Raw genomic sequence first — 477,464 nt, 5'->3', positions numbered from 1 at the left:
ACAAATTGTAGCTGGGCATGGTGGTGCATATCTGTAGTCCCAGCTACTCAGGAGGCAGAGGCAGGAGAATTGCTTGAACTCAGAGAAGCAGAGGTTGCAGTGCACCAAGACCGCATTGCTGCACTCCAGCCTGGGCAACAGAGTGAGACTCCACCTCAAAAAAAAAAAAAAAACAAAAAAAAAAACTCGAATGATTGGATCACAAGTTATTTTTACAAACAACAGTTAAAAGCCTGACGTTTAAAAATCATTTACCTTTCTTAAAAGAGGAGTTGAGGTTATCCTGATCACCAACAAGTAGCTCTTGTTTCCTAATATGTTTTCTTGAGAAGAAGGAAAGGAACACAGTTGCCCGTAGGATGCTGGCAGTTGTGCAAAATGTTAGTTTAGCATGCTATTGAGTGTGTCCCACAGTGAGCATCATCCACTGCCACCCTGGTCCTGGCAAAAAGGAGACCACCAGCCTTCCCTCCCTTCACTTCAGGAAGGGGCCAGGCAATCTACTGCATTCAAAAGAATACTGATCTTTGCAAAGTCTTCCAGAGAAAAATCTCCAACCCTATCTGGTGTCAAACAACCCTAGGCTGAGGAAATTCTTCCTTTTGTTTAACTTTAATGAGCCCATTCTTTTTGTGTCCTTGGCAACAGAGGGAAAAAAACAGTCATCATCCCCCACCGCAATGGCTCTTCTGAAGCTTAAGTCCAATTCTGGCACTTCTTAATTCACCCCTGATGCATCTCCTCTCGAAGCCAAATAATCCTAGGTCCTTTAGCTCTTGTTTGCTAGTCACAGAATGACTATTCTCTTTAGTTCTGAACTCTCCACATTCTCTCATTCCCACTGAACTGTGCAGCCGGGAGCCAGCCCCAGCTCTGTTACAGCTCTGGACAGTACAGAGCAATATAACAATTACCTCATGATACAGACATGCTTTTCATTTGCTACAGTTCTCTGCTTGCATTTTTTTCAATCAACAGAACTGCAGGATTGTGACAATTCTTCCCGGTCAACTGGCTGTCCTCTAAAGCTATACTTTCCATTTTCCAGCCAACTGCCTTTGAGTAGTTGGCACCTTGCCTTTGAACATGCTCACTTTTCAACTCCAAGTGCATAACTCTGAATTTTTCTCTACTGAACTCCATCCAGTCAATGTCCCATCATTCCAGTTGGCCAGAATTGCCTTCTCTGATGACTCTAGCCCCCGGAGACCTTCCCCTTTTATATTTTAGGGTTTGTATTATGTTTCTTATGTGTATTTCTTATTGACCAACGCATTAGTCAGATTAAGCTAAAACATGCAGCAGCAAACAAATCAGCAAATCTCAGTGACTTAGAACAACAGTTGGGGGTTGTTTTTTGTTTAGTTTTGTTTTCAAGAAGGGGTCTCACTCTGTTGCTCAGGCTGTAGTGTAGTGGTGCCATCTCGGCTCATCACAGCCTCCACCTCCTGGGGTCAAGCCGTCCTCCCACCTCAGCCTCCCAAGTAGCTGGGACTACATGCGTGCACCATCACACCCAGCTAATTTTTTAAATTATATATGTGTTTTGGAGATGGGGTGTTACCATCTATGTTACCAAGGCTGGCCTCGAAATCCTGGACTCAAGCAATCCTCCCCACTTGGCCTCCCAAAGCACTGGGATTACAGGTGTGACCCACCACACCCAGCCAGATTATTTTTCGTATTCACACTACATTTCCCAACTAGTCAGCAGAGGGGCTCTATCATCATAGTCAGTCCAGGTGGCTCAGGTTGACAGAAGTTCTACCACTGTGTGAAATCAACCCAAGGCGTCAGAGTTCATGGAAAATGGAGACTTTTATACATATTTAATACAAGTAGAAGTGATATCCATTGTCGGTTAGTAAGATAGCTAAAGTTAGTAATCAAAAAAGCTAAAAAAAATTTTTAAGCGATACCCATTGTTATGCGAACATTTTGTTAGCTAAAGTGAGTCACATGGATGTGGCTAATTCCAAGGGGATGTGAATTAGCTCCCGAGGAAAGAATTGGAGAATCTTGGCGTCCACTAATTGTCTCCCAGAACCAGTGGGATTCCATTTTCCTAAACACAGTGATCTTGTCCTTTATTTCTGCATCATTTAAATTCAACCATAAATTCTCAAAGAAGACTTAGAGAGTCTCAGCCAATTTTTCTTCCACTCAGCATCTCCTACAAAAGTAGGAGCATTTTTCTATTCCACAGTCCAGATTATATGCTAAAATGTTAGTTCAAAGACCAGATTCTGCCAAAAGCTGCTGGGCAGAATGATAAGGACTGAGCCACTGAGAACACAATTATTTCCTCTTTACTAACAGCACTGTACAGCACAGAATTGTTAAGAAGCCAGTGTCATGAGCTTGTGAGGGACATCTCTTTCAGTCTACCAAATCCACTGCTCAGCCAAATTTGCTGTTAGAACTGATCACATGTTACAAACACAAGCTCACCAGTGGCTTTAAATCGAAGTAAGACCAAGGAATCTGGTGAAGAAGTGAGCCCCACAGAGAAGAAACAACAGTGGCCTAGGAGTCTGAGCTACACGCAGCTTCTAGGGAGCTCTGTGACCCTCAGAAGGTCTCTCCACCCTGCAGGAAATCAGGTCCAGTTCTGTCATGGAAGCGGGCGGGACTGACCTGTGACGCCCAGCTCGAGTTGCTGCTCAGAGCCCCTGAAGAGATTTTTTTTAAACATGGATTCCCAGCCAGGCGCAGTGGCTCATGCGTGTAATCCCAGCACTTTGGGAGGCGGAGGCGGGCACATTGTTTGAGCCCAGGAGTTTGACAAGAGCCTGGGCAACATGATAAAACCTTGTCTCTACTAAAAATAGAAAAATTAGCTGAGGGTGGTGACCTGCACCTGTATTTCCAACTACTCAAAAAGGCTGAGATGGGAGGCTCACCTGAGCCCAGGAGTCAGAGGTTGCAGTGAGTTCACGGCGCCATTGCACTCAGCCTGGGTGACAGAATGAGACTGTCTCAAATAAACAAATAAAAACATAAACGAAAACAAAAACCATGGATTCTTAGGCTTCACCCAGGCCTTCTAAAGCATCTCAGGCAGGACGTGGAATTGATTCTAGAAAATAACCTCTTTTTATGCCCTTATAACGTGGGCACCCCATGACTCTGTCCCTGAGCTTCTCTTGGTCTACTCTGTCTTCAGTCCAGACCTAAGGAGCACACAACTGAACTCAGCAATTCAGCCCTAAACAGCTCTGTTAATATTTAGATGTCCTACAAGTGATTGCTGCAACCGTGTATCCCATCAGTGAAGCCAGAGAAACCTGGATTCATCTTTGAGTCTTTCCTCTCTCCACCCAGTTAGTCTTTTTTTTTTTTTTTTTTTTTTTAAAGACAAGGTCTGGCTGTATTGCCCAGGCTGGAATGTAGCTGCGGTATCTTAACTCACTGTAACCTCCATCTCCAGGGCTCAAGTAATTCTCCAGTCTTAGCCTCCCAGGTAACTGGAACTACAGGTGTGTTTCACCATGCCTGGCTAATTTTTATATTTTTTTGTAGAGATCGGGTTTCACCATGTTGCCCAGGCTGGCCTTGAACTCCTGAGCTCAAGTGATCCACCCACCTCGGCCTCCCAAAGTGCTGGGATTGCAGGTGCAAGCCACCATGCCTGGCTTCAGTTAGTCTTTCAGCCCTAAACCTTCCTCCTATTTATGCCCAAAGCCACTGCCCCAGCTCAGGCCTGCATCATCAGTGGCCTGGCCTATTGATTGTGTCAACTTCTTTCTAGATGATTCTGATTTGAATCTCATGGACTCCTCCTCCCATCCCATCCACACCCCTTATTTCCAGAGTGATCTTTTTTCTTTTTCTTTTTTTTTTAAAGATGGAATCTCCCTCTATCACCCAGGCTGGAGTGCAGTGGCACAATCTTGGCTCACTGCAACCTCCACCTCTGGGTTCAAGCAATTCTCTTGCCTCAGCCTCCTGAGTAGCTGGGATTACAGGCACTGGCCACCACACCCAACTAATTTTGTATTTTTTAGCAGAGACGGGGTTTTGCCATGTTGGCTAGGCTGGTCTTGAACTCCTGACCTCAGGTGATCCACCCACCTAAGCTTCCCAAAGTGCTGGGATTACACGTGTGAGCCACCATGCCCTACACCCCAAAGTGAACTTTCTAACGTAACAGATCTGCTAAAACTATCTTCAGTGTTCTTTCTGTTGACTCAGGTTTAAACTCTAAATTCCCTTGCATGGCATTCAAGGTCCTTGTCATCCCAGCATGATGGGGCCATGGGCGGAGGCTTCCCTGCTCACAGTGCACCCTACAGCAATACTCGACCACTAATTGTGCCCCAACTTCTCCCTGTCTTTGTAGGATTGCTCCCTCTGATGAACACGTTATTCCTAGGTTTCATTTCTGAATATGGTCAGCCCACTGCCAGCTTTGGGAAGCCTTCACCATCTCTGCCCAGGCAGACGGACACGCTCCCTACCTGTGCTGCTGCTATACTCTGCTCACACTTTCATCATAGAATTTATTTGGGTTATAATGGCTTCTCTGATTGAATGAAAGCTACGTGGGGGGCCTAGGGAAATGCTTGGCTCAAAGCATAAGAATGTGAAGAATATATGAATGAATGAATGAATAAATGAATGAATGACCCTGTCAGTTCTAAACATCCTATAAGTTTATCCTTACTTCATGGCTGGCACGGGGTCTCACGCCTGTACTCCCAGAACTTTGGAAGTCTGTGGTGAGTGGATCCCTGTGCTCAGGAGTTTGGGACCAGCCTGGCCAACACGGCAAAAACCTGCCACTACTGAAAATATAAAAATTAGCAGGGTGTGGTGGCAGGTGCCTGTAATCCCAGCTAGTGGGAGGGTGAGACAGAAGAATCACTTAAACCAGAAAGGCAGAGGAGGCAGTGAGCTGAGATCGTACCACTGCACTCCAGCCTGGGTGACACAATGAGACTCTGTCTCAAAAAAAAAAAAAAAAAAAAGTCTATCTGTACTTCAGAACAAAATACGAAGTATAATATTAAATTCCAATATTAAATTAATACCTGGGCAATGATTGGCAGCAAGGTATGAATAGACTAGGGGTCTGAGCAGGAGAGGAAGAAGCAGAGAATGGGCAGTCAAGATAGGGGGAAATGGGTAAGGCGCAGTGGCTCATGTCTGTTATCCCAGCACTCTGGGAGCCTGAGGCAGAAGGATTGCTTGAGCTCAGGAGTTCAAGACCAGCCCTGGCAACATAGTGAGACCCAGTTTCTAGGAAAAAAATTTAAAAAACAAATTAGTGGGACATGGTGACATGCACCTGTAATCTCAGCATGTGGGAGACTGAGGTGGGAGGATTGCTTGAGGCCAGTGGTTCAAGATCAGCCTGGAAAACATAGTGAGACCCCCATTTCTTAAAAAAAAAAAAAGCAAGACTGGTCAAAATCAGGGGGGTGCACAGAGAAAATAACGTCCAGGCCCCAACTCTGCCCAGAGAAATTCTCAATACTGAGGTTCTTTTAGGGAATCTCAAAGTACAAGTTAAGCAACTAGAAAATTAGGATCCACTTGATTGAAAGTCACTGAAGAGCATGATTTCACAGAAGCACTGCCTGAGTTCTTAAAGCAAATTATTTTCACTTTGCTGCTCCTTTTCTCTGACCTTCTCCTCAAGTACTGACATGTACTAAGTCTAAAAAAGCTGAAACTATCCTTAGGAAAATTCAAAGATGCAGAACTTTCAAAGTGAAGAAATCTTCCCGTTGGCTTTTCCCTGGAGGAGAGCTTCATTGACAGGCTCCTTCATGCTCCCTGCAAAGACCAGGGCTCAGATATGTGCCCTCTGTAGTCAACGTCATAATCAGTATGAAAAATGTCTCTCTTTTAATATGTTTCTTGTTTAAACAAATCTTAAAGAAATATTTGGTGCCAGATGCTGAGAGCTGGTGGCACAATGAATTTTTTTTCCTTGAATGTTTATGCTGCCCAGCCTGTAGAATTTAAGTTAACAAAGAACGTTTAGTGTAAGGTAGCAATGTGGATGAATAGTTTTTTGTGTGCTTACTAAAAAATGGGGCTCCAAAGAACAAATCAGAAACCCATTAGGAATAATTTTGCTTTCTCCAAAGATGGACAGAAGTCATGGAGGGGAAAGGGAGGAAATTATAAAAGACTGTATTCTAAAGGGGCAACAGTCAAATGTCAGTCAAAGAACTTTTAAACGAAAACCAAACTAGCTAACAGTTGGGCTAAAAGAATTAGGCACCACAACCAGCTTTCTGCATCTCTCCTCTGTGTCTCTCAGTCTCCCTCTGTTTCTCTCTCTCACACACACACACACACACACACACACACACACACACACTTCACAAATGGAAATTAGTAAATCAGAACTTCATCATGACATACTCTCTTTTGGCTTGACACTTAAACTTTACAATAGTTACTGGTATAAATTATGTTTGTGCGTGACAGAGTCTCCATCTTACCCAGGCTGGAGTACCGTGGTGCAATCACAGCTCACTACAGCCTTGACCTTCAGGCTCAGGTGATCCTCCCACCTCAGCCTCCCAAGTGGCTGGGACTACAGGCTCGCACCACTGTGCCTGGCTAGTCTTTTATATTTGTAGATATAAAGTTTATTTATATTTAAATTTATTTATATTTATATTTGTAAATATAACATTTGTAAAATTTTATATTTTATATTGTCGAGACAAGGTCTCACTCTGTTGCCCAGGCTGGTCTCAAACTAGTAGGCTCGTGCGATCCTCCCATCATGGTCTCTCAAAGGGTTGGATTACAGGCATAAGCCACTATGCCCAGCCAAGAGTAAATTTTGACACTTCTGAAACCACTTTTGCAAAAAATTATAACAGTGAGGCCAGGCATGGTGGTTTGTGCCTGTAATCCCAGCACTTTGGGAGACGAAGATGGGAGGGTGGGTTAAGCCCAGGAGTTTAAGACCAGCCTGGGCAAGAGAGTGAGATCCCATCACTACAAAAACAATTTTTTTTTTAATTAGCCAGGTATGGTGGGATGTGCCTGTAGGCCCAGCTACTTGGGAGGCTGACATGGGAGGGTTGCTTAAGCCTGATATGTTGAAGCTGCAGTGAGCTGAGGTCATGCCACTGCAATTCTGCCTGGGCAACACAGCAAGACTCTGCCTCTAAAAAAACAAAAAAATCACAACAGTGAGAAAATGATGACAGTGAAAGAGATGTTTGGACATGGGCCAAACTAAGTATGGGAGAAATTTTGTTTTTAGTTTAAATAATAATAGCCCTTTTATAATAATTATTATAAAACTAATAAAAGGCCACAAATTTAGGATTAAGAGAAGGGCCTGAATTCTGCTAAGAGGTAGGTTTAGTTAAACAATTACCAGCCATTGTGCTGGGGATCACAAGATTTGTAACTTCCCCTATTACTCCTGTCCCTATTGTAGATCCTAAGATTGGACTTTTGAGATGGCTTTTCAGACTTCTGCATTTCTGATGGTTAGATGACTCCACCAAGACCCAAGGCTCAAGACAGCCAGTCCTGCGGCCCCCACCCAGAAGTGGACTTAGCACTTAAGAACCATTTTTTTACACTCCTATGATTGCCTCCCTGACCAATCAGCAGCACCCATTCCCTAGCTCCCCAGCCCAACTAACTGTCTTTTAAAAACCCTAGCCTCTGAATTTTCAGGGAATCTGATTTGAGTAATAAATTAAACCCATTTGTTATTTATTATTAATCTCATATTTAGCTGGCTTTGTTTGTATTATACTCTTTCTTTATTGCAATTTCCCTGTCTTGAATCAGCTGTATCTGGGCAGTGGGCAAGATGAACCTGTTGAGTGGTTACACATCTGGGAGTCAGCTATTGCTGAGTAACAAACAACTCCAAATTCTGATATTTAAAACAACATTTGGCTAGGCACAATGGCTCATGCCTATAATCCTGACACTTTGAAAGGCTGAGGCAGGTGGATCACTTGAGTCCAGGAGTTCAAGACCAGCCTGGGCAACACAGTGAAACCTTGTCTCTACCAAAAATACAAAAATTAGCCGGGCATGGTGGCATGCTCCTGTAGTCCTGGCTACTCACAAGGTTGAAGTGGGAGGATGTCTTGAGTCTGGGAGGTCGAGCTGTGATTATGCCATCACACTCCAGCCTGGGCAACAGAGCAAGACACTTTCTCTAAACCACAACAACAAGAACAACAAAAATGTATTTATTTACAATCAATCATGTATGCAGAAGTTAGCTGGAATTTGGCAGATCTAGGCTGGGCTCAGTTGGGCAACTCTGTTGTATATTGCAGCAGCCAAAATGGCTCTGCTGCTCACTGTAGGTCTCTGGGGTGACTCTATGCCCCATGTCACTTATCCTTCTTGGACTAGCAAGCCAGTCTGGGCATGTTCCTTTCATGGTGGCTTCAGAGGTTCAACAGTATATGTGCAAAAACATAAGGTCTCTTAAATCCTAAGCTTGGAATGGCGTGCTGACATTTCTATTTATGTCATTGGCTGAAGCAGGCCACATTGTCAAGCCTAAAGTCTACCCATAGTAAGGCCTTGGCAGTGATATGAAAGCAAGGAGGGGTGAAAGATTCAATATACTACATCTTCCTTTTCTTTACTTCCTGTAACTGACATGTTACACAGGCCTATTGATTTTACCATAAAAATCTCCCAAATAGTTCTGCTTTTCATCCTCTCCTTCGTCACCACCCTCATCTAAGCTATTGAGTTTTATCTGGACCCTGCAGTACACTCCTAACTCGTCTCTAGTTATTCAATCTCAGACCTAACCATAAAGCGACCTTTTAAGTTCACAGGCCTGCTCCTGTCACTTGCTATAGCCGTTCTTTTTTGAGGATAATGATAAAACTTTCTTCTACAGCCTAGCACCACCATGTAATCTGACAGTCATCAGCCCTCATCTGGTTTAGAGGTCTCATCTCTAAACCACTTCCTCTCATTCTCTGTGTTTCAGTCCTAAGTGGCTTCCCTGCAGTCTTTCGTAAGTGCCTTTACAGATGCTGTTTCTTTGCCTGGAACCCTATCCTCTACTGCTACCCCCTTAATTCTGACTTATCCTTCAGGGTTTAGCTTGAAGATTTCTTCTTTAAGAAAGCCTTTTATGATGCCACAGACCAGACCAGCTCTTTGTTTTGGAGAGTCGGAGTTTCATATCACCATATACCTTTACATCATTCTTTGCATTTTGCCATCATGGAGCATTTATTTGTGGGATTATTTAATTAATGTTTAATTTCTCCAACCCACAGTGGTAAACTCCTTAAGGGTAGGAACTAGGTCTATTTTTGCTTATTATTATATCTCAGTGCCTAGCATGGTACTTGGCACATGGCAAGGATTCAGTACATTTTTGTTGAGTGAATGAACAAACCAGCCCAAAGAAAATAAAACTTATTCTCTCTTTCATTATTTTTTCTCAAGAACTTGAGAATACCCACATACTTTTTTGGGGGGAGGGGACAGGGTCTCACTCTGTTGTCCAGGCTGGAGTGCAGTGGCACAATCTTGGCTCTCTGCCACCTCTGCTTCCCAGGTTCAAGAGATTTTCCTGCCCCAGCCTCTTGAGTCGTTGGGACCACAGAACACACCACCATGCCAGCCTAATGTTTGTATCCTTAGTAGAGATGGGGTTTTGCCATGTTGGCCAAGCTGGTCCTGAACTCCTCCCTTCAAGTGATCCATCTGCCTCAGCCTCACAAAATGCTGGGATTACAGGCGAGAGCCACTATGCCCAGTCCTCACACACTCTTAGTCAAGATTTAACAAAAAGAAAAATGCAATCTCAGACAAATTAGTTTCTCAGAACAATAAAAATCTTCACCCACAGACCCCTCTGGCCCTATATCCATTCCTTCCTTGTCCGAATCCAGATTCCCTCCAGCAGAAAAAAATTTTCCAAGACCCATAGACCTCTGTTTATGTTTCACTTCCTGAGTGTGTCCATGATGACTCAGAAGAACTGTTGTAGAACTCGAATTGCTCTAAGAAGAAAAACTTGGCTGCATGTGGTGGCTCATGCCTGTAATCCTAGCACTTTGGGAGGCGAAGACAGGAGGATTGATTGCTTGAGCCCAGGAGTCAGAGGCCAGCCTGAGCAACATAGGGAGATCCCATCTCTGTAAGTAAAAAAAATTATTTTTCGAGACAAAGTCTCGTTCTGTCACTTAGGCTAGAGTGCAGTGGTGCCGTCTTGGCTCACTGCAACCTCCGCCTCCCAGGTTCAAGCAATTCTCCTGCCTCAGCCTCCTGAGTATCTGGGACTACAGGAGCGTGCCCCTACACCTGGCTGATTTTTTTATTCTTTTTTTAATAGAGATGGTGTTTCACCATGTTGGCGAGCCTGGTCTTGAACTCCTGACCTTGTGATCCACCTGTCTCGGCCTCTCAAAGTGGTGAGATTACAGGCATAAGCCATCATGGCAGGCCTATAATTTTTTTTTAAATTAGCTGGGTATGGTGGCAAGTGCCTGTGGTCTCAGCTACTTGGGAGGCTGAGACAGGAGGATTGCCTGAGCCCAAGAAAGTGAGCCTGTAGTGAGCCTTGATCATGCAGCTGCACTCCAGCCTGGGCAACAGAACAAGACTCAGTCTTGAAAAATAAAAATAAAAATTGTAAAAAAAAAAAAAAAAAACACAACTAAATAAAGATAATACATTCAGGTTTTTTGTTGATGATGATCCTTACTATTTTCAATTCCAATCAACAACTTTTATTAGTATTACAGTAAATTTATTACATTCAAGGCTCCAATTGGTGGTCTCCCTGTACCCATGATCTTTGCAATGTGACACTGTAATTCATCAAGAGATGGAGTCTATTTCCCCAGCCCTTGAATCTGGGTTGGTCTTGTTTTTCATTTTGACTAATGCAGTGCAGTGAAAATGACATTGAACCACTTTGAATCTATGCCTCAAGAAGTCTTCCATGCTTTTGTTTTCTCTCATGGACCTCTCTCACATGGATGATGTGATAAGAACAAACCCAGGCTGGCCTGATAAATGACAAGAGACTATGTGGAGGAATGACAAACTGTCCTAGCCAAGGCTCTAGGCCAGTCAGCCCCTTGCCAGTCTCCAAGCAGAAATCTGCCAAGATTGACCCAGACTCACAGAAATGATTTGCTGAGCTAAATAAATGTTTATTGTTTAAATTGGGCTTGGTTTGTTACATGGCAATAACTAACTGGAACAATATTTAAGACAACGTGCTAAGTTTAAAAAATAAATTATTACTATTCCCATCCCCTTTGCTCTGCCCCCAAAGATAGACCTAGACAGATGTAGTGTTGAATCCTCTCTCCTTTATCAAGCAGGTAACTTTGGGCAAGTAACATAAATGGGTTAATCATTCTTTTCTCCATTTTAGATCCTCAGAGTTGTGGCTGGGCACATGACCACCCACCTACACATGTTTATATCACTGCCTTCTGGCCAATAAATAAAATATCATGCAGTAGAAACCTTCCTAAGGAAAGCAGTGCAGTGTTTTTTTCTTTTTTGTCATCTTTGTCTTATCCCTTTCTTTGCTGTTGGCACTGTCATCGCCAGTGGGCATTTACAAGACAGAAAGAGGACGTCATGGAGCAGAACCACAAAGCCAGGCCCAGACTGCCTACCTCTGGACTTTTATGTAAGATAAATACAATTCATTCTTTTTTAAGACATTATTATTTTAGGTTCCTATTACTTGCAATTGAACCTAATCCTTGCTACCATATAGTAAATATGCTAGCAAATTTCTTTGCTGACTTGTTGTGAGCTAGGTGATAAGTGCCTAGCATCACTCCTAATACACAGTGACAATAAATGAATGCAATTACTATTATTTTTATTGGTAATAATAATAGAAGCAATGCCAACATACCTCCCTAGCTAATGTTGAGATAAAACTGTCAATATTGTTAAAGTCAGCTGAAGCAATGACTCCAGTCACAATATTTGCATAATTACATAGAACTATGAAATGTATTTCTTGATAACTTCATCTTAAAGAGTTTTCTTCTTGATTCATCCCTCACTAAAATTAAAATTTTACCTTAATAAAATTTAGGAAACAGATGCCCATTAGGTATGTTAGTGCAGCAGTCACTTTGTTACAAATTCTAACACATTAAAGAATTTTGAGCAAGTTCTATATAATTCATATTTCTTCATAAACATTTCAAAACTATATGAAGAAAATTTAATCTTCATATATATTTGAAAAGCAATATTATATATTTTAAATGCTATGTTTACTAAGGTAATATAGTTTCTTCACAGAAAATTAAATGTCAGCCTCAAAACAGTTTAAAGTTTCATTTTATATATTGGAAGAAGGAATCGTTTTTAGAGAACTATAACCATTGTGACCCTTCCGTTAGCATCTTTGATGTTCTCTACTGTGAAGATCATTGAGACTTGGAAAGTCAGCAAAAAGGCATGCAGAACCTCCCCGTTCTGAATCCAGTTTTTAAGACAAATTTTCCTCAGAAATATGGTCAAACACAGAGAAGTCATTCATAATGAGTTCCTCAAGCAAAAATTCTTTTTAATTATTCCAACACTGGAAAAAGAACTCACAGAGAAATACTGTTCACAGTAGATTCCATATAGCGTTTGATAATTATGTGTCATTACCAAAATAACTGACAGGTCCTAATTTAACTAGAATGAGTTTTTTTCCCATTAAGGTACTTTTTACAATTAATTAGTTCCCAAGACCTATTACAAAGGCTTTTCTATAAATCCTATGCTATGAAGATCAATAGAGAGATTTAAAAATGGTTATTAGGGGAAGATTGTCAGAATATTGTAAGAAAATCTAAACTAATTCAACAAGAGGGTCAAGAAATGGTGTCAAGGTGTAGACTTGAGATGTCTGGAGAGAGAAGTAGCAGTCTGCTTCATGAAACACACAAGGACATGAAAACTATAGATCAAGGAAAAAGTTGAGATAGAAGCTGTGGACAAGTGGCAGGTAGGAGATTAGTTGGAAATAGTAGGACATACTACTGAGAATGGATACTATAGGATGTTATATTGTGTTTATTCAGTGATTGGTAACCATTGAAAAGTTTCGAAGAGGAAATTGAAAAAGTCATTGCTAGCTTCACTGGGTAAATTTTACCAAACATTTACAGAAGAATTAATACCAATTCTTCATGAATTCTTCCAAAGAAATTATAAACCAGTATTAATATGGAGATGAAAATTATCAATAGAGAATTAGCAAACCATATCCAGCATTCTATAAAAGGATTTTACTCCATGACCAAGTAGGATTTAATCCCAGGAATGCAAGGTTGGTTTAACATTCAAAAATCAAATAATGTTATCATATCAATAGAATAAAAAATAACCACATAATCGTCTCAATAGATGCAGAAAAAGCATTTGAAAAAAACAACTCTTGGCAGGGCACAGTGGCTCATGCTTGTAATCCCAGCACTTTGCAGGCCAAGGTAGGCAGATCACAACATCAAGATATCAAGACCATCCTGGCTAACATGGTGAAACCCCGTCTCTACTAAAGATACAAAAAAATTAGCCAGGCGTGGTGGCATGCACTTGTAGTGCCAACTACCCAGGAGGCTGAGACAGGAGAATCACTTGAACCCGGGAAGTGGAGGTTGCAGTGAGCCGAGATTGCACCACCACTGCACTCCAGCCTGGGTGACAGGGCGCGACTCTGCCTCAAAAGTAAAAACAAACAACAACAAAAAAACCCCTCTCTTTTATGATAAAAAAAAGTTCAACCAATTAGAAACAGTGAACTTCTTCAACCTGATAAAAACCATCTAGAAAAACCCATAGCTAATATCACACTTAATAGTGAAAGACAGTGATTTCACCCAAGATCAAGAACAAAGGGAGGGCTGAGCACAGTGGCTCACACCTGTAATTCCAGAGCCTTGGGAGGTTGAGGCCGGGGGATTGCTCGAAGCCAGGAGTTTCAGACCCACCTGGGCAACATAGCAAGACTCCATTTCTACAAAAAGTTAAAAAATTAAAATTAGCTGGGTATGGTCACACACACCTGTAGTCCTAGCTGTTTAGGAGACTGTGGCAGGAGGATCAATTGAACCCAGGAGTTTGAGGGTATAGGTGAGCTATGATCACACCCCTACACTCTAGCCTGGGCAACAGAAAAAGACTCTAGTCCTTAAAAAACAAAGAGGACGATGCCCATTTAACCAGTTCCATACAACATTGTATGGAGGTTCTAGCCAGAGCAATTAGGTAAGAGAAAGAAACAAAAGCCATCTCAACTGGAAAAGAAGAAGCAAAACTATCACTATTTGGAGATAACATGATCTCATATACTAAAAAATAAATTTAGAATGAATAAATGAGTTCAGCAAGGTTGCTGAATACAAGATTAAAATGCAAAATCAATTGTATTTCTATACACTTTCACTGAACAATCTAAATGTGAAATTAAGAATGTGATTCTACTTACAATAGCATCAAAAAGAATAAAATTCTTAGAAAAAAAAATTAACAAAAGAAGTACAAAACTTTTACCTAGAAACTACAAAAATTGTTGAAAGAAGCTAAAGGGATCTAAGTAAATGGGAAAGTTTTCCATGTTCATGGATCAGAAGACTTAATATTGTACAATGGCAATACTCACTGAATTGACCTGTGAATTTCATGCAATCCCTATAAAAATCCCAGTTGGTTTCTTTGTAGAAACTGACAAGCTGATTCTAAAATTCACATGGAAATTCAAAGAACCCAGAAGAGCCAAAACAATTTTTAAAAAGAAGAACACTGTTAAGTCCTGCACTTTGGGAGGCTGAGGTAGGAGGATTGATTGGGGACCGGAGTTGGAGACTGGCTTCGGCAACGTAGTAAGACCCCATCTCTAAAAAATGTTTAAAAAATTATCCAGGTGAAGTGGCACACACCTATAGTTCTAGCCAGCCACCAGGGAGGCTGAGGCAGGAGGGTCACTTGAGACCAGGAGTTTGAGGCTTCAGTGAGCCATGACCATGACACTGTACTCCGTTCTGGATGACAGAGACCCTGTCTCTAAAAAAAAAAAAAAAAAGGAGAAGATGGTCAAAGTTGGAGGGTTTATATTTCCCAATTTCAAAACCTACTATAAAGCTACAAATAATCAAGACAGTGTGGTATTGGTATAAGGATAGACATACAGATCAATGAAATAAAATGAAGAATCCAGAAATAAACCCTCACATTTAGGATAAATTGCTTTTTGACAGGGGTGCCAAAACAATTCAGTAGAGGAAAGAATAATATTTTCAACAAATGGTGTTGGGACAAGTGGATATCCACATGAAAAAGTATGAAGTTGGACCTCTACCTTATACCATATATAAAAATTGACTGTAAATGGAGCAAAGATTTCAGTGGAAGAGCTAAAATTATAAACTCTTAGAAGAAAATGTAGGTGTAAGTCTTCCTGACCTTATGTTTAGCAGTGATTTCTTAGATATAACAACAAAGCACAAGCTATCTAAGAAAAAAATTAATTGGATTTCCTCAGAATTAAAAACTTCTGTGCTCCAAAGGACACCAGCAAGAAAGTGAAAGGACAAACCACAGAATGAGAAAAAATATTTGCAAATCATATATCTAATAAGGGACTTGTATCTAGAATACATAATATTCTAGTCAATAGAAAAACAAATGACCCAATTTAAAAATGGGCAAAGAATCTGAATAGATATATCTCCAAAGAAGATAGATAGATGGCCTATAAGCACATGAAAACATGCTCAACCCCAACAGTCACCAGGGAAACGTAAATCAAAACCAAAAGAGATACCACTTTACATCCACGAGTTTGGCTATCATAGAAAGGCCAGACAATAACAAGTGTTGACAAGAATGTGGAAAATTGGAACCCTTCTGCACTGCTGGTAGGAATATAAAATGGTGCAGCCATTTTGGAAAACAGTCTGGCAGTTTCTCAAAAAGTTAAACATTAGTGTTACCATATGACCTGGCAATTCCACTCCTAGGTCTAGTAGATACCCAATAAACACATGGAAAGGTATGTCCACACAAAAACTTGCAAATGAATGGTTGTAGCAGCAATATTCATAATAGCCAAAAGGTAGAAAAAGCCCAAATATTCATCAACTGATTAATGGGTACACAAAATGTGTTGTAATCATAGAATGAAATCTTATTTAGCCATAAAAACAATGACATATGGACACACGCTACATCGTAGATGACCCTTGAAAACTATGGTAATTGAAAGAAGCCAGTCACAAAAGACCACACAGCACATAATTCCATTTATCTGAAATGTTCAGAAAAGGGAAATCTAGAGAGACAAAAAGCAGATATGTGGTTGCCTAGGGCTGGGTGGGGAAATGGGGAGATTGGGAGGTCATGGTTAAAGATGAAAATGTTCCAAAATTGATTGTGGGGATGATTGCACAACTCTGTGAACATACTAAAAACCACTGAATTGTTAAAAAAAAATCAATACTATGCTTTAGGGGAATCTCTCTGACTGGCGTGAAAAGAAACAGTAGGCCAAAGACCAATTAGGAAGTTTTTAATCTCGACTCTTAGAGAGAAAGCATCTCATCACCAGGTCTTTTATTCCTTCACTCCACACCTATTCCCTTTAACTATAATCAAAACACAGTTATCAAATCCATGCTTAATAAACTGGTAAAGAAGCTATGGGATGGGCCTCAGGAAAAAGGGGGTCATAAAAGGGAGCTCCTAACTCTCTAGTGATCATTTTATTATGTAAATAACCAAGGGCAAAAGCTCTTTCTCAATCGTTTACATTAAAGTCACAAATTTAAATTTAGGTTCTGGGCAAGACATATTAAGCTCATGTAGAGCCTCAGACTAAATGGTAAACGAGTTTTTGTTTTGTGCCTGGCACATAGTAGGTCCTCAATATTTTTCAAAATAAATTAAAGGAATGAATTTTAAGAGTAAATATAAACTTTATAATGTGGTATATAAATATGGCCAGGAAAGGCACTGTGAGATGAAAAAAACAACACATCTTAAATTGGTGAAGGAGAAAAAGGAAAGTATGAGGAGAAAGGAAAACTCATCATTCAAAAAGACAGCAAGCCTTTAAAACGTGTAAGAAGTCTCTTTCATTCCCTTCAGGAAAAAAACATTGAAAAGGAAAAGAAAGAATAAGTTACAAATTTATCTAAAAGAATGAGGACATTGTACCTAAAGAATACAAAAGGAGAAAAATCAATAAAGATAATTCATCACATCAGGAGGCAAAGGAGAAAAATCATAGATTATATTAATAGATGCAGAGAAAGCATTTGACCAAACCTAACATCCATTTATGATTAAAGACTCTCAGCAAACTTAGAGCAGAATTTCCTCAACTTGGTAAGAAATAAAAAAAGGAAATTAGCAAACCAGAAACCAAACCTTTTAAGGATGCAGAGGGGAAAAATAAGTTGCTACTCATCCAAAAATTTGCTAAATAAAAAGTATAGTAGAGGAAAAAGAGATTAAAGAAAAGAATAAGGAAATAAAAGAAAACAGAAATAAGCTATCTTCAGTATCTACAGTGGAAAGTAAGAGTTAGGCATCAGAAACTACCCAGGCACTGTCTATCTTCCCAGACCAGTGCTAACCAGAGAGATCTGGTTTCTCCTATCTAGAGAGCTCCCGTTCTCTGTCCTAAAAAGTAATTAGGAAGTTGAAAAGAAATAAACCGAAGATTTAGGGATTACTAAATGCCATCTCACAAGAATGATGATTAAAATATCGTGATTACGAATCAAGGACCTTTAGCCCTTTTGAGTGCTGATTACAAAGTGATTAGTAGGGATTACTGTGAGATTAACAATGTTTGCAAGGAAGATGATTTGATTCATTCCAGGCGTTAAGGGACAGAGGTGGCAGATGGTTTCGTTATACCAAGAGAAACTGTAAAACACACAGACTAAAAGGCAATCATCTTTTTATTCCATTTCCTTTGAAAAGAGGGGAGGAAAGACTCTTGATGGGTGAGGATATGCTGTTTAAAGTTGTATAGACTGTGTCATATTTTTTCCAATTTGTCAAGAGTGCAAAAATGAAATAATTAGTTTCTGCCTGGGAAGAATGAAGAGATCCAGATAATGAAAACATTAAGTCCTAGGTGCCCATTTTATCCTTTATATATTAATTAAAAGCCTTTTGATGGGAATTTATGATGTGAACGAAACTGCTTGGTTCACTATTTAGACAGCTGTGGAAGGAAATAAAATAGATGTTTAAACTAGTACTTGCATATGCAGATGACATGTCAATGATTGTATCAACTGATGAGTCTGTAAAAACCATCTCTTGAATGTTTGGAGCATATGTTGTCAAGCAGCTGGTTCTAAAATAAGTTTAAGAGCAGCTATTTGCTTAATAGAACTGACAAATAGGAACAGGTGATCGTCTTGGAAGAGGCCATTGTTTAAAAATGAACCAGTTGGGAGTTTAAGAGGGTTTCTGGTGAGTCAAAACAATGAAAAAGCCAAACAAGGGAATAGATGTAGCGGAGAAGTTAGTGTCTCTCTAGCCAATTTGGAAGTTACTTTATTGTAGTGAATATGTTGTTAATCAAAAAAGTTTCTCGTTGCCTTGAGCCATATGGAAGTGATTTACCATGTTTTTCTTGCTGTCCATTTGCAAAGTTATGTTTGAGGGAGCTGGCAAAGTGCCCTTCTAAAAAACACTATCTTTACAAAGTTACCTTAATGAGCTGATTGAAGACAAGATTCTTTGCATGGCAACCATGAGAGAAGTGGTTGTCTTAACTTGTAAGAAGAATCTATATAAGAAAAACTTGACCAAAAACAAAACAAAACAAAAAAATCCCAAACCTTTTTCTCAAATAATTTTGTTGTTCTGAGACATGCTTAGGAAGCATGTACACTAAATAACACGGACTGCATAGCATTATCTACAAAAGGGCCTTTCCAGTCAGTATAGCTTGTAAGCATTATTTTATAATCTTTTGAAAACTTTGAGTACAATGAAGAGACTTACTGACACGGAATAGTTAAGAGGCTACTAAGTCCTCTCTTTAAGCAAAATGATGAAAGGGAAAGAGGCAGGGAGTGAGAATCAAGAGACTGGGCTTCCAGGAGGAAGTCCACTGCCAGTTGTCACTCACTCTTTTCTTACTTTATTTTCTTCAACTGAAAAAAAAAAAAAATAACAACTGATGTTTATAAAATGCTTATGTCCAGGCGTGGTGGCTCATGCCTGTAATCCCAACACATTGAGAGGCTGAGGTGTGAGGATTGCTTGAGCACAGTTCAAGACCAGCCTGGGCAAGCAACATAGGGAGACCCCATGTCTACAAAAACGAAAATAAAATAAAATGCTTACTAGTTATCAGGCACTGTTTAAACATTTTACTGAAGTGTATTAGTTCGTTTTCATGCTGCTGATAAAGACATATGAGAAACTGGGACCAAGGAGAGGTTTGATTGGGCTTACAGTTCCACATGGCTGGGTAGGCCTCAGAATCATGGCAGGAGGTGAAAGGCACTTCTACATGGCAGCAGCAACAGATATGAGGAAGAAGCCAAAGTAGAAACCCTGATAAACCCATCAGATCTCAGGAGACTTACTCACTATCATGAGACTAGCACAGGAAAGACAGGCTCACATGGTTCAATTATCTCCCCCTAGGTCCCTCCCACAGCATGAGGGAATTCTGGGAGATATAATGCAAGTTGTAATTTGAGTGGGGACACTGCCAAACCATATCAAATCTCCAAATCTCACGTCCTCACATTTCAAAACCAATCATGCCTTCCCAACAGTCCCCCAAAGCCTCATTTCAGCATTAACCCAAAAGTCCACAGTCCATAGTCTAATGTGAGACAGGCAAGTACCTTCTACCTATGAGCCTGTAAAATAAAAAACAAGCTAGTTACTTCCTAGATACAATGGGGGTACAGGCATTGGGTAAATACAGCCATTCCAAATGGGAGAAATTTGCCAAAACAAAGGGGTTACAGGGCCCTTGCAAGTCCAAAATCTGGCAGGGCAGTTAAATTTTAAAGCTCCAAAATGATCACCTTTGACTCCAGGTCTCAAATCCAGGTCACGCTGATGCAAGAGGTGGGTGTTCATGATCTTGGGCAGCTCTGCCCCTATGGCTTTGCAGGGTACAGCCTCCCTTTCTGGCTGCTTTCACAGGCTGGCATTGAGTGTCTGCAGCTTTTCCAGGCACATGGTGTAAGCTGTCAGTGGATCTACCATTCTGGGGTCTGGAGGACGGTGGCCCTCTTCTCACAGCTTCATTAGGCAGTACCTCAGTAGGGACTCTGTGTGGAGGCTCCAACCCCACATTTCCCTTCCACACTGCCCTAGCAGATGTTCTCCATGAGGGCCCTGCCCCTGCAGAAAACTTTTGCCTGGGAATCTAGGTGTTTGCATACATCTTCTGAAATCTAGGCAGAGGTTCCGAAACCTCAATTCTTGATGTCTGTGCACCTGCAGGCTCAGCACCAGATGGAAGCTGCCAAGGCTTGGGGCTTCCAACCTCTGAAGCCACAGCCTGAGCTGTATGTTGGCCTCTTTTAGCCATAGCTGGAGTGGCTGGGACACAGGGCATCAAGTCCCTAGGCTACACACAGCATGGGGACCTGGGCCTGGACAACAAAACCACTTTTTCCTCCTAGGCCTCTGGGCCTGTGATGGGAGGGGCTGCTGTGAAGGTCTCTGACATGGCCTGGAGGAATTTTCCCTGTGCTCTTAGGTATTAATATTTGGCTTCTTGCTACTTACACAAATTTATGCAACTGGCTTGAATTTCTCCCCCAGAAAATGGGTTTTTCTTTTCTATCACATAGTCAGGCTGTGAGTTTTCCAAACTTTTATGCTCTCCATCCCTTATAAAACTGAATGCCTTTAAAAGAACCCAAGTCAACTGTTGAATGCTTTGCTGCTTAGCAATTTCTTCTACCGGATACCCTAAATAATCTGTCTCAAGCTCAAAGTTCCACAAATCTCTAGGGCAGGGGCAAAATGCCTCCAGTCTCTTTGCTAAAACATAAGAGTCACCTTTGTTCCAGTTTCCAACAGGTTCCTCATCTCCCTCTGATCCCACCTCAGGCTGGACCTTATTGTCCATATCACTATCAGCATTTCGGGCAAAGCAATTTAACAAGTCTCTAGGAAGTTCCCAGCTTTCCCACATTTTCCCATCTTCTTCTGAGCCCTTCAATCTGTTCCAACTTCTGCCTGTTACCCAGTTCCAAAGTCACTTCCACATTTTTGGGTATCTTTTCAGCAATGCCCCACTCTACTGGTACCAATTTACTGTATTAGTTCGTTTTCATGCTGCTGATTACAACATACCCAAAACTTGGAATAAAAAGAGGTTTAATTGGACTTACAGTTCCACATGGCTGGGGAGGCCTCAGAATCATGGCAGAAGGCAAAAGGCATTTCTTACATGGTGGCAGCAAGAGAAAAATGAGGAAGAAGCAAAAGCAGAAACCCCTAATAAACCCATCAGATCTGGTGAGACTTACTCACTATCACGAGAATAGCACAGGAAAGACCAGCCCCCGTGATTCAATTACCTCCCCTAGGTCCCTCCCACAACACATGGGAATTATGGGAGATGCAATTCAAGATTTGAATGGGGACACAGCCAAACCATATCGGTAAGTTATTTCATCTCCCAATGATACGGTGTTAGATAAAATGATTATCTTCATTTTACAGATGAATGAACTGAATTGAGATAATAGTTTCTCATGAGAATGCATTATAAAAGTTTAAGGTTTTTTGGTCTTAAAAATAATATTTAATCTCAATTGCACTGCAGAATAGTTGGGCATAGCCCAAACTAAGAAAGCTGGACATAGAGTAAAATTTTCCCTCTATACCAACATATGATAAAAAGCTTAGCAAGCTAGGAATAGAAGAATATGGGATTTTTGTTGTTGTTGTTGTTTTTAATTTTTTTTTTTGAGACAAAGTTTCGCTCTCGTTGTTCAGGCTGGAGCTCAATGGTGTGATCTTGGCTCACTGCAACCTCTGCCTCCTGAGTTCAAGCAATTCTCCTCCCCCAGCCTCCTGAGTAGCTGAGATTACAGGCACCTGTTACCACACCTGGTTAATTTTTGTACATTTAGTAGAGACAGGGTTTCACCATGTTGACCAGGCTGGTCTTTAACTCCTGGGATCAAGGGATCTTCCCATCTTGACCTCCCAAAGTGCTGAGTTCTGAAATCTAGGCAGAGGTTCACAAACCAAAAACAGTTAACCAGGCATGGTGGCGTAAACCTTTAGTGCCAACTACTTGGTAGGCTGAGGTGAGAGAATGGCTTGTTCCCGAGAAGTTGAGGCTGCAGTGAGCCATGATTATGCCACTGTACTCCAGCCTGCGTGAGAGTGAGACTGTCTAAAAAAAGAAAAAGAAAACTACAAAACTATTTAAAGAAAACCTCAATACACCTAAAATGCAATGTTTGTAGATTAGATGACGTGATATTGTAAAAATGTCAATCTTCCCAAATTAGCTGGAGATATACTGTAAACCTAATACATATCTCAACAGGCTCTTTTAAAAAATAAAAAACTGATTAGCACGGCACAGAGGTTCACACCTATAATTCACACCTCCCAACATTTTGGGAGGCCAGGTAGGAGGATCACTTGAGCCCCAGGAGTTTGAGACTAGCCTGCACAACATGGTGAAACCCTGTGCCTACAAAAAATACCAAAACAAATAAAATTAGCCAGGTTTGGTGGTGGGCACCCGTAGTCCCAACTACTTGGGAGGCTGAGCTGGGAGGATCACTTGAACCTCAGAGGTTGAGGCTGTAGTAAGTCATGACTGCACTACTGCACTCCAGCCTAGGTGGCAGCAGAGAAAGATCCTGTCTCAAACAAAGGAGGGAAGGAGGGAAGGGAGGGAGGGAAACTGAGTAGGTGACTCTAAAATGTATTTGGAAGTTCAGTGGACCAAGAATAATCAAGACAATTGTGAAGAAGAGCAAAGTTGAAGGACTTATTATAAAACTAAAATATTTGAGACATGTTATTGGTACAGAGATACACAAATAGACTAATGGAACAGAATATATAGTTCAGAAATAGAACCACTATAGTGCCATGAGTGAAAGAACCACCTTTATTTCAGTTCCCAACAAGCTCCTCATCTCCATCTGAGGCCACCTCAGCCTGGACTTTATTGTCCATATCACTATCAGCATTTTGGTCAAAGCTGTTCGATAAGTCTCTAGGAAGTTCCAAGCTTTCCCACATTTTCCTATCTTCTTCTGCACCCTCTAAACTGTTCCAACCTCTGTCTGTTACTCAGTTCCAAAGTTGTTTCCATATTTTTGAGTATCCTGAAAGCAGCATACCACTTTTGTGTTACCAATTGATTGTATTAGTACATTCCCACACTGCTATGAAGAAATACCCAAGGCCAGGTAACTTATAAAGCAAAGTGGTTTAATTGACTCACAGTTCCATATGGCTGGGGAGGTTTCGGGAAACTTACAATCATGGCAGAAGGCCCTTCTTCACAGAGTGGCCAGAGAGAGTATGAGTGCCAAGCAGAGCAGGAAGCCCCTTATAAAAACTATCACATCTCGTGAGAACTCACTCAGTATCACAAGAACAGTATGGGGGGAAACCACCCCCATGATTCAATTATCTCCACCTGGTCCTGCTGTTGACATGTGGGGATTATTACAAATCAAGGTGAGAATTGGGTGGCTACACAGAGCCAAACCATACACTAATTTTACAACAAAATTACTGTTAATTTATTAAAGGTGTGACAAAAGCCTTCCTGTCTTTTAAAGATCTATAACTGATGCTTGGCCTGGTGGCTCACACCTGTAATCCCAGAACTTGGAAAGTCAAGAAGATCGCTTGAGCTCGGGAGTTCAAGACCAGCCTGGGCAACATGATGAAACTCTGTCCTTACAGGAAATGAAACAAACAAACAAACAAAAATTAGCTGGATGTGGTGGCATGCCTCTAGGCCTAGCTACTCGGGAGGCTGAGATGGGATGCTCATTTGAGCCTGGAAGGTCGAGGCTGTAGTGAGCTGAGATTGTACCACTGCACTCCAGCCTGGGCAACAGAGCAAGACTTTGTCTCAAAAAAAAAAAAAAAAAAGACATAGTGAAATATCTATGAGTAAAATGATAAAATGATGTCTGGGATTTACTTTAAAATAATCCAGGGAAGCAGCAGGGGGAGTAGGGGATAGTGATAAAAGAAGATTGGCCATATGTCGAGAATTGTTGAAGTGGGGTGATGGGTTTATTATATATTCTTTTCTCTACTTCTGTATGTGTTTGAAAACGTCCACAATGAAAAGTTTAAACTATAGTGTTGTAAATTCATGAATGATTAGGTTTTGCTTTAATATATCAGTCTTTCCACAAATCCATTAAATTATTTAAAAATGAATTTCAATTTTCTTAATCGATCCTCTAAATCTATAGGTAAATTAATTTCCTCATCAAAATGTATTTACAACTTGCATAACATTTATCTACTGAATGTGTTTTCACACGGACTTGGAAGTATTTACAGTTTTAAAATCAGAATATATACAATTTTCTCTTTAGAAAGTATTTGTAAGAAAAGAGATTCTAATGAAGCAGGCACTGCTGCATTGTGGGAGAGACAGGCAGGTGAAATCAGGACACCTGGGGGTTCTAGCTCCAGCTCCAGCACTAATAAGCTAGGAGATGTGGAGCAACCAATCAAGTCCTCTGGGCTTCAGTTTCATCTATTAAATTACAGTAATATTAGCTGCTCTATCTGCTGCACATGGTGTTTGGGGATTCATATAAGTAGTAAATATAATAGCCCTTTAAATGGTTAAAGAAAATAAAGTTGCTCTTTCTAGCAAGGCTTCATTAAAATGCACCACCAGATTAGAATCTGAGGCAGTGTCAACATAGCCGTTGGGAGAAAAGAAATCCATCATCTAACTGATTGTTTTGCTATGTGACACCAAACAACCAGTTTGGCTGAGTTTCTCACTGACTTGTCCAGAGGGAGCAGATGTTTCAGTCCTATTGTGGCAGTCCTTGGAATACAGACCTCTGCCACACGTGAAGTCAGGTACAGGGCTGAGCATCAGCATTGTGCTGGGTTGTTCTGCAGGGCTCCACCTGCGTGCTGATGAGCCTAAAAGGAGGGAACAGTTGGGTAGATAGGTCAGCACAGAGCCAATCAGGACCCTTATGACCCTGTTAGAAACACTGAAAGACAAACAGCAGGCCTGGCACAGTGGCTCATGCCTGTAATCCCACCACTTTGGGAGGCTGATGGGGGCAGATCACCTGAGGTCAGAAGTTCGAGACCAGCTTGACCAACATGGAGAAACCCCGTCTCTACTAAAAAATACAAAATTAGCTAGGCATGGTGGCACATGCCTGTAATCCCAGCTACTCGGGAGGCTAAAACAGGAGAATTGCTTGAACCTGGGAGATGTAGGTTGTGGTGAGCCAAGACCGCACCATTGCACTCCAGCCTGGAAAAGAGCGAAACTCTGTCTCAAAAAAAAGACAAACAGCAGGAATCTGTACCAATAGCAAGGAGGAGAAGCCCCTTCTCTACCAGGGTCCTATAGAAGCCAGTGCAGAAGTAACAGCAAAACCACAATTACTTTTGCACCAACATAATACGTCTTGCTATAGCTCCAGATCATTTTAGAAGTTGGCAACTTTCTGAAATATATGTCCTCAAAGCCTCCTTCCTTTGTTCTGTGTTTCTTTCATCTCCATTTGTAACGCATTTAGCCCATTTTTGGCAGGACGGCCTCCCTGGTGTGTGCTGGGGAGAACTGTCCAAGGAACTAAAACTGCGAGTTTCGGTTCAACATACACAGAGAGGGTGAGGCACTTGGAACCAAACGATATGGGAAGATTCAGCCCAAGAATGTTTTTCATCCCTTGAAGATGACAATAATGTCTTTAATGTATTAGAATATTTCCATCATTTCTTTATGAAACATTCACAGTCGCACAGCCATTCTTCTCAGTTTGCCGTAGAATGAAGGTAATGTTCCATTGGAAGTAAGACAAAACTCTTTCCCCTTCTTTCCTCTTCGAGCCCAACAAGTAGCTTGTATTAATCAATGCCTACCCCTATGAAGTAGTATAATCTTGCATAAGTCACAATGTCTCAGAGCAACTGTCTTCCTAATCAGCAAGATGAGTGGGTTTGGTGAGCTTCTCCTATCATCTCTGTGATTTTCTGAAGTTGTCTTTCTCTGGTCCCTACCAGAATGCTTAAAAAGAGGACCTTTTATAACCTTAAACTCCTGAGCTCAAGTGATCCTTCCACCTCAACTTCCTGTGTCACTGGGACTACAGATGGGCCACCATGCCTGGTTAATTTTTAAATTTCTTATAGACATAGGGTCCGCTATATTTTCCAGGCTGGTCTTGAACTCCTGGTCTCAAGCGATCCTCCTGCCTCTACCTCCCAAAGTACTGGTATTACAGGCGTGAGCCATTGTACCCAGCAAATAATTTTTCTTATAATTATTTTTATTCAAAAATCTTCCTAACATGCATTATAATCCTTCTGATGAATTCAAATTCCAAATTATAACACTAGCAAATTAAATCTAACAGTCTATTAAAGGAATCAGGCCAGGCATGGTGGCTTTTGCCTGTAATCCCAGCACTTTGGGACACTGAGGTGGAAGGATCACCTTAGCCCAGTAGTTCAAGAGCAGCCTAAGCAACACAGTGAGGCCTCGTCTCCACACAAATAAATTAAAAAATTAAAAAACAACTGGGCATGGTGGCAGATACCTATGCTCGCAGCTACTTGGAAGGCTGAGGTGAGAGGATTGCATGAGCCAGGGAGGTTGAGGTTGCAGTGAGCAATGATTGTGCCACTGTACTCCAGCCTAGGCAATGGAGCAAGACCTTGTCTAAAAAAAATATATATATATACATATATATATATAATCAAAGGAGAATTTATTATTGAAATGCAAGGAAGGTTTTATATAGGTAAGCACATTAATATAATTTGGTATTGGCAAGGCACAGTGGCTCACACCTGTAATCCAAGCACTCTGGGAGGCCAAGGTGGGCAGATCACTTCAGATCAGGAGTTTGAGACCAGCCTGTTCATGACAAAACCCCATCTCTACCAAATATACAAAAATTAGCTGGATGTGGTGGCATGCACCTGTAGTCACAGCTACTAGGGAGACTGAGGTGGGAGGATCACTTGAGCCCGGGAGGCAGAGGTTGCAGTAAACTGAGATTGCACCGCCACGCTCCAGCCTGGGTGACCAAGTGAAACACTCCTTTGTATGTATATATACAAAATTGGTATCAGTAAAACTAAAGAGAAAGAATATATATTTATCTTGGTTTATGATAAAAAGACAATTGGTGAAATCACTTTTTTTTATTCCTAAACTAGCACAGTAAGGAATTTTTATTAGTATGGTCTTAAAATTTGCCTTAAACCAATAGCCAACCTTTTTTTTTTTTTTTTTTTTTTTTGACACAAGATCTCACTATGTAGTCCAGGCTGGAATGCAGTGGTGTAATCTTGGCTCACTGCAGCCTCAACCTCCCGGTCCCAAGCAATCCTCTGGCCTTAGCTCCTCATGTAGCTGGGACTACAGGCACGTGCCACTATGCCTGGCTAATTTTTGTATTTTTTGTAGAGATGAGGTCTCGCCATGTTGTTCAGGCTAGTCTTGAACTGCTGAGCTCAAGTGATCCACCCACCTTGGCCTCCGGAAGTGTTGGGATACAGGCATGAGCCACAACCTCATTCTTTAATAATGGAATTCACAAAAACTGTTCATGTGTCTGTCCATGGTTCTTGAACCTCCTAAAATTATATACAACACTTTGTATGTCTATCTTTCTAGAATTCACATTAATCAAATACTCAAAGGGATAGAGCATACCAAAAATTCTATAGAAGTGTTACCATTAATATCAGGAAGAGGGAAAGGATGTTTGCTATTCACTATTACTACTACTATTTAATAATATTCTGGAATTCCTGGCTAATGCAATAAGACAAGAAACAGAACCAAGAAGCACAACTATTAGACATTAAAAAGATTAAATTATCATTATTTGAGGATAATGTGATTACATTAAGTCCTTTAGATTGCAACTCATGGAAGCATGCTTTTAAGTTACATTAGTTTTACCAGTGTATTATGAAGATACGCAGGATGTCAAGGGAGAGAAATCAGTCCCACTGAATGGTATGCTGCCCAGGACAAGGGAATACGTCTAATCACCTGATGGCAGGTGTTCCTTGTTCTTCACTCCTGTGCTACACCACGAAGGTGATCCATCTCCTATTCCTGCTATAATTAACTAATGGGCAGAATCTACATGTTTCTTCTTTGGAAACAAACTTGCGTTTTCCTGCTCATATGGCCAAACTGGGGGCATCCTCATTCCAGGGCCAAGAGCCATTCTTCTCAGAGTTTGAGATCAGATTGGGCAACATAGCAAGACCTCATCTCTAAAAATAAATAAATAAATAATAGCCAGGAGCAGTGTCACTTGCTTGAAATCCCAGCTACTCAGGAGGCTTCAGCCCAGGAGGTCAAGGCTGTGGTTAAGCTGTGATCATGCCGCTGCTCTCCAGCCTGGGCAACTGAAAGTGATATAGCCTCTAAAAAAAAAGAAACAAAAATCCCAGCGAGGTCAGCTGCTCTGATTGGGGGTTGGGGTGGGAGTCGGGGTGGGGGGGGCTGGGGGTTTAGGAGTAGGCAAAACATAGGCTGAAAAGATAGAGGAAGAAAACCACAGTGCAGCCCTTTTCTCTTGCAGATTTATATAATCAATCAGTGCTGACGTCAGGGAAAGAGAAAACGAAGCTCAAGCTGAGATTTTTACATAGAACTAGGCATTTCAATTACTGAAATGGGACTCTTTTGTGATTACATGTGATAGAGAATTTTGTAAAGTAACTGGAGTAGTCCTAGGACTAACTTAGATTTCATCCCAGGGACAGAAAAAGGCTCGCCCTACTGAGTAGGAGAAAGAAAGCTATTTTTTATTTGTAACCCATGGAATCTGACTCTTGTAACAAGATGTTGGTGGTAATAATGATAATAGCAACCCCTAACATTTACAGAGCTTACTATTTGCCAGTTCAGGTTTAAAGCATGAACTGGCAAATAGTAATAACATGCCTTTGAACATTTAATTTTCACGACAATCCTAGGAGGTAAACCTGTGGAGTTTTGTAAGACCCATTTACAAAAAAAAAGCCAACAACAACAACAAAAAAAAACTGATGCTAAAAGGAATCCAGTACCTGCCCATGGTAATCAGCTCAGAAGTGGCAGACCTGGAATCCATTTGATGTCAGCACAATCAAATGTGACCCCTGGCAGATCACCTTCTTGCCACGAGCAACTTGTGAGCCCAATGACAAGTCAGAAGCTGTCTCATATGGACAGGGGAGTGATTGAAAAGGGGCATCCACTTGCTCCAAAACCCCCAGGATTATCCTCATATCCCATACTTCCTGTGGGCGCCGCATAGTACCCTGATCTACAGGGACCTCTCTAACTCATGAGACCAAAGTGTTCCTGGGTAGGTCTTTTTTTTGGAAAGACTAAAGGAAGATTCATGACATACTGCTGTGGTTTTATCTCAGCCTTCCTGCAAGGTATCTAGCCTTTCCTTTCTTTGAGAGTGCCTTGGATTTTTTAATTAACCTAAGCCTGGGACTTGCCTGAGGGCCCTGTACTCCTTGCTCTGTTAAGTTTGAATTGGGTACAGAATCCTGTTTGTCAGGTCTGAGGTTTTTCTTCTGATACAATCAAACAATCCTTAGCCTTACCTGACAGTCTGGTTCCTGTGCTCCTCATAATTGATAAGCCAAACCATGGGGTCCTGAGTCAATCCCATGCCCACTTGGCTCCCAGCACTCCACAGCTACAGCTGCCAGGGGTGGCATATCCCATGTGGCTTCAATCTTACAATAACCACTACCTGGACCCTCCTGTCAAAGCTCCTTTCATCCCCATTGTAATCAGTAAACTGATTTTTGTTTCAAGTTCTTGAGGTGAGACATGAGATGATAAGTCCTCACTTAAACTAGTCATTAAGAGTTAAGGTAAGGTCTAGAATTTGAAAGACAACAAAAATCAGCTGAGCATCTCAATGGCTTGAGCTTGAGATTTCCAAAGGCAGTATGAATGTCAAGATTTTCTTACTATAGAAATGAATGTCTCCTAGTGACTTATACCTTTATTACTATACCTGAAGGATTAGGAATAAACTCATATATAGTTAGGAAGACAGATACTGACAAATAGATAAAAAGAAAATACAATAAACATAGCCAGTTGGGCGTGGTGTTTCACACCTGTATCCGAAGCACTTTGGGAAGCCAAGGTGGGTGGATCACTTGAGGCTAGGGTTTGAGACCAGCCTGGCCAACATGGCAAAACCCCATCTCCACTAAAAATACAAAAATTAGCCCAGCGTGGTGGTGCATGCCTGTAATTCCAGCTACTCAGGAGACTGAGGCGTGAGAATTTCTTGAACCCAGGAGGCAGAGGCTGCAGTGAGCTGAGATCCCACCTGCATTCCAGCTTGGGAGACACAGCAAGACTGTCTCAAAAAAAAAAAAAAAAAAAGCCATGTAGCATTATGACATTATGAACAATTTGATACTGGTGTATGAAGAGATAGAGATAAATAAAAAAGAATTAAGACCAGAAATGGTCTTGAATATTAATATTTAGTCTAAGATAACCACTAGTTCCAATTCACAGGGAAAATAAATGGTGTTGGGACACTTGGCCAGTCATATGGAAAAAATATCAAGTTTCAATTCCTGCTGTACTCCTAATTAAACAATAAAATCCAGATAGCTCAAAGATTTAAAGTTGAAATAAAACCGTAAAAGTATTAGAAGAAAACATGGAAGATTTGTTTATAGTCTCAAATTAAGAGAGGCCTTTGTTTTTGTCTTTTTGTTGTTGTTGTTGTTTGTTTGTTTTTCTTTTTTTCTTGAGGCAGAGTCCTGCTCTGTCACCCAGACTGGTGTGTAGTGGCACAATCACAGCTCACTGCAGGCTCAACCTCCTTGGCTCAAGGGATCCCCCTACCTCAGCTTCCCAAAGTGCTAGGATTACAGGCATGAGCCACTGTGCCGGACCAAGGCTTTTCTAAGTATGGGACAAAAGACATAAGAAAAAAAATAAATCCAACTATGTAAATTAAACATTTCTGCATGAAAATTACCATAAACAAAGTTGAAAAGCAAAGAAAAACTCAGAAAAAAATATTAGCAGGTATGATAGAAAAAGAGCTAACTTCCAATAGTGCTTAGAAAGGAAAGATAAAAACAAAGACAGAAAGTAACCAAAAAAGCAAGAAAGGTGGAAGAAGATCAGGGAGGGAGAAAGGAATAAGGAAGGAAAGAAGAAAAAACTTGGCAAGACTTGAAACAGTTGTTCACAGAGAAACACATATTTGTGTAAACATAATATATTCATCTTCAGTTGTAATAAAAAAAATGCAAAATTTTAAAACAATATGTTATTTTTAACCCATCAGAAAACTTTATAGTCTATAATACTAGCACAGATATAGGGAAACAATCACTCTCTTACAGTGTGAGAAAATACATTAGCACAGTCTCTGTGAGGAACGATTTGTTAACATTCAAAAATTTTATGCATTTAAGTGAAATACAAGCCATGTGCAGTGGCTGATGCCTGTAATCTTAGTACTTTGGTATACCAAGGTGGGCAGATCACTTGAGGTCAGGAGTTTGAGACCAGCCAGGCCAACATGGCAAAATCCTGTCTCTACTAAAAATACAAAAATTAGTTGGACATAGTGGTGCATGCCTGTAATCCCAACTACTTGGGAGACTGAGGCAGGAGAATCACTTGAACCTGGGAAGCGTAGGTTGCAATGGGCCAAGATCACACCACTGCACTGCAGCCTGGGTGACAGAGTGAGACTCTGTCTCAAAAAAAAATTGAAAAAAAATGTTAATTGCAAATATCCTTTGACCTGTTTCTAAAATTTGTTAAGATTCATAAAAACCAAATGAATAATGATATTCATTACAGCATTTTAAGTAAAAAAAATACTTGAAACACCTACATTTCTATCAATAAGAACATTGTTTAATAACTCATCGTACAGGCTAGGCACAGTGGCTCACATCTGTAATTCCAGCACTTTGAGAGGCCGAGGAGGGTGGATTGCCTGAGGTCAGAAGTTCAACACCAGCCTGGCCAACATGGTGAAACCCTGTCTCTATTAAAAATACAAAAAATTAGCCGGGCATGGTGGTGGATGCCTTTAATCCAAGTTACTTGGGAGGCTGAGGCAGGGGAATCACTTGAACCCAGGAGGTGGAGGTTGCAGTAAGCCAAGATCATGCCATTGCACTCCAGCCTGGGCAACAAGAGCAAAACTCCATTAAAAAAAAAAAAAATCATGGTACATTCATCCAACTGTATGGAATACTATACAACTGTTTAAAAGACTGAATTCGAGCATAATGAGTTGATATAGAATTGCCTCCACAATATATTGTTAAGTAAAAAAGTAATCTGTTGAACAATGTGAAGAGTATGCTCTAATTTGAGCATATAAAAAAGAAAGAGGGTTATTTCTACATCTACATCTTTGTATATGTGTATAAATATATATATATATATATATATATATATATATTTCTTTTTTTTAAAGAAAAACTCAAAGCCATTTTGGAAGTAGAAATGGTATAAACTATCTAAAGAGAAAAACACTTTAATCCTTTATGTAATGACAACAACATCAACTGAATCTTCAACAAATTGTGATTAAGGATTTCACAGACTGATTATCTTTTATCTAGCTCTTATATTTAAAATTTTATTTTTAAAAAATATTTTTTTCCCCAAGATGAAGTGTCACTCTGCTGCCCAGGCTTGAACTCAGACTCAGATAATTCTCCTGCCTCAACCTCCTAAGTAGCTGGGACTACAAATATGCACCACCAGCATGGCTCATTGTACTCTATTTTATTTTTTGGAGAGACAGGGTCTCACTTTGTTGCCCACACTGGTCGTAAACTGCTGGTTGCAAGCAATCCTCCTGCCTTGGTCTCTCAAAGTGCTGGGATTATGGATGTGAATCACTGCACCTGGCCAAAAATATAAATTTTAAATCTAAACATGCTGATTTATATTTTTTCTGATTTCCTTTTTTCTTTTAAAAACAAAATAATTTTTAAAAATATTTCTTTTGTTACACAGTAAGTTCCAGTTAATCATGGTTTACTACATATGTTTGCTTAAGCAGTTAGAAGGACCATGAAATCAGAAATTACCTTTGTAGTGGCCCGGTGCAGTGGCTCACGCCTGTAATCCCAGCACTTTGGGAGGCCAAGGCGGGTGGATCACGAGGTCAAGAGATCGAGACCATCCTGGTCAGCATGGTGAAACCCCATCTCTACTAAAAATTCAAAAAATTAGCTGGGCATGGTGGCTCGTGCCTGCAGTCCCAGCTACTCAGGAGGCTGAGGCAGGAGAATTGCCTGAACCCAGGAGGCAGAGGTTGTGGTGAGCGGAGATTGCGCCATTGCACTCCAGCCTGGGTAATAAGAGCAAAACTCCGTCTCAAAAAAAAAAAAAAAAAGAAAGAAAGAAAGAAAGAAATTACCTCTGTAGTTAAACAGAAAATCTCCCAGCAGCCTCTAGGGCACCCTTGCTTTTTGCAGTTTTTCATCAAGGGCAGAGGACAATGATGAAAGGCAGGGGACTCTACTCCAGGACCGTCTGCCAACAGGCCAGGGAGAGCCCTCAGAGAACTAGAGTCAGCAACATTGAATATGGAAGTCATGGTGGCAATGGTCTAAAATACTCTAATCTACAGTCTGCAAAGAAGGCTTAACTTAATAAAATAATTAAATATCATTAAGTATTTTATTAAGTGTCAATAAAATAATTAAATATTAAATATCAAATATGATATTAAACATATGTATTTAATAATATATTATTAAATATATTTTATTAAATATTAATAAAATTCTTAATTAAATATTGTTTTATTAATGGTTTAATAAAAGTATTTAGAAACTGGGGTAAGTTCTCATTTCCATAAATAAGTGTAGCCCACGTCACATTTGAGCCATTTTCCTGGAGTGTGTATCAGACCCTTTTATGACTGGCAAGTAGAAAATGAGAATATGCTAAGCTAGTCTTCAGCCATGTTCATTTGATAGTTTTCATCACAATACATTTAGCAACCATAGAAATAAGAGAAAAATATTTAAGCTGGTTCTCAATGAACCATAATTTTCCATTTGCAGCTTAATACCTACTAAATATTATAATGACTTAATGAATTGGTCTTGGTCTTAGGCAGTGGTTCTTCACTGGGAGAAATTTTTACCCCCAGGGGGCATCTGGCAATATCTAGAGACATTTTTGGTTGTCACAACCAGGGAACTGTTTCCGGCATCTAGTGGGTAGAGACCAGGAAAGCTGCCAAACATCCTACAATGCACAGCACAACGCTCCACAACAAAGAATTACCTAGTCTAAAACGCTGCAGGCTGAGGATGGGATGCCTTGACCTTTTTAGTTCCTGGTGTAATAGGTGAAGTATCCCTGCTTGAACTCAAGATCAGGACAAAATCCAGCCTTCTTTTGAGTTAAAGTCATCCATTAATTTGCTAATGAACTTAATGCAGTTCTACGAACAATCTACTAGCTACTGAGGAACGTCTTAGGATTTACTGCCTTTTTCTTTTTCTCTCTCTCTCCCACTTTCAGACTGAATTACATATTCTTCCAAGAGGCTCCCAAAGTACTGTAGGCATTCTTCTACTACACTTTATACGACAGCTAAGACTTATCAGTCCTTTACTATGTGCCACCCAGTGTAGCAGGTGCTTTATATGCATTGCTCTTTTTTTTTAATTTTTAATTTTTGTGGGTATATAGTAGGTGTAGTCCTGCTCTTTGTAAGCTCCATGGCCACCTTCCTGGAGAGGTGGTGCTTTCCTCCGACTCTAGAATCCACTTGTGCTTTACAGGACCATGCCTTCCTTTTCACACCACCATTATTCTCTGATGCTCACATCAGACTCCCCTCCTACAACCAGGTCTTATTCATCTGTATCTTCAGAGCATCTCATACAGAGCCTCTCGCATAGTAAGATAAATGATGAATGAACAAATGGATAATTGGCTATATAGATATATGCTGTCAAATTTGGAATCTTGTTACATTTGTAAAACCCCCATATAGATTCTCTGCATATAAAGGAGACATTCTATTTCAGTTTTTCTCTATGAAAAAGAAAAAAAGGATTGAAAAGGAGTATAGTATCTGGAGGCTTCTATAAAAGTATTCAGCTAAAAATACAGGTTCTTATCTTGACTCTGTGTTTCAGTGTCTTAATTCAATTCCCGCTGACCTAAGAAAAGCAACATTATTCAAAAAGCATTCTATTGGAAATGTTTCCTAGGAACAGTTTATTTGGTTGATCTTTCAAATACTTTGTCACATGTAATAATATCTGAAGTAAGTGTTAACATGGTTTTACAGTTTCTGTGTAGGGTGTGCTGTTGACTGGTGTCATCTGTCTGCAGCTTTTTCACAGTGAATGTGTAACCCTATTATGTCTGTTCAGAGAAAGCTACATACATAATCACCACTTGGCTTGACCATGGAGTAGCTCTTTGGCACGTGGAAAAGATGTATAAGTAGAAGGCCACACTACGAGGCTTACCCTTTCTTATTTAGGGAGCAACACAGAGCTTTTTGCTTTTGTTTTTCCAGGTTGTTTGTTCTTTTTAATTATGAATGCACATCTATTTATTCATGAACATTGGGAAAAATGCAAATAGATCAGAATGGTTCCATAATTTTTAAAACCTACAGCTCTTCATTTTTCACTACCAGTTTCTCTTTTCAGAGGTAAACACTTTTTTAAGAATTCATATTTTAAACGTGGGGTCGGTAATTCACACGGTACAAACATCAAAAGCTATGAAAAGGTGAAGTTTCCCTCCCATTTCTCATCGCTCCAAAGCAGATAATCGTTGTGATTAGTTTTGTTTGTTTTTCCAGAATGAACACAAAGTTTTATAATATTTGGAAAGGACACTTTTCCTCAGAGTCCACCCTCTAAGCTAAACATTTGTGACATAAAGTCTGTAGAAAATATATTGACATTTTCTCCCTTTCTAGACATATTTCTAGAACCAGAGAAAGGACAGGCACACGCGAGTAACAGTCACATTAAAAGTCTGAATCAAACAAATTTGTTTCCTTCAGAAAATAGTTCATTGTTTTGATCTGTTGGCTTATAAGAGATGGAAGAGGAATTGTCCAAAACTTGGGCAACTTTTTCTAACATACATGTAGGAACATGCCTAATACTTTAGATCTGGCAGACACCTGGTTATACTGAGCAAAAGGAGCGCTTTGGCTTGTTCCTATGTTTCTTGTAAATCTGAACCACAAGATCTCTGTGCGATGCAGCTGTCCTAAGCAAAGGCCGGTGGTTTTCCAGGGAGTGTCTTCAGTGTTGTATCTGTTCACGAAGCGTGTTCTCATCTCTTTCCTGCGATAAAATTGTGCTACTTATTCATGTGAGAAACACACTTGCTAGTGTGGACATTTGAGTTAGCCTATTAAATGCGCTCTTCCCAATCTATGAGAGGGGACTTTAAACGTTAGCTTCATTCAGGATGCGTGTCTGAGGCTTGGCACGACTGGCAACACTTGTTTTCAGGCTTGCCTGTTGTTATTTTGCTTTACCTTTATTTTTTCTCTACGTTTGTGCAGAAAGGAAACAAGAAATTGCCCAATAAATACAGCACTCAAGGAAACAATATATACATGATATGAAATGTACAGATTTTTCTTCTTTTTTTTTTTTTGAGACGGAGTTTCGCTCTTGTTACCCAGGCTGGAGTGCAATGGCGCGACCTCGGCTCACCGCAACCTCCGCCTCCTGGGTTCAGGCAATTCTCCTGCCTCAGCCTCCTGAGTAGTTGGGATTACAGGCACACACCACCGTGCCCAGCTAATTTTTTTTTTTGCATTTTTAGTAGAGACGGGGTTTCACCATGTTGACCAGGATGGTCTCGATCTCTTGACCTCGTGATCCACCCTTCTCGGCCTCCCAAAGTGCTGGGATTACAGGCTTGAGCCACCGCGACAGATTTTTCTTTTAACAATATCTTCCATTTAAGCAAGATCTGAAAAATCTCAAAGTACTTTGAAGGCTTCCAAAACATTTTCTTCCTATTTTAAATCTCATTAACTAGCGATTTTATCCTCACAGTGCCCATAAAATGAAAGTGGAGAGAACAGGGTATTACTACCCATCTATGCATGAGGCCACAGAAATAGCCTAAGCGCTCAAGGACACACAACAAGCCAGAGATAAAAATCTAGGCAAGAATTCTGGGCCCCCGCATCATCATTAGCTCTGCTGAGTTTATGGCATTCTTTCTTTTGCCTTTAACTAAGAAGTTCCCCTGCCTACAACAGCACACTGTCCATTTCATCCCTTGTAAACAACGTGCAGAGAGGATGGGTGGTCCCCCAGGTCACCTGAACCAAATTCAGGAGCTAAAAATAGCAGGTGCAATTGGCAGGCCCTGATTCTTCACTCAGCCCCTTTAACCTCACATTTGAGGCTGCAATATCAGAAGATATTAGAAATCCATGTGCTCCTGCGTGAAGGCTTTCCTCCAGCTGTGGCCAACCACGAGCCTTACGCTAGGGCCATCCAAGCCAGGCCTCTAGTTTGGACATCGACCAAGGGCAGGAGGAAGAATCCAGGGCTACTTGTGAATAATCAGGATAATTCAGAGCAAGGTGATATGTGTCTGGAAGATACAAATAGGTCAAGGGAGGCCTGGAAAATAGCAAGGCTTTGGAAAGTTTTCTCAATTTCACATTTCCTCTGCTTATGGGCATATGGCCTTAACGAGGTCCATGCTCGCAGTCACTCATGTCCCTGCATGTTCAGATGAGGGGAGCACATTGAATGAACCAAATCCCTTAGACATCTATTCCTCAGACATTTCAAAGTTAAAAGCCATTAAAATCAAACAGATGGAAAGAAAATCCTCATAGTATAAGGAGCATTTCCATTACAGAACAGATCCCTGGAGTAGTGAATTTTTCATTTTATCTTCTTTTTATTTTAAGGCATGTTTGAGCTCCAGAGGCTTTGACAAGTTTCTCACCAATGGATTCTCCAGGACACGAGAATGTCTTTAATTGAGGAGGAGCAAAACAATTGAAAAGAGAGCGAAAGAACAGGATTATAAAATTAATTAGAACACAAATGGATGCCATTTTCTATTCAAAGTAATGGACTGTCACATAAAATAAGCACCAAGTTTTGTCAGTTATAGTAAACTATTTTTATTATAGAAGTATCAGTTTTTCTAATTATAGAAAAATTAGACATTTCATGTGAACACAAAAGAAAATTCACTCATAATCACGTCACCAGAAGTAATCACTATATAATTTATGTGTGCGTATAGATACATTTATTTTAAATAGAGATCATATAATACATACCATTTAGCAAACTACTTTTATTACTGTACTATATGGTATAAATATCTTTTATGGGGATAAATATCTACATCTTTTATTTTATTTTATTTTATTGAGACAGTTTCTCTCTGTTGCCCAGGCTGGAGTGCAGTGGTGTGATCTTGGCTGATTGCAACCTCTGCCCCGCAAGGTTCAAGCAATTCTCCTGCCTCAGATTCCCTAGTAGCTAGGATTACAAGTGTGTGTTAGCACACCTGGCTAATTTTTGTATTTTTAGTAGAGATGGGGTTTCCCATGTTGGCCAGGCTCATCTCAAACTCCTGACCTCAACTGATTTGCCTGCCTCAGCCTCCCAAAGTGCTGGGATTGCAGGTGTGAGCCACCACACCCAGCTGACATCATTAATTTTAATACCTATATAACATTTAATTGTACGACTATACCTACATTTATTTAATCAACATTATTGTTGGACATTTAGGTTGTATGCAAATTTTTCAATAAGATGGAACATGTGTAGAATAAACAGGCTTATATAAATTCTTTACACACTGGTTGAATTATTTCCTTAATACAAATTCCTAGAAGAAAAGTTTCTAGGTCAAAGAAATGCACATATTTGCAGGCGATTGACTCCTTACCATTTTAAAATAGTATGCAAAAAGGTAGTTTTTTATTTAAAGGATACCTGAGCAATAGAATATTATATTAGGGGAATAAATTACAAACCATATCAGAAAATAGTGGGTTTTTTTGTTTTTGTTGTTGTTTTTCATAATTATAGGCCAGGCATGGTGGTTCACACCTGTAATCCTAGCACTTTGGGAGGCTGAGGCCTGAGAATTGCTTGAGCCCAAGAGTGTAAGACCAGCCTAGGCAACGTACTTTTTTTCTACCAAAAGTAAAAAGATTAGCGGGACGTGGTGGCATGTGCCTGTGGTCCCAGCTACTTGGAAGGCTCAGGTGGGAGAACTGCATGAGCCTAGGAGCTCAGGGCTGCAATGAGCCATGATTGCACCACTGCACTCCAGCCTGGGCGACAGAGATTCTATCTCAAAACATTAATAAACAGAAATAAAATAATTACAGCCAGTACCTTTGTAAACTCTCATTTTAGTTCTAAATCTCACTTTACGGGTGAGAGAGAGAAAGGTAATGTGGAAGGGACTGAAGGGTACACAACGAAAATCTATGCATAAACAAGGGACAGAGACAGAAAGACACAAAAGGAGTAAACCCTACCGCCTATTTCAATCCTTAACTCCCTTCCCACATTCTCCCGCCCCGACTTTTTTTTTTTTTTTTTTTTTTTTTTTTTGATACAGAGTCTTGGTCTGTGACAGGCTGGAGTGCAGTGGCGATCGGCTCTCTGCTATCTCCGCCTCCCTGCTACCTCCGCCTCCCAGGTTCAAGCAATTCTTCTGCCTCAGCCTCCGGAGTAGCTGGGATTAGCGGCGCACACCACTCCCAGCTAAGTTTTGTATTTGTAGTAGAGACGAGGTCTTACCATCTTAGCCAGGATGATCTGTATTTCTTGACCTCATGATCCACCCGCTTTGGCCTTCCAAAGTGCTGGGATTACAGGGATGAGCCATCGCTCCTGGCTTCCCCTTTGGCTTTTAACCAAAAGTCTGGGTTCCCTGACATCTCTAACTAGACTTAATTATCAGTGTCTAGGCCCCAAACTAACCAACAAACACAGATCTGCCAATCAACATTCCCAGCCATCTCTCCGTGAAACTCACCAGGAGAGGGGCCTTCTTTTACTTAGTGTCAAACTTTTTAGCGCCGTTTTGGTCGAATTTTCAATTTCACATTCAAAAATGCAAGAGGGAAAGAAAACATTTTCTACAGTTTCTTAGAGTTATAAAGAGTAAAGTTGCAAAAGTGTGATAAATCATGCCTACTTAAAAAATATATTGATGAAAATTCTAAGAAACTGAGGTCTGCAGAAAACCCCTAGTAAATGAGACCAAAATGCCTTGTGAATGCTCCAGGATAATCACTATCTTGCACGCTAGACTTTCTTAAATGTGGTTAACTTTTAAGTAGAGAATTTTCTACTATTTTTCCCTTAATGGTTTGCCTTGGATAGGAAGATTGAATACAAGGTCAGAGCACTTTGACATTGATTGAACAAATATGTATTTAGGACTTTTAAATTATATTTGTAACAAATTCTGTAGAGAAAAAGTAAACTGACTCCTGGAAGAGAGAGTGGCTTTTTTTTTTTTTTTTTTTTTGGTAAAGACAGGGTCTTGCTCTGTTGTTGCCCAGGCTTGTCTTGAACTCCTGAGCTCAAACAATCCTTCCACCTTGGCCTCTCAAAGTGCTGGGATTACAGGTATGAGCTGCCACACCTGGCAGAGAGTGAGTTTTGATAAAGGAATAAGGAGCAGCCCGGGCCACAGATGGTGGGAAGAAACCAGCCAGCAAGAGAGAGCATTCCAGGCAAAGGACTCAGCCTAGGAAACTCCAGACAACATATTGAGGTAAGTGTGACACATTGTGAATCGGCTCTGTTGCTATGAGAAGACACAGTCCCTCTGCAACACGGAGCCATGTCTGGGGCCTTCATAACCTGAGATAAGCAGGCACAAACAAGCCTCTGACCAAATAAAAACTAACTTGATTAGTTTCTCTTTGTCTTTAAAATATGTCGCACTCAAAGTGGCAATCAATCTGCACAAATTTGCTTTTTCATGATGAGGTAAGCATATTGATTCTGCTATGACCATGCTTAAATCTAATAGAGAAGAAAAGTGAATACTAGAAGAATTAAAATGCATTGAGATGATAAACCATGGACATTAACTGAACATTCACTGGGAGTTCATAGCTCATTTCTGAGAAGGTCAGGGGGTCTAAAATAGGAGGTGGGACTTCATCCATTTCATCAGGAAACATAGCTGAATGTTTATAGTTAGGCTAGGTATTGAGACAGACACAAACACAGGATAACTAAAATATGTCTTTGTTGCTGGGCATGGTGGCATGTACCTGTCATCTTGGATACTTGGGAGCTGAGGCAGGAGGACTGCTTGAACCCAGAAGCTCCAGGCTGTAGTGAGTAATGCTCATTGGGTGTCCACACTAAGTTGGCATCGATATCATGACCTCCCAGGAGTGAGGCCCACTAGGTTGCCTATGAAAGGGTGAACTGGCCCAGGTCAGAAATGGAGTAGGTCAAAATCTCTGTGTTAATTAGCAGTGGGATCTCACCTGTGAATAGCCACAGCCCTCCAGCCTGGGCAATTTAGCAAGACCCCGTCTCTAAAAACTAACTCAATAAATAATATGCTTTTGTCCTTGGAGAGCTCACTGCCTAATGGAGAGAGATTGAAAATGAATAAATAATTACAATTCAACCTTATAACACAGATATGTGCAAATGAATGAAGGAACTATGGTACTTATGGGAACACGAAGGAGGACTGACCCACATCAGAGCAAATGAAGGAAATGAAATTTGTGCCAAGGCTTAAAGAGTGAGTTTGATTTTATTTAGGGTTTAGCTTCTAAATGCTGATGTTGGCTGGGCATAGTGGCTCACTCCTGTAATCCCGCTTTGGGAGGCTGAGGCAGGCAGATCACCTCAGGTCAGGAGTTCGAGACCAGCATGGCCAACATGGTGAAATCCCATCTCTACTAAAAATATAAAAATTAGCCAGGCATGGTGGCACATGCCTGTAGCCACAGCTACTTGAGAGGCTGAGGCAGGAGAACTGCTTGAACCTGGGAGGTGGTGGTTATAGTGAGTTGAGATTGTACCATTGCATTCCAGCCTGGGCAACGAGAGCAAAACTCGGTCTCAAAAAATTAAAAAAAAAAAAAGCAGATTTAAAAAAACCCACACAAATATATGCTGATGTTTGAAGTGAACCTTAAATCACCCATAAAGTACATATTTAGTATCTAGAGATCCAGTATCCAGTAAGCCCCACACAGCCAGTTTTCCTCCAGCTTTGGAACACATTGTTGCCGTTTCTTTGAGCACCAGATGCAGAAGTTGGCTTGTGTTTATTGGCTCTGTTGCATGAAAAACGGTTATCCTTCAACACTGGTATTACACCCTCTGTGATAAGAGCATCACTCTAACACAGGACGGGCACCAGGGGTCTGAGTGGACTGAGGGAATGGTAGCGTAAAGTCTCACATCTGACATTAATTCACAAACATAAACTCATTAAATGGAATGAATGGGCAGGCAGTATTGTCCTCATTCTCCCTGTCTGTTTGAGTGAGAGACAGAGTGAATAGTTGAAGTCTCAAAAGTTAAACTGACAAATGAGGTAGATCTAAGAAAAAAAAATGAACTCACATGATGCGGTTGCTCATTCTGTGAAGAAATGAGAGAAGGATATTGTACACAGAGTGACAAGATAGGAGAAGACTTGGAAACCGGGAAGGATTTGGATTTTCAAAGAAAACTAAGAAGTTCAAGATGGTTAAATTATTAGATAGGGTACAAAGAGAGGTAAAACAGTTGGACAGCTCGTCACACCATAGAAGACATCGGACTTGACTGTGTAGGCAATGAGAAACCATCTTTTCAGTCAGCAGTGACTGGATGGGTGTATTTTTGGCAAGACTATTTTTGTAGCATGGTAAAGATGAGGTCCAAAAAAAATTTTTTGTGTGTGAAGGGTCAGATCATAAACATTTTAGGCTTTGTGGGTTGTATGATCTCTGTCACAACTACTTATATCTGCCTCATAGCACCAATGCAGCCATGGACAATGTGTAAATAAATGGACACGGTTGTGTTCCAATAAAACTTTATTTATGAAAACAACCTGTGGGCTAGATTTGGCTCAAAGGGCCAGGGTTTGTTGATCCCTGGATTCGAAAATGATCAGGTTACTGGTGGAGAGATGAAAAGGAAAGCTAGGTAATATTCTGGGCCAATGGTTTCAAAATAAAACCTCTGGACTAGCAGCATTACCATCACCTGAAAACTTCAGGGGATGGGAGAGGCAGCAATCTGAGCTTCAACACACCCTCCGGAAGATGATTTTTTTTGGTTTTTGTTTTTGAGACAGGATCTCACTCTGTCACCCATGCAGCAGTGCAGTGGTGTGATCATAGCTCACTGCAGCCTCAAATCCCTAGGCTCAATTGATCTTCCTGCCCCAGCCTCCCAAGTAGCTGGGACTACAGGCAGACTCACCATACCTGTCTAATCTTTTAATTTTTGTAGAAACGAGGTTTTACTATGTTGCCCAGGCTGACCTCAAGCGACCCTCCCACCTTCGCCTCCCAGAGTGCTGGGACTAAGATGTGAGGCCCTGCATCCAGATGATGATTCTTATACCTTCTCAAGTTTGAAGACCACTGTCTAGGAAAGATGAAAGACAATGCAGTTCCACATTCGGGAGGTGGCACTAGGAAAGAACAGAACAGGGCAAATTTAGGGCAAGATGGTCATCTCACTTTCTAACACACTGGCATACAGTTAACAGGGCTCTGATGATTATCTGGATGGGAGGTTGGGGAGATGAAAAAGTATTTAAATTCTATTCAGACGTTTTCTACACATGTAGATCCTCCATGCCTAAAACACTGCTGAGTGTAAGGTAAGTGCTTAAAAAGCATTATTGTGAATGCAGCAAGGATGATTCAAAGTTCAGCTTAGGTGACTGAAGAGATGAGATATGGTATTAGCCAAGTGGGAGGACACACCTTCTTCTTTTTGAACAAGTTGTGAGGGACAGCGATAAAGGAACATTTATTGATTAAGTGTACCTGCTTTGCCTATGATGTGACAGGTAGTGTTTTACATCCATTATCTATTTGTCCCTCAAAATAACCATTTAAGTAGCTATTATCATCATTTTACAAGTGAAGACAATCACGGTTCATTCCCACGGGGATCAGCAGTGTAGTATGAGCCTATCCGTAGCATTGATATTGACAGTGACAGCTAAACTCAGGCTCGTTGCACTTTGTAGAACAGAGTCCTGTTTTGCCTTTTGGCCAAACTTTGCAGAATAGGAAAGCTGTCACTACAAAATATTCTAGAACTTTACTGTTTACAAAGCAGTTTCACTGATTATTTCTTTTGAGGGACATCATTTGGGATAGCAGCAAAGACTTTGTTCTAAGTTAAAATCCCAGCTTGGTCACTGATGCCATGCCTGGATGAAGCCACAGGCCCATGTGTAAAATGGAAATAATGATAATAATTAGTAGGGCTGCTATGCAATTGAGATGAGATATGCAAAGTACCTGGTGCAGAATGAGAGCTCAGTAAAGGGTGGATGTTATTATTTCATGATGCTTAATACAGGTCATTGTGTACATTTGAGAGATACTCTCTCAGTTTAAGTCTTACAAGTACCTCTTAATGAGTTCCATTGCTTTGCTCAAAGGACTTATCTTCTTGTTTAAGGCAAGTTGATGGTTAAACCGAGTTTGAATTCGGGTGAGGCGGCTCCATGTAAAGGCTGGCTTTAGCACAGCTCTTTGCTCCTAGTCCTGTCCGCAGTGGCCATACACTCCCCTGGTTTCAGGTTTTCCTTCTTCAGATGAGTTAAAAAAAACTTTCTTTCCCTTACTTGTCAAGCGAAACTGGGTGGGGTTGAAGATCAGAAAACAAAAACTGAAGGAGGTAAAGGTGTTCTTAAAAGAAATGCTCCCTCATTTCAAAGGAATTTTACTCTCTGGGATGAAGGCAAAAAAGAAATAATCTGAAAAAAAAGCTGGGTTTTCTAAAGAAGCCAAATGAATTGCCAGTCGCTGGTTCACTTCCTCTCTTCCATACTTAGAAGGGCCTCTGTGGTGGCTCTTCACTTTCAGAATCTCAGAGTGCCGTTTGTTTGACCTCCTGAAGGACATATTCTGGGCAGTGCCTTCACGGCAGACAGGCTGGTTTGTGACACTGTATTTACCGGCTTTTAGGAGCAAGCTTTCTTGCTTTCAGGTATGTTTTAGGTGATTAGAGAGCAAGACTACCACTTTTGCAACATGCTAGATAAACAGCCGTTTCCATTTCAAGGGGAAATCATACCTGATCATCTTGCCTCCTTGGTTCCACTGGATTAGAAAACAAGCAGAGATAAACACAACTTTGGTGGAGTTGGTTGCACAGCAAGGAAAGGAGTAACTAAGGCTTTTACGATCAGTGTAACTACAGAGTGCATTCTGCAAAAAATAAACAGAGCTCTAGGAGAATTATTGTGAACAATGGTATCTGAAAATAATAGTTGGATAATTTTGATACACGGGTCTTTTTCCCAAGATTGAGAACAAAATTTTCTCCCCTTCGCTCCCATCATTTAACCAAGCTTTTTCTTCTCTGCTAAAAATCATGCTGTCAAAAATGACTGAACTAATTTGTGACTTTTGACGAAATCAATTTTGATGTAATACAAGATGAAATGAGTGGTTTCTTTTATCCCTCAACCTGAGTTAGAACAAATTGTACTGCTCACGGTGTCCTGCCACACAGGGCTGGCTTGACATAAAGCTCGAGATTTTATCACAAGATTTGGAGAATAATGATTAGAGATCCACTTTGCGTGACGTTTATTGGGTTCTTAAAAGATAACTGTTTCTCATCACGGAACAGTAGTCTGACATGATGACAGTTGGGATGATTTGGAGGTCTAGTTCAGGACTGTCAGCCCTTCTTTGAGTCTGCCCATTTTTGCCTTGAATTTATTAACTGGGATGACAAGAACCAAGATCTCCCAGCTCACGTTTCTTCCACTCAGTGCTAAATTGGAGGGGAAATCGTGCAAGAAATCCTTACAGTGATTTGTACTCACAGCCATTCACACTTACAGCCCCCTGCCAATTACACCCATGTTGTAACTTCTGACACGTAAACAGGCAGTTTCTCACATGAACATATGTTGTTCTCCCCTTTTGAGAAAATGAATCTCAACCTTAACCACACTCTCTGGCTGCGATTAGTTCTAATCCCTAGGTTTTATGACAGGAAAATTGACTATCAGAGAACGAGGGAATGGCAAGTAATCACTCCTGAGTTCACTTCTTTTCTTTTCCAAAACAGCCGCAAACTTTCCTTCAATATACTTGTCAAAATGTCCTCAAGGAAATCATCCTGAAATCCATAGAACTAATAAGGCTGCCATTGGAGCTGTTCTGCTTCAGCATAGTAGTTGGCAGGAAGATGTGGTCAAAGAGACTGCACCGTATTAAATGGACTTTCTGTTTATTGACTACTTGTAGCACTGCTTAATTGATTTATGTGTGTGTGTTAGAAAGCTGTATGCTATGAAACATAAAATATATCATTTATAGTTTATTAAGTCCTGCATTTAGTGAAAGTTGGCATAAGGCCCTGGGTCAGGAACTTCACCCTTCTGTGAGAGGACTGTTTCCAGTTGCTACACTGTGTTTCCATGTATAGTAAATTGCCTAGGAATATAATCCACATGGAACGCTGACTTGTTTCTGTTTTTGTTTTTTGAAGGGTCTTGCTCTGTTGTCCAAGCTGGAGTATAGTAGCATCATCTTGGCTCACGGCAACCTTTGCCTACTGGGTTCAAGCCATCCTCCTGCCTGAGCCTCTAGAGAGCTGGGAATACAGGCACTCACCACCATGCCCAGCTAAAATTTTTTTGTATTTTTTCTAGATACTGGATATTGCCGTGTTGCCCAGGTTAGTCTTGAACTCTGAGCTCAAGCGATCCTCCCTCCTCAGCCTCCCAAAGTTATGGGATTACAGGCGTGAGCCACTGTGTCTGGCTGGCTTCGGTGGCTTTTGTTTCTCAAGTGCTACTCACTGCCGTATTACTACCGTGTTTGAATGAGGTTTTTCTGTGTTCTTTGGTGAATCTGAATTGAAATAATAAATTAGAGAAAATGGTAAACAATAAAGTATAACTTAGTACCTAAGGTTTTTATTTTACTAGTTTTTAGAACTGACAGGAGAGGCCTAAGACAAAATATAAAGGATATTATGACAATGCTAAGATTTCAAAAACTGTAATATAACAATGCTCAGATTTTGAAAATTATATTAAATATATATGTATATACATATGTAATATATATGAAAATTAGGCCAGGCATTGTGGCTTATGCCTGTAATTCCAGCACTTTGGGAAGCCGAGTCAGGCAGATCACTTGAGGTCTGGAGTGAGTTCAAGACCAGCCTGGACAACACGGTAAAACCCTGTCTCTACTGAAAATATGAAAAAAAAACAATTAGCTGGGTGTGGTGGCACATGCCTGTAGTGCCAGCTACAGGGGGCTGAGGCAGGAGAATGGCTTGAACCCAAGAGACAGAGGTTGCAGTGAGCTGAGATCGTGCCACTGCATTCTAGTCTGTGCAACAGAGTGAGACTCTGTCTTAAAAATAATAATAATAATAATAATAAAAGCAGATTAATGAAAATTATAGTAAGTTTTAATATAATTACCACTGCTGCATGTGCCAGGAGTCTGAGACTAGCCTGGGCCACAGTGAGATACCTCACCTCTACAAAAAAATTTAACAGTTAGCTGGGCATGGTGGCACATGCACATAGCCCCAGCTACTCAGGAGGCTGAGGTGGGAAGATGCCTTGAGCCTGGGAGCTCGAGGCTGCAGTGAGCTGTAACAGCACCACTCACTCCACGCTGGGTGACAGAGTGAGACTCTGTCTCAAAAAAAGAGCAACAAAAGAACCCCCAAACCCAAAACCTCCCTGAACCTTAAGTCTTAAGTCACCAAGGTGCCACATAAAGGGGTATCAGTAATACTTAGAGTTATCAAACTCATAGAGACAGAAAGTAGAATGGGGGTTGTCAGGGGTTGAGGGGAGAAGGGAATGGGGAGTTAGTGTTTAATGGATGTAGAGTGTCCGTTTTGCAATGTTAAAAAAAAAAACTTTAGATAATTGAACAGAGTTTAATTGAGCAAAGAACAATTCAAGAACCGTGCAGACCCCCAAGTTCTGGCAATGCCTCGTAGTCAGAAGTGATTTATTGACAGAAAAATGAAAGTGACATATGAAAACACAAGTGAGGTACAGAAACAGCCTGACTGGTCACAGCTGGGTGTTAACACTTTGATCAGTTGGCCACCTGTGATAGGCCAAAACTGGATGATTGGCACAAGAGTAGGCTCCAGTGTATTTACACTTCCAGTCAGGTTACAGTTCACTGTATGTAGAGAAACCTTTAGATTGAACTTAAAATATGTAAGGAAGCAGCTTTGGGCAAAACGTAATTTAACAATTGACCCCTTTGGTCAGCCTCTCAATTTTGGTTGGCCAAAACTTTAGACATTGGTGTCACTCTGGCATCACTGTCAGTGTACTTATTTGGTCTCGAATCTCAGTGGGAAATAGCAAAACAGTAAGTTTTTAAAGGTGAGAACAAGGACTTCAGGTTTTGTTTCGTTTTGTAAGGGTTAGAATAGAATTTATGCTGAAATCTCCTGGTTTCGGGTGAGGAAAAAACCCTAGTTTGTTTTTGTAGTAACCAAGGAAGTGCTAATCAGGAAAATAGAAACCTAAAAATGGCAGCAAAGCTTTGTGGCTTCCTTAGTTTCATTCTGATTATGTCTCATTTAGCATGAGTGACTCCATTTTGGTTTGGTCTGGTCTGTTGGGTCCTAGTGCCGAAAGAGGTCTGATCTGATTTGGCTTACGTTCAAAACAATGGCCTCTCATCATTTTAACAGCAAGATGAAAAGAATTACAGAGGTGGATGGTGGTGTTGGTTGCACAACATTGTAAGTGTATTTAGTATCTGTGAACTGTACTCTTAAAAATGAGTAGGATGGTAAATTTTATGTTATGTATATTTCACTACAATTTAAAAAGTAAACCCTGTTGCAGTGGCTCATGCCTATAATCCCAGCAACTTCATGGGCTGAGACAGGGGAATTATTTGAGGCCAGAAGTTCAAGTTTGCAGTGAGCTATGATCACTCCACTGTAGTCGAGCCTGGGTGACAGAGCCAGACCCCAGTTTGCAATAAATAAATAAATAATTAAAAATGAAAAGGAAAAGAGGTGCCATTATCTCTTAACTGTGGCTTCCCTTGAGCGCGATTTCAGGCCTCACTCTAGCCAGTGTTGACGGGCTCCTGGGGCTGGCAGATCCTGTTTTTCTTGCTTCTCCAGCACCAGGCAATCGACTTGAAATGGGAAAAGTTCCCTTGTCCCCTTCACAGGGTATGTGATGGGTGTGGCTCACTTCTTCGGTACCCTGCTGCTCAGACCTCGAGGGGAGCATACAGAGGGGCAGTCTGTGGAGCTCCGAACCCACAGCAGTATCTAGGGGTGAATGGTTACAGCTCCTGAAGCCCCAGGAGAGGTGTGTTACAGGGTGCTTTTTTAGGTTGCTGTCTATATGTGGATTGTGTTAGTCAGCTCAATTTCATCCCCTTTCTTATCACAGGACAGGATTTCTGTACCCTGGGGTTTCTTGCCTTGATGTACCAGAAGAATTGGATCACATGTGGGCTTGGAGAATGAGTGCAAGGTGTTATTGAGTAGAAGTAGCTCTCAGCAGAGAGGGGAGCCAGAAGGGAGATGGTTTTCCCCTGGAGTCGGGCCCCTTGGCGGTCCAGGCTCTCCTATGACTGCTCTGGTCTAGTGGATGGCCTGCCGGTGGCATGCTGGTGCGTTTCGGTGCGTGGTCTTCTGCCAGCATGCTCTTCTCAACGTTCTCTCGGGGACGAGCCACTGGCTTCTTCTTATGCCCATGTGTCCTCTCCATGTCTGTCCAGCTCTGTGTCTGCCCGCTAGGGTCTTGGGTTTTTACAGGCCCGGGATGGGGGCATGGCGGGCCAGGGTAGTCTTGAAAAACGCAACATTTGGGCGGGAAAGCAGGAGTGCCTGTCCTCGCCTAGGTCCGCGGGATTTAGCCCTAGCCAGGGACCCACCTTTCTCTACCCAGCCCTTCCCTATCATTTAAAGGGATCACGCTTCCCCCTTCCCAGCACTTTCATATCCTAATGACCTCACTCCAGTCCTATGAGCAGGACCCAACAAATAAGTCGTATGAGAAATAAAGCTCAGCATCTCTATTGGAAAACACCTCCAGGAAAAATTGGGGTCAAAATTTGTGTTCCATATTGGAATTTCTTTGAATTGTCACATCCAGTGTCATTTTTCTTTTGATATATGTCAAGAACAGTAACTGTGAAATGTTAGATATAATTGTTTCCATTCTAAGCTAGTGAACCAGTGTTCAGTTAATAGCATTAGTGGAAGAGAACACTGCTCGAGCAATGTAAAACAGTGGCTGATGTAAACATGGCTAGTATTCGGCTTTCAAATATGCTTCTTATAAAGACTTAGATTTTCACATGGGCAGATGTGATCTAAAAACTTCCAGCAAGGTTAGATGTCATGGTGGCTCATGCCTATAATCTCAGTGCTTTAGGAGGCTGAGGTAGGAAGATCACTTGAGCTCAGGAGTTCAAGGCCAGCCCTGGCAACATAGCAAAACCACATCTCTACCAAAGAAAATTCAAACAGAATAAAAAAAGAAGCATCGCTCAAGAGAACTGGGAAGTGGTCTTGCCTCCTTACCCTGGTGTTGACTCCCCAACCTTCTGCCTAATGGCTGCCGGCTGGCAAAGATTACTAGTGCTCGTAATGGGTGCAACTCACCGAGTCAAACTTCTGGCTCCCAATCTTTCCTGACTCAGAGACTTGCATTTTGTGTTTTGTTTGCTATTGATTTAAAGGGCTTCTCTGTTTCATGTAAAAATCAGTGTAAAAATAAGAAAACTGAAAGGTCAAATTAAGTATTGTGAATAATGCAAGTGCAGTTAAAATTAAAAGCAAGATTCGCTACAGGTGATGCGCCCTAGATTTATAGTAGATGGAATCTTTTGTACACCTTCCAGATTATTATGTGTGAGTGTATTGTTCATTTTGTCGACCATTAAAGACTGGCTTCCTTCTTCTACTTAACCTGCTTTCATTTAGTTTCTTTTTTCTTTTCTTTTCTTTTTGAGACTGAGTCTCGCTCTATCGCCCAGGCTGGAGTGCAATGGCTCGATCTCGGCTCACTGCAACCTCTGCCTCTCGCTGTCTCAGCCTCCTGAATAGCCAGGAATACAGGCGCCTGCCACCACAGCCAGTTAATTTATTGTATTTTTAATAGACACCATGTTAGCCAGAATGGTCTACATCTCCTGACCTTGTGATCTGCCTGCCTCGGCCTCCCAAAGTGCCAGGATTATAGGCGTATGCCACCACGCCTGGCCCGTTTAGTTTCTTTACAGCAGGTCTTTGAGGTACTATGGAGCCAGACAGACCAGACTTCACACCCCAGGAGCAATGCCACTTACAAGCTGCAGGAGTGTAGATACTTGGCTTAATGTCAGTTTTGAGCCTTACTTTTGACATCGCAAAATGGCATTAATCACACCACCTTGATAAAACTGTTCCAGGATTATAGATTCGCTATGTATTAATAAGAGCACATTATCTGCTGTATCTGCTTTTTATCAATTTTGCAATAATCTACACAGCAACATAAATGTTGTGATTATTTTCTTTGGCACTAAGTTTGATACTGATAAGGTTAAATAGAATTATTTTATTGAATTTCGGAAGTAAAGAAAAGCTTTTAGAGGTGGGGATTTAAAACAAATACTTTTAAACTAAGCACCAGTAGTTATTTAAGTCTGGCATAGTTATTGCCTCCATTTTGAGTATGATTCATCCTTCTTGCTGAATCATGTGTGGGTTTGAGTAGCTTCCTTATATAGACTACTTTAATAACACTGCTCGCGGTAAACCTACAAGATGCCTTTACCTCTGGGAAGTTATTTAGGTTACAGCTACATGTGCAAAACAGTTTGATGATGGTGCCCAGACTGCTGCTGACTCATCACCAGGTAAGTGAATTTCTTGTGCCTGCAGTACTGTCCCTCACCCTTGAAGACCGGGTCTTGTGTCCACTTCTCTATGAAGCTTTCCTTGGTTCTTTAGAACCTTCTCTGAAAGGTCCATGCTAGTCAATGACTGCTCAGCCCTCAATTCCCATAATTTATACTTCAACCATCAATGTAGCTCTTAACTATATATTTTCTTTTTTTTTAATTGCATTTTCGGTTTTGGGGTACATGTGCAGAACATGCAAGATAGTTGCATAGGTACACACGTGGCAGTGTGATTTGCTGTCTTCCTCCCCCTCACCCACATCTGGCATTTCTCCCCATGCTATCCCTCCCCAGCTCACTCCACCCCTGCTGTCCCTCCCCTATCCCCTGCAATAGAATAGGGGAATGGTGTGTAGTGCTCCCCTCCCTGTGTCCATGTGTTCTCATTGTTCATCACCCACCTATGAGTGAGAATATGTGGTATTTCATTTTCTGTTCTTGTGTCAGTTTGCTGAGAATGATGTTCTCCAGATTCATCCATGTCCCTACAAAGGACACGAACTCATCATTTTTGATGGCTGCATAATATTCCATGGTGTATATGTGCCACATTTTCCCAGTCCAGTCTATTATCGATGGTCATTTGGGTTGGTTCCAGGTCTTTGCTATTGTAAACAGTGCTGCAATGAACATTCATGTGCATGTGTCCTTATAGTAGAACGATTTATAGTCCTTTGGATATATACCCAGTAATGGGATTGCTGGGTCAAATGGAATTTCTATTTCTAGGTCCTTGAGGAATTGCCACACTGTCTTCCACAATGGTTGAACTAATTTACACTCCCACCAGCAGTGTAAAAGTGTTCCTATTTCTCCACATCCTCTCCAGCATCTGTTGTCTCCAGATTTTTTAATGATCGCCATTCTAAATGGCGTGAGATGGCATCTCAATGTGGTTTTGATTTGCATCTCTCTGATGACCAGTGATGATGAGCATTTTTTCATATGTTACTTGGCCCCATGTGTGTCTTCTTTTGTCAAGTGTCTGTTCATATCCTTTTCCCACTTTTGAATGGGCTTGTTTTTTTCTTGTAAATCTGTTTTAGTTCTTTGTAACTTCTGGATATCAGCCCTTTGTCAGATGGGTAAACTGCAAAAATTTTTTCCCATTCTGTTGGTTGCCGATCCACTCTAGTGACTGTTTCTTTCGCCGTGCAGAAGCTGTGGAGTTTCATTAGGTCCCATTTGTCTATTTTGGCTTTTGCTGCCAATGCTTTTGGTGTTTTGGTCATGAAATCCTTGCCTACTCCTATATCCTGAATGGTTTTGCCTAGATTTCCTTCTAGGGCTTTTATGGTGTCAGGTCTTATGTTTAAGTCTTTAATCCATCTGGAGTTAATTTTAGTGTAAAGTGTCAGGAAGGGGTCCAGTTTCTGCTTTCTGCACATGGCTAGCCAGTTTTCCCAACACCTTTTATTAAACAGGGAATCCTTTCCCCGTTGCTTGTTTTTGTCAGGTTTATCAAAGATTGTATGGTTGTAGATATGTTGTGTTGCCTCCGATGCCTCTGTTTTGTTCCATTGGTCTGTATCTCTGTTTTGGTACCAGTACCATGCTGTTTTGATTACTGTAGCCTTGTAGTATAGTTTGAAGTCCGGTAGTGTGATGCCTCCCACTGTGTTCTTTTTGCTTAGAATTGACTTGGCTATGTGGGCTCTCTTTTCAAGGTGGTTTTTTCCAGTTCTGTGAAAAAAGTCAATGGTATGTTGATGGGGATAGTGTTGAGTCTGTAAATTACTTTGGGCAGTATGGCCATTTTCACGATATTGATTCTTCCTAACCATGAACATGGTATGTTTCTCCATCAGTTTGTGTCCTCTCTCATTTCACTGAGAAGTGGTTTGTAGTTCTCCTTGAAGAGGTCCCTTACGTTCCTTGTGAGTTGTATTCCTAGGTATTTTATTCTTTTTGTAGCAATTGTGAATGGCAGTTCGTTCTTGATTTGGCTTTCTTTCAGTCTGTTATTGGTGTATAGGAACGCTTGTGATTTGTGCACATTGATTTTATATCCTGAGACTTTGCTGAAGTTGCTTATCAGTTTCAGGAGTTTTTGGGCTGAGATGATGGGGTCTTGTAGATATACTATCATGTCATCTACAGATAGAGACAATTTGGCTTCCTCCTTTCCTATTTGAATGCCCTTTATTTCTTTTTCTTTCCTGATTGCTCTGGCTAGAACTTCCAGTACTATATTGAATAGGAGTGGTGAGAGAGGGCATCCTTGTCTAGTGCCAGATTTCAAAGGGAATGCTTCCAGTTTTTGCCCATTCTGTATGATATTGGCTATTGATTTGTCATAAATAGCTTTAATTATTTTGAGATACGTTCCATCAATACCGAGTTTATTGAGGGTTTTTAGCATAAAGGGTTGTTGTATTTTGTCAAAGGCCTTCTCTGCGTCAACTGAGATAATCATGTGGCTTTTGTTTTTGGTTCTGTTTATGTGGTGAACTATGTTTATAGACTTGCGTATGATGAACCAGCCTTGCATCCCTGGGATGAATCCTACTTGATCTTCATGGATAAGCTTTTCAATGTGCTGTTGCAATCGGCTTGACAGTATTTTATTGAAGATTTGTGCATCTATGTTCATCATGGATATTGGCCTGAAGTTTTCTTTTCTTGTTGAGTCTCTGCTGGGTTTTTGTATCAGGATGCTGTTGGTCTCATAAAATGATTTGGGAAGGATTCCCTCTTTTTGGATTATCTGGAATAGTTTCAGAAGGAATGGTAACAGTTCCTCTTTGTGTGTCTGGCAGAATTTGGCTGTGAACCTGGGCTTTTTTTGTGTGGTAGGCTCTTAATTGCTTACTCAACTTCAGACCTTGTTATTGGTCTATTCATAGTTTCGACTTCCTCCTGGTTTAGGCTTGGGAGGACACAAGTGTCCAATAATTTATCCATTTCTTCCAGGTTTACTAATTTATATGCATAGAGTTGTTTGTAATATTCTCTGATGATGGCTTGAATTTCTGTGGAATCTGTGGTGATTTTCCCTTTATTGTTTTTTATTGCATCTATTGATTATTCTCTCTTTTCTTTTTTATCAATCTGACTAGTGGTCTATTTTGTTGATCTTTTCAAAAAGCAGCTCTTGGATTTATTGATTTTTTGAAGGGTTTTTGTGTCTCTATCTCCTTCAGTTCTGCTCTGATCTTAGTTACTTCTTGTCTTTTGCTAGGTTTTGAGTTTTTTTTTTGATCTTGCTCCTCCAGCTCTTTCAATTTTAACGTTAGAGTGTCAATTTTGAATCTCTCCACTCTTCTCATGTGGGCACTTATTGCTGTATATTTTCCTCTAGAGACTGCTTTAAATGTGTCCTAGAGATTCTGGTATGTTGTGTCTTCGTTCTCGTTGGTTTTGAAGAACTTCTTTATTTCTGCCTTCATTTCGTTGTTTATCCAGTCAACATTCAAGAGCCAGTTGTTCAGTTTCCATGAAGCTGTGTGGTTCTGAGTTCGTTTCTGAATTCTGAGTTCTAACTTGATTGCACTATGGTCTGAGAGACTGTTTGTTATTATTACAGTTGTTTTGCATTTGCTGAGGAGTGATTTCCTTCCAATTATGTGGTCAATTTTAGAGTAGGTGTGATGTGGTGCGAGAAGAATATATATTCTGTGGATTTGGGGTGGAGAGTTATGTAAATGTCTATCAGGTTTGCTTGTTTCAGGTCTGAATTCAAGTCCTGGATATCCTTGTTAATTTTCTGTCTGGTTGATCTGTCTAGCATTGACAGTGGAGTGTTAAAGTCTCCCATTATTATTGTGTGGGAGTCTAAGTCTCTTTGTAAGTCATTAAAAATTTGCCTTATATATCTGGGTGCTCCTGTATTGGGTTCATATATATTTAGGATCATTATCTCTTCTTGTTGTATCAATCCTTTTACCATTATGTAATGTCCTTCTTTGTCTCTTTTGATCTTTGTTGCTTTAAAGTCTATTTTATCAGAGATGAGAATTGCAACTCCTGCTTTTTTTTGCTCTCCATTTGCTTGGTAAATCTTCCTCCATCCCTTTATTTTGAGCCTTTATGTATCCTTGCATGTGAGATGGGTTTCCCGGATACAGCACACCGATGGGTTTTGGCTTTTTATCCAATTTGCCAGTCTGTGTCTTTTGATTGGTGCATTTAGTCCATTTACCTTTAGGGTTAATATTGTTATGTGTGAATTTGATACTGCCATTTTGATGCTAGCTAACTGTTTTGCCCATTAGTTGATGCAGATTCTTCATTTTGCTGATGCTGTTTAGGCTTTGGTATGTTTTTGAAATGTCTGGTACTGGTTGTTCCTTTCCATGTGTAGTGCCTCTTTCAGGAGCTCTTGTAAAGCAGGCCTGGTGGTGACAAAATCTCTTAGTACTTGCTTGTTCACAAAGGATTTTATTTTTCCTTCACTTATGAAGCTTAGTTTGGCTGGATATGAAATTCTGGGTTGAAAGTTCTTTTCTTTAAGGATGTTGAATATCAGCCCCCACTCTCTTCTGTCTTGTAGGGTTTCTGCCGAGAGATCTGCTGTGAGTCTGATGGGCTTCCCTTTGTGGGTGACCTGACCTTTCTCTCTGGCTGCCCTTAGTATTTTCTCCTTCATTTCAACCCTGGTGAATCTGATGATTATCTGCCTTGGGGGTTGCTCTTCTTGAGGAATATCTTTGTGGTGTTCTCTGTATTTCCTGGACTTGAATATTGGCCTGCCTTGCTAGGTTGGGGAAATTTTCCTGGATAATATCCTGAAGAGTATATTCCAGCTTGGATTCATTCTCTTCGTCACATTCAGGTACATCTATCAAACGTAGATTAGGTCTCTTCACATAGTCCCACATTTCTTGGAGACTTTGTTCATTCCTTTTTGCGCTTTTTTCTGTAATCTTGGCTTCTTGTTTTATTTCATTGATTTGATCTTTGATTCTGATATCCTTTCTTCTGCTTGGTCAATTCGCCTGTTGAAACTTGTGCATGCTTTGTGAAGTTCTCGTGTTGTGTTTTTCAGCTCCTTCAATTCACTCGTATTCCTCTCTAAGTTGTCCAATCTTGTTATCATTTCCTCAAATCTTTTTTCAAGGTTCTTAGTTTCTTTGCATTGATTTAGAACATGTTCTTTTAGCTCATGGAAGTTTCTCATTACCCACCTTCTGAAGTCTGATTCTGTCATTTCATCACACTCATTCTCTGTCCAGCTTTGTTCCCTTGCTGGTGAGGAGTTTTGGTCCTTTGTAGGAGGCGAGGTGTTCTGGTTTCGGGTGTTTTCCTCCTTTTTGTGCTGGTTTCTTCTCATCTTTGTGGATTTATCCGCCTGTTGTCTGAGCGGTTGCTGCTTTTCCGATTGCATCTCTGAGTGGACGTCCAGATTGTTGATGATGAAGTATTTCTGTTTCTTAGTTTTTCTTATAACAGTGTGGCCCCACTGCTCTAGGACTGCTGAGGTCCACTCCAGGCCCTGCTTGCCTGGGGAACTTCTGTAGTAGCTGTGGAACTGTGAGGGTTGCTACCAGATTCTTCTTCTGCTATCTTTGTCCCTGAATGATGCCCGCCAAATGTCAGTCTGATCAGTCCTTTGTGAGGTGACTCTTTGGATATACGGGGGTCAGGGAGCTGCTTGAGGAGACTGTCTGTACTTTATACTTGTGGAGACAGTCTGTACTTTATAGGAGCTCAAGTGCTGATCTGTGAGCTCCGTTGTTCATTCAGGGCTGCTAGGCAGGTATGTTTAAGTCTGTTGCAGCAGAACTCTTAAAGCCCCTTTTTCTTTCCTCAGTTGCTCTGTCCTAGGGAGTTAGGGCTTTATTTATGAGTATCTATTGCACTGTCCTGCCCAGCTAGGAGGCAGTCTAATCACTGCCTGCCTGTAGTGGCTATTCTGAGCTGTCGTGGGCTCTGCCCTGCTGCTGTGGGCTCCGCCCTGTTGCCGTGGGCTCCACCCTGCTGCTATGTGTAATTCCCTGTAGTCCTGTTTATATGGGTGTGATTAGAGCTGCTGTGGTGATGATGGCCTGCCTCTGTAGTGTTGGACTCTCTCTGTTTTGGTGGGTTGCCCTGGCAATGGCGGGTTGCCTTGGCAGGCTGCGTCAGCAATGGCAGTGTAGCTCTGTAGGGGTCGAGTGCCTCGGTAATGGCAGACACCCTTCCCCCTCCGAGCTGCACTGTCCTGGGTTCTGCTGTGCTTGCCGTGAAACTCTCAACCCCGAGCGTTTCCAATTGCTGTTTTGTTTGTTTTTGTGGGAGTGGGACCCGCTGAGCCTGATCACCTGGCTCCCTGCCTCAGAGCCCCCTTTTTTTTTTAAGTTGAATGGTTGACTCTCTCCCAGGTGTTCCAGTCGCCTGCTGAAAGGGCGCCAGGATCTGTGTGATTTCCCATGCAGCAACCCACTGAGCCGGCTGGAATCACATTGCTGCCTGGGAATCTCCTGGCCTGGCTTTCTGTTTAAGTTCCATTTAATCAGATGAATGTGCTAATCCACCTTCTGAAATCTCCAATTGCTGGTTAACAGGGCAACCAAACCAGTGTATTTTTTTACCGAGTGCCGCTGCATTGCGGCCCCAGCCCAAACAGCTGCACTGGCCCAAACAGCCGCGCTGGCGGCCCGTGCAGCTCCTACACCTGGGAATCTCCTGGTCTGTGGGTAATAAAGATCCATCTGGAAATGCGGTGCCCACTCACCATTTGCGGATTCACTGGGAGCTGCAATCCTGAGTTGGTCTTACAGCGCCATCTTCTTAACTATATATTTTCATGTTAGTCTCCATTTTATGTGGTTTTTGTTTTATTTTGTGGGGTTTTTCTTAGCTTTGAATAGATTGTAAACTTTTCAAGAGCAGATACCATGAATGAGAGAGGTGAGAGTGTGATCCTGATGTAGGGGTGTTTTTGCTTTTTCTTAGTGGCTCCCACATAATTTGATACATGAAGAGAATCCAGCATATATTTCTTTTTTTTTGAGATGGAGTTTCACTCTTGTTACCCAGGCTGGAGTGCAATGGCGTGATCTTGGCTCACTGCAACCTCCGCCTCCTGGGTTCAAGCAATTCTCCTGCCTCATCCTCCCAAGTAGCTGGGACTACAGGTGTACACCACCATGCCCAATATAGATTTCTTATGTGACTAACCACAAGTATTCATAAAAGGGAAGTTTTTGTGAAGTGGCAAGGCCTTTCTGGTCAACTTTGGTCTTTTAAATTTTTCAGTAATATGGGAAGTAAATACTTTTCAGAACACAAAAAATTACCACGACACAGAATATTCGATGATGTGTGAGGTGAATCAAGATGGAAAAGAAAACTTACCCTAATAACACAGACAGTGGGTGTGCACTCACATTGCTTTCATGGTACATGAGGATGGTACATCTAACCCCAGTCATTGCTGCAAGCCAACAGGCCCATGTCTGGGTCACCTGCTGGAAATTATCATTGCAGCTGAAAAGACAAATTATGTAGTTGATTGACTAGATCTAATTCAACTGTCTTCTAATATTATTTAGATCCTACTACTCAGAATATTCCTATATCACCTGCTGGAAATTATCATTGCAGCTGAAAAGACAGATCACATAGTGGACTGACTGGATCTAATTCAACTGTCTTCTAGTATTATTTAGATTCTACTATTCTTTAGGTAAATTGTCTAGGAAATGTGATTTGCTGATTTGTGCTTTCAGGAATGTGCATATGTGACTATGATAATTTTTTTTTGAGACAGAATCTCACTCTGTCGCTTGGGCTGGAGTACAGTAGTGTGATCTTGGCTCACTGCAACCTCCATCTCCCAGGTTCAAACAATTCTCCTGCCTCATCCCCCCAGTAGCTGGGATTATAGGTGCCTACCACCACGCCTGGCTATTTTTTTGTTATATGCTTAGTAGTGACAGAGTTTTACCATTTTGGCCAGGTTAGTCTCAAACTCCTGACCTCAAGTGATCTTTCCACCTCCACCTGCCAAAGTGCTGGGATTACAGGCATGAGCCACTGTGCCCAGCTGACTATGATAATTTGCAAACCCAGGGCAATATGAGAGAATGGTACAAATCTAGAGAACCACACTCCTGTATTAGTAAACACTGAGTCATTTAGTAAAAGGTATTTATTGAGCACATACTATGTGCCAGATCAATTTAGGTGCTAGGGATACATCAATGCACAAGACAAAGAAAATTCCTTCTCTCATGAAGATAGCATGCTGGTAGCTGAGAGAGATAACAAACTACAAACAGAAGCATATGTAATATAAATTTAGGTAGTGAAAAGTTCCATGAAGAAAAATAAAGCAAATGAAGGATACTGAGAATGACAAAGGGAAGATGACCTAATTTATAACACATGGTAAGGGAAGGTCCCTCTGAGGAGGCAACACTGAACAGAAACCTGAGACATATAATGCGACAAGGCAAGAAGCTTCCAGGTAGAGGAAGGAGTAATAGAATAGCCCTGAGACACAAGCTAGCTTCATACCATACACATAAAGAATATTGCGATGTCCAGCATGGCTAGATTTGGGTGAGAGACAGGGAGAGTGGTAGTCAGAATCCAGTTCATATAGGGTCTTGTAGTTCAGATTGTCTTCTGAATATATTGGGAAGCTTCAGAGTAGAAAAGTAGTATGATTCAGGCTAAATTTAAAAACATCACTCGCATCTGTGTAGGGAAAAAAAATCCTATGGAAAACAAGATTGAAAGGTGGGAGGCCAGTCAGGAGGCTATAGCGATAGCCCAGGCCAGAGATGACAACAGCCTCCATCAAAGTGGAAGTCACAGAAATGGTGAAAAGTGATTGGTTTCAGAATATATAGTGCTGGCGGTTCTTGCACATGGATTGGCTGAGGGATGTGAGAGAAAGAAAAGACTCTGACCTTTCTCATCAAGAGATAGCAGAAAATAAATCTGGGCATGGTGGCTCATGCCTGTAATCCCAGCACTTTGAATGGCTGAGGTGGGTGGATCACCTGAGGTCAGGAGTTCATGGTGAAACACATTGGCCAGGCTGATCTTGAACTCCTGACCTCAGGTGATCCTATCTCTATTAAAAACAAAAAAATTAGCCAGGCATAGTGGCAGGTGCCTGTAATCCCAGCTACTCAGGAGACTAAGGCAGGAGAATTGCTTGAACCCAGGAGGCGGAGGTTGCAGTGAGCCAAGATTGTGCCAAGGCACTCCAGCCTGGGTAACAGAGCAAGACTCCATCTTAAAAAAAAAAAAAAAGAAAACAAAGAGAGAGAGAGAGAGAGAGAAATAGCAGAAAATAGTCACTAAAATTTAAGACCAGGTGCCTATAATCCCAGCTACTGCAGGGGCTGAGACAGGGAATTACTTGAACCCAGGAGTCCAAGACCAGCCTGGGCAATATAGCGAGACCCTGTCTCAAAAAAGAAAAGAAAAAGTTTAGTTGCGTAAGAATATGTACAACCAGAATATTCCTATACCAATAAGAATGTGAAAATATATCAAGGGTGAAAGATAACTTTGAATTTTATCAAACAACTACTTAACCATAAAGTAACCAATTAGCGACTGAATTCAATCAGTGTGAAATAAATGTTTAAACTGATTCTACCATCTTTCATGTGTGCCCACATGTTTATATTTTTATATATCTACATATACAACTGCTATAGTTTGAATGTAGTCTCTCTAAAATTCATACATTGGAACTTAAACCCCAAGGTGACAGTATTGAGAGAAGAAGCTGCTGGGAGGTGATTAGGCTATGAGGCTCTGCCCTCATACATGAGATTAGTGCCCTTATACAAGGGACTGAGGAAGAGAGACAGTTCCTTTCCCTTCTGCCCTTCTGCTATGTGAGACAGTGTTCATTCCCTGTGGCAGATGCAGCAACAGGTGCCATCTTGGAAACAGACAGCAAGCCATTACCAGACCCTAAACCTGCCAGTGCCTTGATCTTTGAATTCCCAGGCTCCAGACCTGTGAGAAGTAAACTTCTGTTTTTTTATAAATTACCCAGTCTAAGGTATTTTGTTATAGCAGCACAAATAGACTTAGACAACAACCTATGTGGCCAAGCAGAAATCTATATCTCAAGAACGCTAGGTCGGAAGTCTAGGGATACTGGTTTTTAGGGCCCAGCATTGTCAAACTTTAGATGAAAATGAAAATTATGCAACTATTTAGATATTCCCAAATATTTAGCTGAGTAGCTATAGCTTTTTATCTTTATCCAAAAATATAAGCAGAACAGGCCCGCACAGTGGCTCATTCCTGTAGTCTCAGCAGTTTGGAAGGTCAAGGCAGGTGGATAACTTGAGGTCAGGAGTTCAAGACCAGCCTGGCCAGCATGGTGAAACCTTGTCTCTACTAAAAATACAAAAATTAGCTGGGTGTGGTGGCATGTGCCTGTAGTCCCAGCTACTTAGGAGGCTGAGGCAGGAGAGCTGCTTGAACCCAGGAGGCAGAGGTTGCAGTGAGCCGAGATCGCGCCATTGCACTCCAGCCTGGGTGACAGAGCAAGACTCCATCTCAAAAACAAACAAACAAAAAACATATAAACACAGCAATCACGTGAAGATAGTATCTTCCCAGAATAGCAATGACATTTCACCTCCTTAATTACTGCCTTACTTAGACCTGCACAGACCCCAGAAAAACACCCAGAATATAAAATTATAATTAAATTTCAATTGGGCAGAAACACCAAGCATAATAAAACACTCAATAAATCTGAAGAAAATATTCATAAAAGCAAATAATACACATAAAACCAGATGCTAAAATCAAAAATGAAATTACAGTGTCTTGCAAGAAACAAAGCAGTCAGTCCTCAAATGTACAGTGGTTTATTTATATTTTTAAAAAATCAAAAACTTACATCTACCTGGTTTTTCTCATGCAATTTCTCCATATAAATCAAGTTACTCAATGATAACAACATTTAATATTAACGACGTCAAAGAACCTTCACAAATGATTCCAGAAAACATATCAGTGTGGGAGTGTGTAATTTTTTTATGGATGAAGGATGAAAAAGCTCAGGCATAGCCCACGCTAATGTCCTCTCAATGGCAATTGAGCAAGTTAATGACAGACCCAGGAGAACACAGAGGGACAAGCTGAACAGTTCTGTGCCAATAAAAAGCAAGATGTGAACTTAGTCCCATGTTACTAGTTGATTCATGCATTTAATCATTCAGCTACGTTGCTCCCTTTGGCATAAGTTGGATAGATTTTCTTTTTTTTTCTGTTTCAGCCACAGAATTAAAAATATTTTGCAGTTATAGACATGTAATAGACATAAAGCAACACCAATGTAAAGAAAAACAGGATGGAAAATGAAGGATGACAACTTTAAGACTGTCAAGAACTAGACAAATATATAAGGATGTTAATTTTTAGGATCACTATAAATATGTACTCAAGGACATAAAATTTGGGGTGATACAATGGTAGATAACATTGAACTTCATCAAACTTTTATTAATTATGTCTTCAAGGTATCAGAAAAGGAGTATACATGCAAAAATATATACACTGACTAATGCAGAGCTAGATAAAGAAGTATAACCCAAGAAACAAGATAGTCAAAAAACATAAAAATACCTTTTTTAAAAGTCTTAAATGTATTTTAGGCAGGACTGTTGTCAGGGATATTGGCACATTAACATGACTTTTAAATATTCAGAGCAATCTGTTAATAAAATTATCAGCCAGAAAGAACTTTCTTAATTATAGCAAAAAGACAAAACAAAACCATCACTAGGGCACACATTCTCAAGACCAAGGCTTGAAAGAAACAACAACTTTATGCTAAGCTCTCAAGGTCAACGAACAGTCCCACAGGCTGAGAAGTGACCAAAAATAGAGAGAGAGAGCAGACTTTCATCATAATGGATGAAGGGTTCCTAAAATATATTTTTTTCTTTGTGCTGCTGATTCATTGTGAAACAATGAAAAGGTTACCCATGTACACGAGCTAAACTTTAAAACACTTTTGACCCAGAGCATGTAATAAATGTGCCATCTCTCTACTGCCAAAATGTCCATCAGTTCAGAGAGAGTTTGCCTACCTAATTCCAGACATCTGTGCAAAAGCTGAACAGTTTGGTCAAGGATTTTAATGTTTTGTCGATGTGGTGCCAAACATCTGGGTATTGGAAAAATATCTAGATAATTGACTGACTTTGTACTTTTCATCCAGATGTTTGGCATCAGAATTAAATACCCTCTTACTATATAAGTACATTTATCATGTAAAGGTGCTAACAATATACTCTTAATATAAAAGGTTTCAATCTGCATGTACAATAGTCTGAAAACAAAAATTGTATATATGCTCATAGAAAAGAACCCAGAAGAAAACATACTGAAATGTTAAAAGTGATTATTTATTCTCTGGGTGGTAGGATTACTCTCAATTTTGATTTTACAAGTAATTTTTTTCAACTTTTTCTAATATTCTTCAATAAAGCATGTATTGCTTTCATAACCATAAAAGCATTTTAATTGTGTGATTAGATGCTGTCAGTTAATTTGGGAACTGAAAGAGTTTAATGTATGGCTTGGCATTGTGTACACACAAGAATTGTAGCTATGAACCTACTGGTAAGTTATGCTGGTCTGGGAAAAGCAAGTGAAAAGTAAATTAGCAAAGATAGAAAAGCTCCAGAGATCTAATGACTGCTATACGAACATGACTCAAAACAACATGCCCAACAGGTTTTTCCTCACTCAACTGATTGGAATTCTTTATTTTGCACACATCCCAATATATACCTGCCGGCACAAACACACAAGCCCAGAACACCAGGTGCTGTTCTCAGCAACGTCCGGCGCTTGACCAGTGCGTTGAGAAGGTTGGTCCCCAGTAACACCTATCTCAAGACCACTTTACTCTGCCTTCTTACCTCCTACTCCCAATCCTCCTCTCTCTTTGCTCTCTTTCCTCTCTGACAAGTCAAGTTTAGCCCTTATTCTTTTTCTTGCTTTAGAAAAGTTCCTCCAAGTTTAGACCTGTAGAATGTTAGTGTCCTTTTCAGTATATCTCGTCCAAATCCCTTTTTATAGGTGCGGAGACTGAGGCCCATGGAAGTTAAATGCCAGGAGTCAAAGTGGTACAATCAAGACTATAGAACAAAGGGTCTGTTTCCAGCTCCGTGCATTATTTTTTGCTGCACAGTGTTACAATGATTACTCTAGTCCCCATATTTCTTCATCTGTAAAGTAGGATAAATTTTTGCATGCAAAGTGCTTTGGGATTTTTGAGATAGAAACTACATATAAATATTAAGTATTATTTTGGGAACTTTTTTGCATTTTATAAACTCTGCTATCCAGTAATGCTTGGAAAATATGGATCTGATCTAGATGGAATCTCAAATAGAATTTTCGTAAAAACGTAAGCTCCTAAAAGCATCGAGACCTTAATTGTTCTGAAATTGTTAGGAAAGCAAGTGTTCTTTAGATGATCTAAACAATTCCAAATTAAATAAAGACCAAATGGTAAAGTTATCTGGAAACTTTTGAAATGAAACATCTGAGATCCCTTTTAAAAAGTAACAAAAAAGAATGAAGGAGTCTGCTGGGTGATTTTTTTCAGCCTTTGTAGAGAGCAAAGTAACCATAATTGGCTGATGAATCCCATACACTCTTCAGTGGTTGTTAATCTTAAAAAGCTGTTCAATAAACAACACTTAGAGTAAAAAGGCAAACACTATAGTCTTCAGTTTATTTTAAGGTTCGTTCCATAGTTCAAGAACAAATAGACTAACCTGAAACACAACAGGTAAACAGAACCTAAAAAAAAATAGCTCCCACTTTCTAAGCAAATTTAAAGCCATACAACTTGAGAATACTACTTGGTAAAGCTTTCTGTCTTCCCATTCCCTTTCCGATTGGAGAGAAGAAAGAACAAAATAATCACTTCTAGGCAGTGAGCCCTGTAATTACATGCAACCTGCTTAACTCAATTCTTCAGAGCCAACCCAAGAAACGCACATTATAAAGAATGTAGCAAAACACATGCTTCGCTATATCTGGAAACATCCCTAACTCTTAACACTTCCAGGTTTTTAAAAAAATTATTTATTTGCTCAAGTCATATAAAATGTGAAAAGTAAGAAGTTAATCTGTAAATATTTCATCTCTTCTATAGATCTGATGTTCTTTTCAAGATATCCTTTCATGAGCCTGGGCTTGGAGCCACAAAGTACGCAAGCCCAATATCGCTCAAATGTATGTAGTATTTATGTTTTCAAAGCATTTCACCATCATTAACTTCATGTCAACTGAGCAGGATATTGGTTTTGATGGGGAAATGATCTAATCCAGTATGGAAAATTCTGCATCTAAAAACACCTGAAACAGGAAAACTTTTCATTTCTTTGTTTGTGTCGGAAGGTTCTCAGTACAGAGGGCTCACAAAATGTGTCTCACATCACTGCAAAATGAGGACAGCAAGGGAATCCTGTCTCATGGAATGGTTTTTATTTAACTGTCGAATTTGTATTAGTTATTGGCAGTGATGGTGGTGTTTTGGTAAATGTTGTTGATTTGGTTTTGTTTGGGATTGGTTTGGCTTCTCAGACCTGAAAAAAGGTGGTTAAGTGAAGTAATTGTCAAACTAAAAATCGAAGTCTGCCTGTTTCGAGATAATTTGGCTGAAGGTCTACTTGTACTACCTTTGAGAGAAAGCAAAAGGTTTTTAGGAGTTGGGAGTGGGAGGACCAGAGACTCTAAGTACAGTTTCCTCTGAAAAAGGTCAAATAACAAAGCAGTCAATTAGAAGGAAAGTTTACAGTCAAGTTTTGATGAACGGAGCAGTTCAGTTCTTTGCACAATCGCTAGTTTTGCATCCTGTCATTCACTCTTTTCTCAAGAACAGTTCAGAGCTGCTGAGCTGTCAAGAGCATGACTTGATTCCTGTGAATTGACTGTGTTCCAAAAGCTCATTATTGGAAAACTTTTCCATTTGATGCTAAATATAGAGTATTATATAAACACAATGTATTATAGGTCAAATCCTGTTACCATAAATGCTAAGAGGCTATCCAATTTGGAGTTAGGAAGGGACATTGTATTAGAATCTTACAGTACAGATCAAATGTGATTACAATTACATAAAGCAAAACTATTTTCAAGCCTGTCAGTGGGCACCATATTTCAGTTGCCAGTAGAAAATCCTTAAGAGTTTGTCGAAATGAGAATTACTTTAAATGAAACATGAACTATTCTCAATCTTTTTCCTCTCACAAGGATCTCACCCTCCTAAACTATAGCACTTATTCCCATACCACCACCTAGAATGTAATCATATATTGCTTTGTGACAATGCTCGTATGTTAAAGCGTAACATTATCTAGCATTTTCTATTTTTATTTGTCTCTTCAACTTGACTGTAAGGTCCTTGAGGGTAAATATCCAGGGTTTTACTTCTGTGTGTGTTTCATGGTTCTGAGTCTACAGACACTCCTTAATGAAAAGGAGGGAAAAAGGAAAAGGAAGGAGCAAGAAGATGGTGTGATGAATTCAGGCAGAATGGATGTTCCTTTAAGAGGGCCTAATTGAGACTTCAGGGGATTTATTTAATAATGAAACCTCTTATTCAACACTTGATTTAAAATAAAGAAGGGGAATAAAGTGAGTATAGCTTTCTGCTTATGAACAGTCTAGGCTTATAAATGTCTAACTCCCACATGTGCTTCCCTATACATGAGTGTGAGTTAATCTTTTAAGCTTTAGGACCAGGTTAATACACTTTGTGCAAGATGGATTAGTTTCATCTCCACTGCACATGTGAAGAAGGAGGCAACTCCTTCCGTGGTAATTTCTGCATGCGCCTAGGGGATCACTCAGCAGCTGTGGGGTGTCTGTGCTGCCTACCTGCCCCTGACTCTGACAATTAGGCACATTTGGATGTGGGCCAATGCCAGGGTCAGGGGAAGGTAGATAGCAAGGTCTGGGGAGTCCTGCCACAAAAGTTTCCTCAGGAACATTTTGGCCATGCTTAGCATTTAAATCCTCAAACTCCAAATTCTCTCCTGAAGTAACATTTGGCGAATAGGCTCCTCTATCTGAAGGTTCTACTTAAAAGTTTGTTAGGTTGGGGGACTTCTGTAATAAGAAATATTAACCTTTATTCTTCAAGGGAATCTTTGGAATTTCAGTCTGACCTTGATCCTGGGTTACCTTAGACTAAAAATACAGAATCAAACTACTGCACATGTACTGCTAATTATCTACCTTTTAGAGCACTAGGTCTTGAAAGATCTTTATCCTTCTCCTCAGCTCCCAGCTCCTTGCAATCTTTGTAATCTTTACTTCCTTCCATTTATTCCCTGCTAATTGCCCTATGCATGCAGCGATCATGTAATTAATTGTTCAAACCAGGAGACATTGAAGTTTTTTGTTTTGTTTGGGTTTTTTGTGTTTGTTGTGCAATTTTTCTTTTGTTGTTGTTGTTGTGCAATTTTTACAGTTGAGATTTAATTCACATAAAATTCACCCTTCTAAAGTATACAATTAATTGTTTTTTATTAGCATATTTTATATTTTACAACCATCACTTCTAACCAGCTCTTAAACATTTTCATCATCCCTAAAGGAGACCCCACACACTTTAGGCAGTCATTCCCTATTCACTTTTCCCCCAGGCCCTCGAAACCATGGAGCTACTTTTGTTTTGTATGGATTTGCCCATTCTGGACTATTCACATAAATGGAATCACACAACATGTGCCACTGTGCACAGCCTTGTTATTTTCTCTTTTTTTGATTAGAGTTAACCTCATGGGTGTGACATGGTATCTTGTTGTAGTTTTGATTTGCATTTCGCGATGATTAGTGGTATTAAACATCTTTTAATGTGCTCATTAGCCATTTGTATATTTCTTTGGAAAACTGTCTATTACAGTTACTTGCTAGTCCAGGTGAAGTGACTCACACCTGCAATCCCAGCACTTTGGGGGCCAAACTGGGCAGATTGCTTGATCCAAGGAGTTTGAGACCAGCTTGGGCAACATGGTGAATATCCATGTCTACAAATATTACAAAAAATTAGCCAGGAATGGTGGCATGCAGCTATAGTCCCAGATACTCGGAAGGCTGAGGTGGGAGGACCACCTGACACTGGGAGGCAGAGGTTGCAGTGAGCTGTGATGGTGCCACTGCATTCCAGCCTGGACAACAGAGTGAGATCCTATCTCAAAAAAAATGAGCTGCCTCTTTATTGTTGAGTTGTAAGTGTTCTTTATATATTACAGACACTTAACTCTTACCTGGTATATGAATTGCAAATATTTTTTTCAGGATATTTATAAGTGAAGGGAGAGATCTGTTAATACTTGCTCAGAGAATACTGACACAGACACATACTGAGACAGTTTCAAGCAAAACAGGACATATAAGCATCCTACCTGTGGAGGATCGTGATTCGGCACGTTGAACGATAGTGTTATTTTAATTGTAATGGTACAGTATATCTCAATAATCAAGCATAGTTAATTGAACCAAGTACCCTCTCTGTATTATCTACAGTGCTAGATGCTGTGGAAAAGAATCTAAAAAAATAGTTCAAAAATTTGTGAGTGCTTAAGCAACTTTAAAGTCAAGATTGAAGGACAGAAGAAACACACACATTATAAATGAAAGGATTTGTGTACTATGGTGGCTTCGAAGAAGAGATTAGTGTTAGGGTACTTAGAGAAGTTCTAGCTCATTCTCTCTCTCTCTCTCTCTCTCTCTGTTTCTCTCTCTCTCTCTCGTTTCTTTCCTTCTTTCACTCTGCCATCCAGGCTGGATGGGTGATCATGGCTTACTGCAACCTCTGCCTCCTGGGCAAAAGTGATCCTCCCACCTCAGCCTCTCGAGTAGCTGGGACTACAGGCATGTGCTGCCATGCCTGGCTAAATTTTGTATTTTTTATAGGCTCTTAGTAGAGACGGGCTTTCACCATGTTACCCAGACTAATCTTGAACTTCTGGGCTCAAGCAATCCGCCCTCCTCAGCTCCCAAAGTGCTGGGATTATAGGCATGAGCCACCGTGCCCTGCCAGTTCTAGCCTCAAAAGACAGGTAGCACTGAGACTAAGAGAAATTTTGTTTAAAAAGAAAGTGAGTTGGCCAGGTACTGTGGCTCATGCCTGTAATCCCAGCACTTTGGGAGGCCAAGGCAGGCGGATCACCTGAGGTCAGGAGTTCGAGACCAGCCTGGCCAACATGTCGAAACCCTGTCTCTACCAAAAATACAAAAATCAGCTAGGAGTGGTGGCACACGCCTGTAATCCCAGCTACTTGAGAGGCTGAGGCAGGAGAATTGCTTCAACTTGGGGGGCAGAGGTTGCAGTGAGAGGTGACAAGAGTGAGACTCCGTCTCAAAAAAAAAAAAAAAGGGGGAAGTGAATTATTTCATCCGTTCAGGCTGCTTTAACAAAAATACCACACACTGGGTAATTTATAAACAACAGAAATTTATTACTCACAGTTCTGGAGGCTGGGAAGTCCAAGATCAAGTTACCGGTAGATTCAGTGTCTGGTGAGGACCCACTTCTTGATTCAGAGATGGCAACTTCTTGCTATATCCAATTCACATGGTGAGGGGTCTAGTTAGTGATCAGGGTTCTCCTTTAGAAGGACCCTAATCCCATTCACATGGATGGAGGCTTCATGACCTAATCACCTCCCAAATGCCCCACCTTCTGATACTATCACATTGAGGGTTAGTTTTGAACATATGAATTTGTTGAGGCCGTAATAGTTACTGAGAGCTCTAGCTCATGTGTATGACATGTGCCAGGGAGTCCAGAAGGGCAGAGCACCTTTGTATGCTCCTGTGCTGAGAGAAGGAACAGAAAATAAGGGCTGTGTTTCACACAATGGCTTTGTTCTTTCCTTTCCAACTTCTTACATTATCACCCCATTAGAGCAAGGAGAAGGGTTTCTAAAAATTTTTTTTTAATGGTATACATTATTCTACAATCCTGCTTTTGAAGAACAGAGCAGCCATTCAGAGCACAATTGATTCACTTCTCTTGCTACTTCGTTGCATTTCATACTGCCCCAAATGGAAATTGGCCCCTAATTTGTACTTGCCTGAAAGCCCCTTACATTTTTATTGTTAGAGGTTGACACTGATGCTTTCTAATAAACAAGTCCACTTTGTGAGGACAGGTGCTTTCCTGTTCACTGGTTTGGCCCCATGCAAGAGTCTTGGATCAGCCCCTGCAGACCCTCTGCCTTTGCTCTCTGACTGCTGTCTGCACACACTTGGCCAGTGGGCTCAGGGCTCTGCAGATGCTGGCTGAGTTCAGTTAGTGGGGATCCCTGGGTAGAGATTGGAAGAGGGAAGGAGGGTGAGATCAAGGTGTTGGTTGCCCTGGCTCCTTCTCTGTGAGGTCCCTGATCCTCCCAGATCTATCCCTGGTTGTGTTCCTTTGCTGTCTCCCTCTCCTTCAGAACCTGCAGGCAGCGACAGTTTTGCTGGTGCTAGCCTTGAGTTGCTGCATAATCCTGCTTCACCCACACCTTTGAAATTAAGCCCTTTTGTAAATAAACTCCCTCTGGATTATCCTAATTTTAATGTGCCATCTGTTTACTCTTGGGACCTTAACTGATATAAACTCTCATAGTGTTCCAAACTTTAGGAGGTGCTTAACAAGTATTTGGGAAATAATAAATAAATGCATAAATGGGAGCAGATGCTTCCATTTCATCTTGTTTTCCTTGACAATTACCTGGGTAGAGATTTTTGATAAGGGACATGAAACTTGCAAATTTTCAATCTGCCTTTGATGTATAAGTTGACTTTATTTTGAGAAATGTATTTTTAATTTAAAGTGTCAGGTAGGCCAGGTGCAAGTGGTTCACGCTTGTAATTTCAGCACTTTGGGAGGCTGAGGCAGGAGGATTGCTTGAGGCCAGGAGTTTGAGACCAGCCTGGACAACATAGTAAGACCCTATCTCTAAAAAAAGATTTTTTAAAATCAACTGAGTGTGGTGGTGTGGCACTTGTGTCTCAGCTGCTCAGGAGACTAAGGTGGGAGGGTCTCTCGAGTCCAGGAGACCAAGGCTGCGGCGAGCTATGATTCCACCACTGCACTCCATCCTGGGTGGCAGAGCAAGACCCTGTCTCTTAAAAAAAAAAAAAGAAAAAGAAGAAAAAAAGCCTGACAACAACTCTCATTGTATGATAAATCTGCCTTCTTTTGTTACTGCAATAATTAAGTCTATCCTTTTCTTTGCACTAAGCAAAAATATGTAAGACTGGAAGCAAGGGACGTTTTAACATTTTTTTTCTAAATCGTGATATAAGTGGTGTGTGTGTGCGTGCGCACGTCTGTTTAGTATCAAAGAAAAAAAATATAGTTTTTTTCCTCATTTCAAAAATATACTTGTTTTTGCAATTGTTTTCTTCGTTATGATGCCAATTTCTACCTTTGCCAATTGTCACATTGAATGCTTCTGATCACAGGGCAGTAGTTCAGAAGAATCCCCGGGGGATAGCACATGAAATTTTCACTTTAGTCTTACCTCTTTCAATTTTGACGTCTCTTTGTTCGCTCTGATTTTTTGTTTTGCTAATGGTATGTGTGTCTGCGTGCACACACGTATTTTCAACATGGCCATGCTACAGAAAAAGGTACTTCTCATCTTCCAGCATACGTACAAAAATATTGCCTGCTTTCTCACAGAAGCAAGATCTCCATAGCCACCTGCCCTACAAAGATCAATAAAGCTTCCTTTTTGCGTTCATAAATGATTTCCTCAGTCTCTAATTTTCTTGAGGTTGAGAAGGAAAACAAATTTAGCGTTAGCCTTCATTTTATCCTTTTGTTCAGGAGACTTTATAAATTCCAGTGGAAGAAAAAGTCTTTTGGAAATAACAACTATGCTGATGCAGATCCCCTTTGTCGCGGAATTTGATTAGAATGAGAATATCAAAGATTATCCAAGATCAGTAATGCTGAATTAACAGACAGGGGCTAGGCATGGTGGTTCAAGCCTGTAATCCCAGTATTTGGGAGGCCAAAGTGGGAGGATGGCTTGGGCCCAGGAGTTTGAGACCAGCCTGGGCAATATGGCGAAACCCCATCTCCAAGAAAAATACAAAAGTAACAAGAAGTAGTGGCATGCATGGTAGTCCTAACTACTCAGGAGACTGAGGAGGGAGAATCACCCCTGGGAGGTCGAGGCTGCAGTAAGCTGCGATAGCACCACTGCACTCCAGCCTGGGCGACAAAGTGAGATGCTGTCTCAAAAAAAAAAGTAGATCAAAGACCAAAGAAATGGTGACCATTTCTGCAAGTGTGGAAATGAAAAATGAAAGTATAGGTTCACTATCAACCAGGAATAAGGAGAGAAAAACATCATCTCAAAGAAAGTCTGTGGAACATCTTTTCAGTGGATTCTAAGTGAGTCAGTCGCTCTAAGTGAGTCAGTCACATCTCTTGGATGGCAAACAAACTGGACACAATGGGTGTGGCTGCCATTATTTGACTGGACACGATCCCCACGGCTTTCTAAATTGGGAGCTTGGTACATGATCTTTTTGGAAAAGTTTCTTTCAAATTATTGCCTGGGCTTGTCATGGCTTGTCCCAAAGCAGCCAAACAACTGTCTCCAATGTGCTTTTTTGCCCCAATCCAGCGATGGTGTGCTTTATGGGACTGAAAGCTATTCTCCTAAGTCTGGTCTGCATTTTAAGGAGAAATGACAGGGAAAGAGTTTGCAATGCTCTAGCCCACTCAGTGACAATGTGTTAGGGTGTTTTCCTCAAATAAAATGCCATTCTTAATTATATTTTCCTCAAAAACTAATTCTCTGATTGCCAAGGAGAAATTCAATCATAGGCATCTCTGTCACTTATTTTCTTGAGGATTCTGTAAAACAGAGATTGGTTTCACTGTAGTATGTGTGAATTTTCTATATTGTTTTGATTTCAAGACAAACTGAAATTTGGAATGCTGAATTCAGTGAAAAGATTTCAGGAAGCCTAGCTTTGCTGAGCAGGCTCAGATTTAGCTTCCAAGGACAGGACAATCGTGAAGGCTTTGTTACATTTTGTACATAGTTACGGTGAACATCATATCTTGGTTTCTAGAAGGACAAAGGTTGTGTTAAATGGCATAGTTTCTTATCCTTCTCCTTCTTTTTACTCCTTCTCAAATAACTTGTTGAAAAAAAAGAACCATTTCTTTCAGAAAAATCATTTTAAATGGACTCTCCCATCAGATGGAAAAACTGAGGGAAAATAGCTCAGCTGATTAGAATACTTCCTGGGGACTCTCTGGGGAAAGGCCGGGAGGGGAAAAAAAGGAATTTACAATAAAATTAGGGATAAAAACAAAAACAAAACCTCATTCCAAACCATTACATAATGATGACCCAGGAATGACGCCAATGAGAGATATAGTCCAAAACTATATGGTAAGTGCCGTAATCATTGGAAAAGAAGCTAAGGGAAACAAAAGAATCACTGCTGAGAAGGGGAGGTTTTCTGTGAAGTCTACACCGGGAATCTGTGAAGTCCTGTAATCCTATACTCTTCCCAGTCCTCTGGAAGGTACTTCAGGGGTTAATGTGATTACAAAGCTATCTAAGGCACAAACCAAATTTTAGGCACCCAGCCCCAGAGCCGATAAAGGGTTGTGGTGGTTTGACTTCAGTGCACAGCCCCTTCTCCCAGTTCTCAGAGTGAGCCGTCCTCAAATTGAAGTGCCGCTTTAGGCATGAGGAGCAGAAATAGCAATGTGGAGGGGTGGAGACAGCTTGCTCTGAAGAGCTTTTTGTCTGGTGATTCTGTGACTAAAGATAATATTTGTTTATCTTGTATGTTTAACTTGTGTCTTGTAATCCAGAGAGCTGGAAAAAAAAAGTGGAATTACAAGTAAGTTAGTGAACCAACCCATGTATAGGGTATAATTTCTAGGCATGGGAAGGGCAGGAAGAACAAAATCAGCAGTTATGATAGAATGTATTTTTTCTGTGCTCTCTCCAACCCTTCCAGTAGGATAATTTTACAATTAAAGTGCTGATTGCGCAGCAGTATTTGATGTCGAGTTATGCTGCATTACTCATGGAAGCGACTTTCTTACTTCTTGCATAAATGATTTTGAAAAAGAAAATAAAACATAAATCAATCAATCAAACACAAATGACTTCCAGTGGCACTCCAAGGCTGGAAAGCCCACGGAGAAGGATTTAAAACTTGAATATTCTCCCATCACCAAAACATGATTACAGCAGCTCTGTGAATATACCAGATACTATAATGAGTGTGGAACGGCCAGAGGAGTGTGGGGCCTTGGGGCAACACGTTTAGGCTTTTAAAGGATAAAAGGCCCAGAAATATTCCAGGAAGGAGAAACTGTATGTTCTATCACAGCAGCGTATTTTTTTCTCAGTGAGATCAGCTCCTCCTCTTTCTCTTGTTACAGGCTCGGCTCAATATTATTGAAGTAAAGCCAACAGCAAGTTAGCAAACCAGCAGGGGAGCAAATTGATTATACAGTTAACTGTGGAAAAACTGAAATTCTTTATTAAGGGAAAATGAAATCCAGTTAATTTACGCCTCAGCCGAGCCTTTCCCCACGTGGCGTTTACTCTGCTGGTTCTTTGACTTTGCTGTGAGGCTGTAACTCAGCCAAAAAATGACAGAAGCTTTACAGATTTAAAAATAAGGCAGGTTTTGAGCTTTTTTTTCCCCCCTTGCATGATGATTTTTCCAGCTACAATTACTGTAACTCACTCATTATAGAGGATAACATGGCAGGCAAACAGGCAAGAAAAAAAGTGTGGTAAAACAGTTGGCAGAATGTAAATTGAAAGTCTTTGCCATCTAATTTTAAACAGTATTTATAGACAGCACCCATTGAATACAGCATTCAACGTCTCACACAGATCTCTTAAGTAGTAGACACATTTGCTGAAGTTGTTAGCAAAACTAGTGGACCCTAATAAGTGAAAGAAATTAATAAAACCCTAAGCTCCAAATTTAAAAGATAGACTCGAGGTGAGGTCCATCAGTTTCATGTAATTTCAAACTATACAACCTAGTGCTGGGGTGCCCCTTCAGAATTAAAAATAACACTACTGATTTACACACACAAAGAAAGCTTTCAAAGATCTGTGTTTTATGTTTTGTCTTATTAATTCTTACAACAGCCCCAGGTTCAGAGACATTGCTGTGTTATTTTCTAACTTTTTATTTTGAGATAATTATAGATTTTCATAGAGTTGTAAGAAATAAGGCAGGGAGATCCCATCTACCCTTTGCCCAGTGTCCCTCAATGACAGCATCTTGCATAAGTATAGCACAATACCACCACCAGAAAATTCAGGGGGATGCAGGCCAGCAGTCTTATTTGGTTTTATATGTGCTCATTTACATATATGTACGTGTGAAGGGGTGTGTGTATATACTCAGTTCTGTGTGATACTTTCACACGTGTAGTTTCATGTGATCACCAGCAGTGAAGAATTGTAATAGTTCCATCGCAGAGATCTCCCCTGCTACCCTTCTGTAGCCACAGCCACCGCCACCTCCTTCCCACCCCACTCCCTAACCTCCGGCAACCACTAATCTGTTTTCCATCTCCGTAATTTTGTCATTTCAAGAATGTTATATAAATGGAATCATACAGGATACAGCCTTTTGAGATGTCCTTGAGATCCATTTAAGTCTTTGGTGTGCCAATAGTTTGATACATTTTAATGCTTAGTAATAGTCCATAATATGAGTGTACCACAGTTTGTTTATTTGCCCATTGAAGGACTTTTGGATTACTTCTACTTTGGGACTATTACAAATAAAACTGCTATAAACATTTGTGTACAGGTCTGTGTGTGAACATAAGTTTTTATTTCTCTGGAATAAATGCCTAAGACAACTGCCCTGTGTATGTGTGTGCATGCATATATGTGTGTGCCTGCTTAGTTCTATACAATTTAACAAATGCTAAGATTCATGTGACCATGACTATAGTCAAAATATATAGTATTATTCTTTTAACAATAAAAATGTATATTATAGCCTGTAATTGCAGCACTTTGGGAGGTGGAGAAAGGAGGATTACTTGAGGCTGGGAGTTCAAGACCGGCCTGGGCAATATATCAAGATCTCATCTCTACAAAACAAGAGTTTTTAAAATTAACCAGGCATGGTGTCACATGCCTGTAGTCCCAGCTACTCAGGAAGCTGAGGTGGGAGAATCCCTTCTATCTGTCTCTAAAAAAAATTTAGAGACAGATATAAGAATAGAGCAGAGCTACCCTGCAGCATGCTGAATTGGGGCAATTGCTCTGTTTCAATTCAATTATATTCAAAATACATACAAATATGCAGAAAATCTTTGCTGTCTAAAGATAGTGATTCCTATAAGTTACAGGCATAATAATAAATATATTACACCTATTATTACTATTATTTTGAGACAGGGTCTCACTCTGTCATCCAGGCTGGAGTACAATTCATGAACAGACCATAGTTCACTGCAGCCTCAACCTCCTGGGCTCAAGTGATCCTCCCTCCTCAGCCTCCTGAGTACCCAGGACCACAGGCATGCAGCATCACACCCAGCCAATTTTTAAAAACTTTTTGTAGAAATGGAGTTTTGCTTTATTGCTTAGACTGGTCTCAAACCCCTAGCCTCAAGCAATCGTTTCACCTCAGCCTCCCAAAGTACTGGGATTACAGGCATGAGCCACCATGCCCAGCTATGCCTATTATTTTAGTCAATTTTTATGTATTTGAAGAAGCCTAAAAGTTTTACATTTACTATGTTTTTGTTAGAAAAAGACTTTTTAAGCTTTTTTATACAAGGGACCGCATATGGATGCTCATCCATAAGTGTCTTAATTTTGAGTCAATATCACTGCTTTTATTTGGAGGATTCTAAGATAATAAAATGCGAGACGTTGGAATCCTATCTCTGATCAGGCTGTGGCTCAGAAGAAGTATAAGAAGAGCCATTCCTACCACAGGACAGTTAGAATCATTCTCCAGCAGAAGCGACCTGATGGAGTGGTCATTAAAGACTTCAAGGCAAAGAAAAAAGCCTTAGGGTGTCAGGACTGCCACCTTCTATTGAAAGGCAGTAAGCAAATCAGAGGTCAGCAGCTGTTGGCAAAGCCTTGTTACAAGAAAATAAATACTGCTTAGAGGAAACATTTTACCCTGTGTTTCTTAATTAGGCATGTGCTCTTTAGATTAGCAAAATTTTCTAACCCAAGAAGTTTCCCTTTTTGTGCAAATGAAGGCTTTTTCAAGTTAATTATGAGTTAAGAAAACCAGTACTTCAAAAGTATGTGAAAGGTTAATATACAAGAATGATGACCATTTTTATCTCCACCAAAGTTATAACAAAGGTGAAAATAAAGTTTCAAATATGTTGCTTGAGGGATTTATGTGTAAATACATCCAAGTAAGGACTAAGATACCTGAGGAAGTTGGCAAACGTTCTTCAGCCCAAGAAGTAGACTTCTGTATGTCTAGAATGGCTTCAGTGGATGTGTGAGCTAGGCCAGTGCGTGTCAGCTTTAATGAAAACATTACCTGTGCTAAGACCTTGTTAAATGCAGATTTTTCTCAGGGGCCTGAAGACTTGAGGGTCTTTCTTTCTTTCTCTTTCTTATTTCTTTCTTGTTTTCTTTTTCTCTCTTTCCCTTCCGTTTTGTTCTTTCTTCCCTCCTTCCTTCCTTTCTCTCTCTCTTTCTCTCCTTTCTGGTTTCTCTTTCTCTCTTTCTTTTCTCTCTCTCTCTTTTCTTTCTTGCTTCCCTTCCTTTCTCTCTGTTTTCTTTCTTCTCTTTCTCTCTATGTTTCTTTTTCTCTCTTTCCCTTTATTTCTGTTTTATTTTTTGTTTCTTTCTCTTTCCCTTCTTTCTTCCTGTTTTATATTTTCTTTCTTTCTTGTTCTTTCTCTTACCCTCTCTTTCCTTCCTGGCTTCTCTCTCTCTGTCTCTCTCTCTTTTCTTTCTTGCTTCCCTTTCTTTCTCTCTCTTTCTTCTCTTTTTCTTTTCTTTCTTTCTCTTTCCTTTCTCTCTCTTTCTTTTCTTCTCTTTCTTTCTTTCCTCTCTTCTCTCTTTTTCTTTCTTTCTCTCTCTCTCCCTCCCTCCCTTCTCTCTCTCTCTCTCTCCTCTCTCTCTCTCTCTCATCTTGCTCTGCCACCCAGAGTGGAGTGCAGTGGCGCATCTCAGCTCACTGCCACCTCCACCTCACAGGTTCAAGGGATTCTCATGCCTCAACCTCCTGAGTAGCTGGGACTACAGGCGTGTGCCGCTGTGTCTAAATAGTTTTTGTAGTTTTTGATACAGACAGGTTTTTAACATGTTGGCCAGGCTAATCTTGAACTCCTGACCTCAGGTGCTGTGATTCCAGGAATGAGCCATTGCGGCCGGCCAAGACTCCTCGTTTCTAACAAGCTTCCAAGTGAGGTGCTACTGCAGGTCTGGAGATTACAAGGAGCTGTGTTACCAATGGGTCTCTCAGTGGCCCTTCCAGGTCCCGGAGTCTTTGGCAAGATTGCTCACTTGGCACCTCGTCTTAATTTTGAGGTCCTGAGCACAAATCATGTTTGGATCTCAGGGGCAATTGGGAAGTGGAGATGGGTTGGGGAGAGGCCCAGCACATGGCAGGCACTGTGAGGGGGGCAGCCCTGCAAGGACAGTGACAGAATGAACAGAGTCCACGCAGGCTTGATCCAGAAGGCTCCACCTTGGCACAGAGCAGCAGGAGCCTCCTCCACGGGGCTGAGTTCATAAACTCAGCAGGGAGGGCATCTGGGTTGGAAGCCCTTCCTCAGCTCTGTTCCGCCCTGGGAATGCCATGCTACTTTCTTACCGTACTGTGTGTTCACCTTATCTGTGTATTGGATCTTCCTTCTCCACTGGACAGTGCACTTCTTAAGGCAGAGCCGTGTGTTCTACTCATAGCACATAGAACTTGCTCAACAAATTTGTTTGAATGGTTGAATGAATGAGTATTGCATCTCCATGTGTGCTGTTTCCTCTCCTGGAGTGCCTTCCCCATCTCGTCTGACTGATCAGACCAAAATCACTTAGAAGACTCAGCTCAAAAGTCACCTCGTCTCTGGTTTTTCCTGTTCCTCCTTCTAGCTGGCCAGGTAGTGTAGTCCACTGCCCTTCTTCAATGCGACCGCTACACCTTGTCCCTGTCAACACTACTCCACTATGCTTTGTGAGCCCCTTCGGGGCAGTAACTGTGTTTAAGTTAGTTTTGACTCCATAGCACTTAGCACATTGTTTGGACATAGTAGCTCTTCGTATATTACTGGGCATGGCAAGAGACATACAAAATTAGGACTCTAAACCACAGATGAAAGAAAAAAAAGACAGTATTTTATATTGAATTAAATATTTTCTATTGAAGGGACTTTCACAGAGGATATTATAAGACCTATACACAGCAATTCCCACTAAACTTGGTTAATGAAGTAACTATTACTTTACCAATTTTACCTAAGGAAACCCTTAGAAAAAGAGTATAAGCCCTTAGAAAAGGACTTAGGCAGAAGCCCAAATTTCTGAATGGAAAGAAACAATGCAGAAAACCACTGGAACGTAGGGCCTATTTAATGCCCTCTATTCAGATATCCTGAAACATCCCAGTGACTAAATTTCCACCCCTTCACCCCAGTGTTTGGTATCCATAGACTTGAGACTTCAACTAAATTCTAAAATTGGAAAAAATAATCTAAAATTGGAAGAAACCTTTTGTCCTAGCCAGTGTTATTTATTCCCAGATCAAGGTCCTTATTAAAATGCATGTATTTTTTTTAAAAAAACAAATGTAACTTCGATGGCACTGAGTCCTGAATATAAAACTCTCCAATCAGGCCAAGTCAATCTCTTTAAAATTTTCCCAACAGTCACAATTTATAAAACATGTAAGCCAAACCCAATAAATCAAGTAAATAGCATTGCATAATGGAGGCTTAAATATAGAACAAGACAAGCCAGAAAGGTTCAATTAAGTCAATGCTGCACATATGTCTAGCTTTGGTGAGGTCAGTGTAATGTATTGGGTTATTTTAGTATAAAGCCAAATAAAATAAGGTAATTTAATGATTAAGTAAAAAAAAGGAAGAAAAAAGAAAAAAATGAATACTTTAGGAAAGTGTAATGGACCGAAAAGTCTTAGAGCAAGCTAGAGTTTGGAATTACAATACACTCTTAGTAGTAACCATAGAATTAGGAAATAGGAAAGTTGTGAAACTGATAGCAACACAAAAATAGAGTGAAATTTTCTGAACAATTAGTGGATACTATTGTAACTGTGATTGTTAAATCCTAAATTGTTTTCAGATAATTAATATGTAGCAAAAGAAAATGTATACATATGATGTAAAGTGATCATGGTGACATTAGGCTATCGAGTATATAATTTTGAAACAATTGGATGGAAAATAATAAATTCCTCCAATCATCCAGATGTTTTGTCTACACAGTTGCAAAATTATAATATTTCCAGCTATGTGAATGATTTAATGAACTTACATTTTTCCTATGAATGTTTCATTCTGGCCAATAACCTTTTCTACCTCTTTTCAGTAGAAAGGGGATCCTATCAATTAGGAAAAACTTAACTCATGAAAAATATAACAGCTATATGTATGTACAATACAATATCCATGAGCACATGTCTATAATAATTATGCTGTCAAATTAATCATTGCTAACTTTTTTCTTCTAATATTTTTTGCTGTACATTCATTTATTTTGTTGTTCACTGATGCTTACAGGCAAAAAAAGAGAGAGAGACTGTTACTACTGTAAGTCTCCAAATGCTTAGAAAAGATATATAGGAGACAAACTTTAAATGGAGAAATCTATCCATGAATGTATTGTTTTATGCACTGGGAAACAGGAGCCATTATTTAATTTTACCAGAGAAACACTTTTGTACAACTTGAATGTCGTCATCATCTCTGAACATAAACTTGAAGATCGTTTCTTCAGTCAAACCAGACTTTTTACCAGTTTCCACACACACCTCTGTGCTTTCCTTGGCTCATATTAATTCATGTATTCATTCAATACCTAGTTATTAAGCACCTGGTAGGTGTCAGAAATTCTGCCAGATGCTGGTAATACAAAGGTGAAGTAATGCACACAGTTGGTGCCCCCATGGAGCTTATGATCCACTGGGACACACAGACATCAATCAAATGATCATACAAATGAATGGGATAAGAGCCTGTGTGAGAGGATTTGATCTCATCAGAGATGCCAGAGAAGACTTCCCTGAGAAGGTAGTACTTGGGCTCAGGTCTGAAGGATAATTCGGAGTCACATAGGTGAAAAGGTGGTGCACAGGTGTCCTAGCCAGAGGGAATAACATGTGCGGAAGTCATGGGACAGGAGAGAGGGTACCAGGAACTATGATGGGCCTATGTGGCTAGACCAGAGAAAGGACAGAATGTGTTCAGGTGAAGCTCCAGAGAGAAATTAGGGGGCAGAGCATGCCTCTTGCAGGGCCTTGCAAGTGAACAGAATTTCATCCTATCCCAACGTATGTATCCTTACATGCCCTTCAAAATCCTATATAGCCATTCTCAAATACCACCTCCTCCAAAATGAGTTTCCCAATCCCCTTAGCTAAATGTGTCATTCCCCTTCTCTATGCTTCAAATAACTATGGTCATACCTGTGTAGTCTCATTATCCCTTTCTGCCCTGTATAATGGTTATGTGTGCTGCTTAGTGTCAGGGTTGTGAGTTTATTCACCTTTGTATTTCACACATATGTAATAAGTGCTCAATCCATGTTTTGAATACCTTGAATTTAATCAGCACCCTGGTTCAGCAATTTATGCCACTGCTTTTTCATGATCAAAACCAATAGCTAAAGCCTTTCATAGTTCTATGGAGTGCATAAAGGATTTTGACAATCGAAGATAAACTATGAGATGGATGGCAAAATATTGTTACATCTAGGCAAGCTGAATGAGATATCACATACCTGAGTACATGACTGACTGATATGGGAGCATAAAACCATTGGTAGCTCAGTATTCGACTTCACAGCTGCACGAGAACTAATGGCCTTTACCATGTTGTAAAAGTTCTCAGGAACCCTCTGTGATCCTGAGATGTGCGTGACCTCCAAGAGCAGGTGTGCACTTTATACCTGACCAACTTTCACACATGTAATGAATATTGGCTATATAATACTAAAGATCTGGAAAAAATTTTTAAAATTTTAGTTAAACAGGGTCTACCAAATAATTTTGGTTTTATCTAGAATTTTGGTAATGGTTATAAATAATCAAAGTCTGGGCATTAGGCTAAAACAGAAAATATGAGACATGGAAATAAAATGAGTACCTCTGAAGACTAGTACCTAGTTTTATTATTTGTTTTTTTTATATCTAGTTTTTGAGAAAGGAATTACTTTTTTCCTTAAAAATATGTCTTTATTAAACACAGTTTAATAAAACTAATATGAAGTCAATTCATGTTTATACATCATGAAAGGGGAAAATAATAATGGATAAAACTAATAATAAACTGTTTCCTCTGTCACATGTGGTGGCACACACATGTAGTCCTAGCTACTCAGGAGGCTGAGGTGGGAGGATTGCTTAAGCCTAGGAGTTAGAGGCCAGCCTGGGCAACACAGCAAGACCCTGTCTCTAAAAAAAGTTTTCTAAATTATAAACAGCAAAATTATTAAACACAAAATGAACAAAGACCAATGTAACAAGGTAAAATGAAAATAAAGAAAAGACTATATATATATGTATATATGTAGAGCTAGATGATAGATAGATAGATGATAGATAGATAGAGCAAAAGTTTTATGTTTATGTGTTAGGCTTGCTAGGTATTTTACATGTGTGAGTTTATTTAATCTTCGCAGCACTCCTATGAGGACAGTCCTATTATTATCCCCATTTTACAGAAGAGAAAACTGGAGCACAGAGAGACTAAATAGCTTGCACAAAGTCACACAGCTAAAAAGCAGTAGAGCTAGGACCTCAGTTGGGGCAACATGACTCTCCAGAGTGTGCATTCTTAATGAGAGCAGAAATTGGTTTTTGGGGGTAAAAAAAAATCTTAGACATTATCATAGTTTGTGGCCTTCCCACAGGAGACACATAAACAGACACACAGTACACAATTAATATTAAAATCGTATGGGGAAGGAGAGATTGGTTAAGAAAAATATGTCTAAAATGTCTCCTTAGAAGTGTAGTGAAAATGAAGGCTGAGGGCAGTGGTTACACCTGTAGTCCCAGATTCATTATATAAATGAGGCTCGTTAGCATATGTGTTGTCATCGAAATCATGGGAGTGGATGAAATTGAGCTTTGAGAGGCTGAGGTGGGAGGATGGGAGGATGGTTTGAGCCCAGGAGTTCAAGACCAAGCTGAGCAACATGGTAACACCCTCATCTTTCCAAAAATCTTAAAAAATTAACTAAGCATGGTGGCACCTGCATGTAGTTCTAGCTACTTGGAGACTGAGGCAGGAGAATCACTCGAGCCCAGAAGGTCAGGGATGCAGTGAGCTCTGACTGCATCACTGAGCTGCAGCCTAGGCAGGAGAGCAAGTCCCTGCTTCTAAACAAAGAAGAAAGAAAGAAAATGAGGTTGAGAAACACTGCTCTAAAGTTTGTACTCACAACTCTTAAAGTTAATAATGCCTTTCAAGCTTCATGTTATGTTTTTTCTTCCCTCAGAGAGTAAATTGAAGGGGTGACGTTCACATTTTATTAATAATGTGGATTCATGAGTTCCGTAACGATGTAGATTCACAGTCTGCTGAAATGTGTCAGTTCTGAAATAGCGAATTTAGCTATCTCCAAGTAATCAATTATGTTATCATATCAATTAGGTTATCTCCAAGTTATTAATTATTGAAGTTTTATTAAATCTTCATTTATAGTATACATTTTTTATGGTATTCTGCTACAAAACTGTATGTTCCTGTGACTGCAGAGAACCTTACAGAGTGGGTACTGTTTATCCTGCCTGGCACTTTCCCTATTATTTTGGACTCCTGCTTAACCTCCGAGTTCTCTCTTCTAATCGTCCCTGGTTATTCATTTATTCATTAGACCCAATAACATTTATTGAGGATCCTGTGCAATTTCATCCACTCCCATGATTTCGATGACAACACATATGCTAATGAGTCTCATTTATATAATGAATCTGAAATCTTTCATCCCAGCAAAGATTTCTTCCCTGAAGTTCCAAAGACCCAGACTGCCTAGTGGACATTTCATTGTAAAGTCCCCCAAATCACTTAAAACTTAATACATCCCACAGGGAATAACCTTTTTCTGCATGTGTGCTTCTCCTCCTGGTTCCTTCTTTAGGAAGTGGCAACTTCATCCATCTCATCACCCAAGCCAGAAACCTGGAAGCTGTGTGTCACCAGTCACATTCAGCCAGTGACCAAGTCTGGACAATTGTACTTCCTTAACATTTCTCAGATCTTTACTCTCCTTGCTAGTCAAATACTGTTACCCAATTCACAGTCTTTCCACTTTTGTCTAGAAAACTGTTTCCTGCTTTGAAACTCTTCAATAGCTGCCCATTGCACAAAGAATGTAGACCCTCTATGATCTGATCTCATTGGGCATACCATTCCATCACCACTCACACCCGACATTTTTGAGGCTTGTAACTCACAAGGTTACTTTGAAATGTCTGAATCAGAGGCCCTAAATTGGAATATGGAATCCACCAAAGCTACCTTTGACATATAGAATGGAAAACATGTTCTGTATTTGTTGCCTAAATGTGGATTCCTACCTAAAGTAGACTTGTCCTTTTTTAAAAAGTGTACTTCTCTTAAAAGCAAGGACAGCAAACAAAACACACTGCTATCACTCCTATGGTGCCCTGCGTACTATAGATGCTCGATAAATATATTTTGACAAAAATCACTATTGACTATTATTCTACAGACTTGCATGTTCTTTCTCTTGGAAATAGAATTATGTTATGAGACCACAGTATTTCTTATTCATATAATTTGATGGGAGGAAAGACAAAATAAACTATAAATTCAATTTACTGACTTACTTATTGAGGAAATTGAGATATTACTAAGTAAAATATAAATATCCAGTCCAGCTTTTTTGAAAGACAGATATGTAAAAATACAGTTATTGCTAAAACTAGTTTGTGACATGCTGTCTCAGTTTACTTTTATGTAATTATAGCCTATAGTCAATATATAAACAATAGAATTCCCAAGTAATACATAAATCTTGAAAGAAATAGATGAAAATCAGCTGTTTTTTGTTAAAATGTTGGGGCTTTCACCAAAATACAGGTTTTTAACTTCAGAAGAAAAAACAAATTTATTGATCATAGTTATTTGCTAAATCTAAATTCATTACAGGAAATATACAAATATGTGTAAGTATGAAATTATCATTAAAAAGAATGTGTATTATAATTTTATTTTCTGAGAATTCAGCATTTATTTTGTTTTTGTGAGTGAACCCTAGGATTTTATTTTATTTATTGATTGATTCATTGATTGAGACAGGGTGTCACTCTATTGCCCATGCTGGAGTGCAGTGGTACAATCCTAGCTCACTGAAGCCTCCATCTCCTGGGTTCAAGCAATCCTCCTGCCTCGGCCTTTCAAGTAGCTGGGCCTACAGGCACACACCACTAGGCCTGGCTAATTTGTTTTCATTTTTGTAGAGCCAGAGTCTTGCTTTGTTGCCCAGGCTGATCTCAAACTCCTGGCCTCAAGCAATCCTCTCACCTTGGCCTCCCAAAATTCTGGGATTAGAGGCATGAAGCACCATGCCCAGCCAAAACCCAGGCTTTTCTCAGTTCAATTTTGCTTGGCCTACTGCCGGTCTGAAATGAAGACCCTCTCATCTAAAATCTTTGTAGAGCAGTTACATCATAGAAATATTTCATTTGCAAATCTAATTCACAGATCCACAGAACTGTTTCATTTGTAAATCAAAACTGTCTACTTTGGCCTCACTGTCAGGGAAATTGTTAACAGATTCAAAACTAGTAATGAAAATTGGACTTGCAGTATCTTTTCAATGATCAGTATTAGCAAGTAGTGTAAATTCCTATCTGGGACACATCCATATTCTCATCTGTACCTCTGGTTATCAACCACTGGTTTATTTTTAAGTCCTCCCTAATTTTGTGTGCTTCAGAGCACAGTCTCATTTTACCATTTACTATTTCATTTGAATAAACCTTGCTTCCTAGTCTGGTGCTAAATGCAGAGTGCTGAAAACATGTCTTTCAAATGTATGAATCAATTTGAAAACACTTCTATATCTTTTAAATCAGAACTATGTGAAAAAAATGTTAGTAAATTGTCAACTTAGGTTGGTCACCGCCATATCTTTCAACACTATGTAAACAGTAATTGGAACTAATAGACTATTTGAAATATATTTTAATTAAAATTCACATATAAACCCACGTATAAAGCATATGTTAAGCCATGTATTTTACACAGGTTTGTTGGTAGTGAAATTAAGCATATCCAAGCCTTGAAATACACGTAGCCCAAAGAGCGAATACTTCATTCATCATGAAAGACCAATTTGTTTCATGAGAGTGTGGAATAAGCATTCACCACATGAAAACATTTTAGTACAACCACCTTTCACAAATAATGTATTTCTGGTTTCTTGCTCTACAGTGGAAGGGCTACGAAAAGCAAAAGCAAATACCTTTGTGGTAATCAATAAGGAGCATTAGTGCTACATATATTATACTTCCAACTGAGTTGGGTCTATTTTTGTTTTATGTTTCAATGTACAGCATTATCCTTTGGCAATGTCAAGAGAATGAAAAATGTGCTGTTTATAAAATGAAGTATTGAGTTTATTTTAGATATCACATCTTACAAAAACACTCTCAAAATGCAAAAGCATTCCCTTCAAGTTCAACAGAATAATGTATATTGGAAAGGAATAGAAATAAATTATTTATTATACATACTAAAATATTTATTTAATTTAAAAAATGTACACATATTTCCACAAACCAGGAAATTGAACTATCATTTTTGACATTCTCAGCCAGTCTTTATCTGCATACGTGATTTTTACATATTGAAATAGAATAAAATTTTACTTTCATAAGATAGAGTTTGGTGTTTTAATGTCATTTGCAATAATTTGCTTTATTATTGACATAAAACTCCAACATACAGCTTGTTTGAGCATTTATCAGTGAAGATCTTCATTTTTGGCCAGATTTCGTAAATCCGTTTATTAATTAGAAATAAGCTGATAGATAAGATAGAAAAAACACCATTATTAAACTCAACGCACCTTTTTTACTTCATTTCCTGGATTCATGACTCTTTAATCCAATTAACATTAGGCTGTGGAGTATGAAAAATAATCGGCAAAATCATCACTCAGGTGAGAGTTTCTTTTAATGACCTGTGTGTCTTCCTCCTCACTCCAACACTATTACTTTACCTTCCAGTTAAGAAACAAAGTAAATGTTTTGTTTTGCTTTGTTTTTGAAATGGAGTTTCGCTCTTGTCCCCCAGGCTCAAGTGCAATGGCTCGATCTCGGCACACAGCAACCTCTGCCTCACAGGTTCAAGCAATTCTCCTGCCTCAGCCTCTGGAGTAGCTGGGATTATAGGCACACACCAGCACGCCCGGCTAATTTTGTGTTTTTAGTAGAGAGTGAGTTTCTCCATGTTGGTCAGGCTGGTCTCAAACTCCAGATCTCAGGTGATCTGCCTTCCTTGGCCTCCCGAAGGGCTGGGATTACAGGTGTGAGCCACCGAGGCTGGCCTCTTTTTTTTTTTAACTGAGTGAAAGAGATCATTTTTGTTTTTTTACAGATTATTAAATGTAATGCCAAACTGACCTATAGTGACAGCCAACGAGCCAGTGGTTGGGCAGAAGAAAGGGTGTGGGGGGGTCAGTCAACTGAGGGAGGAACTGCCATAAGGCAGAGAAAAGTTTTGGAGATGGCTATGCTGGCTTATCTCCATCAAAGTGGTGGTTTCAAGGGTATATACATATGTCAAAACTTATTATGTGCTGTTTGTTGTGTGCCAATTATCCCTTAATAAAGCTGTAAAAAAAGGTAGTGCTATTGTAAAAGTAAAGATAGTTATTAAGAGTCAAATCAAATGTCTGTGATGTTGTACCATTTTCCTTAAAGGGGAAAGAGATTTTGCCTTTTTGTCTCATCTTTAAGGTAAATTCAAAATTTTGGGACAGCTTACTTACGGGAAGCCTAGTTTTCTCTATACTGTTTAGCTTGCTTTCTATTGATATTCATAGTTGCACTTTACTATTATCGTTAAAAAATACAGGTTGGGCACGGTGGCTCATGCCTATAATGCTAGTTCTTTGGGAGGCTGAGGTGGGAGGATCACTCGAGCCCAGGAGTTCAAGATCAGCCTGAGCAACAAAGTGAGACCCTATCTCTACTAAAAATAAGAAAATTAGCCAGGCGTGGTACGGCACGCCTATAATCCTCACTACTGGGTAGGCTGAGACAGGGGGATCGCCTTAGCCTAACCATGATCACACCATGGCACTCCAGCTTGGGCTGACAGAGAGTGAACCTGTCTCAAAACAAAACAAAACAAAACAAAAACCCCACACCCAAAAGCAAAGGGCCGTTAACTAAAACTAAAAGTAAAATATTTATTAAAGCCCTACATTCTTTTTGAGTGTACAAATTATTTTTGCTGATATCTTTGATTTTAGTGTTTAATCTTGTTCTTGAAATTGATGATTGAGACTTAAAACCTCACTTGTATTATTTTTATATTCCTCATTTTTGGTTAATTATGATTGTTCCACATTTCCCCTTATTCTTTTTCTGCATAAAAAGACAGTGAGATGTCAAACAAGATTCTTAGGGATAACTTTACAACCATCACAACTCTGGGAGAAATTGCCCTACATGTGTATGAAGTGATTTTAATCTACAAAGAAACATAAATTTACAAATAAAGTAGCAAGCAAGAAAGGATGAAAAGGAGGAACGGAGGGAAGTAGAAAGAAAAATGCATACATTAAGGGGAATTATCACGCAGTTACTGCCCTCCTACTTTACTGTAAAGGCACACCCAAGTAGCTCCACTTAATTGGAAGGCTCATCACCTCTGGGACAACCTTGAGGAGGTTTTTAGCCTCTACAGCTCTCTGCAGAGAAATTGCCTTCGTTTAGCAGGAGCAGTCTGGAAGGCTAGTGCTCACCCAAATGCCCCAGCACTGATGCACATATTTTTACCAGGCTTCAAAAAAAAAAAAAAAAAAGGAAGAATGGGGCCTATTATAGTATTGCCACAAAACATCTCAAAATTATGCATTCCTGAAGGTAAGCTGATGTGCACTGTACTTAGGTTGATCTAGACAAATATGTTTTGGTGTAAGGCAGTATAATTACAAATTGGAGTTTTGAAGTTTGTGAAGGTTTTGAAATGCAGAGACTCCAAAATAGTTAAATATTGACATCAGCCACAGTACACCTTCCTTCTTATATGAGACTGAAAATCATAGAAAAACATATAGAATAGTTTCTCACAGTGAGTGGCTGAGATGAAGTAATAGCTTTTGTTCTATACTTTTTTATTAGCAAATGATCTCGGCATGGGCACATGTTAGATTGGCACACAGAGGGCATCCTGCTTGCTGAGCAGTTCGCCCTGCACAGTAGTTGCCGTGCTGCCTTGCTTTGGGCACACTCCTAACTAAATTCCTGTCTCCTGTCATCATTGACCGTAAAACAACTGGAAATTAAAGATTGCAAGATGCATTATAATTTTTTCCTTAAACAATTTTTTATATAACAGCAAAAGCATTCATTTTTATTTTTATTTTTAGAGATGGTCTCACTCTGCCACCCAGGCCGAGTGCAGTGGCGCAATCTCAGCTCATTGCAGCTTTGACCACCTGGGCTCCAGCAATCCTCCTGCCTCAGCCTCCTGAGTAGCTGGGACAACAGGCATGTACTACCAGGCCTGTCTAATTTTTATTTTTATATTTTTAGAGACAGACAAGGTCTTGCCCAGGCTGAAGTGAAGTGGCATGATTATAGCTCACTGCAGCCTCAACCTCCCAGGTTCAAAGCATCCTCCTGCCTCAGCCTCCAGAGTAGCTGGAATTACAGATGTACGCCATCACCCACCCTGCTAATTTTTGTGTTTTTTTTTGTAGAGATAGGGTCTTTCTACGTTTCTCAGGCTGGTATCAAACTCCTGAACTCAAGCAGTCCTCCCACGTTAACTTCTCAAAGCACTGGGGTTATAAGTGTGAAACCATCATGCCTGGCCAGCAAAAGTATTCTGAGAAGATCTTTGAGGGGGAAATAGAGCATATTCTTATCAATCCTGCCATGAGAACAATGCTAATTTTCGCAGTATTTTTTCCCTTATTTGTATGTCATTGTAATCAGAGATTCGAGTATATTTTATTCAAATTTAAAAAATTTTAGACTTTCATTTTTTACTTAAAAAAACCCTTGAATCCCAGCATTTTGGAAGGTTGAGGCAGACGGATCACAAGGTCAGGGGTTGAGACCATCCTGGCTGACATGGTGAAACTCCCTCTCTACTAAAATACAAAAAATTAGCTGGCTGTGGTGGCGGACGCCTGTAATCCCAGCTACTTGGGAGGCTGAGGCAGGAGAAGTGCTTGAACCCAGGAGGCAGAGGTTGTGGTGAGCCGAGATTGTGCCACTGCATGGCTGGCAACAGAGGGAAACTTCATCTCAAAAAACAAACCAACCAACCAACCTCATTAAGGGCAGGTTTATGTAAACTGATTTTTGTGGCATTCATGGCATATCATTGTGACATTTATCCATACCCAACTAAAATACTGAATTTATGAAGCTGGAAAGGCCACAATATCCAGTTATACCCTGCCTAGTTTGACTTCCTACAAAGTGAATGTAAACCACTGGCTTGCCATCAAGTTAAAGGCACATCACACAGCATATGTCATAAATTTGGGGACCACAGAGCTCCTCTCCTGGCATCTTCCTCCTACCGCCAACTTTCAGCATAAATAGTTGGCTCCAGTAAGTTGGGAGAAATTGAAGAGGGGCAGGAAGCTTGGAGAAGGAGTACTACTTGTACAAATTGTGGGAAATCACTACTCAATTTTTATAACATTGAGACACTTTGTAAGGGCTTTTAGAACATTCAAGCAGCACATTATCGAGCTATTTGCTTGGGGGTTTTTTTGTACTAAAATATTTAAATGATGTAACACTACTATGCTGACCAATAGAAGCGTTCATACTAAAAGATAATCTGAGAAAATTTAACTGCCTTTAAAGAGAGTTTTAAGACGAGTAAATGAGAAGGTGTCATACCTTATATATCTGATTTTAGTAAATCATTCATGTGAACACATCCCTAGTTATGCTCAGATATAATTATCTGATAATATCTTACTCTTTCTTTTAAAGCAAAAGTTACATATTTAAAGATTCATAGTTAATTTTCATTTTATCTCTCATTTTACTAGTTTCTCTCTCTCTCTGTCTTTTTTTTTGAGATAGCATCTCTCTCTCTCTCTGTCACCAGGCGCCAGGCTGGAGTGCAGCGGGGCATTCTCGGCTCATTGCAACCTCTGCCTCCTGGGTTTAAGCAATTGTCCTGCCTCGGCCTCCTGAGTAGCTGGGACTACAGGCTCGCACCACCATGCCCAGCTAATTTTTGTATTTTTTTAGTAGAGACAGGGTGATCTGTCTCTACTAAATGATCCGTCTCTACTCATGATCCGCCCGCCTTGGCCTCCCAAAGTGCTGGGATTACAGGTGTGAGCCACCGCACCCGGCCTAGTTTCTCTTTTTTAATGAAATGCTCTTTATTTTTCCTCTTCAAAACTGAATTAAGGTATTTATTATTAACTTGAAGTTCACTTTTTAAAAATACTAATTTAATTGAGAATTACAATTTGGCACAATATCTATATTCTAACAATTTTAGAATATAATACATAATGAATGTAATTTGGGCTTTTTTGGCTTAAAAACAAAACCAGGCCAGGTACACTAGTATTACTGTGCTCACATCTGTAACCCTAGGACTTCAGGAGGGTAAAGTGGGAGGATTGCTTGAGCCCAGGAATTCAAGACCCACCTGTGCGACATAGGGATACCCTGTCTCTACAAAAAATTTTGAAAATTAGTTGGGTGTGGTGGCACACACCAGTAATCCCAACTACTTGGGAAGCTGAAGCAGGATCCTTTGAGCCCCGGAGGCTGAGGTTACAGTAAGCTATGATGGTGCCACTGCACTCCAGCCTCAGCAAGACCCTGTCTCTAAAAAAACAAAACCAAAAACCAATTCAAAGTTTTGTAGTGTCTCAGCCTCACCATCATATTCATTCATTCATTCATTCATTTTAGTTCTATTTATTGAGTTTACTACATGTCGGGCATAGAACGAGGCAGAAGACATTTTAAAACAAATAGATGCATAGACATAGACTTTGCCATCCAGGAACTTGGATCAAATAATATTGAATGGGTAGATCGAAGGACCACTCACTAAAGCTTTCTAGTTGACAACATGCCAGGTATCAAAGAGTTCACAGTGCTTGCCTTTAAATTAAAGCATGACAGGTTTTCTGCTGGTCTTTTAGTCAGTTCTTGGTTATGTACCAGTGCCCGTAAGTATATCAATTTGAATTGATTTCTTCAGTACAATTTCATAGAACTATATGGATGCTTTATAAAAATCAAAAATATAAAGTGTAATATCTTATCATCTATTAATCACATTGATCTGTTAAAAGGCAGTTATTTTGTTTCTTAGATTAGTTTCCTTTTAGTATAAATGCTTTTTTGGTCACCAAAATAGTGTCATATCATATACACATTTTGCTTGCTCTGAAACATGTTCAGTATCTTTAAGAGTGCATTAGTTGGCTGGGCATGGTGGCTCACGCCTGTAATCCCAGCTCTTTGGGAGGCCAAGGCGGGTGGATCACAAGGTCAGGAGTTTGAGACCAGCCTGGCCAATATGGTGAAACCCTGTCTCTACTAAAAATACAAAAATTTATGGGGTGTGGTGGTGTGCACCTGTAATCCCAGTTACTTGGGAGGCCGAGGCAGGAGAATTGCTTGAACCTGGGAGCAGAGGTTGCAGTGAGCTGAGATCACGCCACTGCACTCCAGCCTGGGTGACAGAGCGAAACTCCATCTCTAAATAAATAAATAAGTAAATTTTTTAGAAAAAGAGTGCATTAGTTCAGATTATCAGTTGTAATAGAAGATGCATTTCTGTCGTCGCTTATCACCTACCCTCAGCACATGTTAATGTACAAGTAGGAATTTATTGGCTGAGATCTCAGTTTGTGTATGTCCTTTAGAACCCTCCTAGTAGAGCGACTGGCGCTCACTTCAGCAGCCTGGACATTTGAACACTGCACCCATTTGGGAGGTGGGGTGCTTGGCAAATGATGTCCACGCCGCCTTTTGAATTGCCCACGAGCTAGGGATGGTTTGTACATCTTCAAATGGATGGAAACTACTCAAAAGAAGAAAAACACTTTGTAAGCAATGAATATTACATGAAATTCACGTTTGCGTCCTTAAATAAGGTTTTACTGGAACACAGCCCACCCATTGTTTCCTATTGTCGGCGGCTGCTTTCCCACTACAAGGACAGAATTGAGTAGTTAGGAGGGGGATCACATATTTTGCAAAGGCTAAAATATTCACGATCTGGCTCTTTGCAGAAGAGCTTTGCATTTCCACAGGAGGCCTGCCCGCCGCCACTTGTGCTGCCTTATCTCTCATGATCCCTAAAAAGTCCTATTTTGTGAGTACTCAACACCAACATCTATGTTGGCAGAAAATAGCCTTTGCCATCACTGCCACTGAGGGTGTGCATCGAAGATACGCTCATGTGGTGTTGAGAAAGCAGGCACTGACCTCACCTAGAGCGCAGGACTCACTGAGGATGAGGTGGAACATGTGATTGCCACTATGTAGACTCCATGCATTCAAGATCCCCAACCAGTTCTTGAACAGACAGAAGGATGGAAAGGCTGGAAACTATAGTCAGGTCCTGGTCAATGGTCTGGATAACAAGCTCCATGAAGACCTTGAGCAACTGAAGAAGATTCCAGCCTGTAGAGGGCTGTGCTACTTCTGGGGCCTTCATGTCTGAAGCCAGCATATCAAGACCACTGGCCACTGTGGGCATTGAGTGGCAGTGTCCAAGAAACACTAAGTCTGTGGCCTTGTCTGCTAATACAGTTTATATACCAAAAGAAAAAGAGAAAGTTTTCTGCTTCCTGCTCTAAACATTAAATGATCCTTCATTTATATATCCTCCGGAAAACAAACTATTTGCTGTATGCTAAGGATCCTCATCAAAACATAAGATGTAATCACAAGAAAGGTCACTGTGCAGCCAAGAAAAGAAATTGAGATCGGAGCTGAGGGAAGACTGGGTTAGCTGAGGGTGTCAGGGACCCTGCGCTGGCTCTACTGCTGTTATGGAACCACGGTGTGCTGCCTGGGACCACCTGGCACAGATTTGGGGTGGATCAAACAACTTGTAGACAGTTACTCATTCCTTTGAGTCTCCACTTATTATTCCATGAAGTAGGATAGCCATTTCCTCACTGGGTGGTGACATGTGACAACCTTTACAGAAGTCTTGTGTGGAGTCAGCCTTCAGTCATGTTCTCTTCCTTCCCCCTCTTTAGGGTGAGAGGTCTAAAAATGACAAATTACAATTTAGATCACCAAGAGGCCATTTCACACACTGCAGCAATGAGAGAGAAAAATTTTCATCTTATGATCTCCTGCACTTCAGAGGATTCAATTAGAAAGTATAAAGAAAGGCCAGGCACAGTGGCTCATACCTATAATCCCAGCACTCTGGGAGGCCGAGGCAGGCAGATCACCTGAGGTCAGGAGTTTGAGACCAACCTGACCCACATGGTGAAACCCCGTTTCTACTAAAAATACAAAAATTAGCCGGGGGTGGTGGTGCATCCCTGAAATCCCAGCTACTTAGGAGGCTGAGGCAAGAGAATCACTTCAACCTGGGTGGTAGAGGTTGAAGTGAGCTGAGATCATGTCATTGCACTCTAGCCTGGGCAACAAGAGTGAAACTCCATCTCAAAAACAAAAAACCAGAAAGTATAAAGAAAGCTCAGCCTTTACACGGAGCCAAGTGGTGGGAAAGGAGTATAATGGAGATGAAAACACATTGAGCTCTAGCAAGAACATCCCAATCAGGAGAAGGTTAATGCATTACGTACAGCCATATAACAGAATATTATATGGCTCTTAAAAGAAAAACAATGAGCAGGGCATGGTGGCAGTGCCTGTAATCCCAGCCACTCAAGAAGCTGAGTCTAGGAGTTAGAGGCCAGCCTGGGAAACATAGCAAGACTTCATCTCAAAAGAAAAAATAAAAATAAAAGAAAGGTAACAATATTTTAATGACATATATAAAATATGATAAATATGATAGTGAAAAAAGCAGAATATAAAATTGTATATACAATATGGGCTCAATTGTATATTTAAAAGAAAAAAAAAGAACAGCAAGTAATAAAAAGCTCATGAACTTTTTTTAAAAAAAAACAGCATTTTGGCCAGGATCGGTGGCTCAAACCTGTAATCTCAACACTTTGGGAGGTGAGAGGATCACTTGAGCCCAGTTCAAGATCAGCTTGGACAACATATTGAGACCCTGTCTCTACCAAAAATACAAAATTAGGCAGGCATGGTGGTGCACACCTGTAGTTCCAGCTACTGGGGAGGCTGGGAAGCAGAGGTTGCAGTAAGCTAAGATTACACCACTGCACTCCAACCTGGGCAACAGAGTGAGATCCCATTAAAAAAAAAAAAAAACAGGCCGGGCACAGTGGCTCACGCCTATAATCCCAGCACTTTGGAGGCCGAGGCGGGTGGATCACGAGGGCAAGACATCGAGACCATCCTGGTCAACATGGTGAAACCCCATCCCTACTAAAAATACAAAAAAAAAAAAAATTAGCTGGGCATGGTGGCGCATGCCTGTAATCCCAGCTACTCAGGAGGCTGAGGCAGGAGAATTGCCTAAACCCAGGAGGCGGAGGTTGCGGTGAGCCGAGATCGCCATTGCACTCCAGCCTGGGTAACAAGAGCGAAACTCCGCCTCAAAAACAAACAAACAAACAAAAAACCCCAGCATTTTGAGAAATAATTCACATTCATGTACCAAGACATGCACCTTTAAGGCAAAACATGAGACTTCAAAAAAATTTGGACTTGCAGTGAGTGCTTCAGGTTGCCCTGGCTCTGAGCTATGGGCTACACTTCACTCTCTTAGATGATCTTTGCAAGAAGCACTAGTTTAGTTGAAGCTTTCAACTCCCTAACTTTGCAGAGAAGGAATTTGGGCCCCAGAGAAATGAAGAGATCTCCATGAGGACACACAGCATCTTTTCTTTCTTCTTGTTTTTCTATTTTTACTTTTTTTTTTTCTTTTTCTTTTTTTTTTGAGATGGAGTTTTGCTTTATTGCCAGCCTGGAGTGCAGTGGCGTGATCTCAGTTCACTGCAACCTCCGCTTCCCAGGTTCAAGTGATTCTCCTGCCTCAGCCTCCTAAGTAGCTGGAACTACAGGCGCGTGCCACCACACCTGGCTAATTTTTGTATATTTAGTACAGATGGGTTTTCACCATGTTGGCCAGGCTAGTCCCAAACTCCAGACCTCAGGTGATCCCCCCGCCTCTGTCTCCCAAAGTGCTGGGATTACAGGCTTGAGCCACCGCGCCCAGCCTATGTTTTTACTTTTAACCAGAAGCCCAAATCTCACCACATATACAGCATCTTAATAGAAAAGTAGGAACTAGAACTTCAAGCTTCAAGTTTAATACACCTAAACATGCCGGTCATTTAATATCTCTCTTCTTTTCTAGTCCTCATCCACAGTCATATATAGTTTTCATGTTGTTGAAATTATTATTGTATAGACACAAATTTTAAAAATACTTTTTTGTTGTTTGAGACAGGATCTCACTCTGTCACCCAGGCTGGAGTGCAGTGGTGAGATTGTAGCTCACTGCAGTCTTGAACTTTTAGGTTTAAGCGATCCTCCTGCCGCAGCATCCTGAGTAGCTAGTACTAGAGGCACATGCCACCACACCTGGCTAATTGTTTTGTGTTTTGTTCTTGTAGAGATGGGGGTCTTGCTATGTTTCCCAGGCTAGTCTTGAACTCCTGGCCTCAAGAGATTCTCCTACCCTGACCTTCCAAAGTGCTGGAGTTACAGGCGTGAGCCACTGTGTCAAGGTTTTAAAGAATTAATATTCTAATACGAATTATTTTTTCTTCTCTCAAGTTCTGTCATGTCAACTCTGATTCTTCTTTAGGCTTTCCCCTTACTGTATTAGTCTGTATAGCTAATACACTTGCTGTGTTTGCCTGCCTGAATGGTATTTTTTGTAAAAGTCCCCAAAATTCAAAGACACATTTTATCAGCATTTGTTGGAATCTCTGACCTAATTTTAAAATTTAAAATTAAATATTTTTCCTCTTCAAAGTCTACCTCTTTTGACAGTACTTACAATTTTTCTCCTTAATTAAAAAAATAATAGATACCTTAAGAAACACTTATGGCTAGGTATGGTGGCTCACGCCTATAATCCCAGCACTTTGGGAGGCTGAGGCAGGAGGATCACCAGGTCAACAAATCGAGACCATCCTGGCCAACATGGTGAAACCCAGTCTCTGCTAAAAATACAAAAATTAGCTGGGCATGATGGCATGACCCTGTAGTCCCAGCTACTCGGGAAGCTTAGGTAGGAGAATTGCCTGAACCCAGGAGGTGGAGGTTGCAGAGAGCCGAGATCATGCCTCTGCACTCCAGCCTGGTTACAGAGTGAGATTCCGACTCAAAAAACAACAACAACAAAACCAAACACATGTGTCTCCTGCCACCCCCAGCATCCTGAAGGGCAAACTGGACTCTTCAAACTCCCCACCTCACTTCCCTCAGCAAAGAACTTCTCTGCCACTAAGCCATTAGAGACCTCGTTTCATTTTCATCCTCCTTAGAACACGCCATCAGTTGCTTCTCTCTTAGTTGGCATAGTAGTTCTCAGCTTTCCTGCACACCCAGACTCACCTGGGGTGGGGGGACTGGTGTTTCTAATTTATTTTTACTGTGATGGGGACATGATTCTCACTTTCAGCCAATTTCAGCCAAGATTAAGAACTTCTGCCTTGGATGAATAGGTTTAAATAAATGTGTTTTTCTAAGGGTATTTTTGTTGTAAAATAAGTCCAGTTGGGAAAGTAAAATACTTGGCTTTTGTGAAAGAAACTGCATTGGGTATCATTTGGAGCTGGCAGAGGAAGTATTTTTTGGATAAGACCATGGAAATTATACAACTTTGTCCTCATCCATCCATTTATTTATTTACTATCCATTCATTAAAAACCTGCACTGTGCCAGACACTAGAGATTTAAATGTAGTTCCTGCTTTTAAGGGGCTTACAACCTAATAGCAGGAGAAAAAATACTCAAGCAAATATAATAAGGTGCCATATAGGCTTGACAGAGGCATGTGCACAGGCTTTCCCCAAATAAGGAATATGTTACAATTTAATTTCAAGCATATTAACAAAGTATATTTCTATAGCATCATATGTAAATCAAGTTTAAAAACTGTAGCCGTTCATGATTAATTGGAAGTCATGGGAAAGTTAGATGTATACAAACATTATAGTTATGTCAATAGTGAATGGGAAGTTCATTTGAAATTAAAGTCACATTTGAGGGTGCCTTAAAATGACAAAAACTAATTAACAGTTGGTGAAAAATATAGTAAAAACTTAGTTTGATACATGACACAAATCATTTAGGATTATAGGAAAAGAGTTACAGAGTTAGATAAAAAGCAAGTAAGCAAGGCAAGTATATGATAAAGAGACATTAAGACAAAGAATAGAAAAGAAACAATAAGTAGGGACAAGAAAAAGGGCAAAAAAAAAAAAAAAAGATAAAAGAGCCCATCATAAAGAAAACATAATCACTCCAGAACACAGTTAAAATGCAGTTAAGATCATCTCAAGTTAATGATATATTTGAAGGAAAGGAAAGAATTACAAATTTTAATGAAAATAGATTACACATCATAGCATAGTACTTTAAAATAGATACTATTACACACATTTTCATTGACTATTTATTTAAAACATGGTATATAAAATAAATCCTTTTGGTTCATTTAAAAAACATCATTTTAGGAGTGAGCAGACCGAAAATAAAAACTCCTTAAAGAATTGCAACAATGTCCCTACTTAAAATTTAACATATGAAAAACCTAGCAAAAATCAAGAAAAAGCCAACAGTGAAACCAAGCCAAAAGCACTGGGAGGGTTTGTTCAATAAAGAATCTGGGTATCTAGTTTTTTTTTAATATAAAATCCTACAAAATTCCACCATACTATAAAAAAATCTTGAAATTATGCCTGTGGGGATCCAAATCTTCTCAGCTTGGCACTGACAACCCATTATATACACTGATGGAAAGCATACTGAATCGAGCACTCACTTTATTACTACAGATATATCACATGGCTGGTATGATGTTTATAACCAATTGTCATTTATGAATATGATTTTTTTGCATTTTAGAGCAAGTTAATGAAAATGAATCTATTACAAATAGAGTACTAGATTTTTGTTCACAAAAGAAAGTGAGTTAGACTGTTGTAACACTACTATTTCAGTGCTATGTATATTCTTTTGAAAAATATTGCAAAGAGATGGTGCTTCTGAGCAAAGTGGTCTAAAATGGTAGTTTTCACAGAAGCATTTTGTGCAGGGAAGGTGTATCTATAACCAGAATAAATGCTGCTTCTTCCATGTTGGAAGCAGTCCAGTGTAATCGACCTGCCACCAGGTAGCTAGCTGATTAGGGAATGGTGCCATATGGGAGACTCAGGTTGGTCTCTGCTGCTGGCAGATTGAGAATTTAGCGGTGGCATCCACTGACTGGAAGTCTATATTGCCTTCATGGTCACCTTGTTTATGAGTTCACTGAATGATGACAGGAGTCCCTGGGAAGGAGGCTGACTGCTATCCACAGAATGGGTCCTCCTATTCACCATCATGGCATTCTACACAGCATTGCTTCTGATCATGAAACTCATTTTATGGTAAGTAAAGTGCAGTAGGAAGTGAAATTTACTTGTCTTACATGTTCTCCACCATCCTGAAGCATCTCTGGCTTGACAGAACAGTGGAGGGAGGAAGTATTACTACCATGCTACTGATTCACTAGCAAAATTTTTGCTTCCTACTCCTGAGATTTTATGTCCTGCTAACCTAGAAGTCTTAGTTCCAAAGGGAAGAATTCTTCCACTAGCAAACACAGCAATGACTCCTTGAACTGGAAGTTAAGATTGCTGCCTGGCCACTTTGGCTTTCTGGTGCCTCTGAATTAGCAGGCAAAGAAGGGAGTTAATGTACTGCTGGGATGGTTGATTCTGATTGCCGAGGGAAACTAGTCTGCAATGACACGATGGAGATACAAAAAAGACTGAAATGCAGGAGATCTATTAGGGTGTCTCTTAGTCCTGCCATACCCTAGAGTAAAATCAATGAAAAACGAAAACCCAGTTCAGGCACAACTACTAATGGCTTACTTAGATTGTCCATGAATGAAGATTTGAGTCACCTGATTAGGTAAACAATCATGACTAGCTGAGTGACATGCTTGTTGAGGGCCAGGGGAATACAGAATGGATAATGAAAGAAGGTAGTTTTTTTTTGTGTGTGTGTAGTTCAAAGTTTCAAAAATATGGAACGCTTCACGAATTTGTCATCCTTGCCCAGGGGCCATGCTAATCTACTCTGTGTCATTCCAATGTTAGTATATGGGCTGCCGAATCGAGCGCTTGTTTTTGTTTTTTAAACAGAGGCGAGGTTTCAGTATGTTGTCCAGGCTGGTCTCAAGCTCCCAGCCTCAAAAGATCCTCCTGCCTCAGCCTTCCAAAGTGCTGGGATTATAGGCCTGAGCCACTGTGCCCAGGACCAAGAAGACAGTTTTAAGTATTACCTACAACCACATGACCATTTACAGAAATGAAGATGGTAATTGTTTCCTTATTTCCTTTGAAAGCATATATGTGTGTATTGGACGAATATCTTCTTTGCTTTCCTCCCATATCTCCTTAACATATAACATAAGATGTATTGATTTTACATCAAGTATTATCAACTTAACATCTGCTGTGGTTTAAATGCGTCCCCCAAAGACCATGTGTTAGAAACTTAATCCCCAAGGCAATAGTGCTGGGAGGTGAGCCTAATGAGAAGTGATTAGGCTATTACCGCAAGAGTGCGTCATTATAAAGGGCGAGTTTCATACGCTTTGTTCTCACTCTCTCACTCTCTCTTTTCCCTTCTGCCATGGGATGATAAAGCACAAAAGCCCTCGCCAAATTTGACCCTTCAGTCTTGAACTTCCCAGCCTCCAGAATCATGAGTCAATCCATTTCTGTTCATTATGAATTTCCCAGTCTCTAGTATTCTGTTACAGCAGCATTTAATGTACTAAGACAATATCATAGTAATATTTAAGTTACAAGATGTTAAGAAGAATGAACATTACTCAAGGACTTTGCTTTCTCCTCTGAGAAAAGGGTTATTGTATTTTTGGTTGCACTCAAGATAGTTGTATCATGTTAGAAGTATGGCTTTGCTATTGTCTTCACTTGGAGATTAAGTATGGCTTAAGAAGGTGCGAAGGGTTCCAAGTGGAGAAGTAATGGTCTGTGGTGATTTATTTTATGTGTCAATTCATCTAAGCTGTGGTGCCCAGTTGCTGGGCCAAACACCAGTCTGGATGTTGCTCTGAAGATCTTTTTTAGATGTGATTAACATTTAAATCAGTAGTGCTCATTGAAAATTTAAATCAGCTGAAGGCAGAAAGAGAAAACACTAAGGCCCCCCAAGAAGGAAAGAATTCTGTTTCCAGATTTCCTTCAGACTAAAAACTATGACATCAACTCTTGCTTCAATTTCAAGCCTACTGGCCTTTCTTGCAAAGTTTGGACTTTCAAGTCTCCACAATTGCGTGAGCTAAATCCTTAAAATTAATCTCTTTATTAGATATACATATCTAATTTCTGTTTCTCTAGAGAACTCTAATACACAAATGTTTGGCTTTTGGTGGATTGCAGTCATAGTAATATCACAAAGAAGAAATACATTATGAATATCTATGAAGATGGGATTTAAAGTGCAATTAATTATTATGGACTAAAGCCTCTTACATTTGGTAAAATTCTGTCTTCTGTTAAAATGCTACTATAAGTGGGTGCAGAGTTCTTGAAGTGAGGATGATAAATCTAAATTACTTGAGAAAATGAACTTAGGTCTCAAAGTTAAAATTAGCAAAAAGGTGTAGAGGTAGTGGTGGGAGGGCACTTGTCTCCTAACCAGCTCTCAGCAACGTAAGAGGCATCTGGGTTGTAGAGGTCTTGCCTTTCTGGTTGTGGTCACCCAATATTCCCACCCACCATGACTTCAGTAGGAATAGGAAGTATTTTAACTTTCATTGCTGTAAAATTTCCCCGCCTAACTTATATTCTGCTACCCCTGTGTTCATTGATTTCACTGAATTTTATGAAACAAAAATATCATATTCTAATGGTTTTCTTAGCCACACTCACTCTGCAAACATTTGTTGAGTGCCTAGCATGTGCCACACTTGTTCTAAATTTCATTCAGATAGAGGAGTTTGTTCAGTACTGGGTCTCTAGTACTTTTTGTTTGTTTGTTTGTTTGTTTGTTTGTTTGTTTGTTTGTTTGAGACAGAGTCTTGCTCGGTCACCCAGGCTGGAGTGCAATGGTGTAGCCTCAACCTCCTGGGCTCAGGAGATCCTCACACCTCACCCTTTTGAGTAGCTGGAACCACAGATGATCATTAGCTAATTTTTTTTTTAAATGCTAATTTTGAAGAAAGTTTTTTGTAGAGATGGGTGTTTTACCATGTTGCCCAGGCTGGCCTCAAACTCCTGGGCTTAAGCAATCCTCCCACCTCGGCCTCCAAAAGTGTTAACATAACAGGCATGAGCTAACATGCCTAGCCTCCAGTACTTGAACTAGAGTAGAAACTAAACAAATTTTCACTGAATTAATAAATGGAAAGAAGCATATCCTAACTTTTTCTCTTTTTTCGAAATGGAGTCTCGCTTTGTTTCCCAGGCTGGAGTGCAATGGCACAATCTAGGCTCAGGCTTTGCCTCCCAGGTTCTAGCAACTTCCCTTCCTCAGCCTCCCGAGTAGCTGAGACCACAGGTGCCTGCCAGCATGTCCAGCCAATTTTTGTATTTTTAGAAGAGATGGGCTTTCACCATGTTGGTCAGGCTGGTCACAAACTCCTGATCCACCCATCTCAGCCTCCCAAAGTGCTGGGATTACAGGCGTGAGCCACCATGCCCAGCCCAATCTTTTTTTTTTTTTTTTCAGTCATTTTGTGCATTATCTTCTGGGCTTCATGTCAAAGGTTGTTAATAAATGCATCTTAGTTATGAATATAACAAGTCATTTAGTGACTATTAGTTGTGACAAAAAGCCTTTTTTAAAAACTGTGTTTTATGAAAAGCTTTGAAGTCTTAGATGGAAAGCACAAACAATCTTCGTGCACTTATTTCCAAAGTTTACTTTTTAATTGATTGGTGATGAAGTAAAGCGTGTTTTTCTATAGAAACAAGGTTTTGGAGGGGCTTAAATTCTGAGACCTGTCCTTCTAATACCTGTGACATCAGTAATAGTACAGTACTGGTAATAGAACATAACCGTCATATGCATTTCTGTGGAAAACTATGCTTCACTTGGATGGGGACTCTGCTAAACATGTATAGATGAATATGGCACATCTCAGGGTAATGTAGTTGCCCTGTTGGGGAATACTCAAAGTCACCTGGGCTTGGGATTTTATCTTAGGGATGACAACAAGGGTTCCAGAGCAAGAAAAACAATCATCTCCAGAGAGAGGCAGAACTCAGATATGAGGCAATGTGATATTGTCAACGAAACCACTATTAAAGAGGGAGAGAAACGGCTGCAAAGCCCACAATATGGAGAGAGAAGAGGAAAGAGAATAAGAGAAGAGTCCAGGCGGAGGCAGAAAGAGAAGGGAGTTTAGTAATGAAAGAGTATTGTCAGTCTTAGGTGGTGGTTAGTGGACCATGTGTAATTCAGAGACAAAGTGTACGAGAAAGTACCCAATATTAGTAATTTATTTTAAAACTTGGTCTAAAAGAAAAGCAGGGTCTAAATGTTAGCTTTTGTTGGTTTATAAGAAAAGAACGTGATTAAATAAAACAGGTATTGTAGAAGAAATTTAAACTTTTTAAACTAAATACCATATATACTGAGAAAATATTTTTAACATGTATGACAGATACAAGGAATAATAAATATTCACATACCTACCACTCAGTTTAAGAACTTAGACATTAATCATCTAAAAGGGCAGGGGGTGGGGCAAGAGACCAACTGCAATTTCTCTGGTATTTGTGTGTCTGGAACTTCATAATTATTTGGGGGGAAAAACTGAAAACAAAACAAACAACCCAGGAGCCTAGGCTTTTAATCAAAGATGTTATAAAAAAGGACATTCATAAATAATGGACTAATTAAAGTATAACATTGATTGACTCTGTAAATGTTTTGAATAAAAACAGAGTTTTGTATTTTAGAGCTCAGGGACTATTGCTGGAATGGGTGTTCAGTGGTAAGATTCTCTGTCAAGTGGTTCATGTTTATAAAGCCTATTTCAAAAGAAGTGAAGGGTGTATTCTTGTGAAGACGGTTTTTCTAATGAGGCCAAAGAGCAATTATTTAGATGCACTCTGTTTTGCAAAGGCATTTTTCTATCCTAACTGCAACTGAACACCGACATAGGTCTCTGGACCTAGGGTTTTATAAAAACTCTTGCATTTTAACCAAAGGAGTCTATTGTTTTTTGAATGTGCTTTAGTTCCTGGATATAGTGTTTCAGAGCTGCATGGAATCTTAAAAATGTAGGACTCAGGTATGAAATTGAGTCCCAGATGCATTTAATTACATGTCCAGAAGATTTTCTTGAAAAAGTTCTAGGGATGGACGGTGGTGAGGGTTGCACAACAAGGTGAATGCATTTAATGCCATCGAATTGTAACTTAAACATGGCTAAAATGGCAAATGTTACGTTATGCATAAGAAAGACACACACACAAAATGCTGTCTCATTGATTATGGGTTCAGATTCTGGTCTACAACCTATGTCTCTATTCTAAGAGAGGCTCCATCAGCCTATTTGAACTGAATCTTTTTTTTTTTTTTTTGAGACGGAATCTGACTCTGTCATCCAGGCTGGAGTGCAGTGGCACCATGACAGCTAACTGCAACCTCTGCCTACTGGCTTCAAGTGATTCTCATGCCTCAGCATCCCCACACCTGGTTAATTTTTATGTTTTTAGTAGAGACAGAGTTTTGCCATGTTGGCCAGGCTGGTCTTGAACTCTTGGCCTCAGATGATCTACCTGCCTTGGCCTCCTAAAGTGCTGGGCTTACAGGCATGAGCCACTGTACCTGGCCCACCATGAACTTTTATGTAAAGTGGTGTTAAGTCAGGTGAAGCCAATACCTGGTGTTATGTCTATCTGTATTCCAGTTTTTACATACTAGCAGTATTTAAGTGACATATGATTCTCACACTGGGCTTAATTTATTAGATTCTACTTTTTTTTTTTTTTTTTAAGACAGAGTCTTGCTCTGTTTCCCAAGCTGGAGTGAAGTGGCACGATCTTGTCTCACTACAACCGCTGCCTCCTGGGTTCAAGCAACTCTCCTGTCTCAGCCTCCTGAGTATAGATTCTACTTTTAATAGATATGTAGAGCTTTCTTTTGGAGTTACTAGAGATAAACTAAGAGAAAAGAGATCTTTAGACAAAATGTCAATACTTAAATTGATTTTATATATCTTTAGTTTATATATTTACCTATATAAATGTTGTTTTACTATTATTTGTACTTACACTAAAACTATTTTTTGTACTTAACACTAAAATTAAACAAACTTTATTGGCAACTATATCAGCTTATTTTTGTAAAGTAACCTTTTATTTTCTATTTTTATTCTTTTTTAAGACAGATGAGGTCTCACTTCATTGCCCAGGCTGGAGTATAGTGGTGTGACCATAGCTCACTGCTGATCCAACTTCTGGGCTCAAGCAGTCCTTCCACCTCAGGTCTCAAGTATCTGGAATTACAGCTGCTAGCCACCATGCCTGGCTGTAAAGTAATATTTTATGAAGCAGCTGTGCTAAAATCTGTGAGGGATGCTAAGAAATCTAAAATATAATCCTTGTCTTCAGGGAGTTTGCAGTCTAGTTAGGGAGGGAGATTCAGTAAATGCAAACAATAATAACATTTTAAAAATCGAAGTGTAATATACATAGGTACCTAAATCATTTGAATACTATGAATAAATTATACACAAATGTTTCATAAAATGAACATGTCTATGTAAGCTCCATTTGGATTAGAAACAGAATATTCTCAGAATCCCCAAGTCTCTCTCATGTGCCTTCCTAGGCCCCACTTACCCGGCAAAAGGTAACAACTGTCCTGGTATCTATCACCGTAGATTACTTTTGTCATCTTTGACCTTTCTGTAAATAGCATCATACAGTAGTGTTCTTTTGTATCTGCTTTCTTTTACTCAAGGTGATTTCTATATGACTTATAGATGTTATTGTGTGAAGCTACAGTTTGTTCATTTTCCTTTCAGTATAGTATTCCATTGAACAAAAATGCTGTAATTCATTCATTCTTCTGTTGAAGAACTCTATAGAATACATACTAAGGAGTAGAATTATTAGGTCATCCAGGAAACATACTCAGCCTTTCTTTTTTTTGCAGTGGGGGGAATTGCTCTGTCATATGGGCAATCTCAGCTCACTGTAACCTCTGCCTCTTGGTTCAGGCGATTCTCCTGCCTCAGCCCCCTGAGTAGCTGGGACTACAGGCACATGCCACCACACTCGGCTAATTTTTGTATTTTTAGTAGAGACGGGGTTTCACCATGTTGGCCAGGATGGTCTCGATCTCTTGACCTCGTGATCCACACGCCTCAACCTCCCAAAGTGTTGGGATTACAGGTGTAAGCCACTGTGCCTGGCCCATGCTCAGCTTTAATGGATGTTGCCAAACAGTTTTCAATTTACATGCCAAATTTTCATTTTTCTTTCTTTCTTTTTTTTTTTTCTTGAGATGAAGTCTCACCTTGTTACCCAGGCTGTAGTGCAGTGGCGCAGTCTCAGCTCCCTGCAATCTCTGCCTCCTGGGTTCAAGCAATTATCCTGCCTCAGCCTCCCAAGTAACTTGGACTACAGGTGTGCGCAACCATGTCCAGCAATTTTTTTTTTTTTTTTTGTATTTTTAGTAGAGACGAAGTTTCACTATGTTGGCTAGAATGGTCTCCATCTCCTGACCTCGTGATCTACCCGCCTCAGCCTCCCAAAGTGCTGGGATTACAGGCATGAGCCACCGCATCTGGCCCAAATTTTCATTTTCTAATTGTTCCTAATATGTAGGAACAATTAATTTTTGTATACTGACCTCCCATTCTAGAGATCTTATTAAATTTAATTATAATAGTCTGTAGATTCTTTCGGATTCTTCACATAAACATTCATGCCAACTGCAAATAATGCTATTTTTCCCTTAGCAATCCTCATACCTTTTTTTTTCTTTTATCACATTGGCTAGAACTGCCTGTACAATGTTGGATACAAATGGTAATACTAGACATACTATTTGAAATTCTCTTTCCCAATCTCAGGGGGAAGCTATACATGTTTCACCATTGAGTACAATGTTTGTTATAGGCTTTTTTGTATATATACTTCTTTATATTGGGGAACTTCCTTCTCACTCAACTTTCTAAATGCCAATACTACTTTGTTTAGGTATAATTTGCATATGTTAATAGAAAACTACACAAATCCTAAGGGTACAACTCAATACATTTTTGACAATAGTTTGTCAAAATGTAACTATCATCTAGATCCATATTCATCATCCCAGATTATTTCTTCATCCCTCCAAAATTCTATCTTCCCTTTTTCCAGTCAGTCTGCACCCCCCACAACCCTGGCATCAACTTTCATCATTACAATAGTCATTGTGCCTGCTCCTGTAGTATTCTAGTACAAATGGAATTGTACAGAATGCACTCATATGACTACTTTTGCTTAGCAAAATGCTTCTGAAATTCATTCATGTTGTTGCCTCTTTCAGTAATTTGTTCCTTTATATTGTTGAGTACTATTCCATTATGTGAATATACTTCACTTTGTTCCTCCACATAGCTTGATGATGGAAATTAGTTTTCAGGTTTTCACTATCATGAATAAAACACCTATTAATGTTCTATACAATCTTTTGGTGAACATCTGTTTTCATTTCTCTTAGAAAAATATCTTAGAGAACTATTGGGTAGAATTGTGTATGCTTAACTTTAATAAGAAGTTTCTGTTTTCCAAGATGTTTGTACAGTCCTGCCAGCAAAGAATGAGAGTTGCAATTTTCCACATTCTCCCCAATATTTGATATTGTCAGTCTTTTTTGTTTCTTTTTTAGACAACAGTCTCACTCTGTCACTCAGGCTGGAGTGTAGTGGCACAATCTCAGCTACTGCCACCTCTGCCTCTCAGATTCAAGCAATTCTCCTGCCTCAGCCTCCCAAGTAGCTGGGATTAGAGGCATGCTCTACCATGCCCAGCTAATTTTTATATTTTTAGTAGAGACGAGGTTTCATCATGTTGACTAGGCTGCTCTCAAACTCCTGACCTCAAGTGATCCGCCCACCTCAGCCTCTCAAAGTGCAGGGATTACAGGCATGAGTCACTACACCTGGCCACTCTCTCTTTCTTTCTTCTTTCTCTTTCTCTCTCTCTCTTTCATTCTTTCTTTCACACAGGTTCTTGCTCTCTTGCTGAGGCTAGAGTGCAGTGGCGTGATTATGGCTCACTGCAGCCTCAACCTCACAGGTTCAAGTGATCTCCTGCCTCAGCCTCCTGAGCAGGTGGGACTACAGGTGTGTGCCACCACACCTGGCTTATTTTTTATTTAATTTTTGTAGAGATGGAGTTTCACTATGTTGCCCAGGCTAGTCTTGAACTCCTGGGTTCAAGCCATTCTCCTGCCTTGGCCTCCCAAAGTGCTTGGAATACAAGCATGGCCCATGTTTCCTTCTAGGTGCTTTATGGTTTGGGTTTTATCATTTAAGTCTGTGATTCATCTTGAATTCATTCTTGGGTATGGTAAAAGGTCAATATTTTCTCCATACTGATATCTAGTTGTAGCACTACTTATTGATAAGACTTTCCTCTTTTTTTATTGAATTTCTTTGACAACTTTGTACAAAATCCATTGACTATAAATCTGGGTGCCTATTTCTGAATTCTCAATTCTGTTCCATTGATCTGTTTGTCCATTCTTACACCAATATTACACTGTCTTAACTAGTGTAGCTTTATAGAAAATATTGAAGCCAGCAGTGTAAGTCATTCAGCTTGTGCTTCCTCAAGTTTGCCTTGCCTATTCTAAGTAATATATATTTGCATATAGATTTTAGAATTAGTACCTCAATTTTTATTTAAAAAGCTTGCTGGGATTTTGATTGGGATTGCATTGAATCTATAGATCCATTTGGGAAGTGCCGACATTTTAATACTGAAGACATCTTAATAGTGTTTTCTAAAACAGAAATGGGGTCTTGCTTTGTTGCCCAGACTGATCTCAAACTCTTTGCCTCAGGTGATCCTCCTGCCTCAGCTTCCCAGAGTGCAGGGATTACAGGCATGAGCCACTACACCTGGTCCCATCTCTTTTTTTAAAAGTCTAATTTTTTGGCCTGGCATGGTGGCTTATGCCTGTAATATCAACACTTTGGAAGGCTGAGGTGGGTGGATCACTTGAGCTTTAGGAGTTCAAGACCAGCCTGGGTAAGATGGTAAAACCTCATCTCTACAAAAAAAAAAAAAAAAAAAAAAAGCTGAGTGTGGTGGCACATGCCTGCATTCTTGACTATTAGGAAGGTCAGGGCTGCAGTGAGCTGTGATTGTGCCACTGCACTTTCTGGCCTGAGTGACAGAGTAAGATCCTGTCACAATAAAATAAAATACGTTTTTAAGATACAGAGTATTGCTGTGTTGCTCATGCTGGCCTGTGACTCCCATGCTCAAGTAATTGTCCCGCCTCAGCTTCCCAAGTGGTTGGGACTATAATAAGCATGTGCCACTGTGCCCAGTCCATTTCTGTTTTTAGGCTGTTGTGAATTTCTATTAGCATTTTTTTTCTCAATGTAGAGATCACGCACATCTTTCATTAAGTTTATTCCTAAATATTTGATTTTTTAAATGCTTTTGTAAATGGCATTTAAAAAATTTTCATTTTCCGGTTGTTTCATGCTAACATACAGAAGAAATACAATTGGAATTGTACCTTGTGATCCTACATTCATTTTAGTAGTTTATGGATTCTTTTGAATTTTATATGTACACTATCTCATCATTGGTGAATAAGTTGGGTTTTACCTCCTTCCAATTCATTCTCATCTTATTACATCAATAAAATTTGCAGAGATGCTAAATAACTTGCCCAAGTTCATGCATTTAGTAAGAGCCAAGATTGAAACTCCTGTCAATCTTATTCCAGAATACCCTGGAATGAGTGTGGGTGTATTAATATTTATTTTTGTTTAAGAAATAAGGGAGGTATGAATAGAAAAAGTAATTAGGGACATATCAAAGAGGTTCTTAATATAAGGTAAAGGAATTGAATTGTATTCTGTAGGTAATGAAGGATCATTAAGTGTTTTCAAGTGGGAAATTAACAAAATAAGACCAGGGGATGAATCTTGTGACAGTGTACAGTATGACTTGAAGGGAGCCCATTCATTCATTTATTCAGTCTTTTCATGATCATTTATTGAGTATGTTCTAGGAATTATTATAGGTATTGAGGAATGATGATCTTTCTTTTCTTTTTTTTTTAAGACAGAGTCTCGCTCTGTCACCAGGCTGGAGTGCAGTGGCACCATCTTGGCTCACTGCAACCTCTGCCTCCTGGATTCAAGCGATTCTTCTGCCTCAGACTTCTGAGTAGCTGGGACTACAGGTGCACACCACTATGCCCAGATAATTTTTTTTCTTGTATTTTTAGTAAAGACAGGGTTTCTCCATGTTGGCCAGATGGTTTCGATCTCTTGACTTCGTGATCCACCCTCCTCGGCCTCCCAAAGTTCTGGGATTACAGGCGTGAGCCACCATGCCTGGCCAATAATGTGTTTCTTAGAGTAGCAGAGATACAAGTGATGAAGAGTAGAATCGTAATACAATCTTAGGTATGCAGTGAAGGCAGGTCTGTGACTTGGCATTAATTACTTGAAATCTCTGAAGCTCAGTTTTATTGTAAGTAAAATGGGAATAATAATACATATAATGACTACTTCAGTAAGAAAAAGATGTATGTAATATGCTTGACCTGTATTAGACATTTATTTATGGTAGCTATAATATTTAAGGGATTTAGAAGAGAGCAAACAATAAGAATGAGACATTTCATCACATAGTTTTTCAATAATCAAATTGACAAATGTTTTAACTGACTCCCCCACCCCATGATTACATTTTAATAGAATCAACTATAGATTTTTGCTTTGGCAATTTAAGAGTGCACCAAAATAGAGATAACTGTGCTACACACAGATTTAGCTAACATAATAATATTCCCTTACATCTGTATAAAGAGCTTGATAGTTAACAAAGTGCATTTATTTACACCATTTTGAGTCTTGCAAAAATTACACAAAAGAGGAAATTGCGATGTTTAGTGACTTGAGGTCACTCAGTAAGTTAGACACTTCACATCATTTTGGCTTATATTCTATAGCTCTTTTTGCCATACTGTTACCTCTAATTATCTCATGATGCATGCTAGTAGTGTTAACTCAAAAATAGTGTAGAATCTCCCACATTTATGCAATTTACTTATGAAAAAAGTGAGTACTTTGAAAACTGTGTAAGAGAAGGCAGACAAAAATAAAAATTCTTGTCTTATAGCAGTCATATTCTGATTATTCCTAAGTTATACTATTAAATATATAATTTGTCATTTTCTTTTCTTTGTTGCATTTACAATTCTGCTGACATTTTTGGTGTTTCCTTGCCTCATCCATTCATGGTACGTTGTTTCTACTAAATTTCAATAATTTCCTTCCCCTTTGTGATCTGCACCCACATATTTTTTCCTTTTGGGTTGTTCTCTCTTGGTAATATACCCAGTTCCTATGTCTTTGCCTTTTTTCTTTCCTTCTTCCTTATTTTCCTTTGTCTCATTAAGTCAACTTATCTACTGCCTTTTCTACCTTTTCATTTTACAGGATCACAGTGAGGATTCATTAAAAATTACAGCTAGTTTTTATAAACAATTGTTCTGAGATCTCACGGAAATCAAAGTTCTTTCAAAGTATGGAAAATACTTTTTATAAACATGTTTTATGAGCAAGGCACTGGAGGATGAGGTGGGGAAGGGGACATGAGGATTGGAATATATACTATTATTTATATTTCACAGATTCAATAAAACAACAAACACAATTCCTTGTTAGGTGCTATACAAACAAGAAGACTACGTCTTGGGCTCTGCAGAGCTTACAATCTAGTGAAAAAGAGAGACAAATATATAAACAACTCTAGTGCAAGACAGAATACTGTTACAGCAAGAGCGTGAAGTTTAGAGGGCGCCCAGGGATTGTACAAGACAGAGTTTAAGTCACACAATTCAAGCTCAGGCAATCGAGTAGCACCTGGCATGGAACTCATCTACTATGCTGTCAGAGGTTTTTGTTTATTTCTTGTAAGAAAACGTATTCAGCCGTCATAAGAAGTTTTGGATAATATGGGAATGCAATGGTGGGAAGTCACTTGTTTGCAGAGGTTTCGTGAGTAGAATTAAGAAGTGTGAAATCTATGATTGCAGAGGACTGATGGACTTTGGACTTCTGCCAAAATGGGAGGGATGGGAAGCACGAAGGAAAATCCTTTTTTTTTTTTTAAATCACAACTCCTAATAACTCACACTTGGGGGTGAGGACAGGAAAGCAAATCCAGAGTTCAGCATTGTGACAAACCTCAGGTGACTCCTACCCCATTGTAGACACGCTACACACTGGTATTAGCAGAAGATAGGCCATAGACAAACTCCATTTCCTCTCAACGCTTTGGGAACATAATTCTATTATTCCAGCTAGCTAAAAAAAAAAATCTTTAAAAATGTACATTAATATATAGTCATTGCAAACATTTCAAACGCTAGATAGGTGTGCAAAATAAAAAGCGGAAGTACCTCATCAGCGGCTTCTTATATTCCCGAGCGCTAACATTTGTTGTTATAGGCTTCTAGGCATTTTCCATCCACAAACACACACCCCACATACTTTTTTGTTCTTTTCCCAAATAAAATTGGTGGTACACCCACATACTTTAGGATGAAGACACGATTAAAAGTATGGGCTTTGGAGCTCACCAGAACTGGGCTCAAATCCTCTCCTGTGTGACCCTGGGCAAATTACTTGTTTAAGCTTCCACTTTTATTGTGAACTGAAAAGCCGTAATGACTTCGGAAGGTTTTAAGATTGAGGTCTACATCGTATACATCACTCAGCACAGTGAGATACATAGTAAGTGTTCAATAAACCCTCTTATTGTCTCCCGCAAGCGACCTTTCTCATAGAAAAAGCAGGGAATATGTTCCCGTCATGTTTGATAACTGCCGTTAAACAAACGTTGCTGATTTTTTTCAACTAATTACAATATAAGTTGGAAAAAAAACTTGCTTTTCCAAAGCATAGGACAGATCCGTCTAAATAACACTTAACGCCAATCTCCACTAGTCCATGTCTAGAGAATGGACTTTCCAGTACAAACGTTTGTGATTTCATGACGTGCCGTGAATTCTCAACCACGTTAAGTTTTACACCCTGTGTGCAGCATTTGCTTTATCCCGCAATTGTGGGATGGCACCCCTTTCAGCTCCCACAGTCGCGCTGCTCCATCTCCTCTGGAGATAGGAGTGCAATGGGAGATGCCTCTCCCCGTTGGAGCCGTGGGGGACTTGACGGATGCCGGGCGCCTCCCGGGATCAGCGGCAGGACCCGTTGTTGGGTGGGGCGAGGTGCGCCCGAGGGGTGCTGGCCAGGGGACCCGGCCGGACGGGTGGGACGGTCCTCCCTCTGCGACCCCAGGACTCGGCTCTCCCCGATCTTCATCTTGGGGAACGTCCCTGCCGTCTGCAGCTCCCAGGTCCCACTGCCTCTTACTTGGCGGCCCGGGCCCGTCCCAGTCGCTAGTTTTCTTTTTGGCATTGCCCTTTGCCCTCGCATGCAGTCCTCTGTTGACTCTCTCTTCAGTTCCAGTCACCCCTAGGTCACCCTTCCTCTATCACAGTCACCCATTTTGTACCCTGTCCCCTTACTCTTCTTCACCTCTCCCCGGGCCGCCTTCTCAGAGGACTCTGCCGAAGGAGATGCTGCGGACCCCACGGCCAGGGGCTGCTCCCCGGACAACCCTGCGTCTACCTTTGCCCCTTCCTTGGGGGCGCGAGAGGCAAGTTTCCGCCCCGTCCTTTTCCCGGTGACAGGACTTGGCGGCTGCCACTGCCGGGGAGGGAGAGAGGGACGGCCTGGATCTCGAGCCCCCTCCCCTGCTCGCGAGCTCGCGCGGTCTGTCTCCGCAAGTGCGGAGACGAGGAGGAGGAGGAGGAGGAGGAGGGAGAGGGAGTTGGGGGAGGATCTCCATTGAAATAAACAACCAGGCAGCAGTTATTAACACGGGAACATGGCGGCCGCAGCCTCGGCTACCGCTTCGGCGGCGAAGGTCAGCGCCGACGGCAGCCGGCACCTGACGGCGTGACCGACCCGAGCCGGTAACCGCGCCTTCCCCCGGGGCCGCGAGGGCGGGCGGGGGGCGGGCGGCAGGCGGGGGGCGCCGCGTCCCCACCCCCCGGCCGCGACTGCCCTTCCTGCGCCGAGCCCGGGCAGAGCCGTGCGCCTCCGAGAGGCTTTTTTTGTGTGGGGGGACCGCCGCCGGAGTGCGCGGAAAACGGGAGTTGCATCCCGGAGGCGCAGCAACGCTGGGGAGTTGGGGCTTGGGGGTGGGGAGGGCGGGAAGCGGCGGACAGACGCGGAGTCCCCGGGAGAGAAAGGAGGCGCTCCAGCGCCTTGCGAGAGCTCAGGAGACGAGTCCCGGAGCGCGAGGCGGGCGGAGGCTGCAGCTCGCGGCGCCGGCGAGAGGTGAGCTCCGAGGCACAGCGGGGAGGCCGGGGGTGCGGCCCCCGCCCCAAGGAGCGAGTGCCCGCCGACCAGCCCAGTGCGGGGTCAGCGGAGACCGAGGTTTCAGCCCCTCGGGGGCAGCGCAGCAGAGCCAAGAAGGTGAATCCGGGGTAGGTGCATTCTTTAATGGAAGCGCGGAGCGGCTGCAGCAGAGAGTGGGAGCCGGGCGAGGGGAGGCAGGACTCGGGAAGTGCCGGGGGTGGTGAAGGTGAAGCGGGGTGTCTGGGCGGCCGGCAGGCTGCGGCGCGGGGAGCGGAAGGGGAGCCGCGGCCGGGAGGGCAGCCCGGGCCCTTGTCAGCGCCGGGGGCGGGGGGCGAGGGGCGAGGGGCGCCCAGTGCCGCGGGCGGACGGGAAGGAGCTGCGGCGGGCGGGGCGGGCGGCGCGCTGGGGCCGAGCAGGCCGGGCCGCGGTGGGGGCGGGGAGCCGGGGGCCGGGCCGCGGCGGCGCGGAGCCGGGCTCGCCCCTGACTGAACTTTCTGGGTACGGGTGTGTGTGCCGGAGGCGCGCTGGGGCCGGGGCCGGGGCCGGGGGCGGGAGGCGGGCCGGGAGGTTCCGGGTTGGCTCGCCAGCGCCCCCTTTTCTCGCCCCCTTCTCCCCGCCCCTGAAGGGACAGGCCCTCGGGGCCCCAGGCGGGAAGCGGGAGGGGCCCTCGCGGCTGCCTCCCGATGGTCACGCCCCGGGCCCGGGGACCCGGCTCCCTCGGGCCTCTGGGGGGTGCTGGAGGGGACCCGGGTCTCGTTGCCGGCTGTGCTCCCCGCCCCCTCCTCTCGGGGGAGTCCCGGAGGCGCCTCTTCCGAGACCGGGGGTGGGTCGGTCCCTGGTTAGATGGCCCCTCCCTCTCCCCCTCCCTCTAGTGGTTTCCGGGGCCTGCGGGACCGAGGGGCGGGAATCGTGGACCAGAGTCCCCTTCTGCCGGCCCGGAGCTGGACTGGGCCTCACGCGTTCTGGGTCCGTCACTGGTAGGGGAAACTTTCCTAAACCAGATACAGAGCCTGAACACCTTCCTCCGCCACCTCGTCCTCTAATCCCACTCCCACTCCACCTCCTCCGTCGCCTTCCCCTCCCACCGACCCGAATCTCGCTGCGTCTGACTGATGGGGCAGTGAGCCAATCGAAGACGGGGAGCCGACCTGCCGGGTGTCGGTGAGCCAATCGTGCGAACGGAGGAAGGAAGGGGCGGGGTTTCTCCAGACCAGTAAGAGCCAAGTTGCTTGAGGGGCGGGGGAGTCGTGGAGACGCTGAGAGCGAACTACTCTTGTTCATCCCCTAGTTGCCCGCTCCTTGATCTCTGGGGTTGTGTCACTTAAGAGGGGCTTCGACCCGGGGAGGCATGCCGAGATACTCGAGGTCTTGTATGTCTATCGTACTGAAATAGACGTTGTCTTAGACACAACGAAGTCTAAAGCCACTTTAGGATGTGCAGTAACTCCCCGAGGCCCGTTTCTAAAATGGCATATGCTGTAGTGATCCTGTCCTGGACCTCAGTGCCAGGTTTACATACTAATGGTCACAGAAGTTACCCGTTTACCTCTATTCTATTCGGTTTCACTCAGCTACGCCAGAATGGGGACAATGAAATTTGAAAGGGGACCCTGAGAATGAAGCCATCTGAGTAGTCTCACATCAACTGATTATTGGGAGTGGAAAGCATCATTGTTCCTAATGGCCTCACTGGTTCCTTGTTTAATTAGAGCACCAAGCCCCAAAGTGCACTCGGCATTTGGGGATGTCATTAAAAAAAAAGTTTTGGTGTATGGTATGCATTTTTTTTTTCTTCTTGCTCTTTCTTGGGCAAACAAAATGAAGTTGGAAACTAAAGCATCACTGATTGAAACATTAAGTGTGGGTATTTAAGGAGCAAAGCTAATCAAAGAATATTTGTCTACAGGAAAAAGTCTGAGTAAAATGTAGTTTGCCAGATTACGCCCACACAAAAGATTCTTAAAAATAATTTTAATTTTCTTAAACACTGCTGAGTTGTGCAGTGTGGGGGTACTTTTCTGGTATATACAAGGTTAGGAGACATCTTTGGTTAACTGTTCATTGGGTGTTGAAAAAGTCAAGTGACTTTTTCAACTCTTGACTTTTAGGAACGGAGGTCTTTGGTTCTCTGTAGATCACAGGTTGGTCTGCAGGAATAGCAGTCTTTTAAAAAGAAAGCAGCTGCTACAAAGCGTGTGTGTGTGTGTGTGTGTGCGTGCACGCGCGTCTCTGTGTGTGTTCCTGTTCTTTGTTGGTGAGGTTAGGGCACACTGACAAAAGTAGTACTCTCTTTCTTACCTGGAATTTGTAGAATCTTTGGGAGTTCAAAGAATGAATAGTATTAGATTAAGAATGAATTCATTCATTTTTGTCGTAAGTATCCCATGAATTTAATTTTGGGAGTTTTTTCTTTTACGTATCTTATGTGCAAAATACGTATCCTTTTTGTAGTTCAAGCCTTTATTAATATGGGGTTACTAAGAATTGAGGGGGACTGCAGTTCTAGGTAACAGTATTTGCCAAACTCTACAAATGTTCTGTTGTAATATACTATTTTCAAATTTACCGTGTGAATTCCCAATTCAGGATCATTTTGGGTGCATGTAGACAAGAATTAATTGCATTTTGCTTTAGCTCTTGAGATGTTGTTTGTGATAAAATAGTATAAACAGAGAAGATAAACCAAACACTTACTTAGACTGATAGAGGTAGGGAATATTATAAACAACATTCAAAATTGGACAACATTCAAAACCCCTCATCATTTGTTAATTTAGTTACTGATGGGCACTCTGACACATGCCCTTCTCTCTTTTGTATGCTTAAGAGCAACATAATATTTTACCTAATTATATATAACAATCCTTGAAAATGTTTTCAGATTCTTGGTTGCAGAGAGAACCAAGTCTCCTAATGCCTGGCTTGGGGGAAAAAACCTCTCAAGCATATGGAGGCATCTAGAAAAAGATGTGCATCGTCAGCTGTGATTCCATTGTGTGCTCTCAGACTGGATCTTAGCTTCCTTCCTCCTGGGAATTTCAGTCTTAAACAGAGGAGTTCTTTGACTTTTAGATGTCAGAATACTGAAGCAGGAGGGTAGAAAAGAGCTCACCAATTATGAATTTAATGTGTTTTGGGTAGTTAATATATTTTGGATTTTAACCCTTCATGGGTTAAATATAATTTAGATATAATTTAGATGACTTTGGCTAACTGTAAAGAGCATTTTATTAAAAATATAAAATGTAGATGTCGGAGGGGGACTTGGGCTGTGGATAAAGGGGTAATGCTCCTTAGTTGTCTTTATTTGTAGTTGTATCTTATTAAAGCTTTCCAAGCCTTAGTAGCATCAAGGATCTGTGAGCAGTGCTTCCATTACATGCCCTGTATTTAAGGATTCAGTACCGTAGCTGTTTCAAATCACATAAGGTTGAAATGTGACCCATAAGTTGACAGCTTGGATTTCTTGGGAAAATGGTTTGTGTTGTATTCAATTTAAAAGCAATTCTTTTAAGTACTTGTTAGGATACTGGATAGTAAAGAAAAAGAAAAAAGGGAGGGGTCTCTTTAGACAATTTTTCTATAAGATTAATTTGCTAAAATGCACAGTATGCCCTTACTTGATACTTTGGCCATTATTGTGTCATAATCGAAGTTATATTTAAAAGCAAAATTAATGCTTATTTATTATGACAAAACTGCTATTTTGAAAATTACTATAATATTTTGTATGTGTAGTTTTGTTTGGTAATATATGTTATTACATGCTTTATTGGTTTTAGATTAAGAGAATAGGAGGGAGAAAATAAGTCACTGCTTTAAGGTATTGGTCTTTTATTGCAGCAAATCGTAAAATCAGCAGCAAATCAGGATCTTTTCCCGTAGTGAAAGAATAAGACTATAGTTCATACCAAAAATGAAAGCCGTTTTAAGAGAAAATGGAATAAAACCTTCATTTCTTTTTGTACCCTTTTGTATTTCAGGCTAATTTTACCTGTATGCCTAACTTTTCTAAACAAACAAAAAAGGTTCTAAGTGTTTGTTTTTCCTTTTTTGTTTTAAAGACTTTGAGACGGTTTATGAATTGCAAGCTGTAAAAAGAATATGTCATTACTCTTTAAAGTCTATTACAAGTAATGTCTGGAAAAGCTATGAAATACCGTTTTAATGTCGCAGATCTTCAATTCAGACATCATAAAGAAAACACTTCTTTATGGATTCTAGATGCTAATATCTAGATAGAGGTGAGAATGTGACTTTGGTGGATATTTTAGAAGCTAATGTAGTTCTCTTAGCTTTTGTAAAACTGATTATGAAAAGGAGTAGAAGTCTTAAAGGTAAACTATGAAGGCAAATGAAATTAAAAGACTAGGTGGTCTGCCGGTAGATCCTAATACTGTTAGCTTTTAGGGCAAAGATTTTATGTGTTTACTCTATGAAATGTTGATCAGTGACCACATTTCTGGCTCCCCATGGCTGTGATGACATAATGCAATTGTGGAAATGTTGATTCTAGGACAATTTTCAGTTGGTTCCCTGGTTGGAAATTTCTAGAGAAGAGTTAAACGAGCAGGGAACCTTTCGTGGTGGTTTACATAGCTGTTTTTGAGGCTTTGGACACAGAATCATCATTTTGAGTAATAAAGCAAGGGAACTGCTTATAGGTAGAAGTTATTTGCAACCAGTTAAATGTTCTAAAGGAAAATAAAACATCTATACTTTGACTAGGCATCAGCTGACAGATACATGGAGAACTGAAGTTAGCCTGTTAATTCTGGCAGAATTTATGCTTTGCAGTTAGCCAGTTCCAAACTGTTTGAGCTCCCCTGGCCAAGTTAAATGTTACTTTGGTCTTGTTGTTGTCATTATTATTATATTATTATTTTGAGATATGGTCTCACTCTGTAACCCAGGCTGGAGTGCAGTGGCATGATCACAGCTCACTGTATGTAGCCTTGACCTCCTAGGCTCAAGCAATCCTCCTGACTCAGCCTCCCAAGTAGTTGGGACTACAGGTGTGCATCTCCATGTCTGGCTAATTTTTGATATTTTTTGTAGAGATGAGTCTTGCCACGTTGACCAGTCTGATCTTAAACTCCTGGGCTTAGGTGATCCTCTTCCCTTGGCTTCCCAAAGCGCTGGGAGTAAAGACATCAGCCACCACACCTGGCCATCATTTTGGGCTTTTTGGACCTTGTCTTTGCCTTCTTGTCTTACTTAACTATTGTCTTATTCATTTGTTCATTTAGTCATTTGGTGAGTACTCTGTCCTGGCCTTTTCAGTGTACTTTCATAGTATAAATCATCCATTATGGAGCCAGTGATTAAAGGGGGAACAACATAGAGTGGGTGATCACTTTTTGTGGTTGGGGAGGAGGTGGGAGGGGACATAATTACCTTAATTTCAATTTGCTTTAGTACTTAGGATCTGTTCTATGTGTGTGTGTGTAATTTTATGTGTGTGATATTATATCAGCACATTCTGCTTTGATTTGGGTTTGGATTGTCTTTTCCCTGAAAGTAGGATTATAATGTTTACAATAAAAAATCTTGTTAAATGTTTCCTTAACTGATTAGCTTACAACTAAATAGATTTGATTTAGTGAAGGTATGAATATTTAGAATTATTTTTGTTTTATTTCCTCTGGAATCATGTTGTGCCTCTCTGGCCTTAAGTCCTGTGTAGTGTATGGTAAGGAGGGTTGGTCAAAGGTGATAGGCAATGCCTGTGGATTGTTGCTGCTTTAGGACAACACATTCTGGGCCTTAACCACCTAGGTTTCTGAAGGATGGAATGCTCCTGTGTGTAGCTTTGTGCTGCGGTTGTAAGTTTTTCTACATGTAGCTCATTCTTACTCTTTTTTTCCCTTTTTTTGAGACAGGGTCTCACTCTGTAACCCAGGTTGGAGTGCAGTGGTGTGATCTCAGCTCACTGCAACCTCTGCCTCCTGGGTTCAAGAGATTCTCTCACCTAAGCCTCCTGAGTAGCTGGGACTACGGAACCACGCCACCATTCCTGGCTAATTTTTGTATTTCTTGGTAGAGATGAGCTTTCACCATGTTGGCCAGGCTGTTCTTGAACTCTTGACCTCAAGTGTTCCACCTGCCTTGGCCTCCCAAAGTACTAAGATTACAGGCGTGAGCCATTGCACCTGGCCCATTCCTGCTCTTGACTGAAAGGTATGTATTAGAAGAGTAACAATGATAACAACAGAAATGATAATAACAGCCGTCATTGAGTGCCAGCACCCTGATAGAGCCTTTTTTAATGTGTGCTTCATTCTTTGATTCTTGCCACAACCCTATAAAATAGAGGTTACCTCCATTTTCCAGAAGGAGACTGAAGTGAGGTAAGTCCTGTGCCTGTGAGCAAAACTTTGGGAGGAAAAATTAACTTTGCCGCTGAGTGGAGGAAACAAACCAGAAACATCAGAGGGAATGGTTGAATTTGGAAATGTCTTTCTTTTAGGAATCTGAGAAAGCGAATGTTTGTGGGATGTTATAAGGTTCAGTCTACTTGTTAAGTCCATAAGAAGGATGAATACATGTGAATAGTACCAGTCCTGCAAATTATATCAGCAGGCATCTCCCAGACCCTTGGGTTAAGAGATTATTTTAAGACCTAAGAGTAGTCTCTAGCTTTTTTAGTTATCAGCTCAGTTTTTAACAGTTCTTAAAATTATAGATTTTTTTTCTTTTAATTTTCAAGAAATAAGATTTATAATGAGTGAAGTAAAATAGTTAACATTTGTTGAGTGTTTACTGAAAACCAAGTGCAGGGCAAAGGTGCCTCTACAGTACTCTTGTATGTGTCTTGCTAGAGCATTGAGAGGTAGAACCCTATTCTCGTTAGCTGTGTTACCCAGTGCTTTGCTGAGATAACATAGGTCAGTAATTCTCCACTAGTGAAAAGGAAAGGAGTAGGGAACGTACGTATTTTGCAAAAGCATATTCAGGTTGCCTATTGTTCTCACAATAAAAAGCTCAGAAAATAAAGCTCAAGAAAACTTGATTGTGGGGGATAGGTAGAAAATAGATCGACAGAGCTCTACAGAGGATAGAGGCTTAGAAAGGATAGAATGCTGATAAAGGTATTTGGCTTCTTTAATTCTAGGATGTTTAACTGTTGGGTGCAGCTTGTGTGATGCATGTTTGGCGGATGTTTTGTAATCCATGTAGCATGGATGACTTGGTGTTGAGGTATTGTAGTCCCAAAAAGAAGGCTGATAATATATTCAGTCATCTGACTTCTGCTCTGCTATTTGTGGAATTCTTCTCTCTGCTCAATTGTTTGCAGGGAGCGTGGAGAGCTTTCAGGCAACTGTTTCACCTGCACATGTAGGATCAGCATAAATCGCTTTTAATGTTCCAGCTGCTGAGACTGAAGACCTGTTGTCATTGATGAAAATATAATGCACGGTATTTTGTATTATTCATTTAGGTGTCCATTATGAAACGTGACCCAAAACCTTCCAAGGCTTAACTTGGAGAGTATTAGTTCTGGAAGTTCCTGTTGGTGCTGACTGATCTCTGCCCATTGAAATCCTGGTCTGAATGAGGATTGTCTTTTCTAGCAGATCATTCCTGCTTGTAAAATCAGTTCATGATACAATTGTGAAACAATTTCCCTTGTCTTTGGTGTTATAGTAGTCTTTGTCAGAATATTTCGTATTAACTTACCTTAAAATTTCTAATTCTACTGTTAATATACTGAAAAATGAAAAGCTTTCAGTTATTGTCAAAATGTTTTTAGATTCCTAAATAAGGAAATTCCTTACTAGAATTCTGAATGTCGAGAATATGTGAATTTCTACAAATTTAACCTAATATTATAGTATTTCAGGAAATTACAGAAGCTGGTTGTGGTAGTTATGGAGACAGGCAGTGAGGGCTTGCTGGTGCTTGAGGCGTTTCTGCTGTCCTGCATCTGCTGTCCTGTGCCTGCAGCCTGTTGTGGCTGTAGCACAGGGTGTGCCTGGCATTAAGACCAAACTCCAGTAGCTGGCCACTTACTGCGCGGTACTTTGACATCAGGGTAGGATGATAAATACTGGCTCTACATCTGACCATTTTGGGTATGAATTTTTGCATATCTTTCTCTACCTTTTTTTAATCTTTCTTCCCTGACTAATTTTTTTCTTCAAGTTGAAGATTAAATATGGTGGTAGTGAAAAGAACACAATCAAGATTATGGGGGAAGTCTGTTACTATCATTAAGGATTTCATGTATGTAGATCATGTCTGATAATGATCTATAGTTTCTCCCTTTACCAAACAGATTTGCTCTGCTAAAAGCACTTAGTGAAAAAGCCAGCTATTTGTTAAGAAAGCAATTACATTGTCACTGTGTTAAGATCGCTTAACCCAAGCACAGTGAGGTAATTGGCTGATTTGTTGTTGGAAGTTAGTTGCTGGACAACATTGTGGTCCAGAAGACTGGGGCTGAGCTTCTGTTGTAATAGGATCAAGTGTTACATTCCTTAGCTTTTATATATGTATTTTGTTTCTTCCCTGTTTAGGGATATTGTTATAAACCCTACAGTGTTAGATGTCATGAAAGAAGTGATTAAAGTCATCAAAATGGTGTAAGCTGATAATTTGAGATTGGCAAAAACTGTAGTCAAATTACTAAAACTTTAAGAATGCCTGCCTCTTTGGAGTTTCTCAATGTATTTTCAATTTCTGTAATTCTGTTTTAAGACTTATTTTGTTTGGTGTTCTTGTTGCTGGTTTAAGTAATGTTAATGTTTGGTTCCTTAAGGCTTTTTCATACAAGTGTGATGTAAAAATATTTATTTTATTTAAGGGGTGTGGTGGCTCATGCCTGTAATCCCAGCACTTTGGTAGGCCGAGGTGGGAGGATCACCTGAGGTCAGGAGTTCGAGACTAGTATGGCCAACATGGTGAAACCCCATCTCTACTAAAAATATAAAAATTAGCCAGACATGTTGGCAGGCACCTGTAGTCCCAGCTACTCAGGAGGCTGAGGCAGGAGAACCACTTGAACCTGGGAGGCGGAGGTTACAGTGAGCCGAGATCGCACTGTTGCACTCCAGCCTGGACAACACTCGGTCTCAAGAATCAAAAAAAACAAAAACCCAAAAACATATTATTTTATTGTATTTGAGCACCACTAGATTCTTTTCAAAATAGTATGTCATGAAACCTAGTGAAGGAAATGGAAACCACACGACAGTCTTTTCCTTGTGTTGTGCTACCTTTTATTTTAAGCAAAGGGTATGTACAATTAATGATCCTAATAGAATGGAATATTCTAAGCTATTATATGTAATACAAGAAAATGACATGATATTCCCTGTGGACTGAACATACTGACAATGAACAACAAGAATAAAAGTCAACAAAATGCCTGGACATTGAAGGGCATTGGAAAACAAAACTGGAGCATTATTATTTCCTGGTTAAAGGACACTCACACAATCAATAGCAGCAATCTTCATGATCATTTATTATCTCACTTCTAAGATTAAGTATTTTCACTTTAAGAAAACACATTAGTGGAGAAGAGAACCAGGAGATGGGGGAGCCCAGCTTTTGGGCTCAAGGCAAGCAAAGGCCTTGGCAGGAAGGAACTGGGCCTGGGTACACCTGGCCTGGCCCTGCATGTGGGTTACAGGGTGAACCAGGAGTCACTAGGAGAGGCGTCAGCTGTTCCCTGCCTCCTCTGTGTGTGGGTGTGGGTGAGCGGGGGGGGGGAGGGGGGGAGATGTTGGGGGCCAGCGCTGACCCTTTGGTGGAGAGGGAAGAAGAGAGGCAAAGAAAGGGCCTGATAGGTGGTAGATAGGTAGAGGATGGGACAAGTTTCAGCAGGTGGAGCCACCAGAAGCTCACCTGCACTACATTTGTACGATTCAGGGTATCCCACCAGGAGCTCATGTATAGATAGAGCCTTTTGATTGCATCCTTAATTGTGAACAGGATGGCAGTGCTGATGGCCTGTGCCCTTCAAGCACCACTAAGCCCCAAAGCTATTCTGCCCTCACCCTCTGTATTACCAGACTGAGCATTTGGGGGATTGTTTTCCTCTTCTCACGTCAGAAATGGGAGCGCAACTCAACCCAATATTGGATAAAGACTAGGTGGTCCTAAGGCAAGAGAAGGCCTTCTGGGGCTTGTGGTTTTCATAGGCTGAGTTACCTGTCTTCACTGGGCTTGGGGACCTCTAGGGGCTGTAGAGGAGTCAGGGGAGGCAGTGCCTTCCCATCCAGGGGTAAAGAGTTTTCCCTTTCCCATCCCCTTCCTGTTTCCTTTTAAGGTTCGGGTATCTCTGGGAGCTTCCTCCCAGATTTTCTGGGACTGCCACAAGTTTTCATAGATGTTTACTCCTTTCAAGAAAGGGATTAATTGAGTGTATAATGAAGAAAAAAATGCATCCAAAAAGAAACTGGAGGCAGCCTCAGGAGAACCCTGCAGGAATGCTGAGAGTTGCTGTATCAATGTAGGCTAAAAATGTTTGAACCATGCAGATGGAAAATAGTGCAACGAGTATCCATGGTGTAAGTCTGCAAATCGGTGAAGGTATATATCGAATAAATCAAGAGTGGTGAGTGCATGCCATTGCAACTTGAAAGATTTCTAAGGATACTAGTAGTCAATTTATGATACTTGTTACTCAAGCAGAATAGGCTACTTACTACAAGAGTTTTTTTATTTGTTGTGAGGTTTAGATAAATATGTGGATGATTATTTCATAACATTTTAGTGAAACAAGTTAGAGCTTTTGATATACATCTTTGAAGTTTGATGTCAGGAGAAAAAACATGAACTAATATGCTTTGACTAGTCCGATGCTCATTACAGTTTGTATGTTGTGTCCTGTAACTGTGCCTAAACTGGTGTGTGTTGTCTGAGTGACTTAGGAAATTGTTTTCTTGCTAGTTTGCTAAGAGGGGGAGATAGTAAGGATGGAATATATCTATGCTATTCATTTTCCGTCCCACCCAAACAGTATGTAGAAAACAGCGTGAAGACTTTCATTTTGAAATTGTGTTTTGGAGTGACATCTAACAAGACCTCCTCTGCTTTGAGTCATTAATAGGCTGATCTTCCCCAGATATTCCTTTTCTAATAATGTAATTACCCTTGCATTATAGAATAATATCCCCAAACACTTAATGGAGGGGTCTGTCAGTAACCCAGTTTTCTCCATTTCTGCGCTTAACATGAATCTTCGTACCTGGCCTTCTGTAAGCATGTATTGACCATGCAAGCTCGTGATCTTTGATTTACCCGGAGAAAATGAATGAATTATTCTAAAATTCAGGAAGCTGTCTTCTGTCATAAAACCCAGTTATTTTGGGAGTTGGTGTTACCGATCTTAGTTTGCTCAATCTAAACCAAAAGAGAAGGAGTCCAAAAATACTCAAAGGTTACTAATAAGTTGTCTAATAGATCAGTTACGGATTTTATTAAAAATGATCTATGGAAAAGGAAGGCAGTCCTCTTCAAATCAGAAACAATACAAAATTAAATTTTTGGCTTTGTCACTTCAGTAAAATTGGACATTTTTCACACCTGGACTTATTAAATTTTCCCCTGAAGAATATTTTGCCACTGCAGTGAGAAGAGGGATTAATAATCTCAGTTTATAGTGGAGAGAGGAGAAAAAGGTATAGAAAACCTTGGAGAAATTCAGTAGTTCTGAAAAGGTAATAAAACAAAACCAAATACAAAGAAAATATACCAGAGTTGACACTTAACCACTTCCATTGAAGAAGTGATTAGAAAAGAAAAAGAGAAGGCATCACTAAAGGACTGATGTCTTAATAAATAATGAGATTCTACAACTGTCCAAGGAGCAAAGCCCTTCGAGTTTACACATTAATATATTCTTATGGCAACACTTATAAAAATGTTCTCAACGTTCTTCTTAAATCTCTACTTTTAACAGTAATTTCTTATTTTGTAGGATATTTTTATTTGCAGAATAATTCAGAAGGCTATCCATCTGTCTGTCATCTATTCACGTTCTGCCACCAACCAACTGAATGTTAAATCGTAGAAACACTGTGCGACTCAGATGGAAAAGCAGGTGGGGCTTTGTGCGGTGTCCTGTGTCCCTCCTAGCTCCCCTGATGGCTTAATAATGCGGTAGAGTGAGAGGCTAAATACAGCTATTTTAGTGTGTCCTGACAAATAACCTGCTAGAAAAGTATTGGGGTTTAGGAAGGACTAAGGATTTCTTTGGTCTCAACTTTTTATTATTAAAATTTTCCAACACAGAAAGGTTGAAAAATAGTGCAGTGAATCCCTTATAAATTTTGCTATAAATGTTTTTCCTTTCCCCCGCTACCATCTTCAGGGTGTGGGTGTGAGTGTGGATGTGAGTATGTATATTGGATAAATGATTTCAAAGTAAATTACAGATGTGATTCTTCATCCATAAAGTGCATTGCCTTAAAATCAAGGCGTTATTTTAGGTAACCATACACATAGTACACAGTATCATCTAATATCAACTCGATTTCAGTTTTCCTGTCCCCAAAATGCCTGTTACAGCTTTGTTTTTGAAATGAGGATCCAATCAGGTTCACTCCTTGCATTTTGCTTTATCCCTTTCATCTCATTTAGTGTGGACCAATTCCCTGTGGTTTGTTTTGTTTGTTTGTTTAGACTTTTTAAAAGTCTAAGTCAATTATCCTGAAGAGGATGCAATTGTTCCATCAATTTTGGGGTGTCAGACTTCAGTTTCTTCAGAAGTGTTGGGAAATGAAGTTGTTAACGTGTTAATGAGTTTGATCAGGGCTGAAGAAGCACAGCCAACCTTTGAGAGCTTATTGCTTGAGATGATAGCATCCTTGGTCATTTTCATGGCATGTTCCTTCTGAAGTCTCCAGGTCTGGGCCTAGACAAACTTTTTACTGGCAGATCATAAGGAGATTCAAATGAGGAGGTAATATCTGACCATGAGACTTTTACCATCTAACAACTTGAAATATTTTTTCCCTCCTGGGAAGTAGATTTCTGTTTTGGGCTCAGACCAAGGAGGGGTTTGAAATTGAGACACTAATTTTATAGCCCCCTTGGCTTAAATAGAAAGCTTTTATTCAAACGCTTATGTGGAGTAACATGATAGAGATGAAAATTTCCTGGAGCTTTTTGGAGCAATGGTAACTTTTAGTTTCTCGAACTTTGAATTTAGAAGTTTCTGTTTCTTTTGTTTTTCTTTGCAGTGTCTTTATTTTGTTCTCTCTGTCGACTTTTCCTGCCCTGCAGTTGTTTCCATTTTCTTTACTTAATACCGAATCCTACCTTTTCTCCTTCTTACTTTAGAATCTTACTCAAAGTGTGGTAGGGGCCCTCTCTTCCCACTTGAATTCAGTGTGCACAGGGGTTCATTCTCACTTTGAGAAATAGACTATAAATGTAAAAATCGTTCGTAGATATGCAGTAAACACCGGAGAGAAGTACCTGGTCAGTCTTACTCACCTAATCCAGTAGTAGCATTAGTAATATTCTTATGTATGTATGTGTTTGTTTATTGTTGTTTTAGAGATAGGGTCTTGCTCTGTAGCCCAGGCTGTGGTGCAGTGGCACAATCATACTCACTGCAGCCTCAAACTCCTGGGCTCAAGTGATCCTCCCACTTCAGCCTCCTGAGTACCTGGGACCACAGGTGTGTACCACTGTGCCCTACTAATTTTTTTTTATTTTTGTAGAGATAGGTCTTGCTTTGTTAACCAGGCTGGTCTTGAACTGGGCTGAAGTGATCCTTGCGTCTCAGTCTCCCAAAATGCTGAGGCACTGTGCTTGGCCTCATAAGTATGTTCTTAATGTAGATATAGAAACCTTGGTATAAGAATAGTGGGCAGGAAAGATTGTATCACCTAAGAAAACACGAATTATCACAAACATTTGAATAATCCCAGAAAAACACTTGGCTTGAAACTTCTAAGCTTCAGAAAAAGCAAAACAAAATGAAGTTACGCCTTCTTACTCAAATTAATTTACAAAGTAGCTTATATCATTGTTAGGCTAATGGCCTCAAATCAGGCGCTACACCTTCATGAATGGGACATAGAGACCTACACAACATCTCCCAACCCCAGGACAGAAAATGCTGCTTATAAATAATGCACATATTATTTTGTGGAATTAATATTTACGCTGGGAAGTCATGTACTTAGAAGATAGAAAAGAGACTTCAAGAATGGAAAGAAAAATGGCACTGGTCATAGACCTTTTTGTTTAAAATTCGGGGAATTTTAAGGTGATTATGAACCTGAAATAATATGTGACTCAGATTTTTTTTTTTTTAAATTTTTTTGTAAAATTTTTCCTGAAATGGCCGGGTATGGTGGCTCATGCCTGTAATCCCAGCTCTTTGGGAGGCCAAGGTGGGCAGATCACCTGAGGTCAGGAGTTCAAGACCAGCCTGGCCAACATGGTAAAAACCCGTCTCTACTAAAAATACAAAAATTTGCTGGGTATGGTGGCATGCACCAGCAATCCCAGCTACTCGGAAGGCTGAGGCGGGAGAATTGCTTGAACCCAGGACGTGGAGGTTGCAGTGAGCTGAGATCATGCCTTTGCACTCTAGCCTGGGTGACAAGAGCAAAACTCTATCTAAAAAAAAGAAAGAGTTTTCCCGAAATGTCTTACAGACATACGTGGTGACATCCTTCTTCTTCTTGTCATTCTATATGTATTGTGCTGCTTTAAAAAAAAAAAGTTGGCTTCTTGGAGAAAGTTTGCCAAAATATTGTAGTTGCACACTGAGTGTATGCTACAACCCAAACAGATGTGATGGCAGGCTGGGTCAATTGGGAGGAAAATACTTAGAGAATCTGCAGTATAACCAAACAGGGACATTAAGAACAAGGGGGGAGCAACAAAAATAATATAAAGACAGTAATATTATTATAAAACGGTTACTATATAAAACCCCCAGAAAATGAGATCTCTTGCCTACTTCTGTTTTACATTCCTTTAAGCACCTCCAATTTTAAAAGTAGTCACTTAGGAAAAATACTTATATAAAATGAGTAGTATTTCCCTCTTTACTAAACTAACTTGAAATGTGCAAAACTCACTGAGATCTGTGAGATCTTTTAAGATACTGACCTGTGTCTCTCCACTAAGTAATCATAAACTGTAGACCCCACACTAAAGAATAGGGCTTTTACTGTCTTTGTTCCCTGCATGTTATCTCTCTCTCTCTCTCTCTCTCTCTCTGTGTTTAAAAACAGCAGTTCATTTTCTCTTTTCTAATATTTTGTGTTTTATCTGCTGTGGATTTGGAAATCAGATAACCAGGTTTGTTTGTTTATTCAGCAAAAATTTAATGAGTGATCCCTATATTACAAACATCAGTATACAAAGATGAAAAACGAAGTGTTCCTATCCTCAAAGACCTTACATTTAGGGACGAGTAATTATTGTATAATATATACATTAGAATAAAAAATTGCATTAGAATAAAGGGTTATACAGACATTTTATGTGAGCAAACTGCATTTTACAAGGTAAAGGAAGGCCTCAGAGCTGTTGTAGTGTTCGATTTGAGCCTCAAAGACTGACTGAGATGAGATTTCATCAGAAAAATGGCATACAGAAGAGGCCGATGCATAGGATGCGAATAGAAAATATTATAGTATGTTCCTATTTTTCTCATTTTACATGTACCTTTAGTAAGAGCTGCATGATAATTTGAGAGACTCTTATCAGTATAGCTTGTGATCTTCAGTGCACAGAATTTGGAATATTTATTTTGAATGTAGGGAAAGCTTCTTTGCTTCCTTTTTAATTTTTTCCTTGAGTTCTGAGTCAGGGAGTTCTATTGACTGTTGCTGCATTATATACTATCCCAAACTTGGTGGCATTATGCTCACAAATGTCGTTGCTCAGAATCGCAAAAGGCATGATTGACACATCGTATCTGATCATGTCCGGCACCTTGGCTAGGAAGACGAAAAGCCAGGGCTGAGTCTATGGCTCGGGGGCTGGAATCAACTGAAGCCTTGCTCACCTGCATGGTTGCCCTACCCTACTGGCTGTTGTCTGGGATGTAGGCTAGGTTGCAGGCTAGAATACCTACAAATTGGACTTTCCTTGTACCTGCTTGGACTTCCTCACAGCATGGTGGCAGAAATTCAGTGGATGAAAATTCCAGGGAAGCTGTGTTTCCCTTTATGAGTTAACCTGAAAAGTTACATAGGATCATGTATGCCCTTAGTGTCAAGCCACCCCCATCCTCCCCTTCACCCCTCATCCAGATTCAACAGGGAGAAAGCATTGATTCCAGCTGTACTTGGGGGGAATTCAACAGGGAGGAAGCATTGATTCAAGCTGTACTTGGAAGACACATTGTAAGAGGAGCATGTGGGGTAGGAGATTGCAGTCGTGTTGGGAGCCACCATCTATCTGTCACAGGCTACTTTGTAGAAAGTTGAAGTGTTAACTGTTGTTTCTTTTAAAATTAAAAAAGAGAGGAACGGTAATTTATTATTTCTGAGATATGTAAAGTGATTCGATATGAGATGTAGTGAGCAGATGTTCTTTAGTTCCACAGAAGAGAGCATTCTTAAACTATATCTAAAGGGATTTAAGTTAGGCATTTAGAAAAACTTTCTGATACTGCCAGGTGAGGCAGGGTGGTGCATACACATAGTCCCAGCTACTCAGGAGGCTGAGTCAGGAGGATTGCATGAGCCAAGGAGTTTGAGGGTGCAGTGTGCTATGTGAATAGCCACTGCACTCCAACCTGACAACATAGCAAGATTCTGTCTCTGGTAAGTAAATCATTTTTCAAAACATTTATAGGCTTTTTTTTTGACCAGAGGACATTTGTATGATTTAAAAGAAAGTTTACCAGCCTGGGCAGCAAAGCGAGACCCCATCTCTACCAAAAATAAAACAAAAATTAGCCAAGTGTAAGGGTGCATGCCTGTGGTCCAAACTACTTGGGAGGCTGAGGTGGGAGAATCACTTGAGCCCAGGAGTTTGAGCTTGCAGTGAGCATAATCACACCACTTTATTCCAGCCTGGGTGACAGAGTCAGACTCCAATCTCTTTAAAAAAAAAAACAACTAAAAAAGAGAAGTTTAATAATGATTAAGTATATATTACCTCTGGATGGACCTGTTGCATTGGACAAGTGCTTTTCATCTGAGTCCCAAATTTCCTTTTTTGTTGGATGGGGATAACACTTGAGTTGCCACTGAGGATCAAATAGACTGTTTTATTATTCATGGAGCCAGAATGAATTAGATGATTTTAAAGAGGTCTTCTGGAATTGGATTCTCTGTTTATCATTAAAGAGGATTGAAATGCATTAGCTAATTTTTCTAAAATTTTTCTTTACATTCCAGATTATCTTTTTTTAATAAAAAGTATGGCCCCTCTCTGTTATTTCTTCTCATGTACATACACTGTGTAGAGCTCTTGATTAAATGATGACAACAGGTATTTTTGGACTGTTTATTTTACCACAAATGTTTCCAGGGAGGTAGCCCTGAAAGCCACTTGTAAGTAATAATGAACACAGTTCTCCCTGAAAGCACTAGAATGGTGCTGCTTCCCCAGATGATCCATTTTATAGATTAAGGCAGCCTTTGGTAAAAAGATGTGGCTTTTTATGTGCTGGGACCATGAATGATACAAGAAGTCTCTTGTCCAAGAGTGTATACATTTATTTTAGAGAGCATAAATTATCTGCTTTGCCTATCAAAGTGGAAGTTCCAAGATCTCATTCATTGAGATTTATAAAAGTATGGGTGCATCTAGAAATCTGTTTTTAATTTTAGAGTTTTCAAGTGACTTGATAGGGTGAGGAACAATACTCGAAGATCCCTTTGTCTGGACCTTAGCACAGAGGAGCAAGGAATCCTCTTTCTCGTCAGGAATCCTGGTAGCCTAAGAAATGTGGAGATTACTAGGCAAGACTGTCTATCAGTCTGCATGAACTATTTGAGCTCACTCTTGGGTATTGAGAAATTTCTCAATAGCAGAAAGAGAAGAAAACCATGCACTGAAGTAACTAATGTTTTTTGCACTGCAAGTTAACACACGAATTCCTCAGAAAAGGCATTTCAATTCTAAGGATAAAATGAAAGTAAAATATTTTGAGATCTTATTATTAGGTTTTTTTCTTCCTCATCACTCTTACAAGCTGATACCTAAAAGGCAGAAAAATTATGAAATTTGTGAAATGTTCTATTGGAATATGTTAAATACCAGCAAAATTTGGAGTTCTTGGCTGAGTGTAGTGGCTCATGCCTGTAATCCCAGCATTTTGGCAGGCTGAGGTGGAAGGATCACATGAGGCCAGGAGTTTGAAACCAGCCTACCCAACAAAGTGAGACCCCATCTCTACAAAAAATTAACAAAATAAGCTGGGCGTAGTGGCGTGTACTTGTAGACCCGGCTACTCAGGAGGGTGAGGTGGGAAGAATGCTTGAGCCAGGAGTTGAGGCTGCAGTGAGCTATGATGACACCACTGCACTCTAGGCTGGGTGTCAGAGGGAGACCCTATTTCAAAAAATAAAATAAAATTGGAGTTTCTTGAACACAAGAGTGTTTTTCAGTTCTGTGAAGACAGCGTGGTGTAGTACTGCCTGGATTGCCATCCAACTCCATCACTTGAACAAGTGGGACCATGTGCCTCAATTTTTGTAAATATTCACTATTGTTATTGTCGCTTTGAATCACTGATCAGTATTTGACATATAGTTGGTGTTTAATAAATCTTGGTTAGTTATTTGGGATTATAATTCAGAGTAGATTATTTTAAACTCAAATAGAGGATGTTTCAAAGAACTATTAAAGAAGTTAGTCTTGAAGAGAAGAGCCACCTGTGCATTTAGGATTATTTGTTGCCAGGGTTTTAAAAACCTACTCCTTTATCAATTGAAGGGAATAACAGAAATGCAAAGGGTAATGCAGCACACTGTACTCCATAAGGTTACATTTTGAATTGTTTTGTAATTATTCTGTGTTCAGGGTAACTGTGTTTCTACTTCGTTGGTTTACATTTTAGCACTTGGTACGTCTGATTCAATGGTTCTCAATGGATGGGAGTGGGGAAAGACAAAGATGATTTGATGTATCATTTGGTCGACGAACATTTTTGTCCCTGCTAAGTTCCTGTGGTTTCATGGTAGTTGAAGATGAACCTGACAGTGCTGTGTTATGACGAAGATTGAAAGGAAGATGTTTTAAGTCAATAGACTTAAAGCTCTTTATATTTTGGAAAAAGTTGGGGGGTTATTTTAAAAACTACCCAAAGGTGATAGAGTATTTTAATTGTCATATGGAAAATTTAAAAATAAAGTATGTAAAATTAACGTTTTATTAACCTGGAAAATGGACTGATTGTTTGACATACCCAAGTGTTGGCCTTAGAAGTGGACAATATTATTCTCAACAAAGAGGTTATACTTAGATTTCTCAGAGGAATGTCTAGTGATAACTCAGTGTTGGAACTATTTGCTTAATTTAATTATGATTTAAAATAAAACTTTTCTTTTGAGAAAATTATTGCATACGATTTAAGTGTTACTTTTGACTAGTTCAGACTGTGGCTTAAAATACAATAATTTTCTCAGAAAAAGAAAGCTCTTGCTAAGAATGATTGTACATAATTCACCAAAATCAAGTATTTGGTGTTTTTATTTTTTGGAGCTTGGATATAATCCCATAAGTAGATGCTTCAAAACCACTTGAATCACCATGGAAAGCAAGTCTCTTTAGTTACTCTCCATCTAAGCAGACTTCGTCATACACTTTAATTAAATCTGATCATCAGTAATAGTTCTCTTTTCCATAGGGATAAGTTGGTTCTTTGGATTTCTTAAGATTTGGCCTGTTTCAAAGATAAATTTACATTTTACAAAGGTTTGCCCATGTTTATACACAAATGGAGTGCAGCGATGTTCTCAGAGATGACGGAAAACTTTGTATAGCTAAATTCCCTAATGGAATATTTCCAGATCCACAGAGAAAGGTGAGATGTTTAGATACAGTTATAAGAGAAGACTATTTAGAAGCTCTGTTTATGAAGTTCAGAGGAATAAACTTTTTTTTTTTTTTTTAGAAGTATGAGCAGAATGCCAGGCCCGATGGCTTACACCTGTAATCCCAGCACTTTGGAAGGCCGAGGCGGGCAGATCATGAGGTCAGGAGTTCAAGACCAGCCTGGCCAATGTTGTGAAACCCTGTCTCTACTAAAAATATAAAGAATTAGCCGGGCATGGTGGCAGGTACCTGTAATCCCAGTTATTCCGGAGACTGAGGCAGGAAAATGGCTTGAACCCAGGAGGTGGAGGTTGCAGTGAGCCGAGATCACGCCATTGCACTCCAGCCTGGGCAACAGTGTGAGCATCCATCTCAAAAAAAAAAAAAAAGTATGAGCAGAACATTAAAGAGCAATAAAGAAAATTTCTAGGCCAGGCACGGTGGTTCATGCCTATAATCTCAACACTTTGGGAGGCTGAGATGGGTGGATCACCTGAGGTCAGGTGTTCGAGACCAGCCTGACCAACATGGAGAAATCCTGTCTACTAAAAATACAAAATTAGCTGGGTGTGATGGTACGCGCCTGTAGTCCCAACTACTTGGGAGACTCAGGCAGGAGAACTACTTGAACCTGGGAGAAAAAGGTTATAGTGAGCTGAGATCATGCCATTACACTCCAGCCTGGGCAATAAGAGTAAAACTCCGCCTCAACAAAAAAAAGAAGAACAAGAAAATGTCTAGGATGATTTTAGTGTGTCTCTTCTGTAAGAACATAACCACTTACCATTTAGAATGTTGGATTTCAAGTAGTCTAATTTAAATACGATCTGTAAATCTCAGTAACACTGCTATATGTTAGACCAATAACTATTACTTCGAATAAAACCTTCGACAGTATACCTATCTTAAATGGGTAATTATAGGTCAAGGGATTAAAACAAAAAGCTAATTCCTGGTCCAGCTCCTCCTTGGTGAGGTGTTTCTTAGTCTGGTTGCTGTACATTTACGCAGGCGATAGCACAGCGCCATCCACTCTCTGGCCCTGGCCGTCATATCCCAGCTTTTTGGTATCTTGATAGGATTTCTCTGGAAGCGCATACCTGTGTGCACGAGCAGCTGAAGGAAAACTGTGCTCTGGGTGCTCTATCCAGAGTTTACCCTTTCAAATAGATGCCACTGCAATGGGTATGAAAATTGACTTTACCATTTTCCGCAGTTTTTTATATTTGTTTTTAATCTTGAAATAGGAACATTTATTAGTAAGTCAAATGAGCTATTCAGTCAGAGCTGTGGAAACTGCAGACTACCATCTGTGTAGTTTGTGATGTGCCATATCAACTCGTATTTGAGCTTTTAGCAGGAAAAATGACATAAAATTGCAAAGTATTATTATTAACACAGCTGATCCTACAGTGAATCAGGGTGGGAAAAAAATCTCTGTGGGATGCACTGCTTTTCCATATCAGTTGTATTAACCCTTCTGGGACACATATAAGCGTTTGGTAATTTTACCAATTGGTACCCACCAATTTACTATCTTGGTTATGGCAAAAAAGAAATGCCTCCATGTTCTGACTTGGAGCAGATTCATTTTTACGAATGAACTATAATTTTCATTCAAAATAGATAGGTACTAGCTTCTGTCCATGGTTCTTCTGGAATTCCTGAACAACAATGCCTAATAGCTGCTGTTTGTGACTAGATCAAACTGTTGGTGGATCTGGTGCAGCAGATATTCAGGCTTTCCCAACATGCAATATTAGTCTTTCCTGACTTCATCACATTGGGGCCAAGACTTTGTTCTCTTTTTTCCTTGTGGAAACAAGACATTTTAAATGTGAGCCTTACACTATATTGTATGATCTTTTATTCTAGTCAGTTAATTTATTATTGCCAGTTTCTTGATTGTAAAAAGTGATCTTCAGAGTCAAAAAGCCACCTGCCCGCTTGTGTCAGGTGATCTCCTCATGCCTTGCTTGAGGCACTCAGTCTTCTTAGAAGGCTTTTCCAGCAGCCTCAGCACTCTGCTCTCGTTCCAATCCTCACTGGTGCTTATTTTTCAAACCTCATGTTGGCTGTTAGCCTTATGATAGCTTATCTAATATTCCAACTTTTTCTGTAGATATTTAGGTTTTGTGTTCCTAATGAAATGATAAATTCGTTCAGCAGCAGCAGCAGCCTGGGATAGTGGAAAGTGAAAAGAATTTGAATTTAGAGGATGATTTAGTATCAGTCTTGCTCCTCTACCCCTGAGTTGGAAGCATAGGCAGATTCTAAAAAGTATTCTTTAAAAATAGTCTCTTACTAATAATACCTGACTCACAGGATTTTGTGCACTTTACAGGTAAAAAGCATTTAATCTAGACTGATAACCTATAAAATGCCGTTACAGATATTATTGTGGTTATTGGCATATGGTAAAGCTGCCCAGTACCTGGATCAGATTTTACATGGGAGCTTCAGAGGTTCTTGGGAAATGTCAAGTAAAATGTGTTGTTATTATTATTATTATTACTTATTTATTTTTGAGATGGAGTCTTGCTCTGTCACCAGGTTGAATGCAGTGTCATGATCTCCACTCACTGCAACCTCCACCTCCTGGGTTCAAGCGATTCCCCTGCCTCAACCTCCTGAGTAGCTGGGACTACAGGTGTGCGCCACCACACCAGGCTAATTTTCTTGTATTTTAGTAGAAACAAGGTTTCACCATGTTGGCCAGAATAGTATCTATCTCCTGACCTTGTGATCCACCTGCCTCTGCCTCCCAAAGTGCTGGGATTACAGGTGTGAGCCACTGTGCCCAGCCAAAATGGGCTATATTTTCAGAACCTATTAGATTTGTTCCCTCTGCTGCATACTTCATTATCTCAGGTTTAGTTTTGTATTCCTGTTATCATCTCTATATAAGCTTGAATAACAAAACAAATATTATTATTTTACATTTGGTAATTATATGGTGTCACTACAACAATCCCGATTCACCTACTAGGCTAGGAAAGAAACATACTTTTCCATGATTCATATTAGTGCTTATGTAGCATTAGTATTATATCTTCGTAGGGTTCTCTGTAATAACTTTATCACAGAGTCCTAATACATTTTTCATTGAGAGAGATTAGCATTACTGCCTTCAGTTTAACAAACAAGCCAATTGAAACAATGGAAACTTGATATTTATAATTGAGTTAAAGTTAGGATTTAGGATCTCATTGTGTATATTAAATAGAAGTTACATTTTAATGCTCTGTTGTTATTATGCTGTTTTTCTGTGCAGCTTCCTGAAATTCCTAAAAGTCGAAGGTTTTGGTATTGGCAAACTATTCCTTTACAAAGTTACAAAAAATTACTATGGAAAAGTTTAATAATATAAGGAACGCCCATGAGGCAATCATCTATCCCTTTATCTACTACTCCCCCATCTGTTTAGAGGCAAGTCACAGGTACACCTTTTCATCATGTAGGCAGGGTTTTTTTTTTTTTTTTTTTTTTTTTTTTGAGGCAGTGTCTTGCTCTGTTGCCCAGGGTGGAGTGCAGTGGTGTGATCTCCACTCACTGCAACTCAATCTTTTGGACTCAGGTGATCCTCCCACCTCATCCTCCCAAGTAGTAGGGACCACAGGCGGCGACCACCACACCTGGTTAATTTTTTGTAGATACAGGGTTTTGCCGTGTTGCCCAAGCTGGTCTTGAATTCTTAGACCCAAGCCATCTGCCCACTTTGGCCTCTCAAAGTGCTGGGATTACAGATGTGAGCCACGGTGCCAGCCTTTTTTTTCTTTTTTAAAGAAGAAAATTTCATTTGCTCTATGTGAATTAACAAATGCTCACTCAAAGAACAAAATTTGGACTCAGGAGGCTGAGGCAAGAGAATTTTTGAACCCAGGAGGCGGAGGTTTCGGTTGAGCCGAGATCACGCCATTGCACTCCAGCCTGGGTAACGAGCGAAACTCCGTCTCAAAAAAAAAAAAAAGAACAAAATTTGGGGCTGTTCAGTCCTTAAATTTTCATTTTGTGGTTGAGTAATAATAACATTACAATTAGACTTAGAGAATGAGCAGTGTACAAAATGAATGCCAGTAACAGGCATGTAGTCTAGGGAAGAGAAAACATTAATAAGCACACACAATTCTAAGCTCTGTTACAGCAGAAATCTTGTTGTTTTCCTTGCACAGTGCCTGAAATAATGTAAATGCTAAGTAGTTTGTTGAGTGAATGAAAAAAATTAGTTGAAAATGGAATTCTTGTGAACATGAGTCTTGTTATTTGTGTTCAGTGTCATTTGGGAGTTTTCAAGTATTTGTGTGAGTGAGTGTGTGAGTGTGGCACTGTACGAATGGGGAGTTAAATTAAGAGTTTGCCGTGACAGAGAGATAATTAGAGGTGCCCTAAAACCAAGTTCTGAAACTTAATAGGATCTCATCTTAAAAAGGCATATGAAATGCATAGGTAAATGGAAAGTAATTCATACAGCTCTACTAAATGAAACAGAATGAAATGTACTTTTAAAGCTTGTATATATAATTATTCAGTCTTTAGGCTGAAGTTGACTTATGGCATTACTGATATTTATTTTCTTTCTTTCTTTTTATGTTAAGAACCTGCTTGACACTTGTTTCCTGTTTTATTTATAGAAGGCTTAAGCTGTATGTTAAGTACTCATGTTTGCATATTCAGAGCACTTAGAACTAATCCGACTGCCTTTTTTTTTTTTGAGCCTTGGTGAGTTATTTATAAGCTTCAGATTCATTGACACCTTTATAGCCTTCGATGAGAAATTTAATGTGTGTAAACAGCATTTCAGTCTATAATCAGCCATGGGTCATTTTTTTATGAGTTTCAGTTGATGCAAGCTAGTAGTTAAACCATGATACAGAAACAGTTGATAGAATCAGAAATTTAGTTGCTCAAAGTTTTATGTAGAGGATAAGGACAAGTTACTTTGTATTTACTACTAGTATATATTTTTTTAATTAAAAAATTTCAATTCTGCTTCTTTAGCTACTTATCTTCATATGCAATATATTAAAATTTTGAATGGGCACAGTATTGAATGGGACTTTTTTCTCTTGGGATGTGCCTTGATAACCAGTAAATGCAGTTCATTTTTCCCCAATACTGTTCCTGATAAAATGGTGGCGGAAAGAGATAAAATGTTAGTGACAACAGGAGCTGCTGATATGTGAAAGACAGGCACTCTGATGCCTCCATCACACAGCAATGCATTTGTCTGGACCCATTCATGAAGAAGGGAGAAGTCTGCTAGGGAACTGAAAACATTTTATGAAACCACATGGTATTAAATGTTTATCAGGGATCTTGAATTTGATTCTCCCCTTGTCTTGTGCTATGTGCTATGTATGTTTAATAAATATTTCTAAACATAGGATTTCTCCTGTAGTTATCAAAATATGAATTGAAGTGGAAGGATGATAGAAGCTTTCCTAGATTGGAGGGTAGGTATAATGGTTTGAATTTAACCAAATCTTTTGGAAACCAGAAAATCATTCTAACTGTTTTTGATAATTTAGGCATACATGGTGGTAAATTTTAGCTAAAATAAGGAAGAATTACCATATAATATTTATTTTGTAAAGTGTTGCTTAAAACATCAAGAGATTTATCTTGCAATAGACTTCTTCCTACATTTTCTACCCTCATCCTTTAACTGCTTGTCTTCATGAGAGGGAGGCATCAAGCATAGAGGTTAAGGGTATGGATGAGGAGCTAGGCTGTCTGGATTTGGAACCCAGCCCTGCCCCTTGGGAGCTATGTGGACATCATCATCATGGTGTCTGTGATTTGGTTCTCTTCCTGTGAGGATTAAATGTGGCACTGACAACAGTGCCTGGTACATAGTTAGAGTCGTATATGTGTTCATAATTACTGGTCAGCATCATCAGGCTGCTGTTAGCAGAGTTGGTTGAATAACCGTTTCTTCATTTTATGTTGCCGTTTTTATAGCATAGCCTACAAGTGCAGGGACTTTGGAACTTGAATAACTTACATTCTCATTTGCTGTTACTTTACAAGTTGTTGGCCTTGGGAAAGCATTTCAAGTATATTGAGCTTCAGTTTTCTCATTTTTGAATTAATACACCATAAGATTGTGGTAAGAAATCAATGAAACTATGAACCCCTTTACCCCATTTTGCATACTTCTTCAGCTGTCTGTGAAGAAATATTCGGGGATCTCTTTTATAATGGCATTGGGTTAGGCATTTCTTCCCATTTCTACTTATGACTCTACTTCCGTCAATTTAGAGCCAAATATCTGTCAGATTTTCAACATTTAAAAATATTTTTTGTAATATATTAAATCTTTAAAATAATATTTTCTTTTTTATTTTAAAATTATTTTTATGGAGATGGGGTCTCACTATGTTGCCAGACTGGTCTCAGACTCCTGGCCTCATGCAATCCTCCCACCTGGGGCCTCCGAAAGTGCTGGGAATCGTAGGTGAGAGTCACCGCTCCAGGTCAGTTTGTGGCTATTTTATTCAAGGTGGTTTCAATGCAGTGTAAGCAGTATCTTTTAAGCTTCTGTTACTGACCTTAATCTTCCAAGAAATAGGTAACTGGAGAGAATTAGTCCATTTTACTTGCAGTCTCATGGTTCCAACTTGAGGTGAAATTTTCCGCTTCCTTCTTAAAGCTAAACTGTGATTTTGGCACTGATAATTAGGTCAATATTAGTCTATGGAAATCAGAGTCAGAGTTATCATTGTTAAAGATTGGAGTACTATCAGACTTGTCATTTCCTTGGGAAACAAAAATAATTAAAATTCTGTGCTTTTTTGGTCATTTAATTTAGATTTATAAGCTCCAGTGGTAGCAGCTGTCTCATTTTAGATTTTGTGCAAGAACTGTCACATTTTTGGTGCTCAATTAATGTTTTTTTACTTTTATCTAAATTAATGATTCTGCCCATGAACTAATTTACATATTTCCATTTTCAGTACTATGGAAATGGGAAACATTCTTTTTAATTCAGTGCCTGGAATTCTAGACTAAAAATTCCAGATCATCAGGCAGTAGCATAAAAGATGGTTTGATTAGAAAATATATGATAAAGGGTTTTTAAAAAAAAAAAAAATTCTGTTCATCCTATTTTGCTTAGAAAGATGGCTCAGAATTGCCAAACTGATTAAAGACAGAATGTTAAAAGATTAATCCTTTGTAACAGATACTTTGGATACTAATCAATGTAATTCACTAAACATTAAATTTTTATTTATACTTAAATTTATAGGGTATTATTCCTTTTAAAATTATTTTGAGGAAATATAAATATGTTAGAATTGTAAGAGATTTTTTTAAATTCTTGTCAAGTTGACACCTATGGAGATTTCTAATGGATAGGAAATTTTTTAAAAAAGTTTTTAAAAAAGGTTTCCATGTAATTGTGATTTTAGGAGTACATATGATCCATGATATAAGAATTATGAGAGATATTTCATTCATTTTTTTCATTTTGGTTTTTGACTCATTAAAGGAGCTTTGATTAATAGGTTCTACAAATAAATACATAAAGCACTTTTTATTCCCGTCTTCATAGTCTTAGTGTATAGAAAAAAAAAATGTATAAGCACATTTACTACAGAAAAAGCCATCATCATCATCTGTGAAAAATCAATATATATTTCTCAAAATTTAGATAGATGATCACGTGTTAGCAGTGTTAGCTGAAGCTTGGGGGCTGCTCCAGGGGTCAAGGTCAAGAACAGGCGATCAGAGGTCTTGCATCATCAGTGACTATGAGATTGACTTTCTCAGGCAGCTTTCCCAGTGCCGGCCCTGAGCACCCTGGCCAAACATGAAAGATAAACCCGAGTAAGATTTTGACAGGAAATAGTATTGAATAAGTGTTGTGTTGGTCTGTATCTATCACACTGCTACCTTGGGCTAAGGCCAGTAGATTTTGCCTGTCTCTGCAAATTGAATTTTATTGGTCTATTTTTTGTGGAAGTTTTAGAATAAAGTAAACCATTCAACCATAGACCTTTAAAATAATTTTGCATTTGTACTTGTTTCATAACCTAACAGAATTCAAAGATGTTAAATCTATTCACATCCTGGTCTCTTGGTTCTGTAATAGAATTTTTCAAACTGAAGGTCATGATCAACTAGTGTAGTCTTGAAATCACTTTAGTGGGTTATAACTAGCTTAAAAACAAAATAAAACTAGAGAACATAATAGAAAAATTCAGACTGCATTGCCCAAAGTTTAGGCAAATATAAAGGAAGGTGCATACACATGCTTTTGTGTGTGTGTGTGTGTGTGTGTGTGTGTGTGTAGGGGTCATTGTGTAAAATATATTTTTTACTATGGTTGCACTCAAGAAAGTTAAATATGATAATATCAGTTACTCTCTCTCAAGGAGACTAATGACCTATTCAAATTTTGAGGACACTTATTCCTAAAATAGGAAGTGATAATATGCCTTCTGGTGAGTATCGTAAAATTGCCACTGCATTTTGTATTTGGATATACTTATCCTCCTCCTGCCCTGTTTTTACTTTTATGTATGTCTTCTTTGCTATTGGCATATTATGGAATAATGACTCTCAAACAGTGTTCCTATGGACTGAAGTATTTCAGTACTAAAGTTGAATTGAAGAGTATTTTTCCAAATCAGAAAATAATAATGAAAAAAATTACAGTTCTTCTCTCATAATTTTTCCATAAGTCTTCGGTGACTCTTACTGTCAGGTAATAAAGTGAAAAGAGCAAATGGGTATTAGTAGGAAAATTCATGCTTAACTCAGCAGTGCTATCTTTTTCATAAACATAAAAAGTCATCTGCTTCATGTATATAATATGGTCTTATTTTCTGGTAGTAAAAAGTTTCTTGTTCATTAGGTGGAATTGGAGATACTGTCGTTTCATGCTGTTGTTTAAGGTAGTCTGACATTTGAGCAAGTCTGAGAATGTCCCTCATTGTGGAACCCTAATCAGGTTCACCTTGATTTTCTGATCAACATTGAAGTTAGAATCAGTATCACAGATGTGGACTGAGCACCAGTAACAACATTACAGTCACCTGAGATGTTTATATTTAGCAGTATTACAAATGTGTTGAAATATAGCCTTTTTCTTTTAAGCCTCATTATTTTTGCCTTCAATTTTAATTTCTGTCTATGTTTGGGGGTTACAGAAGTAGCATATTCTGTTTTCTTCTGATTCCCAAAGACTCATGATGAATCCCTTTTGAGTTTCCTGAAACAGCCATCTCACCTGATGCCATTAGCAAATTCCTAGCCAAGAAAAGGCTTTTATTTAACTTAGAATTCAAGTAACAGGTTTTTTTTTTTTTTTTGCATATGGAATTGGGTAGCCTTCCTCTAGGATGATCTTTTCATTATTGCATCAGTTCAAGGAATAACACACATACACGCATATGCACATATACTTTATTTTTATTGATGAATATTTAGTTTTTCTAAAATACCTAAAATATGTTCATTGTAACAACCAAACAGTAATAGATGTATATAAAATAAGTGAAACTCTTTATTCTTCTTGCAGTAATCACTCTCCCCCGATGACAGTTAATAGGTTGCAGTTTATTAATATCTTTTTTTTTTGCATTTACAGATAAATTGTTAAAAATGCAGACATAGGGTGACTGAGCTTTTTTTTTAGCTTAAATTATTCTGTAGATTTGTTTATTATATATAATTGTTTATTAAAATTGGAACATAGAGATAAGTAAAAAGGAAAACAATTTTCTGTAATCTCATCTTTTAGAAATAATTTTTTTAAACATATTGGCATATATGCTTTCACTTGTCTTTCTTTCCTTTTTTTTTTTTTTTTTTAAGAGATGGTGTCTTTGTCTGCTCAGGCTGGAGTGCAGTGGCATGATCATAGCTCACTGCAGCCTCAATCTCCTGTGCTCAAGAGATCTTCCCATCTCAGCTTCCCGAATAGCTGGGAATACAGGTGCACACCACTGCCCTGGCTAATTTTTATTTTTTTGTAGAGATGGGGTCTGGATTTGTTTCCCAGGCTGGCCTTGAACTGTTGGGCTCAAGTGATCTCCTGCCTTGGCCTCCCAGAGTGTTGGGATTACAGGCGTGAGCCACAGTGTCTAGTCTCACTTTGTTTTATGTATGTCAGTTTCTTATTATTTTTTTTCTTTTGAGCCTGTCGTCCAGGCTGGAGTGTAGTGGCACTGTCTCAGCTCATTGCAACTTTGGCCTCCTGGCTTCAAGCAATTCTCCTGTCTCTGCCTCCTGAGTAGCTGGGATTACAGGCCTGGCTAATTTTTGTATTTTTAGTAGAGACAGGATTTTACCAGGTTGACCAGGCTGGTCTTGAACTCCTGATAATGTCAACTTTGGTTAGGCAAGGATTTCTTAGAATGCAAGGTACTAACTATGAAAGAAAAAAATGATAATTGGATTTTATAAAAAATAAAGTTGTCTGCTGTTCTAAAGAAACGATTAAGAAAATGAAAACATAAGCCACATATTAGGAGAAAATATTTGTAACGTAAGTCTTGTATCTAGAATATATAAAGAACTTATAACTTAAATCAACCTGATTTTTTAAATGTTCAAAATACTTGGACAGATGCCTCACAAAAATTGAAAGTACAGGAAAAGACGTTCAACATCACAAATCATCAGGGAAATGCAAATTAAAACCACAAAAAGATGGAGTAGCTAAACTTTAAAAAAATATGAGAATACCAAGTACAGGGGAGATTAGCAAGCAAATTAGATCTCTGATTCTTTGCTTGTTGAGGTGTCAAGTATACAGTCACTTTGGAAACGAGGTTGGCAGTTTTTTAGAAAGTGTCTTGTAAAGTTTAAAGTGTACTTACCATATTCCTAAGCATTAATCTTACAGGAATGTTCAGCATATGTCCACAAAGACTTTGCATGAATGTTCCTAGTAGCTTTATTGATAATAGAGTCAAACTGGAAGAAACCTCAAATGTCCATCCAGTAGAGTAAATGGTTGAATACAGTGTATTATTCATATAATTCGATACTATTCAACAATAAAAAAGAACAAACTAGTGATAAACTAACACCCTCTTGGTGAGTCTCAAAAATATTATGCTGAATAAAAGAAACCAGACATACTGTATATTTCCTTTCATATGAACCTTTAGAATAGGACAAACTAAGCTGTAGTGGTAAAAATCAGACAAATGCTTGTTTGGGATGGGGTGGGGAATTAACTGTAAAGGGTCTGGAGGGCACTTTTTGAAATGGCAGAAATGTTCATCGTATTGTGGTAGTAGTATACATTTGTTACCTGTGTGTTAAAACATACTAGACTGTATACATTTATACATAGTAAATTTCATGAAAAACAAGCTTTGGTATAGCTGTGCTTTATTTAAATGCTGGAGGATACCTTTGAGAAGAATATGAATTCTGTTGTTCCCCTACTTCCTAGCCACACATATGATCTAGGCAAAACCATAAATAATGATTTAAAATGAGCATTTGTGGTACTTCTCTGAAATAGGGGGTTGGTGTCTGCTTGTTAATTGCTTCTTTGGAAGCTGGCTCTGCGTGCTCAGTTTGCATAACCCCCAACTAATCTCCGCACTTCTGAACACGTTAAAGCCTTAAATTCTAATTTCTATACTAAGCATTATATTCCTTTTCCCTCTTTTCCAATAACTAAGAGAGCTTTAGTTGTGATTTTTGTATGAGTGGATGACCTTTGAGCTCTTTTAGCGTTTTAGAACTGAATCTGGTTTCCAGAAATAATGTTTTAAAATCTGCTTGTAATTTTTGGTTTTCATCTGTAGGGTTTCAAAATGAATGTACTTTATGTCTGGGTTTTTTGTTTTTTTATTCTTGTTTTCTTTCTTCATTAACTCGGTATCCAGCTCACTAACTATTCCACTTTTCTTCACCCAATGGTTAACATGATTTTTAGCCAACAACATTTTTCCCCCTAATACCTTAGAGTTAAAAAAAACTATAAACAGTGTAGATTTGTGAAAATTTGTTAGTTTTTAAACTAATGGATTTTACATATAAAACATTAAATGAACCTACTTTGTTATATTATCTAATGATGCACTTTAAAAAACGCACAGTTTTTAAAATAGCTCTCTTAAGAGATCTCTGTGAGGTAGGCCAGAAGTGTTAAAGAATTTTCTTATCAGAGTTCTGAGGAAACTGTTGCTTTAAGTGTATTTTAAAAGCTGCAGTAGTGTTCCTATGTCCTCTTGGGACTTGAAGTGTTTGCCCAGGTTTAGTATATCTGTGTTTATGTGGGAAAACAACAACAGAACTGTAGATTAAAGTTTTCATTGATAGCCAATAGTAAATACCCTATATCAGAATATTAGGAATATTTATAAATCAGTTAAAACTTTTTAGCATCTTTGTGAAATTGCTTGTCCATTTTTTCCCCATAAAATCAGGCTATATATTGGTTAAATAAGAAATCCTAAAAATTGGATATCTCTGTGTTAAGTATGAGAATTCTAGATTGTTCTGTGCCATTCTTTTGTGATTTTTTTTTTATGGTAGTAGAAAAAGATATTTGAAAATTTGCTATCTTAACCATTTTCAAGTGTACCTTTACATTGTTGTGCTTACCTTTATTTTTTAAGGTAGCTTAAACACACATGTATCATTATTTTCAAGCACAACAAAGGATATGTGGGTTTACTTAGATTTTTCTTTAATTTTATATCACTGGTCTAGAATTCTAAGAAATTGATTCACACATTTATTCCTGGTAAATGTTCTTCAGTTGTTTGACGAGTAGCCTACATATTCTTTCTATCAGTCTTCTAATTATAGCTTCGATTCCTTAGGGTATTCCCTTCCTTCTCTTTTTTTATCTTTTCTCACCTGTTCACAAAAGTTTTTTTTTTTTTTTTTAATTTGAATAAGGAATAAACAGTGTAATTGGAGGAAACAGGTGTGTTAGTCTTAAATCCATTATTTTTCTTACACAGGCTTAGATTTTTTTTTTTTCCAGAAGATTTGATCTTTTGTCATATGAAGTATTCTTAGAACATATCCAGGTGAAGCAGTCATGGCTGAGACATAGTCATAAATGATGGCATGAGGAAGAACATGGACTAAATAAATAACACCCAGTGTGCTGATTTACTACTGCTTGAGTCCTTTTAGCTGGCACAAACCCATTATGGAAAGGAAATACATCAAGAAAAAGTAAAAATTTTTTTTTTTCGATATAGGCTATATTCTTATGGAAGTACAATAAAAGTTTTAATTTCATGATTGTTATTTAAAATATACTTTTCTCATATAGGTGGAAAATTATTTCTAGAGTGCTCCATGAAAGGAAGCTTGAATTTTTTTTGACATAATATTCTTCATTTGTGAGTTTTCTCTTAATTGCTCTTGGCTTTTCTTTGTGTTTTTAAATATTCAGTTTAAAGGCTGGGCACAGTGGTTCACAGCAGTAATCCCAGCTCTTTGGGAGGCTGAGGCAGGTGTATTGCTTGAGCTCAGGAGTTGGAGACCAGCCTGGGAAAGATGGTGAGATCTTGTCCATACCAAAAATAAAGTGGCCAGAGTGCAGTGGTCTGAGCACAAAAGGTAAGGCTGCACCAGTGTACTCTGGCCTGGGCAACAGAGTGGGTCCCTGTCTCAAAAAATAAAATACTCAGTTTATAATCCTGAAAAAATAACAAAGATTAATGAGGCACTATTGTGCCTTTAGTACTTTGTAGCTTCTTATCTTACTCCTTAGGCAAGCACAGAAGGTATAATCGGCCTGGGACAGAAAATACCTACTATGTGCCCAGAGCTTGACTCAGGTTGTCTTGTGAAAACCTGACAGTATTACTTGGAAGGACCATTTGAAATGATGGGTGATATCTTAGATTAATCATTGGCAGAAGTAGGATCTAAATTAAAGGATGATGATAAAGATTGTATGCCTTACTGCTCTGTCTTTAAAGCTGCCTCATGCTACCAGGGAGCAGGACACAGTGAAACTCATTGTGGCTAATTGGGTCCATGCCTTACTAATCAGAAAACTGGGTTGCAATATATTACATTTCTCTGGTCTATTATGATGGGAGTAATTTCATTATAAGCCAGTTTTTATAGCACCATCTAAAAAGAATACACTTTAAGAAAATTTAAAATCCAGACTTAGCCAGATTAATCAGGAATATTTATTCACTTTACATTGGTGTCTCTCAGTTTTATGAAAGAACGAATTGTACTACAGTCTTCCTTAAATGGACATCTTCCAAATGTTTAGTATGTTTAAACTATTTGAGTTATCAAAATTGAATTTGGGTGGAATTTTTTAGATTACATCAGTGTGTAAAATGAACTGAGTTTCAAGTGAAGTCTTTTCATTTTGATAATGGATAGAAAATCAGAGCATTTAACATGTTACTCAAGTTTATTATTTTAGGCATCTGTTAACTGTAAAGAAATGAGTAAATGTATAATGAAGTAGTTAATGGAACAGAAATGGAATCACCCATTTTTTTCTTTTTTTGAGACTTTAATGCTATTTTTGAAAAACATTTAATGACTTAATATTTTAGTAGCCATTATATCAGAGATGCTAATTTTGTTTTTGTGTGATAGATTTACAGACTACATCAGCAGCTAGACTTCCCCACAGGGAGTGACCAAATAAGTTGTACAGTTTTGGGAGGGGTTACACTGACCAATAAATGGTTTCTGTGAGTACCCACAGGGCACCCTTAGGGCCTAACAGAATTAATGAAACTGTGCAGCAGCATTAATTTTCTTTTGAAAGGCTTAGGACCAGTAATACTGTCCTAATTTTCTAAATTAAAGTAGATTTTTAAATAAATACAGTTTGTTTATGACACTTTAGAAGTACAGTGGAAGATTTTAATAAACAGTCTAAACTATACTTAAGCTGTTTTATAAGAAAAATAAAGTGAAGAGTTGATGAATTTCATTGGTAGAGATAACCAGTTACTTTGGCCTCAGTAGCAGATTTTCTTTGATTTGAAAAACTAAAAAATGGCTGTATTACTCTACCTTAATTGTGCACCATTTTGCTTTTTTGGTCTCTCATCTATAAGCCATCCTTATTCCCCTTTGAGATTAAGTTTTCTAAACCTCTACTTTCATTCCTCCCTCAACTTTTCCTTGTCTTGTAAATTGCCCCTTGGTGAAAGTCCTGGCCTGCTGTATTTTACAACCTCATCTCCAAGCATTTCCCTATGTGGCCTTGCACTTCAGCCAGACTTCTTTAGCCAGGACTGGTTGATCTTTGCTAGTGGCACTCTTTGTCTTCTGCCTGTCCACATCCTGTATATGCTTTACAGCATAGAAGAATAAGCCACATTTAACTTTCCAGACCAAGCCAGCACACTTGTATGTCAGGCTTTGAAATTGTTGCAGATACACCCTATACCTCCCTTTGGGTATAAAAGCTGTCATACTTTGCATTGTCTTCTAAAATTTTGAAACTCTTATATTATTTGTCTAATTTCCTAGTCTTCATTTGCAAATTTCCTAAGAGCAGAGGCCTGCATCTTCTACTTCTGAGTCTATATTGAATTCATTCTTACAATATCTACTTCTATGTAACAGTATTTTACACATATTGAAACCCTACAAAAGACACAGAATTCATCAAGTCAGAATTTTAGGGCTGGAAATAATTGGTAAAAGGTTGTGATTTATAGTTGAGAATACTGAGGCATAGAAATGTTGATTTTGATGAATAGTATCTTGAAACCATGGTATGGCTCGAAGAAAACTTGTTTTCTGTGTTATTTTTATTTCAGTAGGGTCTTTGTGATGGTTTTTACTTTGATTCTTAAAAAAGAAAAGCTTTAAAAAATCCTTAGCACTTAGATATGTAATTATTTTACTACTTAGATATGTAATTATTTTACTAAGAGAATTTTCAAACACATTGAATAGTTCTACTTAATACATGGAAACAGATGATCAGACATTTAAATGGAAACTGTTTGTACCTGTGAACTGGTTTTTACTAAAAGCTGGAGTACTGTGATTATTGGTCCCTCTGTGCAGTAACTCCAAAATTTGTGTTATACTCTCAGCAGTCCTATTTATATATGTTATTGGTGTAACTATTACTCTGTTGGTAGTCTTTTCACTGTATCTGGAAATACGGTCCACCTCCTGAGGAAAAAAGGAAAAAAACAGTAGCACTTAATGCTATTATTCCCACAGAGCTTCAGAAATTGCACAAAAGTTTTCATGTTAATCTCACAAATGCTGTTATTTTGAATTTATTTCATTTCAAAACAGTATTCAGTGTCTTCTCATGAAACACAAGTTTAAACAAGGTCAGCGTTATAGAAGAGGGAAATAAGAATGATCTTAGGAGTTTGTATTAAAGGAGGTAGCTATGGTCGAAAGGAAAATCTGGGCTACTAATAACTTGTATTTATTTCTAAAACAAGAAACCCCCCCACCCCCGACCCAAGGGTTGGTAGGCTGTTTTGAAGGTTGTATGTAAAGTCAGACATGATTGGGTTGCTATTATTGTCCTTTAGGAGAACTGTAGAATGTTTCTGCTGTGCTGTGTCAGGAACAAGTTGCTGTGAATAGATGAGAGTATCCTTATTGGTCACTATTACACTGTATGAATCTTCCACTTTTATGAACCTTTAGCGCATCTAGGGGTAAAAGGTGTGTTTTATTTCAGAGCTCCAAGGTCAGAGTTTGGATGAATATGCTCCCAAAGTGTGTGAATTGTGGCTACTGGAGTTCTGAGATCCCATCTTTCCCTAAAATCAGAATTCTAGAACAGTAAGCATTCAATAAGCACTCCAAGCTTCCAAGGAACCTTGTTTTTCCCCCTAAAGCTAATGGCTGCTTAATTTTATACAGTGGTTTTTCTTACTTGTTTTCTGAATGTTACTTACAGATAAATACTCCTGTCAGCAATGGATATATTATTCTGAACTGAATTCTTAGGGAAAAAGCCAAAGTAACAAAGAATTTGAAACCTTTCATATAAAAAAATATAATTTATAAATTTGAGGTTTACATTAAAAAATGACATTAATATGAACATATTAAAACATATGTATATTTTTACCTCTTCTCCACCCCAAAGCCCTTGAGTTTTAGACTTAATATTTTGGTCTTACCAAGTTGTGACTAAGGCATATTAAAGCCGGTTCACAGGGAAACATTTAATAGCTTTGCATATTACCATTTCTAACAGTTGAGAACATACTTTCACCAATCTGTGTCCTTTTCTCAAATCTACACACTTCACTTTTGGGTTGCTACTTTTCCCCCTACAGTGTGGTCACAAGAGACCTGTGGTCGTAGGAGGGCTCTCATGGGGATCTTTGGAATTGGCCTAGATTCAGGCTTGGATGCCCGAAATTGGTCTTGTGCCTTTTGAGGCTAGATGGTGAACAGTGTTTGATGCTGGTAAGAGAAGCACAAGTTCATGGCTTTGTTAGCTTTTGTTTAAAGCTCTTTTCCCTGAGTTGCATGAGGTGCAGATTTAATAATTCTGTTTATATCTAGCTTATTTCATTATTTTCCGCCACTGTCTCTCCATCCTATTGTTAAAATGAAGGTGTGTGTTGGACTGGTGATTGTTAAGGGCCTGGCTCTTGCACCTGTGGTTTTGCTGGGTGGTACTCTTCTATGTTTTTAAATTTATCCTCTTCTTTCATTGTCATAGTTATTTCTTTCTCTTACTTTTTTCACCTTGTTCGTTGTGAGGGAAAAACTTACAGCAATGTTTTCTGTTCTTCTGCCACCAGCAGTGGTCTCTATAGGCAGAAAGAACATTGGTGTCTCTAGTGTGGAACACTTATAAAGCATTTTAAAAACACTAATGTCTTAATTTGAGAAGGGCATCATAGGAATATATGAGCTTTAATCATTAACATTCTAGAAGTTTATAAGATGAGAATTTTTTTTTGAAAGAATACCTATGATTTATTTGAAGATTAGGCTGAAAAAGAATAGTATGCTGTATAACTTGGTTCAGAATTAGATTATTGAGACTACAAAGATAATCAGAGAAGGAAGAAAAATTAGGCTGTATGTACAGATTCCTTGTTTTTAACCAGAATAGGATTTTATTCTCTGTGCTTATTTATGGTTGTCATACCTTTTTTTTTCTTTTGAGACAGAGTCTCGCTGTTGCCCAGGCTGGAGTACAGTGGTGCTACGATCATGGCTCACTTCAGCCCCAACCTCTCAGGCTCAATCTATTCTCCCACCTCAGCCCTGGTAGCTTAGATTACAGGTACACCACCACCTCCAACTAATTTTTGTATTTTTTGTAGAGATGGGTTTTTGTTATGTTGCCCAGGCTGGTCTTGAACACCTAAGTTCAGGTGATCCACCCACCTTGGCCTCCCAAAGCAGGCATGAGCCGCTGAGCCTGGACATACGTGTTCTAAAGAGTTGGCACTTCCTAAGAATTCATTGGATTGAAGTGAATATATTTTTTCCAAATTTCTTAACCACATCACGGGGTCATTGTAATAAGACCCTCCTAGACTTGCAGAAACACTTGCAACAAACCACCTCAGAGTAGATGAACAGAAATGGTAATCGGTACCACAGAATTCCTATGCCGATGTGCACAGACTAAAAGAAAAAAAAACCTTTACTTTATAGAACTGGCCAGGTGGTTATTGAATATGTTACTTTGCTCCTGAAATTTGCTAGTATGCTTTTTAAAAATTATTTAAGTATTGGGAGATAGAATAATATTGTGGTCAAGAAAGACTTTGTCAGATGCATTTGGTTTTGAGTCTTAACTCTTCTATTTATGAGCCTGTGACCATAATCATCTGTGGGATTAGCATACTAGCTTAAGAATTCTCATGTTCCTTTTTCATAGCTCAGAGTACACTAAAATAAGAGTTACTAGCACTTTTACACTTCACCATTAATAGACTTCATTACGCATCATCTGATTGAGTTCTGCAACCTTCCTTGACTCTGTGTTTCTTGCTGTTTTGTTTGCCACATTTTCTCTTCAAAAACATTTTCTGAAAAAGACTATAAACATTTTCCCCAGGTATTTATTAATGCTTTTTGCATACAACTGTTCTTCCATCCACTTTCCATATACTGTATTTGAAGATTGAGTTTTGTAGCTTTGCTTTCATCTATGACATTTCTTTATTTTCAGTCCTAAATGTAAAACTCAAAAGTTTTAAGCCATAGCCCCTTTCCTTGGTGTTGGGATTAACAACTAAGGTAATGCTCTCATTAGCCATATTTTTCCTGGTTGTAGAGATTTCAGTCACATCTACTTTCAGTCCTTGTCTTTCTAACTGGAGACTATGTCCCATAAAGCAGCAGTCTTTCTCTTCAGCATTTTTCTGCCATTCTTTGAGTTTTTGTGTGTGTTTTTCTTTCGTCGTTGTATCCCACCTGGACTGTAGATAGCAGTCAAGTTGTGGGAACAGCAGTTTTATAATAGCATAAAAAGGGGTTTTGTTTCCTGTACACTCCTGAGGCTGGTTGGCATCTTCTTGACCTTAAAGTGAGGGCTTTTTTTTTTTTTTTTTAAATAATCTACATACAGTAGAATCCATGTTTTCAAATGTATAATTCTGCAAGTTTTGGCAAATGTGTGTAGACAAATGTATATAGTCAGAAATTTTACTCTCCTTTTTTTTTGGTCAGTGCCAACCATCACCCTCAGTTCCTGGCAACCACTGATCTGTTTTCTCTTTATATAGTTTTGCCTTTTCTAAAATGTCATGTAAATGCAATCCTGCAACCTTTAGAGTCTGGCTGTTGGGTGTATGAGTTGTTTATTCCTTTTTGTTGCTGATAGTATTTCATAGTTTGGTTGTACCACAGTTTATTCACATATAAAAGATGTTTGGGTTGTTTCCAGTTTCTAGCAATTATGAATAAAACTGCTATAAACTTTTGCCTACAAATTTGTGAACATAAATTTTCATTTCACCTAGGTAAATATTGAGGAGGGGGCTTACTAGGTTGTGTGGTAAGTTTAAATTTGTTTACTTTTTTACTTTATTTATTTTTTTAAGACTTACTCTGTCACCCGGCTGGAATGCAGTGGCAGAATCACAGCTCACTGCAGCCTTGACCTCCCAGGGCTCAGGTCATCCTCCCACTTCAGCCTCCCAAGTAGCTGGGACTACAAGCATGCATCCCTATGCCTGATTTTTGTGTTTTTTGTAGAGATGGAGTTTTGCCATGTTGCTGAGGCTGGTCTGAAACTCCTGGAATTAAACGATCCTCCCACCTTGGCCCCCCAAGGTGCTGGGATTACAGGTGTGAGCTGCTGCACCCATTAAGCTTATTTACTTGTAAACTTAACTTGTTAAACATAAACTTTTTGGGGGGGGGGCAGGAGACGGAGTTTCGCTTTTATTACCCAGGCTGGAGTGCAATGGCGCCATCTCGGCTCACTGCAACCTCCGCCTCCTGGGTTTAGGCAATTCTCCTGCCTCAGCCTCCTGAGTAGCTGGGATTACAGGCATGCGCCATGATGCCCAGCTAATTTTTTGTATTTTTAGTAGAGACGGGGTTTCACCATGTTGACCAGGATGGTCTTGATCTCTTGACCTCGTGATCCACCTGCCTCAGCCTCCCAAAGTGCTGGTATTACAGGCGTGAGCCACCACGCCTGGCCTTAAACAAACTTTATAAGAAACTGCCAAATAGTTTTCCAAAGTAGCTATGCCATTGTGCATTCCCTCCAGCAGTATAAAAGAATTTCAGTTGCTCTGTAACCTCACCAGCACTTGGTATTGCAAGGTTTTTTCTTCTTTTAACCATTCTGATAGGTGTATAGTGGGATATATAATTGTGGTTTGAGTTTTCATTTTCCTGATGACTAATGATATTGAGCGCATGCTGTTGTGAGCTTACCTGCCAGTTGTATATCTTTTTGGTGAACAGTCTGCTAAAATCTTTTGCACATTAAAAGAAACTATTTTTTAATTGAGAGTTCTTTATATTTTCTGATCAGAAGTCTTTTATCGGGTATGCGATTTGTGAGTATTTTCTGCCAGTTTGTGGCTTGTCTTTTCATTTATCAATTTTTCTTTGATGGATTTTTATGAGCATTTATTTTGTATTATATGAAAAAAGTTTTTAAAAGTCCTTCTAAATATGCCTATATGCATTAATGTAGATGTATGGTTTTGATTATCCTTTTTTCTTGTTTTCCCTTGTTTGATTTTCCCTTTCCATATTCTCCCCTTTGCTCACATAAACACACATATTTTCCTTATTTATTTTAAAATTAGGTCCTTTAGGGCAATACAGTAAATATCTATGCTCCAAAAAATCAATCCTGTCACACCGATGTTTAACGGACTGTGAAACAGTGCAGCTGTATAGAGGAAATGAATTCTGTTCTCTGTCAAAATTGCAAAGGACTGCTTATTTTAACAGCTACTGAAGATGGAAGCATTTATACCACGGCCATACGGCTTGTCAAAACTAGATATGTTCCTGTGTTTAAAATATTTGGGATTTTCCAAAAGTTACCATTTCCTCTTGGTCCTTCCTAAGAAGTACTAGGTTTCTGATTACAGTTAACCCCTATTTCACTGTTAAACTGTCTCTGAATAGACTTAAAATATTTAGCCCATTTAGATAAATGATTGGGCATCATAAGGATTGGCATTCCATTCTCAAATGGTGGACATTTAGAATATATTTACATATAATTGTATTATTTCAGATTCCTCTATTAATGGAACAGTTCTGTGTTCTGTAAAAGATTTTTAGGGAAAACAAAAGACAACATATTCCTTTTGTAATACTAGGCAGTGATACATGTCAAAATGTCCTAATTTTTACTCATATTAAAGAGTTAGAATATGTAAACAGCTAAAATGAATTAAGATTTTATACATGTATTTTTTTTCTATTCAATCATTTTTTTTTTTTTTTTTTTGAGATGGAGTTTGCCCTTGTCACCCAGACTGGCTTACAGTGGTGTGATCTCGGCTCACTGCAGTGAGTCTCCTGGGTTCAGGCAATTCTCCTGTCTCCGCACAGGAGACACCCACAACCACACCTGGCTAATTTTTTGTGTTTTTAGTAGAGATGGGGTTTCACCATGTTGGTAAGGCTGTTGTCAAACTCCTGAGCTCCAGTGATCTATCCACTCGCCTTGGCCTCCCAAAGTGCTGGGATTACAAGCATGAGTCACTGTGCCGGCCTCAATCAGTTTCATAAAGCTGAATTTTTCATTGTAAATGTTTGCTTCATAGAGACAGTTTTGTTTTGAAGAAGGTAATGTTATAGACCGATGAGAGATTAAGATCAGGGTCATTTTATTTAACAATGCAAAGTTATTAGCAATGGTGGATTTGGGCATAGAATTTTAATTTTATCTTAATTTGTTTTTTTAATTTGGCATTTTTAAAAAACAGTAGCTTTTGCCATTAAGCAATGTGTTTGGCCAGAGGCCACATTGAGATCAATATTTTACAAATAACATTTCTTTTTTTTTTTTTTTGAGATGGAGTCTCTGCTCACTCTCCACCCAGGCTGGAGTGCAGTGTCATGATCTTGGTTCGCTGTAACCTCCTCCTCCCAGGTTCAAGCGATTCTCCTGCCGCAGTCTCCCGAGTAGCTGGGATTGCAGGAATGCGCCATCATGCCTAATTTTTGTATTTTTAGTAGAGACATGGTTTCATCATGTTGGCTAGGCTGATCTTGAACTCCTGACCTCAGGAGATCTGCCCACCTCAGCCTCCCAAAGCACTGGGATTACAAGTATGAACCACCACACTTGGCCTACAGATAACATTTTAAATGACAGCTATATTGCGGTCCTCTGTTTATGTGGAAGTGCGTGGTTTTGTGGTAACTCTGGCCTTTAAACAGGTGTATTGCAAGAAACTCGTGGTGGAAGAAGAAATAATCATGAACGTGAAATCTTCCAATGACCTCTTTTAAAATCTCCTGTACTGTAATTAACTACCCTTTAAATATAAGGGTTCTGTTTGTACTGCTGATTAAATTCATAGTTAAGACTTGTAGAACAGCATTTAATTTATGTGTTGTTTTGTCTTGGGAATTCACTAACTTGAAAGGTGATGAAGGTATAAATAGTGAATTTTCATTAAAATGTACCAGAAAAATATGTGCTAAATTCTCAGATAATGACTAGCTCGTCTGAGAACTAAACGTGTGGCTAAAAGGGGCAAATCAGCTTTTTAAAAATTTCTTGCTGTTTACCACAGTTTTATGTTAGGCTCTTTGATTTGCCCATTGTTGACTTTGGAGACGTTTAAAATGTACTAAAATTTGCCTGATTACTTGTCAATTAGCTTATTTAGTATGGGCTTCTTATATGCTATAAATAAAAAATAATGCATTTGTTGTAGTTAATTCAGAGTAAGGATAACTTTAAAATATTTGTGTCAAAGTTTTTGTGTCCGTTTCTCTTTCCTAAGGGATTGTAGCAAAACTTAGAGACTAGGAAGAGAAAGGGAAATACCAAAGCTGGAACTGGGAGAGATAGGCACTGCAGAATTAGGCAAGATGAAATGATCCACATTCTAAGTAAAATTTTAGGACATGGCATATATATTTGAAATGCAAGTAAAATATAGAGTGATTACCTCAGTGTTGATTAGAATAAAAGAATTTGTTCTTTTGCAGGCCAGCACAGTAGGATATAAATCTGTTAAGGAGACTAAGATAAAGAGGATATTTTAAAAATTGAGATGAAGTTGAATTAATAATATAGAATTAACCTTTTTTAAAGCAAACAATTCATTGGAATTTAGTACTTACATGATATTTTGTAACTACCACTTCTTTCTAGTTCCTAAACATTTTATTATGGCAGATGGAAACTTAGTATCCATTCAACAGTTTTTCCTTACAACCTTCTCTGCAAGAGTCCCTGGCAACCACTAATCTGCATGTTGTCTCTATGAATTTACCTATTCCGGATATTTCATATAAATAGTATCACATTCTATTGTACTTTGTTTCTTTTTCTTAGCACAGATTTTCTAGGTGCATTTATGTTGTAGCATGTATCAGTTCTTGATTCTTTTCTATGGCTGAATAATATTCCATTGTATGGATATACCACAATTTGCTTACCTGTTCCTTCACTGGTAGACATTTGGGTTGTTGCTACCTTTTGTCTATTTTGAATAGCTGTCAGTGTATGTACGTGCATTTTTTTGACTATCTGTCTGCACTTTTGGGTATATACCTAGGAGTGGGATTGTTGGGTTATATGGTAATTCTGTGTTTAGCTTCTTGAGGAAATGCCACACTGTTTTACACACCATATATTCAGCAATGTATGAGGTTTCTAATTTCTCTACATCCTCACCAACACTTGTTATTAGCAGTTTTTTCAAAAAGTGTAATACAGCCATCCAAGAGAGTATAAAGTGGTTATCTCAGTGCAGTTTCTATTAAATTTCTTTAGTGACCAATGATGTTGACATCTTTCATATGCTTATTGGCCATTTGTATATCCTCTGGAGAAATGTCTGTTCAAGTCATTTGCTCATTTTTTGATTGGTTTGTTTCTCTTTATGTTGCTGAGTGCAGTAGTTTTTTATATATTTTAGATACTAGACCCTTATCAACTTTTTGAGGATTGGTTGGCTCTCCATTTCTATTAAAAATATATGTGATACACATATATTTTTCTCCAATGCTGTATGTTGTCTTTTCATTTTCTTCATAATGTCCCTTGATGTACACACACTTTAAATTTGATAAAGTTCAGTTTATCCGTTTTTGTTTGCTTTTGCTTTCAGTGCTAAGTCCAAGGTTATAAAGATCTGCTATGTTTTCTTCTGAGAGTTTTATGGTTTCAGTTTTTGCATTTTGGTGGTTGATCTATTCTGAATTTTTTTTTAATATATGGAATTAGGTGGCGGTTCAGTTTCATTTTTTTGCATGTGGATATCCTGTTGTTGCACCATCACTTGTTGACTAGATTCTTGCCCCACTGAATGCTCTTGACATAATTGTTGAAAATCAGTTGGCCATAGGTATGTATATTTCTGGACTCTGCATTAAATTCTGATTTTTATATGTGTCCTTACGCCAATACCACCCTGTTTTTATTATGGTAGCTTTGTAGTAGATCTTGAAAGCGAGAAATGTGAGTCCTTTAACTTTGTTCTTCTTTTTCAATATTGTTTTGGCTATTCAGGGTCTCTTATATTTTCATATGAATTTGAGGATTGGTTGGCTCTCCATTTCTATTAAAAAGGCCATTGGAATTTTGATAGGAATTGCATTTTATCTTTAGATTACTTTGGATATTATTGCCATTTTAACAATATTAAGTCTTTTAATGCATGAACAGAGGATAATTTCCCATTTATTTAAGTTTTTAATTCCTTTAGGAGTGTATTGTAGTTATTTTTTTTTCTTTTTTCTTTTTTGAGATGGAATCTTGCTCTGTCACCCAGGCTGGAGTGCAATGGCATGATCTCAGCTCACTGCAACTTCGGCCTCCCGGGTTCAAGTGATTCTTCTGCCTCAGCCTCCCGGCTAGCTGGGATCACAGATGTATGCCACCACGCCCAGCTAATTTTTGTATTTTTAGTAGAGACGGGGTTTCACCATGTTGCCCAAGCAGGTATTGAACTTTTGACCTCCAGTGATCCACTCACCTTGGCCTCCCAAAGTGCTGGGATTACAGGCGTGAGCCACTGTGCTCGGCCTTTTTTTTTCCTTTCTTTTTAAGGCTAGTCAAGTAAAGCAGTGAGAGTGGAGAAGGATCAAAGAAATCTGTAACTGGTTGTGATCAGTTAGTTGTAAACACCCCTGCACTCCGGCCAGCCATGTTTTGTAGTTTTCAGTGTTTAAAAAGAAAAAAACAACTTTTGCCTCTGGCTAAATTGATTCCTAGATATTTTATTATTTTGGATACTATGGTAAATTGAATTGTTTTCATCTTATTATTTTTTGGATTGTTCATTGCTGGCATATAGAGAAAAACTGTTTTTTTGTGTGTTGATTTTGCACCCTGGTGGGGGAGAATATTTAAACTAAAATTTGAAGACTAGAATTTGATAGCTAAAATAATGTTGAAGGAGTGTATTTCAAGCACAGGGAACTCATTGGTGCATTTGTTAAACCGCTACCTTCATGTATGGGTTAGTAGGGGAAACAAAGATTTACAAAACCTAGAAGCTGCCCTCAAAGAACTATATTAGGGAAAATAACCATATATACTAACTCTAACAGTAAACAGATTACGAGACATGAAATACAGGGAGAAGGCCAGGAAAAGATGACTTTAATCTAGATTAATTATGTTCCCTGTTACATAAAAACAGCCAGTCTTTTTAGTCATGCCATTAGATATTAGCTAAATGACAGAATGAATGTGAAAATACCTCAAAACTGTCAAAGCATTATGGCAGTGTAAGGTGAAGTTACTTCTCCGCTGTGGTTTTTATGTCATCAGTCTGGATAGCAGTCAACTAATAGGAAAAGCATTTTAGGGATGTTCACTAGTTTTAAAGGGTTAATCAGGTGTTTGTGATCTGTTTGCTTTTTAGGAAAAAAGATATTTATTTGTAACGATTAAATACCTTTAGAATTAAAATATGTAGTGGTTGAAACTTTCTAGCCTTTATTCTCTACCCGTTCTTTTTAAAAATCATTGGTACAATAGTTTCTGTAACAGTTTTTTATAATTCATGGTTTCTTCAACTATTAGAACTGTATCTTGAGCTCCTGGACTCAAGCCATATGCCTGCCTTGGCTTCCCAGTGTTGGATTATAGGCATGAGCCACTGCACCTGGTCGTGATCAACTTTTTATAAGGGAGACATGGATTATAAAATCATCTCCACATAGTCCTTCTACATTCTAAGATGGCAGGTAGAATTATTATTATAATTCTATGTATAGTCTGAGAAGTATGAAAATACTTGTGTAGCCCTTGTGAAGACAATACTTGTGTAGCCCTTGTGAAGTTCCATTTAAATATAGTATCCCTCTACTTCCACTGAAGTGGAGATAATGATTCAGTCCCATTCCAAATTATGAAAGAGATTAGCATAAAACTTTTTATTATTAGATTAACTTTTATGTAATATATAAGTAGAAGTATGAAAAATGATTTCCTAGAATGAGGATGGCAAAGTTAAGTTCCCATTCTGTTCGTAACAGATACACTAATGAATTACTTCTTTTGAAATTTGAATGGCCTTTAAAACTTGCTTAGCCTAGGGCTTCAGGCAGTATTTTGGAGTTTTTAGGTAACAGGAAACTATTTACATCTCTTAGAGCAGGGGTGTACAATCTTTTAGCTTCCCTGGGCCACACTGAAAGAAGAATTGTTTTGGGCCACACATAAACTACACTAACATGATAGCTGATGAGCAAGCAAGAAGGATCACAAAAAAACGTCTTTTGATATTTGAAGAAAGTTTGAGTTTGTGTTGGGCTACATTCAAAGCCACTGTGAGCCGTGGGTTGGACAAGCTTGTCTTGGGGAATACAGGTTCCATGAGGATAGTTTTCTCTCTCCTCATTTTATTGATCACACCGTACCCTCAGTGCCTAGAACAGTGTCTTGCACATAGGCTCAATATCAAAGTAAAGAATGGCAATCTGTCTTCGAAGGTGTTTGTGAGGTATTCTGTCTTGAAGGGCTCTTAACTTTGGTTCCTTTGTTTCAGAGTCAGAATCTGTTCCCCTTGAGGTGGGTGTTTCTGTGTTTTCATTAACGTAGGCCGCAGTTTTCTAGTTTTGTATGTTCTTCTGTGTTCTTCATACTGAGGTTGGCTAATCTGGCCATGTGCCACATAAACAGTCAACATGGTAATAAAGATAGAAATACATTTGATAGCTTGATCAGCATTCATTTTGCAATATATAATAGCTTGGTTTTGTTGAACTTGCATTTAAAATATTATACAGAGTGTACTAATTACTGCAGTGTCAAAGTGGATTAGATGGCTGACAAAGCAAACATTTGAGGACCAGCATCTGTGCCAAAACACCTTTAATTACAGTAGGCTTTGATTGTCTTAATTTTTCCCATACATAAGTTCATTATGTTGGTACTATTCAAATCTCAGAGAATAAGAAACTTTCAGCTGTATCACAGTCTATGCCATATAAGAATAAAAATCTTTTCCCAGTCTTGCTTAAGTTCTGCTTTTTTTTTAAGATTGCTATTAGGCAAACATATTTTTCATAGAATCCCTTAGCATTAGGTAGATGCTTGTTTTTAAGTATCATTAGTATTAAGCTCTTAATATTAGTTCATCTAAGAGATACGAGTATTTTCCTGGTAGATGCCATTGTCAGGAGACTTGGAGATTAGAAACATATTGTTAAATTTCTTCAGAGATGAAGGCCAGGTGTCCCTAGTCCCTGGCGTGTTGGGTTAGGGGTATGTTTCACATTTTGTATGAGTTTCAGATTGTAGGATAGTTACTCTGTGCTAAGAAAGCATATTTTCAAAGCATATGTTTTCTGGAGAATGTTTGCTACTGCCTTAAAGAAGAAGAATGCACACTCCTGAATTCTACCTTCGAACTATCTTTGGGAGAATCTGTGTGAGAAGACACAGCCTTTTCATTGATGTGTAGTTGAATATGAATTTTTCCTTTGAGATCAGCCACATTAACAAAACATGAAAATAAATAGTTACAAAGTTTCATCAGATTTATGATTTGGTATTTTAAAAGATCATGTGGTTATATGGTGGTGATTTTTAAAATTAACTATTTAAATCACTTTTATAAAAAACAGTTCAAACAATGACCTAATGATATAAGAAAAGATAAGAATTACATTCGTTTTCATATTATTTGTGATGCTCTGTAATGGGTTTGAAATTACAACTGAAACCTTCTTGGTCATACCTTGGGAGAAGGTAGATTATGCAAATAAAAAGAGCCATTCCTTTTTTTTTTTTTAAAGGAGAAATGGTTTCATTTGATAGTTACAACTGTGATGGATTCCAGACCTAAGGTTTTGGCAGTCATTGCGTGCAATTAGGGAGATTAAAAATGGAACTGATTTTCAAGTAGTTTTATTAGATAAATTATATTACCAAATTTAACCGTTTATAAGGGTCAGTGTATTTATAAGACAGAACTAAAGGTCTTGATGGGGAGTTAAAATGTATATCCAGGAAACCATTCTAGGACACTGCACAAGCTTACATAATCAAACATACTTAAATCGTATAGGCCAAACCATAATTAACCTTAGAATTTAGGTAGGGGAGATATCATGGTTGGCCTTGTTTTTACGGTTGTTGATATTTGGAAGGTATGGACAAATGTGTCACATAGTGGAAAGAGACTGAACTGGCAGATATTAAAGATGTGTATGACTTTGGCCAAATCACTTAACTTTCCAAAGCTTTCGTTTTTTTCATTTTTGAAATGAGTTTATAGGATCATTTTGATTTCTAAGGTCTCTTCCATCTTTTCATCTAGTATGCTAAAAAATATTTACCAGATAAAAGCTTTATTTTTTTCCTTGCAAAAAAAGTTGGCTTATAGACATAATGTTTAGCCAGGCATGGTGGCTCACCCCTTTAATCCAGCACGTTGGGAAGCTGAGGTGGGAAGATCATTTGAGCCTGGGAGGTCAAGGCTTCAGTGAGCTGTGATTGTGCCACTGCACTTCAGCCTGGGTAACAGAGGGAGACCCTGTCTCAAACAAACAAAAACAAACAAATGTTTAAGGATGGTTTAGGTTTCTTCAAATATCTAAGGCAGTTTGTTTTCCTAAAGATGTTTCTTTAATGGTTATAGACTGTCACTGTACTATGACTTTAAGCTAGATTGCAATAATTACTTTTTTAAAAAAAGAAATGTTTTTAAAGTAAAACTTGAATTTGCATTAATAATTTGGCCCTAACAGCCTAATATTTTCAAATTAGGAAAAATTGGAAGCTTTCACAAGTAATTCAGCATTAAATATGAGAATGTACTAAAGCATAGGGTGATTTGAGGCACTGTATCTGTTATACTACTAAGGGAGTAGCCCAAATAAGCTCTTATGGGTGTTACCTGCTGCCAGGATGGCCAGATTGAATCAGAAGCAAAGTCAAGATTTCAGCTGGTCAGCCTGTTTTATCTAAAACAATGCTTGGCAAACTGGGGAGTGTGACCTTTAAGTGGGTTGTAAAATAAATTTAGTGGGTCATGATCTGTGTTCAGAAAACTGTAATAGAGAATAGAAAAGATGACAGTATGTTACATACAAGAACAGTAATTACTTTTTTGTTGCAGGTGTTATGTGTATTGGTTCAGGATGTGAAATGTATTTCTTAACTACATGGTGTTTACTATGAGCACTTAGCACAGTTCATAGAACATTCAAGATAATAGGCAGTGAATGTTTAACTGCACAAAATTTAATTTCAGCTTACAGAGGAAAAAATTGCACAAGTAATTTTCAGAAAAGTTTTCTAACACAAAATAGCATTAGGAAAATTGATAGAACTATACATGTTGTGCTAGGATTATTTTGTTATATGCCGGTGACTTTCTTGGGTCTATGGGGATTAGCTCCCATTTAGCTTCATATCAGTGTGTATGATGGAAGAGCCTGATTTTTAGAGTCAGAAAGACCTGCTTTCTAATTTTGTCTCTTAACCCATATAAACTTTTGGACATTGGGCAGATTTTTTCAGCACTCTGAGCTTCAACTTCCTCATTTAAAAAGGAGAATGAAAGCACTTACCTAACGATTAAGAGAGGGATCAGTTCTAAACACCTAGTACTTTGCCTGGAACATAGTAGATGCTTAATAAACATGTACTAAGTTAACTAAAAGGGTATAAAAACATAATTGAATACAAGTATATATTTTTAAACACTGTTTTGAGTGTCCATGAAAAAGTATGAAGTGTAAGAGTAATTAAATCACAAGCATAGGTAGAAATTCCTTGTGACCTTTTGAAAAATTGAAAAAAAATCATAATTGTAGAAGATTGCTTTCTTAAAAAAAAAAAAGATGTAAACTAGAAATTAACCAAAGAGTTAGTCACTTGTAAAGATGAAAAGTGAACCCACACTGGCTGTGGTGGCTCACACCTGTTATCCTAGCACTTTGGGAGGCCGAGGCTTGAGCCGGGAGTTTGAGAACAGCCCGGACAAAAAAGAGAGACTTCATCTGTACCTAAAAAGAAAAAAATTAGCCAGGGGTGCTGGTGTCTGCCTATAGTCCTAGCTACTCTGGAGGCTGAGGCGGAGGATTGCTGGAGCTTAGGAGTTTGAGCTTGCAGTGAGCGATGATCTAGCTATTGTACTTCAACCTGGGTGACAGAGTAAGACACTGTCTTAAAAAAAAAAAAAAGAAAGAAAAAAGTGAACCCAAATAAACCCTCTCAAGTCAAGGAACCTATATAAAGATTCATTAGTAATTATTAAAATTGGTTGATATTCATGTGTAAATTATATACTCTGGGATGAAAAAATAGGGATATGTTTTGATGGAATCTTTATGTAAATTTTCTTTTAGAATTAGAAGCAGACAAACTTGAAAGAATAGAATATCCTGGGTTTAATTAGCAAACAAGTACAATCAGTTGATAAAATGATGTTCACTCAAGAGTTTTTAGAAATTAATAGAGTTGTTGAGTAGTTGGCTAAAATGTATAACCTGTTATTCTTTACACCAATCACGTTCATATAAAGATAGGTTGTTGATATATGTGTACTGTGGTTTCAGTGTCCTCTCTAAAACTCATGTTGAAATTTAACTGCCATTGTGACAGTATTAAAAGGGATCATGAAGAGGTGATTAAGCCATGAGGGCTCTGCCCCATTGAATGAATTAATGTTGTTATTGTGGGAGAGGGGGTTGTTATAAAAGTGAGTTTGGCTGTCTCTTGCTCTCTCATGCTCTCTTGTCCTTCCACCTGCTCCCATGGGGTGACACAGCACAGAGACCATCACCAGCTCCCAAGCATCTTGATATTGGACTTCTCTGCTTCCAGAACTGTGAAAAATAAATTTCTTTATAAATTACACAATCTGTGGTACTTTGTTACAGCAACACAAAACAGACTAAAACAATGTCCCATTATAAGAAAGTTTGTAGAGGACTCACCAGTAACCATGGGTCAGCTGGTCTTGCTATATTTTTAATACTCAGGAACTTAGAATCAAACATAATTGAATTTGCTTTTATAAAACAAAAACCTGAATGATTGGTACACTGGAGTTATTTTAGGGGATTATGGAGTATGTTGAAGAGAAACAGTGAAAATAACTTACGTAAACTTTATAAAATCTTTCAAGGTTCTAATCCGAAAGGAATAAAATCTTTTATGTCACATTTGTTCTTTCAAGGTTCTAATGTGAAAGGAATAAAATCTTTTGTGTCATGGAGTTACGTTGACTTAGTAAGTGAACATCCGTTGCGGACTGTTACTCTTTAGAGGAAAAAGTATATTATGTGGGTCCCCAAGTTGGGACTAATCTCATTTCACATATTAATAAATGAGAGAAGGTGTATGTAGTCAATTTTTAGCTCTTTTGGATAGTGAAATGCTTCAGGCAAAAACCTAACTGCAGATAATGAGTGAGCAAAAAACTGAGTGAATTCATGTGAGATAGTTTTCAGTGGTATATTTAGGGAAAAAAATCACGTCAATTATAATTATTAACTGAGGGTCTTGAATTTAGTTAGGAAAAGAATGTATAAGCTATTATAATATATATATTGCACTTTAGGTTCTGGGGTACATGTATAGAACATGCAGGATTGTTGCATAGGTACATACATGGCAATGTGGTTTGCTGCCTCTATCCCCCTGTCACCTATATCTGGCATTTCTCCCCATGTTATCCCTCCCCGACCTCCCTAACCCCCACTGTCCCTCCTCTATTCCCCCCAACAGACCTCACTATGTGATGCTCCCCTTCCTGTGTCCATGTGTTCTCATTGTTCAACACCCGCCTATGAGTGCAAACATGCGGTGTTTGATTTTCTGTTTCTGTGTCAGTTTGCTGAGAATGATAGTTTCCAAATTCATCCATGTCCCTACAAAGGACACGTATTCATCATTTTTTATGGCTGCATAGTATTCCATGGTGTATATGTGCCACATTTTTCCTGTCCAGTCTATCATCGATGGGCATTTGGGTTGGTTCCAGGTCAGGCACAAACAGTGCCGCCATGAACATACATGTGCATGTGTCTTTGTTATGTTATACACCGGTTTATAATCCTTTGGATATATACCCAGTAATGGGATTGCTGGGTCTCAAATTGAATTTCTATTTCTAGGTCCTTGAGGAATCGCCACACTGTCTTCCACAATAGTTGAACTCACACCAAGAGTGTGAAAGTGTTCCTGTTTCTCCATATCCTCTCCAGCGTCTGCTTTTTCCAGGTTTTTTAATGATCAACATTCTAACTGGCATGAGATGGTATCTCAGTGTGGTTCTGATTTGCATTTCTCTAATGACCAGTGACGATGAGCATGTTTTCATATGTTTGTTGGCCTCACAAATGTCTTCTTTTGAAAAGTATCTGTTCATATACTTTGCCCACTTTTGAATGGGTTTGTATTTTGCTTGTAAATCTGTTTTAGTTCTTTGTAGATTCTGGATATTGGCCCTTTGTCAGATGGGTATATTGTAAAAATTTTTTCCCATTCTGTTGGTTGCCAGTTCACTCTAATGATTGTTTCTTTTGCTGTGCAGAAGTTCTGGAGTTTAATTAGATCCCATTTGTCCATTTTGGCTTTTGTTGCCAATGCTTTTGGTGTTTTGTTCATGAAGTCTTTGCCTATGCCTGTGTCCTGAATGATTTTGCCTAGGTTTTGTTCTAGAATTTTTATGGTGTTAGGTCTTATGTTTAAGCCTTTAATCCATCTGGAGTTAATTTTAGTGTAAGGTGTCAGGAAGGGGTCCAGTTTCTGCTTTCTGCACACTGCTAGCCAGTTTTCCCAACACCATTTATTAAATAGGGAATCCTTTCCCCGTTGCTTGTTTTTGTCAGGTTTGTCAAAGATCAGATGGCTGTAGATGTGTGGCATTGCCTCCAGGGCCTCTGTTCTGTTCCGTTGGTCTGTGTCTCTGTTTTGGTACCAGCACCATGCTGTTTTGATTACTGTAGCCTTGTAGTATAGTTTGAAGTCAGGTAGTGTGATGCCTCTAACTTTGTTCTTTTTGCTTAGAATTGACTTGGCTATATGGGCTCTCTTTTGCTTTGGTATGAAGTTTAAGATGGTTTTTTCAGTTCTGTGAGGAGGGTCTTAGGTAGCCTGATGGGAATAGCATTGAATCTATAAATTACTTTGGGCAGTATGGCCATTTTCACAGTATTGATTCTTCCTAACCATGAGCATGGAATGTTTTTCCATCTGTTTGTGTCCTCTCTTACTTCCTTGAGCAGTGGTTTGTAGTTCTCCTTGAAGAGGTCTTTTACATCCTTTGTTAGTTGTATTCCTATATTTTATTCTCTTTGTAGCAATTGTGAATGGCAGTTCATTCTTGATTTGCCTGTCTTTAAGTCTATTATTGGTGTATAGGAATGCTTGTGATTTCTGCACATTGATTTTCTATCTTGAGACTTTGCTCAAGTTGCTTATCAGTTTCGGGAGATTTTGGACTGAGACAGTGGGGTCTTCTAAATATACAATCATGTCGTCTGCAAATAGAGACAATTTGACTTCCTCCTTTCCTAATTGAATACCCTTTATTTCTTTTTCTTGCCTGATTGCTCTGGCTAGAACTTCCCATACTATATTGAATAGGAGTGGTGAGAGAGGGCATTCTTGTCTAGTGCTAGATTTCAAAGGGGATGCTTCTAGTTTTTTGCCCATTCAGTATGATACTGGCTGTGGGTTTGTCATAAACATCTTTTATTATTTTTAGATATGTTCCTTCGATACCTAGTTTATTGAGAGTTTTTAGCATAAAGGGCTGTTGAATTTTGTCAAAGGCCTTCTCTGCATCTGTTGAGATAATCATGTGGTTTTTGTCTTTGGTTCTGTTTATGTGGTGAATTACGTTTATGGACTTGCATATGTTGAACCAGCCTTGCATCCTCAGGATGAAGCCTACTTGTTCGTGATGGATAAGCTTTTTGATGTGCTGTTGCAATTGGTTTGCCAGTATTTTATTGAAGATTTTTGCATCTATGTTCATCATGGATATTGGCCTGAAGTTGTCTTTTCTTGTTGAGTTGCTCCCAGATTTTGGTATCAGGATGATGTTGGTCTCATAAAATGATTTGGGAAGGATTCCTTCTTTTTATATTCTTTGGAATAGTTTCAGAAGGAGTGGTACCAGCTTCTCTTTGCATGTCTGGTAGAATTAGGCTGTGAACCCATCTGGACCTGGGCTTTTTTTGGTTGGTAGGCTATTGCTGCCTCGACTTCAGCCCTTGTTATTGGTCTATTCAGGGTTTCGACTTCTTCCTGCTTTAGGCTTGGGAGGGTGCAAGTGTCCAGGAATTTATCCATTTCTTCCAGGTTTACTGGTTTATGTGCATAGAGTTGTTTGTAGTAATCTGATGGTAGTTTGTATTTCTGTGGAATCGGTGGTGATAGCCCCTTTATTGTTTTTTTTAATTGTATCTATTTGATTATTCTCTCTTTTCTTTTTTATTAATCTGGCTAGCAGTCTGTTATTTTATCTTTTCAAACAACCAACTCCTGGATTTATTGATTTTTTTTTTTTTGAAGGGTTTTTTGTGTCTCTATCTCCTTCAGTTCTGCTCCGATCTTAGTTATTTCTTGTCTTCTGCTAGGTTTTGAGTTTTTTGATTTTGCTCCTCTAGCTTTCAATTTTGATGATAGGTTGTCAATTTTAGATCTTTCCTTGCTTCTCATATGGGCATTTATTGCTATAAATTTTCCTCTAGACACTGCTTGAAATGTGTCCCAGAGATTCTGGTACGTTATGTCTTCATTCTTGTTGGTTTTGAAGAACATTTTTATTTCTGCCTTCATTTCATTGTTTATCCAGTCAACATTCAACAGCCAGTTATTCAGTTTCCATGAAGTTGTGCAGTTCTGAGTTAGTTTCTTAACCCTGAGTTTTAATTTGATTGCACTGTGATCTGAGAGACTGTTATGATTTCTGTTCTTTGGCATTTGCTGAGGAATGATTTACTTCCAAGTATATGGTCAATTTTAGAGTAGGTGTGATGTGGTGCCGAGGAGAATGTATGTTCTATGGATTTGGAGTGAAGAGTTCTGTAGCTGTCTATTAGGTTGGCTTGGTCCAGATCTGAGTTCAATTCCTGGATGTCCTTGTTAATTTTCTGTCTCGTTGATCTGTCTAATATTGACAGTGGACTGTTAAAGTCTCCCACTACTATTGTGCGGGAGTCTAAGTCTCTTAGTAGGTCGTTAAGAACTTGCTTTATGTATCTGGGTGCTCTTGTATTGGGTGCATATATATTTAAGATCATTAGCTTTTCTTGTTGCATTGATCCTTTTACCATTATGTAATGCCCTTCTTTGTCTCTCTTGATCTTTTTTGGTTTAAAGTCTGTTTTATCAGAGACCAGGATTGCAACTCCTTTCTTTTTTTTTGTTCTCCATTTGCTTGGTAAATCTTCCTCCGTCCCTTTAGTTTGAGCCTATGTGTGTCCTTGCATGTGAGATGGGTTTCCTGGATACAGCACACCAATGGGTTTTGACTTTTTATCCAATTTGTCAGTCTGTGTCTTTTGACTGGGGCATTTAGCCTATTTATATTTAAGGTTAATATTGTTATGTGTGGATTTTATCCTGCCATTTTAATTCTAGCTGGTTGTTTTGCCCATGAGTTGATGCAATTTCTTCATTGTGTTGATGCTCTTTACCATTTGGTAAATTTTTGGAGTGGCTGGTAGTGGTTGTTCCTTTCTATGTTTAGTGCTTCTTTCAGGAGCTCTTGTAAGGCAGGCCTGGTGGTGATGAAATCTCTGAGCAATTGCTTTTTCGTAAAGGATTTTCTTTCTCCTTCGCTTATGAAGCTTGGTTTGGCCGGATGTGAAAGTCTAGGTTGAAAGTTCTTTTCTTTAAGGATGTTCAATATTGGCCCCCACTCTCTTCTGGCTTGTAGGGTTTCTTCCCAGAGATCTGCTGTGAGTCTGATGGACTTACCTTTGTGGGTAACCCAACATTTCTCTCTGGCTGCCCTTAGCATGTTTTCTTTCATTTCAACCCTGGTGAATCTGACAATTATATGCCTTGGGGTTGCTCTTCTTGAGAAATATCTTCGTGGTATTCTCTGTATTTCCTGGACTTGAATATCGGCCTGCCTTGTTCGTTTGAGGAAGTTCTCTGGATAATACCCTGAATAGTGTTTTCCACTTGGATTCATTCTCTTTCACATTCAGGTATACTTGTGAGACATAGATTGGGTCTTTTCACATAACCTCATATTTCTTGGAGGCTTTGTTCATTTCTTTTTACTCTTTTTTCTCTAATCTTGCCTTCTTGTTTTTTTTCATTGAGTTGATCTTCAGTCTCTGATATCCTTTCTTCTGCTGGGTCAGTTTGGCTGTTGAAACCTGTATATGCTTCACGAAGTTCTTGTGTTTTGTTTTTCAGCTACATCAGGTCATTTATATTGTTCTCTATGCTGTTTATTCTCATTAGCATTTCATCAATTCTTTTTTCAAGGTGTTAGTTTCTTTGCATTGGGTTAGAAAATGTTCTTTTAGCTTAGAGAGGTTTGTTGTCACCCGCCTTCTGAAGCCTGTTTCTGTCGATTCATCAGACTCATTCTCCATCCAGCTTTGTTCTCTTGCTGGTGAGGAATTGTGATCCCTTGGAGGAGGAGAGGCATTCTTGTTTTGGTATTTTCCTCCTTTTTGCTCTGGTTTCTTCCCATCTTTGGATTTATCTACCTGTGGTCTTTGTAATTGGTGATTTTCGGATGGGGTCTCTGAGTGGACATCATTTTTGTTGATGATCAAGTTCTTTCCTTCTTTTTTTTAGTTTTCCTTCGAACAGTCAGGCCCCTCTGCTGTAGGACTGCTGGACATCCACTCCAGACCCTGCTTGCCTGAGAATCATCTGAGGTGACTGCAGGACAGTAAGGGTTGCTGCCAGTTTCTTCCTCTGTTATCTTTGTCCCAGAAGGATACCCACCAGATGTCAGCCTGAGCTCTCCTTTATGAGGTGCCTCTTTGGATTTACAGGGGTTGGAGAGCTGCTTGAGGAGACAGTCTGCCCCTTATAGGAGCTCAGGTGCTGAGCTGTGAGCTCCGTGGTTGCGTTCAGAGCTGCTGTGCAGGTATGTTTAAGTCTGCTGTGGCAGAACTCATAACCACCTTTTTTCCCAGGTGCTCTGCCCTGGGAAGGTCGGGCTTTATTTATAAGTTCCTGATGTGCTGTTGCCCTTTTTCAGAGACGCCTTGACCAGGAAAGAGCTAGCCTAGTCACCATCTGCCAGCAGAGGTGTTGCTGAGCTGCCATGGGCTCTGCCCAGTGCCTGGGTGAACTTCCTTGCTGTTCTGTTTATAGAGGTATAGTTAGAACTGCCTTGATAATGATGTTCTCCCTCAGTAATGGCGGACTGCCTCCATAGTAGTGAACTGCCTTGGTAGTGGTGGATGCCCTCCCCGCCACAGAGCTGGACCCTCCTGGTTCCAGCTGAGCTTGCTGTGAAACTCAATCTAGAGCATTTCAGATTGCTGGTCTTTGTGAGGGTGGGACCCACCCAGCAAGATCACCTGGCTCCCTGTTTCAGCCCCCCCTTTTTTTTTTTTCAATTGAATGGGTGGCTCTGTCTCCCAGGCTTTCCAAGTGCCAGCTGAAATGGCTGCACAGATTTGTGTGGAGACCTGCTGTGCCAGCTGAAACAGCTGTGCTGAGAACTCGTGGTGCTTCTCAGCCCGGGAATCTCCTGGTGTGTGGGCAGTAATAACTTATTTTGAAATGTGGTGATCACTCACCCTCTGTGTTGTTCTCACTGGGGACTGCATTTCAGAGCTGTTCCTATTTGACCATCTTGGATCCCTGTCAGATCATCCTTTCTCTGTATAAGCTATAATAGATTATAGATACTGTGCTAAGAAGATGGATAATATGCTAGTTTTTGAAAGAGTATGGGAATAGTGAGTTATCTTGCCATTTTTCAAAATCATACCTTATATATAACCAAGATAAACACTATGTGTTCTGTCAAATAAAAATAATGAAGTGTCTGGCTACATAATGGTATACTAACAAATACTTACTCCTTGGGGCTTTTAATACTGAAGAGGAAGTGGAGGTGAAGGATGTCATTGAGGTTCTCAAATGGGATCTTGGGTGAATTCCTCAAACTTCATCATGCTGGAATTGTGGGCAGAGTACGAGTGCTTCTAGGAATTTTATAAAAGTCAGTTTAAGATAAATATCTTAATTATCTATATAAGAGAGTTAGCTAGTGGAAATTACTGTCACAAGATGGGATATAGACTGAATGAATTTTTCATGACAATTTGATTCACAGATGATACATATATAATAGAAAAGTAAAGAAAATCTGAGGCCAGGAACAGTGGCTCACACCTGTAATCCGAGCACTTTGGGAGGCTGAGGAGGGCGGATCATGAGGTCAGGAATTGGAGACCAGCCTGGCCAACATAGTGAAACCCCCGTCTCCCCTAAAAATAAAAAAATTAGCTGAATGTGGTGGCCGGCACCTGTAATCCCAGCTACTGAGGCGGGAGACTTGCTTGAACCTGGGAGGCAGAGGTTGCAGTGAACTGAGATTGCACCGCTGTACTCTAGCTCAGACAATAATGTGAGACTCTGTCTCATAGAAAAACAAAAATCTGGGCTATTTAGAACATATTTTTTCCTGTTTGAAAAAATGACATGAAGATCTTTGTTTAGTGTCAGAATCCAGGATTTATGGAAAGCTTAGGAGTTAAAACTAGAGAAGTAGAGTTGGTTGTGGCTTTAGACCACCCAGAAAGTATAGGTGGGTTATCAATACTTTTTATCTGGTGAAGGAAAAAGTTCCCTTCTGTATGGAGTTTGCTAATAGTTTTTCTCTTCTCTAATTTGCATTTATTGAAATGAATATACAGTTTTGCTTATTTTATTTGTTAGGGGATCACAGGTAAAAATTTTTGGATTTCTAATTTAACTTGAGATAATTTTGGTAATGTATATTTCTTTAGAATAATACCCATATGTAAATTTGATCATGTGTATTTCTCTAGAATATTACCTCTATGTACATTTTCAAATATTGGCATAACATTGTTCATAATCTTTTTTATTGTGAAGTCTCTGCTGTATCTGTGGATATAATTATGTCATTTTTCATGTGTGTTATGTTTTTGTTTGTCTGTTTTTGCGTGATTTTCTTGACATCACATTTTAATGGTAGGGACTATACTGTTACTCATCACTTTACCTCCAGTATAATACTCACATGTAACAGGCCCCAGTGAACTTCCAATGAACTAAGTAACCTTGATTTTAATTCTTCTGTTTCTGGCCAGTCTTCTGTGTCCATTTCCGACTTTCCTTCCCCTTTTTTTTCCTGTCCTCTACCGCCATGCCCCCTGCATTTTAAGTTTTTTTCCTCCCTTCTGTGCCAGTATGCCCTTTTTATTAGTGATCTTATCCGATCCAAGCTTTTGCTTTCTCTTATTTAGATAGCTCCCAAATTTATAACCTTAACCTGACCCTTTTTCGAAGCCTTAACTGCTTGCTTGACATTTCTCCCTGGGTATCTCTTGCTTCCACCTTCAGCGCAGCACAACCAAAGTGAAACTCCTTACCTCCCTCCAGCCAAACCAGTTCTTTCTCCAGATTTCCTCATTTCTGTTAATTGGCACTGCCAGTCACTCAGGCTCAAAATGCCAGTCATTCTGAGACTCTTCTCTCTTACCTTACATGTGCTGATCTGCAAAGCTGTGCATTCTACCACCACAACCTCCCCATATGTATGTATGACCTCCCATTCATCCCTTCAGCTACCACCTTTATTCAGACCCTCACTGCTTTGTACCTGGACTCTTGTAACACCTCCCTGTCTGATTGAATCTAGTTCATCTGTTCCACTGAGGTGAGATTAAATTTGCTAAAACACGGTAATTTTGTACCACTCTGTAGCCCCAAATTATGTAGTTCTCCTCACAGTTACTAAAGTAAGAACAAACTCTTGCTTTTACAGGTCTTCCATAATAATGCCCAAATATACCCGTCTTGGCTTGTCGTTCACTTACTACCTTACCGGCACCTGTATTCTAGCATAAGTGTTTTATCTCTATTGTACTTTTTAAAGTTTCTCCTCAGCTGTTTGCTCTTCAGGGAATGCCATTTCCCTTATCTCTGCCTTTTGAAAGGAAGTTTAACAAGTGTAATCACTTAGATTCTTTGCTAGGCTTTTAACCCCTAAAACGCTTTCCTTTATTCTTTTTAGGGCACCTACGTTACTTTGTATTGTAGCCAATTGTGTACTTGATTAATATTTCAGATTTTATATTTTTTGAGAGGGAGTTTCGCTCTTGTTACCCAGGCTGGAGTGCAATGGCACGATCTCGGCTCACCACAACCTCCGCCTCCTGGCTTCAGGCAGTTCTCCTGCCTCAGCCTCCTGAGTAGCTGGGATTACAGGCACGTGCCACCATGCCCAGCTAAGTTTTTGTATTTTTAGTAGAGACGGGGTTTCACCATGTTGACCAGAATGGTCTCGATCTGTTGACCTCGTGATCCACCTGCCTCAGCCTCCCAAAGTGCTGGGATTACAGGCTTGAGCCACCGCGCCCGGCCTAATATCTCAGATTATAAGCTCCTAGGGTGTAGGAACTGTTTCTTACTCAGCTCTTTCCTTTTCATTTGTTAGCAATTAGCATGGACAAGAAATATTGATTGAAAATAATTAAAATGATTACAGTTGTTTTTCGTTTCCTTCAGTGAAATTTCTTATACTCTCTTCCTAAAAAGTTTATTCCAGTGCCAATTAACAATACAGAAGCCCAGAAAATTTATCTGTTTTAGAGATGTAGCTGTATGTATACAAGTCATGTTCCTGGAGTGTTTCGTGTTACTTTTCTAATAGGTGCTATCTTATGGCATAATAAAGCTTCTGCTTGAAGTGAGACCAGAGACATTATAATTGAGGCATTGATTGATTGATTGTGCTCTAGCAGGGCTAGGTTATATCTACCCCCTTCACTTGTTTTGGATATTAAAAAAATTTTTTTTGAGACAGGGGCTTGCTTTTTCACCCAGCTGGAGTGCAGTGGTGCAGTCACGGCTCACTGCAGCCTTGACTTCCCAGGCTCAAGTGATCTTCTCACCTCAGCCTACCAAGTAACTAGGACCATAGATGCATGTCACTATGCCCCTCTCATTTTTTTTTTGTTTTTGTTTTTGAAACAAAGTCTTGCTCTGTCACCCAGGCTGGAGTACTGTGGTGCGATCTTAACTCACTGCAACCTCCGTTTCCTGGGTTCAGGCGATTTTCCTGCCTCAGCCTCCTGAGTAGCTGGGATTACAGGCACCTGCCACCACGACTGGCTAATTTTTGTATTTTTAGTAGAGACAGGGTTTCACCATGTTAGCTAGGCTGTCTCGAACTCTTGACCTCAGGAGATCTACCCACCTTGGCCTCCCAAGGTGCTAGAATTACAAGCATTAGCCACCACACCTGGCTGATGTTTTGTATTTTTAGTAAAGTCAAGATTTCTCCATGTTGCCCAGGCTAGTATTAATATTTTAAATTTTAAGATAGAAGTGCAAGTCTGTGAATTCAATGTGAATAAATTTAAGAAGCAAATCCCACTATCATCATTTGTTCCTTAATCTGTAGAATGAAGATGATTAAAGGAGAAGAGATTAAACTTTGTTCGCATTAAAGAAAACTGTTTTAGGCCAATTTAATGTGAATCTGCCATTATATTTTACATTGATGATATTGTCAATTATTAAAACGATGCCTTTACAGTTGAAAAGTCATAATTAACCTGTCTGTTAGCCTGTCAGCAAACGGAACTAATGAAATTTCCTCAGGATAAAAGATTTGGGAATACAGGGAACAGATGCATATGAAAATTATATTAAGCGGTAATTTCTGTCATTTACAAAAGTTAGGTTTCTATGCAACCTAACAGGTTGAGTACAGAGATAGACTTGTTAGCTGCATCTTGGTTCTCTAACTTCTGCTCCTCCCTGCCTGCCTCCCTTCCACAGGTATTTTCAGTAATATGAGGTAGGCACTGGGCTGGGAACCAGCAATGCAGTGGCAAATAATGCAGACTCAGAAGCTGCCTCATCGAGCATCCACTCCACTTTTGGATAAGTGTGATAAATGATGTTCTTTGTTTTGTAAAATAGTTTCTTATGATAATGTTTATTTTTTTAAAGGAAAAAGGTAGGCAGATCAAGTTTAGATTGATAGTCATTTCCATAATAATCAAAAGTTTAAGCTTTAGCAGGTATTTAAAAAAATTACTGAGCTCAGTGCAGATACAGGCCTTAATCTGAATCCCTTTGCTTATCTCTGTCAGTAGGGATGTTGTGAAAAGGAGAAGTAATACATGTTTAGCAAGCAGTTTGATATTTACACCGAGTGGCTGTAAACAGTTATTAAAAGCCATTGCATAGGTCAAGATGGCAGGTTCAGTGGATTGGCCAGGGTGAGGAGCACCATCTGCCGCTTGGAAGAAGGAAATGGACGTGAAAGTATACTCTTGATGAAACATTTTCTTATTAAATGCTTAAGAGTTAGGATTTTGTCTGTAGATTTCTATACACTTCAAAACATCCTGAGAAATTCAAGTCCTGTTTGTGAACACCAGCAAGTTACTTGATTAGGATATTTTATATACAGTACTATAGATTCTAATTCCACTTAGTAAAGGTAGCTCCCTGACAAGGCCTGGAAAGGTAGATAATTTCATGGGAATACAACAAGCACAGCCGTTCATTGTATTTAGAGGCAAGTGCTGGGGCTGGGTTGGGAGTTCTGTTTGGTATGCTGAGAAGATTGTTGGATATGGGGCCCCGGTTTCAGCTGCCTTCTAGCCTTAGCTCTGCTTCTATTAGCTGGCCGCCTGAACTTAAATCATATTTTCCTCCATCCTTTGGCATTGTTTGATTTTAGGCAAATCACTTGGTACTATTTTGCCTAAATTACTTAAACATTTTTGAGGGTGTTGAACTAGATGCTCTTTCAGATCATGTCCAATTAAAAAAAAATCTGTGATTGATTGTAGAGCAACAGCAGCAGAAAAATACTAGGCAAAATAAGTTGATGAGAAGTGTTTAGTGCTTGTTTAGCATTTAGGATTTTATAGCTAAAACAAATCTAAATTATGAGTGATTCATCATTTTAATAGGATTCTACAAGGAACTTGGAATGGATCCAAGCATTATATCTATTTCTAGAAGTCAAGGTTTCGTTACTAACTGCTGCTGTTGTTTTTGTAATCTCCCATACCCCTTGTAAAGAGAGAAGATAGTACACATTGGGTCGATTGTTGAGTGGATGTGCTGTTAATCCTGTGGAAAAAAAATTACGTGTCTTTGAAAATGCTTTGAACTTTTATCTGGCTGAAAAATTGCATTTCTAAATTTGAAGACAACTCTGAGCAGAGAAAAACTTTATGAATCATGCATGATACGTTTACAAATTATTTGAGAAAACTGCCCGTGAAGGTCTTTGGTGTGATTGTTTACCCCAAGAGTCCCATATGTCACGCCTTGCCAGTTTACCCCTGGAGAGTAACCATATTGCATTATTTGTGATCCTTTGGAATTATATGAAGGATAATTTAACTTTTCAGATGTGGCTAATATAAAGGCCCTGATTCCTAACTGTTAACATACGTGGCATGACAGACTTAAATGTTTCCAGGTGTGATTGAGGAACTTGGACATTAAATTACTCTTAGATTGTCCTGACCACTGTTATTTACTACAGAACTGCAGTTTTGGCGTCAACACTTGAAAAGAGTATGTTAACATGAAATCCACTTGAGACACATTTTACGTTAAATAAATTGTCTTCTTGAGACAGTTAAGTGTTTATTATTTTTTTAAAAATACAGTTTAGAACTTCTTTGTCTTTTGAGTGCTTGAAGTTCTGTTAATAAACAAGCCTTGATTTACATAATCCTGACTGATGTTGTGAGACACTCCACTGTAGCTGGAGCACTCTCTGTCTCGTGTCATGGAACTTTTCTCCCCGCAGTCCTGCTTTCATCCCTGCCCTCGTCCAGAGAAGCCATCTATCTTTCATCCACTCCACAGAATAGAGTCTCATTTTCCTCCAGAAACAGCTCACCATTAATCAGTGCATAAGAGGGCCCATTTAATACTGCTGCTGTTTGCAGCAAAAATCCTTAGAGATCTAGATGGTTTGTTATTAATGGAGACGTAAGAGAGGCTGTGTTCTATTTTGTAGTGAACCAGAGGAGAAGCAGATGAGTTGGGCAGAGGTAGCAGAGGTGAGTTGAAAGAGAGGCAGAAGGCTGGCCTGGGCAGAGAACTGTTTGCTGTCACAGCTCTGTGGACTGCCACCCCGCACTCACTGTTCCTTATCCACGGTTATCCTTCTCCCAGGCTTAGTACCTACCCTCAAACTTCCATTCCCCATCCGGTCTTGAGCCATTCTCAAACCTTCCCCACCTCTGGACTTCATTCAGTGGGAGTCAGTGCTCCACTGCAGCAAGGATTCCTGATGCCCCCAATTGGAATTCTGAGTTTTCTCATTGGAATGTTTTTACTCATGGCAGTTAGCTCTTGTAGAACTATAAGTATACTGTAGTGCTATACAGATAGAATATATGTATTTATAAGGCTTTTGTTGACCAACATGGAGAATCCCTGTCTCTACTAAAAATAGAAAATTAGCCAGGCGTGGTGGCACAGGCCTCCAATCTCAGCTACTTGGGAGGCTGAGGGAGAATTGCTTGAACCTGGGAGGTGGAGGATGTGGTGGGCTGAGATCACGCCCATTGCACTCTAGCCTGGGCAGCAAGAGCGAAATTCAGTTTCAAAAAAAAAAAAAAATAAAGTATTTGTTGCTGGTCAGAGAATACAGAGATTAAAAAGGTTTTTGTTGCTTGGCTGGGGCATCCTAATAATCATTATTGATATTGTTCACGGGAGTGTCCCAGGTTCCAAATAGTCAACCTAAAATAGATTGTTGAAATACATTTTTCTGGAAAGATTATATTTTTTCATGGAACTCATGTTCACTTGTCTTTTCTTTAACTTTTTTTTTTTTTTTCCCACCTCTTGAGTTCAAGCGATTCTCCTGCCTCAGCCTCCCAATAGCTGGGATTACAGGCACCCACCACCAAGCAGTTAATTTTTGTATTTTTAGTAGAAATGGGGTTTCAGCATGTTGGCCAGGCTGGTCTCAAACTCCTGACTTCAAGTCTCAAACGCCCGCCTCAGCCTCCCAAAGTACTGAGATTATAGGCATGAGCCACTGCACCTTGCCTTCACTTTTTCTTAACCCTGAATTAGAATGAAAGCTTCAAGTGATACTAGATCCTTAATGAAAGAGAAAGTCGGGATCTTGTGTTCTTAGAGTTTCAAGTTGGTCAGCCATTTTAAAGTGTTACAAATAATCACTGAATATTTGATTTTTTTGGATCAACTTTGAAATGGTACTGGTATGGAAAGGTTCATCTGTTATTTTAGTTTTTTGTAACTTTTTAGGAAGGATGTTATGTATGACAGAATGGAACTTAAGAACCAGGAAAGCATAAGTAGAAATTTTGCACTGATTTTATTTATTAGAATGTAAGTTTTTAAAGGAATATTTGATCCAAGGCTTTGAATAAACTTTAGTTTTACTAGTGACTTTGTCCGGTGAAATATTTTACTAACCTATGGGGTTACAACTTTAAGCACTTGCTAATGTATTTGCAGTGACTGTTGAAATAATTCAAATTTATTGACCAAGGAGTATACTAAATATTTATTTTTCCTGTTTAGTGCCCGTCGTGAAATAGAATATAAGTTAATGGTTAATGGCTTATAGGCTGTTATTTTTGAAATGCTATTGTCATGTACTGTATCTAGTGGTATCGTTTATATTTTGTATGTATTAAACAGCATATTTGGAATCTACCTTACATAAATTTTGCTGCTTGGCTAAAAAATATTCCAGGAAAGATTTTCTAACCTCACAGCAGGATATATATATATATGTATGTGTGTGTGTATGTGTGTGTGTGTGTGTGTGTGTGTAATTGCAAAAGAAAAGCATGTAAGTTTGTGCTAGGGAGAAATCCTTTTTTTAAAAAAACAAAATAATAATGTATTAATATTATAATGTGTATTCTGGCACTCCTGCAGTATCTAGTGCATTCTAGGATGTCTCTGCTTGGCATTAATTGAGCATGTGACAGTCTGTGGCAGGTATGTTAGCTTAGTATTGGGATGACCAAATGAAAATTGTGTCTGTAGATGTAGAACTGGAGAAAGAAGCTGAAGTATTTAATTCAGTATTCAACCAAAAATGTTTTAACATGAAAGTAATTTAATTTGCATTGGTATGAACGTTAGAGGGAACAAAAAGCAATATTTTTATGTTTTAAATTTTGAGGATTATAATTTATAGAATTCTTTTCAATTTTCTGAAAGCTTCAAAGTTGACTTATAAAAGCTACTTAGTAAGAGAAGCTTTGATTTCGACAGGCCTCAAAGGACTGCTTTAGGGATTATTGTTTTGTTTTGCTTCCTATTATTTTAATTTTCAAGATCCTGAAAGTAATTGCTTAGGGTGGTTAATTTAAATAATCCAGATATTTTGAATTTTAAAACTATGAGAACCTTAATGTCATTTGTTTGTCAAAACAGATAAATCATTTAGAAGTGGTTAGTTGTCTGAATTACTTATGCATGTAATATCAGCTCTTGTGAAATATTAGGTGTTTTATTGAGTTCTGTAATGCAGCTAACAAATTTTTAAAATACATCAAATCCCGGCAGCATTTTCTAAAAGTTTAAAAATTTATTTTTAGGAGAAAAGAATTCTCAGAGCTTTTTAATTAGTTATATTCAGAAGTTGTCATAGATAAAAAGAGATCTGTATTGAAAAAGTTTTTGTATGAAATGAGGCATTTGCACAAAATACATTGAGTAGACAACATGGTATTGAACATGGAATGCATTTGAGTATTGGAAAATTCATCCTGAGGGCTTTCTTTCTTTCCTTTTGTATTGCCAGTATTATGGAAAATTATGTAGCTTATCCCTAAGATTTTGTTACACTAACATTTAGAATTTACTCATTAAAAGAGTATAAAAAAGCCAGTAAGTAATATTTTAAGTACTAAATAAAAGCATTTATGAGTAATATCTGTTGTCTTTCTTAAAACAAAATTCATTGCTAATTAACAAAGCAATTAAGTTACTTTTTTCCCTCAGGCATGTGTCATTGCGAGACAGTTTTACTGACTTCGGTTATGGACAACTAAATTGTATGACTTTGCATGTGTATATTGAGGAACGAACACGTTTGTTAAAAATTGGTTGAGGCAGCAAGACTTCATTGACTGTGCCTTTTTAATGTTGGCCAGTTTCATAGAATTTTAACTACTAATTTTTTTTATTTACTTACTTATTTTCAGACAGGGTCTTGCTTTGTCACCTAGGGTGGAGTGCAGTGGCACGATCATAGCTTATTGTAACCTCAAACTTCTGGGCTTAAGTGATCCTCCCGCTTCCCAAGTAGCAGGGACTTTAGGTACATGCTAGCATGTGCCCCATACTTGGCTAATTTTCACAGTTTTTCTAGAGATAGGGTCTCACACTATGTTGCTTATACAGGGTCTTGAACTCCTGACCTCAAGCAATCTTCCTACCTTGGCCTCCCAAAGTGCTGGGATTATAAGCATTGAGCCACCAAGCCAATAATGCTCATTGCTTGTTTTTTCTTCAACTTTTATTTGAAGTTCCGGTGTACACATACAGGATGTGCAGGTTTGTTACGTAAGGAAACATCTGCCATGGTAGTTTGCTGTGCAGATCATTCCATCACCTAGGTATTAAGCTCAGCATTGATTAGCTATTTTGCCAGATGCACCCCACTACCCCCATCAGGCCCAGTGTGTTGTTATTCCCCACCATGTGTCCACTGGTTCTCATTATTCAGCTTCCACTTAGGAAAACATGTGGTCTTTGGTTTTCTGTTCCTGTGTTAGTTTGCTGAGGATGTTAACTTGCATGTCCATCCATATTCCTGCAAAGGATATGATCTTGTTCCTTTTTATGGCTGCATAGTATTCCATGGTTTATATGTATCATATTTTCTTTATCCAGTCTCTTTGATAGACATTTATGTTGATTCCATGTCTTTGCTATTGTGAATAGTGCTGCAGTGAACATAGGCATAGATGTATCTTTATAATAGAATGATTTACATTCCTTTGGGTATACACACAATAGTGGGATTGCTGGGTCAAATGGTATTTCTGACTCTAGGTCTTTGAGAAGTCGGCCACACTGTCTTCCACAATGGTTGAACTAATTGACACTACCACCAGTAGTGTAAAAGCATTTATTTTTCTCTTCAGCCTTGCCAGCATTTGCTGGTTTTGACTTTTTAATAATAGTCATTCTGAGTGATGTGAGATGGTATCTTATCTCATTGCGGTTTTGATTTGCATTTCTCTAATGGTCAGTGATGCTGAGCTTTTTTCCATACATTTGGTGGCTGCATGTATGTCTTCTTTTGAGAAGTGTCTGTTCATGTCCTTTCTCCAGTTTTTAAAATGGTTTTTTTTTTCTTGTAAATTTGAGTTCCTTGTAGACTCTGGATATCAGACCTTTGTCAGATAAATAAATTTTCTCCCATTCTGTAGGTTGCCTGTTTACTCTGATGATAATTTCTTTTGCTGTGCAGAAGCTGTTTAATTTAATTAGATCCCATTTGTCAACTTTTGCTTTTGTTGCAATTGCTTTTGGTGGTTTCATCATGAAATCTTTGCCATGCTTATGTCCTGAATGGTACTGCCTAGATATTCTTCTAGGGTTTTTATCATTTTGGGTTTTACATTTAAGTCTTTTTATTTATTTAATTTATTTTTACATTTAAGTCTTCAATCCATCTTGAGTTAATTTTTATATAAGATGTAAGGAAGGGATCCAGTTTCAATTTTCTGCATATGGCTAGCCAGTTCTCCCAAGCACCATTTATTAAACAGGAATCTTTTCCCCATTGCATGTTTTTGTCAGGTTTATTGAAGATCAGATGGTTATAGGTGTGCGGTCATATTACTGGGTTCTATTCTGTTCCATTGGTCTATGTGTCTGGTTTTGTATCAGTACCATGCTGTTTTGGTTACTGTAGCCTTGTAGTATAGTTTGAAATTGGGTAGTGTGATGCCTCCAGCTTTGTTCTTTTTGCTTAGGATTGTCTTGGCTATTTGGGCTCTTTTTTGGTTCCATATAAATTTTAAAATATTTTTTTTCTTTCTAATTCTTTGAAGAATGACAGTGGTATCATGCTTCCAGTATGATACTGCCTGTGAGTTTATCATAAATGGTTCTTATTATTTTGAGGTATGTTCCTTCAGTAACTAGTTTATTCAGAGCTTTTAACATGGTGGGATGTTGAGTTTTTTTTTTTTTTAATTTTTTATTGGATTATAGGTTTTGGGGTACATGAGCAGAGCATGCAAGACAGTTGCGTAGGTACACACATGGCAGTGTGCTTTGCTTTTCTTCTCCCCTTCACCCACATTTGGCATTTCTCCCCAGGCTATCCCTTCCCACCTCCCCCTCCCACTGGCCCTCCCCTTTTCCCCCCAATAGACCCCAGTGTTTAGTACTCCCCTTTCTGTGTCCATGTGTTCTCATTTTTCATCACCCACCTATGAGTGAGAATAGGCGGTGTTTCATTTTCTGTTCTTGTGTCAGTTTGCTGAGGATGATGTTCTCCAGATTTATCCATGTCCCTACAAACGACACGAACTCATCATTTCTGATTGCTGCATAATATTCCAAGGTGTATATGTGCCACATTTTTCCAATCCAGTCTATTATCAATGGGCATTTGGGTTGATTCCAGGTCTTTGCTATTGTAAACAGTGCTGCAATGAACATTCGTGTACATGTGTCCTTATAGTAGAACGATTTATAGTCTTTTGGATATATACCCAGTAATGGGATTGCTGGGTCAAATGGAATTTCTATTTCTAAGGCCTTGAGGAATCGCCACACTGTCTTCCACAATGGTTGAACTAATTTACACTCCCACCAACAGTGTAAAAGTGTTCCTTTTTCTCCACATCCTCTCCAGCATCTGTTGTCTCCAGATTTTTTAATGATCGCCATTCTAACTGGTGTGAGATGGTATCTCAATGTGGTTTTGATTTGCATCTCTCTGATGACCAGTGACGATGAGCATTTTTTCATGATTGTTGGCCTCATATATGTCTTCTTTCGTAAAGTATCTGTTCATATCCTTTGCCCACTTTTGAATGGGCTTGTTTGTTTTTTTCCTGTAAATCTGCTTGAGTTCTTTGTAAATTCTGGATATCAGCCCTTTGTCAGATGGGTAGACTGCGAAAATTTTTTCCCATTCTGTTGGTTGCCGATCCACTCTAGTGACTGTTTCTTTTGCCGTGCAGAAGCTGTGGAGTTTCATTAGGTCCCATTTGTCTATTTTGGCTTTTGTTGCCAATGCTTTTGGTGTTTTGTTCATGAAGTCCTTGCCTACTCCTATGTCCTGGATAGTTTTGCCTAGATTTCCTTCTAGGGTTTTTATGGTGCCAGGTCTTATGTTTAAGTCTTTAATCCATCTGGAGTTAATTTTAGTGTAAGGTGTCAGGAAGGGGTCCAGTTTCTGCCTTCTGCACATGGCTAGCCAGTTTTCCCAACACCATTTGTTAAACATGGAATCCTTGCCCCATTGCTTGTTTTTGTCAGGTTTATCAAAGATTGTATAGTTGTATGTATGTTGTGTTGCCTCCGGTGCCTCTGTTTTGTTCCATTGGTCTATATCTCTGTTTTGGTACCAGTACCATGCTGTTTTGATTACTGTAGCCTTGTAGTATAGTTTGAAATCCGGTAGTGTGATGCTCCCCGCTGTGTTCTTTTTGCTTAGAATTGACTTGGCTATGCGGGCTCTCTTTTGGTTCCATATGAAGTTCATGGTGGTTTTTTCCAGTTCTGTGAAGAAAGTCAATGGTAGCTTGATGGGGATAGCGTTGATTCTGTAAATTACTTTGGGCAGTATAGCCATTTTCACGATATTAATTCTTCCTAACCATGAACATGGAATGTTTCTCCATCTGTTTGTGTCCTCTCTGATTTCGTTGAGCAGTGGTTTGTAGTTCTCCTTGAAGAGGTCTCTTACGTTCCTTGTGAGTTGTATTCCAAGGTATTTTATTCTTTTTGTAGCAATTGCGAATGGCAGTTCGCTCTTGATTTGGCTTTCTTTAAGTCTGTTATTGGTGTAGACGAATGCTTGTGATTTTTGCACATTGATTTTATATCCTGAGACTTTGCTGAAGTTGTTTATCAGTTTCAGGAGTTTTTGGGCTGACGCAATGGGGTCTTCTAGGTATACTATCATGTCGTCTGCAAATAGAGACAATTTTTTTTTTTAACTTTCTCTAACCGTTTATTTCTCCCCACCAGAAGGTGGAGGCGGGCGGGCCTAGAATACAGGGTGAGGTGGGTTCCCGGGTTGGGCCAGTGCAGACAGCGCGGGGAGAGGCGGGGCGCGGCTCTTAGGCGAAGGTCGAGTTGTTCCAGCCCACGTTTGAGGCGTTCATGTCGTAATAGTTGATGTAGACCCTGTCCGGGCTGATGCGCAGGCGCTCGGCCAGCAGGCCACACAGCAACTTGCTGTAGGAGCGGTTCTGCGTGCCGCCAATCTTGCTGATGCTGTGCAGGCTGCAGAGCGCGCACGGATCGCTGGAACCGCCAAAGGCCATGAGCTGGTCCGCAACCACGTGCACTGCGATGTACTGGGGCGGCTTGCCGGTGGCCTGCGCCAGCTGTTGGGTGAGCTCGGAGAGGAACCCGTCTGGCACAGAAGCCCGGGGCACGTTGGTGTTTACGATGAACATCGGCATGATGGCAGGGAGACCAGGAGATTCGCGCAGGGACACAGACGCACGCACCGCTCGGGATGTTGAATTTTATTGGAGGCCTTTTCTGCATGTGTTGAGATAATCATGTGGTTTTTGTCTTTAGTGCTGTTTATGTGGTAAATCACATTTACTGATTTGTGTATATTGAACCAACCTTGCATGCTGGAGATGAAGCCTACCTTGAAACCACCTTGATCCTGGTGGATAAGCTTTTTGATGTGCTTCTCAATTCAGTTTGCCAGTATTTTATTGAGGGTTTTTGCATTGATTTTCATCAAGGATATTGGCCCAAAGTTTTCTCTTTTTTTTGTATCTCTGCCAAGTTTTGGTATCAGGATGATGCTGGCCTTGTAGAATGAGTTAGGGAGGAGTCCTTCCTTTTCAATTTTTTGAAATAGTTTCAGTAGAAATGGTACCAACTCTTTTTTTGTACCTCTGATAGAATTCAGCTGTGAATCTCTCTGTTCCTGGGACTCTTTTTGTTGGTAGGCTATTTATTACTGCCTCAATTTCAGAATTTGTTATTGGTCTATTCAGGGGTTCAGTTTCTTTCTGGTTCAGTCATGGTAGTGTGTATGTGTCCAGGAATTTATCCATTTTTTCTAGATTTTCTAGTTTATGTGCATAGAATTGTTTATAGTATTCTCTAATGGTTATTTCTATTTCTTTGGGGTCTGTTTGTGATAACCCCCTTATTTTTCTGATTGTGCTTATTTGATTCTTCTCTTCTTTCTTAGTCTAGCTAGCAGTCTTATCTATTTTATTAATTTTTTTCAATAAACCACCTCCTGGATTTTTTTTAAGGGGTTTTTGTGTCTCTGTCTTGTTCAGTTCAGCTCTGATCTTGGTTATTTCTTGTCTTCTGCTAGCTTTGGGGTTTGTTTGCTCTTGGTTCGCTAGTTCTTTTAGTTGGAATGTTAAGTTGTTAACTTGAGATCTTTCTAGCTTTTTGTTATGGGCATTTAGTGCTATGAATTTCCCTCTTAACACTGCTGTAGCTGCATCCCAGAGATTTTGGTATGTTGTCTCTTTGTTCTCATTAGTTTCAAGAACTTCTTGATTTCTGCCTTAATTTCATTATTTACCAAGAGTCATTCAGGAGTAGGTTGTTGAATTTACATTTAGTTGTGTGGTTTTGAGTGAATTTCTTGATCTTGAGTTCTAATTTGATTGTGCTGTGGTCTGAGAGACTGCCATGACTTCAGTTCTTTAGCATTTGCTGAGGAGTGTTTTATTCCCAATTTCGTGATCAGTGTTAGCCTCATTTCTTTTACAAAACTTGTATAGTGCTTACAGTGGGCTAGACAGTTGTTCTAAGTGCTTTGTTAATACTGACTCATTTACTTAAACTTCAAAGCAACACTGTGATGGGGTTTTGACTGTTTTCACTGTTACACAGGGCAGAGTTATACAAGTTACCCAGAGGCTGGGTAACTTGCCTAAGTTCCCACAGCTATTATATAGAGAGCCACTGTTCAAGTCTCAGCAGTCTGGCTCCTGAATTCGTGATCTTAACCACTGTCATCAATTGCCTATCCAGAAAAATTTCTCTTGGAAAGTTGAGTCCAAATTCTTTCTTTTGTGAGACTCTTTCCTCTCAAGCTTTTTCTGACCAGTCAAGGGACCTCGCGAGGGATGTGCTGACAGGAGTTACTTCTTACATTCTTGATCTTCTTGATGTTTGGGAGGCCAGCAGTGTGGCAGCTGTACATGTGTGCACACGCACACAGACAGACGTACACTCCTCAGCAGTGCTGAGTAGGCTAAATTGTGTGTATAGACACTTAAGAGTTATCAATATTCAGTCAATACCAGGTATTCAAAAACATTAAATGAGTTTATTTTAGCACTCCTTTGTTCAGTGAGTGTTCCTGGTTCATGGCATCTTTATAAATATACTATATATACTGACGGAGACATTTATATTTATAAAGATTTGTGGGACATTTATTGTGTCTTATCTTTGGCTGCTTTGGAAGATGCCTTTCTTTTCCATTGCAATGCCTTAGTCCTCTCCCCTCTTGGCCCCTCTCCACATGGCCCCTCCAGAGTGGACACATGTATTCATAGCACCATTATTAACAATAGCCCAAAGGCAGAAGCAACCCAGGTGTCCATCAGTGGATGAATGGATAAGCAGAGTGTGGCATATACATTGATTTGGTTTTGTACTGTATCCCTCCCAAATCTCATCTGGAATTGTAATCCCCATATGTCAGAGGAGGGGCCTGGTTGGGAGGTGGTTGGATCATGGGGGTGGATTTCCCCCTGTAGTTCTTGTCATAGTGAGTTCTCACAAGATCCGGTTGTTTTGTGGCATTACCCCCCTTGTTCTTTCTCTCTCTCTGTTTCCTGCCACTATGTAAGATGTGCCTTCCTTCCCCATCACCTTCCACAATGATTGTAAGTTTACTGAGGCCTCCGCATGCAGAACTGTGATTCAATTAAACCTCTTTTCTTTGTAAATTATCCAGTTTCAGGTACTTCTTTATAGTAGAGTAAAAATGGATTAATACATATGTATAATTAAACATTACTTATCTTCAAAAAGGAAGGAAATTCTGATACATGTTATAACATGGGTGAACTTGCTAAGTGAAATCAGCCAGTCACAGAAGGACAAATACACCCATGTACCACATAATGATGTTTCAGTCAGTGACGGGTCATATATTTGATGGTGGTCCCATAAGATTGTAAAGGTACTTAAAAATTTCTATCATCTAGTGCCATTGTAGCTGTCACTATGTCTTAGCCCAGTGTGTAATTCACATGTTTGTGATGATGCTGGTGTAAACAAACCTATCATGCTGCCAGTTGCATAAAAGTTCACAGTAATGTCCTAGGCATCCGTGTTCACTCAGTACTCACCCACTGCCTTGCCCAGCATCTTCCAGTCTTGCAAGCTCCATTCATTGTAGGAGCCCTATAAAGGTATATCATTAAAAAAAAATCTATCCCATTAAAAATATCTTTCAGAAAATATTTTTACTGTGTCTTTTCTATATTTATATATGTTTAGAGACACAAATACTTGCCACTGTTTTGCAGTTGCCCACAATATTCGGTACAGTGGCATGCTGTAGAGGGTTGTGGCCTGGGAGCAACAGGCTATACCATACAGCCTCAGTGTATAGCAGGCTCCACCATCTAGGTCTGTGTAAATATGGTCTACAGTGTTCGCACAATGATGAAATCACCTAACAGTGCATTTCTCGGAAGGTATCCCTATCATTAAGTGACACAGACTGTAGTGTATGATTCCACCCTTATGAAGTACTGAGAGTAGTTGAAGTCATAGAGATAAAATAGAAGAGTGGTTGCCAGGAGTAGGGGCAGGGGCAGTGGGCAGTTTTTAGTTGGTATAGAATTTTGGTTTTACAAGGTGAAAATAGTCCTGGAGATTGGTTGCACAACGGTGTGAATGTGCTTAGCGGTAACTGAACTGTCCATTTAAACAGAATGGTGATAAATTTTGTTATGTGTATTTTGTCACACACAAAAAAACAGGCCCCTCAGATTTGGTGTAAAATCTGTTTAGCTGTTGTAGCGTGTTGTTTTAGTAGACAAAAAGAATCAAACAGCTCAGTTCTGCTTTTGTGGTACCTTTGTGAATGTGTTTGTATCAATTCAGAAAAAGCATATTGTGGAAGTTGAATAAAGGGAAAAGCCAGTATGGGGGCAGTGTGAGCAGAGATCATGGAAGCAGAAATGAATCAAACACGTCTAGATTCTGTGGCTGAGAAAATAGTCACAGAGAGATTTTTTTTTTTTTTTTTTTGAGACAGTCTCGCTCTGTCACTCAGGCTGGAGTGTCATGGAATGATCTTGGCTCACTGCAACCTCCACCTCTCAGGTTCAAGGGATTCTCCTGCCTCAGCTTCCCAAGTAGCTGGGATTATAGGCATGCACTACCATGTCCTGCTAATTTTCATAGAGACAGGGTTTCAGTGTTGGCCAGACTGGTCTCACATTCCAGACCCCAGGTGATCTGCTCGCCTTGGCCTGGCAAAATGCTGGGATTGCAAGTGTGAGCCACTGTGCCTGGCCAGGGAGAGAGAATCTGACCAGAGCAAAATGAATATTACTAAGAGCTGCTATCAGTTTCCACTTTTTTTTTTCTGTCTCTACTTTTTGATAATTGAAGTTTGGTCATTTTGTTTTTATTTCATTTCTCACCACATCTACCAGGTAGAGTATGTGATGGCTTCTGTCAAGGATCATATTATAACTGGTATTTTGGGGAAGGCTCTGTGCTGTGAGTTGTTAGGATTGATGGAAGGATAAGACTACAATCCCCTTCCCCTAGGAGTTTCATGGTCTAATAGGCAAGATAAGAAATGTGGACCAGTATAACTAAAATGCAAGACAGAGAGTCGAGTCTGATAGGCAGTATCAAGAATGTTGTACATAGACTAGAGAGATGGAATTCTCTAGACCAGGGAAGATCCTAAAGAAGTAGGAGCAGAACTTTGAAAGAGAGGAAAGATCTTAATGGTTGGAGTTAATAAAGATACAGATCCAGGGTGAGCACATGACACAGACACAGGGAAGTCCAGGGTGGTCTCTACTAGGAAGGGCACAGAGCGCAGTATCATCAGAGTCATCAGAGAATAGGATACATGTTGGTTGCAGGAAGAATAAAGTAGCAAAGGTAATTTAGGGCCAGCTTATAGAGAAGTTCAGAAGTCATGTTAAAAAGTTGGAACTTAAAAAGGGAGAACTGCTGAAAGTTTTAAAGTGTGGAAAGACAGTGCATTGACACCAGCAGAGGTCAAGCCAACAGTTGCTGTGTTAGGAAGCATAAGGATTGATATGGGCCATTCTGGGATCGTTTAATGATATGGCTGATTTGATTCTTTGGTGTCCATCTGAAATAGGACATTAGCTTGGGTAAATAAATAAGGAGGATATAAATTTAGTCTTAAAAGTTAGGCAGAGGGGTTAAAATTTGAGTTCACAATATAGTGCTGTTGAAAGAGTTCTGAGCAGTTTTTTCAGTTAGGTAGCAGTTTGTAGAGTGAATTGTATACATGAGAGACTGGTTAGTTGAAAGGCTATTGAAGAGTGAAAATGAGAAGATCTGGACTAGGGTAGTAGTAGCAGCAGATACTGAAAGGAGAGAATTAATCTGAAGTAGAGGAAATAGTGGAAGGAAGGAAAGGAGGGTAATTAACAATTAATGTGCATATTGTATTTGCAAAGCATTTATTGCTTGACAATGTAATTGGCCAGTGTTACCCACTCTTAGAAATAGGTATGCCGTATTGCTCAGGCAAGGGGCCTTGTCATGAAATAGCCTGGGTGAAAAATCTTTACTAGAGCAGCTGATGGAGGGTCTTGGGTGGCTTTTAGGACTGGTAAATTGACAAGTGCAAGTAATGGTCACCATTAACATGTACTGGCTTTTTTGGCTGTTTCCATAGGTGTGCCTAGGCCAGTGGTTCTCACACTTCCATGCCTTGGTAAACAGCAAATCTTGTTAAAATTTGCAAGTTTGTGTCAATTTTTTGCTACTGATGTGTATTCATGTTGTCCAACAGAGTGTGAAAGAGAATCTAACCCAGCAGGTTATTCATGGCAGTGTTGGAGCAAGGCAATGATTGCTCTTACGAAGCAAGAGGCTTAATCTCTAGGCCAGTGCACAGGACTGCCCAGTGCTGGCAGAATTCAGGAAACCTTCTACTTCAGTAGCAGTGGCTGCTATTGGGAGTCTGCGACTGATGCAGCTGTAGGGTGATGGGATAGCACTGGCTCCCCAAGGTACCCATTGGTATAATAGTGAATGCTTCAGAGCATTCTAGACTTGGTTCAGTTTAAATTTGAGTTTTTAAATTCGTTCAGGTCTGCCCCCAAAGAAGTTCAGTCTTTGAATATGCCCTGCAAGCAGCTGGAAAAGATCGGCCCAGCCAGTTCTTTGATAAATGCTGCAAATACATATTGGGGTGGTTGAAGGCAGTATGAAAAGAGAATGGAACTCGGAAAATGAAATCATAAGTTTGAATCCTTGCTTTTGCCACTATCAAGGAGAGCACAGGAAAGTTATCTCAGAAACTGAGAAATCCCAGTTTTCTCAGTCTCTTGGTGAAATGAAGGTAATCGTATTTACCTTTCGCCTGAACCCATGACTAGAGTTAATGACTATAAAGTTCTAGGCATTGTACTCCATGAATAAAAATAATGTATTTCCTGTCTCCACTGTGGGATAACTTCAGTGCTTTATTCTTCTTTGTGTTAAGCAACCACATCCCAGCTTTCATAAAGCATGTGTTTCTCTGAACTATGGACCCCTGGAGTTTGATCTTTAAAGATTAAATAGGCTTAGAGTAATCAGGCCAAGAAAGCAAATGTTGATCACTTGCGAATTATTTAAAATGGAAAAAAGTAATTTGATATAAGCATCAAAATTTGCTATTAAAAATCTATTTAAATTGTAATACATCTGAATACATATTCATACACCTGTATGAAAGGCTCCACTCCCCACTCCCACCTAAAAAACAACAGCAATAGCAAAATTTGTGACTAAAATAGTCAAAGGGGATTTTGGCAGACTTTTCTACCAGCTTCCACAGAAAAAGACCTGTTTTTCTATTTAGAATTAGGAATAAGTTGGGAAAATGTTTTAGACACAGCAGCATTCTTTAAATAGACTCAGAAATATATTATAAAATATTGTAGTATTATAGAACATATTCAAGTGTAGGTGGTTTTCTTTTAATTATTAAGCATAGTTTTAAACCTGCTTACAAATGTAGCCATTTTAATTCACAGTGGGCTAAGCTTGGCACAGATAGTCTCTGCTCAAACACAAATATAGTTGCTTTTTAACTGAAAAAGTTGACTTGCCTCTTTTTAAAAATTCCTAGAGATTTTAAAAAAATATATTTACTTTGTCCAGTTTTAGCTACAAGCAATTATGTTGGCTTCTTCCCCAACCACTTCTAATTCAAGTTACTGTTTACTATATACTTTTGTTTTTAGTAAAATAGTTGATTTACAAGTCTTAAAATGGCTTTTCTCATCACATGGTGACTGCTTTTCATAAGTATTGTTTTTGAAACCTTAATAAAGGAGCCCATGTAACATGAATGTAAAAGAAAATCCTGTTGACCTTGAGGGTTCTTTGCATTCTAACATTTTCAGCGTCTTTATTCATGTCATGATGTAAGTCATGGTTTACTGTTTAAAAGTGTAGTTTGTCTATGTATGTGAAAAACTGCATTTATTCATACTGCCTTTGCTGGGACTGTAACATCTTAATGATTTTATTTCGTTCACAATATGTTTGATTGCTGCTTCACTGAATATGAGATTTTTGCTTTAGAAAATTTAAATGTAAGCATTTAAAGATAAAGCGTAAATGAAAATTAAAGCTTAGCTTAAAATGAAGTCAGCTAAAGTCTGACTTTTACTTTGATTTCTCTGGTCGTATGCAGTTTTAATACCAGAAAAAAAAAAGTAGATCTAAAATAACATCAAAATGTTAGATTTTTTTTTACGTTTCACATAAATTAATACATCGCATTAATTTTAGACATTTTAACTTAAGGAAGGAATATCTGTTACTTGTAGCTATGAATTCTTAGGCAACTGAAGAGATCTGTAAAAAGGAAAAATCCCAGTAATTTATATAGTTTTAGTAATTTAAAAAAATTAGCTTAAAAATTTTAGTAGCATCTTATATTTCAGCAAGCTAAAATTTTGAATTAGTAAATTCAAGGGCGCGTAAAAGCTGTATTAAAAATTTAAAGACTAAAATGATTACTTATGTGATTATGCTATACTCTATTATGTTATTTTAAACTTTTTACTTTAATATTCCAGTGGTACATTTGTCTGTAAAAGTTAGATTCTATTTTTTTTGTAGAATAGAATCTGTTTTGTTTTAGAAAGAAAGCTTCATGCTGTTATTTCTATGTGCCAGAAATGATTAACAGACGACAGTTTTACTTTTGACCATTATTGTAAAAGAAAGCCCAGTAAATAATGTTAAAAATAGAATACATTTGTTATAGTTGTATATAAATGTAGAATTTGCTTTTTATTATTAAAAACTGTACCATATGAGCATTTCAGGATGTAAATAAATTTCTCCTCCATATTAGAACTATTTTCTATACTGACTGGTCTTAAGTAAATAGAAGTATGGGAGGCTTTAAAACAAATTAGCTAATTGAAAGTTTTTGTTTAGGAGAGAAATATTATTTATTATTTCCTTATCCATTTGCTTTGCATAGCTGTCATTTCCAAATAACTGAAGATAACCAGCTCTTGGTGTTAGAATTGCTTTTATTTTATTTAACCACTTCAACTGGAAATTTTTTCTAAGTGTATTGCATACAATCATACCTTTTAAGATTGCATAAACATAACCTGTCTTTTTCTCATGACTCAGTAAGTATTGTGCATGTGAATTTTTGTTAACTTGTGTTCAACATTTTACTTTTGTACTATGACATAAGACTTTTCCAAATTTTAATTTCTGGTATCTGATTTTTATTTTTTTATAACTGCCAATTATTGTTTTTACTATTGATATTCATCTTTTTTTTTTGAGATGGGGTGTCTGTCACCCAGGCTGGAGTGCAGTGGTGTGATTGGAGCTCACCGTAGCCTTGACCTTCTAGCTCCAACAATCTTCCCACCTCAGTCTCCTGAGTAACTGGGACTACAGGCGTATGCCACCATGCCTGGCTAATCTTTTTATTTTTTGAAGAGGCAGGTGTCTCTCAATGTTGCCTGAGCTGGTCTTGAATTCCTGGCCTCAAACGATCCCTCTGTGTTGGCCTTCCAAAGTGTTGGGATTACGGGCAGGAGCTACCACACCCAGCCCCTACTTTATTCCACTGTGTTCCTTATTTGAAGCAAATAAGAAACCAAATCATCATCATCGTCATCATTATCATCATCATCATCATTTATTGAGTGTTTTATAATCTTAACATCCTGTGTCAAAGGCATTATTCCATCTATATCGGGAAAAGTTAGGTTTAGATAGGTTAAATAACTTAATGAAGGTGAGGAAGTCCCAAGTGGTAAGATGAATATGACTCAGATCTGAGTTTTTCTCTATGTATAAATACGTATATACCTTTGTAAACACTACCCAGATGAAAACATAGGATATTTCCAGCACTCCTGGTTCCCTCTCCTGTGCTCTTTTCCATTAGTGTTTCCCCAAAGATAACCACTATTGTGACCTTGGTCCCTATAAGATAGATCTCTGTTCCTCATAGGTTAGTTTTACCTGTTCTTGAACTTCATAAAAGTTGAATCATATAGGATGTACTATTTTGTGTCAGGCCCCTTTGCTGTGCATTGCATTCATGAGATTTCTGCATGTTGTAGTATATAGCGTTATTGCCTTTGTTTACATTGTAGTATTTCATTATATGAATATATGAAAATTTATTTGTCCTGTTGATGAATAAATCAACATTTGGGTCGCTTTCTATTTTGTTGTCATGAATAAAGCTGCTGTGAACATTCCTGTATGTGTTTTTTGTGGACATGAGCCCTCACTTCTCTTGGGTATACCCAAGATCAAAATTGCTGAGTCTTGGCTGGGCTTGTGGACTCACACCTGTAATGCTAGCATTTTGGGAGGCCCACTTGGGAAGATGACTTGAGGTTGGGAAATTAAGACCAGCCTGGGCAACATAGGGAGACTATGTGTCTACAAAAAATTAAAAAATAAAAAGGGCCAGACATGGTGGCTCATGCCTGTAATCCCAGCATTTGGGAAGCTGAGGTGGGTGGATCACTTGAGCCCAGGAGTTGGAGACCATCAACATGGTGAAACCTCATCTCTACAAAAAGGAAACCAAAAAACAGTAGCCAGGGATCATGGTGTGTATCTGTGGTCCTAGCTTACTAGGTGGGTAATGCAGGAGGATTATTTGAGCCAGGATTTCAGGCTATATTGAGCTATGATCATGCCACTGCACTCCAACCTGGGTGACAGGGTGTGAGACCCTGTCTCTAAGAAAAAAAAAATTGCTGGATCTTGAGAATAATCTATGTATGTATGTTGAGCTTTAGTAGGTACTAGGTACTACCAGTTTTTCAAGTGGTTGTACCAGTTTATATTCCTGTGAGCAATGTTATAGAAGTTCTGGTTGTTCCGCATCTTCATTTCTTGTTATTGTTCTACTTTTTTCTCTTTCTTTTGAATTTTATTTTTTCTGGAAGGTATCTAGTTTGACACCAGGGAAATGCAAATGGAAAGTTATTTTTTAACATGAAAAAACATTTAATGTGAAAAATATATTCTATGTGTAGAGATTAATAGGTGTGTACATGGTCTTGAGTTTTTTTTCCTCTTGATCCCTGTTTTTGTAAGTGAGCCTTGATTGCTTGCTTAATCACTGATATTAATAGAGTCCTTTCTGTAATAAAGACAAGTTCAGTATTGCAGAAACCACTTATTTAGAATTTTATTTAAGGAAATTTATTCAAGGAATTTAAGATGGTAAATGTCTATTCAAAGAATCTAGTTTGTAAATGATGTCTACAAAGGAGACTTGGAGAGGACAAGAAAAACTGTATCCAAGAATGTCATAAGAATGTATTCAGTTTACATAGAAACATACAAATTGTCCTGGAGAAGAACTGAGGAAAGACCTTTACAGCTGAAAAATAATGGTTTTTTCCATCGAAATATAGCAGGTACGTATAATCTAGAGGACTTAGAATTTTATTCACTTGATGGTTTACATAATCTCATAGTCAGCTGTTCTGCTAAAAAGTGCTTGAATTGATTAGTTCTTGGTTTTCCAAGTTCAGTGCCCTTTACAGGTCTTCCAACTTTTCTATATGTCTCAGGTACACTGATTAGTCAGGCGGTCTCATCTGAAACTAATGTATAATAGTGCTAGGTTGTATAACTTGCCATACCAGTTTTACAGTGTTTTTGTTTTGCTCAAAGTAGATGAAAGGTTTATTTAAGTGTGGCCACACTGGTACTGCATTCCTGGTGATCGTGGTAAGGTTAATGACAATCTTTGTCATAGAAATCAGGAAATGTGGGTTGAGCCTCTGAGATGCATGTAGTTGGTTCGTTTCATTAAAACGCTGCTTCCCAAAGGAGAGGAGATTATTGGAAGCTCTTGGTAGGTAATGTAGCTTTAAAAACTCATCTGTCTGTCTGTCTGTCTGTCTGTCTGTCTGTCTGTCTCTCCATCTGTCTATCTACGTTAAGTTTTGAAACTCTTAATACATCAGTGTTTACTTATAATATCTACTGTGTGATTGCTTTCTCTAGTAAGATTAAAAACCACTTTGAAAATCCATGTTGGTTTTTACCCTGATTTTGTTTTAGTTGGAGTGTTTTGGTTAGAGGTGATGACAGTCATCCAGTGAGATTGTACTCTGCTACTTTCTTTAACTGGTTGACTTTTAACTACATTAATGTTGTCTGTCAGTATTGTGATTTATGCTACCATTTTTTACTTTTAGAGGATGGATTGAAGAGTTGCTTAAAATAAATCTTTGAAATAGAATCAGTTAAAGTGATTAAAGCAGTTTTGGTACTCACTAATACGAGGTATCCTTTGGACAATATTTGAATGGATTATGAATTTTGTAAAAATTTCAGGCCTTCTCACAAATCTATAAATGTAGGTATACATTTATGTGGAGAGGATACATAATGCATTCTTGCTTTCTGTTGAGTATGTTGTTACCAGGCACACTTTACTTAATTTGTTTTAGGTATATTCCTTAATGCCATTATTCAAAAATGCACATGAATACAAGGCAAGATTGCTGCTCATTTGAAGATTGTTCATGTGTGCCTGTGTTGTAAGGAAAGTGTTGACAGAAGCCAAATGTATTAATCTCCTTGAGCAAACATCAAGAATATACTTAATCTTGAATATGAATGAAAAACTTTGAAGTTAGGCAAGGAAAGCTTAAGCAAAGGCAATGAAGTGGATTAGTGGCTGGTAAAGGACTACTGGGACAGAAATGAGTGAAGTTACTGAATGTCCTTAGTGCGATTTCTAGAGAACCCAGGAGATAGGTTATGTATTAGAACCGCAGTAAGGTAAGGCTTTTAATTTTTTTAAAGACTTTATGCCTTTTGCAGGCTAGTGTTGAATTTAGAGACTATTGCCTTCAAAGGCTAAAACTAGTGAAAGCTGAACATATCTCATTACGTTTTCTGTTCTTCTTTATGCATCTGGACGATCATGAATATTGAATTACCAGGATCTCTAGGAGTGAATCTATGTAATGATCAAATACACTTTGCTAGCTTTTGATCTTAAAATCCTCAACACTGGATTACTGGAGGCAGTGACCAATGATCTTCATGATTTGTCATATATAACTTGTAAGAAATTAAACATTTGCTATCAGTTTTCCTCATGTGAACCTCGTTTGTTTTACATTTTATAAAAGACATGTCCTTCAAATTACTTTAAGTTTTCTGTATTAATTTTAGGAATCACATCTCTCTCTCTCTCTCTCTCTCTCTCTCTCTCTCTCTCTCTCTCTCTCTCTCTCTGTGTGTGTGTGTGTGTGTGTGTGTGTGAGAGAGAGAGAGAGAGAGAGAGAAATGCAGAAAGGTTAGTTTTCTATAGCATCATTTGTATTAATTTCATTGCTGTCACTATTTTGAACTAACAGTGAAATGCCTATATTCTTTCACATGTATGTGGGAGAACTTAATAAAGGTAAGACCATATGTACTTTATATACATATATACACAGACTTATATGTATATGATAGCTACTTAATTATTAAGGGTAAGAAGATGTATACTTCATACATAGATGTACATAGACTCATGGTTTCTATTATATGTACTAGAGTACTTTTAAAATACTATTTATTGAACCATATCATAGGTACTAGGAAGAATTGACACAAATGTTCATATTATTAAGAACTATGGGAGTTTTCTGTGGAAGACTACTAAACTGTACCTCAGTGTTTTTGGCTTGTATTGCCATTTGTGAGGAGGTGAGGATTAGTGCAGGCTCATTTCCTAGTGGCCTCATTTAGCTGCCTCTGTTATTAGAATGGTAGGTGTTTCCCAGAGAGAGCAGTCAGCTACTTAGAATGTTGGTGGTAATAGCCCTCATTTATGAGGTGATGAGGTTACAGATGATGAAGCTTTGGCCAGAAAGATCAGAATACCCAGACCAAGTAAATGGGCCACCCATGTCAAAGATTCTTGGGGCAGGGAGCTAGATCTCATTTTAGCCTCTATAAAGAATAGATGAGATTCCTAAATGAGAAGCGTAAGTAAAAATTGCAGTTAAGATCTTATTTTCAGCCAGGCAAAGTAGCTCATGCCTGTAATCCCAGCACTTTGGAAGGCCTAAGTGGGCAGATTGCTTGAGGCCAGGAGTTCGAGACCAGCCTGGGTGACATGGCAAAATCCCATCTCTACAAAACATAGCTGGGCAGGTGATGCGTACCTGTAGTCCCAGCTACTTAGGAGGATCACCTGAGCCAGAGGAGGTTGAGGCTGTAGTGTGCTGAGATTACGCCACTGTACTCCAGCCTGGGCAACAGAGTGATAATCCCATTTAAAAAAAAAAAAAAGTTATTTTCTGGTTTCTACTTTTTAAATAAGTAGAATCAGTGAATGAGTTAGAGACTGCCCTTTATTAATTAGATTGTGATTGAAAGAGCCTTTTCAGGAACTAGTCTTAGGTATAAATTGGTGCTACTATTCAAAAAGTCGATTTGGCTTTATATAACAGAAGCTTTGCAGTTGAGCATATCTTTTGACCAAGGAATACCTAGGAAATAATTACATAACAAGGTGAACATTTGTGTACAAAGATCTTTGTCATATAGTTTCTGTAAACAATGAAGCAATAGAAACAGCACTGTTTAACAGGGAAGAAATGGTTGGGTAAATGATGCCATATTCTCAAGATAGCAGTAACAGTAATGGTAAGGGTAAATAGCTAAGTAGTAAATTATGTTTAAAGATATGGATAGTAGGGCCAGGCAGGGTGGCTCACGCTGTAATCCCAGCACTTTGGGAGGCCAAGGCAGGCGGATCACTAGGTTAGAGTTCGAGACCAGCCTGGCCAACATGGCGAAACCCCGTCTCTACAAAGAATACAAAAATCAGCTGGGCGGGGTGGCGGATGCCTGTAATCCCAGCTACTTGGGAGGCTGAGGCAGGAAAATTGCTTGAACCCAGGAGGTGGAGGTTTCAATGAACTGAGAGGATGCCACTACACTCCAGCCTGGGCAACAGAGCAAGACTCTGTCTTGGAAAAAAAAAAAAAGATATGGATAGTAAAAACATCTAAAAGAAATAAACTAAAGAATATTAGCTAAAATCTAAGAGAAGTTATTTCATGGGGGTGGTGATGGTGGTGAATATTTCTTCCTCTCTTTTATACTTTTTTGTATTTTCCAAAATTTTCAAAGTAAACAATCATTTATAATATTAAAAAGGAAAATTAAGATCAGAGTGAACAATACATTAAAGGGAGAAAGGTAGAACGACTGCATTTGAAAGCTGCTTCTGATATGAGGCCATGTTTGGAAACATAATACCTAATATTTTTTCTGTTGGAACAACTTCCAAGGATAGCACAATCTTCTTGGAGTAAGAAAGGGTTATTAATTTTCTTTTAAAGGTTGTTGATCTATAGAGTTTATCCTATATGACTTTATCCTATATCCTTTCTTTGGGGGGGTTGGGGTTGGAAGTCATGGCTCATGGCTATAATCTTAGCCTTTTGGGAGGCCAAGTTGAGGGGATCGCTTGAGGTAGGAGTTTGAGACCAGCCCTGACAACATACTGAGACCCTGTCTTTACAGAAAAAACTTAAAAATTAGCTGGGTGCAGTGATGTGCCTATAGTCCTAGAACCTGGGGAGGTGAGGCAGGCGGATCACTTAAGTCCATGAGTTTGCGATTGCAGGGAGCTTTGGTCACACCACTGCACTCCAGCCTGAGCAACAGAGTGAGACCCTGTCTCAAGAAAAAAAAATTAAACAAAAATATTCATACAACTTTTTTATATCCTCTGGCACCTAGTACTTGGTGAGTTCATAAGGAACTAGAGAATGAATGAATGAAATCTGCACTATATTTTGGTCACAAAACTTTAGGGATTACATAGTATATATTGATAAGATAGAGAGAAAAGAGACATTTGGAGTAGAATAATCACCAGCTTACTCAGTATATTTTATCCTAGCATGTGCATCCTAAGGCATATACATGTCAGTCTTGAAAAGTGAAGTCTTTTATTAAGACTTATTTTCAGAGGGAGAGAAAAACTGGTAACAAAGCCAGTTAGACCAGTAATGGGTAGGGGGAAGGGCTGGGCCTGGGAAGTGGGACCCCAGACTGCTCAGGGAAGCATGTTCATCCCCACCGAGTCAGGAAATCCCTCCATGTTAACCTTCCATATAATACTGGGTAGTTGTGTGTGTATATACATATCATTCTTTAAATTTTGGATCTTTTGGGGTGTTCATTTTAAAAACTGCATTTTTTTCTAGACAACCAGAAAATTAGCACATAGGCTCATAGTAGGTGTCAGAAAGTTTATTAAAGATAGTTTGGTAGATAATATTTGAATGAGGCAATGTTATAATCATATAATCAGTACCATGTATTGTTTATGGTAATAAGTATACCCAGGCAATAATCTCTCCCCCTTGAATAATTAGCAGAGGACTTAATGTATCAGATAATCATTTTTTTTAAATGTTGTTAAATTTCCAGATTAGGCTGTTAGCATCCTTAATATCAATTACCTTTTTGAAGTTTGCTAATTTTTTCCTATCTCAAATAAATTTGCTTTTCACTGTGAAAATTACTTATGTTTCATCCTATGTTCATGTGCTTTCTTCTGTTGCAACATTCAACATCCAAATTGTAATTTATATTTATAACTGCCTCTCATCTACTAGTTATCTATTATATTCTTTCTCATTTTTAAAACATAGCAAAATTATCTTTAGCCAACCATTATACTAAAACATTCTACATTTTCTTTTACATTTCTTTTAGTTTGTTTCCTCTAGATGGTGAACTCTTTCAGGCAGGGATTATGTTTGATTATTGATGTGTGTGCCAGCTTTTTAGTACACAGCTGCATACTCAGTGGACTCACTGACTAGTTGTTGAAAAATTTAATACAGCCTCCCTAATTGTTTAGCACAGCCTGAGTAGTTTATGTATTTGTTAAAACTGACTCAGTAATTGGCAGAACTAGTGTTTCAAGTACTGGGGGAATACCTGCTTGCCTCTCACAGATGTCAAGAAATTACCTGGTAGAAGAGTCTTATGACACAGCCTAACTTGTGTAGGACAGAAGATACAATCTAAACTTTGTGGAAACCAGAAATACAAGTCTCAAAATATCTTGATAACAGATTCTTTGAAATATTTCTGAGGGTCCTGAGCATTTCACTCTTGTGGGTATATTATTAGGAATTGGTTGATCTCTGTAACTTCAACAATGATAATAGTAATCAGTGTCATTATGAAGCACTTAACTATGGGCCAGACCCTTTCCTAAGTACTTTACATGTATTGTATTGTTCTCTTAAAAACTTAACAAGGTTTGTAGTATTATTTTACAAATGAAGAAACTAAGGCTGAGGGAGGTTAACTTGCCCAGGATCACACATACAGTAAAGGCAGAAGTAAATATTTGAAACATTATTTGTTGAGTTCTAAAACTTATGTGAATTTTGCCTCCTAATACCTCTCAAGGATGTAGGTACTGGAGGAGGAACTGTACTGAAATCCAAATATTTGGTGCTGTTTTATTTAATACTAGTAAATATTCATATTGCCCTTACGGTATTGCTTATAATCATACAATAACTGATTCTTGCTTATATAGAAATCTAGTTTTCTGTCATGATTACATGTGTTACAGCAATTACAACTGTTTATCTTAAGTATCAGTAAATCTTTATAATAGGGATTAACATACATGAATAGTCTTGAAAGAGCTCTAGAGGCGTAACGACTCTTGAAAGTAGCAGACTTCAGTAAGAACCATGCCACAAATATTGAGCTGTAATTTATTAGTGTACCTAGATTTAATGGCAGACATGATTTTCTTAGTGCTATATTTAGGTGACGTGATGAAATCAATGACTTACTAGCAGTTTGTAGATAGGTGCTTTTTGTTTGTTTGTTTTGAGACAGAGTCTTGCTTTGTCCTGTCATCCAGGCTGAAGGGCAGTGGTGCAATTTTGGCTCACTGTAACCTCCACCTCCCGGATTCAAGCAGTTCTCCTGCCTCAGCCTCCCGAATAGCTGGAACTACAGGTGCCCATCACCATGCCTGACTAGTTTTTGTATTTTTAGTAGAGTTGAGGTTTCACCACATTAGCCAGGCTGGTCTTGAACTCCTGACCTCAGATGATCCTACCCACCTTGGCCTCCCAAAGTGCTGGGATTATGGAAATGAGCCATGATGCCCAACCTAGATAGTTTTATTTACTTGGTCGTTTAAATCCGCCCCCCACCCCCCCAAAAAGCTGTATTATGTAACTTAGGAAAGTATTATCTAAAAATCAAGTTTATAAATAAAATATATTTTTGATAAAGAAAAAAGCATTTCTGATAAAATAGAAATTTAAAATCTCATAGGAAAGAGTGGTGTTTTGCTTCTTGTTTGGTGAAGGGTATCTTAGTAAACTGTCTACTTCCTCTGTGAGGAAGAAAGTGGATGTGCACAGCCTGCCAGGTACCTCCTGAAATCTCCTTTGTAAGTAATTTTTTTCAAAAATTTTTATTTTGTAAATTAGCAATTTATAACTATATATTTATAGCTTACAAAGTGATGTTATGTTTTATGAATATTGTCTGGGCATGGTGGCTTATGCCTGTAATCCCAGCACTTTGGGAGGCCAAGGCAGGTAGAATGCTGGAGCTCAGAAGTTCAAGACCAGCCCAGGTAACATAGCAAAACCCTGTCTCTACAAAAAACAAAAAAACAACAAAGTGATGTTATATTTTATGACTGTAATGTGGAATAATTAAATCAAGATAATTAACATATCCATCATTTCGAAAATTTTTTATGGTGAGAACATTTGAAATTTAAGAATTTTGAAGTGTACAATACACTATTGTTAACTATACTTACCTTGCTGTATAATAGGTCTCAAAGCACAAAACTAAACCCATTGAGGCTTTCCAGGGGCCTAGCACAAAATCCCAAAGTTAATTTGGAGCTCAGAAAGTTAATTTAGGATTTGATTTGGGGAAGCTTATCAAAATTATCAAAGGTTTAAAACACTTGATCAAAATAGGATCACAGGTCACTGTGAAATAGTAGTCATTCATTTAACCAGTGTGATAATCAAAGGATTTCAAAAGGCAATAGAGAGAACTCATAACACTTACTAAAGACAACATGAAGCACAGGGAATCATATTGATAAAACACAGAATCCTTGTTTCCTAGACTAGTTACTTAAAAGATAAAAACCTTTCACTAATTTTTATTAAGGCAGATCAGTACTCCTCCAAGGAAACTTTTTAACAGAGTATCAGATTACCAGTTTTGTGTAAGTATACTTTGATATTAATGCTCAATTTTTAGAAAAAGTTTTAATTTTCTTCCAGTTTTAGCTAGTTTGATTACACGTAAAATTTTGTTTACAAGTTTTGTTTTCACAAACCTTCTACAACCCTTCTTGTAGCCTATGCTTTTTACTCATATTGGAAGAATCAGTCACCCTAATTTAGGACAAAAATTACTCTTTTTTCTCTTAATAAAAACACATCTTTCATGTAAGCTTGACTTACCAAAAAACCACATTACTTTCCTTGCATAAAGATTTTTTTTCTCTTATTTCTAGTTTTAATTATCATATAATAGTTTTTCATTCTTAGCGATCTAAATTTATAGTAAAAACTAAGGAAGTAATAAGCAATTTGAGTTGTTTTATATCAGCATTTTGTAGATGAGCACTATTTCAAAATTTTTAGAACATGTTTTCTCAAAATGCAATTTTTTCATGTTTATTCATAGACTCAAATATATAGCTTCCATATTAAAACAAGGTGTCAAAATACATATACTTTAAACTTGTATTCAGCAATTAATGTTTCAGTATTTTAACTTACATAGAAATGATGTATACATTTTATGAATATCTATTACTTTAAGATTTCACATTACTGAAAAGGAATTTTAAAATTTTGAAAAGTTCATTTATAAACATTTATCCAATTCACATTCACCTAATTTATTTATTCTGAATAGTTTGCTCATGAAAAGCAAGGCTACCCATCATCTTATTTGACAAATCAGACAGTTATCAAAAATATCACAGAAGCAAAGAAACCAAAAATTTAAATTTGATTTTTCCCTCTCCCTTTTACTTCCATGACTGACATGTATCAAGAAATTTATTTTCGTGTGTATTCTGCACTAACGTTGGATTTATAGTTTTATGATTTAAATATTTAGGCGATAACAAGCCTGTTTGACGAGTAAAACTAGGTTTTAAAAACATATGCTTGCATTATAATTAATTGATGCTGGCAATTCTGAAATTGTTTTTATTTTAACAATTTTTAAATGAGCTTTATTTACCAAAGATTATCTCAGATTACTTGAAGTAAAAGACATTAGAGTTAGTTTGTTTTCTGAGTATTTATTTAAGCGTCACTTTTTAAAAGCCAACTAAATAGAACTTTTTTATATTTCTTTTTTTTTTTTTTTGAGACAGGGTCTCACTGTGTTGCCTAGGCTAGTGTGCATTGATGTCATCATGGCTCACTGTAGCCTCCACCTCCTGGACTCAGGTGATCCTCCCATCTCAGCCTCCCGAGTAGCTGAGACCATAGTCCTACACCACCATGCCTGATGAATTTTTGTATTTTTTGTAGAGACAGGGTTTTACCATGTTGCCCAGGCTTGTGTCGAACCCCTGGGCTCAAGCAGTCTGCCCACCTCAGCCTCTCAAAGCATTGGGATTATAGGTGTTAGCCACCGTGCCTGGACTAAATAGAGCTCTATATAAATTTCAGAAACATAATCCAGGGTATATACCATACATACATATATAGACGTACACATATGTGTACACGCCAGTTTCCCAATAGTTTCTCTCCCCATTTCAGATTACCTATCTTTCCTGTTTCATTGTTCTAATCAGTTGTTAGCTGGGCAACCCTAAATTTGTATTTCCAAAGGCATGAATCTTAAGTTTATTTCTCAAAGGCACTGGGAAAAAAATGGAAGTTTTTTTCAAGAAAGAGCTTAGGGCATATTGCCTCTTGTGAGAGGTCAATGGTATAAAGACTGTGGACTAAAATTTAGGTCTGAGTATCTCCAGAGCTCATCTGGGTGGACAAAACATCCATTTCTGCTAAAACTGGATTCAGTGTATTTTCCTCTGACTTGGTCTTGAGATTTCTGCCTGGGTAGTGGCTATACAGTCCTGTCCTGAGGGGCCTATTGAGATAGCCACTTTTTTTTCCCCTTTTGAGACAGGGTCTTAGTCTGTCACCCAGGCTGGAGGGCAGTGGTGATTACGGCTTACTGTAGCCTCGACCCCCTGGGCTCAAGTGATCCTCCCACCTCAGGCTCCCAAGTAGCTGGCACTACAGTCAGGCACCACTATGCCCAGCTAATTTTTTTGTAGAGATGGGATTTTGCCAAGTTGCCAGGCTCACCTCAAACTCCTGGGCTTGAGTGATCTGCCCTCCTCACCTCCCAAAGTGCTGGGATTACAGGCATGAGCCACCATGCCTGGCTGGCCACTTTTTAAGAGCACTGAGCAGGAAAATTAGGTTCAGGTGTGTCAGTTAGGGAGCCACAGAGGAGGTTCAAAAGGTATGCTGAGGCAACAAAAAACCATAGGGAATTCACTGCAGGATTTTTCAAGGAAGTACACAGATGAGCCCGGGAGAACATGAGAAGCCTGTTTAGAATAACCACCTGAATGCCAGAAAGGCGCATTTTGGAAGCAAATTTTGTCAGGTGGCTTTTCAGTTTAGTTTCTTTTTCTGCTGGATTATTGAGTTCAGGATGGAGCACATTAACAAATAGGGCTGATGAAGCATCATGACTGCACTCAGTGTGGAAAGCTCTGCAAAAAGGAGCAAACCGGCTTGACCCGAGCGCCTAACTTTTATAACACTTTCTGTTCCTTTGTTTTTGTGGTGGGGTAAGTAAGTGAAATTGCTGGGAACTGGAATATTTTTTTTGTCAACTAGTTTTAAGTGTTTCATTTGCCTTTTGTAAAGAGTTAAAATTAGCAATGAACAATTTTTTTTTCTTTTTTTTTTATTAGTGACAGGGTCTCACTCTGTCACCCAGGCTGGAATACAGTGGCCTGTACACAGCTCACTGCAGCCTTGAATTACCTCAAGCAGTTCTCCCACTTTGGCTTGCGAAGTGTTTAGATTACAGGTATGAGCCACTGTGCTGGCCTGAAATCTTTTTACAAGCTTCTGCACACCAATAGATGCCCCTGGGTGGCCCTAAGTTAGGACTCCTTATTTTTAAATGGACTTCTTAAAGTGCAGTGTTGTTCATCTAAAGTGCTCATGTAATGGTCATTGTAATTCTAAATTACCTTTGTTGTGATTTTGCCATTTTGTCAGTATTTTGCAGCTTCTGGGATCTAACAGTTACTCATGTAAAAGACAGGCTTATCCAGAAAGTGGAGTACTCAGTTCTCTAGCAATTAAAGATCTCATTTTTTATGTTGAATATTGGGTCTCTCAAATCTGAGGTAAAAGCCTAAGAGGGAAATGCCACAGTGCTGGGTTGTGCATTGCTTTCCATATACCTTCTTGTGCAGATACTTCCTGAAGGTGGTGGCACTGCCATGTTTTGTGTCTAGCCTGTCCTCTTATGACAGGCTTATTTTTTCATGTCTGGTTAATCTAACAGCTCTTAAAGTGCTTGAACCTGGCTCACCAGTCAAGTTGTGACTTTGACACTGGGCTGGGATCCGCTTGACTAAACAACCAGTGATTTCCCCCTACCTAAGCACACGTGAAAAAGAAAGAGGATAGAATCCAAATTTCTGTGAATTCTGAATACTGGAGATCACACCCTCTGCCTTAGTAGCCACTCATTGCAACTGCTGTCAGTTGCCTTTAAAACTGTAGCTTGTGCAGCCACCGCAAACCCCAAGAGTTCATATGCTCTTTCACAGCACAAACTAACCCTCAGTTCAAAAGCTAGAACTATCTGGGTGCTCCACACAGAGATCAGCGTCTGAACCATGAGGAACTTAACAACCTTCGGAGTGCTGTGAGGAGTGGTGTGAGGAAGGCAGCACCTCTCCCACATTCCCCACCCTCTGGAGTCATCAGCAGTGTTTCTCAGGTCCTGCTGGGTGTCAGAGCTCTCAAAAGACAAAATTACAGGAAATTTACTTACAAATTCGATTGGCTTTTATTTTATTTAACATCAGGTTACTTCAGGTTACTTTTTGGAAAGGGTTAAAGCAGAGGGGATTTCCTTATTACACTGGCTCAGGAAGACTATAATCTCCCTTTTTCAGAAAACACTGTTTGGTCTGTTCTGTTGGGACCTAGTGTAGGAGCTCAGTCTAAAACAATGCCCCCCCCTCCATAATTTTTGTTTAACAATACCCAGAAGTGGGATTGCTGGATCTGGATGAGTAATTTCTTGAATAATCTGGAAATAAAACCTCAGTGTTGTTTTAGAGAGTTCTGTGGGCATTGAGATGAAGTGTTTGGCGTTTGTGTAGGAAGGTGTCTGGCTTCTTGGAGTTAGTTAAGGTAGTATCATAGGGGACACCCCCAGGGCTAGGTAAAAACATGGTATCTTTAAAACAGCTCATTAAACAAGCTTGAGCCCTCCTAAACCAAGTTCAGTCTCCAAATCTAATAGGACTTTGCTTTCAGCCATATGGTGCTTTGACTCGAGAGGACACTAGACTCTTAATGTTCACACAAACGTAGTTTACCGAGAGCAGATTTTTGTCTAGGCATACCCTCTGTATTGTTTCTGAAGGTGGTGCTGCATTCTCTTTACCTTATGCATTGTGTGGATGACTCTCCCTAGAAAGCATGTACTGCAGTACTTCGGCTGTTTCATCATTAACTGAAGAGTTAAATAGATGACTGGAACTTCTATAGAAAATTAGAAAATATAGAAATATAATAATATTATACCCCAGCAAGGCAGTGTTTCATCAGAATCACATTAGGGCTCAATTCAGTCCTGAGCCCTCCTGATTTCTCTATCTTGGTTCCTCTCTGGAAGGCTTTCAGGGCTGCCAGCTGTGTGGCCTGTTTGAAAGCATTAGGCTGTGGATGAGGCTTGTGGCAGGAATGTGGGTTTGCTATTATTGTTGCGAAATCACTTCTTAGGTAGAGAATGGTACCTGCCTCCTGCCTCCTGTAGTCTGGTTTTAGATTATTTTTCTTGTGGTTTTGGTTTGTGAGTGTGTCCTCATGGCTTTCTTTTTCCTTTATTCCTTTTCTCTTTGTTAACACAGACAATGAAGAAAAGAATAAGCATGAGATATTTTTGTATTTGTTTACAGTGTCAAGTTTTATAGGCAACTTCCCCTTTGTTTTGGTAGTATAAGGTCAGGGTAGTTAAGATCTAATGATTTAGATTTAACTTACTTTCCCAATAATGCTTTTATGGTTTTGGTATTAAGTATAAGTATTAATAATGTGGTTATAATTTAGAAAGTGTGGGCATGAAAGAATCTACCCATAATGGCATCATCCATACACAACCACTTTTGGTGTATTTTCTTGTAGGTCTCTAAAAGGTTATTCCATTTGTTTTGTTTTTTAAGTGTTTTTGCTGGAAATGAAATTTTATAGGTTGGAATTTTACCTCATTTTCTCAATTCTTTCTTTTTCTTAGAGGTGTTGAATGCCCAAAAAGACAGCTGAAAGAAAAGAGGAAGAAATCAAACATAGAATGACTTTTGTATCATCAATATCATCAACAGACTTAGATGATCAACCCTTCATACTCAGTGTCAAGTATCTTACCTGATTTCTGTTAAGACTTAGTCACAAAGTGATTGTGAGGCACAGTCCACTGCCTTCCTTAGCTCGCCAAAACTTCTGTACCTTCCAGTATTTTATTGAACGTGTAGGAGCTTTAGGACACTCAAATAAATGAAAAGACTCAGATATGTAAGAGTGAGTGGTGTCAATCCACATCAGCATTTATCATTTCTGTCTTCCTGCTAGATAAAATGAGTAAGTTGAATGAAATGTCTACTAGAAAGCATTGATTACAGAGCACACTTGCATTTCTATTGTAGGCCTTAGGAGACATCGTTCAATTCTCGAAGTTAAAAGCATTTCACTCATTATATGGCTAAGAAAGACAGCAGTCTTGTTTACACATACAATAATACAGTTTTAATATTCTAAAAAAAGCATAGCAGTTGATAAAAAACAATTTTGGAATGTTTAAATATCAGTATTTTTTCTTTAAATTATATTTTACATTTCGGAAATGAATGCTGCTTGGTTTAATATTTAAAAAATATTTCAAAACCCTCATTTTGCAGTATTTCAGGGATTTTGTTTGAATGGACATTTCCTGTTATATCCGTCATACATCTTATTATGTCATGGAATTTAGGCATTGGAGATGGTAGTTCGATTTTTTTAATGTGACCTTCCAAAATATGCTGTTTGTTATGTGTTTTTGTAAGTGATTTGTAAGTAGTTTAGACTTTTATTTTTTGATCTAGTACTTGGAGTCTAAACTCACTTGCAGAGAGGTCACTATTAATTTTACACCGTTGATAGAAACAGGATAATTTGGGTTGGTGAAGCATACTATACTTTGATGCTTTTATGACTCTTTGTGGTATTCTGTATTTATTTAAAAATATGACTTATTTATTTATTTGTGGACAAGGAAGTTGCTTTTGAAATTTACTCTTTGTGTATGGCCTGGTTAACAGGTCACCTTCTGAATTATAAAATAGATATAACAGAGAGGCGGTGGTGGGGAGGTGGGGAGAAACTTGTATAAACATTTTAAGGATTAGGAAGTAACTGAAATCTAAAACCTTTTGACCAACACTGAGTACTTATATTCCTAAATTTTTTTGTGTGTGTACCCTTAAAAGTAAATATATAACTTACTCTGTTGTTAATTGTTCCAGTTTTAAACAGAAATTTGATTTGTGAATTACATAAGCATAACATTTCATATGTATGAGGTGAAGGGTGAGGTTTGAGACTAGAACCCACAATCTCTTATTTTCTCAAAATAACTTTTCAGCTTCCCAAGTTACCACTATTACCAGAGAAAAGTCATACCTCTTTGCTTGAAGTGGTAAGTTATACCACTTCTAAAATACCATTACTAAAAACAGCTCATTTCTAAGCTGCCTTACATTTTCAAAGCATTTGAAAGTATTTTTGGACTTGCCAAACATTATTAGTTAGAAGTAAAAAGAAACTTTGTTTGGTTAGTTTGTATTAGGGAACTTATCGTTGTCTAGAGGAAGGGATAGAAATGTATAATCCCTTTGGGAATAAATAGATTCATCGAGTGTTATAAAATCATGAGCACAAGATAAATTCAGATTAGCTAATTAGTCTTTGCCTCATCATTTGCTATTTTATAAATAGGGCAAAACCCACACTTGTATTAATAGTTACTTCCATGTTACAAGTAGGTTAATGGGCTCAGTGATTAAGTAATTTGACTTCCCTTTACCTGTAAATGTTTGCTCCTAATTTTAGATACAGATCCCTGTAATAGTTTAAGATGGGTTCAAATGTTATTACTCTGTTGTGCATTTTCCCCCAATTACCTGTCTTTGCTAATAGGTATTTAACATGTACACTTAATCCAAATTGAGGTCTCCTCAGATTTTTCAGTGTCAGTTCTGTGATTTAGCACCAATACAGAAGGAGACCTTTTAATATGATGTCATGTCATTTGTGTCACGAGAGTGGACCTTAAGATTATGAAAAGTTTTTTTTAACCATAGTTCTCGGTTCCAAGTTGCTGTTGATTACAAAGTACAATACTGGGTCAACAACTTTTCAGGAAATAAACAAACACTGTCATGTTAAATGTACAAATTGTGAGATAATTTACCTTTTCAGAAAAGATGAAAATGTGTATGCTAGAGAAATAAGGAAAAAACTATATTTTTTTATTGTTTAGGAAATGATCATCTTTAAAAAATATGCAGAAGTATTATACGAAGATGGTTTTGTTCATTGGAACAAAAGCACTTTAGAATGACCGTTGGTATTTCATAAAAAGTTTCAAATATATAGCGATCAACAAATTTGTGAAATGCTGCATTAAAGACCTTATTTGCATTATTAATCTATAAATATTTCAAATCTTATTTCACTATAGACTCCCTTTTTCCCCAAAAAAGATACATTGATTTAGGAAATCTTCATAGATAGCAATATTTTGATAATGTGTTAAGCCACTGGGATTTTCTTGTTCCAGAAATCTTGAAAATAATTTTGCGACATAAAGGCCTATAACTGTACTGTTTTAGGGAATTTAAGACATACGATGTTGGATTTAAATAAACAGTATATTTATTTTAAAATAACACTATTTCTTCCCCCTTTCTTGTAGTTCTTGTGGATTTAAAAGTGGCTTTTTCTAGAAATCTCTTGCATGAGCACTGAGCTAGAGTCAGAAGATCTGATTTCCAGACTTTTCTTTGCTAAATGACTTTAATCAAATTACGTTACCTGACTCAGCCTCCCTTTTGACATTTTCCTAATGCACATCGAAATTACAGGCTCAACCTACCTCACACAGTGGTTGTAAAGATAAAATAAGAGAAGTAGTCTCTCTCTGGGCATTTGGAATGTGTAAAGTGTGTAGTGGAAGATTAAGGAAATAATTGTACCTTAATTAAGCAAAACCCTGTTTGTACTAATGGCTCTTTATTTGAGGATGATAGAATTTTTAGAGCTAAACAGGATTTGGGAACAATTGTGCCACCTTCTCCTTTTGTCACTGAGAAAACGGAGAACTAGAAATGTTAAGTGATTGGCCTTGGGTCTCATGAAGATCCAGGAAGATGGCCAGGTCTTCTGACGCATGTTCTGATGCCATGCCAGTCTCTAGACCAGTCTAGAAGAGAACAATGGGCTGTCTGTTAAGATATTCTTCAGTATCTTCTTCTCAGCTACTGCTGCTTTTTATAATGGAATGTTAGTATTGTAATTTTAAAGATTATGATGATGTTCTTGTTCAGTACAGTGTTTTGACTTTTATACTATGTTTTTTGGGTAAAAAAATTATTAAGCTGCTTTTTAGTAATAATTGTTTTTCTTTTTTGCATCACATTTTTAAAAAGAAATTCTGACAAATTACTTTGTAATGTGCTAAAACTGAAATTATGAGAAAAATGAAAATACAAATTAGTTTATAACTTCTGTTACTGTTGCATCGTCATCTGTGCCATATTGACATTTAGAGCATATAGTGCTTGTTACCACTTCCCCCTGCCCCATTCCTTTTTAAATATTTTCGAGAGAAGATTAAAAGGACAGGTATGTTTCTTTGTGACCTCTTTTGAAAACATTATTATTTTTTGGCCTCAAATTTATTGCTAAGATAAAAATAGCATTGCTTGTTTTTCTTGACCACACTTTTAAAAATAACTGGGAAATAAATGTGTTATCAATCAACAGACACTTGCTGAGAATCTCTTACTGAGACATTGTGCCAGGTGCTAATCATTTTAAGATATACTATGGTCTTTTGGTTACAGAGACCACAATCATAGTTATTTACTGCTTTGTTCTTTTACAGTGTGATGTCAAACATTTTCTTTTATTCATAGAATAATTTTCTCTATTTGTGTTCTTTTTGGCATTGTATGAAATTTGAATAGAGAAATGCTACAAATAGGAAGGTATGAATAATTTTAGAGCCCTGAGGATGATATTATGAAAGGTTAAATTGTCTGTGCTTTAATAAAAGGAGCAGTTAAAAATTATTTTAGTCACTGGAATAGTGAGTGTGTTTGTTTGAACTGTAGCACACCTAGACAGAAATAAATCTTGTTAAAACAACAGCTTACTACTGACCTTACTTGCTTTGCCCATTTTAGGTCCTAGAATCTTGACTCAAGGTCTACTACGCACATTTGCAAGGGTATCTTTTAAAGGTTTTTAGCTTGATACTTTATGAAGAAAAAAATAAAAAGAATTTGTTATACATACCTTGAATTTATGGTCTGAAATCAGAACCCAAACATGTTATTATATACTATAGTTAACTAAAATATGTTTAGATACTACAAACTACAAATAACTTTTTGTGGGATTTTGGTTCAATCTTCACTTCCTTCTCATAGAGGAACTCAAACCCTCAGTCACTCCTGAGATTTTTTTTTTTTTTTGAGACAGAGTCTTGCTTTGTAACCCAGGCTGGAGTGTGATGTGATCTTGTCTCAGTGCAACCTCAGCCTCCTGGGTTCAAGCAATTCTTGTGCTTCAGCCTCCCAAAAAGCTGGGATTACAGGCACCCACCACCACACCCAGCTAATTTTTGTATTTTTAGTAGAGACAGGGTTTCGCCATGTTGGCCACGCTGGTCTGGAGCTCCTGACCTCAAACATTGCCCTCTCCTTGGCCTCCCAAGGGGTTACAGGTATATGAGCCACTGCGCCCAGCCTGTGTTTTGATTTGATCTGAATTGTTGGTTATGTCCATAAAAAGCTAGCTATATTTTTTTTGTTTTGTTTTTGAGACCAAGTCTTGCTCTGTCTCCCATGCTGGAGTGCAATGGAGTGATAACTGCTCACGGCATCCTCAACTTTATGGGCTTGAACAATCCTCCCGCCTCAGCTTCCTGAGTAGCTGGGACCACAGATATGCACCACCACACTCAACTAATTTCTTTTTTATTTTTGGTAGAGATGGTGTCTTACTATGTTGTTCATGCTGGTCTGGAACTCCTTGGTTCAAGCAATCCTCCCGCCTCAACCTCCCAAATGGTTGGAATTGCAGATGTTTGCCGCTGCGCCTGGCCAAGGCTAGGGATATTTGTTGGGGAGGCAGTGGGGCAGGAATTTAAGTACTGTTTATAGGAAGATGCCACTCTGATACATAATATTTTCTTGTAAGTTCCTTGAAGATAGGACTTTCTGTTTTTTTAAACCATTATATTCCCACAGCCCTTATATATCCGTGTTTCTATATCCCTTGTACTATAAACCTTTTTTGGGTAAATGAATAAATGAGTTGTTATTTATCCTTAAGCACTGTAATCCTTTTTTGTGTGTCTGTTGCCATTCTGGTTTCCAGCTTGTCTGCCTGAGATGTTTCTCTTTTTTTTTTTAAGTCCTTACTACTATTTATGAAAAGCGATTCATTTTCGTTCTGGTGATCTCATGTTTAAAACAATTTAGTAATATAGCTCGTAATTCTGCGGGTTAGGAATTTGGACAGGGCATAATAGGAATGGCTTGTCTCTTCTGTATCTGGAGTTTTAATTGGGAAGACCAGGAACTGTCAGGGGCTATAGTAGATGGGGCCTGGCTGGGCATTTAATTCCCTTTTTTCATATGGCTTTTCCACATGGCCAGCTTGGGCTTCTTCATAGTATGGCAGCCTCAAGGCAGTCATACATATGTAGCAGCTCAGAATGCTTAGATCGAGGGTTTCAGGAGTCCCAGGCTGAAGCATCAAGGCTCAGAAGTTCCAGAATGCTGCCGCTGCTACATTCTCTTGGTCAAGCCAATCATAAAAGCAACCCCAGTTTCAGTGGAAGGGCGGTTATATTTCTCAATGAGAGGAGTAGCAAAGAGTTTATTGCTGTCTTTAATCTTTCACAGTTCAGAGTTTTGTTGTTTATGTCTTGTTGTTATTATTATTAACACTATTAGGCTGTGGTTTATTCTAAGATGTCTAGCAAAATAACTACTTCCAAGTGTTTAGTTATCAAATGGTAATAGCTCCTGTTTTCTCTCCATGCTATAGTTTGTGGCCTGACTGCCTAGAGTGCTCTGCATCCTAGATGGGTTAGAAAGAGGGCTGTTAGATTCCTTTTGGTAGAAATAAGAACTTCCCGATTGGGAGTTCATGGGAGTTCATGCTACAAATGAATTTCCCCCATGGAATAGAAATTCCCAAAGGAGAATACCTATAACTGTGTATCTATATTTGTATGTATATTTGTGTATATATATACTTATAGCATATGTATAACACACACACACATATACACCATTTCATGGTAGATAACTTATAGGCCAGTGGTACCCAGATTATGATTTCATGTTTCTATTTAAAAATTTTTCCCAAGTCTAGAAAGCTGGCATAGGAATGCCAGATTTTCAATTCTGTCAAGTCATTATATGAAAATGAAAATGACCACTTACTAGCATCACCATTTTAGAAAATAAAAGGAAAATTTAGCCCCATGAAGCAGTAAGCTCATAATCTATAATAAAGGCAGTTTCTTCACATTTAATGACATTTAGCTTTATAGAAAAATTATTACACTTTTTTTTTAGTTTTAAAAGATTTTGTTCATTAGCTACAGTTCAGAGACATGTTTTGGGTAGTACTGATAGGGCCTTTGATTTGTCAGTGAAATTTTTTGTAAACAAAACCTGTACATGAATGATTCTTAAAATCTACATTTTATAGCTATATTTATTATGTAAATAATGGGGAATATTAACTTGATTAACGGCTCGTATGAGAAGCAGCCAGTTTAGTATGTTACTAGATTCCTTTTCAATACAGAAGATTTTACTTTAAGACTTATAAAAAAATAGATTTACTAACTAAATATAAACAAAACTAGCAAATTGATAAGATTTAAATTAGTGCTACCGTGCAAGGGTGTTTGGCAGTAACGAAGTTGTTGTATTTAATCTGCTGAACTCAGGTTCTGTTGAGTTCAGCACGCACTGCTAGTTGCTGTGTGAAGATATTTCAAATTTTCCGTGTGATTTTTCTTACTTGAATTCATAGAAAACTTTCTCTCTCAAGATTTGATTTCAAAGAAATTAAAATACTTTTTTTTAACACAACTGTAAGCACAAATAGAAGTCCTGAAATGAAGCAGCAATAAGTTATCAGCTATATAACGGTCGTCCACGTGATTCAGTATATCCATATGTTAAGTAATTTCAGACTTTCATCAGAACAAAAGCATGAAATTAGAAAATTTCATGGATGTTTTATGGACATTTATAAACATTCTTGATCCCTGGGACCCCCAGTTTGAAGAAAAGTTTAGCCACAATAGATTGTTTTCCTAGCTGTCTTCCACCTTAGGTTTCAGAATTGTTTTCTTTTATTTTTTAATGAAATTCCTCACATCAAGTAAAGTTCTCATTTTGTCACAGCCTTTAAATTTTTTTCTTCACTTGTCTTTTATCCTCCAATACTATATTATTTCTTCCATTTTCTTTGCTTATGTAAGTACAACAGCCAATAACTGAATAATCTTGTTAGTGAAGCCTTCTTGGATAACTCATTGTTAAGTTGGTGCTTGTGACTGTTTGTGTAGGGCTAGCTTGTTAGAAAGCATCTGCTTGATATCAAATCCTTTTCCTTGAGAGAATAAGGAGATGGGTAGATCAAGAAGTGCAGAGAAGAGGGCTTGGCAGAGGAAGCAATGATAGAAGCAACCTGAGAAAGCAGAGGCCATGAATTCAGAACGACCCGGATTCAATTTGTAGTTCTTCCTCTTGCTTTAACTTGAGCAACTTACTTATCTTTTAGTTTCCTCATCTGCGGAATGGATTTTTAAGAGATGAGTTCTTGCTCTGTCACCCAGGCTGGAGTGCGGTGGCACAAACATGGCTCACTGCAGCCTCAACCTCCCAGGTTCAAGCAATCCTCTAGCCTTAGCCCCCTCCAAGTAACTGGGACTGCAGGCGTGCACCACCACACCTGGCTCATTTTTGTGTTTTTTGTAGAGACGGAGTTTCGCCTTGTTGTCCAGTCTGGGCTCAAACTCCTGAGCTCAGTAATCCACCTGCCTCAGCCTCCCAAAGTGCTGGGATTACAGACCTGAGCCACTGCGCCCGACCAGCATGTAAAATTTATAGCAGGACAACTGGCATCTGTTTTCTTGTTCTGTATGCTTAGGGTATTGGAATGCTCATCTCAAGATCTATCTAGTTTTATTTATATTTTGTATGTTAGATATTTTATCTATAAATTCTAGATTCACAACTAAGTTACAAGGCCCTTTCATACCTTTTTGTGTACATAGTGCCCTTCTATGACGTGAGGTTTGAATAGCAGTTGTTTAAGATAGGATAGGGAGGGCCAAGTTTTAATGATATATTTGTTCCTGGCTTCATAGAAACTCCATTAGTCATGATGACTGGGAGAAGTCCTGTCATCAGTAGAGGTACTGATCTCTTTGAGCCACATATTCCCATCTGTGAAACTCAGAAGTTGAAACGTAATTTCTAAGTTTGCTCTAGATCTCAAATTTTTTCCAAAATGATACTGTTGCCATAGGATCTAGTTTTCTCCAGTATTCCTCAATGTTTTTGTTAGAACCAAGGCACCTAGTGAAATGAAAAATCCCATTTTTAGTTTTTTAAGAAGATGGAAAAACTCTAAATAGTTCCATGTGGTGGGGCCACATTTCTAATGAAATCTGTTTTCTGATAACATTTCTTCTGAGTGACATTTGGATCCATGGGGTGTCTCAGTAAAATACAGAAAGTTGATTTAAATGTGGTTAGGTACTAACTACTCCACAGGTAAGTTCTTCACTACAGCACAATGAGTTGTAAAGCTTTTTTATTTTTAATGTGATGCTAGCTTTTGGAATAGTACATTCTTTCTACAACTCTAAAATATTTATATACTTGATCGCATAATACACGATTGTAGTTTTAGTCAACGAAAATAAACGCATTTATGTTTGATTAAAACATTATGCCCATGAATACCTATTATACACACTTGTGAGCTGTTTTCAACTTTTTTTCTTTTTAAAATACTGTTTATTTGCTCCTTGTTCTCTGTTTTGTTGTTGGGCTGTAATAAAAATACAGTTTCTGTTCTCAGGCAGTCCTGGTCCATTGTAAGTTTTTTGGCATTAGATAAATTGTGTTACCTTACTGTCTTCCTTTTTAAGGAGACACTTCCTCTCCTGTCCTCCTACATATTTTGTATGCCTCTTAAAAAATTTGCATTGAAAATAATGATTATATCTTAATGCATTCATGTCCTGTTGGTAGATTTGACCTCTCTGTAGGAGGTGGGAATTAATAGCAAATATCATTTGAGGAAGGGTACCTTTGGTGGAAAGTTTGTGCTGTTTCCTCTGAGGCTGCCTTTGAGGGTGCTTCTAGGTGTTGGGGGTTAAAGACTGCCCCTGCCCTTTGTAGACATATTATATATAATGTTAATGTTGGCTGGGTGTGGTGTGTCACACCTGTAAATCTAGCACTTTGGGAGGCCTAAGTGGGAAGATCACTTGAGGTTAGGAATTCCAAGTCCAGCCTAGGCAATGTAACAAAACCCCATCTCTACCAAAAAAAAATGAATAAATAAATGGAAATTTATTCTAATATGGAAATTAGCTAGGTGTGATAGTGCATGCCTATATTCCCAGCTACCCAGGAGGCCGAGGTGGGAAGATTAACTGAGCCTAGGAGGTCGAGGCTGCAGTGAGCTGTGATTGTGCCACAGCACTCCAGTCTGGGCAACGGAGAGAAACTGTCATTCTCCCCCTCCCCCCACCGCCAAAAAATAAAAAAAGTTAGTTTTGGTTTACCTTCTTTTCTTACCCCATAGTCTTAAGTTATTATGCATACAGTCACACATCACTTAAATGCATTCTCAGTATTACATCATTAGGTAAGAGTGTACTTACACAAACCTAGATGCTCTAGCGTGCTACATAGCTAGGCTGTTGTAACCCATTGTTTCTGGGTGACAAACCTGTGTAGTGTGTTACTGTACTGAATACTGTGGGCAGTTGTAATACAATGGGAAGTATTTGTATATATAAACATGTCTAAATATTAAAAAGGTGCAGTAAAAATATGGTATTATAATCTTACAGGACCACCATGGAATATGCCGTCTATCATTGACTGAAACATTGTATGCAGGGCATGACTGTATATTATACACGGTCTTGAAGTGTTTTACAGGCTTGTCTGTATTGTACTAGGTTCAGTTATGTCAGAGTGGTTGTTGCAATGGTAATTAGGGGAAAAAGCTAAGGAGAAGATGAATTTCGGAGGGCAGTTTATAATCTAAAACTTATCCACATTATTGGGAGAGAAACAATAAAAATTCTACTGATGGTGTATTGGGGCCTTTTTACTTCGGGTCGGGGCGGATTCATTGTTAGGATGGCATGCTTTAGTGTCGATGGGGAACTATCCCTGAGCCTTTTATCTCTGTTTAAGAAAGATTAATTTCTGCACAATAACTTATATTTTCTTTTTTTCCCTGTGATTCTGTTAAAGACTGTTGTCTCAGGTTTTTCGTGGGTTTTTTTTTTTTGGCAAAGCATCCTAATTAAAGTCCTAGGACTTCTGCAGTTGTTTAAAAATTACTAGTTCAGCATCAGGTAATTGTCTTACTCAAAGATGGATGCTACCTCTTCCTTGCCCTCAAACAGCTCACAATCTAGAGGAGAAGGTAAATTTTAGTATAAGGTAATGACAGCAATCATTTGTACATGCTATATCCAAATCCTTATTTCCTTTTCACATGTCAGCACTTCAGCCTTCTCTAGCCTGATTTATATCTTTATCTCTCCACTGAAACTGTCTCTATGAAGGACACCAGTAATTTCTGGTTGCCACATCAAGTAGAAATTTTAATTCCCAGTGTCATTGAATAGTGTTGACCACCCTCTCCTTGGAATTATCTCCTTTAGAATTTTATAGTACTTGTCTTTGCTGGTCTTCCTCCCATCTTTTGGGTGATTTCTTCTCATTTTCCTTGGTCATTTCCTTTTCTATATAGTTTTGACCTGTAGAAGTTCCTCAAGACTTATTTCCAGTCTCCCACCCCTCCTTTTTTTATATTTGCTGCCAAAGAAATCAACCATTTCTATGGATTCAAGTGCCCTTTTCAAGTTAGGGGTTCCCAATTTAGTATTTTTCATCATTTTCCAAATTTGAACCTTGTACGTTCCACTACAGATAGGAGATTAATTGTTCTTCTAGTCTTTAGAGAGTTGCTGTTTTATTATAGTTGCTTTCTTCTGTTGGCTCTAACCATGGTAGGCAAGAGACAAGATGGAAAGGAATGGTCATAATGAGATCCGCGAGTGTGATACATACATTATTTTTTACTATATCATATATATAAATTGTGGTTGCATATGTAACTGTAGCTTAAGAATTTTTAAGCTGATGATACATTTTTTTCTATATATCTGTTATGATTATGGTCTATGAATTTTTTACATTTAGTGCAGATGAAAAGTCAGTAAATTATATATCTAAATCTCTACTTGTAAACTTATGACTAATTGTACTTTCTGAAGCTTTTATTAAATCGAGTTAAAATAACATCTCCCCCCCATCCTTTGGACATCTGCAGGATAATAAGAACATCTTAAGATTGACTTTCAGTTAATTTTATGCACTGGTTTTAGTAACCTAAAAATTTCTCTGTGTTTATTTGTATATCTTAATCGGCAAAATGAATAGTTAGAAAAAAAGGTTAGTTGATGTTTATCCATAAGTTATCCGGGCTATTTTTAGGGGGTTTTGCCGTGATACTGTTGACCTTACAGAGGACTTTGGAAAATGAAAATTACCTTTAAACATTTTCATTAGTTAAGAGTTATGTCTGTAGTGGAGGCATAGCCCTTTAAACAGAAAGAAATCATGAGCTTGTCTGCAATATATATAGAAGTTAATCAGTTAATTTATAAATTATTCTTCTGAGGTCTAGATGCTTATTTTTAGCACCATCAAACTTAATTGGGGAACAATTTTACTTTCCATATCTAGTCCTCATTGTTTATATTTTTAAGTCTTCTGCAGTGAAACTGGAATTTTACTATTTTATGAACATTCATCCAAAGGCCATATATTAGGAAACATTTCCATTACAAATATATTTGCATAATAATATAATATGTTCAATAATCTGAAGTAGTTTTCAAAGTTAAGTCTTGAAAGTATGACAGTTTCTTCTTGGGGTTATATCATATGAAACATGGTGAGTTAAAGGTGTATTTTATGTTTGAGGGTTCGTGCTTTTAAGCAAAAAAAGGGAAAAATAAATTTTGTACTAATGGTATATTGTGGGTGTACACTGTGGACATATATTCACATGTGCTTGGCTGGAACTATTGAAAAATCTTAAGTAATTTGAGCAGTCCTTCCTTAGTTGTTTTTTCTGTTCCCTGTGCATTCACTTTTTTCCTGCCAGCCTATCTGACTGGCTTGCTTGGTGCTGGCTGTCCCAAACCATGAAGTGCAATAGTTGTTGGGCTGTCCTGTTGTTTAGTCATCTCTTTCCAACAGCATGTGCCATGTTTTCAGTTGTCCATAAAAAATTGAGTTGGTTGTTTTGGTTTGACAAACATTTATTTTATTTTATTTTGAGAAAGGGTCTCACTCCGTCACCCAGGCTGGAATGCAGTGGCACGATCACAACTCACTGCAGCCTTGACCTCCCTAAGCTCAGATGATTCTCCCATTCCAGCCTCGTGAATATCTGAGACAGATGTGCGCTACGATGCCTTGCTAATTTTTTTGTATTTTTTGGAGACCGGGTTTCACCTTGTTGCCCAGGCTGGTTTTGAACTTCTGGGCTTAAGCCATACGCCTGCCTTGGCCTCCCAAAGTGTTGGGATTACAGGCGTGAGCCACCATGCCCTGCAACAGACATATCTTATTTATATACCAGCTCTATTAGTGATTGCATCCTTTGATTGGTAGCAACTTTGATTGAGAAAATTGTGAGGCCTGCGTTTTGGGCTGAGGGAAAAAATAATGCCAGGATCTATTAACAGTGTCTGCCTAAGGTGCAGAGTGTATGCAATACCCTTCGCTGGTCTTGTTTGTACTATACCAGAAAGCTCAAGAAGGCAGTTTTCAGGTTGGTCGCATTTCTGCCATTTTCTTTTTCAAATCAAGTTTCCAAAAATAGCATCAAAACAGTGACCTTCACCAATAGCCTAATAGGCACAATCATGGGTAATCTGGTATGAACTACAGATTCAAACTTGTGGGTTAGAACCCAGACTTTTGCTAGTGCATTAGCTCTCTGGCTTTAGACAGAGTTCTTCCCTTCCCAGTTCGGTTTCTGTATCTATAAAGTGGACATGATACTAGCAGGGCCTACCCTCATGTGGTTGTTATGAAGAATAAATTCGGTAACACTCAGTACTCTTACAGAATAAGCATTGAGCAAATGCTATTGACGTTATTATTACATCGTTGTTAAGCCAAAAAAAGTATGACACATTTCTCATTATAGTAATTATAAATTAAAATGTTATTTTAACCAGTATTACGGCTGTCACTTCATTTTCTTCCCAGTTTACATTGCTTCCTCTGGCTCTGTGTCTACCCATTGATTTAAAAAATAAATAAGGCTGGGCGCGGTGGCTCACGCCTGTAATCCCAGCACTTTGGGAGGCCGAGGCGGGTGGATCACGAGGTCAAGAGATCGAGACCATCCTGGCCAACATGGTGAAACCCCATCTCTACTGAAAATACAAAAAATTAGCTGGACATGGTGGCACGTGCCTGTAGTCCCAGCTACTCAGGAGGCTGAGGCAGGAGAATTGCCTGAACCCAGGAGGCGGAGGTTGCGGTGCGCTGAGATCGCGCCATTGCACTCCAGCCTGGGTAACAAGAGCGAAACTCCGTCTCAAATAAATAAATAAAAATAAAAAATAAATAAAATGAAATATTGAGCATATCTTCTCCGATTATCCCCCATGCCCTACCATAAGCCTACACGGCTCTAATGCTGCCAGCGGTCTTTTTATGTGTGGTATAGATTCAGTCCTGAATTTCCTTTTTTCCTGTCTAGTGAGTTGTTACTCCACCTGCTAGTTGATGCTCTACTTAGCAAGTGTTCACACCACCATGTGCAGCTAGAACTACGTTTACGCTTAGATCTCCTACTGACACAGAGAATGTAGCTATCACACAAGAAAGAGCAAGGACACACAGGGGCATTTGTGAAAAATCATTAAAACATTTTTAACATTAAAATTTTTTTTTTTGCATTTTAAAAATTGAGGTATAATTTGCCGACCATAAAATGCACCCATTTTAAGTATACTAAAACAAGAGTTTTAGTACATTTTTACAGCCCTATATCATGTCTGTTACTCATCTTTTTTTAGAACACAATTCAGTTTTAGAACAATTCTGTCACCCCGAAAAGTTCTCTTGTGCCCATTTTTTGTCCATTTGTATTTCCATTTCCTGATGCAGGAAACCATCAGTTTGTTGTCTTTATAGTTTTACTTTTTCTAGAAATTTCAAGCAAATGGAATCATACAATACGGTGTATGTTGTATTTGTGTCAGTTTTCATTTAGCATAATGGTTTTTGAGGTTCATCTGTGTTATTCACATTGATAATTCATTCCCCTTTATTGAGTGGTATTCCATTGTATGGATATATACACAGCATTTAAAAAAAATCCCTTGATAAACATTTGTAGTTTCCTATTTTTGGCTATTGTGGACAATAACTGCTATGAACAGGTCCATTTGGCTCCTTGTATGGACATCTCTTCCCCAAGAGAAATGAAAACATCAGGGATAAAATGGCATTGTATAGTGAGAAACTTCCAAACTGTTTTCCCAAATGGCTGTACCATTGTGTTTTCCACCAGCAGTGAATTTAAAAGGTTCTGATTTCTTCATATCCTTGTCAACACTTTAGATAATTTTACTGGTTGTGTAGAATATTTCATTGTGGCTTCAATTTTCATTTTCCTAACAACTAATGATGTTTAATATTTTTTCATGTACTTTTCCTTATTGTATGCCTCATGAGGAGTTACCAGATATTTTGCCCATTTAAAAATAATTGAATTATTTGTCCTGTTACTAAGTTGTAAGAGGTCTTTATGTATTCTAGATACATGCCCTTTATGAAATAATTTAGCTCCTTATGAAATGTATTCTAGATATGTGTCCTTTATCAGATAATTATTTTGCAGATACTTTCTTTTCATCTGTGGCTTGTGTTTTATTTTTTAAAAGTCTTTTTAAAAGCAGAAGTATTAAATTTTGATGAAGTTCAATTTATCAGTTTTTTTTTTCTTTTATGGTGTCAGCTTTTGGTCTCATATCTAAAAAATATTTGCCTAATCCAAGCATAGTTATTTTCTCCAAATACTTGCTTCTACCAGCGTTTGTTTTATTTATTTTACTATTATAAAAAAATAGAGACAGGGTCTCACTCTGTTTCCCAGGCTGGTCCCAAACTCCTGGCCTCAAACAATCTTCTCACCTTGGCCTCCCAAAATGTTGGGAATACAGGCATGAGCCACTGTACCTGGCTGGTTGTATTAATAGTTTTAATCTTTATTTTAGATCTATGCACCAACCCATTTTGAATTAATTTTTGCACATGGTGTAAAGCTAAGATTGAAGTTCTTTTCCCCCCTACCATATGTCTTTAGCACCATTTAGTCCAAAGACTGTCACCTTTGTTGAATGTGAGTCTATTTCTGGACTCTATTCTGTTCTTTTGTTTATCTTTGTGCCAGTACCCAACTACTTTGATTACTGTTACTTTATAGTACGTTTTGAAATAGGTAATTTAAGTCCTTCAGCTTTTGATGTTGCTTTAAATTAAACCTGGTTCAAAGATTTCCAAGCAGCCTCCATGTTCGTGCATCCCGCCGTAGGGTTAAGGGCACATGTTGCTATTAGGACACCTCACAGAAAATCAGTTCTGCTTAAGGTAGGGTTGGCCTGCGGTTTCTGTTTTTCATCATTTTATTGACTTACCTTTTATAACCAGCACCACTTAACAGAATCATACTTGGCAGAATCATAATTATAATGTCTTCTATATAGGAGATGCTTTATTAATATTTCCAAGATGCTGCAAAGAAAGCATTCTTATTCCTGTATTTGTAGTTGAGTCCAAAATAACATTTCTAAGTCATATACCTAAGTTGATGACAATAATGATAATATTACGAATATCAGCAGTATTTATGTGATAAAGCCAGATGAGCAGTATTTATGTGATAAAGCCAATCTGTTTGATGATGCCAAACTCTTAAGTTCTTTTAGCTACTCCACTTTAATAGTGACCTATTGCTTCGTGGAAAGGAATATATCTTTTTGTTCCATATGGTGGAAATGGCAGTGATAGTTGAGAGAGAAAAATGAGATATCACCGTCTGCCTTTTCTTGCAATGTTCCTGTCTTTCCTTCTGTCACTTTGCTGGTCCCAGGACAGTCTTCTTGCCCACTCCTTCTCTTGAAACACATGCTTAGAGGGTCTTTGTGAAAACTCTCAGGACTGAACAGAACGGTAACGAGATGCTTCTTTATTATAGAGCTTTTATTACTTGCACTGTTGCTTTAAATGACTACTGTTTTCTCTTAGTAACTTACCAAATAATTTGTAATTCTGTTTTTATGGAAGTTTTTTATTCCTTTTGTTTAAAATGTTACACCAAAATATCTCAATGTTTGGAAATTTTTATATCTTTATGTCTCCTAAATACCCTTTCTTTAGCATGGGTGTATTGACACTTTTGCCCCATGTTATAGTAGCATATTAATAAAAGCCTACTGACTAGTATAGAGCAAACAGTAATCACTTAGTATCATCATTTCTACCAGTATCACAAGTTTTAGCTCATGATTCTTTTTTTTTTTTGCAAGTCTTTTCATTTTTATTACTCAAAGTTTCATTTTTTATTTCGCTTTCTGACTCTGTGCTTGCGCCTTCAACACTTTCACAACGATTTTCTGCTCCTCGATAAGGAAAGCACGCTTGATCCTGTCACGAACACATTTAGCACACATGGAACCACCATAGGCCCTGCTGACATGTTTCTTTGTTTTGGACAATCTCATAAGAACTTTAGGTCTTACAGCACGAACTCCTCGAAGCCTGCCTGGGCATACACCACATGCTGATTTTGGTGCTTTCCCAACCTTCTTGGTATAAAGGTATACAATTCTATTACCAGGGGTCCGGGACAGCCTAGTTTTGTTAGAGGCAGTATTGTAGGAAAGCCTACGTCGGTATGTCAAACGCTGGACCATTCTGAGTGCCTGCACACAACGTCCCCGGAAGAGGAAGAAGAAAGCCTTTTAGCTCATGATTCTTATATAGTATGATGTCCTTGAGCAAATTAGTGGTTGGTATAGAATTATAATGGGCTTAAGTAGGCCAGCATAATGAATACATGTATCCCAGTAGTGCTAGAAAGAATTGATGACTCCTATTACCTAAGTTTATTGCACACTGTTCACTGACTGCCACTTGAGTAGAATCCATTCATTTTATTCACTGTGACAATATCTTATTTGCATATAGATTTTTTTTTTTGTTTTTCATGAAGTATCTCTGACTAATACACTAGCTGCATTTCGTTATATATGATGAGCCAAAGACTGGTCAGATCTTAAATGCAATCTTTTTCTGTTTCTCTACCCTGTAAACCTCTTAAATTATGAAATCAGATGTTTCTAGTGTCTAAGAAAAACAGTAATTGTGCTTTAAATTAATTTTAACTTTTTTGTGCTATTGGATTCAGTTTACTGTTTTAATAAGTAAAGGACTCTTAAAGGAATTAGTAGTGTTTTAAGTTTGCTATCCAAAGTGTAAATTATTACTGATGGATGTCATCTGAAGGAATAAAAAGCTAGTAGTTTAGATGTAAGAATATTCCTTGGAGCTGATTAAATCTAGTAGTGTTTAATGTTTTTTAAATTAGTCTTAAAAAGAGATACATTTTTAGTACCATTACTAGTAGCAATCAAGCCACTTTTCTTGGGTCCATAAAATATACAAAAGCAGAAAATATTAATGTACATAAAATACTTTAGACATATGTCTTGTCTTCATATTCCTCACTGTGTTTCTTGGGAACAAACTTAATTGGTAGAGTGGAAGGATCAGATGAAAAGCTGCCGGGTCATTTACAGTGAAGCACGTTGTTTGCAAAGACACAGACTCTGAAGAAATTTTGCAAACAGTTGCCCTCATTATTTAAAATATTCAATTCTTTTTTTTTTTTTAACTCACCTTTTCTCTTGCAAATCATCTCGGTTATTATAACATAATTTTTACTGCCATAAAGGCTTTCTGTGGCCGGGCATGGTGGCTCTTACCTGTAATCCTGGCATTTTGGAAGGCCAAGGCAAGAGGGTGACTTGAGGCTGGGAGTGCGAGAGCAGCTCAGGTAACTTAGCAGCACCCTACTGCTACAAAAAATAAAAAATTAGCCGGATATGGTGGCACTTGCCTGTAGTCGTAGCTACCTGGGAGGCTGAAGCAGAAGTCCAGAATTTGAGGTTGCAGTGAGCTGTGATAGTGCCACTGCATTCCAGCCTGGGTGACAAAGTGAAACTGTTTCTGAAGAAGGAAAAAAAAAAAGACATTTCTTGAGAGAACAAATTATTTAGTCATTTGGGCCTTTTGGTTCCATGTAAGTAAACTGTAAATCGTGATAAATTAAGATTAGTATGTGAACTTTATTCAGTACTCATTTTCTGCCTGTTACAGTGTGCTGGGCACTGCCCTTGGAACGCAGTGTGGGAGTAGGTCACTAGGGCCTCCTGCTTTTACTCAGCTTTTTGTCTTGTAGGGAAGGCTGGTGGTTAGACAAGCAGTTAAAGTGTAAGGATGGCAACTCAATTTGTAGGCACTTCATAATTCACAATGAAGTGTAGCCTTATATATTTTACATTATCTTATACAAATAAAAGGAATGCAGCAAGTCTACTTCTTGATTTAATGAGGCAATTTAATAAGAGATGATGGCAATTAGCAAGTATTACTTGAAAGTCAGTTATAAAAATCACATTTGCTCTAAGGAGTCTGACAGGATTCTGCAGATTTTATTCATGTTTGTTTGTTTATATTGCAGATTTCTTTTGGATTTGGCTACAGACTTATAGATCTTCTGCACTGTTTACAGGCACAGGTGAGTTAAAGTTGAATCTTTCATATTGGATATTTTGATATTTAATTTAAGTATTTTAAAATTCGATTTATAGTTTAGGAAAATAATATGTAAATAAGATTACTATAAATAAACACAATAAACTATATTGTCTGTATTTCATTTTTATTATGAAAGTTTTTTATGAATGTGTTAGAAGTAACATATAAAGATTAAATGCTCATATCTGTTTATCAGTGGTTCCTATATCTATTTGGGATGAGTTTACGTATACCTGTTGGATGAGTTTGTTTACAGTTTATTAAATTCTAATTTCATAGCCTGACAAAATGTTTATATTTATTTTTATATGTAAAAATTTGGTAGTATTTCTCATTTCTTAGCAAACTAGCTAAAAGAGGAGAAAAGTTACTACACATTTTAGCAGCAAATCTCAGACTTATGGGGTAGATGTTGTAAAATGCAATGAGCCAACCTTTCTTGTCCATCTATATAAAATAGCTTCTCAAGCACTCCATATCACACAGCTGTAATTTATTTTTATCTTAATATTTATGATCATATGATATATTTTTACTTGTTCTTTACAACTTTCCGTACCAGCTTCATGAACACAGGGACCCTTTATATCTTGTTCAAAACAACATTCCTAACCCTTACAACATTGCCTGGTATACAGTAAAGACTAAGTACATGTTTGTTAAAGTAATTATTGGGTAATAAACATAAATAATATATTTATATTCAGAGACATTGAACTTTGTAAATAAAAATTAGAAATAGTTCCCTAAGCTTATTTTTTTTTCTTTTTCCTTGTTTTTTGAGATGGAGTCTCACTTTGTCACTCAGGCTGGAATACAGTGGCACAATCTTGGCTCACTGCAACCTCTGCCTCCTGGGTTCAAGCGATTCTCCTGCCTCAGCCTCACGAGTGGCTGGGATTACAGGTGCCCACCACCATGTCCCACTAAATTATTTTTGTTTGGTTTTAATAGAGACAGAGTTTCACTATGTCAGCCAGGCTGTTCTTAAACTCCTGACCTCAAGTTATCTGCCCACCGTGGACTACCGAAGTGTTTGAATTACAGGCATGCACCACTGTACCCAGATTTAGCTTATTTCTAGATAGGAAATTAATTTATACCATGAACTTAAGGTATATAGCTTTTAAATATTATGAAAAGTTAGCTGTCTTAGATATTTTATGTATTCAAATACGCTTAATCAGGGTAGAATTAAGAAGATAACTCTTCCGTTTCCACATTTATTTTGTCACTGTCCCAGAAGGTTCCTACAATCAAGTAAAAACAATCCTGAAGGATATATGACAGCTTCTCATCTCCTTACTGGATCGTATTAACATATTAGATGTGTTTTGTGATATCTTTATAGAGAACAAAGTAGATTTGAAAGTTGTCCAGATTAAATCTCTGCAAACCAAATAAATTAATATTTTCCCACTACCTGCCACTCGATACAAAATGTAACTTCCTTAGTTTTCTGTTTCTAGATTGGGGAAATGTTTTGGTCATTTTCCTGCCTCATATATTGATGTGTTTGAACTCATTATCAAAGGTAGCAGTAGGCATAGTTTTATAAGCTGACCAGTCATTTCATTTCCTCGTGTCCATGACAGTTTTCTTTGTGTTTCAGGATGTCAGTTGTTACTGGGTTCTTACCTTATTTTGTTTTTTTTGTTCTCTCTTACCTTTTTCAGACATTTGCCTCTTTTTCTGCCACCAGAATTTTTCATTTATAGAAGGAATTAAGTCTGACCTTTGTGACTTTTTTGAAAGTGAAATTTTAGGGATTATACAGATGTTTCTAATTCACATCTATTTTAGAAGCGCAATTTGCAGAGATTCCACTGATAATACTAATGACAGCTATTATTTATTGCTCTTTTACTGTATACTAGACATTATATAAGTGCCTTTTGGTTATCTTCAAAATAACAGATAAGGAAATTGAAGCTCAGAGAGGTTAAATGACTTTTCCAAGGGCATATCAAGTAAGAGGCAGTTTGTCACTCCAAAGACCTTGATCTTAACCACTGAGCTCCATTTTCTGCCTAAATAGCCCCGAGTACAAGAATATTTGTGGCAATAAGGGTAGTACATGAAAATCATATTCATATTTGAAGACTTCAAAATTAATTTAAAAGCCAAACATTGTTTCTCTTGTATTTCATTAGGAGATCTTAACTTTTAACTGTTATTCCAAATTGTGAAACATGACAACTCATTTGAAATTTAATGATTACCTAAACAACTTAAGTTCCACTCCGAAATTATACATTTATACTCACCTATTATGGGTAGAGGCATGGGGGACAGCTATTTGCATTCCTTTTTCTTTTGTAAACATGATATGCTATTAATATTAATCAGCATTGTTTTTGCAGTATTAGAAATTTTAGATTGTGAGTGGCATCTGTGGTTCATTCGATAAATCACTTACTTTTCGTGCAAAGAATAGATTGTTTGAAATATAGTGACTATAGAATTACTTAGAACCCTTATCTTGAAAAGTATGATAATTATATCTCTGGGAAAAATACTTGAACTATTAAAGAAATGAAGTTTAGTCTGGCCTTGTAATATATCAGGAGTTGGTTCAGATAGAACTTTTTTTTTTTTTTTAGCTCCTCTTAATTTATTTCCAAAGCTGAGTAGAGCATACTATATAAAAATATAATGATTATATTTTGAGTCTTAAATTTATAAAGTGGACAAAATGTTCTGAAGGACAACTTTGTTGAATATACTTTAAGATTTTGATTTGAAAATATGATTATTTATATACTTCCTTAGGCTTTCCAAAAGAGTTGTATATATGAGTGTAAATGCAACTTCCAGATTGGAGTATATGAAAAATGGAATTCTGTAGTTTGAATTAAAAGGACAAAATGTATTGAACAGACTGAACTATGATTTTTAATCTACAGTTGGTCAGTATTTCCATTCTAGTCTCACATTTTAAACATTTTTAAAGTTAGCCAATAAAATTTACTTGGCATTGATAATCAAAACAGGAGCAAGAGTTATATAAATCTATTTGGCAATATAGTCTTGAAATGTAATTTTCCTTTCACTATGGAAAGTTGAACTCACTGTGGATTTATATAGACCTTGGATTTATTTATAAGTTTTCTCTGTGTTGGAAGATTTGGGGTGGGAGGTTAGGGTGAGGGTGGGTGGGTGAATTGTTCACACATGCTAAGTACAGCCCAACTCTTAAATACCAACATGGGGGAGAAGTTCTCCACTGTACAGTAAAACACAATATACTTCATGTAGTACCAGTATACTTTGTTGTTGTGTACTAAGTGCTATATACTAAAAATTAAGCATATCAAGGCGTAAGAGAAACTTTTGACCATGTTGGATATGACATGGTTGAAATACATTTCAAATAAATATTTGTTGGAGTTTTTAGTCTCTCCTTTGTTCATAGATGTGAGAAATTTGTGGTTAGATATCTGATTTAACTGAATGTATATATTTCCATGAAGATGGGCACTTTGATATGAGGTACAGATATCAGGCTTTGAGCACTACCTACTGAAAATCAGTATTAATCTAAACTAAAATTGACAATATTGAAATATATATCTTTTACTTTAGACAAAATCTCCCCATATTTATTTATATCACTAGTTTTGTGGTATTTTCTTCAAATGTCAGCCTGGTAGGCACTGTGATCTGTAGAATAAAAAAAAAAATTTAACAGTTGACAAAATGCCCTCAGTGACTTAACTATTCAGAGTAGAATCCTGATCCTGGTTTCACAGTGTAGACTCCTCTGCACTTAATATGCAGAACAGACTACTGAACTCAAGATGATGTAGGCTCACATGGAAGTGATCTTCTGATGGGTATTGTTGACACAAAGCCAGCAGTTGGAAACTATTTGGCTGACAGACCAATTTACTGTTTTCTTCCTTTCTGTGCACACATTAGTGTGAACCAGTTAGCTCAGTTTTCTTTGTTGAACTAAATTTATTCAGTACCGTTAGTTCTCCTTTCTCTCTTTCTGACTTCCTTTTGCCCTTAGGCCATCCCTAGCCTATGCTAAGTGCTAAATCCCCTTTGTAAGTATCTCAGTTAATATTTAGGAACAGGTTTTGGTTTTGGTTTTGTTTTTTTTTAGGCAGAATCTTCCTCTTTCATCCCATACTGGAGTGAAGTGGTGCGATCTCGGTTCACTGCAGCTTCCATCTCCTGGGTTCAATCGATTCTCCTGTCTCAGCCTCCTGAGAAGCTGGGATTATAGATGCCTGCCATTATGCCTGGCTAGTTTTTGTATTTTTGGTAGAAATGGGGTTTGACTGTATTGGTCAGGCTGGTCTCAACTCTTGACCTCAGATAATCCACTGCGTCAGCCTCCCAAAGCACTGGGATTACAGGTGTGAGCCATCATGACTGGCTCTGAAATTTCTTTTAAAGGAAAAAACGGCACTATTTCTGAATTATATGTCTAGTCCTATTCAAAGTCTTAATCTGTCCATGTGAAGAGAGGTTAAGGCAATAGCAACAACAACAAAATGCTATCATTAGTAAATGTTTTGTTTATTATTTAGAGTTAACAGTGCTTTCAGAGTGTGGTCTTAGGAAGGCACACACCTCTTGAGGTAGATGTGTCTTGCTTAGTGAGGTTGAATGAATCACAGTCCAGGCAGTCTTCATTCTGAATGGTGGCATTACTGTCTTCCTGTGGAGAGACAAGTAGAATGATGTTAGAAATCATATATTTAGAATTATAGACACTAATAATTTTTACAAAATGCACAAGGATGTTTTTCTTGGAGTGTAGGTGAATTGAGTTTTAGTTTAGTGCTACTTTACTGTGAGAGCAACTTTTTTAAAATTGAAAATTTCTGAGTGTGACTTCTGTTGGCATAGCTGATATTCTTTGAAAGTAATTAAAGTGAAAAGTATTACCAGTCTGTATCTTGTGTAAATCTTTTGAGTTAGCATGTTTAAAGGAGGTAGCACTGGTATCAGAATATTCTGAGAAAGTTAGGGTGGACCATGATTTCTCAGCTATGCTTTCTGTACTAGAAAACAGGAGAGATTTATGCATAGGACTGGGAGAAGTGGTTTAATAGATTGTTAATAATGTATATTTTTCTCTTTGTTGTGTTGTTTTGGCCCTTAAGGTTCAATTCAATTTTGTCTATTCCACTTATCTGGATGGTAGAGTTGTTAGCTTCAGGGAGAAAATCTGTGATAAGCAGAACTTCACATAAATGCCACCGCAGTAACTTTTGAAATACTTGGCATTTGATTTGGGTCAGTTAGTAGGATTTTTAGCTAGACTATTCACTTTCACTTTGGAAGGCAAATGCCAGATCCATGTTATTTGCTAGGCAGGTGCTGAATTTGAGTCAGCTAACTGCCAGAATCCCCTTAAAGATAAAATAGAAAGTAAAGTTAGGCTGTTTCCATGAAACACCGTATAGTTTTTTTTTTTTTGAAACTGAAATTCATATGTTATTTTGAAACATTTATAACATCTAGATACAAGGGCTAAATTAAGCATTTATTTATAAAATAATCCATATCCATGCAATTAAGTAAGGTTTTTTATTTACTGTTGATTCTTTAGCATTAAGATATAGGCATTTCTATTTATTTTAACTTGTATTGCTTGCTTAAGACTCAGTATAATGGTAGAAAACCAAAGAAATTAACAATACGCTTTGCAAATTGTGATTTTTTTTCTTAATTCCATGCATTAGGTTGTCTAAGCCTTGTTTGCTGTTTATTTCATGGATGATCCATGGATGTCTATAATCAGTGAAAACGTTATTTTTTGGCCTAGGCACTGTTACATTTTTGCCTTTTCATCCAAAAAGAGTAAAGGGAGAGTAAGAAGTATATGTAGGATAGCATTTAGCTGAGCACAGTGGCATTTGCTGTAGTCTCAGTTACTCAGGAGTCTGGAGGAGGAGGAGGATTGCTTGAGCCCAGGAATTGAAGGGTGTAGTGTATCCTGATTACCTGTGACTGGCTATGGCACTCCAGTTTAGGCAACATAGCAACATCCAGTCTCTTTAAAAAAAGTATGTAGCACTTAATAATGGCCAAGTAGGGAGTCAACATACAGTTTAAATACGTATAGTCCAATTTTGGAAGGTCTCTTAACTGCATGCTTCTATGCAAGGTTGCTTTTGTTTTGCCATTGCATACAGAATTGTTTGTTTTCACTACTTTGTAGAAAGTAGAATTGATTAATTTAAGGACTTCCTTTTGTTAAACCAACAGTTTTGGCCTTTTTGGTGCCAGTTACATAAATTTCACAAGCAGAAGTCACACATTAATGCCAACCTAATGGACTGGAAATTTGTTAACTATCAGTCTGACAAAACCCCAGCACAGTTTTATCATGTTTCCTTGAGAAGTGAAAAGAACTGAGAAAGAAGGGAAATAATAGGCCAGAGTTTCAATGGAAGGATGGTGGGGAAATTTTTAAGACACCTACCAATTCTGTACATGAATACTGATACTTCTAATTCTTTACCTAGACTATAAAAGAATATCTTTAAAAGAAACAACTGTGTCGTAATTATTGAATTGGTGGCTTATTGTAGAATATAGAGAGTAGTGGCCAATGAAAACAGCTGATCTCTCAGCTTCTTTCAATTCTTTGTCATTAAAAAGGCTGTTTGATCTAGATTACTAATTGTTCCTTTTAAGTGGCAGGTTTTTTGTTTTGTTTTGCTTTGTTTTTTTTGAGATGAAGTCTTGCTCTGTTACCCAGGCTGGAGCGCAGTGGCCTGATCTCAGCTCACTGCAACCTCCGCCTGCTGGGTTGAAGCAGTTTTTCTGCCTCAGCCTCCTAGTAGCTGGGATTACAGGCATGCACCACCATGCCTGGCTATTTTTTTTTATTTTTAGTAGAGACAGGATTTCACCAGTTTGGCCAGGCTGGTCTCAAACTCCTGACCTTGTGATCCGCCTGCCTTTGCCACCCAAAGTGCTGGGATTACAGGTGTGAGCCATTGCATCCCGCTGAAGTGGCAATTTTATTACAGTCCAGAAAACACTTCTGTTTCCTGGGTTATAAGAGACTATGAAAATAGAAGATAGTTTGGAACTCATGTATTTTGAAAACTGTATCATGGTTACTTATGCTATTATATTTGAATAGAATAGAAATGTAAAATTATTTGACTTAATTAAACATGTGTTGGACAAATTGGTTTGATGAGTCTCTTATTAGTATACAACAGTAGATTTTGTTTTATTAACTGAGTAGAATTTAGATTTTTTTTATAACTAGATGCTTTGGGACAGTTAAATTTTTCTCTCATGTAAAGGTTAGGTGTTTAATGTTGCTGCTGCTTCAAAATATTCACAAAATTTTATCAAATCTTATTGTCGAACACCCAAACTATTTGTATTTGTGTGCTTACATATCAAAGTCAAGTTCTGACTTTCTCTTTAAAGTATCTTTTGGAAATAGGAAATGATAGCCTTTTGTAAAATACTGCTGTTATCTTTTAAATGTATTTTTAACATATCCTAAATGCAAAAGCATATTGCTTTAAACCACAATGTGTGTGCCCTGTGTTTATCTGTTTCCAATATTCTAATTTATTTCCTCCTCTATTTTTTGAGATGGAGTTTTGCTCTGTCACCCAGGCTAGTCTCGAATTCCTGACCTCAGGGGATCTGCCTGCCTTGGCCTCCCAAAGTGCTGGGATTACAGGAGTGAGCCACTTCGCCTGGCCTATTTTCTCCATATTTTTAAAAGAAAAAAAATAACCCTCCCTCTTTCACATCATAGTGAATAAAAAGTTCTTAAAACTGAAAGATCATTTATAGAACTGATCTTTTATAATAACTAGCATGCCTATTGTGCTTATCATGTGCCTAGTAGTGTTCTATGCCTTTCTCACATTAATTCACATAATCCTCAAAAGAAACCTATGATGTAGCTGTTGTGGTTATGATCCTATTTAAAGATGGGAAGACAAGGGCCCTGAGAGGTTATGACTCGCCCAGTGATTTGCACCTAATTTAATTAGCCAGTTAGAGGCCAAATTGGGAATCCAACCCAATCTGGCATTTGCAGTGTTTGGCTTGTGAAATTTGGTTATCTTAAAACAAACAAAAGACCAAGAAAGCCAAAAAGGAATTAGCTAGTAATTTTCAAAATAAAGTTTCAAGCTGACTTTGTCATTAAAGGTAAGGATATGACAAGGCTTAACGCTGTGTATGCCATTTTCTTGCCTTCAGTGAGGGTCTGTAGGCTCATATCATTTCATTATCTACTAGCTAGACTGAAGTACATCAGCTTGAAAAATTGCATATTATATCAGACATAATCTGCCATTAATTAATAAAGGAAAATACAGGTCACAGAAATGTTATTATGCTGTTTCTTGGTTTCAAATGAGGTTACACAGATAATGCTTTCAACAGGATGGGTGTTTAGGTTTTCTACTAACATGATTATTTTGTTTTGAAAAATGGAAAAGGGGGCCCAGCCCCACACTCTTTGATTCTTCTCTTTAAAAATAACTTCACAGGTTTTACTTAGCAAAATTTCTTAAAAAGTAATTTCCTAGAATTCCCATAATCAGAAGCCTATATGGGACCTTTTTATGCAAAGAGAAGAAAATTTTCAATTCAAAAACAAAATTCAGCTTTTATTTAGAAAAGATTACATTATTTTGTTCCAGCAGTGAAAAGCAAAAAAAAAAAAAAAAAAAAAATTAAAAAGAGAAAAGATTATACTCTAAGAGTGACTAGAGAATACTTTCAATTACTTTTTTTAAAACTTAATTTTTTTTCGAGACAGGGTCTCGCTCTTTCACCCAGGCTGGAGTGCAGTGGTATAATCACAGCTCACTGCAGCCTCAGCCTCCTGGGGTCAATTGATCCTCCTGGCCTCAGCGTCCTGATTAGCTGAGATTACAGGTGTGCACCACCATACCCGGCTGCTTTTTGTATTTTTTTGAAGTGACAGAATTTCACCATTTTGGCCAGGCTGGTCTCGCAGCTTGCAACTCCCGGGCTCAAGTTATCTGCCCACCTCTGCCTTCCTAAGTGCTGGGATTACGGGAGTGAGCCACCACACCTGGTCAAAAACCCCTTAATTTATATTGAACAGCTTTTATTTCATTTTGACTACATTTCAGATTATCATACCTTAACAGACATTGCCTTTATATTTTATTTAAAAAAAAGAAGTCCATGTTTTTTTCTTTTTATCTCTCAGATTTCCCCAGGTTTGGTTTTGTTTTAAATGTATACAGGGGAAATGACAGCTCTTTAGAATCACTACACGGGGTTTTTGGTTGCTTTTGTGTATCTCTTATATAATTAACAGTATATACCATGAACACAAAAAGAGGTTTTAATTGCTTTCTACCTAGAATTTACTTTATTCACAACTGCAGTTTTCTTTTTCTCTTGTCTTTTAAAGCAGTTTCTAAGCATATATGATAAATATAATTTAATACTGTGAATTTAATTTAATGTATAATTTAATACTGTGAAGTACGTTTTTAGTGTTTCAGCAATTCATGCTGTTTCTTAAATCACTGGTTAAACCCACCTTTTAAATTTTAACTTTGAGTAATTATATTGTAACTCATAGTTAAGTCTCTTGGAAAGTTTGTTTCATTTACTTTCTAGCAAGGGTTTGACCACATCTTTTTAAAACAGATGGAAATATATATATATGTCCTTTTCCTTTTTCTTGCTCTTTCACCAGACTGGAGTGCAGTGGCACAATTATACCTCACTGCAGCCTTGAACTTCCAGGCAGAGGTGATCCTTCTGCGTCAGTCTCCTGAATGTCTAGGACTACAGGGTTGTACCACTATGCCCAGCTAATTTTTTTATTTCTTGTAGAGACAGGTCTCACTGTGTTGCCCAGGCTGATCTTAAACCCCTGGGCTCAAGTGATCCTCCCACCTCAGCCTCCCAAAGCACTGGGATTATAAACATGAGCCACTGTACTCAGCCTGGAAATTTTTTTATACGTTAGAATATAAGGAGGTACAAATTTAAGAAGGAAACTTTTCTTGTATACCTACATTCTGCTAGTCATAATTACATTTTATTTCATCAAATTCTTACTACTAGCTTGGGAGAGAGAAATTACCCCATTTTATAGCTGAAAACACTTAGGTACAGAGAGATGAATTAAATAATATTGCTAGCTAGGTAGTTCTGGAATTCGAACCTGAAACTATATATTTCCAAAAATCTCCTTCTGGTATGACATAGAGCCTCCTCTAGTGATGTAAGTGGAAGTAGTTGATAACTGGAAAACCCTGATTTGCTTTTCGTTCCTCCATCCAACTGGTAGCATTTTTCAATTTAATCTATGCTCATTTCTGGAGCAGCGATAGTCCACACTATCAGGTATACAGAAGCAATATATATAGTCCTACCACATTTTACAGGTAGTAAGAACAATAGCAAACAAACATTAATTTCCATGAGTGGGATTACAAAGTAGTGTATCAACAAATGTACAACAATGTAGTAGGCATACAGTGCAGGAAGGGCAGTGGCCACTGTGCCCATGGCTGTCCGTCTCTCAACGTTCTTGGCCATGTGCATATCTTGCTAAAAGGTGACTACCCTGCCATCTGTTTATTTTTGAGACGGAGTCTTTCTCTGTGGCCCAGGTTGGAGTGCAGAGCACAATCTTGGCTCACTACAGCCTCTGCCTTCCAGGTTCCAGCGATTCTCCTGCCTCAGCCTCCTGGGTAGCTGGGATTACATGTGTATGCCAGTACGCCTGGCTAATTTTTGTATTTTGAATACAGACAGGGTTTTATCATGTCCACCGGGCTGGTCTCGAACTTCTGACTTCAGGTGATCCCACGTGCCTTGGCCTCCCAAAGTGCTGGGATTACAGGCATGAGCCTCTGTGCCTGGCTGTCATCTATTTTAGATAATCACAACAGGAGTATTTAGAAATGAAAGACAGAAGTAAGGGGAATCATGGTTAATGGGACTCAGCTGCCAAAAGGTAGGAAAATGACTTGTGGTTATAATCTCAACTGCAGTATGTGGGCACTTAACTGCATTTTAAACCTTGTCCAACTAGATAGTAAATTTCTCTGCTAAATATAGAAACTCATAACACTTGGGTATATACAGAGCTGTAAGTAAATTCTTGTTGATTTTGAATTTTCTTACTAGACTTAATGAATTGTATCTGGTATATTTTCTATTTGAGGAATACCTCTAGATGAAGAAATATAAAACATGGTTAAGCCCGAGGCTCTTAAAAGCTTTCATGAATGTAAGGATATTATAAGACCATGTCTTTTTTATAGGTAGTCACTTGTAGGTAACTCAGATGGAAAGTGTAGAGCAGGTCCAATTTATTGAGCATCTAATGTAAAGCCTACCTTGAGACCCCTTTATTCTTGATACCAACTTGAGTCTAACCTGTTCTCCCTGTGTAGATTCTACTTTCCTGCTTCCTGGGACATCTGTTCTAGTATGTGGTTTTCTTGTGTTAATTCACGTAAAGCAAATAGAAAATAGTTTTTAAAAATTGGTTATCTTTCTTATTCTTCCTCCTCTCTCTCATCTTTCTCTCTCTCTGTTATGTATATGCCATCCCTTAAGAACAGATGCTCATTAAGTTAGCCACAGATTATCTGAAGTTTTCTGATAATCTGAGGCAGTTTGGTAACAAAGGGGGTTGGGAAAAGGTGGTTAAGAGGGTTAAGGTCCCTCCCTATTATGGTCTTCCCTTTCCAGCTTTCTAGGAACAAATGAGTATCACGAGAGCTAAAGACCTTCAGAAAATGAGGATCAGCTCCTACAAAATTTATTTTCTGGGACTTTGCTCTCTTGAAAATCACTAAGTGTTTCTACTAAATTTTCTTTTAATACATGTTTTCTTTGTGACTGCTTCCTTGCTTCCACCTCCTTCTACCTTGTCAGTCCTCCTTTTAGACGGAGAATAGGAATGAAAAAAGAAAGAGGAGGACGTTTATTTTCAAATTTGCATCCAAGAAGGGCTTCACACAAATTCTCACTTGAAAGCACAGTCCAGAGATTCTGAGGATGAAAATATAAAAGGAGTTATAAAAGCGGCAGAGCATGTTACCTGTAGACCCCAGCTGAACTCTTCAGCCTCTCATCCAGTTTCTAGTGCACCTTGCTGTTGTCAAGGGGTGCCGTGATTCTTGGCAGTCATCTGGTAAGGAGGAGAAAGGGCTGTTTCTAACATGGAGGGGAATGTTGCTTATTTATTCAAGAGGAATACTTCTGAACATTGTTATTGCTGAAAATGTTATTGCAAACCTGGAAAAAATGAAACAAAACATCAGACAGATAAGTGTAGGCCGAGCATCCGAAATTTGAAATGCTCCAAAATCCAAAATTTTTGAGCACCAACATGACACTTAAAATGCTCACTGGAACATACAGGATTTCAGATTTTTGGATTTGGAATGCCAAATGGCAAGTGCAATGCAAATATTCCAAAATCTGAAAAAATCAGAAATCTGAAACATTTCCCATCTAAAGCATTTTGGGTAAGGGACATTCATCTTGTATTATCATTTTGACATATTATCAGAAAATACTGTATAATAGTAGGTAGACAACATAAAACTTCTAATACCTCTTTGCTGAATGTTCTGCCATTTACTATAGTAAATCAAAGTTAAGGTTGGGTTCTTTGATCTTTGTATCTTTCATTAGAAAGGTGTAAGCAAACCAAACGTGTAAGAGTCACTGACTTGTTTCCAGGTGGTAGCTGTGAGACCTTGTGCAAACTATTTGTTGCCTGGACTCAGTACTGAAAGCAGTCTGAAAGATTGCTTCTAGAAATCCATTGTGACTCTGCACTTAACTTAAAGACTCATCAGTGACCATTTTAAATGCATAATTTTGGCATTACAAATACACATCTCCACTTTGAGAGTAAAGGAAAAAAATTGATACAGTTTAGTGTTCCTAGAACAACTACTCTCACTTATCAGTGGCAAAGTTTAAATTCCCCAGTAGTTTTCTGTCTTTTGTCTGAATGTCTATTGGAAGCCTCTTTTCAGTTTCGTGGATAAACCAAGGAAAATACCAGTATTGGCACTGAATCACAGAATGTGTTCACTAGAGGATAAACTAGTAGATCTTGAGTCAGTGTGAACCAGATCCCTGGGGCCAAGCTCTGTCTGTACTCAGTTTTATTCTCCATGCTTAGCCCTGCTTGTGGGTGGCCTTATGGATGTTTGCTGAAATGAAAATTCAATTTTTATGAACAAACACATTCAAATGTGTGCATACGTGCACACACACTGTGAGTACATTAGTATTTTAGAAAATGGGGACACTGAGATCACTCTGGAGAATCATTGCACATCAGATGTGGGTCCTGTCACTTGGGTTTAATATTACACCAACCCTAGTGGTATCCAGTTGACACTCTTATTAGCAGTATTGAACAAATCATGGAATTTTTGACAGGGAAAGTTTGTAATTGGGAAAAAACAAATCCAGTGGCCTGGCTGATTTCATGTAATTAGTAGAAAAGACAAGACCCCAAATAAAGTTATCCTGTTGCCTGCACAGTCTTTTTGTTGGCAAGTGTTTTTGTAGTCCTTGTTGTATGCATGATCGTGTACCTTTATTAATCCTTATATACATCTAATTGGATATAATGAACTTGGATTAACATGAACCCCATATTGAGTTGCACAAATAGCATTTTCTCTTACACTACTGTTAAATAGAATCTCATGAAAGGCAGTTAGAAATCAGCATGTATATGTATACACTAACTAATTTGTTGGAGTTAGTAGATATTCAGTCTTACCTTTCACCTTGTATAATATTTCATTAGTTTGTGTTGGCATCAAACATTCAGAATGATATTCCTAAGGACTGTAAGATCTTAAGTCATAGAGAAAGATAAAATTATATTTACGAAGACTTTGAATAATAAATAATGATGAACCACATTTAGTGGTGATAGTGGGGTAACATGTTATGGGTGTTCTGTAATAGTGGCTTTATTGTAGAATCTCCATTTTGCAGGTGTAAAGATCTAAAATTCTAAAGCGTAATGTATTTCCAAAACTGGTACTATGATCAGCTCTTGAGCATTAACCCTTGGCCATGGACTGCTGCATAGTGTTCAGGCAGGATACATGGAAGAGAAGGCTACGTTTCTCTTTTTTGGAAGCCTCTGATTCTGTTGAATGATGTTACTTTTGCCGCTGCTATCCAGGAAAACTTCTTTGTTTTCCTAGTTAAGAGGCTTTCCGGGCGTGCTCCCTAGCCACTTGCACTTAATTCACCTTTTCCCTTGAGCTTCAAAAGGCCACAGCATAGTCTTTTCTATATCATCAGCTGCTTATGCTCCCTAAGAGGAAGAGAGATTTTAGTTATTGTAACTACAGAGTCCTTCATATCTGAAATTTATATTTTTTCCTTTTTCCTTTTATTTATTTATTTATTTATTTTTTATTTTGAGAGAGGGTGTCACTCTGTCATCCAGGCTAGAGTACAGTGGCACTATCTTGGCTCACTAAAACCTCTGTCTCCCAGGTTCAAGTAATTCTCCTGCCTTAGCCTCCCAAGTAGCTGGGATTATAGGCATGCACCACTACGCCTGGCTAATTTTTATATTTTTAATAGAGATAGGATTTCACCATGTTGGCCTGGCTGGTTTTAAACTCCTGACCTCAAGTGAGCCACCCGCCTTGGCCTCCCAAAGTGCTGGGATTATAGGCGTGAGCCACCATGCCCAGCCTTTTTTTCCCTAAATTTTAATGACTAGTTCCCAGTGCTTAGTTTGCATTAGAAGCTTCCATAGCCAGGATGCAGGTATGTATACCACATCATCCCACCCTCTGCCTTCCCCTGCAGATGCCCATTATCTTGTTTGGCATGCTCTCCACAGAGCTCACACTGGCCTCCCATTCTTAAGATCCCGTGTAAGTGGGAAGCCCTCAACGGTGTTATGCAAAGTCATTCTTTTGGAACAAGAGCCTGGAAGTAAGGGGTAGAATGGCTTTGTATGAGGCATAACTAACTGGTAGGAGAAAGCCCCAAGGCTACATACTGTAGATCCTACGCTCGACTCCAGTTTTCTGATGATTCTTAGTCATTTCGTTCTTTCTACTGTACTATATCAGTAACTGAGGACACAGATGATGTCTCAATTTCAATATCTTCTCCTGTCACCAAGAAAAGAAATCTAGCTTAGAATAACACCCAATTTTCTAACATTTCATGAATACTTTGTTCAGAAAAGCTGGTTCTACCTTACCTACTCCACCTATAGGCAAGTAGTTGGTGTACTGTGTGTGGATCAGTATTTCTGTATCTTAACATGGTATTGGGAAGAATTCTACACAACTAACCCTGACACTTCAATTTCAGAAAACTGATTTCTGAGAAAACAGATGAATTTTGATTTACCTGTAGTTGTGTAGGAAAAATTAAGTCTGTAAGGTTGAAAGCAAGTAACATAAACTCTCACAGAATCGTGATCATCCCTCAGTTGTTCTGAATCTGTGGTAGCTTTTCTCATTTTCTCTATGATAGGGTGAAAGCTTCAGATGTCCCAATTTCCAAGGGTTTTAGGATTCTGCCCTGGCTCTGGCAGCCTACCTTCATTGTTTTACCCACCAAAGGAAATGGTACAAACTCAGCTCCGAGACAGGGAGTTAGGGCTTCCACTAAGGTATCCCAAAGAAGAGGGTATATGCTTTGAGCTCTAAACTGTAAATGGTGATGGAAAATGGCAGATGCTTCAAATATAGGTATAGTCTCTTAATGCCTAAGATAGACTAACACAAGAAGATAGATTCTTCATGTGTGTAGTCCTAAACTCCTTGGCTGCAAGTGTTAGAAATGCAGCTCAAACCACTGTAAGCAAACCTGGAATTTATTACCTCTTGGAAGTGAGAAGTCCAAAGCTACAATTGGCTCAGGGCAAGTCTGGATGGAAAGAATTAAATGATGTCATTAGGACCTTTTCTTTTTCTCTACTTTCTTGTGTTGGCTTTTTTCAGTTATGAACATATGTCATGGCAGAGAAGGTCGTTAGCAGCTTTGCCTTATGCCATTTTAATAGCCAATAATTCTCTCTCAAAGGGATCTTTCCTGGTAGCTCTAAAAAATATATGTAGGAATTACTCTCACTGGTCCAGGTTGGATTACCTGCCCATTTCTGAGCAAATCTTGCCGGGAGCTGAGATTAAGGCAAGCATTTTGGCTAGACCTGGTCACTCTAGAGGCTGTGAGGAAGTGGGGATGTCAGTCCTGTCATGAACCATGGGACCTGACTGTGGAGGATTGTTTACATGTGTTGTAGAGGAGTAAGCCAAGGTTAAGGTTTGTGTTTTGTATTTCCTCGCCAGCTTTTTATCAAGCCCAGAGCCTAGGAAAGTCCATTCTACTCAGGAATTATAGCCATAAGTAATGTGATAGCCATAAGTGATGTTGAGAATCCACTCTATGCCATTGATTGTATTAGCTCCATTGGTAGTGAGAAAAGACACATTTCGCTCACTTGGAGTGTATGTCATTGTGGAGATGATGGCATATTGAAAGAAAAGGTAGGATATAAACAGTTCCATCACAAGGAAAAGCACCTACTGGGGGCAGTTCCAGGCAGAGAGGACAACATGTACAAAGGTTCAGTGGTGAGAAGAGGGAGCAAAGCCTTTGGAATAATGAACTCCAGTTGTTCCTCATATGTGCAGCAGAAATAGCAATCTCCAGGATTATGGAGATTGGTGAGGCAAGATCATCCAAGGGCCTTTTGCTTGGTAAGCCATTTTCCTTTAATCTTGAGTGCCATGGGGATCCATTGCCAGATTGATACAGGGAAATGAAATGATGATTCCTTTTTCTTTTTTTTTTGACAGTAATCTTGCTCTGTTGCCCAGGCTGAAGTGCAGTGGCATGACCTTGGCTCCCTGCAGCCTCTGCCTCCCAGGTTCAAGTGATTCTCATGCCTCAGCCTACCAAGTAGCTGGGATTACAGGCATACACCACCATGCCTAGCTGTTTTTTGTATTTGTGGTAGAGACCGGGTTTTGCCATTGGCCCAGGCTGGTCTTGAACTCCTGGCCTCAAGTGATCTGCCCACTTCAGCCTCCCAAAGCACTGGGATTACGGGCATGAGCCACCATGCCCAGCAAATTCATTCATTTCAGAATGAGTGTTGCGCCCTGGGGTGAGTTGACTGGAGGAGGGCAAGACCAGAAGCTGAAGCAGGTTTAGACTGTGGAAGTGATCCAGGCGAGATGTGAACTGATGGGTTGCGGCAGAGGAAATGAAGATAAGTGAATTCTAAGGAGTGACTGACTGCTAAGGGAAGGAGGAGTCACCCCAGGTCTTACAAAAGACCTGACATTGTCTCTTGTGGATATCCAGGTTTCCTATGATCTACATCATCCCACTACCATAAACTAATTAGGAGATTTTCTGTATTTATGTAATAGGAATATGAGAAGGTTCATAGCAGCATTAGTCACAATAGTCACAAAATGAAAACAGTCCAAACATCCATCAGCTGATGAATGGATAAGTAAAACTTGCTGTATACTTCAGTGGAATATTATTTGGCAATAAAGAGAAATGAAATACTGATGGATGCTACAAAATGGATAAGCCTTGAAAGCATTATATATAGTGAAAGAAGCCAGTCATAAAGGCCACACCTTGTATGATTCCATTTATATGAAATGTCCAGAATAGGCAATGCTGTAGAGATAGAAAATAGATTAATGGTTGCCTAGGGCTGGGATTGGGAAGTGGGAGAAAATGGGAGTGGGTGTTAATGGATATAGGGTTTCTCTTCATAGTGTTAAAAATGTTCTAAAATTGATTGTGGTGGCACAACTCTGAATATACTAAAAACTATGGAAATGTACATTGCATTTAAATAGATGAACTGCATAGTATGTGAATTATATATCAATAAAGCTATAGATATGAATATGGGAGTGAAGTCTAGAAAACAGAAAACTGGCTGGTGGAATCAGGCATATGGAGTACATCAAAAATGACAGCAAGGAAATAGCAAAAAACTGGAAAAAACTTAAATGTCTAACAGGAGAATGGATAAATTGTAGTGGATTCATTTTTTTTAATGACAGTGAGAACCCTGTTAATTAAGAAATAAACATAAGAGTATTAATAGTGTATAAATGTGACCTAAAAATAGCATCTGTGGGAACATTTCGTTTAGAAGTAAAATTTTTTTACTCAACCATCTAGCTCTTAATACTACCATTAACATTACCAAAGAACACCATTTAGGAAGGTAAAGAAACATGTGTTTTAGAAAATATTTTATTTTAAAATATAGAGATTTAATTTTTTTTTAATGTTAGGATTCGTTTCATCTAACCAAAAGATATAGTTACATCTTTAGAACATCTTTACAGAAGAACCAGTAAACATTTCTCATCTGAATTGTGAGTTTCTTAAGGTTAGGGTAAATAGAGAAAATAAGAGATTATTACTTGGAAAAACAGAAAAGGCAAGAGATAGTAGTAATGTAAAGTTAAGTTTCAGAATGAAAATGGACAGTTGAGCATCACTCAACCTTTAGTGACTTCTGCCATTTATACTTTATTGCAAAAATGTCGTACAAACTATTTTTGGCCATTTGTCTTATTTTGTTTTTATGTCATCACTGAAGCAATTAGAAAAAAAACAAAAACACCTGCTTTAGATGAAGAAACTGAGGGAAAAAAAATTAAAGAGCTTTCCCGTGGTTGGGATTGGGGAATGAAGGGTAAAACACAAGGTCTAGAAATCTAGGTTCTGCTTCAATGCGACCTTAGAAATTGTTTTTTCAGACAAGGTGTTTGCGCTTTAGTATACTTAACGTTTTATTATGTGTTCTTCATTTTGAAATGATTTTACTTAGACAGTGAGGCAGCAGAATGAAAGTGGCTACTAAACAGTGAAAATAACAGAAAATTTAAAATGCCAGGTAGATGCCTTTTTTAAAGGTCTTTATATCAGAATTTGAGAGAATTGTTTTGAGACTAATGGGTGTAGGCGTTAGTCCTCACACTGCTATGAAGAAATACCTGAGCCTGGGTAATTTATGATGGTAAGAGGTTTAATTGACTCACAGTTTCACATTATTGGGAAGGCCTCAGCAAACTTAGTCATGGCGGAACGGGAAGCAAACATTTCCTCCTTCACAAGGTGGCAGGAGAGAGAAGAATGAGAACTGAGTGAAGGGAGAAACGCCTTTAAAAAACCATCATATCTCAGTAAGAACTTATTATCACGAAAATAGGATGGGGGAAACCACCCCCCAATTTAGTTACCTTCCACAGGGTCCCTCCTATGACATCTGGGGATTATGGGAACTAAAATTCAAGATGGGTGGGGCACAACCAAACCATATCAGTGTACTTATATTTAAAATTTGGCATTCAGAAGTTTTTGCTGCAGTTTTTTGAATTTACTTCTTAAATCCCCTCAATTCGCTATTCTTTAATGTTAATCTTTTTTTTTTTTTTTTCTAAGAGCAAATTTCTCATCTTGGAGACTGGAGGATTTATTTGTCATTCCTGAGAATTTCCTTTCCTTATCTTTTTAATTGCAGTGCTGTTATGGGTCCTGTCCCAAATTTCTTCCTTAATTTCTTTCTCTTTTCATTTAATTTAGGCATATTCATTTTACATTAATCATCCGCCTCCTTATATCTTGAAGGAATAAATTGGTATTCTTTGAGTGTATTGTGAAATTCTTCCATTAAAGTTAACAGCAAACGTTGAAATATGTCTCTGATAATTAGGGAATCATTCGTAGAAGAACAATTCTAGATGTTTTCAAAAGTCTTTTCAGTCAATATTTTACCTTACATCTGTGTGGACAAAAGCTCTTTGCAAAGTTTAGTGTTTTTTGGCCAAACTGTTTCTGCTATACTACCAGCTACATAGCCTTTATAGTTGCGGAAAGTGTTTAAGCCTAAGAAACACCGTCTATCTCTATATCTATGACACAAGATTTTCAGTGCATTTTGAAAAATTAACATGTATTTTATTGTTGGTTGCATCTGTTCCATCCTAGTTCTCTAGAAGAACTGCCAATTAGAGTCTAGTTCTTTGTGTTGGTGTTCTAATTAATGAGGAAAGCAAAATTTGCTTTTATGTCTATGTGAAAGCCCTTGCTAATTAGAAACATTAATTCAAAATTTCTTTCATATTTTCTCCACTGAGCTTGTTCTTCTTTGGTTAGCTGTTCTTTGTTTTTTAAATTAGAGTAATACTACATAGACAACCTATTTTAATATATCAGATTCCTACATATAAAATAATTTAAGTAGGAGTTGATCATTTGTATTGCTAAAGATTATTCAGTTTTAAAAAAGGACTCAGCAGGTTTCTTTTTAAATATTAAACTTCTTTTGTATATTGAAAATAAAATTCAAATTTACATGATTTATGTAGTTGGTTTTTGGGGAGATTTTTTTGTTTTGTTTTTTGAGACGGAGTCTCGCTCTGTCGCGAGATGTTCTCCATCTCTTGACCTTGTGATCCACCCGCCTTGGCCTCCCAAAGTGCTAGGATTACAGGCCTGAATCACTGCACCAAGCCTAGTATTTTTAGGAAGACAATTCTTTAATAAGCTAAACTGCAACTGTTTATAAGTGCTTATTTCTTTTAAAGGACTATATTCTACTCTTAGATGATTTCTCATTATACCTACTGAATTTATGGTGATGATTTCAGTTTAACTGGAAATTTCCTGTGGTTAATTAAGGATACAGTTTTGCAAGTAAAGTTTGATAACTCTAAATGAGAGAAATAAAACTTGAGAATTAGAGAATTTTAGAAGATGACATATTTGTATTTCTTTCGATTTTTTTGAATAGCTACTAATTTAAAATAATCAGAACTACCGATCAACCTAAATTTTAATATATTTAATTTTAGCGTAAGTCAGTTACATCTGGAAATGGTGTAACTTACTGTGTGAGTTCTCTAGCCAAAATCTTAGTTTTGGGAGATGATGCATCAGTATTTCTGTTGTAGACACAAAGCGGTGAGACAGTGGAGTGAGCGAGCATCTTGAGTAGTAGTAGAGTTCATGAGTAGCAGTGAGATTGAGGTCCTGATTGTGAATACTTTTCAGTTCATATTCTATGTGTATTGTTGTGTTGCAGGCCACCAGTGATTTTGTAAAGGGGTCTTAGAATAATTGCTGTGTTCTAAAAGCAATATCTTTTAGAGAATTATTTTGGAAGAAAATCATTTAGTTAAATATGAGAACAAATATTTGCTTGATCATTAAAGACCGTATCTGTGATATGAACGTAAAACAGATTTGTGGATAGAGCTAATGCTGAGCAAATTTATGATGGGATTGTACCAAAATTATTCAGATAATTTTTCAAGGATGACCTAAAGCAAACAAATTTTGTTATTGGTAGCTAGTTTTTTAAAAATAGGGCTGAGTGTGGTGGCTCACACCTGTAATCCCAGCACTTTGGGAGGCCGAGGTGGGTGGATCATGAGGTCAAGAGATTGAGACCATCCTGGCCAACAGGGTGAAACCCCGTCTCTACTAAAAATACAAAAATTAGCTGGACGTGGTGGTGCACACCTGTAGTCCCAGCTACTGGGGAGGCTGAGACAGGAGAATTACTTCAACTTGGGAGGTAGACGTTGCAGTGAGCCGTTATCTTGCCACTGCACTTCAGCCTGGTTGACAGTGCAGGCGGAAAAGTTTTGACCTCACTGTAAAATTTTGACCCCACTTAAAAAAAAAACCCTGGAATTGTGTAAAGCACCTACAGATGTCAAGATTGAGCACACGGTCAGCTCTTGCCCTTCACAGCAATTACAATCAGCTGACGCTCTGTAGGCTTTGGAAACTTCAGTATCGTCATGGAGTAGATTTGGATCTGAATTCTTTTTCAGGTGCTTAGGGAACCACCAAGCACTTTTAACCAAAAAACAGGATTTTATTGTTGCTTTAGTTAAATGTTTTCCTGGCGTACGTTTTTTTTTTTTTTTTTTTTTTTTAAACACAAGAACTTTATACCACCTTTGCTAGACTACACTGTGATTTTGAATCTTTAATCAAATTTCAAAGGTTATCAGCCATATTACATGCTATGACTGGCTTTCTGTAAGCAGTTTTTTTTACTGTGTACAGATCGGTGTCAATGAAATAAAAAATAAACTGTATACTAGGCAAAGAATTTTATTAACTTTTGTTTCAAACTTTATTCGGCTTAATTAGCTGCAAAGAATGAATTGTTTATAAGCAAAAACAGAAAAGAGCTGCAATGTCTTTTCAGTGTCCGGGGGCTTGGGCTTAAAAATGTTAGAGATCTAGATTTTTTCAGATCCATAAACAAAAATTTCTTAAAAGCAGCCATAATATAAAATAGCCACCCCCAGTAACTTCTTCAAGTTGTATCTTCAGAAGTAGACTCAGTTCAGTTTGCCTCATTCTCGAAATTCTCATCAAAATTCTCCACAAGATCTGGAACTTCATTGTCCTATCCAGTAGCAAGTGGTGGTTTTCCATCCACAGATTGTTTGGGCAGAGCTTTAGCAAGTCTCCATAAACGAGTCAGACTGTCTGCACCAAGCTGGTTTGCTGGGCAGCATTTCTGTCAGCTGCTTTGTCTCCTCATGGCCTGTAATGGTGAAAGTGTTCATTGCCAGAGATGCCTGAACTTTAGGGTTGTGAAAGTGGATCACTGTTCCTTGGTTTGTAAACACATTCACCTCTTCAATACCAGGGATATTGTTTACCCCTAACTTTTTTAAGAACTGAAGTTTTTTATCATATGCTGTGGCTGTTCTGTGAACCATCTTCTTTCTGCAGGCAGTTCCTTTCCCACCAATGCTTACTTGTGCCTGCAGTTTTTCCTGGTTTATGATTGTTTTTTCATCTTGTCAGAGAGGATAAGGGACTGCACACGGTACTAGGGTTGGTGCTCAGGGGGTCTTGGGTGGACCAGCTGAGATCAGGTGCATACACACGGGGATGCAAGATGACCACTCCCTGATGTAAGTTTTTTGGCATCATGTTGTAAGTTAAAAACCACTTAAACTGAGATGTCTGCTGACTGCCTTAGGCCACTCTTATCATCATTTAAAAAATTATAGCTATGCTTTGGCAGCATATAAATAGGTACTGATTCATTGTTTTATCCATTGAAATATATTAGCAGATTTATGTACACAGTCATTAAATCAATTCGCAGATCAGTTTTTGTTTGTTTGTTTTTAAGACGGAGTTTTTCTCTGTCTCCAGGCTGCAGTGCAGTGGCACTATTTTGACTCACTGCACCTCCGCCTCCTGGGTTCAAGCAATTCTCTTGCCTCAGCCTCCCGAGTAGCTGGGACTACAGGCCGGTGCCACCACGCCCAGCTAATTTTTGTGTTTTTAGTAGAGATGGGGTTTCACCATGTTGGCCAGGATGGTCTCAATCTCTTGACCTTGTGATCCACCCACCTCGGCCTCCCAAAGTGCTAGGATTACAGGAGTGAGCCACGGCTTCCAGCCCACAGATCAGTTTTTAAAATAGAAAATATCAAATATAAGGTTACTTTCTTAGTAAAATACCATAACATAATTGTATAATTTGGTTTATAATTAATGCATTTCACTGTTAATATTTGTGATGGTATTAGAGATTACTTTAAAAATGAAGATGAATGTTTTCTTCACTGCAAATGTTAAATGATTACTTTATGTGTTTAATAAATCTGTACATTAATATTATACATCTTCAAAGAGAATTTTTATTTAGGAAATTGACATTCAGCCTAATGTTATATCTAACATGGCGTCCTTTTGTACAATTGTATCAAATAAAGAATAGAAACTATATTATGGCTTTTAGTGATGCCCTAACCACTAGTAACCACTGGTGTTCCCTCTTCAAGGTCACATCCCTTGCTTTCCTTTGGGTTAACTTGTAATCTGACTCTTGTGACAAATGTTAGGAGGTGAAGCAAAGGGATTTTTGACCAATCAGTTAAGAGACTGCTGTGGTGTAAGAAAAAAAATTTAGCCTCTTAAAATTACTCTTATCAAAGGAAAAGAAATTGGAAGCACATGATAATATAACCAGAAACATAACACAAAAGAATTAAGGGAAGAGTAGATGAGACAGGTAGATAAGTTAGATAGTTACTGCTGAGAAGGTTTGGAGGTGGGGGTGGGGGGTTCATGCTGAAGCCTGTGCTGTGCTTTGCTTTGACTGAATCTGGCTTAATTTCTGTAAACATCCCTCCTTCTAGGATGAATCAATGCATTTTAGCCATGTCTATACCTGTAGCAGAATACTGATGGTGAAAGTTTACGGGCAATTTAAAAAAGGGAGAAGAAAAAGTAAAAACGTTGGTGTTTCAAGGATCCCACAGATTCTGCCAAGTTTGAACACATTCCAAAATCCAAAAAACGTGTGTGTTTTTGAAGCTTTAGTTTTCAAGTGCTTTTATATACATTTCCATAAGTTGGAAATCAGTTGACAATAAATATGTACTTTAAGATATTTCTTTTACTTTCATAATTATACATGTGTGCAGAATTCCTACAAGTTTTCAGTCTCTTTATTCAATTTGCCAGGATCTCTGTACAGTTTTTTCTGTGGAAAGTAGTTTCAGTGGAGAGTTTTAACTAGGGGTCAGAAGCAAATGATAGATCTGGTGGCTCTGGTTTGCTAAGGCGTTTCTGTCTGTCTCAGTCATGCAGGAGGACCTGGCTCTCCTCTGCTATTGCTCACTGAAGGCCAAAGCTTCGCGGAGCAGAGTGCTGACATGATTCTCATTGTACATTTGATGTTGAAAGCACTAACACGTAAGCTCTGGAAAGCATTTAATCATTTTAGTTTCTAAATAGTCAAGTCTAGTGAGAGCAGCTTTTAGTAATTTACAACTTAGAAAGTTGGGAATTTGTTCCCCTAAAAATCTTACTTTATTAAAGCATTTAATTTTAAAGGAGGAAAAGAACTTCTTAGTTTTCCCATTAGAGATCACAGAAGAAAAGAGCATAATGACTGTTTATTACACAATCTTCACATAAGCATAGACGTTTAAATTTACAGTCAGGGTACCCATTATAGCTACACTTAGTTGAAATATGTAAAAAAAAATTAATATTTATAATCTCAGTGTGTTCCACAGTATGCTGGTGCTTACCTTGTTTATTATTTTTTATTAACTCAAAGAAAAACACGGCAGATCTGTCACTTACTATACTGTATCTTGCCTATAATCAGGACCAAAAATGAATGTTTATTTGAAAGATGGCAAAGAAAGAGCTCTTCCTTGCTTTAAAAAGATGTTTAAAAAGCACATATGCCTGTGTTGGGTTTTTAATGAGCCAAGATGTGTTTTCAACATACATTTTCCCCTCTACTGCATATTACAAACAAACAAAAAATTAACAAACTTAGCATTCTAAAGTACATTCATAGAATTTCAATGCTAATTTAATGTGCTTTGAAAATTCATATAATTCATCATTGTCTTTTTATCTTTAATTGCTCATAGGTATGTGTTCAAAATAAATGAATTTAAGCATGATTTCATATAGTGTCCTTTTAATAACTATGCAAACATTATTTTCTTTCAACAGACAATATTAATGTCTATTGGTTAGGCAGATTTCCAAACAGTTTTACTTGTGCATCAGAAAAGTAAATGCAAGTTTCTTTAATGAGAGCAACTCAAATATTTAATTTTAATTTGCTTGTTGTTATTGTTAAGGGGATAGGGAACCAAGGTAGCAGAAAAGACTAAAGCAGAATTTTTTATGTGTGGTGGTTTTTTTTTCTTTTAAAGAAAACAATGCATTTATATAACAGTAATAGGATTATGGTGGCCGCTGCGCCTATACCTCCACCCCGCTATAGCACACATTGTCTGGGACAGTGCTGAACAAAATTACAGGTTTAGGAGATGGTGTGTATCACTAAGTCGCCTGTCCTGTTGGTAGTCAGCTGCATGCCAGATAGTGGTAGCATTATCATCTTTATTTCTTAGTGTCTTTACTTTAGAGCTGGAAGAGACCCTAGGAATCATGTCATCCAAGGACTACATTTTAAAGTTAGGACTTAGAGTTAGTAAACAGTTTTCTGGCTGTTGCATAGTTGTAGGCCATGCTGGGACACAAATCCAAGTTTTTGCCTTCCAAGTTCATTAGCTCTTTTCATCAAACCATGCTGCTTTCCTAATGCTCTCTTTTATTCTTCTTTTCTTTTTTTTTGAGACAAGGTCTCACTCTGTCACCCAGACTGGAGTGCAGTGATGAGATCACTGCTTACTGCAGCCTCTACCTCACCGGCTCAAGTAATTCTCCCACCGCAGCATCCCCAGTAGCTAAGACTACAGGCATGTGCCAGGCTAAAATTTAAAAATGAGCTTGGCTAATTTTTAACAGATGAGGTCTCTCTATGTTGCCGAGGCTGGTAATTTTTTAAATAAATGAAACATTTTTACTGGTTGCTGTTAGTCAATTAAAGTAGTATGTGTTGAATCTGGCAAAATTCATAATTTGGTTTCAGTAAATTTGTGTTATATGTATTTTTTAAATATCTGATAACCTGAGGTACCCTTAAGCTACCAGATGGAAAATTTAAACTTCAAGATAGACACATCTGTGAATTTTTCTTACTGTGGATGAATTTAGGTTGACTTGCCTTAAGTTAGAATGCAAATATGTGTATTTTGTATATTGATTGAAGTTGTTAACCAGTTTGTCCTAGTGAAAAATTGGAAGTGCTCCTTAATGAAAATTAGCATTTAAGTTGAAGCCACAACTTGGTTCAATATTTTTTCTTCCTGTGTTTATTTGCTTAGTGCGGCCATCATTGTTTTTGACTATACTAAACACTAGAAAGATGCCAGTGTTTGTACTATAGAAAAAAGTCTGCACACCCATGAATGTGGATCCTGATTGATTCTTTTTTTTTTTTTTTTAATTTAAATTAATTTTTTTAAGAGACAGAGTCTCACTGTGTTGCCCAGGCTGGTCTTGAACTCCTTCTTAAGAGATCCTCCCACTCTAGCCTCCCAAAGCAGTGGGATATGAGGTGTGAGCCACTGCACCTAGCCCCGCACCCATTACTATTGTTTTATGGCAAGTATGCTTATGTGTTAAAGTGAGAATCAGGGGCATGGTTGCAGTTGTCACAAGAAGTTCTGCCCAGGTTTGCTTTAGAATATGTGAATTGCACTTGGAATATTATGCTACTATTAAAAAGTATATTGCCAGAGGCTGATCCAACAAGGAAAAATACCTTCATAGTACTGGTAGGTAGGAACGGGCGGATTTAATTTTATATAACTGATTTTTTAAATTACATTTTTGTTATAAAATTCCTGAAAGTAAATATATCACATAGTGTGAAACAGTGTCTTCAGGTAGTGAAAATGTGTGTGCCCTCCCTTCCTTCACTTTTCCCTGTTTTCCATACTTTTTCTGGTAACCACTTTCTATATTCAAATAATAAACTTGAGGGAGAAGAATCTATAAATATTTCCTTTACAGAGTAGCTGAGGAGACAACTGAGAATGTTGTATTTATAATTTTTCAAGCTCAAAAGACTGTACTAACCGGAATGATACTTGCTTAGTCTTATTAAGCATTGAAAGTATATTTACAGCTTATTACTCCAATAACTAGTGTTACTCCATATTAAAAACGCAAGATTTGTCCAGAATTTACATTAGGTGCTCTTCTGTTTTACTTGTACTAACTCATTTAATATTCACAAAAACGCTGTGAAGCAGTAGTGGTGGTGGTTCTTCTTAAGGCCTAAAAATACTAGTAATTTTTCTAAGTTAACATAGCTAATAACCAGAGCAGCCCAGATTTGAACTAGTTTCGCATCAGAGCCTATAATCTTATGCATTATATAGTAATTACCTAGATTTTGCATTGTGGTATAGAAAAAGTGACTTAGAAAAATAAAGGGAAAAATAGTCAAAACTAGTCAAACGATACCTAATGTAAAATCTTGCCTATCAACTGAATGGTAAATGTGCAGATTTCTGTTTGTTGCCATGTCATGTAAAAATGGCTAGATTATCATTAAATTTAAAGGAACTATGAGGAGCTCTATAATGCAGGCTAGGTGGTCTACTTGAAATTATCTTTCTGGGATGGATCTCAAAGATGGGCAGTGGACTTCTCAAGTAGCTGAAACAGAGGGATAATGAGAGATTCAAGCCACTGCAGATTAAGAGAGATGAGCCTCGTATATAAAGACAGTGAGGATAGGGAACAAATCATGGTTTAAAATATGAACTCCAAAGGAAGGTCCCAAGGGTAGACTCCAAATTGTAGTCCATCTGAAATTGATTTTAAAAGCAGCTGCTTCTCTTGTGGGCAACTGCATCCAGCAGGAGCAGCAGGGATTCCTAACAGAGGTTGATAATTCTTCTGAAAAATCAGGTAGGCTAGCTAGTTGATCAATAATGAATTCTCATATATCCTACGTCAAATAGGAAGTCAAATATGAAATTATTTTATGAAAGAGGAATTAAAAGTTTTCTTGATCATACTTATTATAATTTGCAATTTTGTTAATTTCTCTATTCTTTTCCAAATTCCATTTTCATTAGTACTTTAGCAAGGCTATAAATACCTAGCATTTGTACCTTATGTGATAAATAGAATAAAGACATTTTAAAAATAGAATAATTTTATGGCCTTAAGAGATTATTATTTATATATAATTCATATATTTTAATTGAATATTTCTGTAGGCATTCCTTTCTTTCATTTATTAGTCGAACACAGCATTCCTATCATCTAGCAGAGAGGAAATGGATCTTCCAGACTGGGCAACATGGCGAAACCCCATCTCTACAGAAAAAATGAATCGGGCATAGTGATTCATGCCTGTAGTCCCAGATACTTGGGAGGCTGAGGCAAGAGGATTGCCTGAGCCTGGAAGATTGAGGCCTGCAGGGAGCCATGATTGTGTCACTATACTCTAGTCTAGGTGACAGAGCGAGACCCTGTCTCAAAGAAAAAAAAAAAACCCAAAAGGAAACAGATCTTTATTAGCTCTTCTGGTAGGAAATGAGGATATTGGCATCAATTGAAAATAACCTAGTAAAAATCTGTTGGATTCATGAATGAGTGCTAGATATGCTTCTAGCACAATAAAATGTCTTTTTCTAATTTTAGTAATACCTCATAATAGTCTTCACAGGTACGTGTAAGTATTTTCATTTTATGGAGATTAATGTACAGAGAAAATATAGTGGAGCCCAAGTTCCACACAGACCTTCTGACTCCAAGTCCATTGTTCTTGTTGTACACACACACACACACACACACACACACACACACACACACACATCCCACAAGAAAATGTTCTAATTATTCAAAGTTCCAAGGATATACATTGATTATTTGGGGTCAAAAATTCGATAATTATAACTTATTTCAGAATTCATTTAACCAGAGAATGTTGAACCCTAAACACAAAGTACTGTTATTGCTCTATGGGATAAATGAACTCCTTGTCCTTAAGAAGCACATAATGTAGTTGAGGTTGACATATACATTAACGAAAAGAGCAAAACATTATTTAACTCATGTGGTGTATATAGGCATCCTATGAGTGCCCCCAGAACTGTGTCTCCTGTCACATGCTAGGTATCTAATAAATAGTGATTGACTGATAAATGAGTCAAAATTAGAGTGTATTGGTTAGAGAGGGATTTATGGATTAGATAAGACTTGTGGCACAGTCTTAGAAGACAACTAAAATTTAGATACTCTGAGAAAGGTGATATTGGAGAGGATGGCATTCCAAACAGGAGACACAGGATGACCAAAGAAGAGGTGACAATGAGCAAAGCTCATACAGGGCTTTGAATAGAGCAGTTTGGCTAGAGGGAGTCATTTGTATAGAGTAATGGAAGGTATAGTTAGAAATACAGCTTTGATCCAGGCTTAGAGACCTTTACATTGCTAGATTAAAGAGTTTTCATTTTATTGTTCAGCAGTGGCTTCTGTCAAAGAGTTAAATTCCAGGAGCTAACAAGTGACATTACCAAAGTCACATTTTATGTAGATTCATTTTATCTTGAAGCTAGTCATGGTGGCCTGTGCCTGTGGTCCCAGCTACTCAGGAGGCTGACACAGGAGATCACTTGAGCCCAGGAGTTTGAGGCTGCAGTGAGCTGTGATCGTGCCATTGTACTCCAGCCTGGGTGACAGAGCGCGACTCTACCTTTTTTTTTTCTGATATGGAGTCTCGCTGTGTTGCCCAGGCTGGAGTGCAGTGGTGTTGCTCACTGTACCTCTGCCTCCCGGGTTCAAGCAATTCTCCTGCTTCAGCCTCCTGAGCAGCTGGGACTCCTGAGTAACTGGAACTACAGGCTCACGCCACCATGCCCAGCTAATTTTTGTATTTTTAATAGAGACAGGGTTTCACCATATTGACCAGGCTGGTCTCAAACTCCTGACCTCCACTCACCTCAACCTTCCAAAGGTTGGGATTATAGAGGTGAGCCACCGTACCTGGCCAACTCTGTCTCTCTTTAAAAAAATAAGTTTCTGGTTTGCTCTTGGTACACAGGGTGAATTTGGGAATTGGAGAGAAAAAGACCAGAGGTGAAAAGACGAGTGAGAGAGGCCATGTGTTGGCTTAGAACAGTAGGGATGGCATTCCAAATGGACTGAGTATCTCTGACATCAAAAAGATTTGGCAGAACCTGATTACTGATTGTTTTGAAGAAGAGAAAGTCAGTTAAAAAAAACAGGACTACATACAGGATAATAGTCTTAAAGTTGTTCTCTGAGAACCAGTATCTTGTTCATGTGTTCTAATTGAGAACTGCCACGCTATGTCATCCCCTTAATATGGATTTTAGGGGTTCTTTTTGTTATTTTTTACCAATTGAAAAATATAACACTACTGTCTCAGCTTGTACTGCTATAACAAAATACCATAGACTGGGTGACTGAAACAACAGACATTTATTTCTTACAGTCTGGGAGTCTGAGATCACAGTGCCAGCAAGGATCCCAGTGAGAGCTTTCTTCCTGTCTCACACATGGTAGCCTTCTTGCTGCATCCTCACATGGCAGGGAGAGAAGGGGAAGTCCCTGGTCTCTTACATGGACACTACTTCTGTCATGAGGATTCCATTCCCATGACCTCCTCTAAACGTAATTACTCCCAAAAGACCTCACCTCCAAATACTATCACATTAGGGGGTGGGACTTCAATCTAGGAGTATTGTGCCCCATAAACACTGAGTCTGTACATGTACTTTTTAAGCTTCTTTCTGGATCATTTATATCATTCTTTTCTTAGAGGTAAGTGCTATCCAGAATTTATTGTGTGTTATACCCATTTAAAAATAAAGTTTATTTACAGTGTGTTTCTTTATAATATTTACTATTTTTAGGTTTTAATATTCAGTTAAATAGTATACTGTCCATTTTATTCTGCAACTTCTTTTTTTTCCTATAACATGAAGATTTTGGGTGGTAATATCTGTGTAGTCGCAAGTTAGATGTTGTGCAGTATTATTCCATTTTGTGAACATATGCAACTTACCAGTTTTTCTCTTGATCTGCATTTTCGTTGTTTCTAATTTTTTCCAGTTTCAAGCATTCCAGTGTGAACATTTTTGTTCCTGATACCTTATGTAGATATGACAGTTTCTTTAGGGTATTACCTATGAGGGTAATTACCCTAGACTGAGTTGCATGTGATTTTTAGATTCATTAAATGTTTTCAACTTATCCCAGTTTTACACTGGAGACTGAAGTGTATTGGTTGACATTTGGTATAAGACTTCGTTGTTACTCTTGTTAAGAGATAGAGTCTCATTCTGTTGCCCAGGCTGGAATGCAGTGGCACTATCACAACTCTCTGCAGCCTCTAACTCCTGGGCAGGGATCCACCCACCTCAGCCTCCCAAGTAGCTGAGACTACAGGTGTATGCCACCATATTCAGCTAATTACTTTATTATGTTGCCCAGACTGATCTCAAACTCTTAGCTTCAGGCAATCCTTAGTCCTTGGCCTGAGTTATCCTGCCTCAGCCTCCCAAAGTGGTGGGATTACAGGCATGAGCCACCATACTAGCCAAGACTGTTTTTTGTTTTGTTTTGTTGTGTGTGTTTTTTGTATTTAGTTTTTGCTGTTGTTTTTTGAGACAGAGTTTCACTCCTGATGCCCAGACTGAAGTGCAATGGCGCAATCTCGGCTTACAGGAACCTCCTCCTCCTGGGTTCAAGCAATTCATCTGCCTTAGCCTTCCGAGTAGCTGGGATTACAAGCATGCACCAACACACCCAGCTAATTTTGTATTTTTAGTAGAGACGAGCTTTCTCCATGTTTGTCAGGCTGGTCTCAAACTCCTGACCTCAGTTGATCTGCCCACTGCAGCCTCCCAAAATGCTAGGATTACAGGTGTGAGCCATGGCACTGGCTGACTGTTTTTTTAAGACTTAATTTTTTATAACATTAGGAGTATGAAATGGTATTTCACTATTTAATTTTATTTTGCATTTTCTGATTACTGTTGAGATTACACAGTGCACAGTGGTCATTCTGATCCCCTCTTTTGAATTTCCTCTTAATATATTTTGCCCATTTTGCTACACAGTGATGTTTTTTGTATTGACTTATAGATATTGATATATTCCGAATACTTCAGGTGAAATTTTTAACACTTGGCTAACTAGCTCTGTTAGTATGATAAGAATTCTGTATTGGATCTGTATTAGATCAACTTTGGTGAGAAACGTGATCTTTTTTGCAAAAAGGATCATACCACTTACATGAGATGGAGTAATCTGTTTGGTCACACAGTTGTATCCCCTTATCCATGGTTTCAGTTATCTACAGTCAACTATGGCCCAAATTTATTACATGGACTATTCCAGAAATAATTCATAAGTTTTAAATTGCATGTGGTTCTGGGGATTGTGATGATATTTTTGGCCATCCTGCTCTGTCCTGCCCAGGATATAAATCTTCCCTTTGTCCCTCATCTCCATGTTCTGTGTGCTGCCCACCTGTCAGTCACCTAGTAGCCAGATCGGTTATCAGGTCAACTGTCTAGGTATCCCAGTACTTGTGTTCCAGTGACCCTTATTACAAGAGTATTGATGCTGGCAATTTGGATGCTCCAAAGAGAGCTGTGAAATGCTTCCTGCAATTGAAAAGATGAAAGTTATTGACAAAAAAAAACAACATAGACTGAGGTTGCCAAAATATTAGTAATAATGAATCTTCTATTTATGAGATTGTAAACAGTATATTGTTATAATTCTATTTTATTATTAACTATTGTTGTTAATCTCTTACTGTGTCTAATTTATAAATTAAACTTTATAGGTATGTATGCATAGAAAAAAACAGTATATAGGGAGTTCAGTGACATCTGTGGTTTCAGGCATCCACTCAAAGGCCTTGGAACATGCATCTCGAGGATGAGGGGGACTACTGTACTTTACTTCCCTAAAGATAAATAGTCTCTGTTGGATCAAGGCTGAAATTACAGCAGCCTTCTCAGGCCTTCTTCCCTCGCCCCACATTGACCACCGTTTCTTTTTAGCACTTCTGTCCACTGGCCCCTTGTTCTTCCTTCCCAACCAAGCTTATGTAAACCTGTTTAAAAGTTGGCATTCCACTTGTTGAGAGACCTGGCTTTGCCTGGCAGCATGGGCGCTTGATTGTGCCTTTGAATCTTTCTATAGCAGTCCCAGCCAAGCCTGTATTTGGGCTACAATTCAAGGATCTGCAATAAGAGTTACCCTGATTTAACTTTCCCTTGTCTTCTCCTTCTAAAGGTACTTAAGGTGCGTAAGTTTTAAAAATCCATATGGTAACTCCTGTAGGACCAGAGGACTGGACATATTGATAATCCTGTGTATGTGCTTAATCATTAAAATTACATGAAAGTTAATACAGTAAAGAGAATAGCAGTTAAATAACCAAATGAGACTCTGGATTTGAAACCAAGCTCTGAAACTTACTATGAAACGAGGGATAGTAGAAATACCTGCTTCATAGGGATGTTGTTAAAGGAGATGTATATAAAGTGTGTAATACTAGGCTTAGCATCTACTAAGCACTCAATAAATATTAGCTGGTCTCAAAATTAATTTGAAGCTTTGATATTTAGAGGGTATTAAAGTGTGAGGTGCTTGCTAATTTTTTGTACTGTAATTATTTTATAATATCTTCCATATATACTGAAGTTTTAAATTTTTAACTTATTTTCCATGTTTTCCTAAGTGAAGACTTAGATGTATCTGCAGTGGTTAGCCATTGTGTTCACTGTTTGGTGTACCCACTTTTTTATTCTCATCTGGAGCATGCATAAGATTTTTTTTTAATTGCATTTTAGGTTTTGGGGTACATGTGAAGACAATGCAGGATTGTCACATAGGTACACACGTGGCAGTGTGATTTGCTGCCTTCCTGCCCTTCACCTATATCTGGCATTTCTCCCCATGCTATCTCTCCCCAACTCCCCACCCGCTACTGTCTCTCCCCTATTTCCCCCCCAACAGACCGCAATGTGTAGTGCTCCCCTCCCTGTGTCCATGTGTTCTCATTGTTCTACACCCGCCTATGAGTGAGAACATGCAGTGATTTTCTGTTCTTGTGTCAGTTTGCTGAGAATGATGGTTTCCAGGTTCATCCATGTCCCTACAAAGGACACAAACTCATTGTTTTTGATGGCTGCAGAATATTCCATGGTGTATATGTGCCACATTTTCCCAGTGCAGTCTATCATCGATGGGTGTTTGGGTTGGTTCCAGGTCTTTGCTATTGTAAACTGTGCTGCAATGAACATTCGTGTGCATGTGTCCTTATAGTAGAACGATTTATAGTCCTTTGGATATATACCCAGTAATGGGATTGCTGAGTCAAATGGAATTTCTATTTCTAGGTCTTTGAGGAATCGCCACACTGTCTTCCACAATGGTTGAACTAATTTACACTCCCACCAGCAGTGTAAAAGTGTTCCTATTTCTCCACATCCTCTCCAGCATCTGTTGTCTCCAGATTTTTTAATGATCGCCATTCTAACTGGCATGAGATGGTATCTCAGTGTAATCTTGGTTTGCATTTCTCTAATGACCAGTGCTGATGAGCATTTTTTCATGTTTGTTGGCCTCATGTATGTCTTCTTTTGTAAAGTGTCTGTTCATATCCTTTTTCCACTTTTGAATGGGCTTGTTTTTTTCTTGTAAATCTGTTTTAGTTCTTTGTAGATTCTGGATATCAGCCCTTTGTCAGATGGGTAAACTACAAAAATTTTTTCCCATTCTGTTGGTTGTATCCTTTTTCCACTTTTGAATGGGCTTGTTTTTTTCTTGTAAATCTGTTTTAGTTCTTTGTAAATTCTGGATATCAGCCCTTTGTCAGATGGGTAAACTACAAAAATTTTTTCCCATTCTGTTGGTTGCCGATTCACTCTAATGACTGTTTCTTTTGCCGTGCAGAAGCTGTGGAGTTTGATTAGGTCCCATTTGTCTATTTTGGCTTTTGTTGCCAGTGCTTTTGGTGTAGCATGCATAAGATTTTGTAATTTTTTTCTATAAAAGCATATTGTCATGTAAGTGAGGGAGAGGGTTAGCTTTGAAGAGTCACCTTTTACGTAACATGCTGTTTTATCTTTATCATCACCTATAATAGGGGCCTGGATAGTGTACATTTCACAGTAAAATGTCTGCTTTGTTTACTCATTAGTTTGTTTCAATAATTGTGGTGTTTCTTCCCCTTTTTCAGTGAACATTTTGTAAATGTTTTAATTAAGTATTTTTTAGCTAGAAACTTTTACTTGATAGTTTTTTAAGTAATAGATTTCCTATTAAAATAAGTGTTACTGTTCCTGCTTTTAAGAAAAACAAATTGACAGCCTTTAGTATCTTTAAGAGTAATATGGATGTTAGTGTACTGTTCAGTAAATTGACTGTATAATTGTACTTGTGATATTTCAACTAGTTCAACTAGAAGTTGAACAGTTAATTTGTTCATTATAAAGTTTAAAGCAAATGGTTAGGTATGTGCCTACCTTAGCGCCGCATGTAGATAGACCCTTCATCGTCATTAGACTCTACCTTGTTGGTTTAGAGTTAAAATTCTCTTGGAAGTTTCAGGCCAAGAAATAATACATTTGAGATGTTAAAGACTCATTTCCAGCCGGACACGGTAACTCATGTCTGTAATCCTATCACTTTGGGAGGCTGATGCGGGCAGATTGCTTGAGGCCAGGAGTTCGAAGTCAGCTTGGGCAACATGGTGAAACCTTGTCTCTACAAAAAAATTTAAAAATTAGCTGGATTGGGGAATCACTTGAACCCAGGAGTTCAAGGATGTGGTGAGCTGTGATTACACCACTGTTCTCCTGTGTGGGTGACAGACTGAGACCCTGTCCCAAAACAAAACAAAACACAAAGATTCATTTTCATTGTCTAAGCATATATTCATCCATTAACAGCATCTAAGCTACTGGATAATGGACCTTTATTTGATTTTGTTTTGAATAACTTTGTTAGGGAGGGTTGTGGTTCTAACTTTGTTTCCTGGTAGTGTTGAGCAGGAAGGCATGACTTAGAGGAGTTATCTTGTCAGATTTTCTTTACGCTTTGTATTTGACTCACCCCACTAACTAATAAATAAGCCTTGTGTTTAACACCGAATCAGGGACTTGGTACAGTGAATTTGTTGTTTATTCAGTCATGTTAATTTCTATTTACAAATGGCATAGTGATTCTCAGTTATAAGACTTTTATGTGTGAGAACATCTCTTAATAACAAAACACAGAAGTTTGTAATAGCATTTAGTATAAGGATTGAAATTTTATTGAGTGATTCTTGTATTATTTAATCATTGCTTTGATAATATTTTTTCAACTGAAGTTTGAAGATGAGTGTCTAAGACTTAATTCTATTTCTAGTTTTATATATTTAAATCATGGTAAAGTTTTATGTACATAATTGCTATATGAATATTTCTTACATTTTACAAATAATAGTAATTTCCATGTCTTTTAGTAATAATTTATTTTTCTCTGAAACCCTTTACAGTTCTCTAAAATGAAGGTATTGAAATATAACAAAATAAATATGACTACCATAAAATATAAGTTTACATTATATTCCAAGGTATCATAATAAGTCCTGTAGGGAATATGAAGATGAGTAATACAATCACTATGCTGGTCTATTTTATGTTTATAATATACTTAAGGCAAAATAAGTACATAGGCAGTAATAACCATGATATAACATGAAGAGTTTACCACTTTTTTATCTTGTTTCCTGATACAGGCACATATTTATACACTGACCGAAAGGCTCTGTCAGAGTAGCCTGATGGTTTCTAGGGATTGAGAGAGGGGAAAGTCTCACTTGTGTGAAGCACTTAGGAAAGGCTTTGTGAGGCAGCAGCTATTGAGATAATAAACCTTTGAGGATCAGTAAGACTTAGGTAGGCAGAGGATGGAAGGAAAGATCACTCAAAATGGAAGGGTGGAAAGCATGAGCAATGATATGTCTGCATGAAAATGTCAGGCCAAGTCAAAGCATACTGCATATAGTATGAGTTAAGCCGGAACTCAGACCATACAGCTAGGGGAATATTTGGGCTACAGAGCTGGAAAATGGGGTAGATCGCACAGGCTTCTGAATGCCAGATCCCTGTTTTGATTTCACAGAGAGTAAGAATAAGAAAAATTATATTTATCGAGTTCCTTCTATATGTTAAGAACTGTGTTAGATGGTTAATATAATCATGTTTCATCCTCAAATCAGTACTATACAGTAATTTTCATCCCCAGGTTACACGTGAGGGACTTATGACCTAATAACTTGGTGCTAATTATAGGAAAACTGAGTAAGGGAGAGACCTGACATGGAGAGAAGTTACTGGTGGTGTGGTTTCTGAAAAGAATCCTGGGATTGCCCAGGGATTGGAAAGGAAGTCATGTGATAAAGAGAAACTGCAAAAGTAGAATCCAAGGGTCTTGGAAATCTATTGGGTTTGAAGATTAAGGGAAAAAAGGAGTTTAAAAAATTTGCTGGTGACTGTTGAAATGAAAAGTAGCAGATACAGATTTCCCATCTCCTCTCTCCAGGGGAAAAAAATTAGCAGATAAAGAAAGAGTTCCTCAGAAAGGCGAGGAGTTCAATTTTAGATATATCTAGGGAGAGATGTTCGTGAGAGCTTGAAAGCTGGGTACTGTAGTAGCTAAGGTAATACCCTGAAGCTACAGATGAAAATTGGGTCTCATTTACACGGATGTGATTTTTGATACTGCATCAGCAGACAAGATTTCAAGGAGCCGCTTTGTAGTGAGAAGAAAGGGCAAGGATGTTATTCAAGAAATGCCCATTGGGCCAGGCATAGTGGTTCACACCTGTAATCCCAGCACTTTGGGAGGCCAAGGCTGGTGGATCACTTGAGTTCATGAGTTCACGACCAGCCTGGGCAACATGACGAAATCCTGTCTGTACAAAAAATGTAAAAAATTAGCCAAGCATGGTGGCGTGCCTCTGATCCCAGCTACTAGGGAGACTGAGGTGGGAGGATCACTTGAGCCTGGAAAGGCAGAGGTTACAGTGAGCCAAAATAGTGCCACTGTACTCCAGCCTGGGTGACAGAGCGAGATTCTGTCTCAAAAGAAAAAAAAAAATGCCCATCTTTTTTTTTCGCTGTTGTTATGGGGGTAGTGCTCAGTGGTGGGGAGATGCAGACCTAAGATGGGTCAGGGAGGTAGGAAGGGAAAAACAAGATAGTGCAGTGTCATTGAAGCCAAGGGACAATAGTGAAAAAGTTTTCTGATAGAGGCCAAATTGTACAAGACTTCACAGAATGGCAAGAAACTATAGTCTCTGTGTGATTCTCAAGGGTGAGTGACCCTGTGGCATTTGGAAAGTTGGAGGGGGCGGTTTTGGCTGTCATAGTGATGCTAGGCATGCTGCCTGGCTGAAAGTTTAGCAAAGCGCAGGGGAGGCCCCGGCGGCCCCGTCTCATATGTCCACCTCCTGTCTTCTCTAATCCTCCTGCCTGCTGCTCTTCCCTCTTAGTGCTTATCATTATCTCACATACTATATCTTTTCCTCATTTATCTTGTTTATTGTCTGTCTCTAGATTGTTAGGTCAGGAGGGAAAAAATACTTAACTGATTTGTTTGCTGCTATATGCAGTGCCCAGAACAGTACTCCCAAACACATATAGGAAGGACCCCAAGTGACTGTTCTTGAATAAATGTATGGCAATCATGGTGATTTGAATGACCTTTCAAATCATCTTAGTGGAACTGAATCATCTTTGTAACCCTAACAATGCCTTACATGTTATTGTAGCTGATATATGAAGTTTTATTTATAGCAGCATTAGAAGGGAAAAACGGATTTGGGACTCAACTGGTCTGAGTTTAAATTTCTTCTGTTCTTACTAATTTGCCCTAATTATACCAGACTTCTCTCTAGGCCCTATTTTCTTTAGCTGTAAAGTGGTCTAAGCTAGTACCTCTGTCATAGGGCTGTTGAGGATTAAAATATAACGCCTATCAGAGTGGCTGGCACATTGTTTGTGCCCAGTAAATAACTAGTGTTTTGCAGTCTGAGCCTCAGTTTTTTCATCTCTAAAGGGAGGATTAAACCAATTTCATGATATTTGGAAGAACCAATGAAACAGTTAGGCACAGGTACTGTCTGTTCTTTTTGTATCATGATTGAGAGCATAGACTCTGAAACCAGACTATGTGAATTCCAATCCTAACCCATTTACTTTAGCTTTTCTTGACTTTTCTGTGCCACAGTTTCCTCATGGGTAAGTTGGGAGACATAACAGTACCAGCTCCATGGTACTGTGAAAAAAAAAATGGATGAGAATGTTAATTAAAAGCTTAGACCAGTATTTGGCAGTATAGGGTAAACACTAAAAGGGTTTGATTTTAAAATTAATAAAATAGTGTGCCTTTGTTGCTTTTTTATTTCTCTTCAGTCTGTCAAATGGTATAAAGAATGGGGCACCTTTACAGTGAAGTTGGCTATGTTTATATTGGAAAATATAATGAAACAACAAAAACAATACTACTGCGTCTTCATGGTTTGATCTGACTGGGTAAGGCAGCTGTGGACCCAAACCTTCCATGCAGCGGCACTGTAAAATCTGCCCTTTGGTCCCTGTTCTTGTCAAGATTAACTTACTAGCAATGGCAGCCTGGTTGAGATCTTGTCTCTGAAAAATGTTTTTGACACTTGCAAATCTGCCTCCATTTCCTTGCCTCCCATTCTGCCAGCTGGTCTCTAGGAATGGTTGGGAATGTAGTTTGAGTAGAAACCTGGGAGGAAGCAGCAAACTTGGAGGGACAGGTGGTTAGTGGCTGGCCAATCTGGAAACCTTCCCCTTCTGCTAGGGAAGGTTTTCTGTAGTAGCAGTAACATAACTCTAAAAACATATCCTTAAATGTATCCCTCAGTTCTTTAATTATGTCAAGGATAAAAGCTCTCTGTATGTAAAGAACCACGGAGCTTATTAAATCACGGAGAACTTGGCCGGATCTTTATTCACATCCAAAACAGGCTTAGGAAGGAAAAGGTAGCTGCTTCAAGTCTGAAGATTCAGTTTCCATTCATGTAGCAAGCCACTGTTGAAAAGCTGTTGTGTGTAGATCTTCTTTCCATTAGCAGAGGTTCTATTGGATCTTCTTGGTGTGTGATTCATGGTTACATCCAATCTGTCCCCGACTCTCACCTTGGAGCTGGGATGGCAAGCATGCTTCAGTCTCTGGTGCCAACTTCTATTGATTATAGCAATTGCCTGTAGTGCTGTGTTGAGGAGAATTGAGAGGCCATATACAGGCTTAGAAGTGATTAATTGGCACCGTCTGCTGTGTGAGGGGAGAGGAGGTAACTACAGCATATGTGTTGTGCATGTGCCCAATGCGATAGATTCCACAATAAGGCTCACCCTTCAGAGATTCAAAGTTGCATTTTGTGTCTGTGTATTTTTGTCTTTGAATTAGTGTGTACTTATTACTGTATTACACAGTAAAATATAAATAAACTAGGAATTCTCTATTAGCTTGGGTTAGATAGAATTACCTATGTATGCTTTTCATGGCTTGCTTAAGACACACATCTAAATTATTATTAGTTCTTTCACTTCTGAAATAAAATTGTTCTCTATACTTCTTATGAGTTTCTCTTGCTTAGTTGATACATGATTCTGATCTCTTGTGTTGTTAATTTTGGCAGAAAATACTCTTAAATTCTTGGGTAATTTTACTTACCAAACTACTGACAAATGAACATGAGTCACTTGAAACCTTGGGCACATAGCAGGTGGATGTGACAGACTTGGGGGTTCCAATCATTGTAGAACAGACCAGACATCGCTTTCCTGAAGGAATGGTCATGTGTCTGTTGCCCTTGGCTTCTCTCTTCATTGGGTCAGAGGTATCCTGAGTTTAACCACTGAGATATAGAGCTGTTTTTTCTATTTTGTTTACTTCCTGTGAATCAAAGTAAGTCTTTCCAAATTTCCTGACAAAGAATGTTCTTTCATTGAGTTAGAATGTTGAAAGTATAAGCAAAAATTTGAGAGGTACTTTTCACATTTGCTAAGTAAAGAAATATTTGTATTAGACTTTTCAAAAAAGTATGATACACATAAAATTGGCCATTTTAACCATTGTTAAATGTATCGTTGTGTGGCATTAAGAATATTCACATTGTTATACAGCTATCACCATCATCCATCTCCACAATTTTTCATCTTCCTTTACCCATTAAACACTCTACCCATTGAACCCTTAACTCCCCATTTCTCCCTGCCCCCACCGCCCTGCCCCTGGTAACCACCATTCTAACTGCTGAAGCAACTTAAAGATTTTGACTATTCTGGATACCTCATGTAAGTGGAATCATATCTTTGTCTTTTTGTGACTGGTTTGTTTCACTTAGCATAATGTCTTCAAGGTTCATTTATGTTGTGGCAGGTGTCAAAATTTCCTTTTTATGGCTGAATAATATTTTATTGTATTATGTACCACATTTTGTTTATTCATCTGTCAATGGACATTGAGTTGCTTCCACTTTTGGCTATTGTGAATAATGCTGCTATGAACATGTATTGTATCTATTCAAGTCCTTACTTTCAGTTCTTTTGGATACATACCCAGAAGTGGAATTGCAGGATCATATATTTTTTTTTTAATTTTTCTTTTCCACTGTGGCTGTGCCATTTTATGTGCCATCAGTAATGCCCAAGGGTTTTAGTTTTTCTGCATCCTCACCAACACTTGTTATATTTTCTATTATTTTGGTGCTAGCCATCCAAGGCTTCTTAGTGGTGTGAGGTAGTATCTTATCATGCTCTTGATTTGCATTTCCCTAATGATTAGTGGTGTTGAGCATATTTCCAGGTGCTTATTGGCCATTTGTATGTCTTCTTTGAAGAAATGTGTTGTATGCAAGTTCTTTGCCAGTTTTTACATCAGGTTCCTTGTTTTTTGCTATTGAGTTGTAGGAGTTCTTCATATAATCTGGATGTCAATCCCTTATCAAATATACAGTTTGTAGTTTTCTCCCCCTGTCTTATGGGTTGCCTTTTCACTCTGTTGATAGTTCATTTTGATACCCAAAGTTTTTAATTTTGATGAAGTCCAAGTTATTTTTCTTTTGTTGCCCGTGCTTTCAATACCATATATAAGAAATACCAAATTCCATGTCATGAAGTTTTTCCCCTGTGTTTTCCTGTAAGTACTGTTTAACTTTTGCCCTCTTACATTTAGGTCTTTTAATTATTTTGAGTTAATTTTTTATATGTAAGATAAGGTGTCAATGTTCTTTTGCATGGGGATATCCAATTTTCCTTATACTATTTATTGAAAAGACTGTCCTTTCCCCATTGAGTGGTCTTGGTACCCTTGTCAAAAATCATTTGACCACATATGTGAGAGGGCTTTTGTTGTTTTGTTTGTGGGCACTATTTGACATTTTAAGGGTAAATTCATAACTTCATCATTTCTCGATGATATTGCACACTTCCTAACTATTGTCTCTATTTCAAGTATCATTTTTGATAAATTTCTGCTGTGGCATTCTGATTATATTTTGTAAGTTTTGTATGCTTTTCTTTCTTTTTTTTTCTCTTTGATTATGAGTCCCTGGAGGGCAGGGATTTTGTCCTGGAGACCTAGTGCCTTATGTGTCATTGGTATTGAATATGTGTTTGTTGGATAAAATTAACTTAGAGCTAAAAAAAGGAAGAGAAGGAACTAGAAGACATCAAGTTAGGTATCTAAAATACTTTTCCATTATTATAACTATTATTGTGGCTTATGAGCCTTTGAGTTAGGTCTCTTTTCTGCTAATGATTTTTGCTCTGTTTTCCCATGCTTGCCACTGTGACTGCAGTTAGTTTCCTTACAATGATAAATAATCTTCACAAAAATTTGAGAGGAAGACAAGAATAAGTAGAAAACAGAATAAAGTAAAGGAAAGGTGAAAGAAATCAACCTCATTCAAAAGCATTTAACAGGTGACACTTGAAGTTGAGTCAGAACAGGCTGAAGGTGCTAAGAAGTAGTGATAATGCTGTGAGAGATGCAGTCTTACAGACAAACCTGAAACACATGTTCCCTAGCACCTTTTGTCACAAGTGTCTCTCGTGCTTGTGGAAATTTTGAATAGACGAATAATTATTTGCTTCAGAATATAACATCTCTACAGAAAGTAGCTTTTTGTCTTTGACAATTCTATTTGTATGGCCAAATCTCTGAATGAATGAAAACATTAATTATTAAGTCTGATCTTCATTCAAGTAGGCTGTCCAAGAAAAATGACATAAAAGCCTTAATATCAGGGAGTTGTATAATATTTTATACATTGAGGAGCCACGTTTCTTCAGTGTCCTAATGTGTGTGATTGTCACTTTCTTTTGACTTTATTTGGGAAAAGTTAATCATAGAATAAGTAGAGAACAGTAGAGTCAGAAGAGCAAATCTGGCTAAGCCACCAGAGTTAAGGATGGGAAGAAGGTATGTAGGGCCATTAAGCCATCATGGTCAAAGCATATGTTGTTGTACCCTGTACCCTGAAAGCTCCATGCTCTCTAACATTATATTTTGTTTTATTTTATTTTTTAAAAAATCGATACAGTGTCTCACTATGTTGTCCAGCCTGGTCTTGAACTCCTGGGCTCAAGCGATCCTCTGGCCTCAGCCTCCCAAAGTGCTGGGATTACAGGTGTTAGCCACTGCAGCCATGCACTAACTACTACTACTTAAGTAGCATCGTCTACTGTCTGCTTTCAGTGACTTTTTGACTTAGTAACTGTTCGGGAGATTCTTTCCTTACTTAGTAGGTAAATGATTCTAAAGCTAGACACATTTAGCCCTCCATATTTGCAGGTTTCACATCTTTGAATTCAATCAACCATGGATCAAAAATATTTTTAGAAAACAGTAAAAACAGTACAAATTTTAAAAACAACACAATATAACAGTTACTTATATAGCACATTGTATTAGGCATTATAAGTAATCTAGAAACGATTTAAAGTATATGTATAGGTTATAACCAAATACCATTTTATATCAGGGACTTGAGCATCTGAGGATTTCAGCATCCATGGGAAGTCCTGGAACCAATACCCTGCGGATATAGGGAATGACTGTACCAGAAAAGTCTAACCAGAGGCAATGGTTATCCAAGTCTGAGAATTTGAAATGGATGACTCTTGAGAGTCCCAGGACTATATGGCTCTCACATTCATTTTAGCCCCTTTTACAGTTCTAGTTGTTCATTAAAACTGTCAAGAGACTTATTTGGGAATAATGCTAATCTCAAAGAGCTGGATTAATCAGTGAATCAAATTCTTGTGATCTTTCTCTGAGCTTCTGGAGTTTTTGGAAGCCCACATGTTATAAGGTATAACCTGGATAGGCCGCTAGGGTTCTCATTAACTCTGGTTAACAGGTCACTTAAGAATTTCAGTTTTAACCAGTGGTACTCCAGTGACTTGAAGGAGTAAATACATTTTTAAAGGCGACTTACTTTAGAGTGGTTTACAGTGCACTAATTAGGAGGAATCTAACTCAGTCGTTTCAAGCCTCTGAAATCCTTGGATGAAGTACAAATGCTGAGATGGAAATATAGTATGCTATTTGTATATTATTTCATTTCATGAAGTAGTAACTTGCAGAGTTGTATTTAGAAGTGATTGCACTCTATAGTCCTTCTCCTCAGCCCTCTTTTGTGTGGGTATAATCTACTGCAGTAGTATCATAGACGTTTATGCACTGCTGTTTGCATAAGCCTTTTATTGGAAATAACCCAACAAAATAGCAGTCCCTGCTAGCTTAGCACAGTTGGGCCTTTTCTAAGACTCATTTTCCTACACATCAAAAAAGCACAATCTCTAGTTAATGTTAGTAGGATGATACCCCTAAGCAGGGTATTCAAAGATAAGCATTTCCTCTGTCCCTGGCTCACCTGAGGAAAGAGGTCAGAGGCTCAAGTGACTTAATTCTATGCAGATCTCTGCCTAATGGAAACAACAAATATAAATGGGCAGTATTACTTTTTTCCTTAATATCTTACTATTTATGAAACTTATTTCTCACTGCATTTAAAAAATGTATTTAACATATAGAGTAACTATTTGATGATACTATATTAGGTTTAAAAATCTGATATTTAGCTATAGTATGGAATTGCAATGCCAATGGGTTTACAAATTGATATTTTAAATGACTGAAAAGTTCACACTCTGTAGCTTGTTAAACATGTCACCTTCAGTTATCTCATTTCTGATCAATACATATGTGGTCATAGTGTATAAAGAAGAAATATTTGTAGATTAAAGATTTGTCACTTTTTGGTACAGTGGACTCTATTTTTTAACATTTGTATTATAGAAATTTAGAATAGTATAGTAAACTTCCATGAACCCTTCACACCCAGCTCCAGAAGTTATATAAACATTTTTGCCTTTTTTAAAAAATGGGGTCTCGCTGATGTCCAGGCTGGAGTGCCGTTGCACGATGTCAGCTCACTGCAACCTCTGCCTCCTGGGCTCAAGTGATCCTCTCGCCTCAGCCTGCAGAACAGGTGGGACCACAGGCATGCTACCACGCTCAGCTGCCATGTTTTTTTGTTGTTGTTGTTTGTTTGTTTGTTTTTGAGAAGGGGTCTCACTCTGTCAACCAGTCTGGAGTGTAGTGACGCATTTGTGGCTCAATGCAGGCCTTGAGCTTCCAGGCTCAGATGATCCTCCCACCTCAGCCTCCTCAGTAGCTGGAACTACAAAGTGTGCATCACAACACCTGGCTAATTTTTGTATTTTTTGTAGAGACAGGTTTCACCATGTTGCTCACTCTGGTCTCAAACTCCTGAGTTCAGGTGATCCACCCACCTCCGCCTGCCAAACTGCTGGAATTACAGGTGTGAGCCACCGTGCCTGGTCTTTGCCATATTTTTAAATGATGAAAACAACATTACTAAAAGTTTGAAAATTAGAATGAAAATGATCTCTAGTCTCGTCCAGCTTAACCTGACTCTCATCATTTTTTGGTATCCCAGACTAGAGTGCAGTGATCTCGTTTCACTGCAACCTCCACCCCCCGGGTTCAAGTGATTCTTCTGTCTTAGCCTCCCAAGTAGCTGGGACAACAGGCACGTGCCACCATGCCTACCTAATTTTGTATTTTTAGTAGAGCTGGGGTTTTGCCATGTTGGCCATGCTGGTCTCAAACTTCTGACTAAAGGTGATCCACCCACCTTGGCCTCCAGAAATGCTGGGATTACAGGTGTGAGCTGCCACACCCGGCCAACAGTTTTGATACACAGCTATTGTTTCTTGTTTCTGCTAAACATCATATTCAACTAAGAGCTAATGGTGGCTACCATCAATTGATGCCTTCCTATGCCATGCACTGGGCCGGTTGCTTTACATATAATTCATAGACTCTTCACAATAACAATACAATGGTATAAATATCCTCTGTCTCTCAAAGACACGTTTAAAGATAAGGAACCTAAGATGGCGTGGGTAAGTAACTTGCTCAGGCATTGCATATCTGGCATATGTATTCAGACAAAAGTCTAGCTCTTTCCTCTGTCTGTAGTGGCCTCGTCAAAAGCATCTTTTCATATTGCAACATAATCACCTTTTTAAGGAAAAAGAAATAATCAGTATGTAAACTTTGATCATATACCATATAGAAGCAGCACGAGGATAGATGCTGCTGTGGGTTTAGAGGATAAAAGGTATGGTCTCTGGTTTTTTTTTTTAAATATGTATATATACATATATATATATTTTTTTTTTTTTTATTGCACTTTAGGTTCTGGGGTACATGTGAAGAACATGCAGGATTGTTGCATAGGTACATACATGGTAATGTGGTTTGCTGCCTGCCTCCATTCCCCCATCACCTATATCTGGCATTTCTCCCCATGTTATCCCTCCCAATTCCCTACCCCCCACTATCCCTCCCAAGTGCTCCCCAACAAACCCCAGTGTGTGATGCTCCCCTCCCTGTGTCCATGTATTCTCATTGTTCAATACCCACCTATGAGTGAGAACATGCAGTGTTTGGTTTTCTGTTTTTGTGTCAGTTTGCTGAGAATGATGGTTTCCAGGTTCATTTATGTCCCTACAAAGGACATGAACTCGATTTTTATGGCTGCATAGTTTTCCATGATGTATATGTGCCACATTTTCCCTGTCCAGTCTATCATTGATGGGCATTTGGGTTGGTTCCAGGTCGTTGCTATTGTAAACTGTGCTGCAGTGAACGTACGTGTGCATGTGTCCTTATAGTAGAATGATTTATACTTTTTTGGATATATACCCAGTAATGGGATTGCTGGGTCAAATGGAATTTCTATTTCTAGGTCCTTGAGGAATCACCACACTGTCTTCCACAATGGTTGAAATAATTTACACTCCCACCAACAGTGTAAAAGTGTTCCTATTTGTCCACATACTCTCCAGCATCTGTTGTCTCCAGATTTTTTAATGATCACCATTCTAACTGGCGTGAGGTGGTATCTCAATGTAGTTTTGATTTGCATTTCTCTAATGACCAGTGATGACGAGCATTTTTTCATATGTTTGTTGGCCTCATGTATGTCTTCTTTGGAAAGTGTCTGTTCATATCCCTTTTCCACTTTTGAATGAGTTTGTTTGTTTGTTTCTTGTAAATCTGTTTTAGTTTTTGTAGATTCTGGATATTAGCCCTTTGTCAGATGAGTAGATTGTAAAAAATTTTTCCCGTTCTGTTGGTTGCGGGTTCACTCTAATGATTGTTTCTTTTGCTGTGCAGAAGCTCTGGAGTTTAATTAGATCCCATTTGTCTATTTTGGCTTTTGTTGCCAATGCTTTTGGTGTTTAGTCATGAAGTACTTGCCTGTGCCTATGTCCTGAATGGTTTTGCCTAGGTTTTCTTCCAGGGTTTTTAAGAACTTCCTTTATGTATCTGGGTGCTCCTATATTGGGTGCGTATATATTTAGGATCATTAGTTCTTCTTGTTGCATTGATTCTTTTACCATCATGTAATGCTCTTCTTTGTCTCTTTTGATCTTTGTTGGTTTAAAGTCTATTTTATCAGAGACCAGGACTGCAACTCTGGCTTTTTTATTTTGCTCTCCATTTCCTTGGTAAATCTTCCTCCATCCCTTTATTTTGAGCCTATGTGTATGTTGGGTTTGCATGTGAGATGGGTTTCCTGGATACAGTACACCAATGGGTTTTGACTTTTTATCCAATTTGCCAGTCTGTGTCTTTTGATTAGGGCATTTAGCCCATTTACATTTAAGGTTGATGTTGTTATTTGTGAATTTGATCCTGTCATTTTGATGCTAGCTGGTTGTTTTGCCCATGAGTTGATGCAGTTTCTTCATTGTGTCGATGCTCTTTACCATTTGGTAAATTTTTGGAGTTGGCTGGTACTGGTTGTTCCTTTCTATGTTTAGTGCTTCCTTCAGGAGCTCTTGCAAGGCAGGCCTGGTGGTGACGAAATCTCTGTGCAATTTGCTTCGTAAAGGATTTTCTTTCTCCTTTGCTTATGAAGCTTAGTTTGGCTGGATATGAAGTTCTAGGCTGAAAGTTCTTCAAGGATGTTGAATATTGTTCCCCACTCTTCTGGCTTGTAGTGTTTCTGCTGAAAGATCTGCTGTGAGTCTGATGGGCTTCCTTTTGGGGGCAACCCGACCTTTCTCTCTGGCTGCTTGGGGTTGCTTTTCTTGAGGAATATCTTTGTGGTGTTCTCTGTATTTCCTAGACTTGAATATTGGCCTGCCTTGCTAGGTTGGGGAAGTTCTCCTGGATAATATCCTGAAGAGTGTTTTCCATCTTGGATTCATTCTCTACATCACATTCAGGTACACCTATCAAACTTAGATTAGATCTTTTCACATAATCGCATATTTCTTTGAAGCTTTGTTCATTTCTTTTTACTCTTTTTTCTCTAATCTTGCCTTCTCGTTTTACTTCATTGAGTTGATCTTCAATCTCTGATATCCTTTCTTCTGCTTGGTCAATTTGGCTATTGAAACTAGTGTATGCTTCACGAAGTTCTTGTGTTTTTCAGCTCCATCAATTTGTTTATATTCTTTTCTAAGCTGTTTATTCTTTTAGCATTTCATCAAACCTTTTTTCAAGATTTCTTTGCATTGGGTTAGAACATGTTCTTTTAGCTCAGAGAAGTTTCTTACTACCCACCTTCTGAAGCCTGTTTCTGTCAATTCATCAGACTCATTCTCCATCCAGCATTGTTCCCTTGCTGGTAAGGAGTTGTGATCCCTTGGAGGAAGAGAGGCATTCTGGTTTTGGGTGTTTTCATCCTTTTTGCAGTGGTTTCTTCTCATCTTTGTGGATTTATCTACCTGTGGTCTTTGTGGTTGGTGACTTTCAGATGGGGTCTCTGAGTGGACATCCTTTTTGTCGATGATGGAGTCATTTCTGTTTTTTAGTTTTCCTTCGAACAGTCATGTCCCTCTGCTGTAGGACTGTGGAAGGTCCATTCCAGACCTGCTTGCCTGGGGATTACCTGCAGCGGCCTCTGCATTCTCACTGGGAACTGCACTCCAGAGCTATTCCTTTTCAGCCATCTTGGATCCTATCCATCCATCTGTGTTCTTCAGTGCCAGTGCAGTAATGCTGAGGAGCCTGCCCCTCAGGTACACTAACAAAGAAAATGCATGGTTAGCGCAGGCCCACCCTGGCCATCTTTCTTTCTTAGAGCTAGTTGTACCATATAACATAAACTAATCATTGGGGTAAAAACATCTGTCATATTTATAGGCCTAGGAAATGTGCAGGCCATGCCCCCTGTGGGGGTGGAGAATCTTGCAGAACCACATCAGAATTCTGTTCATTACAAGCTCCCAACTGGTAACAACTTAAATGTCTACCAATAGGAAATGGATAACCCATGGTATATTCATGTAATTAAATATCTTCAGCAATAAAAAGGAACAAAATATTAATATATGGTCACCCTCATATTGTTGGGTTCTGCACACTAGATTCAGTCAACCTTGGATAGAAAATAGGAGAAAAAATTTTGTCTGTAATGAATGTGTGCAGACTTTTTCCCCTTGTCATTATTCCTGAAACAATACAGTATAACAACTATTTACGTAGCAGTTATATTTTATTAGGTATCATAAGCAATGTAGAGAGGATTTCATGTATATGAGAGGATATGCATAGATTATATACTGATTCTATACCTTTTATATCCAGGACTTGAGCATCCATGGATTTTGATATCCAAGGGAAGCTCCTAGAACCAATCCCCTATGTCTATGCAGTAATATGGATGAATCCCAAACACTGTACTGAAAGGAGCCGGGACAGAAGAGTACTTATTGTATGATTTCATCTATTTGAAGTTCTAGACAAAGCAAAGTTAATCTGTGGTAATAGAAAATCAGAGTAAAGTGGTTGTTGGCAGGGATGAGGAGATATGGAGATTGCCTGAGAACAGGCACAAGAGAACTTTACAGAGTGATGAAGTGTTGTATATTTTGATGGGAGCCTGGATTACATAGATGCTTTCATTTGTCCCAACTATTGAAGTTTACTCTTAAGTTCTCTTTAGATCTGTATATGGCACTGAATGTGAATTGTACCTCAATTTAAAAATGAAAACGTTACTCTATTGAATCCTTGTTTTACTTCTCACCAGACTCTTGGATTAAGAAATGAGCCGCAACTATGTACAACCACCATCATAAATGTTAAAGCTAAAAACAACTTGACAAATTATCTAGTCTAATTTCCTTGTAAACACTACTGCCTGGGTGAAGAAAAAAGTTTAAAATTGCTAATGATAAAATCTGCTGTTGCTACCTTCTGCACTCAGGAGAAGAGGTAGGCAATTTTACCAGTTAGTGTATGCCAGCAGAAAATATGACAGAGGGACAGATTTGCTAACAGCAATACATCTTGAAGTATAAGCACAGAATCTGGATCAAGACATTTTACTTAGATGTGTTTGGCAGGAGGCGTTTTCTTATTGCGATTGATCTGATCAGGGAATGCACAGCATTTTTCTGCTGCCCATGATCTGGCTGAGAAATAATTTGTAAAAGTGCCATTGTAGTTAATAAAGGACACATGGTGTTAATGTTAGCGTGTCTGTGATCTCATGCTCCCTCTATAGAAGTGATCTATAAGATTGCCAAAGATTTTATGACCTTGTGAGCAGAAAAAGGACACATTTGTGTAGACGGATTTCACAAACCACCCCCTGCAGTTTTTTGCTGGTCTTTTTTTTTTTTTTTTTTTTTGGGACGGAGTTTCGCTCTTGTTACCCAGGCTGGAGTGCAATGGCGCGATCTCGGCTCACCGCAACCTCCGCCTCCTGGGATCAGGCAATTTTCCTGCCTCAGCCTTCCTAGAGTAGCTGGGATTACAGGCACGCGCCACCATGCCCAGCTAATTTTTTGTATTTTTAGTAGAGACGGGGTTTCACCATGTTGACCAGGATGGTCTCGATCTCTTGACCTCGTGATCCACCCGCCTCGGCCTCCCAAAGTGCTGGGATTACAGGCGTGAGCCACCGCGCCCGGCCTTTTTGCTAGTCTTTTGAAAGTCTCTGAGATCTGCTAGTCATTGCATTGATATTATATGTTGTCTTGGCTGATTATTTATTTTAGATTTTAAGTCCATAATGAAAATATTTAGGTGGCATTACAAATCATTATAACTTTTAAAGGGTCTTCAGCAATTAAAACATTATCTTAAAAATTCTGAGTTGTGCTTTCAGAATTGGGTTTTCATTATGAGGTGTTGTCATGGGCTGGTATTTTTTAAATTTTTACGTTTATTTTCTTCATCTCTGAAATCATTTTATTTTCTAATTAAATTTCTTTGCTCTGGTCTTTTTGGAAACTTATATTCCCCGGCACCTCGCTAATCATTTCAGTCTCTGTTAGTTGTTAGTGTGGTCTTCCAGAGTGACCATGGTTCCCTTCAGTGACTTAAAGAGAATTAATAAACACTCATTCTATCCTATTTATTTATATGTTGAGTGGTTAATTAAGAGTCAACTAAGAGTTTTGGAATCTTCAAATTCTAAATTTGGAGTTGTCAAATTTCTTGAGTTCTAAGAACTTAGAGAGTTTTTTGTATAGATAACTTTTATGTGATAATGATAATAATCCCTTCTGGTATCTATTGGTTTTTCTGTATTAAAGAATATAACTCTGGCTCAGTTTACTTATGAATAATTCAGTTTATGTAAAATGACTTTGTGAAATGAAACCTCTGTCTTGATCTGGTATTAAAATAATCTGTAAAGTATCTTCATACAAAAGAACAGTTACTGTGTGATTCCACTCATATGAAATATCTAAAGTACTCAAACTTACAGAAACAGAAAGTGGAATGGTGGTTGCCAGGGGCTGGGGGAGGAGGAAATAGGAGTTGTTTAATGGGTGTAGAGTTTCGGTTTTGCAAGGTGAAAAAGTTCGGGAGATCTGTTGCATAACAGCGTGAATGTACTTAACCCTATTGAACTGTACACTTACAAATGGTTAAGATGATGAATTTTGTGTTACATATATTTTATCAGAGTTAAAAGTAAAAAATATATATTAAAAATACGTTTTGCACTTTTGAGATGAGGAAGCCAGTTATAACCAAGAAATGTAAAATATAGTTTAAATTTCTGTTAACTTCAGATTCACAGAATTCATCATTCCTTCAGTCTCCTTGTGTACAGCATTCTTCACTTTTCACATTGTACTTGAGTGTGCTTCCTTACCCCATCTTTTTCCCCACTTTCAACTACCCAGCACTCTCAGATTTAAACTTCTTCCTCAAATTGCTTGCCTCATGGATTAAGAACAATTGTTTAATGTGAAACAAACCATAACCAAAGATGAAGAAGGAATATAATGTAATCAGCTGCTTTCTTTTTATCTGGTGCTTCTACTTGTTACTAGGGACACTTAAAAAAATTATGAAGCAGCCTCTGTGTGTCGGGCACTGTGCTGGTGTTTCCACATATGTATTTTGAGAGTTGATTATCAAAAATGGACAAAAGTAACCAGCCTTAAAGGAACTTTGATTATTATTTTTATTAAGATTACTTTGGTCATGGAAATAGTTTTCTTCTTCAGACAAATTATTAATTACTTAATAAGGATATATTCCTAACAAGAGTACATCTTGGTGTTTAAAAGTATGTTTACATGTGTTTTACTAATACAGGGAATTAATTCTCAGTATGTGGATAGCTATAATGTCTTCAGAATGTTCATTATGCCAGATATGTCAGATTTATATCATTGAGGGCAAAGCTCAGGAGAGCATGTATTTGCTTTTAAGTGCCCCTTACTATTCAAGGCCAGTGTGGTACATCCTAGTGAAAGGAAGACAGTGCATCAGAATATTTGTTTTGAGCATTTATTTTTAGCAGCAGATCTAGAAATTATATTTTCATTTTAGGGTATATATTTGTATTTATTATGAACATTCAAAGATGATTAAATAATTTTAGACATGCGTATGTGGGTGCATGTGTACATTGCATGCACGTGTGTATGTATGTGTGAGAGAGTGAGACTGAGTCTGAGACTGTGAGAGAGAAGGAAAGGGAGAGAAAAGAAAAAGACATCCCCTTAATAGCAGGAGGGGGTAGAGGCTTACTCAGTCTATTATCATAAAGCTCTGCTAATGTAGCTTCTGAGTCATGTGACTGCAGAAAAGGCTATTATCTCAATGAAAAGGAAACCGGGTTTTAGAGCAAGCAATAGAATAGAAGCAGGAAGAATTTTCGAGTGTTCCACCATGCTGGATTGTCAAAGGGGGATCTGTCTGATCAGCAGCTAAAAAAGGATTTGTGTGGCTAGTTTGTCAGCTATCGTTAGAAACAAATGATAGAGGAGATAAGCGGCGGGGTGCTCAGCATGTGCTTAGGTTTACCCCAAGACATAATGTTAGTTTGGGTTAACAGAGGAGATTTATCTCTGAGGCAATAAATTTATTGCTAATTGTGGGGGGTTTTGTTTTGTTTTGATGAGTGATGTATGGTATTTGTATTTACATCACTGGTGAAGATAAAGAGAAGCTGCTGAGCTCTGATATGAACTGCAGAGGCTGTGGACAATTACAAGGTGTGTTTCAGAAGTGCTCTGACTTAATATTTGGTAATGTTCTTGGAATTCTGTGTGCTTGTAGATTGGATGTGCAGTGCGTTGTAGAAGGGAGAACTGAGCATGACAACCAGGCGGTGATAATGTTCTCAGGAACAAATAGATACAGTGTGACCCAAATTGATTCCCATGGTCCTTATTTCTTTTGTGTTTGTTTAGTGTTTAAATATTCCTTGTAGTTTATTTATATAGCCAAATACAGTATCATGCTTGTTTTTAGGAAATATTTTGATAAGCATTTCTAAAATCCAGGAGGATAATCTTAATTTTTTAGATGCAAATCTTAATTATTAAGGAATAAATATAACTATAAGCTTTATCTTTCTATCTCTATACTTTTTATTTTTTCCTAATTTCAAGCTTAAAGGGGAACTTTGTGATAAATTTGAAATTATTTAATTTTTGATTAGATGGTAAGTAAAGCTTTTATTTTTGGCAGAGGCCTTGATTCAGTGATTTTTTTTTGTTGCTATATATAGTACCTAACTTTCTCAGATTGATCTTATGCTATTGTATGTAGAGAGCTAAATAATATACAGTTAATCTTCAGACTGTACTTGTCCACTTTTGCTCATGTTAATGCTATTAATTCTCTTAGCAGTCTGTACCTTTCTCTTAACCTTGGAAAATGTAGTACTTAAAAGTCTGAGATTGGTTAAAGATAATCAGAAGCATTATCTGAAAAGGGTTAACAATTATACAACATATACTTGGAGAATGAATTTGCTAATGTTTTAACTTCTAGAACAGATGTGCTGAAGTGTATGTATGTTTCCAAATCACATATGATTTTGAAACTAAACTATACTCTATACCGTTCCCTTTTGAAATTGAGGTTGGAAGAGGTAAGGAATTTATCAGGCAATTTATAAGGTGTATAGACAGTTTAACAAAGAATTAATTCTTGCTATCTTTTCTAATAAAAGATGAGAGCAACTCAAACATAATTTTTAATTATACTAAGTGCAAGAGATTATTATTCTTTATATCTACAAGCCATATCTTAGCACAGTATAGTTTAATAAATCATTAATTTTATTAAATGAGATTTTCTTTAAAAAAGCAAACAACACTGGTACTTTATATAGAAAAACATCTTGGTTCAAATAAGCATTTAATTAATTTGGAATTTTTTTAAACTATAGTATTCTCCTACATTCTTTTTTTTTTCCATTTTTATTTTCATTGCTCTTTCAATGATGCTCACATTCTTGTAAGTAGGCTGTGAGACAGAGTTACATACCATTTTCAGCCCAGAAAGCACTAGTACCATAGGTTAAATATTTTAAATAATAAAAGTTTCAAAGTTAATATTGTTTGTGCTTTCTTTATTTTCCTTTATTTTGTTTTTAAATTTTATTTTGTTACCTTATCTAAACCTTGTAATGAGCCAAGACTTTTGTAATAATTAAAAGGTATTTTTATTGAGCATCTATTATTACAAACCACTCTATGAAACAATATGGGAAAATGAAGACAAATAAGATATTTAATCAGGTAAGTTAACTTACAAATGGCATTAGATTCCAGCCTTAATAAATGTAATTATCCTGTATCTTATAGGAATTTAAAATAGCTAAAAAGAATAAAATTTATCTGGCTGTTGAGAGAGTACTTCTCTGATTGCGTGAATGACATTTCATATGAGCAGGTTTGGATGGTAGTTTTAACTGGTCTGTATTCATGCCAGTTCATTTTCCTTTGTATCAGAAACACATTTGCTTCTTTGTTGTTTGTTTTCATAATCTTCTACAGCTAGAGTGGTTTTTGTTCCTGATGATGTTTTTCTCCTAGGACATAAAACATCAGTCCTTTGCAAATTTAAAGTATTTTCATAAACAGATTAATCTACTGAGTTATCTAAACAAAAGGTCTTTACTTTTGGAAGTTGGGGAGTGAGGAGGCGCCCCAGTATTATTATCAGAGTTAAGAGTTGCAGGTGTTGACATCCAGGTAGTGTCTAAACAAGCCAGATGTCTAGCTTGCAAATCCTGCTACACTTCAGAATTCCAACCGCAATAATTAACCACAAATATTATAATCGGGTCTGATCTTGTCAGGCTAAGGGGGTTGGTTTTTTGGAACAGTTTTTAATTTGTAGAAGAGATAGGTAAGAAAATGTAGAATTAAATGTGATCTTAGTTTTCAGTGTTGTAAAACTGAGTAAAATGTGTTCATAGGACCTTTTTTGTTTTTTGAGAAAGTAAAAGTTCGGGAAGATTTAGGCAGGATTAAATTACAAGGTTATATTTTAGAGACATTTGAATTCTGTGGACGCAAAGGGAATATAAGCTTCAGGAAGTGAAAAAGCCTGTGCAACAGCCAGCAAATTTTCCCACTATACCTCGTGTAGGATTTATTCTAAAACGATATCACTCAGAAATGCAGAGAAAGGTTTAGAATCCGTTGGTTTCTCTCACAGGTGCTTTGGTCCTTGTCATTATAAAAGTAAGACTTGGCACTTTTTGGTGTGCATTTTAGTAGTGATGGCTATTTTCACCTGGTTCATGGTGAACATGCAGGGTTATGGCTTGCAGTAATCACTAATATAGTATAACATAAACATACATTTGCATTACTTTAATTTTAAGGATAACATGGTTATTGCTGTGGATGTTTTATTAAAGATTTTGTAAGAAGCACTAGACACTATCTTAACATTGAATGATTGTTTCTTCTTTAAAAGTTATTAAAGATTAAGAAATAGGTTGTAATAGAAACTAGATGTGTGGTTTCATTTTAGATGTCGAATCCAATTATAATAGTAAATTGATTGGCTAGAATAGTCATAAAAACACACTATGAGGCTTATGTTTAAGATCCATGTTTTCCCAAAATCTAAAATGCAATAAAAATTAAAAAAAAAAAATCCATGCTTTGTTTCCATATGTCCTTAGACTGTAGTCAAAATGAATGGTAAACATAGTATTGAAACTTTACAATAGCCTTTTTATTTTTAGTTACATATTAATTGGCCTTTCCAAATTTTGTTTTCTTGTTTTTGTTTTTTTTTTCCTTGCCAATCAGTTTGAGCTTATGAGGTTAGCCTTGAACTGATGACCTCGCCTTCGCGAGCGCCATGACCTCCAGCGGGAGCCACTTTGGACCCCTGTTTTCTTGTTTTAAATATGAAAATGTCCATTTTTATGTGTCATTTTTACATGCTTATTTAAAATAACATTTTAAAGACTTCGTTTTTACTTTTTCTTGTCTTTTATGAGAAAATGACTTTTGTAAAATAATTAACAATAGTTTTAAAGCTACCTTTTATGTGGAACTTACATGCCAGGTCCTGTTCCATGGACCTTATGTGTATTAAATTCCTGTTTCACAGTTGGGAGCTGGAGACATGGAGAGGTAAAGTCACTGGTCCAAGCTCACACAACTAATGAGTAGTGGCACAGGATTTTAACCCAAGTAGTTTGTCTTGAGAGTCTAGGTTCTAAATTACTGTGTGTATTGAATTCAGATGGTGCTGAGTTCAGTTGGATTTGCTGATATATTCTAGAATGAGGACAAGATGAACATAACGGACAAGGAGAGAACTATTACAGTTGAAGTGATTTTTTTGTTTTTTCGTATTAGTACTTTTAGTGAACTTCTGTTTCATTTCAAGTATGTTAAGAGTAAGACATTATTTAAAGAGTATTTGGTCTGCCTTGAAAAGAAACATATTCATGAACATTAACTCCCTGCTAATTCAGAAATCTGCTTTAGAGGAAGGAGAATGAAGTAGAGCATTAAAATAGGATGTCAGAGATTGTTAGAACAGAATGACTATTAATTGCCATCAGATTAATTTTGGATGGGGAGAAGCTTTGTAGTTCTGGGATCTGAAAGATGTGTGTTGCATTATTTTCTTACTTAGTTTCTTTTACTTTTTCTTGGCAAATGGAGAGCTTGCTGCTTCCAAGGTCCTTTACTCACTGCATTGCTATGATGGAGCATTCAGGTATAAAAACCACAGAGGATTTAAATAAAGATCCTTGTTTATAGATACCAGGGATTCCATAAGGAGGAGGAAGGCGTACAGACTCTTCCCAAGCCCATAGTCTTTGAATCAGCAGCTACAGATTAGAAGCAATTAGAAGTCCACCTTCCTTGGTAGGATATAAGAGGCTTTTTCACAATCTGGATCTGCCCCTCCAGCTTCATGTTCTAAACATTCTCACCTACTCTGTTATTCTACCTTTAATGTAATAGCATCAATTCTCCTGATTTCACAGGAGTTTTGTTTTATAAAGTTGTGGGAAATATGGAACTGGCGAATTCTGAGCCATGGTTCCTAGGGGAAAATTGATGGTTAGGTTCTTGCAGGCCTCAGGTGATATCATCTTAGTCATCTGATCAGTATATAACCTTATGTGTGTTTCTGTTTAAAGACAACTTATTTAATATGTAAGTTGTATAATATTGTTGATTAAGATTGCACTTACAGCCAAGAGCAGTGTTAACTCCTGCCTGAACAAAGCTTGTTTAACATTCATATTTTCTAGGAACCCTAGATAGCATTCCAGCATTATGCTTGGGGGCCATTTTCAACAGCAGAAGAACAAAAATGCAAAAATGTGGCCCTAAAGAGACTGCAGAGAGATATTTGCTTTCCAGTATGAGAGCTGAAACAAGACAGAGCATCTCCTCTGTGAATAGGCAGTGGTGTTTGCGGAACACCTGCAATGGGCTAAGAGTTTAAGATAATAATGACAATAATAATGAAGGCAGCTTAATTGTATGAGGGTGTTTCTGTATACTAGGCCATGTACTTTCCTGCTTTATCTCATTTAATTGTCATTCAAACTTGTGAAGTAAATGTTATTTGCAAATATTACAGACATAGAAACAGGCTTAGAAGGGTTAAGTACCTTTCCCAAGGTTGTGCAGCTAGCAAATGGTGGAAGCAAGAAATGACCCCAAAGATTATCATTATCTGGAGGTCGAGGGCCAAGTTAGGAGATGCAGTCAAATAGAGCTGCCTTTCTCAATAGAGCTTCTGTCCTTGTTGGAATGGGGTAGAGGGCCACATTTCTCCAAAGCCTTTGTGTCTGTGTAATATTCTAGATATTGAAATCTGGAAGGATTGGCCACAAGAGATGTTCCTGTGCAGAGAGGTTTAAGAGCCACACACTTGTTGAGTATGATAGCAAAGGTGGTCTCTCGATCTGCTTCTGCTGTGCCTGTCCTGCCAGCTAACTGGCCCATTCACGTTCTCATTACGTATCTTTTCTCTGCTTTGTAACTTTGGCTCATTCCTTGATCCTTGTAACTTTGTTATCTTGCGGTTTCTTCCTCTGTATCTTTTTAGCTATTGCTTTCGCCTCTCACTGAACACTTCTCCCTCTTAATTATCCCAAAGACTGAGAACTTATTTGAGCAGGTTCTCAGTCTTTGGGATAATCAAGAGAGAGAAGTGGCACCAATTGCCATTGTCTTTGTCTGGATAGAACTTTTGTGCCAAGCCGTTCCCTTAGACCCTGGCAACCTGTAGATCAGATACCTGAATCAAGTGCTGGGGGGCATGGTGTTGTTTAGGGTGTCTTCTGTGTATAGAGATGAAGAAAAGCTGTCTTATAGCAGCAGGTTGTGGGCCTTAGGAAAGGCTGTGGGCATGGAATGTTTGGTTCAGAATAGAGTGCAGTGGAGTCTTGTACTACCTGACATTTACCAAGAAGATCCATGAGGATTCTGTCTTGTGTTTCTTCACGTCTAAAATTTGAAGACCAATTTAAATGATCTGGTTTTTCTGCTTGGTGGTTGGTAGAGTTTAGTCTTTCATTTAGATGATAAGTTGTAATATATGTTTATCAGAATGAATCATTGTTCAAATATATTCAGTTACCATTGCAAGGCTGAAACAGAATTCCTGCGGTGACCTGTTTGAGGCCCCTTCTGTTCTGCCTGGTTTGATCTCCCATCGCCTCCAGAATATCTCAACTCCCAGGTAAACTCAATGCAGTTGAAATTAAGTTCTGGAACACAGTCTTCTAAAGTTGGTTGTAGGATTAAATAGGGGAAGGCAAGGTAGCAGATGTAAACAGAAAGGTGTTTTTTATACAGAGGTTAATGTGAACAGAACACAGAAAAGTAAGAGAAATCAACCCAATTACTGTAAGACACAAAAATCTATTGTTTCTCTAGAACAGTGGGTCTAGATTGCAGATATGGAGGGAAATGGGGACACAGTTGTGCTTATGGGGTCCTGAGGCTGTCCTGAATATCTAAACCACCTACGTTCTGTATAATTTTATGGTTTAGTCAAGTAATGTACCATATTCGCTATTCATTATGGTTGGTACCTGGAGCTGCTGGGAATGGTGTGAGTGCTAGAAATGAACAAAAGCAGGAGTCACCGTATCCCAGTGACACAAATCAAGGAAGATTTGGTCAAAGGGAAAATGCATACTTCCTTGATCTCCAGGAACAGACAGTCCATAGACTTTGAGGATGACCTGTTCGTTGCTTCAAATATGTTTACCTAGTTCATTTCCTTGTGTTGTTGTTGACAACTCTCCTGTTACGTATTTCTAGTTGCTTAATGGCATTTATTAGACAATGGGAAGAATTGTAGAGAGCATGGCATTTGCAGTCAGAGCTTGGTTTCAAGCCTCATAGTGTGATGTAAGAGCTTTAAGACCTAGGAGAAGTCATGTAACTTCTCTAAATCTGTTTTCTCCTCTGTAAAATAGGAACAGTATTTACATTGTAGAGCTCTGAGAGTCAAATAATGTCGTGCCGAATACAGTTGTCAACACTAATAATTACTGAGCATCTAACATCTTATTAATTTCTGTTTGTTTTTTAAACTGCGTATTTTGTGAGTGTGGTGTCTCTTGTCTGTTAAATAGTCCCTTTACACATGTGATATATTTTCTCATCTGTGTTTGTTTCCTCTTCCTAAGTAGTTTAAAACACACAAGCGCAATGAATAGTGCGCTTATTCATTGACTAAGTTATCCGTGAATCTGTGATTTCTATCTTCTGGAGCAACATGGAATCTTATATTTCTATCTTAATCACATATTTTTAATTTTGCATTTGTTTTTGTGGTCTGTGGTACATTTGTTATTTTTAGCATCAAGTCATTTGACTAAATCATATTAAACTGCAATCACCGAAAATCCCCTGGTTATTTTGACTTAAATGACCATCATCTTGGTTTTTCTTTTTTTTAACCTAATGGGAAGTTTCTGTGTTTGTTCTTGGAATAGTTATGCTGGCTGTGAAGAGTGTGTAGTAATATGCTAAAGCTTTGTAAACTCTTTTTTTTTGTTGTTGTTTGGGAAGATGGAGTCTCGCTGTCTTGCCCAGGTGTGAGTGCTGGTGGTGTGATTTTGGCTCACTAGAGCCTCCACCTTCTGGGCTCAAGCAATCCTCTCACTTCAACCTCACTATTATCTGGAACTACAGGTGCATGCCAGCATGCCCAGATAACTTTTGTATTTTTTTTGTAGAGACAGAGTCTCACTGTGTTGCCTAGGCTAGTGTCAAACACCTGGGCTCAAGCAATCCTCCTGCCTTGGCTTCCTGAATTGCTGAGATTACAGGCATGACCCATCGCACCTGGCCCTAAATTTTAAAAGATACAAAACTATAAGTTTATGCTTTAAAAAAATAGGAAAAATACTGGATGGAATTATTTACTTGAGGAGATGAGGCATGCACAGTAAGAAGTTGAAAGAGTAGCAGTGCATCAAATAATGAGACAGTGTGCTAGATGCAAAGAGTACAGGCCTAGAGTCAGGCAGCATGGGTTCAAATCCTGCTTCTACCAGCCGTTGGCTATGTTTGACCTTAGACATGTTCTTGGATTTTCCTTCAGGAAATAATAATTACTTCATATAGTTAATTGTGAAGATTAAATAAAACAGTACAAGTATACTACTATACCATAGTAAATATTCAACCATGCAACCTATTTTGGTGAAATAGCTTCAAACTCGACAGCAGTTTGTAAAGCAAATTATTCCATGAATATTAAGTACTTGTGTGCCAGGCCTAGGATTTTTTTTTTTTTTTTTAATGAGAAATACTTAGTTTCTGTCCTTCAAAGAGTTTAAAATATGGTAGGGAAAAGCCATAAATAAGATTGTTTTGATGGACATGACTAATGATAGAGTTATATGCAGTTGTCCTTCAGTATTACGGGGGATTGGTTTTGGAAACCCAGTGGAGACCCACATCTACCAATACTCAAGTCTCTTATATGAAACAGCACAGTAATTGTATATAATGCACATACTTCTGTATACTTTAAACCATCTCTGGATTACTTATAACACCCAATCCATTGCAAATGCTATGCACATAGTTGTTTTATTGTACTGCTTTTTTATTTGTATTCTTTGATTGTTGTTTTTTTTAAGTTTCAAATTTGAGATTGGCTGAATTTGTGAATACAGAACCACAGATACAGGGAGGGCCAATTGTATAGGCTTTTAGAAGACAGAAGAGGGGAATTTAATCTTGGGAGGAAGAGTCAATATGAGCTAAGTCTTAAAGATGAGTGAGAGTTACCCAAAAGGGGAAGATTTATGTCTTATTCCATATAGGACAAGCAAAAGAACTTAGGTAAGAGCTGATATGTAGTAAATGAGGAACCATGTGCAGTTTACAGTTCCTGGGCAAACAAAAGGACAGCAACCTGGAGACAGAGGCACGGGCTAGATCATAAGTAAGTGCCTTGTATTATGTTTGAGGAAGCACAGGCTTTCTCTTGGAGGGAGTAAAGACCACTAAAGAATTTTAAGCAGGGATGTTATCTGGAAATAAGGAGACTTATTTTGAATAATCCAAGTGAGAGGTGATAAAGACCTGAAATAGAAGCAGTAGTGATTAGCCAAGTGATGAGAGGAGAGACTTGAGAATATTGGAGAGGCACAGTTACCTTATTAATGATTTGAGGAGAATACAGAAGTATAAGGAGGTTGTTCAGTGGATTGACATCTTACACATAGGGCATTTTGGGGGTGGGGAATAAACATGGACATGTTTCATTTTCTGAGTAGTCACTTAGCAGGCAGCAGGATTTTTAAGGTGGAAGCTTTGGGAGGTGAAGGCTGGAAAGATTTGGGGAACTCATGGAGATAATTCGTACCACCAAAGATACTGCAGTAGCAGTTCTTAATCCTAGTTGAATGTCAGAATTATCTGGAAAGCTTTTAAGAAAAAAACATTTGTTTTTTGAGACAAGGTCTCACTGTGTTGTCCAAGCTGGGGTGTAGTGGTGCGATCATAGTTCGCTGCAGCCTTGACCTCCTGGGCTCAAGAGATCCTCCTGCCGCAGCCTCCCAAGTAGCTGACTCTACAGGTAGCTGACACCACCATGCCCAGCTAATTTTTTATTTTTTTTGTAGAGACAAGGTCTTTTCTTGTTACCCAGGCTGGTCTCTAACTCCTGGGCTCAAGTGATCCTCCTACCTTGGCCTCCCAAAGTGCTGGGATCACAAGCATGAGCCACTGTGCCTGGCCTAAGAGAAATATTGATGGTCATACCACACCTGTAAAATTTCTGATTTAATGGGTCTGGAGTGGTATCTGGTTATCTTGGGTGTTTTTTAATATTTTTAAAAAGTTTTTATTGTAAAATATGCATAAAATGTACCATTGTAACTATTTTAATTACACATTTCAGGAATGTTAAATACATGAACAGTGTTGTGCAACTATCACCATTATTCGTTTCTAGAACTTTTTCATCATCCCAAATAGAAACCCATTTAACAATAACTCCGTTCCCTCTCACTCCCCAGCCCCTGATAATCTGTATTCCTCTTTCTGTCTCATGAATTTGACCAGTCTAAGTACCTCATATTAGTGGAATCATTTTCATTTAGGATGTTCCCAAGGTTTATCTATGTTTTAACATGTACCAGTACCATATTCCCCTTTAAAGCTGGATAATATTCTATTATGTGTGTGTGTGCATATTTTGTTTATTCATCTGTTGACAGACATTTGTGTTGTTTTCACCTTTAGCAAAACCTATTCACCTATTATGAATAGTGGTGCTTTGAACATGGATATATATATGTCTGAGCCCCACATAAAGTTCACATCTTTGGGGTATTTACTTAGAGATAGAATGGATGGATCATATGGCAATGGAAAATGAAAACCAGGTGGTTTTTATATATGTAGCCATGGTTGAGAACCTATGGTATAGAACAAGGGTGCTTAATCTGGAGGATCCATAAATAATCTTAGTAAGTTAGTGACATTTTGAGAAAATTGTATGTCATATTTTATATGTGTGTGCTTTTCCTTTTTGGCCTTGATCAGATACTCAAGAGTGGTTCATAACTCCAAAAGCTGTTAAGAATCACTCACTAGAGAACCTAATTTTAGGACAGGCCAAGGATTTGAGTAGATACCTCTCCAAAGAAGATATGCAAATAGTCAAAGAAACACAAGTAAAGATGCTCAATATCATTAGTTGTTAGGGAAAGGCAAATCAAACCCACAGTGAGATATACTACTTCATATCCAGTAGGATGTCTATAATTTAAAAAGAAAACAAAAATAAGGTTTCAGGAAAATTTGGAAAAAAAAATGGAAACTTCATTTATTATTGGTAGGAATGTAAAATGGTGTAGCCACTTTGGGAAGCAGTTTGGCAGTTCTTCAAAAAGTTAAACATAGTTACCATATGACTCATCAGTTCCATTCCTAGCTGTATATCCAGGAGAACGGAAAGCATATATCTGTGTAAAAACTTGTACACAAATGTCCATAATAGCATTATTCATAATAGCCAAAAAGTAGAAACAACCCAAATGTCCATTCACTGAGTAATGAATAAACAAAATTTGGTATCACTATACAGTGGAATATTTGGCCATAAAAGAAATGAAGTACTGATACATGCAGCAATATTGTAAACATTGAGCCTTGAATATTGTAAATGTTGAGCCTTGAAGACGTTATGCTAATTGAAACAAGCAAGACATAGAAGGTCACATATTACTTGATTCTGGTTATATGAAATGTTCATATATTAGGTAAATCCATAGAGATAGAGAGTAGATCAGTGGCTGCGAGGGGCTGAGAGAGGAGAGAATGGGGAGTAATGGTATAAGTTTGGGGTTTCCTCTTGGAGTAATGAAAATGCTCTGGAATTACATATGTTGATGGTTGCATAACCCTGTGAATACACTAAAACTACTTTTTAATATATACATTAACTTGCTGCATTTTAGGACATGTGACCTCAGTAAATCTGGTTAAAAATAATTTTTAAAATAAGATATGAATGAGGAGAGAACTGGCCAGATGGAATCCTGCGTAACTTCAAAGAGGAAGAAGATCCCGTAAAAGAGATTGAAAAAGAATAATTATGTAAGAGGAGGGACTATAGATTGTTGTGTCATGAAAGCCACAATATGGAGAGGTTAAAGGAGGAACCACAGAAGAGATGTGATTTTTAAGTGTGGTAAACACAGCAGAAAGTTTGATAACAACATACGGTATGCCCAAATGGCTGAAGGTTGGCATTTGAATGTCATGGAAGACTAGGGAGGGCAGATTTAATGGAGTAATATGGGAACAAATGCAGTATCTTTGGGTCACAGAGTGAGTGGAAGGGAATAGAGAATAGTCTACATGCCTGTATTCCCTTATTTGAATCTCAAAATTCAGCACAATGAAAATGGAAAGGTTTTTTGTAATTAATTTGGCAGAAACCTGACCTGAATGGATGTGAGATGATTTATAATCATCATTTGTCCCACTTAGTGTGAATATTCATACATTTCACTGCAGAAATAATACTGAATTTGATTATACAATGCTTCTGTAGACCCCTCTGGGGTAATAATGAAATATGGTATATTACATACATTATCTTTTTTTTTTTTTTTTTCTTGTGACAGAGTCTTGCTCTGTCACCAGGCTGGAGTGCAGTGGCGTCATCTCGACTCACTGCAACCTCCGCCTCCCCGGTTTGAGCACTTCTCCTGCCTCAGCCTCCCGAGTAGCTGCGACTACAGGCATGCACCATGACACCCAGCTGATTTTTGCATTTTTAGTAGAGATGGGGTTTCACCATTTTGGCCAGGATGGTCTCGATCTCTTGACCTTGTGATCCACCTGCGTTGGCTTCCCGAAGTGCTGGGATTGCTGGTGTGAGCCACCGAGCTCCGCCAACATGTATTATTTTTCTAGAATGAAATATATATGTATATCTACACACGTGTGTGTGTGTGTGTGTGTATGTATGTTTGAATTCTAAAACATGTGGTTCCCACTGTTTGGGGGTAAAGGAATCCCAGACCTTTGTATTCTTTAGACAGGTCTGGATGTGAAGGAATCTGTGAGATTGAATGGTAGCTGGAGAGGAATTTAAACTCATGCTTTAAACGTTTTTTTCAAGGATGGAAATAGCCTGAGTATGCTTTAGGTTAGAGAGGAAGAGGTTGAAATGAGAACCTGTAACTATTGCAGCAGGGTCTCACAAGTGTGGAGGGGAATAGAAATGAGTTGGAATAGTTAGTGTTTACAGGCGGAAGGATCATACATCCTCTGAGACACTAGAAGGGATGTTGAAGATGGAGGCAGGTATCTTTCTAAGCAAGAAGAAGGGAAGTTGAGGAAAATCAAATTGAACAGGTATTACTGAAGTGGCAAAAGCTGAAAATAATTGTTAAGGTCAATAGAACAAGCTGAGAACAAAGTAAAGGATTGGAGGCAGGACTGAGGCCCGGGCAATTTCAGAAACCCTGAAACCTGTCGGGCCACTCTGCCCCTTAAGCTGCTTGATATTCTCCATCAGCGCTCAGCTTTCCCTTATGGTGGAAAGACTTGGGAATGCAGTTTTACAGAATGAGTTCTGTGAGAGGAGGGCGTGAAAGGGAACGAGGCGGCTGCGGGTGGGGAGGGAGCTCTAGCTCGAGAGTGATGGAAAGGGGCAGGGGACTGGCGTACACTGAAGACTTAATTGTGGAGGAAGACGGTATGAAAGGTAGCATGCTGGGAGTTTGTGGCCAAAAAAATAATGGTGTTCAAATGGGAGCAGTTCCGCGTCATAACAAGATTCAGGGCATGCTTATAGAAAGAAGTGGCTGAAGTAGAGCAGAGGTGAACTTTGTTAGAATTGACAGACAAGGACCTGGGGGATACTCATTAGTTCATCCACAGTCTTTGAAATTACTCAGGATGATGACCAGATTTGGGCTGGAGAGGAAGCCCTAATCCGATGGCAGAATTCTTCCGTAACTGGGGTGGGGGGATTAAGCAGCATGTTGGTAAACTTAAGATAGAAGTGTTCTATAGCACTGGTCGAGAGAGAGTGTTTTGAAAGGAGGAACAATTTTATATAAGGGCATTTTTGTAATAGAGTGAGGAGAGGGTGACCCTACCTCCTATCCCTGTGTAATGCGAGGACAGCAGCTTCCACTGGAGTGAACTGCAGAGGGGTGGTGGCCTGTCAGGAGAACCAGATAGGATTCATAATTAGGTAACACCCAGCTTATTATTCCACCAGCCTCGACTCCGATCTCCATTGTCATCCAGCCCAGTAGGTTTCACCTGATCCCCTAGGTGCCTTCCTCAAGGGATTCTGCTTTAGTTGGTCTGGGGCAGAGCCAGGGAAACTGTTTTCAAAAGCTCCTTGGGTGATTCATTAGTGGCCAAAGTTGAAGACCACCAGTGGAACCCACTTTTGCTTTCATCTGCAGGGCAGCATTTTACGTCACATGCCTAGTTGACCTCAACATATTGCACCTATGGCATACCTGCCTCGGCATTCTTTCATCAGATTAGAAATGAAATGCTAAAACAATTCAAAGATATTCAATTACTAGGAAGCAGTTTCAACTGTAAAACAGTGTCACACCCTAATCTTTAAATTAGCAAAGCATTTTTAAAAATTTTTAATACTCATTATTGTTGTGAATTGTGAGAAGGGAACTTGCATACTCTGCTGCAGGGTTTGTAAATTAATACAGCCTTCTTGGAAAAGAATTTGACAGTACACGTAAATAGGATTAAATATGGTCAGATTCTTTGATCTAGTAATTACATTTCTAAGACTATTGTAGTTATAGAATCAGAAATGTGGATCAAGACGTTTAAGATATTAATCAGTGTTATTTGTAGTAGCAGGAATTGAAACAAATGGTTAAATGTGGTATATTCATATGATGGGATATCATAGAGCATTAAAAATTATAAAGACATTTCATGACATAGAAAAATTTTAGTGGATAACATTAAGAAAACAAAAGAGCCAGCTATATAATTATATATACAGTTTGTGCTTGATTGTATACACACATAACATTTTAAAATATTGAGCAGGAATTTTTTGTAAGTGATTGGTGTTCTCTTGGTGGTAGGAATATATGCTATTCTATTCTTTCATGTTTGTCTACTAGGAGCATGTTTATTAAGCAAAAAGTAAAATAAAAAAAAATAAAATTATTACTCTAATCTCTTTAAGCAAAAAGAATAAGGAGAAGTCATTTGGGATGAATGTTGCTAGAGAAGTCTTTCTTGCTCATAATAATCCCCAGTGTGTTTTCTAAATACTTGCAAACTATCCATTTATCTGTTGTACAATTTTGCCAGGTTAAGCTTGTTGGGTTTTGTTCTTTTTCTTTCAAATTATAGCTTTGTTGAGATATAATTCACATAAAATTCAGCCTTTTAAAGCGTACAATCCAGGAGTATTCAGTTTATTCACGAGTTGTACAGCCATCACCATTATTTAATTTCAGAACAGTTTCATCAACCCCACAAAGAACCCTGTACTCAACAGTCACTCCCCATTTCCCCTTCCCTCCAGCCCTTGGCAGCCACCAATCTGCTTTCTGTTTTTATGGATCTGCTTACTCTGGAAGTTTCATACGAATGCAGACATACAATATGTGGCCTCTTGCAGTATCCTATTAGCGAGTCTCCAGTCTCTCCTGCCTATGCTGCCGGAAATGTCATTTAGACTGCTACCATCCTAATCTTTCTAGCATAACTGTGAGTTTACCATCTTCAGCTCAAAAGTTTTCATTGTACTCACAGTTTGTTAAATTGACAAGAGTTACTCCTATTCTGGGGTTTAAGGTTTTCAGACTCCACAAAGTCATTGCCTAACTAAATACCTGGTAAATAAATGAACTGAATGAATTAAATCTACTCTACTTTATCTCTCCCTCTCCTTCTCCCTCAGAGAGGAAGATAGTCACTATGTGTTAGTCAGATTTCAGGTCACCCATAGAGCAAGACAATTTCTTTCTAAAGTTTAGGGCAGGGGTTCTTAAACCTCAGCAAGCATCAGAATCATGGGGAGGGCTTGGCAAGTCGATGCTGTTCTTCACCTCCAGAGTTTCCTTTCAGAAGATCTGGTCAGAGCCAGAGAGTGCATTTCTGACAGTTCCAGGTCACCCTTTGATAAGCATGGTTCTAGGGTTTGTGCTGGCTCAGGTAGGGTGCAGTCAGCACTCAGTGCAGGACCTGTCAGTGACCTGGGGGAAAGAGGAAAGTAAGGATGGGAAGAATCCAGACTCCCAAATCCCTGGGTCCCATGGTCATCCCAGCATGCAGGCTCCCCACAACAACTCTAGCATTACCTCACTGTTTATTAACTGTACCACTTTGGTGTCCTGAAGTTCTCATACATGTTCATCCCATCTCATCTTCACTTTGGAAAATTATATCCATTCTTCAAAACCTAGCTCAGACGTTCATAAAACCTTTGCCTACTCTTCCTAATGAAGGAAGTAATGTTTTTCTTTATTAGCACTTTGTCCTTTTTCTGTATACTATGTTAATTAATTCCATACTTGTATCTTCTTCCTAAATCTTGCATTTCTTGATATCAAATTCTGTTATTTACTCAGTGACTGTATTGCAGTGTCCACAGAGCGCAGTAATTTGCCCTTAGCAGCTACTCAGTGATTATCAGTATCTGATACTGGTTGAATTCAGTATCAGAAGAAAATAAATGCCAATAGATTTTTAAAGTTAAAAGCCTGTAATTTAGGCTATATTTTGATGCCAAAGGAGACTGTATTAGTTAGAAACTGAACCTTATATAAAATTATATTGTTCAAATATATTTTTGCCCTAATTATAATAGTCACTGCTCTTGGTTCAGCAACATTGACTTGAAAGAAAATGCCAACTAAAAAAATCATATATTCATGCTATAAACATGTATATACTGTGTCGTGGTGCCTCTTGAGAGCTAGCGAGTTTTCTCCACATCGTTCTATCCCAGCTAGAACCAGGGTTTAGATTTCAGCTTGATGGATGCTTATCCATTTCATTTTAGTATCAGACAGAAGGAATATAATATAGCTAGCTGTCTCTGAGGTGTCAAGCAATTATCTCAATTTATTTTAAGTTTCATTCCATGTTCATTACTTGCTAGTTATGGCTAAACAGGGTGCAGTAGTCTCAGAGATCTTTATCCATAGGTGTAGCTTTTACAAACAGTTGTTCTTTATTCTCTCAGTGGAAAACTGTCTTAGGACTACTTACAAGAAAAAGGTAGAGAGCAACATATAAAATAGAAGGCGTTTGTTTTAATCTTTTTAATGCCTATTGTAGACTGCCCTTATTTACTCAAGGGGTAACTAGAAGCTACCATTCTTGAATCAAATTATATATTTAGTTCCACAGAGCATAGTAATTCTACATTTGGGGCTTTAAAGGGGAAAGAACCCTCCGCTGGCAACTTGTCAAGGTTATTCTGTGTTCTTCACAAAATTCATCTGGCAAAACTAGAGGGTCCCCAGCCTCTGACAACTGAGGTCAGAGAAGTGAACTCCACTATACAGTCCCAATGATAGCAATATGATAATGCTTTTGCTGACAGCTACTTGTCTGTGTCTCAAGTTTGAAAGTTAAGTTAAAATAGCTAAAATATGAACCATAATCTTACAATATGGCTAGTTTTGACAATTACCAAAATCCTTCATTTGAGGTGGAAAAGATGACTCACATTTTTAGGTATCAAGGTAATTTTCAAATTCCATTCATATAATGAATTTTTGTAAACAAACAAACAAAAAAACAACTTTCCAAATTCTGGTAGTTCTCAGTAAACATCATTCTGTAGGTATGTGTTATTTGCAAATAATCCTTATTTTGGCTTAAAAAAAATTTTTTTTTTAGATGGAGTCTTGCTCTGTCTCCCAGGCTGGAGTGCAGTGGTGTGATCTGGGGCTCACTGTGACCTCCACTCCTGGGTTCAAGCAATTCTCCTGCCTCAGCCTCCCAAGTAGCTGGGATTACAGGTGCACATCATCATGCCCGGCTAATTTTTGTGTGTTTCTGTAGAGACAGGGTTTCACCATGTTGGCCAGCCTGGTCTCAAACTCCTGACCTCAGGTGATCCATCCCCACTTGGCCTCCCATAGTGCTGGGATTACAGGCATGAGCCACTGAACCTGGCCTAATTTGGTTTATTTTTATAAGACAAAATTGGCTTCTTTTTGGAGCAGGGGGGCCTCTGTTAATCTAGAGCTACCATTTTCATTACTAATGTCCACCATTGCCTCACAGCAAATACTGTGTAGAATTATTGTAATGATCTGACCAACAATAAGTTTGTAGGAATTTTTATGGTGAAAAATGAAGCAGAGGTTCTCCCAAACTAGATTTTTTCTTCTTGTTTTTTTCCTACCTCTGTAGAAGTGTGACGGAAAACTGAGAAAAAGAGTATTAAAAAGTATTTCAGAAGAATACTTCTTATACAGTCACCCTAGAAAGGAAAAGTTATTTACATTGCCAGAGAAGGCTATACGATGTCCCTTATTTCTTCTTAAGCCGCAAGCCTTTAAATTTGGGTCCTGTACTTTTTTCATGCAACACGCTTGAAAGTTTTGCCTCTACATTGTTTTTCTGTTTTATTAGAGATAAAGAACCCAGTGGAAAGTTTGGAGTTAAATGAGTTACTATGGACAAAAGGGAAGAAGGAGTGAGTTTCTTAAGGCCCATCCCTGACACAGAGAAACTGGAGTGGGAGGCAGCAGTATGGGCCTTCCTGGGGTCCTGCAAAGGGCTGGCTCACGGGGACAGTTGGTGCCAACAAACACCCTGGACCCTCTCCTGGGAAAGAGGCAGCTGATGAGGAGGCATGAAAAAAAGTGCTGCTTTCACTTTAACATACCACTGGCTTGGAACAAGTAAAAGGGAATCTTTAATTCCTCCTGTTGGAATCTCTGAGGCCTGTGTAAAAGGAGCATGCTTTGAGCTGCTTTGGAAGGACAGGTCAGATTTTTCTGTGGAAGAAGGGCAATTTTAGTAACCTTTTCTGGAAAGCTCTTGTGATTTAGGTATATTTCTTGCTCTGAAAGATTCGGTAGAAGAAAAAAAACATACAGTTAAAGAACATAGGATATGCTAATGATCCTACAATAACTAAATTTCTGGCTATCTTATACAGAAGAAGTTAGAGTAAATTTGGAGAAATGTAAGTTTTAAGTGTAGTCATAATACAGATTTAGTAGTTTGGAAATTGTTATTGAAATATCCTTTGGTTCACCAAAGAAAATAATTTGTACTTGAAATTTCATTGCTAATACCTATAAAATGATTTCTCATTTCATTCAGTCTTTGTGCCACTTAGTACAACACAGATGGTTTACCTCATTTTATACAGTGTTTTTTCTGAAAATATGCATGTAAGCAATTTATATACTTACAGTTTATATTCCAAAGAGCAGGTTACTTAAAAAATTCCACTTGGTTTACCTAGGTTTTGGTTCATTTGTTTCTTTTTCCCAGCCACACAGCCAACTTTTTTTTTATTCCTTTTCTTCTCTCCTTCTCGCTCTCTTTCTTTCTCTTTTCTTTCTTTTCTTCTCTCCTTCCTTTTTTACCCCTCTTCCTATCTTTTTTTCTTATTATAAACTCACAAAAGTCTATAATGAGCCCTATAATGAAAGGGAATTTGGAAAATACAAAAATTAAATTACACCCATAGTGCCCATTAAAATAATTCAACTGCTAATATTTTGATAACTTTTTTCTCTTTTAAACTTTCAATTTTTTATTTAAATTAATTTTTCTCTCCAAATAATCTAAACCACCAGTTTAGATTATTTTACAAACATTTATATTCTATTGAGTTCCAATAACAGTTTATGTTTATTAAATAAGCCCTTACTGTATGCCAGCCGCTCTTCTGTGCCCTTTACATTTCATTGTGCTCAGCAAGCCTATAAAGGTATGTATCATTGCTCCAGTTTTGCAATGAAGAAACAAAGCTCCAAAGAGATTAATTAAATAACTTGCCCCAAGTCAAATAACTGATATATGTGGTGTTCTAGGGGTTTCCAGCCAGAGTCAACACCAGAGAATGTGATCTCAGCCACAACATTGTACAGCTTTTCATAGGGTTAGTGGTTGCATATTTTAAAAATTCTATTATGAATCTTTAAGATATGTTAGAAAGCTCTCAAATAACATGCATCTGAGAGGACTTCGCTAGCTACCTATGTAAAATATTATCCCTCACCCCATCTACATTATCCTAATCTTGCTACTTTTCTTTTTTTGTTTTGTTTTTGAGACAAAAACTCTGTTGCCCAGGCTGAAGTGCGATAGCACAATATCGGCTCACTGCAACCTCCGCCTCCTAGATTCTCCTGCCTCAGACTCCTGAGTAGCTTAGATTACGAGCAAACACCACCATGCCCAGCTAATTTTTTAAATTTTTCAGTAGAAACAGGGTTTCACCATGTTGGTCATGCTGATCTGGAACTCCTGACATTGTGATCCGGCCACCTCAGCCTCCCGAAGTGCTGGGATTACAGGCATGAGCCACCATGCCCAGCCCTACCTTGTTTTTCTTTATACCTCTAATCATTATCTGATATGTTAAATATTTTGTTTGTTTTACTATTCCCCACCCTCTCCCTACTTTCCTATTAGAATATAAGAGTCACTGACTTGATTTGTTTATTGCTATATTCTTCAATAACTAAACCTTGCTTGGAGCATAATAAAATATTCAGTAATATTTGTTGAATGATTGAATGACCTCTACCCTCAGTTTGGGTTTGTGTAAATTCTGATTTTTGTTAAGAAAAGAAGAAAAAAAAACCTCCATTGGACTGATAGACTAGAATACCCCCCAAGATCTGCATTCTGCCTTAATAAATTGTGGCCTGATGCTGTCATTATCTGAGAGTTCTGGGATGATGGGCAACTCCAGTACATCCCACTCTGGACAGGGGAGGAGGGGGAGGACAGGGAGGAGTGGGGTGGGGAGGGGGGCACTCTGCACCTAACCATGATATTGTGTGCCTACCAAGAGCCAGGTTCTTGTTTCCCAACCAGTTTTTGCCAATTGTGCCTGTTATTATAATGGCATAATTTAATTATATGTAACCGATCAAGTGTGAGTTTGAAACGATACATTTGTTTCTGTGAAACTAAGACTCAAAGTAAAATGAGCAAACTATTGCTGCCAAATGGGTGTATATGACACATGTCTAATAGACTGGGGAAAATCATACAAATCTGTACCTTATAAGCACTTTTAATAAATCTAAGTGTCTATAAGTTCTAGGTCTGTTTTAAATAAACAGAAATTGGAGAGTAGACACTGGTTTTATTGTCTGCTATTTAGACAATAAATTATAGGTATAGGTATGATTTATGCAAGAAAGGCACTGTGAAACTCCACTGGAGACTGAGAATCAAAGCTACATTTGTGTGTTTAAAGTTAAAATGAAATTATTAAGGTAGCATGTATCATTTTCTAAAATTACCCTTCATAACTGACTTCTTAAATTAACCAATTACCATTTCTGAAACAGGAAAGAAGGTTTTTACTGTTTTGAGTGAAACTGAGCATTCTTGGTATGCCAGATAAAATTTCTAGCTGGTGTCTTATTTAATAACTTCATAATAAATTCAATAATAACAATAATTTTCCTTCTCTTCGGGGAATAATTGTGCACGAGCTGAGAATGATATCTTTTCTGCACTGGAATGTGAGCTGCAGGAGGACAGGGATTGTTCACTGTTTTGTCATGACTCACTCTCCAGTGTCTTCAGCAGTGCCTAGAGCATTCGTTATTTGTTGAATAAATGGATATATGATTCTAACATTTACACTGTTTAACAGAAATAAGTGTTTTACATTCCACACTGGTACTCTTTCTTTTTGAAACAGAGTCTTGCTCTGTCATTTTTAACAAAAAGAAAAGTGATTTCAAATTACATGGAAAATGTTTACAAAGTTAAAATATGCTGCTTTCTGTCATATATACACTAGTTTATAAATTTCTCTTTTCAGTGAATGTATTAAAGTATAGGAACCTTTAATGGCCACATTACAGTGGTTAAGAATTGAGGAACTGTTTGGATTCATTAACTCCAAAACTTCCTTTGTGGCCTTGTTTAAGTTACTTTATTTCACTTCTACCTCAATTTCCTCATCTAAACCATGGTGATAACGATGCTGTCCCAGGAACTGAAGGAGTTCATATATGTAAAGTATATGGAAAACGCCAACCAACATAGGAGCTCTCCATAGATGATGGTTATTATCATCACACTCATGATCTGTGTGACTTAGGCAAATTACTGGAAACAGGTCAGAGAGGTTAGATAATTTATAAGATGTGTATATACATACCAAATTGTGGCTTTTAAGCCATGAAGTATGTGCAAAGTAACCTAACTCATAGTAAGTCTTCAATAAATGCTAGCAAAACACCAAAACAACATATTATGCTATGAGAGAGAACTCTATTTATTTAAGAACTGTTTACAACTCAAATGATAAAAACACTCTTAGCATAGATACAGACTGTCTTGCCTTTGCCAGTTAAGTTTCTCATGAATCAGAGTCACTTTTTAATCTCATAACAAAATTTAAAATGAATTTCAGAATAAAGAAAGATAATTGAATTTTAGTCTGGACAAGTTATGAAACTCGAACACAAGCACTACATTGTAGTTGTTGGTTTGATGACTTCTTTCCAGAATGCTAAGCCTTCGGTGAAAACTGGTTTTCAGAATATTAAAAAGATACTGAGTACACTCTGCTTGAAGGGGAGAGAAAATGCTTACATTATGCAAGGCATGCAGCTTCTTCCCGCATGTTTTCTCGTCTGAGGCCTTATTAAAACCTAGTCTTGCTATTCCTGGCCATACTAGCACCAGCTGACGTTGTTGGATATATAAGCAGTCCGGTGACTGGCTATGTTAAGGAAGTTGGCCTATGAGAATTCAGAAGGTAGAAACCATCATATGCCACTGATGTCAGACTAGACATTTTCCCTGCTGTTGGTAATGATAGTTTAGAACAGCTCCCTACTACTTGTGTATTCTGCCCTGAATTTTGCTAAGACTGTTAAGGAGGTTCCCCCTTCCTTACCAGAGATGCAGATGATGGATATGTTACAGCAAAATATTTGTGTAACCAGTGAACATGAATGTAGCCATTTATTTGATTATTGCAGCATGTGGTAAAGAGCTGCTGCCCGTTTGCAGCCTAATGTGTTTATTACAGTCTTCCCAATGGCATCTTGAAGTGTCTTTCAGCTAAAAAATTCATGAGTATTATTGGCTTTCAGTCAGAAAATGGAATATGTCTTCTAGTTACTGTCTAATATACCACTTTAAGGCCATTATACAAAAGTAAATCTAAGAGCAGATGATACTGAGAAGGAAAGAGTTTTTAGCTTCAACATTTGTTCATACACTGTTGTTACTGTTCCTGGACTAAGACACAGCGTTAAGAGAAGGTAGGTGCTAAAGCCAGTTTACCTAGAGACTAGCTGTAGTTGTAGGGTATGTATCTCTCTTTAATCCTCTGTCCAACAATAAATGGCTTGTGTTTTAGTATTGAAAAATCATATCCTAATAGTGGTTTGTGACTGTCTTACTGTAGTTATTTTAAAAAGGCAAATGTGCAGTAAACTGCTCTAAAGTAGTAGAGTTGAACTTATTTGAAAACAAATTCTAGATTTTTCTGGATATATTTGAAGTGAGTCCTCTAAAACTTTGTAACTCAACTGTTGTCACTGTATGAATTGATGTACAGTTTTATGAGTCTGTACATTAATCTGTAAATACAGACTATAGTATGTGAGGTAAACTAAAACTTTACTGTATGAAAACCAAGAAGCACAACAGTGCTAACGTAAAGATGAAGTTAAAAGAGCTCTTATGATCTAATAAAAAGAGTAATGGCACTTTGAGGGAAATACTACATAATTTTACCAGGTAAAAATGTTTAAAATATTGTGTCATGCCCTCTATCACTGTTTAATGCATTACTAACTTGCCAATGGGAAGCAAAGTTTGATTTTCTGTGTGTTGTCATCCCAGCAGTTCATAAATCTACATAGTTCTACTTCTGTTTCATTTGTCTGTGTGATGATTCTTTGTATGAATCAGTAGTGTATCCTTGAGTCATCTGTATATTTCCTACATAGAATATTTCTTTAACTGTTGCCAAAAGTTGGGGTCTTGCCAAAATAATACCTGCTTTGGGTAATTTGACCAATTAACCCTATTTGAAAAGAGGTATTTCCCCTCCTCTGACAATTGGATGTCTTCTGTATCCTTACTGACTTCCCAAATTTGGCCTACTTTCTTTTCTACCTTTCTCAGGCATCTGCAGCCAAAAAGCACATTTTGTTTGTTGAAGCATTAGATACTATGTTTTTTAGACTTATCAGAGCCTGTCCCAGAAATTTTGCTTTTATACTAATAAAGCAATCTCTCTTAGAACACAGTATACTTTGAAGGAGGAACTGTTACCAGTTCAGAATGAGCAAATGTTTTCATTTGTGATAAAGCAATAGTGGATGCAGCTTTAGCTGTTGAGGTGGGATTCTGAGCAACAGTGGGCTCTGAAAGATTATCCTTTTGTAGTTTAGTTGAATAGAAATAGGATATTTACGTGAGGATTTATGTGTACTTTTAATATTGCTTAAGCATTTCTTGGTTTTGAAAGTTTGTAAAGGATTAGACTACCTATTAGACAATTTTGTATGTCTATCGTAAAGTAATTTCAGAAGGAACCTGGGAAGTCTCGAAGCCTTTCTGTTCTCATAATAAGAGCTAGATGATTTTGGGGGCAGGTTCTCTTCAGGTAGACATTCATAAAAGAAGTTGTTTCAGTAGCTCTTTCTGTGTGGTTTCTAACGTGGCGAATTTCAGAATGGGCCTAACTTCAAGAACATTTATTTGAGCTAGCCATCAAGATCAAATGTTCGATCACTTTATTATGTTTGGAGTTCACCAGCAGTAGTATCCTTATTTATTCTTTAACTGAATTTGTTCTGTATATAATACATCTGGCAGTTTTACAAGCCTTGTTTGGAAGACAGCCTGTCCTGATAAAAAATAAAATGCATATTATCGTTTACATGAATTATGGATGATTAACAAGCTTTAATGGTATGAGGTTTTATTGAAAGCAACAGCTTTGTTACCTTATAAGTCATATTAGTGAATTCCATGAAAGAGTACATTTTTTAATTGTGTTGAAGTTTAACATTTTATTTTGCTTTCTGTCATTATGCTAAGGATTCAACTGGCTTTGTTCATTCACCCCTCCCAGTTACATTTTAGCGATAAAACTTACTAATCATAAGGCTGTACCTCTTTCCCATACCGTCTAGCTCATCCAAGTTGATACCAAGGGATGTGAGGGAGGATGCATGGTCACTGGGAAAGCAGGGCTATTGTGTTGTTAGAGATAGCAAGAAAGGACGATTTGAAACTTCTTTTTCAGTCTTGTCCTTTCACAACCCCCAACATCTGGTAGGAACTGGTTTACTCTCAAAGACTGTAATTACCATCAAACACAGCCTGAGAGTTTACTTGTGTCATTTTCGGTTTTTGTTTGATTTACGTTAAACAGTTTGAGCATTTAGAGTGAGACGCTCAAGAATTTTAATTTCATGTGAGTGTGCAGAAATTATAAGAAACAATTAATTTAGGGCTGGTTGCCAAATGAAATTTTAGAATCTTCAGTGCTGCCCTTTAATGTTTTTCATCTCCTACCTTTACACTGGAAATTAATTTTTAACTTCGATCTACAAAAATGTATCAAAATTCCTCTGTCTATATTGTATATTTTATATATTTCTCTATGAGTCAGTGTATACTAGAATGTACATTTATATAGAAAAAGTAATTTATATTAGCTGGGCATGGTGGCGGGCGCCTGTAATCCTAGCTACTCAGGAGGCTGAGGCAGGAGAATTGCTTGAACCCGGGGGGCAGAGATGGTGCCACTGCAAGCTCAGTGAACTGAGATCGTGCCACTGCACCCTAGCTTGGGTGACAGAGCAAGACCCTGTCTCAAAAAATAAATAAAAATCATACTTTAAAAATTAAAAAATGAAAATAAATAAAATGGTTCATTTGATGTTAAAAAAAGTAATTTATGTAACAGAAGAAGTAAGTCACTTTCATAGCTTATCTATCTCTGGTTTTTATTTGTGTCACTTCTGTGTTGCCTAGTGTTTTGAGTGGGGGCGGGGGGGCCGGGGAATAAACTCACCTGGCCTCACCTGTTGTTCTAGTGAGAAATACTGACACTTGCTGCCAGCCGAGCCTCCTCACATAGGGCATTAGAAGTATCAGACAGTCCTCTAGATTAGAGCACCTCATTCATGAGGTTCTCTGTTATTTATTTGGCTCTCTCACTAAAGCACAAGGCATAAATTTACGTGTCTGCTCTAGGGCTGGAGCTCCCTGTCACCCCTTCCTCCTCCTCTGCCTCCCTTTCCTGTGTCAAACTTACATTCTCTCCCCCATTTTGGTCTCAGGTCTGTCTCCTTTTTGTTTTTATGAGTGATGTGCAGTGATTCAGACAGGGCACCCCTGCATGTTGGCACTTCCTGGAGGTTACCAGGAAGCAGCCATCCTTCCTTGGCTTGGCCAGGCATCCCCGACTTTACCCAACTTTCCCCTTGGTGGTGGAAAGGTGGGTTGGAAGTGTGTACTGGGGCATATAGCCCAGGAATGTTGCTCTGAGAAGACGATATGTGGAGTAGACACACAAATATAAGGAAGCAATTATGTTCACCAAGCTGAAAGTGGCAGATTTTGAGGAAATGTGTTTAAGGTACCACTACATAATAAAAGGGAAAGCTTGGCATTTAAATAACTTACTTCAAGAGGAAATTAGTGATGTTTTACAAATAGAGTGGTTTTTAAGCCAACCTTGAGTAGGTACAAGCAAACTATAAACAGTCTGTCTGCTCAGGTGATTTTTACTGTACTTAGACTAGAAAATGGCTCCTAATCTCCCTCTGGTCCTGTGTCCCAGTGCTGTCTCCTCATGTGTTAGAATTGTCCATATATGTATTTTGGGACATTCACAGGTGGATAATGCAATTAATAACGTTAAATCATTCTCAGACTGGGTGTCTATGGCTTTAGGTAAAGCAGTCACTTATTTTAATTTGAAAAGCTTTCTGATAATACTATTTAGCATATGTAGCAATACTTTTGGGAGGGAATAGCCATTTTAACAACAAAACTTGTCACCTGTACGTAACTCTATAGGGCATTTTGCTATGTTATATTGAAGGTTATATTTTAATGATAGAAACTTTCTTAAGTTTGTATGACTTCTAGAAAGCTGCTTTCAGAGTGAAAATCTCCTAGGTCATTTATTGAAAGCTTACTTAGATTAGGTATGTAATGTTTTTTCTTACATCTCATTATTGAAACCATGGAAATTGCGGTTCAGAGAGAAGTACTGAAAGTGACTATCTGTAAGGCATCATCTGAGAAGGGTTCTGGAATGTAAGGCTTTGTTTTGTTATAGAGATGAGATCTTGCTATGTTGGCTAGTCTCCAACTCCTGGCCTCAAGTGAGCCTCCTGCCTTGACTTCCCAAAGTACAGGGATTACAGGTGTGAGCCACCACACCCACCCTCAGGTTTTTGATTCAGCCCCTGTCCGTTTATACCTCCTCCAAAGCTGTGCCTCCCCTCCCCACCATTTACAATCATACCCTGTCCTCAAGGCCTGGCCCAGTACCTCCTCCATCGCAGCCCGCAAAGTATTCTCCTCTCTTGGACATCAAAGTACAGAGGAGTAGATACAGTCATCATAATACCTATCTGTACTTATTGGAGTATTTCCAATATATATAAATGGATCTCCCTTCTTCATGTTTTCTCCTTATACTCCTCACAGCGCAAGCTTTATTTATAATGGCAGGCATTTCTTTGTTGAATGAGTGAATGAATGCATGTTTAGATGGTGGAGAAAGAGTCCAGCATGGAAGTCCATGCAGTCCAGGCCTTACTGCTTCTCCCACCTGACCATGGCTGTGGGATTAGAGGAAGAACAGTTTATTTGGTGAGGGGGCGCTTAGCTGTACCATTTCAGTGAAGAGTAGAAGTTGTGTAACCCTGTGTACAAATCCCAGTTCTGTCATTGGCTAATCCACTCAGCAGCTCTGTGCTATAGATGCTAATGATTATCCCCATTTCATAAGAGGTAATTAAAGCACAAGGGGTAAAGCAGATTCTTAAGTTGACATAGCTAAAAGTGGCGAAGCTTGGACATGAATACTGGACCTTAACCTCTCTGCTATCTTGCCTCTCATAGTCTGCCTCTCTCATAGCAACTAAATACAGATTATACTTATTATCAGGCTAAAATTGTGACCACAGTGTGGGACACTGGGACTTGGTTACATTGCTCCAACCAGCAAGAAGCTCGGGTATCAGCTTTCAGAATTGTACCCTTCCTTATCACCTCTTGAAGCAAATGTGTGCCATTGGTGCAGCCTCCCTGAACGGATACAATATTTCTTCATTCTGCATACTTATGCTTACTTAAAAGAAAAAAAGTTTTTTTAACTCCACTGCACTATTGAATCAGAATAGTGGCCAAAAGAAGTGATTGTAATATAGCTGAGACTGAGCAGCCCGGATTACAGGGAAGAAGCAGCTGGCGGTTTGACTGGTACGGGTTACATTCCTCAGCCCTCCTAGCTCTTTGTCCTTGCTCTTGTCTTCTGTCATCGTCCTTAAGTTCTCTGTCTTATACGCACTTGGTCTTTCCTTTGATTATTATTTTTTTCCTATCTAGAAAGGAAAAAAAAGCCACTACAAAAAGTAAAGGAGGTTAGAGGCAATTTAGAAACCTGGGAGCCAGAAGGAAGGGGAAGTAGCATAGAATAGGAGCTCTAGGAAAGCCTTTAAATGCTGACTTCCACTTCTCTGGCTGGGCTGGTTGTTTTTTCTTTTGGTAAGCAGTTATTGAACACCTTGGGTAGCAGTCTTTTATGGTTTCCTCACAATCTTTGTAAGTCTCTTTGTTGAGCTCTTTGAGTACTTAACCCTCTGTCACTGGCTTGTTCTTACCAAAATAGTATTTTGATTGTGCTAGCAATGATGAGCACACTATTTTCTTATATTTTATATATATATATTTTTTTTAATTACTGAGAAATTCAGCAAGCAGGAGCAGATCATGGTCCTTCCCACTTGATGTCAATAAAGTTCCCTTGACTTCGGGGGCATATCTTAAGACCTTTGGCTACAGCAGCCAGAACCAGCTGAGGGAAGGAAAGTTTGGGGGCGGCAGGATGTGAGAGAGGAAGTGACCATGCTGTGTGCAGGGAGGGGAGCTGCTCCGGAGAGAGGGCACCAAGGGAGGAGCAGCCAGGCAGCTGCTGCTGGAGAGCCCCGCACAGGAGCTTCCCGAGGGGCCAGGAAGATCCCCCCCCACACTAGGGGACATTGGTTAAGAGGCCTTGTGCAGGAACTCGAGGATATTGGGATGTCAGATCTACCTAGTTAAATTTGAAAACCTTCAGTTTTGTGTCCTGGCACTGGCTTTTCCCTGGGCTGTCTGTCATGGGTGAGCTATGGCAGCACAGACTTCACATTGGCCAACCCAAAACAGAGACTGGGAGGAGCCCCTTACAACACCTGTAGCCTCTAGATGGTGCAAGATCACTCTTGAAACTGGAGGCTTGCAGCCCAAACCCAGAGCTGGTAGATTGTAATTCATGGTGCTGTGGAAATAAAACTCCTGTTAAAGAGTTTGGGCCTAATGAGGTAGGCTTGTTTGTTTCTTAAATGTTAATCTTTACATTTGCTCAATCTTAAAAAGATTTTTTAAAAGAGAAGGCTTTTAAATTAGAAATTATGTATGCACATAAAACAATGTGTTAATTACTGGTGTCAAATTTCTGATTGGAGTCAAAGTTCTTTTGTTGGTAAAATGATCAGGCACTTCGTCATCAGCTCTTTTCATTTTTTTTTTTTCTCTTCTCTTTTCTGTTTTAGTTGCTGATATGTGTTCAAGATGAGTGGGATGGGAGAAAATACCTCTGACCCGTCCAGGGCAGAGACAAGAAAGCGAAAGGAATGTCCTGACCAACTTGGACCCAGGTTAGATTCTTGCTGAGAAAAGGAATCAGTATTGTCTATGAAAGCCACATGAGTGCTTTTTTGTTATTTTAGCATTGATTTTACTCCTGATTCAAACATTGTGTTGATTTTTCTCCTTAATTAAATCTTTGAATATGTACTTGCTTACATTTTGTATATGTGAATCAGTTACAGATTATATTCTTTACAAGAGCTGGATACTTGTGATATCTTTTGTGTATTTGACTCTTAGAATCAATTTAATAATCTTGAGTTTTTCACACTTTCTTTTCTGTTAGATCTACACAATGTTATAACAAGAAGATCCTCTAGTAAAAAGATTTGCCGTTAATTTTATAATGGGTTTTATTTTTTGTTGTATTATTTTTTAATGACAAAATGTTAAACCCAGGTGCTTCTTAGTTGAGAACAAAGATTGTGGCTCTTTAGTGAATAAAACAAAGAATTTTAAAGCAAATTTAATCTCTCATATTATGGGTGGAAGTGTGAATTGTTATTACGCCCATGTAGGGTAATTTGGCTGTATCAAAATTATAAATGCATATCCTGTTTGAACTAGCTGTTCCACTTCTAGGAATTTTCCTATTACTTTCACACATGCAAAATGATGTGTATATGAGGTTACTCAAATTGCAAAAGATTCAGAAAAACCTAAATGTCTGTTAAACAGCTGTGGTACATCTATAACCTGGAACATAATGCAGCTGGGTAAAGAATGAGGACATTCTTTATGGGTTAATATGAAAAAATCTCTTAATATTGTTACAGACAAAAAACAAGGTTTAGAAAATGTGTATGGAATACTACCATTTATATAAATAAGGAAGAAAAAAAGAATCTATTGTTTTAGGATAATCAGTAAGCAGTAATTGTTGCTACCTGTTTTGGTGGATGAGAACTAGGCAAATAGGGAACAAAAGTAGAAGAGAGTATTTTCACTTTTTCAGTGTTTTAAATCATATAAATAACTTTAAGAATTAAAAACCACACCTTCTACCTAATGAACAGTAAAAATATCAGACATGAAATAGTAGGGAAGAGGGCTAGGAAAAGTCATCAAGAGAGGCAGAGCAGAGGAGAATGGGCAAAACACCAATATTTTATATTCCCTTTCCCCTTCTAGTTGCCAAGCAAAACATCAAGCCCATTAAATCTCCACTCTCCACATCCCAGCCCCCAGCTTCTCTAGGTTCCCTAGTACTTCCTGGTAAACCACAAACTTCTGTCTGTCAGACTGCCTTTAATAGTCAGGAGCCCTACCTGGGGAGGCAGTGGGAGAAAATGGGAACTGTTGCAGCTGTGGACTGTGGTGGCAGGTCTCTGAGCCCTCCCTCTGGGATGCTCAGGGGTCTTTCTAACACAGCTCCCCTTTCTCACCTATTTGTTATTTATTTGTTACCTTGTTGAGGGTGGGAAGGCATGGGTGGAGGGTAATGGAGGGGGCCAGAATGGGAACTGGGCTATTCTAAACATTCCAGCCACTCTCTCAATTTTCCTATACAAACGGAAGCTAGGGGCAAAAATGAGACTTAGAGTAAAACCAAATTCTGAATTACTCTGCCAGTAATTCGTGGGGTGATCTTGGACAAATTGTGTAAACACTATAAAATAGAGACATTTGTATTGTATATTAGGTATTGCTTTATGAAAATCAAACATATTTAGAGTTGAATATATGAAAGTCTATTGTGAATTCAAAATTTTTTCTTTTCTTTTTTTTGAGACGGAGTTTCGCTCGTTACCCAGGCTGGAGTGCAATGACGCAATCTCGGCTCACCGCAACCTCCGCTTCCTGGGTTCAGGCAATTCTCCTGCCTCAGCCTCCTGAATAGCTGGGATTACAGGCATGTGCCACCATGCCCAGCTAATTTTTTTTGGCATTTTTAGTAGAGACGGGGTTTCACCATGTTGACCAGAATGGTTTCGATCTCTTGACCTCGTGATCCACCCACCTCGGCCTCCCAGAGTGCTGGGATTACAGGCGTGAGCCACCGTGCCTAGCCCGAATTCAAAAATTTTTAAATTAGTATTATATACAAATAATTTTAAATTAGTATATACAAATTTTTGAATATACAAATAATTTTAAATTAGTATTATATACTATATACAAATAATTTTAAGTTAGTATTTTATACAAATTTTAAATTAGTATATATACAAATAAGAAGAGCAAGTTGCTTCGTGTAGCAGCTTTATATAAATACAGAAAGCTGCTACATGAAACAACTTGCTCTTCCTTATTGTAGTGTTTTGAATGTCATTTAATGGGCCCGGCCCCTCTTTGCACCTGAGAAAATAAATTGTATGCTGTTAGTATGAAAAGGAACTTTTGAGTTTACTATTTTGTCAAATTCAAGTGAGTACATTTTTACCTCTTCTGATATTTTTTCATTCTAGTAACTTTTTAAACTTTAGTTGAAATTAGACTGTTTGTTTATATTTTGCATGTCATTCAGCTTGGACAGTTAACAAATTTCCTGGGTCAGTTTCGCTTTTGTTTTTAACTGTATTGTGACTTTTTGTATTATTTAAAAAGGCTGTTTGGTTTGCTTACTAACATTCTGAAGAAGCCTATAAAATTATACAGATCTGGTTTTATTATTTTTTATGTTGTACCAAAAATTACTGAAATTTTTGTGACTGGGTAAACTTCTCATCTTTCACTAATCCTAAATAAAATTTTAAATGTAACCTCCTTTACCTTTTTGAAACATTCTTTTATTTGTCTGTTAATTAAATGCCCACTTGTGTCAAGCACTGCACTAATAAGCACAGTGGTGGGCACAGTCCTGGCCACCATGGAGTTGACAGTCCAGTGGGGGATGCCAAGCACACTGAACAGATTGTTTCATTACAAACTGGGCTTAGGTTGATTTTCTAAAAAACATGGAATGCTTTTGGAAAATTGTGCTTTTTCCCCCACAAAGTATTTCTGTGTTTATATAGGTAACTTTTGTTTCCTGTCTTAGTATTAAACTGGTTTAACATGGTCATTTTTTTTTTTTAATAATAGCAGTCTTTCAAATACATCATAAAAATGTGTTTCTTCTTTTTAGCCCCAAAAGGAACACTGAAAAACGTAATCGTGAACAGGAAAATAAATACATAGAAGAACTTGCAGAGCTGATTTTTGCAAATTTTAATGATATAGACAACTTTAACTTCAAACCTGACAAATGTGCAATCTTAAAAGAAACTGTGAAGCAAATTCGTCAGATCAAAGAACAAGGTAAGAGGACTGAATTAGTATTTTGAAGAGCTGAATTGGTTTCTGTTTTTCCCTCTGTGAGAAGTCCCTTCAGAGTCCCTTTAATCAATTTCTTATGCTTAAATTATTGATGAGGAAATGATGTCACAGTGTAAGATGAATGCAAGTATCACTTGCAGTGGTTTATAAATAGGCTTTGTATAAAATTCCACCATTCCCTAAAGACAGAGGAGACTGAGGTGAGTCAGGATGATGGAACTTTTTGTGTAGTAAACTCAATTAGGTGCCCACTGATTGTCCTCCCCACACCGTGGCATTTTCATGGCTTACACAGCAACTGACTGTCAAAAGTTGCAAGTAGGAGCCAGTATGAGATGTAAACCAGAAGTGAGGAAGTGAAGCACCTCCTATTTCAGTTAGCCAGCATGTTTGATTAGCCTGAGCCTCAACTGGCCACGCCACTAGATTAGAATTCATATCCTGAATGACGAGATTTGAAAGGCTCTAACCTCCAGTAAGAAATTCTTCTGTGAACTTGAAACACAGAACATGACAACTTTCTTCCTGTGGTTTTCTTTTTTTCTGAGAAGATTTTATGATTCTCTTCTTTGATATTTTTGCCTACAGAAAAGTATTAAGAAAATAATGTTTTCAGGAACACATTAGACTTTGTGATGACAAAAACAAATCTTTATTCGGCATGTATGAACAATGTCTTGGTGCCCAGGGCCAATGAATACTCTTGAAGTAGCTGCATACTGCTTTTCTTCAGGCTGGGGAGATTATTATCTTTTGTAATCTGTTTGTTTTTTGTTGTTGTTTTTGGGTTTTTGTTTTTGTTTTTTTGAGATAGAGTCTTACTCAGTTGCCCAGGCTGGAATGCAGTGGTGCGATCTTAGCTCACTGCAACCTCTGCCTCCTGGGTTCAAGTGATTCTCCTGCCTCAGCCCCCCAAGTAGCTGGGATTACAGGTGCCTGCCACCATGCCCTGCTAATTTTTTAGTATTTAGTAGAAACAGGGTTTCACCATGTTTGCCAGGCTGGTCTTGAACTCCGGACCTCAAGTGACCCTCCCGCCTTGGCCTCCCAAAGGGCTGGCATTACAGGCATGAGCCACTCTGCCTGGCCTGTAATCTGTATTTGAGTGTATCATACCTCTTAGAGTTCAAATGTTTAAATCTGCCTTTTATATAATATTCAAAAAAAGAGACATTTTATAAAAATAATATGTCTGTCTTTATAAATACATGAGCCTGCAACTGTCTGCTCCTATCACAAAATCCTAGCTACCTATGAACATATTATCTTAGAATTTTCCATTTTCATACATATACTATTGAGCTAAATTCTGTATAAAACAGTTTACAGGTATGGTTCTGTCTTCTAAGAACATCAATATATACATATAGCATTCACAGCACAGTTTCTAACACCAGCGCACTCTGCGAATCAGTCTTTATTTCCTTTTTTCATATTTTTTTGGAAAATGTTATTTTTCCATAACATTTAACATTCAATGGCTTTATTCTTCCAGTATCTGTTTCAGTCCCCTTCATCACTTGTCTTTCTTTTCTGGGGTTCTCTAGTAATCAGAAGCTCATTTTAAACCTCAATTTTGTGTCTTCATATTTTGGTGTCAGCAAAGGGATAAAATAATATTCCTAGAACTCTTAGGAGAAATGATTGGTTAAACTTATTAACCAATGCCTTGAAGTGTCTGTGTTTCTAGTTGCTGATAACACTTCAGGAAAGAAATCATTAAGCTTCTTGTTTTAGGTTTCTAAGGATTATGAATGATTCCGTTTTGAGAACACTGCATGTTTAGGTAGTACTTCTACATTTCAAAACAATTATATATAAACCACAATGAACGTCTTGCACAAGTTTTTAAAGTTTGCAAAACCTTGGTAATTCCCCCTTCAAACCATAAAACATGTTCAGATGTGTCACGCTGGGACTGTGCCATACCTTAACTGTAGTTTTAATCATAAGGCTGCATACCACAACCACCCAAGAAGCAGCAATAAACACCCTGTCGCGTCTTATTCTTCTAATAATGTTCCTGCTAATTTGAAAAGCAATGTGTTTTGTAAAGGGAAGTCAAACTTAAATACCAAATGAAAAGCATAAATGTACTTTTAAGTTTTCAACTAGTCTGACATTTTAAGAATTGCCTTTGTTTAATGAATTGTGTTTTAAAAAGAGCAGAATTGAATCGGACAGGAGACAGGTACGAATCCTGGTGCCTCTTAGGAGCTTTTTGAACCTGGGCAAATTATCTTCTCTCTGAGACTCAGTTGCCTCATACAGAGTTTAGTGCTAACAACACTAGGTTGCGTAACTGTTGAAGAAATTATGAGCTATGTCAATTCAGTAAATACCTGTCATAGTAGATGTTCAGTAGTTAGTTTTCATTCCCACTTAAGCAGAAAGGTGCCGTTTGTTCTTCGTCTATTCTGTCTATGACCTCTTCCTTCAGATGTGGAATGAAAGAAAAAGTTAGAGGGATGGTTATTAATATTCTCCCTACAGGGTTATTTGTAGCAAGTAAAAAATTTTCTGATGACAGAAAATCTGTGCAGCCCATGTGTATCACTTCATCAGCAGCTCTGTTTGGGCCAGTTTGATTTTTCTCAGCATCTGACAGCCAGTAAGAGCAACACGTAAGTCAAGCCAAAGCCTTCCTCTCAAATTCTGTGTCTTCCCCCACCCCCAACTGCTTCCCCGACCAGTCAGCATAAATAAAATCCTACTACCATCTTTACACCATTATCCAAACTTAATTTGTATTTCAGTCATAGTTATCAGCCTGAATAAAATGTATTTGGGAGCTCAGGAGAACATGCCCATTATCTAATAAACCTGCGTATTTATTCTAGAGAAGTTAAACTGGGTTGCATGAGAGGCCATACTAAAGAATACACCATGAGGAAAGCTGGGCTCGTCTCTATGGAAGCCCACTCCAGTGTCAGAAGCTGTGGTGTATCAGCCAGGCATGGAGGACTCTTTTCCTCAAGTCTGCACTCTCATCAGCTACTCCTCAACTTCCCATATGTTTTATAAATAAAAGGAGAGAAGAAAGGGTATTTTTAAATGGCCTGAAGGATGGGAATTTGGAGGGGAAATTACCAGCTAGTTAAATTAATAAGCATTCTGTTATACATAGTGCTTTATAAGACCTGTGTTTCATAAATACTAGCCCTCCAAGATCATTAACTGTGGAATGGACTTTGTAGAAACAGAGCAAGTACACACAAGAGTTTGACGCCATAAAATAGAGAATTCCATACATGTCGGTGGGGGTTTTTTGGCCCACATTCATAATCCTTCATTATTAACTAAGTTAGTTACTTAGTAATTAAGTTAGCTCTTCTGTTAGCTAAATACTTGGAGGATTTTTAATACTAGCTAAGACTAGATAGTTCTTAACTGTGTGTCAGGCAGTTTTTAAAGTGCTCAGATTTCATAACCTATTTAGTACTCAAAACAAACCATGGAATAGGTAGGTGTATTGTTTTCGCCCTTAGCAGGTGGGGAACCTGAGACACAGAGTGGTTAAATAATGTGGCAAAGTCACACAGCCGTTAAGCGAAGGAATAGGGTAGTCTGGGTCGGGAGTCTGCACCGTCATTGCAGCGTTCTGATACTAAAGTAGGACATTTCTTTATATTTGGTATGATAGTCATAAATGTTTAGAACTTCTGTCTTCTATAACTTAGAAACAGTGGTCATGGAAACAGATAGCAGATAACCATTTTACCTAACTGGGGAGGCTAATACTGCTTTTATTCCACAGAAGAATAATAAGTACAGGCATACCTCAGAGATATTACAGGTTCAGTTCCAGACCACCACCGTAAAATGAATATAAGATAAAGCAAGTGACATGAATTTTTCGGTTTCCCAGGATGTATAAAAGTTATACTTCTACTATACTATAGTCTATTAAGTGTACAATGGTATTACTTCTTAAAAAACAATGATTACATTTTAATTTTAAAATTCCTTAATACTAAAAAGTGCTAACAAGCATCTGAGCCTCATGAACAAGTTCTAATCTCTTTGCTGGTGGACAGTCTTGCCTCAATGTTAACGGCTGCTGACTGATCAGGGTAGGAGTTGCTATAGGTTGGCATGGCTATAACGATTTCTTTCTTTCTTTTTTTTTTTTTTTAATGATTTCTTAAAATAACAGTAAAGTTTGCTGCACTGATGGACTCTTACTTTGATGAAAGATTTCTCTGTACCGTGCAATGCTGTCTGACAGCATTGTACCCACAACAGAACTTTCAAAATTGGAATCAGTTCTCTCAAATCCTGTTGCTGTCTTACCAACTAAGTTTATGGAATATTGTAAATCCTTTGTTGTCATTTCAACAGTGTTGACAGCATCTTTACCAGGAGTTGATTCCATCTCAAGAAACCATTTTCTTTGCTCATTCAAAAAAAGCAACTCCTCGTTTCTTCAAGTTTAATCATGAGATTGCAGCAATTCAGTCACATCTCAGGCTTCACATCTAATTCCAGTTACTTCCACTCCATCTAGAGTTACTTCCTCCACTGAAGTCAGAAATCCCTCCAAGTCATCCATGAGGGTTGAAATCAGCTTCCATATTCCTATTAATGTTGATATTTTTACCTCCTCCCATGAATCATGTATGTTCTTCATGGCATCTAAAATGATGATTCCTTTCAAGAATCTTTTTTTTTTTGAGATGGAGTCTTGCTCTGTTGCTTAGGCTGGAGTACAGTAGCACAATCTCAACTCACTGGCCTCCACCTCCTGGGTTCAAGCAACTCCCTGCCTCAGCCTCTCCAGTAGCTGGGATTACAGGTGCCTGCCACCACACCTGGCTAATTTTTATATTTTCAGTAGAGACGGGGTTTCACCATCTTGGCCAGGCTGGTCTTAAACTCCTGACCTCGTGACCTACACGCCTCAGTCTCCCAAAGTGCTAGGATTATGGGCATGAGTTACTGTGCCTAGTCCAGAATCTTTTTCTTTGTACTTTGCCTAAATCTATTAGAAGAATCACTGTCTGTGGCAGCTATACTCTTACAAAGTGTATTTAAGTACACCTTGAAACATGGTTACAGCATAGATGTTCTGTTAGCAGGCATGAAAACAAACATTTTTGGTCTTGTACATCTTCATCACAGCTCTTGGGTGACTGGCTCCATTGTCAATGAGCAGTAATATTTTGAAAGGAATCTTTTTCTTTTCAGTATGTCTCTACAATGGGCTTAAAATACTCAGTAAACCATACTATAAACAAAGGTGCTGACATTCAGGCTTTTTTATTTCAGAGCACAGGCAGAGCAGATTTAGCATCACTCTTAAGAGCCCTAGGATTTTCAGCATGTGAAGTGAACATTTACTTCAACTTAAAGTCACCAGCTGCATGAGTCCCTTAACAGAAGAGTCAGTCTGCCCTTTCAAACTTTGAAGTGAGGCATTGACTTCTCTCCTCTAACTATGAAAGTCCTAGATGGCTTCGTCTTCCAATATCCCCTTCCAATAGAAGGTTTTATCTATACTGAAAATCTATTTTTTAATGTAACCACCTTCCTTAATGATCTTAGTCCAAATCTTGTGGATAACTTGCTACAGCTTCTCCGTTGGTACGTGCTGTTTCACTTTATATTTTTATGTTATGGAGAAGGATTCATTCCTTAAACTTCATGATGTCACCTTTGCTAGCTTTAAACTTTTCTTCTCCATCTTCCTCGTAGAATTGAAGAGAGTCAGGGCCTTGCTCTGTATTAGGCTCTCATTTAAAGGAATCTTGTGGCTGGTTTGATCTTTTATCCAGAACACTGAAACATTGATCATATTAGCAAAAAGTCTATTTCACTTTTTTATTTTATTTTATTTTAGAGACAGGATCTCACTATGTGGTTCAGGATGGTCTCAAACTCCTAAGCCCAAGAGATTCTCCTACTCTCAGAGCTATATCCTGCTGTTTCACTTTTTTTTTTAATCACTGATGCATTCACTGGAGTAGCACTATTCATTTTCAATTTGTTTACTTTTTTTTTTTTTTTGAGGTGGAGTCAAGCTCTGTCATCTAGGCTGGAGTGCAGTTCACTGCAACCTCCACCTCCCAGGTTCAAGTGATTCTTCTGCCTCATATACCCGAGTAGCTGGGATTACAGTGCCCACCACCATGCCTGTCTAATTTTTGTGTTTTTAGTAGAGATGGGGTTTCATCATGTTGGCCAGGCTGGTCTCAAACTCCTAAGCCAAGGTGATCCACCCTCTTTGGCCTCCCAAAATGCTGAGATTACAGGCATGAGCCACAGTGCCCCACCGATACTGCACTTTTTAATGAAGATAACTATTTTTCCACTGAACCACATATAATTTTCTTTCAAATTTTCATGTGGATGAATGGCTTATATTAATGAAATCCTTAAAATTAGTGAGCAGGGATGGAATTTCTATTCTCATTTCCTCCTAGGATCCCCTTATTTTAGTTCTTAAGTACATGGAAGTATTTTTGTTTGACAGCTTTCAGATAAAGTAGATTTAAATAACTTAATGTGTTGGCCAGGCACAATGGCTCACACCTGTAATCCCAGCACTTTGGGAGGCACTTTGGGAGTCGGGCAGATCAGCTGAGGTCAGGAGTTTGAGACCAACCTGACCAACCAACATGGAGAAACCTCATCTCTACTAAAAATACAAAATTAGCTGGGTATGATGGTGGATACCTGTAATCCCAGCTACTTGGGAGGCTGAGCCAGGAGAATCGCTTGAACCTGGAAGGCAGAGGTTGCAGTGAGCCAAGATTGTGCCATTGCACTCCAGCCTGGGCAACAAGAGCTAAACTATCTCAATAATAATAATAATAATAATAATTTAATGTGTTCTAATGCTTTAGATTTATTTATGATGTGAGCTCTCACTTTAAGACCCAAGCTGGCTTTCACACTAATAAAAAGTAGGCATCCCTTGTTTTCTTGATCATCTCGTACTGGTATGAAAAGAAATTCTGTCATTGATATATGACACTAATTATACATCAATACTGTATGTATTGCCTTCATCTAGGACTAAATATTTATTCAATAAATTTTTTATTGAGTAAATACTATATGTAAGGCATATGATTGTTTGCTTGAGGAAATCCAGCCATCAGTAAGTACATGAAAATCAGCTTTTAAACGACTAGCTATGGAACTGTAGGGGACAATGGAAAGAAATGTGATTATTAAAGAAGCTGGCACAGAGTCCAAGGAGGACAATAACCTTGAACTGAGTGTTGCTGTAAAAGTAAGATTTTAATAGGTAAAAAAGTGGGGGCTGGGTATGAGGCGAGGCTCTTCACACTGGAAGTAGAGGAGCCTGAGTGAGGCGTAGGAGTGCTCAGTGGCATACAGTACGTGCCAAGTCAGACTGTAGAATAAGATGTATGGAAGCACTTAGTTGGATTTTAGGCTGAAAAGGCCAGGTCAGACCTGGATAGGAGAATAGTAAGCACAGTGCATTAAGCAATATTGGAATTCGGAGAGAGTAACATCAAATGAGAGACCACTCTATACTCAGAATGAGAGATATTTGGATTTTTTGAAATTCTACTAAATCTAGAGAGGGAAGAGGTATATAACTAATAAAACAACAAGAAGAAAAAATGAAGTTAAATGCTAGAAAACTACAAAATTTCTCATTCATCTATAAAAAATAAATGCTGTTTTATAAATAAGCTTTCATTTATTTTTATAATTTAAGAGACTTAGAAGGAGCAGGAGGAAATGAAGGAGGGGGAAATGACAGAGGTGAAAGACTTGGACAGAGACAGAGGAAGAAGGAATGTGCACTCAGGAGTACACATGTGTGAGTTCAAACACCAAGATAGAGAAATTTTTAAATATAATGTCTTAGTTTATTGTCCCTTATGACATTGTCACTAATGACTTAATGCAGAGTCATATTGTGACACTGTGGGCACATTTGTAGATAAGAGCCCTTGGGCTGAGCCCACTAGCTGCCAGCCCTCACCTTCTCTCCTACCCGACCCCAGCTTTAGTGAAGAGCGCCCACATGTTTCCTGGCTGCTTAGCCCTCCCCTGTACTTGTCAAAGGGTTGAAGAGGTGAATCAGTATGGTACCTGTTTCTGCCACTTGGATTGCTAGGGCATAGAAATAGTATCTGCCATTGTTTGGGCCATTCCTCCTCCCTGGGGGCTTGACCGGGACCCCAGGTCTGACAAGTTTGGCATACTGCTGTATTCTTGTGGCTTATTTCATCAATATGTATACCCAAAGCCCATTACTCTAGACTCCTTATTGTTGCCAACACACACTTGCGCTTTTTCGCTTTTGTGTGATTATTCATATTCTTTCCTCTCTCCAAAATACTGCTTTTCCTTGTTTCTATCTATTCCCATTACATTTCTGCTGTTCATTCTTGAAGGCCTGTCTCAAACACTGCTTTTTTCACAAAGTACTTTCTAATCTTTAAACAAATAGGAACTCATCTCCTTTGACATTTCTTGTACGGTCTGATCTTACTCTGTTTAGTGTTTGTTTAGTGTTTTAGGTACTTCACTTTTTCTTCCCCCATTGAATGACAGGTTTCTTGAGGCAGAGGTTGTATTATCTACCTAACTCTTGGACCTGCAGCAGTTCTTTTTTTGGGGACGAGGTCTCACTCTGTCTCCTAGGCTGGAGTACAATGGCGCAATCTCTGCTCACTGTAACCTCTGCCTCCTGGACGATTCTCCTGCCTCAGCCCCCCAAGTAGCTGGGATTATAGGCATGCATCACCACACCCAGGTAATTTTTGTATTTTTAGTAGAGACGGGGTTTTGCCATGTTGCCCAGGCTGGTCTCCCAACTCCTGAGCTCAGGTGTTCCGCCCACCAGCCTGCTTCAGCCTCCCAAAGTGCTGGGATTACAGGCGTGAGCCCCTGTACCTGGCCACCTGCAGTAGTTTTGAGTACAATGTTTGTTTTTAGTTTATTTAAAGTAAATATTTGATGGATTTTTCTGATTCCTGGCCTTTATCCAGCCTTGTATAATGGTTTTGTATCAGGAGAAAATACTGCCCTAAATTTAAGAACATGACATTTGTATTCTAGTAATTGAGTGAGAACATTCCCATTCTTGTTCACAACCTCTCTTATGACAAATTTATTTACAGTATTTTGTTTGCCTCCTGAAAGTGCATTAACTTCTTTATAAAAAAAAATTGGTTGTGAACTATTGACTCTCTTAGATTCTGATAAGCGTAGCTGGATCCCTATTTGTTTATGTAAGGATGAAGAATCCTCACAGCTGGTTGAATAGAATATGTTTTGAAATCTATTCACTGGGCACAGTGGCTGATGCCTGTAATCCCAGCACTTTGGGAGGCTGAGGTGGGTGGATCATTTGAGGTCAGGAGTTCGAGACCAGCCTGGCCAATATGGTGAAACCCCGTCTCTACTAAAAGTACAAAAATTAGCCAGGCATGGTGACACACAACTGTAATCCCAGCTACTCAGGAGGCTAGGCAGGAGAATTACTTGAACCTGGGAAATAGCGGTTTCAGTGAGCCAAGATTGTGCCACAAACAAAAAGAAGAAATCCTATGAAAAGAAGTATTTTATGATTTTTTATTAGGAAATTTAATTACCATGGAATATTTTCCCTAATGTTTTAAATAGACATATTGTATTAGACTAGCATATGTAATATAGAAAGCACAATCATATTTTGTGTTAGTGCTATGCAGATATTAGCTATGTTGGTTTTGAAATAACTTGTATGTAAGAATTTGCCAGATACATTTAAATTTCTGTGAGCTGACGTTTACATTCATTCTTTTAGTTTGAAGAATGATGCCAATTTTTGAGAAATGAATTAAATATTTGTGCTGTGGTAGGGAGAAGAGTTTAAACATAGAAATAAATAAAAGATTTAAGAGCACAAATACCACTGTGTATTACTGTCATTCACTGGTTAGCCTAGGTTTGAAGTACATTTTTCTCTTTCTTTCTTCTTTTTTTTTTTTAGATGAAGTCTTGCTATATTGCCCAGGTTTGATTCAAGCTTGTGGGTTGAAGTGATCCTCCCATCTCAGCCTCCTGAATAGCTTGGATTATATATAGTAAAGTACATTTTTCATGGGTGTTTGTTTCGGGTTTTTTTTTTTTTTAACAGATTAGTAAGAATAGTCCTATTTTTTTAAAATCTGTTGTACTAGCAGAAGAAGGGAGAGGGAAATATGACTATTTTTGTGGACTTTTAAACTAAGTATTTTCAGACTGATATGGATTACACATGCAATTATTTTCACTGATCCTTCCAAGGAGACTTTTTTTTGGTTGGTGAATTGGTCATGGGGGCAATAAATAAACACATAAAATAAACTGTTACCAATTTGTAGGTGTAAATTACAATATTGTTAACTATGTGTACATTGTTGTACAACAGATCTCCAGAACTTCATCTTGCATGACTGAAACTCTGTTCCCAGTAAATAGCAACTGTGTTTCCCCCAGCCCCTGACAATCACCATTCTACTTTCTAGTTCTGCTAGTTTGACTACTTTGGAGACCTTATATTAATAAAACAAGGCAGTATTTGTCTTTTTGTGATTGGGCTTCTTTCACATGGCTTAATGTCCTCAAGGTTCATCCATGTTGTGGCATGTGACCTTATTTCCTTCTGTTTTTAAGGCTGAATAATACTCTGTTGTGTTATCTACCACATTTTCTTTATTCATTTATCCATTGATGTGCATTTAGATTGCTGTTATATCTTGGCTATTATGATTAAAATGCTGCAGTGAACTTGGGTATGCAAATATCCCTTTGAGATCCTGTTTTCAGTTCTTTTGGGTGTGTACCCAGAAGTGAGATTACTGGCTTATATGTGGTAATTCTGTATTTAAATTTTTGAGGAACCTCCATAGTGTCTCCTGTAGCCCCTGCATCATTTTACAATTCCACCACCAGTGTGCAAGACTTCCCATTTCTCCATATGCTTACCAACATTTATTCTCTGGGGGTTGTTTTGATAGTGGCTGTCCTTAATGGGTATGAGTGATACCTCATTGTGGTTTTGATTCTTAATTTCCTGCTGAAGGGTGATGCTGAACATATTTTCCAAGGAGGTATTTTGAAAAGAATAAGGATGTAATATTATATTGCACCACATAATGCCTTCTATAGTCAAGTATCATAATATCATGTATCACTGAATAGTTTTGGGCAGTAAACGATCATAGGCCAAGAGAATGGGAGCGGGGGCTTTCTGAGGTACAAGAAGGAGGATTATTTGAGGCAAATTCAAAGTCAATAGGAAAATAAGAGAAAACCACCATTGACATCTTTCCTCTGGACATTTTGCCTCATAGAAGTCATTTCTCATGCCCCCGCTAAAGAGTATTTCTAGCGCTGAAGCTTTTTTGCTGCATTAGACTTTCTATACAAGTTATAGGGAAGGAAGAAGTGTAATGGCTGTTGGTCTGTGATTTGGGGATAGGCAGAATAGAGGTACTCACAGTTCTTTTCTCCTTTTTAAACTGCTGTTCACTCTGAAATATTTTAGTTCATTTCTTAGAAATTGTTCACCTTTTGTTAATTACTGAGTCATTTATCCCTGGTAGTCAGTTTAGGAGCCTGTGTTTTTGTCCTCTTATCATCCCATCCCTGAGATGTGTCAGGTAGTAACTCCAGGAATACAGTAATAGTATTCTTCACCTCAGCTTTGTTGGTAAGAAATGGAGGCTCTTAAAGCTTAGGTGTTGTCATGAGTGCAAAGTCTGCTAAAAAATTGACCCATTGTTAGTCTAATCTAACACACTGAGAAACAGAGGCATGTTTCTCAGCGTGTTAGATTCTGCTTCATATTTTGTCAGATATTTTCTAAGAATGTGACTATAGATGATACTTCACAAAATTAGAAGAATTGCAGTTCTGCTTATAATACTCATTGGTTTAAAGACTCTAGATACCAATTATCCTTTAACCTGATAATTAATTTTAATTTGACCTTTTTTAAATTGTGGTGAATATTCATAGCATAAAATTTGCCATCTTTAAATATGCAATTCAGTGGCATTAAGTATATTCACTTTACCTTTTTTTTTTTAAAGATAAGGTCTTGCTCTCTTACCCAGGCTGGAGTACAGTGGTGTAATCATGCCTCACTTTAGCCCCTCGACTATTGGGCTCAAGTGATTCTCCCACCTCAGCCTCCTGAGTAGCTAGGACCACAGGTGTGCACCACCACACCTGGCTGGCTTCTTTTCTTTTCTTTCTCACCATGAGATTTCACTGTGTTGCACAGGCTGGTCTTGAACTCCTGAGCTCAAGCAGTCCTCCTGCCTGAGCCTCCCAAAGTGGTGGGATGATTGCAGATGTGCATCACCACACTGGCCCTACCTTCACATTTTTGTGTAACAGTCACTGCTGTTCATCTTCTATGAATTTGACTATTCTAGTTACCTAGGAGAATCATGTAATATTTGCCCTTCTGTGACTGGCTCATTTCACCTAGCATAATGTCCTCAAGATTTATCCATGTTGTAGCTGTTATTGTTGCTGTCAGTTGTGTCACCTGATGAGGTACAGTAGTGGCAAATTACTCATTGATTTTGTCAGTCAGGAAATCCTTAGTGAATACCTCCTTCATAAGCTGGAGTTGAGCAGTAGGAGAGACAAGAAATTACAGTGCAAAATCCATCCCTAGAGTAAGGTCGTATGTTTTAGGAAGTGATCTTGCTTGAGCTTCATGGAAGGTGGTTGGTCTCTTGTCTTTCAGCTAGAAATGAACAGATAAACCAGGGCCCATAATAATGAAGTCTAATAATATTTAATATTCATACTACCAGAGGTACAGGTATGCTGCTTGTAAATAAATAATACGTATTTTGTACAGTCACCCCTCTGAATCCATGGGGGATTGGTTCCAGGACCCCCATGGGTACCAAAATCCATGGATGCTTATGTCCCTGGTATAAAGTGGTATAGTATTTGTATATAACCTTTGCACATCCTCCTATTTACTTTAAATCATCTGTAGCTTACTTAGAATACGTAAAACAACGTAGATGCTACGTAAATAGTTGTTATAGTGTATTGTTTAGGGAATAATGACAAGAACAAAAAAAAAGCTTGTTCATGTTCGGTACAGACCATCCATCTTGTTCCTGAAAATCTTCAGTGGTTGGTTGAATCCATTAATGCACAACCCATGGATACAGAAGGCTGACTGTATACACTATATAGAGATATGAAAAATCCTGATAGTGTGAGTATTAAAGACGTTTCTTTTAGGAAATTCTTGCTTAGTTGGCTGCCAATGGATGTGATTAGCCTACAGCTAACAGAGGAGTGACTAAGGAGATGACAGGATGTGGCCCGGGACCAAGAAAGATCTGAGTTCTGCTGCCTTCTCATAATGGTTTTTTTTCTCACCATACTGTTTGCTCTTCTTCCCTTTATTGCCAGATTTATTACAAAATGAAGGAAGTTACACTCCTGTTTACTGTTCAGCAACTAAACTCTGGCCTGTGTGCCCCTCCTTGACACTGCTCTCTGGCCTGTGTGCAGTGACTCCCACTGACCACAGGTGGCAGCTCTTCCTCCTATCTGCCTGCCTAGCTTATCTGGTAGCTGTCTCTGTTGACCATCCTTCCTTTTTTTTTTTTTTTTTTTTTTTTTTTTTGAGATGGAGTCTCTCACGCTGTCACCCAGGCTGGATTGCAGTGGCACAATCTTGGTTCACTACAACCTCCACCTCCTGGGTTCAAGCAATTCTCCTGCCTCAGCTTCCTGAGTAGCTGGGATTACAGGCACCCACCACCACATCCAGCTTTTTTTTTTTTGTATTTTTATTAGAGATGGAGGTTTCATCATGTTGACCAAGGTGGTCTCAAACCCCTGACCTCAAGTGATCCTCCCACCTCAGCCCCCCAAAGTCCTAGGATTACAGGTGTGAGCCACTGTACCTGCCCCCTTTCTACTTTTGAGCTGTACCCTATTCATCCTCACTCACTGGCTTTTCTTCCTCATCTAAACCTTGGCACTTTTTTGTCCCCAAATAAAATTCCCTCCGTAATGAATTTTAACTATTGCTTATATCTGTGCTGGCTGTCAAGGCAAATCTCTGCCCTTGACCTTTCCCTAATATTTCATTGCATAGATACTCAGTGAGTCCCTCCCACAGCCCTCCAGCTTACAGTTTCTCTGTCCGTCCAGATTGCCAGCTACCATTAGACATCTCCACAGGTGCCTTAAATTGATAATATCTCAAACCAAACCCATTTTCTCCTCTGCCTTCTGAAAAGAATGCCTCATCCTTTTTTCTGTGCTTTATCTCAGTATGTGTAACCGCCATGCACTGATCACCTGTTTCGTCCTTACCTAGGCTAGAAACCTCAGAATCCTGGTTCCAGCTGCCTTCTCTTTTACTTACCTCTTCCCCACACTCAGCCAGTTCAGTCAGCTCTGTCAGATCTTCACCATATTCTGTGATATATAACCCTTTTCCCCATGTTTATTTTCAGCACTCTAATTTAAGACATCTTTTCTCACCTTAACTCATCTCTGTTTCTTTACCTTCTATAATCCATCCCCACTGCTATCACCATTCACTTTCTAAAAATATATTGAATATGTAACTCCTGAACCTTCAGTGAGTCTTCCCTGCCTGCGGGATGAAGGAAAATGTCTTCCCGTGGTATTCAAGGCCCTTTGTCGTCTGGCCCCAGTGTACTTTCTGGGCTTTCTCCTGCTCTTATCTTTCTAGCCATCCTACTTCTAGGTAGACCTCTAGCCTTAATTACTCTTTAACTCATAACTGCACAGCTCATGTACCACTTTTAGATCAAATATATACATCATTTTGGCTTGTAGTATAGTTTAAATTGAAAACAATAACAACAAAACACAAAAAAAACTCCCTATTACCATGACAGCTCTTTTGTGGAGGAACTGTATCTTAATAATTTTTGTATCCTTTTACCTGTTTTGTACATAAGAGGTACTTAAGTGTTTATATGAAATGAACAAAAAGCCAGGAGTGATGGCTCACACCTATTATTCCAGCACTTTGGGAGGCCAAGGCAGGAGAATCACTTTAGGCCAGGAGTTTGACACCAGCCTGGGCAACATAGTGAGATCCTGTCTTTACAAAAAATTAAAAAGTTAGCTGGGCATGGTGTTGTGCACCTGTAGTCCTAGCTACTCAAGAGGCTGAGCTGGGAGGATCACTTGAGCCACTGCACTTTAGCCTGGGTGACAGAGCAAGGCCCTGTCTCAGAAAACAAACAAACAAACAAAAAAGGTTTGGAGAAAATGTGAAAGCAACAAGAAATCCAAGGTTTTCTTCAGATGCTTTAAGAAGGTATGAATAAAATAATGAAAAAACCCCACATTTAAGGACTGTCATTAACTACTGTGTGAAATGAACTCAAATGATATGGTCTGGAAATGACCAGGGACATGCCATAATTATACTTAAACATGGTGGTTTCTCATTCATACATACTTGGATTCAGGATGCATTTGCCAGATGCCTTCCATGTTCAAATACTGCACTAGCTGTCAGGAATATAAAGAGCTGTAAAATACTGTCCTGTCATCCTGGGGCTCTCAGGCTGTGCAGGCAACAAAGAAATTGTTAAAGCTTTTTAGAATAACTGCTCCTCAGCATATGTCCCTCACCCTCCCTGACTTAGGAACCCACCCTTGAGGGAGGCTGTGGGGGTCCAACTTGGCCTGTGCCTGTATTTAATAGATGATAAAGCTGATACCTGGATCTAAGGAAAAGAAGAAGTAATTATAGCAAAATAGTAAGTGCTATGATTGATTGATAGGTTGATGTAGACATATTGAGATATAAGGCAAAGTGGGATAAAAAAAGGTAGGAAGTAAAACATGTTTTGATCTCCAAGAGTATATAGAAGTTCACCATATGGGTAATGTTTAAATAAAGTCTAATACTAGGAATCAAAATTCCTTGTATCCAGGGCTACTTTATACTTTTTCCTTAGCAGTGTTAAGAGATCATACATACCGTTTTTGGCTGCCTCCTCATCCCATTTGGAAACATACTGCATTCTACACTCTGTCCATAGAATATCTGTGAGACTGCTTCAGGATTGGAATTATTGCCTATGTTTCATAGATAAGGAAACTGATACACAAAAACAGTAGTTGAGGCCTTGGAACTAGTCAATGACAAACTAGAACGCAAAGCACAGCCTGGTTATTCTGAAGCCTGTGGTCTTTCTGCCTCTGCATTCCGTTACCTGCCTGAGAATGGTGGTCCTGTCTTTAAGTTTGCCTTTCTTTATTAAGACAGAAAATGTTGTTCTACAGAGAAATTCCAAAAGCAACATTCAAAATGAAAATAAAGATTGTAGCAGTTATTGCTGTGTCTTTAGGGGTAGTTTGGACACATTATTTTTCAGAAAAGAGATTTTGATGATTTGAGTTAGATGTGATTTCATTGAATACCTTAAACTTATGGAGGCTGTAGTCAAGGCCTCTGAGGCATTATAGGTTAAGGAAGCACTACAGCAAATAGCACCTTTAGGTTATAACTGTCTCTAACCCAGAGTCCTGTATGTTCTACACATCTTTGCATTTCTAATCAGGCTTTGATTGCTGATGAATATCCATAAAGGTGAAGAGAAAAAAAAAAAAGGTTTACTCTTCCTTCTCCAAATGCAAGAATTTCTCATGGCCATGAAGACTGTCTGATACTGCTGCTCTATATTCAGAGCACTCATGGTTTTCTGTGGTCTTAAAAGGAACATAAAATAAGGGGTTCAATGATTGATGTCTCTTATAATACTGGTCTTCCTGGGCCATCTCACAGGTGGCTGTAGTTTGGCGTGGCATGGAACACAACAGGACATGACCACAAGGTGTTTGGGGTGGGAATGAATTGGTCTCTTTCCACTGAAAGGAATGTGGTGAAGCAGCTGTTGGGAAGAAAGTTGTAAGCAGTGTAGCAGAATGAAATGGAACATGGGATTTCTGTAGCTACCAGGGATCGTCAGATGAAACAGTGATTCCTACATGACCATTTCTAATTAAGGGACAGGTAAATATCAGGAACTTCGGTCTAATAATCTGCTTGCAAAGATAAAATATAGAACATAAGATGTAATTAATATTAAAAGCCAGATGAATGACGTAAAAATAAAATAAGTGAAAAATTTATACACTTTCAGAGGCAAAATTCCCTCTAGGCTGACAAAGCTTAAGCTTCAGGACCCCTTACTTGTATGGGCTCCTGTATGTGTGAGGAGCCACAGAGTGTTCTAGAGAGGAAGCCACATTTCAATCAGGAAGCACTTCTTCAGAAGCATTTCAGATTATTATCTACAGAGATCACAGAAGAAGAAATTTGAATGTTCTTCAGCACTCTAGTGTTTAGTGCTCTTTTCTCATTCTATGTGTACATCACTTTTATACTCAATTTTGTATTCTTGAAGAGACCCCCTCCTTCTAATTGAGTAAGCTTTGGGCTTTACAAAATGTGGATCTATCCTTATGTACTAGAAAAGTCTGTCACATATGCTTTGTCAAAACTAGAAGGGTCAGCTACCACAGTGAAATGAGAGTTCACACATAGAGTGCTAACTTGGTGCCAGGCACTGTTGTTTGCATACATTATCTCATTTCAGCCTTCCAACAGCCCCTGTGGGGTAGTTTAGTTATTATCTCCATTTTATAGAAGAGGAACCTAGGTTTGGGTCTAGACTCTAGACTTTCTCTAGAGTCACACAGCTAATAAGTGATAGGACTAGCATTCAAGTCTAGATCTCCACCTAGCTCCAAAGCCACTGTCTCCCAGTGAAGTGGAAAGACAATTAAACCTGTTACCCAGCTGTTTACTCTTGGCTTTGCCTGCCATTTGGAAGAAGGTTGTTATGAGTCAGTTGGATAAGCATGGTATCAGCTGTTATTTAACACACATAGAGACACCATGTTTTAGTTACTAGGAAGAATATTTTTTGTAGATCCCTATTTCAGAAGATGATGCACACTTTCAAGGCAGGTCAGCTTTTCCTGTCAGGCAAAAAAAAAAAAAGTTAAAAGAGCTCAGAAAAATAAAAGTTGCTTTCTAGACCAAAAAAGACTTCTTGATATTTAGCCAGAAATTTGGATACCAGGTTTGTTTTAGAACATTCATTTTGCACCCCTAGGTGAGCAGATGAGGAATCTTTCTGTCAGAGTAAAGGTTCTATTGTCCATCATAAGATCTGTCCATCTTAACTTATGCGATGTAACCTCTAGATAAACAACAATTCTGGCCTTCTTAAGGTGTTCTCTCCCATTTTGGGAAGTATATTGGGGGCAAAACAGACTTTGCTTGATAGTCACTGTGACCACCCCAGGATTCATTGCATCATTGATCGAAAGTGAAAGAATGGAATCTGAGGGCCAAGAGTGCTTAGCTATATATAAGACTAAGTGAAGTGTGTTTTAACTTGTGCCCTGGGAAAGAATGTAAAATCTGAACTTCCATCTAGAAAATTGATCTACTAGATTTCAAATATTTGCATGTAAAAATTTATATATGAAATTGTACCTTTGCCTGTGTTTCTTATTTCTGTTATTTTGTATAAAAGAAAACCTCAGTTCAACATGGTCACTTAGAAAAAATACATTACTCAGCAGAGAAAAGTTGTTCCGTTAAAACGGAGTTGGATGCTACTCTTCCAGTGTTAGAACCTTGATATCTATAATAGATTTAGAGTCCTGGAGTTGTCCTTTTGGAAATAAGAAATTTTATCCTGTGGAAGAAGAGTAAAGTAAGTAATGCCAATATCAGTATGGTGCTGCTTTCTGTACGTTCGTCACTGAGGCACCTTTCCACTGCCAGTTAACACCAGAGAGGGAACGTTACAGAACTCTCAGGCCATTTGGGGGAGTTTCCTCTATTTTTATTTCTTTCTCTATTTTTTTCTTTTTCTTTTTTTTGGGAGGGATGGAGTCTTGCTCTGTTGCCAGGCTGGAGTGCAGTGGTGCAATCTTGGCTCACTGCAACCTCTGCCTCCTGGGTTCAAGCGATTCTCCTGCCTCATCCTCCTGAGTAGTTGGAATTACATGTATCCTCTATTTCTTTAGGCCTGAAGTGCTTCTCAGTACAGTGGTGATTCCTTATTTAAGCCTGTCTACATTAGATGGGCATGTGCATACCACCATTCTGTAAGATTCCAAGTGGTATATGTATTTTGTTACATCTGATGGGAGGAAAAGAAAGAGAAAAAAGCAAGCTCTTTTGGGATTGACATGATTAAACTCACCTTCTTAAAAGCTTTTTTCTTCTGATAGACCATCTTCAATTTGTAGATCCTTTATGTCAGATTAGGGGAAAACATTACACATAATACATTTTATTTGGCATATTGTTAGATAGCTGAACTGTCAAAGATCAGAGGAAGTTACATATGTTTTTCTGTTAGATACATGGAAGTATATATCTTGTGTGATTGCATTTGGGAATCTTTTTTTCCCCTCACTTCCATGGTTTCTTAAGAAAGAAAGGAAGAGATTTTTTAACCTTCAAACCATTTTTTTCCTGAGATTTAAGTATAAGTCATTCGTTCAGAAGGGAGGGCATTTCCTATCAAAACAATGTGAATTTTAGTGATTAGATTCTTAGACCAGCTTCATAAGGCCTATTATTATCAATATTGCTGCTAACTAGAGAAGTTCTTAATCTGTACAGTTCACATAGCTGTGTTTCAAATATATAGAGATGGGTTAGTGATAAATAAGACCGTTCTTTTAGAAGCATTACTAAATTTATTGTAACCTGTTTGTCCTGTTATATCATTTTCAAGTATGATATTGTCCTATGAATCTCCATTTTTATTGATGTTAAAAAGAGTCTCTTCGGGGGATGGGGAGTTGGAGAGAGAGAGCATGGGGAGAAATACCAGATATAGGTGAAGGGGAGGAAGGCAGCAAATCACACTGCCATGTGTGTACCTATGCAACTATTTTGTGTGTTCTTCACATGTACCCCAAAGCCTAAAATGCAATTAAAAAAAAAAAAGATCCCTCTTACCCCATAAGGTGGGAACCACTGACCCATGTTCATTGCCAGAAGGGATACTATAGAGGCTAATTGATCAACACATCCATGTATTTCTTGGGAAGTTCTGTTCTGGATTTCCAAAGAAGCCTGGAACACAGTTGCCTCTTCCTTCCTTTCTGCCCTGGTAGTGTCCTGGTTCCTCCCCTACCTGGCCTCCACTGCCATGACATACCAGTCAAGGTTCTTGGGACAGGAGCAGTGTCTCAAAGGGGGGCAGGCCCATAGGTGGTGGGGTTGTCCAGTCACAGGTATATGCACAGTCTGGAAGCCAGGAGCTCCCAAGGGCTCAGGCTAGCAGAGTAACTTTTCTAAAACTCTGGCAAAGTGCCTTCCTTTACTTCATAAATCACTTGTTTCCCATTCTGCTGTCTTCCTGTAGCCATCGCTTTATTTCTTTTTTTTTTTTTCTCCTCTGGTCCACTGTAGCACAAAATTCAGGTTTTTATGTATAGTTGTCCCTGAAGCAAACGCTCAACTCTTTGGGGACTGTCTAAAGATCACTACTGCTAGTAACAAAGTAAAATAACAAGGGAAAAGTCACAAACTGTCAGCAAATCTTAAAAATGCCTAATAAATAGTGTTCCAGATAAAATTGGAAATGTATTCTCTGAAATATAAGCTCAGTTTCCACTCCGCATGTTGTCTTCAGTCTATATTTTTTGTTTTTGTTTTTTGAGATGGATTCTCTCTCTGTTGCCCAGGCTGGAGTGCAGGGACATGATCTCAGCTCACTGCAGCCTCCGCCTCCCGGGTTCAAGCCATTCTCCTGCCTCAGCCTCCCAAGTAGCTGGTACTACAGGTGCACGCCACCACATCCAGCTAATTTTTGTGTTTTTAGTAGAGACAGTGTTTCGACATGTTGGCCAGGCTGGTCTTAAACTCTTGAGCTCAGGTGATCCACCCACCTCAGCCTCCCAAAGTGCTGGGATTACAGGTGTGAGCCACCACGCCCAGTTTTTTTAGTCTTTAGAAACCCCTCAATTTATCTCTTTCAATCTCACAGGTGATTCTCATCGGTCTCTCTCACTTCTATAAAAACATACCCAATTGTATATGTCTCTTTCTCCCTTTCTCTCTCTTCTTCCTTTTCTTAGCGACAAAGCCCATATAGGTAAATGAGGGTCTGATAGTACATGAAGAATTAATGTAAGGTTCATCTCTTCAGTGGAAAACTAAGTCTAATTTTCAGGGAGCGCCCTGTGCCAGAGGATATTCTAAGTGGGGGGCAGGGAGGCTAGGAAATGTGGGTGAGGCCATGTGGGCAGCTTGAGAGGGAGGTAGAAATCCATTCTGTCTTTCTTTTGACTAGCATTATTTCAGTACTGAGGTGAATATTCATTACCTGGCTAACCAGGTGGACATTTGAGTTTTTGTTTCTTACTTTACTGGCTTCATAGTGATAGAAGTTTTATCTTTGATTTCTGTCTATTATAGTAGTCACTCAGAATTGTACGAATATATTTGCTGCCCATTCTTTTCCTATGGGACACAATAAGGCTATTGTCATTTTTTTTTTAAGTACACAAATGATAACAATTTAACTTCTTTTTGAAATGACCCTTATTGGAATGAAAGTGGGAGAGGTCGTTTATGATGAAGCTGAAAGCTTATGGATCCAGTGTCAGTGTTTGTAAAGACCTGCCATATCAGATATTCTTGTGTCAAAGTCATGTACGTACCAGCTTCTTATTTCATTTTCTTGCTGTTAGGTCCATAGCTTTTAGCTCCCTTACCAGAGTATCCTCCCCAAAATGATCCTTGACTTTTAGACTCCCATTCCCCTGATTTTTCCATTTATAATCTTGTGATTTGAATGTTCATCTTCTCGAACTTTCTTTTACTTTCCTTTTTTTTTTTTTTTAATTTGGGACAGTCTCACTCCGTTGCCCAGGCTTAAGTGCAATGGTGTAATCTGGGCTCACTGCAACTTCCACCTCCCAGGTTCAAGCAGTTCTCCTGCTTCAGCCTCCCAAGTAGCTGGGATTACAGGCGCCCACCACCACACCCAGCTAAATTTTTTTGTACTTTTAGTAGAGACGAGTTTTCGCCATGTTGGCCAGGCTGGTCTTGAACTCCTGACCACAGGGGATCTACCCACCTCAGCTTCCCAAAGTGCTGGGATTACAGGCATGAGCCACTGCACCCAGCCTTACTTTCCTTCTTATAAATAGTTGATTAAAGTAATTCATCTGAAGAACCCCTTAGATACTTTCAGATACTCTACTAAACCCTTTTTTTTTTTGGAAATCAACGTTTTTAATTGAACTCCTAATCTATATTCAGATATGTGAGAGAAAAGATCTAGACACCAATGAGTGTTATTTAGTTCCGTTCCTGACTTAGTGACTTGTAATTTATTTACAAAGTACAGATAGTATAACTCTTCTTTGTATAGATGCTTTTATAGTTGCATGATTGTAGGTTTTTCTCTAAGTCTACCACTTAACAGGGTTTAGTTTTGAAAATTTAACAAATTTATTTTTATTCCTGGAGGGTATGTTCTTAGCCTGAATTTTTGAGACTTGCAAGTCTAATTTCCTTGGCAATTGGATTTATCCTGAGATGGTAATGTAAAAGATCATTAACCTTCACATTTTTATTTTCCAAAAAAATTTTTGAGCTGCTACACTTCAGAGAATTAATTAGGCCCTGTTAGCATCCTGAGGTGTATCTATTGTTCCTGGTGTGTTGATGGAAGTGTATTTTGAGTTAAGTAATCAGCTTTGCCATGTTCATTCTCTGATGAAAGCATTCTTAGTGAAAATCTTAGATAATTAGTGTCTTTCTTTATTCAGCATCCAGATCAATGCTGTTTCCTATGCTTACCTCTCCAAACAAGCAGTCTTCTAGCTAAATAAGGAAAAACCTTTTTAATACTTATGAACTCACAAATTTCAAATTTTAATTTTTCTTTTGTTCATAAATCCCTAACACTTTAATCACAATAATCCACTAACCCCATTTCAGCACTTGGCTTAACCATGGGAGTGCGACCTAAACCCTGTGAGAGGCAGACCTTGTCTTTTTCATCTTTGCATTTCTACCATCTAATATCATGTATTTTAAAAAAGGAAAAAAACACAAAGTACTACTTCTCTAAAACAAAATTACAAATGAACATTAGACGGTAAAATTCTTTGTCCCGTGTGCTTGAAGTCGATGCTGTGCAGCCTGCCCAGCCCACTTAAGGGAAACAATGTTTTCTTTAGAGTGTGGGTCACTTGGGGGTCTGTCTACATGGTGTCTACATGGGTCAGCAGTTGCATGGTGAATGGAGATGCACAGATGAAAAACATAATTTCTGGCTCAGAGACTGGACAATCTTGAGGGAATTCTGAGGAGATCTAGATCAAATCAAATGATTTATATGTGATACAGTAAATGATATTATGGACATGTCATGGAAGCACAGAGGGTAAACAGCTTGGATTCCCTGAAATTCTGAGATGTCCTTGAGAAAAATGGCATCTGCTGAACCAAGAAGACCCGTCTCTTTCCAGTAAAGTCAGTGGCACCTGAGAGCCTAGCAGTGTAACCTCAACCTGGCCAGCTCTGGTAGAGACACCCCAAATGAAGTGGAATTTAATGCATCATGTTTCTTTGGCTAGGCATGTCCAGAGGAAAAAGAAACAGGCATTTCCCATCCATAAGACAAGTGCTGTTGACAAAAAAAAAAAAAAAAAAAGAAAAGAAAATCCAGCATTATTTTAATTTTTAAAAAAGAAACAATGTACATTTGGTAAAGTATTCATGTTTTATTCCACTGAGAGTTAAATCAGTTTAACATTGATAACTGAAGAAATTTTGTTAATACTTTGATTTAAAATTTAAGTTTATTAGTAAGAAAACCAAAGAAATATTACAAAATTTAATTCATAACCGCAAGATAATTTTAATAAAATGTGCTTTTCTTTCTTGCAAGTTTTTGATTCCATTTCTATTCTCTCACAAAGGAATATAATCTTTCTGTTTAGTAGAAACTTGTCTATTTCTTTTCATTTTGACTTAGCCTTATGAAGTCTGTTCATTCCGTTTTTCAGACAAATGATTTCAGATTTTTTTTGTTGTACAATTATATTAAATTATTTAAGCTAGTTTTTATTTGTAATTTGTGAACAGGTCTATTAGATTTTTGCCATTGTTAAGACTGCTTGTCATTATAAATGCAGAATAATATTATTACTTGCTGCCTTTCTTCTGTAGAGCTCAGAGTGCCTCACATGCATTATTTTATTAAGTCTCATAACATCTCTGTGAAGCAGGGGCATTTTGCAAGTGATTATGGATTGCTTTGCTGAATCAGCATAGCCTTATGGCATTATGATAAGCTTGGAAAAGATTGAGGTCATGTACTAACTTGCTCTCAGGAAACCCTATATGCAGCCAAATATTTTCCTTGGCAATACAGAGCTGACAACTGCCACCATTCCAATTTCTGGGAAGCCCATTGTCCGTTGATGTAATTTAAAAACAACACACAGTGCATTTTTGAAAAAGCAAATCTAAAACAGTATTCAGTTTCTTTGAGAAGCAGGTAATCACATATGAAATGAGTTCACCATCATCCTCTAGTCCAGGCTGTAAGTCTACCCAAAAAAAAAAAAAAAAAAAAAGGCTACCTTCTGTTCTTGCTGTGTCTCTGAAAACTGGACCTGCCCAGCCGTCATACCACTCATCTTCAGCCTCACCTGTAAGCCATCACCTGGCAGGCGGGATTTCCAAAAACAGGTTTCTTGGATTCAACCCATCCATCTGCATTGAAGCTACGCTTGTTGTTTCAAACTGCCACTGGGGCGGGAAATGCTATTGTGTAGAACTTATCTGAAGTCTTGATGATAGTGTATTATTAAATTAGTTAGCATTTAGAAGCTTATGTAAGATAATTAAATTGAAAGTAAGAAATTTCATGAAGATTTTATTTCATTATTTAGATGGTTGTAGAATGGTAGAGAAACATGTCTCTTATGTTCTTTTATGGTTAATATATGTAAAACAAAACTAATTTTAAGTTAATTTAAACCAGTTAATTTGATAGGGAGTAACTTAATTACTATTTTTCATATTTATAATTAGATACTGAATTGTGATATGTTCTATGGCCTATATGGATGATCATAATTAATTTTCTGAGAGTTTTTCCTTTTTGACTTACCAGTCCATAGCCATGGTGCTCATAGTCTATATATCTGTCTGTTATGGCTCAAACTTTTCCATAACATCTGTTGAAAAATCGTTAGACTTTGAATAGACATTTGTTCTGATTTCTTACAAGTGGATTTGATTGCTTAAACAGTCCTTGTATTTGAGAGCACATAACCAATATAAAATCTCAGTAATTACTAAAGTACTGAGGGTATTATCCCCCTCAGTTCACCAGATTTACTGTAGAGTTACATAAGAAAAGGAGAGGATTTGGTTATAGAAAAGTTAGTCTGGATACCAAATTTAGGAAACGTTGTAAATGTTGCCTTTTGTTAATGTCACTTTGACCTCAGCATGCAAATTGTAACCACCTCTCGTCCATGGCTTTGCAGCATGGAAGTGCTAGCCGTTTCTAAGGCCCTCACTGTCTCTCCTGCTGCCTCGTTGAGGCAATGTCAATTTTTGAGTGTCGCTGGTCCTTGTGTTCTTTTTAATTGCCTACAGCTTTAAATAGTTGTGGAAGGTTGGTTGATGATTCACACATTCCTGCTTAAATTGGAGAGAACTTACGCTGTAAGGTATTTAAAGGGTTATTTTAAAGATGGGTTTAAATCTCTTCCTGTTGTCATTTTGAAATGCAGTAATTATTGAATGAATATGTGACAGGACCATTTTTCTAGAATACTCTTTGAATTTAGATACTGTGATGTCAGTAAAGAAAATTTACATTTTTACAAATGAGGAAGATCTACTTGGGAATTATTTTCCAAATGCTTCCCAGTCTTTCTTCTCACCTACTGTTTTGCCCGATCTCTTGACACTAAATACAGTGAGCATGTTCCCCCAGACATGCTGTAAATTTGTCTGTAAATACAAATCAGGTTTGTTACGTAAGCAAATCTTGCTTTTAAAAATTCTGTAGTAGCATATTTGTGATCTTCAAAACAAATCAGGTCCTTTATTTTACCAGACTACATTTGATGCTATCCCTAGGTAACAGTTCTCTTCTGGAAGGGGGCCCTGATGATCTTAGTGCAGAAGAGGAATAATGCATAACAGCTTTGTCCCTCACAGCACCTTGCCCTGTGTGGTCAGCCCTGATCTGAGGGGCCTTGCTAGTGCCAAGTTCATAAGGACTGGGGCCATTCTGAGATTAGCTGGTCAGGGGAGGAGGGTGGGAAGGGAGGGCATACACTTTGTATGTAAACATGTGATTTCAAAATTAAACCTGTTTGAGTAGAATCTGTTTCTATATGATATAAATATTATGCTTTATATAGTTTTCCCCATAGAAGTTCTGTTATGAAGAACATGGACCTTCTAACAGTTAGAAGGTCCCTGGATTGTGAACCTTTCACACCATCCTTTCTTGACATCCTGGAGGATGAATCTGGGTTCCTTTCCCCAAGCTGTGTTTCTCTGGAGACAGAGAGAGAAAGAGAGAGGGAGGAGAGAGAGAGAGACTATTTAGTTGTTTTTTTTTTTTTTTTTGAGACGGAGTTTCACTCTTGTTACCCAGGCTGGAGTGCAATGGCGCGATCTTGGCTCACCGCAACCTCCGCCTCCTGGGTTCAGGCAATTCTCCTGCCTCAGCCTCCTGAGTAGCTGGGATTACAGGTACGCGCCACCATGTCCAGCTAATTTTTTGTATTTTTAGTAGAGACAGGGTTTCACCATGTTGACCAGGATGGTCTCGATCTCTTGACCTCATGATCCACCCGCCTCGGCCTCCCAAAGTGGTGGGATTACAGGCTTGAGCCACCGCGCCCGGCTATTTAGTTTTATTATTTGTGTGTGTGTTTTCATTGTTAGGTGGCTGCATTCCTATATATCGTTTCTAACAGGTTAAAAAAAAATCCTGTGAACCAGGCAGAAAATAAGCATACATGTAGAGGACTAATGACACAACAAATAATGGCAATTGGAGAATCACATGAAATGGTAAACTGCCTGTAGTAATTGTTCAAATTGCCAAAAAAAGTACTTGAGACTAGACAGACCTGTTCTCATATACCCACTTATTTTCTTCCCTGAATGTTCACCTAGGGATTACCTAGTTTTTGTCTTAGCAGTCAGCTTTCCAGAGTTGATCTGACTGAAGCAAATTCTTGGCTACTAGAAACCTTTGCCTGTAGGAGATCTGGGTGGTGTCAAATTGTAAGATTTTCTGGAGCCTGCCTCGGGAGTTATTCCACCTCCACCCCACCCCAACACATGCCCATGACCCTGTCCACAGAGAGCTTGCGCCCTGGCCACAAGCAGCCTGCACTCACCTTACAGTCACTTCCTTTGTTCTCATGATCTTGTTTTGCTCCCTGGAGTCTGCTGTCCCCTCAGCCCGGTTCTCCCCGTGCCTTCATTGCTGGGCCAGAGCAATGGCGCTGCATATATTTATGCAGACTTCTCCCATTGTTATCACTGCTTTGCTTTCTCTGCTACGATGATATGATTTAGCACAATGTTTTAGTCTCTAAATTGGATGATTCTGTGTTTTGTTATCAGCTTTTTGCATTAGGTACTTTAAATTGGGAACACCTGCTTTTTTTAAAAAAAAAAAAACACTCCTGAGGTCCTCCCATGATTGCTCAAGCAAATGCTAGAATAAAGAACTGGGAATCATTGGTAGTAAGCAAAATGAAACTGAGAATTTCAAACTCCCTGTGGTATTGTTAGAATCACAGTGGGGTAAAGGAGAAGAGTGCACATATGATGAGTTGTAGCAGTCTCTTTAGAATGACATCAGGTCCTGTGTCTGTAGAGAGAAACTGGAAGGAAAAGATACCCATATGGGAGAAAAACACGAGGAGAGAAATGCAAGCAGGTCTGAGAAGTGGAACAGAACATGAATCAGGGAGCAAGATGTCAGTGAAAAGGAAGTGAGGAGCAGGGAGGATTCCTGGGCATGGAAGATTTGGCCCCAGGAGACAAATGAAGGTCAGGTACTAGGATGGTTTTCAGTTCTTTGGATGCCTTGAGAGACACCCCTCCAAATAACCACCATTTAGGAGAAGCAGAGGCCTGGGAGTGAAGCCTTGCAGCTTCATGGAAATAAGGGTTGGTGGCAGAGCCAGAAAGAAGAGACAGTGGGAAGTAAACAGCCCCCCCTTCCTTTCCTTCAAATCCCTCCCTCTCTTTCCCTACACATTTATTGGCTATCTTTAGGGCGTTCAGCTTTATTTTAGTCATTGGATATTCAAAGTTGGATAAGACAGGAAGAACCTTGGCAGCCTCTCCAGGGATTTCAGCCCTTCCTCCGGCCAATTCCACTTTCTAGGTGGTTTTCCTTTATCAGCTGTTAACCTTATCCTTAGAATCCAAGGCTTCTCCCAGCACTCTGCTTGGGAGGGACAAGAAACCTGATGAAGTGCTCTTTTATCCTGGCTCCCCAGGCAAATGTGACAATTTGTGCAATCTCCGCTTGGGTAGGTTTATGTTCTTAAGAGCTGTGAGTGGCTGGGAAAATCCCTAGGACTGAAAAAAATTTCTTTGTTGCCCAAATCACTTTTTTGTGAAGTAGGTTGTAACTTCCTAGATGAAAATCTGGACTACTAGAGTTGGCTTGGTGGGGTTTAACTTCATATCTCAGGTGTGGAGAAAGCATTGGTGATTTGTCTTCCAAATAATCTTCTCATTGGCCTGACCACCTGAGCTATTATTCTTGATGCCCTTAACAAATATGGTCTGACCTTTTTTCTCATCCCAACTCTACCTAATCCTTTGACTCCAAAAATAAAAAAATCAGAGTCTTAAAATGAACATCCACTATGTTAAGTATGTGGTAAAGCTCTTACACAGATACCTCTAAGGAGACATTTGTGATATTTTAGCCCGGGCCAAATGGAATTTAATTTCAGCTCCAGCTGTGAAACTACTCACAGCCATGAATACTGTGTTCAGTATTAATACATCATTGAGCACCCACTATGTGCCAAGCAGCAAATAAAAAGTCATTTCTTACAGCACGGAGCCAACAATGCAATGAAAAGGGATAGACATGAAAATAGATCATTTCAAAATGAGGAGAGGTGAGCATTAAGATGGGGGTGGGCATAGGGCATCATAGAAGCACAGCGGCAAGGGCCCAACTTCGTCGATATGAGCTTTCTCAAGCCGTGGCAGCATCTTCCAAGAGAAGGGGTGGAAGAGCATCTGTGCCAATGGAACAGTCTGAGAGAATGCTCAAAATCTTGAAAGAATGTGATGCCTTTGGGGAGATAGGTAATAAATATTGCTGTGGTGTATAAGCTAGGGGTAATGGGAGATGAGATTCACTGCGCTAATAAACAGAATTGTGATTTAGGAGATTTTAAAAGTTGCATGACTAAGACTTGTGATTTAGGAGATTTTAAAAGTTGCTTGACTAAGACCAATGTCTTAGAATTTTAGAATCAACTTTTTAATATAATTTTCATATTTTTACCTATTTATCAGAAACTTTATTAAGTACTCCTATGGTGTAATTTTGTTGTCCTTGCTTTTGAGTTGACATTCATCTTTGGAAGAAATAAAACTTTTTTTTTTGAGATGGAATTTTGCTCTTGTTGCCCAAGCTGGAGTGCAGTGGCGCGATCTCGGCTCGTTGCAACCTCTGCCTCCCGGTTCAAGCGATTCTCCTGTCTCAGCCTCCCGAGTAGCTGAGATTACAGGTGCATGCCACCATGCCTGGCTAATTTTTGTATTTTTAGTAGAGACGGGGTTTCATTATATTGGTCAGGCTGGTCTCAAGCACCTGACCTCAGATGATTCGCCTGACTCAGCCTCCCAAAGCTCTGGGATTACAGGTGTGAGCTACCCCGCCCTCCCAGCCTAAAATAAAACATGGTTATAATTTGGTCTTTCGACAGACGTACTCATAATCTTCTGAATAAGTCCTGAATTTGAGCCTCACCTCGCTTCTCATTTCTTTCACATCCATTGATTTTTTTGCTTCTTTCATCCAATCTCAATTTCACCTTTCAACTTTGTAAGCAAATTATGATACCTCTGTTTTCTTGTTCAGGTAACTCCCAAAACTTTAGTGAGCAGAGCCCAATTAATTAGAATTTACTCTGAAATAGCAGTTTTAATATTTTATTTTGCCTTCACCTCTCAGCTCTCCATTGCTGTGAAGGTATAAGTAGAGATGCACCATTATCATATCAGGGAATGAATGAATGCTGCCATAATAAATTTAGTTGTATGTATAATATCTAATATTTGTTGGCTTTCAGTTCACTAACTTGAAGCACTTCTGAAGCCATGTTTCCATGGGTTCTTTCAGTGTCTACATGTTTACTGTGTGCCTAAGTATTTTTTTTCTTCTGCAGTTGGTTTCTAAGTTTAAGCTCCTATAGGACATGAACTGTGAGCCGCAAGAATTTGGATTATATAAAAGAAAGATTTTGGACGAATTGTTACCCACTCACATGGCTTATGAAACATTTTCCACTGCCCATTTTACCTATCAGTAAATTCAGTACTGATAGGTACTATATGAAGTGGGCTATTAAATAGAAATATATGTGGGCGATAGCAGAGGGAATGACGGTGAATTCCTGTGAACAAAAGCATGTTCTAGCCGGTTATACTCAGAGTCTATTCTGGTTACTGTCCTTTCTCTTGATAACTGTAGCACGTTAATTTTAAAAGTAGGCCTATGTATTTCAAACTTGCAACATGATTTCTGGTTTTGCTTAAGTAGTCATGCCTTACCATTGATGAAAATGAAACCAAGTATGTTGTTTTCTCTATAGCGAGAGTGAGAGGGTTTTGCTGGATGGAGATGGCCTTGAGATTGGTTAATTTTGCTGTTTCTTCATGCTGAAGGGAAATCATGATGTTGAGAAGAAGCTCAATGTCAGAAAAAGAGGGAGGCAACTTGCAGCTTAGGTTCCTCCCACTACTAAAGAAAGTGCAGCTGCGTGCTTTTAATATGCACGGCAGGAGATTTCAGCAGCTTGATGATATATAGTGCATTAATGTTGAAAAGATAAACACATTTGGAGAGCACAGGAAGGGCCTTGTGTTTTTATGTTAGCAGAATGCTTCCTAATGAATAAGAATGTGCTGCTGGCTTCACAAAGCCATATGGCAGCTTTTCTAATTTTAGTTGGGTGCAGATGCATAATTCTCTCATTTTACCTTCTAGAACCTTTGAGATGCTACATAACTTTTCCTGTAATATTTCATCTATAGTGCTTGGTCAGAAACTACCTATCATTGTTTCAGTGTCTTATTTGCTCTGCATTGGTCTCACTGCTGATCCAGTTCCTTAATGTAGGAAAAGATAGAAATTGTGGATGTTTTCCTATTATAATCTTAAAATTTGTGTGGAGGTGATTAGACTTGTGTTTGACGTCAGTCTGCTGAAAAATGTGTAGATTTCTGGGTGAGTGATTTTACTAACTTGGAAGCAGAAGAATTAATTATAAAACCTACACAAAGTATCAGATTCCATTTTAGTCAAAGATTCTAATTTTATCTAATTTAAATAATACAGCTTCTGTAAAACAACTATCCTCAGGCTTGACCAAACATAAAGATAACCTAAATTCTTAATTGTCTTTACACATCAGGGATCTCTAAACATGGGGGTCTTAAAATGTCTCTCTCTATATATACATACCCTGTGGATTATCTCTCAGTAGATGCATTATTACAGAGTGAGTGACATTTGTTTGGATTCTGACTTTTTAAAGATAGACTAATATCTACACATTATCTACAACCTCTTCAGATGATCCCCCAAAAAGGAAAAAGCAAGAATATCAACTTCTGCCATAATGACAGTGTCACCCTGTCCCTATAATGGGAGACATTAAACAGCATTTAGGTTTCTAAGTAATCAGTAGTAGTTTGCCACTGCTGCTGCCGGAGTTAGAACAATTATGTTGCTGTCCCCTGAGCATTCCTGTCACCCCAGTGCAGAGATAGAACTCTGTTCTGGTAATGCTTTGTGGAAAGACTCTGAGTTTATAGTCTCAGTTCCGTTGCCTAATAAAAAATTGACTAAGAATACTAATACTATGAGAGTCAATAAGCTACCAAAATTAATAAATGATTCTTCAGAAGATTATGTAAAGGCCTTTTTTAAAAAAAAATCACTTGATAATTTAAAAATATTTAGTTGTACTCTTTTAAAAATAAATTATTTTTTGGCTAGGATTGGTTTCTAATGTATTACTGTTCTCATCAGAAGACTGGAAGTTTACTTTCAGTTTATGCCTGGAGCTGAGCACAGTGGCGTGTGCCAGTAATCTCAGCTACTTGGGAGGCTGAGGCAGAAGGATTACTTAGCCCAAAAGTTCAAGGCTGTAGTATGCTGTGATCACACCTGTGAATGACCACTGTATTCTAGCCTGGTAACATAGTGGGACCCTGTCTCTAAAAATAAACAAATAACTAATTTTGTCTGTACATGCCAATGAGCAATTTAATACAGCTGCTTCAAAAATAAATATTTTTTTCCTTGTATTTTCAAATTACTTATATTTCTAGAATCAAATTCTACCCTGTTGACCTTTTCTTTTGTTCTGAGAAAGCATGAATAATAATTACTTATAAAAAAACGTATGGAATATAATATTAATGATTTTTCCCCAATTTGTGGTATGACTCATCTTAACATGGTCCCTGAAGAGATGGGGTTTTGTTCTTCGCTTTGAAAGTAGAAATCTAATTAATTGGTATTGGATTTCTAGAGTGCGGGCAAATGGAGAAGGGGACCTTGAGGGATTGCTCTCCAAGCAGCCGCCCAGGAGGAAAAGGAGAGTCAGAAAAAGATTATAGAGGCATCCTTGGACGATCTCTCCAATCAGGTTTTGCATTTGTAAAACTGGGCACTATTAAAAAGATCATAGCTACTTCCTGCTGATCAGGTCTAAAAAATACTTTTTAAAAAATGATCAGAGCTACTTTATGATTTTTTAAAGTCTTTTGGGGAGTGAGGAAGAGAAGGATAGATTTATTATTTTCATTGTTACTTTCTTAGGTCATGTTCTTTATCTAAGAAGAGTAACTTTGGGGACTGGGCATATGGTGGTTCACGCCTATAATCTCAGCACTCTGGGAGGCCAAGGGGAGAGGATTGCTTGAGCCCACGAGTTCAAGACCAGCCTGGGCAACAGAGTGAAACCCTGTCTCTCCAAAAAAATTTTTTTAATAAAATATAAAGAAAAACTCAGGAAGAAATAAGTCAGGGCTTAGAAAGAAATCTTTTAGTATGCTCTGAAAATTTGATTTTATCATCTCTTTCTCTGATTTAAAAAGAGTTCCATCTGTAATAATGAGATTTCATAAGGTTTTGATCATATGAAACTCTGAGACGAGCTCTCTACTGTTGAGTTTACTGAAGGATATTTTTGTAACAGAATATATTTTTATGGTTAATGGATGCAGAATATAGAAAAGTAAATATAGTTTGTGACCGCTGAGAAAACTGCCTTATTTAAAAATATTAAATAGTGTGTTTTAGTATAGTAATGCTGTACTTACAGAAGTATAAATATCTAAGGATTTAAGCTTATTTTTATCTGGTACATAAAAATAGCATACTCGTTACTGAAATGCTCTGTCAAGATAGCAGTATATGTCCGGTGAACATAATAGTATCTCTCAAAGGAATCCTTTTCTTCTTCCTCCTCCTTCTCTCCTTCTTCCTCCTCCTGTGTAATTTCAAGGCTCAACTGAACAGTGAACAGAGGTAGTAATTACTTTGTGAAAAGTACCCAAATAACATAAAGTTAGGGCCAGTTTAATTTAGATTTCAATTACATTGGTAAAGCCATATTTCTAGGTGTTTTCTGTCACTTGAAATTATTGTTTTTAATATTGAGAAATGGTGAAAGCACAAATTCAATACAGAATTAAAGAACAAATGACAAATTAGCTAGAAAATGCTTTTATTTCACACATTCTTTTGAAGACGAGTAAGAAGCTCTGAATTATTTACCTTTTATTTCTTTTATTTACTTACCTCATGCAGCATAAAAATTTTCCATTATCTTAATATATATAAAGAGCATTTGTGTAAATATTGCAACACTTTTTAAAACTTCTCTTGCAATTAACCTATCAACTCGTTTGGAATTTTCTTTCAAATCACAATTTCCACCAATATAACTTTCGGTTGATCTTGTGAACACTGTTGTTTTATTTTCCGTCTGAGATTGCTAGAGTTGCAGCTTAGATCAGTGTTTTGCCAGCATTCCTTCCCATGGGCTTTCAAGCCAGGCTGAGATTTTGTAGTGGCCCGATGCCAGCCACACGTCTGTCCCCACCTGTTTCCTTGTTGCTGTCCACTTGCATATCCTGCAGAATCCAATTCGATTACATCGTATGTTAAATACTTTCAGCTATGTCCAGCAATTTCCATCCCTTTTTGAACTGAGGGCTTGCCATTTAGCCACATGTTGTGCTCATTTGGTTGGGTTGTAATAGTTTGGCCCTCCTGGATAGACTGTGAGCTATCCACGGAGGAGGATTTTTCACTTTGCTTCCCCAGCACATACAGTGCAGGCCACAAAACAGACACACAGACCTAGGCTACTGTGCCCATTCCCAGTGTCACTGTTCCATTCCCTCATGTGGGCTTACATAGGCCACTCATTCTTTGTTACTGGTATTAGCTGCTGCTTTATTTCTCTTAAATATTTTTATCAGTTGAATATTATAAAGAGTAAAAGTGCATGTTTTACATTTATAAAGTTTCAGGGTAATAATTATTTTTATCCAGGTTTTCCTTCAGTTGTCCCTCAAACACATGTTCTGTGAGATCTAAATCAGCTAATTTAAATTTTAGGCCCTTACTCCAAATTACATCTGATCTGTAAATTCCTAAATATAAAATGCTGTACAGATTTGATCTTGATTCTACATAACCTCTGACAAAAGTCTAAAATTCTTTGCCTGAGCACGTTGCTAGAATTTAGAATACCTACGCATGAAGTTACCAGTGTTGAGGAACCTGCCTGATGGAGTTATCTAAGTTTTTTGTATCACACAGAATGTTGATGGTGGAATTTAGATCCTCAAAAAGATCATACCCTGGCAATATAAACATCTCACAAGGCCCACTTACTATCTTCAAAAGACCAGAAATGGGTTACTGTCACAAACATTATTTTGCCCAAAAATGCAGCATTTTTTATTTATTTTGCAGCATATTTTATTTATTTTGCCCAAAAATGCAGCATTAGTATAGATACCATCAAAAACAATAATTCATTCTTATTGTGACATCAGAATCTCATTTGCCAAATAGCCTGATGTTTTCTAGTGATCAGCGGTAGGTGCAGGGTTGCCTTTGTGAGTGGCAGCTGTTGTTTCCTCTCTCTCTCCCCCACAACATTAATCTAAACTAAATTCATTCTTAAAAAGAATAAAACCACCAGTTGTTAACAGTGGAATAATGGCACTTGGGATCTGGAGAGAATATGAAATGCCTTGAAACTTACTGACTATAGCAAGATAAGATTGTTATTTAATACCAGTTTTTAGAACCCTTTTCCCCATATTACTTGACCCTGCCCACCCATTCTATCCTCCCCCTGCACCCTGGAGGTTCACTGAGGGTAAAGGGGAAAATTACTTTCTCTTTCCACACACCCTTGACTCCACTTGCTCCCATGCCTCTGGGAGAAAGTACTGGTGGTGGGTCTAGCCTGTCAGTTAGCCCCCATAGATGCATTGAAAACCTGGTCTGAAATAGGAACAGTGCTATTCACCATCCAGACACAGTTCACAAAGCTTACCTTTAAGTGGGATAGCCTACTCTTTTGTGGACTGTGTGCTGCAGGAGGCAAGAGAATGGGGATATCCCCTTAGGAAGATGTATCAGAATCTCAGCAAAGCAGGCCTTTCAAGCTGCTCGTGTGTTTCCAGTGCACATTCTGATAAACCCCCTCCAGGGATGCTGTCTTATGTTTGCCACTGCATTTTGAGAATCACTGCTACTACTGAAAGATGGGAGAATGTGATGCCTGTTGGGAGAATGCGACACTGTGAATAGTTAGGCAAAGGAAAGGCTGAAGATCACTCAGTCTGTGGAACGTCAGCACATTGCTCCTGCACGTGGACTGCTGCCACACTGAAGACAATAAAGAAATAGGAATCTAGTAGGACCACATAAATTATGACATCTTTTATATGGGCCTTGAGATTTAGTATTCATGAAACATAGGGATCCTTAGGTCTGAGGCACCCTGAGACCTCTATGACAAGGACTGTTAAGAGAGGTACACACCCTATCCTCATTCAGGAAGACCCCAGAGTGTGGTGTGGATGGTGGTCCTCAAGGAATACCCAGCATAGCTCCTGTAGCAAGATGGCCTCTGAAAGTTAGATGAAGCAGCAGGTAGCAGTGTGAATCCTGTTCCTGTACTGGTGGGTAGAAAAGTGAGCAGGAGCTGAGGAGAAATTGATAGCCTTACAGAGTGAACTGCCCAAAAAACTAAAAAGTATGCTCCAGTGCATATTTATTTTACTGTGAGTCTATTTGACAATGAAAAATATTTCAGGAAAAGGGGGTGGGGCAGTCACATGCAATAATTGGCCAAGCCAATCCTGTGGCTGGAGACCCTGAGGTGTTTGCTGCCTCAGAAGGGACTGGCTGAGGATTTGGGATGAGACCAAACCCGCAGACAGAGCAAGTGTGCAGGAACCAGCAGTGAGGAGCCTGGGAAGGCAGCAAAGCCAGAAACCAAGCAAGGACTGACAAATCTGCCAATATTGAGTCATAAAGGCCACCAGACAAGTCATATCTCTATAGGCAGTCACAATTCTTTTGATATAAGGAGGTGAATCAGGAATATATTAGAGTTGATAAAGCAGATACAGTCTGCCTAAGGTAAGCTCTGCAAAGGAATTACTATGTATGGAACTCAAGGAACTAATTAATACAGATGTGCTAGTATTAAGATGCATTTTTAAACTACTTTGTTATTTTTAAAGAGTGTTTCACATGTCACTCTATTTACTTTGGCTCGGTCCATGATATAAAGAAGACAGGTAAATTGAAACAACTTGCTTGAAGCCATACTTCTAAGTGGCTGAGTTTGAGCTTGAACTGCACGGGTCGTCTTCCCCTTCCACTGATAACACGCTCTCTGGAAGCTTTTTGTCATGGGAATGGCCAAGATTGGGAGGACCCACATAATTCCTGATTATTTTCTAGGTTCTCAGCTATAAACTAGGGTTTACAGATTTTCAACACACCGCATAAAATATTTTTGGCAAAAAAAATTATTAAGGTTCTGAAAGCAGGTTAATTCTGTGTGGTAAATTGATTTCCTGTTTTTTATTTCTACATTTAATTACAATGATAACATGCAGTGTAAACAAGGATATAATTTATTCAGGAACAAATAATTGTCACGTAGTTTTGTGTTGTTTTCTAGCAAGTTGTTGATATGTATCTGTTATGCTTTGAACTTTTTTGGTGTTCTTGAAGTAACTCATTCACACATATATCGATAAATGTGCATCTTTTTCTTCTGTGAGCTTTTTCACAAAACATTCTCATTCTGTGATGGAATGTCTTCCAGGGCCTTCCTGTCTTCATGAGCCTGAAATCTGCCTTGCACATTTCCATTCAGGAGCACACACTGTGCACCTCTTTGCTAGATCAAAGGGCAGCCACTGAAATTCCCCAAGTACCTGGTAGGGTGCTTCTTCCCTCTTAGATGGAGAAGCACTTTGAACAAGTCAGGAACCAAATCTTTCTGGCCACTTTAAGTGGGAATGTAAGCACAAGCGGAACAGTAAAAAAGTCCAGGCAGACATTGCAGAGTGTCCCATGGGGGCAGCCATAGCAGGTTAGGACTCCTTGTTACTTCTTCAAATGTGTGCAAATATATCTCTGATTATGCTACTGAATTCTGAACAACAGACCCTCCTTTATTCTAGTTTGGTGAATCTCTTGAGTAGAAACTAATTATGCCATAGGATATAGCAGTTTCATAATCTAGAAAAAAATGCCTGTTGGGGACTATCATGAAACCTCTAAACTCATTTTCTGAGCAGCCTGAAAGGGGATCTGAGCCACAGGTTCTAGAGGTGAAAAGTTAATGTTCTGGCTTCTGCTTCCAGCAGTTTCTCCCATTTAGGGGCAACAGGGATGTACTCTCTTTTGTAGCCGCATCTGATTCCACTAGAGATTTTTAAAAATCATTACAATAAAAATATTTCAGTGTCATTCTGTCCTTGAAATAGCACTGCCATTTAATTCACATTTATGTTTATTGCAGAGAAAGCAGCAGCTGCCAACATAGATGAAGTGCAGAAGTCAGATGTATCCTCTACAGGGCAGGGTGTCATCGACAAGGATGCGCTGGGGCCTATGATGCTTGAGGTAGCACATCTTCATTTTAGTGCTGTATTTTACAGTTGTGTTGATCCTCACATTATTACGTTTAATTTCAGGTGAATATAATTTAAGGAGAATCCTTAAGTATACTAGTACTAGTACTATGGACCTCTTGAGCTTACTAATTATGTATGTTCTGGCTCCTGCTGCTACTATATGTATGTTTGAAATTAAATAAGCTTTATACTTTCTATTATACTATTTCAAACTAGTTTATTTATCTCATAAGGAAGAAAACAAATTATAGGCAAAAGGAACTTTTAAGAGAAGCATAAGGTTGGTCTTAACTACCTATTCTTTATTAACTTTAGGAAGCTTTATGACCAGCTAATGTCTAGAATTTGTAAAGTACAGTTTTTCTATTTTATTAACTAGTACTAAACTCCAAGTGCTTTGCTGTACCTGTTCCAAAATTAAAATTCAAGATGTAGGCTATGGTAAGATGAGGGAAAAAAATGTCAGTGAATGTATAACGAGAAAGAGAGGAACTCTGAGACATAAATTATGTCAGTTCTCAGGATAATTTCCTTGGCTGATGATATGATGAGGTTGAAAAGACTGCATGGCCAGAAGCTTTGCAGCACTGCCATTGTAGAATCAGCTGGCTTGCTGCAGCAGACAATACTTTGGATTTTTAAAACAAAGATAACCAATAGTCCCCCTTATCTCCTCTTTTTTTCAGTTGATGCATAAAGTGATTTTTATTTTCAGAAAATCTAGTTCTCTGAAAATCTACCATAAAATTGGGGGAGGGGGGCAGACGGGAGGGGACACACAATAAAGATTTAAAGATTATCTCACCCAGTCTTTGTATTTAGAAATGACAAACTTCATTTCCTAGGGCTGGACCTGCTGGCCAACCAAAAGGCTTTAAATGGCCCAGTGTTGTCCCTTGCTTATCTCCTCTTGAATCACTGGCTTGAAAACATTCAACCTCACCTTCCAGGAGAAAAGCAAAAACACACTTAACCCAATTTTCCATAGTCAGCCAGGCAGTGGAAGGCCAGAGAGTGCTACTTCCCTCTCAGTTCTTAGAACGAGATTATGAAAACTATAACTTGGTGGACAATTTAGAATTAAATGAAAGAAAGTGCATAATTTCTTTTGGAAAAATGTTTGAATTACAAATTAGAAACTGATTTGAAAATTACGTACACAAAATTATTACAGTTGGGAAATTTCTTTATACCTATGTATCTTGGGGTGGGGGAGAACATTAGAGTGGAAACTCCTGGGAAGACTTCTGAGACTTCTAAATAGAAACGTTGGGAGTAACCACAAAGCTGGGACTCAGGCCCTTTGAGACTGAGTTAATATTTTTAATTGTAGAAATCAGATTGCTATTAGACCTGATATCATAAAATCAAACCAATATTTTTGTGGTTCAAAATAATCTTCTGAGAATTTAGTGCATTGAGCAAGAACCTGTGTAGCAGAACTTGAGTGTTAAATGCATTAGAGGAGTTAATTCTTAAATCTAGTGACTTACAGTGTGAATTTAAATCTTTATCCCTGTTTATGTGTAATAATTTAAACAGAGAGAACATGTTCTCATGGAGCTGTTCCTAGGCTTAGATGCACACTCATGCTTACATCATAGCATAGTGGTTGCTAGGCAACAAAATCAAATGTCAGCTTTTTTCATCAGAGCATATCATAGTGAGCCTTAAAAAAATACAAATTTTTGAAATGAAACAATTTCATCTTTCAGTTTTATTATGCCTCAAGTCAGTCTTTTTAGTGTGGTATATACAGTAGGAAGCAACGTGTACTTTTAAAAAATGAACCATAGATAATATAATTATGAAAATCCCTATCAAAAGTGTATCCAGAGCAGTGAGTTGAAAAGGGACACTGGGCACATAACTTATCACCTAACTTCCTGGGTGCACACACTCGCACACAATTCTCAAGGTTAGTACCATGTATTATGAAACGCTACTTATTTACATATAGTCTTGCTTTGTCCTGCATGTGGTTCATAGCATTGAGAAAACCTGATAGAATGTTTTCAGAAAAGCTTAAAAACCAAATGGTGTCATATTAAAGGGAGAAAGAGTGAACTTTTTTCTGGTGCCTTTTATGGTCAGTTCTAATTTGAGAAAGCACTTAGTTTTGTAATTAAAATTGAACTAAAGATTAAATATTTTCAAAGAATTCATAAAATAAGAGCCTGTTGAATAATAACTTAAGGAAAAAACAAACTAGGGAAAAAGTAAACACTTTAGGTCCCATCCACCAAATTCATTGTTATATATGTATATACATGTGATATTCCTGTTAAAAATAGTAAGAAACATGCTGGCATAGTAGCTCATGCCTGTAATCCTAGCACTTTGGGATTACAGAATGGTGGGAGGATCACTTGAGGCCAGGAGTTTGAGACCAGCCTAGATGACATAGTGAGTTCCCGGCTCTAAAAAATTTAGAAGGCCTGGCACAGTGGCTCATGCCTATAATTTTATCCCTTTGTGAGGCTGAGACAGGAAGAACATTTGAACCCAGGAGTTCAAGACCAGCTTGGGCAACATACGGAGGAGACCCCATCATTACAAAAATTTAAAAATTAGACATGGTGGTACATGCCTGTGGTCCCAGCTACTTGGGAGGCTGAGGTGGGAGGATCTCTTGGGCCCAGGACGCGCAGGCTGCAGTGAACTGTGATCATAGCACTGCACCCCAGCCTAGGCAACAGAGTGAGACCCTGTGTCAAAAAATAAAAAATATTTGGTTGTGGTGGTGCATACCTGTGATCCTAGCTACTCAGGAGGCTGAGGTGGGAGGATAGCTTGAGCCCAGGAGTTCAAGGCTACAATGAGTTATGATTTTGCCTCTGCACTTCAGGCTGGACGCAGAGCAAGACCTTGTCTCCAAAAAAAAAAATTGTAATAAATACATATCATAAAGAAACTGAGTGGCCTAAACTGACTAGACCATGTGGCCCTGGTTCCGGGTATGATGAATCAATCTAAAGCTTTCAGTCCTGATCACTCACCTGATCCATAAAACAGAGCTTTTATAAGCAAGGATTAAAATGAGAAAAATGGGGTAATGTAACCAGGAGAAACTCACTGAACCCCCAACATTTCCATCACCAAGGTAAACATGATGGGAAATGGATTGGGGTGAATATTGGAGTAGAGGACTATACTGAATGGTCATCAAAGCAAGAGCTTTGGAATCGGATCCTTCTGGATTCAAATTCAAGCTCTACTACCACTGACTACTTCTGAAATATTAACCTCTTTGAGCCTCAGTTTCCTCCTCTATAAATTGGGAAAGATAAAACATTCCTTCCAGAAAGTATGTGTAAGGCACAGTGAACATGCTCCACAGCCTCTATTATTATCTTCACCTCCTAAAATGATCCTAGATTCTTTATCTCCTTCCCTCACCTCCATTGGGATGACAACAAAGAGTGAGGTTGTGAACTCGTTGCCGGAAGCATGCTACTGTCATTTAAGTAATTTAGGAACCTGTGTCTTAATTTGGAGAAAAAGTAACATAGAATAATTTGGCATAATTAGTGCCCTTCTAAGGTCAGGGCAATGCTGAGGTCCCCATGAACGTGAATTCACCACTTCAGAGACACTTCCCAGACCCTTTCCCATATACACCAAATAATAAAGGATTGATGTTTCTTTAAAGGTCTGACATTATCTGTGATGCTTTTCATATAATCTATGACAGCTAGGTGGTAAAATTTGGGAAGTTCTCCCTGGTAATTATCCTTAAACTAGGGAAAAATTTTCAATGACTTCTTTCTCTCATTGTATAACATGAGAAATTATAGATCAGAATTACCATGCATTAGGTCGGTGACATAAAAGTTGTTCTTGGCCTGGTGGAGTACATCAATCTCATTTCGAAAATACAGATGAATGCCTGCACACTTTTACTTGATGGCAATTATCTCCTGACAAATTAAGGAAGTTACTGTTGGTCATTTAGTTTGTGACAAGAAACCCTAATATAGGCTCACTCTCCCACTTACTGAGATGTAATAATTTGTTTCACCAAGAGAAAATGTGTTGTTTCTGAAAACTGGAGAGGGCTGAGAAAGATCTCTTTTCTATCCATGTGTGAATTGTTTCCCTTAAAGAGATCATTGCCTTCTTAACAATTGCATGTGATTTTACTTTGCATCCTTTCTAACACAATTTGTACTTTTTCTCCTAGGCCCTTGATGGGTTCTTCTTTGTAGTGAACCTGGAAGGCAATGTTGTGTTTGTGTCAGAGAATGTGACACAGTATCTAAGGTATAACCAAGAAGAGCTGATGAACAAAAGTGTATATAGCATCTTGCATGTTGGGGACCACACGGAATTTGTCAAAAACCTGCTGCCAAAGTCTATAGGTAAATGACTGTCTTCTGGGTCTCTCTTCCTACCTCCCCTCACCCCTACCCGCTCCCACTTCATAAACACACACACACACACACATTGTCTTGGCTGAAGTGGATCAAATAAAACTATATTATATCAGATGGGGATGAGAGTGACTGGGTAGTTTTTTAGAGATGCCTGTGTGTTTAAGCTTGGAAATATGTTTCCAAGCATGGAAAAAGGGGCATCTTCAGATACTGATCTCAAATGAATGATCATTTTGATCCTATATTTAAAGTATATAAAAATCATTGCTTCTTAGCCAAAAGGCCAATAAGTTATTATGATTATCGGTATGGCAGTTATTATCTCATGATAAATTGATTCAGATTCATGAAAATGATACAGCTGGAAGGTACTTAAATGGCAACTATTTTCATTGAGATTGTTGTGGTTTTTTAAAATTATTTTTAATTTTTGTGGGTACGTAGTAGGTGTATATATTTATGGGGTACATGAGGTGTTTTGATACAGGCATGCAGTGTGAAATAATCACATCATGGAGATGGAGCATCCATCCCCTCTACAATCTGTCCTTTGTGTTATAATGTAGATTGTGTTTTAAGGTGACACATTGCCTCACCCTGTTGCATCCTAGCCAACTTCGTTTTGTCCATTTTCTCCATGACCATCTGAAAAGTCAAAGATCATGAGAAGTTTGAGATTCAACTTATTTTGAATCCAGCACATGAAGTGTATTCTACGTGTATACACATTCTAAAAATAAAATGCTAAGGAACAAGTGGCAGATGGAGAGGTTTAGATGCTACAACCCAAGCCCTGAATGGGCTCTTTCGTGTCGCAGACTCTCCGGTGGCCCTGTAGGTGTCATCACCAGATGCTGCTGCCTTAGCCCACTCTCCCTGTCTCGAATTTCCTGACTTCATCTTAATTTGGAGATGCCATCCGAAAGTGTATGTGATGATTAAGGACACACTGTGCAGTGGGTGATTCACAGCGTGGGCCCACCTTAGCTGCCGCTCTGGAGTACTGCTGTACCCACTCACTAAGTGGTTCTTTTTTTAATATTCTCACTCAAACTGTTGATGCTAAAAACATCTTCACGTATTGAAAGAAGTGCAGTATCAGGTCAAATCCTGAGTTGGCAAGTATTTCTGTTCTTAAGATTGTTTATACTAGCTGGTCTTATTGTTACAATAAGTAGGAAAAGGTCCTTTTCAAATTTCATTCAGCCTAGCGTTTCCTTTATATAATTCTTTGTTCAAAGTGACTGCAACAGTAATACAAAACGTATGAATACTTGTGTAGGATTTCTTTATTATATTCTTATTTCAAGTTAACTAATATTTTCAGATCTCTGTAGTAATTTTATGACTTCCTCAAAAGACCTATACTTATGAATTCACTATTATTGATTCACTTGTCTAAAGAGCTCTTTGCCTTACTTTATATTGTATCCTTTAAACTTATTAATCTGACTGAATACGAACTCTTTTTCTCTTCTGTTGATTACTCTATGTAGTCTTTATTTTGTAAATAAGCTTTTTAAAATGCTGATGCTAGCTGGGCTCAGTGGTTCATGCCTGTTACCCAGCACTTTGGAAGGCCGAGGGTGGTAGATCACTTGAGGTCAGGAGTTCGAGAACAGCCTGGCCAACATGGCAAAACCCCACCTCTACTAAAAATACAAAACATTAGCCAGGCATGGTAGCTCCAGCTTCTCAGGAGGCTGAGGCACAAGAATCCATTGAGCCTAGGAGGCGGAGATTGCAGTAAGCCAAGATTGTACCACTGCACTCCAGCCTTGGTGACAGAGACTGTCTCAAAAAAGTAATAATAATAAAACAAAATGCTGATGCTGAAGTAAACTTTCCAAATGTCTGCAAAGACATTAAAAGCTAGTTATGGGTTTTTCTGTAATTTTAAAATAATTTCTGGCAGCTAACTTTTTCCTTTTGAGGGTTTGTTTCCTTTCTTACTTTTTTACAGCCCAGTGGCCATGGGCTCTTTGGGTTCACTGTGTCGCTCATGGGCCGTTGGGTTTGCTGTAACACCTACGTGTCCTTCTCCATTTTTTCTAGCTGGTGTCTGGAGAATATATTTGTTTTCTTATGACTCACCCTTTTTTGATCCCCTGTTCTATTGTCCTATTGTCGCCAATATTTTTAGATAAAGCATAAGGAATGGTATAGAGAAGAACACCAAAATGAGAGTAAGGATTGGTTCTGATTCCAACTTTTCTAGTAGTTGAACATTTCTTTGGGCATCAGATTTTTTATGTATCAAATGAGGAAGTAGTTAACCTGGTAAAATCCATAAACACCCTTTAATTCTCAAAATCAGTCATTGTTTTCTTTCATTGTTTTCTCTAATGCATTTCAAAAATAATTGATACATTTCCTCTCTTTTATTGTCTTTCTTAAAGTAATATATACTTTTTTTAGTTTTAATACTCAAATAGATGTCTGAAGTAGTTAACTTGACAATAAATGACATTAGCACGGTATTTTCAAGGATTTTTCAGTCTTATTAAAGAAATACACATGAAGCAATTTTAAAAGACAACAACTGAAAAGCTAAGGAAAAAACAAATTATACATTATATACTAAAATATCTGTAAAATTTGAGAAAAGAAAAATCTCTCTGAGGAGGCAGTGTGGGATCCTACAGTAGTTAGTAAAATATTGATTGCAGAGGACCTCAGCCTTAGAGCGAATACCTGTGGAGAGGGAAACTGAGGCAGCCTGATACGTTAGATAGGGTGGCAGCAGGAGCAAAGACATCCACTCTGGCCCAGTATGGTGGAGTGCAGGGGAATGTAGAAGATCCTGTTAGACAGATGCAGTGGAGCTGCTTAGTGAGAGTCTTGTGTGAATGAACTTCATCCTCCAGATGATATCAAGTCCAGAGCCTCTGAAAGAATTTGATGTGCACTCACAGAATTTCGAGCAGGGATAACTCATCTAAAATTGGAATGCAAGTAGATTCAACTAAATTTCCAAGAAATCAAAAGAAGATGCAAAAGTAGAAAACTATTTTTAACAAATAATCCAGGACTGGACTTGAAGGGAAGGAGTCAGGGTGAAGAAGTATGTAGAAAATGTTATAAAAATCCCAAGATTCCACATGTAACCCAGATCTCAAAGTAAAATTTTAAAAAAGGAGGAGGGGGGAGAAAATTCCAAGATTTTCCCCAGGTTATAAAATGTTAAAGATTTTTTCTCCTCTAGATTATGAAAGTATTTAGAAAAGTATAAAAGTACTATGTAGGCCAGGCGTGGTGGCTCATGACTATAATCCCAGCATTTTGGAAGGCCAAGGTGGGCGGATCACAAGGTCAGGAGTTCAAGACCAGCCTGGTCAACATGGTGAAACCCCGTCTCTACTGAAAATACAAAAATTAGCCAAGCGTGGTGGCATGCACCTGTAGTCCCAGCTACTCAGGAGGCTGAGGCAGGGAAATTGCTTGAACCCAGGAGGCGGAGGTTGCAGTGAGCTGTGATCACGACACGGCACTCCAGCCTGGGTGACAGAGCAAGACTCTACCTCAAAAAAATAATAATAATAAAAAATAAAAGTAATGTATAAAAATGAAATCATATTTTTTCTGCATCATTTTAATAATTCAAAGGCAATGAATCTGATGTTTGTTTCTTTGTAAAACTGGATTACTTTTGCCTTGCTCAGTGAATGGGGGATCTTGGTCTGGTGAACCTCCGAGGCGGAACAGCCATACCTTCAATTGTCGGATGCTGGTAAAACCTTTACCTGATTCAGAAGAGGAGGGTCATGATAACCAGGAAGCTCATCAGAAATATGAAACTATGCAGTGCTTCGCTGTCTCTCAACCAAAGTCCATCAAAGAAGAAGGAGAAGGTGGGACAGAATCCCTAGGGTATTTATGTGTCTGTGTATTTATCCCTGTGCTACTTCCTTCACACTTTAATTAGTGGTCACCCAAAGAAAAGTGAGGAGGCAGTATCTTTGTTCTTTTCAATTTTACTATTTTGTGATGGAAATGTTTAAGTCTTCAGAACAGTGCTGTCCAACATAATTGTCTGCAGTGGTGGGAGTGACATATCTTCAGCATCAGGTGTGGCAGCAGCCACTGGCCACATGTGGCTGGCAAACACTTGAAATGTCAATAATGCAACTAGGGGGCTGAATTTTTAACTTGATTAAATTTGCATTTGAATAGCCACAGGAGGATTGTGGCTACTCTACTAGTATGACTGTATTAGTGATCACACTTTTGGGAGATCCTAGGCTCTTTGAACATCTTGTGCAAGCTGTATGTCACAGCCCTAGAAAAATGCACACAGTTGGCCAGGCACAGTGGCTCATGCCTGTAGTCCCAGCACTGTAGTATAAAAAATGAGTAGCTGAGCTAATATATTACTTTGTGCTTTATATTTAAATATTTTTTGTACATTTAAAAGTAGGTTCTGGGTGTTAACACAATATAGCATAAGCACAAGGTTTCTGAGCCATGGCATGCTCAGATTCTAATCCTGGCCTTGCCAAAGTTTTGTGTGACATTGGACAAGTTACTTAAACATTGTGCTTTGATCTTCTTGTCTGTAAAATGGAAATAATGCAACTACATGTATCATAGAGCTGTTAAGATAATGAAATGAGTTAATAACTCATACAGTAGCTAGATAGATATTTATCTCATAGTGCCCAGATATTTAGTTGTCATTTTGTTGAGGACTATGATTACATTGTAATTTTGTGATACCAACTATTACTGGATATTTCAGTCTTGTTGAAGAAATAATACATGAAACGATTTAAAAAGACTACAACAGAGCAATTCAGGAACAGCCAAGTTACAAACTGTATACTAAAATTTCTGTAAAAGTTGAGAAAAGAGGTTGGGGGCGTGGTGGCTCACACTGTAATCCCAGCACTTTGGAAAACTGAGGCAGGTGGATCACGAGATCAGGAGTTCAAGACCAGCTTGGCCAACATGGTGAAACACCATCTCTACTAAAAATACAAAAATTAACTAGGCGTGGTGGCAGGTACCTGTAATCCCAGCTACTCTGGAGGCTGAGGCAGAGAATTGCTTGAACCCGGGAGGCAGAGGTTGCAGTGAGCTGAGACCATGCCACTCCATTCCAGCCCGGGTGACAGAGCCAGACTGTGTCTCAAAAAAAAAAAGAGTTGAGAAGAGAAAAATCTGTCCAAGAAGACAGTGTGAGGTCCTGGAGTGGTTAGTGAAGTATTGATTGTAGAGGACCTCAGCTTTAGAGCATGAGCACCTATGGAGGGAGAAATTGAGGCAGCCTGATATTTCAGATGGGGTAGCAGCAGGACCAAAGATAAATTCTTTATTAAATTCAAGAAATTATCAGATTTAGAGGTGAACAATCATAAATCAGTGACCTAAGAAGACATGAAGGGATTACTTTTTTAACAACCAACATTTGTCCAGTGTTTTTTAAATTGAAAGGGCTGTGCAGTGTACCCTGCATGTTACAAAGATAAATAAAACTTTTCCCTTTCCTCCAGAAATGAACCCTGAGGCATAAAACAATTGAAGCAAAGTGAGGAATAAGTGCTTAGAATTGCCTGTGTGAGAAACTGTCCACAGCCTAGATTCTGAACTATAATGCAGCTATTCTGGTGCAGGCTGCATTTTCTAGGTATTGTGGGAGTCGTTCCCTGAATCCCCATTGAGACCCAGTTCATATTCTTTCCTTTAAATTGCATATTGTCATTGTAGTATTTACATAGTTTGGCATAAGGTATACATAGTTTTCCTGAACTCTAAAACTTAAGAAGCAAACCCTTGACAAAGCAAGAGTATCAGATTTTAGTTTTCTTCATTTTTGTATTTCATTACAAATTAAGATCATTTTCTATCAGCCGTTTAAAAACAAAGGATATTTTTTTTTCTACCACTGGAGAGAGGATTTCAGATTATTGACACTGTAGTATAGTGGATATATTTCTATCACATGTATCATGGGGCCTCAGCAGTTTCTCCTCTGCTCCCCAACTCTCCTTAGCCACCCTTCCTCACCTACCACTTCCATGGAGAGAATAAAACCAGTAAGAAGCTCAGGTACATAGTGTTTCATCACTGTCTCCCTTACTACTTTTTTTATGACAGCTTGTGCTGTCATAAATACACTTAGGTTTGTTTGAATCACTAGAAAAGCCCAATATAATAAATTTAAATGCGTGTGATTTAAGATTTGCAGTCCTGCTTGATTTGCGTGGCAAGAAGAGTTCCCATGAAGGAAAGACCAGTTCTTCCCTCATCAGAAAGTTTTACTACTCGCCAGGATCTCCAAGGTAAATTTACTTTCCAAAGAAAACCAAAGGAATCATTTTAGAATACTTACATTATTTGGAAATGCAAGGAATGTGTTTAGAAGACTGTAATAATGCTAGTGTTAGCAATCGCTGCTGCAGTAGAAATGTCAAGGAGTTGGAGGACCAGAGAGAGAGATACTGGCTCTCACTGTATATACCTTTTTGGTTCATATACTTATGTTACCTAGTTTAAATACATACATTTAGATCTTGTTAAAATTTAAATGTTTCTGGCCAGGCATGGTGGCTCATGCCTGTAATCCCAGCACTTTGGGAGGCTGAGACGGGAGGATCACTTGAGGTCAGGAGTTCAAAGCCAGCCTGGCCAACGTGGCAAAACCTCATCTCTACTAAAAATACAAAAATTAGCCAAGTGTGGTGGTGCACACCTGTAATCTCACCTACCTGGGCGTCTGACACACAAGAATCATTTGAACCCAGGAGGCGGAGGTTGCAGTGAGCTGAGATCGCACCACCGCACCCCAGCCTGGATGCACTCTGTCTCAAACAAACAAAAAATTATTTCCATAAAGAATAGATCAACATGTAGGTATAATGTCTGCTGTTACTTAATAGGCAAGATCACTTCTCTGGATACCAGTACCATGAGAGCAGCCATGAAACCAGGCTGGGAGGACCTGGTTAGAAGGTGCATTCAGAAGTTCCACGCACAGCATGAAGGAGAATCTGTGTCCTATGCTAAGAGGCATCATCATGAAGGTAAGCATCTCTAAATAATTTTTCTTAAATTATTGCTTCCTATGGGAACTTTCTCTCAGTGATTACTGGAGTTCACCTTGGGAACAGATCTAGTGACTGTGTTCTCATGAGCTGTGTCATCTGGTACAGATGTTGCCATCTGAAGGAAAATTTAACAGGACAACCTATAGGACAGAAGAGTGTGACAAAAGTAGAATAGAGATGATAGTGTCACAGAGGCAGACAAAAGGAGGAAGAAAGAGGTCATTTTCTTTGATCCAGGGGTTTCTAGAAGTATGAAAAGATTGTAAGTACCATCTAATTAAAAGAAATATTAACGATTCAAGTAGAATCTGGAAATAAGAATAAGTAGAATTTTCGAGAGTGAGTGAATCCCTGGTGGAGGTAACAGTGGGACCCCAAGCCCTTCTTCAAGGTGGTAACCAACAAAGACTATCCAGGTGTTTCTAGAGGGTCCAGAAGGTGATGCCACTTGTCTCAGATCACAGACTTAAGCAATGGGACAGCTGGAACTGAGCCCAAGACTTCAGTCTTCTTTCAGTAATAACAGCAGCCCTTATTGAGCACCTGGACTTTGTGTGGCATTGTCCCTTTTGCCTCCTCTCACTGGCCCTCACAGCAAGCTCGTGACATGGATGTCACGTCTCTCACTCTGGATGAGAGGATGAGGAGGTTGAGGCAGGTGAAGTGACTGACTCACTGGCATTCAGTGTCAGTGCAGGACATCTGTCTGAGCCCATTTTGGTCACTCTGTCATGCTGCTCCCAAAGGTCTTTCCATGGAATCACTTTTTCTCAAGTGCATTTTTGTTTCTGTTAAAGAGGTAGGAACCCCCCCCCCCACACACACACACACACACACACACAAAAGGACTCCTTTTGCTTTAGATGTGCTAATTTGGGAAGGGAGACTCTGTCCCTCTCTTTGTGTCCCAGTGGTGCAGTTGGCCAGGGCTTCACATGCATTGCCAGCTGGGCCACTCTGCACATGAGGGGCTCGTGCAGTGCAGTGCAGCTTGTAACTCAGCTTCAACAGTTGTCTGCATCTTTGCAGAAAAAATTTGTAATTAATTATTGAAAATGGAGTTTGACTTCGTCATCATCCACTTAATGTGCATCTGTGACCCTGGCACTTTGCCAATAATGTTGGTATGTTTAAATTTTATGCTTTTTAGATCACATATAAAAAAGCAAAAACCATTAATAAATGACCTGTCTCTTCCATGCCCTTATTTTTTCCTCATCTTATTCATTCTTTTCATCCTATTCATCTTTTTTTTAGAAATAAGTATATAATCCAACAACTTGTGTCTTCCAGCATTTTTCTTTGAGTTGGAAAGAATATGAGGAAATAAAGGTGCTACATTGACAGAAATCAATACTTAACCTACCATTTCACTATATCTCGTTTAAAATAGAAAGAACAGTAATAACAAAAAGCCAAGAAACTGACATAAGCAAACATATTCAGTGTCCTTGGGTCCTGAGTTTAATTCTTTGGCAACCTGATTCCTTACAAAAGGATTTACACAGATGGACCAGGCACTGCACTAGATTTAAACAGATGGGACTGACTAGAAGGAAACTCCATATAGACATTCCAAACTTTTGAAGTTTTGAAACGATCAGGGATGATCAGTTACATTGAATGGAAATCTACTGCAAAGATTGTTTATATGGAGGTGTTTCTTAAATGTGTTCACATGAGTGTTTACACATACCTACTTTTCAGAGATGTTGGAAAATTTCCAAGTGGAAATGAAAATCTTTAGGGATCACAGCCAAGGTCAGGAAAAATTCTGAAATTATAAGCCATTGGAAATATGTCTTACTATAATAAAATTACATTTACATCATCTTTTAGAAACATACTTATTATACGAAGCAAGATACTCACATGTCCAGTAATTCATTTTCAATACTGCCACTTCAGACTAACATTATGCAACAATCGATGGCAGAAAGTGAAACCTGACAATTGCTTAAAGTGAAATTTTACCAAGAAATCAGAATCCACATTGTATGTTAGCCTCTCTCTCTCCCTCTCTCACTTGTGGCAGTTTTGTGGAATGGTGAATACGCATGGTTGCTTTGGGGGTAACTATTCAACCCACAAAATTTATGCTGAGGATTATGTGGTAGCAACATAGTGGCCTTCTTAAAATGGTTTAAGAGGAACTAAATTATATGTCTTTTTTTTTTAACTGAATTGAAATGCTGTTTTTTAATATGTAGTATAAGACAGTTATAAAACATAGTAGCTTTAAAAGACAAATCTCAATTATTTTAAAAGAAATTATATTAACCTAGTTGATTTGTGTTATATTTTGTTATTGTCTTGAAAATAAAAGCATCTGACCCCTTATCTAAAAGTTAAACTAATTCCAATGTTGCTAAGATTTGCACTTTTATCGTTTCAGTTTTGTTTAGCCCCTTTTTCTCTGAATAGGTCCTTCTTTGTTTATTCTTGATTATCCTTGATTGTTTATGTTTTGCTTCCTGTTGTCCTAACTGTGAAAATAATACTTCTTATACAGTGAAAAACAGGACTGGGGAAAAGTAGTGTGTGAGATGATGGACTGAACAGTACGTAACTTCGAGATGAATATTCATTGACTATATTTAATGTCATAAATTTTATTTTAATAGTTGTATCAGTTTTAAAAGGAAATTAAAGTCAAATTGCATACATAAGAGAGAACATGTTTATACATTATATTGTTTTCTACCATTTTTAAGCAAATTGTTGAAAAGCCTGTTTGAGCTGATAAATGGTTTGCACTGTTTTGCCATGATAATAAAGATATTAAAGGGCTGGGCACGGTGGCTCAAGCCTGTAATCCCAGCACTTTGGGAGGCCGAGGCAGGTGGATCACGAGGTCAAGATATTGAGAATATCCTGGTCAACATGGTGAAACCCTGTCTCTACTAAAAATACAAAAAAATTAGCTGGGCATGGTGGCACATGCCTGTAGTTCCAGCTACTCAGGAAGCTGAGGCAGGAGAATTGCTTGAACCCAGGAGGTGGAGGTTGTGGTGAGCCGAGATCACGCCATTGCACTCCAGCCTGGGTAACAAGAGCGAAACTCCGTCTCAAAAAAAAAAGATTTTAAGAACACAGTTTGAGGGTCCAGGCTCTTACTCTTCTTGGTAAGAAAAACAGATAATTGAGGTCATTGGTATTTTGAGTGAAAAGTAAATGTGCTTTTAAAATCTTATGTTTTAATATCATAAAGTATTACTAATAACTCTAACATGCTGGTGGGAAACTATTAGGAAACTTAATGAAGTTGATTATTATGTCTTGTCCTTCCCCACTCCTCAATTTTTTTTCTAAACATGCCTTCTGTTTCCTTGCTTGCCCGCAGTACTGAGACAAGGATTGGCATTCAGTCAAATCTATCGTTTTTCCTTGTCTGATGGCACTCTTGTTGCTGCACAAACGAAGAGCAAACTCATCCGTTCTCAGACTACGAATGAACCTCAACTCGTAATATCTTTACATATGCTTCACAGGTAATCCTAGTTGTAAGAAGTCATTTTCCCTTTCTAAGTTAAGAAGAGGTATTACAAAAGCAGCAAATCATTTTAGAGCTTTGCAGATTTGTTAGACATTTCTCATCAATCCCAGTAATGTAAAATATAACATTAAATTGTTACTAACAGTTGGCTAAAAGACAACTCATAATATAATTGACCCTCCGTATCCAAGGGTTCTGCATCTCAGGGTTCAACCAATCACAGATGGAAAATATTTGGGGGGGGGATGGGAAATATATATATATAAAGTTATACTATATTATATTAATTGTATTATAAATATTTACAGCGTATTAACTATTATAAGAAATTATTATCTAGAAATGATTTAAAGTATATAGGAGGATGTGTATAGGTTATATGCAAAAACTATGTCATTTTATATCAGGAACTTGAAGATCCACGGATTTTAGTGTCTGCAGCGGGGGCAGGATGGAGACTAGAACCAGTCCCCCATACACCAACAAACAACTGTACTGGCGACACAGGCAAAATAGGACTCTACTTTGAATTTTAGCCTTAACACTAGTGAATTGTAAAACCCAACTGGAAGAACACAAGGCTAGCAGTAACTTTGTTCAGACATGATTGCCCGTTACATTGAAAAAGGGACATTTATTGATCAGCTCCCAGTAGCAACAAATGCAGGGCAGGAATATTGATGTCAATAGTATGATTTCTATTTCTGCTCCTGCGTGTTTAAATGTAGGACCTTTTTGGGGTGGGGGGAGACAGAGTCTTGCTCTGTGTCCCCAGACTGGAATACAGTGGCGTGATCTCAGCTCACTGAGATCCTCTGCCTCTTGGGTTCCCAGGCAATTCTTGTACCTCAGCCTCCTGAGTAGCTGTGATTATAGGCGTGTGCCAGCCTTGAGTGATCCTTCCACCTTGGCCTCCCAAATTGCTGGGATTACAGGTGTGGGCCACCATGTGCAGCCTAAATCTAGAACTTTCTATGTATATATTTACAAATGATATTTTAGATTTTTGATCTCAGGTTTAAATTAACTTCTTGACATTAGACCTTATATTAATGAGTAATAAACATTTTCATGAAAAATGAAGCTAAAGAAATTGAATGTTGATTTTTAAATAAATGTCAAACCATATTGTTTTAGAGCACATATTTAGAACAATGATTAAATTTCAGTAGTTATATAATATTTATGTATATGCTGTTAAAACTTTATGAGATCCTATCAGTAAATATATATAACATTGCTGCAGCTGAGGAGTCCCATTTTATCACATTTCTCAATTCACTGTCTATTTAGGAGTAAAAAAATCGGGCAACCCTATTTGCCAACTGTTAATAAATCTAACCTCAAACTAAAACAATTTGAAAGTGATTACAGATGTGGCATATTTCATCCACCTAACCAAAAGCTGATGTTTGACAATTTGTGAAACCTGTTTTTTTTGGATTTGTGAACACATTTGGTAACTCAAAAGTGACTGCCAAGGCTGTAAATTAAAGCTCATAGAACTTGCAAAATCATCCTGCTCAGAAAGCCTGCTTTTAGTCATTAGTAAGGAGATGGAATGGAGTTATCCGGGAGTGGAAGAATAAGATCACAAACTAAAGTCACTCTGAACTTCCCTTCCCATGCTGTTGGCTCTGAGGTCTCCCTGACTTGGAGGGGAGTGGGGTGAAGAGGTGAGTGGAAATCTGTTGAACAAGGTGATCTAATTCTAAATGGTTTTAGTAACTATTAGTTCTAGAACTGGCAGAGTTTCTCTTAACAGTTAGGGGCAAGTTGTTTTCCCCTAAGTTTGTTCATCTTGAGCCAAGTAGTACATATCAGAGCTCTGGGCTTACAGATGCGTCTATTGTTAGGAATTATAATGTCTGGAAAAAAAACTGAAGACAGCTCTTCTCATTTCTTTCAGACAATACAAACTCTCAGCTACTCATGAGAAAAGATATATTATGTAATTGGAATCCTGATAATGTATTGTCTAGTAAATGCAATTTCAATACAGTAGTAGTCAAATTTAAACACACCCCCTCTGTGAAACCAGACATCTTAATGAGTTGCCTGAAAAACATCCGTCTTGATCCAACACTGTTCATGTTCAGTCTTGTCCATAATTGCAGATGGTTTCAACAAACTATTATCTATCCTTTAAATGTAGTCTGTTCTTTTAAAGTGAAGAGGCCATCTCATTTTTAAAAATTAATAACAGCTTGCTAGGTATTTTTCCGTTTATCTTACATTTCTTTCTTTCCTCGTTATACAGAGAGCAGAATGTGTGTGTGATGAATCCGGATCTGACTGGACAAACGATGGGGAAGCCATTGAATCCAATTAGCTCTAGCAGCCCTGCCCATCAGGCTCTGTGCAGTGGGAACCCAGGTCAGGACATGACCCTCAGTAGCAATATAAATTTTCCCATAAATGGCCCAAAGGAACAAATGGGCATGACCATGGGCAGGTTTGGTGGTTCTGGGGGAATGAACCATGTGTCAGGCATGCAAGCAGCCACTCCTCAGGGTAGTAACTATGCACTCAAAATGAACAGCCCCTCACAAAGCAGCCCTGGCATGAATCCAGGACAGCCCACCTCCATGCTTTCACCAAGGCATCGCATGAGCCCCGGAGTAGCGGGCAGCCCTCGAATCCCACCCAGTCAGTTTTCCCCTGCAGGAAGCTTGCATTCCCCTGTGGGAGTTTGCAGCAGCACAGGAAATAGCCATAGTTATACCAACAGCTCACTCAATGCACTTCAGGCCCTCAGCGAGGGGCATGGGGTCTCATTAGGGTCATCGTTGGCTTCACCGGACCTAAAAATGGGCAATTTACAAAACTCCCCAGTTAATATGAATCCTCCCCCACTCAGCAAGATGGGAAGCTTGGACTCAAAAGACTGTTTTGGACTTTATGGGGAGCCCTCTGAAGGTACAACTGGACAAGCAGAGAGCAGCTGCCATCCTGCAGAGCAAAAGGAAACAAATGACCCCAACCTGCCCCCGGTGGTGAGCAGCGAGAGAGCCGATGGGCAGAGCAGGCTGCATGACAGCAAAGGGCAGACCAAACTCCTGCAGCTGCTGACCACCAAATCTGATCAGATGGAGCCCTCACCCTTAGCCAGCTCTTTGTCGGACACAAACAAAGACTCCACAGGTAGCTTGCCTGGTTCTGGGTCAACACATGGAACCTCGCTCAAGGAGAAGCATAAAATTTTGCACAGACTCTTACAGGACAGCAGTTCCCCTGTGGACTTGGCCAAGTTAACAGCAGAAGCCACAGGCAAAGACCTGAGCCAGGAGTCCAGCAGCACAGCTCCTGGGTCAGAAGTGACTATTAAACAAGAGCCAGTGAGCCCCAAGAAGAAAGAGAATGCACTACTTCGCTATTTGCTAGATAAAGATGACACTAAAGATATTGGTTTACCAGAAATAACCCCCAAACTTGAGCGACTGGACAGTAAGACAGATTCTGCCAGTAACACAAAACTAATAGCAATGAAAACTGAGAAGGAAGAGATGAGCTTTGAGCCTGGTGACCAGGTAAGTTTTGTCACGTCTTCTCCCAGGTGTACTAATCTGTATCCATCAAGGATTTTCTCCATAAGGGCATTATGAAGCCTCAGGTGATGGGATAAAAATAAGTTTTCTCCTTTGTTGTTCTCACTGAAGCTGTGTGTTTCAAATACTCTTCCTAGCAAAGAGTGACATAGCTATAGAACATGGATGGGCAGGCCTTTTTTTGTGAGGACCAAATGGTAAGTATTTTAGGCTTTGCAGGTCATATAGTCTCTGTCACAACCATTCAGCTCCACCATTGTATTATAAAAGCAGCCACAGACTCTGTAAACAAACTTGAATGTGACTTGGCTTCAATAAAACACTGCTTATAGACACTGAAATTTGAATTTCATACAAGTATCTTGTGTCACAAAATATTTTAATTTTTTTGTAACCATTAAAAAATGGAAATTCATTCTTAGCGCGTACAAAAACAGGATTTAGCCCACAGGCTGGTGGTAGTTTGCTGACCTCTGTTATAGAAGCTGCCTGAATTGGAGATAATCACTTCCTTGAAACTGGGCTTTGTCAGAACAGATTTAATTGAATTATTTCTTACTTACCTTTCTCTGTTTTTAAGATCAGAGTTTAACTGGTTTTGAAACTCAATGAAGGTCATTCTACTTCTGTTTATTCTTTATTTATGTTTTTTAATTTTAAATTTTTTTTCTATTCTTAACTTCTGATTAATGCAAAGGAATTTCTTAGACCACTGGTATAAAAAATATTTAAGAGGGAAAAGGATAGTAGAAAGGAGAGAGAAAGGTTGATCTGGTATTAGTACATCTGAGCCATGGTATGTAAATTCAAAACTAGAATAATATGCTACGTTATCTGCTGTTCCTGTCTGAAAAATAAATTCCCTGAAAAAAATCCAGGATACCTGAAGTGATGGTGAAAATAATTCTTATTTATACTTGACAAATTAAAATTGTATATATTTATGGCATACAACTTGTTATTTTGAAATGCATATCCTGGAATGGTTAGCTCAAGCTAACTAACAAATATATTACCTCACATACTTTTTGGGATACAAATGCTTAAGCTCTATTAGTGATTTTCAGGTATATAATATGTTATTACTAACTGTAGCCACGATGTTGTACAATAGATCTCTTGAACGTATTCCTCCTGGCCAACTGAAATTTGTATCCTTTGACCAACATCTACTCAACCTTCCACCCCAAATCATTCTTGATAATACTCTAAGGTGATAATGACATCACAGGGAAAAAGTAAGCTATTATTTTTCTTCATTAAAAAACAAAAACAGACTGAGCAAAGTGATTCATGGCTCTAATCCCAACACTTTGGATGGCCAGGGTGGAGGACTGCTTGAGGACAGGAGTTCCAGACCAGCGTGGGCAACATGATGAAACCCCATCGCTAGAAAACAAAAAATTAGCTAGGTGTGGTGGCATGTACCTCTAGTCTCAGCTACTCCGGAAGCTGAGGCTGCTTGAGCCCAGGATTTGGAGGCTGCAGTGGGCTATGATTGCACCACTGCACTCCATAGATTGAGATCCTGTCTCAGAAAATAAAAACACGTTTAAAGAAAAGATGTGTTTATTAGCAGCCACAGTGACTTGGTATGAGACATTTCCTGGGGAATCAATGATCCAAGATTTCACCCTGGCCATCACTTTCCTCTAGTCCCTGGATATCCCCCTGTACTTCTTATCTATTGTTGAGTCATGATTGGTTAAGAAGTGAAGAACCCAAGAGGGCCTTCCTACTTAAAATGGCTCCAGTTTTGTCCTTGAAATGTGTTGTGCAAGTGGATATTTCATGTGTTAGTGTCTTCAGTGGATGGAGAAAGGGAAAGCACACCCCTTGCTGTATCCTGGGGCTCTGCTGAGTTGGTAGAGCTAACCCAGAGGCAGGTCTGGGCTTGAGAGCCATCGTCAGGCAAGCTGAGGCCACACTTGCTCTTCTAGCTGGGCTCCATCTGGGCTTCCAAGCACTTGGCCTTCTTGTTTCTTTCACGTTGATGCCTTGACAGCTGCTGCCATTCCTAAAGGTCAGATACAATTTTTCAAGACTTCATCCCATTTACAGGGGAAACAGAACCAAATTATATAAACATCTTGGGTGATTAATCCTTAAACTTAGATGTTAGTGCAAAGTTTTATTAGCAGCTATTCCATAATGCTGTAAAATCATTAAATGGGGAAACCGGTGTCTCAGCAGAAAATTAATAGCAATGTCTTGGATAAAGTGGAGTGTAAAACCGTATTGACACCTGTAAATGTTTTAATCTTTTGAAGTTTACTAGATTAGAATCTACACAGTTAGTGGCAGTTCAGAGTGGCAGGCATAGTAGCACTCAGGTCTCTTAACATACGCTGGAGGGCAAGATGGTCTCCCTTAGCTTGGTGTCTAATGTGGCCAGGGCCTCCCTCTGTAAACAATTTATTTCTATCTCAGGCCTGATCTGAGGCCCTAGGGACTGAGAGGGTCAAGGAAAGGGGCCACTCTTTTGTATTTCTGTATTTATTTATGTGACTACACTAACTTCAGACAAGAAACTGACAAAAAAGGAGTTTTTTAGTCCTTGAGTCACTTGCAGTTTCAGATTATTATTTAGGAGAAATGTTTTTCTGGTAAAAGTTGTCTCAACTAGCAAACGTGAAGCCCAGAGTATAATCAGCACAGATCTGTTTTTGGGGGGGAAACAGAAAGCAGTGTACACAGGCACACACACATGTGCACACACACAGAGGCATATATAGTAAGTATATTTTTCTTAATGAAATCCAGTCCCTGGTCTCACCGTCCCTTCACTCTCATGTAAAACTCCACCAGAAGTACTGCTTTAGAGCAATTTTGACATCAAAAACATTGCAGCTTGAAAAGTTACCACAGGAAGTGTGTATTACCTATATTTAGATCAAAGTTGGAATGACTGACTTTTGAGAAAAAAACAATGATTCTTTCAGCTCTCGCTCACCTTCACTATTTCCAAATACAGGTTAATTGCATCTCTTATTGATTGCTCTACAGACTTACTGAAGACTTTTCTTTCCAGGGAATACAATAAGTTATTTAGTTAGTGAGATAAACTATTAGTGAGTCTGAATTGCACAGTTAACTGTCTTGTTATTTTGATTCAGAAAAGAGCCATTGACTGAGTGTGTGTTTAATCTATTACTAACTTATTAAGGACAGGAAGTACTTCGATGGTGTTGTTATACCTAAAATAGCATTTTTTTACTGGGCCGAGTAGTTAAACATTTGTTTCTACAGCATTTCCTAACCAACAGGAAACAGTAACAGAAAATTTTCCAATATGTTTACAGACAAAAAAGTTATGTACTTATTTACACAGTCGAGCATGCTTTTGATACCTAACCAAATGCTGCTGAGACACGTAGGATAAGGGTTCGGAAATAGGCTAAAAAGAATTTCTTCTTGGTATTTGACTCCATTAGAAAGGTAAACCATATTTTAAACTGATAGTGTCCTGAACATTTATCTCCAGATGTCGTAGAATTGTATTACCATTTCTATACAATTTTGTATTGGCAAATATGGTAAAATTCTACTTTTTATTTAAAATATTTTGAAAAGATGCTTTGTAATTTATTAGAATACTGATGTTATTAAAATGCATGTGCTTTTTATATTTCCTGCAGAGAAAAAGTTGATTTGAAGTGAAAAAATCCTAAAACCAGAAAAATGAAAAATTAAAGAAATCAAGTCTAATTTTCATTTTGTAGAACTTTTATAAAAATCTTTCTGACTCATTTGCTGCCTGAAATAGTTTAAACTAACAACTCAAATTGATGTGGCTAATTTGAGCATTCAAATAGATGCCTAAGCAAAACTTTGAAGTATCTTGGCAAAGCATTTTAAAGGAAGGCATCAATCTTTTTGTCTTGTGAAGAAATTGTGCCTAACAAAGTGGGTAGAGACTAGAAGAAATTTTGATGAGAATTAAAGCCTACAAAAATTGAGAGGAGAAAATTTTTTATCAGAAACTTAATATAATCAAATTTATTTCTTCCAAAATTTATGTGAATAGGGGAAAAAAAATGCTATAGTCATCAAATGTTATTGTTAACCTGAGGGGTATAGATATTCTGAAATTTTATCTCCTTGAAGAAGGACATGCAAAGTAAACTTATAACAATTAATGTTGGGCTGGGCGCGGTGGCTTACACCTGTAATCCCAGCACTTTGGGAGGCCGAGGCGGGTGGATCACGAGGTCAAGAGATCGAGACTATCCTGGTCAACATGGTGAAACCCCGTCTCTACTAAAAACACAAAAAATTAACTGGACACGGTGGCGCATGCCTGTAATCCCAGCTACTCAGGAGGCTGAGTCAGGAGAATTGCCTGAACCCGGGAGGCGGAGGTTGTGGTGAGCCGAGATCGCGCCATTGCACTCCAGCCTATGTAACAAGAGCGAAACTCCATCTCAAAAAAAAAAAAAAAAAAAAAACTAATGTTAAATGTGTTTTCCAAAAATTGACAAAGAATAAACACAGGCAAAGCAATATTATCTCTAGTGGAGAAAATTTCATAATGCGTTTTCAGATGCTAAGGTGAATGAATTCAAATAGTGTTCATTGTTATCAGCCTTCATAGAACTAGGCCTTTTGATATAATACCAAGAAGATCCTGAATAACTTTTCTTAAGAAAAATGTATTTAGGCTGGGTGCAGTGACCCAGCCCTGTAATCCCAACACCTTGGGAAGCCGAGGCAGGCAGATCACCTTAGGTTGGGAGTTCGAGACCAGCCTGGCCAACATGGTGAAACCCGGTTTCTACTAAAAGTACAAAAAAATTAGCCAGGTAGGCTAGCACATGCCTGTAGTCCAATTACCCAGGGCACTGAGGCAGGAGAATTGCTTGAATCAGGGAGGCGGAGGTTGCAGTGAGCCCAGATCATGCACTCCAACATGGCCAACAGGGTAAGACTCTGTCTCAAAAAAAGAAAGATGTATTTAATTACTTGTCAGAGCTAAACTGATTAGATCGAAATTTGAAAGTCTATTAACTTTATGCTTTTTGAAAATAAAGATTATTCACTGGGTGCAGTGGCTCATGCCTGTGATCCCAGCACTTAGGGAGGCTAAGGTGGGCAGATCACCTGAGGTCAGGAGTTTAAGACTAACCTGGCCAGCATGGTGAAACCTCATCTCTACTAAAAAATACAAAAATTAGCGAGGTGTGATGTGGTGTCAGGTTCCTGTAATCTCAGCTATTCGGGAGACTGAGGCAGGAGAATCACTTGAACGCAGGAGGCAGAGGTTGCAGTGAGCCAAGATCATGCCATTGCACTCTAGCCTAGGAGACAAGAGCGAAATTCCATATCAAAATAAATAAATAAAAATAATAGCAAAAATTATTCAAGAAAAATAATGGATTTTAAATTTTATTATTTAGAAATTATTTGAAATAAATTGTTTTTAACCATTCAAATATACACACGTGTGTGTGTTTGTGTGTGTGTGTTTTCAGACAGAGTCTCACTCTGTAGACCCAGACTGGAGTGCAGTGGTGTGATCTTGTCTCACTGCAACCACCACCTCCTGGGGTTCAGGCCATTCTCCTGCCTTAGTCTCCTGAGTAGCTGGGATTATAGGGAGGTGCCACCACGCCCAGCTAATTTTTGTGTTTTTGGTAGAGATGAGGTTTCACCATGTTGGCCAGACTGGTCTCAAACTCCTGACCTCAAGTGAGCCACCTGCCTTGGCCTCCCGTAGTGCTGGGATTATAGGCATAAGCCATCACACCTGGCCTAAACCATTTAAATATGCTTTAACATACATACATGTATATAACATTAGACTTATATTAAACTCATTATGTTAGACACAGGAATGAGTAGCTTACAAAGGAAGATCCATGAATTCTGTCATTAGGACTGTTTGAAAGTGTAACAGCTATTTTTCTATTCCGGGTGGTTTACAGTATAATTTCGTTTGTGTGAAAGAAGTCAAGGTAAAAACAAAAGATGTGGCCAGGTGTGGTGGTGCACACCTGTAATGCCAGCACTTTGGAAGGCCGAGGTGGGTGGATCACTTGGTCAAGAGTTCAAGACTAGCCTGGCCAACATGATAAAATGCCGTCTCTACTAAAAATATGAAGACAACCCAGGTGTAGTGGTGCACACTTGTAGTTTCAGCTATTGGGAAGGCTGAGGCAGGTGAATTGCTTGAACCCAGGAGGCGAGGTTGCAGTGAGCCCATATTGCACCACTGCACTCCAGCCTGCGCAACTCCAGAGTGAGACCTTGTCTCCAAAAAAAAGAGAAAGGTGTGAGTAGTCTAGACTGTTCTTAATATATATTGTCAAAAGTTGCTTTGACATATATCTGGGATTGGGAGCAAATATAAGTGTATCCATTGAGAAATAACATATTTTATTATTGTTTACATGGACTTTTTTATTTTGTATATTTCTCTTAAAAGTAATCTGCAGAGCTTTCTCAAGAGGCAGCTTATCACTTATTATAGCCCACCTCTCTCACCCGCTACACATGGAGCTTCTACCTTTAAAAAATGCTCAACACGGGACAGCACTGTAGTAGGGAAACTGGGTTTCGTAGAACAGATACAGCCTTCTCAGTTCGTTAGAGCCTTTTTCTGATCTATCTTCACGACAAGTATAAGGAAATTTACCACAGATTTTTATTAAACATTTTTCTGAAAAGTAAAGGAAATTATAGGAATTTCTATGAAAAAATTATTGATTTTGGGAAGATTTTTTAAATTACGTATTAATATGATTAAAGTAATTCATCTTGTTGACTCAGTGCCCAGTTCCAGGTGCTGTCCTTGGAGGGCAGTACATGTTTATGCTGAGTGTATCAGTTTATACCTTATGTATTCAGCAAAACATGATAAAGAAGGTTATAGTGGAGTCACTTTACATATGTATTTGAAGTACCTAAAGTCAGTTTTATGTTCCTGGAAGAGCAGATGGTTACTAAATGGTTATTTCAGTAGTATGAGCAGTTTTGCCCACCATTGAACTGAATGAATACATGCCGTATTGGAGTGATCATGAGGTGGGTGACATGACTTTGCTGGCTTTTGGTTCCCTTGTGGCTCTAATAGTGTGAACATGTACCTGTGGGCTTTTTAAATGCAGCATGGCCCCTACATAAACTACTTCACTTTGGACTCGGCCAAAGAAATAGTAATTTACTGTCACTCCGGAGGAAAGACTGTGTTGCCCTTGGAGGAGACACTCAGTGTGGTGCTTTTCTACAGAGCTTAAAGATCATTTGGCCTGTCTGTGACTGTCTGTACTTTAGGCTGCCAGCTCTTACCTTCTAACTAACTCTCCCATATATGATGCCTCCCTCTTTTGTTAAAATTGAGTGGCTAAACTAACTAAAAAATGGTCTTGTAATTGCTCTAACAAGGCATTTAGGAAAATGGATCTCCTGGTTACCGCTAAGCTAGTTGTCTATGAGAAAAATCAAATAAAATGTCACTTCATTCTATTCTTCTTAACTTGAGAAATATATCAATCAAAAGACATCTCTATGGATGTGACATTTGCCATAAGTTGCAAAAATCTTGGCAAATCCAACCTCTGCATGGGGAGGAATTGTCTGTAGGACAAAAATGTAAGCCATCCTGCTTTAAGTGTAACTCATTATTAGATGTACGCCATGAATTTCATTTGATTTGCCAGTGTAGATGAAAGGAATAGTTGTGGTCAAGGATTCAAAGTCCAATGACTGAGGAACCTAACGTGTTTTCCACCTACACATCAAGAAAATCGTTTGTACCACTTTCTGTACTGGAAAGTAATCCTAGCATGTAACTCGACCATTTTTATGTGGTTGGCACTATCTGATTTTAAATATCTTCTGGCACACAGTCAGGTTGTATTCAAAATAATATCTGTAAAATCTAGAATAAATTGCAGTTTCGCTTCCTAGAATAAAAGTACTAAATATGAAATAGTAGTGATACTTACCTTATGTTAGTGCTTGAATTTTGTTTTTTTTTTTATTTGGAAGAGAAACTTTATAAACATTTTTTATGGCTTGTCTAGACAGGCAGTGGCTCTCTCCTGTTATCCCAGCACTTCGGGAAGATGAGGCGGGAGGATTGCTTGAGCTCAGGAGTTTGAGACCAGCGTAGGCAATAAAATGAGACCCTATCTCTACAAAAAAAAAAAAAAAAAAAAAAAAATCAAAAAATTAGCTAGACATGGTGGTGCATGCCTGTGGTATCAGCTACTGAGGAGGCTGAGGTGGCAAGATCACTTGAACCCAGGAGGTTAAGGCTACAGGGATGAGTGTGTGCTATTGCACACCAGCCTGGGTGACAGAGAAAGACCCTTTCTGAGGGGAAAAAAAAAATGTATAGCTTCTGTATAATCAGGTTAATAGTTCTGTGTTTGGGGGCAACCAGTTTTTATCCCCCTTCCCTACATTTTTTCACCTAAGCTGGTGAGTGACTGGGGAAGCCATTGTCATTCAAAATTGAAAGTGCAAGCAGGAAAAAAAGACCACTCAAATTGAAAAGGCAGTGCTTAGTTCATGATTACTTCAAGATTATTTTGCTTCTCTCTCCCCACCCCCCTACTCTTTTGAAAGATAAAAAAAATCCTGAAAGGAAATGACAATTTGTTTAAAACTGATTGGGTAAAAATTCGGATGACATTATATGCCAGGTTTTTCTTTTTTGTTATTTCTTCAGGAGTTTTGACGATAAAACCTAGACCTGGATCATGAGTCATAGTCTATTCATAATTAATTGGAAATATACAGTCTCATAATTAATTGAATGATCAAACATAAAATAGAGAAGAATTTATAAATTGCCAATGAATCACAATACTGGAAAAGAGCTTTCATTCTAATTCAGCCATCACTTTTTATAGATGAGGAAATTGAGGACCAAGAGATTAAATTACTTGTCCTTTGTCAACTTAATTTTTTAAAAGATGATCAATTATCTGTTAGGCCTGAGGTGTGCATGATTCTACGTCTTTTATTTGGCTGTGATGCCTTATGACAGTTAGGTCAATGATTGCAAATGGGCTTGTGCTGTCCACTCTTACAGTAGGACTGGATAAACTCTTCTGTTTGTCAACTACAGCCTGGCAGTGAGCTGGACAACTTGGAGGAGATTTTGGATGATTTGCAGAATAGTCAATTACCACAGCTTTTCCCAGACACGAGGCCAGGCGCCCCTGCTGGATCAGTTGACAAGCAAGCTATCATCAATGACCTCATGCAACTTACAGCTGAAAACAGCCCTGTCACACCTGTTGGAGCCCAGAAAACAGCACTGCGAATTTCACAGAGCAGTGAGTATGAGAAATGGCTGGTTATGCCAAGAAATTTCCATAAAATCACTATCAGAAACAGGGATTATTGAAGTCTGATGCAACCAGCTTAGTCACTTTAAGGTTTTTGTGATCAAATAGCACCATCTACTGTCTTAGTCTTTTGAAACAGTATTCAAAATGGATCCTCCTGGGCATGGTTCTCTCACATTCTCTTGTGGGTAATTTAATCGACGTGGAACAGGGAGACTGACCTACATTGATGAGGTTCTTCAGCTGATTGTCATATTTCCCTTCATTTCCGTCACTGCCTTCAGACATGGAATTATCCTAGATTTTATGTGTTTAATGTACAATGAAATACTAAAATATAGAATATCTGGGAGCTATGCTGACTTTTTAGGGATAATACACTATTTTAAATTATTCTATCCTTCCATACTGCTCAAGTGGTAGTAACAGAAAATAAATTTTAAAAATAATAAAATACTCAAAAGTATTTATTATACATGAAAGGGCTACACACATGACAAATTTTGCCCTATCTCAGGAATCCTCACAAAAACATCACTTGACATGGAACTTTATGTGTCTACGTGTTTTCTAAGTTTAATTATCTGTTTAGAAGAAACATTTTTTATCTTTTCATTTTAAAAGTTTAGCATAAATTCGTTATTCACTATGAACACTCAGCTTACAAACTTGATAATAACTGAGGTTATCTGATAGTTTTTAATGGAAGAAATTGATAATACCTGAAGTTATCTGAGAATTTTGTACAGAAGACAGTATCTGTTCTGTAGAAGGCCATAGTTCATAGAAAGATAGATAACCTCTTCAGTGTTAAATTGACGAAACAGAATGATTTTCCCTTTCAGGTACAGTTTGAGCCAATACCTGGCATTTGTTCTCAGATTAGAAACGGCAACTATCAGTCAAATTATAGAATATCGTTAATTACTAGGTCTTTTCTCAAGTGATTTCTGACCATTCTGAAATAGGCAAAACAAAAGAAAGATGAGTTTGGATTGGGCATGGTGGCAGTCACCTGTAATCCCAGCTACTTGGGAGGATAAGGCAGGAGAATCACTTGAATCTGGGAGGTGGAGGTTGCAGTGAGCCAGTATCATGCTACTGCACTCCAGCCTGGGTGATAGAGTGAGGCTCCATCTCAAAAAAAGAAAAAAGAAAAGCTTTTGCATGTGACCTTTCAAAACTCTTTCTTGGTTAATGGAAATTTTAATTGTGGCTCGTGGGAGATCACAAAGTCAAAGAGTTTAGAATTGGGTTAGAAACACACTAGATTAGGCTGGGCACGGTGCCTCATGCCTATAATCCCAGCGCTTTGGGAGGCCGAGGTAGGTGGATCACCTGAGTTCAGGAGTTTGAGGCCAGCCTGGCCAACATGGTGAAACCCCATTTCTACTAAAAATACAAAAAATTTGCCAGCGTAGTGCTAGGCACCTGTAGTCCCAGCTACTCGGGAGGCTGAGGCTGGAGAATCGCCTGAAGCCAGGAGGTGGAGGTTTCAGTGAACTGAGATTGTGCCACTGCACTCCAGCCTTGGCAACGAGAACGAAACTCAGTCTCAAAAAAAAAAAAAAAAAAAGAAAGAAAGAAACACATTAGGCAGCCTATGCTCATTAGCATGGGGAGGTAATGAAAGACTGTGTAGAGTTCATGGTTTCTCCTCTTTCTGTAGCTCCTGATGGTATTCAGATTATTGATGGCAACCTGATAACCAAACCTGAGGAAGTCCTGATTAAGCATGCACATAATTTCTATTCACAGCCCTAATTTTTAAAAATACTTTGTTTCTATCATTGATGGTCAAGAACTTTTTCTTTTAAATGTGCTATTTCATACTGTTTATGTGATTCAGGGAAAATAAAGTACTTGATATTATGTAATACATTACTATAATTTGTAATAACAGTATTTTAAATTTAATAACATTAATAAATTATGGGTTGTCAATGTGATGCTGGTCTAGTGCTTAGTACACAATACTTAGCAACTACAAAAACTATATCAAATCCAAATGTATCTAGAATTTAAGGAAACTGTACTTTGAAAAGTAAGCAGGGCCCTATAGCTTTAATTTAATACTGCTTTGGGCAACAGCGTTCCCACTTAAAATGTTTAACTTCTAATGAGAGTAATCCCTTTAAATCTAATTCTGATCCTAGGAAAGCCCAGTTACAAAGTGATATTCTGGCCAGGCACGGTGGCTCATGCCGGTAATCCCAGCACTTTGGGAGGCCGAGTCGGGCAGATCACAAGGTCAGGAGTTCAAGACCACCCTAGCCAACATGGCAAAACTCCATCTCTACTAAAACTACAAAAATTAGCCAAGCATGGTGGCAAGCGCCTGTAACCCAGCTACTCGGGAGGCTGAGGCAGGAGAATTGTTTGAACCCAAGAGTCGGAGGTTGCAGTGAGCCAAGATCATGTCATTGTACTCCAACCTGGGTGACGAGAGCAAGACTCCATCAAAAAAAAAAAAAAAAAGTGATATGCTGATATCCAGACCACATGTGTATAGGTTTGGTGATGTATGTAAGAGATATTTATAGCTTCATAGCTGTGAGAAAGCAGTACTCCTAAGTTTGAATATTGTAACATGAAGAAAACATTGGTTTACTTAGCAAATACAATTGTATATTTGAAATTACTACTGGGAGCGAGACACAGTGGCTCATGCCTGTAATCCCAGAACTTTCAAAGGCCAAGGCAGGAGGATCACTTGAGGCAAGAAGTTTAAGACCAGCCTAGGCAATGTAGTGAGACACTGTCTTTACAAAAAATTTTAAAAATTAGCCACACTTGGTGGCACCTACCTGTAGTCCTAGCTACTCAGAAGTCTGAGGCAAGAAGATCTCTTAAGCTCAGGAGTTAAAAGCTGCAGTTAACTATGATTGTACTGCTGCACTCCAGCTGGGGCAATAGAGTGAGACCCTGTATTTTAAAAGAAAAAGAACAGGCCAGGAATGGTTGCTCACATCTGTAATCCCAGCACTTTGGGAGACTGAGGCAGGCAGATGACCTGAAGTCAGGAGTTCAAGACCAGACTGGCTAACATGGTGAAACCCCATTTCTACTAAAAATACAAAAAATTAGCCAGGCATAGTGGCATGCACCTGTAATCCCAGCTACTCGGGAGGCTGAGGCAGGAGAATCACTTGAACCTGGGAGGTGGAGGTTGCAGTGAGCCGAGATCACGCCATTGCACTCCATCTTGGGCAATAAGAGCAAAACTTCATCTCAAGAAGAATGAATGAATGAATGAAATTACTATTGGTAGGAAGGTATATGGTAAATAATATACATGTGTGTGTTTTGTTTTGCAAGATCATCAAGAATTAGAGACCGGTTGATTAGATCACATGTCTGTGCGTTGGGATGCTGCATGTGTTTTTTGTCTGTGATTTTGTCTTTAATCTGGGTAGTTGGTCCCTGACGTTCATACCTTTGTCATTTTCAGACATTGTCCCTAAACACTACTACTGTTAATATTACTTTCCATTATCCTATATTAACCTTCAATTTTCATTTGTTTTCTCCTTAGCTTTTAATAACCCACGACCAGGGCAACTGGGCAGGTTATTGCCAAGCCAGAATTTACCACTTGACATCACATTGCAAAGCCCAACCGGTGCTGGACCTTTCCCACCAATCAGAAACAGTAGTCCCTACTCAGTGATACCTCAGCCAGGAATGATGGGTAATCAAGGGATGATAGGAAACCAAGGAAATTTAGGGAACAGTAGCACAGGTAAGGGCTCAAATGCACTGTTACTTTATTGGTGGGTTATTTAATTTAATTGTGTATTTATCCACATTAAACTAGTAGAATTTTTGAAGTGAACTTTTTATGTTAGAAAATAACATAAATTTGAAAGTGAGAAAACTATACAAATTTTCACTGTGAGAATGGCATATGGGAAAGGCTTTCAGTAAGCTAACCATTTAATTCTCTGTTTGTTACTTTTATGAGGTTTCCAATCATTAATCCTATAGCTGAGACTTATTCACTTCTATCCCAGTTACTGTTCTAGGCATTGCAGGGTATGTATAAAATTATTCCAGGAATAATTGACTGATACCCCCAAAACTTCTTATGGATTATTTGTTTTTGAAGAATTTCAGAATAAGAGCTTAAAATCTTTTATACTTCTAGGTGATAAAATTTTCCATTGCAAAAAATACTAAGAACTTTAAACAGTAACATGCCTGGCCTAATAGCTTTCATTTCTGGTCCCTGACTCAGGAGTTCGAGACCAGCCTGGCTAACATGGTGAAACCCCATCTCTACTTAAAATACAAAAATTAGCTGGGCATTGTGGCACACACCTGTAGTCCCAACTACTCGGGAGGTTGAGGCAGGAGAATCGCTTGAACCCAGGCGATGGAGGTTGCAGAGAGCCGAGACCATGCCACTCCAGCCTGGGCGACAGAAAGAGAGTCCATCTCAAAAAAAAAACACAGAGACAAAAAGAAAAACAAACAAAAAAAAAAACCACACAGACTGAGAGGAACTCTCCCAGTTATCATTGCAATAATATTGTTGAATTATGGATCACTTTCTTTTTGCTTTCTAGACTTTCTATAATCTTTTCATATTATTTAGATAACAGATGTTTTGAAAAATAAAATCCCTTTCTCCCATAATATTTTTCTATAGTTCAAAATCTAATTCTTAAATGGCTTTTAAAATATGCATTAATAGAATACCCTTCTAACTTTTTATTTTAGTTTTTTCTTTTGAGACAGTGTCTCACTCCGTCAACCAGGCTGGGGAGCAGGGCTACAATCATGGCTCACTGCAGCCTCAACCTCCCAAGCTGCAATGATCCTCCCACCTCAGCCTTCCAAGTAGCTGGGACTACAGGCATCTGCCACCACACACAGCTAATTTTGTATTTTTTATAGAGACAGGGTTTTGCCATGTTGCCCAAGCTGGTCTCTAATTCCTGGGCTCAAGCAATCTGCCCACCTCAGCCTCCCTAAATGCTGAGATTACAGGCATGAGCCACCACACCTGGCCTTCTGACTTTTTAAAATCTAACTACCTACCTTTCACCCTTAATCATCCTCACAGCACATTCTCATTTCATTAAGTGAAGAAACACCTGTAATGCATGTTCTCTTCTTTTGTTAAATATATCCCATTTTTAGTTGTTTATCTTAATTAAAGAAAATGAAAGCAAGCCATATATTTGAAAGCAGAACCTTTATGTATCCATCATTAAATACTTCAAAATGAAGAGACCTCGTTTGGAGAGTTTCCTTTTTAGAATATCAAGTCTTGGTCATTATCAGCATCCCAGGGGCCAGGCCAGCTTTATGCTTCTATGTGTGGTCACATAACCATTAACATCTCAAAAAAGGGGATTTTTACAAATCTGTCCTAACCCATTCTAGATGTTTATAGTCAGGAATACAGTGGTCTAGATATATTGAAGTCATGGGAGTTCCCTTGCCTTGGCTATGAAAAACTACAGTAAATATCAAAAAGATTCTGTAATTTCTCCATGACTTACAGGCTACTCTTGGTCAGTTTTGAAGTTTAACAAATTATACCCTGAAGGAGACTTGAGGATAAAGTCTCATACAGACTTCAAGATATCTTCAATAATTTTTGTTTATAATGAGAGTATTGATTATTAGTTTTTACCTTGTTCCTCTTAGCCTCTACCTCCCTTCTGGAAAGTAAAGCATTTACGGGTATATCAGCTGATGTGATTCACTTCCTGAGGAAGGAAGTTGGGGTTATCCACATACCACGGCACCTGTTTCTTAGTACAAATGGGAACAATTGTAACAGCTTCTCTGAACTATAGAGAGTGGCAGGTCCATGTTATAAAAACTATGTAGTTCTTGCCCATTCTTATTTCTTAGCCAAGGGCCCACATCTGCCCAATGAGTGTGTTAGCTGTTGGCTAAGTTTGAATTACAGTATGATTATCTTGTAGGGTGGGATCATCTGGTATTCATACATGGTAAATATGTTTTCAGTTACTGCATCTCTCAGTTTTCTTCGGCTTGCACACAGGAATGATTGGTAGCAGTGCTTCTCGGCCTACTATGCCATCTGGAGAATGGACACCACAGAGTTCTGCTGTGAGAGTCACCTGTGCAGCTACCACCAGTGCCATGAACCGGCCAGTCCAAGGAGGTATGATTCGGAACCCAGCAGCCAGCATCCCCATGAGGCCCAGCAGCCAGCCTGGCCAAAGACAGACGCTTCAGTCTCAGGTCATGAATATAGGTAAGGTGGCTCCAGTGCTCTTTGCTTTTAAGGTTTATGCTCTCTTAGAAAGGAATATCAGCTCCATAAATTAAAGACATGCTGTTTATGTGCAGTTTGGATAATCCTCCCATGTAAAGCTTCCGTAAGTGGGATTTTGCTGGAACTCTGTATAGAATCAAAATCTCAGAGATTCTCCAGTCATATAAGAGAACCAACTGCCTTTGACATGTTTTATTTTTGTTACCTAATTTCAACTGAAGGGGAGAAGTGAATTATAGCATCACACTATTAATAAAGAAATAGGCCAGATGTGGTGGATCATGCCTGGAATCCCAGCACTTTGGGAGACTGAAGCAGGAGAATCACTTAAGGTCAGGAGTTCGAGACCAGCCTGGCCAACATGATGAAACCCCGTCTCTACTAAAAATACAAAAATTAGCCAGGCATGGTGGCATGCACCTGTAATCCCAGCTACTCAGGAGGCTGAGGCAAGAGAATTGCTTGAATCTGGGAGGTGGAGGTTGCAGTGAGCTGAGATGGCGCCACTGCATTCCAGCCTAGGCAACAGAGCAAGACTCAGATAGACCGACAGACAGACAGACAGACAGCAGTATTTCTAACTCTGTGTGATCACTGGAACAATAAATATCTGGAACTTAAAATTCAGATTCCTGGGCCACCACTTAGACTACCAAATCAGACTCTCCCAGGCCCTCACTGAAGGTTGCAGGGTCTTATAGAACATCTCACAGAATGTGAAGATTACTAGAATTCTATTTGGAGACCTTTCACATATTATTAAGATTGATGGTCTGATACATCATATGATATCATTTATATGAAATGTCCAGAATGAGCAAATCTATAGAGACAGAAAATATAGTAGTGGTTACCTAGAGCCAGGGGTTGCAGCAGCGGGGATGCTCAGGTGGGAAGTAGGGAGGGACTCCTAATGAGTAATGGCTTTCTTTTGGGGGTAATGAAAGGTTTCTGAAGTTGATTGTGGGGATGGGTGTGTAACTCTGACTATACTAGAATTCATTGTACACTTTAAATTGGTGACTTGTATGTTATATGAATTATCTCTCAGTAAAACTGTTATATTTTAAAAATTAATGGTCTGTACAACTGATACTTGAGATTATTTCCTTTAACATTGACATGTTAATGTCCTTCCTCTTGTACATTAATGTCCTTCCTCTTGTACATTAGCATAATTCCAATACGTTAATGTTTATGTTCTTTTCATATACTTGCACAATGAGAAAGAGCTAATCGTTCACAAAAAGATCAGGCACTTTGGGAGGCTGAGACGGGCAGATCACCTGAGGTCGGGAGTTGGAGACCAGTCTGGCCAACATGGTGAAACCTCTTCTGTACTAAAAATACAAAAATTTGTCAGGGGTGGTGGTGTGCACCTGTAATCCCAGCTACTTGGGAGGCTGAGGCAGGGGAATCGCTTGAACCTGGGAGGCAGAGGTTGCAGTGAGCTGTGATCACGACACTGCACTCCAGCCTGGGCAACAGAGCGAGACTACATCTCAAAAAAAAAGATGCTAGGGTTGTTTTGACAAGACAATGCAGAATTTTCATCCTAACTTGGCATTAGTTTTCTTACCTATTTAATGTTATTTCGGCTTATTGTTTCTGAGAGACGGCATTTACATTGCCTTACTACGCTGAATGTACTTAGTGAGTGGTTCTCAAACATAAATTTGTATAATTTGAGAGTTGCATGAAAAATGCTAAAAATAACCAATTTCCATACAAAATTAAATGAGAAATTTTTAAATGTTTATTAATTGATTAAAAATCATATTAGTGAGTACCTTCTATCTAGAAATGTAATTTATTCTCAGTCTTCACTGAAGAGCATCTGGCTCTCTCTCGAGCTTGAAATGTGTCTCTGTATGTTTTATTTTATAGCTGAGTTTCTCTAATTTTTAACAAACTCCAAAAAGCCTTGAATTCAACAGAAAATTATCTGTTGGAATGGAATACAGGTCTAATATAATTGTTAAAAGCTCATCTCACCCATTAGCTTTAAAGCCTTTCAGAGAACTTCTGACAAAGAGTGTGTGGGTTGTCTGGGCCTCCTTTCTGCTCTGCTCGTGCTCTGGTAGGGAGCCAGCTGAAGTACAGTTAGTGTACATTCAGTAGCCAGCAGTCTGGACATGCTTTCTTAAAACATGGTCCAGCCCCCTGACTCCCAGTCAGGGAGTCTGCAAGGCCAAAACTATTTTCATAATAATCCCCAAAACACTGTTGCCTTCTTTACTCTTACTATCGCCCAGGTAGTATTCCAGAAATTTTAGATGCTATGTGATATCACAGCAGATGAAATGTGAAAACAGAAGATTTACAAGAGCTTCTGAAGAAGCATTACACATAGAAAGGAACAACCAGTATTAGCCTTTCTAAAAATATACCAAAAAGTAAAGAGCATCAACATAATGAAGAATTTACATCAACGAATGGACAAAACAGCCAGTTAACATCAAATGGCAGTAACCCTAAATTTAAATCGACTAAATCCCCCAATCAAAAGATACAGCCATCCAGACCCATTTCACATGCAAGGATACACAAAGACTCAAAACAAAGGGATGGAGAAAGATTTACCAACCAAACGGAGAGCAAAAATAAGTAAATAAATAAAAAGCAGGAGTTGCAATTCTTGCCTCTGATAAAATAGATTTTAAAGCAACAAAGATATAGTGGTAAAAGGATCAATGCAACAATAAGAGCTAACGATCCTAACACCCAGATACATAAGACCTATAAAGAGACTTAGACTCCCTAGACTCCCACACAATAATAGTGGGAGACTTCAACATCAATATTAGATAGATCAACGAGACAGAAAATTAATAAGGATATCCAGGACTTGAACTCAGATCCGAAACAAGTAAACTTAATAAACATTTATAGAACTCTCCACTTTAAATACACAAAATATACATTCTTGTCCGTACCACATCGCACCTACTCATAGGTTTAAATGAAATATTGATCAGCCATTATTAAGCACAATTATTGGCATAAAAGAGGTTTTCAATACCCATTTTTAGAATAAAGCAACATTCCCGTTCTCTCCCTCTTTTTCTTCCTCTTTCTTTCTCTCCTTCACTCCTTTTTTTCTTTCTTTCCTTCTCTCCTTCCTTTTTTTCCTAAATAAAATAAAATAAAAGTTATACATACGCTTACCATATGATCCAGCGATTCCACTTAAGAGAATGAAAACTTACATTAAAAAAAAGAATTTTTTAAATGTTGCATTCAAAAATTGTATGTATTCCACTCACTTGGATCTAGAAAAAAATTTATATTAACATATAATTTATTATGATTTTTTAAATGAATCTATACTTTTTTTGTATTTCTCAATTTCCAATACAGTAAATATTGTAATATCAGTAAATAAGTAATATCAGTAAGATGTAACCCACATGAATAAAAATTCTTTTGAGTATTTAGAGTCTTAAATGCTAAAGGTTTAGAATGGTTTGTCTAGATAGTCTCTGAAATAGGTAATTAGCCTTCATATTTGTTGCCTTTACTTCTATTCAGAACCAGAATTTTATCTTCTTATTTTCACCTAGTTAATTATTATTGCTTCTGTCTTTTCCATTTTTCATAATCCATGCATTTCACTTTAAATTACATAGCATAATTAGATGCTCCCTTGATTAAAGATGTAAGATTTTTTTCTTCTCCCTTTCTAGGGCCATCAGAACTAGAGATGAACATGGGGGGACCTCAGTATAGTCAACAACAAGCTCCTCCAAATCAGACTGCCCCGTGGCCTGAAAGCATCCTGCCTATAGACCAGGCATCTTTTGCTAGCCAGAACAGGTGAGTCCTGAGCACCTAGGGTAGCCAGCTATTTTATACGTGTCCAGAAGTTAATCTTTTCCTTTCGAATAGTCGGTGCCTGAACAGTTTTGGTTTATTCGGACTGTATCATCTACTAGGCAGGGCATGAAGGGAAAGGGTGAATCCAGAAATCAGTATGACCTAGGACGTGCCTTTAAAGAAGTTACAATTTAGTTGAAAAAATGTATGCTGATAATTGTAATTTGAGGTAGTGTGCGGTATGAAAACCACAAGACAAATAAGCCAAGTTTCAAGCCATAGTCTTGAAGAAGTAGTCTGATTTCAGACGGCGATGACAGGAAGCCAGTCCAGCTGGTAAAAGCTGCACATCAGAGGCCCAGAGTAAGGATTGCTGTGAGTAGAACTGAGGCAGTGGATAACAGAGGAAGAACCTTAGGCAGGCAGTGTGGCTCGTCCCAAACTGGCTGCCAAGGGCAATGGGAGGTGCTGTGGACTGTGTAGACAGGGAAACGTGCCCCAGGTAGATAGCCACTGCTGTCGCACCTGGAGCTGCTGTTGTACTTGGAGTTGGTGGTTTCTCACAGTCAGTCTTGCTCTTTGATTTTGATTTCATGATGTCCGTGAATGGTAGGCTATTTCTAGATAGGTTTATTTGATATGTTAGAAACCCACCCATTTCCATGAAAATTTGGGACACAGGTTTAACACAGGACAAATGTATAATAATTAAATCTACTACCTGATAGTTGTTTTTGGATGAAATGTCAAAGATTAGTTTTTAGGAAGAACTAGGCCCAAAATTAGGATTTTTAGTGTTGCCCAAACAGGAGGAGAGTTCTGTTAAAACAAAAATGGAAGCAAGTCCAGAATTTTACTTGGTTCAGTAATAGAGTAAGCCTGTTAAGTTTGCTGTACGAGTCTCCGTGACTCAGCACTGCCCTAACGAGTTGTTGTTTCTGTTACTGTCAGTTAGGTGTTTTTGCATAAGCACCGTGTGGACAAAACAAAACATTTTCATCACCCTTAAAGTTATTTCAGTTTTTCTAACCACTCTCACATTTTTTATTTTAAATAATTCAGTGTGGAAGAAACTTACGACCAGCTTTATGGTAATCTTATTGTCATAGAAATTCAGAAGTAGTGGATAATAAAGATTCTAACTATGTCTCTCTTTTGAAATAAAAGAGCAGTGCTTTTTTAAAATCCCCTTTATAAGTATTACAGTTGATATTTAGGAACAGGTTTATTTGTTTTTGTTTCTGTTTTTGTTTTTTGAGGCAGAGTCTCTCTCTTTCCCCCAGGCTGGAATGAAGTGGCGCAATCTCAGCTCACTGCAACCTTGCCCGCCAGGTTCAAGTGATTCTTCTCCCTAAGCCTCCCGAGTAGTTGGAATTACAGGCACATGCCACCACGCCTGACTAATTTTTATATTTTTAGTAGAGATGGGGTTTCACCATGTTAGCCAGGCTGGTATTGAATTCAGATGATCCGCCCGCCTCAGCCTCCCAATATGCTGGGATTACAGGCATGAGCCATCACGTCCGGCCTGGAACAGGTGTTTCAGTTTATGTGTACATTTCAAAAAGACAGTAGTTTAGTAATTAAATCTGTAACATCTACATGTTCCTTTATTTATAACTAATTTCCACTTTTAGTTCCATTATAGGTTTTTTTTTTCCTTCAGTCATGCTATGTAAAAGAGAGATTTATAGTATGGCCAAAATTATAGATTACTTCTAGATTTCTGTTGGTTTTATTAAAGGGATTATTTTTCTTGAAATACAATAGCTGCCTTTCATGAAAGACTTCCTTGGCCAGGCGCAGTAGCTCATACCTGTAATCCCAGCATTTTGGGAGGCTGAGGTGGGCAGATCACGAGGTCAGGAGATCAAGAACATCTTGGCCAACATGGTAAAACCCCATCTCTACTAAAAATACAAAAATTAGCTGGGCATGGTGGAGCTTACCTGTAGTCCCAGCTACTCTAGAGGCTGAGGCAGGAGATTCATTTGAACCTGGGAGGTAAGAGGTTGCAGTGAGCCGAGATCATGACACTGCACTCTAGCTGGGCAACAAGAGCAAAAACTCCATCTCCAAAAAAAATAGACTTCCTTTTGCATTAAGTTCACAATTTTGGATATTTTTGTTTTGGGACAGTGTCTCACTTTGTCACCAAGGCTGGAGTGCAGTGGCATGATCTCCGCTCACTGCAACCTCCACCTCCTGGGTTCAAGTGATTCTCCTGTTTTAACCTCCCGAGTAGCTGAAATGACAGGCACCCACCACCACGTCTGGCTAATTTTTGTATTAATAGTAGAGACAGGGTTTCACTGTATTGGCCAGGCTGGTCTCAAACTTCTGCCTCGGCCTCCCAAAGTGCTGGTATTACAGGCTTGAGCCTCCGTGCCCCACCTAAGATCACAATTTTAATTTGATTTTCTCCTGTTTGAAATGTATCTCTAAGAGTAAGGTTTCTTTTGTTCAGTATTTCTCATCATTCAGTAGCTGCTAACTTTTTTGCAGAATTTTGAAAATGCTTTTGAAAAGTGAAGAAATGGTAATGTTGTTGTTTCTCAAGCAAGTGCTGAGCGTTTGACCTAATTCTCCTTCTTTTTCCCATACTTAATGACTTCTAGTTCATAAACATGCAGACTTTATTTTTTTTTTTACTTGCAGACTTTAAGGTATGGGATTTCTATTGATTATGGATCTTTCTCTGCTTGTTTATTACTTACCATTTTGCACCAGCCTGGGGCCTTTGTATGTTTTTCCCTTTATTACTCTGAATTCCATTTTTGTCTTAATATTGTATTTATCTATCAGATGCTTTCTAGGTTGTAACTATATGTGTAATTGCCCAAAATATAGGAACATAATTTCTTCTTTGTGTTAGTGGCCAGTTGGGGTTGGGAGTCTGGATCAGTATTTTTTTGTTAGCAAGCATATTATGACATCTCTAAGGGAAGTGATGTCATTCATGATATGCCCAAATTCATAACACAAAACTACAAGGCAGTGTAGTTTTCTGAATATAAAAGTAGTTTTTAATGTAGTGTAGCTCAGCCAAATTAGGAACCTTTTGTTTTCATCCACTAGAAATTGACTGCACCTACGCTGTGTTTATGTTGAAGCACTGGGCCAAAAACAAGTAGAGGATACAATGCTTGCCCCTTGTGAGCATGGTGTGAAGTTAGCGTTTTTTTTTACATTGTACTTTAAGCTCTGGGGTACATGTGCAGATCTTGCAGGATTGTTGCATAGGTATACACATGCCATGGTGCTTTCTGCCTCCATTCCTCCATCACCTACATTAGGTATTTCTCCTAATGTTATCCCTCCTCAATCTCCCCACCCCCTGCTGTCCCTCCCCGAACCCCCCACCCCACAGTGTAACCCAGTATGTGATGTTCCCCTCCCTGTGTCCATGTGTTCTTATTGTTCAACACCCCCTATAAGTGAGAATATGTGGTGTTTGGTTTTCTGTTCTTGTGTTAGTTTGCCAAGAATGATGGTTTCCAGATTCATCCATGTCCCTGCAAAGGACACGAACTCATTGTTTTTTATGGCTGCATGGTATTCCATGGTGTATATGTGCCACATTTTCTTTGTCCAGTCTATCATCAATGGGCATTTGGGTTGGTTCTCGTCTTTGCTATTGTAAACAGTGCCACAATGAACATACGTGCACATGTGTCTTTATAAATTGTTACTTTCAATTCACCATAGCTCAGTAGGTGATTTAAGGCTGAGAGGAAAGTGGGGTGCTCTGTGAGGAGATAGGTGGTGCCCCAATATAAAGAAGACCCTCAGCTGGAGAAGAGCTTGGGAAGGTTGGGGTAAATATCAAGGTCTTGGTTTTCTGGTGATGTATGTAGTATCTTTGGAGACAGATCATCTGCCATGGCTGAGGCTCACAGGGAAGGCGTGAGCATTAAGTTTGGGAAGGTTAGGCATTATCAAAGGCATATGTCCTTGAATTCCACCACCACTACCATCCTGTCCCAGGGGTGTTTTCCTCGAAGAGCTGAAGAACAACATAGGAATTCGGAGTAGGGCCCCTGTGTTCAGTAAACTGTGCTTTGGGAGTGGGAACCTGAAAGCATCGTATTAGAATCACAGGTGGCGTGCAAGCTGAGAAGTTGTTGGGTAAGTGTCCTGAGAGTCCCAGCTTGAGTTGAAGAGGGCCTGGATCAAAGTGGGATGGCCTGGAGGCACTGTTTTACTTTTTAATCTCTGAATTCATTTGCATTTTTTTTCATTAGAAAAGAAAAGCTTATAACAAAAAGTGATTTATTATGTAGGAAATTGTTTAAATGCCAATTATTGTTTTAGTTGTTTGTTATTAAGCATTTGGCTGCGTTGCTGGTCTGTCAAGGTGGAGTGGTCTTACAAAGGCACAAGACAGTGCCTGCTTCCTCAGCCATTGAGTTCCCCTAGATGTGCAGCCTTGCATGCATTAGATTTCACACGGGTCTGCCCTCAGTGAATAAATCTGAAATGCGAGGGTTGCCTATGAATGCAGCTTCCAAAAAAAACAAGTTGAAAATGACAAAATCTAGGCAAAGAAAATCCTTGAATGCCAACTTAACCAGCATTTTTAGGGAATTAGTCACTGCCTAAGAGAATTTGGTAAATAGCTGACATTACTCTTGACTGACTTGAACTCTTTCACGGAACTCTTGCCACATCCATGTTTGTTGGTCCCTCCTCATTGAGGAATCTCCTTTCTTCGCTTCCATCGCAGATAGTTCGGTGGTTTCCCCCTCTCCTGCTTTTCTGCATCTGCTTCTTCCTCCCTCTCCATGAGTGTAGCAGTAGTAGAGCAGTCTGATCACATTTGGATTTAAAGAAGGTTCTAGGAGAGTGTGGACTGTGAAGGAGAGTATGGACTGTGGAGAAGAAGCAAGAGGAAGGAGCCAGCAAGTCCTAGCATGTGTGACTTGGTGAAGCCCAGTAGTGACAAGGAAGGGGCAGGAGTGGGAAGAGCACCTGCCTCTCAGGGGTCTCGGTGGGTCCCTTAGAAACACAAGGAGCTCCTGCAGCCAGGGAGTTGGGGAAGCAGGTGAGGAGTGGCCTCAAGGGACCCTCAACTGGACAGTTTCCAAGTTACTAGAGGTGAGTGGAGAGCGTAGGTTGTTATTAATGCATTCCTTTATGGCCATTTGAAATTAATTGTTAATTTCAGTGCTGGCACTTCAGTGTTTCAGGATTATAGGCCAAAATAGCCTATTAGAGCATTTAAAAACCGCATGGCGTATTGAACTGTGTTAATAGGTAACTTCAGTTCTTGACGAGTTTATTCTCACTTGCTTAAGAATAAGTTTGCTTTTCTATAAACTTTTTGTTTTTTAATCTGTAAACATTTATTTTCTCCAAAACATCATGCAGTTGACTCTAAGAGGACAAAATAGACTTTTGGTAAAGTACAAATATCATTTCTCTTTTAGTATTCAGGCAACTCAGGAGCTCTTTTTTTAAATCCTCCTCTAGTCTATATGTGGTGGCTCATGCCTTTTATCCCAGCACTTGGTAGGCCAAGGTGGGAGGATTGTTTGAGGCCAGGAGTTCGAGACCAGCCTGGACAACAAAGCAAGACCCTGTCTCTATAAAAAAATTTACCTTTGGGAGGCCGAGGCGGGTGGATCATGAGGTCAAGAGATCGAGACCATCCTGGTCAACATGGTGAAACCCCGTCTCTACTAAAAATATAAAAAAAATTAGCTGGGCATGGTGGCATGTGCCTGTAATCCCAGCTACTCAGGAGGCTGAGGCAGGAGAATTGCCTGAACCCAGGAGGCGAAGGTTGCAGTGAGCCGAGATCGCGCCATTGCACTCCAGCCCGGGTAACAAGAACGAAACTCCGTCTCAAAAAAAAAAAAAAAATTTACAAAAATTAGCCAGGTGTGGTGGTACACATCATATCTGTAGTCCCAGCTATTCAGGAGGCCGAAGTAGAAGGATTTCTTTAGCCTAGGAGTTTGAGGATGTAGTGTGCAGTGATTGTGCCTGTGAAAAGCTTATTGCACCCCAGCCTGGGCAACACAGTGAAACCTGTCTTTATTTAAAAAAAAAAAAATTTTTTTTAGCAGCCAGTGTGGTGGCACACACCTATCCTAGCTACTCAGGAGGGTGAGGCCAGAGGATCACTTGAGCCCAGTGAACCATGATGGCACGACTATACACACACACACACACACACACACACACACACACACACACAGCTCCTCTACTCTAATTTGACAGTTAAATTAAATGTATGGGAGTTTTATATACCATGGAATCTGGAGTTTACTATTCTGATTTTATCATCAATTATATAATAACAAATAGAATTTGCATGTTCACGATTCACTTTCCTTGTGTACCTAATGCAGGAATGCTAACAGATACACTTCTTGAGGGCTTTAATAAATGTTTTCAGGCCAGGTGTAGTAGCTCTCTCCTGTTAGCCCAGCACTTAGGGAGACCGCAGTGGGTGAATCATTTGAACTCAGGAGTTTGAGGCCAGCCTGGGCAACATAGTGAAACCCCACCTCTACAAAAAATTAGCCAGGCATGGTGGTATGTACCTACTACTTGGGATGCTGAGGTGGGAGGGTCATATAAGCCCACGAGGTCGAGACTGCAGTGAGCCAGGATCACACCACTGCCTGTTAGCCTGGGCAATGGAGTAAGACCCTGTCTCAGAGAAAAATAAATGTTTTCAAGGCCTGTTTATGCATGACTAAGGTATTTCCTGTCAGCCCAGCCAAATTTAATGTAGCTGCAGCTGAATTCAGGAAAATTAATGCAGCTCTGATGCCTCTAGTTCTCTCGTCTCTCCCAGGTGGGTCATCACAGCCTCCTATAGAATAAGAATCTTAAGTCAATCAGTGATTCCTATTAAAGTGTAGAAAAGTCCTTGCATTCCTTCAATTTATATGCTTGGGGAGTGGGCATAGTTTGGTAGGCCCTGGACTCACACAGATCCATGTGGAGCCCCAGCTCTGTGGTGTCCTCCTCCAGCCAATGGCTTAACCTCGCCTCACTGAGCCTCAGCTTTGCCAGCTGTGAAGTGGGACCAATGGAAATAAAAAGCATACCTTTGATACCTAGATTTGTGTCTGGCCTACGTTGGGCACTGAATAAAGTGTATTGAATATTTCAGACTGTCGTTTTGTTCTGGTTGGGTTGGTACAGTAGTTTGTTGCAAAGACCCTGGAAGTCAATTGATACTTTCACCTTTGAGATTAAAAAAAAATTGTTCTCTAATGAGCTAACTTTTCCATTGGCCCAAGGTGACATTTCTCTCTTTACAGGCAGCCGTTTGGCAGTTCTCCAGATGACTTGCTGTGTCCACATCCTACAGCCGAGTCTCCAAATGATGAGGGAGCTCTCCTGGACCAGCTCTATCTAGCCTTGCGGAATTTCGATGGCCTGGAGGAGATTGATAGAGCCTTGGGAATACCAGAACTGGTCAGCCAGGTATGTGCAGAAGGGTAGCACATGGGGGCCAAGCCCTCTCATGGGTGCAAAGGTGTCTATTCTCTGTTTACAGGTGTTCCACGGTCTACTTTTTAGAGTATACTGGTTTTTACCTCATAACAGGCTGGCCCTGTTTCTTCCTTCCCTTTCCTTGTAACCATCACATAAACTTTGGCCTGAGAATGGAGAACACTGAGAATGAGCTTTGCATATAGTTCAGGTTAGCAGAAAGACACAAACTCAAGACCAGCTCACGAGTGTCCGCCCTTGCTGATAGGGAGGGACACACAAGATAACAGAGAAACCACAGAACACTTCCCCATGGAAGTCGGTATGAGTGTCTGTAGTCATGATCACTGTATTCATTTTGCGTCTGTGGGCTGGTGATAGGAAGCTGTTTGTGCTAAAAGAATACTTTGCACATAAGTTAGCAGAAGTCATTTTACAGGTAGCTGCAGCTCTTTCATCATTTTTACCTTTAAAAATGGTGGGCTATCCTGAAAATAGAAGTGAGCAAAAGAAAAAGAAAAAAAAATGGTGGGCTAAACCTTTAAATTATGGTTTAGTTCACCATAATTTTGGGGATATTTAAGCAAAATGGGAATATTATAAAGTTAACTAATCTTAGTGAGCTTATTTAGCCTTCTTAGTAATTAGTTGGTTACTATAAAAAAGTAAGTCCCAGGCCGGGCGCAGTGGCTCACGCCTATAATCCCAGCACTTTGGGAGGCCGAGGCGGGTGGATCACGAGGTCAAGAGATCGAGACCATCCTGGTCAACACGGTGAAACCCCGTCTCTACTAAAAGTACAAAAATTAGCTGGGCACGGTGGTGCGCGCCTGTAGTCCCAGCTACTTGGGAGGCTGAGGCAGGAGAATTGCTTGAACCCAGGAAGCGGAGGTTGTGGTGAGCCGAGATCGTGCCATTGCACTCCAGCCTGGGTAATAACAGCGAAACTCCGTCTCAAAAAAAAAAAAAGTAAGTCCCTGCTTTGAGAGTACCTGACAGCAATGGTAGAATAAAGAACCTAACATAGTGCCTTGAAAGAACAGAACACTATCTGAACCTGGCTGCACAGCTACCTTTGTGTGAAGCAGTGCAGCCTGGCTCATTGTGTGAAGAGTAACCCAGAAAAACCATCGTGTTCTCCTTACTGTTTTCCTCTTTACTTAGCATGAATCATCTTTAATTCTTACTGCCAAAAAGTATCTGCCAGAGTCCAGTCTACTTCCTGGCCATATGATGTGTCATCTTTCTGAGAGAAAGGCAATGCAGAGTCACTGGAGACTTCTCTGAAACATTAAAATTAGTCTTCTCATAATTCCCACAGTTGAGCAGACACAGGTAGGAGTTAGGACGTATCAATTCATATTGAAAACAGCAGAATGGAAAAAAACGACTTGAGGTTACGTGATATAACTTGAAATAAATTAAGAAAGGGAAATGGAGTTTAAATATTTCCTGTGTGACTGGTTTGCTTTGTCTTCAGTGATAAGGTAGAATTAAGCATTCAATACTATTTTATCCTTGAGTCTGTCTAAGTGACATTTTAAAATGTTATCCGTGGAGCTGCTGGGTGACTTGTAACATTATCAAAACAGGTGTCACGTCATTTAATATTTTTAGTCTGTTTTTCACTCACTACTGTTATTTCTATTTTGTGTCATCAAATCCACCATCATTATAATATTGTCATGAAACTGAATTTTAGAAATATGATTATTAGTAGAGTTGAGGGAAATATAGAGTACACATTATTCATATTCATGTTAAAGTGCTGAGATAGTTTTGTGTGTGTAGTTAGAGCAGTAATTCAGCAATGAATTATTTCCTCTGCTTAGGCTCCCCTTGTTTAGAATTACTACGGGGAGGGCAGTGGGCCCGTGGCTCTCACAGGCTGGCCATTGAGTTGTGCTGATCAGAGCTCAGGGCTCCAGGCTGCTCCAGCACTACATGGATAGACTGTTTTCAAGAAGGCCTAGGACAACACTGGGCTAAAGAAAACATGAGAGATTTTATTTGTTGCTAGAGCCTTTCCTTCCTTTATACCATTAGGTTTGTAGCAATTACTCCTAGAAGTAGAAGGAAGAGGAGAATCAGCCAAGTCCACCTTTCCCCTCAGCACATAGACATTCAGGGCGATTCTGAGGTCTTCCAGACCCCGGGGAAGTTGTGGGTTTGTTCACCTGCCCCATTCTGACCCAGGTATATAGGCTAGCCCTAAGAAGTCAGGAGTGACAGACACATAAACCATGTCTAGTAGGTGGTGAGAGGATGATGGCAAAATGTGGGGCATGTAGGGAATCCTGACAGCCACAGAAAACGATAAAGTAGATAATAGGCAGCACATCACGCTGGTGAGGAGCTCAGCTCCCACATCACAAACTGAATTGGACCCACCACATACTAGCTGGACAGGGCTTGTTGCGACTCACTTCATGTCCTTAAGTCTCATTTTTTTAGCCACAAACTGAATTGGACCCACCACATACTAGCTGGACAGGGCTTGTTGCGACTCACTTCACGTCCTTAAGTCTCATTTTTTTAGCCACAAAATCAGGATAATGGTGGTCAGCACCCCACACCATTGATCCCAGCTGGGTACCAAAGAGGTTATCTAATTAAAATGAAGTCTATGGGTATGAATAATCAAAAAACTTAACACTTTTAGGGGATATTTACATCTGGAGGTTCAGGCCAATCTGATCGGTGGAGCGAGTAGGGGGCATTCTGTAGTCCTGGCTCATTTCTCCCCTTTTCTTGGAAGAAGTACTACTGGAGTCCAGTTTGACCCCTGCGTCTGTCTTTATGTAGCTGAAACTGTAAGCAGAGGCATTTTCTAGAAAGAAAAATGGAGTCAAGCTAAAGGTACCTTTGTGTAGTAAGCACAATATTATAAAGTATAAAAAGCTTCAAATGTGTGACAGCGAGAGAAAACAGTCTCATACTGACTCTGCTGTTTCTATGGTTTAATGTATTTGTTATTTGGGGCTTTCTCTCCAGAGCCAAGCAGTAGATCCAGAACAGTTCTCAAGTCAGGATTCCAACATCATGCTGGAGCAGAAGGCCCCCGTTTTCCCACAACAGTATGCATCTCAGGCACAGATGGCCCAGGGTAGCTATTCTCCCATGCAAGATCCAAACTTCCACACCATGGGACAGCGGCCTAGTTATGCCACACTCCGTATGCAGCCCAGACCCGGTCTCAGGCCCACGGGCCTAGTGCAGAACCAGCCAAATCAACTGAGACTTCAACTTCAGCATCGCCTCCAAGCACAGCAGGTCTGTTCTTTGATGGCACCTGGAAAAATCAGGGGTTCTGGGTGGAGGGCGTGAGGAAGGGATGGCGCAGCTGTCCAACAACATGCAGATACTAGGTTGAGGAGGGCAGTTACTTGGAAAAGGTGATTTAAAGGAAAATGTATTCTGTTTTTAAAATATATTTTTCCTGTTTGTATGTATTTAGAATCGCCAGCCACTTATGAACCAAATCAGCAATGTTTCCAATGTGAACTTGACTCTGAGACCTGGAGTACCAACACAGGTAAGGCAGCACACCAGCCGTCAGCTTTCATTAGTATTCAAAAGTATCCCTGCAGCTACTTCTGTCATTTCTTCCTCTCTGAAGACACTTGACTTAGTAGACGTGGATCCAGATCAGCACACTGGCCCTGTACTTTCACGCAGTTACCTGTCTAGTATGTTACATTTTTCCCTCCTAATCACTGCCATTTTTATTGCCAGGTACAGTCAATTTTTGTTATTTTAAGGAGTTCAAACACTGAATTAGAGAACTCTAACCCCTAGGAGAAATACACGGTTGGGTTCCTGCAAGTTTCTGGTCACAACATTGTCATCATCCGGTCAACATATAAGCTTGTTTTATGTGTGTTGCTTTTAAAGGATTCACTGTAACTCAGGCCTGGATGGCACTTATCTAGCACACCTACTTTCCCCAGAAGGCACCTCACCACCCCTGCACTTAGGGACACTAGAGAGCACTGCAGCAGCATGTCTGGGAGCCAGTTTAAGCAGCAAAATCACCAACAGGAGAAGCAAAAAATGTAAAAATCTTGGAACCAAATAGACCACAAAGAGGACACTTGTTTACAGTATGAGAGCTGAAACCAGAAGGCAAAGTGTTGCCTTGTTTAGCCTCAGCTGGAAGTAATGCACATTGGGTATCTGAAATGTACTGTGCTCATATCTACAAATGACCATTTGACAGGAGCATGAGTATTGATTTGAGGGTTACAAATAAATTTTGCTGAACAGGCAACTTCACAAATGTAGAATTCACAAATGAGGGTCAACTATATCTTAGGACCCGTGAGCAGCCTCACCCCTCTCGCTGAGAGCAAGCACCAGGATCCCTTCCCTTCATCCATCCCGCCTTTCCTCCCTCCCTCCCCTCCACCTCCACCTCAGCCTCTGTGCATTCCTGCAGGCGCTCTCCCTGCTCTCCTTTCCTCCTGCCTCTTTTTAGGCTTTTCTGAAGTGCACCACGTCACCTTTTGTCCCAGTGATTATATTTCTCTTTAGACTTGAATGTTCCTTGAATGAGACTAAACTGCCATCCTCAAGGTTTATATCACAGTCTTCTTATAGAAAGGACTGTATTCTTTTGAGATCCTTTAGTTAATTTTGTCCTTACAAAATGAAATAATTGGTATTAGCATCAAACATAACCCTGCTGAGTCATAGTAAAGCTTCAGAATAATATCTTTAGAACTTAGAAGCTCACATTCTCAATCACCAGTTGTTCAACTCAGTTAATCCTTTCATGTCATTTTTTTCCAAATAATTTTACAGATGATAGTACCATTCGCTAGCCTATCTATAATATTCACTTTGTTTTTTAATCTGTTTCTGCCCCCAACATTTTCCTCCATGCATCACCCCTGATTTCAGGCACCTATTAATGCACAGATGCTGGCCCAGAGACAGAGGGAAATCCTGAACCAGCATCTTCGACAGAGACAAATGCATCAGCAACAGCAAGTTCAGCAACGAACTTTGATGATGAGAGGACAAGGGTTGAATATGACACCAAGCATGGTGGCTCCTAGTGGTATGCCAGCAACTATGAGCAACCCACGGATTCCCCAGGCAAATGCACAGCAGTTTTCATTTCCTCCAAACTACGGTACTGGACTTACATCCCCACCACCTTTCACCAGTCCTTTCTCCCCAGTGTCCCCCAGTCCTGGGTCACAGCTCCTCTCTCACAGCTCTTTGCATGGCTCCCAGATGAATCTGGCTAACCAGGGAATGATAGGAAACCTGGGAGGACAGTTGGGGCCTGTGAGGAGTCCCCAAGTCCAGCACAGTACCTTCCAGGCTCTCAGTTCAGGTACCTCCTTTTCTCTGAGTGCAGGTCTTACTTTAAGAATGACCGAAGTAAGTGTGTATGCGTAGACTGTGTCTATCTTGTGTGCGAGTGTGTGTGGATCTGTTTATGTCAGTGTCTAAAAGTGCATATGTATTTATATATTTGAAAGCCTCTGAGTCTGACTCAAACAAATCAATAGATACAAAATGTAAAAAGACCTCTATAAATATTTAAATAGTATAGTCATTCTGTGACTTTTGAAAAGTAGAGACTTTACACATGATACCAGATTTTTAATGAATAGATAATTCTTGAGAAGTACTGTATAAAAACCACAATGGGAGACCTCTTAGTTCTCTTCATATTGATTTGTTATTTAATGTCAGTCTTAAGAGATACCAAGTATGTAATGTCATGAACATTAATATTTGTGTGCATGTCATGTTCAGTTAATGGTTGAATTATTGATAAGTGCTTACATTAATGTTAATATTCAAAATGACTTTCCCTACCCTTTGCCAGTTATCTATAAATAACTATGGAAGTCTGTTGCCAAAATCCAAGTCTCTTGTTTCGTTAAAGAACAGAAAGATAATGTGCAGTTCTTTCCTGTATGATCTTAAGCTTTTCTTTTGTAGCTAATTTAAATATTAATTGAATATGCATTTACAAGTCTATGCAAAAATGTACCATTCTCAACATACTCTAAGAAGTTGCCTTCTTTGTTTCCCAGCTCCTTTCTCTATTTCCTTCTTGATTATTTAGAAAAGTCTGCTGAAAGTTCTCTTTCCTTTTAAATTCTGTTTTCCCTAAAACTGAACAAGAAGCATACATTGAATTTTTTTCTTATTTTTGCTAATTTTGAATAGCCCTAAAGTACCGCAGAGCTCTTTATAAAGACAAAACAAGCTAACCATGAGTACAGTTACTTATTTTTAAAGATGGATTCATCTCATCATGGAATGACTTCAGCTCATTCAGTAACAAATTATTCAGATGTGTTGACTTTTGATATATAGCGGAACTTTAATCCAATTTACTTTAAACAATCTGGCCAGGCACAATGGCTCACGCCTGTAATCCCAGCACTTTGGGAGGCCAAGAATCTCTTGAACTCAGGAGTTCAGGACCAGCCTGAGCAACATAGTGTGAGACCTCGTCTCTACTAAAAATTTTAAAAGTTAGCTGGGCATGGCCATGCATGCCTATAGTCCCAGCTACTCAGGAGGCTGAGGTGGGAGGATCCTTAGAGCCCAGGGGGTCAAGGCTGCAGTGAACTAGGATCATGCCACTTGCACTCCAGCCTGGGCACCAGAGCAAAGACCCTATGTCAAAATAATAATAATAATAAACTTAATTTAAACAATCTAATTGCAGTGATAGTTTTGATCAAAGAGGAATATATATTCGATCCATTCTTGGTTTGGAAAGGAATTTGAAGAAAGAATAGCATTTTTTCTTTCTAACTCTAGCTATGATGGTCAGTGGTTCCTAGGCACCTTCTAACTACTACGGGGAATCAAAGTATGGAGGGTTTTTTTTCTCCATAGTTTATCTGAGCTTGGAAACTTTCTTAAATGTATGTAATTAATCAGTGTGTAATCAGGTATTTGAAAGTAATTTTTTATGCATGATTAATTTGGAATGTTCTTTTTCCCCCCCAGTCTCTACAATAAAACTTAACAGTCTCTTTTGGATTCCTGGTTTTGTTTTTGTTTTTGTTTTAAGGAATAAGTCAGCAACCTGATCCAGGCTTTACCGGGGCTACGACTCCCCAGAGCCCACTTATGTCACCCCGAATGGCACATACACAGAGTCCATTGATGCAGCAGTCTCAGGCTAACCCAGCCTATCAGGCCCCCTCCGACATGAATGGATGGGCACAGGGGAACATGGGTGGAAACAGGTAACACCATGTTTCTGTGTGTTGTTGAGATAAATGATCACTAGGAAAACTTTTTATAGCCTACATGTATCCTTCCTTTTTTATTTTTTCCCCAAGTCTTTGCTCACAGAAGCAATATCAAGCAAACCTCTAAATAAGCCAGTTTACTTTTCCTAGAGCAGGAGTCACTAGAATTTACAAAAGCTTAGAGGAACAGAAACATCTCTAAGAAGGTACCACCAACCAGTTTATGATAGAAATTGCTGTGGAAAGGGTGACCTAGAAGCCATCCTTTATCACCACATTTGATAAAAACAAACAGGAGGTCCTCGGATGCAGGCATGGAAGTGGGGGATGTCTTTCGCTGTCACAGTGGCGGTATGAAAAGGAAAAGGATTTGCTTGCCCCCACCCCATCATTGAGTGCCACTTCCCCTGCTGTCTTAGGCCTCAGCAAGCCCCCCACCTGCTGGCCATCTCAGCCTGGGTTCATGCAGTTCAGATTTATTCACTCAAAAGTAAATTCCTGAGAAACAAGTGCTCTGAACTGCCTGCCTCTGGATAGCAGCAAGCTGTAACATTCATTCAATCTTTCCATTGTGTTCCAGCATGTTTTCCCAGCAGTCCCCACCACACTTTGGGCAGCAAGCAAACACCAGCATGTACAGTAACAATATGAACATCAATGTGTCCATGGCGACCAACACAGGTGGCATGAGCAGCATGAACCAGATGACAGGACAGATCAGCATGACCTCAGTGACCTCCGTGCCTACATCGGGGCTGTCCTCCATGGGTCCCGAGCAGGTGAGCGCCCAAAGGAGAAGCTTCAGGTCATGGCCTTTTGTCTGCTTCTGCATCAAATGTATCTTTCCATGTACCTAACCTTAGCCACCAACTCCCACATTTATTTTGAAGAGTGTTTTTCATCTTACTTTCACCTGTGTTAGTGACAATGATACAAATCTTTGTTGATGATTAAATTAACAGAAGGGTTTCCTGACTGCTGGAGGAGCTTTTAAAATATATTTTTTTTAAAAGACAGAGTCTCGCTCTGTCGCTAGGTGCCAGGCTAGAGTGCAGGGGCATGATCTCGGCTCACTGCAACCTCTGCCTCCCAGGTTCAGGCAGTTCTCCTGCCTCAGCCTCCCAAGTAGCTGGGACTACAGGCACGCACCACCATGCCCAGCTAATTTTTGTATTTTAGTAGAGATGGGGTTTCACCATGCTGGCCAGGATGGTCTCAATCTCTTGACGTTGTGATCTGCCCACCTCAGCCTCCTAAAGTGCTGGTGTTACAGGCATGAGCCACTGCGCCCGGCCTAAAATATTTCTTAACCTCTCATCATTGCCATTTTTCTCTTATTTGAGGGATTCACCGGTATCTAAAATGAATCTCTAAAAATGAAGTGGTGAGTGTACATTTAAAATAGCTTTATTTGAGCTGGGCACGGTGGCTTACGCCTTTAATCCCAGCACTTTGGGAGGCTGAGGTGGCTGGATCACATGAGGTTGGGAGTTGGAGACCAGCCTGACCAACATGGAGTAACTTTATCTCTACTAAAAATACAAAATTAGCCAGGCATGGTGGCACATGCCTGTAATCCCAGCTACTTACTCAGGAGGCTGAGGCAGGAGAATTGCTTGAACCCAGGAGGCGGAGGTTGCAGTGAGCCGAGATTGTGCCATTGCACTCCAGCCTGGGCAACAAGAACAAAACATCACCTCGGGAAAAAAAAAAAAACACCTTTATTAGGGGGTTATTATTTTGGGTGTTTTTGTTTTGTTTTTGTTTTTTGAGACAGTCTATCACCCAGGCTGGAGTACAGTGGCACTATCTTGGCTCACTGCAACCTCCGTCTCCTGGCTCAAGCAGCCTTCCCACTTCAGCCTCCTCAGTAGCTGGGATTATAGGCATGCACCACTCTGCCTGGCTAGGGATTATAGTTTAATAATGGATTTATTTCTAAATGTAAAACCAAATGAAAAGCAAAGGCTAACCTACCTGCCAGTTAGTTTGAAAGGATCCTTCATTTATGCAAAGAAACACAGATAATCCAAAAACTATTCTTTTTAATCTTTGGAATATGGATGCGATGATTTTTTTAAATAATTGTTTTGTGTTGAAGAACATCAAAATGATTGTGCTGTTCCTAAGTGCAACCAGCTTCACTAGATGGCAGAGACTCAGCGTTTGAGATAGCAGTAGCCAGCCCAAAATTCAAAAATGTGTTGCTGATTCAGAGCTCAAAGTAGAGGTTAATAATTGTACCATGGTATTTATAGAAGATTTTATTTGTAAAGGCCCAGAATGCTGACCATTCTACCACTGATCTCAGTAGTTCACATAAGTGAAAAATGTGGCAAAGACCCTAACTCTTATTTCATATATGGAGAAAGTGCAGCATGGAAAGTGTAAATAACTTATCACTAAATCACTGACAGCACTGTGAATTTCTGTTAGAACAAAACTGTGAGAATGGTGAAAGACGAAGAGTTTGATTAGATCCATTTAATTCTGATGTTAGTGGACCACAATTTTTGTGAAAATTTAAGAAATAGTTTCGATGTTTTATTCTTTAAAATGATTAATAAAAATGTGAGGTGGTACATGAGAAAAATTAAAGCCCTTTGCACTTTAAGAAGGCTGTGTGCTTATAGTAATAATTTGTATTTCTGTTATTGAATTGATGGTGGCTAAATGCTTATTTGGATAAATTAAGCAGATATAAATTAAAGAAATGTAGACTTTAGCCTGGCATGTTGGCTCGTACCTGTAATCCCAGCTACTCAGAAGGCTGAAGTAGGAAGATGGCTTGAGGCCAGGAATTCAAGACCAGCCTGACAACATAGTGAGACTCTGTCTCTTAAAAAAAAAAAAAAAATTTAAGGCCGAGCGTGGTGGCTCACACCTATAATTCCAGCACTTTGGGAGGCCGAGGCAGGTGGATCATGAGGTCAACATGGTGAAACCCTCTCTCTACTAAAAATACAAAAACTAGCTGGGCATGGTGGTACACGCCTGTAGTCCCAGCTACTCGGGAGGCTGAGGCAGGAGAATTGCTTGAACCCAGGAGGCGGAGGTTGCAGTGAGCCGAGATCGTGCCATTGCACTCCAGTCTGGGTAACAAGAGTGAAACTCTTGTTCTCAAAAAAAAAAAAATTCTCAAAAAAAAAAAAAAATGTAATTAGCTAGGCATGGTAGCAGGTGCCTATAGTTCCAGCTATTTGGAAAATTGAGGCTGGAGGATCTATTGAGCCCAAGAGTTTGACGCTGCAGTGAGCTGAGAATGCACCACTGCATTCCAGGCTGGACAAGAGAGCAAGACCCTATCTCTTAAAATATATGTGTGTGTGTATATAGAGAGAGATATATACTTTTATCTCTTCAGTGGAGAAATGTAGGGTTGATGTTAAATTTCCTGCAAAAATGGGCCACTAGTGACTCCTGATTTGCTTGCTGAGGAAAGCAGACGAAGTAAGGGCTACTGAGGTAGTGTAGTGTAACACAATCCTGTCCCATCTGCTCAGCAATAAATTGACGCATTTTTATTTGATGCATTTTTAGCAATCCAGATTGTTTTGAAACTTCTGCATGATTTTAAACTGTTTGAATCCTGTGGTTAATTTGGAAGCCCCCAAGACAGAACTGCAGTGCATCTTCCTACAAAAATCATTATTCTATTAGCATTTGTACATTTGCTTTCTAATGTGTAAAAGAAATGTATAAATGCAAATGAATATTTCATTTGGTCAGAGTAAATTCACAAAACCCAGCACTGGTTTGGGTATTTACACTTGCTCTTGATAATTAATAACTTACCTAAGTAGCAAAGATATCAGGAGCCTCTCAGATGACTTCAGAGTCCAAATTTGAGTCATTGGTCTAATTTAAACCAGCCAAGAAAGCATTCCGGTTATGGCACAAAAATGGCTCTATTATTATGGCAATTGAATTTGATTTTTGTACAGCATTCAGATGAAGGTTAATTCTGAAGGCAGCTAGTATTTGATAAGTATTTTCATGTTCCTCTAGACTGCGCAAAATACAGACATGGGAGAGCAGGTGTAAGATGAGGCCATTGTTCTGCAGTTCCTTTTCCCCATTTTTACACCCCTAAAAACACAGAGGAAGGGCGGCAGCCGTGTGTTTTCCAGTGCACTCTTGGACGTCCTGCTCCACGTAGCCACTGTCCTGTCTTCTTGTCATCAGGTTAATGATCCTGCTCTGAGGGGAGGCAACCTGTTCCCAAACCAGCTGCCTGGAATGGATATGATTAAGCAGGAGGGAGACACAACACGGGTAAGAAAGAACAGTGAAATACATGAATATGGGAATAAAGCAAACATGAACGTTTTATAGAACAAGACTGCCATAGATACATTGTCAACCAGTAGATTAAAGACAGTCATGAAATATTTTCTGGTTTCATTTGGCATACAGCGCTTTTCTGTGAATGATTCTTTTTTTTTCTTTTGTCGAGCCCTCCCTAACCTCAAATGATTATTTCTTTAAGCTCATTTTAACTCAGCTGATGATAGCATATGAATTAAGAACACTAATTTGTTTTTTAATGTCTTTATCTTTTTTCTGTAATCTCCATAGCCAACAGGAGAACAATAATTTTACCCTGGAATGATACTATGATAGCAAAGCAAAAAATAAAGTGGCAAAAAATTCGTTGTGTTAGGGCAGACTTTTATTTTTGCTTTTTCTGAATCATAAGGCTAGATTTTTAGGAGTATAAAGAGGAATTAACTTACATTGCTCACTCCCTTAAGTCTTCCTAACAGTTTTTATGTATTTCATTGTGTTGAGGAACAATCTATTTATTTGTATTTGCTTATTACACCTTAAACACTTGTCCTTTTTTTTTTTTTTTTTTTTTTGAGACAATGTCTTGCTCTGTCACCCAGGCTAGAGTGCAGTGGTGCAATCTCGGCTCACTGCAACCTCTGCCTCCGGGTTCAAGCGATTCTCCTGTCTTAGCCTCTTGAGAAGCTGGGACTACAGCCACTTGCCACCACACCTGGCTAATTTTTGTATTTTTAATAGAGACAGAGTTTCACCATGTTGGCCAGGGTGGTCTCTAACTCCTGACCTCAGGTGATCCACCCACTTCACCCTCCCAAAGTGCTGGGATTACAGGCATGAACCACACTGCCTGGCCTATTAAACACTTGTTCCAAAGAGAATGATAGTACAATGTTCAGCCAATAAAACTGTAGCATAATTAATACTTAGACCTAATTGAAATATTGCTAGCAGCAGATTTCTTGCAGGAAGGGCTCTGAGCAGTTTGGCAAATAGGTAAATGGGCCTATGTGGCCCTTTAAGGTAAGGGATATTACCCTTTACAGTAGGTAGCTCTTTTTTAAAAAGTCCTATCCCATACAACCTGTTGAATGGAAGAAAATATGTGCAAACCATTTATCCAACAAGGGACTAATATCTATAATATACAAGGAACTCAAACAACTTAACAGGAAAAAAAAACTAATAATCCTTAAAAAGTGGGCAAAGGGCATGACATACAGATGGCCAGCAGATATATTAAAAACACTCAGCCTAATCATCAGAGAAATACATCTAACCCCAATCAGAACGGCTATTATTATTATTATTTTTTTTTTTTTTGAGACAGAGTTTCGCTCTTGTTACCCAGGCTGGAGTGCAGTGGCGTGATCTCAGCTCACCGCAACCTCTGCCTCCTGGGTTCAGGCAATTCTCCTGCCTCAGCCTCCTGAGTAGCTGGGATTACAGGCACGCGCCACCATGCCCAGCTAATTTTTTGTATTTTTAGTAGAGACGGGGTTTCACCATGTTGACCAGGATGGTCTCGATCTCTTGACCTCGTGATCCACCTGCCTCAGCCTCCCAAAGTGCTGGGATTACAGGCATGAGCCACCACGCCCGGCCCCAGAATGGCTATTATTAAAACCACAAAAAAATAACAGATGTTGGCAAGATACAGAGAAAAGGGAACTTTCATACACTGTTAGTCAAAATGTAAACTAGTACAAATCAAAACCCATCGTGATTTTGTGATTTAGCTTGCCAAAGCCAAGGAGAACATACCCAGAAAACCTTGGAAGTATCTGGTTAGGGAAAATCTGAACCATTTTATTGTTCTGGATCAATTCGAGGAAGGATTAGGAAGCAGTGGCCCCTTCTGGATCGGATGCTGCGGAAAAGCAGCTGGGTGAATTGTTCAGTCATCTTTACTGAAGGTGGAAGAAATTAAATGTAGCTAGGATGTTGTTGTTAGGGGAGTGGTCATTAAGGAGAGATTTATCGTCCTTTTGCAGACGATGGCCTACAAGAAATAGCATGTAGGATCTGCTGGCCTCCTCCATGGCTCCTGGAAGCATTGTGTGGAGGGAGGAATGGCACCCTCTGCCTGTTCACCTTCAGATCAAATGTACTCATCCAGATGTGGCCTCTGTGATTTGCATTATTGAAAACAGTCAGGGATTTTGATATTTTTGTGTTGGGCTTTATGATGGTTTCATCAAAACCTTAGAGATATTCCACAACTTTGTATCTATTTTCCTACAGAAATACTGCTGACACTGACGGTAGCCAGTTGCTTCTTCAGCTGACCGAGCTCACTTGCTCAAAACACTTCCAGTCTGGAGAGCCGTGTCTATTTGTTGCGACCCAACTGACCTGCCAGCCAGTTCTGCCAGAGCAGACAGGCCTGGGCCCTGGCTCCCAGGGTGGCTTCCACTCGGGTGTGACAGAAGGAGCTGCCTCTTCTCTTGACAGCCTGAAGCTCGCATCCAGACAGTTGCTCAGTCTGTTCACTGCATTCACCTTAGTGCAACTTAGATCTCTCCTGCAAAGTAAATGTTGACAGGCAAATTTCATACCCATGTCAGATTGAATGTATTTAAATGTGTGTATTTAAGGAGAACCATGCTCTTGTTCCGTTCCTGTTTGGTTCCAGACACTGGTTTCTTGCTTTGTTTTCCCTGGCTAATCAGTCTATTGCAAAGTAAGATTTTATCTGGGGGAAAGAAAATAATTTTTTAAAATTAAATTAAAGGTGTTTTAAGCTAAAGCCTGCATTTGGGATGGAAGCAGGACAGACGCCGTGGACAGCGCTGTATGTACAGACACACCCAGTGAGTGAAGACCAAGAAAGTCACAGTCGTATCTGTAGAAAGCTCTAAAGACCATGTTGGAGAGAGTCTCCAGTAATGGAACAGTTGAAAAGAAGCCTGTGAGAGGGCTGTTAACATTAACAAATATTTGTCCCTTTTTTTTTCTAAGTTAAAACCAACTAGTTCACCTGAATCACAAATCAAGAAGAAATAATTTTTGTTTCTAAATTAAGTTCCCTTTAGTTTGATCAGATAGCTTGAATCAGCATCTCTTCTTCCCCGTCAGCCTGACTCTTCCTTCCCCTCTCTCCCTATCCTCCCCACTTTCATTCATTTTTTAAAAAATAATATAAGCTACAGAAACCAGGTAACCCCTTTATTTCCTTAAATGTTTTGCCAGCCACTTACCAGTTGCTAAGTATTGAATTTCAGAAAAAAAAATACATTTACTGGCAAGGAGAAGAGCAAAGTTAAGACGTGATACCAATCAAGCTAAGGAGACCTGCTTTGGAAGCATGTTTATTCTGTTCCCCAGCAGCTCTGGCCTCCAGAACGGGAGAAAACGCCAGTGTGTTTCAATTGACAGCAGATATCACGACAGATTTGACCTCTGCCATGTGTTTTTTATTTTGTTTTTTTAGCAGTGCTAAGCTGAAGTTTTGTAAGGTACATAAAATCCAATTTATATGTAAACAAGCAATAATTTAAGTTGAGAACTTACGTGTTTTAATTGTATAATTTTTGTGAGGTATACATATTGTGGAATTGACTCAAAAATGAGGTACTTCAGTATTAAATTAGATATCTTCATAGCAATGTCTCCTAAAGGTGTTTTGTAAAGGATATCAATGCCTTGATTAGACCTAATTTGTAGATTTAAGACTTTTTATTTTCTAAACCTTGTGATTCTGCTCATAAGTCATTTATCTAATCTATATGATATGCAGCCGCTGTAGGAACCAATTCTTGATTTTTATATGTTTATATTCTTTCTTAATGAACCTTAGAAAGACTACATGTTACTAAGCAGGCCACTTTTATGGTGGTTTTCTTGCCCACTCTGGTAGGGAAATAATCTTTTATTAATGGGTGTCAGTTTCAGACAACTGCAATACCAAGAAACTGATTACCTTTTTTGAGCTATTTCTCCTCAACCCCTAATACCTTTCTTACCTAAATTTCAGAATGATACCTTTTTGATGTCTAAAAAGCAAAGCATTTTATAGTATCTCATTAGCCAGGCTTTTTAGGAACAGAGAAGTTTTTCCTTGAAATTTGATTGTTCATTTGTGGCAGGGTGAAAAATGTACAAACTACCCCTATTTATATTTATATCTCTCTCTATATGTACAGATTATGGAAATATAGAAAGAGATATAGCCCAAAGATAGATGGTCAGTAGACAGTCTGAAAGTGTTGCTCCATACTAAAGAAACTTTCTGGAAATTTGCATTTCGATACTTTTTTCCACTTGAGAGGGGTCTCAATACAGGGAGGTGGCCAAGGAACAGCACTTCTCAGTGGCCACCAGTTCATATATCCCCTCAAAAGGCTCTACTATTCTCCACCAAACCATTGGGTTGCCCAACTGTGATGGAAAAAAACGAGCAGATGTTGGCCCAGAACTCCAGGACCTCCCCGTGGGCCGAGGCTCACGTGGCATGCAGTTTAGTGTGACCAGTTTCAATGTTTAGAAATATGTGAATTAGAATGACTTTTAACTTCACACAGCACAAAAGAGAAATGGAGTTTAAACTGGATTCGTTTTGTTTTGAGTTTCAAGTCCCTTTTCACTACAACACCGTCCAAAGCCATCTACGTATCTCTTCTTTTTTATCCATCTGCCACTGTATTTTAATGTCAGTCCTAACTTAGACAAATCTGCAACCTCATGATACTGGTAATTTATAATAATTCATGATCATTGCTGTTTTGAAGGAAAAGAGATGATAAATTCTCTTACAGTTTCGATCTGGTAATTGATTTTGTTTTACATCTAATAAGGAGAAGAAAAGTAAGTGAAGGAATCCTCTGATCATATTGATCACTATAGAAGCAAAAGCCAAATCAGTTCCCTTTATTATCAGTATTTCTCATGCTGTACACAATAAAGTCATTAGACTGAGTACTTGGTTTTTGTTTAATAGAACAAATAATCAGTGTTTCACTTATATTACTAAATGTGAAAAACATAATGTGAAAAGTATACATACATTAACTTGGTTGTAAAACTCATTTAAGTGTTCATGTAATGTGGTAAGTTTAAAAAGTGAAGTGAGCTGTTTTACTACAGTGAATTCATTTGACTCAAAGATTAAAATGCCCCTCCCCCTATGTGTATCTCTTATGGCCTGTAATAATTGAAAGCAATGTTTTTGCAGTTTATATAATGCAATTTTTAATCTGTGTTCAAAAATGGAGTTCATATGGGCTTAACACATGAAATGGGTGGCACAGATCCACTTGCAGAACCCAAAGATACACAATCAATTTTGAAATGCAACTTAAGCCATTAATTGTTGGTGTAAATTTAAAATTTTCTAGTGTTTGTATGGTAGTATGCTGCCTAAGAGCAAAGCATTCTCTGCACAAAAGAAAATTACTGTAGTGGCTTCGATTTTAATTAGAATTTTCTCCCTGGTGTTTCTTTATAGACTAAAACAAAATCTTTTAAGTTTCTTACTACAGGTAAAAGCTATGTGCAAGAACCTCAAAATGCTAAAATCTAGCATAATGCCTTAGATCTGTTTTTAAGTCTTGTATATTCCTACATAGCTGTCCGATGTATTATATTTGTATAGTGAATTGTGTACAATTTTTGAATAAGTACATCATCACTTAACCTTTATGTTATTGAATAGTGATGATGATACATTTCTTCAAACATTTAACTGTCATTTTTTTTTCCTTTGTCATTTGTGAGTTTTATTTGTACAGTTCCTCATGAAGTTGCATCTGAGATGTGTGTATATGAAAAGATTATACAAGGGTAAAATTAAGCAATATATTAACTATGGTTCTTCAGGAGAAAGCTTACAGTGTTTCAGGTTGTGATTTATTTTCAAAATGGAGTTGACTCTGAACATCACTTTGTTCACCTGCATTGATGTTTGTATTTCTAGTGTGAGCAGTTTATGCAAAGGTAGATATATTCAGAGAAATTTTAAATACATTTATGCAAGTTAATATTGCTTTGCTGATGCTATTTGCTTATTTGATGTTAAATAATGCTATTGTAAATAAAGAATTCTGTTGTTATTGCATCATTTAATAAATTTTAATGCCTTCGGGTTTTACATGGCTTTAGAGATTTTAATGTGTTTATATTGTATCTTTCATAATTCCATTTATTAAGAAGACCTTGTAATTTAATAATTTATTACATGGTAGTTGACACTGTTCACAGCACCTTAACATTTAATTCTCCCAGTAACCCATTTTATAAATTTTTACATTTGAAGTAAGGATTATCTAATAATTTAATGGCAAATATAAGCCGCATATAGTTCCATCTCTTCACCATACTGTTCCACCTTTCATTCCCAAACCTCCAAAAACGTAAGAATAATGTGGACCTCTGACTGGCTCAGGAAGGTTATATCACACAAGAGAATATTCATAATGGGCCAGACGCAGTGGATCATGAGGTCAGGAGTTCGAGGCCAGCCTGGCCAACATGGTGAAACCCTGTCTCTGCTAAAAATAGAAAAATTAGTGTGCACCTGTAGACCCAGCTGCTCAGGAGCCTGAGGCAGGAGAATTGTTGAACCCAGGAGGTGGAGGATGCAGTGAGATCATGCCACTGCACTCCAGCCTGGGCAACAGAGCGAGACTCCATCTCAAAAAGAAATAAAAATCCATAGTGGTTTAATAGTTGATAAACAGTGCAAGTACAGTAGCTGAAACCTAGATCATAAACTTAGATGAAACTCTAGGAAATGCAACCTAGAATTGTATTCTCAAAAGTTCCCCAAAAAATGATCAGAAAAATCTATCAGTGCTACTATTTTAACAGGTTAAAGGAAGAAAAAAACCACATGATTAACTTAATGGGTGCTGACAGATGTTAGCTCTTACTCATTAAAAAAATAAAGCTAGGAGAAGTAAATGTCAAATGTAAGTCATCTGATGGCATTCCCAATGAGACAGCTTGATGCTGAAGTGAAAGTATTGAAGTCAAAACAAGGAGGCCCACTACCAATACTAAGAAATAAAGTACTAATATGAGAATAGAAGAAAGAAATTTGCAATGATTCGATCATCTATAAGGAAACCCAAAGGAGCCAATTACCCTGCTTTTGGAATGAAAGAAAAGTTCTGTAAGATGGCTAGACTCTATAAAAATCAATGCCATCTATCCACACTAATATTGAAATTGTATCTTTATCCCCATTCACAATAACAATACAATGCTTACTAAGTGGAATTACACCTAACAGGAAGTGTCACAGACCTTTGTGAAGAAACCTAAAGGTTAACCAAAAGACGTAGAAGACTTTAAAAAATGGAGACATCCTATGAACCCACAAAGACCCAAATACAAGACCATTCATTCTTTCCCCAAATTCATTACAATCCCTTCAAAAGAAGTAAAATGGGTTTGTGCCAGGCACGGTGGCTCACTCCTGTAATCCCAGTGCTTTGGGAGGCCGAGGTGGGTGGATCACCTGAGGTCGGGAGTTCAAGATCAGTCTGACCAACATGGCGAAAACCCATCTCTATTAAAAAAAACAAAATTAGCCAGGGGTGGTGGTGCATGCCTGTAATCCCAGATACTCGGGAGGCTGAGGCAGGAGAATCGCTTGAACCCAGCAGGAGTTGGAGGTTGCAGTGAGCCAAGATCACACCACTGCACTCCATCCTAAGCGACAGAGCGAGACTGTCTCAAGAAAAAAAAAAAAAGTAGATCTGTGAAGTCAAAGAGGCAAACTATGGAGTAACAGAAATATTTAATGAAATAAAGACAAAATTCTCCAAATTTGATGAATGATACACACCCACAGATCCAAGAAGCTCACAAGCCTCAAGTAGGATAAAATATGTGCACCACCCACTTTCATTTACTCACAGACACCAACATACACCAAGACATACCACAGTCAAATGGATGAATGCCAGTGATGACAACAGAAACCATGAAATCAGCCAGAGAAAGTCAATGCATTCCATACAGGTGAACAGCATAAGAATAACTCCAATCTTCTTTTAATTTTTATTTCTTAGAGATGGAATCTCGCTATGGTGCCCAGGTTGGTCTTGAACTCCTGTCCTTAAGCAATCCTCCCACCTCAGCCTCCCAAGTAGCTGAGATTACAGTTATGTACTACCATGCCCAGCTATTGCAATCCACCAGTCAAAAACTACAAAAGCCAAGTCTGGGCACTGTGGCTCATGCTTCTAATCCCAGCACTTTGGGAGGCTGAAGCAAGAGGATTGCTTGAGGGCAGGAGTTCAAGACCAACCTGGGCAATATAACAAGACCCTGTCTCTACCAAAACAACAAACTAATATAAAAAAACTACACAAGTCATAAGAGAAGACACATGACTAGACAATGAAATACGACTAAAACTCTTAACATTTCAGTCAATGAAATCAGAGGAGGAATACAAGTTCTGGTGCTTGTCTGGACACCTAGTAAAACCAAAATGTAGTAAAACAAAAACATACAGAATGATTCTGAATATCTTGGAAGGAAACCCCAGAGATGATAACGGAGCACTATTTCTCCCTCTCCCTCTCCTTCGTATTTCAATGACTACAAATGAAGCACTCTTTAAGTCCCAGTTCACCAATATTCTTAAGACAAAGAGGACGATATTACACAAAAAAGCACAGACAGAAAACTCCAAGTCAAACAGGGTTTCATTAGCACTGAACTCTGAGTGTGAGTTTTAGGAACACCTTAACCAAATTATTTCTCTCTTATTTTCTTTTTCACAGAGTGATATATGATTAAAATTTATGTCTAGCAAGTCTAAAATAGGTCTTTCAATAAATATAAAAAGTTAAATTCTAAGTGATAAGATGAGGTTGTCATGGTTAAATTGGCAGCATGTTTTTCATTATTACAGGTTATAAAAGTTCATCTTTTGGCCTGGTGTGGTGGCTCATGCTTGTAATACCAAGCTTTTGTGAGGTTTTGTGAGGCTGAAGCGGGCAAATCACCTGAGGTGAGGAGTTCGAGACCAGCCTGGACAACATGGTGAAACCCTGTCTCTACTGAAAATAAAAAATTAGCCAAGCGTGGTGGCAGGTGCTTGTAATCACAGCTGCTTGAAAGGCTGAGGCAGGAGAATCACTTGAACCCAGGAGGCAGAGGTTGCAGTTAGCTGAGACCACACCATTGTACTCCAGCCTGGGCAACAAGAGCGAAATTCCATCTCAAAAAAAAGTTCATCTTTCAACAACTGTAGGCATTAGGATTCTTTTTTTATTTTTATTATTATTTTTTGAGACAGGGTCTCACTCTGTTGCCCAGGCTGGAGTATAGCGGCATGATTACAGCACACTGCAGCCTCAACCTATCTTAGACCAAGTAGCTGGGTCTATAGGTATGCACCACCACCTAATTTTTGTATTTGTTTGTAGAGATGGAGTTTCACCCACCATGTTGCCCAGGCTGGTCTTAAACTCCTGGTCTCAAATGATCCACCTGCCTCGGCCGCCCAAAGTGCTGAGATTACAGGCGTGAGCCACTGTGCCCAGCCTTAGATTCAATTAAATAAGTATTTTTAACATTATTCAAGGAAAAAGAGCCAACATACTAAGACATGAAATAAAAATACCTTACTAGTTGAGGAAGAGAATTAAAGAACCTACTAGGGGTGGGTGCGGTGGCTCATGCCTATAATTCCAACACTTTGGGGGACCGAGGCCTGTGGATCACTTGAGGTCAGGCATTCTAGACCAGCCTGACCAACATGGTGAAACGCCGTCTCTACTAAAAATACAAAAAAATTAGCTGGGCATGGTGGCATGCCTGTAATCCCAGCTACTTGGGGAGGCTGAGGCAAATGAATCACTTGAATCCGGGAGACGGAGGGTGCACTGCATTCCCACCTGGGGGACAGAGCGACACTCCGTCTCAATAAAATAAAATGAAGAAGCCGGGCGCAGTGGCTCATGCCTATAATCCCAGCACTTTGGGAGGCCGAGGTGGGTGAATCACGAGGTCAAGAGATGGAGACCATCCTGGTCAACATGGTGAAACCTCGTCTCTACTAAAAATACAAAAATTAGCTGGGCATGGTGGTGCACGCCTGCAGTCTCAACTACTCGGGAGGCTGAGGCAGGAGAATTGCTTGAACCCAGGAGGTGGAGGTTGCAGTGAACCGAGATCGTGCCATTGCACTCCAGTCTGGGTAACAACAGCGAAACTCCGTCTCAAAAATAAATAAATAAAATGAAGAAGAACCTACTGGGTTCATAAGAAATAGGTGAAAGGGGCCAGGCACAGTGCTTCATGCCCGTAATCCTAGCATTTTGGAAGGCTGAGGCAGATGGGTCACGTGGGGCTAGGAATTTGAGAACAGCCCGGACAACATGGTGAAACCTGGTCTCTACCAAAAACACAAAAAAAGTAGCCAGTCTCGGCTGGGTGTGGTGGCTCATGTCTGTAATGCCAGCACTTTGGGAGGCCAAGGCGGGCGGATCATGAGGTCGGGAGAACGAAACCATCCTGGCTAACATGGTGAAACCCCGTCTCAAAAATAAAATTAGCCAGTCTCATAACCCAGTCTCAAAAATACATAAAATAAGTAGAGACAGGCCTCCCCATATTGCCCCCTAAATAAATAAAATACGTAGAGTTCAGGCTGGTCTGGTCTTAAACTCCTGGTATCAAATGATTCTCCTGCTTTGGCCTCCCAAAGTGCTAGGATTACAGGCATGAGCCACCACACCTAGCCATGTCTCTTCAAAAAAAATAAATGATTTAAAATTAAGTAGGTATGGTGGCTCACACCTGTGGTCTCAGCACTTTGGGAGGCTGAAGTGGGAGGACTGCTTGAGCCCAGGAGTTCTAGGCTGCAGTGAGGTATGATGCCACTGTGCGCCAGCCTGGGGGACAGAATGAGAACATCTTTAAAAAACAAAACAAAAAACAAAGATTTTTGAAGGAAAATAAGAGGAGGCAAGGAATAACAGGGAGGCAAAGACTACAACAGGACTCCAAAAGTAAATTCTCTTAGTGATTTCGTAAAGACCTCTGAATTTGTAGCTTAGTGATTTCTTTTCCTTTTCTTTTTTTACCTAGCCCAGGACAAAGATGAATAGTTGGATAATTTCTATTGACCTACCTTCACTGACCCTTTCACCAGCTCTGCTGAGTCATGTAGTAAGTCTATTGAAGAATCTCTGGTACCAGCTGTTTAATTTCTATCACTTATTTATTTATTTATTTATTTATTTATTTATTTATTTATTTATTTATGAGACAGTCTGTCTCTGTCACCCAGGCTGGAGTGCAATGGTGTGATCTCGGCTCACCATAACCTCCACCTCCAGCATTTAAATAATTTTCTTGCCTCAGCCTCTGGAGTAGCGGGAATTACAGGCATGCACCACCACGCTTGGCTAATTCTTGCATCTTTAGTAGATGTGGGGGTTTCACCATATTGGCCAGGCTGGTCTTGAACTCTTGACCTCAAGTGATCCTCTGCCCACCTCAGCTTCCCAAAGTGCTGGGATTACAGGTGTGAGCCACTGTGCCCAGCCTTTCTAGCACATTTATTTGACACTTACTTTCTTTCTTTCTTTCTTTCTTTCTTTCTTTCTTTCTTTCTTTCTTTCTTCCTTCCTTCCTTCCTTCCTTCCTCTCTCTCTTTCTCTCTCTTTCTTTCTTTCTTTCCTTCCTTCCTTCCTTCCTCTCTCTCTCTCTCTTTCTTTCTTTCTTTCTTTTTTTTCTCTCTCTCTCCCTTTCTTTCTCCTTCCTTCCTTCCTTCCTTCCTTCCTTCCTTCCTTCCTTCCTTCCTTCTTTCTCTCTTTCTTTCTCTCTCTCTCTCTCTCTCTCTCTTTCTTTCTTTCTTTCTTTCTTTCTTTCTTTCTTTCTTTCTTTCTTCTTTCAGATGGAGTCTTGCTCTGTCACCCAGGCTGGAGTGCAGTGCAGTGGCATGATCTCAGCTCCTTGCAACCTCTGCCTCCTGGGTTCAAATGATTCACCTGCCTCAGCCTCCTGAGTAGCTGAGATTACAGAAAACCACCACCATGCCCTACTAATTTTTGTATTTTAGTAGAAACAGAGTTTCACCATGTTGGCCACACTGGTCTTAAACTCCTGACCTCAAGTGATCCTCTGCCCACCTTGGCCACCCAAAATGCTGGGATTACAGACGTAAGCCACCACACCAAACCTTTCTAGCACTTTTATTTGACTCTTACAGTTTTCATCTTTCTGCTGCAGTTTCCTATCTGTTCATGCATGTTGTCCACCTTTTCCTCTAGAACCTTTACTATAGTCATCACAGGTCTTTGAAATTCCCTGTGTAGGCTGGGGGCTGAGGCAGAAGAATCACTTGAACCCGGGAGGCAGAGGTTGTAGTAAGCTGAGATTGTCCCACTGCACTCCAGCCTGGGTGACAGAGTGAGACTTCAGCCTCCCAAAGTGCTAAGACTACAAGTATGAGCCACCATGCCTACTTAATTTAAAATCATTAATTTTTTTGGAGAGACTTCATCTCGGCTAGGTGTGGTGGCACATGCCTGTAATCCTAGAATTTTGAAAGGCCAAAGCAGGAGAATTGTTTGATTCCATCTCCAAAAAAAAAAAGAAAAAGAAAAATTGACAACATGTATCAGGAGTCTTTTTTGTTTGTCCCATTTCAGAGAATCTTAACTAAGGCAAATAATATGAAATACAGAAAAACTATCAGCACAAAATTATTTTGGCATTACTTACATTATTGAAAACTTGAACATAAGTCAGTGATTCCATCACCTGTTATATAGGCTGTTAACCTTGTATGAACTTTTCACGACGTTCGCACAAAAATGAAATCACCCAGCAACTTGGCTCTCAACGCATCCCTGTCGTTAAGCAACGCATGACTGCAGTATCAGTTTTCTTAATCTTTTCTAATGAGATAGACATTTGTAAAGAGCTGATGAAATGACAGATCACTTTTTTCTTTGACTTTTTTCCACATTTGTAAATATGGTAATAAACTGCATACTTCATCATCCGAAACGCTTGCACACAAACCTTCTGAGGAAAAGCAGAATGCTTCCCCCACTGGGGGGCCCCAGACCCTAAGCTAAGCGGCCGAGCTGGACTCCCAGGCGAGGGAATAACCATGGCAATGGCTTTGCCTTCTCACAGGAGACACACTAGATCATAGATCACTGTGAAAGTGAGCTTTTCAATGTTTGATCTCTTTTGTGCCCCAGCTGGCCATTGTCCCGCTCCGATTTGGGCTGTCTACTTGCCTTTTCCACGAAGACAGCTGCACCCTCGGCTCAGCACCCTCTTGACAGTGGTTTGTCATAGAGAGGGGCTCTCTCTCAATAGTTTCTATGTGGTCCCAACAAGAGGATGACACAGAACATACTGCCTAAAAAGTAAGCGCCTTCTCTGAATCTACCCTTTTCCAAACTGCCGTACAAAGAACACATTTGAATTCAATTCGTGCATATTTATCAAGTATGTGCAGTGTGACAGGAACTAATGGTGTGGAGGCCAGGGGTCAACGGACGGGTAAAATCCAGGCCTTCCGCTTTTCACAAGATGGCGCCAAAAGTGGAGAAGGAAGCTCCTGCCCCTCCTAAAGCCGAAGCCAAAGCAGAGGCTTTTAAGGCCAAGAAGGCAGTGTTGAAAGGTGTCCACAGCCACAAAAAAAAAGAAGATCCGCATGTCGCCCACCTTCTGGTGGCCCAAGACACTGTGACTCTGGAGGCAGCCCAAATATCCTCAGAAGAGCGCCCCCAGGAGAAGCAAACGACCACTATGCTTCATCAAGTTTCCGCTGACCACTGAGTCCGCCCTGAAGAACACAGAAGACAACAACACACTTGTGTTCATTGTGGATGTTAAGGCCAACAAGCACCAGATCAAACAGGCTGTGAAGAAGCGTGACATTGATGTGGCCTGGTAGAGAGAAGAAGGCGTGTGTTCGACTGGCTCCTGATTAGGATGCTTTGGACGTTGCCAACAAAATTGGGATCATCTAAACTGAGTCCAGCCGGCTAATTCTAAATAGATGTATATCTTTTCACCATTAAAAAAAAAAAATCCAGGCCTTCCAAGCCTGAGCCCACAGTCGCCAGGCGGTGTGGGAAGAGCACGTGGGTAAGCAGTGGACAAGGTAGAAATGGGGCGTGCCGATTATCACACTGCTCACAATTCTGCATGCTGAGGCCTTGGGTGCAGTTAGCAAAACCGAGGGCAGCTCATGTGGAATAGATGCGTTCTCTCACAATACGACAAAGCTCCAATCACCAGGAAGCTGACTTCACAGTCTAGACTCAGATTCCTGGATTCATTGACCCCTGTAGGGTCCTCTTGCTTCCAGTGCCCACCAGCCCATTGACTTCCCCTAACACCCTGTTCTGTTGTCGGAATCTGCTGCTGAATGGTGAGCTCAGCCTCTGGTGACCCCTCATTCACGGGTTCTCTTTATTATCCAGAATCTCCCAAGAATCCCAACCAGTAGGTAGTGGAGCCAAAACATCCACTTGGGTTGGCCAACCTGCAGTCTAGGGCTCCATCACAAAACACACTCCCCCGTGGTCTGGCCTCAGGACATCAGAGAGTTTCCGCAGTGGTGTGGATGGATGCCAGAGAGACCCGAGGGACACCCCTGCAGCCTCCACAAGGCGTGGGCAGATGCCGTGCCGAACCTTCTCCTGGTATTGTGAATATCCTACGTATGTGTCAGGGACATCAGCGCTTCTGTTTCTGCTGCTTGCCAGGCATGTATCTAACTCCACTTCAGGCAGTGGGGATGCCCTTAAGAAAATGCCATGCTGTGGACATGATAGTGAAAGTGGCATTTCTGCCTAGCTGAGCAGCTTGACTTCAGCCATGTAACTATGGGAAAGAGCGAGCAGGAGCATATCTGGCCGAAAGCTGGACAGGAAGATGTGCAGGAGGGGCTGCAGAGGAAGATGGAAGGAAAAAAACAATGGAAGCCAGTGTAATTCACTCCTTTGCTGACTCATAGAACAAATACTTAGGTTGGTGCAAAAGTAATTGTGGTTTTTGCCATTATTTACTTAACAAACCACTTTGAAAGGGAAAGAATGGCCAGGCGTGGTGGCTCACACCTGTAATCCCAGCACTTTGGGAGGCCGAGGCCAGCGGATCACCTGAAGTCAGGAGTTCAAGACCAGCCTGGCCAACATGGCTAAACTGCGTCTCTACTAAAAATACAAAATTAGCCGGCTGTGGTGGTGCGCGCCTGTAGTTCCAGTTACTTGGGAGGCTGAGACAGGAGAATCGCTTGAACCCGGAAGGTGGGGGTTGCAGTGAGCCGAGATTGTGCCACTGCACTGCAGCCTGGGCGACAGAGTGAGATTCCATCTCAAAAAAAAAAAAAAAAAAAAAAAGGAGAAAAGAAAGAGAGGTCAAAAAATGAATGCCTCATGGTATACCTGGAAGATACAAATGTAAGTAGGTAGCCACAAAAGTAAGGTACCTGGGCTGGGCACAGTGGCTCATGCCTGTAACCCCATTACTTTGGGAGGCCTAGGTGGGAGGATTGCTTGAACCGAGTTCGAGACCAGCGTGGGCAACATAGCAAGACCTCATCTCTACAAAATATAAAAAAGAATTAGCCAGGCATGGTGGTGAGCACCTGTAGTGAGGTGAGCACCTGTAGATAGTTGTGAGGCTGAGGTGGGAGGATTGCTTGAGCCTGGGAGGTCAAGGCTGCAATGAACTATAATTACACCACTGTGCTACAACCTGGGCAAAAGATCAAGGCCCTTCCAAAAAAAAAAAAAAAAAGTAGGGCAGAAAGTTATCATCCTCCCAAGTGGAGTGAATTATAGGAAATTGGAGTGACTACTTTGCATTAGAAAGTTTTATGGAAATCATGGTATTTAATCTGTTGCCAAAGGTCTGGAATTGAACCTCTGGAGTTGAGGAGGTATACTCTCCAGGTATGGAGTCCAGCACCACCAGTCTCTTAACTAGAGGGGAGACTTCCTGGGACCAAGCATGGAGAGAAACCTCAGGGCTATCCCTGCTAAGACCAAAGGCCCATCTTCCAGCCTCCTCTAAAAGACAAGCAGAATCCAGGGAGGGACACAGAGGCGGCCAGCCCCAGGCTCTTTTGTGCAAGGTAGGCGACAGCCTTCTCAGATGAACCAGGCGGTGTGGGAAGAGCACGTGGGTAAGCAGTGGACAAGGTAGAAATGGGGTGTGCCGATTATCACAAGCCCAGACTGGTAGTTGGCAAATAAAGCTACCTGCTCTTGTGAAGACTATGTCTTTCTGGCTGGGTGCGGTGGCTCACACCTATAATCCCAGCAGTTTGGGAGGCTGAGGTGGGCAGATTCTTTGAGGTCAAGAGTTCGAGACAAGCCTGGGCAACATGGCAAAACCCTATCTCTACTAAAAAATACAAAAATTAGCCGGGCATGGTGGCACACGCCTGTAGTCCCAGCTACTTGGAAGGCTGAAGCAGGAGACCCACTTGGACCTGGGAGGTGAGGTGACAGTGAGCTGAGATTATGCCACTGCACTCCAGCCTGGGTGACAAAGCAAGACTCTATTTTAGGCTGGGCGTGGTGGCTCACGCCTGTAATCCCAGCACTTTGGGAGGCCGAGGTGGGTGGATCACTTGAGGTCAGGAGTTCAAAACCAGCCTGTCCAACATAGCAAAACCCCATCTCTACTAAAAATACAGAATTAGCCGGGCATGGTGGTACATGCCTGTAATCCCAGCTATTTGGGAGGCTGAGGCAGGACAATTGCTTGAACCTGGGAGGCGGAGGTTGTAGTGAGACAAGATTGTGCCACTGTACTCCAGCCTGGGCAACAAGAGCAAAACTCCATCGCAAAGAAAAAAAAAAAAAAAAGACTCTATCTTAAAATAGTAATAATAATAGGCTGGGCACAGTGGCTTACACCTGTAATCTCAACACTTTGGGAGGCTGAGGCGTGTGGATCACCTGAGATCAGGAGTTCGAGGCCAGCCTTGCCAACATGGTGAAACCCTGTCTGTACTAAAAATACAAAATTAGCTGGGCGTGATGGTGTGCACCTGTAATCCCAGCTACTCAGGAGGTTGAGGCAGGAAAATTGCTGGAACCCTCAAGGTGGAGGTTGCCATGAGCTGAGCTGGCACCAATGCACTCCAGCCTGGGCAATAAGAGTGAAACTCCATTTCAAAAAAAATAAAAATAAAATAATAATAATAGATGTCTTTCCCAGATGTCTAGGACCATCACCACATATCAAGGCCCCTACCCTTCAGGGTAGGCAAGGAGTTCATTGAGGACGTTAAATCAGTGTAGAAAAACTAAGGAGGCTGTTCTTGCAGAAACAGGATTCCTGGGAGCAAACCTCTGAGCTCTCAGTGACTAGGTCTTATAGAACGAAAGAATGAAAAACAGGAGAGTGAGACGAACTGGAGATATTATTGTTGTTAATATTAGTGTCATTTATTACTCATGGGAGTAAAGCATGAAAGTGTGATGAGAGGGAAAACTAGGAAAGAGAAAGCAAAAAACGATCATTTGCCCTGAGAAACACAGCCACCAATCATCACACAATGCCCAGGAGAGTGGCAAGTGTCAGAGGGAGGGGGAGAATCAGAAAGTGCTGCTCAGACGAGGTTCGTAGCACCTGGGAAGAGTCACTGCTTTTATTTTTATTTCTTGCCTCCACCAGGGACCCACAAGATGAGCTATAAATCATAAGCCCAGCATGGTGGTACGGACCTGTAGTGCCAGCTTCTCGGGAGGCTGAGACAAGGTGGGAGGATCTCTTGAGCCCAGGAGTTCAAGGAGATAGTATACAATGATGGTGCCTGTGAAGCTATTGCACTTTAACCTGGGCAATATAATGAGATCCCACCTCTAGAAAAGGATGAGCTGGCTGGGGCTGGTAGCTCATGCCTGTAATCCCAGCACTTTGGGAGGGAGGACGAGGAAGGCGGATCACCTGAGGTCAGGAGTTCGAGATCAGCCTGACCAGTATGATGAAACCCTGTCTCTACTAAAAATACAAAATTAGCTGGGCATAGTGGCGGGCACTGTAATCCCAGCTATTTGGGTGGCAGGAGAATAGCGTGAACCTGGAAGGCGGAGGTTGCAGTGGGCCAAGATCGCGCCATTGCACTCCAGCCTGGCCAAGAAGAGCAAAACTCCGTCTCAAAATTAATCTGAACCTTTTCAAGAATTTGCCAGTTGGCACTGAAGTTTTGCCGGTAGAGGGCGCTCGAGAAACATTGCGGGAGAAAGGGTTTTGCTCCCGGCCGAGTGGAGTCTCAGCGGGGTCCGCAGGGACGCGTGGTTTCGCCGGCCCCCAGCGCTTCTGGTGCTCACAGGTTCGCCAGAGCCCGCCTGCTGCCAAGGACAGCCAGCAACACTCAGTGGCCAGTGGCTTCCCCCTGCAACCTCCTAAGGTGGTTTGTAGCCGAGGCGCGATAGTGAGACATCTTCCCGTAAACAGCTTTCCTCAGCACCCTACAGGACTGATTTCTAGCAAGTTCCACCACTGTGGCACCACAGCAACTTGTCTGCCATTCTATAGCCATGGTTGAGCCATGGATCTCAGCCCACGGAGTGTGGAGTGGGTAACGTAAACTATTGCATAATCATGCCAATCTCCTGCTATAGAGAATAATTCTTTATATTAAGCTTTTCATATTCAAAGTACTATATCGTTTTTCTCTCTGGATTTGTCCTAGATGGATACAGACATTTAAACAAAGCTGGCCATTGTAGCTGAATCAGACGTGTACGGGGGCTTGTGGTGCGGAGGGTAGGAGTGGGGGTGGGTGTAGGGTAGGTCCTGTTATTGGAAGACAAAAGTTCTGCACATACGAATAATCTATTGCATTCGTTGGCCAAGCATGGTGGCTCATGCATATCATCTCAGCACAACGTATTTGTTGCAAATTATCAAAACTGCAACAGTTAACGAAAAACAGAGACAATTCTTCATTGGTCTTTCTGTACATTTTGGGAGTGAAACAAACTGCCCCCTATTTTGGACTATATTTTCAAGGATGTTTGAATGGCCAATCACTTGGAAAATACAGCATCTCCCTCTGGAGACAAAAGCAAGTTTGTTGTCTCGGAAGATAGAGCAAAGGGTAGGTGTGCTCACTGCCCATTATAAATGATAAGATTCCCAGTTCCCTACACAGCTATAATGCAGCCCTCTGTGTGCACTGGACCCTCCGTCTTGCCCTCTGGGATTAGGACTTTGAGAACCGGTGCAAAAATGCTGGTAGTCTGGCTGTTGCTGTTGTTGTGAGTGACAAGCTGCCCTTCAGCTCTGGCCCTGGGTTCTGATGTCTTTAAGCAACCATGAAACTGGCAGCCTGCCTTGGTAACTTGCAAATAAGGGTGAAATCTCAGACCTTTCGTGGTTCTTGACAATGGGTCTCTTGTAGACAATCTATAGTCAGAACTTGTATTGCTTTTTGGAGTTTTTTTTATTCAGTCGGATAACCTCTGCCTCTTAAAGGCCTAGTTAGACCACGCACATTTAATGTAATTACTGACTTGCCTGGGCTTAACTCTATCATCATTTTCCTTCTGTCTTAAGAACTTCCTCTTTAAAGCTATTCTCATTGTTTTAATGTTTCTTTTTATAGACATGGGGTCTTGCTATGCTGCTCAGGCTGGACTTGAACTCCTGGTCTCAAGGGATCCTCCTCCTCCACCTCCTGAGGAGCCGGGACTACAGGGATGCACCACCACACCCACCTAAGAGCTTCCTTTAACATTTCTTGGAGTGCAGACCTGTTATAAATTTTCTCTGCTTTCATTAGTGTGGAAAAATATTTATTTCACCATCACCTTAAAAAGATTCGTGGAGAGTAGGCCAGGCATGGGGGCTCATGCCTATAATCCCAGCACTGTGGGAGGCCGAGGTGGGCGGATCACCTGAGGTCAGAAGTTTAAGACCAGCCTGGCCAACATGGCAAAACCCTGACTCAATACAAAAAATTAGCTAGGTGTGGTGGCATGAGTTCATAATCCCAGATACTGGGGAGACTAAGGTGGGAGAAGCACTTGAATCCAGGGGGTACAGGTGGCAGTGAGACAAGATCATGCCATTGCACTCTAGCCTGGGTGACAAGAGCCAGACTCCATCTCAAAAAAAAAAAAAAGCCCTTAGATCTCTGTCTTCAACTCAGCCAGCCCCGTGGGCTTAGTTTGGGGACCCCCTCTCTGTTCTGTGTCATAGAAACCGCGTCAGTGGTAACTCAGGCATCCTAACACTTGGCTCATTTGTTTTCCTTCTCTTGGGCATCACAGCCCTGTGCTATCCACCATGTGAAAACAGTTGATTAACACACTTTGTCTAGTTTTCTTTTTTTTTTTTTTTTGAGACGGAGTTTCGCTCTTGTTACCCAGGCTGGAGTGCAATGGCGTGATCTTGGCTCACCGCAACCTCCGCCTCCTGGGTTCAGGCAATTCTCCTGCCTCAACCTCCTGAGTAGCTGGGATTACAGGCACGTGCCACCATGCCCAGCTAATTTTTTGTATTTTTAGTAGAGACGGGGTTTCACCATGTTGACCAGGATGGTCTTGATCGGTTGACCTCGTGATCCACCCGCCTTGGCCTCCCAAAGTGCTGGGATTACAGGCTTGAGCCACTGCACCCAGCAAGTTTTCTATTGTTTATGGCAGGAGGTTGGTTGACTCCCATGGTAGTTCATCTTTCATAGGCAAAAGGAGAATACTGTATTATAGATTTGTAATGTATTGCTAGGTTTCAGTGTCTTGTTTTATTTGCAATTTTGCACTTCCTCATAGAAGCGAGATTGGGTTTTTAAAGTTCTCTATCTTGGTGGGGCATGGTGGCTCACACCTGTAAACCCAGCACTTTGGCCGAGCCAGATGGATCACTTGAAGCCAGGAGTTTGAGACCAGCCTGGCCAACATGGCAGAACTCTGTCTCTGCTATAAATAGAAAAATCAGCTGGGCATGGTGGTGCACACCTGTAATCCCAACTACTCTAGAGGCTGAGGCAGGAGAATCACTTGAACCTGGAAAGAAAAAACAGAACCGCAGATAAAGATTAGATTAGGTTAGGCACAGCAGCTCACGCCTGTAATCCCAGCACTTTGGGAGGCTGAGGCAGGTGAAATCTGGAGGAAAGGATTTATAAAAAAATTAAACCTAAACCTGATGGATATGAGGTCAGGAGTTCAAGACCAGCCTGGCTAAGATGGTGAAACCCCATCTCTACTAAAAATATAAAAATTAGCCAGGCATGGTGGCACACACCTATAATCACAGCTACTCAGGAGGCTGAGGTAGAGAATTGCTTGAACCAGGGAGGTGGAGGTTGCAGTGAGCTGAGATCACGCCACTGCACTCCAGCCTGGGTGACAGAGAGAGACTCCGTCTCAAAAAAAAAAAAAAAAAGATAAGATTAAAGTAATGATTGGAGAAGTCTATGTAAACCTTTATATCCAGTAAAGACAGATAAACATAGAGAACTTTGGTTTTTTTTTTTTCAGACAATATCACTCTGCCTCCCAGGCTGGAGTGCAGTGACACAATCTCAGCTCACTACAACCTACACCTCTGCATTACTATTACTGTACATTTCTTGTTTCTGTTTTTTTCCTTCCTTGGTTATGTTTGCTAAAGGTGTTTCAGCTCCAGTGATTTTTCCAAAGCAGCAGCTCTTGGTTTTATTTATTGATTTCATGATTTTTAGTTTTTTAATCCATCAGGTTTAGGTTTAATTTTTTTATAAATCCTTTCCTCTGGATTTCATTCAGTGTATTTAGTCATTCTTTCTCTAGATTGTCTTGAATTCTGATTTTGTTTCTTTTCTATTCTGTATAAATGTTAAGAGCATTTAGGGTTATGATTTTTTTTCTACCTATGGCTTTGGCTGTGACTACTGTGAACCAGAACACCCCATCAGTGTGGCAGCAGAAGCAGAATGATAGCTCTATTGGTTATGGAATTACAACTGCACAAGGTTTTGTGTTTCGAGTATCACTTCTTTCTTCAAGTAGACCCTCACTCACTTATATCAACCATGACCTTGAGGAATCAACAAAAAAGTCACTCCGTGTTTGATGTCTCATCTCAGGAGCTTCCCAACCCAACCTGTAAGAAAAAGAAAAAGCATTTCCCCAATAAAAAGCCATTTCAGGATTCTATTTGGGGTGTTCTCAAGGTTTGTTTATCTTATAACAGGTTGTTTATTTAAGGAGGAAGCTTTCCACAATTTGGAGGCCCTGTGGAGACTCAGCTGTGACTCTCTGCCATTGCCAGGACTCTGCAGCTGGGCATCATCTGGGGAGGGGGCCTTGCCTCTCTTCCACTTGCATTTCCTGCCCTTAGCAGAGAGGGGAGCCACACGCTAGATGTGAGCCCCAATCTCCTTGACATGGCTAATTTTCTCAGGAAAATTATATTTCATCCACTGAAACACCACTTTTCTGATTAGACCTATCTTTCTAAAAATTCTTGGTGGAAGTATGTTCTTCATCTAACCTCATCTTTATCCTGTCCTGTCTTATATTGTGTAATGACACAGAAAAAGGGCAACAAATGGTCAATGCAGAGCCCCAATGCATCCACGACAGAAGGACTGACAAGTTCAAGGTCTCGCCATGGCAGCCTCCCTCAGTAGATGAAGCTTGCCTCGGGGAACCATCTAAAAGCATTATGAGTCTATTATTCCCTGAGCTATCCCTAAGAATCGATTTGGGAAAAAAAGTCTCCAAAAACTTGGATCACCAGGGGCTGCAGTTATTAGGTCTTTAGTCCGAGGCAGCCAACCTTTGGCTGCGGGCTGAGGTCAGTACGCAGGCAGCAGGTTTGGTCCTTACCAGTTCTCAGGGGGTGATCTCAGTGCAAGCAAGCCCATGCCTCCAGCAGGCGGAACACTTCCCCCGCCTTTTTTATTTTTGGAGATAAGAGCCTCACTGTTGCCCAGGCTGGAGCACAATGGCATGATCTCAGCTCACTGCAACCTCCACCTCACAGGTTCAAGCGATTCTCCTGCCTCAGCCTCCTGAGTAGCTGGATTACAGGTGTGCACCACCACACCTGGCTAATTTTTGTATTTTTTGGTAGAGGTTTTGCCATGTTGGCTAGGCTGGCCTTGAATTCTCAAACTCAGGTTATCCGCCCACCTCCGCCTCCCAAAGTGCTGGGATTACAGTCATTAGCCACCACACCCAGCCTGGAAACTCACTTTTGAAACATATTATTTGTTTGTTTGTTTGTTTGTTTGATACAGAGTCTCGCTCTGTTGCCCAGGCTGGAGTGCAGTGGCACAGTCATGGCTCACTGCAGCCTTGACCTTCTGGGTTCAAGCGATCCTCCTGCTTCAGCCTCTCAAGTAACTGGGACTACAGGCATGTGCCACCACACCTGGCTTATTTTTCAATTTTTTATAGAGACAGGGGTTTCCTGTTCCCATTCTGGCCTAAACTTTTGGTCTCAAGCAATCCTCCCACTTTGGCCTCCCAAAATACTGGGATTACAGGCATGAGCCACTATGCCTGGCCTTTAAACATATTCTTGTTGGCTGGGCACAGTGGCTCACGCCTGTAATCCCAGCACTTTGGGAGGCTGAGGTTGATCACTTGAGGTTGGGAGTTCAAGACCAGCCTGACCAACATGGAAAAACCCCGTCTCTAACAAAATTAGTTGGGCGTGGTGGCACTTGCCTATAATCCCAGCTACTTGGGAGGCTGAGAGGCAGGAGAATTGCTTGAACCCGGGGGACCAAGGTTGCAGTGAGCGAAGATCACGCTATTGCACTCCAGCCTGGGCAACAAAAGCAAAACTCCATCTCAAAAAAGAAAAAAAAAAAATTCTTGTTATAAGCCAAATTCTTATACATCTCTTACAATTTACTAAATGATCACTTTGAGGAACTTTATTTATTTATTTTTTTTGAGATGGAGTTTCGCTCTTGTTACTCAGGCTGGAGTGCAATGGCGTGATCTCGGCTCACTGCAACCTCCGCCTCCTGGGTTCAGGCAATTCTCCTGCCTCAGCCTCCTGAGTAGCTGGGATTACAGGCACGCACCACCATGCCCAGCTAATTTTTTGCATTTTTAGTAGAGACAGGGTTTCACCAAATTGACCAGGATGGTCTCGATCTCTTGACCTCGTGATCCACCCGCCTCGGCCTCCCAAAGTGCTGGGATTACAGGCTTGAGCCACCGTGCCCGGCGAGGAACTTTAAATGTGACCAAAATTATCCATTTTAGGAATACCTTAAAACGAAAGAGCAGCAGCATATATTCATTAATATTTAGCAAATATTTAATTGTCAGCCTTTTATGACCATTATGAAGAACCTGAGAATCTAGGATAGCGCTTGGCAGCCACGGTCTCAACCTCCCTGAAGTACATCACCTAGTGTATATATATATCTAGATGCTAACCCTGCCTTAAAGAGTCCATTGGAAAGACCTGGGAAAGAATTTTTGTATTCCTGAAGACCAGCAAACAGAACAGGGACTTTTAAGAAGCACAAAATGTAGGACAGTCCTTACTGAAGGCAACACCTGCTTTAGAGTAGAGATTCTCTGGCAATTAATCCAGTTTTTGTTTTTTAAACAAAACAAAACAAATTTATTGAAAATTTTAGAAATCGCCAGGTGTGGTGGTAATCCCAGCACTTTGGGAGGCTAGGTAGGTGGATGGATCACTTGAGGTCAGAAGTTCAAGACCAGCCTGGCCAACCTGGTGAAACCCCGACTCTACTAAAAATGCAAAAATCAGTCAGGGTGTCAGGCATCTATAATCCCAGCTACTTAGGAGGCTGAGGTGGGAGAATTACTTGAACCCAGGAGACGGAGTTTGCAGTGAGCTGAGACTGCACCTCTGCACTGACAGAGGGAGACTCTGTCTTAAAAAAAAAAAAAAAAAAAATTAGAAATCACTTTGAGACAACTGTCTGGGATAGATCAATAAGCAAATGGTTTTGCCACGTTATCCTCATTTCTTATAAACAGACTTACACCAAAATTTAGGGGTTTGGTACTTCAAGGTTAGAATAAGAAATAACTCCGCTAACAGACCTATAGCATGTGTCCAAACCTTCTGAGAAAGTCTTAGAACAAAAACAGAGTAAGATCCTAAACAAGTTAATGGTTTTTCTAATTAAACAACTGGATGACCTCACAACCTCCACATGCCCCCCTAACAAAATGCCAATGATAAGAATTCTTGCTACTATGAACGAAAGAGATGCTAGAAAACCAACTGTCTGGCTGGGCATGGTGGCTCACTCCTGTAATGCCAGCACTTTGGGAGGCTGAGGCAGGCGGCTGAGGTCAGGAGTTCAAGACCAGCCTGGCCAAGAATGGTGAAACCCCATCTCTATTAAAAATACAAAAATTAGCTGGGCGTGGTGGCAGGTACTTGTAATCCCAGCTACTGGGGAGGATGAGGCAGGAGAATCACTGGAACTTGGGGGGCGGAGGTTGCAGTGAGCTGAGATCACACCACAGCACTCCAGCCTGGGGGGCAAGAGCAAGACTTCTCAAAAATCAAAAAACTAAAAAACAAAATAAAACAAAAAACCAACTGTCTCACTTTGAGCAAAAAGGAAACTGATAGATAATGAGACAGTTCCACGGGAGAAGATGGCACCCGCTTCTGATTCTCTCCTTCAAATTGCAAGAAGAATTATCATGAACTCTTCTGGGCCACACTCTGGTTTAGGGGTGCTACACTTGCAACAACAACCCTGCCACTAAGTTCACCCCTAATCCTTGGAGTCAGCGAAAGACAAGAGGTGATGTCTCCATCTGCCTGGCCGTGCCCTGTATCCCGGCCACTGTTATTCCTGGTCTTTTTACTGAAATCATCCTTCCCTTGTGACGTCTCACCAGTGTAAACTTAACAAGGAGTCTTTATTATGAAAATGGAATCACCAGATTACATTTTCCTGGAAAGGAGCGCCTCCTAGAAATTCATGAAGATATCTCTGTTTATAATCAAATCATAGCTAAGTTGGATACAAACACATAAACCAGACAGGATTAATTTGAAGATCTTTGTGAGGTACCAAGTCCTAATGAGCCAAAAATGCGTTACCATTTTAGGATTACTGGGGCTGAGCACATGAAGGTTCACACCGACCAGGTCCCAACCTTCACCCAGGCTTGTACAATTCCCTTGAAGCCAGAAGAAAATAATGAAGGCCCAGAGTAGAAGGACTAATAGGCAAAAGACCATTATTCCTTGCACCAAACCTTCTAATGCTCCTATCCTATTAGGTAACTCAATGGCATGAGTGTACAGTTCATGACCTTCAGAATATCATTAAGATAATTATCCCCTACAATCCACCAGTGCCAAGTCCAAATACTGGACTTCGTTCTTTCCCCTAATCCCGCCCAAGGCCATCTCTTTTACAGTTGTGCGTCTATGTTCTGCCTTCTTTAGAACCTGTTCTCTTAAGTCAACACCTGTTCTGCTGTCCTTAGGTAAACCCACGGTACACGTGGACTGTTACGCCTCAGAGACTCACTTCTTATAAGTTCTTAGGCCAGCACTTTGAGAGGCTGAGGCGGGAAAATCTCTTGAGGCCAGGAGTTTGAGACCAGCCTGGGCAACATGGTGAAAATTCTTTTCTACAAAAAATTAGCTGGGTGTGGTGACACAAACCTGTAGTCCCAGCTACTTGAGAGGCTGAGATGGGAGGATTGCTTGAAACTGGGAAGTCAAGGCTTCAGTGAGCCAAGATCACACCACTGTCCTCCAGCCTGGACGACGGAGTGAGACCCTGTCTCAATAAATAAATATAAATAAATAAAATGAAATAAGCTCTTCATCAGGATCTCAAGGACTTTAAAGTTCCTATATTGGATGAGCTTTTGCTAATCTCTAAAGAGTAGAAAAGCACTAAAAATGAATTCTTTCCACCTTCTATTTTTGCACAAAAGGACACAGGTGTTCAAAAAAATTCAAGTTTTTTCACAAGAAAAGGTTTATTATCTAGAACATGATTTGTCTCAGGCAAGTCTCTTCCCTCTGACTGACTGAACTTCCACTCAGAACTTCCCTAAACTCACCACTGAAAACTAATTGCTAGGTCTCATAAGGGGCTGTGGACAAGGAGCTCCCAGCTTCTCTGCAATTACTTCTTCTTTAGGCCCTGACTACATTCTTGGTGACAGACTTGACTCTCCTGGGAACACAAGCATAAACAGGCATTTTATACACTAGAGCCAGCTCGTCAACAACCCCCATCCTTGATTGCTTTAACTTACCATAAACCGTTATCCAGGTTCATAGGTGATCTCTGCTCAGGTCCTTGAGGTTTTAACTCAATGACATGAAAACTACCCATGGGTTCCAGCCTGGCCAACATGGTGAAACCCCGTCTCTACCAAAAATACAAAAATTAGCCAGGCGTGGTGGCACGTGCCTGTAGTCCCAGCTACTCGGGAGGCTGAGGCATGAGATTCGATTGAACTCAGAAAGGGAGGCTGCAGTGAGCTGAGATCGCGCCACTGCACTCCTGCCTGGATGACAGAGTGAGACCCTGTCTCAAAAAAGGCCCCCAAACCCAGCAAACCAAAACCAAATACAAAATCACCCATGGCTTACTGTAATGACCCTGTTCCCTACTCCTGTGGCAAAGGCCTATCCACTTTGTCTCAAGGCAGTGGCGGTCATTGTCAACTCACGGAGGCTCTTGCTTACTTAGTTTTGGGACCTCATGGACCCAGTGATCCCCCAAGCTGTACAATCACTGCTGCTTAATGAAATGCACAACCTCTCTAGTTGAGTTATCTTGTAGCCTGTGAAATATTGTTGCAATATACTTACCTGACCAAGGAAGATTCCATGACTGTAAAGGTCATTTTTCCAGGATGAGGCTTATCCATTTCACTCCAGATGTACTGACCCTTGAGATTTCTCCAAATGCAGGAAACTTGACTGAATTAAAAGAAAGAAGAAGAAGAAGAAAAGAAGAAGAGGAAGAGGAAGGAGAAGAAGAAGAAGAAGAAAGAAGAAGAAGGAAGAAAGAAGAAGAAGAAGAGAGAAGAAAAGAAGAGGAGAAGGAGAAGAAAGAAGAAGAAAAAATAATGGCCAGGCACGGTGGCTCATGCCTGTAATCCCAGCACTTTCGGAGGTGGAGGCGCTTGAGGTTAGGAGCTTGAGACCAGCCTGGCCAACATGGCAAAACCTTGTCTCTATTAAAAATACAAAAATTATACAGGTTTGGTGGCAGGTATCTGTAGTCTCAGCTCAGTCCTGGGGTGAGGCAGGAGAATCACTTGAACCTGGGAGTCAGAAGTTGCAGTGAACTGAGATTGCACCATTGCACTCCAGCCTGGGCTATAGAAAAAAGAAATATTGTTCTTTTCTCCTCTACATATGTCTGTCAGTCACTGTAGTTATTTGAACCCTGTCATGCTCCCTCCATCTCAAAAGGGAAAATGCCAAAGTGGCATTTGTCCAAGCCCTATGCAGATTTGGTACAAATATCTTTGGACCGTCCATAATTGACCCTGATTGTTGATGGGTCAGATCTGCAGACAGAGGCAGGAAATGATCAGTCTGACTTTGCCGTAACAGATTTCAAATCACCTCTAGACTATGGATCTCTATGGCCCAAATGGCAGAATCGATTTCACTGGAGTCTGCCAGCCAGCTGGAGAGAAGAAAGTTAGCATGCTCAGGCAGTGGATTAGTCTTGGGGTCATGCATAAAGTCTGGGTGCTCTGGAAACAATGGGGCTGTCTAACTTCAGTCGGGATTCCTATCAATGAACAACTTCAAAGTACTTTAATGCTACCCGAGGAATAGGTAGTGTCTAGGTCTAGAATCAATAGGCTAAAAGAAATGCCCTTTCTGATCATTTACCCTAAACAGGGGGCCCTTACAAAAATGCTGGCCCACCAAGATAAGAAACCCCATGACCTTGGAGGGGTTCAAGGCAGCCATTACAGGATGCTAAAATTGGGCCCCCATATCGAAGAGAAAGTACTGAGACAGATTTGGAGGTAAATACGTGAAGATACTCTCTGGTGTCCCCAGCATGGCTTCTTGGAAGCACCAGAGCTTCTCCAGTGGAGAGGGCCTTGCTGATGTCCCAGGTGGGCCCACCCCCCAGCACAGGGACACACTGGCTACCACTGCAAACAATACTGCCCCTGTTGAGCACGCCTCACTGGCTGTCAGTATATACTCTTTGAAAAAGCAAGCCGTTAAGGTGGGCCTGGGCAGGAACCAAACTTCAAGGCCCACTTGAACCCCTCCAAATGGGCTTGCAATAATTACCCCTGTGGTGGTGCATAAATGTGGTTGCTGTTTGCTTTCTTCAGGGTGCCTCAAAGCTTCTCCCTGTCCAAGAGCTAAGGCTCTTGAAATGTACAGTAAAGAGTATATGCTATATAATCCTATTTGCATGAAGTTAGAGAACAGGTGAAACCTTGTCTATGGAAGAAGAAAAAAACAGAACAGTGACTGGGGAGGAGGTGGGACAGGGATTAACTCGGAAGGGACTTGAAGGAGTTTCTGGGTGCTAAATTCTATATTGTGATAGGGATTGAGTCTACACTTGTTTACACAACTTCCAAAACATTTTTCTTTCTTTCTTTTTTTTTTTTTTTGAAGCAGAGGCTTGCTCTGTAGCTCAAGCTGGAGTGGCGTGGCATGAGCACAGCTCATTGCAGCCTCCACCTTTCAGGCTCAATCAAGCAAGCCTCCCGCCTCAGCCTCCCACAGGAATGCCACTACACATGGCTGATTTTTCTTTATTTGTAGAAACGGGGTTTCACCATGTTGTCCAAGCTGGTCTTGAACTCCTGTCCTCAAGCGATCCACCCACCTTGTGTTGGGATTACAGGCGTGAGCCACTGTACCCAGCCAATACTTTTTTTTTTAAGACAGGGTCTCACTGTGTTGCCCAGGCTAGAGTGCAGTGGTGCCATCTTGGCTCACTGTTACCTCCACCTCCCAGGCTGAAGCCATCCTCCTCCCTCAGCCTCCTGAGTAGTTGGGACCACAGGCATGCACCACAATCCCCAGCTAATTTGTGTATTTTTTTGTAGAGACAGAGTTTCATCAGATTGCCAGGCTGGTCTCCAATTCCTGGACTCAAGGGACCTCCCTACATGGGCCTCTCAAAGTGCTGGGATTACAGCAATGGTCAAAACTATGGTACAGCTAAGATATATGCATTTCATCATATGTAAATTTTACCTTTCAGAAAAAAAACCATAAACAAATGCCGAATTTTACTTAATGATATGCGTGCTGAAATTCTTTAGTGATGAAGTATGCTGATATCTGCAGTGATTTTTACTACTCCTCGGTGAATACTTGCAAGTAAAACTGTAAGGCTGCTTACATCTTAGCAAGTACTCCCTGCAAGACCTGGTGTCTGCTGACTTTCCAACCTGAAGCTGTCTCCTCCACACCAGATCTGTGAATCAGCCAAGCTCCCCCCAGGCTCAGGGCCTGGGCAACAAGGGTTCTGTGGCCCTGGAGTGCCACTTGCTCTCATCCCCTTCACCAAGTTCATTTCTTTTTTTTTTTTTGAGACGAAGTTTCACTTTTGTTACCCAGGCTGGAGTGCAATGGCGCGATCTCAGCTCACTGCAACCTCCGCCTCCTGGGTTCAGGCAATTCTCCTGCCTCAGCCTCCCAAGTAGCCGAGATTACAGGCACGTGCCACCATGCCCAGCTAATTTTTTGTATCTTTAGTAGAGACGGGGTTTCACCATTTTGACCTAGATGGTCTTGATCTCATGACCTTGTGATCCACCCATCTCGGCCTCCCAAAGTGCTGAGATTACAGGCTTGAGCCACCGCGCCCGGCCCACCAAGTTCATTTCTACACACCTTTCCAATTTGATAGGCTAGGAGAACCCTCCCGTACTCCCAGCTTGAATTAAGGCATGGTCCTCTCCTCTTGCATTGCTGCTCTTATGGCACTTTCTTCCCTCCTTACCGCAGTTCATAGTGACTTATTCATCAGGTACTCACCCACTTTCCTCATTAGGCTGTTAAGGGGGTCAAGACTGCTTTGTTCACAACTGTATTCCCTGTACTGGCTTGGTGACTGGCCGGCCCATCAATAGGTAGGCATTCAAGAGAAAGTTTGTTAGGCAAATGACTAAAAGGCAAATTAGAATACGATTTTACTTCCTATGTGAAAGACAGGAAGCCTTTTTTTTGAGACAGAGTCTTGTTCTGTCTCCAGGCTGGAGTGCAGTGATGCAATCTTGGCTCATTACAACCTCCAACTCCCTGGTTCAAGCTATTCTCCTGCCTCAGCCTCCCGAGTAGCTGGGATTACAGATGCCCGCTATTGCGCCTACCTAATTTTTGTATTTTTAGTAGAGATGGGGTTTCAGCATGTTGGCCAGGATGGTCTTGATCTCCTGAATTGGTGATCCACCCACCTCAGCCTCCCAAAGTGCTGGGATTACAGGTGTGAGCCACCACACCCGGCCAGCTTTAAAGAATTGGCAATATTCCCAAGGTGGGGTGGCTCATACCTGTAATCCCAGTACTTTGAGAGCCTGAGGTGGAAGGATAGCTTGACAAGAACAAGAACAAGGAGTTAGAGACTAACCTGGGCAATATAGCAAGACTCCTGTCTCTACCAAAAATTAAAAGGTTAGGTGGGTGCAGTGGCACATACCTGTATTCCTAGCTTCTTGAGAGGCTGACACAGGAGGAGTGCTTGAACCCAGGAGTTCAAGGCAGTAGTGAGCCATAATCATGCTGCTGCACTTCAGCTTAGATAACAGAGTGAGGCCCTGTCTCTATGAAAGAAAAGAAAATGTTAAAAGGCCGGGCATCATGGCTCATGCCTGTAATCCCAGCACTCTGGGAGGCTAAGACAGGTCGATCACTTGAGCCTAGGAGTTTGAGATTAGCCTGGGCAACATGGCAAAACTCTGTCTCTACCAAAAAAAAAAAAAAAAATACAAAAATTAGACAGGCTGAGATGATTGGATTACTTGAGCCAGGCAGTTGAGGTGCACTCCAGCCTGGGCAACAGAGAGAGACCCTGTCTCAACAACAGCAACAAAAAAGAATTATCAATATTCAGTATCAGGTGAGGGCACGGAGAAACAGACACTGGCCCTCACTGCTGGAGGAAGTATAAATTGGTATGGTTTGAAGTACCTGTTTATTTTTTATTTTTTGAGACAGAGTCTTGTTCATTACTCAGGCTGGAGTGCAGTGGCACAATCTCAACTCACTGCAACCTCTGCCTCTCAGGTTCAAGCAATTCTCCTGCCTCAGCCGCTCAAGTAGCTAGGATTACAGGTGTGCGCCACCAGGCTTGGCTAATGTTTGTATTTTTAGTAGAAACGGGGTTTCACCATGTTGGCCAGGCTGGTCTTGATCTCCTGACCTCAAGTGATCCACCTACCTCGGCCTCCCAAAGTGCTGGGATTACAGGCGTGAGTCACTCACCGTGCCCTAAAGTACTGGTTTAAATGATCAGTGTTTATACCTGTTGATCTAGCAGTTTCACACTTGGACATTTCTTCCACAAGGCACAGTAGCACAACTATGTATCACAGTGCTTCTGTAAGATGCTGGAAATATTAAAAAACTGGCAACAACTTACATACCTTTCAAGAGGAGGCTGATAAACTACAGGCATACCTATAAAATGGAAATTCTATACCATAAACCATTATAAAGAAGAAATTTGGCCAGGCGCGGTGGCTTACGCCTGTAATTCCAGCACTTTGGGAGTCCAAGGTGGGTGGATCACAAGGTCAAGAGATCGAGACCATCCTGGTCAACATGGTGAAATCCTGTCTCTACTAAAAATACAAAAAAAAAAAAAATTAGCTTGGCATGGTGGCGCATGCCTGTAATCCCAGCTGCTCAGGAGGCTGAGGCAGGAGAATTGCCTGAACCTAGGAGGTGGAGGTTGCAGTGAGCCGAGATTGCGCCATTGCACTCCAGCCTGGGTAACAAAAGCGAAACTCCCATCTCAAAAAAAAAAAAGAAGAAGAAATTTGCTGGTGCAGTGGCTCAGGTCTGCAATCCCAGCACTTTGGGAGGACAAGGTGGGTAGATCCCTTGAGTCCAGTAGTTAGAGATCAGCTTGGGCAACATGGCAAAACCATCTCAACAAAAAATACAAAAATTAGCTGGGATTGGTGGCAAATACCTGTAGTCCCAGCTACTTGAGAAGAGGGGTCCAGGTAGTGAGGCAGGAGGACAGCTTGAGCCCAGGAGGTTGAGGCTGCATTGAGCCAAGATCACCCCACTGTACTCCAGCCTGGGTGACAAAGTGAGACCCTGTCTCAAAATAATAAAAATAATAAAACAAGGCCAGGAGCAGTGGCTCACGCCTATAATCCCAGCACTTTGGGAGGCCGAGGCGGGTGGATCACGAGCTCAAGAGATCGAGACCATCCTGGTCAACAAGGTGAAACCCGGTCTCTACTAAAAATACAAAAATTAGCTGAGCGTGGTGGCTTGTGCCTGTAGTCCCAGCTACTCAGGAGGCTGAGGCAGGAGAATTGCTTGAACCCAGGAGGCGGAGGTTGCAGTGAGCCGAGATCGTGCCATTGCACTCCAGCCTGGGTAATAAGAGCCAAACTCTGTCTCAAAAAATAATAATAATAATAAAATAAGATTAATTCTAGTATACTGATAGGGAATGATGACTACTAGGAGCTAGAAATGGGTGAAGTATAATCCCATTTTTATTTTTCCCAAACCCTACGTAATCCTACACAATTTAACGCAATTTAAAAGTATAGTTTTGGTTTTTGTTTCTTAAGAAATGGGGGTAGGGAACAAACCAAACTGTTGATCAGGATTACCTCCTAGAGTAGGGATGGGAAGCAAGGATTTCAACTTTCCTTTTGTCTGTTTCTCTCAACTCCTTAAAACAAGCAAGTCTTATTTAAAAATAATGTCAAATATAGGAAACTCTGGATTCTTTGCAAAACAAACCTCTAAGATAAGGTTTGATGTTGCTTCTGCTAAAATAAAGCTGCGACCCTTGAGTGCACGTAAAAAATGACCTCTTGAGGACCTGCCACCCACAGACCACCCAAGTGCACCCAGCCATTCTTGAAATCCCTCCGGTGAAGCCCAGGAGGAAGGTACAGCGAACACCTGTGGGTCTAGGAGCTCTAGGGTGAGCACGCCTCCGAAAGGAAAACGGCAATAGACTGTATTCTGCTTTTCCAAGTAAACGATCCTTCCGCAGAGACACTAGAGACAAGATTCGACGGGCACTTTTCACTTTTTCGATCTGTTGGCCAAGATCTTATCACCTCCAAACAAGGAGACAAGGAAACCCTGGGCTCTTGATCCTATTTCGATTGAGAGAACAACGCGCTCTTTGCAAAGCGAAACAGGGCTGGCCGCGGGCAGCGCGGAACCACGCGAAGACGTCGGTGCGGGCGGGCGCGGGGACCAGGGCGACCCGCAGGGGCAAAGGGGGCGAGCGGGCGGCGGGGCGCCCGGGGATTTGAGGCTGCGCTCATGCCGCCCGCGCCCCGGATGGCCCGAGTTCCGCTCCTTCCTCCCCTCTTGCAGCCCCGCAGCGTCCTGGCGAAGGCTGCAGGGTCTGATTCCCTGCACCGAGAAAGGGGCGTCCGCCCGGTTGCGGCCGCTCTGAAGATCCGGGCCCCGGCCTCCCTCCCCCGCCAGCTTTAGGGACTCCGGCGGCGTCTCTTAGCCGAGTAGATGTTCCTCCTTTCCCTCCCTCCTCCAAGCCGCTGCCAGGCCGGGGGCGAGGCTGCACCTCGGTCTTCAGCCCAACGGCCGCGCCTGGGGCGGGTCTCTTCCCATTCAGCTTAGAGGAAGCCGCGGCCGGGCTGGCGGGGCAGGGGGGTGGGGGGATGCGGGGAGCGAGGAACCCGGCCCTGCTTACCCGGCGGGACCGCGTTTCCCCCACCCTCGGCGCTTCCTTCTGTGAATGTGAATGGAACTAAATGCTCCTTTCTCTCCCTCAATGGCCGGCCAGGGGAATTCAAATGCGGTCTTTGGGAGCTCGGTATGGGTCTGGACCTTGGTTTTCAGAGCCTGCGCGTCCAAGGTCACGAGTCTTCCCCGAGGGAAGTGACAGCTGCGGCGGTGCGGGAGGCAGTTCCTAGGTCGTTGAAAGCCACTTAAGGAATAAAGGCCCCCGAGAGAGCAAAACGACCACCCGAAACCGCGGAAGTGTTGGGGGTGCCGGGCCCAACGCGCCCACGTGTCACCGCCCGGGACTCACGAGGAGCCTCTTCCCAGCGCTCAGGGAGGTGCCCGCTTTGTCCCCAGGTGTCAGGAACAGACACCCACCAGGTGCACCAGCGGTTCAGACCCCGCCTTCGAGTGGGCTGGGCTTCTCCGAACTGGAGCGGAGAGTACGGGGCTCGACCCAGGACCCGAGTCCAGCCTTCTAGGCTCGGGTTCTCGTGCGCGCGGAGGAGCGTATCTGGGGGCCCTAGGTAGCACACGAGTCCGGCTTTTAGCTCCCCGACTCTGCACGCCTGGAGCGGCAATAGTGCCGGCTCTGAAAAGCCAGCGGCGAGCGCTCTCCAACAGGGTCCCGGGGAGTGTTTGGAGAACTGATGAGTTAAGTGCGCGACCCCAGGGGACAGGGGGGACGAATCGAGAGTCGGCCAATGGCTACGGTGGGCGGGGAGAAGACGCCGCGGGGATCCGCGTGGGCCGGGTCCCTTCCCCACCCTCGCCCTCTGGATGCCCCGCGGCCCCGCCCGTCCTCTTAAACCTGGTTCAGCCCTCGAGGCCCGCCCGAAGTCTACAGAGCTCGAGTGGCCCCGCAGCGTCCGGGAGGTGTCCGCTCCGCGGCAGCGTTCTCGGAGGTGGTGTCAGAGGTAGGCACTGGGCAGGGCGCGCCTGGGGCGGGGACGGTGGTCTTCTGGGGAGCGCGGGCAGCAGTCGCTGGCGCAGTTCGTTTGGGATGGTCGTTTTGACTCTCGGGGGCTTTGAATCCCAAATTGCAGATCCCTGAGGTCGGAGGAGGCCAAGAGCGGGGCGCCTTTGGAGAATCGGGAGGAGACGGGCTGCTGCCTGCGTCCTGGCTGACCTCTTCTCCTGACCCCGTGTTCTTTAATTTCTGAGTCACGACCCTGGTTGGTTTTCTTATTGGGCTCATTGATCTCAAGACCCGCCGGCCCTGAAGGGGCTTCATTCTTCGGCCTCGGTGAACTTGCTGCCTGTCCATTAAAACGCCATCCTTTCCCGGCGGGCGGGGGCAGGAGGACTGGCAGTCGCCGGGGCTCTTCGCTCCCATCTGGCCGGGGCTCGTCCAAGCGGCTCCCGAGGGGCGACCCCCAGGCCTGGTAGAAACTCCAGTCCTGGTAGAATGACTGGAGTTTCCGAGGGACCAGGGGTATGTGGCGGACGCCTCCTGCGAGGGAAACAGGATTCTGGCGGCGCATCCTAGGGCAGCAGACGGCGGCGCGCCCTTCCCTTGCGGGCAGTCAGGACCGCTGGACCCGAGCAGGTCCCGGTGTCCCAGGACCTGCCCGGGGTCTCAGGAAGCGCGTCTCCATCTGCGCGGTGCGACCCCGGGTCGTCGGCTCTTCCCTCCCAGCTGAGGGCCCAGAAGCGCCTGGAGCTGTCGCCTGCTCCATTGCCCTCCCGCCTCCTGCGCTCGGCTCCAGACCCAGCCTCGGGGTTGGGAGGGCCCTGCGGCTCCCGGAGACCCTGCAAAAGAGTTTTGTTGGGCGGAGAAGAAGGAAGTGGTTGGGCGGAGAAAAAGGAAAGAGAGGGAACTTCAACGGGTTTTGCTGGAACCGGGTTGGGGCCGAAAGCGGAGAGCGGGTGTATGGAAGCAGCCGGGCTTGGGGAAGGGAAGGCGGAGGCGACACTAACCTGAAATTTAGAGTCGGGCGGGTTCCCAGCAGATTTTCGTTTGGGGCTTTTTGTGTTTGCTTCTATTACTGTTTTTTCGTTTTGTCTTAATTGTGGGAGAGGGTTGGTGGGATCCGACTGAGGGGTTTAACCTGTTCGCTTGGACCCAGGGCTGGCTGTGGTGGAGGGATCAGGCGGGGAGGCGCGGGCTGGACACCGGGCAGGGCCCGCGCGGTGTCGTCAGCGGTGCCCGCTTTTCCGCAGAGCCTCCTAGCACGCGGGCCCGGGATGGCTCTTCCCCGGCCAGGTGAGGCCGCCCCTCCGGACAAGGTGTGCTACCCCCCCGAGAGCAGCCCGCAGAACCTGGCCGCGTACTACACGCCTTTCCCGGCCTATGGACACTACAGAAACGGCCTGGCCACCGCGGAGGAAGACTTCCAACCCTTCCGGCAGCTGGAGGCCGCCGCGTCTGCTGCCCCAGCCATGCCCCCCTTCGCCTTCCGCATGGCGCCTCCCGTGCTGAGCCCGAGTCTGGGCCTACAAAGGGAGCCTCTCTACGATTTGTCCTGGTACGGCAAGCTGCCACCGTGGTACCCAATTCCCCAGGTCCCCAGGGAAGTGCCGTCCTTCCTGGGCTGCAGCCGCGAGTACATGGGCGCCAGCGGTGAAGATCTGAGCCACCAAATCATTGGTGGCCGCAACGAGAGTGACCCGTGTTGTGGACCTGAAACTTTCATTCCACCGCCCCCTGTGGATGCCTCTCCGTTACCTGATGGGCTGAGGACCTCGCAGGTATTACCTTGCTCACCCAGCAAGCAGTCTGAGGATGGTCCCAAACCCTCCAACCAAGAAGGGACGTCGCCTGCTCGGTTCCACTTCACGGAGGAAGACCTGCACTTCGTTCTGTATGGGACCACTCCCAGCCTGGAGCACCCAGCCAGCCTGCAGCATGCGATTTCAGGCCTCCTGGTCCCCACAGACAGCTCTGGTAAAGGGAGTCCCCACCATCTGGGAGTTGAATGGGATGGGAATGCAGGTGGGAGCGGAAGTGGGGGAGAGGTACCTCCATGAGAGCCAGGGTCCGCTAGGCTCATTTCTGAGGCCCTGCCTGCTTAGCTGCATGACCAAGGTTGGTTTCAGTGAGAGCTAAGGACCAGGAGAGAAATGGTTCATGCGGTGAACTCCCACGTGGGTTCAGGTTCTATGGTAACATGCAATGACAGCCTTCCAGCAGTTCACACCTAAAAGTCCCATCTCAGCCAGCTACCTTTACCTCAGTCAAGCATTAACCCTGACCCTCAAATCCCTTAAATTTGCCTAATGGGGTTAATTTGCATGAGGCTGTTCTGAGTCTCAAATGAGAAATTGTATATGGAATTGAATAGCGGGAGATCGTAAATGGACAGGTCATGTAAAATGAGGAGGGAAAATAGAAATGACAAATAAACATCAAACTGGGATGATGGTTACCTCTAGGGAGTTAAGGAGGAAAACACCTCATAAAAGCACTTCATAATACATTTCTAACGAAAAACTGTTTAAAACTGCCTTTTGCTAGGATCTGATTCTCTTCCTCAAACTCTGGATAAAGACTCCCTTCAACTTCCAGAAGGTAGGCAGAAGTCCTTGCGTGGATTTCTTTCCCTGAACTCACGCAGAGTCACCCTCCTCATTCTCTTTTCCTGCCTCGGCTTTCCCCCAGGTCTGTGCCTCATGCGGACCATGTTTGGTAAAGTCTCACATTTCGGCGTGTTCTGCAGTAGTTTTATTGCCAAAGGAGTTAGGTTTGGGCCCTTTCAAGGTAAAGTGGTCAACGCCAGTGAAGTGAAGACGTACGGAGACAATTCCGTGATGTGGGAGGTAAATCTGTTTCTGGTGGGTGCGCTGCTGAAAATGGGGCGGGAGACCAGTAGGGGAAAGTCTTGGCCTTTGCCTCTCTGGGAGAGTACTGGTCAGAGAGAGAGGACATTCAGGGCAGATATCTGGGGTTTGTTCCCTGTAAAGGGAAGGAAGGGTTAGTGTTTGCTCCATGAGGATAGCACCTTTGCATGAATTCTGTGTTTTGTGGGTGCCTTAGGTCATTTTAGTCTGGAAGATTAGCATTTACATTATACATTTAAAGAATCAATATATTGATTATATTTATAGACAAAACCAAATGCTTTAGATATTATAGAGTGCTGAAAGTATGCTAAAGAAAATAAAAACAAGTTTTAAAATTCAATATTATTCTCCTATAAAATTAGTCAAGGATTTAAAAAAAAAAACAGATACTCTTCAAGATCTAGTGATGATATATTAGGGACATGCTGCTGGGACTGCAGTTTATCACCTGCAAGAGAAAACCATTTGTCAGAATGTATCAGATACCTTAAAATGCTCAAAATCCCTTGACCTTGAATTTCTACTTCTAGAAATAGAGTATAGGAAAATAATCTGAAATCAAGGCTATGTGGTATATGTTAATCCCAGGGTTGTTTATAATAACAAAACATTGGAGACAGTGAAATTGCCAGCAGCAGAGAAAGAAATAATTTTTCTTTTTTTTTCTTCTTGAGACAGAGTCTCTGTCTGTTACCCAGGCTGAAGTGTAGTGGCACTATCTCAGCTCACTGTGACCTCTGCCTCCCGAGCAGCTGGGATTACAGGCATGCACCACCATGCCCAGCTAATTTTTGTATTTTTAGTAGAGATGGGGTTTCACTATGTTGTCTAGGCTGGACTTGAAATCCTGATCTCAAGTGATTCCTCCTCCTTGGCCTCTCAAAGTGTTGGGATTACAGGCGTGAGCTACCACGCCCAGTCTTGAATGAAATCATCTGTAGCTCCATCAATATGCGTGAAAACTAAGTGGGGGTCAAATACAAAACTGTTGTGTTTAAGTGCTGGAATTCAATGTGACCTTTTGGTTTCACTTACCTCTGCTTATGAAATCAACATATGCTCACTACAGAAATTTGGGAAGCAAGAAAGTGATAAAAGAATCTTTTAGAATGAATCACATTAGGCAGGCTCAGTGGCTTACATCTGTAATTCTAGCACTTTAGGAGGCCAAGGTGGGAGGATCACTTGAGCTCAGGAGTTTGAGGTCAGCCTGGGAAACATAATAAGGCCCTGTCTCTACAAAAAAAAATTTTTTTTTTTTTTTTTTTTGAGACGGAGTTTCACTCTTGTTACCCAGACTGGAGTGCAATGGCACGATCTTGGCTCATCGCAACCTCCACCTCCTGGGTTCAAGCAACTCTCCTGCCTCAGCCTCCCGAGTAGCTGGGACTACAGGCAGGCACCACCACGCCCAGCTAATTTTTGTATTCTTAGTAGAGACGGGGTTTCACCTTGTTGACCAGGACGGTCTTGATCTCTTGAGCTCGTGATCCACCCGCCTCGGCCTCCCAAAGTGCTGGGATTATAGGAGTCAGCCACCGCGCCTGGCCCTCTACAAAAATATTTTTAAAAAATTAGCCAGGCATGATGGTGCATGCCTGTGTTCTTCCAGCTACTTAGGAGGCTAAGGTGAAAGGATCACTTGAGTCCAGGAATTCGAGGCTACTGTGAGCTGTGATTGGGCTACTGCACTCCAGTCTGGGCAATAGAGTGAGAATCTATCTCTTTAAAAAAAATATGTGACATTACCTAGAGAGATATCCTTAAACTAACAAATCTACATTGGTGTTAGTAGATTTATAAACTACTTATAATGATGTAGAAATCTGAATGATAGGCTGGATGCGGTGGCTCATGCCTATAATTCCAGCACTTTTGGAGGCCAAGGTCGGAAATTCAAGACCAGCCTAACCAACATGGGGAAACCCTGTCTCTATTAAAAACACAAAAAATTAGCTGCGCGTGGTGGTGCATGCCTTTAATCGCAGCTACTCAGGAGGCTGAGGGAGGAAAATTGCTTGAACCCAGGAGACGGAGGTTGCAGTGAGCTGAGATCGCGCTGTTGCACTCCAGCCTGGGCAACAGAAACTCCCATCTCAAAAAAAAAAAAAAATCTAAATGATAGAAATCTATTTGGTGGACTCAAATATAAGATTTGGGTTATAAGTTCTTGAAAGTTCATTTTGTAGATTCAAAATTAAAAAGTACAATACAAACTTCATGTCTTACTTCATTTAGATCTTTGAAGATGGTCATTTGAGCCACTTTATAGATGGAAAAGGAGGTCTGGGGAATTGGATGTCCTACGTCAACTGTGCCCGCTTCCCCAAGGAGCAAAACCTGGTTGCTGTGCAGTGTCAAGGGCATATATTTTATGAGAGCTGCAAAGAGATCCACCAGAACCAAGAGCTCCTTGTGTGGTATGGAGACTGCTATGAGAAATTTCTGGACATTCCTGTGAGCCTTCAGGTCACAGAGCTGGGGAAGCAGCCATCTGGGCCCTCTGAAGGTGAGAGCACATCTTGTCTTGCCTGGTGAGGGCATCCCACTAGGACTGGGCTCTTTTCCACAAACCCTCCATGTGCAGCTCCTCTCTCCCAAAGGCTAATGCAGAGGACTAAACGGAGGGGGGGGGGGTCTCTAACCAGGGGGGCGTTACCCAGGTGAAGAAAAGCATCCTCAACTTCCCAAGGCTGCAGAAGCTGCTCTTATTCATAAAGATACCTGTTCTTTGGCCAGGCACAGTGGCTCACGCCTGTAATCCCAGCACTTTGGGAGGCTGAGGCAGGCAGATCACCTGAGGTCAGGAGTTTGAGACCAGCCTGACCAATATCTAGAAACCTCATCTCTACTAAAAATACAAAATTAGCCAGGCGTGGTAGCGCATGCCTGTAATCCCAGCTACTTGGGAGGCTAAGGCAGGAGAACCGCTTGAACCCAGGAGGCAGAGGTTGCAGTGAGCCGAGATTGTGCCATTACACTCCAGCCTGGGCAACAAGAGAAAACTGTCAAAAAAAAAAAAAAAAAGATATCTACCCCAAGAATAAAAGAAAATGAGATATATGGATGTAACCTCTGCCATAGGTGAGCCAGTTTCTGATTCATCTCTGCCCAGGCTAATGTAGCTGAAGTGAAATCACTAGAGCAGTGTTTTTCAAATGGCACGTTGCAGTTACATGTCTTAGTGGGGAGGGAAATCAATTCAGTGGCTGAGACCCACATTTCTTAAAAAAGAATAAGCATAGAGTAGAACAGAAAATATTGATGGGAATTACTTAAGAGTAAGCATTGTTTTGTGAAATTTCTATTTCACATGGGAATGTGTGTGTATGCTGGATGTCAATATAAAATACATTGCCTACTATGGGTCTCAGGCAAGTTGGAGAAATATTGAGCTGAACTCACTCTGAAACTTTATGTGGGAATGAATACCCAGGGAACTTCACAATGCCGGTTCTCATTCAGGGTAGGGGCCCAGGATTCGGTAGTTTTATCAGTTTCCAGGGAGTGCTGCTAGCCCTGGTCCCTGGACCACAATAGAGTAGCAAGGAGCTAGAGAACCACCAGCCCACGCTAGAGACGGTGGAAGTTCCTAAACTTTAGTGTATCTAGAAATCACATGGAGAGCTATTTAACATGCAAATTCCACCTAACTTGTTAGGTGGGACAAGATAAATGTAATCACTGTAAATAAGAGAGAAGGCAGGCCTGGCATGGTGCCTCACACCTGTTATCCTAGCACTATGGGAGGCCCAAGGCGGGTGGATCACTTGAGGTCAGGAGTTCAAGACCAGCCTGGCTAACATGGTGAAACCCCGTCTCTACTAAAAATACAAAACTTAGCCAGGGGTAGTGGGAGGTGCCTGTAGTCCCAGCTGCTAGGGAGGCTGAGGCAGGAGAATCATTTGAACCCAGGAGACAGAGGTTGCAGTGAGCCAAGATCCTGCCACTGTACTCCAGCCTAGGCAACTAGGCGTGATAATCCTGTAATCTCAGGATTTTGGGAGGCTGAAGCAGGCAGATCATGAGGTCAGGAGTTCAAGACAATCCTGGCCAACATGGTGAAACCCCATCTCTACTAAAAATACAAAAAAATTCTCTGGGCGTGGTGGTGCACCCTTGTAGTCCCAGCCACTGGAGAGGGCTGGGGCTAGAGAATTGTTTGAACCCGGCCAGGAGGCGGAGATTGCAGTGAGCTGAGATCACACCATTGCACTCCATCCTGGGTGGCAGAGTGAGACTCTGTGTCAGGAAAAAAAAAAAAAGCGAATTGCATCTGCATGCTTGTTTTGTTTTCCTGCTAGACTGAGATGCTTTGGGGCAGGAAATAACCCTAAACATCTTAGTGTCTTCTGCTCCTGCATCCCAGTGTGTACTGAATGTGAGGAAGACATTAGAATTAAATTAGGAAAAGTTGCTTAGTGATGAGATGAAATAAGGCATGTGTAAGGCAGAGGGGAGTGCAGTGGTGTGATCTCTGCTCACTGAAACCTTCGCTTCCTGCCTGCCTCAGCCTCCTGAGTAGCTGGGATTACAGGCATGCACCACCACACCCAGCTAGTTTTTGTATTTTTAGTAGAGACAGTTTCACCATGTTGGTCAGGCTGCACTTGAACTCCTGGCCTCAAGTGATTCTCCCACCTTGGCCTCCTAAAATGCTGGGATTACAGGCATGAGCCACCATGCCCACTCAATTTTGAGAAATGTTTTCACCATATATATTAAATTATTACAATGTTTATAACTTCGATGTCTCAGTAATACTCTTCTGGAAATTTATTATTGAGAAATAGTCTAAAAGGCAAAAGCTATGCTTATGAAGATTTGTAACTGTGACACCATGTGTGAGGAAAAATCACAAATGACCTAAATGCTTGGTAGTATAATAATTAAGTAAATGATGATGCAGGTTCAGCATCCCTAATCAAGAAATCTTAAATCCAAAATGCTCTAAATTGAAGCTTTTTGAGCACGAACATATTGCCAAAAGTGGGAATTTCCACACAAAAGTACTTAACACAAACTTTGTTTCATGCATAAAATTATCTAAAATATTGTGGTATTGTGGGCTGGGCGTGGTGGCTTGTGACTGTAATCCCAGCATTTTGGGAGACTGAGGCGGGCAGATCACCTGAAGTCAGGAGTTCAAGACCAGCCTGGCCAAGATGGGGAAACCGTGTCTCTACTAAAAATACAAAAACATTAGCTGGGCATGGTGGTGGATGCTTGGCAGGAAAATCTCTCGAACCTGAGAGATGGAGGTTGCAGTGAGCCAAGATCATGCCACTGTACTCCAACCCGAGCAACAGAGCAAGACTCCATCTCAAAGGAAAAAAAAAATACCTTCAGGCTATGTGTATAAGGTATAAAACATAAATGGACTTTATATTTAGACTTGGTCCCATACCCCAGATACCTCATTATGTATATGAAATATTCCAAAGTTGGGAAAAAACCTGAAATCCAAAACACTTGGCGCCCAAGCATTTCAGAAAAAGGATACTCCACCTGTATATTAACATGGAATAGTAGGCGGATATCAGAGGCCATCAGAGCAAGCAACAGAATGAGGGCTTATGATGGTTAAGTAGGGGAGGAAACCGTGCATGTGGATAAGACACTCGCATTCCAGTTCTGAACCAAGTGATACCTGATGCTTACAGCATTGTTACGAGGGCATGTATTTTGGACAATGTTTGGAGTGAAACTTGGAAACAACTTAACTTGATGGGAAAAATTATAAATGAAGGTTAATTTGTTAATATGAATGGTTTGGATGTGATAAAAAGGGAAGAAAAATGAAAATTCCATTGCACTCTGTCTCTCTCTCTCTCTCTCTTTTTTTTTTTTTTTTTTTTTTTTTTGAGTCAAGAGTATCGCTCTGTTGCCCGGACTGGAGTGGAGTGCAGTGACACAATCTCAACTCACCGCAACCTCCGCCTTCCAGGTTCAAGTGATTCTCCTGCCTCAGCCACCCAAGTAGCTGGAACTACAGGTGCACACCACCATCCCTGGCTAATTTTTTTGTATTATTAGTAGAGACGGGGTTTCACCATGTTAGCCAGGATGGTCTCCATCTCCTGACCTCGTGATCTGCCTACCTCGGCCTCCCAAAGTGGTGGGATTACAGGTGTGAGCCACCACACCTGGCCCCACTGCACTCTCAAATGAGGTTTTTTACCCCAAAGGCTTTTGGGGGAGGATTGGTGGTAAGTGGGAGCCTTCCCCTTTAAGGTCTTGACTGGTGAGGGAAGGGTCTAGACTATGTGGGCAGGTTACTTGAATATGCAAGCATTCCCCTCTTGTGAGGGAGACAGGGAATTTGTGTGTGTGTTTTGGGGTTTGAAGGTGTGAAGCGAGAGGGGGAGCGAGGATAGGGAACAAGATAAAAACTAGGAGGGATAGGGAACAAGATGAAATTAGGTTTCATTTCTGCCTAAGTGCTTGTTCTTCAGCGAGCTTGCTATTGAACCTTCATTCTGAATTTTGATGTGCTTTAGTGCTTAGGTTTATAAAATTGCTGACCCTCTTTTCCCTTCCCACCAGGAAGCAGGAAGACCAGATATTTCTGACCAATAAAAATTCTACTTCTGTACCAAAAAAGTGTCCTAGCAAGGGGATTCTGAGAGTATTAGCACCTCAATGAAAGTGACAGACAGAGCAGGGCGATGGATCAGCTTGGGGTTGGCATTTGCCTTCCTGGTTATTTACTTAATGAATGGTTTATTTCCTTAGTCACCTGTTTAACTGGCCTGCGATGGAGTTGTCAACTAACAAAGCCCCTGATGGACAGCTTCCCTGCTGTCCTGATGCTGAGAAGATTTCTCTCTGCAGACTCTTGCATAGACTCACTCTTGGCTGCTCTCCCTCCCTGGGGTCAAACAATGAGGTCTCAGTGGTGTATTCATAGTCAAAGCCACTTTATCCTCTGGAATCCAGAGTGTCCGCCACAGGGATGCTTTTGTAGGTGGCCCCTGTTCTCCCACCTTCCCCCAACACATAGACACCTCTGGACGTAGGACCTGCTTTGCTAGAGTCTAGCTGCGACCTCTCTAACTTCTCTCCTCCTCCCTCCTCCACTGATAAAAATAGATTGACCTCTCAGTCTTGCTTGTCATTCAGTGATAGCATCGCTCACGTTGGTGAGACTCAGTAAGTGTTAGAATTAAATTCATCATCACAGTAACCCTGTGCATTAGGGAAGTCAAGATGCTTTCACTCTTACTCTATACATAGAGATCCTAGCTCTGGAATCTGCCGCAAGTTTTGAGAAATGAAGTATAAACTCAGAGGGTCCCTCAAATTTCGTAAAATGGAACAGCACTGTGAAGCCTGGGCAGTCAGCTGTGGGTGTCCTGGTGATGGCTCTGAACTTGTAACTCAGGCTGATCTTAAAGGCACAAAGAGAAACAGATCGGCCTCACTGTATTAACCTTGTAACAAGTACCAGGCAGGAATGTGTTCAAGAGCTGCAGGGTTGTGCTGCCCTTAAATGTGGCTGGTTGGCCGGGCGCGGTGGCTCAAGCCTGTAATCCCAGCACTTTGGGAGGCCGAGGCGGGTGGATCACGAGGTCAAGAGATTGAGACCATCCTGGTCAACATGGTGAAACCCCATCTCTACTAAAAATATAAAAAATTAGCTGGGCACTGTGGCACGTGCCTGTAATCCGAGCTACTCGGGAGGCTGAGGCAGGAGAAGTGCCTGAACCCAGGAGGTGGAGGTTGCGGTGAGCCGAGATGGCGCCATTGCACTCCAGCCTGGGTAACGAGTGAAACTCCGTCCCAAAAAAATAAATAAATAAATGTGGCTGGTGGAAGGATCTCTTCAACAATCCATTTGCAGGAACAAAAGGGAAGGAGAGCCTATAGGTTAAGATATTTAAGAGACACAGCAACCACATACAACATGTAGACTCCGTTTGATTCCTAATTTGAATGAACTGACCAGAAGTAATTAAACAAATATATGAGTGTGTATATAAGTACATATATATTTCTATAAAGGAATAAGGGTTAATAGTTTAGATATGACAGTGTGACAATGAGATTATGGTTATGCTTTTTTTTTTGAGACAAGCTCTTGCTCTGTTGCCCAGGCTGGAGTGCAATGGCTCAATCACCGCTCATTGTAGCCTCAACTAACCCCAGGCTCAAGCGATCCTCCCACCTCAGCCTCCTTAGCAGTTGGGACTAAAGGCGTGTACCATCATGCCCAGATAATTTTTATTGTTTTTTTGTAGAGATGGGGTCTTACTATGTTGCCCAGGCTGGTCTCAAACTTCTGGGCTCAAGTGATCTGCCCACTCCAGCTTCCGAAAGTATTGGTATTAAAGGTGTAAGTCACTGCCCCTGGCACAATGATGCTCTTTTGTGTTTTTGAGACGGAGTTTCACTCTTGTTGTCCAGGCTGGAGTGCAGTGGCATGATCTCAGCTCACTGCAACCTCCACTTCTCAGGTTCAAGCGTTTCTCCTGCCTCAGCCTCCCAAGTAGCTGAGATTACAGGCATGAACCACCATGCCTGGCTAATATATATATATTTTTTTTGAGACGGAGTTTCACTCTTGTTACCCAGGCTGGAGCGCAATGGCGTGATCTCAGCTCACCATAGCCTCCGCATCCTGGGTTCAGACAATTCTCCTGCCTCAACCTCCTGAGTAGCTGGGATTACAGGCACACGCCACCATGCCCAGCTAATTTTTTGTATTTTTAGTAGAGATGGGGTTTCACCACGTTGACCAAGATGGTCTCGATCTCTTGACCTCGGGATCCACCTGCCTTGGCCTCCCAAAGTGCTGGGATTACAGGCTTGAGCCACCGCGCCCGGCCTGATTTTGTATTTTTAGTAGAGACAAGGTTTCACCATATTGGCCAGGCTTATTTTGAACCCCTGACCTCAGGTGATTCTCCCGCCTTGGCCTCCCAAAGTGCTGGGATTACAGGTGTGAGCCACCATTCCCGGCTGCGATTATGCTTTTAAAAAATGTCATCTTCTAAAGATTACAGTTAGATATTTTTTAATCAAAGGATGAATTTACTATGGGTAGAGGTGATATAAATGAAAACGAAATTGGTTATGAGTTGATCAAAGCTTGGTGTTTGGCACATGAAGGTTTATTACACTATTATTTTCACTTTGGTATATGTTTACACTTTTCTGTAATAAAAAAGTTTTTAAAAATCATCTTGGCCAGGCACAGTGGCTCATGCCTGTAATCCCAGCACTTTGGGAGGCTGAGAGGGGCAGATCACCAGAGGTCAGGAGTTGGAGACTAGCCTGGCCAACATGATGAAACCCCATCTCTACTAAAAATACAAAAATTAGCCAGGCGTGGTGGCATGTGCCTGTAATCCCATCTACTTGGGAGGCTGAGGCAGGAGAACTGCTTGAACCCAGGAAGCAAAGGTTGCAGTGAGCCATTGCACTGCAGACTGGGCAACTGAGCAATAGTCTATCTCCAAAAAAAAAAAAAAAAAAATCCTCTCAAAGTAGCCAAAAGAACTCTAATCTAAAACGAAATAAACAGATACGGAAATATCCTCTTGAAGGAAGTAGGGAAGGAAGTAACTGAAGAGACATTGTGTTTGACAGAGTCTGCAGAAGGCTACAGATGTGAAAGATGTGGAAAGGTATTTACCTACAAATATTACAGAGACAAGCACCTCAAGTACACCCCCTGTGTGGACAAGGGCGATAGGAAATTTCCCTGTTCTCTCTGCAAACGATCCTTTGAGAAGCGGGACCGGCTGCGGATCCACATTCTTCATGTTCATGAGAAGCACCGACCTCACAAGGTGAGTATTAGGAGGACACATGACTTGCCATCACATTCTCTCTCCCTTCCCAAGCTCCTGAATGCGGGGAGGGCCTCGCAGGTGCTGGCCACAGGCCTGTGGTGCCTGACGGGCACCCTCTCTGAAGGAGGAGAGGATAGTATTATGAACAGGCAGTCGGGAATAGGCAGGGCGATGCACACGTGTTAGGATGCTTGTACCAACAGAGGGAGGAACATGGAGGAAGGGGTCTCCACGGCCACCTAGACACGTGGATTATGAGAGGTGCACAGAAGTGGCCTTGAGCCAAGTCTAGAAGGACAGATGGGGTGTCTGATTTATACTGGTGGCAGGTTAGTTGGGCTGGGGAAAAGGGTCAAGCTGTTCCAGGCAGGAAAGAGCCTGGCATGTGCACCTGAGAAACTGCACCTTGTCCCATATCTGTGCAAGTGTATTGACACGTATAGGTGAGGAGGAAGCGAAAGCATGGTCCTTCCAAAGAACAGAAGCCTGGCCGGGCGTGGTGGCTCACACCTGTAATCCCAGCACTTTGGTAGGCCAAGGCGGGCGGATCACCTGAGGTTGGGAGTTCAAGACCAGCCTGACAAACATGGAGAAACCCCATCTCTACTAAAAACACAAAAAGTAGCCAGGTGTGGTGGCGCATGCCCATAATCCCAGCTACTCGGGAGACTGAGGCAAGAGAATTGCTTAAATCCAGGATCACGCCACTGAACTCCAGCCTGGTCAATGAGCGAAATTCCATCTCAAAAAAAAAAAAAAAGAGCAGAAGGCCCCTACAGCAGACCGAGGATTGTGAAAGACAGAAAAGCAGTAATGACAACAGGGAGCCATTTTCTGCCATCCAGATACCTGGATGCTGTGCTAGGCTTAGTACAGTATACCCTTGGGCTTCATTAAAAGGACGATGTGGCTTGGACACAGAGGTATTCTTGCTTGACTGTTGGCCTTGTCGGAACTAGCTCGGGCAGCTACAACCGTCAGCCCATTTTCCTTTTTTGGAAAATTGAGAGGCCAGGCACAGTGGCTCATGCCTGTAATCCCAGCTCTTTGGGAGGCCAAGGTGGGTGGATACCTGAGGTCAGGAGTTCAAATTTTAAAGGAATATATAATATACTCCTATAACAAATTGAGATCCTGTCTCAAAAAAGAAAAAAGACACATTTAAAAAAGGAGTTCTTCTCTAACCCAGGTAAACGCAAGGTTGACTGGACTTGTTAGAGGAAGGTGTGATTTCAACTCTACTTTTCTTTTTCACCTCAGTGTTCTACGTGTGGGAAATGTTTCTCTCAGTCTTCCAGCCTAAACAAACACATGCGAGTCCACTCTGGAGACAGACCGTACCAGTGTGTGTATTGTACTAAGGTAAATGGAACCTCTCACTAAGGGATTAGTCTTGAGCTCAGCTTGGGTATCTATGTTTAAGAACTTGAAACATGGGCCGGGCACAGTGGCTCATGCCTGTAATCCCAGCACTTTGGGAGGCCGAGGTGGGTGGATCACGAGGTCAAGAGATCGAGACCATCATGGTCAACATGGTGAAATCCTATCTCTACTAAAAATACAAAAAATTAGCTGGGCACAGTGGCATGTGCCTGTAATCCCAGCTACTCAGGAGGCTGAGGCAGGAGAATTGCCTGAACCCAGGAGGCGGAGGTTGCAGTGAGCCGAGATTGTGCCATTGCACTCCAGCCTGGGTAATAAGAGCAAAACTCCGTCTCAAAAAAAAAAAAAGATATATAAAATATAAAATCCTTGTAACAGTGGCTGGCACAACGTAAAAGTACTACTGGAATGTTAGCTACTATTATTACTACTTTAATCCGTAAAGGATGCTGCTGGTGCAGTTTTCTACAGGAGCATTGCAGAAGTGGCATCTAGTCTGTTACACAGAATATAGAGTTGTAAAAACAGAGGCATGAATCACATGGTTAGGGGTTGCTATAATGGAAACAATAGGTTGACTATGCTTTAGACATATTACACCAAAAGAGCTCACATCCTGTTTTGATAATATACATCTGTGCTGTCCAGTGTGCAGTTAGTGATTAATCATATGTGGCTATTTCAATTAGTAAGAATGAAGGAAAGTTGAATTCAGTTCTGAGATTGCATTAGCCACATTTTAAGTGCTCACTGGCTACATGTGGCTAGTGATTCCCAAGCTGGACAGCAGGGGTACAGAATATTCCCATCATGGCTGAAAGTCCTGTTGGAAAGCACTGATAGATTATGTTTCTGTCACTGAGTCATTTATACTTTTTACAGTAAAGCCGTAAAAGGAGAAGAGGCTTTCCTACAGCTGCTTTTTAACCTCTCAAAGAGGAATGACACATTGAGTCAACCAGATCTGGGCAACCAATACCTTTAAAGTGTGTGTCAATAGAATGAAAATAATCACATAGAAAAACACCGCTGAGCTGGGCGCAGTGTCTCACGCCAATAATCCCAGCACTTTGGGAGGTCGAGGCGGGTGGATCACAAGGTCAAGAGATTGAGACCCTCCTGGTCAACATGGTGAAACCCCGTCTCTACTAAAAATACAAAAAATTAGCTGGGCATGGTGGTACGTGCCTGTAATCCCAGCTACTCAGGAGGCTGAGGCAGGAGAATTGCCCGAACCCAGGAGGCGGAGGTTGCGGTGAGCCAAGATCGCGCCATTGCACTCCAGCCTGGGTAACACGGGCGAAACTCCATCTGGGAAAAAGAAAAAAGCTAAAATTCAAAAGAAGAAGAAGAAAACCACTAAGGTACTGACTGATGCAAAGACACTGGTTGATATTAGCTTCTCCTGTAATGGAGCTTGTCTTGAAGTGTGATTCTAGGATCACCTGCATCAGAATTGCTTATTTAAATGCAGGCTCCTGGGTCTCATGTAAGACTTACTGGGTCACACTATTTTGGGTAGAGTTGGCAATCTGCTTCTTTTTTTTAGAGAAAGTCTTACTCTGTCACCCAGGCTGGAGTGCAGTGGTGCCATCATAACTCATTGTGGCCTTGACCTTTTCGGGCTCAAGTGATCCTCCCACCTCAGCTTTCCACATAGCTGGGTCCACAGGTGCACACCACCACACCTAGGTAATTTTTTTTACTTTTTGTAGAGGTGTGGTCTTGCTACGTTGCCCAGGCTGACAATCTGCTTTTTTTGAGACAGAGTCTCACTCTGTCACTCTGGCTGTAGTGCAGTGGCACAGTAACGGCTCATTGCAACCCCCGCCTCCTGGGTTCAAGAATTTCTCCAGTTTCAGCTTCCCAAGTAGCTGAGATTACAGGTGCACACTACCATACCCAACTAATTTTTGTATTTTTAGTAGAGGTGGGGTTTCACCATGTTGGCCAGGCTGGTCTTGAACTCTTGTCCCCAGGTGATCCGCCCATCTTGGCCTCCCAAAGTGCTGGGATTACTGGTGTGAATGACGCTGCCTGACCAGCAATCTGCTTTTCTAAAAACTAGACCTCCAGATAATTTTAACCACTGAAGAACCACTCATCTAACTAACAGCCAGTGCTTCTCAAAACCAGCCAGAAAGACAAGCCAGTGGAGTCCTTTTGGATTAATGCTACTGCTGATGACCAGGCCTCAAAACCCAAGGTTCATCCATAAGGATGAACTACAATGAAATTAACCCCTTAGGCTGACTTTTTCTTGTGCTCTGTGTTTGTCTTCTCTGCAGAGGTTCACGGCCTCCAGCATACTCCGCACACACATCAGGCAGCACTCCGGGGAGAAGCCCTTCAAATGCAAGTACTGTGGCAAATCGTTTGCATCCCATGCTGCCCATGATAGCCATGTCCGACGTTCACACAAGGAGGATGAGTGCTGCTCCTGTAGCATCTGTGGGAAAATCTTCTCAGATCAAGAAACATTCTACTCCCACATGAAGTTTCATGAAGACTGTTAGCCCTGCCGGGCACAGTGGCTCACGCCTGTAATCCCAGCACTTTGGGAGGCCAAGGCAGGTGGATCACTCAAGTCAAGGAGTTCCAGACCAGCCTGGGCAACATGGTGAAACCCTGTCTCTACCAAAAAACTACAAAAATTAGCCAGGGATGGTGGCACATGCCTGGGGTCCCAGCTACTTGGGAAGTTGAGGTGGGAGGATGGTTTGAACCCAGGAAGCAGAGGTTGCTATGAGCTGAGATTGTCCCACTGCTTCTCAGCCTGGGTGACAGAGCCAGACCAATCTCAAAAAATCAAAAACCACTAGCCCTCAGCATGGAGACAAAGTGAAAACAAGGGATTCAGATTCTCTCTATTTCTTATGGTTATAGAAGTCCCTGCAGTTCAGGAACTAGGAATATAGTCCTAGTTTTTGTGATGAAAAGGTGGCTTTTTCTCTACTATTTGCCTTGTACACAAACACACACACAGGTGATGACCATATAGTATGTTTTATGTATATATATATAAACTGGTCCCACTATGTTACCCAGGCTGGTCTCAAACTCCTGGGCTCAACTGATCCTCCCGCCTCAGTCTCCCAAAGTGCTGGGATTACACTGTGAGCAACTGCTCCAAGCCTAGAACAAACTCCCTAAGAATTCACTTATCATACTGTGCACTTGGCAGAAACAAAAACAAACAAAAATGCCACTTAATTAATTAATTAATTAATAAAGAAGTAAATATTAATCTAAGCCGGGTGTGGCTTAAATTTTTATATTTATATATATATATATAAATTTAAAGACAGGCATGGTGGCACATACTTGTAGTCCCAGTTGCTTGGGAGGCCAAGGCAGGAGGATCCCTTGAGCTCAGGAGTTTAAGGCTGTAGTGCTCTATGATCGATCACACCTGTGAGTAGCCAGTGCACTCTAGCCTGGAAACATAGCAAGAGTCCCCCCTCTAAAAAATTACATAAATAAATTAAATAAAAATAAAAATTTGGCCAGGCACAGTGGCTCATGGCTGTTAATCCCAGCACTTTGGGCGGCTAAGGTGGGCAGATTGGTTCAGCCCAGGAGTTCCAGACCAGCTTGGACAACATGATGAAACCCTTCTCTACAAAAAAAATATGAAACATTAGCTGCGTATGGTGGCACATGCCTGAAGCCCCAGCTACTCAAGAGACTGAGGTAGAAGGATCAGTTGAGTCTGGGAGGTAGAGGCTGCAGGTAGAAGCTGCAGTGAGCCATGATGGTGCACAGCCTGGGTGACAGAATGAGACCCTGTCTCAAATAAATAATAACTCATTCAAGTCAGCTTCATTAGTATTGTAACTGTCCTCAGACATGAATCAATATTCCATCTTTATTTTGATCAAATGCCATTCCTACCCCTCCCCCACCAATGACATGCCAGTTAATGTGTTTAACTCCAAAGTTACTTGAAGGGCACAGAGTTATTTGTCCTACCATCTGTGACATTAAGTAATTGGGGAAGAAACATGATAACCAAATAAAGAAAGGTTAAAAAAATACTGACGTTGCTCTGGGTTTAAACCTGATTTCATTACTGATGAATAGGTAGTATGAGATAAACAGGACATGTTTGGGGTTTTTCTAGTTAGTTGGGTCTTCCTAATATAGGGTGCGGTGCACATACAAACACACAGGCCCACTGAAAAGGAAAATATGCTCTGCATGGTATCCTATGGCTCATGCAAGTGTTTGGGGAATGTGTTTTTTTAATGCGCACAGAGACCTCAGACTCATCTCATATGTGGATCTTAATCGCCAACAACTATCGAGCATTGAACCTGTTAGATGATACCACTGAGTTTACCACTTTACAGATGAGGAAATTGAGACAGAGAGATGAAAGAAGTGGGGTAAGCTGATTTGCCTCTAAGCAGCAAAGTCAGGTCTTCCCAACTCTAGAGCCCAGCCTCCTAACTAGCTTCTGTGCCTGGTTTATGGATCCTGTTAAGAAAGTAGCATTTTTCAGGCAGGGTGCAGTGAGCTCATACCTGTAATCCCAGTATTTTGGGAGGCCAAGGCATGTGGATCACCTGAGGTCAGGAGTTCTGAGACCAGGCTGGCCAACATGGCAAAATCCCTTCTCTACTAAAAAAACAAAAATTAGCTAGGTGTTGTGGCACACACCTGTAATCCCAGCTACTTGGGAAGCTGAGGCAGGAGAATCACTTTAACCCGGGAGGTGGAGGTTGCAGTGAGCTGAGATGTTGCCATTGTACTTCAGCCTGGGTGACAGCCAGACTGTCTCAAATAAAGGAGAAAAAAGAAAATAACATTTTTCTGATGACTACGCATCCCATTCTTACCTATATTAAGTCAAGAACAACAGACAAATATCCACATGGAAGATTTGAGACCAGGATGAGCAGGATAAAAGTGTTTCAAAGGCAGCCACAGCTGCTGAGAATCTGTCCCATCCCAGCGTGTTTCTGCTGGCCGCCTGGGGATCTGCTGCACTCTCCACCCATGGCCAGAAATGGAGCAAATTCAATATGGAACAGATGCCCCTTCCAGAGGGAGGCTCCCAGCTCTTGCAGAGTCCTTTGAGAGATAGATATAGTGCAGGTGGAAAAGCAGTGACAGATTCTACTCTAGGGAATTCTTTGCTGCCTTACTGAGGTCTGAGTAATTTATCCTAATGGGAATGTGTCCTGTTGTTTTAGGACTGTTTTACTTCATGTTAATTAAGTCAGAACAACGGTCTTTCAAAGAGATGCGGGATCGTTGTGTAATTAGGCAGCCTTTCCTTAACTGCTGGTTCAAAATGTATTACTGGAAACATTTTCTTACTGTTTTGGGTTTAGACATGATTTTTAAATCAAATAGTAAAACAAGCCATCAGAAACTGGTGAACTTGGAGAAACCCCATCTCTAAAAAATAATAAATAATATATAAACCAAAATCACTCTTCCGGGACTACTCTTTGAGGGGGGAAGGGTGGAAAAAAATAAAAATAATTTTTTTAATTGGAGTGATCCCAATTTTTCCACTTGTTAAATAATTCAAATCAACAACTTCATTCTTTGAACTAGAATAGCAATAAAGAGAGGTAGGGTATTTTTTACCCTTTTCTATAGCCATTCAAATGCATGCATGCCAATAACTGAATAATCAAATAATAGGATAATGCATCCTATACTAACTAGAAAATGTGAGGTACCATTTCATTTAATCTTACCTGTTTAATCAAAGTTTTGGTCATACTGATAGGGTTACATATTTCAACTTTTAATTTGGGAAGTACAGTCATTCATAAAGTAACATCTTTTTATAGTAATACCGTGAAGCTCTCTTATTTTTTTTAATGTATACTCCCAACCTCAGGTCATCCTTCCACTTTGGTCTCCCCAAGTGTTGGGAACACAGGCATGAGCCACCGCACCCAGTCAGAATTATCTTTTTAAAAATAAATTTTATTGTTTATATTTAAGATGAAGATTCTCGATACTTTTTTTTAAAAGTGGGATAAATTGTGCTTTAACATTATGTAAATTGCAGGCGGGGCACGGTGGCTCACTCCTGTAATCCCAGCAATTTGGGAGGCCAAGACCAGCGGATCATGGGGTCAGGAGTTCCAGACCAGGCTGGCCAACATGGTGAAACCCCGTCTCTCCTTAAAAAAAATACAAAAATTAGCCAGGCTTGGTGGTGCACTCCTGTAATCTTAGCTACTTAAGAGTCTTAGTAGCATATTATTTAAAATATGCACAAGTTTGAATAGCCAAACTGATCAAGCAAAAGAAAGGATATCAGAGGTCAAAGATCTACTTAATGAAATAAAACGAGAAGACAAGAATAGAGAAAAAAGGATAAAAAGGAATGAGCAAAGTCTCCAAGAAATATGGGACTATGTGAAAAGACCTAATTTACATTTGATAGGTGTACCTGAATATGACGAAGAGAATGAATCCAAGCTGGAAAATATTCTTCAGGATATTATTCAGAAAAACTTTCCCGACCTAGCAATATTCAACCCCAGGTAATACAGAGAACACCACAAAGATATTCCTCAAGAAGAGCAACCCCAAGGCACATAATCGTTAGATTCACCAGGGTTGAAACAAAGGAGAAAATACTAAGGGCAGCCAGAGAGAAAGGTCAGGTTACCCACAAAGGGAAGCCTATTCGACTTACAGCAGATCTCTCAGCAGAAACCCTACAAGCCGGAAGAGAGTGGGGGCTGATATTCAACATCCTTAAAGAACAGAACTTTCAGCCCAGAATTTCATATCCTGCCAAACTAAGCTTCACAATTGAAGGAAAAATAAAATCTTTTATGAACAAGCAAGTACTTAGAGATTTTATTACCATCAGGCTGGCTTTACAAGAGCTTCTGAAAGAAGTATTATACATAGAAAGGAACAACCAGTATTAGCCTTTCTAAAAATATAACAAAAAGTAAAGAGCATCAACATAAAGAAGAATTTACATCAACGAATGGATAAAACAGCCAGTTAACATCAAATGGCAGTAACCCTAAATTTAAGTTGACTAAATCCCCCAATCAAAAGATACAGCCAAAACCTAACAATACGCTACATCCAGACCCATTTCACATCCAAAGATACACAAAGACTTAAAACAAAGGGATGGAGAAAGATTTACCAACCAAACTGAGAGCAAAAATAAATAAATAAATAAATAAAAAGCAGGAGTTGCAATTCTCGCAACTGATAAAATAGATTTCAAAGCAACAAAGACATAGTGGTAAAAGGATCAATGCAACAATAAGAGCTAACGATCCTAACAGCCAGATATATAAGACTCATAAAGAGATTTAGACTCAAAGAGACAGATAATTAATAAGGTTATCCAGGACTTGAACTCAGATCCGGAACAAGTAAACTCAATAAATATTTATAGAGCTCTCCATTTTAAATACACAAAATATACATTCTCCACCTTAAATACACAAAATATTGATCAGCCATTATTAATACCCAGTTTTAGAATAAAGCAATATTCCCGTTCTCTCTCCCTCTTTTTCTTTCTTTCTTCCTCTCCTTCACTCCTTTTTTCTTTCTTTCTTTCAAAAAAAGGACTGTGATAATTTCCCCATAAAAAAAAAGGAATTTAATAGTAATAGAGATGACAATGGTAATATCCAATATTTAGTAAGTGCTTGTTATGTTCTGAGCTTAAAGCATGTAATAATACATTCAATTTCTTTAACAATGTGATGTAAACATAGGCCCATTTATAGGGAAGAAAGTGGGGCACTAAGGTTAAGTCAGTAAAAAAAAAAAAAAAAAGAGTCTGAGGCAGGAGAATTGCTTGAGCCCAGGAGGTGGAGGTTGCAGTGAGCTAAGATTGTGCCACTGCACTCCTGCCTGGGTGACAGCAAGACTCTGTCTCAGAAAAAAAGAAAAAAAATCATAGGTTCATAAAATTCATCTTGGGTTTATTTCTAGTACAGTACTTTCTGTTGAAAGCAGTTTACTATCAAGAAAATCTCTTGGCTGGGCGTGGTGGCTCACACCTGTAATCCAAGCACTTTGGAGGCCAAGACTGGTGGATCACCTGAGGTCGGGAGTTCAAGGCCAGCCTGACCAACATGGTGAAACCTCATCTTTAAAAGAAAGAAAGAAAGAAAGAAAATCTATCAAAGATTCTTCATTTTCAAGAATTGTTTTAAAAAGTGCTCTTCCAGCCGGGCATGGTGGCTTACACCTGTAATCCCAGCACTTTGAGAGGCCGGGGTGGGTGGATCACGAGGTCAGGAGATCAAGACCATCCTGGCCAACATGGTAAAACCCCATCTCTACTAAAAACACAAAAATGGCCGGGCGCGGTGGCTCAAGCCTGTAATCCCAGCACTTTGGGAGGCCGAGGCGGGTGGATCACGAGGTCAAGAGATCGAGACCATCCTGGTCAACATGGTGAAACCGCGTCTCTACTAAAAATACAAAAATTAGCCGGGCATGGTGGCGTGTGCCTGTAATCCCAGCTACTCGGGAGGCTGAGGCAGGAGAATTGCCTGAACCCAGGAGGCGGAGGTTGCGGTGAGCCGAGATCGCGCCATCGCACTCCAGCCTGGGTAACAAGAGCGAAACTCCGTCTCAAAAAAAAAAAAAAAAAGAAAAAAAGAAAAACACAAAAATTAGCTGGGTGTGTCAGTGTGTGCCTGTAATCCCAGTTACTCGGGCGGCTGAGGCAGGAAAACCGCTTGAACCAGGAAATCGGAGGTTGCAATGAGCCAAGATTGTGCCACTGCACTCCAGTCTGGTGACAAAGCTAGACTCCATCTCAAAAAAAAAAAAGTTCTTTCATTTGCTTCTGTGTAGGGAAGGTAGGGGGTGGGGGTTGGAACTCAGGTAATCTTCCAGTCTTCAAGTAGCTGGGACTACAGGTATGTGCCACCACGTCTGGCCAATCTATTTTTTAAATATCGATGGGAGTGTCACTTTGTTGCCCAGGCTGGCCTCTAGCTCCTGGGCTCAATCGCTCCTCCTGCTTCGTCTTCCCAAAGTGCTGGGATTACAGGTACAAGCCACTGCGCTGGGCCCACTTCTCTTCTATCTATTAGGTATCACTATATCAATTATTTAAGTGTTAATAATAAAAATATGTAAGATTTTTCTTATGTAATATATTATTTTTTCAGTTCTTTGGGTATTTTTTTTTTTTTTTTGAGACAGAGTCTGTTTCTGTCACCCAGGCTAGAGTGCAGTGCCGTGATCTCTGCTCACCGCAACCCCAGCCTCGCAGGCTCAAATGATTCTCCTGCCTCAGCCTCCCGAGTAGCCAGCTAGACTCACAGGAGCACACCACCATGTCTGGCGAATTTTTTGTATTTTTGGTGGAAACAGGGTTTTACCACATTGCCCAGGCTGGTCTTGAATTCATGAGCTCAAGTGATCTGTCTGCCTCAAACTCCCAAAGTGCTGAGATTTCAGGAGTGAGCCACTGTGCCCAGTCTTTTTATTTATGTACTGATTTTAAAGAGACAGGGTCTTGCTTGGTTTTCCACGCTGATGTGCAGTGGCTATTTTAGCCACTCAAAATTCTGGGCTCAAGGTATCCTTTCTCCTCAATTTCCTGAATAGCTGGGGGGTGGGGTGGGGTTCCATTATTAACCAATGCACATACTGAGATGCAGCCAGAGAATGCAGAGAAAAAACAGTGCACAACAAAATCACTCATTTTATCCACATTAAGCTTGCTTTGGGGGACGGTAGGATTTTGGTTTTTTTCCTTTGGAAAAGTTTCCTGACCCTTACTGCTACAAGGCTGTGCTGACCTGACTTAGGAAAGGCCCCCCAGAGCTCTCTAGGTGAATTCCACTCCCTGAATTATCTGATTTAAAGGTGCCAGAACCAAATTCTCTTAAATTTGATTTTGAGTCTATCTTCCACTAAAACTGTGCAGGGTATCTTCCAAGGTTGCTGTTCTAGATTCTCCTCAGAGGGAGCCTACTATCCCTATTTCCCAGTTCTTAAATATTATACCAAATCCTAGCTAGGCGACGTGGCTCATGCCTGTAATCCCAGCACTTTGGAAGGCCAGTGGATCACCTGAGGCTGGGAATTTGAGACCAACCTGACCAACATGGAGAAACCCAATCTCTACTAAAAATACAAAATGAGCCGGGCAAGGGAGCACATGCCTATAATCCTACTCGGAAGGCTGAGGCAGGAGAATCGCTTGAACACAGGAGATGTATATATTATACCAAATCCCATCAACCCTAAAACGCCCTCAAGGCGGGTCTCTCTATTTCTGATGATGACAGAGGTCTCAGCGCTTTGGGAGGCTGAGGCAGGCGGATCATGAGGTCAGGAGTTCGGGGCCAGCCTGGCCAATATGGTGAAACCCTATCTCTAAAAATAATAATAATAATCAATTTTCTTAAAAAAATTTTTAAAAAGATAACAGGGGGTCTGAAATCATTCCTGTTGACTAGTAGCTTAGATTATGGTTGGGCAGTCAAGAGCTGGTGTGACATGGAATTCTAGTCTTCTGCACGTGCCCAAGGAGAGGACTGCAGTGCCTGGGAAGGCCAGTGCAAAGACAACGCTCCAATATAAAGCCAAGGCTCCTTGGGCTCCCCTGGCTCTGGCCGCCTGGGAGTTTTAAGCCTGCAGACTCAAGTGCCCAGCAGAGTTTGGAGAAAGAAGACCCTTGAACACTGCTAGCCAGGAACTTTTGCAATTGCCAGTTTATGAATTGCAAAGGCCCCTCCTGTTTCATCAGTAACCTGGATACTTACATGCAATTGTTTTTTCAAGATGTGGCAAGATTTGAGAGGGAGAGAAAATAAATATGAAGAAATGGATGTGGTTGGGTGCTGTGGCTTACACCTGTAATCCCAGCACTTTGGCATGAGTGCTGGGATTTGCTCGGGTGAGGGGTGCACCAAAATTTCAGAAATCAGCACTAAAGAACTTACCCATGTAACCAAAAATCACCTGTTCCCCTAAGAGTAGTGACATTAAAAACAACATCAAAAGGCCAGTTTCAGTGGCTCACGCCTGTAATCCTAGCACTTTGGGAAGCCAAAGTGGAAGGATCACTTGAGACCAGGAGTTCAAGACCAGCCTGGGCAACAGGGGGAAACCCTGTCTCTACAAAATAATTAGCCAGGTCTGGTGTAGTGCACCTGTAGTCTCAGCTACTTTGGAGGCTGAGGTGGGAAGATCACTCGGGCCCAGGAGGTCGAAACTGCAGTGAGCCATGACTGTACCACAGGCACTCCAGCTTGGGTGACAGATGACAGAGTAAGACCCTATCTCAAAAAAATAATTTTTTTTTAAAGTTTAGATGATAAATGTTATGTGTATTTTACTACCATTTTAAAAATACTTTTAGGCCGGGCATGGTGGCTCAAACCTATAATCCCAGCACTTTGGGAGGCTGAGGCGGGTGGATCACGAGGTCAAGAGATCGAGACCATCCTGGTCAACATGGTGAAACCCCATCTCTACTAAAAATACAAAAAATTAGCTGGGCATGGTGGCACTCGCCTGTAATCCCAGCTATTCAGGAGGCTGAAGCAGGAGAATTGCCTGAACCCAGGAGGAGGAGGTTGCGATGAGTCGAGATTGTGCCTTTGCACTCCAGCCTGGGTAACTAGAGCAAAACTCTCCGTCTCAAAAAAAAAAAATAAAATAAAATAATAAAAATACTTTTAAACAATAAGACCAATGACAGATGCTACAAGTGGACAAACCGTATGAATCCTGGGGCTCTAAAGATACCACCCTGGGGGACGGCGTTTCCCCAGCTCTGAGAGGCTTTTCCCTAGATGTCTCGTCTCTGTTCCTAGCTCTTCCTATCCAATCCTAGCACTGATGTCAGTGTAAGGGCTGCACATTCCCCACTCCCGGGAGAAGCTTCACTTTTCAGAGTGTTTACTCCAGGCCCTCTCTCTAAGTGGCTACCTGTCAGTTTCCATTTCAGCTCTACCTCTCTACTTACAGGACTGCTGACCACTAACTGACATATTACCTGTATTGATTCTCGAAGAGCTGTCAAGGTGGAGGGAAAGACTATTCTAAGGCAGCCCTGAGCTCTTAGCTGAGTGGGATCATAAAACGCCCCCATTAAAGGAGTTTCATTCAATAACAATCTTTGCAAAAGTAAATGGACATCAGTCTCCCACCCCCACAACTAATACAGAGGCCATTATCAATGGGCAGAGAGCACTGAACTGTGGCAGTATCAGTTTCCACATTTTCAAATGATTCCTTTAATGAAAAGCTGCATTCTTTTCAGGCCATAAAACACCAAGGAAAAGTCTATTCATTTAGCTATTGTACATATTAGCTTATTTATTTATGGCTAATGCTGCCATCAGCATTCCCTGAGTGTAGCATTAACTCACTTAATGATTGGTTGATAAATTGCTAAAAAGCAGAGAGGTTGAAATTGGCTATCATGCTGTCATGCAGGGTGATTTAAGTTTGTTTTGTCATTTCAAATACAAACTCACTGTCTTTATACTCCATTTAAAAAGTGTTTTGGCTGGGCATGGTGGCTCATGTCCGTAATCCAAGCACCTTGGAGGTCAAGGCGGGTGGATCATCTGAGGTTGGGAGTTCAAGACCAGCCTGACCAATATGG

The 477,464-nt window shown here is 39.6% G+C and overlaps 3 protein-coding genes, 1 non-coding gene and 3 pseudogenes across 32 annotated transcripts; 3 read left to right on the top strand and 4 right to left on the bottom strand.

The window, feature by feature from the left end:
- Window positions 1–52,229: 52,229 nt before the first annotated feature.
- NCOA2 (nuclear receptor coactivator 2) lies at window positions 52,230–421,172 on the top strand. 28 transcript variants are annotated; one of them, XM_078352622.1, is made up of 24 exons: window positions 116,150–116,258; window positions 232,519–232,575; window positions 257,250–257,354; window positions 316,411–316,515; window positions 319,575–319,747; window positions 358,148–358,251; window positions 362,446–362,623; window positions 366,301–366,489; window positions 368,818–368,919; window positions 369,517–369,660; window positions 373,028–373,175; window positions 375,441–376,710; window positions 385,805–386,015; window positions 389,563–389,769; window positions 392,050–392,265; window positions 395,973–396,102; window positions 403,383–403,548; window positions 406,552–406,830; window positions 407,015–407,092; window positions 408,478–408,694; window positions 410,609–410,786; window positions 411,373–411,571; window positions 414,978–415,067; window positions 417,324–421,172. In XM_078352622.1, the coding sequence occupies exons 4-24, from the start codon at window positions 316,430–316,432 to the stop codon at window positions 417,333–417,335; spliced, it is 4,377 nt and encodes a 1,458-aa protein (XP_078208748.1). In that variant the 5' UTR covers window positions 116,150–116,258; window positions 232,519–232,575; window positions 257,250–257,354; window positions 316,411–316,429; the 3' UTR covers window positions 417,336–421,172. The 28 variants fall into 28 exon arrangements, with proteins under 28 accessions (XP_078208737.1, XP_035132523.1, XP_078208735.1 ...); XM_078352619.1 differs by having other exon boundaries at window positions 408,460–408,694; XM_078352613.1 differs by having other exon boundaries at window positions 408,460–408,901.
- Window positions 102,067–102,169, bottom strand: LOC118148662 (U6 spliceosomal RNA). The gene has a single exon (XR_004735582.1). It is a non-coding gene; the product is annotated as a U6 spliceosomal RNA (small nuclear RNA).
- On the bottom strand, window positions 189,030–189,519 carry LOC100407028 (macrophage migration inhibitory factor (glycosylation-inhibiting factor) pseudogene; annotated as a pseudogene).
- LOC103788504 (large ribosomal subunit protein eL34) lies at window positions 230,286–230,722 on the bottom strand. Its single transcript, XM_035276644.3, has one exon. The coding sequence runs from the start codon at window positions 230,687–230,689 to the stop codon at window positions 230,336–230,338; it is 354 nt and encodes a 117-aa protein (XP_035132535.1). The 5' UTR covers window positions 230,690–230,722; the 3' UTR covers window positions 230,286–230,335.
- LOC128929854 (transcription factor BTF3 pseudogene) lies at window positions 254,977–256,783 on the bottom strand (annotated as a pseudogene).
- A 7,422-nt stretch (window positions 421,173–428,594) lies between the features above and the next one.
- On the top strand, window positions 428,595–429,037 carry LOC144579793 (large ribosomal subunit protein uL23 pseudogene; annotated as a pseudogene).
- Window positions 429,038–450,170: 21,133 nt separating this feature from the next.
- On the top strand, window positions 450,171–467,520 carry PRDM14 (PR/SET domain 14). Of its 2 annotated transcripts, XM_078353570.1 has the most exons (9): window positions 450,171–450,820; window positions 450,950–451,078; window positions 452,067–452,790; window positions 453,361–453,414; window positions 453,505–453,662; window positions 455,925–456,195; window positions 463,278–463,480; window positions 464,744–464,845; window positions 467,155–467,520. In XM_078353570.1, exons 3-9 carry the CDS (start codon window positions 452,091–452,093, stop codon window positions 467,380–467,382), a joined length of 1,716 nt encoding a protein of 571 aa, XP_078209696.1. In that variant the 5' UTR covers window positions 450,171–450,820; window positions 450,950–451,078; window positions 452,067–452,090; the 3' UTR covers window positions 467,383–467,520. The 2 variants fall into 2 exon arrangements, with proteins under 2 accessions (XP_078209696.1, XP_017820885.1); XM_017965396.5 differs by lacking the exon at window positions 450,950–451,078 and having other exon boundaries at window positions 450,175–450,820.
- Window positions 467,521–477,464: the final 9,944 nt, after the last annotated feature.

The sequence above is a fragment of the Callithrix jacchus genome, chromosome 16, assembly GCF_049354715.1.
Source record: "Callithrix jacchus isolate 240 chromosome 16, calJac240_pri, whole genome shotgun sequence".
Classification (NCBI taxonomy): domain Eukaryota; kingdom Metazoa; phylum Chordata; class Mammalia; order Primates; family Cebidae; genus Callithrix; species Callithrix jacchus.
The sequence above is the reverse complement of the archived record's forward strand: the minus strand, read 5'-3'. Positions and strand labels throughout refer to the sequence as shown.

What these genes read in the sequence shown, in the direction of transcription:
- PRDM14 (XM_078353570.1), top strand. Translation starts at nt 452,091, where the DNA reads ATGGCTCTTCCCCGGCCAGGTGAGGCCGCCCCTCCGGACAAGGTGTGC. An exon ending in ACAATTCCGTGATGTGGGAG is followed by an intron (nt 453,663 to 455,924) that starts GTAAATCTGTTT and finishes TACTTCATTTAG; the next exon opens with ATCTTTGAAGATGGTCATTT. An exon ending in GCCATCTGGGCCCTCTGAAG is followed by an intron (nt 456,196 to 463,277) that starts GTGAGAGCACAT and finishes TGTGTTTGACAG; the next exon opens with AGTCTGCAGAAGGCTACAGA.
- LOC103788504 (XM_035276644.3), bottom strand. Translation starts at nt 230,689, where the DNA reads ATGGTCCAGCGTTTGACATACCGACGTAGGCTTTCCTACAATACTGCC.
- NCOA2 (XM_078352611.1), top strand. Translation starts at nt 316,430, where the DNA reads ATGAGTGGGATGGGAGAAAATACCTCTGACCCGTCCAGGGCAGAGACA. An exon ending in CATCAAAGAAGAAGGAGAAG is followed by an intron (nt 366,490 to 368,817) that starts GTGGGACAGAAT and finishes GTGTGATTTAAG; the next exon opens with ATTTGCAGTCCTGCTTGATT. An exon ending in CTTCCAGGCTCTCAGTTCAG is followed by an intron (nt 408,902 to 410,608) that starts GTACCTCCTTTT and finishes TTTTGTTTTAAG; the next exon opens with GAATAAGTCAGCAACCTGAT.